General features: G+C 37.8%; 3 protein-coding genes and 1 pseudogene across 16 annotated transcripts; 1 reads left to right on the forward strand and 3 right to left on the reverse strand.

The window, feature by feature from the left end:
* Positions 1-13,467: 13,467 nt before the first annotated feature.
* ASIP (agouti signaling protein) lies at positions 13,468-52,711 on the reverse strand. Of its 5 annotated transcripts, none has more exons than XM_087959446.1 (5): positions 23,637-23,681; positions 23,210-23,247; positions 21,189-21,349; positions 14,954-15,015; positions 13,468-14,292 (listed from the first exon to the last, which is right to left on the reverse strand). In XM_087959446.1, the coding sequence occupies exons 3-5, from the start codon at positions 21,346-21,348 to the stop codon at positions 14,116-14,118; spliced, it is 399 nt and encodes a 132-aa protein (XP_087815572.1). In that variant the 5' UTR covers position 21,349; positions 23,210-23,247; positions 23,637-23,681; the 3' UTR covers positions 13,468-14,115. The 5 variants fall into 5 exon arrangements, with proteins under 5 accessions (XP_087815572.1, XP_087815573.1, XP_087815574.1 ...); XM_087959447.1 differs by having other exon boundaries at positions 23,609-23,679; XM_087959448.1 differs by lacking the exons at positions 23,210-23,247; positions 23,637-23,681 and adding an exon at positions 52,624-52,711.
* An 87-nt stretch (positions 52,712-52,798) lies between these two features.
* On the forward strand, positions 52,799-66,171 carry EIF2S2 (eukaryotic translation initiation factor 2 subunit beta). Of its 2 annotated transcripts, none has more exons than XM_026681699.2 (9): positions 52,799-52,987; positions 56,754-56,934; positions 57,911-58,014; positions 58,354-58,486; positions 59,491-59,591; positions 59,982-60,130; positions 62,584-62,640; positions 64,580-64,665; positions 65,717-66,171. In XM_026681699.2, the coding sequence occupies exons 1-9, from the start codon at positions 52,973-52,975 to the stop codon at positions 65,890-65,892; spliced, it is 1,002 nt and encodes a 333-aa protein (XP_026537484.1). In that variant the 5' UTR covers positions 52,799-52,972; the 3' UTR covers positions 65,893-66,171. The 2 variants fall into 2 exon arrangements, with proteins under 2 accessions (XP_026537484.1, XP_087815562.1); XM_087959436.1 differs by lacking the exon at positions 52,799-52,987 and adding an exon at positions 55,033-55,139.
* A 7,130-nt stretch (positions 66,172-73,301) lies between these two features.
* Positions 73,302-339,933, reverse strand: RALY (RALY heterogeneous nuclear ribonucleoprotein). Of its 9 annotated transcripts, none has more exons than XM_087959440.1 (11): positions 339,361-339,933; positions 233,250-233,346; positions 146,078-146,232; positions 110,740-111,003; positions 100,091-100,163; positions 86,192-86,239; positions 83,197-83,357; positions 79,977-80,090; positions 78,307-78,455; positions 76,049-76,097; positions 73,302-73,804 (listed from the first exon to the last, which is right to left on the reverse strand). In XM_087959440.1, the coding sequence occupies exons 4-10, from the start codon at positions 110,993-110,995 to the stop codon at positions 76,053-76,055; spliced, it is 846 nt and encodes a 281-aa protein (XP_087815566.1). In that variant the 5' UTR covers positions 110,996-111,003; positions 146,078-146,232; positions 233,250-233,346; positions 339,361-339,933; the 3' UTR covers positions 73,302-73,804; positions 76,049-76,052. The 9 variants fall into 9 exon arrangements, with proteins under 9 accessions (XP_087815566.1, XP_087815563.1, XP_087815569.1 ...); XM_087959437.1 differs by having other exon boundaries at positions 86,192-86,242; positions 339,361-339,932; XM_087959443.1 differs by lacking the exon at positions 233,250-233,346.
* Positions 151,587-152,392, reverse strand: LOC113421360 (histone PARylation factor 1 pseudogene; annotated as a pseudogene).
* Positions 339,934-576,716: the final 236,783 nt, after the last annotated feature.

The raw sequence follows: 576,716 nt of genomic DNA on the forward strand, positions 1-576,716 counted from the left end.
CTGTTCATCCATTAACTGTAGTATTCTCCTTGATTCTTTCTCTTTTCTCAGTTTGTATGCTAACCATCTACCTGGCCTGTTTGCATCCTCAAAATAGTTCTGTTTAGCACTTCTAATTTTTGCGCCAATTCTTCTTTCTCTGTTTGATCCATTTTATGTTTAATTATGTCCATTTTAAATTTAATATCTTTTTTCTGTGGCATTCTCTGTAATTCTTTTTCCAATTTTTTATAATCATCTTCTAAAGTTTTAATCATTTGCCTCTTTCTAATATTTTTTTCTTTGTGTATTCCATTATCAATCCTCTTGCATATGCCTTCATTGTGTCCCAAACATTCTGTATTGAAGTATCTTCTTTTCTGTTTTCATTAAAAAAGAAGGCCAGTTCTTTTTCCATCCACTGTGTAAAATCTTTTTCCTTTAAAATAGTATTATTTAATGTCCATCTAGATCTTCTTTTTGTCCTTTCCATTTAATTGTCATTGGGTTATGATCTGCCCATGTACTTGTTTCAATATTTATTTCTTGAATATTAGATAATAATTCTGTTGACGTCCACATCATATCTATTCTGGACCATGATGAATGTCTATTCGAGTAGAAAGTATATTGTTGAGTTTTAGTATTTCTTTCTCTCCATATATCTTTTAGTTTTAGTTCCTCTATCATTTCAAAAAAGGATTTAGGGAGGATCTTCCTATTTTGTCGTGTTATTTTTGCTGTGTAGTCCAATTCATTGTCTACAATTCCATTAAAATCTCCCATTATAAATATATTAGCGTAGTCCAATTCAATTATTTTCATATGTCATTTTTTATAAAATCTTTTTTGTTTATCATTCGGAGCATAGATTGCAACCAAAAGTATCTTTGTATTGTTATCCACTATTTCAACCATTAGTACTCTTCCATCTTCATCAGTATAAATCAATTTTGCTATATATAATTTTATATACTATACTTAGATCAAATCGAAGGTGGCATAGTTCTAGGTTGTCTAGGTCTAAAATTTCAAGTCTGGTGGCATAAGGTATTCTACTACGAGTAGAGGAGTGGAGGATTCTTCTCGTAAAATATTTCTGGACTTTCTCAATTGTATTAATATCAGATATGTAATGCGGGTTCCAGACTGATGAGCTGTATTCAAGTATTTGTCTAGCAAATGTTTTATATGCTCTAGTTAGTAGAGTGATATTACTGGAGAAAAAGCTACGCAGGATTAGGTTAACAACTCTTAATGCCTTTTTGACTATGTAGTTACAGTGGGCTCTAGCACTTAGATAATTTGAGATGAGTACTCCAAGGTCCTTGACAAAGTTTTCTGTCATCAGCAAGGTCTTGACTATTCAGCTTGTTTTTTATTTTTTGATATTTTTTTTTTGCCAATATGTAAGATAGAGCATTTATTTATTTGTTGAGATTTGAAGTTGCCATTTGTTTGACCATTCTGACACATAGTCGAGGTCTTTTTGAAGGGTAGCAGCATTGTCTGTGGTGTTGAATAGCTTTACATCATCAGCGAAAAGAACACAGTTACTCTTAATATAATCACAGCGGTCATTAATATAGAGTATGAAGAGAGTTGGTCCTAGAACACTGCATTGCGGGACACCACTGTTGACAGGATTTGATAGGATGCTCCCAATTTTGACCATTTGTTGCCTGTTTGACAGGAATGCTTCTATCCAGTTATGCAGTTGTCTAGAGATACCATAAGATTTTAGTTTTAGTAGTAGTTTGCCATGTACCACTGAATCAAAGGCTTTACAGAAGTCCATGTGGATTGCGTCTATTGTTTTGCCCTGATCAAGTTGTGTAGTCCATATGTTTTTACAGTGCAAGAGTTGGAGGTTACAGGACAGTTTCCTTCTGAAACCAAACTGTTTGTTAGAGAGTAGGTTATTTGTCTCTAAGTGGAGGATAATGGATTGGTGAATAATTGATTCCAGGACCCAACATCCACTAATTCTCTAGTGTGCACATTGTGCAACTCTGCTACCCAATCAGATGCATCCCGTTAACACCCCTGTAATAGCTACAACAATCGACCATTGCAATGGATATCAGGTAGAATATAATTCCAGGTGGTTAACAACCTGACTAAGGAATAACGCCACTCAATCGGGATTCCCATCAAATGACATCTGTAAAGGTGGAGGGCCCCACACCATACATTGGGGCCAGTGCCCAGATACCTCTTGTGGACCCCATGAGGACTCTGATTGCCTGTTCCTAGGCAACACATCCCCACGTCCTGCACTGGAACTCAGTTGTTTGGAGCCTCTAACCCTAGTCCCCGACATGCCTACTACATCTGCTAATGAAGAGTCAAACCACCCTGAGGCCTCTCCCCTTGTCCTTCTTCCCATGCTACGCTGCCTAGCTTCCCGAGGAATGGAACTAAAAATGTATCATCAGACCTAACTCCCCTGGGACTATTCCAAGCACCCTTGGGGGTTTGGTCTCGTATGCTCAACTCTCCATACTTCAAACATAGCAATTCCAGTGTGCTAGTCCCTAGACTAGTGGTGGAGGTGCTCCATTCATCTTCTTCGGCTATCTTACATTCCCTCTATTTATCAAAAGTTCCAGCAGCCAAAGGCAGAAAATCAGGAGGCTTCCCTTGAGCACTTTTCACTCCTATCTCATCATGAAAGTCTAGTCCTTTTTTCTTTCCAAATTTTGGGTCTCACAATTCGTTGGGAATTCTCTTCACTCTCTCCCTTCGCACCTTCAAATCCTGCAACAGATGGCATGTCTAACAACAGGCCTGCATCTACATCAGTGCCTTCAGCCATCGTTTCATGCTCCAATGTATATAATGAAAGATATGGGGGAGAGCTGACTTTGGGTCAACTGCACGGAAAAGACCACTCAATTCCTTCAAACAGGCAGAAAGTTGTTTATTCTTTTCCAAGTAGTGACAACAAGAAACAATGAAGCAATAGTTTTAAAGTCAGCTCTGGGTTTACAGCAGCTCAGAGCTGTATTTATGCTTAAACATAATTACTCCTTCAATATCCAGCTATCTTTGGGAAAACTAACATCCGGAATTATCATTAAGCCTCCAACTGACCCCAAACAATATGCTATTAGTAATAATACAACACAATAATCCACCACCAGTACCACAATCACCAGCAACCCATCACCAACAATGTCCCACATTGTCAGCCCGGTATCAAGAAGTGAACAGTCCAGCACCTTCGGACCAGTTCAACACACTTCAGAGCAGGGCAACCCAGTGCAGCTGGGCTCAGAGGAAGCTCACGTGAGTATTAAATGTTGCACAACATCGAAAGGGCGTGGGGGCACAACAATAGAGATCTTCAAACAAACTGGGCAGAAGGAAGAGTGGGTGGCAGGTACAGTATACTCCCCCCCCCCGATTTAGCTATTCTGGAATTTTCAGGGAATTACATTGCTTAGATTTTCAGAAGAGATAGCAAGAACACACTACTTACACGATGCCATGCTAATTTGAAAAGCAGGTTGTGACATTCTGTGAAATTGCTACTTTTATGCAAAATGAAGATAAACAGCTCACTTAGTGTGGGATCAAGGTGGTAAGTTTCTGCTCTAGCAATACTTTTACAGGTACTTCTCATTTATTGGCCACAGTAGGGACTCTATTGCTAAGTGATGCAGGTATTAAGGGCGATGTCATTGATGGAACTGCACTAACATACAACAATGTACCCATCAGTTCTACTTGCAGAGCATTAAGTGAATGACCACAGGTTATTAAGCTCAATGTCAGGTGACTGTGATTTGCAACTTATTGTTGACTTTCCCATTGACTTTGCTTGTGGGAATCCAGTGAGCCTTCCAGTGAAGGTTACAAATGGCTGTCAGATGACTGTGGGATATGTGGGATATGTCAAGCATCATAAAAGCATGGCTATTGCCAAGTGCCTGATTTATGTTAATTAAGTTGAGACAGGCTATTTTTCAGCACAAGTAGTCCTTGACTTACAACAGTTCAATGAACTTTGAACAGTTCATTTAGTGACTGTTCAAAGTTACAATGGCACTGAAAAAAGTGACTTATGGCTGTTTTTCAAAGTTACAACCTTTGTAGCATCCCCACGATCATGTGATCAAAATTCAGGTCCTTGGCAACTGGTTCGTATTTATGACCATTGCAGTATCCCGGGGCATGTGATCACTTTCTGCAACCTTCTGACAAGCAAAGCCAATGGGGTAGCCAGATTTACTTAACAACCAGGTTAGTAACTTATCAACTGCACAACTATGGCAAGAAAGCTCATAAAATGGGGCAAAACTCACTTAGCAAGAGAAATGTGGGACTCAATTGTGATTGTAAGTCAAGGACTACCTGTATATGCTTGTGTCCTATGCTTGAGGGCCTAAAACTTTCCCCCTTTTCTTCCTTCCCAGAATTTTCTCTCTTGCAGAGGGAACATATTACTTAGACAAGCTATAGCAGGCGTGTCAAACTTATGGCTCACGGGCTGGGTGCATCACATGCTGGCCAGGGCTACCTCCGGTTTAGCAAAGGGGAAAACAGTTCGATACGTCACATGATGATGACGTGACAACATGAGTTTGACACCCTTGAGCTACAGTATTTGTTCTTAAAATGCTTTTCTTTGTGCGCAGGCTGCACTTTCCTGGAAGGTGGTAACTGCAAGTTAGCTTTTAGTTAATGAACATCCAGGCCCAGCTTGCATATCTGAAATTGGCATGATCCTAATCAATTTGATTGCAAGGCTTCCTTCCATATCTTAAGCAGCCAGGACAGGAGCATGTTAAGCTTGCTGGTGCCATGACATTCCTTTCAATGGTCTTCCCCATTGTGTTCTTCTTCCTTCGTTGTAATTAATTCCTCCCCAATGAATATAAATAAAAAACATTGATTTCCCATCACTAATTATCCAAAAACCAAGGTGAGGATTTCAAAGGGTGGAGGAATGGGGAAAAGGCCTCTAAGATTTGCTCCCTTTTTCCCAGCTTCCTTGTGAGTTGAGTTCTGCACCATGAAACTTCCCTGCTCACCTGGCTGATTGGGGTCTTATCCTCTCAATGTTGTAAGTATTTATGGGCTATTTCTTAATAAATCTTTCCTAAGCTTTATTAAAATCTCAGTCTGGTTCTTGTTCTTGTTCTTTGGTATCCAAAGAATACTTGCAAATTTTAAAATTCAGTTTGATGAAAGCACTTTGGTATGCTTTTATGACTATTTTAAAATGTTTTCTGTGTCTAGCTGGAATATTTACAGAGGTGGTATTCAGCAGGTTCTGACAGTTTCTGGAGAACCGGTAGCGGAAATTTTGAATAGTTCCGAGAACCGGCAAGTACCAGCTCTGACTGGCCCCGCCCCCATCTATTCTCTGCCTCCCGAGTCTCAGCTGATCAGCTGGGTCTTCTTTTGTTGCCCTGCACAGGAGAACAGAGCTGGAAAGCAGGTTAGTGGGGTGGGGAAGGAATGGGATTTTGCAGTGACCTTCCCCCTGGAGTAGTGTGGATATCGGGATTTTACAGTAACCTTCTCCTGCCACACTCACCAAGCCACGCTGACCAAGCCATGCCACACCCGCCCAGCCACACCCACAGAACCAGTAGTAAAAAAAATTTAATCCTACCACTGGATTTTTAGATATGATTTCCACAGACATAAAAGCAAGTATTTACCTATGCTCATGAGCATCCTGTAGTACTGACAAGTACATTGCAGTACATGGTATGGAATAAGTTGAATACTTAATAATACTGATGAATGTCTTGAGTATTCTAATGAAGGGATTTAGAACTTTTATGGTAAGGTTCGTGCAATCGTTACTTTTCTCAGTTTGGAACTATTTGATTGAATAAAATGGCACATTAGCTGTTTTGTTATTCACATTTCTTCTATACAATTAGCATGATGTGACCATGACATAGTTGGCTCTGCCCTAGTCATGGTCACTTTATTTAGTTCAATTCTCCTTCATGTGTTCAACAATAAATGCATTGCAACAAGAAAACAATGGCAGTTGCTGAATCAGTTGCTTGTTCTTGGTCTCATGTAATTATTATTATGATGAATAGGAGATGTATAGCCTGAACGTTTCACTTATTTATCAAACTATGTACGTAAAAATTGATTATGTGTTTGACATCTTAAATGGCTGAACCTTTCAAAAAGGAACCTTATATTGTTTTGCTTTGTGAACAACAGCTACAATGCAAAGAAAGGTTACACAGAAAAATCTTAAGGGTTTCTGGAATCTTTCTAAGCAGTTTGCTTAGAAATTTTGCATAATAGACAGGGACCACATGTGGAAAAACTCAAGGACAAAGTCTAGCAAGTTCTACAACTTCCAGGTCAAGTTGAACCACAAAATTCAATTTGAACTTGAATCCAATTATTCTATTAAAATTATCTAAAAAGAACAATTTCAGATCTCTTTTTAATCCTATCTGTATTTCTAGCCCACATCATCCCTGCTCAATAAAAAAATAATTGTGTAATAACAAGCAATTAAGCAAGAAGTAAACAGTGAGGTCCTTGGTGCTCTCTCAGCTTGGTTGTTTTGTTTTGTTTTTATTTTCAATGAGAACAACTTAAAAGTATTAAATTTAAAGCTAAAAAATTATTAAACAGTACTGTATTTATCCCATTATTATAATACTCTTCCAAAAGAGAATTCAAATCTTGAACAGTAGCCATCTCCAAAGATTGGAAGGATCTGATGAATGTTTCAAATTATAGGCATGTTTCAATACTGAACCAACATGCTAAAATATCAACATTAATATTTTCTAATAGCTTTAATTAGTACTGCAATAATTTAAATCAATATGGATTCATCAAGCCCAGATTGAACTTTGGTTCCAGTTAGAAAGCTTCTTAACATGATGGAATAAAACAACAACAAATATTTGCTGATTAGCTGCAGATGTATACAAGGACTTTGATATATTAGAATGCCTACTTTGATTCAAGATGCAAGTAAAATAGAATTTAGGAATTAAATTTGTAAGTACATTCTGGAAATTATCTTTTAAGTTAAATTATTAAATCAAATCATGTTACCCACCTTCTCTCCTATGTTATAGACTACTGAAGTTTCCTTTTACTAAGATTACAGAATAACTCAAACATTGTGGCAGTAGCAGCTAAACATCTTAATATAGAAAGAATACCAAAGAGGCAGTGTCAAAAATGTATAGTGGATTATTAAGGGATTCTCAAATACAGATTTTAAAATATTTATATAAAGTTATGAAAAATCTTAGACATAAAAAGTAGAGCACTTCCTAATGGCATAAAACATTAGACTTGTCTCTGAAAATATTAGGGAACAGTCATGGAATTTTATTTGTTGGTTGGTTGAATTTATATGCCACCCACCTCATCCAGAATTTAATACATCAATGATATCATAACCCATTTTTAACAGAAAAATTGAGAACGATATCAAAGTTTGTGGGAAGGCATGTGACAACATTGGAATATACTGGCATAAGACCCATGATGGTGCAATGGTTGCAATGCAGTACTGCAGGTGACTTCTGCTGACTGCTGGCTGCCAGCAGTTTGGCAGTTCAAAGGCTCAAGGTTGACTCAGCCTTCCATTCTTCTGAAGTCAGTAAAATGAGGACTCAGATTGTTGGGGGCAATATGCTGACTCTGTAAAACTGCTTAGAGAGGGCTGTAAAGCATTGTGAAGTGGTATATAAGTGCTATTGCTATATAGTATTTGTGAAACTACCCAGAGCAAGGGCAACACTCATCACAGAGCATTGATCCATTAATTGCAAAAGGAATTGGCTTGTTTCCCAAGCTTGACATCGCAGACCGAGAGAGAGTGAATGGTTCAAAGTCATCCAGCTGGCTTTCATGCCTAAGATAGGACTGGAACTCATGGTCTTCCAGTTTCTAATCTGATGTTTTAACCACTGGTTTTCGTTTAGTCCTCCCAATTATTAGAAATAATTTTAATGAAAAAATGTGTAATATTAAGTGTAACACTTCTTTTCATCTAATTTGAAAATATTTTATTCACTTTGCTAAAAATTCATCATCAATTAAGATACATTTTCACCCAGCTGAGGAATTCTTTTATCATCAGCATTCCTAAAGGGAAGATACCTCAAAATCCTTTTGTTTGCACAAATTCACACTTTTACTTCAAAAAATATTGAGATCATTGTCTATATATTGCTATAATGCAATATCTACAGGGACATAACAATTCTCTTATTATATGAAGATTGTAGCCAGGAAGAACAAATTCTGATTATATAAAGCTTCTACTTTCTGATTTCAGTACTAGCATTACCAGTATTGTGGCGAATTCTGTGCAAGTCAGTTTAAAACAGTTAGATGGGTGGCCTGTGTCTTTCTCAGTCTCAGGTCCTCTGCAAGAACCTTGGAAATTTGAGGGTTCTGCATGGTATCTTAATTGTTCCTAGCATTGAATCCTTCTGGAAAGAAAGTTCTGATGTTGTTCCTAGCATCTTTTGGAGCCAGTCTCCCATCTTAGGAGTCACATCCCTGAGGGTACCCCTCCTGGGACCACTTTGGCCTTTACTTTCCACATCCTTTCCACCCAATAATCATTTTGAAATGGAAGGTTTAAAAAAGGTGGTTATGAATTAGTCATATATTAGATCAGTGGTGGTATTCAATTTTACTACTACTGGTTCTGTGGGCGTGGCTTGGTGGCTATGGTATGGCTTGGTAGGCATGGCTTGGTGGACGTGGCAGGGGAAGGATACTGTAAAATCCCCATATCCACCCCACTTCAGGGGAAGGATACTGTAAAATTCCCATTCACTCCCCACCTCACCAACCTGCTTTCCAGCTCCATTCTCCTATGCAGAGCAACAATAGAAGACCCAGCCGATCAGCTGGGACTTGAGAGGCAGTAAATAGATGGGGCGGGGCCAACCAGAAGTGATATTTACTGGTTCTCCGAACTACTCAAAATTTCCACTAGTGGTTCTCCAGACACTGTCAGAACTGGCTGAATACCACCTCTGATTATAATACATCCTTTCTTATTGGAATCTTAGTATTTCTCATTGCAATGAAATGTCTGCAGAAAAACACCAAGCTTAGGGAACAAGAAAGCAACAGTTTAATTTAAGCTACATACATTCTCTACTACCATATTTCTAACTGTGTAGTGTTAATATTTGCATCTAAAATAAAAAAATAAGTTAAAGGTGTGAAAAAGCAAATTAAGAAAATGTTTAATGACTGCCATGCCCCCCCAAATCTCAACAAAGCATTACAACTTTCAGATCAATATTGTTTATTCATGATAAAATAACATTAATATTTTTGTACATTAATTTGCCTGAAAAAAATGTAAATATGGACTCTAGCTTTTCTCACGTATCACTTCTAGTCTAATCAACTTGAATTATATAAAGGCAAAACTTCATCAACATAATAGACGTTCAGCAATTAAATGAGTTGCTAAGGAGGTGACATCATTTCACATGGTCTGATAAATGAGGGATAGCCGTCAGATAGGAATACTTTTATTTATATTTCTGCACTGAATAGAGGATTGGAGAATTGACCAAATGGTTTCTTTCAACTTGATCAGCCTTTCTTCACTGCTAAAATGAAGTGCTTTCATCAGTGATTTGGCAATAAATTGTACTAGCATGAAATACCCTATTCCCATTTCAGGTCTGTATGCTATATCTACTTCAAGTAACTGTAGTCAGTGGACTTCCTTCAAAGATAATAAGTAACAAATCTTAATAGATTATATATATGCATCTTGAGAATGTCCTTGGATTGTAGAAAGAAAATGCTACTTTAATATCTGTAGAGATAAGGATGGTATAAGCTACATTATACTGTTTTACGACTTAAAAATTAATAATAGTGATGAAAATGTGTCCATTTTATTCCTTACCTCCCACTCGGAAGGTTGAGAGTTCAGTCTTAGGTAGTGGCAGATGTTTCTCTTCCAGGGCGCAAAGAAAAAAAAATGTGCTGCAAATTCTACCTGGTTTCTGAAAGGGCATCCAACCAGTAAATGTTCAATTCCATCCAGTCGCCCCAGTTCTACTCTGAATTAAGGGATTACAGGGTTCTAAAAGGGAGTTTTATATGCACACTAATATAATCAAAACTGCTGAATTGAAACATAGGCCAGTTTAAAACTGAAGATGGAGAATAGTTTTGTTAAAGTTAGTATCTTGATTTTTTTAAGAAATGGAAGAGCATGTTTTATAATTATGGATATAATGGTAAATTTCTGATCCATGGAACACAGTATAATTTGCCAACCGTTTCTGCTTGGTTTGCTAGCTAATTACTAGGTTCCATTCCAACTTTCCTTGATACTGCTCCTCATGCTTTCATTTCCCCTATTTCATAATTGTTTTCCATCTGGGTAAATCTAGGATTAAAATCCCCTTTTCTCACCAAATTGCATGAAATCTAAGTATACACAGAAGCATCATTCTCTCTTTCTATTACCATATGTTTTGCTTCTGTGTTGGATTCCTGCACTCATATTGCTCTCTCCAGAGAAGAGAATAAAAGCAGCATGATTTGTATAGAGTAGACCTAGGAAGAACAGAGAAGAGGTGATAGAAAAGACAAGCAAAAGCAAAACAAAGAAAGCAAAAAGAAAATATTTTAGCTTTGGTTGTATCCGTCACTGGTGGTCGTTAGTCCTTAATAGATATTAAAGAAAAAAATATTAGAGAAGTGAATGAATCCCTTGGCTGAAACTGGTTCCCTGCTCCCTTTTATGGAGATGGGACATCTGCAGTCCTCAAAGACTGATTGTTAATCATAGTTCCTATTAACCCATCAATGGTTGGGTCCAATCATTAAGCAACACCTGGAAAAGAGGTGGTATTCAGCAGGTTCTGACCAGTTCTGGAGAACCGGTAGTGGAAATTTTGAGTAGTTTGGAGAACCGGCAAATACCATCTCTGACTGGTCCCGGACCCATCTATTCTCTGCCTCCCAAGTCCCAGCTGATGGGCTGGGTCTTCTTTTGTTGCCCTGCATAGAAGAACAGAACTAGAAAGCAGGGGAGGGAATGGGGATTTTGCACTAACCTTCCCCTGCCATGCTCACCAAGCCATGCCAGCCCCACCAAGTCATGCCTACAGAACTGGTAGTAAAAAATTTTGAATCCCACCACTGACCTGGAATGATAAATGTTACCAGACCCCGTTACAGAAAGCTAACTATAAATCACTGAACAATAACTTGTTTTCATCCGTCTCATTTATGCTAGAAATTCACATGATTATTGTCCTGGAGTACACCTTTTATTGCAGCCCCTGTTTTTCATTCATATTTTTACACATCTGAAGCGCAATAAATGCAATTCTTTAGAAGGAAAACATAGGTAGTTCTTGACTTACAACAGTTCGTTTAGTGACCATTCAAAGTTACAATGGCACTGAAAAAAGTGGCTTATGACCATTTTTCACACTTATGACCCTTGCAGCATCCCCATGGTCACATGATCAAAATTCCTATGCTTGGCAAGTAGGTCATATTTATGATGATCAGCTTTTGTGACCTTCTGACAATCAAAGTCAATGGGGAAGCCAGATTCACTTAACAACCATATTACTAACTTAACAATTACTTACTTAAGAACTGTAGCAAGAGAAGCAGTAAAATGGGACAAAATTCATTTATCAAATGTTTCACTTAGCAACATAAATTTTGGGCTCAAAGGCAGTTGCAGCGGTGGTCAGAAATGGCCACCTCAAAGAAGAACTCGACCGGAAAAGAATGTGCAGGAGGAAGATAAGAAGAGAACGTTTTGGCTGACCAGGTCGAACTGAAAAAGCAACAACATAAGGTACCCTGAAATTTGAACTATAAAGAATAAAATTGCTCCCAAAGAAGATTTTGAAGCGGCGAATGAGAGAGGGAAGGGAAAGGATTTGGTTTTTTTTTCTTTCCTTCCCCATATTGACAACTAAGAGATTTAAGTAAGAAACTGACAGAAATCCACTTTGACATTAACAGGCATTTAAGCTGAAAATAAAATGTCAAAAGGATAATAAAGACTTTTGGATTTTCAAAAACTTTTAAAAGAAGGAAAGGAGAGAAAAGGAAAAAACAAAAGGGTGGGATTTGGAAAAATGGAGGAGACCACCTGGAAGTAAAAGGAATTAACAGTGAAACTTTAACAAGATTCCTAAAAGGTACATTCTAACTGAAACTTTGTAACAAGATAATAGAACCCCAGGAAGAGAAACTGGAAAAAAGAAGCAAGAAGAAACAGCTTTGGATTATTTGGATTATTTGGTGATTTTTGGATTTTTGGTTATTGGATCTAAAGGACTAAAATCAATCGGGTGGTTGTTTAAATTTTTTTAAAATGGTATCACTCTTGGAAGAACTGAAAATGGAACTTAAAAAACAGAAAGAAGATGCACAAGAAGGAAGAGGTTTTTTTGGCTTCATATTTCAATTTTTAGAAACGGAGATCCTGAACTATGAGAAACAACAAGAAATGCCTGTAGAACAAGAAGGGTGGGACAAAGAAGAAGCCATCTTCAATGACCAAGTAATTCTATGTGGGGAAAAGAAAGGAAAGGGGTGAAAGAGTGAAAAATTTAAGATCTGAAAAAACAACCAAAAAAAAAGAATAGTTTGAAAAGTAATTACAATATTAGGAAGAAACAGAAGAGAGGATTACAGAAGAGAGAATTAGAATTAGAGAGACAAGGGGTCAAAAAGGGGAGGGAGAAGAAGAGGGGGAAAAGGGAAAGGAAAAGAAGTTATAAAAGACAGAAACAGGATATAGAGAAACAGGGAAAACGTACAAGGATTAAAGGTATACGCCTATTTAGAAGACATAGAGATAATGGGTGAAAACTTAATTGAAAGAGGGATTCTGCAAGGGTACATAAGATAGTATTGTTATATTAGAAATAGAAATGAACTTAGAAAATATGAAACAAGTGTGATTAAAATGATAGATAAAATACTCATTGTAATGTAATGGAATGTTTGTTAATAAATAAATGAAATAAAGAGAATGAGAGAATGAAATTAGGAAAGGACGGGAACATTTTCATTATTATTAATGAGTTATAAAAATTTAAGTGAAGAGGAATATGAAAGAAATATGAAAAAATTATGGAAATATTATAAGTGTTCCTAAGGAAGTATGATATCCCATTGAAAAGAAATGTTAAAGATGTTAAAGATTATAACTAACATTAATGATAGAGCTGAATTGGAATAGAATAAGTATTTTATTTATTATTGTTTTATATATATAAAATTTTATATATATAAAATGTTTTATATATATAAATTTATATATATTCTCTTTAAGAACTTAGTGTGTATTTTAAGAAAGTATCAAGCAGAATTCGACTGGAAGTTATGTGTTATATTGAATGCTATAATTGTAAGGGCATAAATTGAAGTTTAAATAAGAATTGAATGAACAAAAATTAAAAGATACAAAGGTGTCATACTCCAATCAGTAACTACAAGGGAAAATTTTGTTTAATGAGAAAAGAAAATATGAAATTGAAACAGGACAGACAAAAGTATAAATATAATGATTGGAAAGATATTGAAACTTAGAAAAAGATATATGAATTTAGAAAGGAATGAGATAATTAAAAGCAAGGTTGAGAAAACTTAGGGAAGGGAAAAATTATTGAGAAAATGTTAAAATAGTAATAAGATATGGAATAGAACACAAAGATGAATATGAAATTGAGTTTGTGCCTATATGGAGAAGTGATAACCTGGGACCATGCTATTCTTAAAAAAAAATATTTGTATATATGTTTTGTGAAAACCCAAATAAATTTTTTACAAAAAAATAAATAAATAAATTTTGGGCTCAACTATGGTCATAACTCGAGGTCTACTTCTAATGTATTTTTAATGTGTAACTTTCATTCTCTCACCTTCCCTTCCCTTTTCAAGTGGTCAGCCTTTCTCCCATTTCACCCCTTCTCTACCATCATTACCATGGCAGGAACTAGCTTGTTTCTGATAGCATTACCCTTTGAGATAGATCCCACAAGGAATGTGGTTCTTGGAAGAAGACAAGGCTCTTGGCCTCTTTGGAAACTAGATACAAGGCAACCAGTCTGGAAGATATACTTAGATACTGAAAGCATTCTTGACTTTGATTTAGCAGTTTGGATTTCCCATGCGGCAGTAGCAGACTGTCTGAAAAAGTCGGCAGTGGCAGAAAGCACAGAAGTCACAGCATGGAGGAGATGGTGGCTTGCAGCTCGCCCAAGTAGCAACACAGTTCGGAGGGGGAGATGGTTTGGGTCGAGAAGGTTTTTTTTGTTGCCCCATTCTCTGAGGAGAGAGGGAAAAAAAAGCAAAACATACAAATAAAGCTTTTGAAAAGTGTTTTAGAAGCTTTTGCTGCCTAAGAGTCTAAGTCAGGGGTCTTCAAACTTGACAGCTTTAAGACTTGTGGACTTCAACTCTCAGAATTCCTCCTCTAGTCATGTTCCTCCAGTCAGGAATTCTGGGAGTTGAAGTCCACAAGTCTTAAACTTGCCAAGTTTGAAGACCCTTAGTCTAAGTGAGTCTTACTTCAGTTGCTCTAACTGAGGTAAATATGTGTGTTTCATTTTGAGCACACTTTAAGCTGCTTTATTTTATGGAGTTTTTCATTGTATTTTATCCAGCTGCAGATTTAAAGTATAGACAAGTGCTTGAAAAGGTGATGGGTGTTGGGTTGTTATATGGAGATTTAGCCATTGATCGCTGGTCAAACCAGGTGTCTTCTTCATACTTCACATAAGAACCAAAATATTGTTTGTTATTTATCTATGATATCCAATCTTAAACCCTTAACTCTCCCATCACCTTTTGTTTCCAAGCCCAAATTTGCAATGACCTCAGCAAAGTATAATTCCCCAAACTATTTAAGGAAGTTATGACAGTCCAGAAAAGAATATAAATTGGTAGTCTATGTATCTTTATAAATATGCTAAGAATAATCACCTACCTTCATAGATTTTTTTCTCTCAGCTTCTTTCCTGCTTAGCTTCAAGGAAGTTTTGGTTAAATCTTTAGGGGGGAAAAGAGAAAGAATTCAGAAACTTGCATATTCTGCATTTTTAACTGCAACAGGTAGGACAATATAGAAAGCTTGGATAGGACATTTCAATTGTAGTGACCAACCCATGCATTTCATCTATATAAGATGAATCTCTCTCTATTGTTTTTGGAGTAGTAAAGTAGAAATAAAATACTTTTGCTTCTGCTTGAAAGAAATCACAATTGCATTTTACTTCCAGCTTATGTACCGTAAATGGTCTCACATCTCATTGCTGGTCTTGGGGCCTTGAAAATTGAATGAAATAAGGATGAGTATTTTGTTGTAGCTGTTAGTTGCGAAGTTGTGTCAGTATCTGGATGGTCAAAGAGGGTAGTGAAAAAAATATTTTCTCTTTTAAACTTTGTGCCAAGGAGTGACTGAGTGAGTGAATTGTATGTGCATATGCGTGGGTTTTTCCTTCTTTCTTTTCCACTACCGTTTGATTTTATGCTCTGTGCCTTTCCCAACTACCCCAAACTCTTGTGAGCTTCACCTGGCTCTGAAGACAGACAGACAGACGGACAGACAGACAGATATAGATAGATGATATAGATATACCAGTAGATATAGATAGATATGGAGAGACCTGTACCTTTTAAATAAAAAGGTCTTCCTGAGTGAGGAGTTCAACTCAAAAAAACTGTTGGGTGGGAGGTGGTGCCCATCCTGCTCCAAATATAGCAGTTCTCCCAAGCAAAAGGCTTGAAAACTGAATGGCTATGTTACGTAGCTCGCTTCAGAGGTCTCCTGGGTGCACATGTACACCCCAAACTGATAGGACCCACACGTTAGTCAGGGACAAGGAAAACAGAACTTTGGCTTTGCATGTTTCCCTATCCTATCCATTAGGAAGGTTGCTGGACACTTGGATTTAGGCTGGTGCACCACCTGTTTTAGGCAGGAATGAAAATACACAGGATTTAAGTAAAAAAAATGGATTAAGATGTGGGATGCGATGAGTAATTGAATTTAATTTGGCAAAACAAAGGTACTTTCAATTGTAATAAAATAAATAAAAAAGCCTTAAAAGAACTATTTTCTTGAAAAATTAAATTGTTATTGAGTAATACAAATATTTCTATAAGTTTAAATTGAAAGAGACTGCTGTCAATTGTGTATGTATACATACTGTAATTTTGTGTATGTATACATACTGTAATTTTATGTTTAAATAAGGAAAGTTAAAAAGATGACTTAATTATACTATTTTGAAGATCTATGAAAATAACCCATAGGCAATATATTTCTTTCTATTTCTTCACTTTATCTGTGTTTACCAGCCTTCAAGTAAAAGCTGGAGGCTGAGAAAAAAAGAAGGTGTGTGTGTGTGAGGCACACTCTTTAATTCCTCTCCACTCTGAAGACTGCCCCTAAAAATAAACTGTTTTTAGGACTAAATATTTATTCTTTCCTCACAGCGGTCTGGACTTCATTTTTATTTGTTCTTGTGCAACCACTGCTCGAATTGAAACCCAAAATTATTCTTCCGACTAAACGAATAAACAAAAATTAAAATTAAATAAATTTGAATCATTGAAATTTAAATAAATTAAATTGAATAAATAAAAATTATAAACATGGAGGAAGCCGTTCTTCCTTTTTTCCCCCCCAGAAAGGGCAATTAGTGACTAGTACCACAGAGCCTTGCTATCTGATAGCAGAGAGAAAATCTCAAGAACTGGAAAGCAGCGTAAACTCTTATTTAAAGTACAAAATAAAATGTTCTCTTGATAAGTTGGAATGCCTACAGGCAGATTCAAGCCTTTAATATTCTCTTCCATTAGTTTTTCACTGCCTATTAATAGCTAGAATAGAATAACAGAGTTGGAAGGGACCTTGGAGGTCTTCTGGTCCAACCCCCTGCTTAGGCAAGAAACCCTATAGCTGTGATGGCGAACCTATGGCACATGTGCCACAGGTGGCACGCAAAGCCATTTGTACTGGCATGCGAGCCGCAGGCAAACTTACCTCACTGCACATGCACACTCCTCACATCTGATTTTCAGTTGGTTTGAGGCCTTTTTCAGCCTCCCTGGCTTGAGGAAAGCCTCTGCAGCCTGAAAAATAGGCCCGTTTTATCACTTCCTGTATTTCCAGAAATACCAGAAGTGATGAAACGGGCCTATTTTTCAGGCTGCAGAGGCTTTCTTCAAGCCAGGGAGGCCGAAAAAGGCCTCAAACAAACCAAAAATCAGCTGGGAGAGACAGTGCAGGTAAGGGGCGGGTATTGTATGTGCATGTGCAGGGGCGTGGGGATGCTGGCACACGAGCATGCATGCGCAAGCGCATGCACAATTTTTGGCACAGGAGCCCCAAAAGGTTAGCCACCACTGCCCTATAGCATTTCAGACAAATGGTGTTATTCTAAGACAGATAGACAAACATATGGGTCAAACAACTTTTTCAAAGTCCATGAAGTTTTAATCTCTAGCTGAATACACCATCACCCTGTGCCTCTCCTTTAATTTTCCTCAATAAATTCTTAAATAGAATATTGTCAGATTAGTTGCTCTCACCTATAAAACAGCCTTATTCACACATTCCAACTACTCTGATTTTCCCCAGTTTTGAAAAATGACCAAGTTTTGAATTATAGCATTAGTTTAACATTTACATTCCACATAACTTCCAAATGTTTACTATTACAACCAGATGTGATTCAAAGTCAAACCATATGTAATAATAATAATAATAATAATAATAATAATAATAATAATAATAATAATAATAATAATAGAAATACAGTGTTGAACTAGCTTTGATGGAGGTCAACAATAGAAAGCTGCTCAAAGTGCAGCAAATCAAGAATCAGGAAAACAGCGATGCAAACTTGGGCTGACAGCTGGTGTAACAAAGCACTGCATGGACAGTTCCTTGAAAAGATCCAAGGAAAAGTAGATAAGGAAAAGACCTGGTTATGGCTGACCAATGGAACACTGAAGAAAGAGACAGAAGGCCTGATTCTTGCAGCCCAAAAACAAGCCATCAGAACAAATGCAATCAAAGCCAGAATAGAAAAATCTGCTGGTGAGTCCAAATGCAGACTGCAAAGAAGCGGACAAAACCATCAATCACCTACTGAGCTGTTGCAAGACAATAGCTCAGACTGACTACAAACAATGTCACAACACAGTCGCTCAGATGGTCCACTGGAACTTGTGTCACAACTACCATCTGCCTGTAGCAAAGAACTGGTGGGATCATAAGCCTGAAAAAGTGGTTGAAAATGAGCATGCAAAACTACTGTGGGACTTCCGAATACAGATTGACAAAGTTTTGGAACACAATACCCCGGATATCACGATTGTGGAGAAGAAAAAAGTGTGGATCGTTGACATTGCCATACCTGGTGACAGAAGAATTAATGAGAAACAACTTGAAAAAAATCACCAAATATCAGGACTTGAAAATCGAACTGCAGAGACTCTGGCATAAACCAGTGCTGGTGGTTCCAGTGGTACTCAGTACACTGGGTGCTATGCCTAAAGACCTAGACAAGCACTTAAAAACATTTGGCACTAACAAAATCACCATTGGTCAGATGCAGAAGGCCACCTTACTGGGATCTGCTCACATAATCTGCTGATACATCACGCAGTCCAAAATGCTTGGGAAGTGTTCAACTAGTGATTTGTGATACGAAATCCAGCATAGTTATCTCGTTTTCTGTGTACACTGTTGGTTTTTGTGTATAACAATAACAATAATAATAAAAATATATCATTAATAGTAATAGCTGCCTTGGGTGCAATCCCAAAACATCTGGAGCTTCAGTTGAACATCATTAATACCATCAAGCAACAATAGCTGCCTATCTAGGTCCTTGGGTGGGATTTTACAGCTGGATAAATACGCTAAATCCAGTCTAAACATCTGGCTGATCATGTGACCAACCATAATCACACAGTTGGTCCCACATGGATACAGTTATATAGAAATCATACTTTACCATTCAAACATAATTAGAACAATTTTGTGCCATGAAGGTGATATCAACTCCTACTAACTACATTATATATTTTCTTCAAGATTATTAAACTAGATTAAATTATTAATTTTTTTTAACATTAACATCTATTGAGAATTTATACCTGGGGATTTTGAAAACAAGTTTTTGAACAATAACTGAAAAACTCCTCATCCCTCCATTTGTTCTATCTACAAATAGGAAGTGAAATAAAAACACAGATATGCTATCATTACTATTGAAACATCCTCACCATTTAAATACCATTTTGATGACTCTATTCCATTTTATTGAAAATTCTATCTCTTGGAAGAAAAATATAGGCATATGACAATGTTGCTACACATATTTCATTTCATAATATAGTACTGAAAAGAAAGAAGAGATAGGAGGAAAGCAGGGGTGGATTCTATGTTTCTGACCGGTTCTATAGAACCCCTTGTTAACTTTCTAAGCAGTTTGGAGAACCAGTAGTTAGAAGAAATCACCTTTTGTTTTTTTTTCAACCTTATTACATTCTTGGCAGTATGCTTAGACTTACTGTCTCCAAAGGAGCTTTTTTTTCTTGATACTTTCTTAAAGGGGAAGGGTTGTTTTAAGCTTTTTACACTGCTGTTGGGAGGAAATACTCCCCTGGAAATACTTCTTCTTGGTTAGCTAGAAAGATTGACATTCTAACGTGAGTTTACATACCATTTCTCAGTTTTGGTTTAAAACTGGTTTTTGGTGAAGTTGAATTCTGTGCTTGGTCATGTTTAATCCTGTGTTTATTGATGGGATAATTTTCCCTATTCAGCTTTGTTTGGAAGAAAAAAGATTAATCTCTGTTCCTGAAAAGAAACTGGTTTGAGAAATCTGGCTAGTTCCTGTGTCTATTTGTTCTGGTAATTGGTTTAACAAGCAACAGCTACTGTTGTGATTTAATTATTTGTATTGTGTTTGAATTTGTTCCTGCCTCATGGTTTCTTTTTCTATCTGGGGAGGGTGGGGTCTTCCTTCACTGCTTTAGTGGTATCTGGCACTGTCCTTTCCAAGAGGCAGGATGCAAGCTTGGCACTGATTTTTTTACTGCCTTTCTGGGGGGCATGTGACCGTTCCTTAAATGTGGATGATTTCCGATGTTGCAATATACAACTGTTACAATAAATGGATGCTAAAAGTTGCAGTGGTCAACCTTGTGGAATGCTGGCTGGGAGGGGCGCTGGCTGGAGAAATGAAAGTTATGGGAGAAGGAGAAACGAAAGTTATGTGGGAGAAGAAAGTAACTGGGCAGGGCTAAGAGCAGAGGTGATAAGACCCCAGCAATGGTATAGTTTTGTATTAGCATAATTATGTAGTTTACCTTATAAGGAAAAATTCCCTGTTCCTGCTATGACGCTTGCAAGCAACCTAATAAAAGGAGGTACCTGCCTTTTGTTCAGGGCCTTTTCATCCCGAGTAAACATTGTGTCCGTGTGTTTATTCATTTACCATGAGAGGCCCAGGGCTCTGAACTCAGACCCTGCCCGTCGCCAGGGTGTGGGCAGCAAAAAACCACATTCCTTAGGATATCTTGTGAGGTGAGTGAGACCAGCTGGCATCTTTAAGTGGTGCAATGGATCTAAGGATTGCTTTTCCTGGGTGTGCTCTTTCTGGAGAGTTTAAATGACCTCTCTGCTAAAGGGTTTCACTTTATGAGCAAGAGTTGGCTGCTGATAGTTATCAATGTATTTTAACTATTTTAATTCCTCAAGGTACTCTGGCACCCTGCCTGATTTGTAATTCTGGCTTGCAGGTATTTAATCTAATGACTGGTATTTAGGGCAGCTTTTTGCAAGCAAAGAAGCTTTTTGTATTTTTGTACAGGTAATCCTTGACTTACAACAGTTCATTTAGTGACCATTCAAAGTTACAGTGCCACTGAAAAAAGTGACTTATGACCGTTTTTCACACTTACGACTGTTGCAGCATCCCCACTGTCATGAGAAGCCAGGTGAGAAGAAGTGCCCCTTGACATGAGTGATGTCAAGTTGGGCATGCCCACTCAGTCACATGATCATCAAGCCACACCCACCAACTAAGCCACGCCAACAAAACCAGTTGTTAAAAAATGTGAATCCCACCCCTGGAGGAAAGGCAAGGAATCTGTGTTCATTTCTGGCCTTAAGATTCAAAACAGGATCCATTTTTACCAACCTACTATAGAGATGGGAGGGAGATCCGGGATCTTGATTTTGTTATTATTTATTGGATAGTTGTCTGAGTTCTGCTTTTCCTCAAATATCATGTAACAATAGCTGGTTGTAAGCAACATGCAGCAAAGAAGGAAGCTCAGGAGAAAATTCTTATATTCCATTCTGGAAAGCAAAAAAGAAAATATGTTTTTGCTAAGGTCTCAGATATCTGAGGAAAAAAAGGTAGGTCATATATCAAAAGTATAACCATTTTTTTTTAGCATCTGTGTTTCTTTGTCCTCCCTCCTCACTTATCATTCCTTCGCCATAATGGACAATTCCATTTTTAGTCTGCTACAACAAAACAGAAAAGTATAGAAAGGCACATTCATCATTGATTAAAATGAGATGATATTTGATCAATAAAGTTAAATAATTATTGCATAAAGAAGCGGTTTTAAATCCTTTTTCATCCTTTCTTGAATATCCCAATGTGCCGAGTGCATACGTATCCTTGCAAGAAGCAGTTCTGAATCATCCAATAAATACCTCTGTGAACACTGAAGCTCAAAACCAACATAAGCACCATTTACATATTTGATTGTGGTCACCATAATGTCTCATCTAATTTCAATTAAATAATTCTGCAAAACACTCAACCCAGGAACAAATATGAAATCTCTAGTTTATGATTTAGAGATACCGTTTGCAAAAACTCATATATCCATTGCTTAAAAAGGTTGGTTTGGTAAAATATATATGAGTCAAATACAGAAATTCACAATTGGATGTAGTTTATATATGTCTATTCACTTATATTTTTATTATATTTGTTTATTTATTAGATTTATTTGTTGCCCATCTTGCCTGAGGCAACTCTGGGTGGCTTACAAAATTAAAAGCTATAAAACCGTAAAACATAAATATTTTAAAAACGATAAAATAGAATTTACCAAAAAAGCACGATTACACTTAAAATATGGGGAAGGGGAGAGCAGGATGCACAAAGGGGAGAGGTTTTATGTTTGGGGCAACGTTAAATTTATTTATATAGCAATTACTTTTTAGGTATGTGACATTAGAGCAATTTCAAATTGTACAATTATTTTCTTCATTTAAAAACCTTGCAGAATGAAACATAACACCAGAAAAAAAATCTGTTCAATGAACAATGTTACAATGTTCATTCCACTATATGATACAGTAGAAAGTAAGCTAATTTCTCCTCTGGACATCTATTTCCCCTTTTTTTTATTCTTGCAATTTTCCTTTATTTTTCTCACACCTTCAAAATACTTTCAACCATCTGGTAAAAGTTTTAACATATAGGCACTCGCGTATAAATACATTAAATAGACAAAATGTGTTTGTTAGTCAATAACTAAGATAACATATCGAGTGTCTAGAAATTGTAGTTCATACTTAATATATATTACTATATATATTTCCTTTTTTGTGTAATAATATTCAGTTAAAAAGGTGGGGGTAAAATTATCTATGATAAAAATAAACAAAATATCACTTTAATTCTTTAGGAGGCAAATTTGACAATATTTACAGACTATTTTGAAATGCTAATATTTTCTCTTCTTTTAGCATCAAAATAACTCTTACCAAACACTACCAAACACTACAAACAATTACTTAATTTTGCCAATGTAAATATCCAAATACCAGTATAATAATGTTATACTGTAAATATCCAAATATCAGTATAATAATGTTAGATTCCTTAAAGAATAGAAATTCTAGAATAAAATTTAGATATTTAACATCCATAGAATTAAAGAGGCACAGAACTGCGCATGAGAAAATGAGAAAGGGTTTTTTTTAATCCATAGAACAAAATTGAGTAACAAGGTTGAAATCAACCAATTACAAAAGAAATAAAATTTTGAACTTTGCTGATACAGAAACCAAAATACAATTCACGTATGGCATGTTTGGATTTCATTTTTTTTCCAGAAATTTGTTAATCACAGCCCTTAAAACATAGAAAAACAAAAGAACAACACATAAAGTAGGAAAAACAATTACTCTTACCTTCAATTGACATTTCAAAAATATTACATATATGCTATCTTTATTGCAGAAAATACAATCAAAAATGGCAAAATCAAAACCAAAACTTTAAAAATGCAGAATTTCAAAAGAAATATTAAATGTATTCATTTACTTTAATCCAAATTCACATAATAATATGTTTTAAAAAGCCCCAAATGGAGATTATAATAATTTTCCCCATAAACAAGCCACTGCTTACAATATTGATTTTAAATATAAAAAAGAAAAATGAAAAGATGGATAGAAAGATTATTCCAGATATTGTTTGGCTGGTTCTTAATTAAATTTTTCATAGCTATCTTAAAAAAGAAGAATCCCAGGAAATGTTTACGAGTTAAGGGATAGAACTAAAAATTATGATAGAGAGATTTATCCTACCTAATTGGCAAATGACTATTATACTCACTGCTCACTAGTAAAAATTAGAGCAACTTTTCTCTATGTTGTCTTCTTCGCTCTAGGAGAATATGGGTAATGCCCCTAGATATTAGATAGAGGCCCCTCCCTTTTTTCCAGGGATCCTGTAATTCACATCTGTTTGTAGCATACCTGGGCTGGCTTGCTAGCTGTCCACAATTTAATTTGCTGCATACGGCAACGTGATTTTACTGATGATAATGTGTGTGTGTGTGTGTGTGTGTGTATAATACACACACACACACACACACACACACACACACACACACACACACGTAAGTAAAGTAATCAAGAGAGATTTCTACTAACTTTAAGGAAAATGTCACCAGATGCATTTCAGATACAAATAATTTCAAATAATTGAAAAATATCCACTAATACTTCCAGCCCTGATTTCTTTTAATAAGGACTAACCCTGTTTGCTGCCTAAGAAGAAAATTACTGTGCAAAATAAAATAAATTATCAATATTTTTTAGCCCTTTTCTGATATTAATTTGAAAAAGAAATTATAAGTTAGTAATTGGCTACAACAGAAAGAGCAAATAACCTACCTGAAATATTTATTTTAAAAGCCTTTCTTTTTACTAATATTGATCAGCAAGATAAATTTCAGTATTTTGATATATTATAAAACTGTTTTACAGCACTCTTTTTAAATATTTTCCCATGTTTAGGAATAATTTTCAATAAAACATTCTTACCCATTTTTGATCATTACATTTAATAAAATTGTCTTTTCTCCCTTTTCTCTGAATTAAGGAAAAAAATTGAAGAAAAGCATAAGAAAGTATAAAAATAAAGTGGAACTATATTCTTTAAATCAGAACCTGGACTAATCAAGGTTCTACTTCAAATAAAAGGTGAACTTATTGGAAACAGAGTGTATGGCCAACAGAGCCTCTGATCATCTCCTTCCATAGCATCACTGCATGTCCCCTCATTTTCCTAAATTGCCAATGGCCATGGCAGTAAGAACAAATGATAGCAAGTATTATTGAGCAAACAGTTATAAATGGAAGCATTTCAATGAAAGTTTCTTGGGGATCCCCCAAACCTAAAACTGACACTGAATGGATGTCTTGTTACGGTGCTTCTGAAAAGTGTTGAACTGATTATACAATCCAATCATTTCTCTCAATTTCCATCACAGCCATTACCGATTCTTTTTTGCTCATTTTCAACAACACACATATACTAACACTGAGAAGATAATACAGCTTTCTTTTTTTTGGTGTGTATGTGTGTGTTTCTAATTCTTTAACTGCCTTTTCTGTGTTTATATTGCATTTTATGTTATTGTATATTATGAACTTTGCAAGGTCATTCGGTTTTCTCCCTGTCAATTTTCAATGTCCATTGTGTATGTAGAATACCATAATTATGAATACATTTTCCCTTTTATTTACATATCTCATCTATTCATTTATATGATTTGTATCATTTCTGTTAAGGCTTTCTATTATGCCTTGCAAGATATATTACTCTTATAAAGAAGCCAAAACAGAATCAAATATAGAGTGCAGTTCTATGCATGTTTTCAAAATCATTAAAAGTCATGAGACTCAGACTCAAGGAAATAGATGTAAGATTGTACTCCAGCATGATTTCAATTAAATTATTTTGGTCTACAATGCTGTGGTCTCCAAGAAAGGATTCTCACTGACAGGAGGATGCTGTTCTGACCCAAACCTGGTTCCAGGGAAGCAAACATGAGACAAAGGTAACAGCACAACACTTAAAACAAGATGGATCAGCAACATTAGCAAGTATTGAGGGCCCAACTGGCAAAAGAAAGCTCAGGACAGGTTTTTTTGGAAACATGCGGAAAGAGGCCTTCATTCATGCAGTGGAGGACAATGGGTAAAATGATGATGATGATGATCAATAGTAGTGGTAAAATATATCTCGAGAAGAAATGGTGTTGCTCTACTTGCCTGATATCACTACACAATCTAAACACATCTACCAATATGCTAAAAACAAACTGGAATTTTTTTTACGTGCACTTCATTAATTGCAGCAGAGAACAAGAACAGAAGGCAAATTTCATAAAAGATGGCAATTCTGACTTGAAGAAAATTATGTGTATTCTATTACAGAGCATAGATTCCATTTTTACTAAAACAAAAATAAAGAAACAAATCTTAATTGAAAGGATATAGAAATGTTGACTTTTTCCTCCATTGGTGTATATATACAAGGTACTCAACTCTATAAGTCATTTGGTGACATCAAGTGCTGCAATAAACTCCATTAAATAGAACTGGTGATGCTTGATAATTTCAGTGCCACAAAGTACAAACTGTCTTAAATAAAATTGAAGTTAATTTTATTATGCATTTGAGATTGTGTATTCTTTCTCACCTTTTTATTATGTTTACACTGGAATGATGGGAATCAAAAGTTTATAATTAAAAAAAAAGACAGAAGCAATTTCAGTTTACTTTGAGTGAAAAAACTTGGCCTTAATTATTATTTTGTAAAGTAAAAAATGATTTCATGGGGACATCAATATATATCATATCTTGGTATTTTATCTTTTAAAAATATAAATATTCTACTCAACTGTTTCCTCCTCCTGTCACCTAAAAATAAATTATCTATCTGAAGAAAGAGACACTTGGTCTTTAGTAGAAACTTTGCATTCAAAGTAATCTAATGACTGAACTTGGCATGGAACTAAGACTTTATTGCAGTTAGTTATGCCTACATAACATAACATATACTTGGAAGGAAGAGCTTTGCATCTGAATATGAATTTAATTTCACATTTTGGGACTAATACATGCAAATAAAAAGTAAGGGGCGTGCATAAGTGCACCATCGTGCCTACCATCCCTGTCCTTTTGTCCCCTTTATTCATACCTATTTCCTGTATTCTTACTCATGTTTATACTTATACCTATTATCTTGTAAGCGACTGACAATAAATAAATAAATAAAAATAAAAATACTGTAAGAACTTATTTTATAGCTTTTGTAAAGCTCTTCAAATTTCACAATGCAGTTTATCAATAATTACAAACGAATGAAAGATTGTTTTTAAAACTTTGTATTATACAAAATTTCAGAGATATCAAGAAATTAATCCCACCACCAAAAGCATTTCAAAATAGAGGGCTGAATTATATGAGTGATTTATGAACCGCACAAACATATTGAACACATTTAATTTTCCATGCCCTGGTGAAAAAAATAGAAAATATCTTACATCAGATATCCCCAGGGCTGTGTGCCCTCTCCACTTCTCTTCTCTCTATACACTAATGACTGCATCTAAAAAGTTCCCTCTGTTAAAGTACTGAAGTTTACAAATGATACAATAGTGATCAGTCTCATTGAAGACAACGACAAACCTTGCATACAGACGGAAGGTTGAACAACTAGCCTTGTGGTGTGACCGGAACAATCTTGAACTAAGCACACTCAAAACCATAGACATGGTGATAAATTTTAGGAGAAACCCTCCTATATTACCACCTCTTACAATACTAGACAACACAGTATCAACAGTAGAGATCTTCACGTTTCTAGGTTCTATCATATCTTAAGATTTAAAATGGACACCTAACATTAAAACATCATCAAAAAAGCACAACAAACAATGTTCTTTCTGTGCCAACTCAGAAAGCTGAAACTGCCCAAGGAGCTGTTGATTCAGTTCTACAGAGGAATTATTGAGTTCTGTAACCAAATAAGACACAGACTTCAATGGATAAGTAGAACTGCAGAAAAAACAATTGCTACCAACCTGCCTTCAATCAAGGACCTGTATACTGCATAAGTCAAAAAGAGGGCTGTGAAAATATCTATAGACCAGAGGTGGTATTCAGCAGGTTCTGACCAGTTCTGGAGAACCAATAACGGAAATTTTGAGTAGTTCGGCAAATACCACCTCTGACTGGAGAATTTACAGTATCCTTCCCCTGCCACGTCACCAAGCCACGCCCACAGAACCAGTAGTAAAAAAATTGAATCCCACCACTGCTATAGACCCCTCACATCCTGGACATAAATTGTTTCAACTTCTACCTCAAAATAATGTTATAGAGCAAGGTACAGCAGAATAAGTAGATACAAGGACAGTTTTTTCCCAAATTCCCATAACACTGTCAAACTACTGTATTTATTAAGACTGTATTCTATTATTCTTCTCATCCTTCCTATTACCTATCTCCTCCCATTTATGACTATAACTTTGTTGCTTGTATCTTTATGATTTATATTGTTTTATTTAGTTTCCTAGTATGATTTGATTCCTTATTTAGTATCCTATGACTATCACTAATTGCTTTATCTTATGATTCTTGATGTATGTATTTTTTTAATGTACACTGAGAACATATGCATCGAAGACAAATTTCTTGTGTGTTCAATCACACTTGGCCAATAAATAATTATATTTCTAGGTGAAGAAGAAGAGAATACATATTATTCAAATACCATTATTGCCATATGAGCTTTTAAACCAGCAGGCCCAATCAAAACTGTGCTTGCATTTAGGCTTATCAAACAAATTGTAAATGCATCTATATCCTCCAAACACTTGTTAAACTACTGGCAGACACAATTTGATATATTTTCAATTACTTTGGTAATTGCAGCTGGAAACAACTCAAGAACGGAATACCCAACACTTGAATAGCCATTCAGTCAATGATAAATAATCAGATTTGTGTTATTTATTTTGGATGTGTCACAATAGATAGTTTTTCAAAAGATTGCTGTAGTAACTGTAAGGCTCCTTTGGAAGTCATACGAAAACATGATATATTTTATTTATTTATTTATTTTTATCAATTAATATGCATTTTATTTATCTATTCACTTATTATACTGGTCCTGTCATTTATTTTAGTCTGCGTCACATGTCAACATTTATTGGTGAGTGGAGGAAATCTTCTGGATTGGCTTCAACTAGATTTGATAAACTAGACTGCTCAGGTAGGTAAAATGGACACCGTTAAGGATTGTGATTTATTCTGTCTGCTTTCCCTTTTTTAGTTGAATCATCTTACATTCCAGATCATCTTTATTTCAAATAAATTTATTATTTTCTGTTTAACTGTTTGGCAGCACAATTCTATATATATTCAATAGGATAGAAGTCCCATAAAATTTAAGGAAATTTACTTTCACACAGGTTAGTATAGAATTATAATGGTACACTGCAAGCTATACTCTTTTCCTTAAAAGTAAGCAATGATAAATTCAGTGTGAATTACTTACGAAAAGATATCTGTAGAAAATTATAATTTATTCACAATTAAAAATTGTGTCTATATGTTGAAAATTACAAATATTCATAAACCACTTCAACTGCAAAATATAATTACCAATATTTGGAGATGTTCAGAAAGATATCTAGTAATATTTTGATATATAATTTCACTAAAATACTATTATTTTAATAAGAGGTAAATTTTCATAAACCATCTAATTCCCTGATTCTGAATGTTTACATAAAATAGAAAATTAAATCAATGCAAATTTTCAGGTTTGCCAAATAAATATAACTTTTCTATCAAAATTCAAACATTGTCCTGGTTAAGAACAGTATCTTAAATGTTTATAAAAGCTTTCTGGTTAATTTTTTTTTTATTTCCAGCATTATATATTTATGTCTTTTAAAGTTATTGAGAATGAATGAATAAGTTTTTTTTTAACGATAAGAATTTTAAAAAGTATAACTTGAGGTAAAAAGACATGCCATTTCTAATTTTAGCATCCTTTTATTTGAACCCAGTTCAAAAATGAAGAATCATTTGAGTAATATATTCAAAAGTGATAACAGTGGAGTGCAAGTATTTATTTTATTTGTCATTAAAGACTGAAAGAGGAAAATAAATTCTATGTACCCAAGGATCACATCTGGCTATCATAAATATCTCAGAGCTTCCACATACCTTTGTGTTGTATTGGATATTAGATGGCTTGAATGCTCTGTTTCTCCTTTTTCTTCTTGCACGTTGGCAGCTAAGCATCAAGTTGTGATTTTAAAATGATTGTGGCCCTTTTTATGGTGTCAGTGAGGGAGGGGGAGGTTGGATGCCATACCTCATCTCTTACTTTACCTACCTCTTAAATTCAGTATCTACTACATAGTTTCTGGTTGTGTCACCATGATATTTGGAAAGATTTCTCCTACAAGGTTTTAGAATGTTCTATTTGCTTTGCAAGAGGTATAGAGGGAAAGAAAATGGTGACACAAGGCAACCGGATGAATTGACATTCAAAAGAGAGGCATTTCTCAGATCTTTAAGTACAGACCAGCCCAAGGAATTTGCCTGTTGACAGAAAGGGTAAGATTGCACCCCTTTTATATTGTTATCTCTTCCACAGAACCCAAATTTTTCTAGAATTTTGCTTTCTCCCTGATGAATTGTAGCAGACAGCAGCAGACTAATTGAGGGTACTCGGGGGAAGTGGCAGAGCTGATCTTCCTAGTTCCAAAACCTGTTTCTTGAATCAGCCACTTTTCTCTGTGTATTGATAGGACCAGTCTTGTGAGATACATTATAACTTTAAATACACGTTAATACTTTGGAAAAAAAGAACAACCAACAGACTATGCTTTGAAGGAATAATTATTCACTTAATTTTTCATTTGGTGGATTTGAATAAACAGAGAACTCCATTCTTTTTTCTCAAAGCCCTTTTAACAGGAGATTGTGCCCCTCCTGTGTGCGTTTGTGTGTGCGTATATGCTCGTGCGCGCACATATGCACTTGCGGTTATATAATGCTTCTAACTGGAAAAGAATCTTTCAGAACTCTAAGATTTTGATATCCATGACCCTGGTCCTTTTTTGTTTAGAGCTTTTCCTCTTTCTTCCTCAGCTCAGTTTCCCTGGTTGCAATTAGCCCATTGCTGATCATCAAATAACATAAAAAGCTGGAGGTGCATGGCATCTCTCCTAAATGATCTTTCCAAGTAGTTGTTCTGTTTCTAATTTGCTATCAGGTTACAAAATGCCCAAATAAACATCAAATAGGAGTTGGGGAAAAATGTGGTTTCATCATTTAGGCTAGTAACATAAAAACAACCATAGCAAAAATATTGCTCGTCCAGAATATATTCCTCTTAAAGCAATTATATAAAACGTTGCAATTAAAAATATAAAAGTGAATACAAGCAAAATATAAATAAAAGAATAAAAAGAAAAAATAGCACAGAAAAGAATAAAAGAGAAAAAAATAAGTACAGTATGTAGTAAAGAAAAAGAGAAGATATAAAGAAACAAGTTCTGTCTTTCATCACAACAAATTTAAACAATCTTAGTAACTTATTATCTTCTCTTAAAATACAACAAATGATATCTTCTTCTTATATATCATCTTTTATTTACCAGTTGGTCCTGGTTACTGAAGGTAAGTAAACTAATTACATTAAACTAATTGAAATTTGTACATTAATATGTGCATCTGATGTGTGATGAATCTGTGAATATGCTTTTCTTTTTAAAGCTTTATTTTGTTTTATTGTTATTTCTTTCTTTATCTTAATTAAAGAAAAAAAAGTGACCAGAATTAGTTTCATGTTTTGTCTTCTAATTTTGTGTTTTCAGGTACAATTTGAAGTTTTGAGTTTAATCCTTTTTACATCTTGATGGTTAAGCATCCATTCTAAGCCTCATACAAGCCTCACCATTCTTCACTTGGCTGTGCCTTTGTTGTGAAACTCAGAAACCGTTAATGGTTTACGCTTCCCATGCCATGAAAATATTTTTTGTGAACAATAGTTCTTCCTTATTTAATAAGATTTAGTATTGATAAAATAAGAAACTGTTCCTTGATGTCAAGGAACAAGTAGAAAGCCTATGGGTCCCCTGCTGTTTCTCAAACCTGTATTGAATTGCAGAAGTCAATTGGTAAACAGGTTGGGAATTAAATGGGCATAGTGCAATCTGCCCAACATTGCTCCTCCTGCCCATTTGAATGGTCTTAAGGGCAGCCCCGTGAAGAGCACAATTTACAGTTCATCAGTGAAGTGACTGAGCCATAAGCTCGGGTGCAACCGTCCCATTCAGTCATATAGCAAAGAAAGAGTCCCGGCCATTTGTTTTGCCAAGAGTATACTTTATTGAAGCTTAAATATACAGAAGTAGCATACTGTAAGCCGAATCTGAGGTTTTCCTATGCAAACAACACAAAGGAAATTTCCTTCTCCCCTTCCCCTCTGGCTATACCCCAATAATCTGAAAATTTCCAGGTGCTTGTGTATTGTTTTAGTAAAAAGGTGCTCAGTTCCCAGCACCTCATTGTTTGACCTTGGCTGGTGGTAGCTTCTCATACAACTCAGCTGGGCTTCAACTCTCCCTTTCTTCCTTACATTCCAATCTTTCCTCCCCCCCACCCCCCACGCAGTGCTAATGTCAGGCTGTCAACTCATGAAGCTTGGATAGGTAAGATGCGACCGTGACAAAGTCCAGGAAAGGATGCAACAAGTCCACAAGATGAACCTGTGAAAAGCTCTCCAGAGTCTCTATCTGCTCCTTTAAGCGGGAACTTTGAATCCAGAAGGACCCTCCAGATTCCAAGCCTGCTTTTATTGGAGAAGCACTACCATTTAGACTTGCCCACTCCACTAGCAGCAGAACTGCTATAACACCATGTCTCCAACTTACAATCCTTACATGGTAGGCCAGTAATGGCTAACCTCTTCGGCATCAAGTGACCAAAGCATGCATGTGCATCCCCAAAATGCAATGCACTTGCACGCCCTGTGCATGCACTCTGCCTCTTTGCGCACATATGCATGATCCCCTCGTCCCTTGCATGCGTGCGTGACCCTCAAGTGTGCACCATGACCCTCATCCTTATAATTAACTATCATTCCAGATTTTTTAAAGAAAATAAGAGTAGGTGCTGTTAGGAATCTGTCCACCAATTAGTTGGGTTGGCAATATATAAACCAACAATGTATGTTTGTAGCTTTAAGACAAAATCACTGTATTGATTTGTACTGTGTTCCAATTGGTTGATTGTATTGCAGATTGCCATAAGAGGGAGCTAGAGATCATGGCTTGCTCTCTCTGATATTCTGTCTCTCTGACATTCTGTTGCTATCTAAGGTTTATGCTGTGCTTGTACTTTGATATCTTTATTTACTGGAAATGAAAAAGGCAACCGGTAAGAAGACTTTGTAATTGGATATTCTTTGGACTGTAAAACATATATGACCTGGACCATTTATTGGACTGTGCTATTTCTTAAAGTAAATTTTAACTCAATTCAGTGTATGGCTGTGTGTGGCTGAATAACTACTCTCATAAATGTTTTCATGTGCATATCCTTGTTACTCAGGGGTTATTCTGTACATATCATAACAGGTGCTGTTGTGATTTATTAGGAAATGTGTTCACCTGTCCAGAGAAAAATACAAATGACTGCAGATATTCTTGTATAGAATAAGAAAAGGGGCTGGAGGAGGTAAGAAGGAGAATTCAAATGATTTTGTTATGTTCTCCCATAAACACTGTGTTTCCCAATTTGTGAATGAGCAAATGCACTTCCAGAAGTCATTTTGCAGGATGTACAGTATGTTCTCAGTCTATGAATTCAGTCAATCATGTGAATTCAGTCAATTTATAATATGCACCATGATTAATCAAAACCAACATACAGCATTAATCTGAGCCTCTACTGCAGGATAAATTTCTACCATCTAAAATAATAGGGAATGAATATTGATTATATTATATAATACTGTACAGTTTTACTGAGCTAAAATGCCATAAATTTGAAATGCGATTAAACTTTATGGGCTAAAGACTATAGTAGTAATACACCTAGCAGACCAATAGACCTAGTAGTAACAGCAACTGCAATAAAAATATTAAACTTAGTCACATGTGGATTAACAATTTGTTCACAAAATAATGTTATTAATATTATATAGCCTGAATTATGATTTTTATTTTTTCATTAGCTTTTATAGTGTTATGATTTATAATTTATGAAATAATTTATCAACTTTATCAAGTAGTCCTTCCAGTAGCCTGTGCAGTTTACTCCAGATTTTTAGACCACACTGCCCTCTTGTGCACACTTTTAATATTTTGAGAGGGAAAAATTATTTCAGGACTATTAATTTTCAAGTCTTGTGGGCGGTGTGAATTTTTACATGCAAACTCAGTAAAAAAGTTTAAAATGCTGAGGATGTGTCCCTAAAGGATCAATACTTTACATGAGTTGATTTATAATTGTTGTTTTAAAGATTTTGAAAGATTGGGCTATGAAGATGCTTTGCCTATAACATTTGCTTACAAGATATACAACATGGCTTGGATACTTTAATACTTTTTTATGTACCTTCAATCTTAGGGTCCTTAAAAGAAGCAACACTTGAACTATAATGAACAAAATCACATTTCATAAAATACTAAAATGGAGAATGAAAGTTATACACTTGAACTATGGAACAAAGAAAACAAACAAAGAAAGCGTCCTATCGAATCCTGTACCTGTCAAAAGTGGTGTCCCCGAAGGCAGCGTTCTAGGACCAACTCTCTTCATACTCTTCATAAATGACCTCTGTGATCATATTAAGAGCAACTGCGTTCTTTTAGCTGATGATATAAAGCTATTCAACACCACCAATAATACTGCTACCCTTCAAAAAGACCTCGACTATGTGTCAGAATGGTCAAACAAATGGCAACTTCAAATCTCAACAAATAAATGCTCTGTTTTATATATTGGCAAAAAATAAATAAATCAGAAAATAAAATACAAGCTGAATAGTCAAGACCTTGTTGATGACCCAAACTTTGTCAAGGACCTTGGAGTACGCATTTCAAATAATCAAAGTGCTAGAACCCACTGTAACTACATAGCCAAAAAGGCATTAAGAGTTGTAAACCTAATCCTGCGTAGCTTTTTCTCTGGTAATATCACTCTACTAATTAGAGCATACAAAACATTTGCTAGATCAATACTTGAATATAGCTCATCAGTCTGGAACCCGCATTACACATCTGATATTAATACAGTTGAGAAAGTCCAGAAATATTTCACAAGAAGAGTTCTCCACTCCTCTACTTGTAGAAGAATACCTTATGCCACCAGACTTGAAATTCTAGAACTAGAAAACCTTGAATTACGCTGTCTTCGGGCTGATCTAAGTATGGTATATAAAATCATACATTGCAATGTCCTACCTGTCAATGAATACTTCAGCTTCAACCACAACAATACAACAGCACACAATAGATACAAACTCAAGGTAAACCGCACCAAACTTGATTGCAAGAAATACAACTTCAGCAACAGAGAGGTCAACGTCTGGAATACTCTACCTGACTCTGTGGTTTCTTCCCCAAACCCCAAAAACTTTAACCTTAGACTGTCTACTATTGATCTCATCCCTTTCCTAAGAGGTCTGTAGGGGGTGTGCATAAGCGCACCAATGTGCCTACCGTCCTTGTCCTATTGTTTCTTTCTTTTTTCTTATTCGTATACATTTCATGTATTCATAACCATGCTTATACTTATATCTGTTATCTAATAATTGCTTGACAAAAATAAATAAATAAAATTGGAATCCAATCCAATTATTGGAAAATCAATTATTTCTAGGGTTTAAGAAATGTAAAATATATTTCATATAATTGAAAAATGAAATAAGTTAACCAAAATAATTATATCTATAATGCTTCTCAAATAACCTTTTAAAAGGTTGGGCATTAGATTTTTTCTGGTGGTGTTATAATACATTTGAGTGCCTTTTAACTCCTATGACTTCTGAAAATAAGAACAGGCAATACGTTTTTATGTGATCTAGATTTAATAATAAAAAAGAATTTTATAGTGATATCAAATGGGAACTATAGGAATCTTTTTATTGTTAATTAGTTTTCCCTTTTTTGTTAGTTTAATTGCTATAATATTCTTTTCTCTTTGTATATCTACTATACCAGGGGTCCCCAACCACTGGGCCCCAGACCGGTACCAGTCCGTGGATCATTTTGTACCGGGCCGCAAAGAATGAAAGTAGGGCCTACTTTGCTTGGGCGCCACCATCTTGTTTCAACGGCGCTTGAGAAAGTGCTTCCGGGTGAGCTTGTCAGTCGTCGGTTGGAAAGCGGCGTTTGGGTGCTGAAGGAATCCTCGTGCCTTAGTTTCATCGAAAGGGGGGGCAGCTTCGAACGAAGAGCTGTCCCGATGGCGGTGGAGTCTCGCGTTACTCAGGAGGAGATTAAGAAAGAGCCCGAAAAGCCCATTGACCACGAGAACGTACAAAGGAGGAGTTGAAGGTGGCGGGGAGAAGCGGGGGACGGCTGGCTGGCTGGTCGCTCGGCTCGCCTTGCCTTGGTCATGCGTGCTGATGCCGGTACCGGTCCATGGATCATTTTGTACCGGGCCGCAAAGAATGAATAATCGTGAAACTGGTCCCTGGTACAAAAAAGGTTGGGGACCACTGTACTATACATAGTGTTGATTTGTCCGTATTTCATTATTTAAAAATTATGGTTGGTTGCACAGATGTTTAGACTGGATTTGGCATTTTTATCCATCTATTGAGCCCTTTTCAAGGACCTGGAATAAGGATAGATGTTGTTCCGAATAAAGCTGACTTTTGCAGTTGACGGATGATGATTTTGTCAGCGCTGATGATGTTCAAGTGGTGCTCCAGATATTTTGGGATTGCACTCAAGGCTCCTTTGTGGTGGTGCTCAAGTGGTGCTACTTTTGCTTTCTTTTGCCACAATTGTTCTATTTCTAATTGCAAGTTTTGTATTTTGTTATCTCCTCCAGTTCTGTTGTGGTTCTCTGGAAGCAGGTGCAGACGGTTGAGGTCTCTGAGAGCGAGGACTCGGATGAGGAGCCTGCTTGTGATGCAGGGATGGGGCCAGGACTATGAGAGTGGGATGCTGCTTTTGGAGCTTGTGGAGTCTGGCAGCAGTGATGCAGAGGACTCCGAGGAGCATGTGCGCGCAGGGCTGCTCAAAGGAAAGAGCAGCTGCAGGGTGACTCGGGAGTAAGCCTGCAAGGTGATGTCACCTCCCATAAGGGATAAAAGCCAGCCCTCAGGGGTTGGGTTCTTTGCAGGAAGCAAAGAAGTTCTTTCAACTCCAAGTTCTTGTGGAGGTCCTGTCTATTCTGGTTTGTTTTCTGAGACTTTTGGTTTGGGATATTTCCCTGCAATTAATCTTCTGTTCTTGGCAGCCTTTCACAACCTTGAAAGGGCTTGCTCTTATCTGGGACAATTGTTTTTAATGACTCTTTGCTGTGAATGAACAGAATTCACAGATGCATGAAAAAGGTTTGCTTTTATATATACTTTGGGTTTATTTGATTTGAACAAGGCTTGGGTCAGAACAAGTTCTTTCTCTTATTATCATTACTATTTATTATTATTTAAAAGGAAGACTTTAATTGTATTATGACAAGAATTTTTCTCTTCCCCGTATGGTACTCTAGTTTTATCTAGTGTTTCTTTGTATGTGTTTAATTATACTATTTGGATTCAAATAGCTTTAATGTTGCTCATTCAATTAAATAAGTCTCTCACACACATTTATGATTGAGAGCTATTTCCCAATAGGCCTTCATTTCACATTTTAGCTGACATTTAGATGACTAAATAGCACATGAGAAGAATGGCGGTCAAACCAGTCTACAGAAGTCAAAGCAGAATCCTAAAATTGCTGAAGTACATTCACCCTCACATATTCATGCTACAGGTATGACAATCATAAAGTGTTGTACCTTATGATTCTTGACTCTTGACGAATGTATCTTTTCTTTTATGTATACTGAGAGCATTTGCACCAAGACAAATTCCTTGTGTGTCCAATCACACTTGAACAATAAAGAATTTTAAAAAAAACTGGAACATTTTTCTCCCCAAAATATTAAATGATTAAAAATAGTTTTAGGATGTATTTTGTCTTTTTGGTAAAGAGATATACAATTTTGCTAACTACCATTGATTAAACTGACAATATTAGGACAATATTAGGTTGTAGGAAGGAGGATTAGAATTAGATTTTCTATATATCATTACTGTATATAGGACTTGTTTCTCAAACTTTCAAGAATTTTTTTCTTTTTTGGTTTGGATCCCTTTCATTTAATCAAACAGTCAAAAAACAAAAAGGAAAAAAAATGAAAAGTAGATACAAAATATTTAAAAAAATAATTACTAAAGGGTGATAGTGTCATCTGAATTCTTCATGAGAATTCATGAGAGACATCCTTGAGAATCATCTGGACTTCTTGTGACTCCTGGCAATTTGCTGTACTTTTTTTTTTTCCAAACAAATATTTTGGTTTTTTTCCCTAGAGACACTGAAAGAACTTGAGAGCTGCCCATTTGTTAAATCAGCGGAGGACCACCACAAATTTAAAAAAAATGGATAGTTGGATGTCAGAAAAATTAAATCCATTGATGGAAAATATTGTTGTTGCAGTCTTTATCCAAAGCTGATGTAGGTTTCCAGAATGTTGTATTCCAGTTTTGCCATATGTGCTAAACATCTGGTAATACTAACAAGAATTAACTTCTCCCAAAATATGGAATATTTTTTCCATAAGGAATAAATTCCCCCCCCCCCCCCCCCGAATTTAAAACTATTCAAAATAGTTTCAGTGAGGTTTCATTTATTAATAATTTTTTTTAGATTCTCCTCATAAATGTTCATCTGCGCTTACCTTAGAGCATATTAGTAGCAGCTCCAGCAAGAGCTAAAAAGGTATGGCATTATAAAGCTGCCAATGAAGAAGCCAAATATTAGCATAAGAAGCAGCAGTGTCTACACTGTGTGTGTGTGTGTGTGTGTGTGTGTGTGTGTGTGAAAGAGAGAGAGAGAGAGAGAGAGGAGGGACGGGAGAGACTGAATATGGGCAAAATGGCAAATGTAGTCTTGTTTTGGAACTCTCATCCCTTTGAACATGCATGTGATATCAATGCATATACACAAGGGGCAGAACTTGCATTGCAATAACACATGCACTATCCTGCATGTTATAGTAAGCGATATGATACTATATAATAATATTATAAATTAATAATAACATTATAAAGAGTAGTTTGGAGATGTAAAGTGAAGGAAAAAGTATATAGACGTCCACATGCTGGAAGAAATATCCAGTTCAGTTTCAAGCTGGGAAAAAGATGCTGGAAACAACATGGAGGCTGATTGGAAAGAGAGGTTTATTGATGAAGCAGAACCACCAACCATATGTGATTCTGGGCAGCTGACAAAATGGAGTTGAGAATGGGTGGGTTTTTAATACCTTCTCTGGGCTTTGTATTTGAGTTTCCTGTTCCTGTGCAAGAACATGACCTTTAATATTCTATTGACTGTTATCAGATACCTATGGGTCATGTAGGGGTTATGTAGGGGTCATAGCTGGCTCTATATGCAAAAGAGGAGATGCAAATCCTAGGTGTTTTTCTGAGCTAATTTTCCCAACCTTTTGTTTGTTGCTTATCTGAGTTTCTGTCTTGACCCAGTTTTTCTGAATGGATTACCAAATCTGCATTTTATTTATTTATTTTTATTTGTCAATAGCTTACAAGATAATAGGTATAAGTAAAAACATAGTTATGAATACATGGATACATATAAGAAAAATAAAAATATATATAAAAGAAACAATAGGACAGGTGCAGTAATAAATCAGCTTCAATAGTTTCGGTACATACCAGGCCTTAAGGCCTCAAGGCCTCACGTAGGCTGAAAGCGTGTACCAGGAACAAAGAACATCAATCAACAACACGTCATCATGGGCTAATAACTGGACTGCAGGCGCTGATTTGTTACTTTGTACCTTTTAAACTGACCATGTAACTGTAATTGGATGCTGCTATGTGTCCACTAATATTTCTGCTCATGTAACATAATGATTGGATAGAATTCACCGCTTATGACGTATCACTATGTGTTTTTAATAAAAGAGCTTCCCAAACTCGTGATAGGGGCTGCTCACCCAAGATAGAACCTGCCTGGAGTCTTTCTTGATGCATTCGACCACCCAGTGAGAAGCCTTCCTAATGCGGAGCAAAGCCGCAGACAGGGACGCTGGTGCGCTTATGCACGCCCCCTACAGACCTCTTAGGTTTTAGCATTTCTAAAAGCTGGGCTCCTCAGTTTCTGTTTGGGGCAGAGAAACTGGAGCTGATTTCTGTCTCCCTTAAGACTTTTTTATTTTTGCTTTAGGGGAAATATTTTATCCTGCCTTTTAAATATTTCCCAAAATATTTTATTCTCCTAGGAGGTGGGGCTTCCCACACACAATAATCTACTAAGGATGGGCTAAACTGAGACATAGCCATAATGGAAGCAGTCCTATTAAAAGCAATAAACTGCTTTGATAGATTCCAAACCAGATGAAGATTGTATTTTTCCCCACTGAAATGTGAAATATTAACCAAAATATACTAAAAAGCACAATTAAACAAAACAATCCTTAAATGTAAAGAAAAATAATGGAAAATAATGGAAACCAAAAGAAAAGAAAAAAAGATAACAAACACCAAGAAAACTAAGAAATCTCCTTCCCACACTACCTTATATATGAAACTTATTAGTAGTTGCTGGTTTTACTAAGACAGCAAATTGCAGAAGATGCATGTGCACAGACACACCACACATAAAGATTCTTCCATTGGTATTCCAAAGTTTTTATACTCCATCAAATGGTTCAAGAACAAACAGCCAGAAAATTCTCAGAAGTAAAATAGTGAGCAGCTTCAAAGAAAACTGACAGTTTCCCCACCATATTGCTGAATAATTATCCTCAAAATAGATTTAGTTTTCTGGTAATACACATTTTTCATCTGCAGCTGTCATTAAGATTTTATTGTTACCAAACATCTTATTCCTAAATGGGGCGATTCTACTTTCAACAACTGCACAATCTCAGCTACTCAGCAAGTCCTGGTACAATTACACAAGCATGTACACAGAAGATATTAGAAACATCTCTGTTGTAGAGCGGCGGTTACAGAAGGGAGACAGAGCCAGGGCTAAGCTAACATTACTTTATTCAATGAATAAAGGGTCGCCGCGGCTTCAGAGGCAATCTGACAGCCAGCTGGCGGCGACAGCTGATGCCGTTTGACAGCTCCCTTTTATAGCGGCTGTCAAACAGCATCAGCCAATGGGAGCGATCGGTGCTCCCGCTCAGATGGCGGACCAGAAGGGGAACTTCAGGCAGGTTCTTAATACACAACACTCCTTCCCCCTGGCCGCGCGCATGCGTAGTCCCGTAGCCACAATGGCGGCCTTCGTTCGCGGCTTGTCCTCCGCGGCTCTGGAGGCTTGGGGGCTGCAACACAGTCTCTGTCTTCTCCGGCGGTGCCAGGCGTCTGCGGAGGGTCGACGGCCGATCCGGACCTGCTATCTGGAGGCGGCTCTGGTGAGTCTTCCTGCGGCGGTCGGCTGGCTGGGAAGTCGGGCCTCTGGTAGACCGGGTAGTTCTGCGGGGCGGCTGTGGCAGGCGGCGAGTAGACCGGGTGGCTCGGCGGTGGGTTGTCCAGGCTTCCGGCGGCAGGCGAAGTCCAGCGTCTCCTGAGCTGGTCGATATGCCTTCTCCAGGTTCCCCATCTTCCAGGAGGACTCTGTAAGATCTGGGCCCAGTAATAGAAACTATCCGCCCTGGCAGCCATAACGGGTGCCCTGCATAGTTCCTGGCATAAACCAGGTCTTGCAGGGCAAAGCCCCTGGCATGGCTGTCAGATGCCAGGGGTGTGCTGGGTGAGTAGTGGGGGTGCAACCTGTCCAGGGTGGTTCGGAGTCGCCTGTCCATTAAAAGTTCAGCAGGTGACTTGTTGGTTGTAGGGCATGGTGTGGCGTGTTGTGTGAGCAGGTAAGTGGACAGCTTGGAGTGCCAGTCTGCCTGCCTCAGTTTGGCCAAAACTTCCTTGGCTGACCTAACAGCCCTCTCTGCCATCCCATTACTGGCGGGGTGAAAAGGGGCTGTAAGGGCATGCCTGATGCCCAGGTTGGCAGCGAAGATGGCAAATTCGTTTGAGCTGAATTGAGGCCCGTTATCTGACACCAAGGTGTCTGGCAGTCCATGAGTAGCAAACAGTCTGGTCAAAACCCTAGTGATGGCTTGAGTTGTGGTGGAAGACAGCACGGCTACTTCAGTCCATTTTGAAAACGAGTCCACTACCAAGAAGAATGTTTTCCCCAGCATAGGGCCAGCTAGGTCAATATGTAGCCTGGCCCAGGGTGCCCCTGCATCTTCCCACCTGGTGGGTGTAGCTATGGGTGGAGCTGCTCTTGTCGCCTGGCAGGCCTGGCATGCGTTGACCCAACTGGCAATTTGGGCATCTAGTCCAGGCCACCAAACGTAGCTGCGGGCCAAGGCCTTCATCCGTACCATGCCCGGATGACCCTCGTGCAGTGTTTTTAGAACTGGCTCTTGCAAGGAGGCAGGAATGACCACCCTTGTCCCCCATAACAGACAGCCCTGTATTGCAGACAACTCCTGCTTGCGAATCTTAAAGGGAATTAAATCAGGGGCAAAATGTATATCTGGCCACCCCCTTCCCACCCAGTCCAGGACCTGGGAAATCAATGGATCTTTTTTGAGTGCGCAGCAACATCCCCTGCTGAAAGTGGGAGGTCCAGTCCCGTGCACTCGAAGATTGAGTGGATGGGAGCTGGGTCCTCGACTGGTGTAGGCAGGGGGCATCTGCTGAGGGCATCTGCGTGGCTCAGGTTAATTCCAGGACGATGAATCAAGGTGTATGAATAAGCGGCCAAAAAAAGTGTCCACCTGGTCATTCTCGGGGACAGTACCTGTGGGGTTTGTTTGTCTCCAGCTAACAGCCCTAACAAAGGTTTGTGGTCAGTTACCAGTTCAAAAAAATGGCCATAGAGAAACTCATGGAACTTTTTACAGCAGCTACAGCCGCCAAAGCCTCCTTATCGATCTGGCTGTAATTTCTCTCAGCAGCAGAGAATGTTCTTGAAAAATAGGCAATGGGTGCCTCAGATCCATTTGAAAGCCTGTGGCTTAAAACTGCTCCTATCCCAAAAGGTGAGGCATCAGCGGCGAGTACTAGGGGCAAGTCCTTGTTAAATTGAACTAACACTGCGTTTGAGGTTAACAGCGACTTCACTGCCTGGAAAGCGTTGGCTTCTTTATGTCCCCAGTGCCAGGAGACCTCCTTGTCCAGGAGCCTATGTAGGGGCTCAGCTACAGAGGCTTTGTGGGGTAGGAAGGATGCATAGAAATTTAGGAGCCCTAAAAGGCCTGTAATTCAGTTTTGTTAGAGGGAGTGGGTGCCTCGTGAATGGCCCTGACTTTACTTTCTATGGGGTGAATCCCTGAGGCATCAATTCGATAACCCAGGAAGTCTACTTGGTTGGTAGCTATGGTGCATTTATCTTTTTTTAATTTGAGCCCATTTAGTCTAAATCTGTCAAGAACAGACCTTACTCTGAGTAGCAGTTGTGCCTTGGTAGGGGCCGAAACTAAAATGTCATCAAAGTATGGAACCACCCCGGGTAGGCCCTGGAGGATTCTTTCCATGAGTGATTTAAAAATGCCTGGGGCTACGCTGACCCCAAACTGTAAACGTTTACATCTGAAGGCGCCCCTGTGTGTTACTATGGTTTGGAGATCAGCAGTGTGCTGGTCCACAGGGAATTGTTGGTATGCCTGGGACATGTCCAATTTTGCAAAAACTACGCCTGGCTCAAATGTGTGAAGCAGGTGCTGAATAACAGGTACTGGGTATGTGCTAACTTGAAGTAAACGGTTGATGGACGTCTTATAGTCCGCGCAAATTCTCACGCTACCATCCTTTTTTAAAGGGGTGACTATGGGCGTTTCCCACTTGGCAAAATCTACCTGTTCCAAAACTCCTTGATTAATGAGTTTGTCTAGCTCAGCGTCTAATTTGGGCCTAATGGCGAAGGGGACCCTTCGAGGTTTCAAACGGATAGGGGTGGCTTGTGGGCCCACATTGAAGGATATGGGGGTGCCCGTATAACAGCCCAGGTCATTGCTGAAGACATCAGCGTAGTCATTAAAAAGGGCATCAACATCAGAGTTTTTGACAGAGTGAATCCCTGTGATGTTTAGACCTAGGGCAGGGAACCAATCCAGCCCTAGCAAGCTAGGTAGGGCACCATCAACAACTACCAGTGGCAAGTAACCTCTAAAGTTTTGGAATTGAATAAGGAATTTTCCCTTACCCAGGACCGGAATGGTCTTTCCCTGGTAGTCCCGAAGGTTCAGGTGGCAGGCAGTCAGCTTCCTCCTTGGGAACGAAGGTAGAATCTTCTTCAGCGTGGACCAAGCGATGATGGAGAGGGTTGACCCGGTGTCCACCTCCATGTGGCAGGGCTTATCTTCTAAGAGAAGAGAAACACTTATTTTGTTAGGGTTCGTGGAGAAACTGCCCGCATGATGGCAGGTATAGCAGCTTTTTACTTGCCTTTGGGATGAGGCAGAGACTCGAGATCTTTGGAAGGGGGCCTGCTCAGCTTGACAAACTCTGGCTATATGCCCTTTTTTCTGGCAGTTTAGGCAAATAGCATTCCTGAATCTGCAATTGGATCTAAGGTGGTTACCTCCACAGCCTGCACAAGGGGGCTGTTGTTTGGTGAACTGGTTGTTGTTTCTTCTTGGTGGAGCTAAAGGAGTTCTGGGGTGTGTGAGGCGATTTACTTCTAATGGTTCTTCTATTTCCTCCTGGGATACCTCATCATAATGGACTGTGGCCTGTCCTTGTTTTGGGGTAGCTCCCTGAATCTCAGCTGCATATATTTCAGATAGTTCAGCAGCTTGAGCTTCTTCAATGGCTATGGATAAAGTTAGATCTTTCTTTGCTAACAGCCTTCTCTGGAGTTTTAAATCCCTAATACCACCCACTATCTGGTCCAATAGCATGTCCTCCAGGTAATCCCTGAAACCGCAGTGTATGGCAGCAGATCTTAGGGCTGCCATATATTGGCTCACGGTTTCTCCCTCAGCTTGAACCCTTTTCCTAAAAGCTAGCCTCCTAGCTATCTGATAGGGTTTGGGGGAATAGTGGTTGGCTAAAATCTCTTTAAGCTCTTCCCAGGGAATAGACTTAATGGGTCGTGGTGACACTAATGCTGAGGCAGTGTCGAAAACTGTAGCCCCACAGAAGCTTAAAAAATATGACCTTTTCCTCAGGTCTGTAGCCCTAGACAAGTCTATAGCATTTAAAAAACATTCAAATCTGTTAATGTAGGATTCCCAAGTCTCTGTTCCGGGCTGGAAATGTGGGAAGGTCGGCGTAGATGCCATTTGAGCGACAACAGTGGGTCTGCTAGGTGAGGAAAAAGTTAGCGGTCGCTTTTAGAAAAGCGTTTCAGTAGCGCCTGTCAGCGGCGTTCGGCTCCTCAGCTGCGGAGCTTTGAAGTTCGCGCTCTTTTGGAGAGCGCCGGCGGCGGTGACTTCACTCGGCACTTAGCGGCTTCAGCTCTTTCTCTGTGTGACTTCGGCTCAATTGTTTCACCTGGATGTCTTTACTGCGTCCCGCCCTCGTCGCCAGTGTTGTAGAGCGGCGGTTACAGAAGGGAGACAGAGCCAGGGCTAGGCTAACATTACTTTATTCAATGAATAAAGGGTCGCCGCGGCTTCAGAGGCAATCTGACAGCCAGCTGGCGGCGACAGCTGATGCCGTTTGACAGCTCCCTTTTATAGCGGCTGTCAAACGGCATCAGCCAATGGGAGCGATTGGCGCTCCCGCTCAGATGGCGGACCAGAAGGGGAACTTCAGGCAGGTTCTTAATACACAACAATCTCCCTACAGCATCAGTAGCTGTTCAGATGTTGTTCAACTACCAATATGTATTATGTGTGAGTTTTCTCTGTTTTAACCTTTGTAAACTGTCTTAGATGGGTGGCCATATACATCATAAATAAATAAATGTTCAGAGGTTTCAGACAGCTGAGAGGTGTAGTTCAGTTACTTTTGGCAGACCATGAATTTCCCTACCCTGCAATAGAGAAAAGGTATTGTGGCGTTCGGGAAGGACTAAGCCGAAGTCTTCACTCCGGTCCATGTTTCCAGTGGGAACATGGACCGTTCCTATTGGCTGATGCCATTTGCCTATCCAGTCCCTGTTATCCAGCACCTACTACATTCTTTTGAGCCAGGAACCATTTTCGCTAAATTAGACATGTCACAGGCCTATCAACAGTTCCCTGTTGATGACACAGCCGCTGAACTACAAACTATTGTAACGCACAGGGGTGCTTTCAAATGTAGGCGCCCCCAATTTGGCGTAAGTGTAGCCCCAGGGATTTTCCAATCCCTAATGGAAAGACTTCTTCAAGGATTACCGGACGTAGTTCCGTACTTTGATGACATTTTAATATCTGCCCCTGACAAGCCTCAGTTACTGCAAAGAGTCAGAGGAGTCCTCGATCATTTCAGACAGCATGGCCTTAAGTTAAAGAAAGACAAGTGCACTATTGCCACCCCACAGGTAGAATTTTTGGGATACAGAATTGATGCCTCTGGTATTCACCCAATCGAATCCAAAGTAAGGGCTATTCACGAGGCACCCACGCCAACTAACAAAACTGACCTCCAGGCTTTTTTAGGACTTCTTAACTTTTACGCTTCATTCTTGCCTCATAAAGCTTCCGTTGCGGAGCCTCTGCACAGACTCTTGGACAAGCAATCCCCCTGGCACTGGGGACCTAGGGAAGCCCATGCCTTCCACGCTGTCAAATCATTACTTACATCCAATGCTGTCCTGATACAATTTAATGAACATTTGCCTTTAGTTTTAGCAGCAGATGCTTCTCCTTTTGGCATAGGTGCTGTTTTAAGTCATAGACTAACTAACGGTTCTGAGGCACCCATTGCCTTTTTCTCCAGAACTTTTTCCCCAGCTGAGCGCAACTACAGCCAAATTGACAAGGAGGCTTTGGCTGCAGTTGCTTCTGTCAAAAAATTCCATGAGTTTCTATATGGACACTATTTTGAGTTGATCACGGATCACAAGCCTCTCTTAGGCCTTCTGTCTGGTGAAAGACAAACTCCTCAGATTTTGTCTCCAAGAATGACCAGGTGGACCTTATTTCTGGCTTCCTATTCCTATACACTGGTTCATTGTCCTGGCAAGAGTCTATGCCATGCTGATGCTCTTAGTCGCTGCCCACTGCCTGTTCCTGTGGAAGATCCTGCACCAACTAATGCTGTTTTCCAGATCAAAGATCTCAAACTCCCCATCACTGCCATTGATATCGCTGCCCACTCTTCCAGGGACAAGGTAATCGCCCAAGTTCTTGACTGGGTGGGAAGGGGGTGGCCAGCAATTCCTTATGCCTCCAAATTCCTGCCTTTCAAAATTCGCCAGCAAGAACTATCTTCTTTGCAAGGCTGTTTACTTTGGGGAACTAGGGTAGTTATCCCTTCCAAGTTGCAAGACTCAGTTCTAAAGGTCCTGCATGAGGGCCATCCCGGCATTGTCAGGATGAAGGCCCTGGCTCGCAGTTATGTATGGTGGCCAGGCATGGATGCTCAGATTACAAGTTGGGTGAATGCTTGTCAGCCATGCCAAGCTACCGACCTGCTCCACCCACATCCACTCCAGGAAGGTGGGAAGATTCTGTGGCCCCTTGGTCCCGGGTGCATATTGATCTGGCTGGCCCCGTTCATGGGTGTACATTCCTGGTAATGGTTGATTCTTTTTCTAAATGGGTAGAACTGACCTTGATGACCACAACTTCAGAAGCCATCACTAAGGCTCTATCAAGGATATTCGCTACCCATGGCCTCCCTGACACCATCGTGTCTGATAATGGCCCCCAGTTTACTTCCTGTGAGTTTGAGGTCTTCCTAGCTAACCTGGGAATCAGGCACACACTTACAGCTCCTTTCCATCCTGCCAGTAACGGCCTAGCTGAAAGAGCAATCAGATATGCTAAGGAGGTCCTGGAAAGGCTTGGGCCCATAGATTGGCACTCTAGGCTCGCTAAGTACCTCCTGACCCAGCACACAACCCCCTGTGCCACCACTAATAAGTCTCCAGCTGAACTTCTCATGGGTAGATGTCTGAGGACCACCCTAGACAGACTCCATCCGCATTATGCCCCAGTCACACCCCTAGGGTCAAAAAGCCAGGCAAGGGAGTTCACTGAGAATGACCAGACCGATGCCCGGAACTATGCGGGACACCCTTTGTGGATGCCTGGGCGAATTGTGGCAGTAACTGGTCCTAAGTCTTACAGGGTCCTACTGCAAGATGGGCGCATCTGGCGCCGCCATATCGACCAGCTTAGAAGGCGTTGGAGCACGTTTGCAGATGGCCCTCAAGACATTCCTGCATCAGAGAAACCGCCGGCGCCCAAAGAAACTTCCCTCGGATCCAACAAGAACGCAAGCCTACCTGAACAGCCATCAGTCCCTTGCCCAGAAATGCCTGAAGCCGAGACGCCAGCTTCATCAGCACCAGAAGTTTATCCAGCAAGCAGAGAAGTTCCTTCCAGCAGCAGCTTCACCAGGACTTAGAAGATCTGGCTGCCTGCGCAAGCGCCCGAGTTATCTAAAGGACTACGCATGCTCTGTTCTGGGGGAAAGGAGTGTGGCATTCGGGAAGGACTAAGCCGAAGTCTTCACTCCGGTCCATGTTTCCAGCGGGAACACGGACCGCTCCTATTGGCTGATGCCGTTTGACAGCCGGCTATAAAAGGGAGCTGTCAAACGGCATCAGCTGTTGTCCGCCAGCTGGCTACCTTGTTAGCGCGGCGGCTGCGGCAACCCTTTATTGTTTCAATAAAGTAACAGCTGAAGTTCGCTCCGAGTTTGCCTCAGGTTATTCCGCCGCTCTACAACAGGTATCTTCTTTGGTGTAGTGTTTTCCAATCTTAGAAACTTTAAAATGTGTGGACCTCAACTTCCAGAATTCCTCAGCCATGCATACAGATACAACATGAGACTAAAGTAACTACTAAGTAGAATAAAAGGAACTCAAATTTGGATAATTGATTATGGAGGATAGATTTGCATTCAACTTAATGTTCAGAATTTCAGAAAGATTTGTAAAAGCCCCCCAAACCAGTAGTTAAAGGAAGCAATGAATAATGAATTAGATTTTTGTTTGTAAAGGTTGTATTGAATCAGATTTGGTTTTGCAAGTAAAGATTTTGTAGTTGTTAGTTCCATTTCACAAGAGAAATTTCTAAATGTATATAGTTATTCATATTAAAGATTGGGTTCATATTTTATGTAGGGGATAATTGGATTATTTGGTTTTGATTTAGCACAATGGGTGAACCTAGCCCTAAAAGGATGAAATCAATTAATGAGTCAAATTTCGTCAAACAGGCTGGTAAACAAGTCCTAAAAGCCAAATCCAATCCCTTTCCTCTCTCTGTATCACAAATATTTTCCCACACATCTATTGAGCGCTTTAGTAATTTTCTGTTTAGTTGAAACAAAACCATAGTTTGGATCTCTTTTACCTTTATGAACAATACGGCTGCCCGTTTTCCTTATGGAACAGAGCATGTGTGACAGTGGTGGTATTCTACCGGTTCGGCCTGGTTCGGCTGTGACTGAACGGTTCGCTCCAATGATCAACTGCTGGGCCCTCCCGCCCACCCTGGCCCTATAACCTTTATTTCCTGCTTTTCAACCTCAGTTGCTTTGCGCGGCACAGCCGATTGCCACGCATCAGCTGTTTTACACACAGGGCTTACAGCAGAAGGTGAGATCTCGAAGTGAAAACTGAGTCTGTCACTGTTATTGTGTAAGACTGAGAGCTGGGTGACTTGCCAACTATAGTTTAAAGAAGGAAGTTCTCATATTGTTCATCCATCTAAATTATAATTATTTACATTAAAAGGCTTTTTTTTTTTACTTCAGTACTTTTATTTCCTGGAAGCATCAAGTATTGAGAGGGGAAGAAAGGGAGTTGATGGCAGCATCAAGTGTTGAGTGGGAAAGAAAGGGAAAATATGCAATATTGTACTATATATGCCTGATCCAGTAATTGAATTGATGGACCACAACTTTTTGGATGGTTTGGCCCACATCCCCCCATCTAATTTGGATTTTTTTAAGAAATGAAAGGTGTTTAGTATAATTAATTACATGTGATTTTACTACCATTTATAACTGTAGGGCATGCACTGCAGCACCCAAGCCAGCCATTTTTTAAGCTAAGTTTTAACTAGGATTTGAACAAGTTTGATGGAGGCCATGTACTAAGGCTGAAAAGTATTTAATGAAAGGCTACAGCAAGTAGTGTCTCAGCAAAGGGCAGCACCTACTTAAGAAAACTCTGTGGATGTGTCCCAGGAGTTGAGCTTGATTCAAAGGAGGTTTTACTTGAAGCCAGCAAACTGTGCTTTACATTGAAAAGCTCACAGACTAGATTTGATCAGCATTCGGAGTTGCTGGGAATTAAGTGGCATGCATATGTAAAAAAATCATATTATTATTCAGATTGAAGAACTTCCAATAATCTGGCAACTACAGACTGAAGTGGGAAATTAAAAATATATATTGCCTAGTACTTGCCCAAATCCCCTCCCCCCTGGAAATAGAAGAAAGGTGGCCATGGAAATCAATCTGTTACAGAGTGTGCAGGGGATCACCAGCTGAATCAACTGGCCTGAAAATTGGCACCATCCCAGCATCAGACCCATAACTGTAAAACGAATTTGCTGCCCATTTTGCCAGTGAAGAGTGCCTCAAAGATAGACCGTTACAAGGAGGAAGTCATCATGGTGGGCCTTAAGGCCTAGGGCAAATTTATTTATTTATTTATTTATTTATTTATTTGATTTGCCAATTGTTTACAAGATAATAAGTATAAGTGTATACATAGTTATGAATACATGAAATGGGTACATATAAGAAAAATAAAAGAATAAGAGAAACAATAGGACAGGGACGGTAGGCACGTTGGTGCGCTTATGCACGCCCCCTACAGGCCTCTTAGGAAAGGGGTGAGGTCAATAGTAGACAGTCTAAGGTTAAAGTTTTTGGGGTTTGGGGAAGAAACTACAGAGTCGGGTAGAGTATTCCAGACATTGACCACTCTATTGCTGAAGTCGTATTTCCTGCAATCAAGTTTGGTGCGGTTTACTTTGAGTTTGTATCTATTGTGTGCTCTTGTGTTGTTATGGTTGAAGCTGAAGTATTCATTGACAGGTAGGACATTGCAATGTATGATTTTATATACCATGCTTAAGTCAGACCGAAGACGGCGTAATTCAAGGTTTTCTAGTTCTAGAATTTCAAGTCTGGTGGCATAAGGTATTCTACAACGAGTAGAGGAGTGGAGAACTCTTCTTGTGAAATATTTCTGGACTTTCTCAATTGTGCTAATATCAGATACGTAATGTGGGTTCCAGACTGATGAACTGTATTCGAGTATTGGTCTAGCAAATGTTTTGTATGCTCTGGTTAGTAGTGTGATATTACCAGAGAAAAAGCTACGTAGGATTAGGTAAATGTCTGGGTACTGGAAATGTGAACAAGAGGGGACATTTCATCATGCTTGGTGGATGTGCAAAAAAGGTAAAAAAAAAAAAAAAAGGATTCAAATGCATATACTAATTCAGAAGATTTTAAAGACTAATACTTGATTGAAATCAGAGGCTTTTCTTTGGACTGATCAAGTTGGAACAACAGTCATGGAACTTTGTTTTTATATTTTATGCAGCAACATATGCACAAAGGGGGAAATATTAAATATTAAGCCACAATGGAGGAATGTTAAGGTGAAGGTGATGGAACTCGTCAAAGTGGTCAAATTGACATATTTGATGATGTTGGAAGTAATATCCTTCTGGGTTCAGATCCAAATGGGGAAAGACACTGGAAACATGGAGGCTGTTTGGAAAGATGGTTTAATGGTGGATAGGATCACATGCCTTGGAGCTCCAAAGTGAAAAGGATGATCACATGCTTCAAGATGTTGGGTGAAGGAAAAGAAGGGGTGGTATGCTGAGAGTGCCTGGGTTTTATACCTTCTGTTGGGATTTGAATTTGAGCTTGTATTCTGATTGGTTGTCAGACTCCCATGGGGCCATGTGTAGGCTGTCCTAAGTCCCAGGCTTGGTTGAGCCTTGCTGGATAATAATGTAATGAAAAAGCTTTGGGGAATTCTTATTATAGCTCTACCTAAAGTAGATCTTTGTTATGTAAAATAGACTGACCTAGGCCAGAGTAATGGCCCATAAGCAAAGGGGGGGGGGTAGTTTCTGCTTCTCTGAGTTTCTACGTTTCTTTTTAGGGGAAATATTCTGCCTTTTTAATATATCCTAAAACATTTCATTTTCCTAGGAATGGGTTTTTAACTTCCAACAATTCAGAAATAAGACACATTATTAAAGTTTACTGCTGCCAAGAAACCCCCTACAAACTTTTTGCATGAATAGGAAAAAATGAAATTATAACCCACGGTTTTTATGATTGAAAAAAATTATACAAAAAATGGATATTATCTTACAAACTAGAGATAAATTTATACTTTTAACTGCTGTAAAGAAAACTAGAAGTTACTTCTTTATATTCTTTCCTTTCTTTTTGCACTTTTGGCTTTCTTCTTTTATTCTAAATATTATAATTGTTAGTTTTCATGTCGATTAAAATCTTAATAAAATATAGAAAAAAGAAAAAGAAGCCAACGTAGACATAATCACCAGAGGCACAGCCCTATTCAGAAGGGAATTTTATTATTTTAAGGAGGGAGTGTAGCCAAATGTTCCTATTGGATTTCAAACTTTTAAAACACTCCCAGAAGTATGAATGCAATCTCATATTTAATAATAGGAAGAAAGCTGTAGATTTATTAAAAGTCACGCATTTTTCTCCCAAAAGGGACGGAACAAAAGCATGCTCCCGCTTTCGCAGCTCCCCTGGTCTCCTGCCTTCTCTGAAAAAGGGAACTATGCAACCCTTGCATAAAAAGCGTCACTGTAAAGGATCAGGAACTCCACCAATCACTGGAGCCACTGGTGTTGGAGGTGCACGTGCTCAAGCAAGCCCGTCCCCCCCGTGATCTCACCAGTTCGCATTCCCCATCCGCAAAACTTGCACATGCTGTGGTCAGGATTTCACCCAGCTCCGTCGCTGTTGCGCTTGCGCAGAAATGAGACTACATTTCCCGAGAACCTTGAAGAAGGCCTGCGACGCATGCTCCCATCCGGGACAAACGTGCTGTTTTCTGTCTCCTCCTCCTCCTGCTGCTGCTACTGCTGATGCAAGAGCTGAGCGCGGCGGCGAGGCGAGCAAGACGGGCTGAGCGATTGACTTCCTGGGCAGCGTTGTGGGGTTTTTTTTTTTTCTTCTTCTCCCCCCCACCCGAGACGGGCGTTTCTGACTTTCTGCTTTGACGGTCAGGGAGAGCCGTCGCCATGTCGGGAGACGAGGTGAGGACAAGAGAGGTGCCCAGGCCTGGGGCGGCGTGAGGCTAGGGCTGTGGCCGCCGCCATGTGAGGAGCTGGGCCTGAGGCCTGCCCGCACCCTGATCAGAGCCCGGTTGAATTAGCTTCCCTGAGCAAAGCCAGCTCCCTTCTCCCAGTCGGTGTGATACGTTTAGGAGCCAGGCTTATTTTTCGCCTGAGTAGCTTTTGAGGAAACTTCTCCTTTGTCCTTGGTCGCTCTTCTCCCCCCGCCCGCCCGCCCGGTGAAATAAGGAAGCCATCCTTTAACCCCCTTTCCCGCCTTAGGTCAAACTGAGTTAATGCCACCTCCACCCCACTGCAGTTTATTTGAGAAAGCAGGAATGTTTCACACACACACACACATATATATACATATTTTAAAGAACCGCTGTTTTGAAAAGACATGAGCAACAATGAGACAGACATGGTTGCGGGATGCGTCTAATGTGCTTGGAATGGAGGAGCGTCTTCCCTACTATAAGCGCCTGATGAAATGTTGATTTTTGTGAATGGCGTGGCTCGGAAAACCTTCGGTTTTGGAAGGATCCCTATTAGGTTGCTGCTCTAGCAGCCCGATTTGGAGTCTATTCAAATTTGTAATAAATGAAGCACTGCTTTCAGATTCAGTTAGAAGACTTATATACCTGTGCTTGCCATCACTCTGGGGTTTCTTTCCAAAGTAAACTGTTAATAGTAATTTTTCAAATCTCTAGAACGAACATCAGAAACCTCGCGTAAATATATCCAGGAGAAGTTGTGGCTTCATTGGAGTTGGGTGCCAATAAATTTAAGTTAATAATAAAACGATCTTGAACTCCCTAGAACTTTTCATGGGCAGAATAATCCCATTATTTCACTGCAATCCTGTTATTCAGACCCTATGATTCCTAAAGATTTATTGATACCTGAGCAAAAACTAGGGAAAGCTTTTGCTTATCTTTCCTGTTTAAAGCAAAAATGCCTCATTTTAAAATTAAAAAGAATTTTGAAGCCTTTGTCATGATCCTTTAAACTGTTCCTGTTAAGCAGTATGTGAATCAATTTCTTCCTGTTTTTGGAAATATGTTTTCAATCCTTAAGTGGAGAGACTCGTTTTGCAGAGGGAAAATAGTTTTATCTTTCAGTCTGGGCAATATAGAATGTGAGTTTGTAATAAATTAGAATATAAGACCGATTTGAATAGACCTCTACATTATTTATAAAGCTGGTGGTGTCAAATTTTATGGTACTGCTACTCCATAAAATGATAACTTGATATGGTTTGCTGTGAATTGAACTAATAATTTCATTTCAGATTTGGCAAGAAATACACTACTTTTGATAATTAAAATTTAATTTTCATGTCACAAACTTTGCTACTGCTACTTTTCACTGAAAGCATGCCCATAAAGCAAGAGTGAGATTTAGCAGTTGCTTTGCCTAAGCAAGTTTGATTAAATAAAAATTCAAACCCCTAGAGTAAGCTATTATTGAACTGTCAGTTCATATTGTCAACTCCCAGTTGTAGTCCAGTGATTTATTTAAATCATGTATGATTGGTTTTTGATTCAGTTTGGTTGGTGGAATGATTCATTTTTAGGTCCCTCTTTTTAGCAGAAACACTTAAAAAGATTTTAATGCAATACTTGGAAAACAAATGTAAAGTAGGTTTTTTAAGGAATAATTATGAAGCACTGCCTACAGAAGGATGAAAAACAAGGTAGATTTCCAGATATTTAGAACTTTTCTGTTCTTCATGAAATAAATGATTTAATAATAAAATGTCAGTTTTACTGGTGCAGTTAAGATGGCTATTAATGTATCAGTTTAATTTTTAAGTCGTTTAATAATACGGTTTCTGCCAGCATGTCGGTGTAGATCTGTATTCCATATAATGATGAACTTAATCTTTTTGAAATATGAATTCAGGAATAGACACCTCATGGTTTTTTCTTTTATTGTTTACAACTGCTTGATGGCATATGGATCATAAGTCCAAAACCTATAAAATTGATTTCCTAGCTATAATACTTGTACTAAAGATTGGTCTCATACAGCTTAATAATTTCTCTCCAGCTAAAAGAAATTTAATTTCATCTTGGTTACAGCAAAATGCTTTACATTAGATGAAAATGGGGTTGTGTTATACCAGCCAAATGTAAGTAATGTATGGGTATTTTGTCTTTCTCCTCCCACCTTTAGTCTTCATGCCCCATTATTTGCTTTAAAAAGTTTACCAATTGAAACAACATTGGGACATGTGAAGAATTTCTCCTTGTCTACAGTCCTAGAAGGTCAATTTATTGATTGGCTCATTGGGTATTTGTTCTCCTATCTTGACCACTATTGATATCATTAGGATAGGTTTAATCTGTGTGGTAAAAAAATACAGACATATCTCTTTAGAACTTCAGATATTTTAACAGTAATACTTTAACATAGATATTAAAGAGACATTAGATCAGGGATGCTCATTCTGTTGCCTATGGATACTTGATGTTAACCAGGGTAATCACCTACCTACCTTTTAACAGATTGTTTTATTTTTAAAAACCAAAAGGAGTCTGGAATACAAGAGAGTGCTAGATGCCAGTTTCCTTTTTGAGGAAAAACTTATTTTGTGCTAGCTGTAGCCGACATTTTGAGAGATGCAGAAAGATTCTCTCAGTTTTACATTTATGCCATTTGATTTTGGACAAGTTCCTATCTCTGCATTAAGTGGACAATTAAAATGGAAAGAACTAATTTAATGAACTTTAAGTTGATGATATTTGAGATACAATTTTTGGTTTCTGTTCTCTACAAAAAAGAATATTATAGCTAGTTTCTAATATTAAATGCATTCAAAGACTTAGGGTTTCTTGTCTTTAAATATAAATTAATATGTTTGTATGTTTGTATATGTCTTTTAAGGAAATACTTTTAAAAAGTCCAGTATAACCAGTTAGTATGGTGTGATTCCATTATAGGATTACTCTAAGATGTAGAGTACTATAATTAAGCTTATAATAGTTTATGAAATGCATAAACAAAACTTTTCTGTATAGGTGTGTGAAAAATTGATAGATCTAGATAGGTTTGGCAGAAATATATGCTTTCTAGCAAAAAAACTCACTTCATTCAGTGTAATTTACTGGAAAGTAAACACGGGATTGCAGTTTTCAGCTAGAATATACAGGACTTGGATTACCTTCAACATTTGATCTGAATTTTTGGAAGACTATCCAGAACGAGTTTGGTGAGAGAAGTCCGTAGTATCAGCTTCTTGTTCTACAGGATTCAAAACTACAGTAGTTTTGTGGTTATATAATAAACAGTTTGATAATTGAGATGAAGGTGTGTTTATTTTCAGATTAATGATTTAGTGTAATAAATTCCCACCTAATACTTGAATACCAGATGTTGCTATTCCTTCTGGAACTTAGTAATGGGTGCCTTAAAAAAAGCTAAATATGTTTTGGTGAAATTATTAACAATTGTTAAAACTAGTAGATCTTTAAATTGCTGGGAAACCAATCTTGGTGTGTTGGGTTGTGTAGATTATTTCACTGTTTGAATTATGAAAAGTTTTCTATTTTTTCCATATTAAGTTTTCAGTTATTTCCTAATGTACTCTACAGCATGGTAGATATCTTATTTTATAAGCTTTCTATTTATGTTGTATTTGATTAATAATTTAATGTTTATATTTATATGTATACTTACAAATTTGGGCAATGTTTTTGTATTATGTTGCAAATTTGTGTTAAGAAAATATTGTTGTTTCTTGCAGATGATCTTCGACCCTACTATGAGCAAGAAGAAGAAGAAGAAAAAGAAGCCTTTTATGCTTGATGAAGAAGGTGGTGATGCACAAACAGAGGAGACACAGCTATTAGAAACAAAAGAAGTAGAGCCAGAACCAGCAGAAGACAAAGATATAGAAGCTGACGAAGAGGACAGCAGAAAGAAAGGTAAGCTATTATATATCTACCAGAAATCCTGTTTTCTGTTTCTTTTTTTATTTTTCTGCGACATTTAATTTGTGCTTTTTTAAAGCTTTCCAGAGAAGCCCATATGTTAAGCAGCAGAATGCTTAATAAAATGCTTGGAAAATGTATTCAGACTTCATTTACTGTCTGGCTGTGAATATGTTGCTCTCGTACCACTATTCATGGAAGATAGAAATGAATAAGAGAACTTTGTGTTGCTGGCTTGACTTTCATGGAGAGGATGGAAGGTCATTTAAAAAATGCTATTGCATTGTATGTTTCCATTGTATGTCTCCAAACTTCAAACTCCAAAATATACAGGCTGAAGCACACCTATTTCATAAAGCCATAGCTTAATGGTTTGCTTTGTTTCCTGAATATAAATATTAATACAGATTGCCAGCTTCTAATACAGATTCCTGGTTCATTAGTATGAATCATCTAACTTAATATTTTAGAATTGGACTCTTACTTACATTTCTGTATTTCGTGATAAAATTTCATGAGAAATTAAGTTGAAGTAGCTTTAGCTATCAAGATGGGTGGCATATAAATTTAATAAATAAAAAAAATTATCTTTATTTTATTGTCTGGCTTTAAAATAATTATGTTTTTCTGACTTATTACTGTTAAGGCCAATAAGGCATTGAAGTAAATGTTGTCAAGGATTTTGTAGTAAGCATGTTTGAAAAAATATTCTTATAAATTGTTTCCCAGTTATTACATCCTGAGTTATAGAGATCCAGATATAATGTATAAAAGTTGAAATCAATATTTTATACATTATTGAAATAGTCTAATTTAATTTTTAATTTTTCTTAATGTGTTTTATTATTGAAGTTGTCTGACTTCATTGTCACAAGCTTGCTTAAATTTCTTGATAAATATATTCAGGCATGTTTCTTCCATACTCATAAGGTAATCTGGATGTCAGTAAAGTGCTGCCTTTCCATTTCAGATGCATCAAATGATTTAGATGACTTAACCTTCTTTAATCAGAAGAAAAAGAAGAAAAAAACAAAAAAGATATTTGATATTGATGAAGCTGAAGAGGGATTGAAGGTAAGTTAACACAGATTTAAAGGCATGTTTGTTTCTTCATTTAACTAACTTAAGATTTAGGTTTCCCCCCACCTCCAAATAGCTGTCTATATTGTGCTCTCAGCTTAAAAGAGGAAGAAACTTGCTACTGTATATTATCAGTAAAAAACCCAAAATTATATTAAAGACATTCTAATACATCCCCTAGACTTTTGCTTCATAGGTGACCTCTGAATTAGTTGATTATTGTCATGATCAACAGAGGTACATATTTTAAATTACTGTACATTATTTTATATCTACTGCTTGTATCATTATTATTAATCTTTTTCTTCTTCCCTACCCCCAATTGTTCTCAAGGATCTAAAAATTGAGGTTGATGTGCAAGAAACAGTAGAACCAGAAGATGACCTTGATATCATGTTAGGAAAGAAGAAGAAAAGAAAGACGGCAAAGTTTACAGATGAGGATGAAGTATTAGATAAAGAAGAAGGTAACTTTTTTGGGTGGTATCTGTTGCTGTTGGTCAAAGTTGGTAACACTGAAGGTTGATACAAAAAATGTAACTATATTTTAATTTTATAACCAGGGTGGAAGACAAGCTATTGTAGCTATTAGCATTCTGTCAAATGCTGCAGATGTAGAGAAAGTTTTGGTCCAATACATTGGCCATCTTCATTGATGTTATTGTACAGGGTACCACAGTGTCTTCCACATTGCCATAAGCCATTAGCAATTTAATTTCAGAGGGCAAAGGAGAAGTTGTGAATCCAATAACTGAGTGCTTCAATGAGGCTCTTATGCTTTCTAACCTCTAGCTATGCAGCCATTTTCACTCTTTGTTCTCTTTGTCCCAGATCTTCATGTCTCTTTCATTTGCCTTTTCAGAATCCAAGATAATACTTCAAAGTATTTGAAAGGTGTGGGGATAGTTTTAGAGCAACATAATTCAGTATGGGTATTCCAATAAATCCGTGATTTATGGTTTTACATTTTCAAAAACACATTAAAAAGCATTGTAATTCAGCCCAATATATGTTATTAACCATTAGTGTTATAGTTATAATAACATTAGTGTATAGTTGTCTTTGGAAAGCTCAGATTTCATGCCTGTGTAGACATTCAGACATCATGGGCATCACAAAACTAAATAAGAAACAAAAGTACATTCTTAAACCTAAACAGGTATTAAATTTCATTTGATATGGGATAATGATATTTTCTATTGGAACTTTTTTGGAAACTAGCATTACTGAACTTCAACTTCTGTGTAAAGAGAGGAAAGATAAATTTGCCTTTCCAAAAGCTATGTCTCACCTTATTCTTAATACTATTTGGATTAGCTTTCCTTTTTCCCCCAGTATCTCCTCATTTAGCAAAGGGTCTAATGTAAGAGGTTCTGGCTGAAAAATATACGTGTTTGTGTCACATAAAAATATGCTGTGCACATTGTGGAATGGAAATTGATAGAGTATGAAATAATGTTTAATTTTGCAGCATTGGAAGATGATGATAGCAAAAAAGATGATGGAATCTCTTTTAGCTGTCAGTTAGGACCTGCATGGGCAGGCTCGGAAAGGGATTACACATATGATGAGGTAAATACTTTCCATACCTTTTAACTAATTCATCTATTGGTTTTTTTTGTAATCTGGGGAGCATAATATAAATTGAGTTTAAATATTGCTTTGGATTTATACTAAAATGAAGAGAAATACAGCTTTGTTATCTTAGATTGAATTGTTTATTCTACTTCAGGATTAAGGAATTATGAGTAGAACATGCATATTTTAAATAAATAAAATACTTTTAGAGAAGGAGAATTTTTTAAAAATCTTACTATGCTGACTTTTCGAATTCAGAGAAAATTCTATGCTTTCCACCCCTCCCCCCCCCAGTAAATAAATTAAGACATGAATATGTACTAGTGTCAATTTATATTAATCAATTTTAATTAATTTTTGATATTCTTTTCTTTATCCTTGCAGTTGCTGAATCGTGTATTTAACATCATGAGGGAAAAAAATCCTGATATGGTAGCTGGTGAAAAAAGAAAATTTGTTATGAAACCTCCCCAGGTTGTAAGAGTAGGAACAAAAAAAACATCATTTGTTAACTTCACAGATATCTGTAAACTGTAAGTTTTTTTACATTGCAGTTTGGGAGAGGAATTAGTAAAAGTTGGGGTCAAGGAATTGTGTTATCACTATTGTTCAGTTATGAACTGTGAGGTTACATAGACAAAACAGTTAATTCATCTGCAAGTGCAGATATCTTATTCTGAAATGACTGTTGCAAGTGTACAGGATTCATTCAATGATCAACTGGAAATTCTTTTAGCCAAGTAATGAATATGGTTTGTTTTTTTAACAAACTTTATTAGTTTTTTTTTTAAATACAATACACAAACAAACAGAACATAGGATGTAGTAACATAAAATATCTTTTCTAAAAGAAACAAATAAACCATCTTGTTTAAAAAGAAGATAATTCCAAATTATCACATTTCTATAATTTAATATATATATTTATCTTATCTAATCAACTTCATATCTTTTCCAAACTTCTCTTTATTACTCTCTTTCCTTCTATTTAATCATATTTCTTCTGCCTTGAAGTTATATACTCATTGAATATAATTTCATTAGTGCTCTTCCACATCCTGTCAAACTTAAACAAACATTACACAAAACATAAATACATAAAACTTCTTTTTGGAAAGCGGCTTACCCCGGGTGAACTCTTTTTATACTCTTTTTATGGTTTTTGTGAAATTCCTGTTCATTTGTGCTAGAAAAATTCCTAGTGAGGTTGGGCTAATATCTGGAAGTGTTTTAGAACCACCAAAATAATGATTAATTAAGAGGAAATATAATTAATATGAAACAATAGCCAGCAGGAAATATTGATTTTTCAGCTGCATCCTTAAAAGTTTTTCTTCAGACCTCTAGACTGAACCTGTAAAGCTTGGGAAAGTCAAGATATAATGAGATATTGGAATTGAGGTTAGCTTACATACAAATAGTTAGTTAAATGCTTGAATAGTGAATTCAGCAAAGTACATAAGGGCATGGGGTTATACTTTGAAATAAATTTCTTTATATGTACAGGTTGTAATGTCGAACAAAATATTTTTATACAAGTAGTCCTTGACTTAAGATGGATTAACAAAAGCTACTTACAACCTCATCCCAAAGTTGTGGCAGCTGCAGCACCTCTGCAATCACTCACTCTTACGATTCAGTGCAGAGATGCTGCAGTGTTCCCCATTCCCCCACTGGTCTCCACAGGCCTCCCATACCATTGGGCTGCACACCTTCCTCAGTTTTCAAAGATCTCTGGAGCTTGATTAAGGAAAGACAATAGACCACTCTGTTGCTGGGCCATGTGGCACGATCCTGAAAGAGGCATTTTCCACATTGAATTGTGGTCAGTAACAAAGTGGTTTGCTATGCTTCCCTAATGTGAGCTTGGTAGTATTTTGCCATGTTCTGTATATCCATGCTGTGGAGTTTGGGTTAGTAAAGCATGGCAAGTTGCTGCCTACATGGCATGATCCCGGGAGCAGTTGCCTTTTTCCAAGTGGTCACGTTGAATTGTGGCTACTCAGAAAAATGGCTGCTTCCAGGATCATGTCATGTAACCCAGTGACAGAGTGAATTGCTTTGCTTTTTTAATCTGAGCCCCAGAAACCTTTGAAAGATATGTGCTAAATGGGTGACATGAGGTGAGGAGGAGGAGGGTATGAGACCTGGTAGTGTGTGAAGTAGGCCCAAGGGATGGAAAGTGGAACATGGGTTACCTTGGAATGAGGGGAAATCTTGAGAGGCCTGGGACATGAACTGTACTAGGCCTCCCAGGGCTTCCTGTACCCTCTGTTTAATGACGTGTGCATTCATTAACAATTGCATTAGACAGAGCAGGGGTGAAGGGTTCTAAGTGAGGCAATCATGTCCTTAATGGCCATCACAATTTCTGACAATAGTGGCCATGAGGGCTATCTGTACAATAGCTGGATGTTTTTTTTAGAATACCCATAATAGTACTGGCATAAGGTGTTTGGTTTGGTTTTGGCTTACTCTGAGAAAGAAATCTATTCATTATAATTTGTAAACTATACCTAGTTTCTTGAGATGACATTTCAAAGATGTGAAGCTCCAGACAGTTCAGTTTTGACTCATTGTGTAAATCATTCACTGAAAGTCTTGATCTCATTCATGTGAAACTTCACTGCAAACAGTTTTCTTTAGATAAACAAAATGTGCTATTGTAACTTACGGTGCATTGCCATATCTGATATTAGATAAATGTCATTTTGCTGTTTCAGAGTTCATGAACAAATTTAATATTATGTTTTCCTTGAGGTTATTATCTTGGGGATGGCCTAAGCTACCTTTAGTTCCTTTTCACTGACTCCTATTTTATCTTCTTCAAATATTCTACAAAGACATTAGCTTTTTTTTTTTTTTTAAAGTGTCAACTATTTGTATTGGCATTGCATATGCCACATGCTACACTATGATAATAAAAGAGACGTATGTATTCTAAGTACTTGTTTTTTGGTAACTAGATAAACTTTCATACTTTTAGATTACATCGTCAACCTAAACATCTCCTGGCTTTTTTGCTGGCAGAATTGGGTACAAGGTAAGTTCTTCAAACTTAGTTTTTTCTGTGATATTTATTCGTCATGAATGTTTCTGAATTTTTGATAGTAGCCTCTGTACAGAGATTATGATATCTCTTCAGCTTCAAAAACAACAGTGTTGATGTAAGCCATTTTAAAAATTGGTTTGAGTAACTTGTGCTTCAATGATTATTTAATGTTATAGAATTTAATGCACAACTTGTAGGTTTTATATTTTTAATAAAGCTGTGCAGATAATTCAGATGGAACTTTTGTTTCAGCCAAGTGGCACTTGTGAAAGCAGCTATGCCTTGGTAAAGATTTGGTGCTTCTGCTTTGATGAATTCTTTACAAGAAGTTCTTTTCTTTTCCACATGCTTATGTACATACAGAAACCTGGGAAGACCTTCAGAATGGCTGCACCAAATCTTCAAGGGTGGAAATCTAAAGGAAGTCTTTATATTAAAAATATCTATTTTTGATATGCTGTGCTTTTTAAAAATTTAAACGTAAGGAAATGGATTTTTTCACCAGCTTCCCTTCATATAGCCATTTGCACATTAGAGTTCCCCACCCCTCCTTGATTGATTCTTGGAATATTGCTAATACATATTTAAAAGCTGAAATAGTTAAATTTCATCAGAGAGAGGAACACTTCACCAAATAACCTGTTACCTTTGTTTGTGCAGTTAAGATTCATCACATAAAGTGATTGCATATATACAACTCCTGCTATAGGCTTTTCTCACAAAATGAAAGTTTTGGTTCCCACTCTTTGCTCTAAATGTCCACTTTCGCTGAGTGCGTCTGGCATAGACAACATCTTCCTAGAGCCTCCTGTTTATTACTTAGTTGACGGATTTATTATTTCAAGCTCTTTTTTGCAGTATGGGATTAGTTGTGGTCAAGTAGAGGCTGACCTTTTAATATTACAATTTTTCCTTGGTATCTATATATAATGGGGAGTCTGTGATTGAGAAGTTCAAAATAATAAAGATACATATCTTTCTACGTATGCAAAATATTTCCATACACAGTACTGATACACATAGAGTTTGTAATAAGTATTCAAACTTTTGAAAAATATAACAATTCCTTGTGAAGTGGCCTGAGGAAAAACTTTAAAGAAAAACTATCTTTACTTTAACTTACAAGATATAGAATCTTTCTGATCAGGAACCCAGATTAACTTGAATACCACTTCTAACCTTCAAAACTTTTGTACACATTTATCAGTTATCAGCCAGAAATATTCTGCTAGCACTACTGATTGCCATTCTGTCTGCAATGGCCACTTGTTTGGCTCAGCTGCAATGTGGGGATAAGAAGGATACAGAGATGTTTCATTTATTCTCTTTTTATTATTCTGTTCCATTTCTATCATTTATGCTCAGTATACTGTTTTTTCTGTTGTGTTTTTCCCTAGAAGGCAACACATGTCTATAGAATTTTCTTTTAGCTGTTTTAGAACATAGCCCGCCATAAGCATTTAAAAGAAAATAGTTGTATTTCCACAAAAGCTACGGGGTATGCCAAGGATATTAACATTTGTGTGTGCATGCTGTTGAGTCCGTCTTGACTCCTGGGCAAGTCCTTGCAGTTTTTGTAGCAACATCGTCATTTCCTGCTTCCTAGGGCTATGAGAGAATGACTGGCTCAGTGTCACCCAACTAGCTCATGCCTAAGGCAGGACTAGAACTCATAGTTTTCCAATTTCTGATTTGTGACTTTAATCACTACACTAAACGGGCATTATATTTTTGTGTAGCCCTATTTTGGATATAGCACCACCAACCCTTAGGAATGTGTTTAGCTTCACTGTCTGATAAAAGATTGCAGTAAATGGAGAGCCTTTGAACAAAGATTTGCATATAGTGTGGTGAGCATTTTTGGAAGCCTTGAAGCCTCTATGTCATTGAAAATATGCAATTCTAATTTTAATATCTTTATTTTATTCAGTGGTTCAATAGATGGCAACAACCAACTTGTAATCAAAGGAAGATTCCAACAAAAACAGATAGAAAATGTCTTGAGAAGATATATTAGTAAGTGTATTCTATTATTGCAGATTTATGCTGCTTCATGCAGTTTTTAATCTTGCTTCTTACTTAACTATTAGTAGTGCTAAAATTACCACCTTGTAATTTCATTAAAATCTTCTGAGACTACCATACTTTTGCTGGTCGTCAAAAAGGAAAAAGTGCTACAGTAAGAAGTGTCATTTTGAGGAATCACTATATCTTTGATGAGGTGAAGGCAAATAGCACAATTATAGCAGTGCTATATTTGAATAGTCATGTTTGTATGGGAAAATGTAAATCCTTGGTTTTTTGGTTATATACTAAAGAATTATTCATTCTGGTTTTAGTTGATGTAATAGTATTTTTTGTTTCCATAAGGTTACAAAATGTATTGTTACCGTATGGAAACAAATGAGGTACTAGTTGAATTCTATTGAACAGTATAAACGTTATGTGGTTATTTCCATGTTCTATTGTCAGTTGCATATTAAAAGATTATAGAGGTACACTGTTAAAGATCTCAGACATCTCCAATGCAGAGGATTGAATAATGGTATATTGAAAAGGAAGTCTGGCAAATGTTGCTGATCATTTAGAATGCTTATTTTATACAGTATGGACCAGTGATATAAACTTAGTAAGTAGTGAAGAAAGCTAATTAGAATAATTAGATTTTAACCTGAACAGATAGGTGTTAACAGTGAACCATATTAATGTTTCTTTCACAATTCTGTGCTAGATTGAAAAAAGGTTGTGACTTTTGTATCTGCCAAAGCCAAAAGTCAATTCTCTCAAGTTGTAAGCTGTTGGCAAGACATTCTACTATTTTTGTGTGATATATAAGTGCATGCAATAAATGGGCAGAAAAAAATATGTTTAAGGGCAGTTACTTTGCAATGAAAAAGATCAATACTGTGTTTACTAATTTTATGTTTTATAGTCTAGTAAGTTTGCAGTTGGTTTTGAAAATTACTCTACCTGATCATTTAAATGATGTGCATAATGGATAAAAATGTGTTTACTATTTGTTTATAATTTCTTATTGCTAATATAACTTATTTAATTGTTCCCACAGAGGAATATGTCACCTGTCATACGTGTCGGTCACCAGACACAATCTTGCAGAAGGACACCAGGTTATATTTTTTGCAGTGTGAGACTTGCCATTCGCGCTGCTCTGTTGCCAGCATTAAAACTGGTTTCCAGGCTGTCACAGGCAAGAGAGCGCAGCTCCGTGCCAAAGCTAACTAGTTGGCTGGTTGACACTGAATTTTTGCGAAACGATCTGGGTGCAAATGGCTGGACAGGCTTACAACCTGAATGGATTTACGATGTATTAAAAACAAGATAGTAAAAGCTGCTTTGCTTTGGGTTGGTCTGTGAAATTCTTGCAAGATCAGATCCTCAAGCTGTTGGCATTTGCTAACTGAATATTTTACCAACTGTCAAGTGATGAGAAAGGAGGTGCTTTTTAATCTGTTCATAGAATTCTGTAAAATGCAAGAGAAATTAAAGTTATTATAACAGTGACTCTTTCATTTGAATTTTTTAGTTTCTGTTAACAGTATGAATACATGCAAGCGTCATGGCCAATTGTGTTATAAAAACATTTGTTGTCCTAATTAAGTGTATTGTAAAAGCAAATGGGCACAGTTGAATTAATGTAATGGAACATATCATAAAATACTAAATCACAAATAGGTTCTCCCAGTTGAATATCTCCAAGCATATAAGAATTTCATCATCTGGTTACAAGGGACAAATCCTACAGATAAATGTGAGATTGGTATTAATTGGGTTTAGGTTAGCTGTCTAGCCAGCTTTCTTTTGCATTTTGGTGTTCACTTTGTGCATTAGGATGGTCTAATAAAAATTATTAAAATATACCATATCAAGATGCCATATTAATGCATGTAATTTTGGGAAAACATTGCAGTGTAATTGCACATTATCATTGCCATAATCTAGAGTTTTTGTAATGCTAGCTTTCAGTACTGTACTAAGAAAGTTAAATCTTTAAATTGTAAAAATGAATTATGTATGTATCACCCATTTAAATGAAAACACAAAGTTAGAAAAAGCGCAGCTATTAAAACTTAAATAATCTTACATTCCTCCCCCCCATCCCAAAGCACTGTACATTCAGTTTTTGGAAAGGATACCCAGTGTACATTCTTCCTGTCAGAGTGTTCACCAGTTTCACGACTGACCCAGAAACCAAGCTGTCAGAAAGCTTGGTGATCTTAATGCAGTAGTGCATCAGTTTTTTTCATGCCTTAAAGCATAGTTGTGTAAGAAGGTTATTGTATTCATTGGGATCTTTCAAATGAGGCTTTGGATAAATTAGTACAGAAATCATGGACTAAGTCCCATGGACTAAGAGGACCTGTGGCCTTAGCATTTGGGATTTTTGACCAAGGACGTGGGAATAGAAATAAGTGGACATCTTTTGCAATTGAATATTATGAAGATAATCTTTATTGGAGCTGATGCTGAACAGCGTGGGTTCAGATTTGATGGTGACATCAGTTATTGGTGAGTGATGTAAACAAAAGGGCTCATACAACCACGAGTCTGCATTGAATAAATTGGAATTGAAATGGCAAATACTATTTTTTTCTACAAAGTTCAGAGTGATGCAAGGCAATAAATAAATTCATGATTTATTATTTTTGTTTTAATTTTTTTGTTCATGTTAGCTGCCCAGAATTGTGGATGCAAAATAGGTGGCCATATAAGCTGTTTAAATACTTAATGTGTGGAATGAGAATTTAACTGGTGAATACTAAAAATGAATCTTGATGTGGTGGTGGGTATGTGTGTAAAAATTACTTACCTTCTGTGAAGAAGATACAAAATAATTAGAAAAGAGATTGCAATAAAGTTATTAATATCTATCTCATTCTTTCTGCAAGTACTGTGTATGTGTCTAGTTAAAAGAATGATAGAATCTGGAATCAGCCAATGAATTTGAAAGAAGGAAGTATACTCATAGTACATAGTATTCATCATTACCAAATATGATACAAACTGCCAAATTGATGTTTAAAGTTAAGCCCATAGAGAAGGCAGTTTTTATGACAATTACATGACCTCACCAGGGTCAACCAGACAGGAATTTTGCCTCATCCTGTGTGTAAAATTCCTCAGTTATCCAAGTAACTGAGGTAAATTGGGCTGGATTACATAATACTTCAGTATGATCTAGCAGGATCCTTATATTTCTTTGCCTGCTTGGATATTTTAAAAATGATGCTTTTGAATTTAAAACATTTGCAAGGTTTAAGGAAGAGTGCCTTTTCACTACTGTTTCAAGACTTCTGATTTTTCTTCTCATAATCCTTGTTACCAATATTGAAAGGTATTTGGTTAATGGATGTTAACTGTGATACTTTAACTAAAGTTGAACCTAGAATCTTTGTTGGAATTGTAATTTGTATGTAAATAGACATTCAACTGAGTTTGCCAGGAAATTAATTTTTATATTTTCTCCAAAGGTTTTTAAGAATAGAAAAGTCTAAAGTCGGTTTTTTTAAAGACTTAAGTAGCATCTGAGCTGTAATGAATGTTGGATGTACCTTATAAATTGAATAAAGTCAGGATCAGTGACTCTGGTGTAATTTTCCAAATTGTGGTTGTTTTCACAGGATGCTTTTGCAGACATCCAGCATTAGCTACACCTCCTCATTTAATTATTTAAATAGGAAAATATAACACCAGTATTGTTTAAAGGCTTCTGAATAAAACAGAAGACTTCCTAGGATTGTTTGAAAGTTCATAATGTACAAACCTTGTTGAAGCAAAGTATGTTTTATTTTTATTTTATTTTTTATTTGGTTTGATTTCTGTAGCTGCCCATCTCAAGTGACTGGGTAGCATGCATTGTAAAAGCATAAAACAATTTAAATCAATATAAAAGAAATATATATGAATGCAGAGTAAAATTATTGGCATGGATATTAATATAGCTAAAAAATGATCCCTTAACATTCCCAAGGGCCCGGATCTAGGCACAAAAGACCAATAAGACCTTGGTCATCCTAATTTCTGAGGAAAGAATGTTCCAGATGGCAGAGAAGGCAAGACTGCTCCCTGTCAGCTGACATTTCTAGGAATACCTGTTACAGGCCCAACATGCCTGATAGAATTGGGCGGGTAGAAACAACGGGGAAGACTACCCTTTAGGTAACCCAGCCCAAGCCATGAAGGGCTTTAAAGGTGATAACCAGCATCTTTTATTGCAGTCCAGTTGGTGAATGGAAAATTGTCAAATAATGTTGAGCTATGTTAATTTTAGGATCTTATAATACTTAACTTAATGTAGTGTTTGTCATCTCTTCCATAAGTTGGGAAAATTTTATTACCTATGATGCTCCAAATACAACTATTCTAAATACCATATCATATCCTGACTGGCAGTTTGCCCTAGCTGATGTTCCGTGACATCTGATCCTTTCCTTATGGAATGCTAACTAGAAAAGTTTCAGGGAATTAATACGGTAAAGGCAAAAAAAAACAACCTTGGAGTCAAGGTTACCTTCTCTGTAAGGTAAACATTGTCTTCTCAATTTCTGGATCCAGATAAAGACTAGGGCAGTGTTGGTGAACCTTTTCTGCACCAAGTACTGAAACACAGAGCACTGGGAACCAGAAGAGCAGCTCCCCGGTGCACATGTGCACGCCAGGAAGCTGAGCTGTTTTCCGGCACTCGCGCATAAAGACCAGGTGGCTGGCACGCTTGTGCGTGCTGGAAACTGGAAGCTCAGCTTCACAGTGCACACATGTGTCCTCCAGTGCCTGGCATTCCCACTTGGTGAAGACCAGCTGGTTAGCATGCATGTGCACGCCAGAACCCGGAAAAGCAATGGGCAACAGTGGGTGTGCCCAGAGAGATGGCTTTGTGTGCCACTTCCGGCACGTATGCCATAGGTTCACCATCATGGGCTAGGGAGTTCAAAAATACATGGTTATTTGGGTCATGGTCCTAAACAAATTCTAGTTTTGTTAACATAAGTAAAATAGTCCCAAAGGTGCTTTTTTTTTCTTTGAAGATGTTTTCTTTCTCCCCTGAGAAGCTTCTTCAGCAGTAAGTAGAGGTTTTTAAATACCACAGCACATACATCTATTGGAGAATCAATTCTATTTTTTTTCACCGCCTCATTCATTAGAAAAATGATAAAAAGTGTATGCTTGAAGGATTTCAATTCAGTTTGCAGGACTAGATTAATAAATCTAGTCATGGAATGTTATGCTTAAATGTGAAGCAACAAAGCTACCTTATGGGTTTCTGCCTGCTAAACATTGTGATTCCCCTTTTATTCTGGCACTTGTGACATTCTGAAGGCCGGGATAATCTTATAGTTGTAAGGTATAGTTGGTGCTTCAAGTAACTACAATATAATAAGTGAGTCTAAACCAGTCTTTAAAAAAAAAGAATCTATTCTGAGCATTCTGCTATTTCCTAAGAAGCTGGTACCTTTTTTTTTATTGTTTTACAATAAACATTTCTAAAAATCAAGCATTTATCTTTCTGTTCTTTGGATAGATTGTACATAGTTTTATTGCCATCAATTAGCTCATCTTCAGATGTGGCCAGGTTGCCAGCATGCCTCCCTTACTCCCATTATAAGGTGCCCAGTCACCTTGAACCGCGAGATTGGCAGCATATGAAATTAATAACTAAAATGCCTCACTAACCATTCTTAAAAGACATATTCATGAGGATACATCATCTCCATTGCCTCCATTTCATTACAAACATGTTTGTCTTGAGCTAGTCTGACATTTAGATAACATTTTTCATCTGACACAAGTCTTGCCGTATGATTTTGCCTTTGATGCCTCTTTATTTTATGGAAATATGGAACAGAAGAACACTTAGATAAGTCTTCACAAATGTGTCTCCCTAATTGGCTTGAAAACAATGAAGCAGGAGCCTCTTCGGTTTACCTAGAAGTCTTACCTGCAACCTGTATATCCTAATGTGACTGTTGCAATTTTTCAGCATGGGATAGGGCTGGTGATGTTACTATCCTGTGAATAAGCTGAAACCTAATGGAATTCTATTAATACCTGCTAGGCTGCTGTGATACTTTCTTTGTGATTATCTGCACCCACAATGTCAGCATGCAAAAGCCTCATAGCAGCCATAAATAGTTCTTCCTATTGTAAGTGTGGCTTTGGGAAATAATTCTGAAATCCAACTGTGGGCAAACATTTGTGAACCTTTTAGAAATATTTGCAATTCTGCAGAACTATAATCTGTGGTGTGATCAGGGCTTCTTAAGTTTTATTAATAGATGCAAATGTCTTAATGTGTACCATGTCTTTATTGAACATATTAAGTCAACATTAACTCTTCTTGTAAAAATATATATAAGAAGCTCTAGGATTAATAACACGATGTATTGAGATAGCTATTCCAATTTATGGGATGAATTTGAGAAGTTTTCCTCTCAAAAAGCCATTTCCTTTGAAGTCTGTTTTTTATCATGCAGATTTGAGGAATGACTCATGCCTCTGCAAACCTCTGAAAAAGGGTTGTTGGTGCTCAGGAGGCTAGAAAGGCATTAAAGGTTTTCCCTGTCCAATCATGACTGATTCAAGGGGGCAATGCTCATCTCCAATTGTCTGCTGACAGAGCCTGTGTTGTCTTGAGAAATGCTTCTGTCATCACATGGCCAGCATGAAATACAAAATGCAAAGTAATTTTCCAGAATGAAGCAGAATCTTATCTGTTTACATTTGCATGCTTTTGAACTGCTAGATTGGCAGGAGCTGGGGAGAGAATGGGAGCTCACCCCGTATACAGTGCTTGAGTCTCAAACACAGACTGTCAGTTACAAAACTTATTGTCTAAGATTTTTGCCTTCATCAATCCATAGGAAGATAGTGGTCAATTTTTTTAAAAAAATGTTAGTTTTCCCAGGTGTGGTCCAACAAAAATCCCTCCAGATGGGAAGATCATAAGGAACCCCAGAGTTATAGGAAAGGATTTGGAGTTCTTAATTATCTAAAGTCAGTGTATATGAGTGCACTTTAGGTATAATAATGAACAATAGTGTTCATGAAAGTATACCGAGAATAGTGTTCTCCAGCAAGCAAACTGGCACCCACCTCGTTTTTTCCAACAACTACCTGGAGGGTATACCAAGCTAATGGAACAGTGTTCTGTGGACTGAGGAGACAAAAGGAGTACTTTATGGAAATAATGAAAAATATGTGGCAAAACTGGAATGGAATTCCAACAAAAGAACCTCATCCCAACCAAGGAGCATGGAAATGTACTGTGGCTTGGAACTGTTTTACAGCCACGACCAAGAAAACTCAAAGCTATTGAGAGAACAATGGCTTCTGGATTGTACCAGCATATTCTATATAGCAGGGGTGTCAAACTCGATTTCATTGAGGGCCGCATCAGAGTTGTGATTGATCTTGGGGGTGGTGTGTGTGTGTGTGTGTGGCCAGTATGGTCATGGCCAGGGTGGATGTGGTCAGCTCAATGTCACTCGTGTCAGGGCACCTGTGGTGGCCTAAGCCCTCTGCCAGCAAAAACGGGCTCCTGAGCTCCATTTTTGGCTGCGATAGTTTCCTACAACCCTCTGCTAGCAAAAAAGGAGCTCCAAACTCTGTTTTTGCTGGCAGATACACCATGGGCTGGTCCTTTACTGTTTCCAGGGCAGCCTGGCAGGCCAGATCTAAGTACCCCGCAGGCTGGATCTGGCCTGAGGGCCTTGAGTTTGATACCTCTGTTCTACAGGATAATGTCAGCACTGAAACTCCAGTAAATATAGGTTACATAGGATGGCATAAACTTGTAGCGTGAAAGGATGGGGATTTCACCCCATCTGCCCCAGAAGTACTCTGGGCCTACTTTTTTGAGCTGTGCTTCCTTGGCACAAAAGCTTGGTAATTACTGCTGCCACCATTATTCCCCATAATAAGATCTCACTTAGTGTCTTGCCCCTGAATCCAGCTATGTCTGAGAGACAGGGCTCTCAGTGCCTTTATCACTTTCTTTCCAATTCCTTTCATTTGTGTCTCTTGGTCATGTAGCTTTGTGGTTTGTGGCTAGGTAAATCAGCTTTTCTTATCCCTCCCTTTTGGGCAGTAGACCAATCTCACAAGAAACAGAATCAAATTTTATTATTTCCTTTTTGAAAATGGAATGACAAAATGTAGGCGCAATATGATAAATTTCTTCTGGGTGTCACTTAGATTTCACTCTAAGTTAAAAAGCAGCATATAATAAAATTGAAGTTTAGTAGAAAAGCACATGAGAGGCAGGAGAACCCCCCAAAAGATGTGGGTATTCAATATGCTCAATGGATGGGGGAATATTGGCTGATGTTGGTAGCAGGATGAAAGAAGAAAATGGAATGGAGTATCCAGGAAAAAAATATACCTAGAATTCTAAGCATTAATTGTGGCAGCTTCCACTCATAGTTTGGTTTGGACACCATTTTGTATGTATGTTAAATAAGAATAGCACAGAGACCAAAAGTTTGAAAGAAAATTAGGCGTTGGTACTGTGAACCAAAATATCCCATGTGATGAAGAGGTAGCCTGAATCCAATATAATATTTTGAAACGTAACTTATTTGAATAGCAATAACAGCAAAAAAAAAAAAAAAAAGATACTGGGCTTACATCATGAATCAAGTTCTTCCTTTTATTATACAGGATGTTATGTACAAATCCCCCTCCCCCCATTTCTTCCATTCTTCAGTCCTGCATTTGTTCATAGCAAAACAAAGTCTAGGAAGCATTTTGAAAATAGCTAGAGATGCCAAAGTGACCAAACTTTGCAGGATAAGCTAATAGAGAAGAGCCAAAAGAATAAAGAAAAAAAAGAAAAACAATGCTTGCCTGCTTTGTAACTTGTATTTTCAACAAAGAAATTGTTGTAAATTACTGTGCTTTGAGAGACGCAATCTTCTGTTACTATGTCCTGAAGAAAGGTTGTATATCTTCCAGTAGAAATCCTTAGAAGGGTAGGATCAGTTCCTCTGAATTTGGCCCATATGAAAATGTGATTCTCACCCTTTCCTGAAGTTGGAGTCTGAAAGTTTGGATTACCCTGCTAAGCAAACAACGCTCCATCTATTTTTGAAGTTGGCAACTAGGAATAAACCATCTTACAGTATTGTACAAAGAAGGGAACCTTGAAGGAAAAAAAGATAATGAAGGATAATACAATTTTGTAGTAGGTTTCAGTTTAATAAATCACAGAACATGTTTTGTGTTTCTTAGTATGGGCTGGTTGAAAGTATTTCCATTTTAGAAAAATGGTCAATAGGAAGAAATATTTTTTTCTTCTGCACTTAGTTTTCTTGTAATTAAAAAGAAATCAGGACATACTGTGCTATCTATCTCTTCAATTGCCTTTGCTGAGACTCCTAGAACTAGCTCCTCTGACCCTTTGCTATGAAAAAGTGTAAATTATGTTTTGGAACCTTATTGGCTGCATGGCTGGGTCATAAAGTGAATATTTCATTTAAAATTCTTACCAAATGCTTGGATCAAAAATTCAAACTATGCATATTAGTTATTGTGCTGTATGTCCCAACTTTAGTCAGTGTTCCTTTCTGCTTTTGTAATTATTTGCCTTCTTAATCCTTAGGAAACTGGATGAAGAATTGTTTTACTCCTGGAAACAAAGGCCCGATAACAACCACTTTCATCTTTCTAAGTGATATCTCAGATAATAAGAATAGAATAGAATAACATAGTTGCAAGGGTCCTTGGAGGTCTTCTAGTCCAACCCTCTGCTTAGGCAGGAAACCCTACACCTCTTCAGACAAATGGTTATCCAGTCTCTTGTTAAAAACTTCCAGTGTTGGGGCATTCACAACTTCCGGAGGCAAGTTGTTCCACTGATTAATTGTTCTAACTGTCAGGAAATTTCTTCTTAGTTCTAAGTTGCTTCTCTCCTTGATTAGTTTCCACCCATTACTTCTTGTCCTACCCTCAGGTGCTTGACTCCCTCTTCTTTGTGGTAGCCCCTGAGATATTGGAACTTTGTTATCATGTCACCCCTAGTCCTTCTTTTCATCAAACTAGACATACCCAATTCCAGCAACTGTTCTTTATATGTTTTAGCTTCCAGTAATCATCTTTGTTGCTCTTCTCCGTACTCTTTGTAGAGTCTCAACATCATTTTTACATCGTGGCGACCAAAGCTGGATGCATTATTCCAAATGTGGCCTTACCAAGGCATTATACAGTGCTATTGACACTTTACATGATCTTGATTATATCCCTCTGTTTATGCAGCCTAGAACTGTGTTGGCTTTTTTGGCAGCTACAGTACACTGCTGGCTCATATTTAAATGATTGTCTACGAGACACACTGGCTTTAGCAGGCATGATCCGGATTTCAAATGCAAAACCATACATACATACTGTGGAACTGTACTCATTGCACATCATAGTACTTCCTGTCTCAAGAAAGTAGGTTTTCTACAGACTGTTTCCTTTCCTCCTTCTAGAAAGGAAAAGTTCTATTCTGCATCTCTTGATACAGTATCTATTTCAGTAGTGAATGCTGATTACAAGGCTCCCAGTTTAATACTAAGATTTGGGGGTAGGATTTGTATGTATGTATATGTGTGGGAGCAGTAATGATAGTCCATTGGGATGACTACTTTCCAGTGTCCTACAAAACTGCTTGGAAATATTGGTCCATGTGTCTCCTTTTGAATTCAGGGCAGCCCTTTGGGTCAACATTTGTCCAACAAAATGGCAGCCCTGTAGGTCAACATTTGTCCAGAAAAATATATCAAGAAAGATTCTAACTCTTTGTGGTACTCCCTTTTGTTGTTGTTGTGATATGCTAAGCAAGGAAGGAGGGGGAAATTATTTGGTTTACTATTTCAAATTTATATACTATATTTTCTTTGTATTAAATGTCAAGGGCAATCATTAATCTGTACAATGAGTACAGAAGGTTGACAAAAATATGATTATGTAGCCTGATGGCTATCAAGGGACAAAGAAAGACAACACTTCTGCTCGGTTAATCACTTGTAGGCCAAAGTTTCTTTTGCTATCTTTTCTGTAACTTCCCTTCTTCATCCTTTTCTGTTTCTTTTCATGTCAGCAGAAAGACAGCTGAGTTTCAGGACAATATCAGTAGGCTGATAGTATGAAAATGCAGGTAATTCCCCTTACATGCCTGTGGTACCTGATGCATGTTGCAATCCTTCTGTTCATCCACCACCATGAAGTTATAAATAGCATGGTACAAAGTAATACATGTTTTGTCAAGAAAAAAAACCTCTCCAAAAAGGAGAAAAGAAACTTAACCACGTGTTATTAAATCAAAATATGAATAATTAAATATTATTTTACACAATTCAATATGATATTGCTGTCATGAATGGAATCTGTACGTTTTAGAATATACCTAATTACTGTAGGCTGGAGTCTTCCACATACGTGAAATGGCTATTTTCCTGAAGAAGCAGGAAAGAAAAGAAAAAAGAGAAAAATCAATCCCAAAAGTATATATTTATACGTATCTGCTTAAAAGTGAAGTCCTTTTAAACTTGAAGAGGCATTCCTAAATAGAATTTGTAGGATTTTGTATCTTTTCCCTTAGATTGATAATTTAAGTATCAATAAAGATCAGGAAATGTATCAATGCACAAAGGAATAAAAGGGCATATATTTTAGTGGTGGGATTCAGCCAGTTTGCACCACTTCCGGAGAACCGGTTGTTAACTTTCTGAGTAGTTTGGTGAACTGGTTGCTGGAAGAAATCATTAGGACAGAGAACTGGTTGTTAAATTATTTGAATCCCACCACTGATATATTTGCATATTCTTTGGTTTATGCATGCTAATTTATTCTCTGCAAATCAACATTTTGCTATATTTTTTTCTATTTTAGATAGGAAGAATTGCCAGAGTTTGGATAGAAATTTGGTATTATAATAGGGAAACTAGGCAGCTTCTGTGCCTGTTTATTACATGTTTATTGATCTGTTTGATCTGTAATTTGGCAATTTTAAGGACCCTGCTCTCTTTAGCTTCACATCAAGCTGAACTAGGTAACCAAGCATTCATTTTTTAAAATATTATAACCTATCTTTTATCAAAAATTAAACTAGAACAATAACATAAGATAAGAATAATGATTGTTTTATTTATTTATATTCATAGAAGAATCATAATTGGTCCTGTTCACTTGGCCAATGTATACTCTGTCCCATTTCTAAGATGTGAACATTGAATTGTAATGAAATATGTGGAGCGTAAAGCTTGTATTTCTATGCCAGGCACATGATCAAATATTTGTAACATTAAATGGCTTGGATTTATTTAAAATATATTTAAAAATTAATCTCCACTTTCGGCACATAAAAAAAAGGTAATTATGACTATTTTTTACACTTATGACCATTGTAGCATCCCCACGGTCACATGATTTACATTTGGATGCTTGCAGTATCTTGGGGTCATGTGATCATGTTTTTGGCAAACAAAGTCAATGGGAAAACCAGATTCTCTTAACAACCCCCTCTGTCAGACCGCACTCTTTCTCACTCCAGACACTTTACTCATATAGGGAAAGCGATACTTGCAGCATCCATGCCTTTCTTCCTTTCCCCCGGGGAGAAAGAGGACATGGGGAACAGAAAGCTAGGAGAGCGATCGCAAGTGAGCAACCGGGCGACTGGGTTGGGGGTGTGGCCAGCCAGGGGTCGCCACCGGTTTGGCGACCCACGCCAAATAACCACTATCGGTTCGCCTGAGTAGGTGCGAACCGGTTGAATACCACCTCTGATTTGCTGACTAAATCATAAGAGAGCATTAGAAGTAAGCATTGATTCAACATGGCTTTGGCAGGTGGATAGGAATGTCAACTTCTGAAACCAACTCAGGATATATGCATATCATCGACGAGTGTGTCATATGATTCTCAATCTTAATCCAATACCCAAATTTAGAGCTGAAATTCTCTGTCTTTAAAAGATGTCATTACAGAGGTTAGTTTTTAAAAGAAATTAGTGATTCAACTTTCCCACTCCTTCTTCCCTATTAAATAGCTTACTTCCTTTGAATTGTTATGTGTTAAAATTGTTGGGAGGACTGTAATTTCATTTCCATCTTTATATCCGGATAATAGCATAGCTGAAAATAAATTCTCTGGTGTTAGCTAAACCTCAGTTCACTGATATCTATGGAGATTCTCAAAACCTCAGTTCACCGATATCTATGGAGATTCTCAGTCATCCATTCATGGTTGTCCCAAAGGTCCTTTTTTTCAAAAGGCAACTGGATTTTCTTTTTTTTTCCCTGAAGAACTGAAGAAGTTTCTTGGATGAGAAGTGAAACATCTTCAAGAAAAACAAAACAAAGCAAAGAAAACCCAGTTGCCTTTTGAAAAAGGACCTTTGGGTCAGTTCATTGATGATGCAAATTTAAAAGATTAAATCTCATTCTTTAGCATCAATAAACACATTAAGTACTTTCTTTCTCCAAACGAACAGGAAAGGATATGATCCGGCTGTAATTCATTATAATATAAAGAGATAATTTTATGTATTAGTGGCATGGGGAAAATATTACTTTCTCTTGAAGACTAGAGAACTGGCATAACTTTGTAAATCCAAAGTATATCAAATTGGTGTGAAACCTATGATTTCTTGCTGCATCTTACCAATTCATCGTCACAATCATCCTGCACAAGGCCTTCCTCCTCGTCCTCTTCTTCCCCATTTAATGGCTCTTCTGTATTCAGGTCTGCTTCTGATGCTGTATCTTCCTGAGAAATTTCACTTTTGTTTCCATCTGCCTTTTTTCTAACTTCTGCAAAAAAAATCCAAATCGTAAAATACCGATGTGATTTGTGAACCCTGTTTCGTTGGCAGGCTTTATTTGGCTTATCTCAGCATATCTAAATAATCAAGAATCCAAGCTGGAAACTAATTGAATTTTCACCAACTGTCCATGTATGTTGCCACATTGGGAGCATCATGAAAAATTAAAATGGCACCGGGACTCAAATGCGAGGAACATCTTATCAGAAAGAAAAAGAAATTGAAGGGAATATCTCCTGGAGAAATGTCGGCAACGAGTCCTAACAGAACCTATGATCCTGACATCTTCCCAAAGCTGCCAGGAGAAATACCACTTCATTTCTTACCCTTTTATCATTTAATAGGTGCTTATTGCAAACTATAACCTGAGATTAATATCACAGAGTCCAGGTTTAGAGAAAAGCAGTTTCACAACTAATTCTTGGCTTTGTTTACATGACTTGGTTAACATTATTAACAAATCTAGTTAGTTTAATAGTGGCGTAATATTTTTGTGAACCCAGGGCATTTGATTAGTTTATGGTTCAATGCATTATGCAAAACCAGAAAATGGGTTAACTGAAAAAACAAGTTAACCTTGGTGAATGCAGTCCATGAATTAAAACTGGGTATAGTTTGGAAGCAATACAAATAATCAATTGGGGGTTTAGGCTGGATGAAGAAATGAAAAACACTTAGAATATTTCTATTCTGTTTCTTTTTCTATTGTTAAATCTACTACTGCATATAGAAGAGAACAGGCAGAAAAAAAATATCAAGGTGGCTTACTGTCATTTAGATATATAAAATAGAGCAAGGATGGAAAGCCTGTCAGGCTTCCAGATACAACTAGATTGTGGCTCCCTTCATCTGATTAAGATTGATGGAAATTGGAATCCAATCTCTGGAGGATTGCAGCCTATGAATAGGGAAATGGTGTCCTTGAGAGGTTTTGGACTATGTAATCTGCTGAGCTACAGATTCCTATCAGTATCTGCGTCCTTTACTAGTACAACTAACCAATGAAAATATATTCTCAAGGACAAAAAATCAGCAGGGGAACTTCAGAATACTTTTATATTCAGATGGGAAGCCTAACAGTTTTTTGAAACCACAGGTTTCCAAGGCAATTTTGTCTTGTTCTGCTATTACAATCTTTATAATATAGATGCCAGTGAAATATGTCCATAGTTTTGATTGCCTCGAAACAGTCACTTATATTTAATAACACTGATGCAGTTTTACCCAAAATGCCTACAGACAGATTGGATTATAACTCCATTAGTCATCATCCACTTTGGCCCTTGCTGGCTGGATAGGTGCTGTAGTTGAGGACGAAAAAAGCAAAACCCTGTCTAGCTCCTAGGAATGGAACAAGGGCATCACAAAGCTGAATTGTAATTGCAAAAAGTACCAACGGTCGTTTGTCCTGAACCAAGGAGGCTCAGCCAATATTAGGAACCTGGTGCTGACTTGAATTCCTACTGTGTCTTGGTGTTACTGAGGGGACATTTGCAACCAGCCAACTGACCTGTAGGTGTTTTCTGTTGTTCAGCAATCTGCTCCAATCTGCCCAAGAGAGCATCAATGTTGGATTTGATCTGTGTCAGCTCAGTTTTAATTGTCTGAAGTTCACTGCATTTCACTTGGAAGACAAAAGTTAGAAGAACACCTTATTCTTTTGTCTGGTACGAATGAGCAATTTGCTTGAGCAGAGATATAATTATACTTCACATATACCTTTTAGTTGCAGGTCCTGCTTGGCGTCCGTCGCAATAAGGGCTTATTGGGTTCAGTATAGGACAGGGTCTCGTTTGCCTTTCATAGCTGAGGAGAAGACAGGAGAATTTTGGCAGGTACCATTTCTCCCATCAGAGTGCACCATCAATGGGAACAAACTACCAAAACCTAAATGCTAGTGCACAGCTACTTAAGGGTTTGGAAGCCCTGTGCTATATTGACTCTGACAAGATGGTGATATTGTAGGTATCAAAGAATTCCTTTATTAATGCTTAGAACGACCTCCTGCCACACTCTACCAACTTTGGTGATGTACAAGATTTGCAACTCTGAGTCAATAAAAAACAAAACAAAAGAGGAATCTTTCACCTCATCCCTTGAATTTTTTACAAAGAATTCCCCCTTAATTTATAATTTGCATAACTACTTAGAAGTTGATGAAATGATCCTTACAGGTGAACAAACACAAATATATGCATCACATTGAACAGGCCAATGTAGCTACTCCTTTATCTAGGATTCTCCATTACATTATTTTCTTATTTTTGTGCCCATCCTGTCAAGTGGATTTTGAGTTGATGCAGACTGTCTTAAACTCCACCCCCTCCCTCTTGGATTTTTTTAAAATTAACTTCTTTCTTTCTTTCTTTCTTTCTTTCTTTCTTTCTTTCTTTCTTTCTTTCTTTCTTTCTTTCTTTCTTTCTTCCTTCCTTCCTTCCTTCCTTCCTTCCTTCCTTCCTTCCTTCCTTCCTTCCTTCCTTCCTTCCTTCCTTCCTTCCTTCCTTCCTTCCTTCCTTCCTTTTTGCAAAGCTATATTTCCCGATCCCACTGCTACTTCCTTCTTGTGTCCAGATCAGCTATTTGGGGGCAAATGCCTGCATAAGTTAGCTCTTGCTGTAAGGTGAATGATTGTATCCAGTCTGACATTTACTTCCCAGCCTTCAATTTCCTTTGGCAAAGTTGAGCATCTTCTGTTTTTACTGGAATGTTTTAGTTTCTTAGGAAAGGAGGGAAGTAGTATTTTCCTATTTTTATTTCAAAAAAATCTGGTGCATGAATGATACAGTACAGTTCAAACGAGCTTCATTAGTTGTAGAATTAGTTCAATATTACACCAGAGATGATAATTTGAACATCACCTTTTTTGTAAAAAGCTCAGCCAAGGGCATGTATTCCTTCTTCCAGCTATTTAGTCTTTTGTTATTCAGTGACAGTTTGAATTCAGATGTTTCTGGCTGTAGTTACCAAAATTGTATCCTATTGGCAGCCCGTTTTTGTGGTAAAAAGCACTGACAGAATATTAGCTGAACTGTCTTGCTATGAAGACCAAGCTGGCTCATTGTACTGTGTGTTTAAAATATTTTGTCTTTCACCAAGTACTTGGCTTGATGTATTTTTTTCCTTTCTTCTGTGATGGGTCTGTGTTTATTTTTTAATGTTCCATTTATTTGTTATTGTCATTGTTTATAATATATTTTGATTGTATTTTTACAACTATTCCCTTGAGGGCAGAAAAGTATGGTATTAATAAATAAATAAATAAAAAGCAACTGTTCTATTTATATAGATTCATTTCAATCCACAGGCATGGAGATATCATTATCAGCTCCTCCTATCCTTGCCTATTGTGATCAAATAGCCAGGTTGCCTCTCACTCCATGGTTAGGGGAAATGATGTATATACCCCCTTGAGTATGAAATATATTCCAATCTGCTTAAAGAAACAGTTCGAAGATCTTTTACTAAAAAAAAGCTTTTCCTTGGCCTGGAAGGTCTCTTAATTATGAGCTACTCTCAAATCTTCAATTTGTAGGTAAGATTATTAAGAAAGTGCTACCCTCACAACTTCAGATGCCTTTGCATGAAATTTAACTATTTGGACCTATTTCAGTTGGGTCTTTGTGTGGAAGATGGTACTAAAAATATTTTAGTCATGTAGTTAGCGGACAATCGGAAAGTTAATCAATCTAACTCTACCACTACTTACTACCTGACTCCAAGGAACACTACTCAGTTTTGGTAATGTTTTAAATCAGAGTTTCTCAACCATGGCAACTTTAAGATGTGTTGACTTTAAGAATCTTGCAACTCTCGAGTGTGCCTCCCCACTCCCTAATTTTACCAAAAAGGTCAAGTCAGATATTTTCTCAAATTCCATTCCTGCTCTAGACTCACATTATCTTATCCGACATTGCCTTCACTGTGGTTGTTCCTCCTCTTTGTCAAGTTTATTCTTACATCTCATTACATGTCCACACTCCGGAAATGTAGCTATCTGCTTCACAGGAGAGTCCCACCTTTTCTGTGGTTCCCAAATGGTGGAAAACTCTCTCCAGGGAGATATCAATATTCTTATTTTAATTGTACTGCTTTTACTCTCATATTTGTGTTTTTGTTTTATTGTTATCCTGCAGTAAGACGGGAGGCCAATAAATTTAATAAATAAATAAAATTGTTGTAAGCAGCCTAGGTAATCCTTGACTTATGACCACAATAGAGATTATGGTTGTAAGTCATGATAGTTTTAAAACTTCACAATCTTTTTGGCAGTGGTTGTTAAGTGAATGCAGTGTTCATAAAGAAGCTGCTGTGGTTATTAAGTGAACCAATGGTTTACTACAAGTGCAGTTTTGCTGAAAAATGGCAGTAAACGGAAGCAAAACTGTCATAAAAGATGGTCCTGCAATGGTGGAATGCTGCAAACATTCATAAATATATCCTTGTTGAGAGCCCAAAGTTCAATGATTGGGGTGTGTGTGAACATGAGAACTTTGAAACTGGGTCATATGTAGCCCCAAGATAAGGTATATCACAACTTAAAATGTCTAACTGTATATAAGAAGCAGCTACTGTAATAAATTCAAGAATAAAATAAAAGCAATGTTTTGTAATACATAAACCACTTATCCCTAATTATGTTTGCTGTGTATGTCTGCCCTTGTGCATTTCGTTTCAAAGGCAAGTCTGAAACCAGGATAAACATTACCTCTGCACAGTAGCATGAAACTTACATTTCAATTTGGCGGAGCTGTTCACAAGAGCAGCAGATCTGGCAAAGAGCTTGACCGGGATAGTTGCTTTGACACGTCGTACTAAAGGGATGGTGACTCGTGGCCGCTTCACTGGAACCATCCTGGGTATGGGAGAGATTCTTCCTCGATACTCAAAGAGTCTATACAGAAGCAGAAGAAATGCTTTCCTGTAGCGATTCCAGCCAGATACATTAGCAAATATTTCTGATCAAGAGACGAAAAAGCATTGATGCCCTCTAGAGGGAGCTAAGACTTCATCCATTCCAGCCATCTGTTCTTGCCTGGGCATTAAAGCCCATCAGAGATTACAGCTGATCATTAAACTACTGAGGAGACGCATTGTTCAACCATTATCCTGCAAGTTAATGCTGAAAATTCTCAGAGAAGTTATTTAATAGGTTGCTTTAACAGCAATATTGTTACCGTTAATTCATTTTTAAAAATACTTCAATGTTTCATATTTGAGAATTCCTTAGGTAAATCTCCAGGATATTAGAACAGATCATCCAAGGCAATTATTTTGCTGTCTTATCTTAGCATCTTCCTCTCCCTCACTTGGTGTCTATTCATTCCTTAAAACAGGACACAAAACTTTTTCCTAAGATACAGCCAATAATATTTATACTAAATGACACTCAGGCAAGAAAAATATATACAATTGCTTAATCTATAGCATCTGGATCCTTCTCACCCCTAATTACCAAGGTGTTTTAACAGAGCTAAAGAGGTTGAGATGATGAGAAGTGAAAGATCTATTGAAAAACATGTCTCAGTTTTGTAGAGAGCAAATATCTGGAAGCAGACTGTAATAAAAAAACATATAGATCTGGACTTTGAAGCTGAACTTTAAATGCACCAAGTGTTCTTCTTGGATTCAGCAGAGATTGATTTAGTAACCTCAGGGGAATTTTGTAGTTCCACCTCTATGCTCCATCTGCTACTAGCTCAAAATTTTGCTTTTCGTTCCATGTTAAAAAAAAAACACCCTCTATTGTTGCATTTAAAAAAGTTAAAATAAAGTTCTCATGGCTGATGAAACTCCTGTTTTACTGCAGCTAACTAGTCACTTCTATTTTGATTATTATTATTTTAAAAAACAAAAACAAATGTTAATCTTTGGGAGACAAACTGTATCATACAAATGCTCAGGTATCTTGGTTTTTTCTTAGAAACTGAAAGGAAGAAACAAGACAGCCTCTGGCTTTATTCAGCTGAACTCAGTCCTCTAGAGTAGACAACAAGAGAACTGTCTATATTGCTACCTGCAAAGGGCAATGCAAAAGAACCCAATAGACACCGAACATGCTTGATGCTTTTAGAATGGGGCTGTTGAGTGGCTAGTCAAGGGACAGTGGCAAAATGACAAGCCTGCTATATCTGGGCTGCGAAAGGATGGACATCTCCTTCATGACAGCAAAAAGATTTTTTGGGTAACCCTTCTGGGGTTTTGCCGCTCCAATAAACTCAATCATGAAGTCCTCTGGCAGATAGCATAGTTGGCTGTAATCCTGTTGTTTTGGGGAAATGCAAACCACCAGTGGAAAGTAAATGAAGAAGTCAAGGATTTCTCATGGACATCCATAGAACATTAGCACCGCAGAGGAGCAGTGTCCTTAACAGAAAAATTGTAAGATATTTCTTTAATACCACAGCTGCACATTGGTGTGGAAATTCAAGGCATATGTTTTGATCATTTCATTTCAATCTCTGGATAAGAACACATCTGAAATATCTATCTGGTAATTTGTTAGAGGAATGAAATCCTTATCATGAAAACACACAGAGGGCCATTATATTTCTATCACAGGTTCTAAACCAAGAGCTAGTAAAGTTTATTACAACCAGGCAGTTATCTTTTCAAACTGAAAAAAAAAATGTTTGGAGGTGTCCTACCCTGGCATAGTAATAAGCTAAAATACCCCAAAATATATATGTGTTATGTCTCACTAATTTCTCTAACAGTTACATTTTTATATTGTATAGCTTAATTTTATTTTGACAAAATTGTATCAAAATTGTATAAATTTGCAATTAGTATTTTAACATATTAGAACCCTAAATTAGACAAGATCAAGGATATCCTGTAAAGGGGCTGTAAGTAAACCATATTAAACTCACTGGAACTTACTTCTGCACAGGGTGGTTTAAAGCTTTAGTTTTAAAAATGTAGGTTTTGAAGTTTATATTTTCACTTTTAGCTTTGAACAACTATAGGTAGTCCTCAGCTTACAACTGTAATAGAGCCTGCTGATCATGGTTTGTAAGTCTCGATGGTTATAAACCTCATCACCCATGTGACTGACTCAATTTTATACCTTTCTTGCAGTAGTTGTCAAAACGATCACCACGACATTAAGTGAACCAATGGTTTGTTATTTTTATTTATTTGCATATCACCTTTATTATTTTTACAAATAAGTCAAGGTGGAGAATGTATCCAGCATACCTTCCTCCTCCTATTTTCCCCACAATAACAATCCCTGGCCCACCTTCTAGTCTGGTGCCTTAACTATTAGACCAAACTGGCTATAGAACAGTTTTGCCAAAAACCAGAAGTAAATGCCAGTTTTCAGCAAAAAGTCATAAAATATAGTCACATGGGATGCTGCAAATGGCCATAAATGTAGGCTGGTTGCCAAGCACCCAACATGAAATTATGTGACTGTGGTCAGAACTTTGGAACATTAAGTATTCCTAGGAAGGCATGTTGTAACTTCGAATGTCAGTAAACAACTTGTTGTAAGTCAAGGACTACCACAAGGTTTAAAAAAACCTTTACATCCAAAGAACCAAGAGCAACATATTTAGAAAGTGAAGCAGCCATTTAAATAAAACCATGGCAGGGTAGAAAATGTAAGCAATCCACATTTGCTTTGCACAAGCATTATGAAAGTGTCCCCTTATGTTCACTCTATTTAGAATAAAAGTAAAAAGCAATCAATGTGACAGCACAGTTCTTCTCTTATTTGCTCACCTGTCATAGAAGTCATCTCTGTAGTAATCATAGTCAAAGTCATAGCCACTGCTTTCAAAAATAAAATAAAAAAGAGTTATTACTATGCTTCACCAATTACTTTTTTCAGGCAACTTCTGTGAAATAGCAGAATTCAGTCTCATAGATCTGGAAGGAAACTAGGAATTCTGGATAATATATATTCAGAGAAGCAAAACTACATCACAAAGAACTCAGATTTATTGTTGTGTTTGTTTTAGGACACAACAAGGCATTTGGCAGCATTTGTAGAAAATCATGTAATTGAAAACAACCAACCAATGGATTTTCATTATCGATGTTACAATGATATGCAGTATCTCAACTGGCAAGACTTCATCTGGCTCACATACAATACAAAACATACAAATTGTACAAATATATACTGTGTGCTAGGTGAATCAAGCTCATAATTCACAATCCATGGATTTATGTGTGAACAGAATTATTGCTTGGTTACTAAAAGATAAATGGGTAGCAGATGGGAATTCTGATCTAGCCAAAAAATGGTAGATTGGGATATCACAAGTTCTTTCTTAAAATAGTACCCAATTAGATTGACCCAGATGCAAAAAAGCTAGAAAAGCATTGAATTGGACAGTAGATGTTTATATCTTCCTATAAGTATTACAAATGCAAATACATACATGTTGAACATCTAACAATTGAAAGAAGCTGTGTTTGACAAGGTAGCATAGAGAACACTTGTTTATAAAGCCACGAAGAGTCCAACACTACTAAATGGTTAAAACAATAAGATGTGGCAGCAGAGCTTCCAAAACACAACTCCCACACCTGTTTCAAGGTTGCTGCTTTATAGCCAGTGCTGCCCTGGTGAGGCTGTAGAGAATTTTTGGAGGGGAGGAAGGCAGCACAGGTGCCTGATTTTTTTCTAAGCAGTTTGCTCTTCCATGTTGTGTGTGTATATTTTAGCAATAGCACCTATCAAGAATTGGTTCAGATTCTATAACTACTGTGTCAGTGCCAGTGGGTAACTTAATAGTCACCATTTCTTTTTGTCTTCCAAGAGGGATATTTTATACACAGTAATGAAAGTATATTATTGCAACCCTTCCTAGAAGAAAATTTTAAACAGAAATCCAGCTGGCAAATCATAGAAATTGAAAACTCTGACATTTCCTAGTAAAAAGAAGTGTAGTTAGCAACACATTTGTTGGAAAGGTCAGCTTGAAAGTGAAAATTTTAATTTTGGTTTGACACCTTTGACTTGGTGACACGAACATGACATTTCAGGACAATAAAGCCCAAAAGAGACTTAAAGCTCAGTATCTCGATCAAAGCAAACTCTATAGTTGATGAGTGCAGAGACTCTTCTGTATAAGGCTGTGTTGAATAAAGGAGGACTCAGTTGGTGACTTTAGTGCATTGGGTTCACATATTTTTCCATTATAATTTGGTTTGTTTGGTTTTGGCTTTGGGTATGGAGCAAATTCAGTCAACTCTTATTTCTCCTATAAACCATAGGTAAAGTAGGCTTAGTGTGAACCCAATCATTAACTTTTTACCAGTGGGTGGCTATTACAATAAAATAGGATAGTCTCACAGTTATATCCTGACCTTCTTAGATGGAAGAAATAATATATTATTGGTAGATAGACATAATTGCTTTTAAATTCTATTTCAATTGATCCTAGCAGCAATTTTTTGGGATCTGCAAATGTCTTGAGTCTTCATATGAAATTCCTATTTATACCACCTGTTCATTTATTTTTTTTCAATCAAGAGCTTGAGGAAGGATGCTGATTTTATTCTGAATATATCAGAAGTCCCATCCTGCAATTTCTTTTTGTTCTTTCCAGTTCAGTATTGACTGTACTGAACTGCAGGAGTTTTTAACATTTCAGATAGGTATTGAACTAGAGGCTGCCCTATGTTCTATGTGGTTTCTGGACAGACTATTTATTCTCATTCCTATTTCTTCTAGTTTTTATGAATTTCATATGCTAGAATGCCATAAAATGAGATTGTATATATTTTAAAATTCTGATTTTCTTTATTAATTTGTGACAAACATTTGCAGGCTGTTTATTTAAACATACAATTTGCATAGCATATTTTCCCCGGAAGTAGCTTACTTCAAGCTGTGGTTAGATTATAAAGAAAGGAAAAAATGATTTAGCCTTGTTCTTGCAACATTATTTTTATTGTTAAAAAAAGCTATTCCCCCAGAGCCCCAAATTGGGACCTATTCAAACAAGCATTTACCTTTCATAGACTGTTAAAAATAATAGTGCACAATCTCCCTTGGATTGAGCTCAGTTCCTGATGGTTTAATGGACAACTTTACACAAGTGATTTGCCACAGCCTTTTTCCAGGAAGCTGTTTTGATTTTTTTTGCCTAGCCTACAACCTGTCCCATCCAAGTATTAACTAAATTTGATTTTGCTTGGCTGTTCTGAGATCAACCACTTTCCGCTATATGTTGTAAACTGGCATACATTCTTCCGATTTTATTCTATATTCTAATCAAATATAATGAACAGAAATTGAAAATAACTGTTCAAATGATATATAAAGTTGCATTCATGTTAGCTGTAATATCCAACTTTTATTATATACATATTTGTAGGTTATTGTGTACCTGCAGGCACACACACACATAATTATTCGTCAAGGTCATACAACATGCTTAGCAAGGTCAGTTAAAGATGTAGCAACTACATTTGCATAAAATACTAATCACTTTATTAACTTTTAGATATTTTTCCTCTGATATGGTGTCTTGTGTAAAGATAGCCCTCTTTTTTCATTGTTTACTATACACAATGGCTAAGTTCATGAATAAAACTAAACCAGAACATTTAATAATAATGGCTTGTGAACAAATCATGCAGATTTGATTGATTTAATTCAGTAACCCCAGCTTCACTGTGTTTCTGTGTTAACACAGTATTATAAAAAGTCAAGGGAAGAAACGGGAAACATTTAAAGGCCCTGATCAAGCCAAACCACTTCTCCTCCAGCATGCCAAGTTCAAATGCCAGAATCTTCACAGATAACATTAACATACACGGAGACATGATATAACATCTGTATGTTTCAACTCTGAAAGGTTCAACAATATAGATTGTGTATGTGTGTACATTTCCGATAGTCTATATATCCCTTCTTGTAGCAGTGCTAAGTGCTAGGATCTAGATACTTCCTAAAATTAATAACATTGTGATAGTCATATAATGTGCAATGGCTCATGAGTTCAATTCCTGAGTTGAGGCTTGAAACCGATAAAATAAGACCTAGCTACCAAAGCATGACAAGTCCCAATAAGGATAAAAATGATCACGTACTGACTTCTGTTGGTCTGTGTAATTTTTTTTCAGATAATAGGTTTATTCATATTTTCAAGAAGAAGACATTCCTTCCTCCAAGTTGCTCATTTAAACCATTGGGAAATATCAGAGTGCGTTAGAGCCCTCGCAGATTGCTATAGGTACATAGGTCTAAAGATCATCTGTTAAGAAGACCAAAAGCATCTTGCAGGCTATAAGTTGCTTGTTTGTTATTCTTAGTGTTCAAATTCCTTTCCAGACAAGTCAGATGGGGTTTTTTCATTGTTATAACAAAGACAATCATGCCCCAAAATATCCTGTATTATATTTCCAGAGACTGCTATGCCATATTTGTTCAGCTGTTCTTTCTCCATGCTATTCGCTTATTTTAAGGTTTTGTACAACTTTGCACGCAAACTTCAACATAGCCTCAAAATTTTCTTTCCAAGTAAAACTCCCCCTGCAAGTGATATTTCACGGCAGTCATCTAGATGCTCAAAAGAGACTCTACATGAATGTTGCACATGCCAGGGCAAAATGCAAGGCAGAAAAATAAATGAGCAATTTTGTTCATTTCTTTAAATCACATTATTTTAACAATGTGGACTAAGGTAATATCTCAAGGGAGTACTTTACACAGCCTAATTTATCTACCGTCTATTTACCTCAGTCCTTCTGTAGGGCAATAGGGCCTTCCCATCCAGGCTAGCGAGACTTGCATTCATTTCCAAAGTTAAGGCCTGCTTTAGAAGCTGCCCCCACTATTAAGTCTATAAGCAGGAGGGTATTACTAAAGGAAAGAAGGTCTAGGTCTTGAGATAGCCACAAATAATTGCTGCTATTTATTCTTTTAAGTCTTCAATAGTTGAAATGACTAAGAAATGATCTCCCCCTTTTTTTTTCTGAGCTCTGAATAAGATTCCTGCTCTATGATGCTGATGCTTGTGGGGAGGGGGCATCTCCTTTCTTGTTAACTACCATTTGACAAATAAGATAGAACAGGGGTCTCCAACCTTGGGAACTTTAAGACTTGTGGACTTCAACTCCCAGAGTTCCTCAGCCAGCAAAGCGAACTCTGGGAGTTGAAGTCTGTTCTGTACAAAGAATTAACATACTTGCAAACCCCGCGCTGCGATTGGCTAAAGCGCGCGGCAACCGGATTGGTCGGGCAAGCCGCCCGGATTGGTCCGTTAAGAATCTCCCGCTATTGGTCGAGCCAAGAGCGGGAGATTCGAAACGATGTCATTGGCCGCGGGCCGCCGCGGCTTGGAAATAAAAGCCGGGGTTTTTCCTTCCTTTCCCCAAGCATGTACTGGAGCACAATAAAGAGCTGAACTTTGTCACTGACTCCGAGCTTCCTTCCTGCGCCGGACACGACACTGGCGACGAAGGTGGGATACAAGAAGGAACCACCAAGCACGTGTCCGGAGGAAGACAAAGACCAACACGATGGCCGGCCTCACTCCGCCCGCACAATTCAACCCGACTACCGAGGACTGGGAATCGTACGCTGATCGTTTCCAGATGTACCTCGAGAGTAACAACTTGAAGGATGCCAACGGAAACAAGAAAAGGGCTGTTTTCCTGACACACTGCGGGCCCGCAGTGTTCAAAATGGCGAAAGCCCTCGCCAAACCCGCCGACGTAAAGACGATGGACTGGGCCGACCTTGCGCCATTGCTAAAAAACCACTACGCTCCTACCGTGCCCATCCTCATCCGACGAGATGAATTCTACCGGCGGAATCAGCGGCAGGACGAGAGCATAAACGACTTCATAGCCGCTCTAAGGGACCTCGGGGGTTTGTGCGAATTCCATGAACTAGACGACGTCCTCCGAGACCGCGTGGTCCTAGGTCTCCGGGACCAGGCGCTGAAAAGCCGTCTAATGGCAAAGGGGGACATCAGTCTCGATGTCGCCCTGGCAGAAGCGTCCGCCGCCGAAGCCACCAAGAAATCGGCAGCTCGACTACGGAAAGCGGAGAACGGGGACCGCACCGACAACCCCGAGGCTAACCGCCGAGAAACCGCCACACACCATGGCGACCTGGACTCCGCCTCGGACACCCCAGACGAAGGAGAAGAAGAAGACGTCCATCGGCTCCAGACACGACGAGACCAACGAGGTCGTAAGTCGGGGACCCAGTGTGCGGGGTGCGGGGGCAACCACTACCGAGCAGACTGCCGTTTTTTCGACGCGACCTGTCGGAATTGCAACAAGAGGGGCCACATCGCCCGAGTCTGCCGGCTTCGAAAAATTACAGCCCCGACGCCGAGAGCCGAGCAACCGGCAGCGAGACAACACCTCCCCCAGGAACCGAGAGCACCAACCCGACACTCGTTGGAATAGGGACAGCCGGGGCCGACGAAACGGGGGAGACCAACAGAGGGAGGAAACCCACCAGACACTCACAATTGGCCATGCCGAGACCAACGATACCCGTAAGGTCTACGTAGAAGTAAGCATCGAGGGCGAACTTTGCCGCATGGAGGTGGACTCCGGGTCCTACCTTTCCATGATCGCCTGGGAAGAAATCAAGCGACTAGTACCAAATCTCCACAAGGCTGAGCTAGAGAACCAAAGATTGATAGTCAAAGACTACCAAGGGAACCGCATCCCCATCATCGGGACCGGACAGTTCAACGTAGCCTTCAAGGACCGCACCGCAAAACTTCCCATCACAATAGTGGACCGGAACCGACCAAGCCTCCTGGGACTCCAATGGTTCGCACCATTGGGCATCGGGGTCACCGGGATAAACCGCACTGAGGAAACCGACTGGGAACAGCAGCTGGCTAAGGACTTCCAGGAAGTATTCGACGGCACCTTAGGCAAGTACCGGGGACCCCCTATCTCTTTCAGTTTAGACCCAAACGTCAACCCCATCCGCCTAAAGCCGAGGCGGGTGCCTTTCGCGTCGGGGAAAATAGACGAGCAGCTTGACAAGCTCGTCAAACAGGGGGTTCTGCAGCCAATTGATCACGCCCGGTGGGAGACCCCAATAGTCACCCCAGTTAAGCCAGACGGGTCAATAAGGATTTGTGGGGACTATAAGGCCACCCCTCAACTGCGCCCTGCAACAAAGCGCATACCCCGTCCCAGTCGTGCAACATCTACTTCACTCACTGGGGGGCGGTAAAGTCTTCGCGAAGCTCGACCTGGCACAAGCCTATCAGCAGCTGCCGGTCGATGACGAAACCGCCGAAGCACAGACTATTGTTACCCACCGGGGGGCGTTTCGTTGTAACCGACTCCAGTTTGGAGTCAGCGTGGCCCCGGGGATTTTTCAAAGCCTCATGGAGAGACTCCTACAAGGAATAAAAGGGGTGGTCCCTTACTTCGATGACGTACTAGTATCAGCAACCAACCGGGAAGAACTAGAGGGTCGCCTAAGGGAAGTACTAGAGAAATTCAAAGGGGCCGGTTTAAAAGTGAAAAGGGAAAAATGCCAACTTTACACAGAGAAAGTCGAGTTTCTGGGATACCTCCTAGACCGACATGGCATCCACCCGACCAGGGACAAAGTAAAAGCCATCAAGGAAGCCCCGACCCCCAAAAACAAGACAGAGTTACAGGCATTTCTGGGACTACTCAATTTTTATAACGTGTTCTTACCCCAAAAGGCAACCGCGGCGGAGCCTTTGCATAGGCTACTGGATAAAACAACAAAATGGTCCTGGGGGACGCGTGAGGAAACCGCATTCAGGAAAACAAAAGACCTGCTAACCTCGGACGCCGTCCTCATACAATACAACGAGACTCTACCCCTTACCGTCACATGCGACGCCTCACCTTTTGGCGTCGGTGCCGTCCTCAGCCATACCCTAACGGACGGAAAAGAAGCACCCATTGCATTTTTCTCAAGAACACTTAGCAAGCCAGAAAGAAACTACAGCCAACTAGACAAGGAAGCCCTTGCCATCGCCGCAGCCGTAAAGAAATTCCACGAGTATCTTTACGGCCGTCGATTCACAATTATCACAGATCACAAACCGTTGCTAGGAATCCTGGCGGGAAACAGGGCCACACCGAACATCATATCCCCCAGGATGACAAGGTGGTCCGAATTCCTCGCCGCTTACGACTACCGGCTCATACACCGCCCCGGTAAGACAATCACCCATGCAGACGCACTAAGCCATTCACCATTACCCGACCTCGACGACGACCCAGCACCCACGACGACCACCCTCAGCATAGAGGCGCTACCCGATCTGCCCATAACCGCGTCAGACATTGCCCGAGAAACAAATAAAGACAAACGTCTGGCGCAGGTATTGCACTGGGTAGAGAAAGGGTGGCCGGAAAAAGACAACGACGAATCATTCAAACCCTTCAGAAACAGGCAAACCGAACTATCTCTACAGAAAGGTTGTTTGTTATGGGGGGACAGGGTGGTCGTACCAGAGAAGTTGCAAGGGAAAGTGTTAAAACTTCTGCATGACGGGCACCCAGGCATCGTACGAACAAAAGCCTTGGCCAGAAGTTACGCGTGGTGGCCAGGCATAGACAAAGAAATTGAAGGGTGGGTGACCAGGTGTTCACGCTGCCAAGAAACCAGACCAAATCCCCCTGCCGCGCCAATATTAGAATGGGAGACCCCCAGCGGACCATGGTCTAGAGTACATATAGATTTTGCCGGTCCCACAAGGGGGCACACATTCCTCATCACGGTGGACGCTTACTCCAATTGGCTGGAGGTAAGCGACATGAAAACCACCACAACTGAAGCCGTCACCAGGGTACTAAATAAACTGTTCGCGACCCACGGCCTTCCTGATGTCGTCGTGTCGGACAACGGGCCCCAATTCACCTCGCTGGAATTCGAAAAATTCCTAGCAGAAAAGGGCATACGACACGCCTTGACAGCGACGGCTCATCCGGCGGCCAACGGTAGGGCAGAACGGATGGTCCAATTCACAAAGAAAACCATCCAGAAAATCGAGCACGGGAATATACAGGAAAAAATAAATAAACTGCTTCTAATACAACATATAACCCCTAACACGACAACAAACAAAAGCCCGGCAGAATTACTGATGGGGAGGAAACTAAGGTCCCCACTTGACAGACTGCACCCCACATACAACCCGGAGAAGCCCCGGACTCATCAAGCAAACACCGGGCATTTAAACCAGGCGATGCAGTCTACGCAAAAAACCTTACCGGAGACCCACTATGGGTACCGGCAACTATAACCCAAATAACAGGTCCCCATTCATACAGACTACAAACAACGGACGGACAAGCATGGAAACGCCACATAGATCAGTTAAGATCTCGAATAAAAAACACAACCGACACGCAAGCAAACACAGACAACCCCATTAACACTAACCAAGGGGGGAGGGAAAATACAGGGGACCAAGAAAGAATAGAACACAACCAACTATACTCACCAGATATCAGCCAACTCGAAGCCGCACCAAGGAAAAGCAGCCAAGCCAGCTCGACCAGCCCGGAAAGACCAAGCGGGAGCGGCAAAAGCCGCAGCTCGACCAACCCGGGTAGGCCGGGAGGGAGCTGCAGCAGCAGGCCCACACTCCAGACGATTCCATCAAATAGACTGAGAGCAACAAAAACCCTGACCGAACAGGCCGGGAACCAGGAAACAACTGACCTGCGCAGGTCCAGTAGACAAGTACGAAGCCCCGCCTACTTACGGGACTACGTTGCGTAGGAACGAACCAAGAGGGGAGGGGTGTTCTGTACAAAGAATTAACATACTTGCAAACCCCGCGCTGCGATTGGCTAAAGCGCGCGGCAACCGGATTGGTCGGGCAAGCCGCCCGGATTGGTCCGTTAAGAATCTCCCGCTATTGGTCGAGCCAAGAGCGGGAGATTCGAAACGATGTCATTGGCCGCGGGCCGCCGCGGCTTGGAAATAAAAGCCGGGGTTTTTCCTTCCTTTCCCCAAGCATGTACTGGAGCACAATAAAGAGCTGAACTTTGTCACTGACTCCGAGCTTCCTTCCTGCGCCGGACACGACAAAGTCCACAAGTCTTAAAGTTCCCAAGGTTGGAGACCCCTGATAGAACAATGCTTGCTTCCCCTTTTTTGCTGACAGATTTCTTCTTAGCTATATTCCTATAATTGCTTTCTGGTTACTCCTACTCTGAGACTGTATCAAAAAGTGAAGCAGGGGCATCAGAGAAATCAATTTCCTTCCAGAGCCTCACAGAATGACATGACAAATAGAATAAGTGCAGCTCTTTGAAACAGGGTCGGTCAATTTGCTTGTACTCAAAGGACTGGGAATAGCCCAACAACTTCATCTGTTATCCTCACCCAATGGTCTAACACTTCAGAGAATTTCTGTATATGAGTCTTATGAGTTTCCGCTCCATGAGATCTTGGATGTTTCAAATAAGAGACAGGGGCAAATCAGTGTGGTCAAAATATCCCTAAGAATAACGGCCTTGTTCTGTGGTTTGTGCCTCACTGGCTGGATTCATACAACATACCTGATAAGCTAGAATGGGTTGGATACTTTGACCTTCCACAGGTTGGCAGGAAGGATGTATTCATAAAGTTATTGATGATAAGACTCAGCACCAGTTTGATGTCACATAATTCATATTGTGGGGAGTCCCAAAGGTGCTTTTTCAGGAGGCAACTGGACTTCCTTGTTTTTTCTTTTGAAGACATTTCGCTTCTGATCTAAGAAGCGAAATGTCTTCAAAAGAAAAAAAACAAGAAAGTCCAGTTGCCTCCTGAAAAAGACCTTTGGAACAACCATGACCTGGATGACTGATAACCTCTACAGACTATTGTGAGGAGTAGTTGCAGGATTCTTGGCATGAGCCAGCCCAACATTTTTAGCTACACAGTAACTTGATTGATATATTTGGATATAACTTGTTAAGCAAACATTGAAATCAAGTTGTGTTAGCCTGGGATTAGTGTTTTGGGTGGTATGAAAATCCAGCCAAAGTGTATATGAGTCAGAGGAAAAGAATGGGAAATGAGCTATAGAGAAATGGAGTCTGAGTGTGCATTGATTTAGAACACAGAGAGAAATGGTGAATAGAAGAGAGAATGGATGTATGATGCTGCCTGAATGGGGAAGGGAAGGTGGGGGGGGGGGGAAGATAGGGGAGATTTACCTGCAGTTACTGGTATAATCTAACTCTTATTACATATTGAGACAGGAATGATCATAATGTAGCCTTAGAGCTGCATGCCACCTTTAGGCTAATGCACTGTGATCTCAGATTAATTGCAAAGACCCTACACATGGGAAATTAGATCAGAACTCTGATAAAAGCCATTTCTCTCTTACTGTGGCAGCCTGCTACTTAGAAGAGCTGGAGAAGGAGAAGAGAGGTCTGAGAAACAATCAGCGTCCTACCCACTACCCTCTGTTTTTCTTAGATGCTGCTTCTTAGCTGGATGTCTCATAATGGCTGCCAATATATTCTCCTGGGAGAAAAGCAACCCTCAATCTTGAAAAGATTGAATATAATTTGTTATCTGCATTACTCTTCTAGTAATGCAAATAAATATTTTGGACCTTACTTCCAAAATAATATATTTAGAACTGTAGTACTAACATACTAACTCTAACTAGAGATAGAGAAACCAAACCTTTGTATATTCTCAATTATAAATGTTTTTCTGACTGGTTTGCAATTAAAAAAAAAAGTCCACAAGAACATATCCATTTCAACATGGATGCAAAGGCATAAATGAGAATATATTCTCTCTAAAGATAGACATTATTCATCACATTCCATTTATTATTCCAAACTATTTTGATTGGGTTTTTTCATGTTATTGCTAAACGTTGCTTTGAGAGGGCATAAGGCACCGAATAACTTTTTCCAATCTGTAATTCATTTGGCAGATCAGGTTGGTTCACAATGGACTTCAGAAAGAATGAATTCATCCAGGCTTCTTAATGATTAGGCATTAGGCATCAAGGGATTCATTTATAGAAGTTCAGCTTTCTTTCATCCAGGTTCATTCTAGCCTAACCATGCTGTGCATAGTTTGAGGTTACTCCATCTGGCTAGATATGAAATTGCCAGCTGCAGATATTTGATTAGAATCCAGCATAGTTTTATAAGATCTTTCAGCATAGATTGCTTGACCAGATCTCGGACTTATCAAAGGGCTGAGGCAAAGTTTCCTATATTGTTCCATAAAACCCACTAGTACAATCAATCTACATTTACTATTATGTCACTCTTAATCAATCAAAGATGACATAAAACTTAATGCAATTAGTAAAATTACAATTGTTAGACAATTAAAGAAATTAAAAACCTTTCAGTTTGCCAAAAGGGTGCCTCTGATCAGTTGGTCGGCCAATTTTATGCAAAATGTTGATTATTTGTAATGCAAAAACATCCAATAATTACAGGAAGCAGATAGATGTTGTAAGAAGACTACCTCCTATTATCATGCTGTTCTAACATCAAGCTAGCATCCTCTCTGAGGAAATAATGTAAAAGGATTTCTTCAAAATGATTATTTTAGGGATATGCAAATGTTCAAAATGCAATGCTCCATCAGCATAGATGACTTTAATCAACCCATGAGTCTTAAAACAATGGCTATGGTCATCACTTTAATGCAGTAGGAACAAGAATTCCTTCCTTTTTTGATCAAAAAACCCTCTCCCTTTCTATTCATCTAGTATCACAGAATTCAACATATTGAAGGAATTCTAAATTATCCATGCAAATCACCTGGAACATTATGTGTTCCATGTAATACGTTACTTTAGATTTATATTGTCCTTTGCTCTAAAATGTTAGTAGGGCACTGTAGAGTTAAATTAAATCACAAAACAAATAGGGATCAGAGCAATTATGTATGATGTGCCCACAGCTAAATAAGTATCTTAACAGTAGTACTCAATGCCATTAAACATTTCATCCTGTTGCTATGGCTTTAGCAAGTGCTGATATGTTCATGAGATCTGCTAAAAAGTGAGTAAAATCTATACTTGTGTAAGTGCCCCAATTTGCCATATTATTTGTCATTATACATGATTACATGTTATTCAGCCTTTACTAATGGAAGTGTTTGATGTGTCTGGGTGAAGGGAACATAAAACAAGGATGAAGCCAAGCATCCTTCTGGGCTGAGGAAAAAGCCCAAGGATGATAAAAACAAGGCAGAACATGCCTTCCCTTTAATCTTCAGAACTTTTTCCTTTTGTAGAGCTGCCTGGAGGAGCAACTAATATTTATCTGAAGTAATAAATATGATGAAAAAGCAAAATGGAAAAAATTATTGACAAGACTGCTGTTTAGTAACAGTGATGGGCAAAGGATGAAAACCTCGGTAAATGTTTTTCCATGAACTGTGATGTAGCTGGAATTGGGTTAAAGATAATTTAGTTTTTTACTTGGCTAGCATGCAAAAACTACTATTTTGCAGAACCCAACCTAAAATATGTTTCTTAGTTTATACCAATCTGTACAATTAGCACTGCAATTATGTTAAATAATTCTCTACCTTGCCATTTACTGTAATGGATGCCAAAACCAAGGTATGCAAATATCTGTAAACTGCTTTTCCTATGTTAGTTGGACTTCAACTTTTAAAATTCCCAGCTAGCTTGACATTTGCTCTGGTATCTTGAGGAAATCTGATGGGAAAAGTTGTGGTGGAAAGACAAGATGATCCAGTCATTTAATTTATTATTTTGACTTATCCTTTCTTGTAGTTACCACCATCAGGTCTTCTTTGCCATTAACTCTTTATTCATCACTCTTATTTCTGTCCATGACATATTGCTTCCATGCATTATATTTCATTTGTAATGCTACATACCAGGAGAGGACAAGAATTGGCTGACATATCTATTTACATGCTTCTCTACTGCTATTTTCTTATGATCCAAACCAGCTTCCTGAAGCCTCAGATTTCTGCCTTCACTTTTCATTGGTATTAAGTTCTGTTGGTTCTTTCTTAAGGTCTCTGTTAAGTTCTACCCGGCATCTGATTACTCATTTTGCTTGCTGCCCATGATGGTGTCATCTTCTATAATGTTCAATCCATTTCTGGATAAACAATCTATTCCAATCTCTTTTTTGCCATCCTCCTCTCCAACATCTGTCTCAACACTTTCCACTTCCTTCTACCTTTCTTAATAATTTAGAATTCTATGACCCTCATATTACTCCTCCATTGCTGTCTCTCAGTTGCATTGATAGCATCATCCTTCTGTCTTACTATATTCAGATCTGACACTAATTCCTGTTACCAGAAAGTCCTATCTTTTGCTTAATTCTTTCCCTCATTCATTTTCTTCTCCTAATTTTCACTTCCAAACTCCTACCACATGCAACTTACTGTTGTCTGAACTTCATTGCCTTTGCCAACTGCATGGATGACCTAAGCACTAGAAACCTTGCTCAAAGACCCATTTATTTGCCAAATGTCTAGGTTTACATGTTTTCTAGGTTTGCGTTCGACAATTCTGGGAGCCAAAAGGTATCAGGCATATTTCTCATTAGGCTGCTGAAGAATTATGATGGTTGCAGCCTAGAATAGCAGGTTCTGATAGGCTGCCATCATGCATGATTAAATACAGATGTGGTGAATAGCCCTGGTAAAATCCTCAGCAACCCTACCTGTACAAGGCAGATGCTGTTCTCTTTAGTCCTTTTGGCCTGTTGGGCTTCGGTTCTCCAGCCATGTTTATATCTGCAACGAATAATGGTTTGGAATTACTGTGGTATCTTTCCCTATCTGTTCTTAAGGCAAACATTCAAAACAAATTTAAGCTATTTCTAACAATCCTTTTGGGGTCAGGGATTGCTACAAAATTTTGTTTTAATATTGGGCAACAGTTATTTTCTTCCGATATATCTCTTATATTCAAAGAAGCAATGGTATTTTCCTTTTTGTAAAAAGTATACAGTATCTGGTATATTTATATTCTGCAATGATTTTCAATAAGACCCATGATCCCCTTAATCATTTCCCATCTAAGTAATTCATCAATTAATTCATCAAATACAATTAAATATATTTTCATATTATCAAAGCCTTAAACTCATACAAAAATCTATTCCATATAAGGAAGATAAGTCAGCTTAAGCCTTATGCACACAATAATCATCAGAGTCCATTATGAAGAAGAATAGATCTCCATCTTGCCCCTTCATTATTTGCAGGACCTTGAACCACTTAGAAAAATTGATTCATGAAGAATTCAACACCCATCCAAGTCACAGATATTATAACTAAAAGTGTGACTTCCTATGACAAGCATGGGGAAAGATAGCCAGGCTCCTTAATAACACAGAAAATATTGTTTCTATATTACTTTAAACTCCTCTACCATAACAACAATGCTAAAAGCTGCACTGAATATCAAAACAGATCAAATATCACCTGTTATAATTGAAGGGATGTGTCTCAATTTTAGCACTGAAGGACTGAATCAGATGCTTTGATCAGCCAAGAAAATTTGCCCTACCCTCCATTCCAATGGGTTCAGTGGAGACTAAGACATATAACCACTTTTCACTGTCTTAATGGAAACTAAGCAAAGCAATTTAAATGTAAAAAGGTACTGCTTAATAAAAGCAAAGCATATGAAAAGGGAGGGTCATTCCTACATGATCTGTGAATGATGGTGCAACTTCAGTGATAACCCAGATGTAGACCCCCAAACCATTGTGATCCTATGGCATGATGTGAAAATGTAATATAGCAGCTTAGTAATGTGAAACAGGCTTGGATCTGGATCAATGCCTGGATGGGAACATCTGCTTAGGAATCCTACGCCTTGGTTGACACATTACCAGGGGTGTTAAACTGGCAGCCCACAGGCCAGATGCATCATGTCAGGCCATGCCCACCCCAGCTCCACAAAGGGAAAAAAATGTCACAAAACATCACATGATGACAATGTGACACCACGAGTTTGACACCCATGCATTAGACTAAAGCAATCCATAGTGGCTTGATTGATTTTAGTGCAGTCTGTCTGTCTATTGTATATAGCTCTGAATAGTATTCATTCATAGAAAAATAATGCAGTAAAGTTTAAAACTATACAAATCCACCAGTAGTAAACATTATAGGGCAGTGGCACAAATACACACATTAGTTTTTAAAGTCTTGCCTTAACTCCATCTGGGTAGCTTGTTGAAATGCCACAAGCTGGTGTCAAGTTTGACTTCCAATGGGAGGCTTCTTCATGTAGAGGAAGCATCATACAAAAGCATTGCTTCTAAGCCCCCGCAGATCTCAACTTTCATAGATTCAGGAGTTGGATATCCTCAACTAATATGAGGGAACTAAATGGATCAGTTCTTATCTGGAAGTGATGCTGCAAGTATCTAGCACTAAACCATTTAGGTTCTAAAAGTTTAAACCAACATTTGAGCCATATCCAGAAACTTACTGGAAGCCAATACAGCACCCTCAAATAGCATAAGGGCAAAGAGACTCAAAGGATTATTTAATTAAAAACAATTTTACAATCTCAATTTTTAGTTATATCAAGCAATTAACTACTAAAAAACTACTGTATATTGTACTGTATATATAAAAGAATAGAAACATGGATGTTTAAAAATTTTCATTATTCTTTAAGTTTACAAAGTTGTTTATATATACTCAAAACTATCTATGTGTAATTTCTATTTTTTTATTTTCTTCATTTCTATGCCTTTTTCATTCAACATTGTATAATTAAGTTTTTAAAAGCATTCAACTTTCTAGTAATGAGTAGATGCAAAATAAATGAATATAATCATTTTATATACATGTCTAGTAGCCTCATCTGATATTCTTAAAATTATATTTTAGTTTTGTTTTAGCTTTGCAAAAGACAATCAGAGGAGAGAGAGAGTTGTTTCAAACAATTGTTTTCCCTTTAAAAAAGCAAAAGCAAAACGAAGCAAAATGTCTTATTTTAAGACATACACCCGTCTTTGCAAGGAAGGGAATAGGTTTTCTGCCACTGCAGAGGTATGTCTGGTGCTCCTGCTGTCTTCAATATTGCTACCACCTACTGGGAGATCAAAAATGTCAATTCCTGATTGAAATGCTATATTCAACAACAATTCTCACCTTACTCCAGGTGGCTAGAATTCTCAGTGGGAGATATTTCAACACCTCATGTAAAAAAAAAAGTTAACTAAGCAGTTTGTTTCAAGTAGGAACTATGCGGCTGTTCTATTTGGCTCTTCCATACTTTGGGAATAAAAATCTGAAAAGTTAACGTTTATTATATTAAAGACCTTGTAGGAAGGCCATGGCCCAATGCCACCTTTTGCCCTCTTTCTTCCCTGACTTCCCAGTGAACCCCAGAAAAACAGGACCAAAAGACTGCTTAAGCCTTTTGACACTTAGGCTGAAATTGACAAAGCACATCTTAGACAGGTGAAATTGGCAAAGCAACTTAATTAAACAAAGGAAATTCCCTCTAAATATTGAAAGTTCCTTATTTCTGTAATTGATTTCCTCACATAAAACCTTTACCCTGAGGTCACCACTTCAACTTACAAATGATAAAAATGGCAAAACCTCACAAGAAAGCAAACCACATTTTCTCTCTACTGGACAAGGCAGGCTAAGTTCACACATTTTCTAGGAACAACCCAAAGACTCCTCTATAAAAGTAACTTCTTTTGAACTAGCTTGTAGCTGTCAACTCATAAAATATTTCTATGGTCGTTTTAGAGTTGCCAACAGAAAGGGAGGGGGTCGAAAAAGCAGTGCAGCTTATCAGAAGGTCACAAAAGGTGATTACATTGGAGCATTGCAAATGTAAATACATGCCAGTTGCCAAGCATCCGAATTGTGATCACATAACTATGGGGATGCTGCAACAGTTGTAAGTGTGAAAAGTGCTCATAACTCACATTTTTCATTGCTGCCATAACTTTGAATGATCACTAAACAAATGGATGTAAGTCAAGGACTACCTGTAGATATAACTAATAGATATATCTGTAGATACTGGTAGATAAAACTACTGTACCTGTAGATATAGCGAATGCCTGCATAATATTGATTTGAACCAATACAAACGCTGCAGAAAATGGTATAGACAAGATAGTTAGTCATTATGGTTTACATTACTAATAGCAGAACCATCCCAGTATACTCAGCTGACTCCCTATTCTGAGGTCCAGGCTTTTTTTAAAGATATGTAAAAAATTGCTCAGCATGCTTCCTGCACTCTCGGCTGTGTACTACAGGATGCAAATTTGCTGTGTCGATATGTCCTTTAAGTTCCTTGTGAAATATCAATATGTAGCCATTTGCTTACTTAATCAGTTTATAGCAATTTATTTACTAGGTTTGTGTAAACATTTGGTTTGCAGTTCGATCCCATTTCCAAATCAAATTTATTTTCCAAGCCAGATTGTTAATTGGAGTCATATGCTTCCCAAGCAAATCAAAATAGGTAAAATGTATTATTCAAATGGATTCTGAGTCAATCTACAACCCTTTATATGCTGACTTTGCAAAGGGTTTATAGTATAAAATTAGTCTTGTTACAGCAAGCATAAATGAATACAGCACATTACATTCACACCAATCACTTGCTCAATAAGACAGAAAGAGAGAGAGAGAAAAAACCACAGAGTTACTAACTGAACCAGATTTCGCTGAAACCACTGAGAGAGTAATGATTTGAGTTGAGATGAGCCTTGGTTGTGCAGTGGTAGTGCCAGTACTGCAGGCTCGTTCTGCTGACTGCTGGCTGCCTGTAATTTGGCAGTTCAAATCTCACCAGGCTCAAGGTTGACTCAGCCTTCCATTCTTCTGAGGTCAATAAATGAGGACCCAAATTGTTGGGGGACAATATGCTGACTCTGTAAACTGCTTAGAGAAGGCTGTAAAGCACTGTAAAATGGTATATAAGTCTAAGTGCTATTGCTATTTCCTTCCTTTTGCAGCCCTCAAAATCTCCTCTCCTGCCTAGATCCTTTGAATGAGAATAGACAAGAAGACTTGCATAAAGATGGATGCAAGCAACAGGGCCTCTTGCTTCTTCATATGGGGGCAGATAGGATCTGGGCCAGAAATATAACTGACTGCCAGTTGACTGCAATTTGGCAGTTCAAATCTCACCAGGCTCAAGGTTGACTTAGCCTTCCATTCTTCTGAGAGAAGCAAAGATTTTCTCAAAGTAGTACAGGCAATCACAATTGGGACCAGAATTTCCATTGTTAATTGAATCACATCTGTTTTTATGATTTTTGCCATGATTGTTAAGTGAATCACTGCAGTTGTTAAGTGAATCACATGGTCATTAAGCAAATCTAGCTCCCCTCATTGACTTTGTCAGAAGCTGACAGGAAAGATCACAAATGGTGATCACACGATTCCTGGACACTGCAACTTGTAAAATACATGCCAATTTACATGCACTCAATTTTTGATAACATGAGCATGTGGATGCTGTCATGGTCACAAGTGCAATGACCCATCATAAATAGTTATTGGTTGTAAGTCGAGGACTGCCTCTGTAGGACACCCAACATGTTAAAACTGGCCATCCTGCATTAAAGAGAATGGGCTAAACTAAATGCAAGTCTCAAACAGTTTGATCACAACTATGTTTCAGAGAACAACAAAGGATTTTCCAGCCAGCTGGCTCTCACATATTATGTTTACAGTGGAGGTAATCAGGATTATCCCTGAGGAAATCCTGTGATCTCTCAACAGGGTTTGTCCATTATACTTTGAGTTGCTTGTGATTAAAAATAGTTCTTGGACTGCATGATTATTCATGGCTGATTAGTGGACAGGCTGCTTTTTATAATGAGTGAAAATGGGAGAGGTTTTTTGTTTGGTCATATCTCACGGCAGCAAATTCCTGAGAATCAGTCTTCTGGCTTCTTTTTATTTTTTATTTTTTACAGGGCTTGCCACATCTTGTGCCTAATTTGATTTGGGACTTCTCAGTGGTGCTATAGCACACAGTATACCAAATATCGCCATCATTTCCAAGGCATTATTTTCAACAGCTGATGGCATTGCTGAAGAAAAAGCAATATGCCAGACAAAGCCTGGGCATCTGTTTCTAGAACATCTGCTTTTCTTGCAGCAAACTGTCAGGCCGATCTACAGCAAATTGCACACATCAGGCAGAAATTAGCTGCAAAAAAAGTCACATCACACTTGAGGAAGGGAGCTCAGCTCAGGTGGTACAAGAACCAAGGTGTACATTTTATGCAACACCTGTGCAATTCCCTTAAAGAAGGGCTTGGCATTAGATGATGATAACCATATATTTGGTTAATTAAGATAATATTATAAACAAAAATATATGAGGATGTTAAGACCTTAGATAATGAGAGATCTACATCCTTAGACAGGAAAGGTTCTTGTTAACTGGACTCTTGGCTATTTCTAATGCTGTGTTTGGCAGTATTCACTATTACTAGATAAACAGGAGAAAATGAAAAAAAAACATTGAATGGATAACAAGGTAGAATTCAATTTTATATTCTTCAAGGCAACATGCCGCTAAATACAGCAAAAAATACATTATCTAAACAATCAATTAAAAAAGGTAAAAATAATAGATACAAGACTAGTTAAATATTCCATCTCAGCATAACTCCACAACATTAAGCTTAATTGATTAATAATACAGGACAGAGTTTTCAAATTCTGTGAGATGAAATCCACTTGTTTTTAGTTGCTGAAGTTGTGAAACACTAATCTAGATCACATCCAATTATTTGAGTGGACAATGACTCCAATTTGACAGTGGGCAATGATTGTTCCAGCCCACGGGCCCATACTATCTTATTTTGGGTGTATAAATTAAAACAAACAAAATGAAATGAGATTATCAGATGTCCAGAGGGAGTTTGAAATGAGGTGCTATTAATATTTGATAATTCTTAAATCTATCACTTTTTGATACCAAACTCCAAAAAAAAACCTTAGACACACATGCACAAAAACCCACACTCCCAGTAGGTATTGTCCTTTTGTATTTGCAGTTCTTGTTTGAAGAGCAGGAGGCAACTATGGGCAAGAGGGCCTTTGCACAATACCTATTACACTCCTCACTCAATTGTGACATTGCAAGAACCTACTTATGCACCCATCATTTCATAGGTCAACTACTGAAATATGCTGTACATTGCCTTGTCTTTGAAGAACATTTGGAAGATTCAGCTGATTCAGAAAGCAATGGCACAAGTAATGGTGGCCTTGTCTCACTATAACCAGGGGTGGGATACAACAGGGTTAATTACCGGTTCAGGATTTACGAGCTTCCCTGCAGGCTGCGAGCCGCGTGCCTGTAAATCATCAGCAGCTGCCTGCAGAGAAGCAGCCTTTGAAACAGCCCTCTTTTCTTGCTTTTCTAACTGCAGCTGTGCCTCATTCGGCAGCTGAAGTTGAAAAATCAGGAAATAAAGATCAGGTAACAGCCCAGGTGAGTGGGTGGGCAAAAACATCAGCAGACATAGAACCGGTTCTATGTTTGCTGCTCTTCAGAGCTACCAGTTCTACAGAGGTGGACAGAACTGGTAGAAGCCCACCCCTGATTATAACCATGGACACTTTATCTTCATGAGCTGCACTGGTTACCAATGTGCTTCCAGGGGTGATTCAAGGTGCTGGTTTTTACCAATGAACTCCTATTTGATACAGGGCTTGGTTATTTGAAGAACTGCCCATCTTTCATGGTTTCTCCCTGGCCAATAAGAATCACAAAATGAGCATGCTCCAAGTCTACTTAATGTCAACTCTTGGGATCCAGGTTCTATGTTGTAGTGCTTACCCATTGGAATGAAGTCCCATCTAGGATCCAGATAGTTCCCATCCTGATATTATTGTGGAAGGCCTTGAAAGCCTGGTTGTTTTTCTAGCTTTCGGGGTAGAGTGATAGAACCCTATGATGAATGACATATCCTTCCATAGTTTATCAGCCCATTATACATATTTAGTTGGTTGTCTGGATTCTCTCTGTGTTTATTTATTCCATAGCTTTCAGCTCATCAGTGGGAAGACTTCTTGATCCCACCCAGTGGTGGGATTCAATTATTTTTTACTACTGGTTCTATGGGCGTGGCTTGGTGGGTGTGGCAGGGGAAGGATACTGTAAAATCTTCAGTCAGAGGTAGTATTTGCCGGTTCTCCGAACTACTCAAAATTTCCGCTACCGGTTCTCCAGAATTGGTCAGAACCTGCTGAGTACCACCTCTGACTCCACCCTATCCCTGCATTCACAGTTGCTTATGTGGAAAAGAGAGAATTCATGCCAACTTTTGCCATTCCTAAATCAGTCTGATATGATGGCAGTTATCCAGGTCTTGGCATGATCACAGGCTAGCCCTAAGGAATATCTGGAAATTTCCATAAATGCAAAATGTGGCAGTGAAGATGTCAACTTGTGCATAATATAGCGAGCTTCGAAATCTTCACTAATTGTCATTTATTTTCCAATTTCATTTTAAATGTTGCTTGTAATTATTAACACTTTAAACAGCTTAAGCTGTTCCCAAATTGTCTTGATCTAGCTGAGGACTCCAAGGAAGCCAATTATAGAGTATATCGATGCAGGCTTTCACAGCGAGCATCAATCCAGTGTTGATGAGCTTCCAGGCTAATAGGCCATAGTCTAATTATCTGGTATCCTGATGTTTTGTCAGCAAGCATGGCTGGCATCTTCAGAAGTGAAAGTGGTCTGCTGTATAATGTACTTTCTTGGAAGCTCACAGGCAATTGAGGAGGAACTGACTCTTGTGTTTGTAACAGAACTAATCTCTAATTGGATCATATCATTGGAATTTTGAAAAGCCAGTTTCTGATTGGTTCCTTGCCTCAGTCAGTTTGTAACTGGTCTACTTGTGAAGAAGTTCCGAAGAAGGTAATTTATGATTGGCTGTCCTTGAAACATGCTACTGCTGCTTTTAGTTGAGACTACTGTAGATTCCAAATGGAGTTGATTAATTAAGGGCTATTGTATTTTGGTGTGTCCTTTGTTGAAAAAAATACAAAAATATATTTTATAAAATATAAATATCAAAATATAAACAAGTCTTATTTAGCAGGCATAAGCAGTGTAAAGCTGTAAAATTAGAATTGTATAACATAGCAGCAAAAATAACCAGAGTGAGGTAGAAATTGGAGCTTACAAGCCTTTAGCTTTTGCTTCAAACTATTTGATAAGTAATTCAGTAATGAGCAGCAGGTTGATTCTTGAGTTCTTTGCTAATTACAGTAAAGTAGAAAAAATAATAACTTCAGCTGAAAGTAATATTCTGGTGTAACACCAAAGGCAATATTAGCCTTTCTATTTCTACCTAGTTCACTGTAGTTCTAATACAGTAATGCTGTGGACATCCTACCCCACTCTCTAAAACAGGGGTGGCAAACTTGTATCATTACGCTGACCATGCCCGGTTTAGTAAAGTGGAAAAAAGTCCCAACACATCATTTTTATATTTGTCTTGAAAATAGCAGTTTTGGGGGTTTCTTGTAGGAATAATCCAGAAATCCTTTGAACAACAGTTAGATACTCCTGTACAATAAATATTTGTGATTTTTCCCCCGTTTTGAGTTGTTGGGATGGTACTTTCCTAAAACATTTAAATAAAACTTTCTGGGGTTTTGGAAATCGTCAGACAAACTTTAAATGATATGCTTGAAAAGGTGACACATCTTAATTTAATACAGATAAAAAGGGAACTTGAAAAAAAGCCTTTTTCCAGATTATACTCTTTTAAATTCAGTATGTTATTTGCTTATTTGGCTGAATAAACTTTTATTTTATTATATTATCAAACTGTTGTATTTGTCAGGAAAGTGAAGCAATTTGAGGAACTCCTAAAACCAGCATATAAGGAAAAGTAGGTAGACCAGTGAGAAGGAATAAGCAGAAAGATGCTTAGAAGTACAGTAAATGGAACCACATGACTTGTGAGGAATTTCCCCCATCTCTGAGGCAAGGGAAATGTTAGGGTCTTGTTTGCAGTGGGGTGGGGTAAAATGTGCTATGTAGTAACTAATTCAAGACTGCAAAGGCCTGCCTGGCTATTAGCTGGTAGCAGTGAGATACACTCGTTTTGCCACATCTGTCATACACCTGGATATTTACAGCCCACGTATGATAGCTATAATTCTTATTCCAAAGATTTTTTGGGGGGAGAGGCTTCAAATAAGTTTTTACTTTGGCAACTGCCAGGTCCCTGCAGTTTTCTTGGCAAAGCTTTCTGGAAGTGTTTGGCCACTGCCTCTATCCCAGAACTGACTGAGATTGACTGTCCCAACATTACCCAGTTGGCTTTGTGCCTAAAATGAGACTATAATTCATGGTCTCCCAGTTTCCAGCCTTAATCACTACACCAAACTGACTCTATTCTAGGAATTAGAGAACCATTTATTTTATAATTGTTTTCCACACAAAACCATGGTATTTCTAAAATTCAGCAGTCCAGTTAGAGTAGTAGCAGGCACCTTAGAAAACAGGCTGCAGGTTTGCATAAAGCTCAAGGCTGGAGATTGTCTGCTTCATTCAAACTGAATGCAAAGACATCCACAGAAGAGATAGAGAGGGAGGGAGGATGAAATGCCAGTTGTGATGTAAACTCTCTTTGTTACGATGTACTTGCATCACAAATATTTAAAGGGCAGAACCTTCACTGGTACATTACAAGTCAGTTTTGCCATTTTGGCATCATTGTGGATAGTTGCAGATGCCTATGATTATAAGCACAATTTGTCCAACAGAATGGTGTGCTCTGATTTAAATGGCCCTAGAAATGTCTTTTGAACCTGGGACATCCTGCATTGCAAAGCATGTACTTTAAAAGGAAGCAATCTCTGGTAAAGCATGTACGTTGCCTGGAAGCAATTAAAAACACAACTTCCAAGCATCTGAACAACTATTTCCACTGTTTCCATTTAGAACTTGTTAGTGTTTGAAGAATCTTAAGATTTCTTAATCTTTGTCTTCTAGAGCCAATACTACACTTCTATATTGTTTTGAGACTCTGGAGTGTTTTCAAGCTTATCATTTTGTCTTTGCTGAGGTCCTTGACTTTAATCCAAGGTTGAAAAGCTATTCTTAGGGTTAAGCTATTAGAATAGCAATGTTTGCATGAAGTCATACTTTACTTCAAATATTTAAAAATTCTTCTACTGTAGAAGACAAATTTCACTGCAGAATGACTAGGGAATATTTATTTTAGTCTGATATGAAAAGTGCTTTTTACAATTCCACAGCAATCTTTAGTTTTCTTAGAAAATACAGGGGAAGATAGAGAGAGATACAAGGAGACCTTACCTAGAGTCTGACCGGCGAGTACTCTCCCATTCTCCCCTAGGACAGCAGCCCGTGCATGCCTTTCATTTGAATATTGTACAAATGCATAGCCTTTGTGCACAGAGCAGCCCACCACTCTGCCATATTTAGAGAAGATGGTTTCTACATCTGACTTCTTGACCACTGCTGTGTTGAGGTTCCCAATGAAGACCCTGGAGTTGATGGACTTGGGATCATTCTTGTTTGTGATGTTACTTGTCTGTACTTTCAATGACATCTTGACACCTGAGTAAGCAAGATAATGAGGATCAGGAAGGCACTAACAACCTATGATAAGGTCCATCAATGGAGGCAATGTATATATGAGCTTATTGCAAAGATCAGCTTGCAGAACACTAAGTGAATCTGAAGCAATGTGCAGAGTTTCATACATTAGTATAATTTAAACAGTGTAAACCCTGAAACAATTTAAAACAACCTTACTCGGACTCTTGCAAAGGAGTGTATAATAGTGAATCATATACTTCTATGCAATGGAAGTGGTTTTGCCTGTATTTATGGCCCTCTAAGACTGTGTCCCACATTTGTTTATGGCACAAATATGTGCCAGCAGCATTTTTTCCCTGCAGTTTCCCCAGGCCATTGCTTTCATCTCATCCCAAGCCCATTAGCAATAGAAGTTTAAGCTGTCCTTAGCTGTACTGTTGTGGAAGTTTTGTTTTCCTGTAATGTTGATGGTTTTCTATGACAGTCACAAATCCATTACACTGGAAGTCAGGCAATTTCAGGTGACAAGTAGTGGCATTATGGAGACCCTTACTGCCCATTTAAGGCTGATGTGAGCATCCACTCTCTACATGGTTTTTTGTTAGTCTCATCTATTGCCTTTCTGCTGATGTTTCTCTAAAAACTTGAACACAGCAGCCCTGTACCAATGTTACATGGTTTTGCACAACAATGCTTAATATTTATTCACATTGGGTTCCTAGATACAGAGACAGTTTGTTTCCCTTGTGCCATTACTCTGCTGAACATTTAATTCCCACAGTACTGTCTTATGTCTAAGCATATTTACTCATGCAGTAAGACTCTAGTATTATTACCCCTCCTCCTATTGATATCATATTTATTTATTTTTATTTTATTTGGTTTGTCAATTGCTTACAAGAAAATAGGTATAAGTAAAAACATAGTTATGAATACTTGGATACATATAAGAAAAATAAAAGAAACAATAGGACAGGGACGGTAGGCACATTGGTGTGCTTATGTACGCCCCCTACAGACCTCTTAGGAAAGGGGTGAGGTCAATAGTAGACAGTCTAAGGTTAAAGTTTTGGGGGTTTGTGGAAGAAACCACAGAGTCAAGTAGAGTATTCCAGACATTGACCACTCTGTTGCTGAAGTCGTATTTCCTGCAATCAAGTTTGGTGCGATTAACCTTGAGTTTGTATCTATTGTGTGCTCTTGTATTGTTATGGTTGAAACTGAAGTATTCATTGACAGGTAAGGCATTGCAATGTATGATTTTATATACCATACTGAGATCGGACCGAAGGCGGCATAGTTCTAGGTTTTCTAGGTCTAGAATTTCAAGTCTGGTGGCATAAGGTATTCTGTAACGAGTAGAGGAGTGGAGAACTCTTTTTGTGAAATATTTCTGGATTTTCTCAACTGTGTTAATATCAGATATGTAATGTGGGTTCCAGATGATGAGCTGTATTCGAGTATTGGTCTAGCAAATGGTTTGTATGCTCTAGTTAGTAGTGTAATATTACCAGAGAAAAAGCTACGCAGGATTAGGTTAATGACTCTTAATGCCTTTTTGACTATGTAGTTACAGTGGGCTCTAGCACTTAGGTCATTAGAGATGAGTACTCCAAGATCCTTGACAGAGTTTGGATCATCAACAGGGTCTTGACTATTCAGCCTGTTATTATTACTCTGTTGTTTTCCATATACACTGAGAGCTTCTATATCGGAGACAAATTCCTTGTGTGTCTAATCACACTTGGCCATATAAAATAAAGTATTCTCTGCTGCCCCTCCTTTAGTTAAATGCAAATAGCTCTCATCACAAGCAGTAGAATATGAAACGTCCTGTCCAGAATAATAGAAGTAGCTTGTGCCTGGTAAATTTTAAATGGTCTATTTGAATTGCATAATAGTACAAACCTCTTAGTTAGCAGTGCTACAAATGCTTCCATTTTATGTTTCTTGTTAGCTTAGTGCAAGGCTGAATTAGTAAATTAATGGAATGACAATACCCATTCCCACTGACATATGAACAAAACACAGAAGAATCTGAACGTTGGCATTTGTTTCTTATATAAAGAAATGAGAGAAATTCTAAATAAATGTGCTGTTTGGGATTCAATGCCTCATATCACCCTGGTGTCCCCCCCCCACTGTATTTATTTAATTATTTTAAAATAGTTATAGAATAACAATGTTCATGGTACTTCAAACTGAAAAAATAATGAAGCCCCAAACTGTTGGAATAAAACTCAATAAAAATTTTATGGAAAACTCTGTAAAAACTCATTGCACCTCAGGATGGCACTTGTCTATTCATCCAGAGATCATCTTACTGCTTGGTTTACGGTAGCATAACATGTGGGAAAAGACAAACAGGAAGGGGCTTACGGATGATGGACAGTCTAATTCACCCCATTCCTGTAATGGTGTTTTGATTAGCAGCTTTTCCTCCATTGGCTATTTATGTTCGGAAGAGGGATGGAGGATTCAGCCAGTTTCTTTGCCTATCACACTATATAGGCATAATTCAGATGGCACATTTGCTAATGACTTAGAGACAGGAATGAGAAGTGTCGATGGAAACAGAATACTGCATGCTGGTATATTTTCTGTTGACTTCAGCAGTCCATCTTTGAGAGGTGGGATAGGAAAAAGTTGGCCACATTTCCTTTTCTTGAAATTACCTCTTCTCCCTTGCCTTTCCACAAGTTTCCTTTATTAAAGTTTGTTTCTTGTAGCACTGAGAAAGGAAGTGTTTAACTGTCTCAGTTTCTGTTTGTCTAAATAGCCAGTTCCAAGGAGCAAATTCTGTAGGCTAAAGACCAAGGGGGTCTGCCCTATTCTTTCATTCCAGCTCCATCTACATTCATCTACACATATTAAGAAGATAGCATCTTCTTGCTGCTCTTCATCACACCCTGTTCAAATCCTGTCCTATCTGGGCATTTGCCATATATGTTCAAGCAATTCTGCTCTTTCTAGCAAGAGTCACCTGCCTACGATTTTGATTACAAATCACCTTAAAGAGGCGGTCTGAACACTGTTTTAATATACAGAGCAGTGCTAGGCCTTGGAATATCACAGAACAAATCAGATTCACCGTTCTCATTGTTCTCATGCCTTATAAATGATTCATGTGCCCCGAGCAATCCAGATGGATTTCTACTCTGAGGATGCAATCTGAACAGAATATAGAGCCAGACTTCATAGTTCACTCCTCATGATGCAGCAAAGGCATAATCAGTATGTGTGTCTCAAGTCCCTGTTAGTAATTCTAAAAATCAAGACTTATGAAACAAGAACCTGAATACTCATTTGTTCCAGAGGGCCCATTAGTCATTCCGGTTGGAATCCTTTATTCATAGGGGCATGTATGTGAGCAAGTACTGATGAAGTATGGTGGATGTTTGTGATGGAATAGTAATATTAACAGCCTCATATTAAAATGATTTCAAGGAAGACTAGTTGTGAAGGTACTAATATGGAATCAGTCTAGAACAGGGGTATCAAACTTGATTTCATTGAGGGCCACATCAGGTTTGTGTTTGACCTTGGGGGGGGGGGGGGCAGGGAAGGTGTGGCCATGGTGGGTGTCGAAGTATTCCCTGTTAGGAGAATGAGTGCACTCAGGGAAACATAGTGAGAGTGGTGATGAATAACATACAACCAGCACACAGATACACTGAATAGTAAAATGTAAGTTTTACTTCCTGTAAATGGGTAAACAAAGTCCAACAAACAGTCCAAATCATACGTGGTTAAAGCAGTTAGTATTCAAAATAATCAGTCCAGGGATAATCCAAAAATGAAGTCTTTTTCTTTACCAGTATCATAAACAAAGTTCAGTAAACAGAGTTTGCGAATAGTTGCAAGACTCACAGCAATTCAAGCAGAATGATGATCAGGCAAAAGGCAAAAGGAAAGCAAAGGAAATGCAAAAAGAACAAACCAGGTTTCTGGCTCCATCTTATGGCCGTTGGAGAAACCTCAGCCAATCACAATTTCAACATTCTCTTAAAGATACAACAGTATTAAATGACTATCCTGGTTTATATATTGCCAACCCAACTGTGAGGTGGCTAACATTCCTAACAGTGGGCATGGCTAGCTCAACGTCACTCATGTCGGCGGCCCTCACAAGCTCCATTTTCAGCTGCAACAGCCTTCTGCAAACCCTCTGCCAACAAAAATGAAGCTTGGGAGGGGCTCCCATGGCCCTTGCGAGTTCTGCTTTATGCTGTGACGGCCTCCTGCTGCCTTCTGTCAGTGAAAACGGAGTTCGAAAATGGAGTTCGGGAGGGCTGCCTGCAGCCTCCTGAGCTCCATTTTCACTGGCAGAGGCACCACAGGCCGGTCCTTTGCTGTTTCCAGGGCAGCCCTGTGGGCCAGATCTAAGCACCCTGTGGGCCGGATCTGGCCCCTGGGCCTTGAGTTTGACACCCCTGGTCTAGAATATTTACATTAACTTTATTTAATATACTTCAGTGGGAATTTTGCTTTTGCTTGTGTATATAATGGGGTATGACGATTTAGAAACATTGTGTCCTCTCACTCCCAAAAGATTGCCTCATTTTGCACCAATCTCTTTCCCTAAGATTTTTTTTCAATGTATCCTTTTTTAAACATTCTAAATTGCTGATCTGATTTAGTCCTTTTCAGGAAGCAAAGACTTAGACTTCCTTCTCCATATTGGGACCATAGCGGCTTGCATGGTTAGGATACTGAGTTGGAGGCAACAGGTTTGCATTCAAGACTTGAGTGCTGCCACAAGGTGGGGTTGAGCTCCTGTCCTTCTCTCCAGCTCCTGCTGGAGACATGAAAGGAGTCCCCATCTATGCATCCCCTGGGCAATGGTGATGTCACTGGTTAAATACTTCCATCCCTCAATGCTTTTGACATGAATGCAATGCAATCTCCATATTAGGGTTCAAATTGCCCTGAATTTATTGAAGGATAAGAAAGGCACAAACCTGTTACCAGTAGCTCTAACTTTAAAGCTATGCAATTTCAACCTTTCTGGATTCTTGGTAACTACATTCTTTTCTTGGTGGCAGTATGAAAGGATTTGGTGCTTCTTATTTCTAGGATATTTTCCAATTTCCCCAAGAATTTCCTGGTGGTTCCCAATTGAGGTTTTATTCAGACCTGATCCTCCATAGCTTTGCTTCGTTATGAAACTATGTGATTGGGCTTAGTTTTGGGGGAGGAAAATAGGGGAAAAAAAATCTGCCTCTGCCTACCAGCATCCATCAATATTCATCTGGCTAGTGTCCTGTCAGTGTGTGAGGAGTTGAGGGCTGTTTGAAAACTGAAACGGTATTTGCTGTGTGAGCAAGAAGGAGACAGCAAGGAGCCTGGGCATGGCTTACCTTAACTGTTCTGTACTGGTTGTTGCTGTGAAACTCAAAACTGAAACTGAAACTCCTCTCCTCTGCTTGTGTTTTGCATTTGGAAGAGGTTTCTTTTTAGGTGGGGTGGGGGAGTAGCACTCCTTCGCATCAGAGTGTGTTAATAATAATAAACGAAATACTAATGCTCTGATGGTCATTTTGAAAAATCCTTTTTTAGTGAGCACCTAGAAACTAAAAGGAACATACGTGCCAAATTTCAAGTTTGTAGGCTTTACGGTTCTGGAGATTTTGTGATGATGCGTGAGTGGCATTTCGCTTTTATATATACAGATGAACAGTGTGAATTTTTTTTTAAAATAAAAACTTGCCAAACAAAATTCTTGCCTGCCTCTGTTAAAAGATAAATATGGATATGGTGATGTTTTCTTTTCTGCCTGTATACTGCATGGAATCCTTTTCACAAAACACTGGTGTATGATGCCATGTTCTTCTAAGGTTTATATCTGAACAATGAGTTAGCAATGAAATCCAGCATCTGATAAGATTTCCTTCTTTCTTGAAATCCCTATTCTCTTAACAAGATGAAAGAAAAGAGTGGAATGGAATGAGTTATTTTTCATTCCAGAGCATCAGTTTACACTGAGGTTTGGCCTGATTGATTGCAAACACCTTCTGGACACTTGTTAAAAGTCTAAGAGTACTAGTTTCCACTCCACCTTCAATGAATTATAGTTTGTCTTAGCAAAAACATTAACTTGTTTCTCTGAGCAAATGGAGAAACTGTATGCTCAACTACATAATGGCATCTGAAAACCAATAGTGCACCATTAGAGAGTAGAACTCACTCATTTGTGGTGAATTTCACTGCTGGAGAGGAAACACTGTTTACAAACACTGGTATAAAGCCATAAAAATGTTTGATTCAGCCTAAATAATACATTCATTAATGCATATTTCAGAATATTGCTGCCAATGTTGTATTTGAAAAGAAAGTTATTAGTTTTCATAGTACTTCTGTTATTTGTCCCGTTGCCATTATTGTTATATTAACTAGTAATTTAATAATCATTCAGGTAAGCTTGAGAGAAGCATATTAATGGTTTTGCTATGAAGATGATGCATTGAAGCTAGTATACCATGAAGGCTTATGAGTACTGGAGATATCAAACTGGCCTACAAGAAAGACAAATGTAGAATAGAACAGAGACATGGCCAAGTACATAAAACAAAGTATTACATGGCCAGTACATAAAAAAAAAAAAAAATAGCAAGCAAAGCAAATAATCATAAAAGCAAGAAAATTGAAGAAAGAGATGGAAGGGTTGGATTCCTGCTGCAAAAGACCAAGTCTTAAGAACAAATGCTTAAAAACCAAAATTGAGAAGACAGCAACTGATAGCAAATGTGATGTTTGCAAAGAAGCTGAAGAACCTTGTTAACTGTTGCAAGAAGCTCACACAGATTGATTAAAAAAATGGTATGACAAAGAAGCAATAATGGTGCAATAATTGTCAGTTATCTTTGTAACGTACTGAGATTGGAAAGGAGACCAACAAACCTTGATTTTAACACTTTGCCGACAATAAATATAACAATGAAAGGGCACTGTTCCTTTCTTAATTATAATAACATAAGATAATATAAAAATGCAGTTGGATTAATTCAAAAGCCATTGAGTCCAACATTTTGTATCTCACAGCACCTGACCAGTTGCATTCAGGAAACCCACAGGCATGGAAAATCTGTGATTTATCATTTTCCACAGTTGCTCCTTAACATTTATGATATACCGAATGTATGATTCAAGAGACAGCCTTATGTAAGAAGTGCACATCAGGACTAGTCATCATTATTAGAACAATGGCTTTGTTTAGTTCCCTCTTAAAATCATTCAAGTGGATGGTCAACATATCTGATGGAAGTGAATTATGTAAATTAATTGGGCTCTGTAAATTACTTCCTTTTATTGGCCATTCATCTGCCTGCATTTAGTTTATATAGATTTTCTATGTGTGTGAGGAAACTTAGAATATCTCCAGTTAGATTTACATACCATACCTGCTTTTATATATCTCTGTCCTGCCTCTCCTTACTTATCTTTGCTCCAAACTGAAAACCTCACTCACTTCCAATCTGTACATCTAGGTGAGCTTCTCAAACTCCTTAATCATGTTGATTTGCCTTTATTGCATCTTTTCCATCTGTAAGATATTATTTATTAAGCATTTTGACCAAAACTGTTCAATGTATTCCTATTGTATTTTCACCAAAGAGCTATACATGATGATTTGGTGATTCCAAACTGGATCTTTCTGGTTAAAAACAAACAAACCAAGAATTGAGGGGAAAACTAGCACGGAGAAGTACAGCACTGTAGGAGAAACCTGACAGCCAGTCAATCCGCCTTATGTAAGAAGTGTACATCTGGAGAAGGGTATTTGAAAATGCTTCCACTACAATGGGAAGAGAAAAGAAGGCCAACATTAATGAACAAGTTTCATAGGCATATGAAGAACCAAACAAATTGAGAATGGACTGAACATGGGGTAGAAACAGATTGATATTTTTGATTCTTCCTATGTTATTAGTTGTTGCCTATTTTCAGATTTAAATCTGAAATTGAGTGTCTTTGTTAGTAAAGCAATTATTTATTTATTTTATTTTTTAGATAAGCTTATATAGCTGCTCATCTACCAGAAGGAAGTCTAGGAGACAAACAAAATTAAAAACACAATAAACTTTTATGAAGGCCTGTCACCACTCAGGAGTCCTTGGTGGATACACAAAATTCAACAGCACAAGGACTCTATCCATTTTCTCAGGAAATAACCAGACTGAACTCAGCACAGATGAGGCTAAAACATATGAAGAACAGTTGCAGGAAGTGGGTATGTCTAGTCTAGAGAAAAGAAGGATTAGGGGTGTTATGTTACCATATTTGAGGGGTTGCCACAAAGAAGAGGGTGTCAACTTATTTTCCAAAGCATTAGAAGGAAAGACAAGAAAGAATGGATGGGAACTAATCAAGGAGAGAAGCAATGTAGAATTAAGGAGAAAATTCCTGGTGATGAGAACAATAAACCAGTGGCAAGGCTTGCCTTTATAAGTTGTGGATGCTCCATTATTGGAGACTTTTAAAGAGACAGGTCAGTCATTTATCTGAAATGGTATAGGGTCTCCTGCTTGAGCAGGACATTGGACTAGAAGACCTCCAAGGTCCCTTCCAACTCGATTACTCTATTATTCAAATAATTGGACAAGACTCAGTTCTAGCACAGCCAGAGTTTAATTCTGAGTAGATCCAAATGACTTTATCTGACATAGTTCTCAACCAGCAAAGATTCCCCTCTTTACCAAATCAACACAAATAGGATTGTTGTGCAGCTATCTGAGGATGAAGTAAGGACAGAGAACTAAATACATTTTGCTGCTCTTATAATTTATTAAGATAGTCCTTAGTACACGCTTGTATCTGTGTTCAATCAGGCTTGCTCTTTGTCTTCTTCCAGTGGTGTCCTAAGCACCTCTTGCATCACTTTATTTCTTACAGCTACTCCAAAAAGCATGGGACCATTCAGGATCCACGTGGACCGAGAGGCTGCATAGACATGATCTGATCCAAGGTTGCCATCACTGCTTATTCCAAGCAATGACCAATTGAATCCTCCTCTTTGCAGTTGAGTCAGCCAATAGGAATTGGTGGTAATATATCACAACTCCAGAACATATCACCATTGCCCCTGGAATGAAAACACTAAAATAAAATAGTCCTGTCCGTCAATCCCAAAGATGCTTTTTCCAAAAGATAACCAAGAAAGGTTAAGCAAGAAAGTCCAGTTGCCTTTTGGGAAAAGTACCTTTGCGACATCCATGACCTGGATGATTGAGAATCTCCACAGACATATCCTGTCCATCAGGTTCCCCCTGGCCCCTTCCCCAATTCCTTGGGTTATTAAGGACTTACAGAAATCAACACTTGTGTCTATACCAAGAATGCAAAATTGGCAGGTGAGTCTTGCCAACTTGGCAATTTGTCAGCTATATAATTAACTTATAATTGATCTTAGTTTCAATTATGGAAGTATGATCACTTCAGTAGATTAAGATCAGAGTTCATTATACATATAGGAATTACAAAAAAGATTAAAATTACTTTTCAACTAATTAGGTATTTCAACAGCACCATTAATTTAAATTGGCTTCCTGCATGCTTGCAGTACAGATTTTGGTGCATGGTGAAAGTATCTGTGGGTTTTCTGTTAGACTGAAGGTGCCACTATTACACTGGGAATATGCAATGAGGGACACACACTGGCTGAGCTATTTACAGTTCTGGGTTGGTCTCCAACTCTCAACTGATTCTTGAAATCTCCACATATGAGACATACAAATTAAGAAATATAGATATGTTTCTGTGTGATTCTTGTTTCTTTCATCTTTTCTGTCTATGAGCCTGATATTAATTCTTCCTTGCTTTCAGTGGTTGAGAAAAACCTTCAGATCAAAAGCATACAAGAGTAGGTTATGACTGACAGGTTTCCACAGGAAACATGCAACTGTAGTTCCTCTTCCACTTATAAGAAAGCAATAGTTATATTCCAAGAAGTCATCTCAATAAATACGACCAATGTCTAGAAAAGCAATAACAAATTTCTTTGCCAGATGATTGGCTGATTATTTATTTGGATGTTAAAATATACCCACAACTGCAATATCAGAACTACAGTACCCTAAAAGAGGGAATCAGATGAAAATATGTAATTTAAAATTAATAGTGGTCTTATTGCATAAATTTGATTTTAAATTTCTTTATGCCAAATGTGAAAAGCATATCAAATATGGGTTAGTTGTGGATTTTAATAAGGATAAAACAGATTTATTCTCCTGAGCTAGCAGTGCTTATATTTCACAATTTGAACCTAACATTCTATCTAGACAACAACAGACCTCTTATGAATCTAACATGCTCTTTAGACAATAACAACAAACCTCCTATTTCCAAACCACCAGGAACAACACAGAGGCAAACAGACAGAAATCAAAATAGAACAAATTTATTTTGTATAGAATTCCTAAGATGATCAGAACATATGAAGCAGGAAGAAGTTACGATGGTGACAACTAGCAGCTCCTGTTAAAGCTCTTGTGTTGTAACTAGACCAACACCCCCTGGCTGAGTCTCCAAACTCACCATTCAGAGGCAAGAACATTCAGACCAGCCCTGGTAATGAAAGGACCATATTTTATTTTATTTATTTTATTTGTCAATCGCTTACAAGGTAATAGATATAAGTATAAACATGAGTAAGAATACAGTAAATATGTATGGATAAATGAGGACAATAGGACAGGGACAGTAGGCACAATGGTGCACTTATGCACGCCCCTCTCTTAGGAATGGGGTGACGTCAATAGTGGATAGTTTGAGGTTAAAGGAGTGGGGGGTTGAGGATGTAACTACAGAGTCAGTTAGTGCATTCCAGGCATTGACCACTCTGTTGCTGAAGTCGTACTTTCTGCAATCTGCAAGTTTGGAGAGGTTTACATTGAGTTTGTATCTGTTGTGTGCTGTTGTACTGTTGTGGTTGAAGATGAAGTAGTCATTGACTGGTAGGACATTGTAGCAGATAAAGGACATTGTAGCAGATATAAATCCAATAAATATAAATCCAATATATAAATAAATAGATATAAATCCAATAAAGTGAAGATTTACAAAGAATGGGATTGGAAGACACCAAAGACGATCTAGTTCCACCTTATGTTCTCCCAGTGCCCAGTTGTGATACCCTAAAATGTCCACAAGCAGGATAAGACTAGAGTAGCACATTCAAAAGTTATGCCCAGCAATATAACAGAATAACAGAGTTGGAAGGGACTTTGGAGGTCTTCTAGTCCAACCCCCTGCTCAAGCAGGAGATCCTGTACTACTTCAGACAAGTGGCTATCCAGTCTCTTCTTAAAAGCCTCCAGTGATGGAACACCTACAACTTCTGAAGTCGTTCATCATCAGTTTAAAGACATAATAATCGGAACAAGCCTATCTTGGTAGTTTAGTGAGCAGTTACTCTATTCCTTGCTGCTTTCTGTTTTTCTCATCTATTTCAAAATTCGTCTGCTACTGAAATAATCTATGGAGACATTCTGAAAGACTTTGACTGGTATTGCAGAGTGATTTTTACCTATATTTATACTTTGCCTTTGGCTTAAGGTAGAAATAGCCCTTTCTCCTCCATTTTGCTTCTCACAACAGCTACCCTGTAAGGTAGATTGAGGTGAGAGTGAGTGAGTAGCTTAGACTCACCCAGTGAGTTTCTACAAGTCAGGGTGGATTTTAAACCTGGGTTTCCTCAGTTTAGTCCAACATTTAAAGCTTTCAGAGGGTTAAATATATGCTAAATGCCTACATTCAGAGACTGAATGTAAAATGCTGTCAGCTACAGTCTTATTTATAAGCTTTCCAGAAATATAAGAATTATTTCCATTTCTGGTACTAAATGGATATTACACACAGTCCAGCAAGGTAATGTGGTATGACTTGGTTTGCAGCAAAAGAGAGAGGCAGACAAAGTCAGCAACTCAGAATCAAAGACATGGTGATGTCCAAGCAAAGCCAAGATTCCACATTATAGACAGGGGAGTAGGAATGGAATTGAATTGTGTTGAAAGACAACAGAGTTTGATCCCACAAGGAGCTTAACAAGATTGCCAAGTTAAGAAAGATTTGGCAGCCAGATGGGAAGAAAGTTGGCAGTGACTTATCAGACATATATAAAACAGCAAATAGGAACATAGAAAATAAAAGTTATGTGAAGAGTTAGCATAACCCACACAGATTTTACCTACCTTAGTATAAATTCCTGCTTAGCACAGACTTGACAATCCCCTCCCCCCAAAAAAACATCTTAATGGGAGAAAGAAAAAAGAAACACACTGTAAATAGTGGACTATTAATTTAAAATCCCCCCCCGAATACATTATTAAAAAAGCTCCAGAACAATCCATTAACACTGATAGTGAAGTTATCTATTGGCCTGCTAGAAAATCAGAAGAAAAAAGTGTTTTCATGTAACCATTGTCTGGCATTGTTGCAGGTAGAGAGTATTTTAAAAAGTGCTTTTACCAGAACAGTTTAGATACAGGCATATACCCCATGAAGATATATTCTTTGGGATAAATTTAGTAAACATGTTTCAATGTAGCTTCTTTGCTAGGCTTCAAATTATACTGTGGTTCTGTTGGATGAGTTCATTAACTAGGTGAAGGTTAGTTTTAAGGACAGTAAAAACATTATTTTGACAAAAAACAAATGTCATAGGATATTGTTGTTATGTGCCTTAGAAACGCATGATGCCCTGCATTGCAGAAATATTGCAAAAATATTCCCAAGTAAGCTCAACAGGTGAAGTTATCATACCAGATAGCTAAAGGGTAATAAATAGACCTAAAGTCATTAAAGCTTCTGCTTGCTGCCTGATTTTTGTCACGAGAAGGAAAGGCGGGAAAGATGTTGGCTGAATATTCAAAATGCTTCAGGGTGTATCTATCCCATGTGATTTTACAAAACATCGGTCCTCCAATTATTTCTTTATTTCTACATTTTTGTTTGGCTTGGATGTTAGGGAAGATTGATTTTTTAAATAAAACCTCGTAAGTGATTTTTAAAATTCTCAGTTTGCTGTCAGTATTCAAGACCACCTTCAGTTAAGCTGCCCAGCAGCATTTTATCTGATCTACAAAGACATATAGAAGAAGAAGAAGAAGCCTTTTGCATGTGCTCTTGGGCCTCTGCTTGCATGTTTATTTCCTTTCAGTATAAATTGAATTGGAATGACTCCATCACTATAATCAGAAGACTCTGAGTTGGGATTTTCAGACAAATCGCTTGAAGCCTAAGAAGCAGTTAAACGCTTCCTTCATAATACCGTATGCAAGTTTCAGGCACAGAAAATCAACCAGGGTGCATAGAAAGAGAGTCAGATCACTAAGATTTATTGCATGATATTTTTTTTTGTCTGTTTCTTTCATATTTCATACCTTTTCCAGGACTGATTTCAGTCTTTTGCAGGCTTTCATGCATACTAATATGAAACAACAAAGCATAATAACATATGGGAAATGAGGACATAACAAAGAGAATAATGCTTGAAATTGAGAGGTGTCATTATATATGTCTTTCTCTTGTTGGAGATTAAAGTTCAAAGACATCATACTGACAACAAAGTTACATACTGTCAGGTATGTGATTTTCCCAGCTGTATATAGAAATGTGAGAGTGGAAACCTGAAATTGATGCTTTGAACTGTGTTGCTGGAGCCCTGACGTTAAGAATAATTTGGACTGCCAGAAAAATAAAATCATTTAGTACTAGATGAAGTAAGACCAGACTGCTCACTGAAAGTACTATTATCTCTGCAAAATTTCAAACTTAGGATTTTATAAGCTTATAATTAATATGAATTGGCAGTCTAGATATAGTTTTCATTAGTTTACAGAGGATGAAAGGAACAAACTATAGCTCAGAATGTCACCAACTTTGCCAGAAGCATTTTGAACACATTGTGTAAAGGGAAGAGTCACTGGAAAAGATCCTGAGACTTGGAAAAGGAGTTGAAGATGAAGCCATGGAAGATGAAGCAGCTAGAACATACTGCTGATGAAACAGGCAAGAGCTTACAGAAATAGTTGCTAACAAAAAAATCCTAATAAAATGATGTCTATCAATTTATAAATGGTTGAAAGTAATATGACTACTGAATCACAGCAATTGTTGAAGATATTGCACTTTATCAGAATCTACATGCTAGATTCATCTACTTGAATCAAAGAGTTGGGTTCAGGAAGAAGAACATTGATAAACATATCAATAATGTTGACATTATTACACAAATCATGGAACACATTTGAAACTTGGAAAGTATTTCAGGCTCTCCTGTGATGTTTAATAAACTTGGCTGCATGGATGAAGTTAAGAAGGTTCTCAAGTTACATAGCTTGAAGTAATCTCCAGCTTTGTCATTGAAAAAGTTGTATAATGGCACTGAAATTTACTTGTCAATGAAATCTCTAACAAAGAATTTCTTAGATATTCCAATGAAGGCTTGTCCATTAATTATTTTACAGTGGAGGTACTTCTTATTTGCATGTCTATATTTCCATTTTCAGGAAGGAAAAAAAATCTATGGATCTAGAGACGTTTTGTCAGTTTGACTCATGAAATGAATGAAGAACTAGGTCCTACCTAGTCTTCATGGAGGATCTCTAAATTTATGTCCAGCTTGCATGCTGGAGATATTATAGCTTACCACCCCTTGATAAATTGATTCCTGGGTTCTGGCAGGGGAGTGGAACTGCAAAGAACCATCTTTCTTTTTTCAGATTGAACTCTTCAGAAAAATTCTTAGCAAAGAAAGAGAGAATGAGTGAGTGTAAGAGAGATCAGTGTCTAAGAGTAGTCCTGAGAAAACTAGGGGTAAAAACAAAAGTTCAGCTCTGCGAAACACCTCAAAATAAATTCTATTAAGTTCTTTTGCTCTTCGTAGGTAATTTTTCAAATCAGTTTCCAATCCAAATGGGAGATCTGTGTTCCTGTTTCTATGCTGGAGGGCTGCTTTCAAAAGCTTTAGAATAGGACCTGGGGGCATTTATATTCCAATCTCCTCTTGATCATGAAGTTTGCTAATTGTTTTTAATTCAATACCTACCTCTCATCTTGATGAACCCATAGGCTTGTGGGATTGGAAGAAGTATTAAACAAAAGAAAATAATATCTGCTTCTGGAAGAATATAATACAAATGTAATTCATGCAGATATTAATGACACAATTTTAGCCCTGCTCTCCCCAAGTTCTCTATTTCCAGCCTATAATTGACCGAACAGTTAAGGATTGGATGGTAAATGTCGACACAGTTATGCTGGAGCCCCTAAATTAATTTATAAGCTCTGCTGATATTTGAGAGTCACTCCTGAATGGTACTCTTCAATTTGCCAACATGTGAATCAGAGAAGCCTGAAGCCAGCATAAATATTGTATTGCATTCCACTGGGTTTGCTGAGAGCATAAATCAAAGCTGTCAAGTGCTATTTGCTATTGGTGTGTAATATGACATACATATAGATGTTGTATTATACTGACCACCAATACAAAAGAGAGCAACTTCTCTAAATTTAGAGTGTGGATTTGGTGCCACAATACAGGACCACAATCAGTGAAAAATCCTTAAATTCATCCAGATGAAATATTGTTAGGTGAAATATTGTTAGAACCAGAGTATGTATTTGAAAAGAATTCTGTTTATTTCACAATCAACACAAATCAAAGTTACTAGTGTAAAAGGAGAGACTTACTATGTTATTTATTACTAAAGAAATATCTTCCATCAAGATATTTCTCAGCTTAAGCTGACATGAGATGAATTTTGTTTATTGAAAAGAATTATGTTTACTATACTACCAACGGAAGTTGAAGCTATTTATTACAGATACAAGGTTTATTATGTCTATTGAACACTAATAAGTTTGGGGTTGAGTGTATATGCTTTACATTGTTCATTAGAGTATTCTTTGCTTTCCATCCAAGGACATCAGTGAGGAGGGGGCAGAAACATCAAGATAGCAGCTCTGATATTGCAATTTTTAACATTTATCACATGCACAAGTGTGTAGGACAACTGTAGTGTTGGGGTTATACATTCTAGAATATTTTCCTCAAGCGATATGTGCTTACTGTATTTTCCTAATTTGCTTTCCTTTGCTGTAGTATCCAACATTGCATTGCATCACATTATTTGTTGAAATAGGCACCCAATCAAATATTTGTTTAATAACTATGATCAACATTTCTGGGGCTAAAGACTCAGGGTAAAGGCCTTCACAGTGCTGCTTAAGCTGTCATTACAGTACATAGCCCTTTACACTGTTTTTGTCCTAACTTCTTATCTATTCAGATAAAGCTTCTTTATCCTTTCTGCTCCCAGCTATTCTTAGAGGCATGAGGATTCCCATTTTTATAATTAATGCCAAGAAAAGCAGAGAAGGAAGAAAAAAAACACAGCACAAACCTGGATAATATATATATTATCCAGGTTTGTTCGGGTATTTTCCCACGTCATTGTGTTGTGCTTTTAAAGTTGTAGCAACGTTTCAGCAGAATGTCATCTGCCTGGATACTATATATATACCCGCGAATAAATAAATATATAAATATAAATATAAATATAAATAATATAAATAATATAAATTATATATATATATATATATATATATATATATATATATATATATATATATATATATATATATATATATATATATATATATATATATATTTTATTCGCTGGTATTTGTATGTGGATCTTTGGTTATTCGGGTTTTCTCCCACGTAAAATTGGAAGTATCTCGGTGACGTTTTGATGAAGTTTCATTCATCATCTTCAGGCTTGTGTCTTCGGCTTTGTGCTTCTCGGAGTAATGTGAGCTTGCAGCTGCTTCTTCCTTTTAATTGCTAGTGGGTGTGTGACTTGATTGGGTGGGGGCTTGGTTGTGTTCTGATTGGGTGGGGGTGTGTTCTCATTGGTTGGGGGTTTGGCTGTGTTCTAATTGGTTGGGGGGTTGACTGTGTTCTGATTGGCTGGGGGTGTGTTCTGTTCAGGTGGGGGCTTGGTTGTGCTCAGGTTAGTCTTAGTTGCCAGGGGATTTGAACTGGTGAGCTGTGATCCTGCTGTTTGGCTTCGCGTTCGTGCCACATCTTCATGGTGGATGTCAGTTCGCTTCATGTATGGGTTGGAGGGGTTTGAAGCGGCTAGTGATGCAGCTGCGGTATGGCTTCTGGTCCGTGGTCGTGTCTCATCTTCTGTGTGGGTTTGAGTCTGCTTTCTACGTTGGAGTGGGGTGGTAGCATCTTGTGTGGCCCTCGTGGGTGTGGCTCTGGTGTCATTCTTCATGTTAGGTACTTGTTTGTTAATGAGGGCGGGTTTCCAAATGGCTGGTAGGTGGGAGGTATCATCTCGTTCATTCATGCTGTGTGGGCGTTTTTCTATCTCTATAGCTTCTCTGATTATTCTGTTGTTGAAGTGTTCAGTTTTGGCGATAGTTCTGGTATTTTTAAAGTCAATCTCATGTCCTGTGGCTTTGAGGTGTTGGACCAGGGAAGAGCTCGGTTCTTCTTTTTTGATTGAGTTCTTGTGTTCTTGAATGCACTTATTCTTCTGTTGGTTTGTTTGATGTATGTGGTGGGGCAGGCGATGCAAGGGATTTCGTATACTCCTTGGTTTTCTAACTCGATTTTGTCTTTAGTGTTTCTTAGGATGGTGGATATTTTTCTGTTTGTGCAAAATGCTGTTTTAATGTTGTGTTTTTGGAGGATCTTGCTGATTTTGTCTGTAGTGCCTTTTATATATGGGAGGAGGGCTTTGCTGTTCTCTTGTTCTCTGTCTTGGATTTTGGTGGGGGTTTCTTTTTGGATTAGGTGGGTAATCTTCTTTCTTTGGAATCCATTGGCTGTTAGTACGTTAGTGAGAGTGTGTAGTTCGGTTTTTAGGTGTTGTTCATTGGCTAAGCATTTTGTTCTGGAGATGAGTATGTCAGCTACAGAATTGATCTGTGCTGGGTGGTGGTGTGAGAGTGCGTGTAGATAGCGGTTTGTATGTGTTTTCTTCTGGTAGATGGTGTGTCCTAGGGAGCCATTGGATTTTTTGTATACTAAGACATCTAGGAAGGGAAGTTGATTGTTAGCTTCTATTTCCATGGTGAATTGTATTTTGGGGTGTAGGCTGTTGAGGTGTGTGAGGAAGTTGTTCAGTTTTTCTTTCCCATGTGGCCAGATTATGAAGGTGTTATCTACGTATCTGAGCCAGATTTTGGGTTTGTGATCATATTTTTCTAGAGCCTGTGTTTCAAAGTGTTCCATGTAGAGGTTTGTGATGACAGGTGAGAGGGGGGGATCCCATGGGTGCTCCTTCTATTTGTTTGTATTTTTGTCCATTGTAGGTGAAATATGTATTGGATAGGCAGTGGTTGGTCAGATCTAGGATGTGCTTGGGGGGTTGTATTTGTTTTGGATGGCTGTCAAGGCTTCTTTTATAAGCACTTGGGTGAAGAGGGATATGACATCGAAGCTCACTAGTAGGTCGCTGGGTTGTAAGTTTTGTTTCTTTATGATCTCAATGAACTGGAATGAGTTTCTTACATGTGAGTTGATGGATTCTGCATAGGGCTGTAGTTGTTTGGCGAGAAATTTGGCTAGGTTTTGTAGAGGTGAGCCTATGGAGCTGACTATTGGTCTAAGTGGGGTTCCTTCTTTGTGTATCTTGGGGAGACCATAAAGCTTAGGGCATCTGGATGATTTCTCTCTGGGTATGATTCTTTGCTGGATTTCTTCGCTGATGGGGGAGGCTTTTATTTTGGATCTGGTGGTTTTTTCTAGGTAGGTGGTGGGGTCTGTGTTTAGGGGTTTGTATGTGGGGTCTTGGAGTTGGTTGGTTAACTTGGTTTGGTAGTCTGATGTGTTCATAACCACTGTCACGTTGCCCTTGTCTGCTGGTAGGATTATTATGCTGGTGTCTTCTTTCAGGTTAAGTAGTGCAGTTTGTTCTTTGGATAAGTTGCTTTTGGGTGGTTTGCTAGTGCAGAGGATGTTGGTGATTTCGAGTCTGATTCTGTTAGCATCATCAGGGTTGGTTTTGGTCAGGCTGGTTTCAACTCCGCATATGATGGTTTCTGTGGGGATGTGTTTGGGAGTGACAGCAAAGTTGAATCCTTTCGAAAGGACATTGGTTTCGGCTTCAGTGAGGATCTTGTCTGAGATGTTGTGCACTGTTTGTTTCATGTGTGGCTGTGAGGGGGGAGGAGTTTGTTTCTGGCGTTGTAGTAGTTTTCTGAGTTTGTTGGTGTGTGTGTCTGTCTTGAGGGTGGTCTGTGTTTCGGCTCTCCAGACAGTGAGTTGTTTGGATTTGTCCCAAAGTGCGGGGTGAATCTTGTTGCTGAGTCTGAGGTGAAGTGTGAGGAGATCTTTGTTGATTTGGTCTAGGAGGTATCTTTTTGTGTGAAGTTCATTTCTAATTAGGGCCAATTCTGTTCTTTTTAGGATGTGTTTGGTGGCTGCTGTGTTGGTGTGGAATTTCAATTGGAAGCTTATGGGGATTAAATTTTGATCTCGGCAATTGTGTAGGAATGTGAGGTCACATAAAATGGAAGCTCTTTGGATTTCAAGTTTTTCATAGGTCCTGGTCAGATGGTGGGTTTCCTCCCCATAGAGGTGCAATATTTGTTTTCTGAGGTTTTCGTGGGTATTTGTATGTGGATCTTTAGTTATTTGGGTTTTCTCCCGCGTAAAATGGGAAGTATCTAGGCGACGTTTCGATGAAGTCTCATTCATCATCTTCAGGTTTGTGTCTTCGGCTTTGTGCTTCTTGGAGTAATGTGAGCTTGCAGCTGCTTCTTCCTTTTAACTGCTAGTGGGGGTGTGACTTGATTGGGTGGGGGCTTGGCTGTGTTCTGATTGGGTGGGGGGTGTGTTCACATTGGTTGGGGGTTTGGCTGTGTTCTGATTGATTGGGGGGTTGGCTGTGTTCTGATTGGCTGGGGGTGTGTTCTGTTCAGGTGGGGGCTTCGTTGTGCTCAGGTTCGTCTTAGTTGCTGGGGGATTTGAACTGTACCTCTGCTTATTATTTTTAATAAATCTATGCATTGATTCAAGAACACATATTATATCATTATATATGTATATTGAGTACCTATTAGAGCAAGGCAAGATGAAACTTCCTGATGACCCTTGAAAAGAAGGCTGTAGATTATCTAAATAGGTTGCTATTTGTTTGTAATGTGAAGAGAGTCAATATTTGGGAACAACAAAGAACAATTGTTTATATTATACTATAGAAGGTGCTAGTATCAGTAGAAGAGCAGAATGTAGAGATCAGTCCATTGTAAGGTGTTGTTATGAAATTCTACATTCTAAAGATCATGTCACAATTTATATTTCTTTTGTCATCACTGTATATCATTTCAGAATGTGTATCACTTATACCCTGGTGAACTGAGGCTCTTCTGTTTTCCTTTAATGAGGAAGATCACTGTAGCCATGATACTGATAAATGTCTGCTACAATGTCCTACCTGTCAATGACTATTTCAGCTTCAACTACAACAATACACGAGCACACAATAGATACAAACTTAAGGTAAACTGCTCCAAACTTGATTGCAGAAAATATGACTTCAGCAACAGAGTTGTTAATGCCTGGAATGCACTACCTGACTCTATGGTTTTTTCCCCAAACCCCCAAAACTTTAACCTTAGACCTGTGATGGTGAACCTATGGCACGCGTGTTGGAAGGGGGCTGCAGAGCCATTTCTGCTGGCACGCGAGAGGTTGCCCGGAAGAGTCCTACTGTGCATGTGCGCATGCTGCCCGCCCAACTGCTGATTGTCAGGTATCTGGCGTGGGGGTGGGGGAGACATGTGCCCATGCGCAGAGACGTGCAGCATGCATGGAGGGGTCACATGCACATACGCAGAGATGCACAGGTGGTCACACACACATTCGCAGGGGTGTGGGCCCCCCCATGCACATTGCCTTCTGGGTGCTGGCATGCGAGCATGCGTGCACAAGCGCACTCACAATTTTTGGCACGTGGTCCCAAAAAGGTTAGCCACCACTTCCTTAGACTGTCTACTGTTGACCTCACCCCATTCCTAAGTGGTCTGTAAGGGGCATGCGTAAGCACACCAATGTGTCTACCATCCCTGTCCTAATGTCCCCCTTTATTTGTACCCATTTCATGTAATCATAATCATGTTCTAATTATGTCTGTTATCTAATACATGCTTGACAACTAAATAAATAAATAAAATTAAATTAAAAAATACTTTATGGACCTATCTCCAAATGCTTTTGTTCCTTCATGGTTCCATGAAGATCATATGGTCATAGAATGCTGAATTGTAGTGTGATAGAGCTGTCCAGAGCTGTATAAGGTTAAAGCATCCCTAACAGATGGTGCTAGTCTTAGTCTAAAAACTCCAGTAAGAGATGCTGCATGTCCTATTTAGATGATTGATTCCATCACCATACTTCTCTTGCCATCAGAAACCTTTCCTCATATCTTCTCTAAACTAATCCACATTCTTCCATTCGGCCCAGGAAAAAAAAAGACTGTCCTCTTGTGTGTGACAAGCTCCAGGTTTTTGAACAGTGCTAGTATACTACATCATCCTCTGTCTGAACATTACTTCCTTTTGCCATGCAACTATATCATCTCAGGCGACTAGGATTTTGCCATAATTTTCTGCCAAGCTACATAATATGGGCACCCTTGTATTATTTATAGGCTGTTTGTACATGTTTGATATGTGTGATTGTTTTTAACTTTGTAGCAATGAAAATTCTGTCTTCTTTCAATTTCATATACCAGAAAATCTGTTTATGTAGTTACAAAACTATGGAACCCATGATGTATTAGAAAATAGAAATGATATTTATGTCTACATAAGCCCAAAACAGAAAATTGCTAATATAGGAAGTATGATATAGTGGAATTGACTGAAGTTGGAATGTGAACTGGGATAATTACTTAACTGATTCACAAATTGTTCTTTGATTTAATCCTATTTTTTGTTTTTAACAAGGGATGAGAGGGTGAATCCTTCCCTACTGGCACATATTGCAGAAGGTTTTTGGTGTGCAAGAAAAACAGCTTTCACAACTTTTTACACTCTTATTCCCCCTTAACTAGCATTAAGCCCGTGTTTACTGATATTTGGTGCTTTTCATGATTGCATTGTAATACCCAAGAATATTTCATGCAAATTAATGTTGACATCATATCAGCTGCACTGTTTCCTTATTCCTTTCATAGCATAAATGAATTCATTCTTGGGAAATGTGCAGCATGGCATTCCACTCTTTTTCTCTCTATTAAATTGCATCAAATTAAGAGGAGATGCACTGTAAAGACGAGAATTGGGAACATGACTTCCTTGTGTTTGAAAGCTTAATATCTCATGTAGAGGTATAAAGTCCTGAAAAGTACTAAATGAAAACAAAAAACAGGAGTGCTTAAATACAACACTTCAGTCTTTTGTTCTGGACACAGAAAGCCTGCCTATATTTTATTTGTTGCAAGGACAGATTATACTTTCCTCACTTAAAGAGCAAGAGCAAATTAATACAACACATTTTTTCATGATTTTCTGACTCTGTAAACTGCTGAGAAGGGGCTATAAAGCACCATGAAATGGTATATAAATCTAAGCTCTATTGCCAGTGCTACCAGTATTAACAAGTAACCTGCATAATCTGGGTTTGCTAAACAGGCTAAGATAAACCATGGTTAGCTAGTTTTTGGTTCAGTTTGCAGCACAAAAATATCCCCCATTTCTAGCATTCTGAAGGCTAGTTAATGAAACCTATCAGACAGTCTAAAGTGGAAAAATTTGCAAGTAGAACTAGTAAGACAACCTCCATATAAATTGCTTGATCAATTCGCTCTAACCAGACTAACTTCCTTCCAAAATAATCTACTGTAATTTTCATATTTCCCAAAAGCTTGTACTTAAATGTGAGAACCTCATTATATTTATGCTATCTTAATGCCTACCCCCCTTTTTTTCCCCCTAAAGACTCAGCCAATTACAAGGGTACATCTGGTTGTGTTTGAGAATTTGAAACATTTGCAGGGCTAGAAAACTGAAAAGGTTTAAGACCCTGAGCTGACAGAAGTATGTATATCCTCCAAACTTTTGCAGCTTAGATCTGATTGTAGATCTTAACTCAAAGGCTTTCCCGAGCTTGCACAGCAATCACAAAAGTCTAGAAAAAACACACAGCTTCTTTAAGAAGGGCTGATGTAATTATCTCTGATGTAATTTTTGCATTTTAGATTCAAACTTCAACTGTTCCTGATTCTTAGAGTGCTTAAGAATATGGTTACCGACAAAACATGATTATCTATGGTTAACTTAAGTGTAGTAGTTTAGTTAATTTGTCTATGTTTGCATGATTATCTGTTTGCAGAAACTAATCACATAACATGCCAGGGTAAGATACAATTGACTATTTGGCTATGGAGATTCTCAGTAATTCAGGTCATGGTTGTCCCAAAGGTGCTTTTTCAAGAGGCAACTGGACTTTTGGTTTTTTTCTTTGAAGACATTTAACTTTTCATCCAAGAAGTTTTTTCAGAGAGCAGAAAATCTTCAAAGAAAAGCAAGAAAGTCCAGTTGCCTCTTGAAAAAGCACATTTGGGATGAACTATTTGGTTTCTGAATGGGGCAGGAACACAGCCCATTATACCTTCTTAGGGTATTTGGATTTGGCAGTCGCTATTTCTGAATGACTAAAAGCTGGGATTTTCATTTTTGCCTAATTTTCAAGAAAGTTAAAGAGGTACAAAAAGTCCTTTTCAGTGTCTTTTTTATTGAAAATTGCTAGCCAATTTCTCTGTAGAGCTCATTGTGTTTAAAATAAATGAGACATCTAGGCATACCAATTGATTCTCATATTTAATTCAAAACTCCACCAGGGAGATCTAGCAAAAAGGAAAAAAAAAACATTTTTCTCTCTCTTCATCATCTCACACATACTACTACACCTGTTAGTAAGACAAAATTGAAGAACTCTGGTTCCATTTTTCAAATTAAAGCAAAGAGAATCTTATATAAAACCCATAGGGTAAGTTCAGCGTGCATTAACCAGCTCTTCAGCTTGCTGAACACTTCAACCATTTCTGCATTTTTCAAATATAAATCTGCATCCTTCCTCTTTACAGATATTTGTTTCCCAAACTTGGTAGCCTCTATTTTTGTTGGACTGCAATGCTGGCTGGGAACATTCTTAAAGATTCATCTCATCCTGGGCACCCTTTTTTTTGGGTTATTACCATCTGGCAGACAGTGCAGGATAATAAAAACAAGGACAAATAGGCTGAAAAAGTCAAAAAGTCAGAATGGTGGCTAGTAAAGCCACACATCTATTTATGTAAAAAGAGATTTTAATTTTGATTGCACGCATGCTTTGCTGCCCATTACCTTGACTTTTGACACCCTCCTATGCCCTTGGAAAATATTAATTTAATTTAGATTTGCATCCTTTGAAGGATCAAAGAATTCTGATATATTTGTCATTTCAGAATTGAAGGAAGCCACCAAAATGATTGGTAACCTGCATTGGCTATGAGCATCTATTAAATACACTATGTAGGCGAAAGGGAGGGAATACAGTTTGATCAGTTATTTTGGGATGCAATAGGAAAATGGTTATAACTGACTTACTTTGAGTACTATGTCAGGGATAGGTAGATCTTAGTTCATTTGTGGACCATATTCCCTTTTTTTTGCAGGTGGTACTGTACTTGTGATTTAAAAGGGCAAACCTTTCACTTTTTGAAGGCTGAAGTATTCTCTCTCTCTCTCTCTCTCTCTCTCTCTCTCTGTGTGTGTGTGTGTGTGTGTGTGTGTGTGAGAGAGAGAGAGAGAGAGAGAGAGAGAGAGAAAGGTTTCAATGTTACAAATATTTAATACTTCATAAAGTAAAAGAAATCCAGACATCATCACATAAGCGAATTGGAGAGGAACTCATTTATTTTTTTATGTTCTTCCATTTAAAAAGGTCCTGCATGAAATAAGCTGGCATATCATACAAAATTTCTATTATTTTTTGATGAGATTAATGTAATACTGTATGAATATACTTAAAAAATAGACCCATTTGATTATGTGCCATTAAGTCATTTTCAACTCCTAGCGACTACACAGATTTTCTACATGAAAGACCCCCTTACTATTAAACTGACTTCTGAGAAGTCATGTATGAGATTGCCCTATCAGAGAGTTTTTAAAGGAGACGAAGTTCATATCTTTCTTTTTAAAATCCCAACTGTACTCTGAAAGAGATATAATTCAGACTTCTGTCTTTGCTGCTTTCGATAATATCCAACCTGACATTTTTCAAATGTTTTTCAAACTCTGTTTGTTTCAGAGTTCCCAGCCAGCATTGCAGTCCAGCAAAAATAGAGGCTATCAAGTTTGGGAAACTTGTTGCATAATGTTTAGAAAGATTTGAGAGACATTTTTGTAGCTTAGTACCATGCTGGCATCCTGTAAAATTATTGATGTTTTCTGCTCTAATAGCCTAAGGCCAGAGCTGGTTTATTTGATAAGCTTTTTTTTTCTTCCTAGCATTAAGTGTTTTGCAGTACAGATTAGCTCTTTAATTGAGAGCCAGGTGTCTTAGAGTCCCCAGAGGCTGCAGTCTTAATGATGAACTGTCAGAGAAGAAGACAAGAGGTTCTGCTTTTCCCTTTCTGTGGATGGCTCTGGTTATATCAGTGCACATACAACACATGGCCATCTGTTATTTCCTTTTTATCATGGTTGTTCACAAATGGGTATTTTCCCCACCCCGTACCTTACTTCAATATTTTCACAAGTTTCCAAAAAGTCAGATAATTAATTGACCAAAAGAAATCCCAAAAGTATGTTCTGTAACAGAATCTCTAATTCCAAGAATTTGCTTATGCTTATGCAGTCTCCCAGCAGTTCTGGTATTTGCATTTAGAGTGCAAAAATGCACAGAGAGAACTTTCCTGTGCATTGCTAAATATATGAGGTTTCAGTGCAATATCAAATTCTGTCTAATTGTGTAAAAACATTTTTGTGTGTGAAGATTCTACCCCAAAGACAATAAGTGTCCCACCCACAAATACCCTAGACCACATAGATTTGCTTCCATCCTGTTTGTTGAGTACATTTATTAAATTTCTGAGTGGGCCCCTGAAACCCTCTATTCTTTCCTGATCTCATGCTCTGGAGGCCTCACTACAAGAATGATACTTCTGTAGAAACTATAATTAATGTTATAGTTAGCCCATGAGATCTAAAATTACAGAAGCATCAACTTCTTTTTTGAAAACTATACTCACTAAAGCACTAAAGCACTAAAGCACTACAGCACTACAGCACTTCTCCAATCCGGTGCTTGCTAATTGTCTTAGAGTTCTAGGAATCATAATCAGGACATACTTGAAGGAAATCAGAGAGCAACATGTAAACAGTCAAAATTTGAATTACATGTATATTATTTTTAATTTTGTAAATTGCCTACATCTTGGAAGGGTTTTATATTTATTTATAAAACTTTTGATACAAATAGCAATGTACACTTGATTTTACCTTGCATCTATCTTATAACTTGTTATAAATATCAATGTTCTCCAGTTTGAAATCTGGATAATGAAAACAGTGTATATGTAAATGATAAAAGAGCAATTCAAACCTATCACAGAAAGTCCCTAATGCCTTATATATTTAGGAGTAGTGGAGGCACTATTCAGATCACAGGACATGATATGCAATGCTGATTTTAACCTTGTATATCTCTCTTTTCTTAGCCATTGAGAAAGAACTATTAGCCTTCATTGTGCCTTTTGTTATCTGAGGCAGAGCAGCAAATGATGACATTTTGTATAATACAAATGAATGGTACCCAAGACCAATCAAGCTATGTCAGCATCTAAGGCAGTTAAACTTACAAAATATTTTCCCTTGGCCCTTCCTGATGATAAAACTAAAATGATCATGAATTTAAAATGTAATGATTTATTACCTTTTCATATCACCAAAAAACCCCAGCTGCCTGAGGCAACTGCTTTTTTCTGCCTGTTTGTAGGTTGAACAAGACTCACCAATGCTCTGATGAAATTGAGAATGCAGCCCACAATTTACCTCAAAATTCCTACACCACACAGGAGTTACACATGAAGCACAGCAATATAAAATATGTAGGAACCCTGTTTTTTTATACCATAGAGACAGACACAGCATTAAAAATCAGCACACATATTAATATATTATATTAAAAATTACTAGCTCTATCCATTTTTCTAAAAATAACTTGGGGAAATTTACAAAGAAATTATCAAATGGCCTTTTAAATATTTTTTCCCTTCTGGTCAATCATGTCTGATTCTCAGAGACTGCCTGAGTTTTCCCTGCAATTTTCTTGGCAAGGTTTTTCAGAAGTGGCCATTGCGTCCTTCCTAGGACTGACAGAAAATGATTGGTCTATGGTTAACCAGGTGGCTTCATGCCTAAAGGCCAGACCACAATTTACAGACTTCCAGCTTCTAGCTTGATGCCTTAATCCAGGGGTGTCAAACTCACGTCATCATGGTATTGTCACGTGACGTATTGTGACTTCCCCCCCTTTGATAAACTGGGTGTGGGTGTGGCCAGTGCATGAAACATCCAATCTATGGACCATGAATTTGACCCTTCTGCCTTAACCACTATAACCAAACTGATTCTTTCGAATAAATACCCCATCCCTATCTGTTTCCCTCTCAGAAGATGAATGAAGAACTTTGTGGATCTGAAGCAGAGGTGGTATTCAGCAGGTTCTGACCATTTCTGGAGAACCGGTAGTGGAAATTTTGAGTAGTTCGGAGAACCGGCAAATACCACCTCCGACTGGAGATTTTACAATATCCTTCCCTTGCCACGCCCACTAAGCCACGCCCATAGAACCGGTAGCAAAAATTTTTGAATCCCACCACTGATCTGAAGTACGTAAAAATATGTTCCAAAAAGTAGAATTATAGAAAGGAATGAAAAGGCCTATTACTCTTCCAGGAATTTAGTTCCAATACATATGTTGCTTGGGGAGAAAACTATTGAGAGAATGGAAAATTACTTTAACAAAAAGATAGAACAAAGATTATTGAATTAATCTATTAAAACTGGGATTTTTTTTTTAAAAAAAAAATCCTGAAACTCTCGAGGTTACAAATCCTAAAATAACTAATTTTTAAGACTACCATTTTAAAATGTTTGTTTTTTTCAAATCTCATAGGCAACCCACAGCCTAGAGCGGCACTATTGATGATTCACAAGGTGATGTCCACTTCAGCAGTATTCCTGCAGTGTGTATATACATACATGTCAGATCAGGTGGTGATCTTGGCTGCATTATTTAAGTTAAACAGAATTCCACCATTGGGGGAGGAGGTGGCTGCTAAATTTGGACTGTATTGGAAGTGGTCTGTTCAAACATTGCTGGCATGAATAAAGGGGGCTGATGGCAAAATGTTCATGTGAAAGATGGATGAGCATGTCTTGTAAATAGTGACTGCAAGAGAGAAGCAGGTGATTAAGTCATGTAACTAATACAATAGCAATAGCATTTAGACTTACCACTTTATAGTGCCTTACAGCCCCTCTAAGCAGTTTACAGTGCTAACATTTCCCCCCCAAACAATCTAGATACTCATTTTACCAATCTCGGAAGGATTGAAGGCTGAATCAACTTTGAGCCTGTCAGGATCGAACTCCAGACTGTGGGCAGAGTTAGCCCGCAATACTGCATTCTAATCCCGACTTTAAGACTTTGTAAGGCTTAAGGAAACCAGGTTGTCACTTAACTCACTCCAAAGAAAGGAAAATAAATTACAGTTCTAGCCCTTCACTTTTTTTGTTTGCTTTCTATTTTTAAAAAAGGACAAGAAAAACATGAAGTCTTTTCTTTATCAGCAGAGGGAGTACAGTACTGAGTGGTCAATGTCTGGAATACTCTACCCGACTCTGTAGTTTCTTCCCCAAACCCCAAAAACTTTAACCTTAGACTGTCTACTATTGACCTCACCCCTTTCCTAAGAGGTCTGTAGGGGGCGTGCATAAGCGCACCAACGTGCCTACCGTCCCTGTCCTATTGTTTCTCCTATTCTTTTATTTTTCTTATATGTAACCATTTCATGTATTCACAACTATGTATACATTTATACTTATTATCTTGTAAACAATTGACAAATCAAATAAATAAATAAATAAATAAATAAATAAATTTTATTGATCAAAGTTGTAACTGATTTTTTTGGGGGGGGGGGGCGGTGTTAAGAGAGAGGATTTTGCCTTTGTCTGCTGCCTCCCCTAAATAAAATTTAGAAATTGATAACTGTGAAATAGAATTTGAAATAACACTTTGGTTTTTTTTAAAGGGAGAATTAAGATGAAAGAAATTGCCAGGTCATTTTTGAATTATGGTTCATTGGCCCAACTTCTGCTAGCTTGAGTGTTGGGCTGAGCTTTGCAGGACATAAATATCTCAGGAGAACTCAGCCAAAAGCTGAATTGTGGCTTACTTGTGATCTCCTATATAGACAACAACAAATCACTGCTTCATGTGCACTTCTGGAAGTCTGCTATTCAACATCTGATCTGCTCCTATAAGATTCATCACCTTCCTCTTGTTGCTTTCCCCTCTTCCCCAGTGCCATGGTATTTAACAGCAGCCCCTCAAACATATATTTAAAGAAACCTATTCTCCAACATAATGGAAGTGGGAGGCAAGGAAATCTGTGTTGATGCATGAGCTTGCCCTCAACCCATCTGTACTGTAGTTATTAGAATATATGATTGGAGCTGTCTTACTCAGCCATGAAGCTAACGTGCCTTGGGCTTTTCCTTAATCAGCTGTGAATGATTGCTTTATACTTCAAAATCCTTTTATATCTCTCTGTTTTAGCTTAAGGTTGGTAATTGCCTGACAGAGTTTTTGATGTATATTCTTGGAGGTTTAAAAGTTTATAGCTTGTTGGGGTCTTAAAGACATAGCACTTAATCTTTAAATCATTCTTTCAGACATAAAGCACCTTTCTTTTTAAAGAAACAAAAGATAACATAGTTGGTTTAGCACAAAACAGCATTCACACAATAAAATTGCTAAAGTACTTCCATCTTAAGGCTTGTAAAGAAAGGCTGAACTATTAACAGACAACACAGCAACTGAACTGTCCACTTCTGATAGCTTGAATGGTTCATATTTCAAGTTCCGGTTCACTCTTATTATTTACTAAAAAAAATCACATATGTTATGAGCAGCAAACAAGAGATAACATTGCTTTTCTTTTTAAAACATATCAAACAGCTCTATATGTTTATATTTATCTATTTAAGAAAATCACTCTCAGTGACTATGTTAATAACTACTCCCTTATTCCACTTGTAACAATTGTCAAATAAGCCATTCTCAAGTCTTCAGGCTCTTGTGAAAGAGTATCAAAGTGGGAACCAGACTTATCTCCACAGGGATGAAATTCATAGGCATGGAGCCATGACAAAGAAGGCTCCTGGTCCTGGAGGTTGGTCAGAGAGCAGCATTCTCGGATTCCCTGCTGTGGTGGGTAAGGTAGATGTAACTGGGAAAAGACGGTCCTTCAAGTAATCAAGTTGCAAGCCATATAAGGGCTTTGAAGGTGACAACCAGCACCTTGAATTGGACCCAGAAGCAAATTAGCAGTCAGTGCAGTTCCCGCAGAGAGATGACACATGTGTACCTCTAGCCTGGCCAAAACCATTTTGAAAAAATTAAAGCTTCTGGATACTTTTCAAGTGCAGCCCCACGTAGAGCACATTGCAATAGTTCAGATGGGAGGTGACTAGAGTGTGTGAGTAGGAATTGTTGCAGGGAAGGGCATAACTGGTGAACAACCCTCAGTTGCACAAAAATCTTCCTGGCCATGACTGCCACCTGCTCCTCAAACAGAAGTAACAAGTCCAGGTCCAGAAGAACTGCCAGATTACACACTGGGTCTATCTGGTGCGGTGCCACCCAATATAAGGCCATAGGTGGCAATTCTACGTGGTCCAAAGAATCCCAAATGCAGAACCAGTAAAACCAGAGCCATGGTGATGCAGTGGTTAGAATTCAGTACTGCAGGGTATTTCTGCTGACTGCCGGCTGCTTGCAGTTTGAATCTCACCAGGCTCAAAGTTGACTCAGCCTTCCATCCTTCTGAGATGGGTAAAATGAGGACCTAGATTGTTGGGGGCAATATGCTGACTCTGTAAGCTGCTTAGAGAGGACTGTAAAGCACTGTGAAGTGGTATATAAGTCTAAGTGCTATTGCTATCTTGCTAGGGTTCAGTTTTAGACTGTTGCTTCCCATCCAGCCTTTAAGAGCCTCCAAGCGCTGCAAGAGTTAAGTCACACCATGGCATAATTCACCATGGGCTGTGACATATTGCTGGGTATCCTCAGTATATAGATGATATCTCAGCCCATAGTGGTGGATGATCTCACCCATCAGCTTTATGTAGATGTTAAACAGAAGTGGATAAAGTATTGAGCCTTGTAGGACCCCACAAAGCAGGGATCTAGGGTGGACCTCTTGCTTCCTATCAACGTCAACTGACAGAGACCACAGAGGAAGGAAATCAATGAGGACAACACAGACCTCTCTACTCCCAACCTCTGAAATCTCTCTAGAGGGATACCATGATCAATGATATCTAAGGCACCAAGAAGTCAAGTAGAGTGAGGCTAGACACATTACCTCTATCCTGCTTCCAGAGATCACCATAGAGGATCATCAATGCATTTTCCACCCCATATCAAAGCCTGAAACCTGGTCTAGATAACCCATGGCATCCAGGAATTTCTAGAGCTATTGTGCAATTATCTTCTCAACAACCTTCCCCAGAAAAGGAAGATTGGAAACAGGAGAAAAATTATCCAATAGCGTGGAGTCAAGAGATGGTTTCTTAAAATGAGGGGGCCCACAGCCTTCTTAAAATGCTGGGGGCACAACCCCCTCTCATAGGAAAGCATTAATCCTCACTAGTACCTACCCATATGCCACTTCCTGGGAAGTTTTACAAGCTATGAGGGGCATGTATCTAAAACACATGTTTCCAGTATCAGAAACACAGGTGCTTGCACTCATACTCCCTAGGATCTTGCCCACTTCCTCACGCAACAGATCCTCCACCACACCAGCAACCACACTGTCATCTAACTGGGAACGAATTTGAGTGATTTTCTCTTCCAGAAAATCAGCAAATTCCTCAGTGCACCCCTTTGTGTAGACTTCTGTATCCTTCCCAGGAGGCGATGGCTCACTTTAAAGAGGGTCGTTGGCTGATTATCTGCAGATGCAATTAGTGAGGAGAGGCACTTATGCCTCATTGCCTGAAACACCATGAGGTAGGTCTTAATAACAGCTCCTACCCATGTTCAATCCAGTTCTTCCTTTGTCTTCCACCAGCAATGCTGCAGATATTTCTTCGCCTATTTCATATTCCTGGATATATTGCACAGATAAAACCATACTCTTTCAAACTGGAATATCTATATAGAAAGTTATTTAATTTTTGATACAAATTTCCACTTTTTATTATCTCACAATCATATCTGAATAACTATGCCCATGTTATGATTCTTCAAGTTTTAACAGAATATTACTAGATACCATATCTAGTTAGCATAAGGAATATAAGTTGCTTTTTGATACATTGGGAGGTTTTTTTGCCAGAATACTTTTTACTTTATTAGCTTAGGTGGCTAAATGTTTTGCCTTGGAGATTTCATATTCAGTTCATATTTAGTCCTTGTTTAACAATGGCAACAGGGACTGTCAGAATTGTTGTTGCTAAGTGTGACACAGTCACGTGAAATCACACTTTATAACTATGTTCCTTAGTGATGGAGTGCCAGGTCTCAGTTGCATTTGTAATCTGAGGATTACCTATATAGTGAAGGCCATCAATTTGAGGATTGGTCACAAATTTAGTTTTTTATTACTGTCATGACTGCAAATCGTTATTAAATGAAGCATTGTAATAGAAACCCTGGCCAAGATATAGAAAGAAAAATTCAGTGTCAGATTTCTTTCTTCAGGACTGACTACAATGAAATTTCCTCACTAAAATGAAGCAAGATGAAATAGTCTTTACAACATCTTGAAAACCAACCTCATATATAATTTATAATTTAAACTGTCATAGCTTCATAGTTCATCTCAGAGGTGGTATTCAGCAGGTTCGGACCAGTTCTAGAGAACCGGTAGCGGAAATTTTGAGTAGTACGGAGGACCAGCAAATACCACCTCTGACTGGAGATTTTACAGTATGCTTCCCCTACCATGCCCACCAAGCCATGCCCACAGAATCAGTAGTAAAAAAAATTAAATCCACCACTGGTTCATATTTAAAAATCTATGAATCTATGAATATAAACCTAAGTGTAACAAAATGGTCTAGAAACAGAGTCCTTATTTGTAGCATACAGGGAGGTTGAAAGAAAATCCCCTCTGGGACTTCAGCAGGGGCAAAGGTTAAAGAGATCTATGCCATAGTCAGCCTCATTGTCACTAGCAATAATAACAAGAAGAAGGATGGAATCCAGCAAGACTAAAGGTAGAATGCTTTATCTGATTCTAAGATTGCAAAATACTAAGAGGTTGGTCTTCTTCCCTCAAGTACTGTACCAACTATCTTACCTGTTTCTGTAGGAGGATGTGTGTCAGTTTAAGACAGTTTTTTTCAAACAAGGCAACTCTAAGATGTGTGCAGTTCAACTCCCAGAATCCACAGTCAGCATGCTGGCTGGGGAATTCTGGGAGTTGAAGTCCACACATTGCCAAGTTTGAAAAATAATGATCTAAGACAACACAGAGTGTCTCCTCTCTTGGTGCAAATGAGATGCAAATTCACCACTCAGACTAATCACTCCCATAGAGCTAGGTGGTGTTTTTCTTTTTGACAATTTATGAGAAAAAAAAATCATTTCCTCAACTGTTCTTTAACAAGGTATCAGCTTAATCCCCAGTTACTGTCATGACAGCAGTCATTCTGCTCCCGGTGTTTGCAGAGTTTACAGCTGAGCAGATGATAAAATTCTTCATTTGTTTGTTTTGGATACTGAGGTGGTACATGATTTTAGACTGTTGATTAAGTAACCATCATCAGCAGAGCAGGAGATTAGAAAGAAAGAGTTGACACAATTGAAGAACTGCCAAGGCTTTATTATGGGGAAAGTAGGTAAGCAATTTACTGTGCAATCCCACCCATGTTTATTCATAAGTTAGTGCTAGTATTCTAAATTTCCTCTGTGAGTGTGTGTGCATAAAATAGAGGTAGAAAAGAGAGGCAGTGGTGGAGGATGGAAACAGTGTTTGATTAGTCTGTCCACAAATCAGAATGGATCACCATTGTTTGCTCTCATCGCAGTGACTTGTAAGACTAAATAAATAAATAAATAAATAAATAAATAAATAAATAAATAAATAAATAAGCAAGCCAAAATTGTGGTTGGGAGATGTGGTTCAAATGTTAAAGTAGATTGGAGAATGTGCTAGAAAAACACATGAACAGAAGGTATGATAGTTATCTTGGTTGGTTAGTAGTTATGTTCATGAATTAGAGGCAAGAAAAAGAAACATTAAATATCCCAACTCAGAAGTACAATTCAAACACATGTAAAAACCACAAAGGAGCTAAAGGATTTAGCACTAGGTTCAAAGGAAGATGGAAAGACTTTCTAAAATCTTGTACAAATAAAATTGTAGAATGTATGAAAACTTTGTAGAAAAAGAACACATTCAAGAGTTATTTTTTTTAGCATTTTAGATATTATAGGCTACAGACCTACTGTCAAATTCACAAGCTTCTGGTACAGATGAAATTCTCACTGAATTGTGTAAAGTTGCAGAAGTAATTATATCTGTAACAGGTTTGGGTAAACAAATATTGAAAAAGAACGTGTAGCATAGAAATTAGGAAAGATGTGTATATATTTATATTGAACTTATGCATTAATTCCTCACATACTCGGTGTTTTGTTTAAATACTTCTAAAGAAGAATAGAACCATACATGGAAAAATGCCAAATAGACAGCTTTGGAAAAAGTAAAGGGATATGAGATCAAATAACTAATACAAGATTTATAACAGAACAAGATAATATGAGAAGGAAGTTTACCTTTACTTCAGCAAGATTACAGCAAGACTTTGTGTAAATCAGGCCAGAAAATGGGACACATTAAAGCTAATGGCAGTCAGAATAGCTGATTATTTTTCTCAGGAATCTTATAAAGTGATTTATTATAAGACTGGCAAGATTCAGAGAGATGACACCTGGAATATAAATAGGAGATGAGAAAACAATTTTGAGTTATGTAAATGATATCATTGTTAGCCAAAAGTAGAAATGATTTACTTCGTCATTTTTAATTAAAGAGTTATTTATTTTGAAAGTAAAAAAAGTTTACCTTAATAAATTTAATATTAAATGTCAATTTATTGACAGCTTCTATAAGCCATATTTCAAATATGACTATTAAGAAGACAACATAGTGAAAACAATAGACACTTTTGTTTTTTGGGGGTGTTCAAGAATAAAAATGATCCATGTTCTGTTAAAAAGATTAATCCTTATGAAGAAGGCAGTGAAAAACCTAGACAAAATCATGAAACATAAGGGCAATTTAAATGACAGATCACAACACTTAAATGGTATTCCCACAGGAAAATGTATCTATGGCTGTTAAAGCTAAATACTAAAAAAGAAAACAAAGATGTCTTCAAGTAATGGATTTGGAACCCATTAGTAAGAACTTCATGGACTGATAAATTAGAAGGAATAGGAGAAAACAATGGAATGATTTGATGAATGGGATTAAAGAAATTAAGCACAAATCCTTGGAAGAACCAGATATTACCAAAGACAGCTGAAGTTGAGTATGCATCCATATAGTCACCAGGAATCAGATTTGACCATGACACCTAATTAAATGATTTAGGAAGAATCAGAACCAATTTGGTCTAGTGATTAAGATGTTGGCTTAGAAACCAGGTCACTGGGAATTCTAGTTCTGCCTTTGGCATGAAAGCTGGGTGGATGAGGCCAGTTGATCTTTCTCAACACAACCCACTGCACAGGGCCGTTATTGTGGGGATAATAGGAGGAGAGAGGGGTATTAGGTATGCTCATCATCTTTAGTTGCTTATAAAAGTAATAAAGGCAGGATAAAAACACCTAAAAAAGGGATGTAAGAATCAATATGTATTCAGCAATGCTACGTAACTGTGGTACAGATAGCTGGTTGTGCATTGCAAGTGGTACGGATCTGAAACATAATTTCCTTGTGGTATAAGGAACAACTCTCATTAAAAAATATGTCCTGGGGCATTTTAGCTACCTGATCAATCTTAGTTTGGGATATTTAAGGACTTGCCCATGTTCCTTTGCAAAACACTGGATCAACCTAATGATGCCTGTAAGGGAAACAGAACTCTGAGTCTGTAGAGATTGAGAAATCGGTCAAATATTTGCATCTATCTATACACTTATGGATGCTATATTTTTAATTTAATGAATGAAAGACCAATTGAGCCAATTAGATACTGCAGTACTTGCACCTTATCAATACCATCCAAGCTGCTCTCATTCCTGACAGCCTTCAAACCCTTTAAAACAGGGGTGTGAAACTCTCAGTGTCATGCTGTTGTCATGTGACGTAGCGCAACTTTTCCCCTATTCGCTAAACTGATGGTGGGCATGGCCAGCGTGTGATGTATCCGGCCCACGGACTGTGAGTTTAACACCCCTACTTCAAAACCTTTATAGAACAGGATAAAAACAGGATATTACAGTACAATTCATCTCTTGTGTATTACACTCGGCAAAGTGTCACAGTCAGTGTTGGATGTATATTTTGTGTATATTTGTAGATACTGTACTCTCTAATTGCAAATGGAGACGCGGGTACCCTATTTTTTTTTTTTATCTTCATCTTTAAGTGCTCTGGTTTTATTGTATTGCAAACAGTTGCTGGGGTGCATCCACAGTTTCGTTGTACTTGTACAATGACAATAAAGTTCTTTTTCTTAAAATGCTAGTGTGATGTCAACAAAACCACAAAGCAACAGCAAGGAGATCCATTAAACCTAAGCTTCTCCATAAGCATGCAAAAGAGCTGCTATCTTATGTGTATGTGAATTACCCAAAATGTTGAATCTCACCTGGATAAATTCAGATTCTAGCATCTCTATCTGAGGCTTATTAAGGGTTCTAAATGAACTCTCATGTTTAACAATAAGATTCATATTAATCTTTTATAGCTTCTTGATACTGAGTTCCTTATTAAAATTCTTTTCATTTTTCTCCCTTTTGTTAAACAAAATGAGGGAAGGAGAGCATGCATTTCATGTTCTGTAGATAAATGTAACAAGTAGATTTTTCTATAGTTTCCTTTCCTAATTACTGGGAATCTCATACGTCGTCTAACATGTTTTTGGACAGCTGCAAAATAAATTTTAAAGGTCAGTTGAATCAGATAAAGCCCCTCTTGGCAGTCTTTGTATCCTTAGAATTTTATGGCTAACATTTAGCTTATGCTAGCAAAGGATTCTTTAGAGGAAAGAGAATCTCAGAAGAAAAATTGACAAAATAAACAACAATTAAGCTAGAATGTCATAAACAGTCCCACTGGTGTCCATGATTATATAGTGGACAGCAGATGATTCTACAAGCATTCATCTCATTTTTTTAAAAAAATTCTTTCCTGTGATGTTTTGGATCTAGTACATTAAAAGCCTTAGGAGGATGAATAGATGGCCATGACTAATTTCTCTTGAATTATTGTGTAATTCTTTATCAGTCATGTCCTAATAGGCAAACAGAATGCTATCTTCTGTCTGCATCTTACACTCGAACCTGCCTCATTGCTTTTCTCAGCAATGTATTGATCAGATTTTAGTTAATGAGCAAATGTGCCAGGAGTGCTAATTACTTGATAAGTGAGAGTGATTTAAAACAACACTGAATTCTTATCAAGTGACCTACCTTGGAAACAGCTTTGAAAATGGCTTAATAGCTTCCTGAATGCAACTTGGTCAGATCTGAAGATAGGAATCTTATTTAGTGTAGCTGGCAATTCACCGTGACCTGATTCACATATATTCATCATAGATAAGAAAAATTATGGCTTAATGTGATGTATGTTCTTGGCCAGTGTGGGAGATTAGATGATATAGCTGTGAATGGAACATTTCTTGAGCATAGGAACAACATTATTTGCAGATGATGCCTGATATGATATGGCTATGCTGTTGGAATGGGTAGCAAGGCCTGTTTTAATCTTTTAGCACCCAAGATGTTAAAATACTCTTCAGAAATGGACATGATGAGGTAAGTACCTGTTGCCATTTCCAAGTACTAACTTACAACAGTGTGATAGACCTCTATGCCATTCTGTCACTTTGGGCCCGTAGAGTAAACTTGTCCTGCAAAGTATGTTTTGTTTGCACATTCAATCAGGGGCCTTGAGCCTGCAAACTAAGCATTGTGGCTTTTTACTTTTTTGTGCATGTGATACAAATAGAAAAGATCCAGGGTTTTGTGTGCTGGTGGCTGCCATCTTGATTTATTTTCTGAAACCCAAATGGCTACCAATGTCTCCAACTCAAGCAGGGGATGCATGTAGACAAAGTGTGTCGGTTGCAACAACTTGATAAATGTGTGTGCATGTATGTCTATATGTATAAAATTTCACAATGGAAAAATTCAGCAAAAAGCATCAAAAGTTTATTTTCTTTGAATGCTTACTAAACCAAAAATGAAAGTTAGTCGTTATTTAAAGAAATCTCCTTCCAAATCATTGGCAAAAGAAATCCATCCATCTATGACTGTTCAGAAAGATGGATCTTTCCAACAGGAGTTTGTATCATGAGATTGACAAGAACTACTGTCCTTATAGTACATACACTTAGTGATATATTTAGTGATACATTTGAGGATGCTTTCTGTCTCCCTATCTTGTGGACGATGTGCAGTGTGCATTTTGATCCAGCAGGAAGAAATAGCAATCTTATTTACAGCTTAGAGAAGATATTCAAAAGTATATTAACTGACCTTGGAATTGCACTTTCTGATTTTATGTACACGTTGAACTGATGAATAAAGTGGTTTATTGATTTTACTTATGATATTCTATGAAGCCAAACCTTGTTGTATGGGTGCATCCATGGGCTGCAAGAAGGTGGCTAGTGATATGGGTTTTGAAAACCTTTGATCTTTTGGGTGAAGAATTTGAGGCAGAATCCAGCCATCTCTTTTGCAAATGCTTATCACATTAATTCTGATCCCTATTTTTGCTGAAGGGAATATGCAAATTTATATGTATAAAATAGTTTCATCAGCTGTCTTTCACACATGAGAATTTTATCTGGGATCATCTAGGTGGTGGGAGCATAGAAGAGGTTATTTTATTCGGAGAAGATGGAATGCAAATGCAACAATAGAGGAAAAATGTGAGAAAGGAATAAATTTTTAATGTAATCCTCATAGAAGGTACTTAGTACATAGTTACGCTGACTATATTTTCTTGCAAAAAATAAAGGACACACCTGAAAAGGGAAAATCTGAAATGGATTAATAATTAAAAAATAATAATTGCTTATATGCATAAATAGTGGCATAGTGGTTAGAATAAAGTATTGCAGACTAACTCTGCCCACTGCCAAGGATTTGATTCTGACCAGCTCAAGGTTGACTCAGCCTTCCATCCTTCCGAGGTCAGTAAATTGAGGACCCAGATTGTTGGAGGCAATATGGTGACTCTGTAAACTTCTTAGAGAGTGCTGCAAAGTATTATTGAGTGGTATATAAGTCTAAGTACTATTGCTATAGCTATAAATTTACACAGGAAACTTTTATTTATTATTTCTTCTCACAAGAAATGACTCTGGGGGTCAAAAAAAAAGTATAGAAGCAATACACATATCAAATACAGTCATATTTAAAAAGTGCAAGCAACACTGCACAACTTTTAAGGAAGTATCCCACTATGCCATGGAGTACATGGGTTCTGGATAAAACAGCTGTCCTTTATATTGTTCCTTATTACTGATATTTTCTCTCTCCCAATTCTTAGAACATATCTGTATACATTTCTGAATTGTCATTGACAATACAAAGACTATATTTTGAAACAGTCTTCATAATCCTAAATCATTGTATTAGAAAAATGTAGAAAACAGCTGAAAACCATTATTTTATGAAGCTACACTGAAAGTTATACTAGAAGTAAAAAGTAATTAATGACTGATATAGCTTGGATTCTGCAGCCAAGATAACTCTTGATGGGGAAAATTGTTTAGTTATTGCATAGAAAATACACTTCAGTACAAAAACATATTTAGAATTTACAAATAATAATAATACTTTAGTGATTATCATGCTGCAAGTAGACCTGTCTTCTCTTTTCTACTATTAGCTAAATGATCTTCAATTATTTCTACAAACAGATTTCTTTTCAGGAGGCTATCAGCAAGAGACAATACAGTGATAATCTTGTCAAAATAATATGACTTGGCCAGTTCATACCCCATATCATAATCACATTCCTCATTGGCAAACTGAATGAAAATTAATATTTTCTGAATAGGAGCAAAGACTTTTAATCTATGATCATCCCTGAGAGCAGGGATGTTGTTGTTGTTGTACAGTTACTAAGCTGTGTCTGACCCTTCACAACCTCATGGCCCACAGCACCACAGACCCTCCTATTCTCCAATGTCTTTGGGAGTTTGGCCAAACTCATATTCACTGCATCAATGTCACTATCTAACCATGTCATTCTCTGCCATCCCATTCTCCTTTTGGGTTTACAAATTCTTTTTGAGACTTGCATTTGTTTCAGGAAGTTCTCTGTATTATCCAACATTATTCTTATCTACAAGGACAACTAGACCAGCTTCATAAAATGTCTTTCTTATCACATTTTTATGTTGTTCTTTCACCATCAAGCTTTTTTGTTCCAGTGAGTAATTCAATTGTCTTGCTGTGTTGGTTTTTCATCTCTATCTCTCAATAAGCCACTTCTCTTTTTATTAGTCAGTTCTTTAATTTTTTAAAGATAAAAATAACTGTACAGCAGCAAATATATTGTCACCAGCTTGATACATTGTGCAGCCTTTCTGAGTTTCAGTTTTACCAATCCATACTGGCACTTGATCTTGGATGTCCCTGAATTATCCCTTACAATATTGTGTTCTGTTTTCTCTAACAATAATTCTCTGGAATTCAGAAGGATCATAAAAATAATCTCCACTGAAGGTTGAAATTTGTGCCTTTTGATTTACTGGTGTTTTATTTATTGGTTTTTGTGTTTTTCACAAGGAATATCATATGGTCCAGCTAGCTGAAGTCCAGTACTTGATTTCAGGACAACAAATGGTTGTTGGTTTCCAATTCCTCACAGAATTTCTAGCAATAATAGAGGTCTTCAGGCATCTTGAACTTATAACAACTTTCTGTTACGAACTAAGCAAACGCGTTCGTTTAAAATCCTAATAGTTTTGAGTGTTTCCGGTTTGTCGGCTTCGCGAGCGGTAGGGATTCGCGAAGCTGCGCGATCCCTGCCGCGCTAGCCGTTTTGGGGCTTCGACCCGGACGGGTGCGGAGCAAGGCTGCCCTGCAGGGGTAGCTGAAGGTAAGGGGGATCCGGAGGAAGGGTTTGGGGGTGTTGCAGACCCCCTCCCTGGCCGGCAGAACCCCCTGTTACCAGGACGGTGCAGCGGCGGTCCGTAATGGCCGCCACAAAGAAGTTGACAGCCGGGCAAGTATGCGCAGGAGGAAGAAGAGAAAGTTATTGAAAGTAAAAGTTCTTCTTGGTCGACCCAGGGCTTTGAGATTTATTTAATTTAATTCCTGGAAAAGATGGTTTTCTGATGATTTCTTCCACAAGAGAAAAAAAAGCGGCTGTTTTGAGGTGCTGAAGGGAAAGTTTACTCTCCCTCCCGACGGAATTAAGCCGGAAGGGAGAGGATAAAGAAAATATATAAATTTGGATTTTGTTGGAGGAGATGCCTTGAAGACTTGAGGACAGAAATACAATCTTAATAAGGCTTTAAAATATAGACTTGGATTCTTTTTTTTTATTTGTTTGATACCACCCCTGGAAGAGGAAGGGGGAATTTTGGCTTGCTTGGATTTATTGAGGATTGTGGATTTTGGGATTGTTTTGCCTTTCTCTCGGAATATTTGGTTGGTGTAAGAAGAAAGAGGAATAAAGAAAAGAAAAGACTTATTTATAATGGCTTTCCTTTTTGAAGACCTGAGGGATGAATATGAGCAAACAAAAGCAATCTGCAAAGATGGCATGGAAAAAGCTTTTCTATTTCTAGAAATGGCGCTGGTCAATTACCAACAGACAATGGAACAGATGGAAATGGAAGAAGAACAACAAGGAAGAGACGAAGACGCCATCTTCATTGAATTCCAAAACTTATCTAAGGAAGAAGGAAGGAAGAGAGCAAGGAAAATGAAGGACTTAAGATCTAAAAAAACATTTGAGAAAGAGAAAAATATGATGCAAAGTAAATATAATGATAACAAACAAGAGAAAAAGGGAATGCAACAGAGAAGGGATCCCAGCAAGGCAGAGGTTAGAAGAAGAAGGGGGGGTAGGAAGATTTGGTGGGGGAAGAAAGAAAGGGGAAAGGCGGAGAAAAGCCTCAAAGCTTTAAAATTGGATGGGAGAAGAGGGATTTTTTTTAGAGATAAAGGATGAAATATAATTTTCTGTAAGAAAGATTCTGCTAAGGTACAGAAGATGGTATTGTAACATTTATATTTGAAATAGTAAATTAGAATGTTTTAAGATTTAATAAGAAATTAAAATGTTGAAGTTTTTATTAATGATTGATTTTTAAAATGTAATAAAATATCGAAGGAAAGGAGGATACAATGTATTTAAACATTTTTGGTGGATAGAATGTACCAAGCAGAACCAAATTGGGTATTTGTTATGTTGAATGTTAATTTTACTAACTTAGGGGGAGGATAGAAAGGCATCATACTCTGATTAGTGATTTCAGGAGAAATTTTTTCTTTTATTATAAGAAGAGATAGAGGGATAAATGAATGGGCAAAAGATACAATTTAATGATTTAATTAAGATGGATTAAATAAGATAGAAATGTGAAGAGTGATATGTGTTATTATTTTAGCCCATGCAAAGAGAGGTAACTGGGGCCAAGGTACTTTACTAAAAGATTTTTTTTATGTTTGTTTGTGTTTGTTTGTGTTTTATGAGAATATTGGGGAAATTATTGTAGAAAAACAGGGAAAGATTCAATATGTAATGATTTGTTTGTTGTTGAAACTTTAATAAAACTTGTTTTAAAAAAAAAAAAAATCCTAATAGTTTTACTTCCACAGCAGGCTCGTAATCCTGCACTTCTGATTGGCCCGCGAATAGCGAATCGTGATTGGTCGTTTCTGACTGATCTGATTGGCTGGCAGCGGGTCGCCTCCGATTGGACGCTTTTTAGAGCGGTAAACTCAAATCATTGGTTGTTGTGACAGCAGCCAGCTCTATAAAAGAGCTGCTTCTGCCTTAGCAATTTGCTCTGTTCTGAAGTCACTATTAAAGAGTTGAGTCACTATTCGATGTCTCGTCTCCGTTCCTTGCGCCCACTCTTCCAGAGCTAACACTGGCGACGAGGGTGGGATGCGGAGACGATAGAGCTGACTGAGCACTCGCTGAAGCACCAAACAGAGCACGTGGCTAAGAGCGCACCAATAGCGGCAGAATGACCAGCGGCGCTATACCACCCACTCCATTTGACCTGGCTAACGAAGACTGGGACTCGTATATGGACAGGTTCCAGATGTTCCTGGAGACCAACAATCTAAAAGATGCTACGCCTGGCAAGAAACGAGCTGTATTCCTAACCCATTGCGGGCCTGCCGTTTTTAAAATGGCTAAGGCACTTGCAAAACCAGCGGAAGTCAAGACAATAAATTGGGATAACCTCGCGCCTATCCTTCGGGCCCATTATGCGCCCGCGGTGCCAACAGTCATCCGGAGACACGAGTTTTACCAGAGGGACCAACAGGAGAGCGAAAGTGTTGGAAACTTCATCGCTGACCTGAGGAACCTAGGAGGACTCTGTGGTTTCGCAAACCTCGAGGAAGCCATGAGGGATCGAATTGTTCTGAGTCTAAGAGACCCCACGACCCAGATCAAGATCATGGCTAAAGGGGACATCGCCCTCGCAGATGTCATCGCCGATGCTAATGCAGCAGAAGCAACCAGGAAGTCGGCCGCTCGAATGCGCCGCACAAACGCACCGCACCGCCAACTCGCCAGTGAAACTACGCCTTTCTCCGAGAGACATACAACAACTGCTCACCACGAAGACCTCGAATCCTCATCTGATAGCGAGGAAGAGGAGGTCAACCGACTCAGGTCAGAGCGCGACCAGCGAGACCAGCGGAGCCAGAAACCTTCACGTCAATGCGCAGGTTGCGGAGCCAATCACCCGTGATCTGACTGCAAATTTCTCGATGCACTCTGCCGTTCCTGTGGGAAGCGGGGCCACATCGCAAAGGTCTGCAGAAGCAAGCGAGGGTCTAGTCCAATCCGAAGAGAAAGCAACTTCCGCCAGGCAACAGGCAGCCCACCTGTAAATTGGGACCGCCTGAGCCACCAATGGAACCACCACCACTACAGAAATCGAGCACCTGCTACGTCAGCTAGACGAGAAGAGGCGCATCAAACCATTACCATCGGCCATGCCTCATCACTGGATGCGAGAAAGATCCGAGTGAAAGTCACCATTGAGAATCGACCGTGTATGATGGAAGTCGACTCGGGATCGTCCCTATCAATGGTCTCCTGGAAAACCTTCAAACAGCTGATCCCTGACATCCGTCCCCAGAACCTCAGCACTCAAAAAATCATATTAAAGGACTACCAAGGAAACAGAATTCCCGTTGTCGGGTCCAGCCACGTCCAAGTGTCCTTCAAAGACCACACCGCAACTCTACCTCTTACCATCGTCGATCGAGACCGGCCCAGCTTGTTGGGTTTGCAGTGGTTCACCCCACTGGGAATTGAACTAGCTGGCATCCACCAGACCGGAAGCAACGACTGGGAAGCGGGCCTCGTCCAGGAGTTCCAGGACGTGTTCACCGAGAAACTAGGCAAGTACAAGGGATCCCCCATATCGTTTAGCCTCAGCCCCGATGTTGCGCCCATACACCTTAAGCCTCGTCGAGTGCCCTTTGAACTCAAGCCAAAGATTGATGAACAATTGGACAAATTAATAGCCCAAGGCGTGTTAGAACCGATTGACCACGCCCAATGGGAAACCCCGATTGTAACACCCATAAAGCCTGACGGATCGTTAAGAATTTGTGGGGATTACCGGGCCACCCTAAATCACGCGCTTCAGCAGAGCGCTTATCCTGTACCCGTGGTCCAACATCTTCTTCACTCCCTGGGCGGCGGAAAAATATTTGCAAAATTGGACCTAGCCCAGGCATACTAACAACTACCCGTAGATGCAGAGACTGCAGAGGCCCAAACTATAGTCACGCACAGAGGTGCGTTTAAATGTAATAGACTCCAGTTCGGAGTGAGTGTAGCACCAGGCATCTTCCAAAGCCTGATGGAAAGACTATTACAAGGCATAAAAGGGGCCGTGCCTTATTTCGATGATGTTTTAATAGCCGCCCCCACTAAAGACATATTAGAAAAATGACTCAGAATGGTTCTCCAGAAATTTAAAGACGCTGGCCTGAAAGTAAAGAAAGACAAGTGTCAACTTTCTACTGAGAGGGTTGAATTCCTTGGGTACCTTCTTGACAAAAAGGGGATCCACCCTACTGAAAAAAAACTAACCGCAATAAAAACTGCCCCAAGACCTAGGAATAAAACAGACCTCCAAGCCTTCCTGGGACTCATTAACTTTTATAACATCTTCTTGCCCCAGAAGGCGACAGTAGCTGAGCCCCTACACAGACTACTCAACAAGAAGGCTTCCTGGGTCTGGGGACATCGGGAAGAATGAGCATTCCAGCAAGTAAAAGATCTCTTAACTTCAGACACTGTATTGATGCAGTATAACGAGACTTTGCCTTTAACTGTCACCTGCGATGCCTCACCATTTGGGGTGGGAGCTATTTTGAGCCACGTCCTGCCAAACGGAAATGAGGCACCTATTGTTTTTTTTTCAAGGACTTTATCAAAGACTGAAAGAAACTATAGCCAACTCGATAAAGAGGCTCTCGCTATTGTGTCTGCTATCAAGCGTTTCCATGAATATGTATATGGAAGACCTTTTGCCATAATCACCGATCACAAACCATTACTTGGCATTTTAGCGGGAGACAAACTAACTCCCCACATCTTATCGCCAAGAATGACACGTTGGTCAGAGTTTCTAGCCGCATACGATTATCAACTGCAACACTGCCCGGGGAAAGCCATTCCCCACGCTGACGCCTTGAGTCGTTCTCCGCTACCAGAAGCCATAGATGATCCAGCTCCAACCCTAACTGCACTCCAAATTGAAACTCTTCCTTCACCACCACTGACTGCCAGAGACATCGCCGCAGAAACAAAGAAGGATCTTGTTTTGGCATGAGTCCTCACCTGGGTGGAACGAGGTTGGCCTGAAAACGAACCCAACGACACCTTTGCGCCCTTCAAAAACTGACAGACTGAACTGTTCTCTCAAAAGGGCTGCATATTGTGGGGAGACAGAGTCGTCATCCCTGAGAAGCTACAACATAAGGTCTTAAAAATGTTGCACGATGGTCATCCAGGCATCGTGCGAATGAAGGCACTTGCACGAAGCTACGCGTGGTGGCCAGGTATAGATAAGCAGATAGAAGCCTGGGTGGCCACATGCAACAAGTGCCAGGAAATTCGCACTGCCCCACCAAAGGCAACTCCAACTGAGTGGGAAGCACCTCGTGGTCCCTGGTCCTGTATCCACATCGATTTTGCGGGACCCACCAAAGGGCACACTTTTCTTATAACAGTGGATGCCTATTCCAACTGGCTCGAAGTCCACAAAATGAAAAGCACCACCACAGAAGCAGTCGTTAAAAAATTGAATAGACTATTCGCTACACACAGGTTGCTGGACGTTTTAGTCTCAGATAATGGCCCCCAGTTCACTGCCCTGGCATTTGAACAGTACCTAGCAGACCGGGGCATCCGCCATGCTTTAACATCGCCGGCTCATCCTGCGGCCAACGGCAGGGCTGAGCGAATGGTCCAATTCATAAAGAAGACCTTACACAAGATGGAACATGGGGACATTGATGACAAAGTAACCAGAATGCTTCTCCTCCAACACATCACCCCACACAGCACCACAAACAGAACCCCGGCCGAACTCCTGATGGGCCGGAAACTTCGCTCACACCTTGATCGCCTACACCCTACCTACACGCCAGAAAAGCCCTTGGGGTCCAGCAGCAAGTGTCATGCTTTCAAGGTAGGCGACTTGGTCTTTGCAAAAAACTTCTCAGGTGACCCATTGTGGGTCCCCGCTACCATAACTCAACTCACGGGCCCCAGATCCTACCGTTTACAAACTGTTGATGGGAAATTATGGAAGCGCCACGTAGACCAGCTTCGCTCCAGACTGGCACCTACCCCCAGCTCAACCTCTGACTCTCAAACCAGGGGGGGAAGGGAAATTGAGCGGGCCGAAATAGAAATAGCAGACGATCCGATAATTGAAACTCAGCAGACTGCACAACCAACCATGGGATACTCACCTTCCAATGGAGGACCAAGCCGGGTGATTGCCTCGCCGCGAAGCAGCACCGCCATAGAAGCAAGTCCAAGGAACCCGAATGACAACATTGACGGAAGTGGAGATGACAGCCCCGAGTCATCCAACGGAGCAGGGGGACCGTCTTCACAACCCAGCTCAGCAAATAGCCCACCAGAACCAGAACCAGGACAGAAACTGGTGGAACAGCGCAAATCAAGCAGACAGGTGAAACGACCTGTCTATTTGTGAGAATACGTCACCCTACCCCTCAGACGGAGCCTAGGGGGGAGGGGTGTTACGAACTAAGCAAATGCGTTCGTTTAAAATCCTAATAGTTTTACTTCCACAGCAGGCTCGTAATCCTGCACTTCTGATTGGCCCACGAATAGCGAATCGTGATTGGTCGTTTCTGACTGATCTGATTGGCTGGCAGCGGGTCGCCTCCGATTGGACGCTTTTTAGAGCGGTAAACTCAAATCATTGGTTGTTGTGACAGCAGCCAGCTCTATAAAAGAGCTGCTGCTGCCTTAGCAATTTGCTCTGTTCTGAAGTCACTATTAAAGAGTTGAGTCACTATTCGATGTCTCGTCTCCGTTCCTTGCGCCCACTCTTCCAGAGCTAACACTTTCTACTTGTTGGGGAACACAATCAGGAATATCTGCTTTTCTGGCTTGCACATTTTTTAATTCTTTAATTTTTTTCCCACCTTGCTTTTGTTTATCTGTATGGCGTCTCTGTTTCTTGCCTCCCATCATTTTGGTACCTGTTGCATTGCTACATCCTACCTTTGGTAGCTTTAACAGTTTCCAAGTTTTCTTTGTGATGTCATTGCACAAAGACATGACATCAAAACAGAGTGACAGTATGTTCAACTTCCAATTTTGCTTATCAAGCAAAACCAAGAAAAAAAGCATACATTTCAACAAATTTCTAAAATCAAACTGTTTGTGAATTTATTTTAAAAAGAGAGCTAGTTTGGTCTAGTAGTTAAGGCTCCAGGCTAGAAAGCAGAAGACCAGGAGGACCAAGTCCCATTATAGCCATCAAAAGCCAGCTAGGTGACTTTGGCCCAGTCACTCTCTTTCAACCCAACTCACCTCACACTGCCATTGTGGGGAAAATAGAAGGAGGAAGGTGTGTTAGATATGTTTGCCACCTTGAGCTATTTGTATAAACAATAAAGGTGGGTTAAATGATAATTCGGTTTCCATATTTTTCACATAATGTGAAAGACTGCACCATAAGTTTACTGTATATGTTAAACATTAAATAAGCTAAATAAAGGACAAAAGTGAGTTTTTGAAAAATAAATACATTTAAAGGACAGATTTTTGAAATAAAGGGCTGCCTTTTATAAGGAATGCATGTCAGTGTATTCATAGTACATGTTGGTTTATGTGTATGCAACTGTAGTGGCAGAACATTCATTTTTCTCCAGTGTTGATGAATGCATCTTAGATGTGGAGATCAATCACATGTATCAAGAATATTGTAAGAGAATATAAATGGTATATTTGAAATAGCCATATTTCATCAGCTTTAAATCCCTTAAAGCCTTTTATTTTTCTTAAAAACTCTTGACAGCCATTTTAGAAATCTACATATATAATGGATTAACTCTTTTTGGTTCATAGGCAAGTCATAAACATTGTACCAGAATTTCCCTCAGGTGAAAGATTGGCTTAATACAAAATTCAATTCTCAGTCAGAATGGCTGGAAGCACTGAAACACACTGCAGGAAAGTAGAAACTAAGAGACATAAAGTTCCTAGTGATAACCCTGAACCACAAAGATCATAATGATGCACAGCTGTAATGAATAAGATTCCAACCAAGAGCAAGAAACAAACCCATCACTCAGTTAACAGCAGGTGGTATTTGCATATTAAAGGATCAGTAACTGTTTAGAAGCTACACTTTTGTTGAGGGAATAACAGCAAACATGAATAACAGCAATTACACTATGACAAATGGCAGCATCTCATCAGGAACTGTATGGCAGAGAGAAGAGATTAAATTTATCTACAAATGAGTCACAAAGCACTGCTGAGAAGAAATGACATTTTCTTGGAGAGTGCCTACCCATACTGCTGGCTAAAGAATATCTGTTGGCTTCTGCAGCCATTCATTGAAATTTCAGTCTGTTCCATAGTTCAGTATAATTTCTTTAAAGATCGCTCATGTTTACATATCAAACAATGTCATGTTTTGGTATGTTCACAAGGAACACTATAATATAACCTTCTGGCATATCAGCCTTCCAACGTTCAGTATTTTCAGATATGACTACAAAGCGCTTTTCTCCATCAACTTAGTTGTGTTGGTCAGGTACAATGAGTGCTGCAGTTGGACATATGTGGAAAACACCACATTTGATAGCATGGTACCATTCAGTTCATTGCTCTTGAAATTTCATTCTGTTGCATAACCTTCAAGACATTTGACTGCAATTCAGCAATAAAATAAAGTTTTGACAGGTGCCTGTTTAAGTGGGAATCTGATATATACAATCTCTTTGAGAGAGGAAGGGAAGGAGACAGAGAGATCCTAATGTAACAATTACATTCAGTTTAATGGACCAGAAGGTAATGCATATGGGATGCAATGTCCAAAATTTCCATTGGATATGCCACTTTGGGCAATATCTTTAATGATATTATTATGTAAATAATATCGCTGTATCATTTGCAGACAATTGGGAACAATGTTGGGTACCTCCTCTCCCATTTGGCGCATCAAATCATAATTTCACCATACTTTAAAAAGCATAATTTCAGAGTCAATCTTATTTCACTCAATGCACTTACAGAAGTGCATTGGCCCATTTTGGGACAGGCTTTGGACCAGTTGGTTGTCACAACATTCTCTGTTTCGGAAGCTAAATCAATTTATTTCTGAGTCTTTATTAGAAATTGCAACACAACTGGTATTTTCCTTTGGATCACTAAATCTTGTGCTGGTCTATTTTAAACTTTTGCTTCAACCTGATTTCTGACTCCTAGACTCCAGGCATTCCTCCCTTTCTCTTTCCCTCCCTCTTTCTCCCTCTCTTCCAAAGATTGCTGTGTGGAGCTGGAATTCTGGGAATAAAAGGCCACATGTCGTAAAAGTTGCTGATGTTGAAAAACACTGAGATAGAGGAAGAATCCAGCTACAGGTACAAAACACCAGAACATATGTGTGTGTGTCAGAGGTGGTATTCAGCAGGTTCTGATCAATTCTGGAGAACCAGTAGTGGAAATTTTGAGTAGTTCAGAGAATCGGCAAATACCACCTCTGACTGGAAATTTTACAGTATCCTTCCCCTGCCACGCCCACCAAGCCACTCCCACAGAACTGGTAGTAAAAAAAATTGAATCCCACCACTGGTGTGTGTGTGTGTGTGTGTGTGTGTGTGTGTGTGTGAGAGAGAGAGAGAGAGAGAGAGAGAGAGAGAGAGAGGGAGAGAGAGAGAGAGAGAGAGTTCTTCTGTAGCCAATGCAGTGGCAAATTTCCTTCCCATAGCATGTTTTTGGGGAACCACTGGTAAGAAATCCTCATTTCTTACTTTGAAGAATATTCTCTTAAAAGCTTCACTCTATCATGATCATTAATAGATTGATAGTCCCTTGAAGGGAAAAAAATGCTGTGACAAAACACTTAGATCTTATAAGCATACCTTGGTACATATTCTGTGTCAACTTTGAAATTCAGCTGCCACATTTTTTTAAAGAGAGTTGGAGGAGTTGAAAAGTTCAAGGTTATTCTGTATGGTGTATTAGGAAATTCCAGTGGCAATTAATTGGTTCTCGTGATTTATGAAGTGTAGAAGTGGGAGGAGAGAAGGTGGATGTGCGAATGCGTGAAAAATTTTCACTTTGGGAAATTGCCTTTGACATGCCAGATCTGTTTCTAAATAAATCAATTGGAGAGAAAATGTCTTGGAGTGATTGATATCATGGATACTTTCTGGATGCCTTACATTCTGTATAGCAACTGGTGGTGGTGGCTTATCCCAGGTTGGTCATCTTTGAATTCCAGCAGGTAGAATTTGCCAATTACTGTCAATGTAGCATTGCTCAGGATGGTTCTACAGAGAGTATGGCATTCTCTGGGATCGTGGGATTTACCCTAAACTGTTTCTTCCTATTTCCAGGATGAAGCAAAGCAGCTGTGTGGATGAGCCCTTTTTATTTTTAAAACTGTCTTTCTTCTTCAAGAAGGATAAGCCTTTACTAGTGTGCAGCAGATACTGCTAAAGAATGCACATACATATACTTTTGTATGTGAAGTTGAGAGAGTTCCTGAAAATTTTAATTTCCTGTACTTCATTAAAGTATCTACGCAGAAATTTCCAGCAATAAAACGAAATGCACTAAAATGTCCCCTGACATTGCTTTGGCAAATTTCTGAAATACAAAGCTTGCTATTTTTATTTTCAAAGCAACCATGAGATGCGTTAAGTTGAAGTAATCAAAATATAAAAAAACAAAAATCTTGAGGTATTAAAACAAGATTAAAAAAAATTAAAAGTGAACAAGGCAATGGAAAGACAGATGCAGAAAAAGACAGAGCGTAAAATTTGTCTTCCTGTCCACAAGCAGGCCATTCAGCATTTGAAGATATGGACAGAATTGTAGGGTACTAACACAACAGAGGCTGATCCATAATTCATCTCCAAAATTACAGTCTCTTGTTGTCCAAAGATAGATAGCTATGTTTTTATGAGGTTAAAGTTCACCTCACTAAATTCAATCCTACTATAACTGGCTTCTTGGAATCAAATGCTTTTCATTTATAATCCTTGACATCTGTGCAATGGAAAGTAGTACTAAATGTGGGCAAAAGATGAGATCTCTACATAAATTATTGTTCCTGAAAGTAAAAATAAGTCTACACATGCCAGAAGAAAAATCTACACAGTGATAAAGGTTCTTATTTATTTATTTTATTTTATTTATTTATTTAGTTTGTCAAGCATGTATGAGAAAACAAGTATAGTATGAACATAACATATAAACATATAAGTATAAAAAGCTATAAGTACATACATAATAAATGAGTACAAATAAATGGCAACAGTAGGACAGGGACGGTAGGCCTGCTGGTGTGCTTATGCATGCCCCCTTACAGACCTCTTAGGAATGGAGTGAGATGCACGGTAGACATTTTAAGGTTAATGTTTTGGGGGTTTGAGGATGTAACAATAGAGTCAGGTAGTGAGTTCCAGGCATTGTTGCTGAATTCGTATTTTCTGCAGTTGAGTTTGATAAAATTTGAAATAGAGTTTTCTTCTATTTTTTACCTTTCAATGATAAATTGGACACCTTCTTTTCATTTCCATATGACAAGGATTGATCACATGTAACTGCAATTTTGTGTTTCTTTTTCTAGATTTATTGGAATAGGACAGAGCTTCTTCTTTTGGAAAATGATGTAAAATCAATTTTAGAATTCATGCATTTAGTTTCCTTGTGGTGGAACAGTGGTTAGAATGTAGTATTACAGGCTAACTCTGCCCACAGCCTTGATTTTTATCCTGATGGGTTTGAGGTTGATTCAGCCTTTCATCCTTCTGAGGTCAGTAAAATGAGGACCCAGATTGTTGGAGGCAACATTGTAAATTGCTCAGAGAATGCTTGTAAAGCAATGTGGAGCAATATATACATTTAGGTGCTTTTGTTATTGCTATTATGAAATTATGTAAGGGCAGGCTTGACTAGAAATTATATTGAATACGAGGCCAATGGGGACTGTTTTTCATCACCATTGCAGTATAGTCTGCTTCAATGAGATGATTGGCACTCTGCAGGTGACATTCTCTGCTTCTTTCCTCTGATTAAAAGTGCTTGAACACTTGTTGAGACAAAGAAAAGATGCTTCAGTCAAACTTTGAAGGAAGTGGAAGGTCTCTGAAGGTCTATACAGCCCTATGAAATCATATATCAGTTTTAATTGTATGTTGGTTGTGTAGCAATAACTCAGTTTATTTCAAGTGTGCTTTTATATTCTGCATGTAAAAGCTAGATATAGTCTAGCCCTATATTATAATAATTATAATCATCAAGCATCAAGATCACGTGAAGTGATAGTACCACTTTATAATGACCTGATAAGACCACACTTGAAATATTGTACCCAGTTTTGGTCACTACAATATAAAAAAGATACTGAGACTCTAGAAAATGTGCAGAGAAGCGCAACAAAGATGATTAGGGGACTGGAGGTTAAAACATGAAGAACGGTTGCAGGAATTCAGTATGTCTAGTTTAGTGAAAATAAGTACCAAGGGTGACATGATAGCAGTGTTCTAATATCTTAGGAACTGCCACAAAGAGGAGTGGGCAGGGGTGTGTGGAATCAAGAAATTCTCCAAAGCACCCAAAGGTAAGTCAAGAAACAATAGATGGAAACTAATCAAGGAGAGAATCAACCTAGAACTGAGAAGTTGCCTGACAGATAGAACAATTAATCAGTGGAAAGACTTGCCATCAGAAGTTGTGGGTGTTCCAACACTGGAGGTTTTTAAGAAGAAATTGGATAACCAATTGTCCATTGTGTAGAGTTTCTTGGTTGAGCAGGGGACTGACTTCAAGGTCCCATCCAAGTCTCTTGGTCTGTTTTTCTGTCCTTATTAGATGGCTTCAATTGAAGATCTTATGTACTGTTTAGCACAAGACAATCAAGTACAGTATCAATAGTTACCATAAAATCTATGAGGAAGTGAAGCAGTCTATTATTTCTATATTTTCAGCTTTCATTTTGTTTTTAAAAAGCAGCTTGCTAGAAGATCTTTTTAGAAGTAGAGATTTAAGGTAAAATATAGAGTCTCTCTTCTGACCATTTTATTAAAAAAAAGACTGTTCTTTTGATTGTTTTTAAGCCAATGAAGAAACAAACAATGCGTGGCAAAAAAAGTGTTTTTTATCCCTTAAATCTTTCCTGGTGGGGAATGACTGTTGCTTCATAAGAAACAATTTAGAAATCCAGGTTTTTTGATGTTGTTATGATTAGACAATAATGTGTCTGTCCAGAATGAAAAGGTAGCAATAAAAACTGGAAGTTATAAAAGTACACACACACACACATACACCTCCAAACATCTAAACATTTTAAAATGTTGTCCTCCCAGTATATATAAATAAAACTGATCATTGTTTTATCCATGCCCGAAGCACTGGCATAATCATGTAGGGAGGACAAGGATGGGCTGCAGACCCTTTAATGTAGCACTTGAAAATAAAATACCAAATGAAATTCAAGTCATTTTTAAGGTTGTATGGAGATTTGGGGGTCACAGCACTTGAATGAAACCCAGACTTAATTAAGATTAATTGCACTAACATATTTTTTACATTGGTGTTTTCTGAATGTGTGGATGATGATATTAAGATCAATTCCCTATGAGAGATAGACTGGAACTGAGTGTGGCACAGGGGTGGGATTCAAATTTTTTAAAAACTTGTTCTGTTGGTGTGGCTAGTTGGCTGTGGCCATGTGACTGGATGGGCGTGACTACTTCTTCTTCTTCTTCTTCTTCTTCTTCTTCTTCTTCTTCTTCTTCTTCTTCTTCTTCTTCTTCTTCTTCTTCTTCTTCTTCTTCTTCTTCTTCTTCTTCTTCTTCTTCTTCTTCTTCTCTGCAGCAATGCCCCCATTTTTGGACCCCTGGGCCTCAGAGAAGCCTCCTGGGGGGCTTTTTTTGCTCCCAGAAGGCTTCCCTGGGGCCCAGGAAGGCAAAGAACCTGAGCTGGGGGGGCGCACAGCAGCCCCATGCTCTGTTTTGGGGCCTTCTGGCCTCAGGGAAGCCTCCTGGGGGGCATTTTTACTCTTAGGAAGCTTCTCTGGAGCCCAGAAGGCAAAAAATGGAGGGGGAGGCGTAGCTCCCCCCATGCCCTCCCGTGAGCCCCCATTTGCCTCCTGGGCCTCAGGGAAGCCTCCTTGGCAAATCAGTAAGACAGTGAGGAGGATCATCATGCACAGCTGATCATTGGGAAGGGGAAAAAAAAAGAAATACCTTAGGGAATGACTGGGAGGGGAGAACACAGTCAGCGATGTTGGGCATGCATGCAATGTTGTGCATACATGATAAGGACTGACTGGGCGGGGGAGGGCTGGGGTGGGTGGAAAGAGGCGGGGCCAGCCTGAGGCACCTTTTGCCAGTTCTCCAAACTGCACAGAATCATAACAACCGGTTCTATAGAACCAGTCCAAACCAGTAGAATCCCATCCCTGGTGTGGCATGAATAATGCTAGGTTGTAAAAATGTTTGTCCTAGAAAGTTCCTGAGAATTTCTGATATCCAGAATGAGAATAATCAGGGTTATTTCTATCATTTTTATCAATTGTTTCTGGCAGCAACTGTCTTAGAGCAGGGGTGTCAAACTCAATTTCATTGACCGCCACATCAGGGTTGTGATCATCAGGGGGCCAGGGTGTGTGTGGCCATGGTGTGCATGGCCAGCTTGATGTCAGTCATGTCAGCACCCCCCCGAGAGCCTGTGTGGCCTGAGCGTTCTGCCAGTAAAAATGGGCTCCCGAGCTCCATTTTCAGCTGCGATGGCCTACTGCAGCCCTCATGTGCAACCCGAGCTCTGTTTTCATTGGCAGAGGCACCACAGGCCAATCCTTTGCTGTTTCCAGGGTGGCCCTGCAGGACAGATCTAAGCACCCTGTGGGTGAGATCTGACCCCCGAGCCTTGAGTTTGACACCCCTGTCTTAGAGTGATTTTCTTTTCCCCTAAAGATCAGCATCCTGATCATTTGGGGAAAGGAAGCTTAATATTTTAAATTGTGTTTCTTGGCAATGTCCATTATTATGTCATGGTGAAATTGTGGTTGAAAGGCATCCATATTAATTCTGTAAAAATATGACATGTATGTGCTATCCTAACCTCCAGAGGCAAAATTTTCAATCTCACTCATGTGGTAACATCTTTCAGAAAGACAGCAATAGTATAAACTATTACTAGGCATGGAAAATATCCACAGAATATATTTTATAATATTCTTTAGGAAACTCAAATGGACAAGACTACTACTGAACAAATGGACAAGACTACTACTGAACTACCACTGAACATTAATATACTGAGGGGTCTTGCTCCTAGGAAGACTGAATGCTGTATTTTCAATTGCCCTTGTTGATTCAAAATGGTTCCATACTTTACTTTCTTTGGCAGAAGATAAAGGAGATGCCTGATGAAATTGTATATAAGCTTTTTATAGGGTTGTGTTTAGGTAATCTAATCAAAAAAATAGAAGCACCAATAAAAGTTCAGTGTGAAGTAGGTTTCTGCAAGTTCCACATATGTTCATTTATCTTTGCCGTGGGATATTTTCTTTCTTGAGAATAAAGGTCTTCTAGGAATTCAATCACCCCCCTGTAATTACAAACTGTGAATTGTAGGGAAACTACTCGCAAAGACTTCCTTGTGGGGCAAAATGGTCACATATTTATGTTGCCCTGTCCCTGTCAAAAATCCTTCAACCAGGGAATAAGTTTTGGGGAATTTTTGATGAAGTTGATTGAATCAGTTATTTCACTCAACACATTTCTACACTTATTGTTTTCTTGATTATCTTGTTATGAAATGTGTTCATATCATCTACTGCACAGTGAATACATTGGACCTATGGTGCCTCTTCCTTCACAACAGCCTATAATACACTAACATGTCTAGCAACTTTAGATATTTCCTAATAATATTGGTTGCAGCACTGACTCAAAGGGAGGTTGAAGTGGCAGAAAAAAATATTTGAAGTTAACAGAAATTTTGCAGTTGGTCACAACTTCTGCTATCCCAACTCTGTCTCCTTCCCCCACAAAAATCCTTAACAGACATATCCTTGGTAGGCAAAATAATTGTGAAAGCTGTTCTACTGTACTGATATCTGCAGATTCAGTCATACTTGATACTACAATATATTATTGTCCTGATTTCAGAAGAATATATGTCAAGCATCTTATTCATCATCTCAACTGATATCCGTTTGTAACTTATATTGTGCAGCCACAGTTCATCTGTGGAATATTATCTGAATGTATCATCAAGAGGTAACTCAGCCCACCCACCCCAGTTTTTTTTCTCAAAAAGGCAACAAAGAACAACACAGACCAGTTATCAGATTGATAAAATGACCAAGCAGTACTGTTTTAGCCTCTTACTCTTGACTCCAGTTTGCCTTCTGAAAAACTGGAACAAATGTTTAACATGGTTTTATTAGCCATACAGTGTGTAGGCAGCTGAACAGTGCAATTAAATACTGATGGCTGTTAATTTCTCCAGCACTTTTTCCCCATGATGAAGGCTTGATACACATTCTATTTCTTGTGTTTGGAAAAGGAACATTCATCTGACTGAGCAGTAAATGCTGCAATAAATTGACCAGTTTTAAATAAATATGCAGCCACTCATGTTTGTTTCCAAGTCGCAAAATATGTATGTGTTCCTAGTTTCCATTTTGTATTTCTTTCAAAGGCTTAAGCAGTGAATGTATTCTTACCCTATTCACATTCCCAGTTGAACAATGTGTGGTGTAAGTACATTAAAAATATTGATAGCTGTTTGTTCTTCTCTGATGCCACAGTACTCTACCCATAATGGAGTAACAGTTACAGCCCATTGAGTCAATTCAGTCTCAGGATGACTATTGAACTTTTTGATCAGAAATCTTTTCATGGTGAGGGAGAAATTGACATCTCACAAATGCAAACGGGCTTGGATTCAGATGAATCCAGACCAGCATTGTAGTGAAGAGACACAGAACTGGGGGTGGCAGTATGGAGAGGCAAAAAAGAGAAACACTCTAAGACCTCCCTTCCAGGGGTGGGTTTCTACTGGTTCTGTCCACCTCTGTAGAACCGGTAGCTCTGAAAAGCAGCAGACATAGAACCGGTTCTATGTCTGCTGATGCTTTTGCCCACCCACCCACCTGGGCTCTTACCTGACCTTTATTTCCTGATTTTTCAACTTCAGCTGCCGAACGAGGCACAGCTGCAGTTAAAAACAAAAAAAACAAAAAAAGAGGGCTGTTTCAAAGGCTGCTTCTCGGCATGCAGCGTGCTAATGATGATTTACAGGCGCACGGCTCACAGTGGGCAGGGAAGCTCGTAAATCCCGAACCGGTACTTAACCCTGTCATATCTCACCCCTGCTCCCTTCCCCCCACTCTCTAGTGCTTCATGATGTAACTATTAGCTAACAACAACAGCAGCATCAACAACAACTGGAGAAGATAACAAAATACAAAGAATTGCAAATAGAAATAGAACAACTGTAGGAAAAACAAGCAAAGTAGTACCGATAGTAATAGATGCCTTAGGTGCAATCCCCAAACAACTGGAGCACCACTTGAATACCATCAGCATTGATAAATTCACCATCAGTCAGTTACAAAAGGCTGCTTTACTCGAAACAGCTTACATTCTGTGACAAAAGCTGTATCATCATCAAGCATCCAGATCTGCCTAGACAAGATAGACAAAAATGTCAAATCCAGTCTGAACATCTGGCTGACTGTGCAACAACCCATAATAATGATAAAAAGCAACACAGCAGGAGACTGAAAAACATCAAACTACTCCATAGAGTTGCCGTATGCCATTCTCCCCACGGCCACAAATGGATTACCTGGCAGCATTGGCCTAAATCACAATTTCTCAATCATGGATGTAAACTTTGGGAGGACAAATGTGCCCCTGTTCTGAACAGGGATATAAAGTAATTTGGTTCATCAGTCTCCTTAGATGGGACCTAGTAATTTCAAGACAGGGCAACATTGCTTGTGCCTCAGGTTCCTGAGGCTATGGTAGTTCACTCTCCCAACATAAACAAGTTTTCTCTGAAATTTATATTAAAACTTTCCAAGTGTTTCAGAGGTGCACATGCACAGTAGTACAATAACAAACATAAAGCTCCAAAAGTATTGGCATAGTATAAAATTCAAATAATGAGGAAAGTATATTGTGTTCATTTATGAAACTTTTTATCAACACTATGAAGCTGCATCTTCCCAACTATAGACATGAAAAGCAATGTTTCCCACCCATCCTTAAAAGACCTATTATACCACAAAGAACAGAAGGTCAGAGCTCTGCTTGGCTCTGCTTGGCAAGTACAACAATTGAGCTCCAGCATCTGGCCTCTTGGGTCTGGGAAATATTCCAGACCTATGAAAGCCTGAGAAGTGGCAAGCAAACTTTTAAATCAGTTATTCAATCTATCAATTAAATCAGAAGGATATTAAGCTTGGTATTCAAAAATTACCCACTTACATTGTTTACTGTGAAATATTCAGCAATTGAACTTTAGAACACAAATAACTATTGAATTCAGCTGCTGTCAAGTTTTGGCTAAAACGCATCTGTTATTTTAGTTAGCGCATAAGAAGGGCTTTTAAAGCAGATACCAAACATTCTGCAGCTAAATCAATAAAAGTGGGGGATATTTGTCTTGAAAAGGTCTGTCTCTGTGAAACATGGCTATCCATTTTGACGATAATGTGCATTTGGATGATAATGTGAAGTCCTTATGGAATTTGGAAAATGTTTTTTGTTCTGAGTCTGATAAGTGATGATGCAATATTAATTCCCGATCTTTTCCTCTATTTTTTCTCTCCCCCCCCATGCACTTTTCTCATACTTCTTCCCCTTTTCAGAACTATTTATATAGAACAAGCTTCCAATTCCAAACAGCAGTGCTGTTCCTCTTCTATTATAACTCAGGAATTACAAGATACCACCAACATTTTAAAACAGACAAATACACAAGTCACAACACAATCCAAATTCAGTTCAGGCCTGACTTCTAATCAAGCATCTATCATATATTTGTACCAAATAATATTTAGAAAATATTTAACATTCACATAAAAGTAATATACAGCACATACTATATGTATTTGGTCCTATTGTATGTGACTATTAAATATATTTAAGAGAGAAGGACATTTTTACATTGAAGCAGTGTGTATGAACAGAAAGCACAAAGGTGAGCACAATGTAACAATAAACACAAATATAATGCAATAAACTGTGAAAGAGTGTGGAGCCTTTATAAGATTGCCCAAGGGTGAATTCAGCTCATTAAACAATTCATCTTTGCATAACAGGATTCAAACAGAAGATGGTTTTACGGATGAAAACATTATAGTCCTCAGTAGTTTCCTTTCTGAAGTCTCTGTAGGCTACTAGGAAATTTGATACCTGTTTTATTTTCATGGCCACAAAGTGCATATTTTATTACTGTCAAGGAGCTACAAGTAAAAACTAGGTCTGTCTTGACATTACCGCTCTGCAATTATTCACTCTAACAGTAACTGTTGCTGGGAAGGCAAAAGAAGAATAATTTTGGTTTCCTAACCTTGAGTTCTCTGTGCCCTTTTTGGGCAAGAAAACAATGCACTCGTGTAACTTTCATTGCCATGATTGAATGGACCAAATTTCAGAAAGGGTATTGAGGCATCCCATCCATTACAGCCAGGCTTTGTTAAACATCAAGAAGGCTGTGCACATTCTCCCTCTCTCTGGTTTAATGCAGAAACAATAGCTTTGCAGCCCCCTCCACTAGATGGCATGTAGTAATAATTTTAGCTCTTCAATTTACATTGACAAAGAGAAGGGCCTAGGTCAAGTATGAGCTGTTTGATGTATCCGGATGCTGCATGCTAAATATTGCATGGTTAAGATTGCAAGATGGTAATCTTGGTAAGAGGAAGTACAGCAATGGATAGAACTGTGTTGGTTGTGTGGCCCTTTCAGTGTGTAACCAAGCAAAATTGTATTTCTTCAGACAGGATTAATTGAAGTCTTTTACTGTATCAGATAGTTTGGGACCATTAACAAGATTTTAAAGTAAGTATCTGGCAATGGTAAATGTGTTTTAAAATGGTAAAAAGAAAAACACCACAAAAAGAAACCCCTAAATTCTTCCAACGGCTTTCTCAAAGTACTTTAGAAGAATTTGGAGATTTCTTTGGGTGATATTTTTGAGTTTATTATGCTGAAAATGGTAATGGAATGGAGTGTCTATTATCTATTGTCCTAGAACCCCTTGATTGTGCCCTATCAAAAGAACTGCTGTAAGGGATTATCCTGGAGATGTAGCTGAAACTTGGGAAGCCAAGGAGACTAATAGGCATTGCATGGGATTGTATAATGAAAGAAAGAGTTGTACCTCTTGATTAATGTCAGTCTTTTGAGGCAGACCGGATGAAGAAACAGAGGACTGCAGGGTACAATAACAGAATTTTAAAAGCCTGACAAAATTTATCTCCTGGTCCTTTTTATATCAAATAGAATTGAGGAGCAGCAATCTTGAGCTTCTTTTCTATTGCACTCTCTTTCATGGCTATGTTGGTGTGTATGTCTCTGCCCTTGCACTCTTTCTTCAAGATTATTTGCTATGTCTCTATAGTTAATACTACCAGAATGTAGACATAAAAAAAAAAACACCAAGTCAGCTTCAAGTTGGCAACAAAAGGATACAGAACCGTCCAATTCTTTGTTGCCATTTGGTTGTCCTGATTTTTACAGATGAGATCTCATAGGTTTGGTAATCCAGCTTACTGCTGCCCCACCATAAATATTTTACTTTTTAAAACTAAATAGTTTAGTTTAGTTTTTTCAAAATATTTTAGGTTATTTTTTTTTTCAGAAACCCCCCCCTAAAACAACAGGTTTCCATTAAATTGAATGTGAATTGTTGGGGGAAAATGCAGGGTTTTTGGATAGCTGTAGCAAAGATGCATGGTATTCCTGAATCATAAGGAGGCAGTCAGGATAGGTCACCAAATTTGATGAAAAGGAGTTATATAACAAAAACACCTCAATTTTCCTGCAAGAAAAATGGCATCTTTGTTTTTACCATCTTTGTCAGTTAAAAAGCAGTGTGTATCCATGGATGCTAACCAGGAATGAATTTGGCACAATTTAGTCTATACTTCTCACCAGGGGTGGTATTCTACCAGTTTGGACTGGTTCGGGCAAACCGGTAGTTCTGGTGAATGTTTGGCTCCGCCCATCTGTCCCTGCTCTTTCCTGTGGTTTATTTCCTGTTTTTTTTAGCACAGCTGATTTGCGCAGTAGAGTGGTTTTTTGTGCCTCAGCTGTTTCAGTCACCAGGGCCGCAGTAGAAGGTAAGTAATTCAGTTAAAAATGGGCTTTTTTAAACATAGAGCATGCACATGAAGCCGAACTGGTTGTTACATCAGTTGAATTGCACAATCACTTCTCACCTTTTGTTATATTCTTTTCAATTATAACAATACTTTTCCTTGATAAAGGGAAGCTACATGAAATGACATAAGATACTTCTTGTTCAATATGGCTACTTTGATCATGTAGACACAGCTGAAAAATGCCATTATTCCCATTCTCTCTTAATATCTGTACTTATGTATATCAGCCTAATTTTCTTTCTGAGTTGAGGTCTAGTAGGCTGTGTCCAGCCTTTCAAAAGGCTAAGTGATTATATGAGATGATAAACCATCATATGACTTGTTTGTGACTTATTCTATAATGCAAATATAACAATTGTGGTTTATAAACTGTTTCATAGCTTAACTTATTTTGTGATCAAAGATCATTTCAGTTAGTTGAACACAATATGATTTTCGAAACGGATGATCACTCTGTTAATGTAAGTTAGTCAGAATTTTGGTCAAGTCAGGAATGCACTGAAGATTTATATTCCATCCAAGAAGGAACCAAGAGATTCAATCTTGAATTCCTTTTATATTGGGAAGTTCCTCTCTCCCCTTGTGATACCCACAGCAGATACTTGTCCTTAGCTTATGAGAGCTTGCATTTATGTATTTTACATACAAATATTAAATTCGCTGAACGGATGCTATGGTTTTATTATTTTTTCCCCAGAAGAAGTAATTTTATTACTTCTTACTCCCTCACCACCTAGTTTCTTCTCCCTAAGACCTGCTTGGAGAACTTATAATGGTTGCTCTTCCATTTATATTAAGAAACAAAGATGGTTATTCATCTACTCAATTCCAACTCTCCTTCAGGAATTTGTTTTATGTAGTACTCCCTCGCCTAATTTTTTTCCCACTAGAACAACCCTTTAAATAGATTTAGACAAGAGAGAACGATTGGCCAAAGCCATTCATTGGGAACTCTAATTGCCTTCAGGTATATCTCAATGGGTAGTGACTTGACTGAATAAGTTCTTTTAAACTCAAGATTAACTTTGCCTTTCTCTACATTCACAGAATACTTCATGTTTAAAATAAGGATATCTAAAGAAAAAAAAGAGCTACCCACCCACCCAATTTCTCTGCCCAAAAACAGGCAGTCTATAACAATTTGAACCATGTCAGTATAAGTTTGAATTTTGAATTGGGCTCTGAATCCAGTTTCTGCTATATATATGCCATTTTTAAGCACTCCCACTTAATTTGTGAAGAAAAAGAAGACACCTTTTGTAAAAGAAAGATGGAGGCGAGCTAGAAGGTTTTGTGTATGTATGTGTTCATGAGATGTTATAAAAGTTAACTCAACCCCTGCCTTTATTTCATCCTGTCCTAACATCCTAGTGGATTGTCCAGCACTTCTATTTATACATTTACAATTCCAGAAAGTAGTCCACTATTCCTTATTCATCAAGGAGTGCTTCAAAAAATATATTCCCACCATATAATAATGTGAAGAAAAGTTACATTTAATGTGACAAATGGTATGTCCTTCTTCAAGTCAAGCTTGACTTCCGTGGCTTCACTGAGCTGCTTGTGCATCCTCAAAGGGTATTATGCCTGACCTCTTACAATAACTTTTCATATAGTAAGTTTATCAAGTAAAACATTGGAGCCAAAACAGTTTTTGTTGCCATGGAGATGGCTTTTTTTGTTGTGAATGGCACCTGAAATGCAGCCAATCTGCAGCCTTTGAGCTGCTTGTTCTGCAAATGATGATGGCACAAAATGATTGTGTTGATCTATTCTTATTAAGGGAGTTCTCTTGTATGAAGGTTTATTTTACAAAGGCTTACGTTATTCACAGCCTTTTTAAAAAAAAATGTACACGTAGGAAATGTAAATATAAGAACTGAATTTTAAGAAAACCTAGTATAATATCGTGTCACAACCATTATTCCTGTTAATATCAATCTTCAGGAATTTGGGGTCATTATTATGATATCAAGGCAGCAGCACCTGTAAGCAAGAGAGAATTATTGACATGCACACAAAATCCGCAAGTTTCATATGAGTACACGGTCAATTTCTCATCCTATATGGATACTTTGAAAATGTTCTATGGAGATTCTCAGTCATCCAGGTCATGACTGTCCCAAAGATGCTTTTCCAAGAGGCAACTGGACTTGCTTTCCCTTTAAGATGTTTCACTTCTCATTCAAGAAGCTTCTTCAATTCTGAAGATAGAAAAGGACTGAAGAAGCTTCTTGGATGAGAAGCAAAATGTCTTCAAGGAAAAACAAAGTCCAGTTGCCTTTTGAAAAAGCACCTTTGGGACATGCGTGAAAAAAGTTTGAATATTGTACATCCTGTACTCTGTCCTTTAATGTAAATATTACACTAAACCATAACTTGGTATGATTTGGCTCAGAGTGATGTGTAAAACCAAACATTTGTTTCTAAGCCATAGTTTATGGAGTAATGTGATGTATGAACCAGGCCACTATTCCTTATTCAGCAAACCATGTTCAAACAAAACATGGCTTCATTGTGTTATTCACCCAACCGTTGAATTGTTTTTCATAAAGTATTAGGAAAAGTAGGCATGTATTCACAGTGAGGAACAAACCACCTTTTAAAACTCTTTCCACCAGTATCTAATAAGCCCTTTAAAATTTCTCTAAGCTAGGGAGGTCAAATTGGCAGCCTGTGGGCCAGATGCATCACACACAGGCCATGCCCATCCCAGTTTTGCAAATTGTGATACCTCATGTGAGGGGCAACATGAGTTTGACACCCTTGCACTAGGCTGTTAAATAGCAGATAGCTTTATCTAATGGAAAGAATGTGTGGAGAAAGAAACATTTATGTCTGTAACATAACTTTTATATGAAAATATTCTTAAGGCTGGTGTTTGTGTGAAATAAAAATAAATACAAACAACTTTTAGGAAATAGCACAGTAATAGAAAAGCCTGAATTGCTTAAATCTATCCACAGCTAAGAGATTGTAGACAGTTCTCCTCTATTAGGGAAAGAGAATGAGCAGGCAAATACCTGAACTTCATAGAAGAAAGTCAAATGAAGCACATGATGAATATCAGCCCACCAATAGGAGACAATTTGCATGGAAACATGCAGAGTAAATTTTTTAGAAAAGAGAAGGAAATCAAAATATCATCCCTCTGCTAACATTGCATTCATAGTTCCTAGCAGCCAATAGATTTATAAGATATAGTTAATTCATAAAGGTAATTTCAAGACAGATATGGAGCCTGTGAAGTAGCATTGATACCTATATGTTGGTTTTAAACTGGAACTCTGTGTTGGTGTTTGTGTGTGTGTGCTATTTATTGTGCATTGAAGAAACTAGAAAGTTCAAGAGGAAGAAAGTAGCTAAGACATAACATGAAATAAAGTTGAAAGAAGGACATGGGAATTTAAAAAGAAGGGTTGATCTCCCTGGGTTTCTTCCCTGAGGAGAAAAGGCTTTTACAGAAAGACTGGTAGATTGTTTGTCGATATCCATTCAAGTATACTTGAAGGTAGTTTGAGAGATGGATGGAAGAATGAGGTGAAAAACACTAGAAAAAAGCTTCAGTGTTTTGTTGCACATCCATTTTTATTTTTCCTTTATTTTACAAAGAAGATAGGAGTATTTTTGCCATGCTGAGAACCAAAATGCACACTCCAGATCTTAGTTCTAAATTTGTAGCTAAATTTGAGCTCCAGTTAAAGACTTGAACATGTAGAAACTTTTCATTCATTGTTTGGCAGAACATTGGCATGGATGTTGGAAAAGACAGGGCTGCTTTATTTGCTTCTTGTTACCATTTCACTTTAAACATTGTAAATTAAAACAAATTACCTTTAGAAAGGCATTCTGTCTTCACTCATGCTGAGAAGTCAACTGGCAAAGCTCTGAACATCTGCTCTGACTTGGCGCAAGGGCAGCCATATTAACTCTCCCTCTGTGTGTCATTATCTCCAGATACATTGTTTGTATCTTTACCTCCTGTATGGCTACTTTGGCTCACAGCAGTGTTCAGAGGATTAATTAATGTTTGCCAAGTGCTAGTATTTAAGGTGACATATGAATGCTGTTCACGATGATGATAATTTGACCCTAGAATGGGCATAGACAATCAGCAGCATTATGCCAGCCAACTTAAAATAAGAGTTGAACGTAATCATTTAGAGGAGGCGCTAATGCCCTAGATCAAGGGTCTACAAACTTGGCAAGTTTAAGACTTGTGGACTTCAACTCCCAGAATTCCTGAGCTAACATGCCTGGAGGAGGAATTCTGGGAGTTGAAGTCCACAAGTCTTAAAGCGGTCAAGTTTGAAGACTCCTGCCCTAGATATTGTGCATCTAAGAATAGAAAAAAACTAAATGGACAGATATTTTTTTTCAAATTAATCTTAATTCTTAATAACTATCTGACTGTGTCCATAGGAAGTGAGTTTTGCTAGTGACTTCCTCCAGGATTTATTTATTATTTACTCTCCAGTCTAGTTTTTAACACAGGAATTTCCTTATCATGTCCCATTGAAGTATCAGTCAGGACTGATACTATTTAACTTTTTAAGCTCAGCTAGGTGTTGCCACCTACTGTGAAAGAATAACAGAGGACTTATTTAAGGTATATGTGAACATGTGGGCTAGTGTGCATTGTGGTCATGAATGTATTTATATGTGATTATAAAGCTCTCCCCTTCAGCTTTGCAGCTTTATGAGTCCATTTCCATCCAGGTAGATCCTCTTTTATACCAAATTACAATATCCTATATGAATACTTCATAAGACATTAGGTAATAATGAGTCACAAATTCTGCTAATTATTTTGAAAAACTTCTCATAGAAATTGTTTCTCAAAGAATCCAAGAGTAAAATTTCCAGCTATGGATTTGCCGATCGTGATAGCTTAGAGGAAGTTATTACACTTGTTATTGATATTTCTATGCTACTAATGCAAGGGTGTTCCTTCATAATAACATTAAACATAACAAGATAGCATGAAAATATAGGCCAAGTAGTCTCATTGACTAGGAAAGACATCATCATTATCATGTTTTTTTTTGAAGTCTACCCAACTGTTTCATTTGAAGATTGTTATCCATGATCTGAATGATCACACATTACCTAACTCTGTATTAATCCTTTATTTGTTAGATTCCTGCCTCCAGAAGCTCAAGTTGGTCTCTGTAGTACTATATTCTCTTCTTCAGCTTTTCAATTTGCTTGGTAAACTTCCATGGCTAAGAATGGGCCTCGTCTATGTCTCCCTGGTCACAAGCCCAACTTCTTATTCACTGTTTATCCAAGTCTCAGAATAGGACTTCATGAATCATTATCACAAGAAGCAGAGGTGGTATTCAGCAGGTTCTTACCAGTTCTGGAGAACCAGTAGCGGAAATTTTGAGTAGTTGGGAGAACCAGCAAATACCACCTCTGACTGGAGACTGCCACGCCTACCAAGACACGCCTATAGAACTGGTAGCAAGTTTTTTTGAATCCCACCATTGACAAGGAGCATCATAGATTACTTTTTCAAACACAAATCCTATATCTAGACTACCTGATATTAGCATGTTATCAGCATCCTTATCCTTCACTTCAGTTTTCTGCATAGAAAGGTGATACTTTCCCAATCTGACACTTGTGCAATATGTTGCATTACAGAACCAATTCCTAGTCCACAGAGTGGTGTGGAATGATTGAGGCTTGTCCAGAATATCTAGGGAGGCTGGGGTTAAATACTATAATAACAGTGTCATTGGGGTCTAGGTATCATCACATCAATAGAAGTGTGTTTTACTCCTTTTTATCTAGCATTAACCAGATTTCCCCATAATGCATCGCATGAAAATCCTCACTAATTTTGCAAAAGCTAATCAGTTAGTTTAATAATAACAACGTGATGGCTCTAACCTAGGTAAGGAACTGCCACATTTTATTCAGATAATTTTTTCTTACAATAACTGATTGCTCTTAGATATCAGGTATGGCAAATGAAAAATGTAAGAATTATTGGAAGGGAAGTTGAATGTTTTATGGGCCACCTGTTACACTGGCATCTGCCAAAGATTCTCAAGGAATAACCTGGATAGACACACCAGCATTGTATCTGCTTGCCTGTCTATATACTTATCTTTCAACATATAGCTATCTAAAGTACCATATGGTACTTTTCTTCTTAAATGAAAACAAAGGAGTGCAGTTTCACTGCTAACTGTTATTATCACATTTTCTATAACAGTATAACCACAGATTTGCATGAAAGATTCTTCATTGCTTTGGACCTGATACCACTGGATTACCCTTCTCCTTGGCCTTCAAACTCCCAGTCTGTGTGTTTGCTTTCTAGTTGATTCTGCTCACTTGCTCTCAGGCACTGCTACAAATAAATTTCTCAGGATCAGCTCTATTTCCTTTCCTCTCTAGTGTGCCATGCAGCCTTTGGCTAGAAAGTGCTGATACAGGAAGTGGAGCCTGGCAAATCTCTATTTTTATCGGATAACTTTTATCCAAAGGAATTGGGAATAGTTCACAACTGTTGCTCACAACTGGAATTAAAGGGAGAGTACACTTTGGGGTTGAGTGCAAGTTTAACATAGAGTAGAAATATCATGTACATTCTTTTAAAATACTTTCTGTGCATTAGGAATCATTCATACCTTATTCCGCTTGTCTAGTTTTCTATCAAACTTCCCATTCTTGAGTTAGGAGGAAAGCCCACTGATATAAATGGTATTGTCCTTACAGCCTAACCTTTACTGTGCCTCAGAAACAAGACTAGACAACATTGCTGCCCTCACACAACTTAAGATGAGAAGTTTTGTAGCTGCGATTGGTGGACTTTTTGTCTTTCTTTCAACTTTCAAAAGCCAATTTCCTGTATGATTCATTTTGGGTTAAACAAAGAGCCTTTCCCCAATCCCAGTCCCACAATTTTTGCATTACTATGAGTATATTCTTCCCCAAACCCCAAAAACTTTAACTTTAGACTGTCTACTATTGACCTCACCCCTCTCCTAAGAGGTCTATTGGAGGTGTGCATAAGCGCACCAATGTGCCCATTGTCCCTGTCCTATTGTTTCTTTTTTATTTTTCTTATATGTATCCATTTCATGTATCCATAACAATGTTTATACTTATACCTGTTATCTTATAATTGCTTGACAATATAAATAAAAATAAATAAATACAAAAGTATGTGTTTCATGCATTTTCCTTATTTTCCCCAGCATATACAATATATATATGCACATGGGCCAAATAGCAGGATCCCTGGCTGAGACCTATGTTGACATCCTAGGAATTTGCTCTTCCTGAAAAAACCAAAAGCTCTCATAACCAAGGCTACAATGGCCATGAAGATGCATCCACCAGATGAGGAGGGGGTCATTTTGGAGGTGACTTGTTTGGGCAATTGGAGCTTAGCAAATCACTCTATCTGACCATGTGATCTCCACACATCCTGGGGATGCCCTGTGGAAGCTTTGTGCTAGGAGGAAAAGGAAAATGCAACTTCTCCTAGCTGGAGAGACCAGAGGCATCTGTGAGTTACTTCAGCTGCAGGCTGGGAATTTATTTATTTATTTATTTATTTGATTGTTTATTTATTTATTTATTTTCTATGTTGACCAATAAAGTAACATTGGGTGGTGATACGATATGAAGACAACATCATCAGGATGTTTTCCTCAGAAACAATTAGTAACTATTTCTCTCTCCTTCCCTCCCTCCCTCCCCCCCCCTCTCTCCCTCTGTGAGTGTATGTGTGCATGTGTGTGTGCACACGCATTTAAATTTAAGATTTCTAGCAGTCAAGTCAGAAGAAAAGTTGGCTATCCGAAGATGACAGCAGCATGGGGTCTTGCTATATCCCTTGTTTTACTGCATGACTAAGTGAGGTACCAGAAAAAGACAATCTCCATCTAATGTGTGATTGTGTGCAATGAAAGATTAAAAGTGCATGTAGTTGTATCACATGAAGTGAAGGCATGCCAGGGGAACGGGAGCTCTGTAGCACTTTCCACCTTTGATGCACCATCCTTGAGGGTCCTATTATAAAAGCATCTAAAAGCAGTCTTAATATGTGACAACATGATACACAGAAGTTCAAGTCCTGCTTTCTCTCAGTGCTGATGCAGAACAATTTATTTGAACTACAAGAAGGCAGACTGAGAATGATTTTTTTAAAAAAAATTATACCAGGAAGAGCAATGATAACGCTATGTTGCAGAGTGGACCTGAAACAAATGTTATTAACCTTTATGTCTAAGAAAAAAATGACAAAAATGCTGAAAAATAATAAGGCTGCAGGTGTAGTGGAGAAATGTTTAAATCAATTGGACTTTATGCAGAGGCTATGCAGTTTTTTTTAAATGTCTGTATTAAGACTGCAATTATGTCTGAAAGGTGCTGTTATTGTTCCTGTAGGCAAAATGGCTGAATGCATTTGTGGGGGTGGGGGTTAGTTTGGCTAGCAAGGTGTTTGGCAGAAATCCTATCAAAGAAATAAGCAAAGTGACAGTGAGCAAAATGTGGGAAGCTTAATAAGGTTTTATATTGAGTAGGAATGTATTTGAAGAATGCTTTTTTCTTCAGCAAGTCCTTGAGGAATGTATGAATATGAAAACATTTATACATTCCTGTTGATTTGGAGAAAGGTTGTGATAAAAGTTAATAGGCTTGAATCATAGAATGCTTTGTGTAAATATGAAGCTCACGGTTGGTTGCTGAAGAGTGCTTCATAATGGAAATAAAACATGCACCAATTTTGTGTGCAGATGCTGTGTTTTTTGGTTAAGTGATTTTCAGTGAATGTTGGGCAGACTGACTACATGATGCAATGAGGTGCTTCATCCAAGTCACAACTATTTCCTCTGCAGTACAAACACAATCAGTACTTAGGAGCTACCAGAAGAACAACCAAGGACAGGACAATTTGTTTTATTGCAGGCACCAGAAACCCTAATAACAAAGTTCAGGCACTGCAGAATCTAATAATCCAGTTCACTATATAACAGTTCCAGCATTTAAATTGTACATCTCTGTCTTTTTTTCTGCTTGTTTTTCAGCCTTTGATGATAAAGTCACCTGCAGCATGCTTTGATGATGGTCCTATTTGGTCTCAGATTTTTGTTTCTGGTCTTGGTAGATTTAATCCTCCCAGTTTAAATTGGAAAATTATTATATTAGGTACCTGTGTTAGATAGGGAAATGGTATGATCACAAATATTGTATGCACTATGAAAACTTAGATTAACTTGTATACATTGTGGGAATGTTTATTAAGGAACAGAAAATTTGCACAAGACAAGCAAATATTGGTAGAAAGATAACGGACAGTTTGCAGCAGATGAATATCTGTGGAAATAAAAGTGGCTGTGTATGAGAGTGTTATTTGTTGTATGAAAATGAAAGTTTGGGGCATGAGGAGAAACATGAACATAAGTTGAATGCCATGGGGACTGGTTATTTAAGAAATATGTCTGATGAAAAAAAGAAAGGAGCAAGAAGGCATAAGTGCTGAAGGAATTTTTATTGAATGTAAAAGAGAGTGACAAGTATGAAAATATGTTGAGATGGCTGTTCTCAAGGAAAACCATAATGAACGGGCAAGTCAAGAGAATGGCAAAGAAAGAGAAATTTGTCATTAAATGGAGATGATCAGGTCCCAAAGAATAGAGAGGTGAGAGGTTTAAGAGGTTAAAGGAGTTTAAGAAACAAGAGGCAACTATGAATTAGTATATCAGTATGATGGAAGCACATCTGATTTGCAAGGACACAAAGGTGTTGAACCCAGTATTGAATTATTTGGTACAAACTAGATGCAGTTATATTTCTTTACCTTTCTCATGCCTTAACTCCTTTGCTTCTCTATTCCTTATACCTTTTCTGTACACTGCTTATTGTTTTTTATTCTGAAAGGGAAGAGTGCAATGGGAATATATATGTGTATGTATGTGAATCTTAGGAACTGCATTTCTATGTGGCAAGACTCTGTTGCCCCCACAATGTGTATTCATTCCGAACATTCCAGGAGTTGCAATGTAACAGCAAATTGCTGTATGGATTGTTGCCAGTAAGGCTCACTCACTGCTCTATGAATGCAGAAATGAGATATATGGTCTTTCCTTCCACTCCCAGTCCATTGAAAATGCACCCAGCTATGAAACTGGGGGTTCCCAATTTGAGCTGTCTTAAACCCTTCATAGGTTCCATTCAAGTAAATGTCTCAGCTCCAAATTTACTGAATTGTCTGGCATGTTTCTTTCCTTCCAGTAGTGAATTTTCTGCATTAGTGTTAACAAAGTAAGGTGAGCTGTGGGTGAAGGCAAATATCTGGGAGATAAAGGAAAGGCACGGAGGCTAATAAATCCCAAGAAGAAAAACCTCTGGCAGACCAATTCCCACAGCCTTGCCCTCCATGCAAGAATAGAAAGTGCAAGACCAGTCAGGCTTTGCAGTGGTCATTGTCCAGACTGTGCACCAGGCTGTCTCTGTTACTAATCCATTGCAATTAAGAACAGCTAGGAGACAAGCAGCTTAGACTGTCACATAGAATTGCTCTAAATATATTGGTTTCTTACCAGGTTGAATATAGTTGGTGTAAAGGTTTCAGCATTCTTGTCAATTATAAGATATGGATTGTTCAGGGATCTGTGATAGCATTAACATTCTAACAACATTGAAATGTGCCCTTATTGCAAAAAATGTTCTATTGAAAGGGAATCTTCTAACAGCTAAATTTATTTATTTCTCAAATTTATATGTACAAGCAATGTCCAGAAATCCAGAAAAATATGTCATGATTGTACAACTGTGTACAGCTTATACATTACCCCTGTTTGAGGTCAGGATGTTCCTGTATAGTGAGTTGCCAACACTGTTGGAGACACAGAAGGAACCCCAGGTTTTCCAGCAGATGCGTAGTCATAGAATCATTGAGCTGGAAGGGACTATTTAAACTTCCCTCCTGCTTAATGCAGGGCTCCAAATAAAGCATTCTTTACAGATGGTTGCCCAGCTCTGCTTGAAGACATTCAGGGGAGGGGATGGCCTCACCAGCACCTTCTTCATGTATCTGAAGAATCGTGTCATATCTTCTCAAGACAAACTATCACTTCCTGCAATCTTTCCTTGCAGGAGTTACCTTCCAATTATTTTTCACCTTCAATTTTTCATTTTTTAAAATGTGCCTGTTAAAAATGCATTGTGTGATGTGTCCTTCTAGCATGATTTATTCAAAAGATGTGGATGACTGGCATGCTCAATGCATGTACATTGATGCAAATTTCATATCAGAAAAACTTGAAAGGGATCAAAGGGGTGTATGCGTGTGTGTGTTTGTGTATGGATTCTATGTACAGAGAGAAATATTTTGCATGAAGTTCAAGTTATAGTGAATTGAACAAATGTGCATAATGCTGGAAGGATGGCAGAATGATTCATTATAAGGGAAGGACGGGACAACTTATCTGTTTCCTGCAATTCCTCACATAAGTAAGAAAAATGAGCAAGCTTAATAGAAATTATGTGTGACAGCAAAGGACAAACCATTCCTATTGAAACAACAGCAGTACTAGGAAATACTGAACAGAATTGCAGACCAGTACCTAGTATTTTTCTGAAGGTGGCATAAGTTTGGGATGTATTTAGTAAACTGGCCTCATTTAAAAATCAAATGAAGAAAAATAAAAGTTGAAATAAAAGTAGAGAACTAGATGGCAGGCTTTCTAGTCCTAATATTTTATGGATTTGTTGCACATATGCTAGGAAGCAAAAACATTATTTAAGTTCAAAAGCAAATATGATAAAACCATACACTCAGAAACTGGGTGAGGGAGAGAAACGAACAAACAAAAGTTCATATCAGGAAGGAAATAGCCGCAAAAAAGATAAGGGAGAGAGAAATAAAAGCTGAAAATAATAATGCAAGCCAGACTGAATGCTAGACTAACTCTTAATGGAAAAACTTTCATCCTGGTTCTCCAATTCAGTGTTAACTTTGTTCCAATGAAGTTTGAATTGCAGGATGAAGACTTAGTTTATGACAATTTTCTGTGAGTACTGTCACTCATGATCAAGTTTCAGGCCTGCCAAGATTTTCATTTTGGAAGTCACTAGTTATCTTCCTCTTTCATACATTAATGGGATCTGAGGTTTTTTTTTTTATTAATATCTCTACCTACCTACCACAACAAATGTTGCAAAAATACAAAATATAAAACTACTACATATAAAAATGCCAAAAAGAAAAGAAACTAAAAAGATGTCTTGCACAAAATCTCTCTCCCCGCCTCCCCCTCTCTGTTTCTCTCTCTCCCCCTCCCCTCCCCTTTCTCTCTCTCTCTCTCTCTCTCTTTTCCCCCCCCCTCTCCCCCCCCCCTCTCTCTCTCACACACACACATCTCTATCATCTCATGGTGATTTGATCTCATGGTCATTAAAATTTTCCCATACATAATTATTCTCATCTTCCATTTTTTAAGATTGTTTATCCTGCCTTTATTATTTTTTATAAATAATTCAAGGTGGCAAATATGCCACATACTCCTTCCTACTCTTGCTTTTCCTACAACAACAACCCTGTGAGATATTGAGCTGAGAGAGAATGACTAATACCAAGTCACCCAACCATTTTTTTTTTTCATTACTAGGCCAGGACTAGAACTTGCAGTTTCCTGGTTTCTAACCTGGTGCCTTAGCCACTAGACCAAGGATGTCAAACTCCCAACCCATGGGCTGGATGCGTCATGGATTGGCCATGCCTACGCCCAATTTAGCAAAGGGGAAAAAAAGTCCTGATACGTCATGTGATGCCGCCATGACGACATGAGTTTGACACCCCTCCACTAGACCAAACTGATTAAGGATAAATCTGTCAGTTAAGAGCAAATTTAAAAGGCTACAATAAGCTGTGGTGAAGGGGGAGGGGAAGGGAGATGGTCCTTGTCCAAGAAATTCAGAAACTGAAAGAATTATAGGCAAACCTCACCAGCCAACACAAAAAACAGTAGAGACAACTGAAGTCTGTGAAATCAAACTTCAAGGAACCAGTCAGGAATGGGAAGGAACTCTCTCAGGTGGGGATTTAAAAGGAGGATAGCCAGATCTATTTTGCCTTTGCCTTTAACCATTGGAGTTCTCCAGTGCTATCTTGAAGTCAGAAAGGAAGCCCTAATCATAATAAGCAGGGTTGCAGAGCATGGAATTATAAGCACACTAGATTACTGGATGTGGGATAGAATTTGCATTATAGAATGTGATTTTGCCTGTGTGATTTCTATGTGTGTGTGTGTGTGTGTGTGTGTGTGTGTGTGTGTGATCTTGGGATGAGGTTGATTTAAATCAATGAACTGAATGAAATCAGAAGTAATTGTTTATTGCTTCCTTTTCTTTTGCCTTTTATCTTCCTTTCATGTTTTTTTTTGACTTTGATATACATAATATAGATATGAATTATTAAATTTGGAATGAAGATTCTAAGGAAAAGAATCATACACCCTCCCACCCCACATCATACTATTGAAGGAAGGAAGATCCCCATTTGTCTTCTCCCAAGGAAATTGCAGCAGACAAAATTTTCTGGAGAAAAGTGACTGGTGAAGCATTATGAAGTCATAATGGAGTTGTGGAGAGGGTAGAGTAGGCCCATAGATGGAGTCCACAGAATGCTGTCCATCTTATTTTGTGGAGTGTGCATACATAGAGTTGCTTGATAGTGAGATGGGTGGCATATAAATTCATTAAATGTGTCTACCTGTTTATAATTATTATAATTCCTTTGACTTAAAATTGAAATAAGACCAGTAAAGGAGCAAAGGAAGAATAACTTCCAGTCCTCTGACCACATGTGGCCCTTGGTTTAATCTCATTACTCTAATTTCCAAGATTATAAAATCAGGCTCATGGCAAAAAATGTTATTTCCTTTTCTGGAAGTCTGATAGATGACAAGGAAAAGACAGCAAGGACAGTGACTATTGCTAAAAGAGGTCAGAAAATGACAGAATGGTGGCTACATTCTTTTTTGTCTCTTCCATATCCATCATATGTGTGCAATGCATACCCACAGAACCGGTAGTAAAAAAATTTGAATCCCACCACTGGTATGAATGTGTGTTTATCCCCCTCAATTGTACAACTGAGCAATGACTCATTTCTAAAATAACAATTACAAGCAATCATGTCCTTGTATTGTTGTTGACATTTGTCAGACTAACTATTATAATACAAAAGCTATGAACAATTATATTCCTTTGCTAGAAAAAATAATTTTATTAGTGAAACAAATACCTACAAAATCATATATTTCTTGTGATATTAAATCATTTTTAAAATGTCCTCACTCTAGACAGGGCTGCCCACTCTCTCCTCTGCTCTTCATATTAGCATTAGAGACATTATTAACGCGAATTAGGCGAAATTCAGATATAAAGGGATTAACAGTTAAGAAAGAGGAATTTAAATTGCAAGCATTTGCGGACGACATGATTTTCTTCATTGAAGAACCAATAGATACGGGACTAAAATTGATGAAAGAACTAGAGAAATTTGGAGCAGTAGCAGGACTTAAAATAAACAGGAAAAAAACCAAATTAATGACCAAAAATTTAACAGAAAAACAGAAAATAGAATTAGAAGAAACAATGGAAATACAAGTGACAAAGAAAGTGAAATATCTAGGAATTTGGCTAACACCACACTGTAAGTCACTTAAAGAAAATAATTATGACAAATCGTTACATCAGGTAAAGAAAGATTTAGAATCATGGAGTAAACTTCAAATTTCACTATTAGGTCGGATTGCCACCATTAAAATGAACATTCTCCCCAAATTTCTATACATATTCCAAATGATCCCAATTAAATTACACAAAAAGTTCTTCGAAGAACTTAACAAAATAACCCTCAGATTTATTTGGCAAGGGAAAAAACCCAGAATAAATGTAAAAGCAATGCAAGATATGAAGAGCAGAGGAGGGTTAGCAGTCCCAAACTGGGAGTTATATTATATGGCTACCTCGTTAGTTTGGTTGAAGGACTGGGTGAATTTAACTAATAAAAGAATATTATTTCTAGAAGGCCACGACTTACAAAGGGGGTGGCACGCTTTCTTATGGGATGTAGGGAAAACCAGTCAAAAATATTTTCATAGACATTTAATTAGAGACGCGCTACTAACAATTTGGAAGAAAATGTGGAAAAAACATTACATAAAAATACCAATATGGATTTCAACAATGGAGGCGATGATTCACCCAAACAATCTGGAAATTACTAAAATGATTAAATATAAAGACTTATTGGACCCACAAGGAAATTTGAAATCGAGGCAGGACATTCAGGACCAGGGACAAAAAATTGATCAATGGGTTTACCTTCAGATTCAAAGTAGGTACAAACAAGACAAGAAAGAATTTGGAATTAACAACAAACTTCAACAATTAGATAAAATTTTATTAGGACCGGACAAAAAAAAACATAACAAAATTTTACAATTATTTACTAGGAACAGAATTAGAAGAAGAAATTGTAAAAGGGAATATGATTGCGTGGAGTCGGAACGTAGGACGTAGTATTACACTAGCGGAATGGGAAAAAGTTTGGGGCAGGAATAATAAGATCACAAAATCAGTAGCATACAAGGAAAATCTTTATAAAATGTTTTATAGATGGCATCTCCCTCCTTCGAGACTAGCAAAGATGCACCCCAACATGAGTCCGTATTGTTGGAAATGCAAGAAAAAAGAAGGAACCTTTTTCCATATGTGGTGGACATGTACAGAAACCCAAAATTACTGGAAGAAAATCAAAACGTGGTTGGAAGAAATTACAAAAGAGCAGATCGAATATAAACCAGTGTCCTTCCTACTAGGGATCTTTGACAAACAAATTTCCAAAAAAGCTAAATACATAACAATACACATCTTAACCACGGCCAGATTAGCCTTCGCTCAATACTGGAAACAACATCAAATTCCACCAGATGAAGTGATTATTGCTAAAATTTCAAAATGTGCAGAAATGGACAAACTGACCTTGGCACTAAAAAACAAAGATACTTCACTATATTATGATAGTTGGAATTGTTGGTATAATTGGATTGATCAAAGATAAATTATATACCATAAGGCATAAGAGGAAGTATTAACCTATAATAACGAGATAGCGATATATGTATAGAATAGGTGTGTGTATATGACATAAATCAAAGGCTATGAAAAAAGATCTTGCAAACTGTAAAAATAAGAATGCTTTTAACTTTTCTTCCCTCTTTTTCTTTCTTTTTTCTTTCTTTTCAATCTTTTCTTTTCTTTCTTTTCTTCCTTCTTTTTTTCTCTCGTTTATTTGTGTATGTATCGTTGGTTGTTTTTAATTGTAAAAACTAATAAACTGTTTTAAAAAAAAATGTCCTCACTCTCTGAAATCAGACTGTAATTAGGGAATAAGAAACATAGAAGTCCAGAATTGCTCATATTAATGGCAGTGACTCCCTTTTTGGAGATGCTGTAGATTGAACTTGAGACTTTCTCTCTGCAAAGCAGGCATTTCCCCTGCCCTGCTTTGATAACATGAAATTCTTTGGAAAAGGATGTGTGAGAATTTTCTTCAGTGTACTCTTTGATAAAAGTTTCCCTCATAACTTGAATTGGAAGATTGCTCCTAAGAAAACAACTTCCTCCACCTTATTCTTAGAGCCTTGGTGGTTAGAATGCAGCACTGCAGGCTACTTCTGCTGACTGCTGGCAGCCTGCAATTTGGCAGTTCGAATCTCACCAGACTCAGCCTTCCATCCTTCTGAGGTCAGTAAAATGAGGATCCAGATTGTTGGAGGCAATATGCTGACTCCGTAAACCACTTAAAGAGGGCTGGAAAAAGCACTGTGCAGCAGTATATAAGTCTAAGTGCTATCAGGTTTCAATTGTTGCCATGAAAGTCTGTAGTAGGCTTTGAAAAACATAAATGAGTGCCTTATCTGCCTTATAACTCTCAACATCTCCATCCAGCATTGCAGACAGTAATGATATTTTGTTGGAGGACCCTCAGTTACCTACCTACTTCTGCTATGAAAAGTTAGCCTAATTTGAAAGAAACCTTTAAAAAAGCAAATTTTAAATTTTAAATTATTTATTAAATTTGTTTGCTGCTCATCTCACCATTACTTCTTCTCCCCACCCCCTTTCCTTTATCCACTCCCTGTCTGCCTTTCCATTCTCACAAGATTTGCTGAGTTTAGATAAATATGGGACTTCTTTGTTTATCAAATTCATTTTGCTGCCCATCTCGCAGCTCAGATTTCTTTGAGCAGCTAGTTAGGATAACAAGGAACATGTGCCATTTGTTCTGAACTTTTAATTAACTGAACAGAAAAGCAAATAACAACAAAAATCCCACCACTTTCTGTTTACAATTATATTCTGATTTCTTTCTTTCATAAGAAATGAAGTCTGGTGCATTGGTGCTTGCCCTATTTCTCTGTGGTATTGACTAATCACCCTCTATCTGATTAGTTGCTTTCAGAGCCTATGTTTACTGAACTTGTAATATTTTCAGAGCAGCCTCATACCCATTGGTACAAAAGCAACAGATGTAATTCCCAGGCCAAATAAATGATTACAATTACAAACATGAGAACAGGAAGCATACTAATGCTTGCAAATAAACAAAGAAATAAAATTAGGCTGTCCAGAAATCTGACACTGAATGAACAAACAAAAAAAACTGTATATTAAATTAAAAATATCCTTTGCTTCAAGTAATTTAATTTTCAAGTAGCTATATTATGGCCAAGTCTCACCATAATCAGTGCAAATTCTCATTCAGTTGAACATATATATTTCAAGCATTCAGCTGCATACTAAACATCTTGAAGCCCCTTAGAACCAACGAAACTCCAATTAATGTCAACAGATTTTGTGTTTTATCCACATATGATAGGCTTTGGTCTAACCACTCCACATGCTTTTAATTAATTAGATTTTTAAAGGAGAAAATCAGACTGATTTCAACTGCTCTGATTTATTCCAGTTAATGCGCTACTCAAACTAATCAATTCTGAATACAAATCAAACTAAGTCAACTTTTATGCAAACATTCTCAAAGGTATCAATTTGATTCTGGATGTTTATTATTCACAACAAATGCATTTGATTTGCAAATGAAAACAGACTATTTGTTCTGATTCTAGTAAACATGCATTGTTATAATATGCATTGGTGGAGGACTCTGAAGGTGAAATTTGACTTTAACTTCATAAATTCAAACTTTGAAATAAAATTAATATGAATCCACAAAGGGGAAGACACTATATCAACTGTAGTAAGCAGTGGTTTTTTTCTTTTTATTAATTTTCATTAAAAATTATAATGACAACAATAAAAAGTAATACAAGCTGAAGGTAAAGAAAAGAAAGAAGGAAAACTAGAAAAGAAAGAAAAAATAAGAATATAGTAAAGAAAAATATACAAAGAATTGACTTCCTACCTTCAACCAAAAACATACATAATTTTAATAACTTATCACCTTCTGTTAAAATACACCAAAGGATTTATTCCCCTATATCCCATCACTTATCTATAAAACATGAGGGAAGATGGCCAACTGAAGACAGTTCTGTGAAAAAGTTGAGCCAGCATTTGCAAATTATTTTAAGGAGCTGGTTAGTAGATTGGCTCCCTCGATCACTTCTGGATAAAAGAGAGAGACCTGAGATTGGCTAAACTGTTTCTCCTTACAGTTGTTTCCTTTCCTTGGGAAGAAACCACAAGACAGTAATTTCTGATGAGGAGGATGGGTGGAATTCACGATATTTGGTCTAGGCACAAATGGATCCTTTCTTTTACAATCTTAATAAATTCAAATAATTTAGAAATTTTCTTTGTCCTTTCTAATAAAATTCTTCAAACCTTTAATAAGCCTCTTTTGTAAATTTGATATAGGAAAATTATCCAAATTATCTTGATTTGTTATTTTTACATCTATTTTAATTATTAAGATAGCTGCTGTTTTTTTTTGTAGGTCTAGTTTAACATCTTTTTCAATATCACTGTTGTAGAAATCCAGTTTAAATGTAGTCTCAATCTTGTCAGGTAAAACCTGCTCTTCTTCCAAAACATCTTTTAGATACAGTCCATCTATAGAGGCAAACACTTTTAAAATGAACTTCTGAGTTCTTTATTTTAAAATATCATTCAATACCACCAATATTTAAATATTTTCCTTCATTCTGTAAGTCAAGTATAAGAGTGTTTTTCCTTTAAATGCAATCTCTAGTTCTTTCTAGTTCCATCTAGTGCAGTGATTGCGAACCTTTTTGGCAATGAGTGCCCATACCAGAACGTGTGTGCATGTCCGTGCATGTGAGTGTGCCAGAGTGTCAGAAAACCAAAGACCAACTGTTTGGTATTTGCATAGCTGTTTTTTGGCCAGTTTTGGTGATTTTCAGCCCATTTTTCAATCCGTTTTTGGTCTGAAAATGGGCCAAAAAAGGGCCTGTTTTTTGACCATTTTTCGATACATTTTCAGGCCGTGTTTCGGGCCATTTTCAGGCTGTTTTTTAGGCCAAAACTGGCCTGAAAACTGGCCTGAAAATGGCCCAGAAAATGGCCTGTTTTTGGAGCCCAGCTGGCTGGCATGCTTGCCCACTCTTTATGCCACCTCTGGCACACGTGCCATAGGCTCACCATCACAGATCTAGTGTTTAGCTTTTAAAATCTTATTATCATTTTAAAAAAATCAAAATGAAAGCATTTTCCCACTGAAAACATTTTTATATTTAATTCCAGATATCTTATTCAAATTTATCTTAATTAATCTCTTTGTAGCTTTCTAAAATCAAAGTTTAAACACTCCCTTTCACTGTTTACTTCTTTTCTACCTCACTTTAAAATTCTTAAACTTTCAGTTAAAGCTTTGTTGACAAAGGATTGTAGGAAGCATACAGTGCTGTCAAACATTGATCCAAACAGCTGAAATGAAAGTCATTAGAAAAGAAAATATGCAAACTTAATTCCCTTTCACAGATGGTGACCATGGTTTGAGTGAGATTATTATTCCCTCATCTCCCAGAATGCTAACCCCATTGGTGACCACTATCTTATGGTCTCCTCATACGGGGCAGCTGTGAGGCATACTTGTGGGCAATCTCATTGTCTAGAAAGAAATTATTGAAGAGCTAGCCTATTTTCCAGCTCTCCATTCCATCTCAGTGGTCACCTTCACTTTTTGCAGAGTCATTTTCAGTCTGCCATTTCTTCCATGGAAATATGGTAAACAACGTTTCCTCAGTTTAGCATCTGCTGATTTATCAAACTTCAGGTGCCATGATTTCTAGTTACAATGGTAATTTGTTAAGAGATGTACTGTACTTGATTGTTTCATAAGGAAGAAGGAGTGTGAGAAACTTAAGAAGTACTAGGGCCTGAATGAGGAATTAGAAGGGATGTGGAAAGTAAAGGCCAAAGTGGTCATGGTGGCTATGACTCTTAAGCTAGGAGAATAGCTTCAACACATCCCAGGAGCAACATCAGAGCTCTTTGGTCAGAAGAGTACAGTGCAAGGAACAGCTAAGATACTGCACAGAAGCTTCAAACTCACAGGCTTCTGATAAGAGGATCCCAAGATTGAGGAAGATACATAAAACCCATAGGGGCGAGAAGGGAATTTGTGTGTGTGTGTGTGTATGCATGTGTATTGATGCCTTCTAGACAGTGTTGATTGTTGGCGACTGCCTGGATGACTAGTCTCTACAACAGGGGTATCAAACTCATGTCGTCATGGCGTTATCTGATGTATTAATTGTAATCCTTTGCTAAACCAGGTGTGGGCGTGGCCAGCATGTGATGCATCTGGCCCGGAAGCCGTGAGTTTGATAGCCTTGCTCTACCATTTTCTCTGCAATTTTTTTTCATAAGTGGCTTGTCATTGCTTCCTTCCTAGGGCTGAGAGACAAGGACTGGCTCAAGATCACAGAGCAGTGCCTAAGGCAGGACTAGAACTCACAGCATCTTGGTATCTAGTCTGGTGTTTTAAACACTACACCAAACTGTCTCTCTTGTAATTTTATATTGCAGTGAAAAAGGGAAAAAAACGCCACAGAATTTCTGTCCTTTGGGCCTTCTGTGCTCGAAACTCCCCTCTGTGCTTTAAACTCTCCTAGGTGGCAAGACTGTGAAACAGATTCTTTTTAACAGTCAGAAAAGAAATAAATCAGGATTATGGGATTTTAGTTAGATTGCAAGTCTCTTCTCTTTCTTCCTGCAGTTACCTTCCAGTTTTCCTGGGTGGCTGGTAAACCCCTTTTTTCCAGAGAGATTTTTTTTTCATTTCTAGTGATATATGAAGCCCAAGAATGCTCATATGTCCAATGGGTAACCTCATTTATACACATTTTGAAAAATAGTTAGCATATGAAGAACAATTTTGTATTGTAGCAGAGTTTTGTCCCCCTTATGAACCCTGGTTGTTTGATTAAAAACCTTTTATGGAAAATCAATAGGTTGCCTATTATAGGTCTCATTCTTTATGTTGGTGATGTGGGACTACCCAACCTGCCCTTTTACCTTCCGTTAAGTGTGTACATTCCCTTCAGCACTACTTTTTTTTCTTTTTCCCCTTATCCACATTTCTAGTGAGATAAATCAACTTTTTTTGGTTTATAAAAGATAGCAGCAAAATAATACTAGATCTATAATTTAACTGAAACATGACATATGTTTGGACAAGCAGTACTTGTTAAATTGTGCTCAGAGACTGTGAAAATGAATATATGTGCATTATTAGGAATGTAAGGAACAAAATGGGACTGAAATGGGATATGTTTTTAAAAGTACATTTTTCTCCGTCAGTAGGGAGGACAGCTTCAATTCAGTTGTGATAAGAAAACATAGTGATCAGTGCCTTCTCCATGTTTATAGAAATAAGTTTAATGGGCAGAAATTTCTGAAGGTTACTGTTAAAACGTTGCTATTGTTGCAGTCACAAGCAGCTCTAAATATTTATTTATTTATTTGATTTGCCAATTGTTTACAAGATAATAAGTATAAGTGTATACATAGTTGTGAATACATGAAATGGGTACATATAAGAAAAATAAAAGAATAAGAGAAACAATAGGACAGGGACGGTAGGCACGATGGTGCGCTTATGCACGCCCCCTACAGACCTCTTAGGAAAGGGGTGAGGTCAATAGTAGACAGTCTAAGGTTAAAGTTTTTGGGGTTTGGGGAAGAGACTACAGAGTCGGGTAGAGTATTCCAGACATTGACCACTCTATTGCTGAAGTCGTATTTCCTGCAATCAAGTTTGGTGCGGTTTACTTTGAGTTTGTATCTATTGTGTGCTCTTGTGTTGTTATGGTTGAAGCTGAAGTATTCATTGACAGGTAGGACATTGCAATGTATGATTTTATATACCATGCTTAAGTCAGACCGAAGACGGCGTAATTCAAGGTTTTCTAGTTTTAGAATTTCAAGTCTGGTGGCATAAGGTATTCTACAACGAGTAGAAGAGTGGAGAACTCTTCTTGTGAAATATTTCTGGACTTTCTCAATTGTGCTAATATCAGATACGTAATGAGGGTTCCAGACTGATGAACTGTATTCGGGTATTGGTCTAGCAAATGTTTTGTATGCTCTGGTTAGTAGTGTGATATTACCAGAGAAAAAGCAACGTAGGATTAGGTTAACAACTCTTAATGCCTTTTTGGCTATGTAGTTGCAGTGGGCTCTAGCACTTAGATCATTAGAGGTGAGTATTCCAAGGTCCTTTACAGAGCTTGGAATAGGAAACTTTCTTTTCCCCAGCAAAAATGAGGCATGTCTACTGGAATGATGGCATTTGTATCTATTTCATAAAGTGTTTTTCATTGTATTTACAAAAATAAAAACCTCAGGACATTTGGCTCTTTCCTCCAATATCCCATTATTAATTGTAACAATGCTCTCTAAATGCGCTCCCTTTGTTTTCCCTTGGAAAAATTCCTGTTCTTCTGGCACTTCTGATTATCTAGTGTTGAAACCATGGCAACAGAAAGGACGATTCTATAAGAAAACAGGTAAGTAAAAACAGCAGACAATGAAGTTTATATAGCACAATCATATTCAATGGGGGGAAAGGCTGAGGTCTACTATGTAGCAGTGACACGATGAGGCTATGCAAGATAATGCCATGCTTAGGGCTTAGCTTGTAGCAGGCTTTCTTGGGCACTGGTGCTAGAGGCAGCAAGCATGGCTATGAATTGATGGAGAAATAAATATAAGGTAGGATAAATAGTGTAAAGTAAGGGGAAGAAAGGCAGAGTTGCTACAAAGGAGTATAAAGCTTGTATGTATAGATAAATAAATAAGGATGAAAAATGAACTAATGGGGTCTGCAATATATATTTCTGTTGTTAAGTGAGACATTTGTAAAGTGAGGTTTGCCCCATTTTATGACCTTTCTGGCCACAATTGTTAAGTGAATCACTGCAGATGATAATTTAGTAACACAGTTGTTCATTTATTTTATAAAAAGGAAATACAGGTAGTCCTCAGCATACAACAGTTTGTTTAGATCGTTCAAAGTCACAATGGCACTGGTTTAAAATAAGAGGATTTTTTTCTTGGAGGAGGGCACTGTGCTACCTGCACAGACTTTGTCTACAAACATAATTTTTGGCATATTATATTTACCTTCCAATTTATTTCCTCTTTTAAAGCTACCTAAAAATCAGGGCAATCATTTCATCTTGTGTCAAATGATCTGTCATATAGAAAGTATTTACTCTGATTTATGTGTGCAGTGACTTTGCTGTGCGACAAGCCACTTGTATGCATCAGTAGTAACGTGACAAATCATATTGGAAATTTAAGATGGCACTGGAAAAATTATGGACCTGCATATCCAGCCATGGTGGATGCTTTCTAGACCGTCCTCTTTTCATTTAGAATAATCAATCATTGGTTGTTTATATGCTTCAAACCCATAGTGAATCCTTTGAAGGCTGCTATGTGAACATCAGATCTGATAGCTTATCTGGTTTTGCTATCTTCAAAGGATAAATCTGGCAAAACAGTTCTCACAATTGTTCCCTCATTGCAGAGAATAATGTAGCAAAAAAACAACAAGAGGGCATGCACAAAAGAAATAAGAAATTAATAAAATACTGGTTAAGGAATCACTCAAATATAAATTATTCTTCAGAGAACATCATACAAACTTAAGGTGCATATTTAGCTTCTCCCCACAACCCTGCCTTTGTCCTATCATTTTGATGAGGACACCCTAATCTCCTTTTTATCCATCACTATCATCAGATGGCAAAGCACAGCTTGGTTGTCAAAATGCTTTCTGCAGCTAACCTCATTATAAACTCATTTAATTGTTCTTGGATCTCTGTTCCTACTGTGCCATATGTCTTGTTTGTTCATCAGGGCACAAGTTGCTCATCTCACATCTAGCACTGATAATATTTGCAAATAGTGCAAGTAATCTTCCTGCTTTACGTGTCGGAACTGATATTGATACATAAATAGGCGGGCTTTTGATCATGATGCTGTAGATGCCATCTCAGCTATTTTTTAAATTTATTTTTAATTGCTTTTTAATTAATAACAAAAAGAGAAATAGAGCAAAATGATAATGATGAAAGGATAAACTTTGTCAAAGAGAAGAGAAAAAAATACATAAAAAGTGCTTCAACAAAAAAGTGAAAAAATACAACATAGTAAAAATATAGAATGATATGGCATTGTAACAGTAAACAGTTATAATAGGGCTATCAAACTCCTGGCCATGGGCTGGATGCATCACATGCTGGCCACACCCATGCCCAGTTTAGCGAAGGGGAAAAAAAAGTCCCCAATATGTCACGTGACCCTGCCATGACGACATGAGTTTGATACCCTTGATCTAATGCAAGTATTTAAGTACATATGTACAGTATATATTTCTGATGTATTTATTCAACTATCAGTTTTAACCTATTGTATTCTGTATAAATGTGTCCCATATTTCATTATACTTGTCCACACAAAGTTTATGTCTATAGACAAACCACTTGTAAATGGTTAGTGCAATAAGGTCTTCAATCCATTGACTAAATGGAGCCATATATTTATCTTTCAAATGCTAAAATACCAGTCCTTTAGCCTTCCCTGGACATAGAGTCAAAACTGGTATGGAAGTTCATGGCCACTAGGGCAACCATAGAACCCAAGACATTAAGATCCTGACGTATATGGAGATCACATACAAAACTGCAAATTTGAAAAAAACATATATTCTTTATATATATATATATATATATATATATATATATATATATATATATATATATATATATGGTGTTCGGCTTGGTTCGGGTATTTTCCCACGTCATTGTAGTTCTTTTAAAGTTGTAGCAACGTTTCAGCAGAATCTCATCTGCCATCATCAGGCTGCTTGTAAGTTTTGACGTGGTTTCCCTATTCACTCAAGTCCCGATAAAAGAGACCCTTGAAATCATCAAAAATAAATACCAACCAGCCAAACACCTCATGGAACTAACAGAACACTGCTTAACCAACACATATTTCATATACAAAGGACAAAGATACAAACAAATAGAAGGAGCCCCCATGGGATCACCACTGTCACCTGTCATTGCTAAAAGCCGAACACCATACATGTGTAAGTACCCATGAAAACTTAAGAAAACATATATATATATATATATATATATATATATATATATATATATATATATATATATATATATATATATATATATATATATATATTTATACAAAATTCAATGCTTCAGTTTTCTGATTTAACAGATTATCTTTCCTCTGTGTGTGTCTGGAGGAAAAAGGCCATGGTGGTCCTACTTTTCTTCCCAACTTTTTACCACTTCACATCTACTGAACCTTTGCTCTTTGCAGCTGTTATTAGAATTCTGACAATTTATTAACTAACAGTCTATTAGAACCTACCAAATTATTTTATCTTTAGCCCCCCCCCCACATTTAGGAAATGGTAGCAATTAAAAATAGCATTTCCCCCCATAATTAATGATATATAGAAGCGGACATGTCTTTTTTCACATCCGAATGCAACTGTTTACATTCCCTCCTATAGTTTTTGATTTTTCAACTGGTTTAGAGGTATTGATGAAACAATTGTTTATAATGTATAAGGTATAAGAATGTTGTGTTACACAAAATTTATATAATTTCATTTTAAAAAGTGTCATATTTTAATTTTTGAACTCTTTCATGTGATTTCCTTGGTGTGCTCATAACTGGTACAGTTGGTGAGCCATAGGTTCTTATACCTGATCTTTAAGAATTATGTGTACATATCTGTGCATATTCACTCAAATACTGAATACTACTCTGTTTGGTAGTATCATAAGGCAGCAAACTTATGGACAAGGAAATACTTTGTTGAAGTTAAGAGTAAAAAACTTAGAAAAATAATATTTAAGTCCATAAAAATGCAATTTATATGCTCACAATCATGGAGTTCTGTGGCAACCATAAAATTATTTCTCACTGTTTTGATTAAAATTACCAAAATTTTGATTAAAAGTTCCCAAAACAAACCTATTAGTTTTTTTTAATAAATATTTATTATCAATAAGTCTATTTGAAATTACCAAAATGTTTGGTAATTTTGCAATTAGGACCCATTCTAGAAAGTTCTTCAGAAGCTAGATATTTGTTTTTGCCTTCCCAAAGGGTCGAGGAAAACCTCCGATCCCAGAGAGGGCAAAAACGCCTCTCCACACACACACACCCCTCGTGGTGCATGGTCATGCCCACCATGGCCATGCCCACCCAGCAGAGATTTTTTTGCTAAAATTTTTGAAGACCGCCCCTGGATCTGTTCATCTTCAGTAGTAACTTCTGGTTCCAGTTAAAAGTTAAAAAGTTGAAGCACTTTACAGGCCCATAAATCAAATATTTCCTTTAAAGCTCTGATAATCGACTTTGCAGGTTTTATTTTACAATTGATATTGCTTGTGCTTTCCTACACAAGAGGTTTTTCTTCTATGAAACTCTAAAAAAAAAAAAAAAATTTCTTTCCCTTTAAACATTTTAATCTTTTTAGTTCTTAGCTTTTTGTGAGCAAGCAAAAATCAGTAAAAGTCAAATTTTAGTTCATAAAAAGAAATGAAAATTGCTACTAGTGTAAATATGGCATTAGGCAGACTTTCTAAATTAATAAAAGACATGTTGTTACATAAGGCAAATAGAAATATTAGTTAACCAATATCTGCTATAAGCACACTTAATACTTTATAGCTTTGGGTCTCTACATTATAATCAGTGCCAAATTAACTTAGATGAAAAAGATAATTTAATTTCTTCTGATTAAGTATCAGGAATAAATGCTGGATGAATGCCTCACTATTTTAATGAGTCCAATGCCTAATAAAGCATTTTCTGCCTTATGTTAATTAGAGTTTCAGAGAATATTTCTTTGGGGACCAATTTATTAGGAGTGCAAAGAAGATCCTTTATTTCACACTCCCAAGGTAATACCTGTAACACACTTATTCTCTGACTTTGTGCCTGTTTGCTGAGCTGTGATTCTGCTTACTCAGATAAGATGCTGAATGTTCCAGCAAATGCTTTCAATACTTTATTACTTGCTCTAGCCCATTTTATTTTTGAAGTGAACACTGAAGAAAAGATAAATGTCCCATGAATACAGTAGCTACTCATACCCTAATCTCTCTACTCCTGTACTGTCAGCTGAAAAGAGCAAATTCTAAACGCACATTTCCTGAACACCATCACCTCCTTTCATCACCATTGATTTTTCATGCCAATGACCAATACAGAGACATTAAAAAAGCTTAATGCAATTCCCTTTGCTTTCTTCATCCCCACAAAATGAAGCCACTTAGCAGACAAAGACTGGTGAATTCAGACTTGAGATGGCAGAGTGATGAGTAATACCTAGCACATATTTTTCTCTCAAATATACAGTACATTGCATAGGACTAGAGTTAATATGGAATATATATGATCATCTGCAACAATTATATACCTTGTCATTTTTAATCATTTTTTGCTTTCCTACCTTCACCTGACTGATACGATATCATTGGTATGCAAAACAATTACCTGTGGTTCTTCATATTACATATGCATATTCTGAAAGTATATTATTTCCCAGTTACATATACAAGAACAAAACAAGAAAGAAGATCCACAAGCATCCAAGCTGGATGAGGGATTTTTTTTTGCAAAGTGCTGACTTTCTCATTGGTTCTGTCTTACAAAAGTGTAAGCTTTTATTGTGATGTAGCACAACACAGAATGTCATGTTACACACTTCTGTAATAAAATTCATGTTTTATTTTAAGTAAACTTTGCAATGCTAAATTGTTAGATTACTCTCAGAAAATACAACAGGATCTCAGCCTATATGTTTTTATGACATAGCATCCCCAGGGATTAAATGTGGTTCATAAAACCATTCTGTATCTGCCAGCTGCTGTTCTGACCTTGATTTGGGGAACTACTAAATTAACTTGGCTGGGAACAGAAGTTAAACATTTTTGTACATAATTCAATGCATACTGCGAGTTGAAGGCCCCAAACATTCTCAGAAATGGATTTGAGGTTTATTTTTGACTTAATTTAAGAATTAAATTAAAGAATAATTTACTTTTTATTTTTGAATAATGAATTGACTTTATTTTCCCTACCTAAGAATTTCAACAAAAAATTAAAACCATGAAACATCTGCTTGCTAAATCATAATTACAGAAGTCCACAAAATTTTGACAAAAGTAGCAACAAAGGTATTAAAATCCATTCCAGGTCTGAGCCCTTTAATATACTGCATTGAGCCCTTTATATATACTTTAATATATTGCATTGAATTTGCTGTTTTTTTCCATTTAAATGATTTATATTTTGCTTTTCAAATTATTTTCTAAGAGTAAAATACATCCACTGAAAAGTTCTTTAAATAAGTGTTAACTCTGAAGAATAATTACAGATTATTATTTGGCACCACTACCAAAATGATAGGAGATTGATACATAACTTTCAGAAATTGTGGAAAACTATGTGATTGCATTAAGACATTGCCATAAAGAGGTTTCTGCAATAACTCTTAAACACCTCCCCCCCAAAGACTAAATTCATGCAATTCCTATTTCAGATTATGAATAAGGGGTTCTTGGTACTCTCTGAGATTGGTTGTTTTCTTACAGTCTTTTCATTACCCATACTAGGTAACATCATCAGTGCTAGTAAGGAGTGGGGTTTGGTCTCAGTTTATATTCTATCTAGTGGCTTGCCCTGTTAGTGTTGGTGGGGGTGATCTGAGAGGTTCTTTGGTTGGATTGTTTACTGTTGGCTTGTTTGGCCATTCCTTGATTGGATTAATATCTAATTGATTGTTGGTCTGATGTTAATTTTGGAATTAATCTATGCTCATCTGGGTGCTGATTGCTGATAGGGAGGTGCCTTTGTATTTTTGTTTCCTTTTTGGCTTACTGATTGTCTCTTTTGCATTGTATATAGATATTGTTTATGTCTCTGTGCCTTTGGATGGCTAATTTGTCAGAATGGTGGCTTTTAGAAACTCCCTAGTGTTTTTTGACTTGGCTTGGTCTAGGATGGTCACAGTTTCCCAATTGAAACTATGGTTAATTCTCTCCATGTGTTGTGACATTACAAAGTTTCCATCATGTCTTCTAACTGCTAGTTGGCGTTCATGGATGCATTCTGCTGGTCTTTAGAGTCATTTCCAGATAATATTTGTAGATTTGACTCTGAAGCAGAGGAGAGGGGACTTGTGGTTAAAAATTTGGAAGCTAGAAAAACAAACCCTCCAGAATTTTTGGCCCAGGCATGAAATATTAACTAGATCCCACCCTTTCCATATCTTTGAGCCCTGAACATATTCCACTTGTCTTGATTTTTAAAAGTCATCAAAGCCACCAGCAAACTGAGCACCACAGTGACACAAGATTGTGAAGCTTCATTTTCCTTATTGCTATTAATAGAGTCTGTGATGGGCTCAGCTTCCTAGTGCATAATAGTTTACATAGTTTATTTATTTATTTTATTTATTTATTTGATTTGCCAATTGTTTACAAGATAATAAGTATAAATGTATACATAGTTGTGAATACATGAAATGGGTACATATAAGAAAAATAAAAGAATAGGAGAAACAATAGGACAGGGACGGTAGGCACGTTGGTGCGCTTATGCACGCCCCCTACAGACCTCTTAGGAAAGGGGTGAGGTCAATAGTAGACAGTCTAAGGTTAAAGTTTTTGGGGTTTGGGGAAGAGACTACAGAGTCGGGTAGAGTATTCCAGACATTGACCACTCTATTGCTGAAGTCGTATTTCCTGCAATCAAGTTTGGTGCGGTTTACTTTGAGTTTGTATCTATTGTGTGCTCTTGTGTTGTTATGGTTGAAGCTGAAGTATTCATTGACAGGTAGGACATAGTTATCAGGCATGTGATTGAAAATGATGTTCATAATCTTCTAACTGATTGCTCCATGTCTACAAACATCAGCCTTGCGTCAAAGCAGTCAAGACTTCTTGGTCTTTGCCTCTAGTCTGCAATTTGCCTGACCCCTTCCAATTATATTGGACCTATGGGTTTGATTTATGGATTAGGTTTGGAATGCTTTTGTGCCTAAGCATTGTTTTGTGGAATTAATGGTATTCTTTCAGCCTTAGTAAACCTGATCATTCCTATCTTCTTTGAGTCTGCAGGGGAGAAAAACATGTATAATTGTATAACAAATATTCTTTTTATTCAATATTGTTCCTGAATTGAATAGCATGGTTTAAGCATCTAAGAAGTACTAAAATAAACCAATTATTAGATAGCTCACTATTCTAGCACTTCTTCAACAGTGATTGAACAGTTACCTATGAAAAAACCTGTATCTTAGTGCTATAGCAAACTCCATTTTTAGTTCATGATATCACCAGAAAAGTCTGGGACTCTCTTACACCCAAGAGAGTTATTGCTTCTCAGAATATATTACACTACCTACGCGATGCTCTGGATCACATTTGGACCAACCAAGTTATTTTTTAGTATGCTTTTAAAATGGAAGAAGATGATATCCTGAGCAATTATTACAACAGTATGGATAACACAATATAAAGACAAGTTTTCTGTCTTTGTTCTCCTGCAATACACCATCTCTGATGCCAGTTGGGTAATAAGCTTTATCCTCCATAAATCCCTCCCAATTCCAAATCCCACAATTATTTTAAGAAAAAATCCATAGTTTGTGGAAAACTCTATTTTGTTTATCTTGAACGCCTTATTCAATGGATGACATTCCTCCTCTCTGATGAAAGGGAATTCTTTAGAGAGCTAAGGGAAGGTGAACAAATATTTTTCTATTTTCTTTTTTTATACTCATTGACATAATAAACATTTTTCTATATTTCCAATATGATATGGTGATTAAGTCATCAGTTTACAAACTAGGAGTCCTACCTTAGGCATGAAAGCTAATTGAGTGACTTTGGGCCAGTCACTTTCAGCCCAACTCACCTCACAGAATTGTTCTTGTAGGGAATGTAGGAGAAAAAGGAGGAAATAAATATGTTCATCACCTTGAGTTATTTATAAAAATTATAAAGGAAGGGTAAAACAATTCTTTAAAATTCTTTTTCATGTAACCCAAATATAACAAATGAAACATCTTCTGGATCATGTTTCATATAAAGTCCAGTGTCCTGTTTAGATGAGCCCCCCAATTTTTGTGGGAAGTCTGCTACTGTAATGCAAAGTGAACAGAGTCCTTTAATTTTTCCTTCCTAGCAGTTGTAACATAGACCTATAATGCCTCTGATGCCAAAATTTGTAAGGAACCATCATCAAGTGAAAAATATTAGGAGCCTGTCCCAACCAGTGCTCTCCAATTGTGTTAAGAGAACATTGAGACAGTAGCCTTTGACCGCTGCCCACAATCACAATTGTGAGAATTTTTGATCAATAATGTTTTAATTAGAATGTTTGTTGATATTTTCTAGTTCCCTATTCTTTTTTTCATCTCTCTGCTTATAACTCTTGGAGCAGATGTGATTCCCCCCTCCCCAAATATGAGTTTTGGGGTTCCCTAGAGTTTGCAGAACTTGTGACATTTCAGCAAATGGATGGCATAAATTTATCATATTTTTCTTGCAAAAAAACCCCAAGAACCATTTTTTAAATGTTCCCAAGCTACAGAACAAACAAAACCCATAAATTCTCCAATATCAAATATTCCATACAATGACATCCTAGCAGTTGTGGTCCTTGAGTGTCACCTCAAAATGAAATAGTAAACCATGCATCCACTAAAGGTTTGCCTGCACTTTTTAAAACAGCTTGGTGAAAAGAAATTCAACAAGAAAGCTGGAAGAATTGTTTTTGTCTGCTATTCTTTTTATTGCCTTGTGTCAGCTTCCTCAACACATTTCTCATACTCTGTTTTGTCCTGTTTAAAGTCCTGCTCAGAATCCGCACAGCTAAAGGGCAAGATAGTACATATTCATGAAGTTAGTGGCATTTATAGCTCTAATAATATGTATGCATTGTCTGCTGAATGGTATTTGACAGAGTAAATATTTACACACAATATTGCTGACACTCTTGCTATCCACAAACAACATTATCTTAGAAAGAATCAATACTTGGCTTCATCTCCAGCTTCCCAGTAGTGCATTCAAAATTATAGAGCAGAACGAAAAGAAATACCCTGCCAAGATTTCTTTGATAAGGTAATTGTGCACTGAAGATGATACCTTCATGCTTGGTTGATTTTGCTTTAGATAATATGGTCCAGTGTTGATTGTCATTATCAAATTATAAAATGGGGGCAGGAGGAGTGTCTGAGAAAACCAGCACCTCTAGATCAAAATTTTCCATTCTCTCTAGAAAAACCTATCTTGTGTTTTCTTTGCAGTATTAGTGTTGTTATTTTTGATAACTGATGGCAGCTAGAGTGAGGAAGTGCAAATGTGGGTTTATGATGCCTGCTGCGTGCTATTAAATGCTGGAAATAAATGGAATCTAACTTTGAATCTATATGTATAAAAGTGAAATACCACTCATGCATCATCATAAAATCTCCAAAACCATAAAGCCTACAAACTTGAAATTTGGCACATATATTCCTCTTGGCTTCTAGGTGCTCGCTAAGAAAGGATTTTTCGAAATGACCATCAGAGTATTAGTATTTCGTATATTATATTTAATACACTCTGATCAGTGGTGGGATTCAAATTTACTACCGGTTCTGTGGCGTGGCTTGGTGCGCGTGGCAGAGGAAGGATACTGTAAAATCTGCAGTCAGAGGTGGCATTTGCTGGTTCTCCAAACTACTCAAAATTTCTGCTACTGGTTCTCCAGAACTGATCAGAACCTGCTGAATACCACCTCTGGCTCTGCTGCTAAGGAGTTCTACTCCCCCTCCCCACCTGAAAAGAAATCTGTTCCAAATACAAAACACAAGCAGAGAGGAGGAGTTTCAGTTTCAGTTTCACAGCAGCAACCAACTTTAGTACAGAACAGTTGAGCTAAGTCATGTCCAGGCTCCTTGCTGTCTCCTTCTTGCTCACACAGCAAATATTGTTTCAGTTTCCATGTTTCAGTTTCCAAACAGCCTCAACTCTCTCACACATTGACAAGACACTAGCCAGATGAATATCGATGGATGCTGGTAGCCAGAGGCACATTTTCCCACCTTATTTTCCTTCCCAAAAACTAATTTATTTATTTATTTATTTTTGTAAATTGCTTACAAGATAATAGGTATAAGTACCATGTTTCTCCAACTATACGGCCTCCCCCAATAGGAAGTCCCAGCATGTTTTATCGGCATAAAATCAAATTAAGCCCCACCCCCCAAATTAAGGCCTATATTAAACATGCGAAATGGGGGGGATGGCGGGGGGGTCTTGCCATTAGGAAGTACTTTTGTTGCATACCTGGATATGGTGCTGCCTGTGTTGACTTTGGTGTCAGCCGCCAAAGTCAACATCCAAGCCATCACCGCCCACCCACCCGAGGATGCAAGGGGGGGAATTAAGTCACTCCCAAAAAGATGGCTTAGACGTTTTTTCTGGGGTAAAAAAAAAAATAAGGCTCGGCCTTATTTTGTGAGAAACACGGTAAAAACATAGCTGTGAATACATGGATACATATAAGAAAGAAAAAAAAAAGAAACAATAGGACAGGGATGGTAGGCACATTGGTGTGCTTATGCATGCCCCCTACACACCTCTTAGGAAAGGGGTTAGGTCAATAGTAGACAGTCTAAGGTTAAAGTTTTTGGGGTTTGGGGAAGAAACCACAGAGTCAGGTAGAGTATTCCAGACATCGACCACTCTGTTGCTGAAGTCGTATTTCCTGCAATCAAGTTTGATGCGATTAACCTTGAGTTTGTATCTATTGTGTGCTCTTGTATTGTTATGGTTGAAGCTAAAGTATTCATTGACAGGTAGGACATTGCAATGTATGATTTTATATACTATAATTAGATCGGACCAAAGGCGGCATAGTTCTAGGCTTTCTACGTCTAGAATTTCAAGTCTGGTGACATAAGGTATTCTGCAATGAGTAGAGGAGTGGAGAACTCTTCTTGTGAAATATTTCTGGACTTTCTCAACTGTGTTAGTATCAGATATGTAATGTGGGTTCCAGACTGATGAACTGTATTCAAGTATTGGTCTAGCAAATGTTTTGTATGCTCTAGTTATTAGTGTAATATTACCAGAGAAAAAGCTACATAAGATTAGGTTAACTAATAACTAACTAAGCCTGATCACATATTTTCGTAGCGAAGCACGGGTATAGAACTAATAAACAAATAGAGCAGAATCTTGTTCTGCTTAGGCTGATAATATATAATTTAAAGTAGTTTCATAGATCAAATGCTAAATTCTCAAAATATAGATTTTGAAACAGGAATAGAAAACTGAAACCTCAGCAAGAAAGAACCTCTTTCCAAATTTCTTCTGGCTCAAACACATGTGCTGACCAAAATCTATGATAGGATGACAAGAAACTACATGACATTTTTTATGAGTTTTGCCTCTGTCAAATGACAGAAATGAAAATGTTACTCAAAATTATGAGTAAAGGAAATTGAAGTCTCGGGGGTTCAAAAGCTATAGCTCCTTTCAGTACCTTGAGACAATCCGAACAAAAGACTTGGGCACACTTTCGGCCATTGGGAAAAATTGCATTGTTGTATCACCATGGAAACAAGACAGATATCTTGAATGTCTACAAGATAGACAGCATCAAGCATTTAACAAGCTCAGATCTATGAATCTTTGACACCTGTATATGTATGTTTGATCTGTGAATAGTGATGGGGGACAGTTCAAAGACCAAATCTGTTCCCAACTTGCCAATTCATCGCTGTTGTTTTCTACAGCTTACACAGTATTTAGTGTTTTTTGCAGTTGGGTCCTTTTCCTTGTTACTAAAAGAGTGTAAGAAGAAAAAGGAAATGTAGGAAAGTAACTCAAATGAACTTATGCAGGTCTCTATTAAGGAGCTGGGAGATACATATACATTAGTGACCTTGTCAGGAAGTAAACCTGCAGATCATCAAGCAGCTGATCACAACAGGATATATATTTTCATGTGGTTATTGCTTTCTGAGTTACAATTTTAGTCAACTGCTTTTGTCCAAAAGTTTTGTTTAAAGTTAATCCATACGAGGATTATTAGATGTGGGTTGCAAAAAATTCAGACAACCACAAAATGGGAGCAAAGAATCAAGTGTTTTCTCTATTTTGCCTAGATTTTTCAGTCTAAATCTCATAATCCTGTATCCTTAATATATTGATCTTTTATTGGCCAATTATCTGAACTGGAATAAAATGCCTTTCAGGATAAGGCTGTTAAAGAAACTCTTTTCTTTGGTGAGCTGCATTCTCTAGGGTCCAGGCCGATATGAAGCACAACCCACCCAACTTCTACTTCTCTTTTTGTTTCTCTCTCTCTCTCTTTTCTGTGTTAGTTTTTTTTTCTCTTTCCACATTTTTCTCTATATGTAGAACAGAGGAAACATACATTGTTCTTGCTAAAAATCTGAATTAATTGCATACATCTGCTTTAAAAAGCCAAGTCAGTGCCAGCAATTAGGCCCACATATTTGCTGTAAAAATGGATGTAGCCTTTCTTAAATTCACTGTATTTTGGTTCTGTTTCTTTTTTCTTTTTCTGGTCAAACAAAAACTGGCCTTCTTCATATTGTCTGCTAAGCTGAAATGTATGATTTTTACTTATTGTGCTGTGTAAACACAGCCAATTGTTTGTCATTAAGACTTAGTTAAACAAAAACAAGAAGCAGAACTTTTGTGAAGTAAAGATGTTGTTTTGGATGACAAAAGTACAACCAGTTCTGTGCAGTCTTATATTTATTCTGAACATACGTATATTTAGCCAGTTCTTTGCATACTAGTTAATATATTACTTATATAGTTCCAAAATTATAAATATGTCCAAAGCTTTCTAGCCAATGACTTTTTTCCAGCTTAATCCTCACTATCCGTCAAGAAAATTCATAATAGGAAGCAATTATTTTCATCACTTCTACCTGGTGAAAGTTAAATTCTCATTGATTTCACTAATTTGTATTGGTTTCATTGCTATGAGGCTTAATTCAATAAAGCAATCTTTGTGAAGAGTCTTATTTCACACCAGACTACTTGTTCAGTTGAGGTTTTATGGAATATAGATCTGTTTCCCTCACAGCCATGAACTTTGCTGACTCCAAGAAAAGTGATCTTTAACCCAGACCAATTACATTTCCCTTATAAGGGATTAAATTCATATATTTAGTTTTTTTTAATTTAACCAATTTATAAAGTCACCTATTTGAACACGTCATTCTCTGGCAGTGAACAAAATTAAAATGAAATAAACAATTACAAGTTAACAAGCATAGGAACTGGGCAATATAGAATTATTTTTAGCTGTGTGTGTGTTGGACACAATATCCCAAAATGCCAATGAAAGCCATATATGATCCTATATGATAATGGAATGTAGAGACAACCTTTGAATAAAGGAATTATTAAGATAGGAAAAATGGCAATTCATCTCTGGGAAAGTGAGAAGCATGAGAAAGAAACTCAAAATAGCCTGCCTTGATTCTCTTCAGCACAAAAACGGGGCAGAGAGAATCTCTGACGGTCTTTCAAGATTCTGTTGTTATCCTCTATAAGAGGACTGTCATACTCCCAGCCCACGGGCTGGATGCGTCATGCACTGACCACGCCCACATCCAGTTTAGAGAAGGGGAAAAAAGTTCCAATACATCACGTGATGCCGCCATGATGACATGAGTTTGACACCCCTGCTCTATAACAATAAAGGCTTCTTGTCTTGAAGTGTTATATCCCAGGAAATATCTGGAAAGTTCATTTTCAGTCTTTATGTAATTTACAAGATGTCTAGACTGATTTAGGAGAAGAATCTGTGTCGGAGTGGCTTCCAGTTTCAGTTGCTGAAGTATATAAACTAATTAAACACTTAAAATTCAGAAACCCCCCAGCTTTGAATTTAATTCTCCCTAACCTGATACAAACCTATCCTAAGAGAAGGCTACAGTGTTAGTGTCTCTTTTCACTTACATCAGTAACACAGCCTCCATCTCCACAGATGAGACATAGCCACAATTACCTCTTGGAAAAAGGAGGGGAAAGACAACCCAGCCAATTACCATCCAGTGAGTCTGCTTAGCATAATTAGTAAGGTCTATGCTAGATGCCTTTATTAGAAGCTCCTAGACTGGCTGGGAGGAGAAAATCTCCTAGTGCAGGAACAGACAGACTTTGGGGCAGGCTACTATGTGTATGATTAATGATTAATAGTCTCCCATTTGGCTGAAAAAGATACTCAACCATCCAAGCCAACCCTTTCGCTTTTTGTTTATAGACCTCAAGCAGGCCTTTGACTCCATCTGTAGAGCAACTCCTTGGAAGAAATTCAAAGTACGTGCAATTGACTGTTACCCTGTTAAGTGCACCCCAATTGAAAGTGGAATGCACTACAGCTCCAATACACCTCTCAAATGTAGTGCTAACTAGCAGAGTGTAATCAAGACCATATTTTGGCCCCACCACTTTTTAATTTCTATATTAATGTGATGGTAATGTGATGGACTTATGACTGTTTTTCACACTTACGACCATTGTAGCACACCCTTTTGGTCACGTGATCAACATTCAGATGCTTGGCAACTGACTCATATTTATGACAGTTGTAGTGTCCCAGGATCATGTGATTACCTTTTGTAGTCTGACAAGCAAAGTCAATGGGAAAGTCAAATTCAATTAACAACCATGTTACTAACTTAGTAACTGCAGTGATTCGCTTAACAAATGTAGCAAGAAAAGTCATAAAATGGGACAAAACTCACTTAACTAATTTGTCACTTAGCAACATAAATTGTGGCCATAAATTGAAGACTACCTCTATATCTACATGCTTTATGCAGATGAAGCTGTCATACTATTGTATTCATCCGTAAGTCTTAGAAAACAGAGGGACACTGGTGCATTTCTATAGGGAGCACTCACAGATTAACAATATCATGCATTTTGCAAGGGGCTTCAAAATGTTTTTCTGAATCCTCAAAAGACAATAATTGAACAAGTTCCTTGTTTTAAGTATTTGTGTTACATTATTTAGAAAAGTGTCATATTTATATGTTTCAGGTTGTTTTGAACACTCGGTGGAATTCAGGATCAATCTTCTGTTCCTCTTTCCCCTCTAGCTGAACCCAGTATGTACCAGCTGCTTTAAAGCTTTTTCAAGCCCAGACGCTTGCATAGCAATTCTATATAATATAGTTAAATCCTAGTGTCAGCTATGGGAACCTGGAGAAAGTTCAAAACGGTTTCCTAAAAAAGTTATTTTAGGTAGCAAATTGTGTATCTAATGTTGCTCTACATTTGAAAGCAGGGTTTATAACAATCAAAACAAGTATAAGGCTCTGTATGGTTCATTAAATATATACAAGATTTGTATATCTTATGCTGTCAAATAGTTATTCTTCTTGGAAAATCCAGATAAATGACACATTACATAAATTTGGATTTTCTTTTGAGATGCAGATGGACCTGATAGACCTTGGACAAAATCAGGCAGAGGTAGCTCTTAAACAAAGAATGATTGATTTAGAATTACAAACAAGACCAAGATGTCACTAGAAGCAATTGGGGTCTAATAGATTTAATCTTAAAACAGCATTATCTTTGGCCAAATTTACAAATCAGAAACTTTGGAGGGTCTTTATACTATTGTAATTTGCTATCTTACCATCAGCAGTGTTGGAAGATAAATACTTCAAAATCTCCTGCTTTCTCTTTGTAAAGATGGGAGCACTGAATCACTGCTGTACTGTACTGCAATTTGACCAACACAAGCACAGTGAATTGCTAATATCTCTTCTTAACCCATTTCCAAGCAACCAAAATAATTTTATGTGCAGCTTCTTTTGGCAAATAAAGATCCTAAGATACTTTGCTATTACAAGGTTTGTATGTGTAGGCTGTAGAATCCATGCCATGTAACAGTAAAGTAGGCTGAGCATGACTGCATTTCTTTTTATTATGCATTATAATATATATGACTTCTCTGTTTTGAAAGACAGATTAGGCATAAAGGCTCTAATATTTCAAGTATATACAAATAGTACAAATATAACCATGCATACTGAGAATAAGACTTATTGAGTTCAATAATCCATGGTTGATTGATTATGTCAAGTTGGTATGGACTCTCAGTATCCAGATAGGTACATTTTCTTACATATTCACACACATTTGGAGGAAGACATTCTAATGACTACATGATCTATTGGAGGAGCTGAGGTGATGCAGTGGTTAGAATGCAGTCTTGCAGGCTAACTCTATCCGCAGCCTGGAGTTCAAATCTCACTGGCTCAAGGTTGACTCAGCCGTCTATCTTTCCGAGATCAGTAAAATGAGAACTCATATTGTTGAGGGCAATATGCTGATTTTGTAAACTGCCTAGAGCTGTAAAGTACTTTGAGGAAGTATATAAGTCTAAATACTATTGTTATGAGATTTACTGGATTTTAATGTCCATCATTCCAAATCTATTATTTTAAAAAACTTTTTTTTTTCATGTAAAGGATGGCATAGCTCTGGCTATTAAAAGCAGAAGTTTCCTCTCATTCAAGAAGCAGTTGTTGATAATTATCTAATTTCTTGACCAGGTTGTGGTCAGTAGTGATGCAGTCACAGTTGGGTCAACTAAATTTTTACAACAGGATTTGTCTACTGTGCTATACTACTATAGTAGCGTCTAATTGCCCACTTATTTATATTGCACCAGAAGATAAGCAAGAGTACCATTGGATACAGAGTAACTGCAGTAATAAAACAGCATGTTAGGCTAAATACAGACCATTAAACTATGACTTGATACTGATGGAAAATATTGAGGATATGAAGAATAAATGAGACATTAAAATAAAATCCCCTGCTATTTTAAAAAACTATCTGCTTACTTTAGCACAGACTGATAACATAGGAAGCAAACCAGTTAAAGAGTATTGAAGTAAAACGAAAATATTGACTCAGCCTCCCATCCTTCCGTGGTTGGTAAAATTAGGACCCAAATTATTGGGGGCAATAGGCTGATTCTGTAAACTGCTTAGAGAGGGCAGTAAAGCACTGTGAAGCGGTATATACCTCTAAGTGCTATTGCTATTATCTGTAGTGGAATGAAAAAAAATCATTTTTTTCTTCCAGGATTCAACAGGGAAGTCTCTCCACTCCACCATAATTTAGAACACATAGGTTATATTTCATACAATGTGAAAAATCATGCTTTTCTTCACTATGGTTTCTTCCCAGTGTACATAAAGTAATTATAATGGTAGGATTTACAGATAGCCAAGCCATTGGGGTCTGATTCTTAGTTTAGTGTTTGGTTTTATCATGCATTTTTCAAGGTGTCAGAATTCACATTTTCATTCTTAAGTGTTATTGTATGAGCATGGGGGAAGGGAAGGAGCTACCCTATTACATGCAAGTGCATTTAGGTTTTCTAAATTACATATCAGGGAGCGACAGCTGATTCAACTTATCTTCACTTTTACCTCTTTTATGAATATGATTTAGAAAACAAAACAAATAATTCTTCCTGAAGTAATTTTAGACTATGCAACTGAGATACCTAGAGTCATTTATAGGAAATGACAAGTATGTTATGCAACTCGCAATGCAGAGGGAAAAGAGACATTCATTAAGGAGCATAGCAGTTGCACACAAATGATCCCAAAATTGCTGAAACAAATAAAAAAACTTAAATGGTAATATAGAGATTATATGTTTAGAGAAGGAGCTGCAAGAAAGCTGAAGCCTCGGGTGCAACATCCATAAATTACTACTAAATTGTACACTTTTATGTTACAGGAAAAATGCAATGAGTGGAAGGTGGAATTAATCATATCTGTATTTACTCTACTTTAATTATATTAACTATATTAAACAAAGTATATTAAATCAAATGTTGTTTTTGTTCAAGCCCTGCCTATCTTTTGAGGTACAGTCCCCAACTAACTCTGGCCATTGTTTCCCACATTCCAAAGTTGTGCATTTGGATGTTAGTAAATCTTACAGACTTCAGTGTAAAGTAGTTTTGGATAGAATATGCACTTCCCAAGGAGTTGAGCTAGTTGTTGCAAGAGAGTCTTAATATCTATTTTCATGTTGTCATTTCCTGGAGAGCAAATTCCTCCCAAAAGGATAAGATTTTCCTTTTATCTAAGACACTCTGTCACACACACACACAATGGAAAAGAGCTCATAATTTTCATTAAGTTTTAAAAATCCTCAAGATTTGGCTATCTAGCCTTTTCAGGTTTTAAGACATCCAATATAAGCCAGCTAGATTTTGTGATTTGATTGCATGCATTTTATTTGAACCTGGCTTTATAAGCCTTGAAGTTTTGTTGCCTAGGAACAAAATGCAAGAGAAATATCTGCCAGCCTCAGTTAAACTTTGAGTCTGGCTATGGTCTTTACAGTTGCCCTGCCTTTGCTGTAGATTGTCACAATCTTTTGGAATGATCCATGCCCTCCAATTGATGTACAAGAGAGCTGCTTGTAGGTCCTAAATATTGGTCTTTTTGACAATGTTAAATTAAGACAGAGGAGTCCTGGATACAAATTAAGGAACCTAAGAAAATGCAACTTGAGTTAATTTTTTACCTTATTTATTTATTAAATTTGTTTGCTGCCCATGTCACCACGAGAGGATTCTGGGTGGCTTGCAAGATTAAAATGTATAGGGCAATGCTAATTTATAGAGCAATGCTAGTACAGACCTGTAATATGCACCAGGATCCTGGCTTAACTGAGCAATCTAGTCCTAACAAACATTTCACTTAATAATTATTTTCTGCTGTCATTTTGGGATTAAACAAAGTCTCAAAACAGAAACTTAGAATCCTGTGTAGAGCTATGTAAGTCATAAGTGTGCAATCCAAATATTAATGTCAGCACTCTGGTGTATTTGATGGAAGACTGATAAAACCAGGAAGGGAAGAATTAACAAAGCTACTCTATTTGGGATATGAAATCAGGAGGAAGAAAAATGGGGGAGGGGTAAATTTAATAGGAGATTTTGTCGTGTCCGTCGAGAAAGGAAGCTCGGAGTCAGTGACTTGGTTTCAGCTCTTTATTGGCTCCTGATACAGCTTAAGCTTGAAGGGGAAAACTGCGGCTTTTTATTTCCGAGCCGCAGCGGCATGACCAATGACACCGCTTGAATCTCCGCGATTAGTTTCCACCAATCGCGGGGGATTCGCAACGGCCAATCAGTGCGGCTCGCTCGACCAATCCGGTCGTCGTGCGCTTTAACCAATCGCGACGCTGGGCTACGAGTATGTAAATTGACTTGTACAGAACACCCCTCCCCTCTTGGTTCGGTCCTACGTAACGTAGTCCCGTAGGTAGGCGGGGCTTCGTGCTTGTCTACTTGACTTGCGCAGCTTAGTTGTTGTTTGGTTCCCGGCCGGTTCGGTCGGGACTTCTGTTTCTCTTGGCCCTGTCGATGGAACCCCTGGAAGGTGTCGCTGGGCCTCTTGTTGCAACTCCCTCCCGGTCTACCCGGGTTGGTCGAGCTGCGACTTTCGCCGCTCCTGCCTGGTCTTTCCGGGCTGGTTGAGCTGGCCTGGCTGTTCCTTCCTGGTGAGACTTCGGGCTGGCTGTTGACTGGTGAGTATTGCTGGTTATTTCCTATTTGATCCCCTGTATCTTCCCTCCCCTCTTGGTTTGTGTTATCGGGGTCGTCTGTGTTTGGTTGCGTGTCGGTTGTGTTTTTTGTTCTTGATCTTATTTGATCGATGTGGCGTTTCCATGTTTGTCCGTCGGTTGTCTGTAGCCGGTAGGAGTGGGGTCCTGTCAGTTGGGTTATAGTTGCCGGTACCCATAGTGGGTCTCCGGTAAGGTTTTTTGCATAGACTGCGTCGCCTGGTGCAAAAACCCGGTGCTTGCTAGATGAGTCTGGGGGTTTTTCGGGTTGTATGTGGGGTGTAGTCTGTCGGTGGTGACCTTAGTTTTCTCCCCATTAGTAATTCTGCCGGGCTTTTGTTAGTCGTTGTGTTTGGGGTGATATGTTGTATTAGGAGCATTTTATTTATTTTTTCTTGTATGTCCCCGTGTTCGATCTTTTGGAGGGTTCTTTTTGTAAATTGAACCATCCGTTCTGCCCTACCATTGGCCGCCGGATGCGCCGTCGCTGTCAGTGCGTGTCGTATGCCTCGTTCCGCTAGGAATTTTTCGAATTCCAGCGAGGTGAACTGGGGTCCGTTGTCTGACACGATGACATCCGGGAGGCCGTGGGTTGCGAAGAGTTTGTTTAAGACCTTGGTTACCGCATCTGTTGTGGTGGTCTTCATGTTGCTTACCTCCAGCCAGTTGGAGTAAGCATCCACCGTGATGAGGAATGTGTTCCCTTTTGTGGGCCCGGCAAAATCTATATGGAGTCTCGACCATGGTCCCCTGGGCGTTTCCCATTCTAAAATTGGTGCTGCGGGGGGATTTTGTCTGGTTTCTTGGCAGCGCGAGCACTTGGCTACCCAGGCCTCGATCTCCTTGTCCATACCTGGCCACCAAGCATAGCTTCTGGCTAAAGCTTTAGTCCTCACAATCCCCGGGTGCCCTTCGTGTAATAATTTTAATACCTTCCCTTGCAGTTTTTCCGGTATGACCACCCTGTCCCCCCATAACAAACAACCTTTCTGTAGTGACAGTTCTGTTTGCCGGTTTCGGAATGTCCTGAATGCATCATCGTTGTCTTTCTCTGGCCATCCCTTTGCTACCCAATGTAATACCCGCGCCAGACGCTTGTCTTTATTAGTCTCTCGGGCAATGTCTGACGCGGTTATGGGTAGGTCCGGCAATGTCTCTATGCTGAGGGTGGTCGTCGTGGGAGCTGGATCGTCGTCTAGGTCGGGAAGCGGCGAGCGGCTCAACGCGAACTCAGACCACCTTGTCATCCTGGGGGATAGGATGTTCGGGGTGGCCTTGTTCCCCGCCAGGATGCCCAGCAGCGGCTTGTGGTCCGTGATGAGGGTGAATCGGCGGCCGTAAAGGTACTCGTGGAACTTCTTTACTGCTGCGACGATGGCCAGTGCCTCCTTATCTAATTGGCTGTAGTTTCTTTCGGGTTTGCTGAGTGTTCTTGAAAAGAAAGCGATGGGTGCTTCTTTTCCGTCTGGGAGTGTATGGCTGAGGGCGGCGCCGGCGCCAAATGGTGAGGCGTCGCATGTGACGGCGATGGGTAGGGTCTCATTATACTGAATGAGAACGGCATCCGAGGTGAGCAGGTCTTTGGTATTCTTGAATGCGGTGTCCTCCCGTTTCCCCAGGTCCATTTGGCCGTCCTGTCCAGGAGCCTATGCAAAGGCTCCGCCGCGGTCGCCTTTTGGGGCAAGAACACATTGTAAAAATTTAGCAGTCCCAGAAATGCCTGCAGCTCTGTTTTGTTCTTGGGTGTGGGGGCTTCCTTTATGGCTTTGACCTTGCTTCCGGTTGGGTGGATGCCATGTCGGTCTAGGAGGTACCCCAGAAACTCGACTTGCTCTGTGTATAGCTGGCATTTCTCTTTCTTCACCTTTAGCCCGGCCCCTTTGAATTTTTCTAGTACCTCCCTTAGGCGACCCTCTAGTTCCTCCTGGTTGGCTGCTGACACCAATACATCGTCACAATAGGGAACCACCCCCTTGATTCCTCGCAGCAGTCTCTCCATGAGGCTCTGGAAAATTCCTGGGGCTACGCTGACTCCAAACTGGAGTCGGTTACAACGAAACGCTCCCCGGTGGGTGACTATTGTTTGCGCCTCGGCGGTTTCTTCATCGACCGGCAGTTGCTGATAGGCTTGCGCCAGGTCGAGCTTCGCAAAGACCTTGCCCCCCCCCCAGCGAGTGTAATAGGTGTTGCACTACTGGGACGGGGTAGGCGCTTTGTTGCAGGGCGCAATTGAGGGTGGCCTTATAGTCCCCGCAGATCCTTACTGACCCATCTGGTTTGACTGGGGTGACTATAGGGGTCTCCCACCGGGCGTGGTCGATTGGCTGCAAAACCCCCTGTTTGACGAGCTTGTCAATCTGCTCGTCTATTTTCTTCCGGAGTGCAAAAGGCACCCGTCTGGGTTTTAGGCGTATGGGTGCGACATTTGGGTCTAGGCTAAAAGAGATAGGGGGCCCTTTGTACTTGCCTAGGGTGCCGTCGAATACTTCTTGGAAGTCCCTCGCCAGCTGCTGCTCCCAGTCGGCCTCTGTGGTGTGGTTTACTCCCGTGACCTCGATCCCGAGTGGCGCGAACCATTGGAGTCCTAAGAGGCTGGGTCGGTTCCGGTCCACGATAGTCAGGGGAAGTTTCGCGGTGCGGTTTTTGAAAGTTACCTCGAACTGTCCGGTCCCAATGACGGGGATGCGGTTCCCCTGATAGTCCTTGATGATCAGCTTCTGGTTCTCCAGTCCTCTTTTCTGGATGTTTGGCACCAGGCGCTTGAGTTCTTTCCAGGCGACCATGGAGAGGTAGGATCCGGAGTCTACCTCCATCCGGCATGGCTCGCCCTCGATGCTCACCTCCACGTGACCTTCCGGGCATCCGTGGTTTCGGCATGGCCGATGGTGACCGTCTGGTGGGTTTCTTCTCTCTGTCGGCCTTCCCGCTCCGTCGTCCTCGGTTGTCTCGGTTCCAGCGATAGTCGGCTTGGCGATCTCTGGTTCTCGGGGGTGTCGTCTCGTCCCGGTTGCTTGGTTCTCGCCGGCGGGGCTGTGTGTCTTTTGAGTCGGCAGACTCGGGCGATGTGGCCCTTCTTGTTGCAATGCCGGCAGATCGCGTCGATAAAACGGCACTCGGATCGAAGGTGATTTCCCCGCACCCGGCGCACTGGTTCCCGACTTACGACCCGTTGATCTCGCCGGTCCCGTCCTGTTTGTAGTCGGTGGACGTCTTCCTCCTCGTCCGTGGTATCGGAGGCGGAGTCCAGGTCCCCGTGGTGTGTGGTGGTTTCTCGTCGGCTTGTCTCGGGGTTTCAGTGTGGTCCCGTTGTCTGCCCTCCGAAGTCTGGCTGCTGACTTCCGGGTGGCTTCGGCTGCGGAAGCTTCGGCCAGGGCGTCCCGAGGTCGATGTTGCCTTTCGCCATCAGTCGACTTTTTAGTGCCTGATCCCTGAGGCCTAGGACCACGCGGTCTCGGAGGACATCGTCCAGGTCCCTGAACTCGCACATCCCCCCTAGGTCTCGCAAGGCGGCTATAAAGTCGCTAATGCTCTCGTCCTGCCGCTGGTTTCGCCGATAGAACTCATCCCGCCGGATGAGGATGGGCACAGCGGGGCGTAGTGGTTCCGAAGGAGTGGCTCGAGATCGGCCCAGTCCATCGCCTTCACGTCCTCGGGCTTCGCGAGGGCTTTGGCCATCTTAAACACTGCGGGCCCGCAGTGTGTGAGGAAGACGGCCCTTTTCTTCTGCCCGTTCGCATCCTTCAAATTGCTACTTTCGAGGAACATCAGGAATCTATCCGTGTACGATTCCCAGTCCTCGGTAGCGGGGTTGAAGGGTGCTGGTGGGGTCATGCTGGCCATCTCGTCGGTCTTTGTCTTCCTCGGGACACGTGCTCGGTGGTTATTCTCTGGATCCCACCTTCGTCGCCAGTGTCGTGTCCGTCGAGAAAGGAAGCTCGGAGTCAGTGACTTGGTTTCAGCTCTTTATTGGCTCCTGATACAGCTTAAGCTTGAAGGGGAAAACTGCGGCTTTTTATTTCCGAGCCGCGGCGTCGCGCCAATGACACCGCTTGAATCTCCTGCGATTAGTTTCCACCAATCGCGGGGATTATAGCAACGGCCAATCAGTGCGGCTCGCTCGACCAATCCGGTCGTCGTGCGCTTTAACCAATCGCGACGCGGGGCTACGAGTATGTAAATTGACTTGTACAGAACAGATTTGATCAAGAAAAAAACTGGAAGAATGGAATGGGTTCAAATAAGAGGGGGAATCAATAAAGAACAAACACTCAGGAGGAATGAGAAACATGGAGAAATAAATTAAACATTACCTTGTGGTTATGATGGACAGGAAGTAATGCATTAAAAAAACAGGGCAAGTGGGATTAGGAAGGGGAAAAAAGGGTAATTAAGGAAAGAGAAGGCAGAACTACTAGGGTATAAAAGATACAAGAGGAATTGAGATTTGGCAGAAAGTTTGCAATGAAATGAGAGAGTGTCAGAACGATAATAAAATCCCAGGCTGAGAATGGAAATGCTAAAAGAAATGATGAAGACATGTTTTCAAAGACATGCAGAGTGAAAGAATATTGAAAGAATCAGGAGGCTATTCAGATGAGAAAGAAGGAGAGAATTTATTGGCGGCAGGAGAGATTGTGGCATTGTTGAAGTAAGCAGTGTGCTGTAGCTGGCTATCTTTGGACAGAATAAGTTTATATAGACCTAAATGCTTCAACAATATGGATAACCTCTGAAGTCTAACCAGTTGAAAAATGATATTTCTTCTTTCACCCTGGGCTTTAATTACAGAAAGCCTAAAAACACACATACACCTTCTGGGAAACAGGAAGCAAGGCTGAATCTATTATATATTCAATAGTCCTCATTCATAATAGTGTTTTTTTCCCATATTAAGTGTTTATTTTACTATCATGTGATCTTAAAGTCAAGGACTTGGTGAATACAAGCAATGGGATAATGCAAAGTGGGAGCCAGTAAGAGAAAATAAACATAATTCTGCCAGCTTTCTTATAAAAATGACCGCTTCCTAAAGCTGCTTTTGTAGAAGTACCACTTGCATATGCACATTTACATGAAATCTGTTTGACATACATGAACATCTGGATGTAGCAGAGCAGCAGGTTGAACATACAAACTTGTCTGTTGGCTTTACTATGGCTCTTTTAAGCAAATCAATAAAACTCATTATCAAGAGGAAAGTTGCCCTTGCAGAAATGACACTTTTTGTAGATATAATCTAAAAGGGTGTGGGGATGGAGAAAAATGGACATATTTAAAGCCCATCAACCATGGCAGAATCCCATTTAAATTAATCATCTGTCTCAGTGTTCACAGAAGAATATGGGAAACAGATGCTTGCAAGAAGGTACATATCCCAAAGGGCAAAGTCAGAAAGGCAAGAAGAATTCTATGCCAAGCAGAAACAGGTGATCAAGTAATTAGACTTTCTCCCATATGACAAAATTAAATTAAGCAGAATTTCTTTAAGCCACAAAGAATTTGTAAAGACCCAGAGTGTCATGTGCAGCAAACAGCAGTAGGGAACATTTAGCTACAATTCCAGTGTCATTATAATTCTACCTCAGTACCGTTGAATACCACACCACTTGTACTAAATATTTTCTGTTTATTTAGAAATAAGTCCTATTGTGCCTGGTGAAGGCTTTAATTGTGCATAATCAGAGATAACCTGAATGATACAGCAGAAGGTTGTATCAATGCATTTTGAATACCAGCATGCAAATCCACCAAGTCTGTCACAAGCTGCTGTTCAGAGTCCACTCTTCATTTGTACATAATAATAATAATAATGCTCTCATTAATAGGATTAATATGATAGGACTGAAATAATGATACATAAAACAAAATGATTAAAAATTGTCTTTAATTAAAACCAAACAAATAGAGAAAAAAAAGAACAAAATTGCCAATTTTAAGAGTTTGACACGTAATGCCATAAAACACATTTCCTTTGCACAAAATACCGTATTGATTCCAGCATTTTTATGAATATCCTCCATCTCACAATGTACACTATTCCGCATATACTCAGTTCCTGAGTGACCATAATTCATGAATGCTTGCTGTGGACAGTTCCATTTAAGGATCTTAGCCCTTCTGAGGTGATATATCTAAATGCACTTAGCAATGGGAACAACAGCGTAAGGTTCTTCATTATATGGGAACAGCCTCTGTATGTACAGTTTGCACCAAACATCTAGTAGTCAAATACATACAGTATAATCCTGTACCAGGCAGCCTTTATAACTTATCTTTAAAAAGATTAGTACATATATTGAATTGTTGAGAAACCTATAAGGGAAACATAATGTGAAACACATAGGGATTTTGAAGAATTTGATCTTTGAACTATCTGATTTGAAACAACATACTTTGCATATCACATTAATTTGTAACTCAGATGCTATGGTCCTCTTACAAAAAGGAATGCAGAAATGGGGAGTAGGAAACTATGACTTTTAAGAGATACCATAACGGTATGTTGAATAAAAGAATTAAAAGCCTAATTTTCTTTTTTGAATATTACATGAGGGCTTGAAATGGCGCATTGCAGTGTGGAATGTGTGTATTTGATCTTCCAGAAATCTGACAATTCCTTTTTCAAAGACCTCCATTCCATTTCTTCTCTTTCCCACCTCTTCTTTTCCTTTTCTTCCTTTAACAGCCCGTATTTTATGCATGTTTAATCTTCACTGAGTTTCCAACTTTTTCAGGTATTTTATAGAGTTACATGTTGGACTTCTCTTGGAGTTCCTCCAGTGGTGGGATTCAATTTTTTTTTACTAACAGTTCTGTGGGTGTGGCTTGGTGGGTGTGGCAGGGGAAGGATACTGTAAAATTTCCAGTCAGAGGTGGTATTTGCCGGTTCTCTGAACTATTCAAAATTTCTGCTACCAGTTCTCCAGAACTGGTCAGAACCTGCTGAATACCACCTCTAGGTTCCTCCAAGTACCAAATAATAAAGAGTCACTTTGCATAGTGTCATGGACACCTTATAAATTTAATAATAAATAAATAAAACTCCTTCAATCAGTTTAGTATTTAAATATATACTTCAAAATAAAAGTAAAATGTTGGGAGATGAAGAGGAATGGGAATTTGAGTAAAATGCAGATCTGCAGAGGATGGTAAAAAGCACAGAAGCTTTGGATAACTTGGATACCAGCTCTTAGCCAGTCTTCTAGACGCTCACAGATTTATAGATACAAGCCAACAAACAGCAAGGTTTGGAGTAGTTTAATTTACAAGCAATGAACATCCCATCCAGCAAGAACGGCCAATATCCAATCTAGGTTAGTGCTGGGAGTGTCTGCTTTCCAGTGCTGTTTATAGTGCACCCACGCCCACCTAATCACAGCTAACTCCTGCGTTCTGCCCCATTCTAATTACCCTAATTCCCCTCCCCTTGTCTACCATTATATATGAGTTTATCCCTATCCTTTCTACTCCGCTCTAATTCCCTATCTAGCTCTGACTCCTCTCTAATCGTTACCTCCCTCCCCCATGTTTGAGTGAGAGGAATGCTCTCCTTCATGAGCCGAATCATCCCCAAGTGCCTGGTGCTGCCCATCGCTGAACAGGGAATCCCCGTTGTTACAACATCAACGTCATCTCCTCTTAGGGATTCCCTATGTGTTCACTGCCTCTCAGCTGATGTTGCGGTGCAGCATACCACAGAAGATCATATCTCGTTGTCAGCAATTCTGGCAGGCTCTGAGGTTAATCTCATCGCGTTTGGAGCCCGACACCAGCTACCAGAAGCAAGTATTGTTATACAAAAAACAAACAAACAAACATAAGAAAACTAGTTAAGACCAGACCCATGTTCAGAAGCACTCCTCTCAACTGCTATGCATCCAATCCTGTAGCAATCAGCAGTGGGCTGAGATGATGTAGAGAGGAATATGCAAATACTATTTGTTGGAGATTAAAAGGAAGGTGGTAAGGACTTTCAAGAAGAGATTGGACTGCCATTTGTCAGAAATGGTGTAGGGTCTCCTGCTTGGGCGGGGGGGTTGGACTAGATGACCTATAAGGTCCCTTCCAACTCTGATTATCTGTTATCTGTTAACTTCAATATTTTTTCATGGTACCATCAGACCTTGCCATGTTGTCTTACAAGCACAATGCAAACTTGGGTCAATTTGTAACAGGGAAATGTCAGTAAAACTGCTTATGCATGTATCTATGCATACACTTAAACAAACTATACAATAAAGTTTTTGTAGATTAACAGAGATTCTTTGAGCACTGTGTATCCACTGAAGCATATCTGCATTGAATAAAAATTTGAACTCATCTCTGTTGAATGTATCATCTAATAAATACCTCCCTCCAACCCTTCCATGGCTATTTGCCATGAATAAAAGCTTAGATGCTTCTATTTAGATTTTGGATTAAAAAGAAGGCAAAGGAAGTTAAAGACACATGTACCTCAGTAGTAAAAGAGAATGAATGAACTTCAATCCAAAAAGAGATCATTTTGGCGGAAAAACAAATCTGGTCATGTTGCCAACTTCAAAAGCTGATACAAAAATGTATGCCACCAGATAAAGACTGAATGCACCAATTATCACATTAAACGAGAGGAAAACCTTCTACGCACCAATTCCACCCATGCTTTTCTACAATTTTGTAAACAACAAACTAAAAGACTCAAGGTCCATCCCACCCCTGAAAGGACCTAATGGCAAAGACTGCAACGATGACACCATTAAAGCCAACCTCTTTAACACATTCTTTGGCTCAGTATTTGTAAACAGCAATGGATCATGGCCAGTATTTCCTAGCCAAACCACAGACAACTACAATGATCTAATACATATTGATTTTACAGAAGACAATGTTGAAAAAGCACTACGCAATCTAAAACCATCTCTATCTATTGGACTGGACGGAATATGTGCCTACTTCTTAAAAAAGCTATCCACTGCCATAGCCGAACCTCTAAGCATAATCTTTGAAAAATCCTTCAGGACCAACTCCTTGCCAAAACTATGGTCACAAGCCACAGTCATCCCCATCTTCAAAAAGGGAGAACCCAGCCTAGTTGAAAATTACAGACCAATCTCTTTATGCTGCGTCACCTGTAAAGTCATGGAATCAATTATTAACCAATCCATTATCCTCCATTTAGAGACAAACAACCTACTCTCTAATAAACAATTTGTTTTCAGAAAAAAACTATCCTGTAATCTGCAACTCTTACACTGCAAAAACATATGGACTACACAACTCGACCAGGGCAAAGCAATTGACGCAATTTACATAGACTTCTGTAAAGCCTTTGATTCAGTGGTACATGACAAACTACTCCTAAAACTAAAATCTTAGGGTATCTCTGGACACTTGCATAACTGGATAGAAGCATTCCTGTCAAACAGACAACAAATGGTCAAAATTGGGAGTGTCCTATCAATTCTGTATCTGTCAACAGTGGGGTGCCCCAAGGCAGTGTTCTAGGACCAACTCTCTTCATACTCTACATAAATGACTTCTGCGATCATATTAAGAGCAACTGCATTCTTTTTGCTGATGATATAAAGCTATTCAACACCACCAACAATACTGCTACCCTTCAAAAAGACCTCAACTATGTATCAGAATGGTCAAACAAATGGCAACTTCAAATCTCAACAAATAAATGCTCTGTCTTAGATATTGGCAAAAAAAATATCAGAAAATAAAATACAAGCTGAATAGTCAAGATCTTGTTGAGGATCCAAACTCTGTCAAGGACCTTGGAGTACTCATCTCTAATGATCTAAGTGCTAGAGCCCACTGTAACTTCATAGCCAAAAAGGCATTAAGAGTTGTTAACCTAATCCTGCATAGCTTTTTCTCCGGTAATATCACACTACTACCTAGAGCATACAAAACATTTGCTAGACCAATACTTGAATACAGCTCATCAGTCTGGAACCTGCATTACGTATCTGATATTAATACAGTTGAGAAATTCCAGAAATATTTCACAAGAAGAGTTCTCCACTCCTCTACTCATTGCAGAATGCCTTATGCCGCCAGACTTGAAATTTTAGACCTAGACAACCTAGAACTACGCCACCTTCGGTCCGATCTAAGTATAGTATATAAAATCATACATTGCAATGTCCAACCTGTCAATGAATACTTCAGCTTCAACCATAACAATACAAGAGCGCACAATAGATACAAACTCAAGGTAAACTGCACCAAACTTGATTGCAGGAAATACGAGTTCAGCAACAGAGTGGTCAATGTTTGAAATACTCTACCTGACTTTGTGGTTTCTTCCCCAAACCCCAAAAACTTTAACCTTAGACCGGGGTAGTCAACCTTTTTATACCTACCTCCCACTTTTGTAACTCTGATAGTAGTAAAATTTTCTCTAACCACCCACTGATTCCACAATAATGGTGATTTATAAAGTAGGTGACAAAACCCCTACCGCCCACCATGAAAGCTGGAACACCCAGTAGTGCGCGGTAGGGACCAGGTTGACTACCACTGCCTTAGACTGTTTACTATTGACCTCACCCCTTTCCTAAGAGGTCTGTAGGGGGCATGCATAAGCGCACCAATGTGCCTACCATCCCTGTTCTACTGTTTTTTTTCTTATATGTATCCATTTCATGTATTCATAATTATGTTTATACTTATACCTGTAATCTTATAATCGCTTGACAAATACATAAAATAAATAAAATAAATATATGGAAAAGGTAGTTATGTCTTAAAACAGGAACTTCAGCTCATGTGTATTCATTAGATAGGGTCAGCTCCGATACATTGCCTTGCTGTCCAGACCAATTCTTCCGGTTATCGTTAATTCATGTAGTTCATTCATAGCTGCTCCTGCCCCACCAGGTTTCTTTCTGTGTGTAACTCTTTGGATATTCTTATAACAAAACATTTGCTAGCATGGTTCTGGGTGTTTTCTCAGATTGATGGAGAAGTTGAGTTGGCCTAGTGAGTTCGCTTGTTGAGTTGAGTAGCAGTGTTGCTGTCATTAAGATGTTTACAGCAACAGGATTACTAATAAAATCTATATATGTGGGGTAAAATGACATTTCTCATTCTGCCTTAAAATGGAGGGTCCCTTGAACTACTATATATTATTTCTTCAAACAGAAAAACCTATCTCTGGTGCTATAATTGTCTTACCGAGGAGATGGGTGGCATGTGGATTTAATAAATAAATAATGATATATTGGAAATGAACCCAAAATACTGTATTCCAAAATTGTTGCTATGAGCCACTTTATGTTTAACATTAAAATGCAATGTATAGATACTTTCTCTGGAATGAAGATTCTTGAAGAATGCTAGTACATCTTAAACAATGCCTTAAAACTAGTATGTCATGTAGATTGAGGGTATTTTATTTTACATAGAAGACAGCAGAAATACTGCCCAATTAAGATCACGGTATGAAGCCACTAATAATTTTAGTGAGCTTCATGGTGTTAACATTTCTGTCTTAGTATATAAGCCACACAGTACTTTAGTTGCAGTGGTGGAAATATAAACTGGCATTTTTGGCACAACCACCGCATGTTTGGAATCCCCTAACATGAGCAACTCATGCTTTAAATGTTTGCAAAGAGTACAGATGTTAAAAAATAATCTTTTTAATGGGTATGACCTAAGGTAATATTCCAAAACAGATTCTGATGGGGCACAGACAGGCAACAACAAGTACAATTCCAGAGCTTCAATAAATCTCAAAATTAGTTCAAAAATTGATCTGGGAAAGTTACAACAAAACAAGATACCTATAACTGATGAATTTTTAAAAATATAAACAGAATGTTATAAAGCACATATACTGTGTATCTTTCAAGTAGTTATTAAGATGGTTATATTGAAAAAAAAACCCTAATTTGAAGAACTTGCATATATAACTATGCACATTAAGGAAATGACCATACTGGTAGAACTTGATTTATGACTATTTAATTTAATGACTGTTTGAATTATGATGGCATTGAATAAAGAGAATTATGACCACTTCCTCAGATTTACAATTGTTGCAGCATCCCTACAGTCACATGATAAAAATGTGGGAGCTTGGCAACTGGCATGTACTTATGACAGTTGCAACATCCTGGGATTGCATGATTGCCATTTGCAATCTTCCCAGGAGCATTTTGACAAGCAAAATCAATGGAGCAAACTGAATTCACTTAAAGACCAAGGTAATTCACTTAACAATCACAGCAAAAAAGGTAATCAAATCAGGGGTGACTCCTTTAATGACCACTTAGCAATGGAAGTTCTGGTCCCATTGCTAAGTTGTCATTAAAAGTTAGCTATTTATTTATTACTATGGATATTTTTTTAAAAAAACTCAAACCCTGAATTAAGGATGCAAATTGAGAAGTGGTGAATACAAATACTGCCATTCATTAAAAAAAGATAGAGGCCTGTCAAGAATGAAATGCTCTTCTGAAAATGTTGCTGCCAAAAGCATCTGTCTGCACATTTCTCATCATTTCTGTCTTTGTATTTCTTGTGTCACATGTCATGCTTGATAAATCAGTAAAGTTACTATCAGTCACTTTTTATCATGTATCTTCTGACAAGTCAGGTGAAAAGGCACTTATTTAAAAGGATTATTATTTTCATTTCTATTTTCTTTTAAATTTCCAACTGATACTGAACCAGTTGTCCATAAGATTGTTATTTCTTATTTTTAATTCAGTTACATCAACAAACAGAGGTTATATGGCTATATGCAAGTGAATTGAATCTGATAAGTTATTATTCATACATATTATTCATTCATATTCATTATTATTCAGCCATGAAAAAAACCCTGTTCGTCTTCAGATATTTTGACTTCAATTCTTATTAGACTCCGATTCTAAGTAGCAAGATATTATGGGATTTATTTATGCTGTAAATTAGACTGATTTAAGCAGCGACATTATCAAATGGAGATTACATTCTCCTCTGCATTCTAATCTTACAGGTGAGATACTGCAAATCTATTTAGGTAATGCAGCTGATGGTAGGCCATAATAAATACCTCTCTTTTTCTTTTTTGGTTGGATGGTTTTCACAATGCCACTGAAACCAAGCATTATTCTGGTCTTGGGAATACTTACTCATTACGCTTACAGATAGTCCTTCACTTATGGCAATTTGTTAAGAGACTATTCGAAATTACAACCCAGCAGTGAAAACTGAATTTACAACCCATGCCCAAAGTTATCACCATTGCCAATGTCCCCAGGCCTTTTCTCTAACTCCTTAAGCCCCACACCAACACTGCAAAGCCCCAATTGAACCTACCCCACTGTGTTTCACAGCCTCTGCCATCCCTTCATGACCTTCATAATTTTTCTCCTGCTGCTGAGAGGCGTGTCTGGTTTATTCGAGGCAGCAGCTGGCCACTCCAAAGTTTCTTCCTGAGACTGCATCATGCCACTCTCCAAGCTGTTCCTGCCATTCCTTCTGCAACTAATGTCCTGCTTCAGAAGCTTCATTACCCCAAAATGAACGAGGCTTCCAAAGAATTGTGCAATTTGGAGAAGCAATGGTGCTTGGAGAATGGCACAAGAGGGTCTCAGGAAGTAGGTTTGTCACAGCCAGCAGCTTCCTCACACAGGCTGGGTGTGCCTGCCAGCAATGGGAGAAAAATGGTAAAGGTCAGTGGGGGCATTTGGGACTTCGCAGAATGATATTGGTATGGCTGGGTATGATGTGAGGCATGAGGTGGCATTTTACAGTGACAGTGTTAGTACTGGGGCTGAATTAGAGGCTGAGGGCAGTGGCAGTACTGTGCAGGGTGGCTAAAAGAGCATAGATCAGGGAAGAGATAAGCGGGTGGGAAGAGTTGAAGCAACCCTACAGTCATAATTGTTGCTGGAACAGGTGAGTAGCTGAGTGCAGAAGCTTTCCTGGGTGCAGAAGCTTTGCACTACACCGTTGGACTGGCATGGCTGACGCTACCAGGAGCGGCTGTGGTTTTGCAATACACAGCACATCTCCCCATCTTGTACATAGCCTGCATCAAGTCTCCCTCTCCACCGCTGAGGCACTCCTGTGTGTCTTACCTGGGACTCTGTCCCTCTTAATGTCCCACAATTCTCACTTAACAATGGCAGCCAGAAGTGCCCTGATTGCAGTCACTAAGCAAAATGGTCACATGACACCTCACTTAATGACTATATTGCTTAGCAACCAAGATTCTAAGCCCAATTGTAGTTGTAAGTAAAGGACTATATGTTATATTCCATCTTACCAAGTTGGTATACATGATTTTTCAAAGCACCATAAATGATTCCTAGTCCAACCTTTCAGCAACCCCATGTAGTAATTTAGATTGGGCACCAGCAATTGCGCTTCATGACTAAATACTAAAGGTGCCTTCCTTTATTTTATTTTTTAATAAAACAAGTGATCTTCTGCCAGATACCTGCACTGTGCCTTCACTGCAGTGCAACAGTTCTGTCTTATGGAACATTCCTTTGCTTAAACCAGCTGGCTAGATGGAGTTATCCCTATGGGGCTTATTTTAAATTACAGAGAATAGGTAGATAGGACCTCAGTCAAACATGTTCATACAAATTAGCATTTCCTTTGTTTGATCCAGTTAATAAACAGCAGGTTCCCATCCAGGAAAGTAAGATAACTTTCTTATAAGAGCATTTCTAGTACAGTTGTACCAAAATAGTGATAAAATCCTGGCTAAATCTTTATCAGTCTTTCAGTGCATATTCAAGGAAACATTGACGTATAAAGTATCTTGAAACATAAATTTTCTTGGCAGATGTGATGCCTATAAACCAAATTCTATATCCTGTTTTATTTCCTGGTCTTGCAAGAGGGCTTTTTCTGCCTTTTTTTTGTTTTTGTTTTTGATGGCTTAGAAATTCTGCATTACTTCTTTGACCTGCAAAATGGAGAGGAAAGGAGAGGTCATATTATCCTCCAGCCTTTCTTCTTCTTCTTATGGTTGAAAACACTAGATTTTTCCTTTCCAACAATACTGATAACATTTACATGATTATTTCTAACTGCTTATATTGTTCTTCCTTTTCTCATCCTGATAAATTGCTAGTGGATGCCCAACACATGAAGGAGCCATTTGAGAGCATTATTTACTTTACTGACTAAGAATAATGCTGTCTTTTGTAAGCTAATTCTTTGCAGCTAATCCATGGCCTGAGGCCACTTGGAAAAGATTTTGGTTGTGACTCAGAAGTTATTTATAATTTGGAAGGATTTAGGGTTCAGGCAGAATCAAATATGCTCCTTGCTCCAGCTCAGTGCATGCAATCCTTTAAATGGACCTTCCATTATTGTGAAAATGACTGCCAAATTTAATGACGTTTTCTTATGTCTGTATGTTAGAAATTCTGCTTATATAAACACCACATAGAGCAAATAGAGCACAGTGACCATGTGCTTTACTGCTAAACTATATAACCATAACAGGAAACAGGAAACTCTACTTAGAACAAAAGAGCATAGAGTATATACCTTAGACCCAAATTTTTAAACACTGCCATCTATTGGCTAAATATCTATTGCATAAAATACATTTCAACAATGAATTCCAATACTGTAACCCCACATCCTGTTGCAAATTTCTCAGAGTAATATCTGCAGGAGCAGTGAGGGTTAGGGTTAGGGAATCAAAATAATTGACAGCATAATGTTACAAGGTAAAGTCTATTTGGAATCAGTTGTTGCTTCTAAACAGTCCTGAAATCTCAGTCAAGTTATATGCATATGGACTTCAACTCCCAGAATTTCCCAGCCAGTATGCAAGCATCAATTAAATTTTATAAGTGTAAAATGTAGAAAACAAGAAAGGCAAGAAGTATACAATTATTGAAAGAGACTTCCCAACATAATAATGGATTTTCTGTCTAATCTTTTTATTTGTATTAACTATTTTATTGACTTAAAGAATGGAATTAATTTCATGATATTTCTGCATATATGTTGCTTTAAATTAATATTTCAAGCTTCATATTTCTAGTACCAACACAAGAAGTTTAAAGTTGCTTTCTTCACTGGAATGTGAAGAAAAAAACCCATAAAACAAACCTCCTGCTTTAAATTAAATCCAGACTATTTGATTGAAGATTATGTAATCTGGAATTCAAATATATCTCACAGCATTCCACTGAAATATGACATATTACTCACCAAGATTGGTGTTTTAGATATGAATCCCTCAATCCTCCTTGCCCACTATATGAGGAGGCTAAACCGATGTAGTATTCCTTAACAAATCTAGATTTACCTGTAACAAACAAAAATACAATCTATTACCAATAATTGAATATAATCAAATGTGCTGTGATGTATAGCAGGGGTGTCAAACTCTTATTGTCATGGTGTCATCACATGATATATCGGGACTTTCCCCCACTTTGCTAAACTGGGTGTGGGTGTGGCCAGCCTGTGACACATCCGGCCCATAGGCCGGGAGTTTGACAGTCCTGATCTATAGGTACCTGTTGCTTATAAAGTTAAAGATATTTTCATTTGATCATTGTTGGAATGAATTCACAAAGATAGAATGATTATGGCCACCTGTACCTTTAGAACAAAATAAGGCTTTTCCAAATTTCAATATAACATGAATGTAGAGATATCTTTTCCTGAACCAGTATATTGACCAGCCATTCACATGGCTCCAGAATGATACTAATTTCAGGATACCCATAGCATTTTACCTTACAGTTATTTAGATTTAGTGTGGAACATCAAGTGGGAAAAAACTTTCTGGCTGACTTTTATTGTCACATAAGTCAGCTTGACCATGTGAAGGGGGAGATATAAAGGGGGAAATATGGAACAAAGGGGAAACATTGTTGTCTTCTCCTTTAAAGCTATCTCACCTTTCCATGTGGCGCAGCCATAAAATAGCAGCATAAAGAGAATTCAGCATAGTAAAGTACAGGAGAAGAGAAGATATGAACTAGTACAAAATAATAAAATACCTGAATTTCTCTTCCTCCTAAATATGGCTAACTTCGACATTATATTTGTCTGTGAAACATGGCTCAATGCATCTCTCCCCGACTCCATTACCACAGTAAGAGACTATCATGTTTACAGATCAGATCGTGAAAATCGTCGAGGAGGTTTTTTATATTCTATAAAAAATCCTTACATCTAAAAAATATCCAAGTTACCCAGGAGCTTGCCCTTCCTGAAACCATCATCTGTGAACTATCCTCAAATATCACAATTCGATTCTTACTATGTTACAGAGCACCTGATTATGACATCGAACATATAAACAAGCTAAATACATTACTAACATGGGCTGCATCCTGCCCATACCCTTTTATCCTTCTTGGTGATTTCAATCTACCTCATATTAACTGGACCCTAAATGATTGTACAACTGAAATCATACACACAACCTTCTATAATGCTATTACAAATCTGGGACTGGAACAACTAGTAATCAACAACACTAGACTAAACAACTGTCTCGATCTCATCTTCTGCAACAGTTTGAACCTAATTTACGGAATACAAACTAAAGAACCCTTTTCCAGTAGTGACCACAATATGATCGACTTTTGTCTCAACATACATCCACACAAAAATCACCACAATGATGTAATCCCCGATTGTAACTTCAAAAAAGGCAACTATGATCTTATAGACAACGATCTCTCATCCCTTGATTGGCAAACTCTATTCACTGGATGCAATACCGTTGAAGACCATTATAACATATTTTTACTTGAAGTCAAAAGAGTCATCAAACTATATGTTCCAACAACAACTCCCAAAACAAAACAAAAAAGCAGATTACCCATATCAATAAGGAAACTTCAATCCAAAAAGAGATCACTCTGGCGGAAAAACAAATCTGGTCATGTTGCCAATTTCAAAAACCGATACAAAAATTTATGCCACCAGATAAAGACTGAATGCACCAATTATCACATTAAACAAGAGGAAAACCTTCTAAGCACCAATTCCACCCGAGCTTTTTACAATTTTGTAAACAACAAACTAAAAGACTCAAGGTCCATCCCTCCCTTGATAGGACCTGATGGTAAAGACTGCAACGACGACACCATTAAAGCCAACATCTTTAACACATTCTTCGGCTCAGTATTTGTAAACAGCAATGGATCATGCCCAGTATTTCCTAGCCGTACCACAGATAACAACAATGATCTAATACATATCGATTTCACAGAAGACAATGTCGAAAAATCACTACGCAATCTAAAACCATCTCTATCTATTGGACCGGATGGAATATGTGCCTACTTCTTAAGAAAGCTATCCACTGCCATAGCCAAACCTCTAAGCATAATCTTTGAAAAATCTTTCAGGACCAGCTCCTTGCCTAACCTATGGTCACAAGCCACAGTCATCCCCATCTTCAAAAAGGGAGACCCAAGCCTAGTTGAAAATTACAGGCCAATCTCCTTATGCTGCGTCACCTGTAAAGTCATGGAATCAATTATTAACCAATCCATCATCCTCCACTTAGAGTCAAACAACCTACTCTCCAATAAACAATTTGGTTTCAGAAAAAAAACTATCCTGTAATCTGCAACTCTTACACTGCAAAAACATATGGACGACACAACTCGACCAGGGCAAAGCAATTGACGCAATCTACATAGACTTCTGTAAAGCCTTTGATTCAGTGGTACACGACAAACTACTCCTAAAAATAAAATCCTATGGTATCTCTGGACAACTGAATAACTGGATAGAAGCATTCCTGTCAAACAGACAACAAATGGTCAAAATCGGGAGCGTTCTATCAAATCCAGTACCTGTCAATAGTGGTGTCCCCCAGGGCAGTGTTCTAGGACCAACTCTCTTCATACTCTACATAAACGACCTCTGTGATCATATTAAGAGCAATTGCGTTCTCTTCGCTGATGATGTAAAGCTGTTCAATACCACAGACAATACTGCTACCTTACAAAAAGATCTTGACTATGTATCTGAATGGTCAAACAAATGGCAACTTCAAATCTCAACAAATAAATGCTCTGTCTTACACATTGGCAAAAAAAATCAGAAAATAAAATACAAGCTGAATAGTCAAGATCTTGTTGATGACCCAAGCTCTGTAAAGGACCTTGGAATACTCACCTCTAATGATCTAAGTGCTAGAGCCCACTGCAACTACATAGCCAAAAAGGCATTAAGAGTTGTTAACCTAATCCTACGAAGTTTTTTCTCTGGTAATATCACACTACTAACCAGAGCATACAAAACATTTGCTAGACCAATACTCGAATACAGTTCATCAGTCTGGAACCCTCATTACGTATCTGATATTAGCACAATTGAGAAAGTCCAGAAATATTTCACAAGAAGAGTTCTCCACTCTTCTACTCTTTGTAGAATACCTTATGCCACCAGACTTGAAATTCTAAAACTAGAAAACCTTGAATTACGCCGCCTTCGGTCGGACTTAAGCATGGTATATAAAATCATACATTGCAATGTCCTACCTGTCAATGAATACTTCAGCTTCAACCATAACAACACAAGAGCACACAATAGATACAAACTCAAAGTAAACCGCACCAAACTTGATTGCAGGAAATACGACTTCAGCAATAGAGTGGTCAATGTCTGGAATACTCTACCCGACTCTATAGTCTCTTCCCCAAACCCCAAAAACTTTAACCTTAGACTGTCTACTATTGACCTCACCCTTTCCTAAGAGGTCTGTAGGGGGCGTGCATAAGCGCACCATCGTGCCTACCGTCCCTGTCCTATTGTTTCTCTTATTCTTTTATTTTTCTTATATGTACCCATTTCATGTATTCACAACTATGTATACACTTATACTTATTATCTTGTAAACAATTGGCAAATAAAATAAAATAAAATAAATAATAATAATAATAAAAAAACAGATTTGACAATGGCTCCAGGAGGCTGCAGGAGTAGTGTGGAGGCAGAAAGGCTAAATGAAACATGGGCTGAATGGGAAGAGGTGAAAAAGCTCAGGGAAATACCAGCAACACCTCTTTCCTTCTCTCAGTAACAGCCATAGCAATGAAACCAATCTGATCAAGCCAGAATAGCCAGTCTATCTAAGTCAGTAAAGTCAGCTATACAAATCCAACAAAAGTCAGGGCAGTACATGAAAAGGGACAGAACCAGCTCCAGAAGCTGATATTTTCCATCCATAAGTAGGAAATAAATACAGCAGCAGAACAATCCTAATAACAGTCAGAAAACACAAGTCATTCAACAGCAGCAACCTTGCAATGCCATTGATGGAAAGTGACTCTGCAGAAACAGAAAAGGTCAAAAAAGAGGGAATCAAAGATAGATAAGGTGGCTGAAAGCCTCTGAGATTTGGGTAGAGAGGGAAACAAGTCATCTCCCCATCCACATAGACCACAGATATACAGTAAGTGTATAGGAAAAGAATGAACTCACAACCGCAACTGAGCCCAAAATTTCCATTGCAAAATTTCCATTGTTGTTTAGAGAGTTTTGGCCTATTTTATGACCTTTTTTTTGCAACAATTGTTAAGTGAATCTGGCTTCTCTCATTGACTTTGCTTCTCAGAAGCTGGCGGGGAAAGTTACAAATGGTGATCACATGACCCTGAGACACTGTGGGAGCAGCTCCCATAAATATATGCCAGTTGCTAAGTGCCCGGATTTTGATCATATGACCACGGGGATGCTGCAATGGTCATAAGTGTGAAAACTGGTCATAAGTCACTTTTTTCAGTGCTGTTGTAACCCTGGTCACTAAACAAATGGTTGTAAGACTATCTGTACAAGTATGAGTGTGTAAGGATTGAACAAATAGGCTTAATAAAATCAATTAGGTAACAAAAAAACAGGATAAGAAAAAGAAAGACAGGGTTCAAGAAGGTTAGCAATAAACATGTAGGATAAGAGTAAGAAAAAATAAAATAACCAGAGAAAAGTGTTGTGAACTAAAGAAATGTAATTAATAAAGATTCATTTGCCTAGCAGGATCGTAATCCTGCACATCCTATTGGCCCATATAATGGCAAGTTATGATTGGTTCATTCCGAGCAATCTGACTGGCTGTTGGTGGGCCGCGCCAAGATTCAAATGCTATAACACTATCTATTGGTTATCTGGATAGCAGCTTACGCTATAAAAGAGTGACTGCTAGCCGGGGTTTTTTGTCTCTGTTATGCTTGTGAATAAAGAGCTGAAGTTCAAGGTTGACAGTCTGGTCTCCATTCATTAAGCCCATGCCTCAAACTTAACAAAAAGTAATAATTCTGGAGAATATAGACTGATTAGAAAGCAAGTAGAAACATACTGTGTGGGAGAGAGAGAGAGAGAGAGATCTGATCCAGCGTCTCTCTCTCCCTCTCTCTCTCACACAGAGACAGGGGTGGGATTTAGACCCCTGATCTAAAGCTGTCAAAACTCCAAAACAGGTCAACAGCTGTCAACAGCTCCAAAAACAGTAGCTCTGGGGAGGCCAGTCATAAATTAGAACACTTGCTAAACAACTGGCCATTAAGTGAGGACCACTTGTATTTGATTTGCCAGTCACCTGGCCTTGCCCACCCAGTCACATGAACAGCAAGCCACGCCCACCGAGTCACATCACCAGAAAGCCACACTCACAAATTAGGCCACGCCCACAGAAATTTGAATCCTACCTCTGGTTGGGGGGCACCGAGGATGAGTTTGTAGTACCAAGGGGGAGGTGGACTTAAAAAGTTTGGGAACCACTGATGTATATGCACACATTCTGATTAGTAAATGATCAGGCAATATATGATGCCTCCTATAACAACTGCTGGTGAAAGTTGGGAAGAGTTCCAGAAGCCATGCTCTGCATGCTTTCTCTACTTTTTTATAAATATGAGAATCTTTTCTAACCACAATGGAAACTTTGGAATGAATTCCCCTTATTCTGAGATAGAAATTATAAATATTGGGTACCCCAGGCTCAACTTTGTTAAAAAGTAAAATGGCTTCAACATGACCACTCCAAAAAAATCTCAGAAAAAAAGATTCCTTATTTATGCTGCATAATTACCTCATGGTAATCATCATCTTTCCCACCCAGAAAACTAGATGTGGTTCATTGCCACCAAAAGATTCCCTTACCAAGATTTATACATTTACTACACCAACCTATAGAGGATGTTCTTGACAGAGAGAGGAAAGATCTATACCAAGGCAGTGAATAGATAAACAGATAGCTGTAGCTATAGGAAGGCAGAGATTTATGAGAATGTCTAAGGCAGGTTGCCCCTTAACTCACATGAAAATAAAGGAGGGAGGAGAGAAAGTACATTCAGACTTGCAGAATTCTGTTACTATAGCAATGATAATAAAAGCATTTTTAAGACTTCAGGACATCTCTTTCTCAATCTGGTCTACTTAAAATCCACAAAAGTATTAAAAACAATGAAATTATGAAATGAAATTATTAAAAACAATTAAAAACAGAAAACATAAAAAAGGCCCAGATTAAAATTGGCCATAAATGTAACAATAAATCAAGACAAGGTTCCACAAACTCATTAGCCCCAGGCCAGGAACCAGAGTCATATCTTAAGGCCTTCTGAAGGCCTTCTGAAGGTCTTTCTTTGGTAGACTGTGTGTCAACTGTATCTCTGGCAGGATGCTGTTCCAGAGGATACGGCTGCAATAGGAATCTACTCCTCCTGCAATGTCGTTTTAGATGTTCTTTCTATTGTTTCATTAGTTTAAATGATCAGGCAATTGCTTGAGAGTAGTGACTAGAAAAGGGACATGGTGGCTCAGTGGCTAAGATGCTGAGCTTGTTGATTAGAAAGGTCGGCAGTTCATTGGTTCGAATCCCTAGCACCGCATAACGGAGTGAGCTCCTGTTACTTGTCCCAGATTCTGCCAACCTAGCAGTTCGAAAGCACATAAAAAATGAAAGTGGAAAAATAGGGACCACTTTGGAACAGCGCTCTTTAGTCATGCCGGCCACATGACCCTGGAGACGTCTTCAGACAGCACTGAGGCTAACACATATGTACGAGGGGAACCTTTACCTTTACCTTAGCGACAAGGAAGAGACCTCACAGGAGCAATCTTGTCCCGCACCTCTGAATTATAGGCAGTGACCAGGAATGCAATAGATCTGCCTATCAAATTGTGAGGGAAATTTCCAAATGCTTCTGACATCCCTCCAGAAGGGGATGGTTCAGTGTAACTGACTGTATGTGTGGATCTAGGTTGTGTGCAGAACCATCCTCTCCCTCCTGCTGCTGCCACTGCTGACCCATAGAGCCAGAAAGGTTGGGGACTCACTGCTCTAGGTCCTCTGTATTCAAATAATATCACATCTGATCAGAAGGAAAGAAATCTAATGCACTGCCATTTGCGTGCAATGCAGTCTTTACATCAAGATTGCCCTGAGTCTAAGCATGGCAATATCTTTTTTAAAAATGCAATTGCCATGAGAATTAATTGATAGGTGATATAAATATTTATTACTATAAACAAATTAGTCACAAAACTAAAACAAAAAACCCTGGCTGCTCATTGTGCTTTTAAGCATGCTAACTTTTTCCTGCTATAGAAATAATCAGATTGATATGCTAAAAGTCCCTTTCAAAAGCATATTATAAAGCTTATGATAGACAAGGTAATGCATTTAGGAATTTTAAATTTCAATTCCCATCATCTCCTGTTTTGATATTCAAAGTAAAAAAATGTGAGAAGGGTACCCAAAATATTTGAAAGGCATTATCTCTTCCTCAGGGAGATCTTTCTTTTTATTTTATAGAATGTAAATTGAAAGATGTGGCTCTAACTGCCTCTAACTTCACATGTGTATATTGTTCAATAGCTGCAGTCTTTAGTAGCCATGATATAACAAGTTTTGAATTAATAAAAGGTTCTTATTGTATATGTCATTTTGAGTTAAGCACAGAAAATTATAAATGTAACTATAAGAATCATTCATGACTCTTCTACGGATAGTCCTTGATTTACAACAGTTGACTTAGAGTTAGTTCAAAATTACAATGGCACTGAAAAAAGTGACTCATGACCATTTTTTAGACTTATGACCGTTGCAGCATCCCCATGGTCACGTGATTTACATTCAGTTGCCTGACAACTGTTTCATATTTATGACGGTTGCAGTGTCCCGGGGTCATATGATCCCCTTTTGCGACCTTCTGACAAGCAAAGTCAATAGGGAAACCAGATTCACTTAACAACAGTTACTAATTTAACAACTGCAGTGATTCACTTAACAAATGTGGCAAGAAAAGTAATACAATGGGGCAAAACTCACTTAACAAATTTCTCACTTAGAAACATAAATGTTGGGCTCAATTGTGATCATAAGTTGTACTAGCTAGAGTGATTTGGAACTGAAAGTCTGCAACATATGGCAGCTGACAAATTCTCCATTCTTAAGTTACATTTCTTTAATTTTCCTTTTTCACACCATCAGGGAGCACAAGACAACAAACAACACATTTTTTCTACCCTTTCGCATCTTTTGTAATAAATTATTGTACACATCAGTAACAACAATAATTATGATTTCCCAAATTAATTAAGGAAAACATGACCCTACTGCCAAAAGTCCAAAGGATGTATTGGTTAAAAAAAAAGCAACAAGTAAATGGAAGCAGTTAGTAAGAAAACAATTGCATCAATGCCCTCTAGCTCTTCTTGTAAATGTGATAACATGAATTTTATGCCAGTCAGATCCATTATGGAAGAACTCAGTGATATTTTTCCATCAGTGCAAAGCTGCAATATTAATTAACTGTTGCATCCATCACAATTAAAAACACATTAGCACTTTATGAACATCCTATTAAGCTATGGAATCTTCCATAGAAGCCTCTGGTAGTAGATACAATGGAGGAAAATAAAATAACTTTTCACTTTCATTACATAATTGAAACTTAGTCTAGAATGTCTCATTCTCCTTCCCTAACCCCATCTTCATTTTGGAGATAAGCATGACTATTCCCAGTACCAGAAGGGATGCTGTCTCATCAACATTAATAAACAGAAGGGTTTGCTCAGTTTCAGCCAGGAATTTACCACTGCCAATTCAGATACGGAATCTGTTTCATAAGCTGATGCCAAACTTGGAGTCTATTATATTTTGTCATAATCCAGAAATATCTAAAGATTGTCTGAAGAAACAAATATTCTAAGCAGGCATTAGATTTGTACAGCTGATTTCATTTGCATTCTTCCAAAAAAGCAGAACTCAGATTGGAACAACATTTGCAAATATATATATATATATATATATATATATATATATATATATATATATATATATATATATATATATATATATATATACATACATACATACATACATACATACATACATACATACATACACATGGAAATTTGGTTTATTTTATTTTATTTTATTTTATTTTATTTTATTTTATTTTATTTCATTTTATTTTATTTTATTTTATTTTATTTTATTTATTTATTTATTTATTTATTTATTTATTTATTTATTTATTTATTTATTTATTTATTTACCACATTACAAAAAAAGATGTTGAGACTTTGGAAAAAGTGCAAAGAAGAACAACTAAGATGATTAAAACCCTGGAGACTAAAACATAGAATGCCCAGGGAGGACATGATAGCAATGTCCCAGTATTTGAGAGGCTGCCACAAGGTGGAGGGGTTCAGCTTATTTTCCAAAGCACCCAAGGGCAGGACAAGAAACAATGGATGGAAACTAATCAAGGAGAGAGGCAACCTGGAATTAAGGAGAAACGTCCTAACAGTGAGAACAGTTAACCAGTAGAGCAGCTTGCCTTCTGAAGTTGTGGGTGCTTCATCACTGGAGGCTTTTAAGAAGAGACTGGACAGCCATTTGTCTGAAATAGTATAGGGTTTTCTGCTTGAGCAGGGGCTGGACTAGAAGACCTCCAAGGTCCCTCCTAGCTCTATTCTGATTCATTGATTGAAGAAAACCATGAGAGTTACCCTTTTTCTTTCAGGAATAAATCCTTTGCCAAGATATATCTATATTCAGTTAGACCATAGGTAACCATTTTGTGGGTCTGATGAACACAACTAGAGAACAAGCTGTCTGCACATTTCCAGGGCTTAGAGAGGGCTGCAAAGCACTGTAAAGCAGTATATAAGTCTAAGTGCTATTGCTATTGCTTTCTGATCCATAAAATAACTCCCATGAGGGATATAACTGATTACAAAGACTAAGATACAGAATGCAATTTCCCAACTTATTTCTACTTTACTATCTCAGTATGCTTTCCCCATTTGGGGGGGGGGGGGTATGTGCACATCATGTAGTCACTCATTTGGAGGCTAGCACTTTGCTTGTAGCATGCCAGTTTCCTTTAAAAAATAAATAAATAAATAAAGTAAAAAGTATATGCAGAAGCAGATTGGTAGCCATCAAGAGAGATGTCTGAAGGTAAATTGGTAGCCCTATTGGGAATCTAGAATTAGATTAAGAAGAGCAGGAATCCATGGTCAAATTGATTGCATGACGTTAGTGCTTTCATCTTACAATTTTGAAAAAAAAAAAAAAGCCTAAAGTGTAATCCAGGGATGTCAAACTCGTATCATCACAGCAGCATCATGTGACATATTGGGACTTCCCACCTTCGCTAAACCAGGCATGGGCATGGCCAGCATGTGACGCATCTGGCCTGTGGACTGGGAGTTTGACAGCCCTGGTGTAATCACATTGTAATAACAGGAAAAAAAATGCAGGAGTAGGATTAGACATGAAAACTGCAGTTATCTGACTCAAGGCATGTCACTGTAATGTAAGAGAAACAACATATCTTCAACTTCATATGAATAACATTTTTTAAACACAGCCTTAGTAAGTACATTGTTGAGTCAAACCATTGGTTTGTTGCTAATAGTGGTTCCCACTGTTCTTTCAGAAAGAGTTTATTTCAATACCTGCTTTTTGATCTTTTAAGGCTGTATGAATTGAAATCAGAACTAGCATTTGATTTTTGACAATTCTGAAAAGTAACTTATGCATGAATTGAAACTGCAATTATCCAGCAGCAATTGGATATTTGAAAAATGAGTTCTTGAAGGGTATTGTAGGTTTAAAAAATGATCAAATTGTATTTTGAGGTGTATGTTTAAAAGAAAACTTTCAAAAACATGTATTTAAATGAGGATTTTCACATTGGTTATGAAAATATATTACAATAGTGTGGGAGAAAAAAATAGTGTAACTCAGGTTTATGGATGAATAAACTCATAAATGACAAGGACTAGATATGTTCCTCTTATGCTTCCCTTTACACACAAAAGCATCTGCTATATAGCTTTTTTTTTTCTAGTCTCCCTTCATAGCCTCTTAAATACTGCCAAATATTTCAAAAACGTCATGGCAAACAGGACCAGGATGATCAGCCAGCTGGGACAGATTAGATTTCTGCAGCCTATCCACTGAAAGTACTGGATAAACTTTGGTAGTGACATTAGGTCTATTAACTCTGGTTGAGTATTAATAGCTGGCAGCTGCACAACAGAACGAAGATAGGAGTGCCTTACATTGAAAGAAGTAATTCATTTACTCTGCAGTTTATATTAGTTCCAGTCAAGAAACTTGAGGTGAGCTACAAAGAGATTTCTGCTGACTATAAAAATAGGCATGTGTTTTCCAATCCAATTAGTTCTCTGGGGAGCAAACTCAATTTTCCCATGGAATTCAAAGAGAGAGCTTTCAACAATTTGCCTTGCATAATTTAATAGGGAAGGGGAAAGGAAAAGTGAGGGACAAAGATTCAGCTAAGAGAAATGAAATTGCACTGATATGCTCAGATTCTTTAGGAGAAAGGAAAATTAGGTCTGTTTGCCCCCTTGAGTTATTTATAAAAAGCCATATAGGTAGGATATAAATACATTTCTTTGTTTGAATATATTCTAGCAAAGTGGTAAGATAGTAAAACTTTCAGTAGAATTTCATTCCTCAATCAACCACATAGGTTGCATTCTGAAAATCTAAGAGGCTAAAAGTTGGAAACATGTTAATTGCAATAGCACTTAGACTTATATATAACTTCAGAATGATTTACAGCACTCTCTTGAGCTGTTTACAAATGTCAGCATCTTGGTCCTTATTTTATTGCCCTCAAAAGGATGGAAGACTGGGTCAACCTTGAGCTGGTTAGAATCAAACTCCTGGCAGTGAGCAGAGTTAGCCTGCGATATTGCATTCTAACCACTATGCCACCAGGGCTCTTAATGTTAATAAATTGAGATTTATGGGACTAATTTCCATTCAGGGAATCTCCCACTAAGATCCTAAACAAGATCCCTGGGTCATTTGGCTGAACTTGGAAAAACTAAAGAGGATGGGAGGCCCCAAAGAAATATTACAGCTATAAATTAGATTAAGAAATAAAAGAAAAAAAAATACAAAAGAAGCAATGTCAAACCGTTTCTTTAATATTGCCAAGAAAACTACACAAGTATACTCATAGAATTATCAGGAGTTTTCAGTTTGAAACACTTTTCATTATCTCTAGTTCACAATGAAAAGCAATAGCTGGACCTGCGAGTCATGCCTTCAAAACTACAAAATTCAGATTTTTTTTGGGAAAAGAGAAAGGGTGGTAAAACAATTTAACTCTAGTAGATAACAACTAGATTTGTAAGATGAAACCGGAAATGTTTGTTTGGCTATAGTGCTATCATATAGCCATATTTGAAGCTTGGGAACAGAAGTGGTATTCAGCAGGTTCTGACCAGATCTGGAGAACTGGTAGTAGAAATTTTGAGTAGTTCCAAGAACCAGCAAATAACACCTCTGACTGGAGATTTTACAGTCTCCTTCCCCTGCCATACCCACCAAACCACGCCCACAGAACCAGTAGTAAAAAAAATTGAATCCCACCAAATGGCTTCAGGGCTAGTTGGATTGTACAACTAGGAAGGAACTTTTGTTTGTTTGTTTTAACTGGATTCATACTCTTATCTTTCAGCCAACAAATGATATTGAAAGCAGCTTTGGAATGAATGCTAATTGTACATGCTATGATACTCTAACATCTTCCCCTTTCACACTTTTTGTCAGTAGATTTTTTTTTTCAACGAAGCCACCAAAATCCAATATTCCTGCTCTTTTCCTATTAAAAGAGTTCCAATTTCTCGAAACTCCACACATGGGGGATGTATGGCTGAAGAACTGCTTCTAATTAGAAGAGCAACAAATTCAGCTCAGACAAGGATTTTTCAGCTCACTAAAGTGAATGGACACAGTGGGTGAATCTTATAGAGAGCTATCATAAATGCAAAATGCTAATTTTTATTGTGAAAGAGCCACAAAGAGAGGAGAGTTGAATCATACAGTACTTGTCCTACATTTAACACTGGAGATAATTGACTTCACTCTATCTTCAGGCTTAATTGCCAACCTCATGTGAAGTTTTGAGTGACATTTTGAAATAAACAGGCCCAGTTTAGTAAGTAGACATTTTATTCAGTCACGACATTTCTTCAGTCTTTGGCTTTCATTTCTTTGCTACCCTTGCCTCACTAATTCTTGAATCATAGCCAGGGTTCTGACATGAGGAGAAGGCTGACATTTCTGGCTGAGCAATTTCCTGTGGAATTTTCAATAGAGTCAGTTTGGCCCATGTTGTCTACTATGACATTAATGGTTGTTAAATATTCTTATCTGTTACATACAGTTGTTTCAATAAAGGTCAGTGGCTGTGTCCATGACAAGTCTTCTTGTTGCTGTGCAGTAGAACTAATCCGTCACTCCATGGTTTGTTTGGAGTCCTTCTTTTCCCCCTCATTAATTTCAGCTCAGCAGCTAGATTTTAAAAATGCAAAACATCTCAGCTGCTCAGATGGGTATTAGAATATGAAATTATTAGCTCAGCCAGCATTGGAAAGGCAGTTAATATTGCCTGTGTGGCTTGAGCTGTAATACCTCATTAAGGGACTATGCAGCTGCACATGGAAATGTATGTATGTATGTATGTATGTATGTATGTATGTATGTGTATATATATACTTCTTTAATTAAAATTTTAATTAAAATTAAAAACTTTAATTAAAAACTTAGTGTTGTTGATAGGGATGGAGGCTAAGATCTGTCTGTGGAGTTTATACAAGGTACTCTCCTGTCTACTGGTAATGGGAAAACATTAAGCTTGATTGTTTTCATTTGTCATAAAACTTTTTTTAAAATCAAATAATAATGCAAAATGCTTTTAAAGAACAATAGCAAAGGAAGTGTCGTAGCTATTGCCTAGCAGCAAGGCAACACATCTATAGTGCCTTCTTGGCAACAATAATAAATGGATGGCTCCAGAGATATAGCTTCTAGTGTTCTTCTTTCCTATTGTAGTAAGTTTTGGAAAACAATTAGCTGCCAGTGCAGACTTTATAAGAATGGTGTGAAGTGAGATCATACTGGATGCTGCTACTCAAAAATAATTCTCCTCAAGCACAACTCCTCAGCTATGAGCTTTTTAGAGGAAACTATCATTTCTATAATTATTTGAACTCTAATCTCCTTGTCAGCTTCCTGCTGACTTTTGTGTCGTCTGGGTTTAATTTCATTATGCTCACCTCATCCAGCCCATTACTGAATCCAGACAATGTTCGTGGATATTGACAACTTTAATACTTGAGTAAAAAGAGCAATAGAGTTGAGAATCCTCATGGCATTCATCCCAAAATCCCAGAAAACAACTCCCACATAGAGAATAGTATAAATTCCTTTGAGACATAGACCAAACCTGAGGTCTCTCAGTTTACAAATCTAATTCAGCTTTTAAGGGTTCCAATTCAACGTACTATGTTTTTCTCTCTCATTCATGTGCTCTTCTCATGCCTCTTATCTTTGTCACTTTTGTTTGTGTGATACATAGAAAGAGAATCACCTTATCAGAGTGCAACATGAAAGGTCAAATTGTCCTTTGAAGGAATTACTAATCTTTTCCAATATAGATCACTGTGTTTCTTTCATAATGCGGAGGGAAAACAAGAGAGCCTACAGATTTTTCATTTAGTTTTGGTTCTGGCAATGTTACATGGTCTCACCAACATTTTGGGGTGTAGGACCCAATATCAAAGTTGTCTATATGTGAGACTGAGTATTTTCATTTAATATTTTTTCATTGGATTGAAATGTGGCCTCCCCCCCTTTTTTTTGTTATACTCTTACAGTGGTCAGATAAGAATCTTCCTATAGTCATATGTACAAGAACAGAATCACAAACATTCAGGAATTAAGCATATTTTATGAATATATGGAAATATTTAGCAAATATATGGTATGTTTCTAGTGTATTAAGTATGGAATTATGTTATTTGATTTCATTGTGTAATATTGATGTCCTGGTATTGTTTAAGCTATGTTCTATAAAGATTTGCTAGAGTAAAATGATCCAGAATTCAAGGGTCCAATGTGCTTTGCTATTTTAAAACCAAGGACCTGCATTATATTCTTGTATTAACTGATGTGTGTTGGTGTATGATTGCGTGACTGCATCCTCTCCTGGGATTGCTTCACAAAAGGTCACATCTCACACATACTGATTGTTTTGCCTCTAGCAGCTCAGTAACACATTTGTACTTAATGTATCTGAAAGCAGATACATGTTGTTTATTTCAAAGAGACACACATTTATCTGATATTGATAGATCTTTTGAAGAAATGCACTGATTGACAACACAGCAGGCAGAAGCTTGAAAATAGCTATGATCTAGCTCAAGAAATGTCATGCATGAAATTTGAACACATTCAAAGAGTTATACATCTCTTTAAAATTTGGGTGTATTTTCTATATATAGAAAGTCCTATGCTGGCTTAGGCAAATGGTCTATCCAGCTCAACATTCAATTTATTAGAGAACTGTGCACATTTCTGTTCTGAAAGTTATGATTTAGAATATTGGATGAATATTCTGATATTTTGATATTCTGATTCTGACATCCATACTTAAGGTCCAACAGGATCTGGATGTCATTTTTTATGTTCTCTGGATTTATTTTGGCATCTGATATTAGACATTGACTAGGCTGATGTTTTCTAAAAATAAAGTAATGATTTGTATTTGGCAGCATATTAAGTTTCATTTTAGTAAAGTCTGGATATTTCATTTGTATTATACTATTGCTTTAATCAAGAAGGAAACAGTTCCTTCAAATAGATTATGATGATGCTGATAACAAAGTTCTAGATGTTTAAGGAATATATAAAACTATCCAGTACTTTTAAAGCAAAAAAATCCCTCGTGGATTCTAAAATTATAAATTACTGTCACAAAGATCACATTTGCATAGATGTCTATGAACATTTCTCTCTCAATATCTATAAAAACATTCTTATTGAAAGTAGTGGTGATGCTTTGGATTCCCTGAGATCAAGATCTTCAAAGGAACTACCTTCCAGAGTACTAATTCTGATGTGTAAAGAAAGAGAACATGAGATTTTTTTCCACAGTCTGTCTTTAGAATTGAAGATTGCTATGAAATTGGAGTGTAGATGGTAAGGCCATTAAGCACTGTTCACAAAGAAAGTTGAATCAGACACTGAAGCGCGCTAGGTGACTTTCGGTTACTCCTTATTTCTCATCCTCATTTACCTCATAGAATTGCTATGGGGAAAAATTAAGGAAGAGAGGAATATGGATGCTAATGTTTTGCTCTTGGAAGATATTAATTGAAATAATGAATAAAAATAAATCTAAAAGTCAGAATCATGGACACTCTACATTCCATTTTTCTATACAGCTTAGCAACAAATCCACATTTCTAACTGAGTATATACCTGATGAAGATCCTAGCACTTCCAAGCTTTCTGATGGATTGATTTTCATCAAAGATATATTTTCTATAATGTGGTTGTCACATTTATATTTTTAGATGATGAGACCTACATTTAAAATGCTAAATGAATCCCTCAAATAATTAATGGCTTTTATTTAAAGAAATGACGAGAATGAGGCTAGCAGAAAGAGACTTTTACATCCTTTCTGTCTGAATTCTATTGCTTCTTAAAGAAAACTTCTTCAAATTCCAAGGGCAGTAAAGAAAGGGAAGAGGTCACCTAAACCTGGACATAAAAACTTTGTAGTTGGGGCTCTTTGATTACACACAATTGTCATTTAACAGAAGCTGGAATGCATATAAGCTGGACTGATTCTTTTATCAGAACACTGTCACACACAGCCTGTCTGAAAAATTATGTTGGTGCCAGGATCAGAGAGGAATACCTCTGCACTTAGGACAGGATATTGGTCTAACATTTGACTAAATCAGGTGCACAGGGAAACAAAAATATCGCAGTGAGCATCAGGCATATAAGTAATATAAATTGAATAAAAAGATGCATTTCTTTAGCCATAGATGTTCCAGGAAGTGTGAGTAAAAAGTTTTCGCACATGCTGTGCTCATGATTGATAGACTCTCACCAGCTGCACACAACAGGGATCAGATTTCCTTTTTCAAAGCAGGAGGACTTCCTTCTTGCCTTGACTCACCCAAACCCAATGATTTTTAATTATTTTTTAGCCCCAGGATAAAATGGAAGAATGTCCATGAAAATGAGAAGTGACAGTGGGTGAAAATCAATTATTCTGGATGATTTACCTTACCAAGAGTACTGGTCTGAAGCATCCTGAAATTGTCTGATTACTTAGCAATGGCTCCTTTGACCTGACTGAAAATTGGTACAATGTTAAAATAATGTAACAGAAGATTCATCAACCTGGAGCCTCTAGATATTTCAAATTGCACCTCAAATAATCCTTTATCATAGCCAATGTTGGCTGATGATGAGATATAAAGTCTGTAACATCCAGAAGGCACCTACAACTATGTAGCATGATGTTTTTTAGATGAAAAAAAAACTGCTATTCTAAGACCACTCTATGTGCTCATCCACTTAGCAGCTTTCCTCTTGTACCTCAATTGGGAGGAAAATATGATGATATAAACTGAGATGCCATCACTGATTAACAGGATTCTTTGCCACCCTTCTTCCATCCACCCAAACTCATCCATCAACAAAGGAAACACTGACCAATCACTCTTGTGGATTTGCAGTGGGATGGGATTGGAAGATTCTATTATCTTCCCAAGATGCAGAAATCATGGTTTAAATTGGAGTTTTTCTGTGCAATGTTTTTAAAAAGTCCAAGACATGGAAATATACTTCTCTTGGTCTTATGGAATAAGATATGTAAGTGAAAGATTGGTGGTTCTTTCTACTGTAAATCTTCCACTTTAGTCAAGATTTATTTAGGGGACAGAGGATTGTAAACAATTAAACACACATATTTTTAAACAAAGCACCAATTGGCCACTTCAGAGGCCAATTTCTCCCTGAGGTTGGGCATTTTCCTTTTTGTTGAAAATGTGTTTAGATTGCTGGGTAGTTGAGCCTGAATAAGATATAAATCTACATATTGCAGTAGAGCATAATGGTGGATCAAACATTTCGGTTGCTGGAGAGCCTTGGTCCGTACCTCTGGGCAATGACCTGAAATACCACCTTCTCTTGTTTATCCTTTCCTTTGCCTTATCTGACCAGCTCCTCTTCTCTTAACAACAACATTTCACTAGGCTATTTTTTTTGAGGCTGGGGGGGTGGGGTGGAGAATTCAATTTATGCTCAGCTATACTTCCAACTTACACACCTCAACCTATTCCTGAAGAAAATTGTTCTTACCATTCTATTGCCACTTAGTTGATTTAAGAGCAGCACCCCTGCCTGTCCATTACTGTACTTTCCTTTTTTGAAAGCTGTCAGATTCCAATTATCCTTGTTTGAGGTCAAGGTCAAATTGAGACTTGAGCCTCTAGAAAGAGCACAGAAAAGAGCAACAAAGAAGATTAGAGGACTGGAGGCAAAAACATATGAAGAACAGTTTGCAGGAATTTAGCTTAAGTATTCTGGGTATGCCTAATTTAATGAAAAGAAGGATGAGGGGTGACATGATAGCAGTGTTCCAATATCTAAAGGACTGATACAAATATCAATCTGTTTTCCAAAGCACTTGAAGACAGGACAAGAAGCCATGGATGGAAACTAATCAAGTAAAGAACCAACCTAGAACCTAAGGAGAAATTGTCTGACAGTTACAATAGTTATTCAGTGGGACGGCTTGCTTCCAGAAGTTGTGGTGCTCCAACAGTGAATGGTTTTTAAGATGAGATTGGACAACCATTTGTTTGAAATGTTATAGACTTTCCTGCTTGATCTGAAAGATCTCCAAGGTACCTTTCAACTCTTGTTCCATATTTTAAAACTCAGAGTGCCCCCAATCAATATTACATTGTGATTTGTTAATTTAATTCAGCAGAGGTACCATTAACTTCTCAAACCTCCAGCAAAAGTATTACCTTCTTTAATAACTCTTGAGATCTGAATTTATTGTTTGCATCCTAAGGAATATACAGGCAGCACGAGACATTTTAATTAAAATATGGTTACAGAACTAGAAAAAATGGTAGCATATAGCAAATGTATATAACCTCAGTTTCAGAAATCAGAGAGTTGTTGGGAATCAGGTGCTGTACAAATCTAAGCAATAATAAAATTTCTTGAGACTCTTAGTTACCAAATGAAAGATTGTACAAGCTTTTCAATTTGTTGGGTATACAGTAAGTAGACTACCAGCAAATCTAAGCAATAAGATTGCAAATTCAAAAAAAATTTTTTTTTGAAATAGCTTACAAATTAGTGCCAAGGAAATAAAATCAGCATGACTGTATAGTTGTTGAAATAAGCTAAGCTTCTACATGATTTTATCTTTAAGGATCATAAGACTGCAAAAACAGCAGTCTTAAGACTGCTGGACTACAGATTTATTTATTTCAACATTTTGTATCTACAATGATCATTCAAATGTAAAAGTAGCACACAGTCTGTAACCCTTTCTGTTGTTACTTACTAGAAACAAATACCTACATATATAATTTTCCCATTCTTCAGTGGGTTCCTTCCTTCCTTCCTTCCTTCCTTCCTTCCTTCCTTCCTTCCTTCCTTCCTTCCTTCCTTCCTTCCTCCCTCCCTCCCTCCCTCCCTCCCTCCCTCCCTCCTCTTACTTAAGTGACTCTGGGCAGTTTACAACATAATTTCCTTCTTTCCTCATTCCAAAATACAGTACATGCTACCCTGCCAATCATCGTGGGCCCAAACCACAAGATCTGATCCAATCTGAACAAATTGGGGAAATTAACAATACAAAATTGATTGTCTAACATTTCTAGTATTTTTAATATGCTATTGTTTTAATACATCTGAACTACAGCATTTTGTCAGTTGCTGATGGGAAAGGGCATAACACAGCAATCTGAAAGTAGTCTAAAGGAGCAGACTGAAATAGAGTTGTAGTCAGGGGTGGAATTCATCTGGTTCAGGACAGTTTGGGTGAACTGGATGTTAAATTTACATCTGGTTCACTGAACCGGTAGTTGAACAGACCGGCTGGCCCTGCCCACCCCACCCCGCTCTTCCCAGGAGTCTCCATTTGACCCATTTTGACTGCAGGTAAGTACAGGGTCCGCGCAGAGGCTCCCAGAAGTTCCGGAAGTCTGGAAACAAGCATGTTTCCAGCTTCCGGAGGACCTCTGGAACTCAGGGGAGGCCATTTTCACCCTCCCCGAGGGAAGCCTCTGGACTCTGGGGAAGGCAAAAAATGGCCTTCCTGGAATTTCCAGAAGCCCATGCCCACCCAGCCACCAGGCAGAGAACCGATTGTTGGGATTTTTGAATCCCACCCCTGGCTGGATGTTTTAGAATGACACACTGCATGTCTTGGATTGCATAGGATTAGTGTGAAGGCCAACTATGTTTAACAGGTAAGCTCTTCAAAGCCAATGCTGTATGTAGGATAATAGTTATTCTGTCTATGTATTATACAAACAGTGATTGGTTTCATCACTCCTAATATGTATATTATAGATTTTCTTGCTTACATAGAGAAAAATAGGTTACAGTTTATCATATCCACAAGCTTCACAGCTACAATATTTGGCTATCAAAGGATCATTTCATTCAAAACATAGAATTGTACCCCTGTCTTCTTGGATTGCTGGGACTTATCCAGACATTCAAAGTCATATACAACTTGTACAACAGAGAGCAAATCCATCTGAGATGTGTTCTGTTTTTGTTCTGGAGTCTTTCCAAATAATTCAGAAGCCGTCAGGTTTTCTTTTAGCTCTAAACTTAGGCTGTGCTTAGTCAATGCCAACAGTGTGATATTCCATACACAGATAATGGATGGTGCTGAAAAGAGTATTTGCTCAATACCACGAGACAGAAGCATCCCACTGCTGACTATATATCTGTATTGTCTATCCTTGAAATTTTACATGTTCATGTTTAAAACACCCCCTCCAACTTAATGAAATTAATAATTACTTGGTTAAGTGTTAGTTGAACACTTTTTCAATAATAGAATTGGTTAAGAATTCATATACATTATCTGAAATATTTCCAGATAAGAAAAATGAGCTGAGACTCAAAAAAATAATAATCATGTTTTTGTCTCACATATGTCCAGACAGTGTATTTCCTCTTTAGACTTTACTAAAAATATGTGACCAATGTGCAAGGAGACTAGTTTTTCTGTCGTGGTGGTGCACCACAATTGTACTTTACAATCCTTTAGGAGCCTGACCATTAAAAATGAGACTAAACAAGGTGGATACGGTAGCTTTGTACTATGGAAAGACAAGTGGTACAAGTATTTCTTTATTATGTTTTCTCCTGCTTCTGACAGTAATTGCTAAAAGCAAAGTCATATAACTTACAGCAATAGAATGAAATGATTGTGGAAAAGAAGAAAACACTGGTAGCACTCCTTATACTACAGTCATTCCCACTTACAATTTACATCTGGAATGGATAACCATAGAAAGGCTAATTTGAAGTCAAATTTCAAAGCCTATATGCAAAAGATCCAATATGTTTAGATCTTAAGAAAGGATGGCTATAGAGAGAGAGAGCATCACTGCTTGGCACGCCCAGTCTTTACTAAAATATTTTTGAACTTTTAAAATGGTACAGAAGGCACATTTTCTTTTAAGATTTAAGGTAATGGTAAGAGGTTTATTGAATAGTCATAAGACCTTATCAATAACATAACATAAATATATAACAAGACAAAATACAGATAAGTTAGATATATAAAAATACAGTAATAAAAACATATCTAACTTATCTGTATTTTGTTATATATTTATGTTATGTTATTGATAAGGTCTTATGACTATTCAATAAACCTCTTACCATTACCATTTTAATATTTAGAACTCAGAGACCTATAGCCTGACTTGGATGAAGCGAGAGAATGAATATGTAACTGACTTTGATATGCATATTATTGAAAGTTTAAAAGCAGAGTATGGCTTTATGGTTTTGTGAATACGCTTTCAATTTTCCTGGGCATTATGAATCATATTTTTTCACAAGATAAAGGCACTTTTTCAATGGGACTTTGTTTTTTCTTGAAGACGTTTCACTTCTCATCCAAGAATCATCTTCAGTTTTCCTTCAAACCATTGTTTTGCTATGGCATGGTTTTGTTGAAAATGAGAAGTGTCAGTTTTCAGCAAAGCTGTTGTAAAACAGTCATATGATTCCAGGATGTTGCAAAGAGTTCTGAAGAAGCTTCTTGGATGAGAAGTGAAACTTCTCCAAGGAAAAATAAAGTTCAGTTGCCTTTGAAAAAGCACCTTTGGGACAACCATGACTTGGATGACTGAGAATCTTCACAGACATTCACAACATATTATACTTTTATCTAATGGCTTTATTAGAATGAATTACAGTAATTTAATTCAGTTTCTGTTATATCTACTAAGCAGGGCTAAGCTGTATTTGAGCAGTGCTGCCAACAGCTTGTTTGCTAAATTAGAGAAATGTGTTTTTGATTTTCTTTCTTTTGAATTATCTGAGTACCACATCTTTTCTGAGGGCATTATCAAGGAGGTGAATTGGTTCTTGGGCCTTTTAGCTTTATTGAGCCAGCTTTGCAGCTCATACAAAACCTTTAACTTGTTTACTAAGAAAGGAGAGTGGGATTCCAATGCTCAACAAGCCTTTCACTCAAACAAGTCTTTTTTTAAAAAAGGGTTTTTTTGGTGGGGGGGGGGGAGGGTTGGTACCTTTTTAAATAGATATAGTCATAACACACACACACACACACACACTACATCATTACATGGCTCTTGGCAACTTTTTAATACTGCTAAAACTTTATGCAAAGAAATTAACATCCTTCTAAAGACCAAAAATGTGGAATATCAATAAACTCACAGATTCACACAGTGCCAAACCAGGTGGACACAATTTTCCCATTTTACTTTCTGCGCCACCTATATTCCAAGCTTGCACAACATGGGAGCTTATATTCTTCCATGCAAGGTTGAATATATTGCTACTTCTCGACTCTCTGTCTTTTTAATTTTATTTTATTTGTCAATTGCTTACAAGATAATAGGTATAAGTATAAACATAGTTAGGAATACATGGATACATATAAGAAAACTAAAAGAAACAATAGAACAGGGACGGTAGGCACATTGGTGCGCTTATGCACGCCCCCTACAGACCTCTTAGGAAAGGGGTTAGGTCAATAGTAGAAAGTCTAAGGTTAAAGTTTTTGGGGTTTGGGGAAGAAACCACAGAGTCAGGTAAGAGTATTCCAGACATTGACCACTCTGTTGCTGAACTCGTATTTCCTGCAATCAAGTTTGGTGCAGTTTACCTTGAGTTTGTATCTATTGTGTGCTCTTGTATTGTTATGGTTGAAGCTGAAGTATTCATTGACAGGTAGGACATTGCAATGTATGATTTTATATACTATACTTAGATCGGACTGAAGGCGGCCGTAGTTCTAGGTTTTCTAGGTCTAGAATTTCAAGTCTGGTGGCATAAGGTATTATGCAATGAGTAGAGGAGTGGAGAACTCTTCTTGTGAAATATTTCTGGACTTTCTCTACTGTGTTAATATCAGATATGTAGTATGGGTTTCCAAGCTTGCACAACATGGGAGCTTATATTCTTCCATGCAAGGTTAAATATATTGTTACTTCTCTACTTTCTGTCTTGTAACATGAGAACTTTGTCCCACATACTCAACATCAGGTTCAGTCTGTGAGACTCTGGAAGACACACTTCTCAGATTGCCAAGCGTAACAGTGGCTGAAATTGTATGTGTGACCTGAGAATCCTCCCTTTTTTCTTAGAAATTGAGAGAATTGTACTATTGCTGCCAGTGATTTTTTATGGCTCTAAAATAATAGCTGTCCAGTTAGAGATTAGGGTTAGACTTGGGGTTAGCATCCACTTTCTGTTCTAGAACTCTTGGTGGCTTTGTGTCTGGGCAGGTGCCAAGGTCTAGGTTTCTCCTTGTCACATGTATTGGCATGCCAAGTCTTTAACCTTTAAGCCAGCTGAACTATTCCATCCCCATGGAGGCTGCTTTAGGATATGATTGCCCTTGGATTTTATTACTGACCTGCCATGACACCTGTCAAGGGACTGGGTGCCAACTGGCCATTGTCAACCTGCCCCACACCCCAAGATGGTTCAATCTCCAGTCAGGTTTCTCCTCCTGTATAACTTCCAGGCCATGTTTTCAGAATCAAAGCAATACTAAGCACTTCAAACAGAGTTGTATCACTCCAAATCCAATTGAACGAACAAATACCACCCTGGAGCAATACCTTCTTTGCCACATAAGCTATCAGCAAGATTGGTGGTTGAATTATTGCCAATGGGTGAGTTCAAGTTATAACTGTCATAAAGTGAATGCAGCAGTTGTAAACTCTTGTTAAGCAAACCCATTGTTCACTATGGCATGGTTTTGCTGAAAACCGGAAGTGTCAGTTTTGAGCAAAGCTGTCTTAAAAACACTCATGTGACTGTGGGATACTGCAAACAGTAGTAAATTCAGCTGTGATGCTGACCACCAAAGTGCCGTCATGTGACCGCTGGAGTCAGTGATCATCATAACTTTGTTACATAAGTAGGTCATAAGTTCCCTTTTCAAGATCCATTGTAACTTCAAACCATTGTTAAGTAACTGGTCATAAGTAAAAGAATAATTGATTATTGAACTGTTACAACCCTCAGATTGCTCCTACCTATCTGATATACCTATCTGATATACCCCCATCCTTCTTTATTCCTTAATCCCGCCTCACCTTTCTTTAGGAATATCAGGTGGTGCAAGAACTCTTCCAGGAATAACTTGATTTTTCCTAGGCTTTGTACAAACTGCTGACTATCATCAACAGGAAGTTGGGGATCAAATTTGGCTCACTACCAAATTTATTGCATCATTTATTTATCTACAACTTCTACAAGAGTAAAATCATAAATGTTATTTTCCCCATTCTCACCTGATTCATGAACACACTCATGCTGTTGGCAGTCCTTCCTGAACACACTCATGCTGTTGATCGCAGAGGAGATGAGGGGTGAATTTGAGGTAGAATGTATAGTGCATTCTTAGTGCAGAAAGCCAGATTAGAATATCTGATTCACTGGTGTAGTGTTTCTCAACTTTAATAGTTTTAAGATGCCTGGACTTCAACTCCCAGAATTCTCTATGCTGGTTGGAGAATTCTGGAACTTAAAGTTCAGACACCTTAAAAGTTATCAAGGTAGAGAAACACTGCATTAGAGGATCAATTTAGACACAAATCCTCTGAAGCAGCAAACAATATCCCTGTGCCTCACCTTCTTTGATAGGTCAGTTTACAGTACCCATATAAATTTAGATATCTTCAGTAGCCCCACATCAGGCCTCAGTTTCATCTTTCCAATTTGGTAGCAATATAAATTTAATAATAGCAATAGCACTTTATATACATATAGATTTATATACTGCTTCACAGTGCTTTACAGCCCTCTCTAAGTGGTTTACAGAATCAGCATATTGCCCCCAACAACCTGGGTCTTCATTTTACCCACCTCAGAAGGAGGAAAGGCTGAGTAAACCTTGAGCTGGTCAGAATCAAACTGCCGAACTGCTGGCAGTCAGCAGTCAGCAGTAGTAGCCTGCAGTACTGCATTCTAATCACTCTGCCACCACAGCTCTAATCCATATCTATAAATTATAAAATTGATATTTTCAGCTCTAGTAGGAGTCAGATTTGGGGAATAGGGTAATGATGATCATATCATTCTCAACAGGGAACAAGAATCCCTTAAACACAATTGCAAGAAGATGGGAAAATGTGTAAATCTGTAACATGAATGAAAATTTCTCTCTTGGAAAGTTCTATAGGTATCCAGATTCCATACTCCTCCCTCATCAGCTGTTTGTTGTCAGTACATTTTGGACCCATTTCCTTTTATATTGCCCTTTCTTTCTTGGACAGGATGGGTTCTGGACTATGGAACATGTATAGGAGTTGACCATGTTTTGTGCTCTGTGCAGTCTCCTCTCTGGTAGTGATGCAATTTTATTTGCCCAACTTCACCAAGGTTAGGCAAGAAAAAAAGGTGGAAAATCATTTTTAACTTTTCTAACAATATAAATAGGGCTTTCATTTAATACATAGCAGGCACTGAAGTTGTTCAAAAACAGCATCTTTATGTTTTGCAGTAAACATTTCTCAAGATCCTTGCTTGCATCACTCTCAGTTCTAAGATTTGCTGAGAGAAGTCTGACAGGGTGCCAAGAGAAAGAATTAATACCCCTGCCCTCTTTTGACATTAGCTCTACTGACACTTCTCTGACTGATTACCCTAGACAAATTACCATTGACAGAAAAAAGTTTGCCCTCTCATATATATATAGTTACAGAACTACCACCCTCAGATATATAATAAGCAAACATGTCCTCAAATTTGACATTTTTGACATGTTCAAATTTGAATACAAATTAGTTCTTTGTTGTATCTACCACTGAGTTCAAATAAAAAGTGTAAAATTACAAGACTCTTTAAATAAAGCTCTTGGGATCAGTAGTGAAATTTGTCCATGTCTTTTTTCTAAGGAGCACCTGTTCTGCTGTGTTTAATAAGATTGAATATCATGAGCTGCTTACCAGCAGGTGTTGGGAAAACAGCAACTGTGCCAGGGAACAGACTGCATTGTGCTCAATGATGTGAGAAAAAAAACTTTGCAAAACATCAGTGTTTCTAAAGGCAGGAGCTTGTATTTCAAGAAAAGCATTGTCACCTCTTCCCACTTTCCTAGCTGTTTTGAATCCATTGACTACAAAGCAAGAATTTAATTTGCAAGATAAAAAAAATATCTGACCACCTTGTCTATTATCACTAAAGTATTTAATGCCACACATTGTGGAGAGAAGAGAATATTGTAGCTCAGGGTTTGCAGAATCCTTGGTGGTCTCTGAGTTGGATTCTTTTCCTGCAGATGTTTCATTACCAAACTATGTAATATCATCATAACTAGATCTGATGATGTTACCTAGTTTGGTAATGAAATATCTGCAAGAAAACAACTAGGCTCATACTGAATTTTGTTTGAGAAAGTTAGGCTTTCTTTCTTTTTAGTTATCTACTCAACCAAGGCAATCAATCATCAATCACAAAGCAGGCTTAATTATTTGTTTACATTTTATATCAATAGAAGAGAATATTTGTAGCTCAGGTTGATCTCTAGGGTCCTTGGGGCTAGCTGAGTTTGATTATATTCTGGCAAACATGTCATTATCACATGATGTTACCTAGTTGGGTAATAAAACATCTGCAAAAATACTATCAAGCTCAGAGAACATTAAGGACCTGACTCTGATTTTCAGCAATAAATAATCTGAATGATTTATTAAATAAAGGGGATATCTCTGTCTATACATACATATACTGTACATATATATCTGATATATGCATGTGAATATAATAAGGCAAAAACAATATTTAAAACAAGTTAAAATATCCATACATAAAAAACAGCCATAATTTCTAAGAACATGAAGACTTTATGTTAGTTAGCTCAGTGGTCCCCAACCTTTATGGCTAAGCAGCCTGGAAGGGAGTGGGAGAGAGGGAAACTAGCTTGTACGTGTGTGCAAGTCCACTGCTCAGGCGGCCAACTTCCAAACCAGCCATGGCTCAAGGTTAGGAACAATTCAGGATTTACAGCAGATGTGACAATTCTTTTCCTCCCTTCTTCTATATTAGCCACTCTTTTACTATAGCTGTTAATAGGGCCCAGAACTGGTCTGGCATACAAGCTCTGAACTGCAAAAATCCAGATGACTGCTTGTCAAGACACAGCAAATATTAACTCTTTGCAGTGTGGAGCCAAGTATTGGTCAGGATCAAAGCTTAGAGAATGTTAGTTTGGTGGAGCAGCCTCAGCAGGGTCCATTGGATGAAAGGCTGAGGCTGAGCAAGGTCAGCTATACCTGCAATAAGTTGGCCAGAAGGTTCCATGTGAGGCAGGTGCAGCTGCTACCCATTAGCAATGAGGAGGAGGTGAAGTCCATACCTCCTTCTGATCCAAGGATACCTAGAGCGGAGAGGAGTCAGGCACAATGCTGATCAGTTGGTCAGTATAGTTACCCCACCTTGAGTACTTGAGCGTTGCTGGAGCAATGTACCCAGTTCTGTGTCATGTGTGCTTGTGCCATGCATCCTGGCCAGTTTGACTACTGGACGGATTTTCTGGTTTTGTGTGTGCCATTGAACTCGGTTACCCAGTGACTCTTGCTGTACAGAGCTTGGAACCCATTCAGACCTGTGCTATGGAAGATTTTCAGAGAACCTTCTTTGTGGGGTTGAACTGTAAAACTCTTGCCGTGTGTGTGTGTGTGTGTGTGTGTGTGTGTGTGTGTGTGTGAGAGAGAGAGAGAGAGAGAGAGAGAGAGAGAGAGAGAGAGATGAGTGGGCAGCACAGGGTGATAGTCCCCTTTGAGTAGAGAATAGAATTTAAAATTAGAACTGTAGGCACTATTCATGCTCCTCTCTTCTTTATATTTAGTTTATGCATGTGGAAATTCTACTTGTGCAAAGCTGAATATACAAGTAGTTCTTGACTTACAAAGTTCATTTAGTGATAGTTTGAAGAAAAAAGTGACCATTTTTCACACCCATGACCATTGCATCATCGACATAGTCACCTGATTTACATTTGGATGCTTGACCACTGGTTCATATTTATGATGGTTGCAGTGTCAAGTCATGTGATTCCCTTTTGCAACCTTCTGACAAACAAAGACAATGGGGAAGCCAGACTCACTTAACAACCATGTTACTAATTTAACAAATTCAGTGATTCACTTAACAAATGTGTCAAGAAAAGTTATAAAATAAGGCCTCCCACTTCACATAAACAATTCCTTTTCATAGAATAGTAGTTGTATAAGAGGATCTATTAACATCTGAGGTTCCAAGGTAACCTATGCTTTCCTAAAAGTTGGATGTGGCCTCCTAAGCAACTCTTTCCCCAAAATTGCCACCAAATTCTAATGTGACAGATGGAGAAAATATTAAATTCATGGAAAACCAGATCACATGGGCTAGATTGGGAACTTGAAGAAACATTCTGAAAAGATGCAAAGGGAAATCTCTTCATTATTGTCAAGAAAATTACTGTATATGGATAGATCCATGTAGTCATCAAGAGTTGTAAGTTTAAAGAGACTTGATGAACGATCCATCATCAGCAATTACACTGAATTATTTTTATACATTTTTAATAATATAAGTTTAATAAGTATAAATTACATTTCATTTTTGTTCTTGCTCCAGCAACTACCTTCTTCTGACCCTTTGAATAAGGCTTTTCAAAGTGATGATCTTTTGAGATATAGGATGGAATCTCTATATTATGAGGAATGTGTTGGGATTTCAATTTGCATACAAACTGGTTTCCTCTGTAAGGACAGTCTTTGATATAAGATCTAAAATGCATTAAAGTATAAACCAAAGAATGCACAGCCATAGCAACCCTGAACCACTGAGATTCCAGACACATAGGAGAAAATGGTGAAGTACATGTGCTAGTATTAGGCCTGGTACAGACTAGTTTCTCTCATTAATTACTTGAGAATTGCTTTTTCTCAAAAGTTACACAAAATGCTCTAATATATGAGGTTGCCATGAATAAAAGGACAGACTTTCCATATTGGGCATTAAGGATTTAGCATCAATCATTAATTGAGCTCCTGTACTGTCTGCCTAAAGTGCATTCTGGAAATGCAGAGATAATACTATGACTTGTGGCATCTGCTAGCACAGCTATTGGAACCCATTCAAAGTATCAGTGCTTTATATAACAAATTTTCAGACACACACATATCATTCTCTATACCTGGGTAATTCTAAGTATTGTAAATCTATTTGCTGTATAGGAGGAATTGGGGAAGGACTCTGAATATTTTCAACACCACTGGTTTCAATACCAACAGGCCCTGGTGGCAAACATCTGGATGACCACTTGATGATAGTGAAGAGTTAACAGTTAGAAGTATCTTCTATACTTCTGGGCTACAATATAGTAATTGTCCAGATTTATGCAACTCATGTATGACAAACTGTGAACACCACCAAATCATAATTCTTGGGATGTACAAAGCTGGAATATATATTACTGAGGAGGATCTTTTATTTAACAGCCTGTTATTCCATGTTCGATCAAAAAGGAGTACCTGTAACTCAATGGTAGATTTCATGCTTTGCATTTAGAAATAATATCTTGTACCTTTGATTGGACTCCTTCACTTACACTGAAGGAGCAAATTAAAAAAAAACTTGAATTTTAAAAACCCTGGAAAAATATCTTTGAAGAACTGAAGTGCATGCCAATATCCAGGTACCTGCAAGTTGGCTATTTGCCTTCTTGCTGAAAATCTTATCTGAAAAAAGATTTTTTTTTGGAGGGGGAGCAAGCCAGAATGGATACATCTTTCATAGAATAGATAGGAGAAGCCCATCCCTTTTGGTCAAAAGGTCATTTCAAAGTGCTGGGCTGAGATCAGAGGTGATATTCAGCAGAATCTGCTTAAAAGTTATATATCTTTCTTATATGGGCATTTGATCTGAGTTGGTGTGTTGTGGCTTGTCAGCCGCCTGCCCCTCCAGCAGCTGAATCGGAGGAGGAGGTGTGGGAGTCAGGGTCAGCATCCACAGAGGTGGTATTCAGCAGGTTCTGACCAGTTCTGGAGAACCAGTAGTGGAAATTTTGAGTAGTTCAGAGAACCAGCAAATACCCCCTCTGATTGGAGATTTTACAGTATCCTTCCCCTGCCATGCCCACCAAGCCATGCCCTCAGAACCGGTAGTAAAAATATTTGAATCCCACCATGGCTGAGATCTATCATATTTCACTCTGTTTCTCTCCCTACCAAACACTTGGGACTTTTACTATGCATTTTCTGATGTTTCCAAATGAGAAAATTGTGAATAATATAATTTTGATCTCAGTTCTGCTTGAGCTTTCTCAAAACAGACCAATGATTTTTTTATTAATTAATTAATCAAATGTATTGACTGCCACAGGGTAACTCTGGGTGGCTTACAATATAAAAAAGATAAAATTACGCAACACTGATCAACAATACAAATAAAATACTATTAAAAAATACAAACATTCAACCCTAACTCAAAATGGAAGGGAGGGAGTAGGATGAGCAGAGAGGAGGAGAGATGGGATCTGTTATTAATCTAGCAACCATACCCAATGTGAACCTTCCCCCATTGGAGCCAATTATATATTTACTGGAGTCAAAGTTCTTTTTTTCCATCCACATTTTGTTCAGTGACTGCACACTAAAGATTAACATGCCCTATGTATAACTTCTGAAGTCTGTTTTGGGAGGTTTGTCTAACATCAACCAAAGCAAAAGCAGGAAATAACCAGCTTAAGCATCATTAGGCAGCAGAAGGGGAACTAATACCAGTAGCAGCATCCAGAGCCAAATAGCTTGTCGCTTGTTTACTAACCAAGAAATGGTTTATTGATTCTTCCTATCAGCAGTGATACAGTACCCATTTTTAAAAGCACTCTAGCCACAGTCTGACCAGGAGGAAATTGTTTGTTATAGCAGGACACAAACTATGCACCATGAAACAGATTCTGTAGTCTGTGATGGGAACTGATTTACTACCATGCCTGAGTGACACTTCTATTAATACGGGAGGGGGATTTTCCCCCCTTTCCATTTGGGCAATGTTGTTTGCTTTAAAGTTCCTCCTGTAGAAATTGGGTTGCTTTCCATTTCCTTTGCCCATCACTTTTCATTTAAACAGGTGAACTCATAAAACTTAGCTGTGTGATCTGTGATGCTGGGAAAGGCATTCCCCAGTTGTTGTTGTTTTTTTTAAAAAAAACATTTACAGTTTTTTTTTAAATCCCATTTAGCCAAAACCTAAATATAGGATAGAATTTCAAGATTCCCCTACAGAGTTCAAGATGAAAGCTATTTTCAAGGAGCTGAGCAAAGTTCAATCTGCATTCATTTATATTGTTTTTCCCCAACTTTGAATATGTGACTTAAGATCAAAGCTGAGCCCAAAATTTCTGTTGTTAAGTGAGACGTTTTAAAGCCAGTTTTGCTCCATTTTATGCGCTTTCTTGCCACAGTTGTTAAATGAATCTGGCTTCCCCATTGGCTTTGCTTGTCCCAAGATCACAAAAAGTGATTGCATGATGCTGGGAAATGGCAACCATCATAAATATGAGTCAGTTGCCAGGCATCTGAATTTTGATCACATGACTATGGGGGAATGCTGCAACAATTGTAACTGTGAAAAATGGTCATAAGTCACTTTTTTTCAGTGCCTTTGTAACTTTGAATGGTCATCAAATGAACTATTGTAAGTCGAGGACTATCTGTAGTTATTATAGCTGCTAACTCAGAGGCAGAAAAAAAATGTATCTAAAGGATGATATAAAATTTAGATTTGCATTTATTATGTCTAAAGCAAATTTAGAAGTATTTAGTTTAATTAAACTAGAAATGCTGTGATTTTGCAAACAGAAGGTAGATGCATTTGCCAAGTCAGTCTTTTGTTCAGCTGCTCTGATTTCAAACTCTCTAAGCTTTCTCCTATTGTGTGTGTTTCTTTTTAAATCTTTATAGGGTGACTTACGCTGTGTCAAAACTTTGATTAATCTAGTGTAGTATTGTTAATCATTACTGGCAACAACTTTCAAAGTTTTTAGGGAGGCATTGTTTGGCACATCTCCAAGTTTGTAGGCAGAGGTCTACCTGACCCTTTAAGCTTAGGATGTGAGGAATCCAGCCATGGATCGTCTGTATCCAATAATCAGAGTTGGAAGGGACCTTGTAGATTGTTAAGTTTGGAGAATAAGGAGACCATACATCTGACCAGTGACTTCAACTCTTTAATAATAACAGTAATAGAATAGAACAGAGCAAACTGTATGGGCAGCAGTAACCCTTTTATAGGGTTGGCTGCTGCCCTATTAACCAATAGTCTTTGTGATAAGTTCAAATAATAACCAATAAGAAGTGGCCTCATCCTGACCAATCCTCGTTTGTTGTTTGAGGACCAATCAGGTATGCAGGCCTTCAAAACCTACTTTGCATTTTATATTAGTTACTTTATTGATTCATAACACCCCTCCCCCTTGGGCTCCGTTTGAGGGGAGCTGTAACAAAATCCTCAAGATAGACAGGCCGTTTGGTCTGTCTGGATGATTTCCGTGGCTCCACCGGGTTTTGCCTGATGTCCGGTTCCGGTGGAGCGTTTGGATAGTCTCTATTATGTTCCGTTTCGCTGTACGGTGCTTCCGTGCTGTTTTCGTTGAGGTTGTCTCTGCTAACTAATGGTTCTTCAGGGTTTCGTAGTTCGGTATCCCCCATGTACAAGTCCCCTGGAGAAATCAACTCCCTCCCCGTTTCACTTGCCGGTCCTCCGCTGGGCCGTAAGGTATCCGTTGGCCTGCTATCAGTCATGTCGAAGTCAATTTCCTCGATATTTCCTCCCCCTTCAGTTGGTGAACCCGGGGAGCCCTGGGCGCTGGGTGGTAATCTCGAACGGAGTTGGTCTATATGGCGTTTCCACACCCTCCCATCTTCTGTTAGCAGGCGGTAAGATCTGGGCCCTGTGAGTTGGGTGACGGTTGCGGGTGTCCATAAAGGGTCGCCGGAAAAGTTTTTGGCAAAGATTAAATCGCCTACCTTAAATTCTCGGCATTTGCTGCTGGAGCCGAAAGGCTTTTCGGGTGCGTATGTGGGGTGGAGTCGGTCCAGGTGCGATCATAGTTTCCGCCCCATGAGAAGTTCGGCGGGCGTTTTGTTGGTGACGCTGTGGGGCGTAATGTGCTGCAATAATAAAATTCGGTTGATTTTTTCATCCATGTTGCCGAATTCCATTTTGTGGAGGGTCTTTTTTACAAACTGTACCATGCGCTCTGCACGTCCGTTCGCCGCAGGGTGCGTGGGCGAGGTTAGCGCATGGCGGATGCCCCGATCAGCAAGATACTGTTCAAGTTGTAATGCAGTGAACTGTGGGCCGTTGTCCAAGACCAAAACGTACGGGAACCCATGTGTTGCAAATAGTCTATTTAATTTGCTGATAACTGAGTCCGTTGTAGTTGTATTCATCCGATGGATCTCGAGCCAGTTTGAATAGGCGTCGACTGTGATAAGGAAAGTGTGCCCCTTTGTAGGCCCTGCAAAGTCAATGTGAATACGGGACCATGGTCCTCTTGGAGTTTCCCATTCGGTTGGGCTTGCTTTAGGTGAGGCATTACTGACGTCTTGGCAACGTTGACAAGTAGCGACCCAGGCCTCGATTCTCTTGTCGATTCCCGGCCACCAGGCATAGCTCCGTGCGAGTGCTTTCATCCGCACTATGCCCGGATGTCCGTCGTGCAATACCGCTAACACAGTTCGTTGCAGTTTGTCCGGAATTATGACTCTATCTCCCCACAAGATGCAGCCCTTTTGGGAAAATAGTTCAGTTTGGCGGCTTTTAAAGGGCGCCCATTCTGGTGATAGTTGTTCTGTTGGCCACCCACGCTCAACCCAGCGTAGGATGTGTTGCAGGACCGGATCTCGCCGTCAATGGCAGCGCGTGCAGGGCCTCAATCTGTAGTGTTGTGATGGTCGGGGCTGGATCTTCAACCGATTCTGGGAGTGGTGCCCTGCTCAATGCATCAGCGTGGAGAATTGCTTTCCCTGGGTGGTGTTGCAAGGTGTAGTTGTATGCCGCCAAGAATTCAGACCAACGAGTCATTCTGGGGGACAATATATACGGGGTTGGTTTATTACCCGCAATAATCCCCAATAGTGGTTTGTGATCAGTAATTATTGTAAACGCACGCCCATACACATATTCATGAAATCTTTTAACTGCAGCCACAATAGCTAAAGCTTCTTTATCCAGCTGACTATAATTCCTTTCAGCTTTAGCTAGAGTTCGTGAGAAAAATGCGACAGGAGCTTCTGCTCCGTTCGGCAATACGTGGGCCAGGATTGCTCCAACGCCAAAAGGTGAGGCGTCGCAGGTAATAGTCAATGGCAGAGTTTCGTTGTACTGCATAAGTACAGAATCAGAAATTAGCAGTTTTTTTACTTGTTGGAAAGCATTTTGTTCCCGTTGTCCCCAAACCCATGTTGATTTTTTGTCTAAGAGTCTATGCAGTGGTTCAGCTACCGTTGCTTTATTGGGTAGAAATACGTTATAAAAATTGATAAGTCCAAGGAACGCCTGAAGATCTGCCTTGTTCCTTGGAGTGGGGGCCCTCTTAATAGCCTTTAATTTGTCCTCAGTGGGATGGATTCCTTGGCTGTCCAGGAGGTATCCCAAAAACTCTACCCTTTCGGTACATAAGTGGCATTTATTTCTTTTGACTTTGAGACCGGCGTCTTGGAACCTTTGTAAGACCATTCGGAGCCGTTTTTCTAGAATGTCTCTTTTAGGGGCGGCGATGAGTACATCGTCGAAATACGGTACGACCCCTCTTATTCCTTGCAACAGCCTTTCCATTAAACTCTGAAAGATCCCGGGCGCGACGCTCACCCCGAACTGGAGCCGGTTGCATTTAAACGCACCCCTATGTGTGACGATAGTTTGCGCCTCGGCGGTGGCCGGATCTACAGGCAATTGCTGATATGCCTGCGCTAGATCTAATTTAGCAAAAAAATTTCCGCCCCCCAAGGAATGGAGCAGGTGCTGCACTACCGGCACTGGATATGCACTTTGCTGAAGTGTGTGGTTTAGGGTGGCCCGGTAGTCTCCGCAAATTCTCAGTGACCCATCAGGCTTGATAGGCGTCACTATTGGAGTTTCCCACCGGGCGTGGTCGGTGGGTTCCAGCACGCCCTGTGCTATTAGCTTATCGAGTTGTTCGTCGATTTTAGGTTTCAGGGCGAACGGCACCCGACGCGGCTTAAGGCGGATGGGTGCTACCTCAGGGTTCAAATTAAATGATATCGGGGTCCCCTTATACTTGCCTAGTCCGCTCGCGAAGACGTCTTGGAATTCTTGCACGAGGGCTTCCTCCCAATCGTTGCTCTCGGCCCGGTGTGTTAGGGTTTGAGGATTAACCTCTAGAAGAGTATTGCAGCAGTAGTCAAGCCAGGCAACCAAAGGAGAGCGGAAGGGCCCCAGAGTATACACACACTGAACACAAACACTGTTTGTAGTTTAAATAGTTTTTAATCCAGTTAGAGTTTAAGCATTGTCATTCAGTCCATTAAGTCATTCACAGTATTTCCATCCAGTAAGACTCACTAGTATAGTCCAAGTTAAGAGTCCTTGCAATATCTTTATCAGCCGATAAAGATATCTTCTCCTCCTCCGGTTTCACTCTCCAGAGAAACAAACGCTGGATATTCAGTAGAATTACGCAGTAAATCAGCAAACAGTAGCAAACAAAAACAGTTCAGTCACAGGCACTCACAGTCAGTAATCACAGTTAGTCACAGTAAGACACAGTTACAGCCGGACAGCAGCACACAGTTACAGACAGCAAGCTTTCCAGCTTCTAATGCTTCCTTATATTGTAACTTCTAACCGCACCCTTAATCGGCTAATTGCCTGCTGCATTGTGCTTAAAGTGATAAGCACTTAAACCATGATATCTAAGTTTTATATATTTATTCACCCAAACCATATTTGGTATCAATGTTATACCTAACATACTCCCCTTTTGGGTGAAATAAATATATAATACCTTTACAATCTAATCCCATATTTTTCACAACTCTCCTGGTGCTTAATGGCACCTTGGGCTTTAGTAAAATTATCAGCTAAATTGTCCTCCGACATACAGTACTCTAGCTGAATCATCTTACTTCTTACAGATTGTCTCACGTTTAGGTATCTTAGATCTGTATGTTTGCTCCTTGTTTTTACTCCAATATTTGTGGCCATTTGAATTGCTGCCTGATTATCTTCATGTATAATTATAGGATAATCTACAGTTATACCTATATCAATTAACATTTGTTTATACATTATTAATTCTGTACATAACAATGATAAACAGGAGAATTCTGCCTCCATAGTAGACAAACTTATATGCTGTTGTCTAATTGACTTCCAGCCTATTAATGTCTTACCCAGCATTATGGCTGTTCCTGAAGTCGACTTTCTAGTGTCTCTTTCTGATGCAAAGCTAGCATCTGCATAAGCACACAGAATTAAATCACCCTTTGGTTCTAAATACAATGAATAATTCATTGTCTTTTTAAGATATCTTAATATCCTCTTAGCTGCATTCCAGTGTCTTTCACATGGTGCAGAATTGAATCTAGCCAACTGATTCACGCAGTACGATATATCTGGTCTAGACCAATTACTAATATAACTCAAACTACCAATTAAAGATTGATAAATCACCTTATCAAACTCAGGGCTTTGTTCATCAGTGTTGCTAAACTCCTGACTCATTGGAGTCTTAGCTGGCTTACAAAGCTCCATCTTGTAATCTTTTAGCAATTTGCTTATCTTATCTTCCTGAGATATCTTAAAACCTTTCCGTGTTTTCTTTATATTCAAACCGAGATACTTCTTTATCTCCCCTAATTGCTTGATCTTTATTCTCTTTCCTAATGATGCTATTATTTTATTTGCTTCATCATTAGTTTCAGTTATCAAAGCAATATCATCTGTGAATAGTAATAATAATGATACTTTCCCATTTGTCTCCCTCTTAAACAGACATGGATCGGCTAAACCAGCTTTAAATCCTATATTGTCTAGTTCCTTTACAATATACTGGTTCCATTCATAGCCTGATTGTTTAAGACCATAGAGGCTTTTCTTTAACAACCAACAATCATTATTATCCTTATTTTCACTTTTAATACCAACAGGTTTTTTCATATAAATAATATGTTTTAATGGGGCGTGCAAGTAAGCAGTTTCCACATCTAAATGGTTAACTATATAGTTTTTACTAGCTGCCCACACTAAAGCTGCTCTCAAGGTTGCTGCTTTAAGACTAGGTGCAAACACCTCATCATAGTCATTGGCATTCTGCCTAAAACCTTGGGCTACTAACCTTGCCTTATGGATTAAATTACCATCTTTATCTATTTTTACCTTAAATATCCATTTGCAGCCAATGGATTTCTTACCTACAGGTAATTTGGCATTTTCATACACTTTCATATCTCTTAATGAATTCAGTTCCTTATTCATTGCTGCATACCATCTTTCTTTTTCCTTAGTAGGATACTTTTTAATTTCTTCAACAGAATTAGGAACTTGATTAATCTGGCACACTGTGTTAGCCTGGTACCTATCAGGCGGTCTAGATATACGTGTAGTTCTTCTGGGAATTACAGGGCTTACAGGAGGACTTTGTTGAACTACTACCTGTTCATCTTCCTCATCCTGTTCAGCTATTGAATCTGTTTCTTCCTTTATGGGCACTATTTCATCCTGTATTTGTCTCTTTACTTTATTTTTAAAGTTACAGGGATAACTAATGGGATTTCTATAGGATTCAATAATTACATCTTTATTGGCATCCTGTTCTAATTTCTCCCATCCTTCATGTTCTAGAAATTGGGCACTAGCACTACATAACATTTTAGATGTGCCTTTCTCCCAAAATCTATATGCCCTATGGTTTGCCTGATAACCAACGAAGAAAAATCTTTTAGCTCTATGTTGCCTTTTTTTTCTGAGTTGTGCAGGAATATGCACCCATGCTGGTGCACCAAATGTGTGCAGGTAACTTAGATCAGGTTTCCTGCCATGCCATCTGGTAAATGGTATTTCACCTGTTGTTGTATTAACAACGTTGTTCAATATGTTATTAGCACACATTGTAGCCTCCCCCCACAAAGAATCAGGTAACCCAGAATCATTTAACATTGTTCTAACCATTGCCTGTAGTGTTTGGCCTCTTCTTTCAATAAAAGCGTTATGTTCTGGCCTGTATGGAGCAGACTTCTTATGCTCTATTCCAGCTACCTTAAGTCTGTTCTGGAATTTGTTATTAACAAATTCCGTGCCATTATCTGTTACCAGGGTTATCAGTTGTCGTTTAGACTTTCTTTCAGCAAACCTAAGCCAATTGAAAAAATGTTGATATGTTTCAGTTTTGCTTTTCATTAAATAGCAAAACCCATATCTAGAATAATGGTCCATAATGCTCAGTATATATCTAGCACCCCCCATACTGGGTTTCTTTGGACCTATTATGTCTGCAAATACTACTTCTAAAGGCTCTTTTGTTTTGAAACCATTTAACCTATTTGCAGGCAATACTTTGCTCTTATCTTCACAGCAAACATTACAACGCAAATATTTATCACAAGGTTTTAACCTTATTCCTTCAGATAACTCAACTGTACGTTTTAGCATTTTAAAATTTACATGCCCCAAACGCCTATGCAATAAATGGATACATTCTTCATGAGGTTTTATATTATTAAATACAGTTTGAGCCTCCCCTTTCTTACTATTATCTAATACATATAATGTTCCATTTAAAGCTGCAGTTACCCTTTTGTTATCTTTTTCAATTATGCAATTATTATCCTTAAAAGTAATTACATAACCTAATTTATCTAATACCCTTACTGAAAGCAAATTAAACTTTAGTTGCGGTACATACAACATTTTTATATCCTGGTTTATGTACGGACAACGTGCAAAACCTTGACCTTTCGCTTTCAGGTTCCAGCCATTGGCAAGTGATATATGTTGAGAACTTGTAGACATTTTTATAAATTTTGTCTTATCTCTTGTGATGCAGTGGGATGCGCCACTGTCAACCACCCATAAATTATTCTTCACATCAGAGTTGATAAACGTGGCTAGTTCAAATGCTTTCTTTGGCTTTTTTACATTCTGGCTTTTTCTCTTTTTGCAGAATCTTGCCAAATGTCCTCTGTCTCCACAATTAAAACACTTTTTAATTGTGTATGCCGTTGAAGATAAATTCTCTTCTTCCAGGTGCTGTACTTTGCTTTGCTGGTTTCTTTCAAGCTTTGAAGATAATTTCTCTTCTTTCTTATCTTCTCTCAGCTCGTCACGCTCACGCCTTCTTCTGGCTTCTTCTAGTAGCCTGCCTGTAATCTCGGTTAATGAGAGGCTTTCTTTTGGCAATACCTCTAACGAAGTCACATAGTCATCATAGCTTTGATCTAATGAAGATAATATTATGTAGACTTGTTGCAGTTCATTAAATATAAGCTCTTTTTCTTGCAAATCTTGAAAAATGCTCTTCATACAGTTTAAATGAACTAACATATCTCCATTCCTCTGAAGATGCGTTCGAAAAAGCTTCCGTGTAAGATTTATATGTGCTCCTACACTGTCCCGAACATAAATCTTCCTGAGGTTCTCCCAGCAGTTTGCAGCATTTTCTTCTCCACGAATATGGACAAGCTGCTGATCACAGAGAGTCAGTCCTATGATGCATAAAGCCTGCTCATTCTTCAGTTTAAAGTCTTGTAACTTTTCGTTATCATCATCATTAGCAGGATCCCAGCTACTCACATCTGGTGGGTTTGCTATAATGTCCCACAAACCTTCTCTGCGTAGAAGTAAACTACATTTCATTGACCATGAAACATAGTTTGTTCCATCCAGCCTGGATATCATGGACAGTTGTGACAAATTTACTTGTGCCATTACTCTTCAGATATTTTGACTATTTTAAACTAATTAAAACAGTTTGTTTTTACAGTAATGTGCAACTCACACCAACTCTCTCTGCTATATCCTGGTTAGTTAGACTATGCTGCTGGGCCCATAACCAATGTTAGGGTTTGAGGATTAACCCCTAGAAGAGTATTGCAGCAGTAGTCAAGCCAGGCAACCAAAGGAGAGCGGAAGGGCCCCAGAGTATACACACACTGAACACAAACACTGTTTGTAGTTTAAATAGTTTTTAATCCAGTTAGAGTTTAAGCATTGTCATTCAGTCCATTAAGTCATTCACAGTATTTCCATCCAGTAAGACTCACTAGTATAGTCCAAGTTAAGAGTCCTTGCAATATCTTTATCAGCCGATAAAGATATCTTCTCCTCCTCCGGTTTCACTCTCCAGAGAAACAAACGCTGGATATTCAGTAGAATTACGCAGTAAATCAGCAAACAGTAGCAAACAAAAACAGTTCAGTCACAGGCACTCACAGTCAGTAATCACAGTTAGTCACAGTAAGACACAGTTACAGCCGGACAGCAGCACACAGTTACAGACAGCAAGCTTTCCAGCTTCTAATGCTTCCTTATATTGTAACTTCTAACCGCACCCTTAATCGGCTAATTGCCTGCTGCATTGTGCTTAAAGTGATAAGCACTTAAACCATGATATCTAAGTTTTATATATTTATTCACCCAAACCATATTTGGTATCAATGTTATACCTAACACGGTGAACTCCGGCTACAGTGATCCCGAGCGGCCCGAACCATTGCAGGCCTAAAAGGCTAGGCCGGTCACGGTCCACGACAGTTAGTGGCAGTGCGACGGTGCGGTCCTTAAAAGAGACCTGGAATTGGCGGGACCCGACGACGGGAATTCGATTACCCTGGTAATCTTTGAGTATAACCCTTTGAGGGTTGAGGTCTTGGCGGCGGATTGTTGGGATGAGCTGCTGGAGCGTCTTCCACGATACCATCGAGAGGGATGATCCTGAGTCTACCTCCATCACACAAGGTTTGTTTTCTATCGCGACCTCCACCCGGATTTTCCCGGCGTCTAGGGATGTAGCGTGGCCTATGGTGATTGTTTGGTGGGTCTCTTCCCGCCTGGTTTCTTCGCGCCTGGGGTTAATGGTGGACTGGTTGTTTCTGTAGGAGTGGTTTCCCCATCGGTGGTTCAGCTTGTCTCGGGGTGTACCGAGGAATCCTGAAGACTGGCATTCGGCCTGTTGGGGTTTGGAGTTGGAGGTTTGTTTGCTTCTGCAAACCTTTGCGATGTGACCTCTTTTCCCGCAAATGCAGCAGAGTGCGTCGAGGAATTTGCAGCTGGATCGTGGGTGACTCGCTCCACATCCTGCGCAAGGTCAAATTGAGCGTTGTGTGAACTGATCTCGTTCGGTTCGGAGTCGGTTGACCTCTTCCTCGTCACTTTCTGATGGGGATTCTAGGTCTTCGTGGTGAGTCGATACCGGGTGTCTCTCTGTGCGAGGCGAGGTATCATTGGTGAGTTGGCGTAGCGGTGCGCTGGTGCAGCGCATTCGGGCTGCCGACTTCTTAGTTGCTTCTGCTGCCGAGGCTTCTTTAAGGGCATCGGTAAGGCTGATGTCCCCCTTAGCCATGATTTTGCTCTGGATTGTGCAATCATCTAAACCCAGAACTAGGCGGTCTCGGAGGGCTTCTTCTAAGTTGGAGAATTCGCAGAGGCCTCCAAGGTTCCGGAGGTCTGCGACGTAGTTGGCAAGGCTTTCGCCTTTCCGCTGGCCCCTCTGGTAAAATTCGTGCCTTCTGACTAAAGTTGGCACGGTGGGCGCGTAGTGGGCCCGTAGTAAAGGCTCGAGGATGTCCCAGTCCATTGCTTTTACTTCGGCTGGCTTGGCAAGTGACTTAGCCATTTTAAACACGGTAGGCCCGCAGTGGGTTAGAAATACAGCTCTTTTTTTGCTGGCTGTTGCATCTTTCAAGTTGTTGGTCTCCAAAAACATTTGGAACCTATCCATGTACGACTCCCAGTCTTCGGTTTCTGGGTTGAATGGAGCGGGTGGTACGGCACCGCTGGCCATGTTGCCGTTGATAGTGCGTGTTCAACCACGTGCTCTGTTGGTTGCTCTGTAGATCAGTCAGCTCTTCGGTCTCCGCATCCCATCCTCGTCGCCAGTGTTAAGTTTGGAGAATAAGGAGACCAGACATCTGACTAGTGACTTCAACTCTTTAATAATAACAGTAATAGAATAGAACAGAGCAAACTCTATGGGCAGCAGTAAACCTTTTATAGGGTTGGCTGCTGCCCTATTAACCAATAGTCTTTGTGATAAGTTCAAATAATAACCAATAAGAAGTGGCCTCATCCTGACCAATCCTCGTTTGTTGTTTGAGGACCAATCAGGTATGCAGGCCTTCAAAACCTACTTTGCATTTTATATTAGTTACTTTATTGATTCATAACATAGATCATCTAGCCCAACCCCTGCCCAAGCAGGAGACCCTACACCATTTCTGACAGATGGCAGTCCAATCTTTTCTTGAAAGTCTCAAGTGATGATGCTCCCACAACTTCCAAGGTCAAGCTGTTCCATTGGTTGATTGTTCTTACTGTCAGAAAGTTTCTTCTTATTTCCAGGTTGAATCTCTCCTTGTTCAATTGCCATCCATTATTCCTTGTCTGGCCTTCAGGTGCTTTAGAAAATAGCTTGACCCCTTCCTCTCTGTGGCAGCCCTTCAAATATTGGAGGACTGCTATCATGTCTCCCCTGGTCCTTCTCTTTACTAGACTAGCCAAGCCCAGTTCCTGTAACCGTTCTTCATGTTTTAGTCTCCAGTCCCCTAATCACTCTGGTTGCTCTTCTCTGTACTTTTTCTAGAGTCTCAACATTTTTTTTATAGTGTGGTGGCCAAGACTGGATGCAGTACTAGGTGTGGTCTTACTAAGGCTTTATAGAGTGGTATTAGTACCTCCCTTGATCTTGATTGTATTCCTCTGTTAATGCAATTTAGGATTGCATTAGCTTTTTTGGCTGCTGCTGCACACTGCTGGCTCATATTTAGTTGGTTGTCCACTAAGACTCCAAGATCCCTCTCACAGTTACTGCTATTAAGCTTGCTTTCACCCAGTCTATATGTGTACTTTTGGTTTTTCTTGCCTAAGTGTAGGACTTTACTTTTCTATACATTAAATTTCATTTGTTAGATATGGCCCAATGTTCTACTGTCAAGATCCACAGACACAGACTTCAGAGGATAATTAGGACTGCAGAAAAGACAATTACTACCCACCTGCCTTCAATTGAAGACCTGTATACTGCACGAGTCAAAAAGAGGGCTGTGAAAATATTTAGAGACCCCTCACATCCCTGACTTAAACTGTTTCAACTCCTTCCCTCAAAACGACGCTATAGAGCACTGCACACCAGAACAACTAGACACAGGAACAGTTTTTCCCCAAAAGCCATCACTCTGCTAAACAAATAATTTCCTCAACACTGTTCAACTATTTACAAAGTGTACACTACTATTCCTATTAATCTTCTCACCACTCCTTATCACCCATCCCCTCCCACTTGACTGTTTCCTAGTATGATTTGATTGTTGATTGTACCCTATGACTATCATTAAGTGTTGTACGTTAGGATTCTTGATTCTTAATGAATGTACATTTTCTTTATGTATACTGAGAGTATTTACACCAAGACAAATTCCTTGTGTGTCCAATCACACTTGGCCAATAAAGTATTCTATTCTATTCTATTCTATTCTATTCTATTCTATTCTATTCTATTCTATTCTATTCTATTCTATTCTATTCTATTCTATTCTATCCTATCCTATCCTATCCTATCCTATCCTATCCTATCCTATCCATCTGGATCTTGAGCCTATCTTCTTGGGTGTTAGCTATTCCTGCCAACTTAATATCATCTGCAAATTTGGTAAGTTCCCCTTCTACTCCCTCATCTATGTCGTTAATGAAGATATTGAAGATATTGAAGGGCCTAAGACGGAACCTTGTGGCACCCCACTGCTTACTTCCCTCCATGTAGACTTAGACCCATTAAGGACTACTCGTTGAGTACAGTTTGTCAGCCAGTTGTGAATCCATCTGGTGATGGTGCTATCTATCCCACTTTTTTTCTAGCTTACCAAAAAGTAGATTGTGGTCTACTTTGTTAAATGCCTTGCTGAAATCTAAGTATATTATGTCCACAGTGTTTTGCTGGTCTACTAATTTAGTCACTATGTTGAATAATGAAATAAGATTGGTTTGGCTTGATCTGTTTTTAACAAACCCATGCTGACTGCTAGTTATTACTTTACTTGTTTCTAGATGTTGGCAGATCTTTTCCAGTATCTTCCTGGGTATTGATGTTAGGCTGATTGGTCTGATTTTACTACTACTTCATTGATTCTTTGCTGCAACTTCCCCAAAGCCATTGTCCACATAGACATTATGGCCACCAGAACCTTAATGAAGCCTTTGGTAAATTTAGCAGCCATGAGATTAAAAATTAGGCTGCCTCATGGACTAGAAACCATTTAAAGAATAGATATCAGAAAATATGGATAACGGATTCATTTCAGAGATACTCAAAATTGGTCTTGGTATTAATATTAAGAATTTATTTTATTGATTGTAATATTACAGATGAACAGGTAATTAACACTGTTGATAACAGCAAACTTTTTAGTTTAGTCAAATCAAAAAGCAATTGCAAAATCTCCAATCTGGATAAAAGAAAGATCAAAATAGTAACTGGGATTCAATGTAAAAATTTTCACAATGGTATACACTAAAAAATTATTACATATTCATTAATGGGATTTGAACTGTTTGTAGTAACTGATCAGGAAAGAAGTTCTGGAATCAAGTCAAACTACATAATAAAAGTGTTAATCTGATACGCATTTAATATAAAAACCACAGATTTCATATGTGGAAACATTAAGAGGGTAATTGAAAATAAAAATGCCAATAGTACTACTACAATATACATTTATAGTGAGACGTCACATGGAATATTTTGTACACATACCTGAAACATGATATTCTAAAATTTTAAAATTACCACAATAAATGTCATCATCTAATGATTAGCATGCTATTAGAAGAATCACTTATAATTTTCTTCCTGTTTTTTTTAAACCTGGAATCTCTGACAACAAAAATATCTAAGTAGTTGATCCTAAATGCAGAGAGACCTATTTCCTTCCAGTTTAGTATTACAATGTTCCTCATGTTCTTCCCAGAGCATTAGATCCCTTTTGATCTCAAGGGTGCAATCTAAATCTGTCAGTTAGATAAAATTTCAGTTGACAGAAGCCTAAAACTGTCAGTCAAGGTTTGTCAGTTGAAACTTTATTCCCCAATGAATCCTGGCAAAATCCAGGTCAAGATCAGGGAAGCCTGGATCTAGATTTGTGAAGTGCCTTAAGTAAACCAGTTTCTTTTAGCCTTATCCTTCTCAGAATGTTCTGCAAAAGTATGACAATATTACAACACAATCCTTTCAGCAGTTCCAAGAAGGTTCCACATCCATTTGAACTATTCAGGTGACCCTGAGGGCACAGATAAACCTCCAAGTAGCCTCAATGACTCTCAGAAAGAGTGCTAATGACTAAATGACTGCAAGAAATATAGATCCTTCCATCTTCCACTATTCAGATTCTATTCAGAATTGAAGAAGCTTCTTGGGTGAGAAACAAAATGTGTTCAAGGAAAAACAAAGTCCAGTTGCCTTTTGAAAAAGCACTTTTGAGACATTCTGCAAGAGTAAAGTGAAGCAACTCTGTGTTTGCCACCTTGGATTACTTTTGAGAAATGATATAAGTATTTAAATTTTGACTGGACTGGAGTAAGTTCCTACATAACATGCTGAATTCATACTATATGCTACAGCAAAATGTGGGTTTATTTCTTTGGGGTTTATCAAATGGATGAACTAAGTCACTGGCATTTGCAAAACATTTGTTTTGGCTTAGCATGTTGTGCAAATCCAATGAATTTGGCTGAATAGTATGAGGTTAAATAAAATCTAATTTAGCATGTTGAACAAATACTTTACCTCTACAGGAGTCAGACAAAAAACTATGAATCTAAAGATTCAGCCACCTCAACTTAATTTCAATTAATTAACTTAATACAATTTTCTCTAAGTTTCAAGGGAAAAATTAAATCCAACAATCCTTTTGCTTAGTTACACAAACAATTTGTACCACTAGGTACAATGATTACCATCTTGAATTGCACACTTTTTGAGCAGTATATGGCTTTTACTTGGGAATAGAATCTAAAGCCCAAGCTTTAAAACTGCCCAATTAATCAACCAGGCTGGAATAAATATGGGATTCATTAAAACTTTACCTTCTTCCACAGATGCCTATAACCAATCAATTTAGCTCTCTATCATAAATGAATTGTCCTTTTCTGGCAGCATTTGCAGCATGATTGGTTCTATCATAAGATGAAATGAATGATAGCTTGGGATAGATGAAGAACTAGTATAGAGATGGCCTTAAACAAAGAATTCAACATTATATTGAATTCAGTGTTATATTACGCATGCATCAGCTAACTCAGATGGACAGTAGTGGGTGAGAAAGAAACTGAGGATTATTTCACCTTGATTCTCTTTAGTATAAGAGAGGAGAGAAAGAATCTCTGACAGGCTTTCAAGACTCAGTTTTTATACTCTTAACAATAGAGTTCCAATAGGTGTCTGTTTCCTGACTAAGTCTGCTTCAAAGGATTGACAACTTGAAAATACAGGTAGTCCTTGCTTACCGACTGCCTCATGTAATAACTGTTCAAAGTTACAACAGTATTAATACAATAACTTTGCAACCAATTTTTCCATTTATGATGGTCATATCATTCCAGTCACATGATCACCATTCAGCACTTCACAACTGGTAGAATAGAATAGAAAATAGAATAGAATAGGACTGGAAGGAACCTTGGAGGTCTTCTAGTCCAGCTCCCTGTTCAAGCAGGAGAACCTATACCATTTCAGATAAGTGACTGTCTAGTCTCTTCTTAAAATCCTCCAATGATGGAGTGCTCACAATTTCTAAAGGCATGTTGCAGTATCCCATGGTTGCATGATTGTCAGATGAATGCTTCTCAATAGGCTTGTGACAAGCAGTGTTAATAGAGATGGAAGTAAAATAATAAGTCATAGTCAGATGATGCTACTCTTAAGCACTTCACTTTAACAACCAGAAGAAGTAAGGTTGTAAGCCCATCATAGTCATGTGATTTTTTTGCTTAACAACCATGGTGTTTAGCAACTGAGTTGCCAATCCCAGTTGTAATAACTGTAATCAGAAAATAAAATACAAGCTGAATAGTCAAGATCTTGTTGATGACCCAAGCTCTGTAAAGGACCTTGGAATACTCACCTCTAATGATCTAAGTGCTAGAGCCCACTGCAACTACATAGCCAAAAAGGCATTAAGAGTTGTTAACCTAATCCTACATAGCTTTTTCTCTGGTAATATCACACTACTAACCAGAGCATACAAAACATTTGCTAGACCAATACTCAAATACAGTTCATCAGTCTGGAACCCACATTACGTATCTGATATTAGCACAATTGAGAAAGTCCAGAAATATTTCACAAGAAGAGTTCTCCACTCCTCTACTCGTTGTAGAATACCTTATGCCACCAGACTTGAAATTCTAGAATTAGAAAACCTTGAATTACGCCGTCTTCAGTCTGATTTAAGCATGGTATATAAAATCATACATTGCAATGTCCTACCTGTCAATGAATACTTCAGCTTCAACCATAACAACACAAGAGCACACAATAGATACAAACTCAAAGTTAACCGCACCAAACTTAATTGCAGGAAATACGACTTCAGCAATAGAGTGGTCAATGTCTGGAATACTCTACCCGACTCTGTGGTTTCTTCCCCAAACCCCAGAAACTTTAACCTTAGACTGTCTACTATTGACCTCACCCCTTTCCTAAGAGGTCTGTAGGGGGTGTGCATAAGCGCACCAACGTGCCTACCGTCCCTGTTCTATTGTTTCTCTTATTCTTCTTTTATTTTTCTTATATGTACCCATTTCATGTATTCACAACTATGTATACACTTATACTTATTATCTTGTAAACAATTGGCAAATCAAATAAATAAATAAATAAAACTGAGAGAACTACCTATAGATCTCCACCTAATGCTGTTTCGACCATAGCAGCTGCTTATTTGTTCATCTTTATGGATGGAAAGATGGTGGTGGTGGGTTTACAGAGTTCTGCAAAGTGAAATACAGCTGGCATGGCTCCCCATCATTGCCTATTGCCTATCTCTGAAGTCATCTCTCAATACATCAGTCAGAGAACATTGCCAGGACAACAGCTAGTAATTTAGTGATGGTGTTATAAGCATGGAAGTCAACAAGTGCTGCACATAAGTAGTAAAACAAATAGGATGTGAGCAGCTGAGAAATGGCAGTGGATCTTCATGCACCAATGTGGGTGCTGAGCAAGTGGGGAGAGAGAAAATGGGGGTGGGGGAGAAGGAGAGAGAAAATTGAGATCCATTAATTAAACTTTATATCACGACTTGCACAAAATGCTAAAGGAACATTCACTTGTTCACTTTGCATGTTGAGTCATTATCTTTATAATTAGGGTTCTTTGCCAGAATGATATTTCTTAAACTATCTTTCACTGGTATTTTTAAACTGACTAATAGGATATCATTTTAACCATTTTTTTGGTGGTTGTGAGCTTCTTTGGGCAATATTTCTGGATATAAGGGTTACAAACTAAAGGATTTTTTACCCAATTTTCCAGGTTTAGTACCACTTCAGCTGGCACAAAATGATAGTTTTCTCTATTACTGCTTAAGCAGCATTGCAGTACGTGTTAGTATTCTTTATGTTGTGACTTTCTCTTGTATATACAGTATCTCTGACTGGGTTCGTATACTCAACCAGCTTTAGCACTGTAGATATCACTTCGTTCTTGCTAGAGCCCTTTGACTTATTTACAGTTTTTAAAAAAACTGTTTAAAAAGGGGAATAAATAGGAACACCTCTAGCAATCTTTTTATATCTAAAAATGTTTCTGAATCCCAAATACTTCCTTAAATAATAATAAAAAATGATGTGACTCTTGCTCAGTGTCTTGTTTCGAGGTTGATCCATCCATCAAGAAAAAAAAAAAGGCAAACTAAGCAGGGACACAAATAGCAAAGCTGGGGGAGGGGAAATTAAAAGCCTTTTGGCAAATAAGACCATTCCATGAAAGGGTAATCTTTAGAAGCAGTGATTTTGGAAGAACCTTCATCACCCATTCCTAAAATTCCAAATGGAAATTGTGCAAAACTGTTTTTTGTTGTCCAGTCACTAAGTCATGACTGACTCTTCACAAGTCCACAGGATCACAGCATGCCAGCCTCCCCTGTCCTCCACTGTGTGCCAAACTCATGCCATACATCATGATTTATATACTCTAATGTGGGAAAAACAATTCTATAATATCCATAATCTATCCTGTCTTTCTAGAGTTCTAAAAAGGTTGCGCCAGGAGTTCAGCAGCCTTGTGCCGGATTAAGTGCATGTGAGTTTCCTACAAAGTAGAAACACCTTGTTGCAAATTACAATCAAATTTGGAGCAGACAGGCCTGGTACTAAGGCCCCTTTTATCTGCTCTTCACATACCATTCAGGTTATTAAAAGAATAGAACTGAAATATTACTAAAAAACTTTGTCCAGTGAGTGTGTAGCTGGTACTGTAGCATGCTTATGTGGCATGAGACCCAGTCAAGTGAGTGGAAACAAAATAATTGTAGCAATGTTCCTGGGTCAGAGTGACAGTCAAGTTTTATTGCTCTTATTAATCATTGTCAGATCATAAATCTGTCAGGGCAGGTAAAAGTGCTTTCATCCTAAAAAAAACCCGACAGATTTTTCATATGCTATATAACCTGCCAAAGGGTCAATAAAGGAGGGTGGAAGAAGGATTCAGAGACTGAATTTTATGTGATGGCTTTAAAATAATATTGTTTTCTTGGAGAGGATTCAGGCAATGGAATTTCCCATATTCAGAATTTGACTGGTTGCTAATCTCAGCTAACGAAAGAGGTTTCTGTCCAGATCACATAGAACTCATTTATTTTTAAGAATTATTATATGCCATGAAGAATTCAGCTGTATTTAAACTTCTCTCTAACGAGTTGCATTGCAAACAAAAAGAATAGAAGCAAAGCTGAGATATTTTTTCCACAAAGACATCCGTTGTACTGAGCTCTCTCTCTCTCCAATTGTCAGCAAGCTCGTAGCTATTTTGTGCATCATTTTTATTACAGCTGTTGTGACAAATATGGTAAATTTAAGGACAGCGGTCTGAGTTTGTTTTTTCCTGTTCCTTTCTCTCCATACCTTTTATTTTTGTGTCATGTCCTTTACATTGTAAATCTAAGGGTAATGGTTGCCTCATTCTAATAATTGAGAACATCTCCAGGACCTTTTTGTTTTAAATGCCTTAAATAAACAACAGTAAATATGTTTTGAGAACGTAGGTGACGATAATGCTAAAATGATGCAACATAATAATATATGCTCCACCCTTTTATACTTTCATTGCAACACACATTTAATCATTTCCCCTACCTTACATTCCACCAGATGACCACATTCCAGCATGGCAGCAAAACATTATGACACATTAAAAACTAAATATTATTGAATAAATTTTAATGGATGTGATATATGATAGCAAATAAAATCTAGATAGATAGATGACAAACAGACAGACAGACAGGCAGACAGGCAAACAGATGATAGGTAGTGTGGCTTTCCAGAAAGGCTATAATGAATAACGAGAAGTCCATTATCTCAGATTTAGGCAAAAGTCCAGGTCATATGGAGAAAGGAACTAGAGACGATGCATTTCTCCTTAATAAATTAGCAATAAAATATTTGTAGTGAAGGAGCCAACTTATGATGAAACTTTAGGTTATTGTATTTTTTAAAAAATACTATGAATCCAGTGTTATTTTGTTAAGTTTACATCTCGACTATTAGTACAATTAGGACTTCATCCCTCAATGAAGATGGGAACAGTTAGCTATCACTGAATATATTTGTCTTGTATAAATTAGATAATTACAACTCACTGAATGTAAATCCATGAGAAAGAAACTGCATATATTTTCAATGGTTTCCTCACCTAGCAAACAGTTATCAAAAATGAAGACCTACAGTATATAGAATTTGACAGTTATGTTACTGCTTTGTTTTTACGACAAGAAGGAATGTGTCCCTACTGGAGCTTAAACCAAAAGGGCTCAATCTGAAAACAGCTGTTGAGATTTTTAAAATCCTGAATACCTAATGCAAAGTAGTCCCCAATTCATTGTATGTATAGCATATGTGATGCAAAGTTTTATGTTTTCTAGTACTTTGGAAATGCCTGAACTTTTATATGAGCCTGTAGCGGTACTTTGCCATTTTTGGGCACAATAAAGGAAAGATTTGGGTCTAATTAAGACTTGAATGAAAATTTTCAAGAGAAAGAAAGAAAAAAAGAAAGAGGGAGAAAGAAAGAAAGAAAGAAAGAAAGAAAGAAAGAAAGAAAGAAAGAAAGAAAGAAAGAAAGAAAGAAAGAAAGAAAGAAAGAAAGAAAGAAAGTCAACAGGAACGTAGCTCAAATTTAAGACTTTATCTAATTGCAGTCAGAGAGAAAAAATACTGATGCATATTTATTTAAAACCATCATTTGCATAAATTAGAAGTTATCCTCTGGACTAGCAATAACATTTTATGAGGTACACTTGACTAAAATAATGATGAAACATGTTGATGGTACAGAAGCCAAAAAAATCCGGCTGCCAAGGCATTTTAATAACTGACAGCTTCTAGTAGAAACTTGGACTTGCAAGAGCTTAGAGAAGCACAAGTGGGCACATTCATTTAACTGAATGTTGTCTATGTTGTAACTGACCCCAACGGGCCTATGAACTATCTTAAAAACAGGCCTATTATTCTACAGAATAAGAGATTTCAGAAGTAGCTTGCAAAACAGCTGGCGGGGGCAACAATTTCAGAGCATGATGATAACTGCTTTCCAGCAATCCAGAGGAATGGTCCTTTCATTGGCTTCAGGAAACTGGTAGAGAAAATAGCAGGTAAACATCCCATGTCAGTTGATGGAGGACTTCTTGGAATTGCATACTGCAAATATATACAAAAAAACCCCATATGATTTGCAGATAAATTGGTAGGCTGTAAATCTAAGCACAGTTAAAAATAACAACAAAATCCACAAAGGGACCTTGCTTATTGTTCAATAGGCTTGCTTTGGAGAGTGTGATTTGTTATTTGCTTGAATTACTTAGGCAATAGAATCAATTTTTTCAAGGGAAGAAAACTTTCCAAATGCTGAATGACAGATTTCAACAGTATTAGTCAAAATTATTATTTTTATTATATTTAATAGACTTATGTTCCATTCTATGAGATCAGGGTGGTGAACATAGCGCTTCCTCAGTTAGTGAGCTTCCATGGCTAGATCTGAACAGAGATCTTCCCAGTTCTAGTTCAACACATTAATCACACTTTATTTAATCACAAACAACATTTTGGAGTCTTGAAAAGTTTCGCATTCATGTATTAAAATCAAACTAAATCCATAATTCTGCTTTCCTTCTTTCTGACTGGTATTTTAAAGTAAAATCCTGTGTAGGCCTTCTTGTATTTCCATTTCATAAAGACTTTCAAAGACAATATAATGCATTAATAGATAGCATTAATTATGTAAATAAGAAACATGTTGAGATAAGATGAAAGCTTGGATACAAGTGTTTGCAAGACAAATGTGAGAAACTAGAGATTTGGGTTCCTTTCATCTTTGGTTAATTCTATATTATTTCTTGAGGAAAATTACCTTTTTTTTCCCTTTTGCTTGTGAAACAATTCCAGATAACTCTTCACAATTCCTGGTATAAAATATATTTTTAAAAAACTATTTTCTTTCCCCAAAAATCCTATATACACTGGCAAGTCCTGTTAATGCTCTATTTCAGGGGTGTCAAACTCAAGGCCTGTGGGCCAGATGTGGACCACAAGGGGCTTAAACCTGGCCCATGGGACTGGCCTGGAAACAGCAAAGGACTGGTCCCCTCTGGCAGCCAAAACATGGCACGAGGGGGCCATGTGCGGATGCCCATACACCATTTTGAGCGGCAAAGTGCTGCAGGAGGCTGTCTAGGTTGAAAATGGGTCATGCGGGAGTTGCACATGGTCCCCTCATGCTCTGTTTTGGCCAGCAGGGTACTACAGGTGGCATCCGTCCCATCTCCTCCCCCCTGGCCAGCCCGCGGAGGAGAACTACAATGCTGATCCGCCCCTCGAAGAAATCCAGTTTGACACCCCTGCTCCATTTAGTGTTAGACATAAATGGCCTTTTGAAATTGTCTGTCAATATTATGGACAGAAAAATCAGGGAGATCACTTCTCTAGGTTTCAGCATGAGAAACCGAATTTTGTTCTAATTTCTTAAGAACAAGACCTCAGTTATGAAATAAGCACCATTACTGAAGAGAAAGAGTTTCCTTTGATGCCATGTCATGAGATTTATGGGATGTGAAATGAAAGACAGGACACAGACATACAGTACATCCCTTGGTCATTCCATCAAGCGCATAAATGCATGAACACCAGATTTCATTGTGATATTTTCTGTGACAACTTTTGTTGTCCACAATAATATTTGAAGCAAATTCTCTTTCATTGCTACTAAATAAAAATCTTTGCTTACCACTGACTCTGATAAAAACATACTCTGTGTGATATGCCAACAATGCTTATGACTTCTAAGTCCTACTGAGTTTACTACAATTTATTTTCAAAGTGAAAGTCCACAGAAATTCAGCCAAGGCCCACATAAAATGGAAGAGCACAACAAACATTCAATGACAATAAATACCATGGATTTGTAAAGAGAGTGTCAGAAAACTGAAGCTCTTAATGAATTGATGCTAGGAAAGGATGCTAAGAATAGCAAAATAGTTTCCTCCGGTATGTTCAAAAGAAAAGAAAACATGAATAGTGCATCAGCAGCTCAGTGAAGATGCCCAAGTGATAACATTAAAAAAAATTCAATAACTCTTCTCTAAAATCCATGCATTTTATTGGGCATTTTGAAGAGCTGATGAAAAACACAAGTCTGCAGTTTGAGCTTGAGACATAATCAAGGAAAACATTTTGTCATTGAATGAGTTCAGAACTTCAGGATAGCACAGATAACTGAAAGAACTGAAAGAAAAACAGAAAACTCATTTCTGGCTGAACCTCTGTTCATTATATCTGAGAATTTCTGAAGAACGAGAAGTACTAGATCGTTAGAGAAGGTTAAAAGGAGAGAGAGAGAGACAGACAGACAGACAGACAGACACACAGACAAAGAATCTCAGAAAACTAAAACCAATTATTATGAAATTGATATCTGGGAGGATTGTAGAGCAAATTAAAAATCAATCCATAAGCATATTGGAATCAATACAGTGATTTCTAGAAGTAAGCACTTTCTTGTCAATAAGAAGTCCTGTCAGACTTATTTTATTTACTTTATTTTGTTGTCTTAACTTCCTTAAAATATTTTTGGGCAATATATCTCAATTGCAACAAAATATTTGACAAAATATTCAAAATATTCTGATTAGTAAATAGTTAAGCATGGAGTGAATGGCCTTATGTAGATCCACAGCTGACTTCAAAATTGTATTCAAAATGTGTCCACTGAAAATTTGAAAATTAGATAAGTGTGATATATTGAACAGGGAATTATAGGATTCCGTTCCAGATTCAAGATTTTTCAGTATTTTTATTAAAGAGGTAGAGGAGAGAGTAGTCAAGTAGGAGACTGACCAAAACTGATTAGGACAGTTAATGATTCAACAGACAAGATCTTTGCTTGACTACTGAGATCAGACAATGATTCTACCTAGCTGAGCATTCTCTTTTGCTGGTTTTTAATCTTCTTTTAATCCCTAAACTTTACAACCTTTCTTCCATTGTTCAGATTTTGTTTGTGTGTGAGAGTATGTGTATATGTAAATAAATAACATATTTTTACATCTGCTCTGTTTTGTTTGTTGTGGTGGTTGCATGATAAAAGTCAATCCTGTTCCAGTGATACTCTTATCTAACAGACTAACAGAGTTGGAAGGGACCTTGGAGGTCTTCTAGTCCAACTCCCTGCTCAGGCAGGGGGCCTTGTATCATCTGAACAAGTATTCAAGTGGACATTTATCATCAACAGAAGAACGAGCTTTTACAGGAAGTTATCTGCCACCAGCCCAATATCCTATTCTAATTAAAACACCAGCTCAGACTCCATAGTGTAAAGGTAAAATTATTTTTGTAGAAGTGTGCTTTTCCTTATTGTTACTTACACTGAACTGTACTTGAAGCTTAATTCTCACTCTCCCAGTTTGGAAATATTCTGTGGGAGCTTATCAGAATCCTTTTTGTTTTAAGTATCCCTTCATCACATATTAACAATGTGTCCACACTTAATCCTCTTCCTTAAAGGAAACTTGTTCCCCTTTTAAAAATATTCCTGGGTATTAAAAAAACAATTATCCAGTTAATTGATACAGCCCCCCTTTATTGCAAAAGCAAAATTGGTCACAAGTCACCATCACTCTGTCAAGGAGTGGATTACTCATATCAAACAACCTAAGTGCCAGAGCTGACTACAACAGCATTGCGAAAAAGGCATTAAGAGTTGTAAATCTAATCTTACGAAGCTTCTCCTCTGGCAATACTGAATTGCTAACTAGGGCATATAAAACCTTCGCTAGACCAATACTCGAATACAGCTCAACCGTCTGGAATCTGCATTGTATATCGGACATTAATACAATTGAGCGAGTCCAGAAGTATTTCTCAAGAAATAAAGTACTACACTTCTCTGCTCACAACAGAATACCCTACAACACCAGGCTTGAAATTTTGGGCTTGGACAACCTAGAACTACACCGCCTATGGTTGGACTTAAGCGTAGTACCCAAAATTATCTGCTACAATGTCCTACAAGTCAATGACTACTTCAGCTTCAACTGCAACAATACAAGAGCACACAAAAGATACAAACTCAATGTAACCTGCTCCAAACTTGATTGCAGAAAGTACGACTTAAGCAACAGAGTGGTCAATGTCTGGAATGAACTACCTACCTGACTCTGTTGTTACATCCTCAAACACCCACTCCTTTACCCTCAAACTATCCACTATTGACCTCACCCCATTCCTAATAGGTCTGTAAGGGGTGTGCATAAGTGCACAATCGTGCCATCCCTGTCCTATTGTCCCCATTTATTCGTATCTATTTCCTGCATTCACACTCATGTTTTTTCTTATACCTATTATATTGTGTTTGACAAATAAAATAAATAAAATAAAATAAATTATTTTGCACACTGTTCAATAATGGATTCAGCATTAGAAGCCAATCAGCAGATGGCTATGCAGTCTGCCTAAGACTTTCTATAGAATGAAGGATTTGAATTTCTCTTCTGTAACTGACATGTTATCATCATCATCCCTGGCACATTGTAGAATATAGTGATGGGGATAGCTCCAAACTCCATTTATATTATAGTGATGGGGATGGCTCCAAATTCCAGCAATCAACAGACATTAGTGGGAGATACTGGGAGTTTTCTTCCACAACATTGGCGGGACCAAGCACGGAGGAGATTCTTTTAAACCAAGATAGATCTCATCTCTGTACTTTTTGCTTCCATGTACAGTTACTAATAACATTGATATTGGCATGGGAAGAATAGGTTAAACATCCTCTTTCAAGTCATATTATTCTTCGATTTATGACAGAGAAGATCAGGCTACTGTAGCATTTTCTTATAAAAGTGCTTATATTCACTTGGAATTGGATGGTAACATCTGGTGAAGTTGAGGTGAGAGAATGGGGTGGGGGTGGCAAATGTCACTTTGAGAGATGGATTGATACCTGCTGCCTTTAAAGAGACAGTGATATGCCATTTTGTAAGCAGGCTATCTCTCAACCCCACAATGTTAGACAACTTCTGCCTAATCTTTAATCTTTCTTTTTAGGAAAGGTGTTCAATAAAGTGATAAGACTTCAAACCTGCAAAGGATCCCAGATGAAGCTGATTATCTGAATCCCTTTCATTCAGGATTGAGATCTAAGTGTGTAACAAAAAAAACTTGGTCATTCTTGTAGGTGACCTTTACGAGGACTAGGATAGTTGGACTGCAGTTTTCTTTGTTCTATTAGAACTTTTAAACACTTTTGCTACCTTCAATCATCATATGGCCTTCTGCAACAGTTCTGAGGTATAGTATCAGTGATTCTGCTGCTTTACTGAGTGGGCAGTAAAGTCAGTAGTGGGGAATGAATGGCTGAGCTATTGACCCCTTTTAAATGATGTTCTGAATAACAGAGTAACACAGTTGGAAGGGACCTTGGAGGTCTTCCAGTCCAACCCCACTGCTCAGGCAGGAAACAATATATGATTTCCAACCAATGCTTGTCCAATCTCTTCATAAAAACTTTCAGTGTTGGAGTACCCACAACCTTTGGAGGAAAGTTGTTCCACTGATTAATTGTCCTTACTGTTACAAGGAAGTTTCTTCTTAATTCTAGGTTGGTTCTCTCCTTGATTAGTTTCCATCCATGGCTTCTTGTCCTGCCTTAAGGTGCTTTGGTGAATAGGTTGATTCCCTTTTCTTTGCGGCAGCCCCTTAGATATTGGAACACTGAGATCATGTCACCACTAGTCCTTCTTTTCATTAAATGCAATGAAGCACTGCAGGACTTGATTATCTCTCCAATGCTAATTAACATTCCTGGAGCTATTGAGGGAAATTATCTGTCAGTTTGGAATGAAGCATCATCAATATGCTTATGACATCTACAGGTGAAACTCGAAAAATTAGAATATTGTGCAAAAGTTCATTTATTTCAGTAATGCAACTTAAAAGGTGAAACTAATATATGGGATAGACTCATTACATGCAAAGCAAGATAGTTCAAGCCTTGATGTGTCATAATTATGATGATTATGGCTTACATCTCATGAAAACCCCAAATCCACAATCTCAGAAAATCAGAACATTACATGCAATCAATAAAACAAGGATTGTATATAGAGCAATATTGGACCTCTGAAAAGTCTAAGCATGCATATGTACTCAGTACTTGGTTTGGGTCCCTTTTGCAGCAATTACTGCCTCAATGTGGCGTGGCATGGAAGCTATCGGCCTGTGGCACTGCTGAAGTGTTATGGAAGACCAGGATACTTCAATAGTGGCTTTCAGCTCTTCTGCATTGTTTGGTCTCATGTCTCTCATCTTTCTCCTGGCAATGTCCCATAGATTGAAAATGAAAAAGATGCAAATTCTGAAGTTCCAGGCCAGTTTCAATGAAGTACAGTACCTCAGTGTTAATGCTCTTTAATAAGAAAAGAAAGCCATGCCTATTTCTGAAAACTTCATTTATTATTATTATTATTTGAGATTTTTGATGTTTTAATCATCTCTCTCCCTCCCTCTCTCTACAAAAACCTGCATCTGTGTGTCTATGTGCCCACAGAGGGGGAGAGAGGAAGAGAGAGAGAGAGAGAGAGAGAGAGAGAGAGAGAGAGAGAGAGAGAGAGAGAGATCAGGTTCTTTTGGCCTGTTCTTCCCCCTCCTTTTTTCTCTGTCATTTGTCCTTTATTTTAGCTAACTGAATTTAGATGCCAAAAAATGCCTTTGGAGACTTAAGCAGCTTATTACTATAGCCCCGTAAACAGCCAACTGTTCTGCCCTGGGTACGGATTCAAGCTGTATATTACTGGCAGCTTGGGACACTTAACCCTGTTGTCCTGGCAGGAATCTGCTGAGTTTTATTTCACTGCCCATTAGTTGAATTATTGCCAAGGGAGAACATTCATGACTGCTGAAGGCTGAATGCATTTTAGTCATGGAAGTGCTCAGCTGGAGCGGCTTGTTAGAATCTGTCCACCACTGACTTCAGCCTGCTTTGTTCTAACAAAGGATTTTAGGTCCCCTTTTGACAGAGATCTTCCCCCAAAGCAAAGACGAGTATGATTTGCTTTCCATGTTTGATAATCAGAGTTTCTAAACTGTAATAACTTGTCTTGAATGGAAGCAGCTCTCTCTTCATATCTGTGCCCCACAGAATCCCAGTGAAACATAAAGATCAAAAATTGTAAGGGTTCCTTTCACAATTAAGCCAGAAACAGAATTTAGACCTATTAAGGTAGTCCTCAACTTACGACCACAATTGAGCCAAAAATTTATGTTTGTTAGGTGAGAAATTTGTTATGTGAGTTTTATCCCATTTTATGACTTTTCTAGTTTTGGGAGCTATCGTAAATTATGGACAGATGTATTTACTGTGTGTCTGATTTTAAATTTCTATTCTTTTAAAAATATTGAATTTGGACTTCTGTAGTTTAATGTATAGCACTGGGGTACAAAAGAGACCTGCCAGCTCTGAAATTAAGCATTGTTCCCAACATTTATGGAACTAAAACTCCTCTAAACATTAACTGGAAGGAACTATGGCTGGGCCATACATGCATTATTATCTATCTAGGGATTTTTATATTTCTGACGGTATAACAGTAGATAGTCCTATCAGGTAGGAGAAGGCAATTGATATTGAAATATGCATAGCAGTCAATTTCATAGAATCTAACATTTCCACTCATGAATTATCTTCAACTTCCCTGGTGTGGTTATCATATGTACTTATGAAAGGGAGATGTATAAGTTTGGTTTCCACTTCATGTAGTAAAATATCTCAGACTGGACCTTCTCTTCAGTTTAGACCAGACTCTGGAGGGACATCAGTATTATTTAAAGTGATCAGGGAACAGATGCCTAACATTCCAACTTGGAACTCATTCATTCATACATTCATTCCCTTTTCATCGCTCTTACTCAAACCCCACCCCCACCAAAACAATTTATTAAATGTAGTATACATAGTTAAGGAGATTTTACTATGCTTATCATATACAACTCCTTTCAAGAATAAACCCAGGAGGGGCTTTAAGAGGCTCTATAAAATGCAAGATAATTTATTTTGAATTGGGAATATTTATTGGACATACTGCTTAAAAAGAATATTTCTCAGGATGACAGAATATGAAATCATCAAGAATAAAGTATAAGAAAAATGAATCTGGGGGCGGGGAAAGAAAACCAAATGTAAAAGATTATTCAGTCAAATGGAGGGGGAAACCCCCTCCCCTAGTATGACACTAGTTCAGATAGAAACAATCATGTTAGTGCTTGAGGCAAAGGATCAGATATCTTCTACCCATTCTCCTTTCCAACCCAATAAGATTCACCATTGAAGCTAAGCACATGCAAACACTTCCAATCCCCAGGAAGTCTCTCATAGGATGCTTCAGTATTTTATAACCCCACATTGTCTACTTACACTCTGAGATAACCATCTAATTTGGTTTAATAGCCTTGATAAGATTTGAGAAATGTCTTTCATTATTCAGACAAAGAAAACGTCATTCACTCATGCCATGAATTCTTTGGAATATGAACTCTGATCAAGGAGAAAAAAATTGCCAAGCTGATCTAGTTAGGATACCAAATCATCCCCCCCCTCCCCCCCGGTATCAAGAGGGTTAGAAATTTACAAGAAAAAGCATCTTCAGTATATGTGATGTTTTGCAGCTTTGAAGCTCAGGTAAGAAAAAGATTTATGACACCAGAACTAAGAGAGGAAAGAAGGGATCCAATCAGAGCTGACACAATCACATTTGACAAGCCACCTCAGGCTAGGCTGGATACCATGAAAATGTTGACACTCTGCAAAATGCACAATGGATTAAGATGTCTTTCTGCTACTTTGCACCATCAGGTCTTGTTTTGCCCATAATGCCTCAATTTACAATGTGAAAAATGTAACATAAATCTTGTTCCATTGCTAACCTGGCACAAGTCATACCTGCTGTTATATTCCAACTTTTGTTTTCATTATTTGTCTGATTTTAATTTGCACTAAGGGCAAGAAAATAAGAGATAATGGCTTGCATGACAGGCATTTCCATGCCTTTTTCATATTGATGGAATTCAAGATGCACTATTGCAGTAGCATCTCCTCCACTTTCTCTCCCCAGTGATGAAGAGCCTATTAACTAGCTGAAGTTCTGCAAATGCTTTACCAACAAGATATTCTGGTGATAGCTCTATATTGATCAATTTCTGATTAAGTGCTAAAATACTTGGCACTCCAAGCATAAGGTTAGCAGAAGATGATTTTCTGGAGAGAATATTTGATGGCCCTTTGGAAACATTTCAAGTGTGCCTTTGGGCAATAGTATGGACTTATGCACTTCATTGTCTATCCTTTTCTGCCCTGGAGAAAGCAAGTCTTTGAACTGAATTATCACAAAGAAATCAATAGCAGATCAAATTGCTATCAAATTATAATTGCTTTATATCTGCTGACTGGAAAACATAGAGGGAAAGAGCCCACCTATATATCCATCCCACAGTTCATATCAGCTCAATCTTTCCCCGGAGGGGAAAGTTTTACGATATTTATCTTATAAAAAAAGTTTGCCTTGTTTTTTTTGTGCTTATATTGATTCACATGTCAATAACATAGAATTCTGAGTTCTAAAACACTTTATGGTTTAACAAAGGAAAAAGCCATGGCAGTCTTGAATTTTAAAGCTACCATAAGTAGCTGCCATTTTGATTTAAATATACTAACAGAAAATAAAACAGGAAAGATTCTTAAGCCTTCATAAATCACTTAAAATAAGTTATCAGTTGCTACGTCTTAAAACCACTTAGAGTATAATGTGTCTGATTTGCATTAGAATTGATAATTTGAGGTGCTTATATAAAAATACAATATAAAACAACCACAATGCAACATGTTCTGCAACATCTGCAATTACAGTATTTCATATTCAAAATTGGCAGCAGAGTATAAGTATGGAGAATTCAGCTATGATAAGGTACTTTTTTCAGACCTAGGGTATGGGGTATGGAGAATTAAAAGTGAGAAATAAGAGAATTTTATTATTGAAAGACCCTGAAAGCTACAATATAAGACTCAACTGTTAGAGGGATGTATGAAGATCTCACTCTTGGACTATTTAAATGAACAGATTGATTAATTTCAGGACATAAAGTTCTCTGGATATTGGATATTGTTTTTTTACTTTTAAAAGTAGCTTTGGCTTGGATAAAAGACAGTTGGACAATTGGCTGGGAAGAAATAAACGAAACAAAAAAAAGATGAGTGGAATTTGCAAAGAAATTGCATTGGATCTTCAGGAAATAAAAGATATATTGACAAGAGGATTTGAGGACATTTTGAATAAAATACAAAACATGGACAGTGTGCTGAAAATTGAGACACAAACGACAAGAGGAAAGCAGGAGGTCCAGGAAGAGGAGGAGCCAACTGAAAGAGCAACCAAAGATAAAAAGGAAATAAAAATAAATGTAATGATTGATGTAAACCAAGGGGAGAGTATTATAAGGGAAATTAAACAGGAATTGGAATTGCAAAGAGAAATCTTTGGGAGAATGATAAGGGTGAGAGCAGATAACTTGAAAATAAGACAATGGAATCCAATAGAGAAGGAAGAAATGTTTAAGAGGAAAGGTCAAGAAGTGGTAAATAGAGACAGAAATGTAAGAGAGGAGTATGGGAGACAAGCTAAGAAGCGAAAAACGAAAGCTTTAGTGTGAGTGTGAGATGATGGTTAAAAAAAAGAAAAGGAGTTTATAGAAATGTGTATTATTAGTTAAGATATATAATTGCCAAAGGTACTTTTTTAACATGTAAAATACAGGTAGACTTTGACTTACAACAGTTCATTTACAAACAGTTCATTTGAAGATACAATAGCACTGAAAAAAGTGACTTATGACCGTTTTTCATGGTTACCACCACTGCAGCATTCCCATGATCATATGATCAAAATTCAGCTACTTGGCAATTGACTCATATTTAAATGATTTATGAGGGTTGCCATGTCCTGGGGTCATGTGATCACCTTTTGTAACCTTCTGGCAAGCAAATTTAATAGAGAAGCATATTCATTTAATGATTGTAATACTAACTTAACAATTGCAGTGATTCACTTAACAACTATGGCAAGAAATGTCAAATAGGATGAATCCCATTTAACAGCTGTCTCATTTAGCAACAGAAATTTTTGAGTCAATTCCAAAAATGGAGGACTACCTGTATATAAAAATTAATAATAATTAGTTAAATTAATAAATTTATTAATAAAAAAGGAAACCCTCTGTCTTCCTCTTTAATAAATTATATCTGAACAGAGCAGCTCAGGATTCAATGTAGAACCTTCCACCCAGGGGAATAAATATTATGGACTTTTTTAGACATTCTATTTATTATGCAGAATAATAGCATAAGATTAGTGTTCTCTTGACTGGACTGTAATTTTACAACAGGCAATAATGATATATTCTCAGTGGTGGGATTTTCAAGGCTGTGGGCAGGACACCAGATTATTTTCAAGGCTGTGGGCAGGACATGTGCAGAGAGAAGCACAATCACCTGCTTATTCATCACTTGCCTCTCCCATTCCAATAAATTGTTCAGGACTGGACCAAGGATAAAGAAAGTACGATTGTCTCTTGTGGTAGCCTAACCTGAATGAAGTATTTCTTTCCCTGAAAAAGGCTTTTCCTCTTTCATTCATAGCAACGTTAGACTTCTTTGAATTTCATGTGGTGATGTTTTGAGTAAGACTCAATGGTGGGATTCAGCCAGTTCACACCAGTTCAGGCAAAGCAGTTGTTAATTTACCTACCACCACCACTACCGCCTGCTATCAAAGTGGATCCTGGGCGCTATGCTGTGCTGCAATGGAAACAGGCAACAGAGCGACTGGTACGAGGGAAAGAGAAGGCTCTTTCTTCTCCCTGCTCCTCCTCTTTCCCTCATGCCAGCCGCTCCATTGCCCATTTCTCCATTGCAGTGCAGCACAGAACCCAGGATCCACTTTGATGGAGGGGTAATTTAACAACTGGTTTGGTCAGGGTCAGGTTGGCCATCGCACAGCTATAGGCTTGTCCCACATGTGTGGTGGAGCTGGAGGATGGGGATGAACCACGCCTCCCACAACAGCCAACCTGACCCTGGATCAGGGGTGGGATTCTACCAGTTCGCACATATTCTCTAGAACCGGTTGTTAACATTCTAAGCAGTTCGGAGAACCGGTTGTTAGAAGAAATTACTGGCCTAATCCTGTAAGGAAGGCAGGAAGGAAACATTCTGGTGTTGCTTACAGAAACTGCCTCTCCGTTAACGCTTATTACATTCTTGGCAGGATTAGACTTTCTGTTCTCAGGAACTTCTCTGGAGTTTTTTTCCCCTCCTTTGTTGGTACTTTGCTTGTATGGAGTGACCATTTAAAGTTACAATGGCACTGAAAAAAGTGACTTATGACCATTTTTCACACTTACAACTGTTGCAACATCCCCACAGTCATGAGAGGCCAGGCGAGGAGATGCATGCCTCGATGTGAGTGATATTGAGTTGGCCATACTCAGCCAATAACATGACAACCGAGCCATGGTCACCCATTCACATGACCACCAAGCCACACCCACCACCTAAGCCACGCCCACAGAACTGGTTGTTAAAAAATCTGAATCCCACCCCTGCCCTGGATGAAGTAGTTGTTAAATTATCTGAATCCCACAACTGGTAAGGCTCATAATATTTTCTGTTAGATATTAGTCTATCTCTTCCAGTCTAAAAACATCACTATAGAAGCAGTTTCTTCCTTAAGACTTACTTGGGATTGAATTAAAGCACGGGAACCAGGTTTATCAGTGAAGATTAACAGTGAAAGGCAAAACATTCACATGAATCCTTTGGGCCTTTTATAATCATGATCACTGCATGAATAATATAATTTACCAATTAGAACTTCACATAACATTTCTTCCTATTTAAAAACAAAAAAGCAAAAGCAATTTCTTTCCAGCACATTACTAACATAAATATCATTTGTTGTTCACTATCCTAAGCCTCAAGAAATTTGAACAGTCTACAAATATTTTAAAGTAAATAAAAATATACTGTCCTATAGAGAAAGAATTTCAGGGAAACAAATCACCTTGCTTTTGCTGAAACAGTCTTAATGAGTTTAGTTCTATCAAAATAGAAGTGAGAGGAAGCAGGGATGGTTCTCTTCCATAAGAAAGATTTTAACCACAATTTGCCTTAGCATAGCATAGCAATAGCAATAGCATTTAAACTTATATATTGCTTCACAGTGCTTTGCAGCACTCTCTAAGGGGTTTCAGAGTCAGGATATTGCCCCCAACAATTTGGATCCTAATTTTACCAACCTCAGAAGGATGGAAGGCTAAGTCAACTTTGAGCTGGTCAAGATCGAATTCCTGACAGTGGGCAGATCAGACTGCAATAGTGCATTCTAACCACTGCGCTACCACTGCTCAATAACAAGCAAGCTATTTAATTCCACTATGCTATTTTTTTTAACCTATGATAACATTTCCAGAAGCTTTTGGTAGGTTTATTTTTCCACACAAAAAACACCTTTCTTTTCACCCCTTCTTACTTTATATCTAATTTGGTCAACCATCTCAAGATTTTTGAGAGCAATGGCTCGGCATTAAAACACAATTTTGTATGCTAATTTCACAAAATCAATCTTCAGCTATGTCCATAGAGGTCTGGAAGACTTTTTTTCCCCTGGAGCTGTGCTGCCAGACAATGTCTGATGGAATTGGACAAAATGGACTAATGCTATTATAAGGCATGTTCTAGGACTTGATCTTGATGGAAGATGTACTGAAGCTAATTGTTTCAAATTATTATGTTAATTATAATTAAGAGTAACTCTTAATACTTTGCATGGATTCTATTCACTATCAGTTCTGCCATACTGACTTTTTAGGCTTCCATTAAATTTAATTGCCTAATTAAAATGGATGTTCCACTGATAGTCTGTTTCTCCAAGATAGCTTCAGCAGCTATCTTAGGTCTTCCAACATCTGCTTTAAATTCAGATATGTTCACATTGTAGTTCTCAATTGTTAAATGACAACATTTTATCCTCTTACCAGTTATAGCTGCAAAACGCTAACCACCAAAAATTAAAAATACTTGCTAATTTCTAAAAATTCCAAAAACTGAGACATCTCCAGCTGTACACACTTCACAGTAAAAGAAATCAATAAATTATATTTCAAAATTATGCAAAAAAGAACTGCAGGATGAATGTAATAATTTTACAACTAAGAAAGTTTAAAAATACTGATGAACTAAGAGCTTGTCTTCAGGCCTTTGCTCGGATATCTTGAACATTTGTCTTGAATGCTTATGCTGAATATTCTTCAAATAATTCTTGGATAGGAAATGTTTCTAGGATATTTGCAAATTGATACCTAATTAAATTTGTGTTTAATTGTTAGTATCAGACAGTCTTGATAGCTGGCATGCTGCAAAATGGTGTTTTGCATTTAATGACATTTATAGTAGGTGTACATTGATAAAATCAGAGACTTCCTATGGGAAGCCAAGTTGCAAGACATCAATGTAATAGTGCTGACAATTGGCATTAAGTATCTGGGATATTACAGATAATATATATATATAAAATTATAAGGACAGTAAGAAGTTTCAAATGGGTGATTTAATGCAATCAATAAATCTCAATTAAATCACTGTCATCTAAGCAAATTTACAAATAAAGATGGAGAACTGCTTTGAAACAATAAACTAAATTGAGGATTATGAAGCCTTCCGAAACATATTTGAAATTTTTGCTATTTCTGAGATTCTAACAAACAATACACAACATTGCAACTTAAATTCATATTTAGCACTGTTCTTTTGAAGTGGAAAGATAATATCATTTTGATTTTCATTCATTATTTCAGTTCTTGTTTTTTTTTTATATAGCCAGGGTCAAACTCTTTACCTTGCTCTCATTTATACAATGAGAAGTTCTACTTCCATCCTGGCCCTGCTAAAACATCCACAAATGCTCCATACACTGAATGTAGGGTGAAGGCTGACCTTACTTTTAAGTGTCGCACAACAGGGCAGGTTTAAATATCTTGACAAGAGGTTAGTTGTGAATTGTGCTCTAAGATGGTAAGCATAACTTTTTAAACAAAGCCAAAGAAATAAAGCACAGTAAACCAGTGCTATATTAACTCAGACGTTGTCCCAATGTATTACGGTTCTAAAGTGGGACAGGGATAGCAAGGCTACAAATGACACTTTCTCTGAGCCAACCTCTTTCTCTATGGCATTATACTGTCTTCTGAGCTTGCCAATCCCTCATGGCATACCACAAAAGCCAGTGATCAGAAGCAGCAGACAATTCCCCCTTCCCAAAAACTGAGTCCATTTTCATTCTTTGGCTCAGAAGAGATCAAGCTTGCCAATGTGCCCTGCCCAGCTTGGCATCCACAGAGGGAGAAGAAAATCCTTCCCAGAATGGGCCCAGCTTAGCGAGTTCTGTCAGCCTTCTGGACCCCCAAAACCGGTTATCAGAAATAACAAAGGACAAAATAATGCTACCCTAAAGTGTGACGAGATTTCTATATGCACATGGAAGGATTTACAGATACATACATTGGAGGAAAGATTGGTTAAGTGGATGGAGTTGGAGGAAATGGTGAAACTGACAACTTTGATTAAAGAAGAGACTAATTTTTATCTCTACTTGGAAACCACTGGCTTTTGTGGTATGCCATGAGGGATTGGCAAGCTCAGAAGACAGTATAATGCCATAGAGAAAGAGGTTGGCTCAGAGAAAGTGGGAGGAGATCCTTCAGGAAACCATCCGCCACCTCATCAGGAGCATGCCCAGGCCTTGTAGGGAGGTCATACAGGCATGTGGAGGCCACACACACTACTGAGCCTCATTCTGACTTGTTTTAAGGACATTACATCAAAGTTGGATCAGCCTGTAGTGTTTTTTTCCACTTTAATTTTGAGTGTAACTCCAAATCCAGACCTCCATGGGTTGCTAAATTTGATTTCCATTGATAATTTTTGTGTGATTTTGTTGTCAGCACATTCAACTATGCAATGAACAAAGTATTTAATAAGAATATTTCATTCATTCAGATCTAGGATGTCTTATTTTTGTGTTCCCTTTATTTTTTTGAGCAGTGTGTATATATATATGTTATGTCTCACCTGTACAAACGAGGTGAGAAGTCCAAATTTCCAACTGAATACAAACAGGCAAGCAAATCCAGCAATTATGGAGTTAACTCCTTTGAGCTGATAAAGTTCTTGGCAGTGTCTCACACGCTGTCTGCCAAGTCCGACCAGATAAGAGGAATATAAATCACACAAGCTGCCACAACACAGAATACACACCAAAGCTTCTCTCACTAAGTAACACGTTGTCCTGAACAACTTCCCAGAGCGAACACACCCACTTTTATTCCCTGTGGGGTGTGTCAGTCCCTCCTTTCTGCGTTGCAGCTCGCACTTTTGCCTACGCCGTTGCCTCGCATCAAGCCAGCATTCCTCTGCTGGATTCTCAGTCAGAGACTCTGATACACCTCCTCCTTTTCCTGATTAGCCTCAGGTCTTCCCTCCCGGTTATCTGCCGACACCTGAGGCACAATCAGGGAGGAAGGCATTGCTGAAGAGGAAGGTCCTGGGGAGGAAGGCATTTCCAAAACCTCCTCTTCCCCACTGTCCGAGTCTTCGTCCTCTAATAAAGCAGGCTCAAACCTCAGAGCCACAACATACATACATACATACATACATACATACATACATATGTGTGTGTGTGTGTGTGTGTGTGTCTAGGTGTGTTTGGGTCTTTTCCTGTGTAAGATTAATCTTACATTGGAAAAGACCCAAACACACCTAGACCTACATACCTGTACCCGTGAAAATCTACGAAAACAAATATATATATTCGCACAAGGATCAATTGGAATAAAATTCCAATTGATCAAGTGTGGAATAAAATTAATGCGGCCAACCCAATTGACAATATTCATTTACAAGACTGGATGGACACAATGGCATCTGTATAACAATCCATGCTTTAGTCTATAATTGGGAACCTGAGGCTTATCATGATGCATATTAAAAGAAGCCCTTTGCGCATATGGAGCTGGTTTTTATTAATGAATGCTCTGGAGCCCCATATGACTAGCAGGCATGATCCTTTGTCTTCATACCTTTGGTATAAGTGTAGAAAGTAAGGAAGAGGAGAGGTATGATACCAAGGTTCTATACAGATGCAGAAAAAAGGAGAAAAGTGAAAGTAAAAATTATTTTTCAGGATTGAGGACTTTGGTCTGAGAGTAAGGCTAATTTGAAATCTAGACAAAGACTGGGCAATCTGACAGACCATTTGTAACTCCCAGAAACTCTCCAGAGTAGACAATGCTTCTTCTGCTTTGCCATAGATTGCAGGAGAACTACAACAAACCCAATTCCCATTCTCAAACTCACCCAAAATATTGTGAAATTATACTGGTCTGGAGCTGGTCCCAAATTAGCCATAACCTTTCTCTGGAGATGCCCTTAGGACTTCAAGCTTGATACTTAAACTACCATGAAACACACATTGACAAGAGTTTTGCTATGTGGATACCAATGTATTTCTATCACCTTACTATATTTGGGAAACATAATCTGTGGATTCTTTCTTAGCCTTTTTTCTACGATGATTTTCATGTAAAGAAGAATAAAGACTCCAGACTTCAAATGTTTGCTCAATTATAAAAAAAGAGGAAAGTATGAAAAGGTCTAATGTCTTTTATAATCAGGAACTCATAGCATGCAAAGCAGAGCAAATGCTAAAATTCTAAGCTGTTACCAATGGCTAAATCCTTTATCTTCAAGTTTCCTCCAATTTACATAAAAGTAATAAAGTCTGAAATGGTCAGAGAGAAATGAATTATCTTGAAGTGCTAAATTCACCCTTGTTAAACTCTAGGGGTACTTACTGTTATAGAACTGATCAGATTTCCTTGTCTTGACTGAAGAAGACATTTATTCTGGCTTCTCATCAAATAGTACAGACTTTAACAATAACACTCAGAAATAAGCATTTTATGTTCCCTCTGTAGTGCCAATGTACTATTTAGATTTTCTATTTCATATTTCAATCAATTAGTGTTAGAAAATTTATATAATATTAATTAGCAATAGCACTTAGACTTACATACCACTTCACAGTACCTTATAGCCCTCTCTAAGCAGTTTACAGAATCGGTATATTTTCCCCAACAGTCTGGGTCCTCATTTTACCCACCTTGGAAGGATGGAAGGCTGAGTCAATCTTAAACCAGTGAGAATCAAACTGCCAAATTGCCAGCAGCTGGCAGTCAGCAGAGGTAGCCTGCAGTACTGCATTCTAAGCATTATGCCACCACAGCTCTTAATAATTCTGAAATTCTTGTATCATGTTGAATAACCATGCTCCAAATTTCCAGTCATATCTCATCTTTCATTGTAGCACTTGGGTGGAAATGGGAGATAGAATTTGAGACTGTCATCCAATATGATGTTGGATTACAATCTCAATCTGCCCCAGATAGCATCCAGGATGATGAAAATAGGAGTTCAGCTAAAACAGGTCTCCATTCCTGGGAACATACTGAATATATTTGCTCAAGATCACAGTCTAGGAATTGGATCTTATAGTAGGCTATTCTTTCTATGATTGTACAGAAAAACTGCTAAACAAGGGCATCAGTGGATAATTTTTGGGAAAGATATCAGAAAATTATTTAAAAACTGAAAGTGCTGCAATTTGTTTTTAAAAAAGCCATTAATTATTTGAAAATGTGCAGATCTATGCAGCCAGAAAGATAATAACTCAAAATAATTGGAACAGCTGTTCACAATTCCATATTTTCAATCATGCAATAGAGTGTTTTTTAAAATCTCACCAATTTCCTGCCTGCACACTTCTTGTCTCCATGAGATTTCATAGCAAAATACCAACTGAACTATTTAGAATTTATCTTATTGCTGTCATTAATAATATTGAACTTCTCCCTTTCTCTCTTTAGCTTGTTTTCTTCTTTTCTCAGCTGTATACCTCTGTGGTGCTTAAAAACATATGCGGCTGTGGCTTCACACAGCTTCACTCCTTAGGTGGTGTCTCTTTCCATCCTCAAAGCTATACTGAAACCATTCTCAGCAGTAAGGCATGCAACATAAGATTGAAACACACTATATTCAGTCATGGGTGGAAGCTGTAGTCATTCAAAAGAACTGTCATAACTGTTGTCTTAAAAAAAAGGAAATTGGTAGAAATTGGCATCTGAAAAAATGGTTTGGAAAGTACTTTTGTATATCTCTCGATTGAATCAAATGTCACAATAAAAGGATGAACTGCTTATGTAGATTGGCTTATGGCTTGCTATTTGTTATTATGCATTGATTGGTTGCTTCTCTGTATTCAACATGTTTCATTAAGGTATTCAACTGGCTTTGTTCTCACCTATTTTAGAATGCAGCCAGGAAAACCTAGTTTTATATTGTCTTTTTACATCATTCATTCCATCTATTTACCTCAGTCAATCAATCTGGCTCAGTTTTCTATTTATCTTTCTACAGTTAAGTATTGATTCTTTACAAATAGTTGACTGTTCAAGCTGTAACTACTGGTGAAGTTGAAATTTGATTTATCTGAAGGCAAGAGCAGATAGATTTTGATGATTACATGGATATGACCACATGTGGAATTTACATACATGTTGGATTTCCTGACCCTCAAGGCTCTTTGGAGCCTAAATAAGTAGCTGATTTACCATGCAAATGCATGCTTACCATTTACAGGCAGGAAATATTAGAAAAATCTTTTTAAAAAGTGGGGGAATGTGAGAAAACTAGGCGATGTTTTTGCTGGTAGCAAGGCACAGATGCATTTATTGTTTTTGGCATGGCAAAGTTAATGCAATGAGACATTTAAGAAAAAAAACAACTCCTGGCTGAAGACCACCAATTAATTTTTCATTAAGAAAACTCATTATTACCACCTGAAGTACCTGGGAACACTAGTGGATTTTACCTGTTTGGATTCTCTTTAGGGCTTCCTTCTTGAGAGTATTCCTTATGGGGATAGCATAATAATTTGTGGTATTTTACTTCTTTGTACATGTGAGTCTTCATAAAGCAAATGTTACACATCTGACCTATATCTGAGTGTGCAGGTGCATAATTTTAGGCTATAGAGTGAAGTTTTATCTTTTCTGTTCCAACTATTGCTCCATGGAGGTAAATAAATTTGGACTTCAATAATATAAAAGTATTTTCTAAATCTATTTATGAGAAGATTGGTTTCAGATGGTGTACCTCATGCAGGCACCACATATTTCACTAGGATAAAGAAATTTTGCCATGCACATCTTCCTTGAACATTTAGTCATCCAGTGCTAGCACCATTTCCATCTACCTTAGTTAATACAGCTTTGGAAGAGATAGCTTTTGCATGTGAACAGTATAATTTCTTGCAAAAAGCATAGCATTTGCATAATGGGACCTGACTACTCATCAATATATTTTGAAGCTTGCTTTATCTGGATGACTTTGCTTCCCATTTTATTTGGTCACAATAATTTGCAGAAATTTTGAAGCAGCTAGTGAGAATAAGGAGGAAAAAAATCTCTTTCCTGTACATAGAAAGTCTTAAAGTCTTATGGAGAAGTAAACAGCAGGAATGGAAGAACACTGTAATTTATATTTAATGATAAAAACAGCCATATGTGTGAATATACAGAACCAGTGCTCAGGGAAAGAAAAGCGAATTTGAGGTACATTTTTATAACACCTGCTGACAGTACAAGGTAGAAGGATGCTAAAAGATTATCAATGTTTCAGAGTGCTGTGGCTGCCAAAGAAAATAAACAAGAAACCAAGGCAAAAAAGAGTAGATAAAACTGCATTTTCTTCTCCTAAGCAACTATAATAATAATGGGTAATCTTGTAGGATCATTATTGCTTGTACATACTCTGCCTTCTGATGGCTACTCCATGAAACCTGGAATGGTTGTTCTCTGTCCAAAAGTGTTTATTTTTATTTTTTTTGTAAATTTTATTTGAGTTTTCACAAAGAGAAAAAAAATACAAATAAAACATCTTTTTTGAAAGCAGCATAATCCCGGGTTACATTTCTTCGTACAGACACAAATTCAGGTTGATGCTCATTTTTATATTCTATTCCATATCTTATTACTATTTTACATTTTCTGCATAGCTTCTCCCCTCTTTTAATTTTCTCAATTTTATTTTAATTATCTCATCTCAATTCAAATCATTGTATTTATATTTTTTGTCTGTCCTGTTTCAATTATCTATTATCTTTTCTCATTAAACAAAATTTCTCCTGTAGTTACTGATTAGAGTATGACGCCTTTATATCTTTTCCCTAAAGTTGTAACATTCAATATAATACATAACCTCCATTCGGATTCTGCTTGATACATTCTTAAAATACACACTGTATTCTTAAAAAAAGAAAAAAATTATAAATGTATATAATTAAAACAACATTCCATTCCAATTCAATTCTATCATTAATATTAATATTCATTAAAGTCTTAACATCTTTAACATTACTTTTCAATTAAATATCATACTTCTATGGGAACAATTATAAGCTTTCCATAGTTAATTCCCCTCTTCACTTATATTTTATAAAACATTAACTAATTAAAATGTTCCCGTTCCTTCCTAATTCAATTTTCTCATTTATTTTATTTCACTTATTTTATTCACAAACATTTCACTAAATTACACTAACTATTTTATCCCTCATTTTAATCATACGTTGTTTCCAATTTTCTAAAGTTATTTCTATTACTAATATAACAATACAATCTTATGTACCTTTACAGAATCCCTTTTTCAGTTAGATTTTCACCCATTATCTCTAAATAGGTCCTGTTTCTCTATATCTTGCTCTGGTCCTTTGTAACTTCTTTTCCTTTCCTTCTTCCCTCTCTTCTTCTCTCTCCCCTTTTTACCCCCTTGTCTCTCTACCTCTATTTCTCTCTTCTGTATTCCCCTTTTCTGTTGCTTTCAAGTATTATACTTATTTTTTGAATTATTTTTCTTTTCTTGGGTTGTTTTTTTAAGTCTTAAATTCTCCATTCTCTTTCCCCTCTTTCCTTTTTCTTCCCCACATAGAATTACTTGTTCATTAAAGATGGCTTCTTCTTTGTCCCAGTCTTCTTGCTTTGCAGTCTTTTCTTGTTGTTTCTCATAGTTCCAAATCTCCATTTCTAAGAATTGAAAAACGAAGCCAAAAGAACCCTTCCCTTCTTGTGCATCTTCTTTGTACTTTTTAAGTTCCATTTTCAATTCATCCAGAAGTGGTGCCATTGTATAAATTTTTAAACAACCACCCGATTGATTTTAGTCATTCAAATATAATAACCAAAAATCCAAAGATCAGCAAATAATCCAAATACACGCAAGCTGTTTCTTTTTTGCTCTTTTTTTCACTTTCTCTTCCTGGGGTTACTATTTAGTTGCAAAGTTTCAGTTAAAATGTATCTTTTAGAAGTCTTGTTGAAGTTTTACTTTAGATTCTTTTTAATTTCAGGCAGTCTCCTCCCTCTTCCAGATCCTGCCCTTATTCTTTTTGTCTCCCTTCCTGCTTATGAAAAAGAAAGTTTTTAATGTCCAGAAATCTTTATTATCCCTTTGGCATTTTGTTTTATTTTCAGCTTAATTGCCTATTGATGTCAAAGCGGATTTTTCCAATTTCTTATTTAAGTCTCTTAGTTGTCAGTATAGGGAAGGAGAAGAAAAAAAAAGCCAAACCTTTCCCTTTTCACTTTCCTTCGCTGCTTCCGACTGTTCTTTGGGAGCAATGTTATTTTTTGTAAGTTTAAATTCCAGGGTACCTTGGTTGTTGCTTTTACAATTTAACCTGGTCAGCCAAAACTTTCACTTCTTATCTTCCTCCTGCACATTCTTTTCCAGTCGAGTTCTTCTTTGTGGTGGCCATTTCTGACTACCGCTGCAACCGCCTTTGGGAAAGGGAGTAATGGCCAGCTGAGGAGGAGAGATGCGGCTCTCCTCGACCCTGCTGGTGGTCTCCCCGCTCTTCACCACCTCTACTGGGTGGCTTAGCCCCGAAATCAGCCGGCTCGGGGTGCTCCAGCAGCGAGCCCAGACAGAAACTGCGCACGATCACAAATTTCTGTCTGTCGCCGAAGCCCTTCAAACCGGAAGTCAGTCCAAAAGTGTTTATTGAAAGTCATTTTGAATGACAGTGTGGCCAGAAGAGCAACTGATAAATGGGAAACCACTACATACCAGACTTCCTGTAGTTGCTACTTAAGCACACCTATATGGATACTGATATTAAATAGCTTTAGATTAAATTAAAGGAGAACATTTACATTTAATTTACTAATACATGATGTAGGAAAATATTTTAACAATCAATATATTGAAGGATATTTTTTGAACAATGGTCCCAGAAATTAATTTTAAGACTAACTGCTTCTATAGATAGACTGTGTTTAAAAGAAGAGGACATGTTTTACTGGACAAAACTGAGATTGATGTGAAAATGGAATTATACATTGCAGACTGCAGAAATGACATGGAAAAAGATTCTACACTGGACATATAACATAAACTGGCTGATGACCATCTAAAATGTGGTATGCCTTAATAATTAAAAGATATATACAAATACCAAATCAAAAGAATAACCTGGACAACTTTCCTATGTTGGATCTACAAAACAAACTTATTAAAGTTTTGAAGATTTTGTGAGAAAAGATAAAGGGGAAAAAAAGAAATTAAATTGTAATATTACAATATTTGAAGGGACTAAATATCAACATTGATACAAGTAAAAGGAAGGAATATAGAGTTGGTTTATTTGATCAAGTTAAAGTACTTATGTTATCACTGGTAATCTTTTAATAGACTTCTTTATAGATAATAGATGGGATATGGGAAGAAGAGATCATTTGTTGCATTTTAAGAGAAGGTGATAAGGTACTAAAATTGTTTAGAATTGTGATGAAGGGGGAAGTCATTTCTTTATACATTTTCTTTTTTTACTATATTCTTTTTTCCTTTTTTGTTTCTACTTTATCTTTCCTGCACTTTCTATTTCTTCTATTTATTTTTTAGAATGTATTAGTTTTTATCTTTTTAATTGTAATTTTTAATAGAATTAATTACTATAAAAAAGATCAAGCAAACTTTTTCTTGGATATAAAAATGTTATTTCTCATTTAAAATTAAACAATAAAACTCACTTCTGATGTTGCTGCAATGGCAATTATTATTTATCATGTGCTTTTGATGTTTTCAGTAGAATATTCATGCAGAAACCTTTTAGTGATTTTTTTATTACATATATTTCCTTTCAACTGAGGCAGATATATAGGACTTGCTAATGAATTGAAATTAATTGCCCCTGATCATTTTGTAAAATAGGAAAGTTAAATTCATAGTTTCTCTACAGTGTAGATATTGATTGCAGGGATAATGTATGCTAAATTAAATAATTCCCCAGCTTTCCTATTAAGACATTTTTTTCTTTAATATAAATTGTTAATAGGATCAGAAGACAATATCATAGTTTGAAAAGTATTTGCACATTATGCTACCTTATTAATCTTAAGCATATCAAGCAAATTATCATTGAGGAACTTTCTTTTTTTCCCCTTGTCTTTTTGCAAGAACATTTCATAAAATCACATCAGCTTGTCATGCATTTGCTGGCATTTTGATTGCTAAGTTTTCTGTCTTAATCATAGTAATTAGCACTGGGTGAGTTTTGTCAACATCAGGTTTGCCTGCTCGACACCTCATAGCCTTGAACCCATGCACATATCCATACAAACATACAAAATAAGATTTGCATAGCCTAAGATAACTCTTACTTTAAGTTATCCAGACTTCAGATCCCAGTGCCTTGATGGCCAATTCAGAAGACTGCAGGAAAACACCCCAATATTTTTTTTACAATTTTTTTCTAGATAGAACACATCAAGCCTGAAAAGCTGGATTCAAAACCTTTTAGTTAAACCTGTGACCAAACAGAATATAGTATAATGATGTTTTATTATATATTTAGACATATAATTTTAGCCCAGCTGAACAATTAAGTGTCCTTTCACACTTAGAATTCACATGGAATGAATATGTCAATAAATTATTCTCTGCTGTCCCAGCAAAAGTATTTTCCTTCAGTGTCACTAACAAAACAAATATCTTTTTCCTAGTTGGGTATTGTTCAAAGATTATATGGATATTCCTTCCTCCTATCCTGTGAAGAGCCAAAAAAATATAACTTTCGGCTCTAGTACAGCATTTCTTACCTTGATAACTCTAAGATGTTTGAACTTTAGCTTGCAGAATTCTGTATCAAATAAAAAACTTCAAGTGACTTTGAACTAAGTATATAACTTTAAAAAAAATACTCCAGTTGCAAGATTTATTGATTAAATTGAGATGGAGGGAAAGATAAGTGATTTTGAAAACACTTAGGATACTTATAGGTGGCACTCATATACAAGTATGTAGAATGAAACAACTTTGGTTCTTATATACTTAAAAACTAAAAGATTTGCAGAACTGACAAGAAGTAGTTGGAGAGTGTAAGAACTTTTTTTATTGATCAGTTCCAGTAATAAGTAAAATCAGTTATGCTGACTCAAAACTCTGGGAATTGTAATCCCTGGACATCTGGAAGGCATCAGACTGGAGGGGTTATTTTAAGTTGTACCAATACTCCTAGCAAATATTTATAACACTGGCATATTTGTTTACAAATAGAAGGAAAAATATAGGAGCTTTTGCTTGTATAAAATCCAATGCCCATCAACTTTTTATATAGTACCAGAAATGGGCGTTGGTAGAAGTTACTGTGAACGTTTCTATCTATGCTGCGAGAGAGCCCAGGATGGGTTGACTCCTTCCTATGATGTCATTTAGCTGAGTCTGTACTAAGATATAAAAGCCAGCCCCCGGGAGAGACCCCAGCTTTGGCAAAGATACTCGACAGACTGAAAGGTGTCTCTGAAGGCCCAAAATAAATACAGAAATATGTCTTACCCTCTCCGGACTAATCAAGGGAGGGGCTGGGCTCTCTCGCAGCATAGTTCACGGTAACTTCTAACAACGCCCATTCTCCTCCATGCTGCATCGAGAGCCCAGGATGGGACATACCAAAGCTTGCATGTCCACGGGCGGGTCCTCATCTGGCTCATCACACCGACTGTGGGACCACTCGTTGAAGCACCCGTCTACCGAAGGCTGCAGTCACCGAGGCAAAAGCATCCAGACGGTAGTGTCTGATGAAAGGAGACAGGAATGTTCACGTGGCCGCACGACAATCTCCTTCAAGGATGCTTGGGTCGCCCAGGCAGCAGAAGTGGTCACGCTTCTGGTAGAGTGCGCCATCAGACCTCGGGGAACCGGAAGGGCCGCAGCTTTGTAGGCCTGCTCAATGCAAGACCTGACCCACCTGCTAATAGTAGGAGAAGAGGCCTTGTGCCCCAAGTGAGAAGGGAAAAAGGAAACAAACATGGCTTCTGACTTCCTGAAGGAGGAAGTGCGCTTAATATATATTCTAAGAGCCCTTCTTATGTCTAGCGTGTGCCACTGCCACTCTAAGTCATGGTGCGGGAGAGGACAGAAGTCAGGCAAAACAATGTCCTGGGACCTGTGAAACCAGGTGTTAACCTTCGGAATAAATGAGGGGTCCAGATGAAGAACAACCCTATCATCGTGAAAGGAACAAAGGTCCTGTCTGATGGGAAGAGCAGCAAGCTCGGAAACCCTCCTGACAGAAGTGATGGCAACAAGGAACACTACCTTCAGAGTCAGGAAACGGAGAGACACTGTTCAAAGGGGTTCAAAGGGGGGCTTTGTAAGGGCATTAAGGACCAAATGAAGGTCCCAGGAAGGATACCTGTGAACCACCGGAGGGTGCAGGTTGGAAGCCCCTTTCAAAAACCTCCTGACTGAAGTGTGATGGGATAAGGAAGGAAGCAAACCCCATGAAAGAACTGAGGAGAGGGCCTCAATCTGCCTGCGTAAGGTGTTGGGGCCAAACCTTTCTCCAGCCCATGCTGAAGGAAGCTAAGAACTTCTGCCAACTGGGCTGAAGCAGGAGAAGATTCTCCCTGAGGCACCATCGGAAAAAAGCCTTCCAGGTGGCATCATAGATGTGCCTTGTAGAAGGTTTGCGAGAAGCCAGGATAGTGAGGATGACCCTTTCTGGAAGATCAGCCTCCTCTAGCCGCTGCCGCTCAAGTGCCACATGGTCAGTTTGAACCACTGGGGCTCCGGGTGGAGCAGAATCCCCTGATGAAGGGAGATTAGATGGGATGGGATCCTCCAAGGAGAAGCCACCGATAGGTTGACCAGGTCTGCAAACCAGGGCCTCCTTGGCCAATAGGGTGCCAGGAGGAGGAGCTCCGCACATTCCTCCAACATCTTCCGAATTACTGCTGGAATGATGGGAAGCGGGGGAAAGGCATAGAGGAGACCCTTGGGCCATTTGCACCAAAAAGCATTGGTCCCCTCCATTCCCTGGCAAGGAAACCTGATGAAGAATCTGGTGACTTGGGCATTTTGAGGAGTGGAGAAAAGATCCACCTCCGGTGTTCCGAATCTGAGGGAAAGATCCCTGAATAGAGATGGAGGAATGGACCATTCTGCCTGGTCGACTAGGCTCCTGCTGAGCCAGTCGGCCTGGGAGTTGTCGACCCCGGAGATGTGGTCCACCGAGATCGATAACAGGTGTTTCTCTGTCCATAACCCCAACCGTAGAACCTCTCTCATGAGGGCTTTGGACCTCATCCCCCCTTGCCGGTTGACATGAGCCTTTGTGGCCATGTTGTCTGTAAGGACTAGAACATGAGAGCCAGTCACTGATTGCCTGAAATGCTTGAGAGCCAGAAAAATGGCTCTGACCTCTAGCCAATTTATGGGAAGGGTCTGTTCTGATCTGGACCAAACGGCCTGAGCTAGCTGGCCCTGCATATAGGAACCCTAACCCAGGAGGCCTGGCATCAGTGGTTATCACTAGCCTGTCTGGGTCCCTGAACAGGAGTCCCCTCCAGATAGATGGGGAATGCCACCAATTGAGAGATCTCCAGATTTGTGGTGGGAGTGGGACCTTGATGGATGAGTGGCTGGTTCCTGCTCATTGGTAGGGAAGCAGGAACCATTGGAGGGCTCGGGAGTGGAGCCGAGCCCAGGGGATGATGCCAATACAGGAAACCATCTTCCCCAGAAGTTTGGACAGCAGCGACAGGGGGACCATTTGATGTTGCTGGATCTGGCTGATGATTTCTGCAAGGCTCTTTCCACGAGCTGGGGACAGGAAAACCTGGCACGACGTGGTATCGATGACTGCTCCCAAGTGTTGCAATTTGGTTGTAGGAGAGAGCTGGGTCTTTTTGGTGTTGATGGAAAATCCGTGGCTCTGGAGACATGACAGGGTAATTTGCAGATCCCAATGGGTTGCAAGGATGGAAGAGGAAAGAATCAAAATGTCATCCAAGTAGCATTGGATCCTCACTGGAATAGAACGCAGAGATGCCACCAATGCTGCCAGAACCTTTGTGAAGACCCTTGGAGCCGATGAGAGGCCAAAGGGAAGTGCTCGATACTGATAATGGGTATTCTGATAACAGAAACGGAGAAACTGGCGATGATGAGGCCAAATTGGGATGTGGAAGTAAGCCTCAGTGAGATCAATGGAAGATAGGAGGTCGCCCTTCCGAATGCTCTCTAAAATAGAATGCAGAGTCTGCATTTTAAATCGCCTGCATTTTACAAATTGGTTGAGAAATTTTAGATCAAGGATGGCCCACCACCCCCCTGAGGCTTCAGGAACGATGAAAAGGCGAGAGTAAAGTCCACGTCCCCGTTGAGATGGGGGAACAGGTTGAATAGCCCTGATTTCAAGAAGGTGCTGAATGGCCTGATTCATGAGGGCTTGCCTGGAAATGTCCCGAGACACAGGACAGATCAAAAAAATTTTGGGGGGTGGGGTTAGGAAGTCCAATTGTAACCCTGACCTAATAGTGCTGAGCACCCAGGCGTCTGTCGTTGACTGCTCCCATTTGGAGGCAAAGAAGTCTCAGCGACCTCCGATGGGTGGGGAGAACGAGGGATTACTTAGAGCGACGGAAGGAATGACCCCCTCCCCCCGAAAGGGCCATTTATCAGTAGAAGGTTGTTGCCTGCCAGATGTTTCCACCCGTTGGTCTTGGCGTTGGGAGTATGGCCTGTGAGAGTGGGGGAAGCGAGATGAGGTCTCCGTTCGGAAGGCAGGAGGGCGATAAGGAGCAGGGCGATAGTCGGCTTTCTTCCCAGAGGAAGAGAGAATTTTACGTTTATCTCTGGTTTCGATGAGATAAGGTTCCAGAGCATCGCCAAAAAGCTTATCGCCTGCAAAAGGAACTGAAGCCAGCTTCCATTTTCGGCGTGACTCCACCTGCCAATTTCAGAGCCATAAAAGTCTTCTTGCTGCTATAGAAGATGCCATGGCCTTGGATGCAAATTTGGCGGAATTGAGAGTGGCATCCACAGTGAATTCCGCCGCTGCAATAATCTTATTAAGGTCTTGGTGAGACCAAAGGTCAGAAGCAGGCAATCTATTCTGGAGTTGGCGTATGGATGCCCAGGTGAAGGATGCTGCTGTTGAAGCCCGAACAGCCCAAGCAGCAGCCTGGTGATTGCGCTTGAGGGTCTGTTCGGAACGTTTATCATCCGGTTTCAGGATATCGTCTGGCTCCGTGGGAGTGCAAAAAGATGAGAACGAGGCCAGAACTGGAATGTCAACAGAAGGCACTGCCAGGGCATTGTCCAGAGCTGCGCTGACATTGTAGAAAAGCTTATCTAGAGAAGATGGGCGAGGACCTGCCAAAGGAGAAGCGCACTGTTCCTTGACCATGTCCAGGAACAAAATGGGAGAAGGCAAAAACCTCTGCATGCACTACAGGCTTGGAGAAGAGTGAATCCCCTTGGCTAGAGGGATTTCCTTGTGGCTCGGGAGCCACTTCCTCTGGTGACAGCTTGGCAGTGACCAATGCCTTGCTGAGTAATGGTCTGAAGAGAGTAGGTTTGAAGACCAATGCAGAGGATGTCTGCTCTGGGTGAGAATCCTCTTCCTCTGAAAGATTTTGGTCAAAAATCTCACCCTCTTCACACTCTGAATGAGAAGAGTAACTGTGTTCAGATGGTGAAGGCCTTCCTTCCTCATCAACCTCCTCCCATTCTGGTAGAGAAGAATGGACCCTGAGGTCCTGAGGCCTGTGTAAATCAAGATGATGAGGCAAGGAACTTATAGATTGAGAAGGGAGAAGGGCCTGAACCCTTTCCAGAGGTTGAAGAATTTGCTTGAAGCCTTCAGCCAATCCCTGCCTAATGGCTGATGAGACTACATCTTGGATATCCCTTGGTCTACGCTCAAAGGTAGAGGCAGAAAGCCGAAGGCCCACTGCTGTGGGAGTGAAGGTGGCTTTGAGGCCTGGAGGGAGGGGGAGGAGCATAGGGCACAGAAGCCTGTTGGAAATAAGGCCCAGATCTGCTTAAATCCTGAGGATCTGACTGGACAGCAAGATCCTCAGAAGACCAAGATGGAGGATGGAAAGGCTCATAGATAACTTCTCTTCCCCTGGGAGGGCTTGGTTGGGGCCCACGAGTATCACCTGAAACATGCTGTAGTTGCACTCCCTCCTGTTGAACAGTTCTGTTGAACTGCTTCTCGAGAGCTGCATGTTTGCGCTTCTCTGCCCTCAATTCAGCCTGAGTTGCCTTCTTAGGGGCTAGAGCCTTAGCTTTGATTTTAGCAGCCACCTCCCTCTGGACTGATTGGGTGCAATGCCTATGTCTTTTTCTCCTATTGGGCTTAAGAGACAGTTCCACTGGGGGGGAAAGCTCTGCCTGAGCCTTATCTTGCTCCATTTGTAAAATAAAGGCTCTTGCATTGGAAAGAAGCTGTTTATAAATTTTTCTATTAAGCCCCTTAGAGTATAAATGGCCCCCGGGCTTACAAAATGGCCACTCACCTCATGGTGGAAGGCTTGAATCCAAGATGGCCGCTGACTACAGGAAAACAGGCTCCAAGATTGAAGAATCGCTCCTTAGGCTATACAGAGCCAGTCAGCAAGGGAAAAACACAGCAACCAGCAACACAATCAGCTGGCTTGAGCTCTTATCAGTTTGCCGATTGTGTTTACGATCGCTCCAAACTGCAGGTGTCGGGGAGGTCTGCAGACGCTGCCCAGCTTGCCTGCACAGAGCTCTGTAACGCTGCTCCCAACATTGCAGGAGAGAGAGCCCTGCTCTCGTGGAAGAGCAGCTGCCCAGATCCCTGGGAGCTGCTTGAAGAGAGGAAAAAAGTATTGAAGATCGCTGGTGATTGCTATCTAACAGAACGCTTTCAGAGACACAGCTACTGACTGAAAGGAGCTGAGTCAAAAGCTGGGGTCTCTCCCGGGGGCTGGCTTTTATATCTTAGTACAGACTCAGCTATGACGTCATAGGAAGGAGTCAACCCATCCTGGGCTCTCGATGCAGCATGGAGGAGAATAGATCATGTCCACAGTATAGTATTATGATGAAGCTTTGGGCTTGGATAGGGACCAAATAAAATAAAGAGGCTAAAAGGAAGAAAACAGGCAAAATAATTCTGGAATGAATACAGAGATGTAAAGCCTTGGTGGTTCTACTTCAGTGAAGCGAGAAAAATCAGTGACAAAGTTTCATAGCTCCTCCAAACTATGTACATATTTCAGGGTTCTGCACATCTGGATGTCACTACACTAAACCTACTGTGAACAGAACAAGATATAAGATGTGCTACATATTACAGTGGGGCAAAAATGAAGGGTCATGATATGCAACCCGAGATTTTCCACAAAGTTTGAATACAGCCCCCAGAGATCTCTAAAAATGTTTAATTGAATTATATTTTTAATGTGACAGCAGTAAACAATAATTAACCAAATAACTTTGGCTCAGGCCTATTAACGATATTTAATTATCCTTAAATGAAATCTAATCCAGTTATTATTTTTTGGCATGAGGTTTCTGGCATGCCATTCAGAGACATCTTGAGTTGGGCTGTAAAAATGAAGTTAATAGATTTTGGTGCCTGAATTTGCTGGGGAATGTCATCCTGTTTGCTCAGACTGCTGGCTGACATTTCCCCCCCTCACTGTGTGATAAACTGTTGTCAAAAATATTGTAGGTCTTTAGTTTCACCTCCTTTTTCCAAAGACTCTCAGTGTGCAAAGATTCCTTTGAACATCCCGTTCTGTGGAAAAGAGAAGATGTTAATAATGAGGGTGACTTTTGGCACACATCCCATATTGCTTTGAGTTATATATCTACGGAATGAATAAGCAGAAGTGCATAACCTCCTAGACCACAGGAATATTCCAGTGTCTAAATATTATTTACTATCCCATGTTGCTATATCAATGCTGAGCCCCAGACAGGGCTGACCTGGATTTCAATCTTGCATAATGTCAGAATATGCCAATTAGAATTTCATCACTGTGTGCTGAATGAAATCTGTCCTTTTTTTTCAACTAGATCTTCTTTATGCATTGACGTTTAGCATAAAAAGGCAGATATTAATAGCCTTTTATTAGCCATTGAAAGCTATCGAGTAATGGTCAATTGAAATGGCATTTTCTACCCATTGGAGACAAGAAGTGTATAAACTTCATAATGTATGCCCTAAAATAGGCTTCAGAATATTTAAGAAACAGCCCCAAAATAGAAATAAAGAAAACCTAGCACCACCCATAAGCCTATAAAATCCTGCTCCATTTGATATTAGTTCTGCCCATAGCAGTGCTTTGCATTTTAAAAAGCATTACATACAGTTCCCAGCTATCAAAAGGATATCTACAGTACTTCAATCTACTCATACCAAAGAATTCATGTTGAATTTCTATTATTTGCAGGACTGGAACAGGTTGAATATTCTGAAACAAAAGGTAACTATTCTCTGTCCTTCTGAGAGTGTTCTACTGTAACACTCACTATTCCTAACGTTCAAATACCTGATAGTTCATTGAGATTCTGTTTAGCATGTTACACCTGAATGTCAGACATTTGCCTTTGCAGTCCCCTTGTGTTCATAATTAGTGTTCTTCTTCTGGAGAAGAAATTGTCAAGAAGACATTCTGCAGTGGGACTGAGAGGCCTGGAAGCTGTTTTCAGTGGAAATGGCACTTGCAGATCATTAGATTGCTTCCAAGAAGGGTCTCTTTAACAAGGAAGGAGATAGGTGTGCCAATAAAATTGGGAGTGAAAGTATTAGCTTGTTGCATTTTTTGGCTACAGCCAACTGCTAAAAGGAAAAGAACAACATTAATTCCTTTTTTGTACAGATAAATTTTATTATTCATTATGATCCATTACTTAAGATGGGAAATACATATATAAAATGACTAAGCTGGCATCATTAAGCAGAGGAACTGATTCCCCACCTACCCTGCAAATAAACTTCACTTCTCTGAGAGTGGATTGATTCAAGATAGGTTTGTATATAATTTCAGATTCATTTTTTCCCATAACTATTATGGATCAGTTAAACATTTCTTCAGAAATAATTTATTTACAATTGACTATGGTTTAAAGAACACCCAGGAGAGAAAATGGCAGAAAGTATGATTACAATTGTATTTTTAATAAGATTTTTATACTGCTTTAATCCAACAAAACTTTAACTGGTACATAACAAAGCAAGAAATAATAATCAGTAATGGTAAAATAATATGACAATAAGTTGGTTACTAATTATATATTCTATGCTGTGATGCCAGTTCCACTTAAACTGATTCATCGCCAAAGGCCTTCCCCAAAAGCCAAGTCTTGATAAGTCTCTTGAAGGTCCTACCATTCTCTGGAGTGAGCTGTCTAGAAGATGGGAGCTTCCACCAATAATGTTAATCTCAACATCCTTTCCTGTTGCATTTGAGCCATGGTGGTGCAGTGGTTAAAGTTCAGTACTGCTGGCTACTTCTGCTGCCTGCTGGCCGCCTGCAATTTAGCAGTTCAAATCTCACTAGGCTCAAGGTTGACTCAGCCTTCCATCCTTCCAAGGTGGGTAAAATGAGGATCCAAATTGTTAGAGACAATATGCTGACTCTGTAAGCTTAGAGAGGGCTGTAAAGCACTGTGAAGCAGTATATAAGTGCTATTGCTATTTCTAATAGATGGGGGCCTTCAGCAGACATCCTTTGTTTGCCAAGCATAATTTACTTGGTACAAGTACTGTAGTCCTGAAGATATCAAGACTCCAAGCCATATATATTGGGACAACGAGAACCTTGAATTGCATTTAGAAACAGATTAGTAACCAATGTAACTCTTGTAGCAATGTATTAAATGCCAATACTGAGATTGACCACATGGAAAGCTGTATTTTGCATCAGCTAAAGTTCCCAGGTAAACTTCAACCCTACATAGAGCAACTTACAGGGATCTGCAGTGGGTGGTTGTGGGTGTGGCTTGGTGGTCATGTGACTGGGTGAGAGGAGATCAGAGCATGAATGGCCAACCTTAATGCATTTTCAAGAAGGACCAGAATATTAGAGGGCTGCTTTGTGATAGGAGTACAATCCAATTAAGACAGTGCAGTGCAAAAAAGCAAGCAAACAAACAAAACAAAGAAATATTCATTTCTGAAAAGCAACTTTCTTTTCCCTACCAGCCTCTCATGCTTTTTTGTAAAATATCATGATCTGGAATGATAATAGTTCTGCCAATGGGAGAGATGTATGATCTCTCAAGAAAGTGATCTTGAGATTTGGTCCACTAGATCAAAGGTGTCAAACTTGCATCATCACAGCGGCATCATGTGACGTATCAGGACATTTTTCCCCTTTGCTAAAACAGGCATGGGCATGGCCTGTGTGTGACGCATCTGGGACAGGGATGGGATTCAAATTTCTTAACAACCGGTTCTATGGGTGTGGCCTAATTTGTGGGTGTGGCTTGGTGGTGATGTGACTGGGTGGGTGTGGCTTGTATGTAAATATTATAAATATTTATGTACATATTGATTTTTTTTATTAAAAAGAGCAACTTTTACCCCAAAGCAGGCAAAGCAGGCAGGCAGATTGAGTTGCTCACAGAATCACAGATTAATTTAGATATCTATCTATCTGCAATCGGCTACCTGAGTCTGCATTGAAAAGCTTCAGTCCTAATGAAGATTCGGCTCTGCTTTTAGATTAGTTTGAAAGCAAGGAATCCAAGGATTTCCTGCTTTCTAGCTAATCTAATTCTCCTGGCAGAGCAGAACAGCTAATGGTCGGGGGGGAAGGAAAAATAGCAACTTACCAAACCAGGCAAGTTGGATGGCTTGCATGCCAAGTAAGGAATGAGTGGGTGGGGAGGGGCGGGACCAGCCAGTGGAGTGATTTGCTGGTTCTCCGAACTGGGGACAATTGTGTGTGCAGCGTTTGCAAGAAATAATCAGCTGTGCTGCCTGGACAGCTGACAAGCATTGCGCTCTAGTGCGCAGCACTTGAAAATCCTCTTGTCTCCTGCTTTTTCAACCTCAGCTGTGCCATGCAAAGCAGATCAGGAGGGAAAAGCAGGGAATAAAGGACAGCCTAGAGCCCAGGCAGGCAGGTGGGTCAAATACTGAACCGGTTCGGTATCAGCTGCTCTTCACAGCTACAGGTTCTATAGAACTGGGCCGAACTGGTAGCATCCCACCCCTGATCTGGGCCGCGGGCGGCAAGTTTGACAGCCCTGCGAATTTAACAGACTAGAATGTTACTTTATTGTGAAGTCTAGCCAGTTATATAACTGTTTTGTTGCATGAAAATCCTCAACAATTTCCTGTGACTCCCTAGAATGGGCTGAGAAAGTGTATGCTGTAGAAGTGCTTGATTAAATGGCTACTTATGATAACATTTGGACAAGCTACACTTTCCAATTTGAAAGAAAATTGGCTGTGTGATTTGGGCCAGTCACTCTTTCTCAGTACAATTCACCTCACAGGGTTGTTGTTATGGCAAAAATGGGAGGCTTGGGTATTAGATATATTTGTCACCATGAGTTGACCAAAAACATGTATTTAAAAAGATGAGGTAAAAATACAAAACAATAATAAGACATTACAAGGTAGCAACAGTGGCGCATTTGAATATCTGTAAGAAATACCATAACTAGTGGGATCACAAAATAGATAAAGTAATAGAAACTGAAGTTAAAGTGGCTTGGGCTTTAGAATTCAAACAGATAGCCATCTGCCACACAACACCCCAGACTTAACAACTGTTGAGAAAGAAGACAAAATAATCTGAATAATATACATTGTAGTATCTGGAGAACAGAAAAGAAAGAAATGGATAAAATCACAAAATACAAATATTTGCAAATATGATGGTGGTGATTTTATCAACGATGACAGTATTGAAGTGATGCTCCAGATATTTTGGGATTGCATTTAAGATACATATTACTATTGGTGCCATCTATGCTTTCTTTTGCCACTGTCCTTCTAACAACAAGGATAGATGGCACCAATAGTAATATGTATCTTAAATGCAATCCCAAAATATCTGGAGCATCATTTCAATACTGTCATCGTTGATAAAATCACCATCAGTCAACTGAAAAACAGAGCTTTACTTGGAACATCTTACATCCTGCAACAATATCTTTCACATCATCAAATATCAACATTTGCCTTTCCCAGGGGAAGAAAGGTCTCAGTAGGTGGATAAAAGTGCCAAATCATCTAAACATCTGACTGACTGTTCAATCAACCATGACAACAACATTGATATATAGACAATAGTGAGAAAAAATGCTAAATTCAGTCTAAAGACCTGACTATGTGATCAACCTCCCTATGGGGAAACAGCTTCTTCCTTGTAGGTTTAATTGAAGTATGAGAAATGAAAGAAATAATTTTATAATCAAAATTAAAACTTATATCCCTTGACCACTTCATTACTAAAGAAGTACAAGCCACCAAGCTCAGCCCATGAGGAATTCATTGAAAGCATATATTTTAAAAGACATCTTGAAAGCAAATTCTCTTGTATGAAACAGAATGAGAACTGGTAGGAAAAACATAATGTAGAGATTTTTTCCCAGCTTTAGCTTTGGGACTTCAAAAATGTCGAGATGGGGCTTGTGAGATCAAAGTCCTATCCCTTTTCCACATGTGCAATTGTGGCCATGGATTTAGCACTAGTATAAGGAAGCAGAATTACAGCCACAATGCAATGGATACATCCAAGCTTTTGGCAAATATGTGGCTAGGACTGGGTGTATTCTCCAGCTTGCATTTAACAAGAGCATGAGCAGATCCTGGCAATATTCATTTTCCACCTTGGGGCCTTCACCTTCTCCCCAATCTGTAAACTGTACTAGTATTAAAATAGCATCATCACCTGCTCCCTGGACCTTTTTTCCAACAGGGAAAAAAGTTCAACTTGTAAAATCTCCAGTGCCCTGGAAGGGGGTCAGGAGTTTGCAGCAACTGAGACAGATGGGGAGGACATAAATATTTTGGGGAGCCCTAAAGAAACACATACACACAGTTGCAGATTAACAGTGCAGATGAATTTCTGAAAAAGATGATTCTAAAACAGTGTTTCACAACCTCAATCAACTTTAAGATGTGTGGACTTCAATTCCCAGTATTCCTCCAGCCACAGGGTTCAAGTCCACACATCTCTTAAAGTTGCTGAAGCTGATAAACATTGGCAATAGATGGATAGGAATGTATTAGTAGGTGTAGAAAGTTTTAGGGGAAAAAAAACTAAGAGTGCAGCAAACAATTTAGAGATGGGTGAGCAGTCTTGTATTGAGTCCACAAATCTTATAGTTGCTGAGGCTGAGCCACTGTGTTCCAAATGATGTATTTGAATGAATGGCCCTGAGAACCTGAACTAAAAAATGAAAGTCATATCTACAAGAAACATACTCCCTATAAAATATAGATTCTTGTTACTTTTATTCTTAAAAAATCATATTCTTCTTCTTCTGAAAGACAGAAATTCTTTTATTTTTGAAATGTTGTTTTCCTTTCTTTCTGCCTTCCATAACTCTGCAAAACAATTGCATAGCCACAGGAGTCCAGCTACTTCTAGAAGCAATATCTTAGCGTACATTTGCTCTTCCCATCTGTTTCTTTCTTTTAGCTAGTTTCCAATCCATGAGGGGCTCTGTCCTAACATACCAGAAAGTTTATTTAAGTTGAGCTTTGTTGAGTGACTTTGACAAAAGCCTTTCTAATGTCCTACATAATGCTCACTCTTTCTTCATTTCCTCTTTCCCTCGCTCCCCAGGCAGGGCAGAGAGCAAATGCAATATGATGAAGTGAATGTCTGGGCAGCTCACAGGTAACACTAGGTAGGGATAATGGTGGGGACCCAGAGCAGTTTTTTCTCATTCCTTCCTCACTCTCTCTCCTCAGTTCTAAAAGATAGAAGAGAGAGAGAACCTGCCTGGGCAGTGGACAGTGGCAATTAAAAGCTTAGGTGGCCATTAATACACACTGAGAAAGAGATATGGTTAAACAAAGGAGAAGTGTGTTTACAACTAAACACACCTCTGGCTACAAACAGTGTTGCCACCACCTGCATCAATGAAGCATGTTAGATGAATTCACTGAACCTATATAGCTTTCTGATGATGTTTCCTGCCCTTTCTTGTCACTCTCTAACAGCTTTCTGTCAACTAACAAAATGCTGCAGAGCATTCTGTTCTTTGCAATTCATGCACACATCACAGTGGCACAGGGGCAGAGCGCTTTCTTTTTGTTATAAATGTGTTTCTTTTGAATGTTCTAAATGTAATGAAGTATTTCAGTTTGGCATTTTGGATAAGTTAACCTGTGCTGTTTCTTGCCAAAATTGCCCCAGGATGCCTGGGTAAAATGCATTTCTCTTTTCAGTCAATCTCAATAAGCAGCACATTATTCTCTGACAAACCACTTATTTTCTCCCCACTCTCACTTATTTATACACATGAGTTTCAGGTTGTTGTTGTGGTTTTAAACTCATGCTAGCATATTTGGGTTACAAAAATCTGGGCAATTTAGAAATGCCTGTATGTCTTTGTTGTCATTTAATAATCTGGAATGTGGTCCATGTGTGGTAGCTGGAGCCTTCAAGTCAGGTCCCATCTTGAGAAATTGGGAGAGGAGACTCTCCATGTGCTGCCCTTCAGGGGACATATAATCTAGCAGGCTGTCAAGAAACAAAACACTTGCCCCTCAGCAATACCCAACAGCTAAGCAGAGCAGCAAACCATGATGATGCCAAACTGACAACATCCATGCAATGATGTAATCATGATTCATATGTGCTGGGGTCTGTACACACTGGGTCATTGCATATATGTCATCAACTTCTCCCCCTTGTCCTTTGCATTCCCTCATGGAGCACAGCACTTTTCTTTCTCAGTCTCTGCAGCAGCTACCTTGTCATCACTGTTTGCACATCCTGCCTGGCTCTTCTCCCATTGCCTGCTTGCTTTCATGCATCACAAATAGAGCATGTGCCGAATCTGGAATGGAACAATGCAGCACAGGAGATTGGCAAAGAAGGAGCAGGCAGGAGATGGTTGAGGAGGAGTGTGAAAAGAGATGGAATGAGGTTAGAAGAGTCCCTGTTTTTTGGGGAATACTGTTTTGATGCTCAATCCAACCACTTAAACTATGTTGAAACAGACCCTGACAAAGTTAATAAAGGCAAAACAGGGATTGGTTTGAGAACAGCAAATATCAGTTATGTAGCATTCTGCAAATTCAAGGAAGGACTGAGTGTATTTTATCTCATTTGTAGGAAAATAATACATATTGATAGTTTACTAGCCTTTTGTTCATCTGTGAGGAAATATTGGTGTTGGTCACTATGTGTCAAGTATGATAAAATCAGCTTTGATTTCACTAGAATTGTTGGGTAGAATCATAGAATAAACAGGATGTCTGGCAATCTGCCTAAGTGAGTGCCGCTACATGCACTTTGGACTTAATCTTAATAAAAACTTTTGGGGCACTTTCTACAATGCACTTTTATTTAAGGGAACTCACTAATTAACAGCGATCCATGCAGTGATGTCATACTTCATAGATGTTAAAGAATTCAGTGTGTTTCCTTTCTGATGTGCTCAAGTGGGTGTAAGCATCTGATGTGGTCTGGTAGAAAGTTTCTTGATCGTAAACAGTCTGGCACCAGATGCCTCAAAATTAATAGACTATATGTAACAACTTCATGAAAATGTATATATTTATTTTTGCATTTATTATTTTTATAAATAACTCTTCCTCCTTTCCTCCTCACAACTCTGTGAAGTGAGTTGGCCTGAGAGAGAGTGACAGTAACTCAGCTGGCTTTTGTAGCTAAGACAGGACTTGAACTCAGGTCTCCTGGTTTTTAGACTAAGGCCTTAACCACTAGACCAAACCATAACTAACCTTTCTTTATTGCATTCTACTAAAAAGCATTACATGAAAGTCTCAATTGACCAAAGCCACAATAAATGGTGGGAATCAATATCATGGGGCCATTTGATGACACTCATAGTTTATGGAAGATTGCAACTTGGAATGTAAGAGTAGTAATCGGTAAAGCATGAACAGACAAATAAAAGGACAGAGAAAAAACAGAGGAAATTAACAAGAAGGATATATATCTGAACAAAACTCTCTGATTCTATGGTATAAAGTTGAATGGATCCAGGGAAATGAAGATGTAGGTTTATGAATGAAAAGCTAATACACCTGTTATAATGTATATGTTGGCATCAGCTAAATAGTTGTGGATCCTTATGAATACAGGAATATATGGTTGGTACTAGTTGCATGTTACATATTGGAGATACAAACTGTGTATCTTTCTGAATGAAGAAATACAGAAGGAAAAGTAATTCTATTATGTGACATGAATGGATGATATGGGAAAGAATGAGAACAGTGACTCATGAGTGTCTGATTAGACAAAAGTATATTTCTTTTACATATGTCATTTAAGTCTATTCATATGTACAGATGGAAAAATAATATGGATCAAAAAAGTGAAGTGATCACGATAAATGCTGGCATTTGTCCTGCCCACTCAAGAGTTGGACGAAAGCCCAAAGAGAAAGAAATGAAAGTAACAGAAGAAAGTGTAAGAATTGCGGGGGGGAAAATACAAATCCTTTATGAATAAATATTTTATTACAAGATAATTTATTTATAAAGGATTTATTAATTCTTTATTAGAAGTTAGATTAAATAAGGAGGTGGAAGCTACTTACAGCAGAGTGAAAAGCAGTGTGTTACAAAGTGCTACCAAAGTATGTGGTATTATGCAAATAGGATACACAAAGTAGGATGCATAGAGAAATATTGACAAAAAAAGTGAGAGATGCATAGTGCAATAATAAAATAAAAAGGGTGTAGATGAGAATAAATGCTGCAAATAAAAGATTTTCTTACTTTCTTCAAATAAGATAATGCTGCAACACCTGTGGATGAGACAAACGTGCAACTGGAGAAATATGAAAATATGAATGTGGCTTATACTTGTAAGGTGGCTGTGCAACTTAATGGGTCCATGTGAAGACTACATATAAAGGAAAAGTGAATAAGTGAATGGAAAAACCTACACGGAGCTGAACAAAATTTGGAAATATATAAAAGTTTATGCTGGGCAAGAGATGTGCATATTGGATTTTTGCTGTTCAGCAGGTTATTGAGATACGTATGAATATGATAAATAAATATTATTGTACATTTGTTGAGTTAGAGAGAATGTATGATAAAGTGAATAGGTTTAACTTATAAAAAGTTTTGAGCAAATTCAGTAGCTGAATATTGGTTGCTGAATGCAATAAGAATGGTGTCTGATGAAAGTATAACCTGTATTAGAATAAATGCAATTGTAAATGTTTCAATATTGAGCAAGTAGTTGCCTTGGATGGTTAACTGCATAAGGAATGATTGTAGTGTAATTTAAGGAGTGCAACTAAGGGATAAAAATACACATGTACTTTTGTATGCAGTTAATGCTGTATATTTGCCTGAGAATCTTAATGATTTGCAATGCCTATTAGACTGATTATATAATGCAATAAGAAGCATGGATCTAAAAATCAATCTCTCAAAGACCAGCGTACTTGTGTTAATTGGAAAATATATTAAACAATCACAAATTATATATCAAAATTCATGGAGCAACTAGATGAGTTTTTGGGCACTGCGACAGAATATTCCCTATAGATGGAAAATGGATGGAGAAATGTTATGTCATGTGTATGTTGGTAGAAATATTGTACAATAATACAGGTAATACATATAACTAAAGTATGTCTAAATTTGTCTAAAGAAATGAAATTGGTTATGTGTAAGAGTAAACTTCTGTTCTTCATGTATCTATGGAATTGAGAAATATGTATGCCAGAAAAATAAATTGAACTCAGTGGGAATTGAATAAATACCCTAGATTCATTGTTCTTGCCTTCTTTTATCTCTATCTTTAATGTATAATTGGTTTTATTGTAAGTTCTTTGATTGACTGTTGTGAGCTGCCCAGAATCATTGAGAGTCATAGAGTATTCAAATTTAATGAATTATTAAGTGTGGATAATCTAAAGTTAGATTCACAATCTAATACTAGTAAAATTTAATAATGCAAGTCTTAACCAGGGAACTAAGAATGATTAAGGAAGCATCTAAGAATATAAGCAGTATAAATTATTATTATTATTATATCTTTTATTCATTAAACATGAAACTTAGTCAGCTGAACATTTAAAAATGTTTCACAAATATAATTGACTGGCACTAATGTTTGATATGAGTTGCTGCCAGCATCCTAGGTATCAACCATGATGAAGATAAACTGGGAGAAGATTAAAAGACAATGTTATTTGAAAATTCCAGTCTGGTTATCGACTATTGAAGCATTTTCTTATCCTATAATATACAAAAAGGAACAAACAGTTAGATATGGTGAAATATTGAATGAAAAGGGTGAACTTAAATCTATACAAAAACTAGAGGAACAAGGTATATGAATTGGTTTTCATATGCGCAAATACATTCAAGGTATGATAAAGATTTTAAAACAGAAGGTTTCTATGATAAACTGATTTAGATAAGATTTTGACAGGTACTGATGAAAAGGTGATTTAAAAACTGTATGGATATTTATTAGAAATTAAACTAGAAGAAGAACAAGTTAAAGAAACTATGATTGCTTAGGGGAAGAATTTTGGATATGGGAATTTTGGATCTAGAGAAATGGCAAAAATTGTGGTCTCAAAATTATAAAATGACAATGTCAACAGCATATAAAGAAAATTTGTATAAGATGTTTTACAGGTGGCATTTCCCCCTGACAAGAATAGCAAGAATGTTCAAGAATAAATCCGAAAAATGTTGGAAATGTCATCAGACACCTGGCTCATATTACCATATGTGGTGGACTTGTGCGGATGCTAAAAAATACTGGACTAAAATCTACATGTGGTTGGAAAAAATGACAAAAAGCATATAGACTTGAAAACAGAGATATTTTTATTGGGAATTTTACCTGAAATATATAGTAAAGATTTGAAACACCTGATTGTAAATGTATTAACAGCGGCTAGGATTGTATTTGCTAAAAACTGGAAAAATGAGAAAATACCATCACAGGAGGAAATCATTAAGAAAATATTGGAATGTGCTGAAATGAGTAGATTGACATTTGAAATTAGAGAACAAGAGGATAAACAATTTTATAAAGTTTGGGATCTATTCTATCAATGGTTAGACAATAAAGTATAGTAACGAAATATGTAGATTTTAAGAAAATACTAAATATATAAAGATGTATTCTTTTCTTATTATATCTACAAAATGTTTTTAGGATAGATTTGGGATGATAACATGAATTGTCACAAAACAAATTAAGTAAAATATGATTATTTTCCAAAGCATGAATGAATAAAAGTATAATCAAATGATTGATTAATAATACCAATGTATTTAATATTGGATTGAAAATATGAGATCATATACAATGTAATTGTAATTGAAGACTATGAAATGGAAGCACAAAACAATTTGTAAACCAACCGGCACACTGTATGTACATATATGGAAGATGGCCTGATGTTTTTATGTTTTGTTTGTTTATGTTTGTTTTAAAAACCAATAAAAATTTTAAAAAAAACATAATGATGATGATTGATAGTCAAGACTGAGATGATGGACAACACAGGTTGAACAGAAATGTGAGTGACTATATGTATGTATGTATGTATGTATGTATGTATGTATTTGTTTTCTTAAGTTTTCATGGGTACTTACATGTATGGTATTCAGCTTTGTTCGGGTATTTTCCCACGTCATTATAGTTGTGCTTTTAAAGTTGTAGCAACGTTTCGGCAGAATCTCATCTGCCATCATCAGGCTTCTGTATTGTGTTCATCTGTGAGTCAGACTTTCACAGCCGTTTCTGTTTTAAATTTGGGGCTAGCCTACTGCTGTACCAGAATGGTTTTTTCTTCATCCTGATTGGTTGGGAGTCTTGGTCTGTGTTTATTGGTCTTGGAGTTTGCTGTGTTCTGCTTGATTGTTGTTTCTAATATCTTCTGTCTGTTTTGTGGCGTTTTTTGTCTTGATTGGCTGGCAACATTGTGTTCCTGTATTGGGGGCTTTTAGTGCAGCTTGGCTCCGAGTAAATGGACGGCTATTATTTATTAGGAAGCTAGGTTTCATCTGGGTGCCTGGTTGGGGGGTGTTTGAGCTGGAGGTATCAGGGGGGATCTGTTTGTGCCCAGGTGTTTGCCTGGCTTGTGGTGTGGAGATTTTTTTGTTTGTGAGTGCAGGCTTCCAAATAATTGACGGTCTGGTGGAATCATCTCTTCTATTCATGCTTTCAGGTCTTTTTCAATCTCTATGGCTTCTCTGATAAATCTGTGGCTGGGGTTTTCTATAGTGGCTTGGGTTTTGGTGCCATTGAAATCGATGCTATGACCTGTGGCTTTCATGTGTTGGACTAGTGAGGAAGTATGTTCCAGCTTTTTTACTGCATTTTTGTGTTCATCCAGGTGGGTACTTATTCTTCTATTGGCCTGTCCAATGTACGTGGCAGGGCATGATGCACAGGGGACTTCATATATGCGTTGGTTTTCCAGGTCAATTTTATCTTTGGGGTTTCTTAGGATGGCTGCTATTTTTCTGTCTGTTTTGAAGGCAGTCTTGATGTGATGCCTGTGTAGTATCTTACTGATTTTGTCTATAGTACCTCTTATGTAGGGCAGGACAGCTGTTCCATAGGTCTGTTCATCTTCTAGGTCTCCATTATGTCTCAGTGTGTTTTTGTGGATCAAGCCAGTGATTTTGCTTTTGTGGAAGCCGTTAGCTGTCAGTACTTTAGTCAGGGTGCATAGTTCAGTCTTTATGTGTGTCTTGTCTGCCAGGTGTTTGGTTCTGGCGATTAGTGTTTTGGCCACAGAGTTTATCTGTGCTGGGTGGTAAACTCAGATAAACTCCGTGGCCAAAACATCCTAAGAAACCCCAAAGACAAGATCCAGCTAGAAAACCAAGGAGTTTATGAAATACCATGCAACAATTGCCCAGCCACATACATTGGACAAACCAACAGGAGAATAAATGCACGCATCGCAGAACACAAAAACGCAGTCAGAAGAGAAGAAAATACTTCCTCCCTCTTCAAGCACCTTAAAGCCACAGGACATGAAATTAATTTCGAAGGAACCAAATTAATATCCAACACTGAACACTCCAGCAAGAGAATAATCAGGGAAGCCATCGAGATAGAGAAACACCCCCATAACACGAATAGACGGGATGATACCTCCCGCCTACCAGACATCTGGAAGCTAGCCCTCACCAACAAACGAGTCCCAGCCACGAAAACAAACACCAGACCCAAAACAACACAGGACACCACCGCCAATCCCCCTCATCAGACCCAAGCCCATGCTATGAACGAAGGACAACCACCATCCAGAAAACAAACCACGGCTGCCTCGCCAGCTGTCACACCCCCGACCCCAAACCAAACAAGCTGACACACGCCAAGAACACAGACCCAGACCCCAAACTCAAAGCCAGACTAAAACCCAGAATGCTACATCACAGCCACCCGCTCAGGATATCACATCAGAAATTATACCACAAGAACTCAAGAAGTTGCAACACAGCAAATGACCCAGGATATCACAGCACAAGACCAAGGATACCACAGCAATAAGCCTCACAAAGTCATCACACAACCCATTACCCAAGCCGTTACTACACAGGAGGCTAATGGAAAAGAGATCAAAATACAAACGACCCAGGAGATTACAACGCAGGACCCAGGATACCAGTACAAAAGAACTCACAAGCCCATCACACAACCCATTACCCAAGCCATTAAAACATGAGAGGCTAATGAAAAAAGATCACTACAAAACAAACGACCCAGGAGATTACAGCACAAGATCCAGGATATCTCCACAACAAAACTCACAAGGCCATCACATAGCCCATTATACCAACATCAGCTCCATCAACCAATCAAGAAGCAGCAGCGCAGCCAACCAGCCCAGCACACCAGCCCCCACCACCAGTATTTATAGAGAGACGGCAGCTCCGATCACACACTGCTTGCACTGGCACGAAGCCGAAAGCACCAGCCTGAGGATGGCGAGTGGGACCTCACCGAAACGTTGCCAAGATACTCTTAATCTTACACGGGAAAAGACTGAAACACACCTAGACCTACACACACACACACACACACACACACACACACACACACACACAAATGGATAAAAGAAGAGTGAATGGGTTGAGAAAAAAGCAAGATCAAGCAACTTGTGCTTGGATGTTAAGACATTTGTTAAAAAAGGAAGAAAAATCAATATATGAAGTAGAAATAAAGATACATTGTACAAACAGAAAGTTATTGAAAGGCATATGTTGTTGTAGACTAACTTTAACTCTGCGTCCTTTTATTATCTTATGTGTTTACTTTTTGGCTTACTATTTTTCTTACTCCTTTTCTGTACTTTGCATACTTTTTACCTTGAAATAGAACAGTGTGATGGATACACACACAGAGAGACAGAGACAGACAGAGACAGAGACAGAGACAGAGACAGAGACATATATATACCCGCGAAAACTTAAGAATATATATATATATATATATATATATATATATATATATATATATATATATATATATATATAATAAATATAATATAATATAATATAATATAATATAATATAATATAATATAATATAATATAATATAATATAATATAATATAATATAATATAATATAATATAATATAATATAATATAATATAATATAATGCATAAAGGCAAATATCTCTTTAATGGTAGTTTACACTGACGATATTAGCAGAGGCTAATGAAAGGTATATGGCATGCTATCTAAAGTAGGGAAAATGCTGATCTAGTTCATTAACTTTCCAAAAATTATATAGATAATATTTTAAAATATAAGATGCATTCCACAAAAAAACTTCTATCCATATTCAGAATGGAATGTACTGGATGTTAGTTCTAAGAAGAACCCTGGAAAGTCCTTTGTTGTCATATAGAGGAGAGCAGGTGACTCCTTGATGGAATATTAAAGCATTAACTTAAAATCCAAGTTTTATTTGCATGCAGGTTTGCCACTTGGTGGCTGCAACATCAATTTGACAGATTGTTTGTGGGAATATCACAGACAAAGCTTTCATATCACTTATTTTCAAACCAGTACCTTTTTATGGAAATTGTGGATGCACTGAGGTGTGAGTCACAGCATGATGAGATGGTACAGCATAAGAAGTCACATGATGACTGAGCATTAGTGCTTCATCAACTCAATGGTAAAATGAATGAAGCCGCATTCTACTGACAAGCTAAGAGGGTGATTTCAGGATAGTTTTAGGACAGTTTTCAGCACTCAATTAATTTACTCCTGAATGGTTCAGTAGACTGCAAATGGACCAAAAGAACAAGCAATTCTATGATTAAAAAAGTGGGAAGTGTCAATTAATATTTTTTTTACAAAACTATTTCCATGCTGTTTATGTGAATTAGCATACATCACTTTTGCATCTCTGCAACACATCCAGCTAAATACCAATTTTCTAATACTTTGCCAAAACTTGAACATGTAAGAAGTTTCTGCTTAATGAAACTTGCAATGCTTCACCCTAATCTTTTGTAAAATGAGACAAAATTGCATTTTTGAAAAAAAAAATAGCAATTGGCAATGTAAGCTTCTCATTTACCTCTACTGTATGTATTATAGTCGAGGCCTTTGAAATGATCAGTCAGTTGAAACTGTAAGATGTTAAATACCCGAGGAGACGATATGCAACAATGAACCATTTCACCAACAGCTCTGTGCTCTCATATAATAGAGAGATCAATTTAATCAAAGAGGGCAACTTCTAAAATAAAAGCTTATCATTGGCATTCTTTGGGGCTAGTTGAAAACAGAACCTTTGACTTCTTCAAATGCAATAGCTTAAGGGATTGGGAGGGTGGGGAACAAATAGGGAGATGACATCTCTTAGGTTTGAAAATATATCTACACTGTACCTATTAACATTTGAACATTTCCCCCCAAACCCTCTACCATTTAAATAGATTTAGATTATGTTGATCAGCATGAATTCAACAGATTGACTCCTATAAATATAGGTATGAAAAGTGTAGGGTTGGGATTATATTTTAGCAATCTTATTACAGTTTTGTGTTAGAAGAAAATGGTTTGTTTTTAACTTAAGACATTTTGCCTAGCATTTTTGTGAAATTGGAAAGCCTTTGCGCAAGCAATATGTGCAAAAGCTACACCTCTTCAGTTCCTTATTGCAAACTTCCCTATATTTTGGCTTCTTTTTCACTGTTAGCATACACTGCTTTGTTAGCTAAATGCATTGTTCCCCAGCAAATCATTTGATTTTTTGTTGGTTAACCAAGGAAACTAAAACCTGTAGATCTATAGAAATACAGATTGTATTTCAGCCCATTTAAAAAAAACCACAATGATCAATTTCTTAGCTGTACCCCTATAAGGGCCTAATTATAGCACAAGTGTAGTTTGGCAACATCTTTTTTCTGCTGTGTTCCCTGACTTCGCTCTCATCTAATCCACAGCTCTTCAGTGACAAAGGCTTAAGTCAACCTTAAATATACCAGGATTAAAATAGTGTTCTCTCCTTAACTCTTAACTCCACCAAGGGCAATCTCAAGACGCTTCAAATCTCTTAAGCTTTATTATATTTTATCTTAGAAGGAAGTCAGGTGATTGGCAATGACTCTAAAAGAGAGGTCACAGATCAAGGGGAAGGATTGTCAATGAGAATAAAAACAAACCTGCTAGTTATTCTTTTCTGCCTACTTAGAGATGGGTAAAAGGCATCCTAATTCAGCAGTGAGGTAAAGTTAAATTCTGGGGAAACTCTTGCACATACCAGGTTGTTTGTTGAGAATAAAAATGGGAAAGCAACATTGAGGCACATATAATTTAAATTTCAATTTTGCCAGGGCAACTGGAATGAAGCCCATTATTAGATAATCAGAAAAATGTCACAGAATTATTGTAAACTATGTTTCACAGCTTGGTGTGTTGCATGAATTCAACCAATTGTAGCTACATAAATTATATTTAATATAATTTAGGATCCCAGCTTATGTTTGGGATGACATTTTACTAAGTTTAATTCTAAACAGAGTTGCCTCCCATTTTAAGATTTGGAGCTATCATTAGCCATATTCCAAGGGAAAGAAACTCTTCATTTGTGTCACCACACCTTGCAATCTACATACATGATCTTTCTGATTATAGGGATAATAATATTGTTCTATTTAACAACAACACTACATATCTTGAAAAATTCCAACTCGTCAAGGAGTTACTGTTATTTTATATACAAATACTACACTGTTCTTATTAATGTGATCTTTACATTTAGTTAAAGGTTTGAATTTTCCATTGTGGTAAATAAATACAAACTTTTATTGAATTGGTAACTGAATGATTCAAGGCCTCTTTTATTGATATTTTTTAAGGATCAAGTTACAGCACATTTTCCTGTCAAATAAAGTGATATTCTCCATCAAAAGTATTAATTTTCCCTTCATATTCTTTGAGGGGAATTAGACAACTGAAATTAGACAACTAGTTTGGTCAAAAAGCATAATGTATATACATGTGCCTATACCATCCTAATCCTCTTCCCTTCCATCATCATTTGGGAAAAATCTGTCACATAGATCCTTCCTTCCTTCCTTCCTGATATTTGGTCCACTTCTTCGTACACTTGCTGTTGTTGGCAAACCTTTCGAGCTATTGGATAATATATCCTAAACATTTCTGGCTATTATCCTTTTTTTCAAGTGCCTGTCTTAATTAGATTAATGCTCTTTGTCAGTCCCTTAAAATCTGTTTACAACTTTACCTTGAGATATAGATTGTAAGGTGGCATTTTGCTAGAAAGCAGAAGACCATTGGGCTAAACTGTATGGCTCTGGGAGAAATGCTTTCCATTCTAACCAAGCCCACTTCTTGGTTTGTGTTGCAACATCAACACAAATATATAAACATGAACACCAGTGACAAGCCACTGATAGCAGCTGTCTCTCTACATCTTACAAACACTTCTTAATGATATGACCAAAGTTATTGAAAATAAGCTCCCTAGCTTTCAGCAGGATGATGTGCCATGCCTTATCTCTTCCCACTAAAATCAATGGAATTTAAAAATACTGAGTATCAACTTCTTGTACCAACAGGTTTTATTCATTTGTTGCAGTAAAATAGATTTCAGATTTTATTTTTTTTAAAAACCCTTCTAGCTCCTCCAAAAAACAAAAGAGCAGGAACGACTCACCTAAAATAGCTAAATCAAACACAACAGCAAAATCTATTCAGCTAAACAAAAAGCCACAATTTCATAGCATGTCCTGTATATCCCAGCTTGTAAACTAGCCGGGTTGAAGTATGGGCCATAGTTTCATGATCTGTTTTGTTGAATGTACTTTAAATCTGGCTCTCAAGGCTGTCATTTCCCCATCAGCACAGTCATGCTTGACAAACCAGGCATATTTAAAAATGGGAGCATGAGCCCATCAATCTTTCATACATTGTTTAGTTTAAGAGTTCATGGATACTCTTGGCATATTTATGTGATTTTAGATGGCAAATTAATTAAAAAGCCTGTTCCTTTTTTATGAAATTGTGCTTGAGACTCAGTTTGTTTTGACTGCAAGTAAAGTAATATTCTATTATTGCCAGTTCTGGAAAGGTAGTTGTCAAATGTAAACTTTTGCCAGTCGAGACAAAGCAGTTTCATATTGTTTCTATCTGTAAGAGACAACAATATGATGGTGTTCTAACTGACCATAGGAGTACTAGCATGCATCCTATCCAATACATACTTAATATTTTTTTGTGGAACTTAAGAACTGTGTAAAAGCTGGAGTGCTGGTTTGACTAAGGGATGCATGTTCAGATGCAGCAGGCTATGAAGTCTCTTGGAGCAAGTCACTATCTCACCCTGATTTATGTACAAAGTTGTTGTGAGGCTAAAATTATTCTGAATTCCTTAGAAGGTAGTCAATGTTGCTTTAAGCAAAATTCAAGAAGGCTCATGTTCTGTAGTGTTACATAAACACGTTTTGCTTGGGAAAGATCATATATTCCAGATTTAATTGTGCAAGCTGCACTCGACTGTGTAAATCTATGATAACATGTACCTGTTGCAATTAGTAAGCCACACATTTCTGAGAAACAAGACGAAACCTTCACATTGAAAGGGCAGTGAAGTAATTACTACGAGCTTGATTAGATGCAAGTGAACAATGTTCATATATCAGTGCAGTTCACTCTATAACCTTGGGGCAAGGCCAGTTACTAGTGATATTCAGTTACATCATCTCTGCACTTAATGAGGGTTTCTGCCAGTGTGGTGGGTAAATAAAATTTTAATACTTTTTAAAAATAGTACTAAGCAGTAAAGAAATATTTCCTTTCATAATAAAGTAGGATAACAAAACAGGCCATTAATTAAATGCCGGCATAGTATGCAGAACATCTTAGGAGCAACCCCTGGCACCTCATGTTTAAATGAGTGATAGGAAAGAAGACAGGAAACATTGCCAAATACAGCAGAGAACATGAGACTAAACAGAAAAGGAGTTTAACCTGCATAACTTTACAGCTTCTGAGGAAAAGCATGTGCTGCTTACTTGTTGCAATATTTATTCTCAGCATTCAAGGCTTTAAACACAGATCACAGAGTCAGAAATCAGATCATTCAGCGAGAGCTCTAGTAATACTGGACAAGAACAATCTAGATTTAGAAATCTTAATAGATTTCATCTTAAAATTCTAATTCTTGCATCCATAAAGCTGTAAGGTACCAGAGATAAGCTGGCAAGCAATACATTACACAAATAAGTCAACACACCATCATCAAACGCAGTTTAGTATTCATACCAATGCATAAAAGGTTGTGAGGGTTTTTTATTATATTATCTTTGGTGCTTCTCTTATACATAAATTGGTTTATTACTCTATTTTGGTGTCTTGAAGAGTCAGTAGAAAACTTTACCCCCAACCCTTCCAGTTGCCTGCCTATTTTCTTTTGGTATTTATTTTCTTTGCCCCTTTGATGGGACTTAAATCAAGCAGAAAGTATGGACTCACAACATCATGTAAACATATTTGAAATCCAATTTGCAAGAAGCAATTTAAAAAAAGGAGAAACGGAAAAATATTTTTCTGAGAAATTCCTCCAAATTCTTTACAAAAATCAATCCAAGAAACTGCAATGATCAGATACAAGAACTAAAAAGACTTTAATGATAAAGAAACAAAAAATGTAAAAGTTCAAGGACAAAGAAAGCCACACATGTTAAGTCAAACGTTTGAAGAGGAGAAAATACATGGGTGTTTAAAATATGGCAGAAGGGTAAGACAAGCTTTAAAAACAGTACATCATTTTAAAGGGAGAAAAAACAGAACAAGATTAAGCAAAGGAAAAATTAGTTGGGAGGTGGATGCCCCCCCCCCCCAAAAGTAAAATCAGCTGCTTGATTCCACATGGAAGGCATAGCAAACAAACCAAAAAGCAGGGGAAAGCTAGTCTCTTTTTTTAAAAAAAAACACCAAAACCAAAACCAACACAACAACAAAAAAATAATATTTTCTGGGTCACTGAAAAAAGTAAATGGAGGAAAAGCGGTTGGAGAGAAGAAGGGGGGAAAAAATACTCACCAAGCAAGAAAATTTTCAGAAGTAAAAATGTCAAAGAAGAAGTGAGTGAAAGAAGACAGGAAAGGAGGAAAGAGGAAGTGAGCCACCACCAAGACACAGTAACAGCCCCGCAGCAGCCCAAGCTATCGCTCTTTGCCCGGGTAAGCAGCCGCCGCCAACTCTACCAAACTGCGAACACACTGGCAGGGCTGAGACTCCTGGCGCTAAGATGCCTTTCAGCAGAACGCACCATTCCTAGGGCCGGGAGGGGGTCCGAGGACCGCAGACCTCTGCAGCTTCCAGGCTTCTTGGCGGAGGGAAACCCCGCAAAGCAAGCCCGTCGAAGGACTCTTCAAAAAGGTGGAGGTGGGGGTTGCTGGAAGAAACGAGAGGGCGTTGTAGGTGGGCGCCAAAGGTCCTGACTCTGCAAAACACCTCGTCTTCCCCCTATGCCTAATTTTGAAAAAGTCCGTTCCTGAAGATACTAGGCGGCGGGGAGGGAAACCGGGCGGGGAAAAGGAGGCAGAGATTTATTCGCTGAGGGCGGCTTGGTGCGATTCCTCGGACTTGGCAGCGGAGGAATCGCCCTTCCAACCTCTAGTCCTGCCAGTTCCTCCTCTGTGTCTTTTCTGTGACAGGAGGATTGGTGAAAGCGTCGGATCTTGAAGCGGGCGGAGCTGGGGGCCTGACGACGGGGTGGGGGTGGGGGAACCAAAGGAAGCGATGCCCCCTGCGAAGGAGGGTCTGGTTTTTCGGAGAAGGGGGAGCGAAGTCGAACCTCTCCACGGTGTAAAAAGCAGCGTTTTAAGTGGGACTGTGCAATACCGCCCCCGCAGCAAAAAATACCCTATCTTTTGCCACCTGTCCTAATTAACAACAACAACAAAAAAAAAAAGATAATTTGGAAGAAAGTCACAGAAGTGGTTATTCTTGTTCTTATCATTTGTTATGAATTGGCCCAGAAGGAAAGATTGATACCCAAATGACAAAGGATGTGTTCTAGCACCACAGGGTAAATTCCAACATTTTCTTTTGTAACTGGTGCCGTTGCCTGCTGGCATATAAATACCCAGGGAAGGAATTTGTCCCATGACATAATCCAGATATAACAGTAGAAACATCAGAAGCTTTGTGCAGAGCTCCCTGGAAGATATTACTGCTGCTCAAGGATGATAGGCTGGGAGAGGTTAATATCAAGACAGGAATCTTTCACGAAGACTCACTGTCACCACTGTTTGTCGTTGCACTGATTCCTCTGTCGACAATATTGAACAAGTCAAGCCACGGCTGAGGTGCTATCCAGCGGATTCTGACCAGTTCTGGAGAACCAGTAGTGTAAATTTTGAGTAGTTCGGAGAACCAGCAAATACCACCTCTTCCCCTGCCACACCCACCAAGCTACACCCACAGAATCGGTTGTAAAAAGAAATTGAATCCCACCACTGGGCCACAGCTATCAAAAACACCTGCCAGGCTATCCCACCTTCTGTATATAAACAATTTGAAGCTATATGGAAAAACACCATCTGAAACAGAATTGCTGTTGTACATTGTCTATATATAGATATATGATCAAGATAATGCAAGGAATTTGGACTGGATACATGGATCACCTTTACCATCAACAGAAGAAAAAAATAGTGAAAACTGAAGGAATCAAGATGCCCTACGGAAATAACATCAAGAATCTGGATGAAGACGTTCACTACAAATCCTTGGGCATCCTTCAAGCTGATAACATCAAAGCACCCTGAAGTCAAGACGAAGGCTAGAAGGGAATACCATCACGAAAGTGAAGAATACCTTAACATCCAAACTCTGGAGGAAATCAAGGCAGTTAACATCTGGGCAATTCCAGTCTTCACAGGCTAACTACATCTGCATGATAAAGTAGCATGGGTAATAACAACAAATAATGCTTTGGAATAGAATAGAAGTAAAAGAACTGGAGAAAATCAGCAACAGAAGTGGAATGACTGTGGCAAAAGAAAGCAAAAGTAGTACCAATAATAATAGGTACCTTGGCTGCAACCCCAAAATAGCTGGAGCACCACTTGAACACCATCAACATTAATAAATTACCTCCAGTCAATTGCAAAAGACAGCTTTATCTAGAACAGCTTACATTCTGTGATGATTCCTTTAACATAACCGAACATCTCCCTGTCCCAGGGATGTTGGGAAGGACTGGATAGGTGGGTAAAAATGCCAAATTCAGGCTAAACATCTCTGCTTTGCAACCAAATCATCATAATCCAGTCTCTTCATCTGCAATTTGCCTGGCTTCCTGCACTTCCATAAATTCTTAAGGAAAGGCATTGTGAAGAAAAACTTCCCATGGAGCTTTTTTGGACCAGGAAGTACAGACAGTCAAGAAACTTAGATGAATGGAAGAGGTATAACAGAAAACTGCAGCAAAAGTGCTTTCTGCTACCTTAAATTGAAAAAAACAAAAAACCTCAAACATTCTTTATGTGAATAAAAAAAAAATGTCTGTAGCAGAAGAAAGCAAGAAATTTCAAGATAGATGGTTTTTCCCAGTAGAAGCCATTTAATTTATTTGCAGCCACAATCTTACACTGTATGCAGCAAACTTCCATACAAATCATTCAGCAACCTGGTCGCAGAAAAAGGACCCAGCACACAATCTCCAGAGGAAAGAATTATCCCCTCTCTCCCATCAAGGAGATGCTATTTGGGAAGAGAAACCAGGGTTACAATTAGATCTGGCTTGGGGCACAGAAAACTAGCAGCAAGAGGGCAGGGCAGGGTGGGAACAAGATAGATAGATTTTTGGCACAAGTTACTTTGTTTGAAGAAAGTTAATAGATTCAGACTAAGAAGAAAGATGGAGCTCTCTGAAGATCAGAAACAGATATACACTGCTCAAAATAAAAGGAACACTTAAACAACACAATGTAACTCCAAATCAATTACACTTCTGTGAAATCAAACTGTCCACTTAGGTAGCAACACTGATTGACAATTAATTTCACATGCTGTTGTGCAAATGGAATAGACAACAGGTGGAAAGCATAGGCAGTTAGCAAGACATCCCCAATAAAGGAGTGGTTCTGCAGGTGGTGACCACAGACCACTTCTCAGTTCCTATGCTTTCTGGCTGATGGTTTGGTCACTTTTGAATGCTGGTGGTGCTTTCACTCTAGTGGTAGCATGAGACGGAGTCTACAACCCACACAAGTGGCTCAGGTAGTATAGCTCATCCAGGATGGCACATGAATGCGAGCTGTGGCAAGAAGGTTTGCTGTTTCTGTCAGCGTAGTGTCCAGAACATGGAGGCGCTACCAGGAGACAGGCCAGTACATCAGGAGATGTGGAGGAGGGCAACAACCCAGCATCAGGACCGCTACCTCTGCCTTTGTTCAAGGAGGGACAGGAGGAGCACTGCCAGAGCCCTGCAGAATGACCTCCACTAATGTGCATGTGGTCGTTCAAACGGTCAGAAACGGACTCCATGAGGGTGGTATGAGGGCCCGACGTCCACAGGTGGGGGTTGTGCTTACAGCCCAACACCATGCAGGACGTTTGGCATTTGCCAGAGAACACCAAGATTGGCAAATTCGCCACTGGCACCCTGTGCTCTTCACAGATGAAAGCAGTTTCACACTGAGCACATGTGACAGACGAGACAGGGTCTGGAGATGCCATGGAGAACGTTCTGCTGCCTGCAACATCCTCCAGCATAACCGGTTTGGCAGTGGGTCAGTAATGGTGTGTGGTGGCATTTCTTTAGGGGGCCACACAGCCCTCCATGTGCTTGCAAGAGGTAGCCTGACTGCCATTAGGTACCGAGATGAGATCCTCAGACCCCTTGTGAGACCATATGCTGGTGCGGTTGGCCCTGGGTTCCTCCGAATGCAAGACAATGCTAGACCTCATGTGGCTGGAGTGTGTCAGCAGTTCCTGCAAGACGAAGGTATTGATGCTATAGACTGGCCCGCCCATTCCCCAGACCTGAATCCAATTGAGCAAATCTGGGACACGTGTCTTGCTCCATCCACCAACACCACGTTGCACCACAGACTGTCCAGGAGTTGGGGGATGCTTTAGTCCAGGTGTGGGAGGAGATCCCTCAGGAGACCATCCGCCATCTCATCAGGAGCATGCCCAGGCCTTGTAGGGAGGTCATACAGGCACGTGGAGGCCACACACACTCCTGAGCCTCATTTTGATTTGTTTTAAGGACATTACATCAAAGTTGGATCAGCCTGTAGTGTTTTTTTCCACCTTAATTTTGAGTGTAACTCCAAAGCCAGACCTCCAAGGGGTGCTAAATTTGATTTCCATTGGTAATTTTTGTGTGATTTTGTTGTCAGCACATTCAACTATGTAATGGACAAAGTACTTAATAAGAATATTTCATTCATTCAGATCTAGGATGTCTTATTTTTGTGTTCCCTTTATTTCTTTGAGCAGTGTATTTACAGTGTTTAGCTGGGCTGGATATTTGGTATTTGTGGCACTGTAGGTAACTTGGATTTCCAAGAAGAGTTTCCAAAAGTCATTTACACTTCATATGGAAGTAGAATTCAGGTTTCAGGACTGCTTTAAGGCCAAATGTGCTCTACCAGGTAGTGGAATGGCTGTGGGTGTCTATGTGTTTTGGAATACAGACTTCAAATCCCAAATATTGTTAATTTCAACGAGAGGAATGGAATAGAATAGAATCTAGAAATTTGTAGTTTTCTTATTTTGTGCTGGAAAAACAGGCAAAATGTGGTAAATTTCTCCACTAATTAGAATCTGTTTAAAATTGTGCAGTTTGTTATATAGCAATAACAAACACTTAGACTTATATACTGGTTCACAGTGCTTTACAGCCCTCTCTCCGCAGTTTACAGAGTCAGCAATCTGGGTCCCCATTTTATCAACCTTGGAAGGATGGAAGGCTGAGTCAATCTTGAGATGGTGGGAATCGAACTCTGGGTGTCAGCAGAATTAGCCTGCAATACTAACCATATTCTAGCCACTGCACCACCATAGCTCTTATCATTGCATAATATGATAGTGCCATATTTACTGGCATTAGTCTATAAACAAAGGCATTGTTAAGGAAGACTGGATTTTGGTTTCCCCAACCTGGTGCCTGGTACCAGATATATTTTGGTATAATTTTTATCATATCATTGCCTGTACTTACCATGGATGATAGTTAAAATCCATCATGTTTTGAGGAACCAGTTGAAGGATGGTTTATAAATTGTAAAATCTACAGATTGTCTGTAATTCTAGATTTATATACCTGACAATAAACACAAGTAAAACCAGGAGGTCTTACTTCAGAGTAGGACTATCTAAAGTGGTGTAACTTGGTGTCAGGTGGGAAATTTGGATGGGATTTTGATTTCTTGTCATTTTTGTTAAGCTCCCTGTACATAGAAGACTGAAAAGTAAATCAAAACAAATGTTTTTAAACTTTTTTTTCCATCGTAAAAATATTTGGAACTTCAGTTCTTCTTTTCTTTATCTTTGGTGACACAACAAAGAAGTACTATGTTGATGAAATCCCTTTTCCTTTCTTTTTAATGAATTTTTTATTTTCTTCAGGTGCAGAATGAATAACAATAAACCAAACCTTGTCAAACAAGAGAAATTCATTCTCAAATGTTCCTTAGCAGCAAATTTGCAACACAACAAGCTGTACCATATACTGATTATATTCATATTTCCATAAAGAGATGGTTTTTATTTTCAACTTCCAATACATATTACAATTATTTGTTCTTCACAAACAGTGAAGTCACTCTGGGGAGTGAATAAATAAGGATTGTTTTGCACATATGGCTTTTCTAATAACATAGGAAAGAAAAATGTCTTGGGGTGCTGTGAAAAAGATAAGGGTGAACTTGGCTTCCAGGATCACAGATTGCCTTACAGAACTGTAACAAAGCATTGATTTCCATTCCAGAATATTCAACTGGAATCTCCCAGAAGGCATACAAGTGATTTTTGTTAGCTATGGGTATTATTTTAATGCTTAACCAATGAGTTTTCACCCAATGATATATTTGTGCTCCACACTTAGGTAACTATTGACAAACAAATTAATAAAGGTACACTGTCCAACCTTACATTTTCTTGTTGTTAAGCATGTATTAATCATTTATATGGCACAATAATAAAATAGGCTGTAGCTTGTGGGGGGAGGGACGAAACCTGCTGTTGTGTGAATGTTGTCCTAGTATAATATGTGATGGATAAATTAAGCAAATGAGATAAATTACCAGGCAGTTAGCATGTTACATTGGCTTGCTTGGAATGGGATTACAGATTATATATCAAAATATTGTATTAATATCCTGAAATTATTGTCTATGAAATGAGTCAGACTTGTGTACTTTCATGAAACTTTAAAGATGTTTGAAAATACAACTATGCAAGCGATTATGCAAGTAATTTCCAATTATTCTAATTACTTGAACACCAAATGTGAATGGCTCCTGATTCCAGTATAATGTGATAATCTCAAGATTCCACAACTTCAATGACCAACCATTAGACTTAGTTTAACTGAAATTAAGTCTCCTCATAAAGATGTACTGATGTGATCAGGTGGAAACTACAGCTGTCTAAAGAAAACGCTCAGCATCTTCCCCAAATGGTGCATCTTTCCATTTCTTGGGTTAAGCAGTGCCAGTTGAATGGCTATGAGAACTCTCTCTTTTTTCTTTTGGACACTACTACTTGAATTTTCATTGAAAGTCATGATTTGTCATTTAAAGTCATTCTATTTTCATTTAGCATCATATTTGGTTCTATTGGTATTAGTGTTTTTCCCCCTTAAAATATCCAATGTCAGTTGTAAGTGTGTTAGGCTTCTCCATCAATATATATCAAATGAAGTCAGGTGACCTGCAATGGCTGGAATCAACAAGGCACTTCTCAATGTTGCAGGCTGATGAAGCTACATCCTTCCACTCCATTTCCTGAATCAGTTTCCCAGGCTGATTTTGTGTTGTTGTCCCCCTAAAGAGCTGGAATCAACAATGCTATCAGGGGAATATCAGAATTGCACAATAGTGCTAGACTGCTCAGCTGACGCTATGTACTTTAGAATTTTCTTTTCTTTTGTTTCTTTTCTTTTTTTTCCCTATAGGGCAAGATTAAAATTGTACTGTATAACAGTTTAATGATAAGACTAGTCTCTGATTCTCAAACAGAACACAAAGGATTCTTGAACTTTTCATTTGTTACCCATATTAAGTAAAAGAAGGGCTGAACATTATTTCTGAATCTGGCCTCTCTTTTTAAAACTTTGATGAACTGATTGGCTCTAGGAGATGGGACAGAAGAAAGACCATTGACATAGTAGGTAAATTCCTGCAGCTGAACCTATCCCATATCTGTTTAGTGTTGTAATTAGCAGATGTGGAGGTACAAAAGAAGAAAGACTGCTAAGCTACAGGATTCAATAAATTGATATCCTATATTGATATCATATATTGTACATTTATAATCAGTACACAGAATTAAGGAACCTTGTGGTGCAGTGGTTAGAGTGCTGTACTGCAGACTACCTCTGCTGACTATTGGCTGCCTGCAATTTGGCAGTTCAAATCCCTCCAGGCTCAAGGTTGGTTAGAGTGCTGTACTGCAGACTACCTCTGCTGACTATTGGCTGCCTGCAATTTGGCAGTTCAAATCCCTCCAGGCTCAAGGTTGACTCAGCCTTTCATCCTTCTGAGGTTGGTAAAATAAGGACTCAGATTGTTGGGGGCAATATGCTGACTCTGTAAAACTGCTTATAGAGGACTGTAAAGCATTATAAAGTGGTATATAAGTCTAAGTGCTGTTGCTATTATGTTTTATCTACTTTGGGAGGCAACAGCAGGATGACAGGGATCAGCGGTGGTGAAAGTACATTTCAGGGCTTTCTGGTTTTTGACTGAATCAAGGATTGGTCATAAACACTTCAACCTGGAAGTGGGGAAGGACCACCTTTCCTTTTTCTTCTGGATTTAACCTAGCTAAACTTAACAGAATAACAGAGTTGGAAGGGACCTTGGAGGTCTTCTGGTCTAACCTTCTGTTCAGGCAGGACATTCTATACCATTCCAGACAAATGGCTGTCCAATCTCTTCTTTAAAATCTCCGGTGTTGGAATGCCCACAAGTTCTGGAGGCAAGTTGTTCCACTGATTAATTGTTCTAACTGCCAGAAAATTTCTTGGTTCTAGGTTGGTTTTCCCCTTGATTATTTTTGATTATTGACTACTTCATTGGGATAAACAAACATAGAAGATATGAATGAGACCTTCCAAAGAGTGATGTCATGTAACTACAAATTAAGGAAGTGAAACCTCTGTGGAGCTCAGGATGTCCAGGAGAGGTCTTTGTTTTGACTCTGCATTAGCTTTTTTTCAACTTGATGCTCTCCGTTGAGATTGTGTTGGCCATTCCAGCTGGAAATTCTAAAATTTGTAGCCTCAGCATACTTACAAAACACTAGAGTTGGAGGGATGTAATGTAATGAGGATCATGTTTAACAGTAAATGGGGAAAAAATATGAAAATTTACATTTTCATTCCTGCAACAAGTTTCTTCTAAGATAAGTAATGTGTGAAAATATGTATGCGTTTGCATGTGTATGGATATATATATACACACACACACATACACACACACATGCATAAATAAAATTATCCCTGATCTGGCAAGAATAAGAATACTTTCAATTTGTGTTTTATAATGAGCTTTCATAGAAAAAAACAAAACAGCATCAACAGCAAGAACAGAAACCAGAGTGGTTTGGAACGGGAAAAAAGCTGCATTCATTAACTGTGGGATGGATGGAGAAACAAGCACCAATTTCTTGAGGAAACCAGGCCTGCTGCTTACACAAGCATTTGTCAGTGACCCCTTAGCCTCCTCATTAGGTGCACAGCTGCAACCAGATTTACACGCTTTAATTAAAACTGACTTTACGAACTCACTTGATCAGGCAAGAAAACATTAGAAGGAATAAACAGGCGAAGGGGGAGGATTACAACTGTGACATTTATTCTAACGAGCAAGCAGTCCCCAGTGCTTCTCCCTCCCTCCTCACAGGTAAATGAAAGTAACTTAACCATGCGCATAGCAATTAAAAACTCAATCTACCAAATGAAACTGTTTCTTAAGGTTTCATGTGCATCAGCAAGTGCTAGAAAATGGTGCCTGTGTGGCTGCCTCAAAGGAAGCCTCAGAAAATGCTGTCTTCTTGATTCTGGCATTTTGGGAGGAAAGCATAAATAAGCCCTGTTGAGACATTATGAAAAATACACAACTCCTTCACCAAGGACATATTGCAGCTGTGTTTGGAGTTTTTTCCCAAACCACTAGAAACCTCTCTTACAAGAGAATGGTGAGAAAATAAAAATCACCTTGTGCGTTGATGGAGCTTGGGATATTATCATTGGAAGCAAGCCCCTAGATAATAAGTAAAAGAAAAAAGAAAAACAGCAGCAGCAGCAGCAGCAGCAAGGAGGGGAAAAGAAATGCACAGAATAAAGGAGTTCTGGCAACCCCACAAATCACAGCTGAGAGAAAGAGGGAAAGAAAAGAGAGGAGAACATGAGACATTTTGTTCTTCATTTTTACCTGCATTGGGTGGCAGTATTATTTCTTGCACTTCAGTTGGATGGGACATGATCCTTTCTATGGGTCAGTTCTTCTTTTAGTACTGTACTTGTGTATTGTATTAGCTTACATTACCATGCAAGAGTACAGGTGAGTGCTCGACTTACAATAGCAGTTGGGACCAAAGTTTTTCATTCCTAAGCAAGGTGGTTCTTAAGTGAGTTGCACCCACTTTTGCAATATTTCTTGTCATGATTGATAGGCAAATCACTGCAATTGTTAAGTGATTATGTGGTCGTTAAGTGAATCCAGGGTTCCCCATTGACTTTGCTTGTCTGTAACAAGCATGGAAGGTTGCAAATGGTGATCACATGACTCTAGAACACTGCAACTTGGGTACATTCCAGTTTCCAAGCACCCAAATTTTACATACATTCCGGTTTCCAAGCACCCAAATTTTAATCGCATCCCAGGATGTCACAATGGTTATAAGTGCAAGGACCAGTCATAAAATCCCTTTTTTTCAGTGCTGTTATAACTTTGAATTATCTCTAAATGAATTGTAAGTCAACTACCCATAAGATATAGAAGTCCCCTGCTTCTTGCTAGTTTATTAGAGAATCTCCAGTTGCACATCTCTTGTATCCAGAAATTTTACTTTGGAGGAGAAAGAGGAAATTCTTTGTGGAGATCAAACCTGAATAAAAGTTTAGGGATCTTTGGGTAAAGAGAAGTTTTATACGTGATGAATTCCTCAAAGGATTTGCTTATATTTCCTGATTATGCCTAAATGCATACAGCAGTATTTCTCAACCTTGGCAATTTGAAGATGTGTGGATGCCAATTTACAGAATTCTCCAGCCAGCACACATCTTCAAGCTGCCAAGATTGAGAAACAATGGTATAAGGTGCATTTATACATATGCATGTGAATATGAATTTACTAAGAAAATAAAATGAACATAAAGTATATTTTAGGAAACAACCTTTGTGTGTGTGTGTATGTGTATGTGTGTATGTTGTTTCCTAAAACAATTCTATAAATGCTGCATACATGTAATATATCTATATCTATATATCTATATCTATATCTTTATCTCTCTCTCTCTCTCATCTATCTATCGTGAAGGTTCATTGAGAGTAAAGTTTCATTTTCCAAGTTTGTGGGTTGGTTGCCAAATGTTTTGTTACAAGCTAGGTAACATCTTCAGTGGAGTGTAGGGGATGTCAGTGTTCTTCTGTTTATAAGGGCATCAGGGGTGTCAAGTGAGGGTCTTGTGATGGGTCAGCTGTGAGTCATCAGTTACTCTTGTGATGGGTCTTGTGATAAGGAGATTGGGTACATTGGGAGGTGAATTGCTGGTGGGGGGGTTGTGTGGCTTGGTTGAGGATCAGTGCTGTCTCATTGGCTGTGCAGTTGATTTGGATTCTGAGGGGCTCGTAGGCTGATTGTAGGTTGTGTCCGGATGGAAGGAGAAGTTTATCAGCAATGCATCTGAAGGCAGGAAATAAAGATGGAGACCCTACACAAAGAATATGCTGTGAAGAGTTTCAAAACAAATAATATATTGTAATGATGGATAGGCAAACAATGACTTGCCACTGATATTTCTGCCTTGATTGAAAAATGAGGATATAGTAACATTCAGGTGACCCAAGTTATGACAAAGTTGGGCACAAAAGGCATATCCTCTACCAATTTTGTGAACATATATGATTTCTTCAAATTTCTCCAAGGCAAAGTAGTTCAGGGTAGGAAATAGAATCCCATTGACTGTAACTATATAGGTTGCAGAAACAGAACCTGGTTGAGTTTTTCCTTCTCTTCCTCTTAGACTCTAGTGCAGTGTTTTTCAACTGTGGCAAATTGAAGATGTGTGGACTTCAACTCTTAGAACTTCCTAGCTAAGAATGAAAAAAACAACACTATTCTCATGAAGTCCCTGGTGTCCTCTGAGCTTGGTTGTTTGCTTGAAGATGTTTCATGACACAACTAGATAATACAAGTGAGTATGGGGTTTATTCTCTATTTATCTAAAGTAACTTGCCCTGCCAGATTTGGTGGGAGCTGTGGTTTTCTCCTTGGTAGTTCTTTGATTAGGTTATTGTTTTCTTCTTAGTTCATCTGATGTTAATCCCTGCTTACCTAGGTGTTGGCTAGAAGATGTGTTCTGGTCTTTTTGTTTCCTTCTTAACTTTCTTTTGAATGGGATGTAAATTTTAAAAGAAGAATAAGAAATGTGGTGGCTCCATATCTTTACTTCATAATAAGTGGAGCTGCTCTGAATTCTTCTCCAAAGCACATGCCTAAGACCCAGAATCTATTTTTTTCTCTGGATTCACATAGCATCCTTGATCTTCCCACTGATTCAAAATAACATGTCACAAGAATATAGTTAAGTCCTTTCAAATAGTCCCAAAGTGCACAAAACTGCTCAAGGGGAAAGAACATTTCTTCTACATCCAGTCTCTGAAGTCAGCTGGATCTGAAAAAGCAAGCAAATAGACCTGCTACACTTGAAAGTGGGCCTGACGAGCAAACAGAATGTTGCATATTAAATACCTCAGGTATTCTCTCTCAGCAGCACCTAAGCACATGTACATTTAGATACTGCTGATTTCCTAATGATTTGTGATATTTCTGTGATATTTGTTGCTTCATTTCTGAAAACTGAGCAATTCTCATTGCAAGGGCAATGGAAACTTCAGTTCTTGGAAACAGAATCTTAAATCTTATAATGGTCTAATGTGGTATCTAACCTAATAATTTCTAAAAATTTAATGTTAAAAGCCTTACAATGGCATTCTGATTTGTCAATATGGCAAGCAAAAGCAGTCTAAATAAGAAAGCACAGGACAGTTGTAACAAAAGTAAGTAATATTTGCACCTAAAAGTAGAATTAGGAATCAATTTGCCAATGCAAAGAAATTTATAATAATTAAGTAATTTTTCAAATTCAGTACAAGTGGTCTGCTGATAAACATCTACCAGTAAAGTTTATTTGAGGGCAATTTTATAGTTTGGGTATCTTACTTTTTCTTTTTTTAAAAGCATTTTTTCTAAAATGTTTTATTAAAACAGTCCTGGCTTTCACCCCCTGCTGGATTTCACTTCAGGGAAAGAGATGTATGAATTTTTAAGCAGTATGGGTAGAAAACTATCAGTAGCAAAATATACCTTTCTTTTTCCCTTCCAACTTCAAATAAACAATGGACTAATTCAAGAAAAAATATTTTAGCTTAGTGGTGGTGTTGACATAGGTGGTTTTATTAAATCTAAATATTAATAGCATTAAATATAATCTTCTGTAGATTGCTTCTGATGAAATTCTCAACAGTAGTAGAAATAAAAAGAGAAAGTACAGCAGAAGCAATAACAGGAATAAACATGAATAAATACAATTATATATATTTAGGATTCCCTTCAGTGTAAATGTTAGTACAAATTATTTTTAAGGGCACATAAAACAGAAAAATGTAAAGGAAGAATCATATAGATATTTAGATGAAATGTTCTTAGTATAAGAATCAACTATGGGACTTGTTAGGAAAATTTGCTAGCTAAGAAAACAGGTTAGAAAAAGAAATTTCCAGATGATATGTTATTATTGAAGTCACCTGTAACTCACACTTTATAAAAACAATGTAATCCTAAAACAAACAATAAGGTTATAACAACAAATATCAAAAAGATAAACAAAGATCAAACAGGTTGATTGTTTGATCCTGTCGAACCTAGCAACCATATCATACTGGGATTCAACATAATGCAAGTGCAAGTAATTGAACAGAGCCAAACTAGGCTCTTAGATGACTTCAACAAACTTAGAGAGTTCAATAAACTTAGAGACTTCAACAAACTTAGAGAGATGCAGTTGACAAGCTGGGGGGAGTAGCCAACACTTTAGAAGATAGACTCAAGTTATAGAAGGATCTTTTTTTTTTAACTTAAAGAAAATGTTTTATTTGGAAATAAATAATAATGGGATGATCCCTCTATCTATCTATCTATCTATCTATCTATCTATCTATCTATCTTTATATTTATATAATTTTTATTGAACATAACAATTAAAAACATTGAACGTGGTGAAGTTGTTTTGACATAACTTTTGGTCAATATCATATAAGTACTTTATATACATTCCTATATATATTTGTTCATATATATACATATATACATTTATTCATTCTTACATTACATCCTCCAACATCCTTAGTCTTATTTTCATCTCATACTCTCATTTACCCCCTCACAACTCTTTACCATCTTAAGTCCTTCCTTTCTGTCCCCACCAATGGTAAAATCTATTTCAAATTGTATAATATTCTGATTCATCCTTATTTTTCATCTCTAATGTTAGCCTATCCATTTCAGTGCATATCAGAATTTTGTTTATTACTTCGTCCTCACTCATATGTCTTTCTCCTTCCATTTCTGGGCAAATACCATTCTTGCCGCAGTGATAACATGTATCATCAAATATAGCTCTTCCTTATTATATTTTTGGTATAATTCCCAATAAGAAACATTCTAGTCTATGATCTATTTTAAATCCCAGCATTTCTTCCAACCACTTCCCCGTCCTATGCCAAAACTCTTGTGCTTTTTTACAGCTTCACCAAGCATGGTAATATGTACCCCATTCCACTGAGAATTTCCAACATTTTGGCGACTGGCTTTTATACATCCTAGCCAATCTGGCTGGTGGGAGATGCCATCGATAAAATATTTTAAATAAATTCTCCTTATATGTTGTGGCCAGAGTAATCTTTTTATTCCTTTCCCATAATGTTTGCCATTGTTCCAATTTGATACTATACCCAAAGTCTCTGGCCCGTGTCACCATAGTCTCTTTTACCTGTTCTTCCTCTAATTTATAGGCTAATAAAAATTTGTGAATTTTTCTTATTAATTTGTCCTCTGATCCTAATAAAATTTTGTCTAATACTGTTCCTTGTGTGTTGATCCCCCATTCTTTTTTTTTATCCTTTTTATACCTCAATTGTATCTGTAAATATTCCCATCACTCTAAATCCATCCCTTGTTGCTTTAAGTCCTGTCTAGTTTTTAAATCGCCATCTTCATTTATGGCATCCCTTGTTTTAACAAATTTGGATGTGTTATTGCCTCCAATATTGATACTCAATTTGGCATTTCTATTTATATCTGGTTTTTGGTTTTATTTCAAATCTTAAATAGCACTTGCCTAGTTTTATGTTGTTGAAAATGTTAGTGTAAACCTGGTTTGTCAGGCCATAAAAACACATGCCATCCTTGTTGCAAGTCATGACCTTCTAACTGCAAGATTCTTCAAGTTATATAAGGATCTTGACAGACTTGAACACTGGGCCTTATGCAACAAAATATATTCAATGGTGAGAAAAGTAAGTACATTTAGGCAAGAAAAACCAAATGCACAGATATAGAATAGGTGATACCTAGCTCAAAAGTAGTGACTGTGAGAGGGATCTAGGAATTCTAATGGATCACCACTTAAGTATGTGATAGCTGTGTGCAGCAGCTGCCCAAAAAGCCAATGCAGATCTAGGCTGCATCAACAAAGGGACAGCATCAAGATAATGTGATGTGATAGTACCACTTTATATTGCACCGGTAAGACCAATTGTACACTTGGAATACCATGTACAATTCCAGTCACAATGCAAAAAAAGATGCTGAGACTCCAGAAAGTGTGCAGAGAAGAGGCTAAACTATACAATGAACAGTTGCAGGACCTGGGTATGTCTAGTCTAACAAAGGGAAGAACTAGGGGTGACATGATTACAGTTTTCCAATATTTGAGGGGGTGTCACAGAGAAGGGGGGTGTCAATCTATTCTCCAAAACAGTTGAAGACAGGACAAGGAGTAATGGGTGGAATTCAGGGGTGGGATTCTACCGGTTCTGCCCGGTTCTATAGAGCTGGTAGCTCTGAACATCAGCAGACACAGAACCGGTTCTGTGTTTGCTGCTGTTAGGTCCCCTACCCGCCTGGGCTTTTACCTGTCATTTATTTCCTGCTTTTTCAACCTCACTGCTTTGCGCAGCAAGGCAGAGGTTGAAAAAGCAGGGACAAAAAGGCTTTTTGAATGCTGTACACCTGCGCGCAGTGCTTTTCAGCTGTCTGGGCGGCACAGCCTAAGGTTATTTTACATGCGTGCACAGCGCACATTGGGCGCACGTGCATGCAAAGCAAAATGTAATCACCGAACCAGTAGTAATGCCAGTTGAATCCCGCCTCTGGTCTTAATTCTAATCCAAACTAGAATTAAGGAGAATATTTTTGCCAGTGTGAACAATTAATCAGGGGAAAGGATTGCTTCCAAAAGTTGTGGGTACTTCATCATCTGAGATTTGCAAGAGAAGCATAACTGTTTGTCTCAAATAGTATAGTGACTCCTGCTCAAGCAGGGTTGTACTAGAAGACTTCCAAAATCCCTTCCAACCCTGTTGTTCTATGTTGTATATAAGTGGATACTGGGTATCCACTTATATACAACATAGTCAGTTAAGTCAGTAATTGTAAAATAGTCATTAATGTCCTGTAAAATGTAATATCCAATAACCAGGCACCAAAATATTAATAAAGTTGATCCTGAATGCAAGGATCATTCATGTTGAAGAAGAACATTCCAAATTTGAGAGATCATCGTGTAAAAGAACTGTTGGAGGAATACATTTGAGAAAGGTCTTCCCAAAGAATGTATGGCAGCAGTAGAAAAAAGGTATTCATTAAGAACTATCCAAAATAAAGGTAGAATAATAAAAATAATAGGATAATCAAAGCCTACATTGGAAAAACCAAATGTGGGTTGCAGAACTTCAAAGGAAATTGTTCAAATGTGTAAAATTCTTCTTCTTCTTCTTCTTTTTCTTCAGCGTTTGTCTCGCGCTCTGGCGAGGTCCGCTAATGTCCTTGAGTACTGCTTCCACGCCTCTCTGTCTGCCACGTATGTCGGGTCTGCCTTCGCGATCTCTAGATCGGCCTTGATCGTGTCCATCCAGCGTTGCTTAGGTCTACCACGCGGTCTCGCTCCTCCGACAATCACCTTCATCGCAGATTTGATGATGGATTCTTCCTTGGCGCGACTCACATGGCCGAACCATCGTAGCCGGACTGCCTCATGACCGTGGGGATGGGCACGACGTTGAACCGTCTGTGCACTTCTTCATTCCTGACGCGATCGAGTAGGGTGAGGCCTACCGACCATCGGAGCATTCGCATCTCCATTGTCTGGAGTCTGCTTTCAACTTCTTTGGTCGTCGGCCAGCACTCTGCGCCGTATATGGCCACGGGGCGCACCACAGAGTTATAGATTTTCGCCTTCAGGCACATCGGCATCTTCTTGTCACAGAGGACGCCCGTGACGGACTTCCATTTGCCCCACGCTGCGTTGATCCTGGCTGCCACCTCAGTTTGTAGTAGGCCTTCTTCCCCAAGAGTAGTTCCCAGGTACTTGAAGGTGGAGGCGCGCGGTAGCTCCTGCCCATTCACGTGGATGGAGCCTGTCGTTTCGTTGTCAGTGGTCAGGTATTCGGACTTCTTTAGGTTCAACCGGAGCCCGAACTGCTCGAGGCGGTCGTGCCACTGTTGGACTAGGTGCTCGAGTTCAGCCTTGCGCAGGTTGGCCAGGAACACATCATCGGCGTAGAGCAGCGTCCATGGGGCGGGCGTGTGCAGGTCGTGTGTAATTGTGTCCATCACCAGAATGAACAGCAGTGGTGAGAGAGCAGAGCCCTGGTGTACGCCGACGGTGATATTGAACTCCTCTGATATCCCAGCTGCCGCTTTTACACGGCTTTTGTGACATCTGTATAGGAGTTGGACCCATTGTACGAGTAGCTCGGGCACGCCGTGATCTCGCAGTGCGTACCAGATGAGATCGTGCGGGACTCGGTCGAAGGCCTTTTCCAAGTCCAAGAAGGCGGTGTGGAGTGGGATTTTCTTCTCTCTGTGAGCCTCCATCAGCATCCGCACACCGAAGATGGCATCGGTGGTGCCGCAGTTCTTGATGAATCCGGCCTGGTTGACGCTGATGTCGACGATGTCCCGAATGCGCTTATCGAGGACGCGTTCGAAGATCTTCATAGTGTGTGACAGTAACCTGACCGGTCTGTAGTTGGAGCAGTCCGCTGGGCTGCCCTTTCCCTTCCAGATCGGAACAGTGGTGCTGCGGTACCAGTCGTGTGGCACTATTCCCGTGGAGACGATGTTGTTGAACAGCTCGCACAGCCACAATGCCGAGCCCGGTAGTGCCTTTTTCCAGAAGTCGGCAGGGATGTCGTCTGGTCCTGTTGCCTTACCGTTTTTCATGGCCTTGATGGCATCGGTGACCTCGCTGGCCACCGGTTCAAATGTGTAAAATTGTCCTTTTTTAACATGTGATGCACATTGGAAAAGGGTGGAGCTTTGTTTGCATGATAGCAGTCAGCGTCTTGACTTTTTTGAAATCCCCTCTCCCAGGATTTCTCTGTGGATTCATTAAGAAGTTTGCATTCCCCGATCCATTTACTCTGCTTCTTAAAAACATTTGGAAAGAGCATCTGTCATGAGCAGCTGCTTTGAATGACGGTAGCCATTAAAGAAATTGTACTACAAATTGTTAGTTCAATACATAGTTCAATAATAGTAGCATTAAATGTAATCCTCTTTTCTAGATTGCTTCTGATTAAATTCTTAGTGTGAAGATACAGGAAAAGGCAATTAAAATGAGTGTTTAATTTTTGAAGAGATGTCACCTAAGACATAGTAACAAAGCAAATGTCCACACTAATGGTTTAAGCACAATTCAGTAATTGTTAGGGTCTCATAAAATCTGTGTGTGGATGGACAAACTATAGAAAGTTAGTGTGGGAATGATCTAAGGCAGTGAGATCCTTTTTGGAAATAGGCTGCCACCTAATATTACAAAAAATATTCTCCATAGAAGAATTTGAAGGGTATCAAACTTCTCATTTAAATTTCTAAAAGGCAATCTGAAAAATAATCCCATAGCAAACCTTCAAGTAGAATCAATAGGGAAATCTCAGCAGGGGCTTTTACAGCAATAAATTGAGTTGCTATTAATTTCTTTCCTGGGAGTTTTATAATGTTTTTTTTAAACTCTGTGCTTTTAGAATGTAGGGTAGCAAATTATGCTTTTAGAATGTTTGTTCCTCTTCTCTATCCAGCTTGCATTCTAGTTGTCATGCCATAAACAGAAGAGATCCAACAAATTGAAACATTAGTAAACATTAATATAAACAGAGTTTTTAATATGGAAGCAGTCTTTCCTAAGTCCAACTGAAAGGAATCAACCTCAGAAAATGAGACAGATTAGAAAGGTGCTCTTCCTGCCATTATAAATAATAGCAGGAGATATTATATAATATCACAGCAAGTAACTGGCTTTCACTTTTCCAGATGTGGCAAACTTCCAGCCACCATAAAAACTGCAGTAGAAAAATCAATGTTTTCTTCTCCTTTCCTCCCTTCTCCGCAATTGTTTGGAAGAGACAAAATGTATGATTTATCAGTCTTTTCTGAGCAGGCATTGCTAGTCAAGAGAGGACAGAAGCTGGAAAAAATAGGGTGAATATCTGTTTAGGACCATCATAGCTTGGTTTTAAAAATCCCCACATTCACTAGATTGAAGAACAAAAGACAGAAAATGCCCACATTTTTGTGGTGTTTTTTTTTCAAATCATCTGATTTGACTAATATTTACTCAGTTGTTCAGATTTGAAGCTATCTAGAGATTTGAAGTCTTAGATTTCCATCTTCAAGAATACTTATCTCCTAGATAGAAATAAAGGAAGGTAGTGATCAAGCATAGAATTAGGAAGGCTGTTCTTCAAAAATCTCACACCTACCGCTTATCCCTGTGTTTTTGATTCATTTATTTATTTTATTTATTTAGTTTGTCAAGCATATATGAGAAAACAAGTATAACAAAACAAGTATAAGTAATGTCAAGTATGAATTAACATATAAACATATAAGTATAAACAGGTATAATTATATACATAATAAAGGAGTACAAATAAATGGATAAATAAGTAGGACAGGGATGGTAGGCACACTGGTGCACTTATGTACACCCTCTTAAAGACCTCTTAGGAATGAAGTGAGGTCCACGGTAGACAGTTTAAGTTTAAAGTTTTGGGGGTTTGAGGATGTAACAACAAAGTGAGCTCCATGCATTGACTACTCTGTTGCTGAAGTCATATTTTCTCTAATCAAGTTTGGAGCGGTTTACTTTGAGTTTGTATCTATTTTTTGCCCATGTATTATTGCGGTTGAAGCTGAAGTAGTCATTGACAGGTACGATGTTGTAGCAGACAATTTTGTGTACTAAGTTTAGATCAGACCATAGGTGGCATAGTTCTAGGTTGTCCACTACTACTTCTAAATATCCTCCCCAGCACAGAAGTGGAGATTGAGCTAAATTGAATAAAATGGAATTTAAGGAGTATGAATGAAGAAAGAGTAATGCAGTTTAAAAAATAACTGGTTACTGGCCATCAATAGGGAGGATATGGGAAGGAAAGAGACATGTAATATTACATAATGCTATTATTACCTAAGTGTGGTAGATTACATACTGCATTATATATTATAACATCAAGATGTGACCAATACAAATTATACCATTCATATGTCTACAATTGAGTCACAATAGATATGATGTCATCGTAAGTTCTCATGGGTTTTGAATGAATGTTGAAGTTATCCATATGAAAAGAAGTAATTTTAGATAATTTGGTCTTCTAAGGAGAACGGATAAGGTCAAAATGGCAAAAAATGTATGAAATAAAATATATGAAGGCAGAAGGAATGGGTCAAGAAGACCACCAATCAAGTTTGGATGGTGTTACTGAAATTCTAAAAAAAAAGTGAAATGTTTAAAGAATCAGGCAGTGGATATACGGCACTTTGAAAAAGTAGAAGCAATCAAGGGTTTGCAAGGATTAAAAAATGGAGAGGTATAGTGAGTAATGTTAGTGATATACCTTAGATTTAACTATGATTCATATTTAATTCTACATACCCACTTTTGTTTTTGACAACTATTTCCTTCAGGGTTCTTTGCTCTCCAAGGACTGGACACAACACAGCATGGCAAATCTATACACAATACTTTATTGTAGCATACAGCTTCCCTTACTGAAGGTTATTGCAACCTGTCCACCTGTCTAGGACTATGTATATGTTGTGATATTACTATGTCTTTAATAGTCCTTTATATCTGTTAATATTCAGTTCAAAAAAGTCTTATAATTGATAAAGTACCATGCAACCTTTACCTTTCTCCAAAAACTCTTGCAAAGATTGGGATGAGGTGCTATTTCAGTGTGGTTGCTCATCTTCTAATTGTTTGCTGAGTTCTAGGCCAAACTGATCTTAAGCAGTGTTGCTTTTAAGTCCTCCAGCTGAGCTCCCAAACTGAGGTCTATGCAGCAATCCCACTGGGATAGGCTGCTTACTGTTGTTTGTGGTCCTGGCTGTTGACTAACAGTTGTCTGGCCTGCCTGTATAAACTGTCAGTCTCCAGACATCATATCCTGCTTCCTTGCCTTCTTTTCTCCTATACTCAGACTTTCTCTCACGGTTTACTTTTGTAAGCTAAATATCTGAGTGGTGAGGCTGCCTCTGGACATCAGAATATCCTTTAAAATACTAGGGTATGGCTCAAATTAGCCAAGCATCTGGAACAGGGGTGGGATGCTTGTGAGTAGATGCATGATCCCATCTCTCAGGTTTCTAGGGAGTCAAGCCTTAAAACAACCCTTTGAGGGGAAAAAAATCATTGTGAACTTGGGGAAATGGGGTTGGAAGCATTTCAGCCTGGGTGCAGCTGCTTTTCTCAGACACAAACAGCAATCTCAGCTTCATTTCATCACAATTTCAACACCCTTTCTGTGCTCTGCATATTGCCAGGGCCAGAATGGAATATTATAATGTGCATATATATGTATGTATATGTATATTAAGGTGACCAACTTTTTTACAGTGAAAAGAAGGACACAAATAAATTGAAGAAAAAAAACACAGCCACTTGCGCGTGGCTCACTCTCTCAAAACAATTCTCCTGTGTGGAGCACATGCGTTTCATAATCGCATCTCGCTGCACTGTATGAGCCTTGACAAATCATCATGTCAAATACAAATATGTCACATCACACACAATGGATCAGATTGGCATTGATCAAATATGGACATTTACAGATTAGTCTTCAAATATCAAAAAGGATTATATGTAGGAGGACACTCTTCAAGAGAGGACAGAACTTACAAAAGGAGAACTGTCCTCCCTAAAGGAGGACGGTTGGTCACCTTATGTATATGTATATGTATATGTATATGTATATGTATATGTATATGTATATGTATATGTATATGTATATGTATATGTATATGTATATGTATATGTATATATGTATATGTCTTCTGTTTCAATCATTGTAAGGAGCTAGGCTATGGTTGCTAAGAGTCAATGACTTGATGGCATATAATCAATCAAACAATAAAATGTGCTAGATTATGCAGTGGAACTCAAACAGTGGGAACAATACCTAGGGTCATTGCAGCTACAGCCCTAGGTCATCATTTGAATAGTGTTCTTACCCCTTGCACAGATAAAGGCAATGGGATAGTATGATTTATGTAGCAATGTTGGCCAGCTGCAAGTCTGTCCAACCAGTTTGGGCCCAGAGCTCCAGATTTTTACTAGATGAACACTAAGTGTAAAAGCATGGAAACTTGGAGAAAGTCAGAGCAAAGTATAGATGCATTTAAAGGAAAATGTACATGCATTTAAAAGAGTCATCCTATGCAGGTTTTTAAAAAGAGATATGTGCCTGTTTACCCACACATAAAGAATAGCCTTTCCTGTGTATGTCTGACTTCTAAGCAGTAATTATTTAACTTGGCATTTCTTACTATTTTAGAAACTTATTCCATCTGGCTATGAATTACTCCTACTCATCTATAAACAAAAGCCTTATTAAACTCACACATGCTTGCTTCTATTTATATCACAGTTCTGTACTAATATTTAAGGACATAATGTAGAACACCTGAATTTGCCACACAGCTGTCTGCTGTTTTAGATTATGTTAATGTTGCTCTCCTAGTTGTAAAGAAATAGCATGTATGCCATTTTAGCTATCTTTTTTATATTAGAAATGTTCCATCATTTCTCTCCCCCCACCTACTTTTTCATTTTGTGCTTTGCCTTGCTACCATGCTTGCAGTCACAGGTAAGCAAACTCTCTGTGAGTTTACAACTTATTACCAATTGTAAACACTTTTCCTAGCTTGTGCTCAGTTCTTGATAACAATATGGAGACCTCCATGCTTGTTTTCTTGGCAGAAGTACAGAAACAGTTTACTATTGCCTTCCTTTGGATATTTTCCAAACTCCTAATATAGATATGTTATATGTTCATGACTTGACTGTGCATAACTTAAATGATCAGCTACAATCAGTTTTATGCTGCTACCTGCTTAAGTAAGCATTTTTTTTATCTTCTTAAAATTGCACTTTTAGTGAAAAAAACAACCTTACTTTGAATTGTAGCACTGATCCATCCAGACAGGCAGTTGAGGAGAGAGCTACATTGCAAAAAATAAATAAATGGCACTGCACAGGGAAATTTAAAGCATTTGTTACCCATTGAAAGCAAGTGCAATTTTGGTGCATAGTTCTGTCATTTGTATCTTCAAATATGCCTCTACAATAGTAATCTTAATTCTATAGAGAAAGTGCTGATTTCTATAAAAACTAAAGCCAGGGACATTTGGGCATTCAAATTCTCCACCAAATCTGTAATAAAGAAATGGGAGTGACCATTTCCTGAATTTCTGCAGAAAAGGATAAATTCAACAATGATTGTACAGTGAAGGAGGGGACACTTAAAATGTTGCCCACCTGCTAAGAAAATAAGTGCAAAAACAAATTTCAACTAGAACTTCATTGAAATAGCTTGAAATCTAGCAGAACCGATTGAAGACTGATAGAAAAAAATGTCAGATAATTTATCTGTTTATTGTTAGTAAGAATTTAACTAAAACAAATGACCTTAAATTTCATACCAAATATATCTCTTTTGCCCATGTATAAGCTGATCTTATCTCCTTATACATGGAATGTCTCTTATTTTTTATTGCTGAATTGTGAGGTCCTAAAAATTATTCTTCTCATATGTCAGTAGAGAATGTAAATATTTTCCCCAAAGAGGATGTAGGAGAAATTGAGAAAGAGGGGAAAAATAAATATATAGCCAAATTTAACTTTCCAATGAGACATTAATAAAGGTTTAAGGAAGGAGTAAATGAAGCAAAAATAAGATGTCATCAAAGTACCACTGAAGCCAATTAATTGCAAATTAAATTAAATTAATTGTACAAATACTCCAGCCAATCTAAAGGAAAATATTCCACTGATACCATATTATTCATCCTGCCATCATCTTTTTTGTCTCCATGCCAGTCACACTGATTATCTGGAAAGAAGTAGGAAGAGGCAATGATACCAAAGCTGATGAAATAATTTTAATTTACACGATAATTTCCCTGTACTGTGCTTAATACTCTGAGGATAACATAACAAGTGCACACGCGCCCACACACAGAGTTTGTGTGTGAGTGTCCCATTCTTGAATAAGCTTCACTATTCTAATTGAAATTAAATTGCATGCTTTTATTTGGTGTTCAGTTATTTGAAAAGCATCTCACACTGATATTATTACTGATAAGTACTGTATATACCCTTATGTTCATAGAAACATTAACCCATACTTACACACATGCCCATACATTAGAGTTCATAAGCAAAGAACTGTCACCCTTTTGCATTTAACATAAAGATGACAGGACTGCTGAAGGAACTGTCCAAGAATAACTATAACTATTCTTTTAAAATGTCCACGCATATACATGGCATATGGCTCAATTAAGTTGTCAAGATAACCAGGGGTGGTATTCTACCAGTTTGCACCTATTCGATAGAACCGGTTGTTAACATTCTAAGCAGTTCGGGGAACTGGTTGTTAGAAGAAATTACTGGCCTAATCCTGTAAGGAAGGCAGGAAGGAAACATTCTGGTGTTGCTTACAGAAACTGCCTCTCTGTTAACCCTTATTACATTCTTGGCAGGACTAGACTTCCTGTCTCAGGAACTTCTCTGGAGTTTTTTCCCCCTCTTTTGCTGGTACTTTGCTTGTATGGAGTGACCATTTAAAGTTACAATGACACTGAAAAAAGTGACTTATGACCATTTTTCACACTTACAACTGTTGCAGCATCCCCACAGTCATGAGAGGCCAGGCAAGAAGATGCATGCCTCGATGTGAGTGATATTGAGTTGGCCACACCCAGCCAATAACATGACCACCAAGCCACGCCCATCCAATCACATGACCACCAAGCCACACCCACCACCTAAGCCATGCCCACAGAACCGGTTGTTAAAAATTTGAATTCCACCCCTGAAGCTAACCTTTATATTTTCAAACCAGCAGACTAGTAGACTGAAGCCAGTAAAACTGAACCTTTCTTATAGGCATTCTTCTTGCTTCTAGGAAATGGCCTCTGGTGTCAGCAAGCACACAGGGATTTTCCAAAACACTGCTCTGGACATCAGAAGAAGCGTTTCCAAATTCTCCATCAAATTTGTGGGGAGAAAAAAATGGACTATTTCTCCTGATTTCATTTGGACAGGTGAAATTATTTTGACATTTTCTCAGTTCCAGGACTCCTGCTTTGTAATGATAGCAGCAATGCTACTGAAAAAAACATTTCCAAAGGACTCCCCTCATGATATTGTCACTTGGGAAGTCAGAAACACTGCAAATCATTGAAAGCACAATGATGCATACTTTTCAATGACACATACTTCTCAACCGTTTCATAACTAAGTAAGTTAAGAGCACTTTACCAAACTATTTAGAAAGCAAATTTCTCTTTATCCAATAGAGATATTAGAAATTTGTAGAAAAAATGATAGAATTTGTTTCTGTGAAATCTCTGTACTGCCAGAGATGTCAAAGGAGCACATTATAAAAACAGCATTGTGCCACTGTGACAAAATTTCTGTACCTTTCGTATGTGTATGGTATTGCACACATGTAGAAAAGGGACAGAGCCAGGGGTGGGATTCTACAGGTTCGCACCTATTCGCTAGAACCGGTTGTTAACATTCTAAGCAGTTTGGAGAACCAGTTGTTAGAAGAAATTACTGGCCTAATCCTGTAAGGAAGGCAGGAAGGAAACATTCTGGTGTTGCTTACAGAAACTGCTTCTCTGTTAACTCTTATTACATTCTTGGCAGGACTGGACTTCCTGTCTCTGGAGTTTTTTCCCCCTCCTTTGCTGGTGCTTTGCTTGTGTGGAGTGACCATTCAAAGTTACAATGGCACTGAAAAAAGTGACTTATGACCATTTTTCACACTTACGACTGTTGCAGCATCCCCACAGTCACGAGAGGCCAGGCGAGGAGATGCGTGCCTTGATATGAGTGATATTGAGTTGGGCACACCCAGCCAGTCACATTATCACCAAGCCACGCCCATCAGCTAAGCCACGCCCACAGAACCAGTTGTTTAAAAAATTGAATACTCAATCCAAATATTTTGTGTGAGAGAAAGAGGATGAAAACAACCCCATCCTAAAAAATTTCAGAATATATGGTGGATAATATAGCAGAATGCTTAATCTGGAAAGATTCTGGTTATAGGTATGGAAACAATAAAGAACTGAGCTTGGAAGAATCACCACATGTCATTCTAGGCTTTTAGGTCTGATATCTTCAGAACATGGAAGGCCACTATTATCTCACGTGATGAAGTCCTAGCCAGATAATCAAAGCAGATTTTCAAGAATATACATCATCTTACTCCGATGTTAGATGATAGTTATTTCACCTTCTATATACCAATGTATTAATCAACCTATCTTTTCACAAGTTATGAAAGGCATTAACTCAGGCAAAGATGATACATGTCAAGCTGATAATACATTACACACACACACACACACACACAGTTTGAATTGTGATTAGCCAAAGTTTATATTTCTATGGAGGAATTGTATAACAGTAGTTTCTCTCAGACTGATCACGATCATAACCAGGGATGTCATTGTTTGGATGCTAAGGGTGCTAACAAGACATGCTTTCAGAAGCTTTTGTACATGTTCATTCCTGGGATATTGAATGTCTGAACAGATCTAAGTAAACTGAAAACACTCTCCTCCAAAAATTATCCTTCAGTTACTTGAACATGTTTTGTAAAAACAATGCCTGGCATAATATGCTGTTAAAACAGTTTTCGTGAGTTTCTTCAAATAACTAGACTTCAATTCCCATATGCTTGCTGGGGAATTCTGGGAGTTGAAGTCCACTTATGTGGAATCTGCCTATTCTTAATATTTTACAGGTTCTGTGCAACCATTGCCTATGAGAATAAAATCAAGACTAACTTTGCTATCATGTTCATTTTTTAAAAAACAATAACTGTGAATTGAATCTTATTCCAATCAGATCAGTTCAGTGACTTCAAAACAGATACAATCAATCTAATAACCTTCTGGAATTGTATATGCACGAAGAAGGAGCTAATAAATGAGAATCTGTCTTTTCTGTTGGGGCACCTATCCTTTGGAACAACTTAGCCTCACTCTCTACAAAATTAGGATGACTCTGAACCTTTCTGACCTGATGCAGGCTTTGAAGACTCTGGCCTTGTGCCAACAATTGGAACCAGAGTAATAAATGAATCCTTTGGTAATGATTTGATATGGAATGATTAAGGGTTTCTTTGATAGTATTATGTCTTTGTTCTCCATATTAGCTTTGCATTGGCTTTAATTTTATCTGGGTCACCCAGATTTGTGGTTTGAGAGTTTGACAGCCATACAAATTGAGTACACAAATAAATAGTATTCTGAAAAAAACATATATAGGATGATATTAGTCTAATGTATATTAATATATATTTTACTTGTGCTACATAATAATAGCAGGCTTATTATCTTTCATGTAGCTATATTAGTTCTTGATAATAAGAATTGTTATTGACAAGAATCTTTACCCTTTGTGATTTTTTTGGGTGGGGGTTGGGGAGGTTATAGAAAACAAAATATGTTATCAAAGAATTCAGATAGACGGAAGATGGTTATGAAAGAAAGGTTCTCTTTTTTTGAGTGAGGGTATCAGACCTTAGGGGAAAAACTTGTAGAAGTGGTGGTAGAGCATGTCTCTTCCATATCATCTGATCATAAAAATAATTAATTTTAATTATTTAATTTTTTTTAAAGAAACAATTTTACACAGAGAACCTTTTGCTCTACAGTGTAATTTTTTTTTAAAAAAAAATCATTTCCAGTCTAACACCTGTTATAAAAGAAAAAATAATAGTAAGGAAGGAAGAGGAAAACATGAAAATGCAGGAATCAGAACATAAATTTCAGTAGCAATATCCGTAATGGCCAGCTAGCATGGAAACAGAAGGAAAGGGCCCAATGAAACTTATCTCACAACCAAAGGATTAAACAGCCCTGGATCCTAATCAGAAGATTTGCCTGATTGATGAAAATATTTTTCTTCTACTGCTTATCTATATACTTTTGCAAATATCAGCTGGCATTGCAGCAGACAAGATCAGAGTCCTGACCTTAGATGAGCTTGGAAACAAATAACCAGGATCAAATCTAGTTAATACATGAGTGGGAAATCAAGCTTCACTGAGAAGCTGAAAAATATGTCCTGGGTAAAGGCAAAAGGCAAACCTTTTCCTTATTACTACCAAGAAAAAAAAAAGTTTTTCCCCTTCTTTTTTATTCTTTTCCCTACCCAAACTTTCTTTCTCTTCCAAAAAGATTAAACAACTCTACAGTATCCCATCTCCCTGTAGACATATCTGGACATATCATTTTAGGGAGGGATAAATTGCTCCATTTTGCAGGACCAAAAGTGAACTTTTAACAGAGTTTGAACTGACGCTGATGGGCTTCCCAGGGTCGGCCATCTGTTTCTGACGAGACATATCTGAGTCAGGCAGTGGAACTACATTCTAATTTAGTGCTGTTATTACTCTGCCTTTTGATCTATAATGTTTTGGCCAGGTTTCATTTTCAACTGCATTTTGGAGCTAAGCATATGTATGCACTGCTGATTATTTGATTACTCAATCTTTTTCAGTGGGCGGAGGGAGGGCTCTAGAGAATTGGGCCAGGATAACAAATAATTTAATGTTCTGTGCCAGATGAGGCTAAGAGTGATGGAAGAGAGATTAAGGGATACTGAGGCTTGTAGGTGGGGCAAAAAGATGTTTAGTATTAAACAAGTCTTGCAGGTCACTGAGATCTGAGGAGTGCAATTGAAAATTCTAGATTAGTTGTATATCATTCCAAGGACAAGAAAGATATTCGTCTTCCTTTCAAAGTATTAAGCCAAGGGCTGAGAAAGGCAGCCAGTATCCTTTGGAGATGGTGAACCTGTCACTGATTAAGTCCATGGAGAGTTGCTCTCATCTTTATGATCAAATTACCTCAAACCATTGATCTCCTCTGTCTTGTGTGTTTCCAGTACCCTCCTCACTTGTCTTCTGTTACAAGGAAATACTTCCGAACAATTTATTACTAGCTGCAATTTTTCTTCTTGTTGTCTAGATCAGTAGCAATTTCCTCTTCTTGTCTAACATCCTTTGCAAAACTAGCCTTGCCAATTTTCTCATCCCTCCCCCTGGTCTATTATGGGCTGTGAACCCAAATGAATTTTGTGAAGCAGGCAAGATGAAAACACAGTCTGAGCATCTCAGTTGTTAGAACAATATCATTTAGAACTGAACTTATTGAAGAAGGAGCATATTTGTTCTGTTTTCTTTTATATGTTGGTTTAGGTTTGGTAATCACAGTAAAGCAGCCATTGTCAGCTTTTTCTTGCAGTTCCAGGAATGAGCAAACTTCAAACTTATGAATTATGATATTTGTTTGGCTTTTTACTAGACACTCAAGATTTATAAATGGGAACCAGTAATCAGAGAAGACAGAAACCAGAAATGAACAGAAATTCATTTTTGTTTACTGCAACCTTTTTTTAGGGTACTGGAATAATTCAAGAGGAGGAGGAATTATCCTGTTATGGATTAATGGGATCACAGTAAATCTGAAGAAGCAAATTAATTGTTTCCTCCAAAGCAAAAAGTCTCAAGAAAATCCCATTTTTGAAAGTAGTATTGGTTTTATAGAAAAATTCTTGGTTTCTTGCCAGTACAAAAGTTTGTTCTTTTGTATTGTTTCAATAATTGCAAAGTGTGTCTCATTTGGAAGATGTTAAAGTGGGCTTTCCATTTCCAGTGTCTACACTGCAATTTCTTCCAAAGCATCACACAGCTATTGCATTATTCTGTTAACAACAACCTATGAATTGCTAAGTCTGATTTTTGTGTCTTATAGAGAAAATGGGATGTCCTACTCATCCTGGACATACTGGCATGCATCCAACAGGTATGCCTGATGACTTTTTCTAATTTCATAAAAAATGCTACAGAAAAGTCTCCCCATTGCCCCATAGATTAAAAGCATAGAGATGTTATTGAATTTGAGTTGGAAACAGACCTCCAATTTCTGAATCCATTTGGTCCCGTTCTCCTATTCCTCTTTGACCAATTTTGCTTCAAAACCTAAAGGATATTACAATTTATGGGCAGCTGTGGAGATATCAAAATAATGGAAAAATCTGTAACTAACAAAATAGCAATAACATCCATTAACATTTGACAGAGTCCAGACACAGAGAAGTTTGAAATGAAGATTCAAACATGGCATAAAAGAATAATCTCTTATTTGCAGTGGCAGGAAACATTTTCTGAAACATTGCACCTCTTATTGTAGATTTTTGTTGTGCCTCTTGCTCCCTGTGGCAAGATGGCAACCTACATGGTTATCAGGTTATCAGGAGGCGAAGGAACACCTAAGGCCAGTGTTCTTCCCTTTCCTTCACCATAATCTTATTTTTTTAAAAAAACAGAGACAGTGGAGGCAGGATAGCAATTGGCAATCAGGATAGCATTTGGAAACAATACATTTTATGCCAGGACCATTTTATGTGGACAACGACAGATTGGAAACTAAGCACAAATCCTCCTCCTTTTTCTCTACCTCCTCCTTTGCTTCCTCCTTATTACTTTGATTTGATGGCAGGACTTGTGTTCTCCCATAGTACCCATGAGATTTATGTGAGAAATTCAACCATATTCAACCAAATGACCATTGGAGGAGTTGGCCAAAGAAAGTATCTCCCTTAAATAGTATGGAGAGATATAATTTACAGAAATACAGTACATATCAAATATGTAGTTGTCTAAGTTATCAAGGATCATCCTAGGTGTTGGAGTAGGGCTACTGGAAGAAAAATTGTTTACCCATAAAAATATATATGAAGACTGGAAACAGTCCCTAATTACAAATCAAATTTAACAAGAAGAAGATATCTGAAAAGAATATACCAGTTCTGGAAAGGACAAAATCCAGAATAAAAATTAACAGATCAGAAGCTAGAAGATCAATGTTGATTTTAATACAAAATACAGAATTGGAAGAACTGCAAAAGTCTACCCAGGGCAAAGAAATCAAAGCCTTGCCTGAAGAAGTTTCATCTACAGAGACAAACCATAGGGAGTCACCAATAGAGGAAGCCAATATAGCTATTGAATTGTTTTAATCAAACCAGGCACCCACTCCTATGCTTTCTTCAAATCAAATCCGTCTAACTAAAAGCCAAAAGAATGGAAACAGAATAACTGAGCATCTAGAACCACACAAAAACAACAGAATAAAGTTGCCAGAATTTCCAGATAAACAGCAGAAATATTAAAGTCTGTCAATACTGTAATGTCAAATATAACCACCAGTTCACTTCAAGAAACCAACTAATATGCAGCATGGCTGCTGTTATAAATGAATATCTTGGATGAAACATCAATTTTTAAAAAGTCAAACAGTGCACCTCCAAAATGGAGGATCAGATTGGAAAATGAAATCAACATATTAAAATCAAATCCAAGTGAACTGCAACAGATGAAAGAAAAACTGAAGAATAAGAGGACAAAAAATACTTGATCAAGAAATATTACAGTCCCTTCAGTTTCAGTTTTGCAAGCTGCTGCACTGCTCCCCCACCCTTTCTGTTGGCAACTCTAAAAAGACCAGAGAAATATTTTATGAGTTGACATCTACCATCAATTAATAGACTGAAATGAACTAGTCAACATTTGATAAAGAAGAAACAGTGCCGTTCTGGCTGAAGCTATGGGATAACCTAAAGAAACATAAGAAGAAGGCATTTTGGATAAAGGCAGTATTTAAGAATAAAAAAGGAAGCTGAAATGAAAGAACATATAATAATAGGAGAAATGATGGAGAAAAAGGGAAGAAAAATCAAGAATTGATCAGTGCCGGGTGAAAATTAACTGCATGATTTTTGTTTTAAACATTTACTAGTCTATATCCACTCATTGCCAAGTAGTTTAAGAACATATTGCAAAGAGGTGAAATTGAAGATTGGTTAACATCTGGTAAAATTTTCTTCATAAAGAAAAATCCAATAAAGGAGCCAATACTAGGCAACTGCAGGCCAATTATATTCTTACCAATAACTTTCAAATTATTTTTTTATGTTGTAGCAGTTGCAGTGCAACAGCATTTAGTTGAAAACAACTCTTTCCCCCTGAGCAGAAAAGCAACTGCACAGACAGCAGAGGAACAAAACATTACCTCATAATTGACAAGATGATTTTGGAAAAGTGCAAGAGAAGGAAGACCAACTTGAATGTAGCTTAAATTGATTACAAGAGGTCATCTGACTCCCTGCCATATGAATGGATAAGCAAGTGCCTAGAAATAACAGGAATCTGTAGAAACATCAGAAGCTCTTGCAAAGATCGATGGCACAATGGGAGACAATTATTGGCCAATGATAAAAGACTGGCAGAGGTTAATATCAAAGGAATCTTTCAAGGAGACTCACTATCACCAGTACTGTTTGTTATTGTATTGATTCCTTTGCCAATACTGAACAAGTCAGGCCATGGCTATCAAACATCAAAAATATCTGCCAGGCTACTCACCTTACTTTACTTAGATATCCTGAAGCTGCATGGAAAAACACCTTCTGAAATAGAATCACTACTTTTTATAGAAATATATGGCCAGGTATAGTCAATGGAGTTGATGTGAACCAGGTATTTTTTTTCTTACCTCAATATCTTCATTGCTTTTGAACTCTTATTATTATTCACATTCTGTGCTGTGCATGCTGTTGTTTATCTGAAACAGAATACCCTGTGACAGGTATATATGTATGTATGAGAAACTCTATGAGATGGGACTTTAGATCTCAACTGAAGGTGAAAATTAAAACAAGTAGATTACTGAATAACCAGGGTGACTACAAGCAAAGTTACCATATGGAAGAATGTTAAAATTTACAAGTAGATTCAAAGTCATCATATTAAAGGCAATTTTTCACACATTGAATAGATACTGTTGTATAGTTATATAGTTCAAGGCAGTGTGTGTAAAATTTTTCAATCATGGTTTGCTAAATAAACAGTTAGAAACTGTAGGCACTACCTTCCCTATATTTTCTTTTTTAAGAACATCTGATGAATAAGATAATTTTTATAATTGCATTTAAACAATTGCATTAGTATATGCCTCCCTATCTCCTCCCTTTTTAAAGGTTTTGTTAATGTTAAATTTTGTATCAATCTTTATTTTTGATAAATAATCTTTATTTATTTACCACTCTAATCATGTTATTTACCCAATGCTATGTAATATACCTCTTAGCAAAAATTTGCTGATCAAGAACATTTTTCAGGAGAAATGTCTGAATTTAACATCTTTCATACCAATGAGAGAGAAGATGTAGTTTTTACTCTGTGCAAGTGTATTGTTATGTGGCTTTATAATGGACAGTTTACATTTTGTTATTAGACAAAATGTGTTACAAAAGAAAGTAGAATATTGATTGATTGATTTAAAAATATAATCCAAGAGAAGCATCAAAGAGAGAAAGATATAGTGCCTGAAGAAGACTGAAGGATTGAATAGAAAGGAAAATAAGATGTCCAAGTGTATTTACTCTCTCACAAACAGAGGTGCACAATTACCCACACATATATTACATGTATTTGCCACTTAATAAATGCTTGTCGATTGTTTATGTTGTTATAATACTGGGTGAAATCAAAATATTATAATGGACAATATTCCAGTTAGATGGTATCCAATTAGTTAGAACACTGAGTGATATCCAAATCACTGTAACATTTGTTTCTCAAAATCAGTACCAAAGAATCTCACAAATTTCTAGAGCAAATCTGGACAGCATAGGAATGGGGGCAGAGAGGAGGAAGAATTGCAGAAAATCAATCCCTTCTCTATATCAGTAAAAAACTGCCTTCCATTGGTAGAGGAACTGGCCATGTATCAATTTATAGTTTGTTTATTCTAGGAACATATGTTGGAGGGGGGAAATATATTCTTCTTGTAGTATAACTGTCACAACTTCAAACAAAAATAAAGACAATCATATGTGTAATATTAATCAAGAATTTTAAAAAAAACAGCCTTGTTCACTCTTGACTACTTTTTACAGGGTTGAAGGTATATGATGGCATTTTTGTATACACAAATGACTTTAGTGCAGTATCCTTTCCTTCTATGGGCCAGGTGGAGGCAGTGATGTTAAGTGGGCAAAATCAGTGGTGGGCAACTATCAGTGGTAGTTCCAGTGAGCAGTTGGCCCCACCCACCTGCCCCTGCCCTTTCCTATCCTATATTTCCCTGGTGTTTAGCACAGTTGATTGCCACACCTCAGCTATTTTACTCACCAGCGCTGACATAGAAGGTAAGCTTAAAATGAGTGGTTTTTGAATGCTGCATGCGCAGCGAAACATGTGCTCACCAAACCAGTTGTTAAACTGGTTGCAACCCATCACTGGGCAAGATTCTCTCATATGTGGGTCAAGGATGGCATTTATTAGGCTTTTCTTTTTTCCCTTGCTCTTCACTCTTCAAACCGTTTAAAACTGTACTATATTTTCGCTGTGTTTCAGCTGTTGTGTTCCAACGATCAAAGGAAGGTAAACTATGCTACTGGCTTATTCAGTGGAGTGATCAGCTTGATGCTGAAGAATCCAAAGAAGGTCAAGGAATCTAGGCATCCAAATTTTGGGCTGCAGGCTGTCCACCTGCCTTTGTACTTGTAGATAAAGTGTGGAATGTTAAATTTTGTACCTGCAGGTTGATGGAAGAATAGAATGTCTTCATCTTAGCTATATACTCCAGAAGTGCACACGAACAAATTTCATTAAAAGCACACTATTTTCAGCTCCCGTGTCTGTAAATGTAGAGCTGATAAAGAGAATCAGTTGTTTTGCTGTAATTGTGAAGTTGTCCCTGGGAAGAATTGCCATGCTACTAATGGATAATAACCCGGGTTAATGAAAGGCTTAATGAAGCTGTTTGTTGAGGGTCAGCAAATCTGCCCATGGCAGCTGATGTAAGGAAACAGACTGCCTTGTTTGAGGCTGTAAGTCTCAAGAGTTTCCAGAAGATAAACAAGCAAACATTTAAAGAAGAAAAGTCCATGACATCATTGCTTCTGAGTAAACTTTGTGTCCTTTAGGGGGATTTATGAAGTATAATTCTGGTATGTACTTTTTCCCATTATCAGAACACATTTTATGGCTAAATGGGACCATAATCCTGTTAGTAATATTACTGTCTGTTGCTATGGAAGTGGATCTGGTGATCCAAATTTAGTATAATAATTGCTTCTCTGATCCACATTTTAAAAGGAATGTATGGTTTTGCATGGCTTTGATGGCTCTATGGTGACACAAGACACTGTGTGAAAAACATTTAGAGGTGCATAATTTTGAACGGAAACAGTGAGCTCTCTTTGTGCAATAAGAGCATTTCTTTTAACTTTGGTTCCTATTCTGATGCCTAACACATATAATGACAAATATATGCATAAACAGCAAACATACACTTTTGGGATCAGGAGCAATATGCCACCAAATATTAGACCAACTTTCCAGTCTGTGTTACCTTCCAAATATTTGGCTCTTAGTTCCAATGAATCATTTGGCCATGCTAGAGAGGAAGAAATGTTACTCTTTTGGCTTGTAATAGGTTGGAAAAATAACTGATTATTTCAAGTTATGATAGATGCTATTACCTATTGTGCAAATTCACTGGACTCTAGTAGTTGAAATGTGGGTCAGAAACTAATTTTAGAAAGAGAACCTTCTCTCTCTCTCTCTCTCTCTCTCTCTCTCTCTCTCTCTCTCTCTGAATATATCCTCTTTTTCATGTACTTAAAATGCACTTTGAAGCAGCAAAGCAACACATTTGGTTACACTGCTTAGTACTAAAACTACAGAAAAGAGGAGGAGGAGAAAAGAGAGAGAGAGACTGCAAGACAGACAGCCATTCCTTTCTGTAATGCATTTTGAATGCTAATGTGATGGAATTAAAAAGCTGCTCCTGGGTCTAAAAATATGACATTTTCCTGCCACCTACACCTCCAATCCCCTTTTGCTAAGCTTTGCTAAGTTTAGCTGCTGTTCTCCCAAAAGGAATGTCTCTGCCAAATACCAGGGCTTTACTTTGAACATGGTAAGAAATGTGTTTCTTGCAGTATCAAAGCCTCATCCTTTCTGAATACACCTTTGATCAGAGCAGGAAGAAAGATTTGCTACCAAGTAAAACTTGATTCATTTGGGGATTCATTACATAGCTAAAAACTACCACTTTTCATCAAAGCCATGGCTAAAATTTGCACACCATTTCATGGACACTTTGATGGTTTGTAGCCCAGGTGCATGGAAGAAATTAATAGGTTTGCCAGAATTAATGGAGCACTAAGGAGAGTGATTTGGACTTTTAAATCTTCCTAATTAGGTAAAACCCAGGATATTTTATACAAAAACATCCTGTATAAATTTCAAATTATATACATTGTTCCAGTAGACCACCTAAAAAGAAGGAAATCAATAGTCCACTTAGATTGTTAATGGAAATCCTTGGGCATTCCTCAGTGTCAAGAGATTGGAAAATTTTGGTTTTGTTTTCTTAAATGCCCTTGAGGCAAATATATTGAGTTTAAATGACTACCTATTATGTTAAAAATAATCACCATTATTGTTACAAATTGTGAATTCTAATTTAGCCCCTATCCATGTATCTTGTATATTTAGTGTGTATTATTAGCCAAGCATAGTCTGCCTCACCTATCCTTACTACCCAGGGAATTTGCAGTCAGTTTATTTCTATTAGCATATCATAGGAAAGTAATTCTTTCAACAAAGTGTCTATAGAGAGTCTCAGTCATCCAGATCATGATTGTCCCAAAGGTACTTTTTCAAGAGGCAACTGGACTTTCTGGTTTTCCTTTGAAGATGTTTCGCTTCTCATCCAAGAAGCTTCTTCATCTTTGACTGGATGGATCCTTCCATTCCCCACCATCCAGTCAAAGCTGAAGAAGTTTCTTGGATGAGAAGCAAAACGTCTTCAAAGAAAAATCAGGAAGCCCTCTCGAAAAAGCACCTTTGGGTTGTCTTTTATCAAAGGAAAACTATCTTCCATTTGTTCAACCCTGACAGGTTGATCATTCATCTGCTAAAACCTCCACATTCTCTGGGAACTATTGGTAGTTCTTGAGTTATGAGCACAATTGGGACCAGAATTTTGTTCACTACTGTAAGAGATGCAATCATTAGGCAAGTCATCATGTGACTGGATTTGATTTTACAATCATTTTTACCAGTCATTAAGCAAATCACATGGTCCTTAAGTGAATCACACATATCTTAAGTTAGAGGTCTCCAAACTTGGCAACTTTAAGACTTGTGGACTTCAGCTCCCAGAATTCATAGCTAGCTGACTGAATAATTCTGGGAGTTGGAAGTCCACAAGTCTTAAAGTTGCCAAGTTTGGGGACGCCTGTCTTAAGTGAATCACCTTCCTCAGTTGTTAGAAGCCAGTTGTTGGGAAGATTACAAATCAGATTATGTGATTGGAGGATGCCACAACCATCATTATTGCAAACCAGTTGCTAAATACTCAAATTGTAAGCACATGACTCTGGGGATAATGTGATAGCTGTAACGTTGAGGACAGGTCAGAAGTCACTTTTTCCAAGGACATCATAATTTTGATCTCTTGTTAAATAAATGGTTATAAATTTAGGATTTCCTGTATTTTGTTGGGAATCTCATTGCAGTGGATAGCCTCCAATAAGCAATGCAAAGAGATACATAAAAACAGAGCAGCTTGCTATTAAGAAATGAAAGCCTGTAAAATTGGTGCTTCAAAAATAAAGCACAACAAATTGCAATTTTATTTTTTACTACTCATCAGGGTGTGAGACAACATTAATATAAGTAGCAGTTTTCCACTAGTGACTCTAGCTAACTATATCACAGTAAATGATTTACCTTTAAATCAAGCTACATTTTATAAAAAAAAAACGTGTTTTAATTTAGCAACTTTTATTATTTTCAGAGATGATTTCTGGGTTTGGTTAATTCATTGGTTATAGGAACTGAAATACATAAACAATTCATATAAAAGCAATTTACCAGCTTTTAATGGGAACCATTCCCAACTCTGATTACATTAAAATAACAAAATGGGTATTGTGAGGACATAACACAATCTTCACAGTCTTTAAAAGGCGGAGTTTATATTGTAATGTCAAAACTTTCTTAATTTGAACCTGCCTCTGTCCTAGGTGCCTTGATTGCAATTTCCTCAGAAACTGTTATAAATTCTAGTGGTCCTGGGCTGAATGTTATATTGGAGAAGACTGAAAACTTGAAAATGAGGGTGTCTATGGATGTTTACCAGAAAATTCAGTTGCCTCTTGAAAAAGGACCTTTGAAAATGAAGAATACTTTTCCTTTGTTTACAAAGTAGCCCAATTTATATTTCTCAGACAAATACATCAGACCAATGTTCCACTTCAGATTATGAATGAAGCCAGCTCATCTATTAAGACATATTCAAATATAGCTAAAACTGTTCAAAAATTCCTTTTAAAAATTCAAAATGTTGGATTCATAAAAGCAGAGTGGAACACAAATGCAACATCCGATGGAATCCATTACACAATTAGTCCTCTGCCCACCTCTACTTCGTACTCCTCGTGGGATCACATATAACTCAACAAGAGAAAGTTTCTGTCATATTAGTGCCACTAAGCTTCTGCTGAGAAGGAAGCTTCTGCTTTCTGTTATCCATCATATGAGTTGGATTGTTTTCATGCCAACTAAGTTATATGAAGAACTGTAACTTGGTCCCTGAACAGCTCAGTTGTACCAATAGATGGAGTAAAATAAATCAAAATGACAATCAAAAAAGCATCATCTCTTTGTACACGTGCATACAAAGTACAAGGTACTTTGTGCAGCCATATCCAACTTGATTATTTTTGTTCCATCCCATAAAAAAAACCCACTGTTATCAAGCTGTTTCTTTTTTTCCCCTTCCCAACCCTTCTTCTTTCATATAATGCATTTAGGTCATAAACCTAAAGGCAGGAATTCTCTTGTCTATTTGTAACCATTCTGCTAATAGATAAATATGAGACAACATGATTTATATAATTAACACATAAGATTGCCTGTGCATACCCATATGTATTCTGAACATGAGCAATCACCATGTTGGGACAGTTTCAGAAAGTTTCTTCAAACTTCTAGGATCAGCCCTAAGGAACCAAGGAAAATAAGCAAACTTCCACTTGCTTCTCCCTTAATCCTTCTGAGGCTGACTTGTGAATGACAATTACATTTAAAGACCTACTCCTTAATGTAATTAAATCTCAAGCATTTTTAAATCATATTTCAACACATTTGGAAAATACTTTTTCAATATATGATTTAAAAAAAAAACAAATTTCTTTTTGTGCCATTAATGAATATAGAGTTTTGCTAGCTGCCTTTGATCAAAGAATGCAATAATATTTCTATTATGATTAAAATTTGAGAATTCATATTTTTTTCCTGATCTGAACAATATTATGCCTCAGAATAATGAATGAATAGCTTACAGGAAAGTTTAAATATTTTCTTCATAAGATTTTGATTAAAAATATTGATTGTCAGGAATACAAGAGGAATTGTGCATGATAGATGCAGAAATGTACACTTAGACAGAGCTCGTTCAAGTTTCATTAAAAATTTAATGAGAAACTGTTTTGGTTTATGGCGAGCCTAATAACCTCTTAGACCCCCTTACTGCAACTATTAGGAGTGTATGACTTCTCTGCCTAACTTTCAACTATTTCTCATCATCTTTGCTAATGAAATAAAATATTTCTTCTTTATGAGGGAGCAGATGTGGTTTATTTATTTCTTTACGAAATTTATATCTCACTGCAGTCATAGAAAATTCTTGGAGGCTCACAATAATAAGCAAAATGCAATAATCAATCAAACAAAAATCTTACAAATACATTAAAACATGCCAGAATAATACATGGTGTCAGTCTGCAAAAGATCTCTGGAAAAACTTTTTTAAAAACCTTAACTTAGGCTGATTCTAACAGAAACATGCCATCCTGCAGATTACCCAATGCCTTGCCATAGAGAGTTTTATAGGTTAAAACTAGCACTTTAAATTGCAGCATAATTCTCTTTAGTATTGATTTATGTGATGTTCTATTATTGATGCACTGAAATATGTATGAAGGAAATGGGGACCATCCGTAAATAAAAGTTGTTTCAGTTCTTTTTGGATATTTTTTGCCAACGTTGAATAGTCGCTTTGCATAGTGAAATGGGCAGCATATAAATTTAATAATTATTTATTAAATTTAAATCTAATAAATAAACAGCAATTATAGATATTGTTATGATTAATACAGGTGTGAGAATTATCCAAGAGTCTATTCAAATTTGAAATTCAAACATAACACGTTTAATCAGAATTTGAGGTTGAAAGGTAGCAAGATTTTATTTGAAGCACATTGAGAGTAGATTTGACAAATGTCTTCAGTGTTGCTTAATTTGCTGGGGTGGGGGATGTACAATTGGGTATAATCAGCATATTGATGAAATTTCACCAATGGCAACAGATGAGGTCATCCAGCTGTCTCATCTAGATGTTAAATAGGAGAGGAGAAAGCATCAACCCATGCAGCACTACACATTGTAAGGGTCAAAGGTGGGATCTCTCCTCCCCAATTACTAGTAACAGGACTGACATCATAGAAAGGAGATGAACAATACCATGTCACCCACCTCTAAACCTCTGAGTTACTCCCAGAAGGATATCATGGCATTGAATCCTGCTGAGAGGTCAAATAAGGCAAGGATGGACACACAACCACGATCCCATCAATGCCAGAGATCATACAAAGGTACAACCAATACCCAGGTCTGTATCATATCCAGGTCTGAATCTTGTCTGAAAAGAAACCAGATAATTTAGTCTTACAAGACAGTCCAAATTGTCTAGTAAGAAACTTATAGAAATGTTGAGTGGAGCCAGTGCTTCAAATCTCCTAATCAGATTAAAAGAAACTGCACATGGAAAAAATGTATCACTACAGCCAACATAATTCATTATGATATACCACTGTATATGTAATAAAAATATGATAAAGAAATAGACTCTTTCTATGTGGTATCTATACAAACTTGCCAACGAATAACATAGACAGCTGTTTTCTCACAAGTAAATTGTCAGCAGATTCCATTAAAATGAGAACAGGTAAAATTTACCTCAATGTAAATACTATGCATCTTTTATTGAATTGAACTTATTATCAAACAGTGCCCATAGAATGCAACTTTCACCACAACCACCTCCACCAAAAGGGCAAGCCAGTAAAACATAAATTTAGAGCAAAGCCCACACCTTACTAGTACTGGTAACACTGATCTACAAATTTTGGGATATTATTGACCTCCGAGATAAAATGTGTTAATTTTATGTGTTAATTTTACATATTTTGATTAGATGACTTAGAAAACAGCTGATAAACATGCTGGTTGGCTAAACTTTTTGACACATTTCACAATAAAAATATATACACAGGCGAGTATATTTGCCTACAAGGGAGGGAGGTGCCTAATGATCATAATATCTCATAACTTCTCGACAAAGTGTGGTAGAACAATGAAAATGGTACCACATGGAAGTGTATGGATTTATCTTCCTTTTGAGAGCAGCAATGCAGTTGACTATGAAAAATACCTGGAAAATTTGTTTAGGTCCTATAAAGCACTTGGGGCAGACATGTCACTGAAAATTCACTTCTTACAGTTGCATTTAGACTATTTCCCTTTGAATCGTGGGGCTGTGAGTGATGAGCATGGGGAGAGATTCCACCAAGATATCACAGGCATGGAGAAAAGATATCAAGGGAAATGGTGTACATCCATGCTTGCCGATTACTAGAATCTCCTCAGGGATGATCTTACTGCAGTTCACAAGAGAAAAGCCAAAAAGCACAGTTTAGATACTGGATGCAAAAAGCATGAAAATGTTTCATGAAAAACTAGTAAATGAATGTTATGTTATTGGTATCAATAAAAAGATAAATTTTTAATGATTGATGTGGCACCATTCTCATTGCTATATCACATTTTGCAGAAAAGTTATGGAGAATAATCAAATATCCCCCTCGTAATTTTGATATATTTTTAATGCAATTTTGACCTGAAAATGTATTTTGGAAACTGGAGACAATTAATACCCAGGACTTAATTTTCTTTTATTAATGACTCAATTCTGTTAAAATTAAGCTACTCTCCAAGGTTTTCTCCTTGTAGACCAGTGCAATATTATCTAGTCTGGGTAATGAAACGTCTACAAGAAAATAACCAAACTCAGAGCACCAAGGACTTTTTTGCTTAAAAGCAAGTGCATACAGTCTAGCATGAAACTTTCTGCAGGAATATGGGGAGGCATTTGCAATATTTCAGCAAAAAATTATATTCTAGATTTTTTTCACCAGTATTGCAGCTCTAGCTTGGCTGGAAACTCAAAAGAAATCTCTGGGGATGCACATTGCTTCTTAAATTATAAGAACATAACATGAATCTGATAGATACAACTCAATGACTATGTAATTCAAAATATTTTGTAGCTATTCTCTCTCACACAAATCATTAAACTGAGAAAGCATTAAATAACATTTCTCCCTTGACCACCCACTAGATATTTATGCTATCAAGATGTGAAAATCTGCCAGTGTTGTGTGTTTGTCACAATGCAGGTGGATAATATAGAAATCCCTTCTACAGTTTCTTATGAAATGTATTTTATATTCAACTCAGGATAAAGCAGTGGAAAGATCTGAATTTGCTATGAGAAATGTTTTCTATCAGGTTATTTCTTTTTGGAATTAACTGCTAGGAACTTAAAGCTTTCCTTCTCCTGCTCTTCCTCCTTCTCCTCCTCTTCCTCCTCCTCCTCCTCCTCCTCCTCCTAACAATTTCCATACTCAAATGCTAAACAAATTTTCAGTCAGGGTTGAACAGTCTCAAAAGACTCTGGATTCCTTCACTTCACTGTGTTACTTCAGAGTAAAGGAATACTGAACTATTCAGAGAATGGTTGTTATTATTATTATTATTATTATTATTATTATTATTATTATTATTATTATTATTATTATTATTATTATTATTATTATTATTATTATTGTTATTGTTGTTGTTTGTTGCACAGTCACTCAGATGTTCAGACTAGATTTGGCATTTTTGTCCACCTGTCGAGTCCACCCCAAAAATCTCAGATGGGCAGAAGATGTATTAAAAATATTATTCCAAGTAAAGCTATCTTTTGCAACTGATTGATGGTGATTTTATCAATGGTGTTCAAATTGTGCTACAGTTGTTTTAAGATTACACCCAAGGTGCCCATTACTATTCATATTATCTTTGTTTTCTTTTGCAACAGTTGTTCTATTTGTATTTGTAGGTCTTTGTGTTTTGTTATCTTCTCTAGCTCTTTCTATTCTATTTTGCTCTCTCCAGGTTCTGCCACATCTACTATCCACATGTTTTTGTCTTTCTTATTGACAATTGTTAAGGGTGAGGTGTTATGTGAGGTACCCATTTGTTTGAATTCTCAGTCTCAGAACACTTCAACTTCAGCATTTTATATCACTTTTTCTATTTTATGGCCCCACCAGTTCTTATTAACAATTATTAATATTATATTATAATAATTATAATTAATATTATTATATTTCAATTATTGTTTTACTCTTTTGTATTGTTTGTTTATTTATTTTGGGAAGTAAGTTGCCTTAAATAGTCTAGTGGGATATCAAGTAAATAACAGAATATATCTTCAGGATACCAGGAAACCTACCTGATCAATGGAGTCTTATTGCCAGTCTTGATTGAGTGACCCATGCAGCTCAATGAATGAGTTACTATCTTCCAATCTAACCCACTTACTTCACAGGGAGGTTGTCAAATTAAAGATTCAAACTCTACTTGGTTCTTCCAGAAAAAAGACAAAATGTATTCTATCAATCAGTAATATAATTTTACTTCCTCACCTATTGATAGTAATAAAGAATTACCATTTTGAGATATATTGTTATGGCAGCAATGTAATAAGATCCCTTTGATTAGAAATAGGGCTCAGAAGAATAACTAAGTAAATATCCATAAAAGATTTCCAGTATGGAACAGTTCCATTCCATTCCCCCAGCACTATGGAGAGCTTGATGACCCCTTACTCTGTTGGCTTCTGGAAGCTAGATTTTGGTAATAACATGGCTTTTTGCTCAGGTGTTAAGGCTTGGTTGTAAGTGGAACTCAATACAGCTGTGTTCACCTGGCTCAGTAGTAGTAATTGTGAGAAGAATCTTGGAGTCCTAGCTGACAATCACTTAAATATGAGCCAGCAGTGCCAAAAGAGCCAATCCAGTTCTAGGTTGCATTAACAGAGGGATAGACTCAAGATTCTATTCTAAAATTACACTCGGAATATTCCATCCAGTTTTGGTTGCCATGATATAACAAAGTTGTTGAGACTCGAGAAAGAGTGCAGAGAAAGACAAAGATGATTAGTGGACTGGAAGCTAAAACTTATTAAGAATAGTTGCAGGAATTGAATATGTGTCAGCTATCACCTCACTCTTGCTTGTGCTTCGATACCATGTGATGACAAGTCTGCTGTGAACTATGGGGTTGGGGCGATTGCTTGGGGGAAAGCAAAAGCAACTGCTGTTTGGGGAAAGAAAGAACTATATCCCTCCCCCAATACACTGTTCTTCTATCTCCATGGAATGCTTTTTCAAGGTCACCTGGCTGGGAGAAGAACACAGCTGCATACCAACCTACATCTGAAGTGACTGTTCTGAAAACAATTTGCTTGAACATGATTGGTCATGGGGGGGGGTAGTTGTTAACCCTGAAGCTGGCCTGACTGAAGCCATTTTGTCTGTTTCAGTGTTGCCACACTGGAGCTGAGGGACAGGGAAGGGAATTTGAGATAAAGGGAATTTTGTAGACAAAACAAACTACTTTCTCTTGGGAACCAAGGACATTCTCACACCTAGTCAGGAGAAGGTGGAGTGTGGCCATCCGGTTGTCAGACTGCAATGTGATTGGACCATGTGACTGATTGTTTGAGAAAATAGAAAATCTTTAACTTTTAATAAAGTGAAAACCATGGGAGTTTTCAGAGTCGGTGTTCACCAGATATATGTCAATATGATATTTCCAAAGTATTCTTTGAGGAATTCAATTGCCTTGGAGTCTTGATTGCAATGGGTTTATTACTTGGAACCCTGACAGTAGTAATGGGAGGCAGCTAAGAGAGGGAAATGTTGAACTTAAGGAAATTTGTGAATGATTCTCAGTTCTGGTTATGCTCTACTGCGATGCATTTGATTTCTAATAAAACTATATCTTCCTCAATGAATGGAAACAAATTTAATTAATTTGCAGAAGGTCTGACAGTATGTTTAGTTTAAGAAGGACTAGGGGTAACATGATAGCAGTATTCCAATATCTAAGTGGCTACCACAAAGAAGAGAAGTAAACCTATTTTCCAAAGCATCTGAAGGCAGAACAAGAAGCAATGGATGGAAATTAATCAAGGAGAGAACCAACCTAGAAATAAGGAGAAATTTACTGATAGAACAATTAATCAGTGGAACAACTTGCCTTCAGAAGTTTATAGTGCCCTATTACTGGAGGTTTTTAAGAAGAGGTTGGACAACCATTTGTCTGAAATGGCGTAGGGCCTCCTGCTTGAGCAGAGGATTGGACTAGAAGACCTCCAAGGTCCCTTCCAATTCTGTTATGGTGTGTCTGCAATTCTGAGTAATATGACTGATGTTTCAGATTTTGTAAATTTGTATTAAGCCACTATCCAATTCTATTGCGGCTCACAATACCAATGTCCAAAAACCCTCGATCTTTTAAACTTGTTTGTTTTGTAGGTTGGTTTTGTTAGCTGCACAGAGTTATTGTGCAGCTAACAAAATGGGCGGTCATACAAATTTCCAACAACATGATCATGGAACTCAGGTTTTCATACCCTTTCTCCAAAGTTATACGTGTTCTTAATAGAGAATCTATTGATCATATCCACTCAAAGAACAAAAGTGGCAGCAGGAATCGCTGGTTTTAAAAATTGTCCCTCCACAATTACTCCAATACGCATCACAGTGCCCTTACTTTGAAGGAATCTCATTTGTCATCTGATAAATTCACCCAGTTCAGAAAAAAAAAAAGGTTGGTGGTTCTTACAATCCGCTTCGATTTTATCATTTGGAACCACTGCTATGCCTGACTGCAGATCACTATGGCAATTATAATAGCACTGTTAGTAATAATGATAATAATAACCAATAGTTCAATACCCTATAATCTGCATTACAGGGGGAAAAACAAAGAAAACATAGTCCTGAAAGACTATTTAACTTGAAAGGATTTTTGATGTTTATCTGTCTTCATTATTCCTATCTTCTTGTTCTAATCCACGTATTGGAGTAAAGTGGACAATAGGCCACATGTAATTCCCAACTCCACTTTTCAAAACCTTCAGATTGCCCCTAAATAGATTAGTGGTTAAAGCACCGGAGCAGGGAAAGGAGAATGTGCATTCTAGTACTGCCTTAGGCACAAAGCCGGCTGGGTGACCTTGGGCCATTTCTGGTTTCTCAATCCTAGGAAGACAAACTACTTCTGAAATCTTGCCATGAAAATTGCAGGGACTTGTCAGGCAGTCTCTAGGAGTAAACAGTGCTTCAAAGGCATCACCACTGCAAAGATACCCTTTTATATTCTTTATTTTTTCTTCCTAGTGTTTTCCTGCAAATGCAGGGTCTGCTTTTTTGTTTGAATCAACCATGTGTCACAAAAGGAATTGACTGACCAGCTTGTTGCCTGAGTGAGAATGACTGGCCCCAAATCATTTCTTAATATCTTCTATTATTGTTATTTATTCTATAGTGATCAATCAGGATAAAAATTAAGTTTGTCCTATCCAGAAGAAGAAGAAGAAGAAGAAGAAGAAGAAGAAGAAGAAGAAGAAGAAGAAGAAGAAGAAGAAGAAGAAGAAGAAGAAGAAGAAGAAGAAGAAGAAGAAGAAGAAGAAGAAGAAGAAGAAGAAGAAGAAGAAGAAGAAGAAGAAGAAGAGGAGGAGGAGGAGGAGGAGGAGGAGGAGGAGGAGGAGGAGGAGGAGGAGGAGGAGGAGGAGGAGGAGGAGGAGGAGGAGGAGGAGGAGGAGGAAGAGGAAGAGGAAGAGGAAGAAGAAGTTTGCTTCTAATCCTTATATAAAACTCCAGAAAGGAAGAAATATAGTTGGAAAGAAATTTAGCTGTGATCTCTTGGTTTCTGCTATTTAAGGAGGGTATTTAACCATAGAAGATATAAGGGGCCTGGTTGTACAGAAATCCTGATTTTAAGGGCAAGATGTAATTTGAACAGGTGAAGGTACACACTTAAAGCCTTAAATAAACAGATTTTTTCTTGGGATTGCATGATATTATGAGGTAACCTACAGACCCTTCCTTCCTTTTTCCCTCCCTCCCTCTCTGGAAATAGACTGGCATGTACAAAGTGGATATCTCATATATTTCCTAATATATTCTTAAATTTCTTCCTGCCTCTGGAACTGAAATTAATTTTCTTAATGTGCATATTATTTGTTAAGAAATGAACTATTTTTTTATATTATAGAAGTTTTGGGTACTGTCTCATGACTGCTGGGATTTCATTAGCTTTTCCTCTTTGACAATTCTTGTGATATAGCTCCTCAGAGGCTACCCGAACAGATATAGTAATATCAACACAATTTCCCCTTTGAATTCTGCTCATCTGCCACAAACAATAGCTAAAGTTTGAAAAACAGTGTTATCACTTCATTTTACTGCCCAAATGGGAAATGGGGTATCTCTCAATTAACCTGGTCACTTTACAATTGAATTACTGTAATATGCTCTACGTGGTGCTGTTCTTGAAAATATATGGAAGCTACAGCAGGTCCAGAATGTGGCAGTGTTGGGAGTGTGGCATTATGGTCACTTGCCTCCATTGCTTTGTAGGCTGTACTGGTTGCTTCTAGGTTCAAATCAAGGTGCTAATCACCTTTAAAACCCTTGATGGTGTAGAGCCTGCTTTTCTGAGAGACTGCCTATCTCCAATTCTTTCTGCCCTTTCAATACAACCAAGCAAAAAGCCTATTCTCCAAATCCCATTGATTATGTAGCATCATTTTGGGGAACCTAGGAAGCAGGCCTTCTCTGTTGGAACAAGGTCCCCACAGAAGATTTGTGCAGTTCCTATTCTTGTGACACTCAGAAAGCTATTAAATGTCTATTTTCCTCCCCAGTCTTGGCATAGGTTGGTTTGGCAGCTGGGGATAGGAGGAGAATGGATTTGGGGGGGTGGCTTTCATATTGTTATGTTTGATATGTCTTCAGAATTGTCTTTCTGATCGGCTAGGATCCCTTGCTTTATTTACAACTCCCTATATCATTCACCTTTTTTTTATTTGTAAGCTATCCAGAGTAATCAAAGAGTGAGGTGGTCTCTAAATTTTGAAAATAGATGATAGATGATAAATAGATGAGATATAGAGATAGATAGATAGATAGATAGATAGATAGATAGATAGATAGATAGATAGATAGATAGATAGATAGATAGATAGATAGATAGATGCTCACAGAAGACATTATGATTTTTGTCCTGAAAACTTTAATCTAATATTTGAATAGGCATTAATAGACCTATCCTTCATGAATCGCCCATTTGAACCAATAGCAGCATACCATCATATGTTAGCATTCAAAAAATGTAACCACACATTGTCTAGAAAGAAGTCTATTCTCTTTATGTCATGCTACTCACATATTTCATTGGAATACCCCAAGGTCTTGTCTTATAGGAGAGGAAAAAGAAGTTTCTCATACTCTGCATAGTGTCATCTCAGAGCACATAAGTGAATGTAAAGAAACATCAAGAGAGAACTTTCTGCCTATAATGGGAGTTCTTTTGTCTCTCTTGATGTATATTATTCTAACTTAGGCAGCTACAGTAACATGATAAAATGCTGAAGTGAGTGACATTTAATAACAGAAAATGTATTCAGAGAAAACTTGAATTGTTAAGTATCTCTAGCAGAATCTCAGAGGGGGCCCAGCCCCGAGCATCATAGCATAAAAATAATTTAATCCTCACCTGATAAAAGGAATTTTTAGAAATAACTCACTTCTTGTTTTATTGAGTATAGACTAATTCAGAAGTTCATTATTTATTTGGCAGGTATTTAGCATAACAAATCAATTTAAGGTGACACCTGAGACTAAGTAATTTATATTGAAAGTCAAAATCAAGATTAAAAAGAAAGATTAAGCACTTTGTTTGTATAAGCAGGACATTTTGATCCATAACCAGGTCTCCAATGACAGCCTGACCTTTGCAAATGGTTGAGGGGGTTAGCATAACTACTGCAACTATTTGTTGTGTCAAACCATGCCCCTTTTCTAATACCTTGTAATATTGAATAGAAAATAAGGAATGTTTACTAAGATTTGGAAGAAAATTTCATTTACATTCAACAAGTGTCAGGTTCTCTAAAATACAGATCTTGAATAGACAACTTTTCTGTATCCAATTTTTGCTAAGAATTTAACTTCAGTGTTCAATTGCTCCTCATGTACAATAAGAAGTTAGTCCCACTGAATCCATGGATATTTACTGAAGGTAAGTATAGAATTAGAGCCTTTTATTTTATTTATTTATTTTATTTATTTATTTGATTTGCCAATTGTTTACAAGATAATAAGTATAAATGTATACATAGTTGTGAATACATGAAATGGGTACATATAAGAAAAATAAAAGAATAAGAGAAACAATAGGACAGGGACGGTAGGCACGTTGGTGCGCTTATGCACGCCCCCTACAGGCCTCTTAGGAAAGGGGTGAGGTCAATAGTAGACAGTCTAAGGTTAAAGTTTTTGGGGTTTGGGGAAGAAACTACAGAGTCGGGTAGAGTATTCCAGACATTGACCACTCTATTGCTGAAGTCGTATTTCCTGCAATCAAGTTTGGTGCGGTTTACTTTGAGTTTGTATCTATTGTGTGCTCTTGTGTTGTTATGGTTGAAGCTGAAGTATTCATTGACAGGTAGGACATTGCAATGTATGATTTTATATACCATGCTTAAGTCAGACCGAAGACGGCGTAATTCAAGGTTTTCAAGTTCTAGAATTTCAAGTCTGGTGGCATAAGCATCTGTTTTTCAACAACAGTCATTCTTTCATCCATTGTACCTTCTGTGAAGTATCAATTTTATCTATTTTATAGAATTCTGCCCAAAATTCATAGCTCTCAAGATTTTAAATAAAAATGTCCAGAAAATGTCAAAGGCTTTCTCTATATCTAAAAACAATTAAAGCAATGTGTTTTTCATTGTGCTGTTCAAAGTATCCAGTACAGTTTCAACATTATCTTTTAATTGACTTTTAGGTTAAAACCCAGATTGATCTTCTTGGATAAATTCTTGTAAAGTTATTTAAAATTTATCAGCTTGGAGCATTGTGAACAATTTATAATCATGATTAAGTAGTTATATTGTTCTAAATTTCCTGTCAAAGTAAAATGCTGTCTTCTTTAAGTATTACTATTATATTTGCATCTTAAGCAAATTTGCACCCTTTAAAATAAAATTCTATCTCCATGCTTTGATTCTGGCTATTTAGGGAACTTTATACACCTTTGAATGTCTACAAATAGGCAAAAAGAATGCAATTTTTTCAGTACATAACTTTCTAATTGTTGATTGAATGACTAGCTGCACAGATTTGAAAATGCTGATAGAATGTCTAAGAGAATTTGTTGACAATACTGTCAAATAGTTGTCTCATTTCTAACAAACTGCTCCAGAATCCCAAGCTCATTTCATTTAGGGCCTTGATCTTACTGTAGATTATATAAGATTTTTATAGAGGTGGTCTTTGATTTACAATCACAATTGGAATCAGAATGAGGTGTAACATCAGATATTGGTGGGCAGCCAGCCTATTGCTTAATGTCAATTTCCTATTATTCAGAATTTTCTGGGATGTGACTTTTCCTTAAGGAGTTAGACTTGAGCAATAGGCTGGCTGCCCACCAATATCTGATGTTACACCTCATTAAGATTTGAATAATGATGTACACAAAACCCAAATCATGAAAACAGAATGCAGAATTCACAGATTAGTATTTGGCATTTCAATTTCATTTCTGTGGTATGTTTGTGCATGTAAGTAGTTGAGTACAAAGGGAACAAATTACATATAAAGTCATATAAATATAGATTTACATTGTACTCTTGCTCAAAGTCTTTTTACACAGTATAGGTAGTCCTCAAATTACAACCATTCATTTAGTAACAATTCAAAGTTACAATGACACTGCAAATGGTGACAACCGGTCCTCATATTTACAATCATCCCCACATAATTTTGATCATGTGATCATGATCAAATATCCTGGGGTCATGGGATCACCATCTGCAACCTTTCCAACTTGCTTCTGACAAGCAAAATAGCAATAGAGGTAGCACTTAGACTTATATACCTCTCTGAGGTACTTTGCAGCACTCTGAGCAATTTACAAATGTCATTATTGGGTCTTCATTTTACTGACCTTGGAAGGATGGAAGGCTGAGTCAACGGTCAGGATTGAACTCCTGGCTATGGGCAGAGCTAGGCTGAAATACTGCATTCTTTGTGCCATCACCAAGGAAGCTGGATTTACTTAACTATCAACTTAATTTGCTTAATTGCAGTAATTCATTTAACAACTGTGGTTAAATGAGGTGGAAAATTGGGTGTGGCTCACTTAACAACTGCCTTGCTTAGTGGAAATTCTGATTCCAATTGTGATTGTAAATCAAAGACCACCTCTATAAAAATCTTACATAATCTACAGTAAGATCAAGGCCCTAAATGAAATGAGCTTGGGATTCTGGAGCAGTTTGTTAGAAATGAGACAACTATTTGACAGTATTGTCAACAAATTCTCTTAGACATTCTATCAGCATTTTAAAATCTGTGCAGCTAGTCATTCAATCAACAATTAGAAAGTTATGTACTGAAAAAATTGCATTCTTTTTGCCTATTTGTAGACATTCAAAGGTGTATAAAGTTCCCTAAATAGCCAGAATCAAAGCATGGAGATAGAATTTTATTTTAAAGGGTGCAAATTTGCTTAAGATGCAAATATAATAGTAATACTTAAAGAAGACAGCATTTTACTTTGACAGGAAATTTAGAACAATATAACTACTTAATCATGATTATAAATTGTTCACAATGCTCCAAGCTGATAAATTTTAAATAACTTTACAAGAATTTATCCAAGAAGATCAATCTGGGTTTTAACCTAAAAGTCAATTAAAAGATAATGTTGAAACTGTACTGGATACTTTGAACAGCACAATGAAAAACACATTGCTTTAATTGTTTTTAGATATAGAGAAAGCCTTTGACATTTTCTGGACATTTTTATTTAAAATCTTGAGAGCTATGAATTTTGGGGAGAATTCTATAAAATAGATAAAATTGATACTTCACAGAAGGTACAATGGATGAAAGAATGACTGTTGTTGAAAAACAGATGCTTTAGGAATTAGAAGAATATGATTTATGGTTTGGGTGGCATAGATGTTTATGGTAACATAAAGCTAAGGTTAATGCAGACTTTAAAAATCGTCTTGTTAGATATGCCATACTGAGAATATGGAGCAGATAAAAACCTAGGATGTGCCAGAAAATATCTTCGTGGCAATGGAAGCATTTTATAGAAGAGAAATTATACTTAAGCATAAATGGTTAACTTAGTCTGATTTATTAGAATTTTTTTCAAGTAGAATATAAATTAAAATTGAGAGAAAACTTGGCAGTAGGATATATGTCAATGGTTTTCTTATGTATAATTATATATATATAACTTCTCAGGTGGTGTTTGTGATTGATCAGCCTCATAGGATACCTGGCTTTGTCCTTTCTGAGCCTGACATTCCACGGGGTCAGCTGAAGCAGTTTCTTCAGATTCTGAGTCTAGAGCCTGGGCCACCAGACAGCCTGGCAGAGAGTGTTAGAAATGAATGGTCGCTTGACTGTGTTGACTGTAGCAGTGGAACAGCTTTGAAGCAGCCACTTCTTTGCTGAATTTCAGTGCCACAAGAGTAATGAGCTCGGTGTTTTGGATGTATTTTTTAAGCTAGTCCATTTGAGATACATTGATTCAAAAATTGGAGCCCTCTGATGCACTGTTTCCCCCAGCTGAAGATTACAAACAGACAAACAGGAGGGTTTTAGTAGTATATGTGTGTCTATATATACACACATGAAACTATGCACTAATCCCAAATCCCCTTTTTATAGTATATCCAATAATCCTCTCTAGCTAAGTGCATTAAGTTATTTTTTTTTAAAAAAAAAAAACACATAGTGCAATATGTACCTAAAAATTAAAAAGATTAGAGATCTTTTGAATTCAACTAAATACACAATTTGTTTCCAGCAGTTTTAATTAAATTAATAACTGGAGGATAAAGGTAAATCATGAATTAATTTCTCTGGAAAATCCTATAATCAGCTGCACTAATCAAAAGGTAATTTCTAAATCTTTCTGTTTTCTTTTAAAGGTCGGTTCCAGGGTGGGGGAAAGCACAAAAGGAATAAAAATGGACACAGCCTGTCTTTATGAACAAGGATAAGGACACTTGTACACAAGGATTCAGTGCTAGTTGAAAGTAGTTCCAGACATCTAATGTTGAAAAGCTGAGCCAATTTATTGGTTTGGTTCCACTTCTGTTAAACTGAAAGCTATTTGTTTTTAAGATGCTGTGATTTCATTTCCTAACTGGGTTTAATGTATGACTGTCTATATGTATCAGGCCACAGATTAGGGGCAAGCCATCATAGAGAACTTGAAAGTATAAACCCCTCCAGATCCCACATACATGTACTAAAAGCCTGGGGATTCCTACAGCAAACACCTGGGCACAAACAGATCCCCCCTGATACCTCCAGCTCAAACACACCCCAACCAGGCACCCAGATGAAACCTAGCTTCCTAATAAATGATAGCTGTCCATTTACTCGGAGCCAAGCTGCACTAAAAGCCTCCAATACAGGAACACAATGTTGCCAGCCAATCAAGACAAAAAAAGCCACAAAACAGACAGAAGATATTAGAAACACCAATCAAGCAGAACACAGCAAATTCCAAGACCAATAAACACAGACCAAGACTCCCAACCAATCAGGATGAAGAAAAAACCATGCTGGCACAGCAGTAGGCTAGCCCCAAATTTAAAACTGAAACTGCTGTGAAAGTCTGACTCACAGATGAACACAATACAAAAGCCTGATGATGGCAGATGAGATTCTGTCGAAACGTTGCTACAACTTTAAAAGCACAACTACAATGACGTGGGAAAATACCCGAGCAAAGCTGAATACCATACATGTAAGTACCCGTGAAAACTTAAGAAAACAAATACACACACACACACACACACACACACACACACATATATATTCATCCATCTATCCATCCATCCATCTATCTATATAGGCAACCATGCCATCAATATACTTTAGTGGTGAGTTAATATATGTAGCTGAGGTTTTAGAGAGAAATTGTCCCCGATTATTTGAAAGCAACAGGAGCAAAAATTCAGTATCTGGGGGATAGTAGATTTTAGTACTTGGCATAAACTTAATGAACTTTCTAGCATGCTTTATTGCTGGAGGAAGGAACATCTCATTAAAGCAACTGATAATAATAATCAATGCTAATTTTACTTCATTGGAACCTAACAAAAGAACTGGGCCATTATATTCATTTCATTGATTTTAAAAAAAACACACAGCAAATTTTATTAAATATTGAAATCTGTTTCTGCTTTAATTGGACTCTTATTTCTATGAATAGAGAATTCCATCCCAGATGCCTTGTTAATATTATTTCATGAGTGAACATTAACATTTTATTAATGTACTTTGCTGTATTTGTAAGTTGCCTTTTGGATTTCAGCATTTAAAATAAAGTAAGTTGGAAAGTTTTTTTCATCATACCATTGATTACTTGTATGTCTTATTTTGTGCTTTTAAACATAATTTCATTAGAATGATCTCTATCAAGTGTTTGGGAAACTGTGCCTTCTCACTGTTTGGTTGGAGAAACATTTCCCAACTCTTAGAAACAAGATTGTTATATGCACAAAGATGGAAGAATATTGACATTTCGACAATGAAGGAATGAATCATAAAAATGGCAGAACTAGCAGAAATGGCAAAACTCTTTGGTCAAGGAAGAAAACAACTTTGAAAGACAACTTTTTGAAAGACTGGAAACCTTTTGTGAAATTTTAGCTAAAGAAAGAAAAACATGAAATGTGTATACCTATCAAAGTAACCATTTGTCTAGGTGATTATTTATTTGTTAGATGTATATCTTATTTATTTATTTATTTGACTTGTATGTTGCTCATCATGCCTAGATATCTTACATCAGGATAATCAGAAATAGATTGGACTCCCATCTGTCAGAAATGGTGTAGGGTCTCCTGGTTGGACTAGATAATCTACAAGGTCCCTTCCAACTCTGATTATCTGTTATCTGATACTTTTCATTTCATGAAACCCTGGGTTGAGAGAGAACAAGTGGCTCAATTCTCTTAAGTGTTTCCATGCTGAGAGTGGAGTAGAGACTTCCTCTCAGCTCCTAGTCCAACACCTGGACTTCTGTACCATCTATAAGCTGCCTATGGAAAATAGAAAGGAGGGGAATCTCTGGCAGAGGCTCCTGAAAGAATGATTATGCTCTTTCTGATGCAGAGAAGTGGGATTGTTGATTTTTTTTCCCTCAGGAAATAAAAGTTAGGCAAGTATATATCAGATATTGAGAAACCTCATCTTTCAACCGTTAGAAAGATTGCTTGGATCATGTTCTCCCATAAGTGATAAATTTATCTAGACTGTACTGCTTCATACTACAAAAATTACCCCCTGCCCCTCAACAATTGAAAGGTCTTCCTTACAAGAAATAAATATCGTGTTGCTGTTCAGCATTTGTAATGTGATATACCATGTGATATACAAGAATATATAGTTTCACCGAGATTTAGGGCATGGGATGATATTGATAGGAATATCCAACTTTGTATCTTTTATCAGTGATAGAAGATAAGGTGATTTTTTTTAAAAAAAATCTGCAATAGAAATGAGGGTATTCTTTTAAATATTTTATAGTTATGTACTGTATGTATGCATGTATGTATTTATACAGCTGCCCATCTCACAGACTGACTCTGGCTGACTTAGGAAAAAAACTATAAAATAAGAATATAAAAATAATCAATAATCAAAAGTAATACTATATGATTTAAAAGGCAAAGAGGGAACATCAGATCTTATAAACAATGGAGTGTTCTCATTAACTCACCTATCCTTTAAGAGTCCCAAGCCTGATGAAACAACCAAATCTTGAGAGACTTATGGAAAATGAACAGGGATGAGGCCAACCTCACTCAGAGAGATGATGAAGCTTCAGCAGGGAGTGAAACATGATTTCTTTAAGGGATAAAGGAAGAAAAGAAAAGTTCATCACCACTAGAACTGACTCACATGACATTCCCCAGGCAGCTTTAGTTAACCAGGAAAGGCATGGATCTAAGGAGCAAATGGAGCTCTGAGTAATGAGGACCATTTCCATTTCTTCAGACCCAACTGGTTCAAACTGTTTCCAGATATCAAGGCAGGACTTCACTTTGGGATATCTCCTAGACCTACAACAAAGCCAGCATTCAGCTGTTAATGAATTTGAGTGACTTTGTTTGACAGATGCTGAGCAAACTCTTTTGCATGACTCTTCAAAAGAACCTCCAAGCCTCTCTACCCAAGAAAACACATGTCACCTAAAACAGGGCCAAGAGATCTCTATCTACAGAGGTGATAAGAATAGAGAAGTGTGTTGTTTCACCAACCCTATTGCCACAAGGTAGGTCTTTGTAGTAGCTCTAACCCTTTGATTGTGTTCATTCCCTGTTGAGTGTCAGAGGCACTCTAGATCAGTGGTTGCCAAACAGTGGGCCAAGGACCACTGGTGGTCCATGAAAATTTTTTGCTGGTCCACAGAGAAATGTCACCCCCAAAGCACCCCCCAAAGCAATTAATCCAGGCTGCGTGGGAACAGAAGGCTGTGCTACTCACATGGCCCACAGGAACAACACAAGGTAGTGAGGGGAGGGGGGAAAGGGCGGAGGGGAGGAACTTGCCCCATTCGCCCCATTCTCCTTGCCTGGTCTGCTTCTTTCTGCTTCTTTCTTCTTCTGCTTTTGGCTGCATGCAAGGAAAGCAGCAAAAGTCTTTCTTTCTCTCCCCCAAACTCCACCAGAAATGAGTGTTTGGGACCCTGCGAGGCATCCTGGTCCAAGAGGCTGCACCGGTGCGACAAGTCTCACAAAGACTCGTTTCTGGCAGAGTTTGGAGGAGTGAAAGAAAGACTTCTGCTGCTTCTGCTGCTTTCCTTGCATGAAGCCAAAAGTCTCTCTCCCTCCCTCCCCTGAGAATGGAGTTGGAGATGGTATCCTCTGATCCCAAATAAAGAATGATTGATCGGTAGGAAAATGGGGTGGGGAATTTTTCCTGCAGACTTTTTTTTGTCATTTTCCCAGGGTCTCTGATCCGCAGGATTTAAAATTATGAGTTTGGTGGTCCCTGAGATCCAAAAGTTTGATGACCTCTGCTCTAGATATCTCTTCTCCTGTTTTATCTCCCTCAACTATTCTGTGAACCATGGAGAGTGGCACTATCACAAGATGGAAGAGGATGCATAGCTATGATCCATTCTAGGGCCACCCTCTTACTATGTCATCTAAGCCAGGGATGTCAAACAAGTGACCCAAGGGCCAGATGCATCACGTGCAGGCCATGCTCACCCCAGCTCCACAAAATATTGCAATATGTCACATGATGGCAATGTGACACTGTGAGTTTGACGCCCATGATCTAAGCTCTGTAACAACCATCAGGTTTTGCTACCTGGTGCTTTAGTAATAAAATACTTTTACTGATTGCAATGGAAATAATTTGATTAAAGGGAAATATGGATATTTTGTAGGGGCAATATGAACATCTCTGTACTACTCTTATTACTATGTTGCTGCTTCAAATTGTGGATCATATATTAACTTAGATAGCAAACATGTTTTGAGGTTCAAGCCATTAATATTCTAGACACTTTACAGCAGTGGGATCTAATTTTCTGACCTCATGGGTTGTTTAATACATGTGCATGCCAAGGCTGTTCTCATTTACTCCAGTCAACCTGAATACAATCATCAAGGGACACTGCATCAATGGAACACTGCCAAAGTGCACTGTTTTCAAATCCTTTGCAATCTCTAAAATGTTACATATTCTGTATCTGAAGAACTTATAATATACCAAGAAGCTAGCTATGCTTCACTTGAAAAATTGAAGCACAGAACAGATTTTAGTAAGAAGTAGTGTGAATAAGAATTAATGTGAATAAATGATAAATACTATTTCAATGGAGAATGTTTCAAGCAAAGGAAGAAAGAAAGGAAGTTTGACAGCTGACCTGAAGGACACTGGTTTATAAAAGCAACAATAAATATTGCAATATTTCCTAGTTTCCAATTCGATTTCTCATTGCACATGAAATACATTAAAGCAGGCATTAAGACATAAAGAGTGATACTTTTTTGGTTTTGTTTTGTGTTCCTTAAGTGACACTGGAAGTTTCTCTCAAATTACTGATTAGAAGAAGTGTTACACTTTCCCTTAAGTTATACTGGGACCTATTATGATTTCTCTCTATACAAAACAGGAAAGAGAACCTTGAGTCATGATGCTATACAACCAAGTAACTGTCTATTCTAAGAGAAAAGGAGCTGGGCATACATGGAACCAGATTTTAATAAGGATTCTATAAAATGAAATTGAAATGGAGACAAAAACTTTTATGAGAAGTGGGTAGTAGTTTTTCCAAATATTATCTCCAAACTAGTGGCTTTTTAGATTCAGTTATTTACTTATTTAAATTTGATTTAAAAGTTTCTACAAAATCTAACAGAAAGAAAAATATGGATGTATTTGCTATTAAAATGAGAACATCATTTTAAAGTTACTTTTTCTGCTTCTTTACTGCCTAAAAATATGGAACTTAAATTTCTCTGATGTTGCTATCATTACCCAAAAGATCTGTTGAGTTCCAAGCAATGACCACCTGTTTTCTTGCTGAATGAAGTATTGAATTCTGGTTCCAAATAATGCATCTGAATTTTGCTTATTGGGTTAATTCTCAATTGTTCTATATGTGTATATTTAAAGTTTTTACTATATGTTGAAGACAATGCCTGTGATTTTTAAATGTGCTTTTGGTTTGTTTACTAATTTGATTTTCTAATGTTCAAGAGATGAGGTTCATGATGGGTAATATAAACAACAAATTTCAATGACCACAATGAAAATAAAATCAGGAAATCAATAAGGCAAAATAAAGGTTGTCTCTCAACATACATTTTTGTATGGCTTGAAGTTGCTGATAACACAATTTAGAAAACAATGCAAACATGAGCATCTCAGTTGTAACTACTTTTAAAAAACAAGCCCATTCTGCTTGAATGCCCAGTATTGTTCTTCTCTTTGATATCTTGAAAGGATGGAAGAATGTTATAAAAAGAGAAAGTTTGAGACTCCCAAGTGATTCTGATTCTATTCTTATATGAAAAACTGAAGTAAGGCTAAAGATAGACATTGTTTTTTTCCCCACAGTTTATATGGCTCTCTTAAAACTGCATGAAATATACATAACTTTCATAGTCAGGCTGATACATGTATTCTTTCTAATAGTTTAACTTCAAGATAATAGAACACAGGATAACTTGAAATGAATAAAAATGTCCAGGAAACAAAACAAAACAAAACAAAACCCTAACTAAAAACATTCCAATACATCATGAAAGCTAACCATAGTGCAGTTGAGCTCAGATTTTACCTCAGAAAACTAGATGATGATTCATAGAATTCAAAAGCACTGAGGAAATTTCAGTTGCTAGGTACAGATTACGGTCACCATTTCTTGCCTTTTTGTAATCTAGTAAAATGAGAAGATTTTATGAAGTTTGTTCTAAGGAAAAAGAGAATCCTGAGAATCATCTGATTCAGGCATAATGCACATCCAGCAAAACATATCTCTCAGTGTTACATTCAAATACAGAAAAAACCAGCCACATCTGGTTGACCACAATTGTGAGTTGCAAGTTTAAAGAAAAAAATCAGCAAGATAAATAAAGGCAGATGCATTGATGCACAGATCAGTCAAGAAATATTGTGCCATAATCAACAGGTATAAATGCAGGGCCCTTCTTGCTAAATAGATTGTGTGGGAGAAAAGATAAAGGCACATTGGATCAGGCCTCACTATGCAACTTGGCTCAAAATATGTATGTAAGCAATATGTTAGTGGACTATATATGGCTATACAATAAATGACATGTTTCCTATAGGAGTGTCAAAAACAGCCTTGATCTACCACATAAAATAGGCAGATGGAACAAAGGGCACAGAGACTGGACCAATAAGGCAGATGGACTTGCAAGTCTCACCTCTGATTGTCATGTGCTGGTAAAACAGGAACCTCCAAAATTTCTGAATCTAGAAATATTGGATGGAGGCCTAAGGGTGCATAGTACAAGTGTGAAAGACATGGCAGTCTGGACTCAAAGGAGAGTAAAAATTCTGGACTTGTGGCTGAAGATTTTGAAAGAGTCTTTATGTTCACTGTTGCTGGCTCAGAGCATTTCTCTTTTTCCTATACAGGTTTCTCTGCTGGCTGGTCACTGGTGGCATGGGGTTACTTGTTGGGTTATTAGAACATGTGTGGACTATGCTGTATCTGGCACTGGACATCTTATCTTGTTTTGCTTATTTGCTTAGGTCAAAGAAGTTGAAACTTTCATAGAGTGTCTGGCATTTTCTGTTTTCTGTCATTAAAGCTGTCTGACTGAATGCATACTGAAGCAATGAGTCAATCATAAATTCAGTATAAACAAGGAAGTAATGAGAAGTAACAAACGTAACACTCATTACTTTCTTGTTTGTAAATGTGTGAGAGTAAATGCATTAAGTGTACTAAGTGTATATGAGTGAATGAGTTAAAACACTTTTGTTACTTCTCATTACACTTAATTATTATTACACTATTTCTTAAGCATTCATTGAAGGGGAGAGTTGAGAAGACATAGGCAACTAATATGTTTTAATTAGGTAAGTCCTCTATGGTTATCCAAACACTACTGGGTGATTGATTCCAGTAAAGTATCCATATGTACTACACAGAAAAGAGACATTTTTCAAGTCTGTTAGAGCATTCCTAATAAAAGTATGATAAGAGTAATAATCAAAGTTTAGAAACCTCCCCATAAATTAATAATACATGTTTCTCATAAGATTTTGTTCCGTTTCAATATTACTTTCATAGTGTTATTTAATATATGTCTGCCATGCAAATTAAATACTTGTATTAGTTTTAGCCAGATCAACTTCTGAAAGTCTGATTTTAAATGCAATCTCTTCCAGTTTGAGCCTCAATGAAGCTGTACAGAGCAGAAAATAGGATGGTATAGAAATTTCAAGGAAAAGTAAAGGCATCAGAGACAGGTTTTCATGTTAGGTTTAAAAACAGAAAAGTGAAAAATTGCACTACTAGTTTCTCATTTTGCCAAAAAGCAGTGTATTTTCTAGACATATTTTCCAGCGTTATCATTATTATTTTTATTCCTGCAACTAGATGTGAAGGCTAGCAGAGGCTGCAACTTTTTGCTCCCCCCCCTTTGTTTTATAACATCCAATACAGAAAATACACATCCTGAGGATTAAAGGTGTGTGCATATCCATTCATGTGCTATTAAGGTACTCATTCTCCTTTCTGAATAGCCATTCAGGTTTTGCAGCAACAACTGCCATTAATTTAATAGGTTGCACCTGAGGAAAGTTTCTGCAGTGATTGCCCTCTTTGAAAATGTATCTGCATAATAAAGAAAGCAGGGATTATAATATTTATTTTACCCATGCTATCCACTCCTAACTGAATCAGTAAGTTTTACATCTGCCTTTGTCTTAGTGCTCTGAGTGATAGTCAAATTTATCTAGAATATTTTAAAGATGATAATTGTGGAAGACATATGTTATGTTATGGTTTCTTAGTTTTGTTTTTCTCAATTCCTGAATTTAAAATTCCAGCTCTTTCCCCTACCTATTATTCACTCTAAACTCTACATTGCGCAACAGTGCTTTCTTTAATTACTCATTTTCCTTTCATATAGTTCATTTCCCTCTATAGTTTGTTTCCTTCCTCACCTCAGTGGTTTTCAATCTTTCATGTCTTGGGAAGGCCTACCACATCTGGGCTGCAAAAATGTGGATGACAAATAGATTTAATAGAAAGTTAGTTTTCTGGTATTTCTTTTTTCCATCTAGTGGCTCTCTAGATTTTTGCAGCCCAAATATGATAGCCCTAATTTAAATCCATCAGTTGTGCTACTGAGAACTTTGGTCCCAATGTGGCAGACTTTTTTTTTAAAGGACATTATTTACAAGAATGTTGCTATTATATTTTTATATTTGATAAATATAAATAGAAATATTTTCTATTCATAAACTTTTTAAGACTTTAAATAAATATTTCAGTGACTTAACTTGTGTTCTACTGACATAGTTTCTAAGTCCCCACTAGTGTTGTTTGGTCATTTCCAAATTATCCATGATTTGATTGATACCATTTCAATAACTGCTTCTTATTCTTGTGAATTCGTGCTTGTGCCATCAATTGCCAATAATCTCCTCTCAGTTTGTTTTGGTCACTTTCAGTTTATCCACGATTTTCAAATGATTCTTGCTTTCACATTATGTATCCAAATTATTTAAGCTTTAGTTTTAGTATGAGTGCTTCTAGTAAACAATCTAGCCTTATTTCGCAGAATCATAGGGTTGGGAGGCATGCTGTTCCCTTGATTATTGGTTCTTACTTTCAGTAAATCCCTCCTTATTTCCAGATTGAATTTCCTTGTGATGAGCTCTTATTGTTAGAATCCAAATATGTAGGCTGAGAGGCAAAGAAACCTGAGGAGGTGATAGTAGGAAAGTTGCAGTGGGAAAAGCATGAATTATAGCCTCCTGTATTTTCTCTATACTGTCTCCAATAAATCTTTTGAAACAATTTTTCCCTGCAGAAAGTAATTACTTTTACTATACTTGCATGTGTGTAACACATACTTCTGTATTTCCTTTATTGCTCTAACAAATTAAGAAACTGTCCACTGCAACCATAAGGATCTGTTAGAAGCCATAGGTTCCAACATAAAAATTTAATAAATAAATAGTTGTGTCAAAATGGTTATCAAGCATTAATGTGAAAATAATATGCATTACAAATAATATTAAGTCTTTTTGGTTTTGCCTGTTTGGTGTTCTTTTTGAGTTCCTAAAGACATGTTTGTTGTGGAGATAGGGGTTTAGAAGAGCTCAGAAGGTGAGCATTGGAGTATTACTCCTGTGTTTGATGTGCTAATCAAATGAAGCTGCCTAACTATACCAGGCTGTGAAACCTAATTTATCAGGTGTCACTCCAGTCAACCTTATAACATCTTGTCTATATGTTTGCTCCATCTGCCCACAATGGAAGTCTTGCACCTATAGGAATTAATCCTGAGCAAAAATCACCTTTTCAAGGGGAGATAGGGAATAAAGAAAGGAGAATTTCTCATAAAAACTACTTCATAGTAACATGGGTCTCTTTTAATATAACAACCATTTCTCCTATATAACTGTAAAATGATTCAGTATTTGGATTTCAGAGGGAGGGTGTTTGCTCAGGGCAAGCTAAAGGAAGAAGTGCTCTGATTAAGCTGAAAACCTCATTACATCATTTCTCAGATATTGCAAGATAATTCATTCAAACTAAGAGAATTCAATATACTGGTTCATCACTGTGGTTTGACATTAAGCTGTCAGACCCTTGACAAGTAGCAGTGGAAGCTAAGTAGGATCAAGTCTGGTTACTTTTTAAATGCAAAACCATCAGGGAATTCCAGAGCTGTAGGCTAAATCTGGAAGGTAAATGCATCATGGAAAAATCACTTGTTTTGGATGAGCCCTTGAAATCACCAAAGCTTGAGTTCAATTCCAAGGCTTGAATTTATTTGGTTGGAATGAAATTGGACACAGCCAATTCTTCCTCCCTGCCTAGCTTTGCTCCTGAGTATCAGAAGCTCAGATGTAAATCTTCCTATTAAATTCCCTCCATTTAAGGACTACCATCCTTTTTAGCAACAATATCCTTACTATATTAGGAGGGGGGGGGAATAGAAGAATACATTTAGTCATATTAAATGGATTCAGTGAAGCTCAGTTTAATAAATTGAGTAGGACCCCAAAGTGGTTGCACTGGAAAGCCCTGAATGTTCCTGCAGCCTTTTCTGCAATTCACAAGAAAATAGTGAAGCTACCCAAATGGCATCAGAGTTTGTTTCTCTGTTTCTTTTAAAAACATTGAACCTGGAAGTAAAAAGAAGATACCATGAGAAGACATTTCCTGTCAATTTCACCATAGTTGTGTTATTGTTCTCCTCTTTCTTATACAACTTATATTTTTTGCTGAGGAGTAGTGGTGGAAAGAAACTTGCCCAAAATAGATTTGAATTTGTAAAATATTGAGTTTAAGTTGAATTCTTGTCTAAAGGCAATCATATTTGCCTATGCATTAAAATAGATCTCCATTATAGATTTTAGATTAGAAATAGGTTTCAGAGTAAGATGGAAGCATCTGAAAGTAATGTTTATGGCTAAAGAGTATAGAAAAAAGCTGCAAATAATTATAAATGTAATTTGGTGTTTGTTTGTTTTAAATGGTACTGCTTTGTTTTCATATTTTCTATCTTCATCAGTTCTTGTTTCTTCCTGGATTAGTCATACTGGATGAGACTATGCAATATGCAGTCCAACAATGAATCGTATAAAATCATAGTAAGATGTAATCAATCAAGTCTCCCAATACAATGAGACCATTAAGTGTAAATGAATGTGATGAATCATACATCAAAAGTATCTTAAAAAATCTTTTTTTTCTTCTCACTGCTAAAAATACTCAAATATTCTGAGTAGCTTAACATCATGTCTAATATAAATATCAAAATTGCAATTTACATAATTAGTCTGAATATAATATGTGCTCTAATGTAAGAAACCAGATTTTGTCTATTAGCTGATGAGAGAAAGAGAACATTAAGTGAAATTGGAGCAAACAGTTCTGATGGCCCTCCTAATAGCATTAATGGGAGATGCATAATGAAACAGCCACACATACACACAAAATCTTTACAAGGACATTTCACATTTTTTCCAAATAGGTCAATTAGTTTATTTATATTTATAAAATGCTACTCTTTAGCATTTTACATATATCTACTTAAAATTACATATCCTGCCATTTCAACATTTATCTTTCTAAGAAAATCAGCATGAAATATTTCATATATTGCAATGTGGAGCTTGTGAGATGGTTTTACTGTCTGTGATGTATGGATTGCAAATGCCGCTGATAATGTTTTTATAGTTTTAATCTACTTAAATATGGTTTTATGCTTTATTTGTATTCTGTTGATTATATTTTGCTGTAGTTTTTAATTTTGCGATTTGTCCAGAATCATGTATGTGAGGTGGACAGCTTTACAGACTGACTGACTGACTGATTGGTTAAATAAATGAATGTTGTTTTCATTGAGTTAGGTCTTTGGGGTTTTTTAAAGTCAAGATTTGAGGCTGTCCTAACTTTCTAAATCAATGTGCCATATTTCTCTCAGATATTGCCTGGGGTGAGTGGGATGGGAAAATACATTAGAAAATAAGATTTGATGCAGAAATTTTAACATCATGAGATGTCAGAACCCAAGCAATATAAGGAGGGAACAGATACTCTTGTAAGTGTCATAACTCCTCCATGCTTGTGTCTTCTGAATAGCTCTGCAAGTTACTTTTAACACCTCCATAACATATTTGTATTTAACACTCTCCTTATCAAATGATAATCTATTGAAAGTGTGTTATTAGCCAAAAACAACAAGACTGTCAAGACTGTGAGTGGTGTTAGTTTATTTTGTCATTTATTTGAAAGATCAAGATTTCAAAGTATCCGCTATATCAACTGAGAAAAAAAAACCCATATTTTTAATGAATTTCTTATGTTTCACTATTCAGTTAAATACAGCAAACTCGGCACAATGTCCTTATTAGGATAAACAGAGATTAGTAAAATAAGAAAGAGAAAATAGCAGGAAAATATTATATTAATTAGTGATTGATCTTTGAATGGCTAAAACAAATATGAAGCCAAAAGTGAAATTATGATGCAACTTTCCTTCCTAATATCTGCTTATAATATTCAGAGGAGAAGCAGAAACAGCACTGTTTCAAGCTTATAGCACAGGGATCCCCAAACTTGGCAACTTTAAGACTTGTGGACTTCAACTCATAGAATTCTCCAACTAGCAGGCTGGAGAATTCTGGGAGTTGAAGTCTATAAGTCTTAAAGTTGCCAAGTTTGGAGACCTCTGTTATAGCACAAAGTCAGGGTTTCAGACTAACAGGATATAATAAAAATATAAAGGAGGAACCAGATGGATACGTTATCAATAGGTAGATAAAAGGGTATACTTTTTTTTCGTCATGTGCTGAAGAAGCCTGTTGTCGCAATTTATATCTTTATTGAAAAGTATATAAAAAATAAGTGAAATGTGATGAAATCAAGAACAAACTATGTCAATTCTGATAGGGGTTCCTGCGATAGCTTGGCACAGAGTCTTAACCCAGCAAGAAATGAGACAATATGGAATGATTTTTAATGTATTTAAAGTCAAGCAGATACTAATCCCGTGTTCCAGTCAAAACAAAATGTAATATCTTCTCTAATACGTTGTTTGAGTACACAGCAGTGGTGGGATTCAATTTTTTTTACTACCGGTTCTGTGGGTGTGGCAGGGGAAGGATACTTCAAAATCCCCATTGCCACCCCACCCCACTAACCTGCTTTCCAACTCTGTTCTCCTGTGCAGGGCAACAAAAGACGACCCAGCCAATCAGCTTGGACTCAGGAGGTGGAGAATAGATGGAGGTGGGGCTAGTCAGAGGTGGTATTTGCCGGTTCTCTGAACTACTCAAAATTTCTGCTACCAGTTCTGCAGAACTGGTCCGGACCTGCTGAATACTACCTCTGGTACACAGTATGTGGAGTGATGCTATTTAGAAAAGAAAGGAGGTTACAAAAGCATTATTAAAAATACTGCTATAAAATAAGAGCATTGGATTAATGGATAGTAAGTCCATTATAAAATCAGAATGTTCCCAATATTGAAAACTGCACTCTTTTCTCTAAGAGACAATACAATAAGGGATAGATGGATCTGTATATTATTATTATAATCATACTTGCGTGTTGTCCAGATCTTTTAATTTTGACAGATTATTTATATGATAAAATTTTCTCTCTCGTAATAATTGAGATTTTTTTTCATTCTTCTTCCTCATCATCATTCTTTTGCTTCTGCATCACTTGATATATTTATCTGACATTCCTTTCCTCTCTCAGTCTGTCCATTGTTTCCTTTCATAATAGGTATTACATTCCAATTTTGTATTTTGCACAAATAAACTTGTGAAATTTTTTAGTTGTGCAAATTTGAATTTTTTCCTATGTCTATTCATTTCTTTCTCTTGGAAAGGATGACCTAATTAATTCCCATGTTTATTGTGGGGGGAACTTATTAGACCAACATAGATCTAAGCTTTTGGCAAGGCAACATTTCAAATTCTATTTGATGCTGTCTTGATCTACATCAAAAATTGAGTGGCTTAACCCTTGGTTTCCCATATTCATCCATTCCAAATGTGTGTGGTAAAAGAAATCAAGTCACTACTTAAAGCATAAATAATAGATTCTGGCTAAGAAATTTGCTATGTTCAGGAGAAACATAGCAGAAAATGGAATGTGGTAAAAATTAGCTACTCATAAATTGTGTGGTAAAAGAAAGTGATATGGATCAAGAATGAATGGTTGCTTGAATGAAACCAGAAATGCTCTATACTACTTTGTTCAAAACTTCACATGCTTCATTCTCTACTAATCCTCTACTAATCTTCTACTAATCTCTACTAATGACAAGTAAGACAATGTTTACTTTAGTATTTATAATAAAAGTCCATAAAAGCTGATCAGTCAGCTGATCCATTCCAACATTCTGTATCCCACAATGTCCAACCAGATGTATTCTGAAAGCTGTCATGCATGTGGCACTTAAGATGTGCTGCCAGGCCTGAGAAAGAAATAAAGAGCAAGGAAGATTAATAGCTATTTATAGCCTTGGCTATCTGACCCTTGCTTAATTGGATGCATGGTAGCCACTCAGAAACACAATGTTTTCCTCAGGTGAGCTCTATTTTGCCTGGTTGCTATCTTATCACAGTAAATAAGTCTTGTGGTTTAGGATTAAAACTGTGCTCTTCCACATCACATGAAATAAAGTGTATTAATTTATTCTTTAGCATAAGAATCTTTAGCTTGGTTTAGTTTTGTTCTGTATAAGCGCATAAGCTTGATATTTCAACAGACTTGAGATTTAGTTACGGATTCATACACTTGTTCAAAAGCTGCATGCATAATATGATTAAATATAAGCTGTCTGTTCACCTTTGTGATTAATAATTGGTGACTTTATATTTGTGATTTTTCACTATAAAGCAGGCTGCAAATCCACATGATACAAAAATATCAACATAATCATACATCTTCCCTTTTATTTTTAAAAGATGTACCCTTTCTCAGGAAAGCTTCAAGAATTTTGTCTTGATTTATTAGATGCTTATCAAGTCACAATTGCAATTTAAAATAAACTCTAATTGAGCATGTGAATTCATTAACATGGGGCAGATGGGTTTCAAATTGTCTCTTGAATGCAAGGTCATCTCTTCCATTTTAAAACTTTAAATTTATTTTTCATAATTACTACCATGTAATGTACTGAATGAATGGTGATACTTCCAAGTATGATCATTTGATGTACAAGAACTTTGTCTGTAATTACAGGCCAGTATGTCAGGCTTCATCTGAAAGTTATAAACTAAGAAAAAAGAATAGAGGTGAGTTGATTCAAATGTCAAGGTACTTCATCTTTTTCATGTAGAGGATCAAGCACATTTAAAAAAAAGAATCAGTATCAGATAGTTTGGTAGCATTTCAGTTTTCCCTGATTTTTATTTCATTTTTATTTGTATACTAAAAAGATCATGTCATCATGTTCTTCTAAACCTTAATCCAATTGTGAAGTAACCAATTATAGTTCAAAATAAAAATAGTAGAAAAAAGAAGCCCAATAATAATGATTAAAAAAAAGAAAAAAAAGGAGGACAAAATTTCTTCAGGTTCTTGTATACCTTAATCCAATCAGTAGTTAGATGAAGAAAAAAGCTAGAAAAAAAAGAAAAAAAAGGAAAAGGAAAAATTCTTCAGGTTCTTCAACACCTTAATCCAATTGAAAGGTCTCAAATAGAAAAGAGTGCATAAGAATAAACCAGAAAGGTAGATAAAAAAACAAAAATACCAGGAAAGGGGAAAAAAGGCTATTCCCTTAAAAAAAAAAAACATTAATACTAAAGCTTTCCCTTTAAAATAAAAAGCAAACATAGAGATTGGACTTGCAAAGAAAAAAAGAAAAACAAAGACAAGCTCCAACAAAGCCAAAAACCCAAATAGTTATTACAAGAAGAAGAAGAAAAGATAAAATGAAATACAATAAAGCTGGTGAGGAGGGATAGCACAACTTAGAAAAAGTAAAAAGAGCACACTGCACTTTGTTTAATTATCCAAGGCTCTTATTATAGCTCTCTTCTCCAAAAACTTATCACCTTTTTCCCCCCTAGGTTTCAACACCAGACTCCAGCTGTTGATAGAAACCCAGAAGAGCACCTACAATAATACTCTCCCATGCTCTTCCCTCTATCTTATCAAATAGCAATGTCCTTGAAAAAGAGTCTCAGTTCTTTCTTTCTCAGCTTTGTCTGGTCACAGGGAAATAGAATATTTTCAAGCCTCTAGTTGGCAGTGTTACAAAGTTTCTTTGCTCTCACTTTCCCCCTCCTTTTCCAAGCAAGATATAATAAGAATTAATAGAAAGAAAGAAAAAGATATTTTAAAAAAAGAAATAACTAAAAGGGAGCCTCTAGCCTAAAATATGACAAAATCAAAAAGGAAAAAAAAATAGATGTAAAAGAAAAAAACAGTCCAGTTTCAAAATACAAGATCGTGTGTAGAAAATCCAGCAATGAGAAAAAAAAGCATTACTTTGACATTCCTGTTTAAAATTGCCGCTTAATCACTTCTGTCAAAAATTTAAAGATTCTTTCTTTTCCTTAGGGTGTCCTTTCAGATCTTAGAATAAAGAAAAAGTTCTCACCAAACCAGCACACTCTCTCTTTCTGTTCTCTTCCGTTTTGAAGCTGTCCCAACTTCAGCAGCTTTAATGGCTGCCTCTTTGCTGCTGGCAAGAAGAGCTTCTCCTGGATCTACCAGGGACTTTGTGGTATCCCTGGGATCAACAGGATGCGCTCTTCACTTTCACCATCTCTTCGGGATGATTTAGATCCGATAGGACCGTCCAGGAGCAAAAATATCGGCAGTGATCTCAGACCTTCAAGATCGCATGCCGTATCATCGCGACGCCAGCTTTGAATTGCTTAAAATGAGTAGGAAATTTACAGCTCCTGGTTCTTCAACTTCTACTTCTTCCTCTCCATCATCTGGAGGACAACGTTCAATACAGACAATGTTAAAGCAAGAAAAAGAACAAGAAAAAGTGACTCTGCAGATGATTATGCAAGGAATTCAAAATATTCAAGCAAAATCAGAGAATATTGAAAAGAGAATAGAGAACATTGAACAAAGAACAGAGAACATTGAACAAAGAACAGAGAACATTGAACAAAGAACAGGGAAAACCACTGAAAAAGTGGAGAACATCCAACAAATGATGTTGAACTTTGATGAGAGATTCCAAAAAATTGAAGAAGAAGATAAACAAAGAGATAAGAAGATTGGAGATATTGATAATAGATTAACGGTGGTTGAACAAGATAAAAGTGGTATGTTGAGATGGGAGATGGATAGATCAGAATTCTATCTTAGATTCCAAAATGTAGAGGAAGAAAAAGGACAAAACTTAGCTGAGATAATGATAGAAATACTGGCTGAAGCTTTGGAAATAATTCAAGAGAAGATGATGGATGGAATAGATGAGGTTTATTGAGTTTTCACAAGATACGCGATGAGACATAGCTTCACAAGAAAAGTTCACATTAGATTTACAAAGAAAGCCATGAAAACGCAAATATTGCAAGTGGCAAAAGAGAAAACATTGAAATATAGAGACAAGGAGATTGTGGTCTTGAAACAAATACCCAGAAGAGCGAGAGAGATGAGAAGAGAATACCGATTCCTGACTAAAATGCTACTTTAAAAAGAGGTGAATTATAGATGGCTGATTTCAGAAGGTTTAATGTTCACATGGCAAGAACAGAGACATAGAATTGACTCAATTGAGAAAGTGGAATTATTTTATACAGAATTTTTTTGGAGGGAAAGAGGAAGAGGCAGAAAAAGAGATCTAACTAATTGAATTCCAAGAGGACTGCCAAATGGCGACTGAAAAAGAAGAAGGTGCAGTAGGTGGAAAGGTGGAAGCCAAAGAACAACGTGAACTAAGATCTACAAGAGCTGCTAAACTTAACTACAAAATATAACCATGGAAGAGAAAAAAATTGATTACAATTAATATAAATGGACTTAACTCAGCCGTTAAAAGAAGGAAAACATTTCATAAATTAGAGAAATTAAAATTTGATATAATTTGTCTACAAGAAGTACATATTAAAAAACAATATGAACAATTGTTGATACAGCCAAAATTAGGGAAAATATTTACTTCCTTGACACAACGTAAGAAAAGAAGAGTGGTTTTATACATTAAAGAGACCACCCCAGCAAAATTGATTTATACCAATGATGATGGAAGAATACTAATGGTGGAAATAATGGACAATAATACGAAAACACTCCTGATTGCAATCTATGCTCTGAATGATAAACAAGAAGAATTCTACAAAAAATTACATATGAAAATAATTGAACTGGACTATGCTAATATAGTTATGATGGGAGATTTTAATGGAATTGTAGACAATAACTTGGACTATACAGCACAGAAAACAATAAAGCAAAACAGAAAGACTCTCCCTAAATCTTTTTTTAAAATGGTAGATGAATTAAACTTAAAAGATACATGGAGAGAAAGAAATGCTAAAACTAAACAATACACCTTCTACTCAAATAGACACTTATCATGGTCCAGAATAGATATGATATGGATGTCAACAGAATTAATAACTAATATTCAAGAAATAAATATTGAAACAAGTACTTGGGCAGATCACAATCCAATGACAATTAAATGGAAAGGACAAAAAAGAAGATCTAGATGGACGTTAAATAATACTATTTTAAAGGAAAAAGACACACAGTGGATGGAGAAAGAATTGCCTTTTTTCTTTAGAGAAAACAAAAAAGAAGATACATCAATTCAGAATGTATGGGATACAATGAAGGCATATGTTAGAGCAGTGATGGCTAACCTATGACACGCGTGTCACTCGTGACACGCCGAGGCACTTTGACTGACATGCCTGTTGGTGTGGGGAAAACCTGCACATTTAGAGGCTGCCTGTGCTCTGCTCCAATCCCTGCTCCCTGCTTGTTGCGTGGAGGCATGGTGTCACCGCTGCCGCAAGATCTTTGCAGCAGAGAACCAGTTTTAACCGCCATAAACTGAGGTTTGTCAGTTTCATTACCTCAGGAACGCTACAGGAGGAAAGGAGATCCATGAGGTTCACAGCCCTGTAAGGTGGCCTTCCGATCCCCACATCCTGCACCTGCAGCCCTGAGACCAGGGAGACAAGTTTCACAGTCCTGTGTGATCACCCCAGCCCAGTCCATCATAAACCAAATTATTGATATTTCTTGAAGTGACACACGACCCGAGGAAGGCTACACTTTTTCCCAATTTTCGACACACCAAGCTGAAAAGGTTAGCCATCACTGTGTTAGAGGCTTGATAATAGACTATACAAGGAAAAGGAATACTATGAAAAGACTAGCCTCTAAGGCCTTAGAGGATGAGCATAAAAGACTTGAAAAAGAACTACAGAAAATGCCACAGAAAAAGGACATCAAGCTAAAAATGGATATAATTAAACATAAAATGGGTCAAATAGAAAAAGAAGAATTAGCACAGAAAATTAGAGGTGCTAAACAGAACTACTTTGAAGATGCAAACAAACCAGGTAGATGGTTAGCATACAAATTGAAAAAGGAGAAAGAATGAAGGAAAATATTGCAATTAATAGATGACCAAGGCCAAGTTTGCTAAGGTAGTAAAGAGAAGAAGGAAATCATTCGAGACTTCTATGGGAAATTATATATGCAAGAGAATATTGATGAGGAAAGAGTTAAACAGTACTTACAGAATGCTAATTTACCTCAGATACCTAAAGAGATTGAAACAATGTTAGAAAGCAATATAACGATGATGGAGTTAACTGAAGCACTCAAGAAGCAAAATAATGGAAAGGCACCAGGCCCAGATGGACTTCCGGCAGAATTTTACAAAACATTACAAAAATCGTTGAATCTTCCATTGCTAGAAGTTATGAATGAAGTTATGTTAAAGAAGAACATACCTAAATCATGGTCAGAAGCCTATATTACACTTATTCCAAAAGAGGAGGCCGATCCATTACAAATTAAGAACTATAGACCCATTTCTCTACTAAATGCAGATTATAAAATCTTTGCTTCAATATTGGCAGAAAGACTTAAAAAATATTTAAATAATTTTATCCATCCTGATCAAAATGGATTTCTGCCAAAGAGACAAATTAAAGACAATATGAGAGTAATCTTGGACACCTTGGAATACTACGAGGCACATCCTGAAAAACTAATGGCTCTGATATTTCTAGATGCACAGAAGGGATTTCATAATGTGAATTCATGTTATTACTGTTGGAACAGATGGGTTTTGCTAGAAAATTTATTCAAGCAATAGAAGCTATATACTATAAGCAAACGGCAAAGGTAATGATAGAGGGAGAACTGACAGACTTTATCAATATAAGAAAAAGAACAAGACAAGGGTGCGCACTATCACCTTTGTTGTTTGTGTTAACTTTGGAAGTGCTAAACAGAAATATTAGAGATGAAAAGAATATAAAAGGAATGAAAATCAAAAAGGAAGAATTTAAGCTGCAAGCATTTGCAGATGAACTGGTTTTCATCTTAGAAGACCCTTTAGAAACAGCATCAAAATTGATAGAAAAGATAGAGACATATGGAAAGGTGGCTGGGTTGAAAATAAATAAAGATAAGACAAAGATTTTGACAATGAATATGCTATTAAGACAAAAGGAAGAACTGGCAGATCTATTGAAAATTCAGGTCACGAATAAGATACTTACTTGGGGATATATTTGACAGCAAGATGTCGTACATTAAAAGAGAATAATTATATCAAATTTAAACAGCAGATAGCGCTAGATCTGGTGAAATGGGAAAATTTACAACTGTCACTAATAGGGAGAATTTCAACAATCAAGATGAATATATTACCCAGAATTTTATATTTGTTTCAAACAATTCTAATTAGGCTTGGAAAAGATTACTTTGAAGATCTAAATAAAATTGTGTTGAAATATATATGGCAAGGTAAGAAAGCAAGAATAAAGTTAAAACTTTTGCAAGATGCTAGAATTAGAGGAGGATTTGGTTTGCCTAATTGGGAGTTGTACTATCAAGCTACAAATCTGATGTGGGTTAAGGAATGGATAACACTAAGAAATACTAGATTGTTGACATTAGAAGGACATGATTTGTTGTTGGGGTGGCATGCTTTTTTATGGTATAAAGGAACTAAAACACAGGGGTATTTTAGAAGACATTATATAAGGGAGTCTCTGTGGTTAAACTGGGAGAAGATTCCAGTCTGGTTATTGACTACTGAAGCATTTTCTTATCCTATAATATACAAAAAGGAACAAACAGTTAGATATGGTGAAATATTGAATGAAAAGGGTGAACTTAAATCTATACAAAAACTAGAGGAACAAGGTATAAAGATGAATTGGTTTTCATATGCGCAAATACATTCAAGGTATGATAAAGATTCTAAAATGAAAGGTTTCTATGATAAATTGACTGATTTAGATAAGATTTTGACAGGTACTGATGAAAAGGTGATTAAAAAACTGTATGGATATTTATTAGAAATTAAATTAGGAGAAGAACAAGTTAAAGAAACTATGATTGCTTGGGGGAAGAATTTTGGATATGGGATCGATTTAGAGAAATGGCAAAAATTGTGGTCTCAAAATTATAAAATGACCATGTCAACAGCATATAAATAAAATTTGTATAAGATGTTTTACAGGTGGCATTTTCCCCCGACAAGAATAGCAAGAATGTTCAAAAATAAATCCGAAAAATGTTGGAAATGTCATCAGACACCTGGCTCATATTACCATATGTGGTGGACTTGTGCAGATGCTAAAAAATACTGGACTAAAATCCACATGTGGTTGGAAAAAATGACAAAAAAGCACATAGACTTGAAACCAGAGATATTTTTATTGGGAATTTTACCTGAAATATATAGTAAAGACTTGAAAAACCTGATTGTAAATATATTAACAGCGGCTAGGATTGTATTTGCTAAAAACTGGAAAAATGAGAAAATACCATCACAGGAGGAAATCATTAAGAAAATATTGGAATGTGCTGAAATGAGTAGATTGACATTTGAAATTAGAGAACAAGAGGATAAACAATTTTATAAAATTTAGGATCTTTTCTATCAATGGTTAGACAATAAAATACAGTAATGAAATATGTAGACTTTTAGAAAATAATAAATATATAAAGATGTACTTCTTTCTTATTATATCTACAAAATGATTTTAGGATAGATTTGGGATGATAATATGAACTGTTATAAAATAAACTAAGTAAATTATGATTATCTTGTAAAACATGAATGAATAAAAGTATAGTCAAATGATTGATTAATAATGATACTAAGGTATTGAATTTTTGATTGAAAATATGAGATTATATGCAATGTAATTGTAATTGAAGACTACGCAATGGAAGCCCAAAACAATTTGTAAACCAACTGGCACACTGTATGTACACATATGGAAGATAGCTTGATGTTTTTATGTTTTGTTTGTTTATGTTTGTTTTTAAAAACCAATAAATTTTTTTTTAAAAAGATCATGTCATCATAGCACAGATTTTCACATTAGCTGTCTGTAGTCTGACATTATAGAGGGTAAAGTCCAATACAAATTTTCATAATGTGTACCTCTAAAGATACATGCTGATCAGAAAAATCAACCTGTGTTTTCTACATGTTCCAAGACAATTCTTTTATGTGAGAAAATTTCTAAATATTGGTTGGGTTTTCTTTTTTAGGAAAAATATCTTTAAATTTTAATATTTGACATACATTGCATTACATTAAAGAACTGTGATGGTGCAGTGGTTAAAATGTAATTGTCAACTTTCAAAATGACTATGGTTGAGATATTTTTTCCATTTCTCAGTTGCCACACAAATGTGGAGAGGATAGGAGGTTTGGAATGCTATTGTACAATGTGCTAGACATAACATAGGAGAGGCTGGTAAAACCAAGGTCATCTCAACAAGTGCTGAGCAAGAAAGGAGGGGGGTGCCTGAAGAACCTGTCATTTACCCCACTGAGCAATGTGATTTGTGACACTTCAGTGGAGGAAATCATTTACTGATCCATAGGAAATATTTAGAGTTGGCTTCACATTTGAACATGCTGATATGATGTACCCAATAAAGAGAATCTTTGAGTCCCAGTCTCAGAGTTCTTACTTGGTTCAGAACCATGACAGCAGTATTGCAAGCATACAAATGTGAGTAGATAAATATGTACCACTTAGGTGGGAAGGTAACAGCTTCTGTGCACCTCAGCATAGTTATTCTGGCCGTATGATCACAGAAATATCTTCAGACAACACTGGCTCCCTCAGCTAAGAAATGGAGATGAGTATTACTCCCTAGAGTCAGATATGACTGGACAGAGGAAATCTTTACCTTTACCTTTACTTTTAATGTATTTTTATAGAGGTCTTTAGAAAAATGCTGATTAATAGGATAAATATGAAACAACAGGAACTGTTCTGAAAGGTACTGATTAATTTGTCCTTAAATGGAACAATGATACCCTGTTTCTCCAACAATATGGCCTCCCCCAATAGGAAGTCCCAGCATGTTTTATAGGCATGAAATGAAATTAAGCCCCTCCCCCCAAATTAAGGCCTATATTAAAACATGCAAAATGGTGGGGAATGGTGGGGGGGCTTGCCGTTAGGAAGTACTTTTGTTGCACACCCGGATATAGTGCTGCCTGCATTGACCCCAATATGAAGTGCCCCACCAACGCCGAGGTCAACATCCAAGCCATCGCCGCCCGCCCGCCCGAAGATGCAAGGGGGGGAATTAAGTCACCCCCGAAAAGACGGCTTAGCCATTTTTTCGGGGCTCAAAAAAAAATATAAGACCCGGCCTTATTATATGAGAAACACGGTAGTTGCTTTATACTACTGGCAACTGAGTATTTTCTATTTTGAATGGCAACAACAGGCTTACAGAATTTCCAGAAGTCTTTTCAGATCACTTTTACTGGATCCTTTGTATGGAAATACAGGGATAAAACCTATGGACACCCAATATCCAGATTCTGTATTCTGTTTTTGAGCTACAGTCTTTCCATTTGTTTATTAGTCAAGGTTCAGCTGTCTTTAGTGGCACAAAGTCAGAAATACAAGGTGCAGATTTCTCAGAATTAACATGCAATAATTAAAGGAATTGCCTCATTTAGATTGTCCTTCTTTGCACCTTTTCTTGTATTAATAGGATTATTCTTCTTGAAAAGCAATGAAGAGAATCATATCATAGATTTATATAAAGAAATACCTACAGATTTTCCATGTTTTTGAGAAGCAATTGGGTTTTCATAGAGCCATAACTTTAACTCCTTTCGAAGTCAATTTTTAATTATCTTTTGTTAGTTTACATGTGTTTATTGTATTGGACTAAAATAACAAAAGCTTAAATGGGATCTGAAAAAATCCCAGGTACAGTAAATTACAGATTTATATTATAATAATGCATGAAGTAATAGCTTGATTAGTTTCAAGAAAATTACACATTTTCATGATTGTAATAATGTTATCTCAAAACACTGGCTCTACTTTGCAGCAGCCTACTTTATACAAATATAATTGTTTGTATTTAAAAATGATATAGTTATCCAATTATAAAAATTATAAAAGAAATGTACTGGTCACATAGCAAGAACTAATGGCAGGTGGACTAAGGCAGTCTTTAATCATATAGTCATTGAAAGAAGCATAGTTGCCTGGATAAAAATCTGGAGATTATACAAATAATATAAACAGTATGTGTGTATTTATGTACGTATATATGTTACATATACATAATTACATATACATAGAGAGAGATGTGGTATGCAAATCTGGACAAAATCTCATCCAATATTCTGTGTTTTTCATCCCTTATTCTGAAAACTAATGTCATATTTTTGACTTCTGAGTTTTTTTAAAAAATAATAATAAATATAAATTGAGTGAATCATTAGGCTGGAATATCCCACTAATTTTCCCATCAAGTTTCATTCTGTCAATTTGGGAGGAAAAAGCTAAGAGAGAGCGAGAGAGCAACAGAGTGAGTGTTGGTACCAGTGGTGGTATTCAAATTTTTTTACTACTGGTTCTGTGGGCGTGGCTTGGTGGGCATGGCAGGGAAAGGATACTGTAAAATCTCCAGTCAGAGGTGGTATTTGCCAGTTCTTTGAACTACTCAAAATTTCCGCTACCAGTTCTCCAGAACTGGTCAGAACCTGCTGAATACCACCTCTGATTATAGGAAATGAATAAGACCACAGAATTCTGGTCATTTTTCCCTACAATAATTATACCCTTCCGATTCCCCTTTAACAGCTGAGTTGGACTTGGACTTTTGGTCTTTCAAAAAATTGGCCCAGCTTAGCCCATTTATAGTGCTGTACCTCTATTTATAACTATAGATTTAAATGGCATTTTTTTAAAAAAAAAAGTCTAGAAATAAGGTGGGTTTTTCAGTTAGAGTTACAAAGTTACTCATACTCCAATAGTGAGGTGAAATATAAGCATCATTTTAACATAATTGCCCTCCAAAACTCTGCAACCATGTGATATTAAAAAGTACTTATCAGCTTAAAATTTCACATGGTGCAGCACTTACCTCAAATTATTTATTTACCTGGATACCAGTTTTGTGCTACCCAGAGCCTAGAGGGTGATAGATGGATAACCTCTTTAAATATAGATCAATATGCATATATTGACAATTAGCAAATGGATGGGGCATGAGGAAGAATAACTGCTGAAGAGGCAATGTGGACATTAGAAGATTTGTTATGCATACCCACAAGTCTTTTGAAATATGCTTCACTTTATATGTTAAATAATACTTTCTACATTTTAAATCATGTATAATACAGTACTCTATATTGCAATAGATATATTGCATTGACATGGATTTAATATCTGAATGATAATATTTAAACCATGAAAGTAAAAAAAAAGGAACATACTACATAAAATATATAAGGCCTTACAGCATGGAGATACATTCAGAAGATTTCTCTGTCACTTAGAAACATTAATAAAAAGTCATCTCATATTGATTTGAGTTTTGAGTTCACAGAATTTGAAAATAGTATTCAGAGAAGAACTGTATTTTTGAAGTTAAACTAAGATGTGAAAGGGATATGGAAGACAAAGACTGGTGGAAAATATTCATTTCTTTTATTTCTTGAATGGTGTAATACTACTAAATATGAAATATAATTATTATGCTCATAGACTGAATACAAAAGCCCCTACTTTTCATTAAAGTTCTCTCTTCTTTCTTGGATGTCAATTCCAAATGGGAGAAAAGATATTTTTCTTTCTCTGTCTGATTGTATACATGCCCCTGGAATTATAATATTCACAACTGCTTTATAAGCTTATTTAGGCCATCAAATAGTGTAATAATAACAGCACTGTAATTGTTATAGCTACATGTTCTTATTTGTAATTACATTCCTGTCATTGGCATTTTCCAGATTGACTAACAAAGTAACCCTGTCATGTGACCTACTTCCAGCTACCATCCTACAAAAAAAAAATAACATGGAAAAATAACAAAAACACCACATGTGTATGCGTCTTCATGTCCATGAAGCCCCTGAGGAAACTCCATGTAGAACTACCCTAGAGCCTTTAGCCATTTCCCCACTAATGACTCAGAATCACCCAGCCAATACAATGTACTCTATCCAGAGTCTACAAGGTGATACAGTAGGTCAGGGGTGTCAAACTCACGTCATCATGGCAGCATCACATGACATATCGGGACTTTTTCCCCCTTCACTAAACCAGGCATGGGTGTTGCCAGTGCATGGGCCAGACGCATCCAGTCCATGGGCCAGAAATTTGACAGCCCTGCAGTAGATGGATGAGCCAATAAAAAACTGTCTTCATTATTATTATTTTGGTATATTCAATAGTGAATGGAAGAAAGTATTAAGCTAGTAGCAGAGATCTTACATGTGTTCTCTTGCTTTTGTCTATGTGAAAGCAAGGCCAACATCTAGGGCTGCTTTTCGAGTAAAAGCACATTAAGCAATGGTCACTTGTTTTTGACAATCATTAAATCTACATTTAGTAAACTCACACAAATTCAAGCCTTAGGCAAGGCAGCCTTTAAGATAAGGAAAACAAATTCGATTTCTTCTTGATTTACTTCAGAAACTGAATGGTTCCCCTTTTGTTCTCCATTGATTCAGTCATACTGAAGATTTATGTGGTAAGACAAATAAAACTATGGCTTAAACACAAAGAATGATCAAAGAAAAATGTGATTGTTGTTTAAATCACATTACTATTCTTTTCTTTCCTTCTGAGGGCATACGGCTACTGTACTAATTGCCTAAGTTGATTGCATCTGATTTTATTTAATTATTGTTCCTTACCTTCATTGCCCATATAAATTGCACCTGCTTTTGTGCCTGAAGCTTGTCAACTGAGAGGTTGTTTTTGACACAACTTTATTGTTCTTTGAGAAAAATCTCAAGACAGTTCAGAAATACTATGACTGATATGGCATAGACGGAGATACAAATAGCACTTGAATACATTCAGGCAGTCAAGGAATGTTGGCTTCTGTTGCAAGATGTCCTAAATATGTTCTTATATGTTCTTTTCCTGCAAGAACTAAAAAAAGGTATAGCACTTAGGTTGTCAGGACCTGGTATGCAATCTCAGGGCCAGAATCCAATGTGACCTGCTCAGGAAGGAGCAGAGGAAAAATCACCTTTATGGAGGTGAAGATGAAACTGACCAGTAGTTCCTCAATCTTAGCCAGGTTCCCTTTGAACAGCACTCAGAAATGTGTTGGGCTTCATGTAGTACTGGAAAGATGAGGAAACAAGATGTAATTTTAAAAAAAATTACACTGTGAAGAAATGGACAGATTGACACTAAAAATAAAAGAAAAAGAAGACACAAGAATATTTTTGAACATGGGACTTGTTTTACAAATAGTTGGATACTGGAGGTAGAAATTAGGAGTGGGGAAAGTATTATTGTATATAAACAAAATGATCAGTGGTGGGATTCAAATTTTTTTACTATCGGTTCTGTGGGCGTGGCTTGGTGGGCATGGTGTGGCTTGGTGAGTGTGGCAGAGGAAGGATACTGTAAAATCTCCATTCCCACCCCTCTCCAGGAGTAAGAATACTGTAAAATCCCCATTCTCTCCCCACCCCACTAACCTGCTTTCCACCTCCATTCTCCTATGCAGGGCAACAAAAGAAGACCCAGCCAATCAGCTGGGATTCAGGAGGCAGAGAATAGATTTGGGGTGGGGCCAATCAGAGATGGTATTCTAAACTACTCAAAATTTCCGCTACCAGCTCTCTAGAACTGGTCAGAACCTGCTGAATACCACCTCTGAAAATGATCCAGACAATACGCTGTTCACTAAGCACCTATGTATGTAATGTGAAAATATATAAATAAACTGTTTAAAAAAAAGAAGTCTCTTGGGCTGTTGCAGAAGCTGTTGCTAGAACTGCACAGATGGAGAGCCCAGCCTGGGAGCTGATTCTAGTTTATGTGTGCAAATGTGATTTGTGAACAGACCACACTTGAGTGGGAAGCCTGTTAGAATGTTTTGTTTATGAGAAGGTTCACACGTAGTATTTTATCGTGTTAAGAGGTCATGGCACCACCACGTTTTAGAACCCTCTGCAATAATTAAGATCATTACCATTACCAATTTAAATTCTTTCGGCATCTTATAAGACAAGCACAGGCATTTGAAATCACTTCAGAATTTTTGGGCTAGATTTCTCATAATTCTCAAAAGTAATATTTAATTATGATAATTAATAATTATCACAATTAATACACAGAATAAGAGAGTTGGAAGGGACCTTGGAAACCTTCTTGTCCAACTCCCTGCTCGAGCAGGAGATCCTATACCAGTGGTGGCTAACCTTTTTGGGCTCCCGTGCTGAAAATTGTGCATGCGCTCTCATGCCAGCACCCAGAAGGCAATGTGCATGCCCCCCACACCTCATGCACATGCATGCACAACAATGGTGAGATTCATTTTTTTTACTACCAGTTCTGTGGGTGTGGCTTGGTGGGTGTGGCTTGGCTTGGTGGGCGTGGCTTGGTGGGCATGACAGGGGAAGGATACTGTAAAATCCCCATCCCCTCCCCACCCCACAAACCTGCTTTCCAGATCCATTCTCCTGTGCAGCACAACAAAAGAAGACCCAGCCAATCAGCTGGGACTCAGGAGGCAGAAAATAGATGAGGGTGGGGCTAGTCAGAGGGGGTATTCCAAACTACTCAAAATTTCCACTACCGGTTCTCCTGAACTGGTCAGAACCTGCTGAATACCAGCTCTGGTGCACAACCTCCCTTGTGCACACTGTGCATTTCTGTGCATGTGCGCGTGATCCCCGCGCGCCATGTATGTCTGTGCATGCATGTGCAATCCCCCATGCCATGTGTCTCTGCACATGCACACACATCTCCTGCGCACCCCAGCCCCCACGCATGCACACCAGACAACCAACAATCAGCTGGCAGGCGGATGGTGCACACGCACGCACAGTGGGGCTCTTTCAGGTGACCTCTCATGTGCTGGCAGAAGTGGCTCTGTGTGCCACTTCTGGCACATGTGCCATAGGTTCGCCATCATGGTCCTATACTATTTCAGACAAATGGTTGTCCAATCTCTTCTTAAAGAATTTCGAGCCCCCACAACTTCTGGAAGTAAGTTGTTCCACTGATTAATTGTTCTGATTTATAGAAAATTTCTCCTTAGTTCTAGATTGGTTATCTCCTTGAAGATTCAGAGATCTGGACAGGAGCTACAGTGAAAAAAATTACTCCTATAAAATAATACATGAATGTGCTGAGATGGATAGCCTAACCAAATTGTTAAAAAATAAACAAGATAGTGACTATTATGAAATATGGAACATTTGGTATGAGTGGTTAAAGAAAAGGTAATATTTGATATTTGGATAAGTTATGGAAATGACAGAAGACGTGCATTTAATTATAAACTATATGGAGAAATTAAAACATTAAAAGAATGAAGGAGTTATTGTAACAAGGCAGATCACGTTAGGCAGATAAAGATAAAGAAAAAAAATTAACCATTGCTCAATATATGCTGTAAAATGTATATATGTATATGTATATATATATGCATGTATATATGTTGATTTGTCTGGTTTAAATGTATGTCAAATAAATGTTTTTTCTAGAATAAAAAATAAATAAATAATAATTAAAAAAAGAGATTGCTTTGGACCCCAAGCCACCTTTGTGTTCATAAATGATGGTACACTATTAAAGGAACTGTCATCTAGACAAATAATATTCTTAGTTATTCTCACAGCATCCATACTTAATGAATCCCATGACAAGAGATCACAAGACAGATCACAGACTTCCCCCATCATCGAAAGTGATTTAGTCTGGTCCAGTTGTAAAACTGGCAATTTCCAGCCATAATGATAGACAGAAAGCCTTTTAAGCAGGGAAATTCAGATAAACCACTGAGTTCTACGTTTGCATAATGACTGTCATTCAAATTTTCTCTTGCTCAATATTTCTATAATCTACTTTTATATATATATACATATATACATATATACATATATACATATATACATATATACATATATACATATATACATATATACATATATACATATATACATATATACACATATACATCATATATACATATACATATACATATACATATACATATACATATACATATACATATACATATACATATACATATACATATACATATACATATACATATACATATACATATACATATACATATATATATATATATATATATATATATATATATATATATATATATATAATCTTGGTTATTCGGGTTTTCTCCACGTAGATTGAAGTATCTGGCAACGTTTGATGAAGTCTCATTCATCATCTTCAGGCTTGTGTCTTCCACTCTGTGCTTCTAGAGTGATGTGAGCTTAAAGGAAGAAGCAGCTGCAAGCTCACATCACTCTGAGAAGCACAGAGCGGAAGACACAAGCCTGAAGATGATGAATGAGACTTCATCAAACGCTTGCCCAGATACTTCCAATCTTACGCGGAGAAAACCCGAATAACCAAAGATCCACATACAAATACCCGCGAGAACCTCAGAAAACACACACACACATATACGTATACGTATACGTATACATATACATATACATATACATATACATATACATATACATATACATATACATATACATATATATATATATATATATATATATATATATATATATATATATATATATATATATATATAAATCTATTGTAATAATGACAGAATGTCTCAAAAATGAATGGGGAATTACAAAACCGAAATCACATAACTGGGTTTACCTGAAAGGAAGACCAGGGACATTTTTCTTAAATACTGTAACTTTAAAATAAAAGAGTCAGCACTGATTAATTGAGAATTAACAAAGAAGTGAAATGAATATGCATGTAAGTGAATATATAGGGAATATTAATATATTTTCCAATTTGTTGATAATACTGTATATTAGAGAATATATTGATAATACTGAGAATATTAATAAATATATGGTGAAAATATAAAAATAATAATTCAGGATCAAAAAGCAGTGTCAGGCTGATGTTGAGATCACTCTCTTACTGGAAATCTGCTATCAAGGCTTTTACTCTTTTCCTTGCTAATCCAATTGTTTACCGCCCTTTCCAAATACATAGGGAGCAACTAGTGTAAAAGATGAAGCAGAATCTTCCTTTAATCTTGCACACTGTCTTCTGGGACAGAATATCACTGGTGATGATAAACCACAAACACTCTAAGAATAACTTTCTCAGGGCCTCTGAAACCTGAGGGTAGAAATAACATGATATCCTTTAGATCAAGGAAAGTAGTTGGGAACTACCGGTCGATGCGTTATGGTGTCTCCTGGTGCTCATATGATGCTGCAGTGCAGTGGAGAAATTGAAACAATATGCAGTGTATGAAGATGACTTCATCATCTGTGGTGAACTGTATCATTGGCTGGGCATATGCAAAGCACACAGTCTCCATTATGTGCTGCATTCCAGAGGTATTGTTAGATGCTGCAGAAAAGCAAGTCAGTACTACCACGGACATTAGGGAGTGAGGTTTCCCCTCGCTATTTTTCCAAACATTTCCATGCTTCTAAAGGAGCTCAGCTCATTTTTCAGCCCTAAATTCCTTACGAAACCCAATGATGCATTGCTGGGAATAGCTTTTGGGAAATTATTCCCCCCAGATGGATTATTTGCAGATATAGCCCTGAAACCTGTCCATAGTGCTATTATTACTATAAAAAGGGAGGGAGGGAAGGAAAGAAGGAAATTGTTTTAACATTTGTTTTTCTGCAGGACTAAACCCTGATGTATTATGGAGAGGAAATACACAACAAGCTCCTAGAAAAGAGGGAATGCATCTGAGCCAGGAGATAAAATTAACTGCACATCTTTTAAAGAAATTATCTTCCCCTTTTCCATGCTTCTTCTATCCCCTCTATTATTGGTCACAGCCTCAAAAGATGAGATTCAAAGAATAAAGTTAAAATTCAGCAATAAAACTGAACAGAAATTCCCAGGGATAATGCAATAGAAACCCGAAGATGTCAAGATTCACATTTAAATAGAATGACATATGATTGATCTAATTCAAGTGACATTATGCACAGGAACAAATATGATCAAATGTTTTTACGAATACAATGGTCAGACCCAAATAAAGTTCAAATGCTTTGGGAACATTATTTTCCACCTGATCATAAAACTATATTGTTTATCCAGGTTTTGAGAAACGTCCTTTCTTCCTCAAATAAAACACCTGCATATTTTTTAACATTTCAAGAAGTCTGGGGCAGCTTAAGTTTGTGCTGTCCCATTTACACACAGAAACACACTGCAGGTGTAAGGAGACTTTATTAAGGCTTCCAAGCCTGATTTGTATTCCCCAGCAATTTCCTGTCCTAGCATCAGCTCAACCCCAATGAGTTCCACAGGCTACTCACATGAAGCCAACACTAGTTCTCAAAGCAATCCTAGTGGAATCCAGTCCACTAGGCAAAAGTAAGTTCCCAAGGCAAAGACAAGTTCCAAGACAAAGGCAAATCCACAGGCAAAGGCAACAGCTGAAGAGACACAATCTGAAATTCAAGACAAGAACACACAGCAAGGAAATGAACATGTTCCCAGCATCATCTCCATCTATCTACTCTGCTAGCCAGCATCTGGTGCAGCCCATCAAGAGATGTAAGGCTGACTCCTCATGAGTAATCAGCCTGACCTTAGCTGCTCCTGCCTTGTCTCTGCCCTATGTGTTCTTAGATCAGGTGCAGAAGGCAGTTCCACTTCCTCATGCTAACTAGCTGCAACTGCAGGCTTTCCCCACCTGAAATCTCAGGGTTGTAGGTGTGCTTCAGCCAAATCACCCACAGATGGCTGCTTGGAGCTATTGACCAACTCCCCTCCTGATGTGCCTGTAACTAGTTCTTCCTCCTCTGAGCTGATATCTGGAGAGGTACCTGGGGAAACATCTGGGATGGTCATCACAAAGTTATATGGTTCTTGGTGGTTAGTGAGTTTGAGCCTGGTTGTTTGCTTGCTAACTAACTAGGTAACATCATCAATATTAATGAGTGTGGGAGATCCGGTTTGAGCTTCTTTGGCGACAGTCCGAAATCTGCGATTGTGTGCAGTTTCGATCTGTGCTCGCCACTGGAAAGCCCCGAGCTGGCTGGTTTCAGGGCTAAGTCACCCCGTAGAGGTGGTGAAGAGGGGGGAGACTGCCAGCAGGGTCGAGGAGAGCCGCATCTCTCCTCCTCAGCTGGCCATTACTCCCTTTACCAAAAGCAGTTGCAGCGGTGGTCAGAAATGGCCACCTCAAAGAAGAACTCGATCGGAAAAGAATGTGTAGGAGGAAGATAAGAAGAGAAAGTTTTTAGCTGACCAGGTCGAACTGGAAAACAACAATACAAGGTACCCTGGGATTTGAATTATAAAGAACAACATTGCTCCCAAGGAAGACTTTGAAGCGGCAAATGAGAGAGGGAAGGGAAAGGGTTTGGGTTTTTTTTCTTTTCTTCCCTATATTGACAACTAAGAGATTTAAGCGAGAAACCGGCAAAAATCCACTGTGACATTAACAGGTATTTAAGCTGAAAATAAAATGTCAAAGGGATAATAAAGATTTCTGGATTCTCAAGAACTTTTAAAACAAGGAAAAAAACAAAAGGGTGGGATCTGGAAAAAGGGAGGAGACCACCTGGAAGCGAAAGAAATTAACAGTGAAACTTTAACAAGATTCCTAAAAGATACATTTTAACTGAAACTTTGTAACAAGATAAGAGAACCCCAGGAAGAGAAAGTGGAAAAAAGAAGCAAGAAGAAACAGCTTTGGATTATTTGGATTACTTGGTGATTTTTGGATTTTTGGCTATTAGATCTAAAGGACTAAAATTAATTGGGTGGTTGTTTAAAAGTTTTTTAAATGGTATCACTCTTGGAAGAATTGAGAATGGAACTTAAAAAACAGAAAGAGGATGCTCAAGAAGGAAGAGGTTCTTTTGGTTTCGTATTTCAATTTTTAGAAATGGAGATCCTGAACTATGAGAAACAACAAGAAATGCCTGTAGAACAAAAAGGGCGGGACAAAGAAAAAGCCATCTTCAATGACCAAGTATTTCTATGTGGGAAAAAGAAAGGAAAGGGGGAAAAGAGAGTGAAAAATTTAAGATCCGAAAAAACAACCCCAAAAAAGAATAGTTTGAAAAGTAAATATAACATTAGGAAGAAACAGAAGAGGGGATTACAGAAGAAAGAATCAGAATTAGAGAGAGAAAGGGTCAAAAAGGGAAGGGAGAAGAAGAGGGAGAAGAGGGAAAGGAAAAGAAATTATAAAGGACAGAACCAGGACATAGAGAAACAGGGAAAATGTACAAGACACAGAGATAATGGGTGAAAACTTAATTGAAAGGGGGATTTTGCAAGGGTGCATAAGATAGTATTGTTATATTAGAAATAGAAATAAACTTTGAAAATATGAAACAATGTGATTAAAATGATAGATAAAATACTCATTATAATGTAATGGAATGTTTAATAAATAAATGAAATAAAGAGAATGAAAGAATGAAATTAGGAAAGGAGGGGAATATTTTAATTATTATAAATGTGTTATAAAAATTTAAGTGATGAGGGATATGAAAGAAACATGAAAAAATTATGGAAATATTATAAGTGTTCCTAGAAGTACGATATCCTATTGAAAAGGAATGTTAAAGATGTCAAAGATTATAACTAACATTAATGATAGAGCTGAATTGGAATAGAATAAGTATTTTATTTATTATTGTTATATATAGATTTTCTCTTTAGGAATTTAGTGCGTATTTTAAGAATGTACCAAGCAGAATTTGACTGGAAGTTATGTGTTATATTGAATGTTATAATTCTAAAGGCATAAATTGAAGTTTAAATAAGAGTTGAATGGATAAAAATTAAAAGATACAAAGGTGTCATACTCCAATTAGTAACTACAGGGGAAATTTTTGTTTAATGAGAAAAGAAAATATGAAATTGAAACAGGACAGACAAAAGTATAAATATGATGACTAGAAAGGTATTGAAACTTAGAAAACCCATCCACCATCACCCAAGACTAGGCACGCACGCCCCCAACTACCTCAATTCCAACTACTGCCGGCCTTAAATGCAAACTACTCAATGCAAGAAGCCTCGTGAATAAAATACCTGAATTTCTCATCCTCCTAAATATGGCTAACTTCGACATTATATTTGTCTGTGAAACATGGCTCAATGCATCTCTCCCCGACTCCATTACCACAGTAAGAGACTATCATGTTTACCGATCAGATCGTGAAAATCGTCGAGGAGGTGGTGTTGCTATATTCTATAAAAAATCCTTACATCTAAAAAATATCCAAGTTACCCAGGAGCTTGCCCTTCCTGAAACCATCATCTGTGAACTATCCTTAAATATCACAATTCGATTCTTACTATGTTACAGAGCACCTGATTATGACATCGAACATGTAAACAAGCTAAATACATTACTAACATGGGCTGCATCCTGCCCATACCCTTTTATCCTTCTTGGTGATTTCAATCTACCTCATATTGACTGGACCCTAAATGATTGTACAACTGAAATCATACACACAACCTTCTACAATGCTATTACAAATCTGGGACTGGAACAACTAGTAATCAACAACACTAGACTAAACAACTGCCTCGATCTCATCTTCTGCAACAGTTTGAATTTAATTTACGGAATACAAACTAAAGAACCCTTTTCCAGTAGTGACCACAATATGATTGACTTTTGTCTCAACATACGTCCACACAAAAATCACCACAATGATGTAATCCCCTAATGTAACTTCAAAAAAGGCAACTATGATCTTATAGACAACGATCTCTCATCCCTCGATTGGCAATCTCTATTCACTGGATGCAATATCGTTGAAGACCATTACAACATATTTTTACTTGAAGTCAAAAGAGTCATCAAACTATATGTTCCAATAACAACTCCCAAAACAAAACAAAAAAGCAGATTACCCATATCAATAAGGAAACTTCAATCCAAAAAGAGATCACTCTGGCAGAAAAACAAATCTGGTCACGTTGCCAATTTCAAAAACCGATACAAAAATTTATGCCACCAGATAAAGACCGAATGCACCAATTATCACATTAAACAAGAGGAAAACCTTCTAAGCACCAATTCCACCCGTGCTTTTTACAATTTTGTAAACAACAAACTAAAAGACTCAAGGTCCATCCCTCCCTTGATAGGACCTGATGGTAAAGACTGCAACGACGACACCATTAAAGCCAACATCTTTAACACATTCTTCGGCTCAGTATTTGTAAACAGCAATGGATCATGCCCAGTATTTCCTAGCCGTACCACAGATAACAACAATGATCTAATACATATCGATTTCACAGAAGACAATGTTGAAAAATCACTACACAATCTAAAACCATCTCTATCTATTGGACCGGATGGAATATGTGCCTACTTCTTAAGAAAGCTATCCACTGCCATAGCCAAACCTCTAAGCATAATCTTTGAAAAATCTTTCAGGACCAGCTCCTTACCTAACCTATGGTCACAAGCCACAGTCATCCCCATCTTCAAAAAAGGGAGACCCAAGCCTAGTTGAAAATTACAGGCCAATCTCCTTATGCTGCGTCACCTGTAAAGTCATGGAATCAATTATTAACCAATCCATCATCCTCCACTTAGAGACAAACAACCTACTCTCCAATAAACAATTTGGTTTCAGAAAAAAACTATCCTGTAATCTGCAACTCTTACACTGCAAAAAACATATGGACGACACAACTCGACCAGGGCAAAGCAATAGACGCAATCTACATAGACTTCTGTAAAGCCTTTGATTCAGTGGTACACGACAAACTACTCCTAAAAATAAAATCCTATGGTATCTCTGGACAACTGAATAACTGGATAGAAGCATTCCTGTTAAACAGACAACAAATGGTCAAAATCGGGAGCGTCCTATCAAATCCAGTACCTGTCAATAGTGGTGTCCCTCAGGGCAGTGTTCTAGGACCAACTCTCTTCATACTCTACATAAACGACCTCTGTGATCATATTAAGAGCAATTGCGTTCTCTTCGCTGATGATGTAAAGCTGTTCAATACCACAGACAATACTGCTACCCTACAAAAAGATCTTGACTATGTATCTGAAACAAATGGCAACTTCAAATTTCAACAAAAAAATGCTCTGTCTTACATATTGGCAAAAAAATCAGAAAATAAAATACAAGCTGAATAGTCAAGATCTTGTTGATGACCCAAGCTCTGTAAAGGACCTTGGAATACTCACCTCTAATGATCTAAGTGCTAGAGCCCACTGCAACTACATAGCCAAAAAGGCATTAAGAGTTGTTAACCTAATCCTACATAGCTTTTTCTCTGGTAATATCACACTACTAACCAGAGCATACAAAACATTTGCTAGACCAATACTCGAATACAGTTCATCAGTCTGGAACCCTCATTACGTATCTGATATTAGCACAATTGAGAAAGTCCAGAAATATTTCACAAGAAGAGTTCTCCACTCTTCTACTCGTTGTAGAATACCTTATGCCACCAGACTTGAAATTCTAGAACTAGAAAACCTTGAATTACGCCGTCTTCGGTCTGACCTAAGCATGGTATATAAAATCATACATTGCAATGTCCTACCTGTCAATGAATACTTCAGCTTCAACCATAACAACACAAGAGCACACAATAGATACAAACTCAAAGTAAACCGCACCAAACTTGATTGCAGGAAATACGACTTCAGCAATAGAGTGGTCAATGTCTGGAATACTCTACCCGACTCTGTAGTCTCTTCCCCAAACCCCAAAAACTTTAACCTTAGACTGTCTACTATTGACCTCACCCCTTTCCTAAGAGGTCTGTAGGGGGCGTGCATAAGCGCACCAACGTGCCTACCGTCCCTGTCCTATTGTTTCTCTTATTCTTTTATTTTTCTTATATGTACCCATTTCATGTATTCACAACTATGTATACACTTATACTTATTATCTTGTAAACAATTGGCAAATCAAATAAATAAATAAAATAAATAAAAAGATATATATAATTGAATTTAGAAAGGAATGAGATAATTAAAAGTAAGATTGAGAAAACTAAGGGAAAGGAAAAAATATTGAGAAAATGTTAAAATAGTAATAAGATATGATATAGAACACAAAGATGAATATGAAATTGAATTTGTGTCTGTATGGAGAAGTGATAACCTGGGACCATGCTGTTCTCAAAAAAAGAAATTTTTACTTGTATTATGTTTTGTGAAAACCCAAATAATTTTTTTATAAAAATAAAAAAATATATTAATGAGTGTGGAGTTTGTAGCCAACAAATGTCAACTATTGAAAAGTTCCAAATGTATCTAATTGACTATGATTAGGATAAGTAAACTTGGCCTAAGTTATTTGGGAAAATAGTTTTGACATTTTCCTATGTAGGGAGAATGCAAAACAATCTTTTTCTTCAAACAATCAAACCAAAGGACGTGGTTTGGCTTTGTTTTGATTATTTTTATATTTAATAAATAGTTAACATATTGCCCCAGTAGATAGTAGCATTTAGCTGACACAGGATGATTACAAGAGTAAAGCAGGTTGGCCATGGTTAGTACTTGTATGAAAAAGTATCAAATTCTTGACTGCGAGATAGCCTTCAAATTAAAATATCATCCTACAGAAAGCAATGGCAAATCACTTCTACAACACAGTGACAAAATTGCATGTATGCCTACAGCAGGAGTTGACTTAGATTTGAAAGCATCAGTACATGATTATGTTGTATGCAAGGCATAAAAATAAGCAAGCTGGATCAAGACTGGGGCATAAATGAAAAATGTTTTAAAAATATTTTCACCTTCTGCAATCCTTAATTAACTTGTTCTCTCTTTCTGTAATGTGTAGCAGAACTTTGGCTCCACAATTTGCTGCAAGTAGTGCCATACCTTTGTCCATTTGTCCTTGTAACTCAGATGCCATGCCTGGAGAATGTACCACGTTAGCTTTATTCATGCAACTCACTTCACTGTGGCACTGGAGGCAGATCATTAAAGTTGACTTAAGAGCTCCTTTTCAACCTGATCTCTCTTTTAAAAATTGCTTTCAGTAAGGGGCAGAAACTTGCTTCTCTAACTGGCACTGGCTAGCTTCCTTGCTTGACTTTTGAAGGTATTATGTGACTACAGGTTGGACATGAAGAATCAGCTTTATGGAGGTTGCTGATATGTGATACTGATTATTATTAAGCGGGGAATCTGTTCCTCTTGTGCACATTCTAAATATACCATCAGGGCTACAGAAGTCATTGACCAATGACCTAGAATACAGAGGCTCAAAAACATATGATATGCTTCAAAGCAGAGCAAGAAATGTGTGCCTGACAAATAATTGGATTGTCATTAGTCTTGTGTCGGCTTAAGTTAGGCCATGTCAAGAATGAAATGTCTGCTAGGAAAAGGAAAATTGCAAATGATTTTTAAGAATGAATTTTGAAGGTAATTCTGCATACATATGAGCTTGGGGATTTTAAACTTTTAAATTAATTTCATGTTCCGTATGCTAAGGAATAGATACTACATCCTAGATGGCTTCCTTGCACTAATATTAACTATGGTGCTAATCTTTAAAGATGCACCTATTTCATCATGCTTTTAGTTGTTAGCTTGTTTGGGTGTTTCATTAATATTAATCATATTTTTGCATTATTTGTTCCTTTGTTTTTAAAGTTTATTAGCTATCTTGACTGTTCACCAGAATAGAAAGGTAGGTATCTATAAATGAAGAGATACCCAGAGTCTTATAAAGATTTTAAGGAGTGGAAATTCCATGGTGAAGTCCTTATTGGATCACAGATCTCACTGGGTCGGTGATCCAATAAGGATCAGTCAACTCACCAACAACCCACTTTGAATGTGAACTCCTCCCAAGTTTTTCTGCTCCAAGTTGAGAACAGTATGCCAAAAAAGCATTGTTATCTGATTTGTTGTTCTAGGCATTCCTGTATACTTTGATTCTACTGCACAAAATGTCAACTCAGCTATTTTCAGTTTTTCGTGAAGAAAGTCCACTGCTGTTTTTATATAATAGGTTCATATGTTTTGTATTAATATTAGTATTTTTGGTATCAAATTTTTCTCTGGGCTTTTTTAAAATAAATTTACCAGTGTGCTGTTCCATTATTTTTCCATGCCCTTAAAGTAGAAGGTTTCTCTTCCACTTCCCAAACAGCCCAGATGGGAATGGATATCAGTGGTGGGATTCAATTTTTTTTACTACCGGTTCTGTGGGTGTGGCTTGGTGGGTGTGGCAGGGGAAGGATATTGTAAAATCTCCTGTCAGAGGTAGTATTTGCTGGTTCTTTGAACTACTCAAAATTTCCGCTACCGGTTCTCCAGAACTGGTCAGAACCTGCTGAATACCACCTTTGATGGATATGCAATCCTTCTATTGGGACTGAATGAATAATTGGTACTTTTAAAAAGAAATATCCTAGTAAATAGCAAAGGAAGGGAAATAGTAATTTTTAAAAATGAAATCTAGATTTCAAACTGAAGGTTTTCTGCATATCAAGTAAGTATTGCACTGGGAAATACCTAGTAAAAAAAGAGCAACAAACTTTTTCAGAAAAAAAAAGAAAATGCAGGCAAATGTCTTTGGTCATACTTGTACATTTTGGTGCTATAACTTTACCAAATCTCAGTAAAGTCTCTTCAGTACAACTGAAGAGGATTATTTAAATCATCGTCAGTGAAAGGTGGGTAGGTAAGTACGCATGCACACACAAAATCAGAAGTTCTAAAGCTATATCTACTTTTCAGAAGCAAAAAGACTCAAATTACACATTATCAGTTGCAAAGCAAGTGTCAAGCAAACCAGATGCAGATGAAATAACAGTAAGATAAATGTGTATGTTGCATTTTAGTCACTTGTTTTTCAAGTGAAGGCCTCTATCTGATTTGGACTTAACTTCTCCCAAGGCATTGCTCATGCCATCAAGTGCTTATGGTGACAGGTCTTGAAAAGACACTATTGTATTTTCTTTCAGCTTATTTCATGATTTGTAGTGGCTGGTATTTTATGCATGTTTGGGTTTGTAAATATTTACTATAAGGGATGATCGCAAGGTAATGCTTTAATAATGTGACATTTACAGCTGCTTATAATTTATTAGATAATTTTATTAAAATGATAGTAAATATCAAGTCCTAACACCCTGTATGTTGCATATTCTTTATGGTTTCTTTTGTTGCCTGCCAATATATCTCTTCCCTCCATCTATTTAGAGATGAATGCATTATAGCTCTAGCTGTTTTATAAATTATTAAGCAATCTTTGGTTTATCTGATGAAAATTCCAAGAAGATCCTGTTTTAACTTTAAAGCACAAAGCTAAAAATGTATCTTGGGAAATATCAATCCCATTTTGTTCACTGAAATTTATTGGATGGCAAATTTAGTCAACATCTACTGCCAAAAGCATTTATTTAGGTGTAACCTACATGATCTTGCTAAGCTTAAGGGGAAAACAACAACATGAAAAACTGAAGAATGAGATGTTCTACTTGAACACTATAAGGCAAAGGCATAAAATATATGACAAAGTACATAGAAAATAGCTTTTTAAAAAAAATAAAACATTATTTTTGTCCATACCCAACTTTGTTAAAAGCAGTTACCCCAAATTACGCACCTTTTCTAATCTGCAATTACAAATATTATATCCTCTTGCAAACAGAAAATATATAGAAATCCAGATTCACCATCATATTAACACTGACTACAAATTTTGTCATGAAATAAGCAAGAGGGTACATCCTAGAGGTCCCATGGATTGTATGCACACAGTGCTCTCATGTTCTCTAGGAAAAATAACCCTGACATACACACAGAGATATGCCAATATGGGATTGTAATTAAGGGTAAGGCCTAGAAACCAGGAGAACGTAGTCCCACTTTAGTCATAAAAGTTGATTGGATGCCAGTCACTCTCTCTCTCTCAGCCCAACCCTCTTCACAGGGTTGCTGTGATAGTGAAAAGAGGAGGAAAGAGTACTATGTACTGTAAGTTCACTTCTTTGAGTTACTTTTGAACTAATAATTGAGATAAAATCTTATATCTCAAATCGTGTTCTGCAAGACTACAAAATTATGGATTATTGGTCAGGAAATACGCTTTTGTACCACTGAAGCAACTGTAAGAAAATTATAATACTGTAATGTGAATGTGTACATATTTTGGTGTTATATTTTGGAGCTGAGACTCAAGTCCCTGGGCAATTTCATGTACAACTGGAGACCCAAATGAGAAAGGACCGAAATACTTAATATTACACACACACACTCCGGGGCCCCCACTCCATAACACTAATATTATTCCAACTTAGAGAAGTGACAAAATCAATTTCCAGCCATCCTAGTAGCAGTGAATGTCTCTAAACAAACATTGGTTTATATCAAATAGACTATTGGTTCATCTAACTTGAGGAGCAGTTAATTTTTTTCAGGTTTAGGATCACACTATGATTTTCTGTCCTCCCTGAGAAGACATAAGATGTGGGTGAAAATGGCATGTTACGAGGGAGCAAGGCAAGGCTATGTATCCAATGGAGAAGTAAGAATTCTACAAGAATCAAAATGGGAGTTTACTGGGTGGGTATAATGGGCACCTTTAGCTCTTGCAAGCCATATGTTCTTCCTCCTCAGTATTGTGTGCTTGATTAGATACACAGCAACAGCTTTTCTACATTTCAGTTAGAGAGCTATCCCAGCTATTTTTATAGCCTGAGACCTTTTATAACCAAAGCACAATTCCTACCATTAAGTCATGACCCATCACCTTCTTTGGAGACTTAACTGAAGTAGGGGCACCAACATTTAAAGATCAAATTTCTGCCACTTACAACTTTTCATCATGGTCTTATATTTGGAATAAATACATATGGCAAATAGTTGAACAGTGGAAGGATGGGAGAATTCTATTTAGAGTTTAATATTACTGAATTATTTAAGAAAGCCCTTTGAGACCCAGTCTATTTTTAGATTTGTGTCTCTAGTGAGTGCAGCGACCTCAGAAGTCAATAGGATGTGTTCAGCATCTATTACATAGTAGTGATCCCTAGTTACAGCACACCTGCCTCTTTAGTGTGCTTTTCAATTTCAGTACAAATTGCCTAGAGATATCCAAAGTCAATCACACTGTTTCCTCAAAGGAATAAAGATTAAGAATGTCTCTTAATTAGTTTTTCCACGGAAGTTTCTTGTTGCACTCCTCTTCTAATGGGGCTGTGTGTTCCTATTAGTGGAGGAGGGGGTGAACACAGAAGATCAACTTAAATTGACAAATTGAACAGTGATATCAATATTCATATATAGCATTCACACCAGAGGTGGTTTTCAGCAGGTTCTGACCAGTTCTGGAGAACCAGTAGTGTAAATTTTGAGTAGTTCATAGAACTGGAAAATACCACCTCTGACTGCTCCTCCCAAGTCCCAGCTGATTGGCTGGGTCTTCTTTTGTTGCCCTACATAGGAGAACTGAGCTGGAAAGCAGGTTAGTGGGGTGGGGAGAGTATGGGGATTTTACAGTATCCTTCCCCTGCCATGCCCACCAAACCATGCCCACCAAGCCATACCCACAGAACCGGTAGTAAAAAATTTTGAATACCATCACTGATTCACATCCTTCTTCCATATAGTGCAGGGGTCCCCAACCACCGGGCCGCGGACCAGTACCGGTTCGTGGATCACTTTGCACCGGGCCGCAAAGAAAATAAAAATAAAAAATAAAATAAAAATGGCGGCTTTCTTCGCCTTCGGTGAATGCTGCTGGGATCAGGGATCAAGGACACAAATGAAAGAAGGGGAGGGAGGAAGCAACCAAAGCCTGTCCTACTCTCTGGCTCAGTGACTTCGGTTTCCTCCCGCCTTGTTCCTCTCTCAGTCGCTCTCTCGCTCCTCCACCAGCCCAGGAAGAAACTGCTTCAAAAGAGCCAGCAGGGTGGCTTTTCCTGTCGGCGCAGCTCCCCCGAATTGCCCGTTCACCCCCACCCCGCCGCCAATCAATCCAGGTTCAATCCAGTGCTCCGTTCTGCCTGCCTGCCTGCCTTCGTTTGTTTCGGAGCAGCTTCGGCTGAGAATAATAACTATTTGCCTCTTTTACTCAGCCGAAGCTGCTCCGAAACAAACAAAGGCAGGCAGGCAGAACGGAGCACTGGATTGAACCGCGGGCGGCGGGGCGGGGCGGGGGTGAACGGGCGCTTCGGAGGAGCTGCGCTCCGAAACCACCAGAAACGAAGGCAGGCAGGCAGAACGGAGCACTGGATTGAACCGTGGGCGGCGGTGAATGGGCGCTTCGGAAGAGCTGCGCCGACAGGAAAAGCCACCCTGCCGGCTTCTTTGAAGCAGTTTCTTCCTGGGCTGGTGGAGGAGCGAGAGAGCGACTGAGAGAGGAACGAGGCAGACACCTGAGGGATGAGGCTGAGGGAGGGAGGGAGACACCTGAGGGATGGGGCTGAGGAAGGCAGGGCCGAAAGGCGGGGCTTCTCAGCCGTCCTGCAGGGACTATCTGTCGCTCAGGGTTGCAATGAGGAGACATTGGCGCTCCCTGAACTTGGTGATTTGCTGGCAGACGTTTTATTACCCGACTAGGTAACAACATCAGATGTTACCTAGTCAGATAATGAAACGTCTGCAAGCAAACCAACAAACTTGGACACCCCCCCCCCCCCCAGTCCTTGAAAAAGTGTTTCTGCGTGAAACTGGTCCCTGGCACAAAAAAGGTTGGGGACCACTGATATAGTGTATATACTACAGTGATACTTGGATGAATTTAAATTGTCCCTGGAAGGATGGGCTGCTGGAATCCCCTTAAACCAGTGTTTCTCAATCTTAGTAACTTTGAAGACTTCAATTCTCCAGGCTGGCTGGGGAATTTGGGGAGTTGAAATTTACCTATCTTAAAGCTGCCAAGGTTGATAAACTCTGCCTTGGATTATTACAGTACAATGCCAGAGTGGAAAGTGATAACTAAGCCTAACTACAATATTTCATTTAATATCAATTGTGGCCTTTTGTCATCCCTACAACGCATGTATGAAATCCATTCTACACTGATATCTGAATGATTAAAGCTTATTCACTGTATATCTCATAGTCCTTTATGGAGAGAGTAAATCCTACCCGTTTCTTCAACCCTCTGTCAGGTATATCAGTCTTGCTAGGAAGACACAATTCTTCATAAGAATTGGTTTACTTACTTAGCCATTGTGCACATACTGAATTTTCTGCCTGGCAGTTCCTACTCATGATAAATGATAACAATTAACAAGGTCTATGTAATTTTCAGATATAGAGAGAGAGTCTGGCCATCAATCTCCCCATACATTGAGATGACAACTATGAAAGGTATAGGAAAGTAAGGTATCCTGCTGGAGGGAAGGTTGAAGTCTGAGAGACAAAGCATATGTGAATAGATTTCCATTTTTTAAAAATTTCCTTGAAAGAGTAGGTATCTGTTCAGAAATGTCTCTTTCACAAGCTCTGCATGGTTCCAGCTCTTCCTTTTCTGTTGATTCTCCTATGGGATTTCAACTATCAGGCAGCTGTTGATTTTGGACCATCAAGGTTAGTTCAAAAGGATCCTGGATGCTATCTGACAGTGATGCTTTGCCAGAAAAGGAACACTTCACACCAACACTTTTAACTTCGTCAATTTTATCCAAGTTCTTAGCATCATCTCTTGCTGTATTAAGGTTTTAACACAAATGAGTTTAGAGAGAAAGAATTAACAACAGCTCTGTGGTCCCCCAATTGTTTCAATATTAGGTTTAGCTAAAAATCCATTTTTTCATCCCTGTGGATTCCTTAGTTGACAGCTGATGCTTTCCAGACTCTATATTCTTATCTGGCAATATGAGAGAGAATATCTCAAAGCTGCTTTTTTTTCTTTTTTCCAAGGGCAAGCTATGTTTTTTTTTCCCCTGAGGAGGAAGAAGTTTTGCTTCTCATCCAAGAAGCTTCATCAGTTCTGGCTGGATGGTAAGTGGGGTGGAGAAAATGAAAGAATTAGTTTTGACAGGAGAGTGACGGGGGAGTGGAAGGATTATATTTGTTTGCGGTTATCTGTTCATTAGGTACTCCCCATTTACAGAGTGCTAACAATCAGACAACCACATAGAAATATAATTCCTCCCACCATCCCGTCAGAACTATTCCTTCCATAACTCCCTACCATCCAGTCAGAATTGATGAAGCTTCTTAGATGAGAAGCAAAATGTCTTCTTCTTCCTCAGGGGAAAAAAACCATAGTCCATTTACCTTTGGTGGGGGGGCATCTTTGAGATGACCATGACCCGGATGACTGAGAATCTCCATAGACAAAGGAGAGTAGAATGCTAACAGAAATATATAGAAACAACATAGTTTAAACATGAATGCTTCTAGTTTAGTCCAGCTTTCAGATGTCAATTTGCAGGATCATCTCAACAGAGGCTACAATCGAGAGAAAAAATCCTGCCATGTTTTTATGAAAACTAAGAAATATTGAACTAATGATGATACAGGAGGGGATACACCAGAATTTGTTATTGCTATTTTGAATGCTCCTGACAGATAAAAATCATTACATGTAATTAATTACTATTTCAGGAAGAGAATTATATCAAATTTTGCTTTCTGGCATGCTGCTTCAAAACATGGTGCCCATGTTTCAGTCATTTAAAAAGTTTATTCTTTTTTTTTTAAAGAATGAGTCCTTATTCAACTACCTTGAGTATACATTGTGTGTATTGATGAAAATAAACTTATTGCTTCCAAAATTGTATACAGATGCATGGGCTCTTCTCCCCTGACAAAGGGCTTTGACTACTAAAAAAAAAACTGAGCAGGCACAATACATCAAGAGAAGCTTATAAAAGAAAGTTAAATGGATGGCAATGAAGAATGTTATTGTAGTACATAAAATTCAGTGACATACTTTCATGAAATTTATTCTGAAGATCTATTTTCATCATGCAAACATCATCTTGTTTTATCAAACATAATGGAGAGGGAAAAAATAAAATTGTTTATGAAATATATAAGGCTAGCTTTGGAGATTACCTGAAGAATGTCCTTTTCCTACATTTTATTTATTTAATTTTATTTATTCAGTTTAGTTTGTCAAGCATGCATGAGAAAACAAGTATAAGTATGAACATAACATATAAACATATAAGTATAAACAGGTATAAGTATATACATAATAAAAGAGTACTAATAAATGGGAACAGTAGGACAGGGACGGTAGGTATGCTGATGCGCGTATGCATGCCCCCTTACAGACCTCTTAGAAATGGAGTAAGGTCTACGGCAGACAGTTTAAGGTTAAATGACTTACATAACTTACCATAACTGCTCCAGTCACCAAATGAACTGCACCAACTTTCAAAACCCAATCTGTATACAGAAAAGGACATTGTCCTTGGTGGTCTCAGAGCTTGATATTTTTCTTGCAGACATTTCATTACCCAGCTTTGTAACATCTTCAGTGCTAGAAGGGAATGAAACTTGCTTTCTGTTTATATACAGTGCCTTGCTCTATCAGTGTTAGTGGAGGTGTTGTTTTTTTCCTTGGTAGTTCCTTGCTCACACTACTCTTTACTATAGCTTTATATCCAGGTAAGAAAAGATTAACATTAGGATTAATACCAGACCAACAATCAAACTGTAAACAATATCCTGATAAAGAAACTACTGTATAATTCAGACAATCAAATAATAAACAATAGCTAATTGTTGTGACTGAAAGGATCGATCCTGTTGTGAGTTTTGACTCTGATGACTCTGAGGATGAAAGGCTGGAGCCTGCTGAGAATTTGGAGTCTGAATTATTAGAAGACACAGATGTGAGCCAGGGGGATGAGAGGTTATCACACAGACACTCTTCGCCTGAACCCTCGACCTCATTCATGCCAGCAATTGATCCACAAAATGAGTCAGAAGAGTCGAGCGAGGAAGCTGAAAGATCGTGGCTTGATGCCAGAACCAGAAGGAGGCTGAAACATCAAGCTGTGAGGAGGCATCAAGCCAGACATTGATTTAGGGAGATTGACACGCCCATCTAGGTGGTTTACGGAGGCAAACTCAGTTAGAAGGAGGAGGGCGAGTCAGTAATTAGCACGTTGCCTCAAGGAGCATAAAAGGACACAGCTGTGTGGGGGAAGATTGTCAGGAACAAAGTGTCGGATTGCGTGCAGAGGTTTTCAGCAGAGGCTCGGAGGTTTGAGAATTTGTGCCAAGGACTGTTTTGCTGAAACAGGGCGTATATTAGTTTTGGAACGGCTGTTTTTGGTTTTGTGTTGTTTGAACTCTGAAGGGGGAGCCATAACAGCTAATGAAGGAACTACCAAGAAGAAAATCACACTCCCACCAATACTGACAGGGCAAGCCACTATATATATATAAATAAGGAGAAAACCCCACTCCCTTCTTGCACTAAAAATGTTACATAATTGAGTAATGGAACATCTGTAAGACCAAGCACAGAGAGCACAGGGACTCCACAGTTCAGCTATAAATATTCTCTTGTATGCTAAGGATATTGTTATCCTTTAATTCAGAATGAAAAACTTTCTGTTTCAGGAGTTATAATGACTTTTTGGTAACTTTCCTTTCTTTTTTGGCCAATATTTTCATCCATATGTTTTAGATGCAAGAAGCTGTACATTTGCTTGCAAAATAGTATCTATATTAGAGACCCTAGCTTACAGTACATAGAATGCTATAAGCATTTTACTTATGTGCAAACTGACCAGTGGTTACGTTAGCAGGGAATGTTGTAACAGATGCCTGATTAAGACTGATAACTCACAGTCTGTATCTTCTCTATTTTACTAGAAAAAGATTAAGCAAGTTATAATTGACCCAAGCCATGTTCGACAGCATGTTCAACAGTATCTCTGAACCTGTCTGATGTGCTCTATATTTTCTTTCCCTATCTCCTAACCCTAACCTTTAAATCTCCCTTGAAGATTTGGTGGTAGCTCTCCATTTTTGTGAACCCTCAGCAATCTTTGTTCAGGAACAGGTGTGAGAATGTTTTTTTAAGGTTGGTGAACAAAGAAAACCACAAAGGAGATTTATGAATCTTTTACAAGTACCTAATTCAACACTTCTAAATTGCAAGCAAAGCCACTTTGAAAACAAAATAGCATCATTTTTGAATAGATAGTTTAATGAACATGCTAGTAAATTAGATCCAAGTGCTAAAGACTTCAATCTAATTCTCAAAGTAATCTATTTTTTGATCTTTGCAGAAGAGGAGTGATATTACAGTACTGAGCCATCATTCTCTACTTCTTTCATTATGGAACATCTGAAGTGCCAATTTGTGTTAGAGGTTTTAACCTGGTTGGGCTAAGGATAAACTAGAATCCCTTGTCCTGCATAAGTCTTTAAAGCAGCTTCATCTCTCCATTTGGGGCTGTGGCTGTTAAAAGGACTTCTTAATTAAAGTGCCAAATTGAAACAAAGCTGGAATAATAGTTCCTTCTCTTGCTTTCTATCTTCTCGTGCACTGTTCTAACAATTTAGCTCTAACAATTTATTTGCTTTTTTAGAGAGAAAAAATGTAAATTCTTACTTGTTGTTCATTCCTCTCTTTCTCTCTCCCTGTTTTTGCCTGTCTTTTTTCTCATTCTTGCCAGTTAATTTTTTTTAACTTTACTGACGTTTAATAAATAAACATCAAAGTGTATTTTTGCTAGCCAAACTGAGTGACATGTTTGTTTGGTTTGATGTAGATATAGAGATTGATGGGCATGTGCCAGGTGCAAACTACTGAAAATTACCCATACAAATTTCCCACCACCTTATATTGTTCCCTATAGTTCAAATTACCCCTTCTGCAAAGTTATTTGTGGTACCACACTAATATATGTGCACCTGTGCATCTCCCCTGGAAGATATATGGAATTTGGTAGGCAAGGTAAATAAGATAAAGGGTAACTCTCTTTTCAACATACGGTTCTCCTCCATACCTGTGATCCTACTAGCCTACTAGTTTAGGGGCAGAGGAGGACTGTGAAATGAACGAGGAGGGAGCCATCTAATCAGTAAGTACTATCTCAGCTGGTGCTGCAAGGAAATAACCATCTTGCAAAGAAATAACTCGTGGTGAGTGGCTATGAATGGCAGAAACATCTCTTTTTTTCCCCTGGCTTGTGTGGAACTTCAGGAAGAGGTTTCTTTAAAGCAGTGTGCTCAACCTCAACAACTTTAAGATGTGTGGACTTCAATTCCCAGAATTTCTCCAGCCAGCAGTTGAAGTCCACAGATATTAAACTTGGTGAAGCTGAGAAATACAACAGCAGAAAGGTACCATGTTTGTTTTACATGAGGTCTGAAATATTTCTTCTGAATAATTTTTAAAGTAAACACAGTTCTGCAAACACAGTTGCAAACATTTTATAGCATCCTATCAGAAACTATGCACAATTCCACCCAAATAACTGTAACAGAATTATTCTCTCATAAATTTGACAAACTTTCTAAATATAAGCAGTGGCGAATACATAAGGAGAAAAGATTTATGGCAAACATCTGTAATACATGAAATATTTTATTATTATACAGGGAAATAACTCATGTGGCAAAATTTAATTATGCATTTTTTGCTGCCAAATTAGATAATGACTACAACTGTCATCTGCTCGGCTACAGATGCAAATCCTGAAGCAACAATTTTGAGCAACAGTTTATAGCATGAGCCAGTTCCTGTTCTTTTTTCAGTACAGTTCTAGAGAGACAGTCAAGGTTGGCCCAGGATATTCCAACACCAGCCAAGGTATTTTGAAATCTGAAATAAATAATAGTGAGTCCCCACTCCATGGTAGCAAAAAAACATACAATAACAATAAATTAAGTAACAGGACATGCTTCTTCTATGCGTCAAGCCCAAACAGCTGACTGGCCAATTCACTCTCTCTAACATAGACCAGTCTTGTGGAACATTTCCAAAAACAGCACTGATAATATCTGGGTGTGCTTTACATCAGGTCATAACAAAATCATTATATTTGATGAGGACTCCTGCCCAAGATGGCTGCTGCACAGTAAGAGCCTTTCTTCTCTCTTACTAATGATCTGCTGTTTTTGCTGCCAAAGCTGGTTCTCTGGATTTGAATGGGAACACTCAGGAATATTTCATTCAGTTCTATAGATTGATGGTTAAGAAGATGTGAATATCAAGAATGAGCTGCTTCATGTTTATGAACAGTACATAGAACATTCATTCCCAAATCCATCTGCTGTTCCATGTATCCATATATCTATGGAGGGAAGAATCCAAGGCATGAATAATGTTATCATTTGTTAAATGTTCCAGCTCTGCAGATCTTCAAATAATTTCTTAACTTTATAATCATCTGTGGCTCTTCTGTCTATAAAGATCACTTTAGACTGTGATCATGTCCCCATTGGCATCTAACTATAACATAAACCTTCTCTGGCATCTTCTTCCTAGCCTATGTGCTATCCCTAGCTGTATCACAATTAAATTAATATTGACCCCCTTATTCTAACACTGTTCTAGACCTCAAAGTATATAAAGTCCGTCCATTGAATGCAAGTCAAAGACAGGAGTGATCAGGGAAAAAAACAGGTCAATTAGGGATGGGCAAATTTAATATTGCTGTAATTTTCTTCTGATTAAAGATTGTAGATAAGAAAATTTATTTAATAGTGGATAGAAGCTCAACATTAGCTCCAGTCTTCACCTTTTTGGTCTTCCGAATTTTAAAACTATGCATGTGAACTATTTTAATTATCACTGCTCATTGTCAACCTTTGCAAGTTTAATTTATATCTCTGTAAATATTTTCTTGTATATTCTCCAATTTGATAAAAAAATGTTTCTTTACTTAACGACTGTGGTGTTCACTTAACAACCTGTTAGGAATATAAGTCACCTAACAGGTATTTGGGATGGAAATATATAAACCAGGATAAACATTTTAAAACTGTATCTTTAAGAAAATGCAAAACTGTAATTAGGTGTGGTTTCTCAAACGGCCATAAGATGGAGCCAGAAACCTGGGTTATTTAGTCTGAGTCTCAGAAGAGAGTGTGAGTGTATCTCTGTTTCCTTCTGTTGGAAAGTATTGCTGTTTCTCCATTTTTCCTAATTGACTGATATTCCTGGATTTAATGTAAGTCTGTTACTGAACTGTTTTTGACACTGGACTTTGATATTTGGATTATCCCTGGATTGAAAAACTGACTGATTTACCTGTGAATGACTTTGGATTGCTAGTTTGGACTTTGCTTAACGTTTCTGGAAGTAAAAACCTACATTTACTGTACAGTGTAACTGTGTGCTGTGTATGTGTATTATTCAAACACTACTCTCAAATACGTCTCCCTGTATGTGCTCATTCTACTTACGGGGAATTACCTCAACTCAACCACTGCAAAAAATGTTGAAAAATCAGGTCCAGTCAGGTGTTGACTCATTTTAAAATTGCAATAACTTATGATTCTAATTCCAAGTCTAATTACGGTTATAAATCAAGGAGTATTTGGAATGTTGAATATGCTTACAGTGGATGAAAGGTGAAGTTTCTTTTTTACTATCTTTTGCACGGATATTTTGATGGGGGTATTTTTTCCACACTTTAAAAATATATATATATACACACACATACACATACATTCAGTACGTATACCCTTTTATATTAGATTTCTTTGTTGGTTTTATCTGTTTAATATAATTCTTCATACAATTCTAGAGAAATGTACAACAATGGCATTTTGTTTCATGTTTGCATTCAGCTCTCCTGCATCTCAACAAATTGCTCTACCCATGCAAGCTCGTTTGTAATAATTACTCAATTATAAGGTTACTTGAGCTACAAGGCCAATACTTTACAAGGTATTCCTTGTAGCACAGGCAGACATTAACATATAAACAATAATTCCTTATAGCTATAGAAAATGGAGTAAAGTTAAATCACTCTCCTTCCTATTCTGGAAAGATCTTTTGGATATTGGGACAAACAATGTGCTTTGCAGCTAAATATATTTCATTAAATGCACTGTTCTCCCCATTCCCCTACCCCATCCATTTTCATTCAGTGAAATGAAAGTGAAATTGACTTTTTAACCACAAAAGGTGGTTCTCTCGTACTGGTACTTATTTAGAAATAAAGTGGTTAAGGAATGCATGTAAAATTCCTATTTTTCATACTAGGAATATCTCTGTGTTGGTCTGCAGAATCTTTGATTTTTTTTAATGCTTCCATTAAATCCCAAGGAAGATATTAGGAGGGAATTTCTTTCTTTGGAGTTTTTCATATTTGGGTAGCTAAAATGTGTAATGGGAAAAAACAAAATGCTTAGAGGGCCTTTTGCTACTTTGAGTAATAATGGCAATAGGAAAATAGCAAGAAAAATATTAATATTCTCAAATATTTAATGAACATAAGTAGCAAGATGAGGAGGATGAAGTTTATTTCATATGTCAAGTAAATTTTTGTAGAATTACAAGGCAGTTTTTAACACTCCATTAGTTTAAATAAAAGTGAAGAAATAATTCACCTTGATTTCTGCCATTTTCATAGCAGTTTAGTCCCAACAATGGTGGCACCAAGAATCTGAAATAACAGAATGAACATTACAGATCCAAGATTTCTGGCAACTTGAAGGCTATATAATTTATTTCTTCTCACACACTATTCAGTCTTTTCTGTATGTCATTTATCTTTGGTCCAAAAAAGAAGAAGCAGGATTGTGAATTACTTGAAATATATTCAGAAGTGTAAATAAACATAAGGTATAATGAATCCTCCCTCCCTCCCATCCTAATTATAAGCATTTTACTGCAAAACCATTAAAATATAAAAATATAAGAAATGTAATACAGTATAAAATAATGCATTGATTTATCAATGTACCAGTTTCATGAATGAGAATTTTCATTCAGGTTTTCATTCAAAAAAGAAGAGCATATTAGTAAAATATTCTTGTGGGTGACATGTGGTGTTCTTCTACTTATTTACTTATGAGATGGACAAATGATACACTTATCTTTCCAGCTGTATGCAGTCCCGTGGGGTCTCTGTGCTGCAATGAAATACCAGTGGATAACACTGAAGGAACTTCTGCCATTGGGCCATTTATTTACTCCTTTGTTGTTCTGCCCCTGTCAATTGACTCTGGGTAATTAAACAATAAAACGCAATTAAGCAAAAGGAAACTCCTTTCTCACAAACCTGAATAGCATAGCTAAAACATGGCTTCCCAGTTACCACGTTCTGACCCAGTTCCCCAAACACAACAAACCCTCTGACATGAACTCAAAAGATTCCTTTATTAGGAATGCTGGCATCCTTGGCAAAAACTTTCTCTTGCAGGCTAACAAGTCCACCTGGCTGGAAGATGAATCTGCCATACCAGTTCATCTCTGCCTTTTATCCCTAGAGCTGGGGCTTCATTAGCAGCGGTGGCTCTTCCTTTGCCAGGATCAGCCCACAGCTTTCCACTGCTCTCCTCTGCCTTCTCCACAGCTGTGGGTCAGGCACTGGAGGGCTGTCAAATGGCCCAGGCTCCGCCCCGTCTCTCTCTCTCTCTCTCTGCCAGCTCCATTCCCTCTTCCCCCTCAGAGCTCCCAGGTTGCCCTGATGCTCAGTGGTGGGATTCAATTTTTTTTACTACTGTTTCTGTGGGCATGGTTTGGTGAGCGTGACAGGGGAAGGATACTGTAAAATCTCCAATCAGAGGCGGTATTTGCTGGTTCTCTGAACTACTCAAAATTTCCACTACTGGTTCTCCAGAAGTGGTCAGAACCTGCTGAATACCACCTCTGTTGATGCTGACCCTGACTCCCACACGTCCTCCTCTGATTCAGCTGCTGGAGGGGCAGGCAGCTGACAGGCCACAACACACCAACTCAGATCAAATGCCCATATAAGAAAGTTAGATGTACAACTTTTAAGCAGAATGTTTAAAACAATAGCAAGGAAATTAGTTACAAAATTAAGTACACACTACTATCTTCTATATATATAAAAGCGAAATACCACTCACACATTATCACAAAATCTCCGTAAAACCTACAAACTATGAAATTTGGCACGTATGTTCCTCTTGGCTTCTAGGTGCTCATCAACAAAGGATTTTTTGAAATGACCATCAGAGCATTAGTATCTTGTATATTATTATTAACATGCTCTGATGCTAAGGAGTTCTACTACCCCAGAAAAGTAATCTATCCCAAATGCAAAACACAATCAAAGGAGAGGAGTTTCAGTTTCAGTTTTACTTTCACAGCAGCAACCAGCTTTAGTACAGAACAGTTGAGATAAGCCACACCCAGACTCCATGCTGTCTCCTTCTTGCTCACACATCAAATACTATTTCCATTTCCAAAGAGCCCTCAACTCTCTCATACACTGATTGGATGCTAGCCAGATGAATATTGATGGATGCTGGTAGGCAAAGGCAGAATTTTTCCCCTTCTTTTCCTTCCCAAAAACTAAGCCTGACCACATAGTTTTGTAGTCAAGCATGGGTATCAAGCTAGTTCTACATAAAAGAATTAGATTTAATGGTTAAGGAATACATCCATTCCCTTTATACAATACAGAATCCAATAAAAAAAACAATAATCCCAAATCCTTTCTACAATTGCTGGGATCCAAAATGATGTTTGAAATTACTGGCATCCTGATGAATGTTCAGGATCATTTTTAAGGGGAAGAGAAATTCATGTTTAGTGGAAGGAGTATTACAATTCTTTCACACAGCATTTTTAAAAAAATACTTCCTGTTGGAAGATGCTCATTGAACTGGATTAATGGACCAGGCTGTCAAGAGACCTTGAAAAATATAGCACATCACATGTGCATGTGTAATCTATCACAGTGATGTCACCACACACAGCACAATTCACTGCCAGACTTTCAGAGAAGCACGAGAGATGCTATAGAAGCCATCAATCTGATTTTCATTGGACTCACAAGGAAGCCAGAGGAAGAAATAAATAAATAAATGAAAAAGAATCTGAGCAGAGCTTCTGATGAAACAAGCTTATGTTTGTTTGTTTTTTAAAAAAATTACACTAAAGTGCTGTTTAATTTACTTTATATGGAAAACTGAGCTAATTTCTGCAATCGTTTTGAAGGTCATTAGATTGAAGAGATAGGTATGGTCTGCACCAGGATCTGCATGGCATCTAGAACAGATTGGAATAGAAAAAGTGTTTGTTTTTATACTTGTATTTATGTCGTGAACTTTATTCAGAATTACTTAAAGGTTGGGAAACTATGAGATCAGGGAAATTCACCCAATTCATTTTGTTGCTATTTTTCATTATTATTATTTTTATAAAAAAAACCTGCCTAAACAAACAATGCACACTGATCATATTGATGAATGAACTGAAGTATGTATTCACTGTTTGCAACAGTAACTTTGAGACAGAAAGAGGGATACACATCTTGCACAATTTGTTCAGAATGACTTAGTTACATCAGTTATTGTCACCAAGAATCCAAGAAACAAGCATTTTGTCAATTAATTGTCGCACATTTCATTTAAGCAGCATATACTGTGTAAGAACTGCTTTTCAGAGTAGAGGAGGTCATTTCTCCTGAACTACTGGTTTAATTTAAAAATCAACCATTTTCAACTTTGAATGATTGGTTCTACAAGCATCAGATATCAGGGTGTACTATTGGAACCTTAAGTGAAATTGTTTTCTGTCCCACAGAATTGAAAAGTTAAAAAAATGATTTTCTGCTATGAGAAAAAATGTCTACTTTCCTTTTCCATTTTTCTTCTGTTTTACTAGCATGGCTGATCTAGAGATATAACTTTCCTTTTCACCCACTTGCTCCCTGCCCTGATTTTAATTTTTTGAAAGATTATCTTAATTTTTAAAAATGGAAAGTCCAAAACAAAGTTACAGCCAAAATGGCGGAGTAATACCAACCCAGTGAAAAATATATTATGAAACATGTTGTGAATGAAAAGAAAGGATCTCATCAGTTTATTTTCCATATTTGAATACTTAGTGAAGCCTACCATTTTGTAAGATAACATAATATTAATATAACAGCAAAAATATTAATAAATCATTATTGATTCAATATTATACACTGCTCAAAAAAATAAAGGGAACATAAAAATAAGACATCCTAGATCTGAATGAATGAAATATTCTTATTAAATGCTTTGTTCATTACATAGTTTAATGTGCTGACAACAAAATCTCACAAAAATTATCAATGGAAATCAAATTTAGCAACCCATGGAGGTCTGGATTTGGAGTTACACTCAAAATTAAAGTAGAAAAAAAACTACAGGCTGATCCAACTTTGATGTTATGTCCTTAAAACAAGTCAAAATGAGGCTCAGTAGTGTGTGTGGCCTCCACATGCCTGTATGACCTCCCTACAAGGCCTGGGCATGCTCCTGATGAGGTGGCAGATGGTCTCCTGAGGGATCTCCTCCCACACTTGGACTAAAGCATCCCCCAACTCTGGACAGTCTATGGTGCAACGTGGCATTGGTGGATGAAGCGAGAGATGATGTCCCAGATGTGCTCAATTGGATTCAGGTCTGGGGAACGGGCGGGCCAGTCCATAGCATCAATGCCTTCATCTTACAGGAACTGCTGACACACTCCAGCCACATGAGATCTAGCATTGTCATGCATTAGGAGGAACCCAGGGCCAACCGCACCAGTATATGGTCTCACAAGGGGTCTGAGGATCTCATCTCGGTACCTAATGGCAGTCAGGATACCACTGGCAAGCACATGGAGGGCTGTGCGGCCCCCTAAAGAAATGCTACCCCACACCATTACTGACCCACTGCCAAACCGGTCACGCTGGAGGATGTTGCAGGCAGCAGAACATTCTCAATGGCATCTCCAGACCCTGTCATGTCTGTCACATGTACTCATTGTGAACCTGCTTTCATCTGTGAAGAGCACAGGGCGCCAGTGGCGAATTTGCCAATTTTGGTGTTCTCTGGCAAATGCAAAACGTCCTGCATGGTGTTGGGCTGTAAGCACAACCCCCACCTGTGGACGTCGGGCCCTCATACCACCCTCATGGAGTCTGTTTCTGACTGTTTGAGCAGCCACATGCACATTTGTGGCCCACTGGAGGTCATTTTGCAGGGCTCTGGCAGTCCTCCTCCTGTCCCTCCTTGCACAAAGGTGGAGGTAGTGATCCTGATGCTGGGTTGTTGCCCTCCTACAGCCTCCTCCACATCTCCTGATGTACTGGCCTGTCTCCTGGAAGCGCCTCCATGCTCTGGACACTACGCTGACAGACACAGCAAACCTTCTTGCCACAGCTCGCATTGATGTGCCATCCTGGATGAGCTGCACTACCTGAGACACTTGTGTGGGTTGTAGACTCCGTCTCATGCTACCACTAGAGTGAAAGCACCACCAGCATTCAAAAGTGACCGAACCATCAGCCAGAAAGCGTAGGAACTGAGAAGTGGTCTGTGGTCACCACCTGCAGAACCACTCCTTTATTGGGGATGTCTTGCTAACTGCCTATGCTTTCCACCTGTTGTCTATTCCATTTGCAAAACAGCATGTGAAATTGATTGTCAATCAGCATTGCTACCTAAGTTGACGGTTTGATTTCACAGGAGTGTGATTGACTTGGAGTTACATTGTGTTGTTTAAGTGTTCCCTTTATTTTTTTAAGCAGTGTATATAGTGATAATATAGTGTGTCCTTCATCCAGCAATGTCTGCAGTGATGTTGACTGACTGTACATCCCAAGGAAAATTAGTGAGTATGGAATATTGCAAGTAAACCAGACAGTTGAAGAAGAAGAAAAAAAGGACATTGGAAGAATATCTCAGGCAATGAGGAAAATGCACTGATACTAGTATACCAAGAAGGCTTACTGAGTACTGGAGAGAACAAACTGGCCTACAAGAAAGACCAAATGAAGAATAGAAAAGAGCCATGGCTAGGCAAAATAGTACATGACTAATATATTTAAAAAAAAAACACTAGCAGGCAAAACAGATAGCAACTATTAATGGCTTATTTTGGTAATGATTAAGAGCATGAAAGTTGAAGAAATTGCAGAAGGGCTCATAGACTAAGCCATAGGAACAAATACATACAAAGCTAGAATTGAGAAGATAGCAAGACAGAACAAATGCCATCTCTGCAAAGAAGCAGAAGAAACTGTAGACCTTCTTGATAGCTTCTGCAAGACAATTGTATAAACTGACTAAAAACAACGGCATAATAAAGTAGCAAAAATGGTGCATTGGAATATCTGCAAGAAATATTACTTGCCTGCAAGCAAAATCTGGTGGGACCACAAAATAGACAAAGTAATAGAAAATAAGGAAACTAAAGTGCTCTGGGACTGAAAGAGAAAGAGAAATTATCCTATTAGAAGTAAATATTGAGCAAATGTCTTCTAGATTTGTATTGGAAGGGGGTAGGCATATTTCAAATGAATGAAGAAATAAATAAATTTAAAAGTATTTTTGAAGTCTTGAAATTATTAACTTCCAATATAAATATCCATTGTGAATGAATGAAAATAATTGGAATGAAATGTAAATAACTGGAACATTCATGCAGAGGTTGTTTTCTGTTAGTATGGCTGAATTCATTATTATTATTTCTCTCTCTAATTATGTGTCTAATTATATGGTACAGACATGCAAGCTTGCAATAATATGTAAAATCTTGTTAAATGCTATATTATTACTTTGTATTATTTGCCAGGAATAATGACAAGCCTCTGATGCTTAAAAATGCACCCCCAATTAAGTTAAGGTAACTAACTCATTTGGGTAATATGCATGTAGTTAATTTTTATGTCAAGCAATGTTCTTAATGCAATACGGAATACAATTTGCATTTTAATAACATTCTTAATACAATAAAAATTAGATTTTCTTGTCAAACATTTCCTCTCTAAATCAATCAGTTCTGCTCCTCATGTGGCCCACTATGCATTACTAAACTCAAAAACATTTTTTTAAACTCCCCAGATTCTCAGCAATGGCCATGTTAGTTAGAAAATTATCCAGATTGAAGCCTGTCCATTAGGGAGACAATCAGGTTCACTCTTCTTATAGTGTACTTTAACTCCTCACTTCTGATTTCTAATATTCTATTATTACTATGAAACTTTATCAGTGAACTACTTCACAATTTTGCAGGTGCAGCATGTGGTTGGCAGTGAATATACCTCGGCAAAAATAAATTAGTATATGTGCAAACAAGGACTTTCTCAAAAATACTTGCAGGTTTTCTATGCCTTGGCTGAATTTGGGATAAGAAATTTGCATTTGAAATGGGCTCAAAAATGTTATAAAGTTTTCTCATTATTCCTCTGTCCAACTCTTTTTCCCTCCTCAGTTTTTGAAAGATGAGCTAAATTACAGGACATAATAGGAAATCTGAGTCCGTAACCAGGACCAAAAATGAAGACTTCCAAAAGTCCCTTCTAACTCTTTTATTGTATGTTCTATGTTTATTCTTCCAAGCTTCCAGGCTTATATCTTTGCCTTAATTTGTGGACTGAACTTGACTCAGGAGGAACAAAAGCACATTCCTACATGGTGTTCTCTTTGTCTTGGGATTGAGGTTTTTTAGATTTATAAGATTTAGTGTTATGGATCACACAAAAGATTCTTGCACATATCCCAAATGCAGACAAGGTTTCTAGTAAAGAAGACTAGTGGCCAAGCAGCAGGAGAAAAGCACACAAAACTTTCAGGAAAATAATAAAACACCAAAAAGGAATAATTTGTATAAGTGGGAAAACCCAACAACACCAAGACATAATTCTATGGGTTCCATATATTAATGAAATAATTGATCCATTTATTGTTCTGAAGTAAGATTTATCCTATAAAATTTAGAGAAGTACAGAATTTAAAGAACAGTTGTGTTGCACATAGAGAATAGAATTACAGTACATAGAATTAGAACATTACAATTAGATCAGTTCATTTTAAATACTAGATCAAACAAAATTTTCCAATATTAACATTTCTTCATCAAATTTCTATAGGTTATTTTTAAATGTCAAACTAGAAAAAGAGGCAGACAATTCAAATGTTGCAGATGAAGATATAATTAAGAATCTATTTCATTCAGGGCAAAGGTGTGTGTTTTCAGTTAGAATGTATATTCCAACTTCAGCTTTCATAAAAATGCAAATAATAGATAAAAACAGAGGTCAATCAGATTTACTCAGTAATATTTTCAAAATTGAAAATGAATATTGTTGGGGAATGAAACACTTGGGAGATACTATTATATATGATAAAAATAGCCCATTGTTGAAAGCAGTGTGAAAAAAAACAAAGACACCATTCACAAACAGGTTAAAGAATAAACTATTTCATTTCTTTTTAATTCACTCCACAGAAAAGAATATAAGATAATGGACATGTTGAATTCTTGGTGTTCGGAAGCTTGCTTTTTTTCTTGCAGGAATTTCATTGCCAAGTTAAGTAACATGATCAGTGCAGGAGAAAGTGGAGGTTGTTGACCAGTTAAATGTTGTCGTGTATTCTTTCTTGACTAAGCCTGGCTTATCTGGATGTGTTAGGGATAGAGGTCTTTAGAGCTATTTTCCCACTTCTTTGCCTTTTGGTAGCTTCCTTTTTTAAAATGGTTTATGCTGGAGCTTATTTCAGTGTATCTGTTAATAGCTGATTTGTCAGAATGCCAAGCCTCTATGAATTCTCTTGCATTATGGGATCTGGCATGGTCTAAAATGTCAAACTGAAATTGTTTTTGAATTGATCAGTGTAATAAATGGACTAGAATGTTGTGTGTCCCCACTCCTTGTCCAACACTTTAATCACTGCATTTCATTAACCATGATAGCAAAACAAACCAAAACAATCCAAAATTGAAATTCACCAAACAGTAAAATAAAATACACTGTTAAAAATAATTTCACGTACATTTCAAAACTAGGAAACTGAAAAATATACTTTCTGTTTTGCTCCACTGTGTATGGTGGTGAGGAAGCAACTGAACTGAATTTATTCTGCATCTAACTCATTATTAACTAATTGCCAGTGAGTTTAGTTCATCCTTGCTGATGCTGATGCAACCTGCCCTCCTGAATGATAGTGCTAAGCTTAACATGGGCCAACCAACATCAAGTTGAAGTGACAAGCCAGTTGGTCAGTTCCTGTTGCAACCAATGGATTAACAGCTATATATAGTGTTGTGGCACAACACTGCAATGGTGCTTGTTGATCCAAAAAATTGACCCTGTAGCTGTGGGAAAACACTAGGAAGAACTCATCTATCTATATATTACTAAAACACTTGTCACTGTTGATATTTTGTAAGCTTCAGTTGGGTGAACAATGTATTGTACAGCAACAATTTTGAACCAAAGTATCTCAAATGAGCTAACTTAAAGAATTTGGTTTCAAAATCTGAGATCCATGACTTGGATTGAAATTTAGCAAAGTAGTGGTCACTTCAGCACCACTATATTTTTGAATATATTTCCTAGAAACTCATAGATTGTGTGGTAGAAGGGAAGATGGAAGGATGTATTCCCATCCTCCGGTCCCTCCATCTAATCAACTGGCAGCAAGACTCGACAGATGGCAGACACAAACCTACTACATTATATATGGAAAGTGGAAGGATCAGGGGATGAATTGGATGCCTACTAGTAAGTAGGGTTGTCTAGAAGGTGCTGACAGTCAAAATGTGAGCCCTCTTTCTTCCTGGAGGGAAGGAGGCCCTTGGCGACACACTAGAATGAAGAGTAGCAGTTTTCATCATGATTTATGGATTCCTTGGTATTCTCTCTCTCCAGCAAAATGACAGACAGTTCTGCAGGTCAGCCAAGGAGGAAGTGGTGGCTTCACCACCTATATTATTTGTGGAAATAAGAATGACTTAATGGGTGATAGATTGTCTAATTATTAACTAATTCTTTTCGCTCTTTTACCTGGCCACTGACAGAATAACATGCTTTCTCTCCAATGAAGCTTCATGTATGCTGGATGACTAGAAAGTTCATAAGATCCTATACAAGAGACAGAGTAGCTGTTGCGCTGCAGTTCTATCCATTTGTCATTTTGCAAGATGGGTGGAAAGGAGCACAGCAGATAAAGGCCCCAAAACACACTTTTAGGTGCTTGGCTTAAAGCAAAATGGAAACTCTTGTTTTCTGAACTCTGAGGACTCATGGACTAGAACTGTAACTACCAACTACTGACATCAGGAAGAATTGTGAGACCATTAGAGCAGTGTTCTTATGTTTGAGGTGCAATTTTCTGAATATTGTGACTCCATTCCATGCTTCTGCGTCACTGTTAGTTTTATTGAGAACTCTAAACAAAAAGAGTTTGTCTTAATGTTCCTTGCTCATATGTGTCTCTGTGACAGGTGTAGCATTATACATTATCTAGTAACAGAGAAATCCTGATAAATACATCAAGCTATCAAACATAAAGGATTGTGGAATTTAATCTCAACAGGGCATTAGTTTTTGTAAGGTAGGAATTTAGATCTTTGCTTTCACAGACATACAGAGCTCAGTTCTGTTGATTTAAATCAATAGATTTGAACTAGATATTGGATTCAGCTGTTTAGAAAGAACACTTAGTACAGCTTTCATAGGATTATACCACTTCAGAAAGCATATTTGATACATTTTATTTCCCAGACTTGATGGCTAACTTTGACAAGTGTACAATAGGTATAAACTGCTTCATCTAGTTTAATATTTAATTTATAGAAGTTATCCACTTTATATCATCTAGTTCAGTATTACCTATTCTTCTTTCAGCATGGCTTTTAGGCAAGACTGTTGGTGATTTGAAGTCCCAGCATACACCTCACCAATGTCCAAGTCAGGAGGGTCACTGCTATTGTTGTGAATCAATAAAAGTTACTAACATAAATGCAAATCAGGGTTTGGAAACCTGCACACCTGATTGGACCTTATACAACAACTAGGGATTGGTCCATAAGTAGTCCCTGATTGGCCACTATTTGGACACTTCTCATTGGTTATAAGTTTGAACTTATGGCACATGTCATTGGTTAATAAGGTAGCAGATAACCCTATAAAAGGGTTGCTGTTGCCCATAGCCTTGCTCTGTTCTGTTCTATTTACGATTATTAAAGAGTTGAAGTCACTGGTCAGATGTCTGGTCTCCATTATTTCCCAAACTTAAAACTGGCGACGAGGATGGGATACGGAGACCGAAGAGCTGACTGAGTTACAGAGCAACCAACAGAGCACGTGGTCGAACACGCACCATCAACGGCAACATGGCCAGCGGTGCCGTACCACCCGCTCCATTCAACCCAGAAACTGAAGACTGGGAGGCATACATGGACCGGTTCCAGATGTTTCTGGAGACCAACAATTTGAAAGATGCAACAACCGGCAAAAAAAGAGCTATCTTTCTAACTCACTACGCGCCCACCGTGCCAACCTTAGTCAGAAGACACGAATATTACCAGAGGGACCAACGGAAGGGCGAAAGCCTTGCCAATTACATCGCGGACCTCCGCAACCTTGGAGGCCTCTGCGGATTCGGCGACTTAGGAGAAGCCCTCCGGGACCGCCTGGTTCTGGGCCTAGAAGACGGCACGATCCAGAGCAAAATTATGGCTAAGGGGGACATCAGCCTCAACGATGCCCTTAAAGAAGCCTCGGCAGCGGAGGCGACCAAGAAGTCAGCAGCCCGAATGCGCCGCACCAACGCACCGCTACGTAAATTCGCCAATGATACCTCGCCTCGCTCAGAGAGACACCCGGTATCGACTCACCACGAAGACCTAGAATCCCCATCAGAAAGTGATGAGGAAGAGGTCAACCGACTCCGAACGGAACGAGACCAGTTCACACAACCCTCATTCCGACCGTGTGCAGGATGTGGGCGAATCACCCACGATCCAACTGCAAATTCCTCGACGCACTCTGCCGAAATTGCGGGAGACGAGGTCACATCGCAAAGGTTTGCAGAAGCAAACAAAACTCCAAACCCCGACAGGCCGAATGCCAATCTTCAGGATTCTTCAGCACACACCGAGAAAAACTGAACCACCAATGGGGAAACTACTCCTACAGAAACAAGCCGTCCACCACTTCCATCAGGCGTGAAGAAACCAGGCGGGAAGAGACCCACCAAACAATCACCATTGGCCACGCTACATCCCTTGATGCCGGGAAAATCCGAGTAAAGGTCGCCATCGAAAACAAACCTTGCGTGATGGAGGTAGACTCGGGATCTTCCCTCTCGATGGTGTCGTGGAAAACGCTCCAACAGCTCATTCCAACGATTCGCCGCCAAGACCTTAACCCTCAAAGGGTTATACTCAAAGACTATCAGGGCAACGAATTCCCGTCGTCGGGTCCCGCAGATTCAGATCTCTTTCAAGGACCGTACCGTCGCTCTGCCACTGACTGTCGTGGACCGCGACAGGCCTAGTTTTTTAGGCCTTCAATGGTTCAGGCCGCTCGGAATTACTGTAGCCGGAGTCCACCGAGCCGAGAGCAGCGATTGGGAGGAAGCATTCGTGCAAGAATTCCAAGACGCTTTCGCGAACGGACTAGGCAAGTACAAGGGGACCCCGATCTCGTTTAACTTGAACCCTCAGATAGCACCCATCCGCCTTAAGCCACGTCGGGTGCCATTCGCCTTGAAGCCTAAAATCGACAAACAACTCGATAAGCTAATAGCGCAGGGCGTGCTGGAACCCACCGACCACACCCGCTGGGAAACCCCTATAGTGACGCCTATCAAGCCTGATGGGTCACTGAGAATTTGCGGAGACTACCGGGCCACTTTAAACCACGCACTACAGCAAAGTGCATATCCAGTGCCGGTAGTGCAACACTTGCTCCATTCCCTGGGTGGCGGGAAAGTTTTCGCTAAACTAGATCTAGCCCAGGCGTATCAGCAATTGCCTGTAGATCCTACCACGGCAGAAGCGCAAACTATCGTAACGCATAGGGGCGCATTTAAATGCAACCGGCTCCAATTCGGGGTAAGTGTCGCCCCTGGAATCTTCCAGAGTTTAATGGAAAGGTTGTTACAAGGAATCAGAGGGGTCGTACCATATTTCGACGATGTACTCATCGCCGCCCCTAACAAAGACATCCTAGAAAAGCGACTCAGAGAGGTTTTACGAAGATTCCAAAACGCAGGCCTCAGAGTTAAAAAAGATAAATGCCAGTTATGTACCGAAAAAGTAGAATTTTTGGGATACCTCCTGGACAGCCAAGGAATCCATCCCACCGAAGACAAAGTAAGGGCGATTAAAAAGGCCCCCACTCTAAGGAACAAGGCAGACCTACAGGCGTTCCTTGGACTTATCAATTTCTATAATGTCTTTTTACCCCACAAAGCAACGGTAGCAGAACCATTGCATAGACTATTAGACAAAAAAGGAACGTGGGTTTGGGGACAACGGGAACAATGTGCTTTCCAACAAGTAAAGAAATTGCTAACTTCTGATTCTGTACTTATGCAGTACAACGAGACTCTTCCGCTCACTATCACGTGTGACGCATCACCTTTTGGGGTTGGGGCAATTCTGGCCCACGTATTACCAAATGGAGCAGAAGCCCCCATCGCGTTTTTTTCGCGAACCCTAGCTAAAGCTGAAAGAAATTATAGTCAGCTGGACAAGGAAGCTTTAGCTATTGTGGCTGCAGTTAAAAGATTTCATGAATATGTTTATGGCCGTGCGTTTACGATAATTACTGATCATAAACCGCTACTGGGGATCATTGCGGGTAATAAACCAACCCCGTATATATTGTCCCCCAGAATGACCCGTTGGTCTGAATTCTTGGCGGCCTACAACTACACCTTGCAACATCGCCCGGGGAAATCAATTCTCCATGCTGATGCATTGAGCAGAACGCCGCTCCCAGACTCTGTTGTAGATCCAGCCCCAACCATCTCAACACTACAGATCGAAGCTCTACATGTGCCACCATTGACGGCTAGAGACATTGCCTTTGAAACGAAACGCGACCCAGTTCTGCAACACATCCTGCGCTGGGTTGAACGGGGGTGGCCGACGGACCAAATAGCACCGGAATGGGCGCCTTTCAAAGCCCGCCAAACCGAACTGTTTTCCCAAAAAGGCTGTATCTTGTGGGGCGATCGAGTCGTAATCCCTGGCAAATTGCAACAAACTGTTTTGGCGGTATTGCATGAGGGACATCTGGGTATCGTGCGGATGAAAGCACTCGCACGCAGCTACGCTTGGTGGCCGGGAATCGACAAAAGAATCGAGGCCTGGGTCGCTACTTGTCAAGGTGGCCAGGACGTCAGCAACGCCCCACCTAAAGCAAGCCCAGCCGAATGGGAAACTCTGAGGGGACCTTGGTCCCGTATTCATATTGACTTTGCGGGGCCTACCAAAGGACACACTTTCCTTATTACTGTCGACGCCTATTCAAACTGGCTCGAGATTCATCGAATGAATACAACTACAACGGACTCAGTCATCAATAAATTAAACAGACTATTTGCCACACACGGGTTTCCGGACGTGTTGGTCTTGGACAACGGCCCACAGTTTACGGCATTACCCTTTGAACAATTTCTTGCTGATCGAGGCATCCGCCATGCGCTAACCTCGCCCGCGCACCCTGCGGCGAATGGACGTGCAGAACGCATGGTACAATTTGTAAAAAAGACCCTTCACAAAATGGAATTTGGCAACATCGACGAGAAAATCAATCGAATTCTCTTGTTGCAGCACATCACACCCCACAGCGTGTCCAACAAAATGCCCGCTGAACTTCTTATGGGGCAGAAACTACGATCGCACCTTGACCGGCTCCACCCCGCATTCGCACCGGAAAAGCCCTTCGGCTCCAGCAGCAAATGCCGGGAGTTTAAGGTAGGCGATTTAATCTTTGCCAAAAACTTTTCCGGCGACCCGTTATGGATACCCGCAACCGTTACCCACCTTACCGGGCCTAGATCTTACCGCCTGCTAACGGACGATGGGAGGGTGTGGAAACGCCACATAGACCAACTCCGATCGAGATTACTACCCAGCACCCATGACTCCCGGGTTCACCAACTCAAGGGGAGGAAATATCGAGGAAATTGACTTTGATATGACAAATAGCGGGCCAACGGAAACCCTCCGGCCCAGCGGAACACCGAACTTGAAGCGGGAGGAGTTGAATTTTTCAGGGAACTTTAATACGGGGGAAACCGAACTGCAAAACCCCAAAGAAACACGGAGTAGCAGAGACAACCACAGTGGAAGCAGCACGGAATCACCGTGCAGCGAAACTGAATTTAATAAAGATCATCCAAACGCTCCACCAGAACCGGACCTTAGACCAAAACCGGTGAAGCCACGGAAATCATCCAGACAGACCAAACGGCCTGTCTATCTTGAGGATTTTATTACAGCTCCCCTCAAACGGAACCCAAGGGGGAGGGGTGTTGTGAATCAATAAAAGTTACTAACATAAATGCAAATCAGGGTTTGGAAACCTGCACACCTGATTGGCCCTTATACAACAACTAGGGATTGGTCCATAAGTAGTCCCTGATTGGCCACTATTTGGACACTTCTCATTGGTTATAAGTTTGAACTTATGGCACATGTCATTGGTTAATAAGGTAGCAGATAACCCTATAAAAGGGTTGCTGTTGCCCATAGCCTTGCTCTGTTCTGTTCTATTTACGATTATTAAAGAGTTGAAGTCACTGGTCAGATGTCTGGTCTCCATTATTTCCCAAACTTAACAGCTATAATGCTACGTTGACCTCCAACTTTAGACCATATTGTTCCATACTGTTTCTAGTGCTACTAGATGGTTATCACATATATTGATGTATGGTTTTTTTGTTCATAGACTGATATTTATGTATGTGTGCAATGCATTTCTGCAATGTATGTGTGCAATGCATTTCTGCAATGTATTTGGGTAAATATATAAATCCACGCATATGAAATCCTCTTACAATAGTCCATTTAAGCAAACTAGTTTGTTCTGGAAAATTTTATTGAATGAACATGTGGGAAATGCCAGAATGGAGACCTCTAAGAAAAGGGAATAAGGGATAAATAAGTCTTCGAAACCAGATACTACATGTTCCCCATATTGGAAATGGCAAGGGCATTCAAATGGAAAACTAGTAGGAGCCTTGTTGACTATTATAAACATTGATGGGAACTCTACTACTTTGGAATGATCACATAAAATCAGGTACTATGCATATAGGACCACCTGATTTGATTTCTCTGGAACCCCAACCTGAAACTTTAACCAGTTAAAAGATTCTAATGCTGGGAAAGATGGAAGAAAAGAGAAAAAAGAGGATGCTCAGCAGAAATGAGCGCACTATTGGAAGTCCTGAAAGATCAAGTCAGGACCTGATTGTCATGGAGAAAATCTATGTATATGATTGATAGGAGTCAAAAAATAGTTTAATGGCACATAATCAACATAGTCATCAAACTTAGCTTCATCAGCAGACTTTGAGAATTGGGAGATACATATGGAAATGATAGAGAGAGAGGGAAAAAAGAGACAGAGAGAGTTGTTGTTTTCAGAAAGGGATCAAGATGAAGTACAAACCTATTGGTTTCACTTCTTCAGTCTTCAGATCAGTGGTGGGATTCAAAAAAAATTCAATACCGGTTCTGTGGGTGTGGCTTGGTGGGTATGGCAGACCTTGGTGGGTGTGCCTTGGTGGGCACAGCAGGGAAAGGATACTGTAAAATCTCCATTCCCACTCCACTCCAGGGGAAGGTTACCACCGGTTCTCCGAACTACTCAAAATTTCTGCTACCGGTTCTCCAGAATTGGTCAGAACCTGCTGAATACCACCTCTGCTTCAGATAAAGAAAAAACAGAAACAGATAAATTAAAACATCACTAAAGGTGTTAAAAAACTCTTTATGACCCTTCGTGACACATAACTGACATAATTTATACATACTGGAACAAATTAAGGCAGTAAAATATTCAAGTTTAAAACAGCAACTGAAGCATTTAAAGTTAAGAGTGGAAAATGCCCCAAATATTCTGTGCAAGAATCTAGGCCACAACAAACAGGAATTTTTGGAAAGGGACACTGCTAAGAGGAGCACCTTACAACTGGAAAAGACAATAAATAACTAGCCAGGCTCTGAATTACTCACCTCCTTTGAGGCAGTGAGACAGAAACCATGGGTATTTTCGTTGATTCTTACACACATTTTCCTCTAATATAAATGTTTTTATAAAGTGTATTAAGCTATTCCTTCTAATTGTATATTTCCTCACATCATGGATGTAATTATATTCCATTTTTGAGCAAAAAAAAATTCTCTGCACTGCAATTTTTAAAACAATTCATAATCTGAAGTGATATATATATATAGATGCATGAATATATATCTTAAAATCAGCCCCTTAGCCAAAGAGATATAATAGGGATCGCTTATAAAATATCTGACCAGGTTTATCAAGCTATTAATTGGTCAATTTGAATGTCCTGTTTGGAAGATATTCTTCTTAGATTAAATTCCTATTATTGTGAACTTGGTTTGTCTTCAAATGTTTAGGACGGAGAAGAATTGGAAACTGTAGTTCATTCAATCTTTTGATATAAACTGGAAAATACTTTTCCCTATTTCTGATTATTTGGTATTATCTGGTTCTTAAATGATTAATGGAAAAGTATTGGAAAAAAGCACAATTACTTCTCTAGTTATACCCCATATTCTTGGGGTATAACTAGTTCAGGGTGAGGATGATTCATTGCTATTAAACATATGGAAGATGATGGCATACCTCTAAAATAAGCAAAGATTATTTATTTTTTGATATTTGAATGCCTGGAAATGGACCACAGTAATACAATTTAGCTCTTATTAACAAATTGAAAAGAACAGAGAAGAGAAACTGTATTTTTTTCCAAATAACATAAATATATTTCACTGTGGCTTTGTCAAACATTTTCTGTTTCTCTGTAACTAAACAGTTCTATGCTTAAAAACATTGGCAAATAAGCACTTCCAAAGAGACAAAGAGAGTAAGGCTCTGTAATTAAAATTGCAAGTGAGGAGCTAAATATGTTGATAGTCCAAAATTCAAGGTTTAAATATAATTTGTCCAAGATAATTTTCAAAGCCTGGAGTGTAAATTAGGGAATTTCCATATAATGAGGCTCTGCTTAGCTGCATTTCCCAGTTGCTCTGTTGCCAGAACAGACTAGCAATCATTTTTGGATAGTAGAAACAGAGAACATAACTCTGTATTTACTAGCTCCCATTACAAATGTTGACTGGATGCATTTATGTGTTGTGGGTTTAAAGTAGTTTTATTCTTCCTAAAATAGCACAAAAGGTATAACATTAGCATGACCAATAGAAGGCTATTGATTTGAAGTCTGGAAGGGGTTTTTTAATGCAAATTTTCTTTTTCTGAGCTAGCTACTCTTCCTGGGCTTTTTTTTTTTTTAAGTACAAAGGCACACTCTTTCATTATTATTTTTTGGTCATTGAACTCATTCATACTGCCTGGTTGCTCTGTCACAAGAACAAGATGACAACAGGTTCAAGGCAGAAGCAGACAAAGCGACGTTTTACTCACCTTTCTCCCAATGCAAATTTGATTTCAGATATGCTTTTTTGCTGCAGTTTTCTAGTGCCTTGAATGCTCTGGTCATGTCTGTTTACTAGCATATAAGCTAAAACCAGCAAGTTGTTAGTTACCTTGCAAAGGAAGCAATGCCTTCTTCACTGGTTGATACTGTATATCTATATATGTAGAAGCTCTATAACAATCCATATTAACCCAGAACTTTCCCAAGTCTTTGGAGACAATACTTTGATAATTAACATGGATTATCCTACTGGAATATTGGAAATTTGTTTAATAAATTTTGTGAGATCCAATTTCACAAATAGATTCCAACTCACAATGAGCTTGAGCTTGCTGCAAATTATTTCTATAAGTAAATTGAATGAACACCACCCTTTGAATTTTTCCATTGTTTAACTGTAACTGCTAATGTACTGTATAAGCAAAGCCTTTTTCTGAACTCAAAACTTTCAAAAAAATCCTTTACCAATGTGTACTTAAGCTCAAATTTTCCCTAGACAAGCAAAAATATCAATTTTCTGAGGCTATGCCTGACTACAATCCTTTAAAAGATATCCCCAGTTGTTCAACATACTGTATAATGTTATAGACTTAAAATAAGAAAATGGTTTATTAAAGTTACAAATCTTCATGGTCTTGATATCTTTAATAAAACATTTATCTGTTAATAATGGATGCTGTTTCTACAAGCACTTTCAATAGGCTTGGTAAGAAGTGAAGAAAAGGACCACTAAAAACCTACTGATGGAAGCTATTTCATCCTTTTCCCTACAACCTCCTCCCAAACCAAAATCAACACAGAAATATAATTACACTGGCAAATAGTTTACCACTGAGAAAAGATTTAAAACATTAACTTGTTTAAGAAGTTTAGCCTTGAAGGCATGCAGCCAGAAAAAGTAATCTTGTGAGAGCATGAGGAGATATATTATAACTTCCTAGCATATTGCATACAATAAATAGTGAACCACAGTCTGTTTTGCACCCAAGATACACACACGTTCTTTCCCACACATATACACACAGACACTCGAATAATCTTAATTTTTTTTAATGTATGTAATGTCAAGATACCATAGGGCAGTCTTAATGTTTGTTAGCAGAAATGATCCAAACAGAATAATATTAAAGTGTTATGGATGGATGACAACATAAAAATCTATGCAAAATTATTCGGATCACAGTAAAATTATAGTGGTTGTACAGAAAGAATTCTGGTCCTTGTGCCTGAACTATGTCAAAACTGCAGATGCCTTCTAAATATCTTTTCCATTCTGCAATCAAAATCAACAGTATAAAAACAGTGCTAGCACCATCCTCCACTTTTCATTATGGGATTGCTTTCCTTATTATGGTTGGAAGCCTTGAATAAGATTTGGAAGGAAATGCCATTTCATAACCAAGTTTCATTTTTTGAAATTAATAAAGGATAATATTTGTAGCTCAGGGTTGAAATGAGGGGTCCTTGATGCTCTCTGAACTAATGAAATGTCTGCAAGAAAAGCAACCTCAGAGAGCACCAAGGACCCCTCTTTTTGAAATTATTTGTTGCAGTTTCTAGCTAAAGAGCAGACAGCCTCAATCCCCAAGGACTTGGGAAGAGAAACAAATAAATAAAAACACATCTAGCAACACACTTTAAATTTCTTTTAAAGACACTATGATGTCCTCCATCATTTGGGCCAAAAGAACAAAAGATTAAAACTGTTTTAATACACTTGGAAAGCTAAGGGACTTTATTACTTAAGTGGGAGCTGCGTTGAGAAGGTCAGCCTGCGTTGTCCAAACACCCCAAGAACTCAGAAGGATGAAGTCTCTCAGTAAGTCTTCCTATGACATTCAAACTTAATACACAGATTCTATTATGGTAAGGTCAACAACTGATGGAAACTGGTACTATGAGGTGAAGCAAAGAGATCTCCAAGGGAAACAACACAAGGCTTTGCAGTAGCAATAGCAGTGAACCATTGAGAGGCTAGGGAAGGCACTTATGGAGAACCAGCATATGTCTTGGTTCCAAGTAATGCTCCCACTCAATTCAAGACTCTGATGCCTTGGCTTCCTCAAAAACCCTGTTTATTGGGTACATTGTATCAACATAGTCAAATGTAAAACCAGAGGTGGGATTAAAATTTTTTAACAACCAGTTCTGTGGGCGTGGCTTGGTGGCCATATTATTGGCTGGGTGTGGCCAACTCAATATCACTCACATTGAGGGACGTATCTCCTCGCCTGGCCTCTCATGACTGTGGGGATGCTGCAACAGTTGTGTGAAAAATGGTCATAAGTCACTTTTTTCAGTGCCATTGTAACTTTGAATGGTCACTCCACACAAGCAAAGTACCAGCAAAGGAGGGGAAAAAAACTCCAGAGAAGTTCCTGAGACAGGAAGTCTAGTCCTGCCAAGAATGTAATAAGGGTTAACAGAGAGACAGTTTCTGTAAGCAACACCAGAATGTTTCCTTCCTGCCTTCCTTACAGGATTAGGCTAGTAATTTCTTCTAACAACTGGTTCTCTGAACTGCTTAGAGTGTTAACAACTAGTTCTAGCGAATAGCTGTGAACTGGTAGAATCCCACCCCTGTGTAGAATCAACACTGAGTAATCCCCATGTTTTTGCCATTATTAAAGAATAGAGTCCACTTGTGTCACAGGTTACGTTAGCCAACCAAGCAGGTGATGAACTTCTTGGCACTCCTCCTGCCATTGCTAGGGCACGTTGATCTCGCCTTGGTTCTCAGGAGCCTTAGTGTTGTTATGTCTAGCACATTGGAGGAAAACATCCTACATTCCACAGGTTCCCCTCCCCTGGCCTAAGGATAGCAACTAAGAAACAAAGCAAGAAAAATATGGCTTCAGCTATAATCATTTCAAGAGCTGACAGCATATTTTCTTGAGGTGAAGATGTTGGACAATTAGGCCCCTTCATTAATTATAGTCAAAATAGTATTTATATTTAGAGATAGGATGAACCAAAAGAAAGTGTGTCCATCTCCAATCCATCTGCCTCTGACATTGACTATCTGGCTGATTTGGTTCTATTGTCTTCTGAAGATCCCATTGACCATTTCTGTGCATCACTGAAAGTAATCCTGTTCAAAATTAAATGAGTACACATATAATGCAAGATGTTTTCTTCCAAAATTCAGATTCTAGGTTATCACAATATAAGAGAAATCAGGTACAGATTTCCATGGGGACACCTGTACTTAATACTGCAAGACACACACTGGTTTCCAGATATAACTTTGATCCATCTATCTATAAAACATGATACAATTATCACAATTTAAAAAATAGGATATAAAATTGGTTATTTAACCTTTATACATTTTTTAAAAGTTTGGTTTATGTAAAGTGCTTCTTGGCACTATGCAATTTAAAACATTTGTATTATGCTTTATTAAGTTGCAATGGGTGCTTCTGAAGTTACACAGTGATTAGAGATTAATGGATAGAAGCTAGTAACTAATAATCTTTGTAAAAAGTTGAACATAGTTGATAAAATTGATGTTATTTTCATTCATTATACCTCCTCTGAAAATGGTGCCCACTTCTAGGATGGAACCACATGGCTTGGGATGCTAACAGGATGCAGCAGTGGGCCCTCCTTACCTGACATGAGCTCCACAACTCTAGAGGTTTTCCAAAGGTAAGTGCACAACTGGTGATGGGGGATGGGGAAGAGGGTGTACGACCTGGTGGTGTGAGAAAGCAAGCAGAAGGGCCTGCTGTGGGGACCCTGAAGGGTAGGAAGCAAAGCACAGGAGGCTTCAGGGGGTGGATGAGGTCTTGAAGGCTGGAGCAAGCTGCATTAGGGAAAGCGGAAGTGGGGGGTCATTAACCAAGGCATGATTGCCTTGTTTAATGACTTGCTCATTAAAGTGGGGGGGGGGTCATTAATCAAGGCATGGTCACTTTATTTATTGACCATCACAACTTGTGACTGTAAATAGGCAGGCTTTATAATGGTCATAAGGTGAGGACTACATACAGAGGAACTGAGAGAGATGAAACGCATGAGGAGATGTCTAGAGTGCCGCTGGTGGAAGACAGGAGATAAACTCGATCGAACACGGGTAAGAGCTGCTACTAAAGCCTACCTTGTGGCGATTTGTGGGGCGAAGTGTAAATACTTCTCCACACTAATTACATCTGCAGATAATCACCCAGAGACCCTCTTTAAAGTGAGCCATCTCCTCTTAGGGAAGGAGAAGATAGAGGTTCACCTGAAGTGGGGTGCTGAGGAATTTGCAGATTTTCTGAAAGACAAAATCGCTCGACTTCATTCCCAGTTAGATGTCGGCGTGGTTGCTGATCCGGTGGAAGCTTCTGTGACAGGTTCTTGCCCTGTTGCTCCTGAGGAAGTGGACAGGATCCTAGGGAGTATGCGCGTGAGCACCTGTATTTTAGACCCATGTCCCTCCTGGCTTGTGAAAGCTTTCCAGGAGGTGACAGGCAGATGGACTCTGGCAGTGATTAATGCTTCTCTACAGGAGGTGATGGTGCCCCAGCACTTTAAGGAGGCTGTGGTTCACCCTCTTCTTAAGAAGCCATCGCTGGACTCCACCCGGTTGGATAATTTCCGACCTGTCTCCAATCTTCCTTTTTGGGGGAAGGTTGTTGAGAAGGTGGTCGCGCAGCAGCTCCAGAGGTTTCTGGATGAATTGGATTATCTCGACCCTTACCAGTCAGGATTCAGGCCTGGATTTGGGACAGAAATAGCATTGGTTGCACTTTTGGATGATCTCTGGCAGGAGCGGGATGGGGGTAGTGCATTCATCCTTGCTGTACTTGACCTCTCGGTGGCTTTTGATACCATTAACCATGGGATTCTCCTGGAACGGCTTCAGGGGATGGGAGTGGGAGGCCTTGTGCTGCCTTGGTTCATTTCCTTCCTCTGCAGCCACTCTCAGTCAGTGTTGATAGGAGGAGAGAGATCCAACCCTCGCTCACTGCTTTACGGGGTTCCGCAGGGCTCGGTACTCTCTCCACTCCTGTTCAACATTTATATGAAACCGCTGGGTGAGATCATCCATCACCATGGACTGAGGTATCACCAATATGCTGATGATACTCAGCTGTATGTCTCGGCCTGTGGTGAGTTAAGTGTTGCTGTGTCCTCCTTCTCGCAATGCCTGGAAGCTGTTAGGGGCTGGATGGGGAGCAACGAGTTGAAACTAAACCCATGCAAGACCAAGTGGCTCTGGGTCTGGGGTTCGTTGGTTGAGGGAGAATTACCACCTTTAGTCTTGGATGGGGTGGCACTACCCCAAACAGACCCTCTGCATAATCTGGGGGTTCTCCTGGACTCACAACTCCTGTTCAAAGAGCTGGTGGCAGTCATGGCCAGGAGGGCCTTTGCACAACTGCGGGTTGTGCACCAGTTATGCCTTTTCCTGGATCAGCGGTTCCTACTCACAATCACTCATGTCCTGGTCACTTCCCGTCTTGATTATTACAATGGGGCTGCCCTTGAAGAGCATCCAGAAGCTCCAGTTGGTGCAAAATGCAGCGGCCCACATGGGTTTATGCAGACCCTGGTGTGCACATGTATCACCTCTCCTGCAGGAGCTGCATTGGCTGCCAATTTGCTTCTGGGTGCAATTCAAGGTGCTGGTTGTCACCTTTAAAGCCCTTCATGACTTGGGTCCAGGTTATCTGAGGAAACATCTCTTGCCAGTGACATCTACCTGACCCATTAGAGTGAGGAGGCAAGGAATGCTATAGGTCCCACCTCTGAGAGAGATACACCTGGTGGGACCTAGAAGAAGGGCCTTCTCTGTGGTGGCTCCATCTCTCTGGAACATCATTCCCCCAGAGATTAGAATGGCCCCCTCGTTAATACAGTACTATTCCGAAAGGCACTGAAGACCTGGTTTTGCCAGAGGGCCTGGGGAACCCAGAGAGGGATGGAACCCATCAGATGGCTAGTGTGACCTGCTGTCATCGGGGTGGGGGGGTGGGAGTTGGTTTTTGGTTTTGCTTTGTTTTGTTTTTTGTTTTCCCATTTTTTGTTCTATTGTACTTTACTAAGTTATTTGATTCTTTTTGTTAGTTCTTATTGTTTTTATTTTTATTTTTTGTTTTAAATATGATTTTACATTGGGTAAGCTGCCTTGAGTCGCCATGGGCGAATAGGCGGCAATATAAATCAATCAAACAAACAAACAAACAAACAAATAAATAAATAAATAAATAAATATAATAGGTTATGATCACCTTGCTTTTAGAAATACAAATCTGGAATTGGAATATTTTGGGCTAATACCTATAATAATTTTGATAAGGCTCACTATCAATCACTGTATTATAAGAATGCATTATATTCCTCTTGGCAACATCCCCAGTATCTCTTAAATTATCAAGATTCTATAGATTTGGGATGCATGGCAGCTGTCTAAAGCAATTATGCTATTGGAGAAATGGATTGTTTATGTACACGGCTCATGAACATTTGCATTTTTTTTTCAAGCAAAGGGACAAAAAGAAAACTGATCAATACCATCAAAGTTTTCAGGGTATTTTTGTTTTGTTTTCCTTCTTTCCCTCCCCTTTTTTTATTGCTAGACTTATTAATTTTACAGTCATGATCTTTTAATACTGTTGTATGCATTTTTACTTTTTTAGTCAACTGTTTTAGTATAATTAATTTACATCATTTTATTTTGTATTTTTAAAAAAGTATTCACTTAAGAGACTGAAAACAAAATAAATAACAAGAAGCTTAAAAACAATCTTAGACTACAATTTCTACTTCATGAATGCTTTCATTTTTGTGATTTAATAGAAAGATGGGAACCTGGGATAACTGCAGAGCACTGGAGAGAAGATTGTGCAATGAAAACAAGTTCACGCACCTATCTCATAGCTAACTACAGGTAATCCTCAGTTAATGACCTGCCGGCTTCCCACAAGCCAAGTCAGTTTGGAGTTAGCTGGTAAAGTCACAAGTTATTCTGAATCCTGTTTGCTTTTTTCTGAAGGAGAAAAACCACTTCTGAAGATCTCATACTCCTTAGCATATCCCCACCCACCTACAAGTCAGTCCATTCTCCATAGTACTCTCCTACCAGACCATACTCATGCTGGGTTGCAGCAATCATCCTCTACCTCCCACACTGACCTGCTTACCACCTGCTTGCAAGTCACCTAAGAAAAAGCTTGGACAAACTTGCAACTTCCTGCCTGCAATCCTATTAGCTTTGCTTGTTAGAAGTTGGCAAGAAATTGCTAGTTGCATTAATGTGAGATCCTCGCTTAATTATCCATGATCCTCATTTAATGATGGCAACCATTGGGATTGTCATTGCTAAACAATGCGATCACAGGACTTCACTTCACAGGACTGATTTAATAGTGGGAATTCTGATCCCAATTACCATCATTAAGTAAACAGTACTACAATATCAATAATAGTGAAACATTTTGGGTTTTATTGGCTTCAAAATAATGATTGGAGGTGTGAGCTGTCTTAAGAAGTTCAATAAAGTCTTTCTATAAACCATGTCAGATCTGGACTATCCTCAACCTTGAGGCATGACTATCTGAGTAATGATGGCATGTGCCTATAGACTTAATATCAAAATTGCCATACGATCAGGAAATATCTTCTCAACAGATGTAAAGTAAAGATCCACATTATGAATGGAAGCTTTGATCACTTGGGAAGAAACCAGGAGACCATGTATTCAAGTCCACCCTCAGCCATGGAGAGTTACTGGGTGACCTTAGCCAGTCACTCTTTCCCAACCCAGCCCACCAGCAGAATTATTGTTCTGGGAAAAATAGGAGACATAATCTTTGGTATAGATCCTGCCCTAAGGTAATCAAAGTTGGGATAAAAATCTAATCAAAAATAAATAAATAAATAGCATTTCCCCTAAAAAAATTATGGACATTGCCTAACATAATATCCTTCCTATCTCTAGCTTGTTAAAATGTTAGATTTTATAGTGTTTATAGTGTGAAAGTAAGGCGAAGTTAAAAAAAACACCCAAATTCAAATTCTTTGTCCCTTATCTGAACTTACACAACATATTATTTACTATTACCTAATCAAAATAAGGCTGTTTTTTTTTTAAAAAAAAAAATCCAGGATATTCATTTTAGAAAACTAGTTTCTGACCAATTCAATCTATTAGGTGAACTTTTATTAGTGGGATTAAGTCAGGTTTTGGGGATATTTTTACATATACATCTCTATTTTTTTTTACAGATGCTTTAAAGTATCAAATGGAACTCCCTCCTTTCTCCTATTGTTAATGCCTTGGAAGCAGAAGAGGATAAGATAAATGACAAAAAGATAAATAACAAAAACATTTTAATGATAAAAGCATTTATCTGATTGTGGGTTTAGTATACAACAAGTACAACAATAAAATCTAGCACTTGCATGGACTGTTTTTATGTATGAAAAGGAATAAAAGAAATGAATCTTCAATCCATTGGATAATTACAGTAGGATCATAAATTTGTATTTCCAATGTTGAAGAAACAATTTTTCAGCAATAATTAGGGTACAAAGAATTTTCCAGCTGTCATTTTCCATATGGTAGATATGCAGTTCAAAAGGATATATGCATCTGAAAATATTAAACTTTATCTGAAAATAAAATGAATATATGTAATTATATTTTCCTAGAAAATAGGATATTGCAAAGGCGTATGTTTTAATGAGGAAATATGAGGAAATATGTTGGTTGCATCTCCAACTACACATGGATTTACTTGTTCTTTTTCTGCACAAATGCAATGAAGTCACAAGTATTAGGCTAAATTGACATATAATCTCTTAATGCATAATTACAATTTGTACATGCTACACTTTTGTTGAATCTGTAACTTGTATAATTGCATAGCTATTGGATATTGATAGTATTTCTCCTAAGCAGTTTTATCCTGTTGTTGGTACTAATTTGCAAATTAGGAACTTTGCAATGGCTACTGTTATGCATAATTTACCATCCACTGGTCATCTTCATAACTCTTATACTTTGCCTTAGGCATAAAAGCCAGCTGGGTGACTTTGGCCCAGTCACTCTCTCACACAGCCCAACCCAACTCATAGAGTTGTTATTATGGGGAAAAATTGAAGGAGGATGGATGTATTATGTATTTTTGCTGCCTTAGTTACTCATAAAATAATAAAAGTGGGATTTTAAAAGATCTAATAAATGAAATAATTAAAAATAAAGCTAAGTTTAGACAGCTAAACTTTTCCAAAATAGAAGCTTCCCTTTTCTTTCCTTCTCCAGAATTATATATATATGTGTGTGTGTGTGTATGTGTACATATATATTCACACACACACACACACACACACACACCTAAGCTTGTGCCAGATTTATAATTAATTCCATCTTAATAGGACAGACCAACTGTTTCGTGATCAGAACCACATTATATTGTTTTTTTTTTCATTTATCATCATTTTTCTGCTGCAATTCATGGGCTGATGCTTTACTATTAAATAATAAAACTCTCCATCCTCTAGAGAGAGAGAAATATATGTAAAGGAAACAAACAAGCAACTGTGAAAGCCAGGAAAAACAACAATATAATAATAAAAATATCCAATCATATGAATATTTATTATGGAGAACTTTTACTTCAAAATGTTGCAAGTGTAGCTTATTTTAAAATTTATTTCCTCAAGGGACTTTGGATTTTTTTTTCCAGCAATCAGTTAAAGATGTTGATAGGAAAAGTGAATTAAATATCTACCTGCATTTTGCTGAAATTGCCTTAAATGAGATTCCCCATCCTATCCATATTTTTCTCGGGTTGATCTATGCTGGGTGGAATAAAATAAAGCAAAGCAGAAAAGAAGACTCAGCTCAAACATAAGCATCTGTCTGTCTTGCAGTTGTAATGGCTGTCACATCCCAGTGCAAACTAAAAAGTAAATGGCCTTGAGCAAACATTTCTTTTCTATTGGCATAAATAGAATACTTACACTGAGAAGCAGGGCTATTTCCAAAGCTAAGTATCTCCTAAGCAGCTGCTATCTGGTGCCTCTGTTTGTATCATGAATTGATCTTTGGATGGAGGGAAAGAGAAAGAGCTTGTCCCATTTCCTCTGTTATTTTTGGCTGTGTGTTTTAAGGGGTTTTTTTTCCTGCTAAAACGCTGAGAAAATGATGCACTGGTCCTCAGGCAGCATACTATAACACTAGTAATTTTTTTAAAAAACAAAACAAAACACTACAATAAAACAATAATAAAAATTGTTAACATTCAATAAACAGCAGAGGTTAAATCTGCACAAATAAAATTATTCTATTTTCACTCTAGTTTCTTTCACTTCTTTCTATGTACAGTTTTCCAAAGGTTCATTCTTGACACTATCAAAAAGTGTCCCGCATTTAGAATCTCATTGTACTTTTATTCATCACCAATGTTTCAGTCTTCTATTTGCTAACTAAATATTACTGATGCTTAGCAGATACATCAGATTAATTGCATTTGAGCAAGCTAGGATCTACGGTCGAGAGACAAACTTGCATATCAATACACTGTTGCCCATATTGCATCTACTAGAAGTTCCATGCAATACACTGGCACATAATGCTACTTACAGTATAGCATCAGAATTCAATGGCTTGGCCACATTCCTTCATCCCAAGAGCAAAATAAGACCTTATCAAAATAGTCCATTTTCATCAGCCTATGTGCTGGCTTCTTTAGGACTTCTTTCTACCACTTTCTATAGAAACAAGTAATCAAATTCTAAAATTTTGGAGTCAGAGCAAACAGAAGATGTTTTTTGACAGGGGACACTGCTTCTGTGACCACACACCCTCTAACACAAATATTGTTCGGTACTAGCAATAGGTTATTCTTTCAAACAAATGACAACAGTTCCATAAATAGGATGCCAAAAATGACAGGACATGGATATACTTTTTATTAATAACCTATTTTTTCTGAATAAGATCACCTATCTGCATCCCATCTAGATTACATATTCCATTATATCTAGCTAATAGTTAGCATGCCTTCCTGTTGAATTTTTTTGTAAGTACAGTTTTCCATTTTGCAACTTGTCTCTTACTGTTGCTTTTAATCCCACTTTTCCAAAGCAAAGCTTTTACAAGAAGTCTGTTGTGTGATATGAATAGAACCCATCTGTGATGAAAAGCCACTGGAAGCCAAATGTTTTAACTGCAGCATTGCAAGGCCATCATGTGATGCACTACTGATAATGCATTTGCTATAATCCACTCAAAATGAAAATGCAGAGACTTTTGTTTGCACTGTATGTCCCAAAACCTGATAAATAGGCAATCACTCTATAATATTTCAACGTGGGCTTCCCTCCACCTTATTCTCCACCTTATTCTGGAAACTAAAAAGAAATACATAATACCTAGATTGGTTGATTGTACTTTTCCTAGCTTTTCTAAAGGCATAGATTTATTGTACCTTCAAACTGAAAGCTGCACATGTTATCCTATGGTAGAATAACAAGAAAAGCAATAAACCATATATGTAGTACTCCATCATTTCTCTTTCATTCAGTGTGAGACAGGTTTCTTCATACCAATAAAGGTGGCTGCAGGATTTCAACAATTTCCATTACAAAATAGGGATTGCACTTTTGAATGGTTCATGGTTTTTTTTAAAAACCATGAATTCCAAAAGCTAGCATAGCCAGGATAATTGCAACTTTTTCATTTTTTTGTCTAGATTGGTTGGTTATACTTTTCCTAGCTTTTTATAACTCAAACTATATTTCAAGGAACAGGTTTAGTTTGGATTGACCTAATTTGTTAAACAGTAGTGTTTCCCAAATTATCATACAGGACTCTGCGATTTAGGTAGGATAAGGTGATCCTTCAAGTACCTGGGTGCCAATCCAGTTAGTGGTTTATAAAACTAGTAGATTAGCTTGCACTTGGAATCTTACTGTAACCAATATAAGGGCTGCAAAACTGGTGTGATAAATTTCTCTTGGGAAGATAGACCTCAGGAGGGTCTTCACTCTCCTACATTTGTAGTACCCCTATTTCTAGCCCTACATCAGAAACATAACTTTGTAATACTCAGAGTTAAGTCTTTTAAGGCTATAGCTCAAGGCTTCTTTTAAATTTTTGAAAATATTTTGACATTCTGTTAATCCATCTGATCCACCTTAATTCTTGTTTTCAGATCTGACCAGTAAGAGCACCAGTATAAATCAGCTGTAATACTGAAACAGCCCTAGGAAAGATTTTATTGTTTCAGTTATCTAACCTGAGATAAAAGCAGAAAGCTTCTATGGGTTATGTTTTCAGTGAAATGTCTGCATTGCTTTCACCTTCATCTGGAGAATATCTTGAATCACTATTTTATGTATGAAACTAAAAAGCCATCCTCTATAACTCCTTCTCAAAGGCAGGTCCATTTAACCATTAGCTTACCAAATTTCATTAATGCCAACCAGTTCACAAGAAGAACTGGGAGGTATGTAAAATAGGATCTACTGCAATGCTAGTAGCTTCAAAGGATAGAAGGTAGTAGTTGAAGCCATATACTTCATGCATAGGCTAGGATTAGTTACTTGGAATGTTGCCTTTGACTCACCAGCATATAAGCCATCAGACCTAAGCCCAAATGCCAGGTATGATATACATAGTTGTCTAGCTCGATACCCATGCTTTGTTATGAAACTATGTCTTCGGGCTTAGTTTTTGGGAGGAAAATAAAGTGGGGGGGGGGGAGAATTCTGCCTCTGCCTACCAATATCCATCGGTATTTATCTGGCTAGCATCCTGTCAGTGTGTGAGGGTTGTTTGGAAAGTGAAACAGTATTTGCTGTGTGAGCAAGGAGACAATAAGGAGCCTGGGCATGGCTTAGCTCAACTGTTCTATATTAAGCTGCTTAGTGCTGTGAAACTAAAACTGAAACTGAAACTCCTCTCCTCTGCTTGTGTTTTGCATTTGGAACAGATTTCTTTTCAGGTGGGGAGCGGGAGTAGAAATCCTTAGCATCCAGAAGTGGTATTCAGCAGGTTCTGACCAGTTCTGGAGAACCGATAGCAGAAATTTTACAGAGATTTTGTGATGATGCATGAGTGGTATTTTGCTTTTATATATATAGATTCAAACAATTGAAGAAAAACAAACAAATATTCTAAATTGAGGTTGTTGCCTGAGTCTGTTAGAAGAAACTCCAAAATCTAAACTAAAGCAACTTGCTGATAGTTAGTTCTAAAGGCTCCCCGGCAATTGCATTTGATTGCATTACAGGCATTTTGATAATAGGCCATGGCTGATGCCACAAATTGCTAATTAATTCTTCTGTAGTCAAATGTGCTGCTTAATTAAAGGGTGCACTGATTTATAAGTACATGTCCCAAAATATTATTCATTCTGCATCTGGTGGGAGAGAAAAGCAGATTGCTGCTGGGTTGCAACACTTCTCTTGAAATTATTTCATTACACCCTGCCATGCTCCTTCAGCACTGATTGTGACAGATTTGAGAATTATGAAGTCGTAAATACAAAGTGTATGTCTGGAAAAATACAGCTAATGGGAAATATTCACAGAACCTTCAGGGGGAAAAAAGTATTTCTGATTATAGCCAAAGCAAGAAGAGAGGAGGAGAACAAACTGCAAAGAATAGATTTATGTGCCATCTATAAGAAATATAGCAAGTGCTACCAGTTACCAAGGATTTGTTAAGAACAAATCGGGCCAATTCAAACTAAACCCATTCCTTGAGTTATATTTGGATTTATGAAACGTTATTCATAAAGATGCCTATGATATGATGTAAATCGGAAAAGATGAAGTAAAATATGAAATTTAGAAAATTACGTACAAAAATACTTAAAAGTAATTAAATAATAAAAGCTTGGAAGGAGATTCAGTCCAGAGAATTGACCTGATTTTTACATAGTTCCGGGAAGGATTAAAGATATAATAGTTTATATAATCTGACACTGCATCTAAATTGTAATAAATTCTAATAAATTTTGATAGAATACATGTTTTCATGAATATAATGGTATATTTTTCATTTTGAGATTTCTATCCCTGATTTTAAAAACCATTTTGGTTTTTAATTCAATTAATTGTTCAAATTTTAAAAAAATATAGAAATGGAGTTATATTGAAACTAGGAAAATACCTACTGATATGAACTGCTTTGATCCTCTCTTATAATATTAAGGTGCAAGTTATCATTTAGAGAACAATTGGCTTCTTTACTTTGCAAAATACCCAACCATAATTCAGAAAAATATATCATCCAAATACATTTGGAAATGTATATTTGTGGGGTGGGTGGATAAATGCACTGATTATTATGTATCTTAATGCAGAAATGCAATGAAATAATTTTATGAGTAAAATTGTGCAAAAATGGTAGAGATTTCTTCATTTCTGGAACAAAAATGAAGACTTGGGTACAGGCAATGTTTAGGATATTTTTTCCGAGATGCTGCAACCTTACAGCAAATATTTCCCAAAGTCCTGACATCCCTTTTAATCTGCATTTTACATTATACTACTTTGCTTACATTGATGGCAATAAGTACTATTGCAGATATCCTACCACCATAAGAAATAACAAATTATTCCATCTTCCTTTGCATGAACGAATGAAAGATTTATTTTAAGGAATATTTTTTAGAAAATGTTGAAATCCTCATTTGACATTTTGATACCTCAATAAATAAAGCAATTCTGTTAACGCTGCGAGCATTAATTTAAAAATGAAATCAAGCAAAGCAAAAGGTCAGGTTTGTATTTATTTATTTATTTATTTTTGCTGAAATACCCCCCTTATAAATTTGTTTTATATCCAGTCAAGAAATCTTTGTTCTATTATGCTAAAAAAATAAAATGTTTCCCATCTTCTGGATCCAACACCATATCCTTGTATTATAGTGACATTATAAGCAAAAGTAGTAAGAAATCATATCATATGTTTATGTCGTATCAGCTAGAAATAAAGGGTTAACATTTGAGCTTGTGAATTTTATTTTTTTTTAAATGTGAAAGACTCAATTTGCTTCATTTGACATGGGACATGTGGTCCTTTGATATTAAACTTGAACAGTGCATAACAATGAGTCTGCAGTGACCTCATATATACTTGGCAAGCTCCTAATCTAATTCAAGAAAGTGTCAATCAGTTTAAAAAAACAACTTAGAATCTGAAAGATTTCTACTGAGATATATTTTGCCTGATAACATTGAACCTTTGGTCACAACTCCATTAAGGAACTTACCTTTGTGTTTCCATCTTTTCTCTCTCCTTCTCCCTCCCTCCCTCTCTCTGTTTTGTTGTAGTAATGTGGCACTGAATTATCAATACAAAAGTCCCTTGTGGTTGGAGGGCTCAGTCTCTAAACCAGTGCAATACATTTGGTGGCTTGTTCACAAAGAATACTTCTTGACCTCCTCTTGTTTTCTGCAAAAATCTATTTCTTATAATCAAAGGGCTTTCAGTCCACCTTTGCAACTAGTACAAAATCCCCTGACTCCAAGCCCAGAATATTAGATCAGCAACATCGCTAATGGAGATCAGAGTGGGTTAAAAAGCTTCATTAATGGTTCCCTACCTATGAACTGTAAACCTCTACTTTCCCATAAGTCTACTGCAGTTGTTCCCTGAGGGTTATGGAAGATAATACACATAAAGGTACTTAAGAAGAGCAATACATTTAAGAATGAGTCAATACAGTATACCCACATTTTTAATATCTTCTGACGCAGTCCAAGTTAAAAAAGCTTTAAAAGGTGTGCTTATGTGAGAATCCACAGATGCTTTTGATGGCGATGCAATGGTCTGAATCAAGAAAAAAGACTGGGAACCACTGAACTGGCCCTTTGGGATAGTATTAAGCATTTCATTTCATTTATAGCCATGAGGGTTTGGAATCTGTTCTCTTTGACAGTTCTTTAGATTACAAAAAGTGTATGCATTTCCAGTGAGACTCAGACCTGTAGGATTGAAGACACAATTTGATCAAGGGATTACCTCCCATCACTCAGATTTTATTTCCTCGCTCAGGTAGCAGCCTATATCGCTGGCAACTGAGCAATGATGTGAGACTTCGTAGAAATATTAAAGGGATCCATGATAAAGTTGCTTTTTGAATAATTTGGAGTTACATGTATTCTGTATTCTGGAGCCTTTGGAGTCTGGCAGCAGCAAAGCAGAGGACCCAGGGGAGCCTGTTCCCAGTGCGCAAGTGTGCAGAGCTGCTAGAAGGTGAGACCAGCTGAAGCAGAGGAGGCGACTCAGGAGTAAGGCTGGGAGGTGATTGCCCCTTCCATAAGGGATAAAAGTCAGAACTCAGTGACGAAAGCTTTGCATGAAGAAAAGCAGTTCAATATATTGTGAATCCTTCTGCATATTCTGATCGTTTTTTTTTCTGGTACTGTTATAATTAATTTGGATACTTCTGTTTTTGGCAGCATTCCACAGCACTGATAGGCATGTGCTTATCTCTTTAAGTTAGTTTTGGCTGCGAATGAAAATAATTCCCAGCGTTGCATTCAAAATAGGTCTTGCTTTTAAAACAAGTTTATGTTTAATTACGTTTGACGAAGCCTGGGTCAGAACAAAGGCATCCTCTTCTGCCATCCTGTTCTCTAGTGCTTAGTGATAAAATTTGATAATCCGTGAACAATATGTTGTATGAACTATTGATGTTCACTTCTTATCTTAGCATATAAGATGAAATACCATAAATATTATGAAAACCCAAGTTGATCTAACACAGGTATCCTACTTGAAATATTCCCTTCCATATATTTTGTAGGGATAAAGCAGGTTTTCATTGAGCAAGAAAATAAGAGTTTAGTGGTAACTGGTTTCTTTATATTTCTGTTCCATGGCACATACACTGTCCCCTCCAAGACCATTATGGCATTTCATGCATCATTTTGTGTGTGTGTGTGAACACATGCCATTTATGCTGAGAAGCAAATTAAGAATAGAAGAGAAAGGCAGAGGGAAAAATTATAGATTTTTGCTGCAGCTGAATACCAAACTCAAGTTTCATCAAGTAAATGTTGACAAATGGCTGAAATGTGCTATGCATTCAGAACAAAGAGGTCATTAAAAAATAATAATGAATGTAACGACATAAATCTAGAAATTGATATACTGGTCTTTTTCCAGTGTAGTATAAGATGCCCAGAGTTGCTTAACAGTGAGATGGGCAGAAAAGAAAGAAAGAAAGAAAGAAAGAAAGAAAGAAAGAAAGAAAGAAAGAAAGAAAGAAAGAAAGAAAGAAAGAAAGAAAGAAAGAAAGAAAGAAAGAAATGTCACTTGATTGTCTTGACAGTTGCTCTATAATGTACTGGAGTTTGGGAATAGACCTTGAGGACAACCATCCAGCACTACAAACATGCCATGATTGTAACATCCAACCAAAGGAACTAGAAGCTATAGTTGCTGACAGAACCTGATAATGAGCCCTGTGCTATGATGTTTTAACCAGTTTGGAATATAGGAGCTGCCAAAAACTGATAAAAGACCATGAGTGGCTTCACAGAAAAACACCCATGGTTATTATAACAATGGGTTTTTAGTTTCCCTCATTGATTGTGAGTGCAACTTTACCTCATCTGTGTCCACTGACTATTTGTTCAATAGTGTGTCGTCTTCAAATCTGAAGGTCAATCAAGTACATGCTACTTCAGCTATATGTCTGTTTTGTTCAATTTCCACGTCAATCTATAATTTTTAATGATGCACAAATTTTGTTAATATGTACACCTCATCATATGAGTTTTAATTAATGTGTTTTGTTTGGTTCATTTAAAATGGAGACAACAGAAAAGTATTTTCTGTTTCTAGATCAAACCAGTAACTTTGTTAGAAAAGACAATTGCAGTGGGTAAGTGGTATGGTATTATACATGACCAGCTGGAGATGTTCTAATCAAAGTCATAAGCGCCTCTGATGTTCAAGAGTACAGAATGTCATTTGTGGAAGAGGCTTTTTGAGGATGGGAAACATATACAACATCTTCAAATGTCAGCTTTTCATTCTACAGAAACAACAATCAGATCAAAGTTTACCTTCTGTGGTATATTTCTCCACAGGATCATCTTACATGATCTATTTTCTCTTCAGATTGGTCCAGTTAAACCACCCAATTTTACCTGGCTAATGAAGGTAAGCAAGAGAGTGGTACAATCATCATGACCTCCAGTTTCATTTCTGTACAAGAAATCAGAAATTTAATAAAATGTCAGACTAGAGATAACCAGATGTTTTGAAATTTCTTGAAATGAGAAGAAGCATTTCCTCTCATCATTTGTCTTGTTTATTTTTCTACTATTTAACTCTGATATTTCAATCCAACTCTAAATCCACTCCAAATTATTGGGTGCTATACTCTGGAACTGTTTGTAGGCCAAATCATAAGGCTTGCCCTCAAGAAAGCCCTATGCAAACATCAGGTGACAAACTCACAATTAATTGATGGGTCTCACTATCAAGAACAAAGTCTCCATTCTATGTGTTCTAAAAAAAAGTATCAGTATTTAGTTATCAATTTCAAAAGAATTTTAATTACTAAGCCTGGTCATAGCAATACCAGTATTTATCCTATTAATGCAATGTGATTAAATAGTATGTACTGAATATGTCTCTTACACTTTTAATGAGATGACCGGAACTGTTGGATACCATAACCTTGTTAATAGTTCATCCATATATGAAAATGTATTTATAATTACTGTTTCCCCTGTGGGACTTGTTGATTTTCTGTAAAAAGCTTTATCTGTGTTTATACTTGTTGATACTGATGCTTCAGATCATCTATGTCTATATTTTATGCATGTCTTATTTTAGGAAATTCAGACTTGGAATATGGGCAAATGTTAGTGAACATTTTGAATGAAATTGATCGTGCAGTCTGGAAGATCTTTTTTCTATAAAATAGCTTTTCTGTTTATCAGTATTAAATGCAAATTCTCATTAACAATTAACACAATTTTTAAATGGTTAAAAAAAATAGATCCACAAGCTAAATATTTCTGAGGGAACTCTTCTGTGCAATAGTACATTTATCAGAGAAAGCAAGAGAGAGAGTCAGTGGTGTATTATGGCTGTGTAATTACTTTCTTTTTAATGAAGAGTATATTTAACCTTAGTGCAAAATAAACTAGATCATGCTGGCAAGCTATATTGCTGAACTACAGAATACAGACTGCTCTCTTCTACACAAAATATCAGACTTGTCTCATCACAGTTCCTCTGTTAAATCTGGCTAAAATTTCATCTCTCCTTGTCAAAGCAGCCCTTTCTCAGATATTTTGAATCCCCAAATCCACCATCCCTAGCTGAAATGAAGGCATATACATATTCTGAATGGATTTGATCTGGGGAAAAGAAAGATTTCACAGGGGAGGGCAAGACTTCTATAAGGGCTGATGACTTGTAAATCAGATGTGTTGGTTGCACTGCACAATAATGATAAGCAGCCTACAAAATATCTAGCTGGTACCTGAATGCAAAATACTTCAGTGAAGAAGTAAGACAGTAGAAATAGTTTTGCACAGTGGAAAGGCTGCCAACAACCTTATTTCTAGCAACTCTCATTTAAATTGATGAAAGGTAACTTGTCTTAGAAAATCTCTCAAAAATAACACAATTTCAGATTGTTAGCATGGAGTGTCATATTCTTGTTTCAAGGTAGCCAAAATCACTGCCTATAGAATCTCTGGCTTTCCACACATCAGTGGTGGGATTCAAAATTTTTTACTACCGGTTCTGAGGGTGTGGCTTGGAGGGCATGGCAGATACTGTAAAATCTCAATTCCCTCCCCACTCCTGGGGGAAGGTTACAATCGGTTCTCCGAACTAGTCAAAATTTTCACTACCGGTTCTCCAGAACTGGTCAGAACCTGCTGAATGCCACCTCTGCCACACATCCATTAAATCCCAAACAAAGACACTATGAGAAAATAGTTTTTGATAGCAGCAGCACTCTATCCTCACCTAAGAAAGATTCCTTATTTGAGAATCCTCTCTTGGGCGGTTTTCTCCCCTCCTGAAAAATCCATCCAATTTCTTTATTCACAGTTTATGTGTGTGTGTTTGTGTTTGTGTTGTGAGTGTGTGTGTGTGTGTGTGTGCATGTATGTGCGCACATACACTTAATTCTAACACTGAAGGCATCTAGCAGTTGCTAATACTAATCATCAAATCACTCCTAATAGGGTAACTATGAGTGGGCAGTCATAAGTTCATAAGTCATGGCTCAAGCAAATTGCAGTGGATGGAATTAATCATTCTCCATAATATGTATGTAGTGATGCTGAATCCTTCTACCAGAATTTTTAAAAAATCCTTAAAGACTCTTGAGATAATTGATGATCAAAGATGGATAGTTTAAACAATATTTTTTCATGATTTTTGTCATGAAGGAATGCTTTTAGCACCAATATCCTCCTATAGTGTAACTCTCCAGTTCTAACCACTTGAAAATATTTATTAATAATTGTGGAGGCTAGATATGCGAACATCAAACTGACAAAGTGTGGCTTTCAGTCTCATGCTATCCCTGGAATGGTCTCTTCTGATATTTTGTTTTCTCTAATATCCAAAATACATCCATTTCTCGGATATTTGATCTCAACACCAAACAGTATGTACTCGCTTATATTCCTACCATTCTTGAAGATCTGCCTCTTAAAATGGCCACTCTAGGAACTCAGATTAACATTTAGATGCCTCTAAAATCCTAGCACTTCTTTCATGGAATATTGCAGTTTGAAGTGCTAAATTCAAAGGCTCTGCTTTCATGAATTATGTTGCTGAATTTGGCATGGTCTTACTTCAAGAAACCTGACTAGATAACAGCTTGCTGTAAGTGGCTATAAGTCTTTCTCACTTGCAGCAATTCCTGGAGCAGGACAAAATAGATTTTGTGATGGCTTAAGTACACAAATCTCAACTAAGCTATATTAAAACATTATATAGTGAGACCCAATGGAGCACTGGGCAATGTTCATGTTGTGAACATTTAATAATGCTCTATTATTGTTAGTCAATGTCTATCTTCCACCTTCACAAAATAGGTCTCAATTCAGCAGCTTATGAACCAATTTAAACCATACATAATTACCCTTATGTTAATTCCTCTGCTTGTGTAATCAACTTGGGTGACTTAAACACAAGTTCTAGAGCAAATAATAAGGAACTTTTTGCTCAGTTCAACCAATATCCTCCATTACAAGGCTTGCGTTTAAATTAAATGAAATTTCTATCTACTGAATGGATCTATCACTAGTGATTTCCCTAGTGAATTCTCCCACTGGCGGGGGAGGCTCAGCGTTTTTCCTGATCATTACTTTAATCCCATGGAATTTTATTTTATTCATTCATTTATTTATTTTTATTTAAGGGTTAGGGTTATGCTCCTCTCACAGATAGGTGATTCTGCATTGATTACAGATAATAAAAGATAAATATAGAAACAATTAAAAATTTAAAACATAAAATCTAGAACTAACAACATGGATGGCATATGGATGAGATCTTATCCTGTCAATCATCTCCAGAAGCAAGTATCTCCTTTGGGAATCCAAGCCAACCAGCAGAACCATGTTTTGATACCATTTTAGAAGGTCAGCAGTCCTCACTTCTGTTTTATAGGGCCAGACTATAATTATTCTTGTAAAAAAAATTATCTAGACAATCAATAGTGACCATCTTCCAGGGATCAGAATTGTAAAATCATGCAACAATTGCTTTCTGAAAACAGAACCTAGACCCAGGCCTACGTTGTGTCAGATGGACTTGGCAATTCAATGAGCAAATTTCCTAAGAAATCCTTATGTGTAAAAGTAGCTCAAAATCTGGGTATTAGCAGCTATTGTCATTTTAACTAATGGATCCTATCAGCTCCCTCACCACAACCCTCTGCCCCCATTTTTGGTCTGGCAAGAAAGAAAGAAATATCTGTGGTGGGATTATACCAAAAATTCTATAATGGTGGAAGTTGTGTGAAGTTTGTTTCTTTGTGAAACGTTGCCCAGCAGTACAAAAAAAAATCATATCTATCAGGTTTTCATTATTAGGCAGGATTTCCTAGAATGGGAACACAGTTAATATAAACAGGCCACTCCTACTTGCAAATGTATATAAGAAACAAAAGTCTTATACAGAGAGATATGAGAAAAGAAAGGTAATAGATCTAGACCCAATCAAGATACCAGTTTGGGAATTAATCTAAATGGTTCATTGCCTGGTATTGATTGTATTGATTGTATAAACAATGTTCCTGAATTATGAAAATGATTTAGTCCTTGCCATTTCATATTGAATGCCTGGGAAATTTTAGGAAACTTTCTGCTTCTCTTGGAGGAGCCTAATAAAATTTTGGAAATGTTTTTTTTAATAAGAATATACATTTTAAGAAACATTGCAGATCTAAAAGAACTCATATAGAGAAACATGTAGATCATTAATTGAATGGACTAACAATTAAATACAAATAAGTCTGATAGAATCATATAGATTGATGCTAATTATTAATATTACCAAGAAATTTCTTCTTCCTGACAACTTCAGTGTCCACCACTTTAACTCATAATAGAGATCCCTCTTTTTTAAATAGTTAAAAGTTGCTGATCATTCAGAGATGCGCTATTAGTATTCTGGCAGAGCATCATTTCGCCTCATTTATAATTTAACCTGAGCCAAAGGATTATTTTCATCAAATGTAAAAAATGGGCATTATAAAAATGCATAGGTTTTAAATTGCTCAACGTTGGAATAGCTATAAGAACTTGCCAAGGGAATAAATGTATATTTCTAACATCTTTCTCCCCATACAAGTTAAAAGCAAATGCATTTATGCTCCTGTTCTATCTATGGAATTGTTTTACTTCATCATATTTAACTTTCAATCTTTCTCTACCCCCTCTCCCTCCCTCCCTCTATCTCTTTCTCCCTCCCTCCCTCTCTCTCTCTTTCTCCCCCCTCGCTTTGTCATCCCTGTTAAAGTGAAGTGACTTGGTAGGCAATCCTATGTTACGCTTAGCCTTCTATTGGTTATGGTTTATATTAACATTAAGTGGAAAGCAAATTTTGTTTTATTTGGTAATGATCAACAATGCTCTGAAAACATAGTTGCGGTTTCAATTTATATTGATACTATTTTGGTAGTCTACTAGGAATCTGACTTCTCCAAGGAGAAAAGAAATGAGTTGCTCACTTCACTTTGACAACTGAAATCCTAGAAGAGTTCCTTACATTTTTTTAAATTCTGAAGAAAGCACTGTTAAACAGAAAGGGACCAAAGAACTTCTGAAGAATAGAATTATCCTTATAGACAATTTAAAATTCCACTTGTTCTGCCTAAAGACATTTCTGCATCACAGCCTTAAAGCTGCTTCATTTTCATGCAAGCTGCTGGAAATAAAGTCAGTTTAAGGAAGCTCTTTCTGGTTTTCAATCTGCTTTGGCATAAAGGTCTAAGGGATGGCCTAATGTTCTCCTGGATCATGTTTACCAAAGCCTCTGACTTTGGTAAACATTGTTTCTTTACTTCTCCCACTCATGTGAGGAAAAGAAGTAATATTCCATTGGATAGATCTCCTTCAAACTGAAGTGGAGCCATTAATGAGTATTCCTTGATTGTGGTTATTCAGCCAACTGTGAATCTGTAAGTATTATTTAGCTCATATTTTATAATTTTATGAAGGAAAATGTCATGAGTCACCTGATCAAAGACTTTGCTAAGGTATATAAAGGCTATGTCTACAGCAAGGGTATCAAACTCGCATTGTCATGGCTGCGTTATGTGATATATCATGACTTTTTTCCCCTTTGCTAAACTGGGTGTGGATGTGGCCAGCATGTGAGGCATCCAGCCCATGGGCTGCAAATTTGAAAAATTTATTATCTTTTCCAGTATCTTCCCAGGTATTGATGTTAGGCTAATTGGTCTATAGTTTGCTGGCTCTGTTTTTTTTCCCTTTTTTGAAGGTAGGAACCACTTCAGCTCTTTTCCAGTCCTCTGGTAGTTCCCTGATTCTCCAGGATCTTTGAAAGATATGGTGCAGTGGTTCTGAGATGACCTCTGTCAGCTCCTTTAAAACTCTGGGATGTAATCCTTCAGGCCCTGGTGATTTGTGTTCATCAAGATCAGACAGGTGTTCTCTTACTATTTTATTTTTTGTGCTTATTTTAACTTTTATTTCTGGTCTGGCTTTTACAGTTATATTTTTGGGGGGTTGAGCTATAATTTCTTTTTGCATGAAGACCGATGCAAAGAATGAGTTAAGCAGTTCTGCTTTCTCTGTGTTGCCTGTTACTTCCTTGCCGTCTTCCCTCTTTAGTGGATTGACTGTTTCCTTGATTTTTTTCTTGTTATTTATATGTTGGAAGAAACTTTTTTAAAGGCCTTGCCCGGTGTACATATCTTCTTTCTTCCCCTTTTTTGAAGATAGCAATAACAATTGTTCTCTTCATCTTTGGATAACTCACAGGAGATCTCAAAAACTGTTTTTTAAAAGTATATATTTATATAAGAATGAAATAAAATTCTTATACTTATATCAGAATAAAAGATAAATGAGCAAGAAGAAAAAGAACTGAAGAAAAAGAAAGATAAAAGCAAGATAAAATGCAAAACAAGAGAGAATAGTATAGAAAAATGATTTCCTGCTTTCTTTTTTACAGATACACATAAAAAATATAGATCAAACACTTATGCTGGAGTATACAATAGTCCATATTATTTTTATAATCCTACATAATTCTAATCAAATCCCAAAATCAAAAATTTTATTCAGTTTTTTGCAAAAAGTTCAAAAGTGGTTTCATGTAGAAGTAAAATTCATCAAAGTATTTTTTATTTTAATGAAAGCTGTGAATTTCACCATCTCCACTAATTCCACCAGCATCATCTTCTATTCTCCCATTGTAAATATTTGTAAGTCCTTTTAAATGGAAACAGTTGGGCTGTTATCACATATAAAAACAACATTCCATAAAAACTTAAATCTGTTTGTCCATTAATCCCCCACCCCAAAATTAAAAATTACTGCAAAAGGGTCTGCGATCACCTCCACAATTTTCTTCAGTATGTGGGATGACATTCATCTGGCTCTAAAGATTAAAGCTTAAATTATCAAAGTTTCCATCCCTCTCTCTTTGGCTGTATTAAAGTACAATTCTTTTCTTTCCTAAAACCATAACCATGTTCAGCTATGGTGCCATTTATCTTCTAGAAGAGGACAAAAAAAATTAGTTCTGTGGTTTTACCATCACCCATTACCACTTTATCACTTCCTCAATGTAATCCATTTATCTTTTCTTGGGATTCCATTTTATTTCTAACATAATTAAAGAATGCTTTTGGGGGTGGGTTTTGTTTTCCTCTTTTTGGAATTTCTAGTTATCTTGATCATTCTGAACTGCAAATTTTCTTCTTCATAGTAATTTTATTTAAAGTTTCAATCACAATGATAAAAACCTAATGCAAAGTAAACAAAGATCAGTGATGAGTACTGATCTAACCAGTAGTAGAAGTTATTGTAAATAGGTTATACCATTTAAAATATCTTAGATGTTGACAAACCTGCTATCCAAATTTTTTTAAATTAATTTTTATTGGAAGTTTTAATAGGAGCCATTTTGGCACAGTGGTTAGAATATTGTATTGCAGGTTAACTCTGTCCACTGCCAGGAGTTCGTTCCTGACTAGCTCAAGGTAGCCTTCCATCTTTCTGAGGTTGGTAAAATGAGGACCCAGATTGTTGGGGGCAGTGTGCTGACATTGTAAACAACTCAGAGTGCTGTAAAGCATTATAGAGAAGTATATAAATTTAAGTGCTATTGCTATTACTACTAATAACAATAACAACTAACACAAATTAAATTAAAACAGAGAAAATAAAAAGCAAACAGGAAAAACTAAAAAGTGCAATTAGAAAAAAAGAGAAAAAGTAGAAAAAAGAATTATAAAGAAAGTTATAAATATATAAAGAATTGACTTCTAATATACTTCACCATACCCTATTATTTAGAATTTCAGTATCTTCCTTCCATCTTTCTTTCCAGTATCTTAAGCATTATATGTTTAACACTTAACTCTGAGCTCCCTAGACGATTCTTCTCTTTTACCAAAATTATCTTAAAAGATCAAGCATAATCAGTGATCTGACTAATTCAGAGAGATGGACCCACAACTACTATTATAACTCTGAATTAAGCAATGTGTCTTTTTAAGCACATGCTTGGGTGATTTCTACTGAATCAGACTAATCCAACAGAGTACTCATATCTATTCCTCCATAAATATTGGGACATCAATTTACATAATCCCAAGAAATTATAGGAATTGTGATCCATATCATTTTGAAATCATTAGGTTAATTAAATAAGACTAGTCTGCACCTTCCCAGGTTTCAGGTAATAATATTCCCAATTCTAGTTGGAAATGACTTAAACAAACCCTTCAAGCAGAAGGTTTAATGACTGTTCTTTATTCTGATGAAGACTGCACTCAAATTATTATGACTACAGCTAAATCTGTAAAAATCTGAACAAACTTACATATTATATGGTGGCATAGGAGTTTGTTCAACAATATATTTGCTAACATCCAACAATGAGATGGAGCAAATGCTATATCTATTATCCATGTCTCCCATTTTTCAATCAGCTACACAGGATTATAAAGAAGGAATATGAAAAAGGCAACTATTCCAGATTCTATAATTATTATACTTAAAAAAACTCTACCAAATTGACAAAGAATAAGTGGCACATTTACTACTCATATCAAAGTTTGTATCACCCCTGGTGATACAAATGATGTCAGTGAGTATCTTTACCTCTATTAAAATATTCTACCTTATGTCTCAAGCTTGTAATATGTGAGGTGGATTTTTTAATAAAGTATCAGAGTTAAACAGCCATATTCACCTAATCCTAAATCTGTCAAACTGGCTTGGAAAAAAGTACCCTAAGAGAATTAATAAGCCTGGATTCAGGCCTAATTAGCTGCTCTGACGCCGTTTGAATTAATAATTATAAATATACATTAGATCCACTCACAATATTATAAATATTTATCATGATTAGAAGCCAAAAAGGCAAAAATTTAGTACCAAAGCAGAAGATGACAGCCAAATCTCTTCCTCAATTCATTTATTGTAATTAGCCCTTCAAATCACATCTCATAGGATTTATGTACATTCCCAATTTTGCATAGGAAGTTATTTTCTACATGTCAACTTTTATTCTGTTCTTTGTACTCTTCTGATTTTCAGCAAATAGTTAAATTTTAGCAAAGCAGTCTAAAAATACTATTTCATGTCAGTTCCTCAGTGGAGCCCAGAAAAAATAATTTAGGGAGCTGCTTTTGAGGGGGGGGAGTTTATTCCATCATTGTCTTTCACTTTCATGGAGAATAATTTGCTTTCAAAAATGGTTTTCAAAGGAGAAAGTTTCAATGAAAAATGAAATAAAAATAATTTAGTAAATATATACAAACTGGTCATATGTAACCATTTATGCTTCATAGATATATGTTAAAAAGTAGAAGGGATGCTTCAGAGATCAGTATTTGCTATGGTGATTCTTGGGATACTCAAGATTAACATCAGGTACTGGTTAGCTGCTTTTCCCCATTGAATCCCACTCTCTGATGGGTTTGTTCCCCATCTAACCTGTGAAGTTATGGACTTGGAACCTGAGATCCAGCCTGCTGTATATAAGATCAAAACTTGGGGACAATGGAAATTTTTTGTACAATCTATTTCATTCCAAAAAGGCGTAGAAAAAAAGGCTCATCTAACCCCAAACTCCCCAGTGCCAGAGCAGATCCATATAAGTTTCTGGATAAAATAAGTAGACTTTATTTTGCTACTCAAGTGGTATTCTACAGAAGCAAACACATGATAAAACAATAGAATTTCTTCAGTATATAAAGAATGCAACCGCCCCCATCTTCATATGTGGTCTCCTGTCTAAGTACTAACCAGGACCAATGCTGCTTATTCTTGATTCTTAAGATGAACCAAAATCATCTTCTTTTGTAATTAAACAGCAGTGAAAAAGACATTTATTTATATCAACTTTAAAGCTTTAAGAAAAGACCCACAGATATTTCATTGCACTCTTCTTCAGAAATAATAACGGTTTCTTCCTCAAAGTAAAAGATGCTTCCTTTCATTTACTAAGGGTAGCAAACTAATAAAATAATCTTTCAAAATCAAGCTATTACTATGCTGATGCACCACCCAGCAGATGTTGTTCTTACCCCAAAAGAAGCTGTTTCCTTTATTAATGTTTCCAACAGCTCAGCTTGAAACAATTTACCATTTGAAAGAGAAAGGTCACTTTCATTATTCAAACTGCAGAAACTTTTCAGTTATTAAAAATATTCTCCATTTTGGGGAGAAAAAACTGCACAATCTATCTTTTTCTTCAGATACCAGCAGGAGAATAAGAGTGGGAAAAACTTGTGTATTTGCTGGAGGTTAATTGATAACATACATAGAAGGGATAAATCTACAAGAGTTTAAACTCAAGATCTGCTCACCGGCTCCAATAGAATGTTTAGAAGGCATTTCAACATTTGCAATGGAGCATTGCTTAACTTGCCCTGAAGTTGGAAACTACAGCTGGTTAGATTATACATTAAAGTAACACACTAGCAAAATTTGGTCTGGATTTTCTCTGTGGTGGTTAGCTCACTGGAAAAACCTTATTACCATAACGGAATATAGCTACACCTTAACTTCACATAACAGCAATTTCAGTTGAGCTAACTGCCGTGGAGAGGAGATGCTGACAAGTATTAAAACTCTGCTCCATAAAATTAATGGTCCATCACCACTAAAGAGAAACTTCTATTGGTAAACATATTAATGAATGAAATATTAAAATTTGACATGTCCCTAACTTTTTTTATGCTGTCTTGTTCAGCTTAAAGTTGGGTTGGTGTCAACACTATTATTTCTTTTCCCAGCTATGCAGTTCTTCTTTCTCCATGCTGACCATTTTCTAGCAAACAGATGTTCTTTTCACTGTTACTTTCTCTGTATTTGTTTTTAAATTAAAAAAAAACAAGCTATGAAAGACATTGTTGGGCTGATTTATTGGACTCTCAAGATGCTCCCAGGTTGTGTAGCACAGAACATGTTCTAGACTGTATAAAACAATTGCAGTCATGGAATCCTTCCCTGAGTGACAGTGAATTCCACCATAAATAGAAATATCTAACTGTCCCTCATTAGTGAGTTGTTATGAATATCACCACATTTAGCACAAGAAAGATTTGTTTTCTTTTGTTGACTTATCTATTTGTTCTATGTTGAATCCAATCAAATACTCATTTTTATTTACATTTTACAGCTCTCTATAGGTGTAAATGTTCTGGTCATTTATTAGACTGGACATTAAAGTGTTTATGTTATACACATTTGTCAGGCTCTGCTACTTATTTTTAACCAACTAAACAAGATGTACAAGTTATATCTTGCATGAAGTAAGGGATATATTGCCACTTGCTTGTACTTCACAAAATTAACTAAGAGCAGCTGAGCCAGATAATCTGTGCATAATTAAGATTACTAACAGCAGATGTTGGAAAAAATAGGTGCTGAGCTCCACAATGCTGCTTTGGGGTAGAAACATTTAGTGAAGGCTGATTGGATTTTGTATCATTTGATGCTAGGCAGAAGAGAGTCTATCTGTAATTGTGCTGACTTCTTTTATATTGCTAGTTTTTTTTTTAAAGTTTGCAGTTCAGCTCTACTGGTATTTTAAAAGTTGTGAATTTCTTAATTAGTAATGGATGGAAGTTTATCAAAAAGATATCCAACATAGAATTAAGGAGAACGTTTCTGTCAGTGAGAACAATCAGTGGAATGGCTTGCCTTCATAAGTTGTGGATCACTGAAGGTTTTTACCAATAGATTGGACAGCCATTTGATTATATTACAAATTACTGGATATTACATATGATTATATTACTTTGTTGTTTGGATGTACATTGGGAGCTTATGCATTGTCCAATCACACTTGGCCAATAAAGTATCCTATTCTATTTGTCCAAATTGGTTATAGGAGCATGAGATTAGAAGCTATCCAAGATCCTTTCCAACTCTATTATTCTGTTAATTGATTGACAGGCTCGTATCCCTGCTTACCTTTTGTATTTAAATAAAAGTCAATATTTATATATTTGTAGGTATGGTTTGGTTCTTGATGATATGGACTTTAAATCCTATATCCTCTTTCAATGGGATTTAGATAATGAGCAATCTGATATATTAATGTAAATAGACCTTTTTAACCTAAGGGATTATTTGAACACATGGGTGTACTTCTGCAACACAACCAATTGAATTTCTGGGATCATGTAGTTTTCTGCAATTTATTTCAAGCAATCTTTATATTGTATATACTCTAACTTTTCCATGCTTTGAGGAATGAATTAAGCTCTTTATCCTTTTCAGGTGTTTATATTTATGATATTACTTCATAAGTGCCGCAGACTGAAATAATCGAGCATTAGATCCACAGAATACTTTAAAGCAGTTAGTTGGATATATGAATATGTGACGGTATTTTTTCAAAAAATATTTTAAATAACTTTATTTATTTGAATTTATATTGTTCCTTTATTCTTTCAGTTCATGTAATCATTTTTTTTAAATGAAGCTAAGTAGTAGCTATTTTTAGGCATAAATGAGGTAAATAAAATACTTATTATTACCATTATCAGTGTCTATAAAGAGAAATGTACCTCTGTCCTTGGGTTGTTTATCAGTATTTCTGTATCAAGGACAATTTCTATGGACGGCTGCAATAGACATTCAAGTACAAGATGGAAAACAAGGAATATCAACATCTCTTTTCATCTGAAAGGTCATTGGCCTTGTCTGGTGCTTGGAAGGGCTAATTCATCTTCCAGAGTAAATGCAGATCTATTCCTCAACTTAATCCTTAACATTATCTCCTTCAGTATGTTTTATTTCAGTTATACAGAACAGTGCCTGAAGGACAAAGGAACCAAACAAAAGTTATTTGGATACCAAACAATAAACTTTTGTACCACTGCCTAATGCCTATTTATTAATTGGCCTTCAGTGTTGCTCTTTAAGAATTGATTGTTCTCTCAAGCCTTGAATGGTAAGTTTTATTCACCTAATTTTCTAAAGAAAAGAGCTCTGAATGCAAACATAGTATTTTACTTAAATATGAAGTTATTATAAGTTATCATAAGTCACTTCAATAGCAATAATTCAGTGAAAGGGCTTACAACAATAACAAAGCTTGAAAAGAAGCAAAAATACTTAATACCGCTTAGTGAAAAGGCCAGCATTTCTACCCACTATTACAGATTAAGAGATATTGTATTAGTACAGTTCAGTTTTCACACTGAGAAAAATTTTATGCTTTTTTCTTTTTTGTCTTCATAGGAACAACATTTTCGTCCAAGAAAAAAACTTTCAGTACATGTGTCTATATAGTTGTTTTGAACTTGTAACTAATAGTCGATTCCCTTCTTTTCTTTTAACAATTTTATGAAATATAGCTGTCATACACAATATTGATAATATACAATATAAAATAAAAGCAATTTTGATTTATCTCAGATACAGTAAAACTCCAGTTAAGATGCATGCAAGCAGTACATAAAGGTTCTGGAGATGCCTCATGGCATGCTGAAATACATTAAAGATGCTATAGAAGGATTTTTTAAAAAAGATGCTGACTTAGCACAGAGGTGAAAATTTATTTCTAACCTCTCTGTGAACTGGGGACATCTGCTTTGTCAGCTATTCTTTCAACCAATTGGACAGGATTTATTACTATAGTCCTATACAAGCTATAAGTGACCTGCCATCTACAGCAACAAAGTTTTCTGGGCTCCTGATGTACTTAGTTCAAAATATGCAGCCATCAGGTATACTGAGTCAGCCTTGTTGCTTGACTGATCAAAGGCATCAGGTATATTGTTCCCTGGCCATAAGGTTTAATTGAATATAAATAAGGATTAATTTAGCTTTCAAAAATTTAAGATCCCTGTAAAAAATAACTTGACACCCTTACTTCCTGACTCAAAGAAGTTCTGTAAAGTCCAGCAAAAACAAAAACAAAACTAGTCATACATGCTCTTTGCTGGACACTTTAAATATGTTGTGCTAAGCTTTCATTTTGAAAAGGTGAAGTGGCATACTTAAAATGTTACTGTGGTGAACCCTTGAAGCTATGAAGCTGAAATAAATGTTAATCTTAATATTCCATTCCATTGCTGCTGCTCCATTATGCCCTGTGTTTGAGTGTTATTCAGAATTTTGAATCAGTTGGACTCAAATATTTTTCTCTTCAAATTTTGTTTCCACCATCTCATATTTGTATGCCATCTTGTCATCTTCAATTCTAAATTTGATCAGAATGTGGCTGATTTCCATATCTTAATTAATCAAGTAATAAATACAATCCTAATCCTTACACTGCATGTTAGGGTATCCTGGAGCACTGCAGCAAACTCACAGATGAGCCTCAGGATACTGTGTGTGCACGCACACTCATGCACACCTACTTTGAATTCATTGCTGAATCCTGGAGACAGTCAGAAATCTCTGCAGTTTTCTTGGGGGGGAAAAGGAAGTAGTTCATTATTACCTTCTTCTGAGGACATTGACTTTTCAGATATATGGTTGGCTAGCAATTTGGACAGTTTTAAAAAGGGATTATACAGAAGCAGCATTTATATTAGCACAAAATTCTTGAGAGTTCTTGAAGATAGTTATCTTCAAATGCTGCTTGGTGACTTCCAAAATCATTTGTCTTGCTACTACAGTATATATATAAAACAATGATGGAATAAATAGGCCTTTAATTTGATTCAACTAGTTTTTATATGTTTAGCTATAAACAAACAAACACACAATGAATCTTGAACTGATCCCTTCTCTTTCTAGTTGAACAAAAGGAAATCCATTCTGTTGGCATATTAGACAACCTGTGATCTGTTGAGTAATCATTTCAGAGGTATTTCTTTACCTAAACAGAGAAACTGAATATTTTTTGGTGGGCAAAATCAAATCAGCGGGAGGAGGAGTGATTTCTGATTTGCTGTCAACTTCCCCATTGAATTTTCATCTGGGAAAAAGACAGTGAGCATCAGAAATCCTTCCTTCTTTCCTTCCTTGCTTCCAAATCTTCCAGATGATATCATAGCATTTTGAGAACAAGACATCTGTTCAATATTCTGGAAAACTGAACATGAATTACTTTAAGTATTCTAGCATTAGTAAAGATGCTCCTTTCTGTACCATCTGCAATGTTTTTCCTCAGCCATTATACGCCTTTATTCTTTCATTGTAAAATTTTACATGTGTCTTTTGACTATGATTACATAATTTTTAAGACACTTATTTCAGCAAGATATTCTGTGGTTTTAAGTGCTGCCCCACTGTATTTCTCAGATATAGGGAGACAGGGGGGAGGGAGGGAGAGGGGGGATGATATAAAATAATAGACTCTGTTGTAGATGTAGATAGTGTAGATAGACATCATGGTGGTGCAATGGATAGAATGCAGTACTGCAGGCTATGTCTGCCCACTGCCATCAGTTCAATCCTGACCTGCTCAGGGTTGACTCAGCCTTCCATCCTTCTGAGGTTGGTAAGATGAGGACCCAAATTGTTGGGGCCTATATGATGACATTTGTAAACTGTTCAGATAGTGCTGAAAAGTTCTATTGATATTGCTATAGGGCAGGAATGGGCAATTAATTTTCGCAAAGGCTGCATGAGAAACTAGAACTATTGTGGGGGGGCTGAACCAATAGGACAATGAAGGTGTATAGACATATGCACACAGACATACATAAACTACCTTCAAAATAACAGTTTTGTACTATGTTGTACGATGAGCTGGATAGGAATAGTCAAATAGCCAGATATGGCCCATTGGCTATAAAATGCCCAGATCTATAGCAGCTCTTATGATTTTTCAATATTTAGGCCTATACACATGTATTTTTGGAGGTATCTTCAACAAGCTACTAGCTGAGGGGGAAAATGGTTTCCTTTCTTTCATAAATATTTGCCAACTTTGGTGATGCTTTTTCCTATTTCAGTTTGCTAAAGAAATATATGGCAAAAGTTTAGAAACAAGATACAAATAATCCTTCTTAACAACCACAATTGGGACTGGCAAATATGTACTAAGTGCCATGGTCAGTAATTAAAACATGTGTGGCTGTGATAGATTTCCAATCTCACTTCCACATGGTCATTAAGTGAATTACTCATGGTCATTAAGTGAGACATCATATGACTGTGACTTCCAGCTATCCATTGAGTCTGCTGGTTGGAAGCTAGCTATGAATGGTTCAAATAGCAATCACATGACCATGTGCATAACACTGCAACAGTCATAAATGTGTGCTGTTCGCAAAACTTCAAAATTTCAATTACACAACCATAGGGATGCTATAATGATCATAAGTCCAAGGACTAATCATAAAGCTACTTTTTGCCATGTGATAACTTCAGATGGTTGCTAAACAGGGCAGTTGTTGCTATCTGTAATTGGAAAACAGCCCATGTCAGTTGATCTTGTTTAATATTCCGATCATCAGATCACGTAGTAATAAATAATGCTATATTATATTGTTATTATGGAAAATTGAAATAGACACTAATTATAGATAATCTATCCATTGGTTTTAACCAATTTTAGTCTGCACAGAGTGGGTATAATTTATGCTTCTAGCATCAAGAACTGTGCAATTCACCTCAACACTCAGTGCAATTCATTCATAAGGTGAGACAGGAAATGTTTGCTTTGACCAAGTGGCTTCCACATAGACATGTACATTGTACATTGCCAGAAAAACTGCTGAAAAATTAGAGCAATAAAAGATTTCAGTTATTTCAATTTTTACTTTAAAATGTTGCTTCATACATCAGCTTATTAAAGTGATTCCATCAGATCACTTTTCAATTTAATTATGTCAATAAAGTTTTGCACAGTTCTAGTCAATATATTTCAGTAACTGTCAGAATACAGGCCAAAAATAGTTTCATATCTGTTATTGCAATGTGCTAAGGACTCAAGAGTGTGCATCATATCTAATAATGGGAAATTTTCATGTACACCTTGAATTGCTAGAAACAGTTTTGCTGGCTGTTTCTTCTATACCAGTGTTGGCAAACCTTTTTGGCAACGAGTGCCGAAATGGGAACATGCATGCGTGTGAGAGAGCACCAGACATCAGAAGAGCAGTTCCCTGGTGCACATGCATGGGAGCACTGGGAAGCTGAGTTTCTGGTTTCCAGCGTGTGCATGCGTGTGCATGCGTACTGGCCACCTGGTCTTCCTGTTTCTGGCATGCATGCACACATGAAGACTAGTTGGCCAGCATGCATAAGCACACCAGAAACCAGGAGCTTAGCTTCCCAGTGCATGCATGAGTGCCAGGGAGCTGCTCTTCCAGTTTCCAGCACTCCCACTTGCGCAAAGACCAGCTGGCTGGTGCACATGCACATGCCAGAACCCACAAGAGCAACAGGTGATGGCTGGCATGCCCAGAGAGATGGCTCTGTGTGCCACTTCTGGCATGCGTGCCATAGGTTCACCATCACGGCTCTATACATTGGGAACAATCCTTTCAGTTGCTCCCATGTGTACAACGGAAAACAACGGAGTGCTAAAACAGAACCTTGGAGAGATAGGTGTTTGAAGTATGTTTGACAGAGAAAGTTTAATGGTTGCCTGCCTCCTGCTAGATTTAGAGAACTTCATTTCAGGCCTCACAAACCATTGCTTTTGTATTATTACTCTTCGTATATACCTGGAAAAAGCCGGATGCTTTATCTGTAGAATGGCAGATGTCCCAATTTTTCCCATTCTGCCCAATCAACTATCCTCCAGTAGCTGCTGTTTGCCTGGCATACCTTTGAAATTGTAAAGTTGTGGTAGTCATTCAAAATGGCAGTGGATAGAATGTGCTTCTCAGGTCTGTTGCCTGTAAATACCCTCTATGAATTGGCATTCAAGCCGTTACTGTAAAGGAGTACTACTGTCAGTGCTTTGGAGATTGAGTTACAGAACATTATTCCTTGCCAGTGGTGTGCAGAATTTCCCGAGGCTGAAGACAGACATAAAATAAAAAGACCAGGTGTTCACAGCATGTTCACACCTGCCTCCGGAGCCTAACCTCACAACAAAATTGTCAAATGAGCCTGTCAATCTAATTTTCACCTGCCTATTCACTCCTTCTTGTTCCTGCTGCTTCCTCATCCTCTGCTACATGGGGAAATCTGACAAAGCATCCCATCACTGATTTCCAAATATGGGAGGAAGATTTGTTGCTTTCCCACCTGCATGATATTTCATTCATCCTTGCCAGTGGAGGAAAAGTACTGATTGAATAAGACTTTGGCTGACAAGCTTTTTATTTTGGTTCAGTAGTGACACCAGACTGAAAAATTTGCAATGAACCTTCTTATACTACATCAATCTTCAACCCTTACATGTTTCTGAAGTGAGCCAGCTGTCCATATAGAATGCAATTTTGCAATATCTCACGGTAGTCATTGCAATCTATGCAGCACCTAAAAACTTCCCCATTAGATTTGAATCCATCATTCCCTTTCTGTTAAAAATAATAACAGCCCCAAACTCCTTTTCATGATTTCTTCCTAGCCTATGAGAAAAATAATTTGATTCAGAATCTTGATTATTATAAGAGTAAGCAATGCACAATTTGTCCTATAAAATTCAGCATCAGTCCTGGCTCCAGTCACAAAATTAAGCTAGCTGAGACAATTTAATTGTGAAGAATATGAGGCATTTCTCAATGATTTAATGTCAAGAAGTTGATATCAAGTGGTAATATTTTTTCACAAAATATATGAAGTGTAGGAAAATCACAACTTAATATATACATATAAGATAATACAGTATTATATATACTGGTTTCAGTAAATGGGAAGAATGTAAATTACTGTTTGTAGTAAAAGAACAAAAACAAATGAAAGTTACTCCAATTACAGGAATTCTGAAAGTTAACATTGACAACAAGTAGAAAGTGAGATTAGTTTCTTCCTAAATTCTTGATTACATTATTCTCTAGTCAGGTTCAGTTCTAAGAAGAAATATGGTCTTTCTTCTTCATCATTAATAGTTGTCTTTGTTAACAAACCATCCTTATAGACTACATTTTCCCCATTACTATCACATCAGCAAGAAAAGCAAGATAGGTTGATTCATTCAGTCCCCTCCACTGAATTCTTTCAATACTGTCACATTCTTCAATGGGCTGGAAGATTCCAGTATAAAATTCCATGGAAGATTTAGAACCCTGGAAGATTAGGCTTGTAAATTGTGTATAGCACTGTTTGTCAATCTCAATATTTGTGGAACAAAAGTATTTGAAGTCATACTAATATTTGAGTGAATTTTTAAAAATTGCATCAAACAATTTGATGCAAAAATTGACCCACAGTTAAAAAGAGATATTTATGAAACTGAGATGGACCAAAAATAGAATTATTCATTTATTACCAGGGTCTAACATCAGTGTATAATCATCTTTAGAATATTATTAATGACAAAATGCATTATGTATGAGTCTTCTAGCATTTCTTCAGAAAGTTTCTGAATATTTTTAAATCTTGCATGTTTAGTAAGAATCAGAAGACAGGGGAGGGAGAGAGAGAGAGAAATACATGATATAAACACCTTCTCTTTTTTGACAATGTTGGTAGAAACAATAATAAACATCACAAAATTTCTACACTGCAGATGCTAAATTATTGATCTCCTCTTGAAGATTTGACAAACACCATTCTGAAGGAACAACTTTGGTTTCTTGACAATTCTTTAGAATTATAACCCAATTTATGTTTTCTGTAATAATCAGCACAGCAGAGCAGTAAAACTGTCTTTGCTGAGTATAGCAGATTTAAATTATATCATTGCAATATAATCAATACAATAAGAAACTAATAACACACATCCACGCCCCCATCTCAAGACATCTACTCAATGTATTTCTTGGGATCTGCAGCCCTTTATGTACATATTAGCCATTTTTATTACCACTCTATGATGCTGGCTTTCTACCTTCCATTACAGTTTGAAATATCAGCCACTATGCTGTACAGTAATCAAAAAAACATTTTCCTTACTAGCACTTTTATAGCTATGGGAAAAGGGATTTTAAGTAAATAAAGAAACCATTATTTTACCTGACTTCACAAAGGAATTGAGAAGTAAATATATGATTGTATATTATTCCAATTTACTTTCTTGAACATTAGATCAATAATAACTAATTCTGAAATGTGAAATGTACCTTAAAGATAATGCCTCATTAGATGAGTTTCACAAAAAGGAGAAGTGGCAGGTGTTTTATTTAAAGTCTACTTCCTAGTTTCAATATCTGGATGAAAAAACCTTTCATTTCATTCAGGTAGGTCTTGACACTAAAAGAATATTCTTCACACTAGGGGTACAGAACAATTACATAAGGAAAGGAAATGTTCTTCCTTAAATGGTTCTTGTTTTCCTCTAAAATGTAATGGAAGCCTGCTTTATTTTATTTTTTTATTTGGGGTTTGGGTGTTATTGATTGTTTTTTGTTTCGAGCTAGGTGAGAGCTCTTAGCTAATCTTGATTTATCACAGAAGCACAATCTCAGTTGGATTGATTCATATCTGGATTGAAAAATTCCGGATTGTAGATTAATTTAGAAAAAGAATCTTAGAAGATGTCAGTGGCTAACTATCTCCTTATTCATGCCAAGAATATTGCATCAATATATCCCTGATGTCACTACCGTAGCAGTTGAACCAAACTTGAAGGAGCCTTGTTCCTGACCTAGAGCAGTATTGTCAAGTTTCAAAAGCCATTTTTTGCTGTTGCAACTATTATCACTTCTCAGCTTGCCAATGAACAAGGGAAGTGGAAGTGGGAGATAGAACTTAGTTTTCAGACATGAAGATATGGAGCATAAGAACCAAGGATGTTTTGGCAGGTGTTTATCAGAGCCAGAAAGACTTTCTTACAACAATACCAGGAGGCTCAATTGAACAATGTGACTTGCTCTAATTGGAGGGAGACAGAACCTGAATTTTGACTATGTGGGAAATAGCCAGATCTAGTTTTGCCCTCATCGGTGCCAAAATGTTGTACTTAATAAAGTTTTGCATCAAGAGATCGGAACATCTCGGCCTTGCTTACTTTGGTTGGGTTCATCAGTCAGAACTTTGACAAGTATCTCTCAACCTCAGCAATTGGCTGGGGAATTCTGGAAGTTGAACTCACACAGCTTAAAGTAGCTGATATTGAGGAACCCTGGTCTACAGTGGGGAAGAATCCAGACTCCTTAGAGGTTATGCATGTATTAGGCCAAGTGACAGTTTACATCTCAAGCATTTAGGTGCCAAACTTTTTCAGCAGACAAATTGTCTAGAGAAAAAAATGGGGTACATGGGTCATCTTAGAATACATTTGAACCAACCTAGTCTCTTATATGGAGTCCATCTAATCAAATCCATCAACTGATATGGGTAGACCACCAAAGTCAGACACATTTTTTTCCTCTTCTCCAAAAATTCTTAAAAACTGGTCTGGTTGATATTTTTGAGTCTACCTTATATAAAAGTGAGGTAGCTGGAAATATAAATACTGTTGTTTCTTTTACTCACACATCTCTTTACAATTTCCCCCACTTCCTAATCTCACAAAAGTTCAATGTGAGTACTTTTGCGATATCTTTCTTTTGAATTTAACTGAAATAAAGGAGGGCAGAAGTCACAGATTTCAAGAGAGATTATTATAACATGAAAGACTGAAAATGGTCAGATGGCTGCTTGTATGTTAAAATTAATGAAAGAATCCTGCCTCCACACCTAAGATAATTTTGTCAGAATTTTAATTCACTTCCTAATTAATTCATTTAAACTTTCTTACTATGTAGAAATAAAACATTCATGATTTAAAGAAGAACTGTGATAAAATTACACTTTGAAATAAAGGCTAGTATTGTGGTTCTGGAGTGGAGACAGATATGGAAACCAAACAACTGTCCCTCCTTCTACTGTAAACAGAATGGCATGAAAGAGGCAAGTGTGTGGATACAATAATCACTATAATTTACAGAATAGGATGGCATTACCTAACAGGATAGAATTCTTGTATTGTGAAGAATTGCAGAGGTATCACAGTAAGGTTCCCCCACCCCAATCTCTTATCAACATCAGCGTAAGGGTCATACTGTGATTTTAAAAAAAATATTTTCTTTATCTTTCCTATGTAGTGCAACAATAAAATGTATAACACCAGCTACCTTGCTTTGTTTGCAACTGTTCTGCAATTGCTTGGTAGCTTCTGCAAGCCAATAATATATACTTCCTCTAATTGCTTTGAATCCTTATTTAATTAGGCATTTTTCCCTAACATTCAATAAACAGGTGCTGTTACATTTCCATCAAGTTAAATAAGAATGGTAAAATTCATGCAGAAAAGTGCAGAGGAACAATGCATAAATGTTTTACTCTGCATGGTGGTGGCTATGATGCTTTATTGAAAGGGTTGTTTCCAGGTGTTTTTTTTTTACACTACTTGGAGTGTGATGATATGGCCAGTATACAAATATTGTAAGCAAACAAATAACTTCAATGATTTTTTTAAAAAAATGGGAAAGACTGCAGAGAAACCTATACACATGTACACACAACATACACCTAAAAGAGGAAAATCTGAGAACAACAAACATATCACATAAAGGAATTAGAAGTCTAGTTTATTAAAGATTGCAGACAGCTGAGGTGATTTTAATGAAGAATTATAAGAATAATAAAATAAGGCTTTGTTATATATGTTCAAAACAAAAAGAAATAGTATATCAGAGGTGCTCAATAATGGTAATTGGATTACAGGTAGTGAAGAAACAGCAGAACTACTTAACTTTTGTCCAAATAAGAAAGGTGTATATATTTCACAAATATCTTGTGAAAAACAATGTGTGTATTGGTTTCCTCTGTAGTCTTTCCCATTTTTGAAGGCGTGGGATTGAAGCTTGAGATAGATAGAAACATGGTCAAAGAATACTTATTCACTTGGAATGAGTTAAAATCTTCAGGATCAAAGAAATCACATCATAAGCAGGGGTGGGATCTGACTGGTGTAACTACCGGTTCGGTGATTTTATATTTTAAAAGAATCTTAACTCATAATTTTAGTTCAAATAAAGTCCAGTTGCCTCTTGGAAAAAAATACCTTTGGGACAAGAGAGTGGGTGCTTTCCGGATCTCTTAACATTAACATCTCCCCATTAACATTTTTATTGAGTTATAAAGTATCATAAAATACAAAATAAATAGAAAAGCAGTGGGGAGAGGGAAAGAGAAGTGAGGAAAGATAAGAAAGAAAAAGAAAAGGAAACATTGATTTCCGACTCTCTCTGTTACAGTAAAATAAGGCATTAACATAAAATCACAGGTTTTTGCTTTTTCATAATATGAACAAGCCAGTTCTAAAACCCAAGTCTCATCCCTGAGGGAGATACACCTGGTGGGACCCAGAAGAAGGGCCTTCTCTTTGGTGGCTCCCTCTCTCTGGAACATCATTCCCCCAAGAGATTAGAATGACTCCCACTCTAATACTTTTCCAGAAGGCACTGAAGACTTGGTTCTGCCAATGGGCCTGGGGAACCCAGAGTGGGATGGAGCCCATTAAATAGCTCGTGTGATCTGCTGTTGCTGGGTGGTGGTTGGTGATTTTATTATATTAATTTATTTGATTCTTTTTATTACTTTTATTGTTTAAAATGTGGTTTTATATTTTGTAAGCTGCCTTCAGTTGTCATGGATGAATAGATGGCAATATAAATTCAAATAATAATAATAATCAGCAGCAGCAGCAAGAAAAAATCACAAAGTACCGGGACTTACAAATTGAAGTTGAGCAACTTTGGAAAAAGAAATTGTGTGTTATCCCAATTGAAATTGGAGCCCTTGGAGCAATACCTAAAGGGCTACCTCGCTATTTGGAAATTCTGAATTTATCAGACTTGAATACCCTGATTCTACAAAAAACCACCCTACTTGGAACAGCTTATATCCTCCGATGCTACCTTAACAGTTCCTAGGTCCTTGGTTCGGACTTGAGCTACCAACCATCCCCAAAGGCTGTAAATCTCACCAAAGATTAACAACAACAACAACAATAATAATAATAATGATCTATCAGTCTAATTAGTATAACCCAAAGTCAGATCTGCTTGCCAGATCTCAAATGGAAGTATGTTCCACAATGCTATGATAGTGGGCCCCACTAGGTAGTAAGATTTAAGGGAAGGGCCTGAAGCTTGTCCAACTCTCTGATCTGGTGGAATGTGAAGATACTCTCAGGAAGACGTGGTTCCACAAATAACTTGTGCCATGTAAGCCTTTTTAAAAAGGTGGTAACCAGTGTATTGTTCAAATGTGTATAGTGCCTGACTCCAAGTGATTCTGGGCAATTCACAAACTATAGTAAAAGGAAAAAAATAGCCACATAACAATTGACACAAAGGAGTGAAAAAAATAGCAAAACTGAGCAATAATAAAAAACCTACACAAACTATCAATAGAGGCTTTAAGCAGGAGTGGGATTCAAAATTTTTAACAACCGGTTCTGTGGGAGTGGCTTAGGTGGTGGGTGTGGCTTGGTGGTCATGTGACTGGGTGGACGTGGCTTACTGGTCATGTTATTGGCTGGGTGTGGCCAACTCAATATCACTCACATCGAGGCACGCATCTCCCCGCCTGGCCTCTCATGACTGTGGGGATGCTGCAACAGTCGTAAGTGTGAAAAATGGTCATAAGTCACTTTTTTCAGTGCCATTGTTAACTTTAAATGGTCACTGCACACAAGCAAAGTACCAGCAAAGGAGGGGAAAAAAACTCCAGAGAAGTTCCTGAGACAGGAAGTCTAGTCCTGCCAAGAATGTAATAAGGGTTAACAGAGAGGCAGTTTCTGTAAGCAACACCAGAATGTTTCCTTCCTGCCTTCCTTACAGGATTAGGCCAGTAATTTCTTCTAACAACTGGTTCTCTGAACTGCTTAGAATGTTAACAACCGGTTCTAGCGAATAGGTGCGAACTGGAATAATCCCACCCCTGGCTTTAAGTATCCTAGTCAAAGGTTGAAAGACTACCTTAGTTTTGCCAAACCATTTTCAGGCTGTGAAACTAGGTCTGAATTTTCAGTGACACTATTTATAGAAAAAAAATTACTGAAAAAATGTTGAAGGTATATCATAAAAGTGAAGGAATGGCTTGTAATCTTTTCCTTTGATAACAAACTGGTCTAATGCTACTTGTTGTAAGAGAGATCAAATTGGAGTCCTGAGAACTATCATGTCTTTTTTAAATGCCCTAGAAATAAATTTTCATAGCTAACCAGATGTATTATTTTTTTCCTGCAGCTTAAAATATTAAGGATTTTTATATGTCTTTCAAAATAACAATGGGCTAATGAGGCTAGCCTTGATTTTTCAATGTTACTTTCAATTGCACTCTTTAAGCTATTCAAGTAAAATAACCCCAACATTTCAGTTCAACTTTAATTAAAACCTGAGACATATTTAAATATGCCTGATAAAATTCAGTCCACCAGCCAAGGGGAAAAGAGAGGCCATTTTTCTTAAATTCACAAAAGAGTAACATAGAAAGTAGATTTTAGCTTAGCTGCAGTGCCATGGCAACTGCCTGGAGGAGAGTGGTGCCAAGTGACAGTATACAAATCCTGACAAATGATATCATAATATTCATGGCAACATGATGGCTGGTATCAGACGCCTAGCACATCATATAGTGTTACAAGGTGGAAGAAGCCAGTTTATTTAGATTTTTTTTGGTTCACATCACCTTTGCATGCCTTTTCCCATAAGCCACCTCCATCTTAATTGTGGTGCTTACATTTAAATTCTTTGCTCTCAAATGCATGATTCTAAATGCATTTTTCCTTTATATTTTATATCTTTGTGGCATGGGAATATTTAGGAAGTTGTAGCTGGGAATCTGGGGAGCAGTCGTACAACATTTCTAGAAAACACTAGCTTAAGAATTTATCATTCATCTCCAAACTTGTATATCACTAAAGCTACTCTAAATGAACTGCATATGATAACGTTGGTAGTGAGAGGTACAGTGCTGCAGTTGAAATACCCAGTATGAAAGGTGATAAGTTATAAAACATAGAGATTTTATGTTCAAGAAGCAAAAGAAAACAAAAACTATTTGATTACCTCTAACAGCCATTTCACTTTTCCTACAGCAAATTGTAGGTATTTTATTATTTCACCCTTGTGCCTGTATTCTTTTGCTCCTTCCTCATTGAAATAAACAACAAAGACAACTGATGAAATTGTGTTCATAGCTCACTGAAAAGTGCAAAGTGCAATATGCAGCAGTATCTCAGAGATAACTGTTTTGCCTCTGTTTCTTTTGCAGAGTAGACTCTCAGACTTCTGAGCACGTTGGGGAAAGGCTGGCCCTGCTGTGCCATAAGATAAAATGATATGCTTCAGGCAATATAATAAGCAGGATAACACATGAAAGTGAGATTTGGTAACTGAACAGTGGAGTACTTTCTAAGATTGGTCTTACTAAAAAGACACAGGTGAGGCTTTTGGAGAGCACAGTTTGTGTGCTATTGTGTTAGCATTAAAGGAGTCAATAGTCTATAAGTTGTTAGTATGGTAGTAAATATTATTATAATTACCTAAAAGTTCTAACAGGGACATCTATCATCTGACTTGCTAGCAAATAGCTAGGAAGAGACTATATTGAATATTGTTATAAGGAATTGTCTTTTTATTGTATTTTATGTGGAAGAGGGAAATTTCTGAGGGGGGGAATACCATCTTTCAAGTTCGTCTCCAACTTATATAAGGAGAAAGCCACATTATTGCCAAAAGCCAGGGAAGAAAATGGCCTGTTTTGACAATGGTTGTACCATATAAACAATAGCAAAAAGACATAGCTAAATATATATGGCAAGAGGGAAAAAACACAAATGAAATATAAAGTGTCACAAGATTAAAAGGAAAGAGGACTGGGTTTACTGGAGTTGAAATTGTATTGCACTGCTTAATGTTTGATTTGGACAAAAGAATGGATTTGTTAAGAAATAAGAGACTTTTGCAGTCCCAACCTGAGCTTTGGGTGGCATGGATATTTATGGTATGGCAAAGCCAGTTGGGGGAGTGGTTAAGGAATCAGGCTAGAAGCTAAGAGACCATAAGTTATAGTCTCACCTTAGGCACAAAACCAATTGGGTGACCTTGGGCAGTCACTTTCTCTCAGCTCTGGGAAGGAGGCAATGGCAAATCACTTCTGAAAAACCTTGCCAAGAAAACTGCAGGGATTTGTCCAGGAGGTGTCTGAGAATCAGACACAATTGAACAAAAGAATAAAAAATTAAAATTAATGTGGACTTTAAAAATCATTGTATTAGATGTGTCATATTGAGAATATGGAATAGATATAAACCCAAGTTGTGCGAAAAACATTTTTCTAAATCTTAGCTTGAAAACATATCATAGAAGAGAACTGGCAGATAAAAATAAATGGTTGATGTTGTGAATCAATAAAAGTTAATAACTTAAATGCAAATCAGGGTTTGAAAACCTGCACACTTGATTGGTCCTTATACAACAACTTTGGATTGGGCCAGAACTAGTCCCTGATTGGCCACTATTTGGACTATTCTTATTGGTTATTAGTTTGAACTTGTTGCTCATCTCATTGGTTAATAAGGTAGCAGCTAACCCTATAAAAGGGTTACTGCTGCCCATAGCCTTGCTCTGTTCTGTTCTATTTACTGTTATTAAAGAGTTGAAGTCACTGGTCAGATGTCTGGTCTCCATTATTCTCCATACTTAACACTGGCGACGAAGGTGGGATTCGGAGACCGAAGAGCTGACTAACCTACAGAGCAACCAACAGAGCACGTGGTTGAACACGCACCATCAACGGCAACATGGCCAGCGGTGCCGTACCACCCGCTCCATTCGACCCAGAAACCAAAGACTGGGAGTCGTACATGGATAGGTTCCAGATGTTTCTGGAGACCAACAATTTGAAAAATGCAACAGCCGGAAAAAAAAGAGCTATATTTCTAACCCACTGCGGGCCTACCGTGTTTAAAATGGCAAAGTCACTTGCCAAGCCAGCAGAGGTAAAAGAGATGGACTGGGACGTCCTCGAGCCTTTACTACGGGCTCACTACGCGCCCACCGTGCCAACCCTAGTCAGAAGACATGAATATTACCGGAGGGAACAACAGAAAGGCGAAAGCCTTGCCGATTACATCGCGGACCTCTGCAATCTTGGAGGCCTCTGTGGATTCGCAGACTTAGAAGAAGCCCTCTGGGACCGCCTGGTTCTGGGCCTAGAAGACGGCACGATCCAGAGCAAAATCATGGCTAAGGGGGACATCAGCCTCACCGATGCCCTTAAAGAAGCCTCGGCAGCGGAGGCGACAAAGAAGTCAGCAGCCCGAATGCGCCGCACCAACGCACCGCTACGTAAACTCGCCACTGATACCTTGCCTCGCTCAGAGAGACACCCGGTATCAACTCACCACGAAGACCTAGAGTCCCCGTACGACAGCGATGAGGAAGAGGTCAACCGACTTCGAACGGAGCGAGACCAGTCCACACAACACTCATTTTGACCGTGTGCCGGCTGTGGAGCCAATCACCCACGATCCGGCTGCAAATTCCTCGACGCACTCTGCCGCAATTGCGGGAGACGAGGTCACATCGCAAAGGTTTGCAGAAGCAAACAGAACTCCAAACCCCAACAGGCCGAATGCCAATCTTCAGGATTCTTCGGCACACACCGAGAAAAATTGAACCACCAATGGGGAAACCACTCCTACAGAAACAAACCGTCCACCACTTCCACCAGGCGCGAAGAAACCCGGCGGGAAGAGACCCACCAAACAATCACCATAGGCCACGCTACATCCCTTGATGCCGGAAAAATCCGAGTAAAGGTTGCCATCGAAAACAAACCTTGTGTGATGGAAGTGGACTCGGGATCTTCCCTCTCGATGGTATCGTGGAAAACGCTACAACAGCTCATTCCAACGATTCGCCGCCAAGACCTTAACCCTCAAAGGGTTATACTCAAAGACTATCAGGGTAACAGAATTCCCGTTGTCAGGTCCCGCAGATTCCAGGTCTCATTCAAGGACCGCACCGTCGCACTACCACTGACTGTCGTGGACCGCGACAGGCCTAGCCTTTTAGGCCTTCAATGGTTCAAACCGCTCGGAATCACTGTAGCCGGAGTCCACAGGGCCGAGAGCAGCGATTGGGAGGAAGCACTCGTGCAAGAATTCCAAGACGTTTTCGCGAACGGACTAGGCAAGTACAAGGGGACCCCGATCTCGTTTAACTTGAACCCTGAGATAGCACCCATCCGCCTTAAGCCACGTCGGGTGCCGTTCGCCTTGAAGCCTAAAATCGACGAACAACTCGATAAGCTAATAGCGCAGGGCGTACTGGAACCCACCGACCACGCCCGTTGGGAAACCCCGATAGTGACGCCTATCAAGCCTGATGGGTCCCTAAGAATTTGCGGAGACTACCGGGCCACCTTAAACCACGCACTGCAGCAAAGTGCATATCCAGTGCCGGTAGTGCAACACTTGCTCCATTCCCTGGGTGGCGGGAAAGTTTTCGCCAAACTAGATCTAGCCCAGGCGTATCAACAATTGCCTGTAGACCCAACCACAGCCGAGGCGCAAACGATCGTAACGCATAGGGGCGCATTTAAATGCAACCGGCTCCAATTCGGGGTAAGCGTCGCCCCTGGAATCTTCCAGAGTTTAATGGAAAGGTTGTTACAAGGGATAAGAGGCGTTGTCCCATATTTCGACGATGTACTCATCGCCGCACCTAACAAAGACATTCTAGAAAAACGACTCAGAGAGGTTTTACGAAGATTCCAAAATGCAGGCCTCAGAGTAAAAAAGGATAAATGCCAGTTATGTACCGAAAAAGTAAAATTTCTGGGATATCTCCTGGACAGCCAAGGAATCCATCCCACCGAAGACAAATTACGGGCAATTAAAAAGGCCCCCACTCCAAGGAACAAGGCAGACCTACAGGCGTTCCTTGGACTTATCAATTTCTATAATGTCTTTTTACCCCACAAAGCAACGGTAGCTGAACCATTGCATAGACTATTAGACAAAAAAGCAACGTGGGTGTGGGGACAACGGGAACAACATGCTTTCCAACAAGTAAAGAAATTGCTAACTTCTGATTCTGTACTTATGCAGTACAACGAGACTCTGCCGCTCACTATCACGTGTGACGCATCACCTTTTGGGGTTGGGGCAATTCTGGCCCACGTATTACCAAATGGAGCGGAAGCCCTCATCGCGTTTTTTTCGCGAACCTTAGCTAAAGCTGAACGAAATTATAGTCAGCTGGACAAAGAAGCTTTAGCTATTGTGGCTGCAGTTAAAAGATTTCATGAATATGTTTATGGCCGTGCGTTTACAATAATCACTGATCATAAACCGCTATTGGGAATCATTGCGGGTAATAAACCAACCCCGTATATATTGTCCCCCAGAATGACCCGTTACTCTGAATTCTTGGCGGCCTACAACTACACCTTGCAACATCGCCCGGGGAAATCAATTCTCCACGCTGATGCATTGAGCAGAACGCCGCTTCCAGACTCTGTTGTAGATCCAGCCCCCACCATCTCAACACTACAGATCGAAGCTCTACATGTGCCACCATTGACGGCTAGAGACATTGCCTTTGAAACAAAACGTGACCCAGTTCTGCAACACATCCTACACTGGGTTGAACGGGGGTGGCCGACAGACCAAATAGCACCAGAATGGGCGCCTTTCAAAAGCCGCCAAACCGAGCTGTTTTCCCAGAAAGGCTGTATCTTGTGGGGCGATCGAGTCGTAATCCCTAGCAAATTGCAACAAACTGTTTTGGCGGTATTGCATGAAGGACATCCGGGTATCGTGCGGATGAAAGCACTTGCACGCAGCTACGCTTAGTGGCTGGGAATCGACAAAAGAATCGAGGCCTGGGTCGCTACTTGTCAACGTTGCCAAGACGTCAGCAACGCTCCGCCTAAAGCAATCCCGACCGAATGGGAAACTCCGAGGGGACCATGGTCCCGTATTCATATTGACTTTGCGGGGCCTACCAAAGGACACACTTTCCTTATTACTGTCGACGCCTATTCAAATTGGCTCGAGATCCATCGAATGAACACAACTACAACGGACTCAGTTATCAATAAATTAAACAGACTATTTGCCACACATGGGTTCCCAGACGTGTTGGTCTCGGACAACGGCCCACAGTTTACTGTGTTACCCTTTGAACAATATCTTGCTGATCGGGGCATCCGCCATGCGCTAACCTCGCCCGTGCACCCTGCGGCAAATGGACGTGCAGAACGCATGGTACAATTTGTAAAAAAGACCCTTCACAAAATGGAATTCGGCAACATCGACGAGAAAATCAATCGAATCCTCTTGTTACAGCATATCACGCCCCACAGCGTGACCAACAAAACACCCGCTGAACTTCTTATGGGGCGGAAACTACGATCGCACCTTGACCGGCTCCACCCCGCATTCGCACCGGAAAAGCCCTTCGGCTCCAGCAGCAAATGCCGGGAATTTAAGGTAGGCGATTTAATCTTTGCCAAAAACTTTTCCGGCGACCCGTTGTGGATACCCGCAACCGTTACCCACCTCACCGGGCCTAAATCTTACCGCCTGCTAACAGACGATGGGAGGGTGTGGAAACGCCACATAGACCAACTCCGATCGAGATTACCACCCAGCGCCCATGACTCCCTGGGTTCACCAACTCAAGGGGGAGGAAATATCGAGGGAATTGACTTTGATATGACAAATAGCAGGCCAACGGAAACCCTACGGCCCAGCGAGACACCGGAACGTGAAGCGGGGAGGGAGTTGACTTTTTCAGGGAACTTTAATACGGGGGAAACCGAACTGCAAAACCCCGAAGAAACACGGAGTAGCGGAGACAACCAGAGTGAAAGCAGCACGGAATCACCGTGCAGCGAAACAGAATTTAATAAAGATCATCCAAACGCCCACCGAACCGACCTTAGACCAAAACCGGTGGAGCCTCGAAATCATCCAGGCAGACCAAACGGCCTGTCTATCTTGAGGATTTTATTACAGCTCCCCTCAAACGGAACCCAAGGGGGAGGGGTGTTGTGAATCAATAAAAGTTAATAACTTAAATGCAAATCAGGGTTTGAAAACCTGCACACTTGATTGGTCCTTATACAACAACTTTGGATTGGGCTAGAACTAGTCCCTGATTGGCCACTATTTGGACTATTCTTATTGGTTATTAGTTTGAACTTGTTGCTCATCTCATTGGTTAATAAGGTAGCAGCTAACCCTATAAAAGGGTTACTGCTGCCCATAGCCTTGCTCTGTTCTGTTCTATTTACTGTTATTAAAGAGTTGAAGTCACTGGTCAGATGTCTGGTCTCCATTATTCTCCATACTTAACAGTTGATATACCACAACTAATTGGAAAACTATCAAGGGATATTTAAAAGTTACTAACAGTGGCATATAATTGTCATTGCTTTTCCCATTTACAGTTATCTGAAACATTTAAAATGGACAAGATCTATGGTATGGAGCAAAGTAAATCAAAAAATGAAATACAATTATGGTATATACTGATGAACATGTAATTGCTAAAATTTTGTTGAAATTTGGAACAAACAGAAGGTATGATAAAGTGGAGTAAATTTTTTTATGGAATAGATGTAGTTAAAAGAGTTGAAATTTGCATTGTATTTAAGATCTCAATGAGAATTTTTATAAAATGATGTATTGGTACATGATGCCAGAGAAATTATCTAGTATGTATAAAGGAGTTTCAATATATATTGGAAATGTGAGTGTAAAGATCAATATTCAATTGAAGCTGGAACTTTTCTTTTAGAAAATAAGCCATGGAATCATGATTATGACATGATTACTTATGCCCAGTGATGGAAAGATTCAACATTATCAAGTATGGAGGAATGGTGGGTATAGCTGATAGATTTGGCTGAACTGGATAAAATGTCTTTTTTGATTAGAGAAAAGTTGTTATCTACATTTTTTGATGCCTGGAAACCCCTTATGAAATTTTTGCATAAAAATGGGGGGGGGACACTTATAGTTTCAATGATTAGACAGGATAGTTTACAGAAATAATAGTAATATAATGTAACTTTAGAGAAAGGAGATAAAAAGACTTGTACTTGCAGTATAGCTGCTGTAAATAATATTAGAAACCACTTTTTTGTTCCTTACTTTATATTAGTTTGATTAATTTTTATTTTCTTGTTTAAACATTTTGATAAAAATTATTCAGGAATTATGGCCATATCAATAATGAGACATTTTACCTCTTTCAACCAGCCACAACATCCTTATCAAGACTGCTTATCTTTCTAAATGTTCAATAGCATTTTTGTACTGTTGTTCATTGTATCAACATTGGATTTCTATATATATTGGCATTTGAAATCCATGGAACCAAGATTCATTCATTAAGTTTAGAAAGCACGGAATGCCAGAAGCACACAATTGTTTTTGCAATCCCTACCTGTGAATAACATACTAGCAAAAGATACTAAGTCAATGCCTGGGAGAGTTTTGACTGATCTAGTAAATTCGCACATACACTTAAATTCATTGCAAATTCTGAAATGGAGGTTTTATAGAGTTAAAAAGTATCAATACGTCAACTTCACATCTTGAATTGTTTGTTTCCAGTTTCACAGAATGTTGCTTAAATTTATTCTGCTTTTGTTCTCAGTTATTCTCACACAATTTGTCAGGAAAAATGCTTTTAAATAAATCAAAAGGAGAAAAATGCAAAGATTTTATGCTTGGTTCATCTGCTTATCTTAATTAGGCTGCATGTGTGTTTCCTTATTTACAATATGCAATCATATCTCTGATAATCTTTAGACTCCCAGCTTTTCCAGATTGAATTAATATGCAAAAGATGATATTATCATATAACTATTTGCCTGGGTCTTTTCCATATCTGAATACATTGACAACCAGAAAGGCTGAAGAATATTGGGAAGATGTGTAAGAAAAAGGAAGAAATGGACCTCTTAAATACTTTCTAATAACAAAGTAAAGTTTTAAAAAATAACACAAGAAATGTGAAAGCTCCCTGCCTTCTTCCATAATATTTTATTTATTTATTTATTTATTTATTTGATTTGCCAATTGTTTACAAGATAATAAGTATAAATGTATACATAGTTGTGAATACATGATTTGTTATTTCCTACCCTTGGATTGAAACAGAGTGACTGATACAAAGTCACTCAGTGGGCTTAAAGAAAGATTAGAACCCCAGAATGCCCACTCCCAATCTATCTTCTTAATAAATAAATAAATAAATACTGTATACCATGCTGGGTCTCATTCATAAATAATCACATTAAATCAAGTTCTATTTTTTTTCATCTCCAGAGAGTTGGTTGGTATAAATTTAACTATTTTTGTTCTAATCTGGCTTCACATAAGCTACATCAAGTTCTTTTACTTTGTGGGAAAACAGTAAACTCTTCTCAGTAAACTAGCTGAACATGCTATGTGGTATCAGAAAGAAAGATTATTCATCCCTGTTCTTGTTGGATTGGGATTGTTCAGTATTTACATTTTAGATGTAACCACAGGTTTCTAAGCACTGAGCTGTTGTATGCAGTATTGCAGCTTAACTCACTGCTCATGGCCAGGAGTTTGATTCTCACCAACTCAAGGTTGTCTCAGCATTCCACTCTTCTGAGGTCAATAAAATGAGGATCCAGACTGTAGGGGGCAATATGCTGACTCCATGAACCATTTAGAGATGTAAAGCAGTATGTAAGTCTAAGTGCTATTGCTTTTGCTAAGCATCATAAATCCTCTGATCTAAGCTTTAATTTCAAGTCTATTCATTTACACAGTTCAGTTTTTGTTAATATTATAGAGAGACATCTTTAGGGTGAGAAGTGGGACAGTGTAACCATGCAAATTCCACCCATATGTACTTACTAGAGATATCTCAGAGCAAGTTTGAAAGAGTGGCACTTATATAGTAATGTCACAATCCAACTTTTGTCATCTGGGGTGTAATCATGGCTAAACATAGATGCCTATGTGTGTGTGTGCATTATGTATCTATGTATTTATGTACATTGATATACATATACATATATGCACTCACACAGGAAAAGCCACATCCACTTCCAATAGCTAAATCACTTCTTGTAAGAGCCAACAATCTGCTGAGGAAAATTCAGTAGAAAAAAAATTAATTAAATATGATATAAATGAATTTAGGAGACCTTTTTTCCAAAAACCAAATAAGAAGATCCATTCCTTTCAGAGAAACAAATAGTTGGTGGGGATTATTTAGCTAAATAATAAAAAATGGAAGAAAAGCCATATACAGTATACAAATAGGAACACACACACCTCTGTTCCAAATTCACCAATATTTTTTTTAATGGTGAACCTAAACCTGTGTAATAGTAAACTAGGGAATTTTCTAGAGAATTCTTTCAGGCATTTGTGTTAAATGAAAACAAGTCATTTGTGCCTGTTTTCTTAAATAAAGTACTATTTAAACAAAAACAATGCAACTATTTCCTTAAAGGTCTGTAAACAAAAGGCTACTGTTAATCTAATGACCTGCTTCTCTCTCTCTTTTCCTCTCTCCTTGTACTAACAAATTGAACTGAGAAGGTTCCTAATTGCTAAGAGATAAGGTAATTGAGTGGTCTCCAGGGTTCCATTCAGTGCAACAAACTTCAATATGGTTGACAAATGTCGATCCATACCACAGGATTAATATGGTTGTACATGGCTTCCTCTTAGCTATCCATTTGCTCTTTGGGTCTAAGTAACATTTTGATTACTTGGAAAGAACTGATGAAGTTTTGCAGTTAATGAGGCTGTCAGGTAATTTGTCAAATGGGGCTACTATGTTTGAAAGGAGGAAAGAAAGAAGGTTATGTACAAGTTAGCAAAGTCTACCTAACTGTTCTGAATTGGAAAAAAAAGTGCACTTCTTGTATGACTTCTGTTTTAACATAGTACCTAATCCTGAGTTTGGATGCTTCATGTTAGGGAGCTCCTCAGTGAACCAAGGGGTAATACTGATTATCATTTTCATCGTGTCTAAGCAATTGGCACCCACTGTACTATCTGCCAGATTGTTGGTAAACTTTCCAAATGATCATAGGGAACCAATAGCATCTCATGGGCTCCTGGAAAGGATCATTGTATAATAGCCTCTTAAATAAATATAACACTGTAATTTCCAAAAATGTACTTGAGTCACCAGAATGCCAAAATGAAACTCAAGAGTAGGCTTGAAAAAGTAACAGCTTTTATTTGTACAAAGAAAGATGTGTGGACATTTTTGCAACAACATGTAGACAACACCATGCAAGGAAAAAGCCACACCCGAGAAGAATGTAGCTAGGATCTTATACACTCATTTAGCAAATCAGAGACAAAGATTTGTTACCCAACATGGGCAATGAATGCTCCTTATCCAAGGAGCATTCTTCGTCCATGCTCTGTCCATGCTTTGTCCATGCTTTTTGTTATCTTAAAGAGCATACCTTGTGTGTTCGTGCTCTTATCTATTTGATGGGTATTCCTGGGCAGCCTTGCTCTGTCCCCATTCATCTATGGAGCAGGATGTTCCTGGGTAACTCCCTGCTTTGTCTTTCTTATTTACTCTCTAAGGATGTGCCTAGCTTTGAAGTGAACAACAGAAGCGAGAAACCAGATAGCAAAGGATGCAATTCTTAACAAGAGACGTTTACAGAATTAATTCCTAACAAATAATTCCTAATTGTAACAAAATAGCAGAAGCAACTCTTAACAGAAGCAAATAGCAAAGGTTAAGATTAATTAGAGTCACTATGTCCCTTCATTAGAAATCTTGGAGTGGATTTACATATGAAATATGCTCTGAGATCAGATCTGCTATTGAAAATTTTTGAACTTCCACTTGGCATCAGGATGGTAAAATTCAAGATTCTTGTAAAATAAGCATTACTTCAGCCACACACTTTGCTTCTCCTCAGCAATTGGTCAGAGTGCTTAGCGCTGTGAACATTCCCCTGTATTCATAAGGTATTTAAGTTTGAATGAATCTGCCCTCAACAGCTGCATATTATAAAATTTTGATTCTTTCCAGAACAAAATTAAATAGTGAGAACCACAGATACTGGTTTCATGGACAAATTGTTGTTATTGTTGGGTTTTGTTGTATTTTTCACACAAAAAATACAAGTAAGGGATGTTTGTAAGCCTCTATGTACTTTGTATGTCTAATAATTTTATTAAACTTATCGAAATATATAATACAAATGAAAATAGTGGCAAAATGATGAAAGGAAAAGTGAAGAGAGAGAAGTATTGGGTAAAGGGAAGAAAAGAAAGAAAGCAGAGTAGAATAAAATAATAACATTTTATTTTTATATAAAATATTATTCAATCAATAATATCTTTTTTTTATTTTTACATCTCAGGTACAACATTTAAAATCAGTTTCTAAATAGAAACATCATTGGATGTATTATTTTTTGATTATTAGAGAAATTAATTTGGTTCCATCATTTTTCCAGCCATTCCTCCATTATAGAATTTAAAGCATCTTTCCATTTTTGTGTATAAAGCCTTCTTCCTGCTGTAAACATAAATAGATGTTGTTCAAGTTCTTTATCCATCAAACCTAAAGAAGTCTCTTGTTTAATTTTTATATTCATTTTCAGAATATCTTATGTATGAAAATATGAATCTTATTCCATTATTGCTTTGCTTTATAACAAGTCCTCCAACCACTTCCTGCATTTTATCAAAGGGCCACATGTCTTCCTGGAGTGTTGAATTACACCTGACACATCTGACTGATGGTCAAAGATAGCCATAAATCGCTACTTCAGGTTGAGGATTAGAAAATTGCTAGTTTTATTCATTTCATCCAACTACAGAAGAAATACAGCTTCCTACTTGAAACAGAGTTATGAATTCTATAAAATAAAGAAAGAAATCCCTAATCTCACTAAAAGATGGGGAGGGGTAGAAGTATGGAATGGGGTGAGGCCTTCTAGGCAAAAACTCTTATTAATCATAGGAAAGAGATGATTGGTCAGACAAAACTTTATTTCAGTCATTGACCAATAATGAAAGGTCATTCCTCAGTTTTCAAAATAAAACTGTCAAATGTCTTGCACTTTTCATTTAGAAGTTCTAATAGCTTATCATGTGGCCACTTGTGATCAACAAATCCAAAAATAGAAACTGGAACATAACAGTATACGTGCTGAAATTATATCATTTAACAGGCCAAGATTAAATAGATGTGTAATTATGTTTCTTACTAGACTGTACTTACAGATATATGAAGCAGCTAAATATGAATATATTGGGTCACAACCTTTATGACAGACTCTATTTCTCAATCAAAAAATGTTGCATAGGGTGAATTCCATCATGATTATTTTCCTTTGGGAGTTAACTGACACAGTGGCAACTAAGAATGCTGCAGTTCACAGAAGAGGAACATCAGACAGAAATATATCAGACTCATTTAGAGATCATTTTTAGGGAGTGATTCCATCAAATTCTGCTTTTGTCTAAATTTTAACTTTATAGCTCAGAGAAATTGGCCACACCAAGATGGATGCAGACAATTTAATTTCTGAAATGGAAGAAAAGTCCTTTTCTTTCATTTTTTCTGATCAAGGAAAGACTAATAGCTAAAAATCATTCAATTTAAGGTCCTTGTATTCGAGCATCCATTATAAATTAAATACTCAAGTTTACTTTTACCAGCATTCCTGGAAAAAAATGTTTTACTCGATACTGTTAAGATGTTACTGTTGGGTCAGACCACCCTTAGCCTTTCTAAATCCTCTTTCACTTGAGGGGGCATAAAAATGGATGACCTAAAATTTCTTCAGGGAAAATAAAAATTTGTTCTACAGTTTCTCAGTTAACATAGTTCACCTTTAGTGCTGATAATAGAACAGGTACTAGGAAAGCCTCATATGGTGTTTTCTTAAAATGTCTTCTGTCAGGATTGAATTAAACCAAAGAAAGTCAAGAAGGCTGCAAACTTCTGAGATTATTATTATTATAGAAAAATACAAATGGCCATAAATGGAATCAAATAATTTTCATATCTGTTTCCTGTAATCAAGTGGTCATTCAGGTTTTTGTAGCTCAGATATAATAGGCCTAGATTATTGTATAATCCAGAGATGGAGAAGATATTCATATACATGCCTTGTCCACCTCATGCTCTACCCATGAGAATTTGACTGAACTCATGTTCTTTGAAAGAAAAATTGAAAATAAATTATCTTGTATCAAACACAATGAGAACTGATATGAGGGAGGGGAGAGATATGTTTTAAATCCTACACTAATATCCCATCTCATGATCACTTCATTAAAAAAATAAGATAAGCTCAAGAATTTTCACTCCAGAGTTAAGGGCAGGGACCCCAGAAACCTCTTAACAACCAAGCTTTCATCCCAGGTCTGTAGTTAATGTGTTGTTGCATTTTTGGCAGCTTTGTTTGGTTTGATTTGTATCACTTTTAAATCATTTCTGTCTTGGCTGTCTGTGTCATTTTAAGTTTTATCTGTTTTTATGGATTCTTTGTATCACTAAAGTCAATAGCAATTGGGAGGTTAAATAAATTTTAATCATCATCTTCCTCATCAGGATCAACTGATCTGGAATTCTGAGAATTGCAGTTCTGACTATATATGGAGGCCCTGGGTGGGAATGCTGGCCTATTTATTTATTTTTTGAACAAATTTTATTAATTTTTAAAAACATACAAAACATAAACACACAGAAACACAAAACATAAAAACATAAAAAAACTCTTTTCTGAAAGTTGCTTAGTCCCGGGTTAAAACTCTTGGTACAGACACAAATTCAAATTCATATTCATTTTGCATACCATTCCATATCTTATTAACATTTTCAATTTTCTATATAGCTTCTCCTCTCTTTTAAATTTTCTTAATTTTATTTTATTTATCTCATCTCAATTCGAATCATAATATTTATTATTCTTTGTCTGTTCTATTTCCAGCTATCCATTTATCTTTCTTCTTTAAAGAAAACTTCTCCTGTACACTAATTGGAGTATGATGCCTTTATCTCTTTCCCCTATATTTATAATACTTAATATAGAATGCATAGCTTACATTGGGATTCTGTCTGGTACATTCTAAAATTATATAATATTATCAATACCAATACAAATCTATTCATTAATATTAATATTCATTTATATCTTAAACATTTAACACATTACTTTTCAGTTAAATCACATACTTCTATGGGAGCACCTATTTTCCATAATTATTCCCCCCCCCACATCACATATTATAAATCATTATTTCATTAAAATGTTCCCCCTTCTCCTACTTCAAATCTCTCATTTCACAAAAAATTTCACTAGGATAACATAGTCTGATCAATGATATTAACAATCATTTATATCTTAAGCATTTTACCCATTTCAATTAAATATCATGCCTTTATGGGAACACTTATGCTTTCCAAAATTATTCCCCTCCCCCATCACATATCTTAAATCATTGTTTCATTGAAGTGCTCCCCTTTTCTTAACAAAAATTTCACTAAATTATACTAAATATTTTATCACATTTTAAATTGCATATTATTTCCAATTTTCTAAGGTTATTTCTAAGTACAAATGTAAAAATACAATCTTATGTACCTTTCTAGAATCCCTTTTTCAATAAAATTTACCCATTATCTCTAAAAAACTTTTCTTTCTTTGCATCTTGCTCCCCACCATTAAGGCTTCTCATCCCTTCCTTTCTCCCTTGCTTATTCTTCTCCTTGTCCTCTTTAATCCCTTGTCTCTCCACCTCCCTTTTATTCTGCTTTCCTCCTTTCTGTTGTTTTCTAACATAATATCCCCTTTTCACCTTATTCTTCTCTTTTTTGGTTGTTTTTCCAAGTCTTAAAGTCTTCTTTTCCTTTTTCTCTTTCTCCTTTCCTTCCCCGACCAAAGTCACTTGTTCATCAAAAATGGCTTCTTCTTTGTCCCAGTCATCCTGTTGCTCATTCAGCTTTACATAAGTGCAAACCGCCATTTCTAAAAATTGGAAAAGAGTGCCAAGAACATCCTTCCCTTCTTGCTTTTCTTTTTCATATTTTTGGTATACAAGTTTCAATCCATCCACAAGTGATGCCATTGTGTAGAGAAAAAGTTTTTCCAAACAACCACCCAAGTGCTTTTAATCAGAAATAATTCTCAGAAGTTCCAAAATCACTAAACAATCCAAACAAGCTGTTTCTTTTAAATACTTTCTCCTTCTTCACTTTCTCTTTCTGAGGTTAAAGTTTAGTCACAAAGTTCCCTTTAAAATATATCTTTTAGAAGTCTTATTGATGTTTAGTAACTCTTTAGAATTCTAGGCAATCTTCTCCTTATTTTCAAATTTTGCTCCAATTTTTTTCCCCCTCTCCCTTCCCTCTCACAGCCAAAAAGATTTTTTTTCCTTTAAATGTTCAGAAATCCTTATCCCTTCAGCATTCAATTACCTCCAATACAGGTTTTCGGATTTCTCTTATGATTCCATCCGCTGTCATGTTAGGAAGGAGAGTGAAACGGGAAAAAAAAACTTTCCCTTTTAGGATATTCGCCGCTTGTAACTCTCTCTGGAAACAATGTATCCTTAGCAGCCTTCAAGATTCCAGGGCACTCTCTCTTACTTTGTCCCGGTCAGAAACAACTCTCACAACTCTTCCCGCTTTCTTCCTCCTGCACGATCTTGTCCAGTCGCAGGTTTCTTCGTGGCGGCCATTGCTGACCGCCGCTCCTCTGCCTTGGGAAAAGGGGGTTTTGCCGGGTGGGGAGGGGGTCTGCAACACCCCCAAACCCCTATCCGGATCCCCCTGTCTTCAGCTGCCTCTACGGGGCAGCTATATCCCCCAAATCCGCGCGGATCGGGGGAACCTTGGCAGCGAACGCAGCAGGGATCGCGCAGAATCGCGAATCCCTGCCGCTGCCGAAACCTTGCAAACCGGAAGTCCGGAAATGCTGGCCTATTTTATCACACAGAATTATTGTGAAAATAAAACTGAGAGGAGCAAGACCATTTATAGGAATGTTAGGACATAAATGCAGTTAATAATGAATGACATATTTTTCCTCCCTAATTCATTTGGCAGTAAAACAATTGCAGCTGCAGATATTTGTAATATATCTTCCTTATCTGCTGTTATTGATTGTAAAAGCCACCATTTAGATTCAACTTAACATTATCTAACTGGCTAAGTCAAATGTAGGATTACTGACTTTGTGTCTAATTGTAGTGTAATTTTTTGTTTGCAATTATGCTTAGAACCACCAATAATACGTGTAATAATATCTCCATGACTGGGTGTTTATGATGCAATTATTCTATATTGTCAATTAAGTGAGCAATAAACATGAAATTTAGTTTGGTATGTTATGTAGTACTCTCTTCATTATACCTGCTATCACATTACAAAACGTCCATTGTTTCCAATAGATAATCCAACCTTGAACCTAATATAGATTCCATTGGATTTCTTTATATAAGTACAAATAACATGTGCATATAGAACACAATTGTAGTTCACAAAATATTATCAGAATCACTTTTAGCAGGACATCAAAGAAAAAGACTGAGAGGAGCAGTCTGGTAGCCTGCAAATGAATAGCATCCACAGGATAAAAACAAAATATCAAAATGGCAGTCATGACTGCACAGTTGAAACCAAATTCTCTTGTATGTGTGTTAATTTCATGCATTGGTACAATAGGAGTGTGGCTTCAATTGCAGTCATGGCTGTCATCTTGAATTATTATTATTTTTTTTGTTTTAACTGTTCACCCTGCTGCAATGGATTGTCCATTATCATACTAAACAAATCAGTGCTATAAAAAGCAGCTTTTTTCTGTTCTTACAGATACCAACTCAAATTGGCACCCAGTGAAGAGTTCATATTCAAGTTCAGCATTATTAGAACTAGGAAGCAATTCTTGAGAAAGTCACTATATTCAGTAAAGAATTGCACCCAACGAATGGCCTTTAGATTGCTGCTGCTCAGATATGCTAACACTGATTTATTTACTGCAGTCATTCCTCATACGCAAAGAAGCAAATCATACACACAGATACACAGAAGCCATAATGAAGCTATTATCCCATAAATCTTAAAGTTGCCAGAAGCCAACACTATTTAGTTAAAGCTTGATTTATCAGATTTCTTGATCTATGTCTCCTACTGGGAGCTATTTACGTACAGTTTTATAGAAATAGTGGGCGTACAGAATTTGGTCAGCCTATGTAATCAGAAAATGTATCCATCAGTGTCAGTATAACCCATTCTGCATAATGGCTATGATTTTTAAAAGGAAGGGATTCTATCCTAAAAGGATTGATACAGAGGCATTTTGTACTGTTATAGTCTCTCTGTTAACACAAGACTCAACACACCACTCATTTTCAAAAATTTCAAATGTTTTCTTGGTAAAACTTCCAACAGCAAGTCATTAAATCTTGCATTATTGTATTATTTCATCTATATTAAATTAATTAATTAATTATTACATTATAGGCAATTGAGATAAAACTGAGGAAAGAAGGAATTTCAGACAATTATTCCAACTTCTCTGAAAATTAAGATCCCACATTTGTTCTGGTATGAACTCCAGAATTCTGTACGGATTCTAACTGATTTCTCATTCTGTTATTTACTATATTCAAAAGCAAAAAAAAAAGGGAGGGGGGGTTGGAAAGGCTGAAGAAAGTGTATTGTGGATAAAACACTGCCTACTTGAAGTAGACTCAAATGAAGTGCAAATCTCATGATAACCTTAAACCTACACAAAGATTTCGTATCTGTATGGGAAAGTAAAAAAAGAAAAAAGAAACTAGTACACAGAAGCACACAAATCCTTAAAAATATCCCAGTACTCATCAATAAAACATTCCAAAACTGCCTTTACTAGATCACCTAAATGGAATAGTACCCCACAGAAATTTCTGTTCAAACCTGTAGACTGGGTAATATATTATTGTAACTTTATTTATCACCATGATAAAACTCTGCACTGTACTTTTTCTGAATGAGAAACAGATGAGCACTAACAGCAACCTCTTTTGTCCTCTTTTTCCTTCATTATTATTCTTTCCTTTTTCGTTAGAGATAAAGTTCCCAAGCAGATAAAGAACAGAAAATAACTCCAGTGATTGAAACTGATTTCAAGCACCAATATTTTTTTAATAAATATGCATCGTAAATGCAGTTTGCTTTTTTTCCCCTCCCCCATAGGGGAACTTTTAACTTTGCTATTATTTGGATTCATATTTCTGAAGTTTCCATCTACAATCATAAACCTGGAATGAAAAGTAACAGAGAAGAATATTGCATATTTCCAATTCACATCAGGGCTCTCTGGCAGGAAAAGCTTCTCCTTTTCTGAATTCATTCTGAAATTATTAAACGTTTGTTAAATTATGGGCAAAGTTTTGAAGTTGTTGACATGGGAGCTGATAACTCTTTAAAATGCTGTTAACTAGGCATAGTCTGTAAAGTAAATTTGAAACCTATGGGCAGTAAGTGTGAAACTTTTCTGTAAATAAGTTTGGAAATCATGCAAAAGTGGTGACAGAAAAGGCAGGGAAGCCGAAGAAAAAGTAGGATTAGAACTTCTATAGAAATCCTATTAATTTTTAAATATATTTTTGTTAAGGGTTTTAATTATAATAAAAATATCTAACACTAACTTAAAGAAAAGAGTAGGAGTAAAGTCTTTATTCTAGAATAAAAAGTAGAAGGAAAAGGGTGTCTATGGATATACTCAGTCATCCAGGTCATAGTTGTTTGAAATGTTTTTTGTTTTTTTTCAAAAGGCACCTGGACTGGTTTTTTCCTTGACGAAGAAGAAGAAAAACATTTCTCTTCTCATCAAACAAGCTTCAATCATTCTGATGATGGGGTGGGTGGGGGAGAGAAAAAATAGTGGAAGACTATATACTAAAGAAAGGAAAAAGAAAAATATAAAGAAGTGACTGCCAACTTTCGTCACAAGAAATATAAACAAAATTAGTGATTCTTTAGCCTCTGCAAGATTAGGATTAGGGTTACTTTCAGCCGATATTTGAAAACTTGCAGATTTGCACACAAACCACAAACCACCATGCAGAGTAGAAAACAGATTTCAAGGGTTTTTACTGTCAAACAACAAATTTTTCATTGGACAAGAACAGTATCCCAACTGATCTAGGTTAGCACTGGAAGCTTCTGCCGTACAGTGTTATTTAAAGCAGGGGTCCCCAACCACCGGTCCACGGACCGGTACCGGTCCGTGGAACAAGTCCTACCGGGCCGCTGGCTTGCTGGGCGCCGCCATCTTTTTGATGAAAAAGTGCTTCCGGTGAGCTTTTCCGGGTAGAAAGCTCACTGGAAGCACTTTTCATCAAATGATGGCGGCATCTACGTCGTGAGCTTTTCCGGGTAGAAAGCCATTTCTACCCGGAAAAGCTCACCTTAGCGCTGGCGCCACCATCTTTTTGATGAAAAAGTGCTTCCGGTGAGGTCACCGGAAGCACTTTTTCATCAAAAAGATGGCGGCGCCCAGCTAATGCCGGTACCGGGCCGCGCCATAAAAAAGGTTGGGGATACCGGGCCGCAGCGTAAAAAAGGTTGGGGATACCGGGCTGCGGCGTAAAAAAGGTTGGGGATCACTGATTTAAAGGTATAAACACTTCTATCTCCTATCCACGCCCCTAATCTCCTATTCACGCCTCCTCCTAAATGCTTCTATCTCCTATCCATGCCCCTAATTATTCCCTTAATCACCCCTTATTCCCATCATCCGGTTTACCTAAGCATTTATCTCCTCATTCGATATCTCATCTCTTTACCTATAAACATATTCATACATCATCTGTCCTGGTGTCAGCAAAAAGTCCATAATGGGTTGTCAGAAGTAACAAGATATCTTGCTTCAACCTTGATCAAATAAATCAAATACATGTATATGTATATATATACATACATATAAATATAAATATAAATTTTAATAGTCTTAATCTTTAGTTCATTTAAATAGGATTAGGTTTCTTTTCATTTCTTTTTTGTTTCATTTGCAAAGAGTTCTTCAAAGCTTTAACAAGCTTCTTTTATAAACCCAATAGGAAGAAATCTGGGTTCCCATTTAACAACCTTGTAAGAATGGAAGGCTGAATTAACCTTGAGCCAATCAGGATTGAATTCCTGGCAGTGGGCAAAGTTAGCCTGCAATACTGCATTATAACCACTGAGCCACCATGGCTCTTACAAACTTGAACCAAAAGAAAGAGCAGCAATTGATGCTAACAATGTTTTGAACAATCCAAAATCTGCATGATTTTGAAATCATGTTCAAGCAGTAGTCATATTATAAAAGGATTCCCACCAGGAGTGGGATTCAAATTTTTTAACAACCGGTTCTGTGGGCATCGCTAAGTTGGTGGGCGTGACCAACTCAATATCACTCACATTGAGGCACGCATCTCTTCGCCTGGCCTCTCATGACTGTGGGGATGATGCAACAGTCATAAGTGTGAAAAATTGTCATAAGTCACTTTTTTCAATGCCATTGTAACTTTGAATGGTCACTACACACAAGAAAAGTACCAGCAAAGGAAGGGGAAAAAAACTCCAGAGAAGTTCCTGAGACAGGAAATCTAGTCCTGCCAAGAATGTAAAAAGGGTTAATGGAGAGGCAGTTTCTGTAAGCAACACCAGAATGTTTCCTTCCTGCCTTCCTTACAGGATTAGGCCAGTAATTTCTTCTAACAACCGGTTCTCCGAACTGCTTAGAATGTTAACAACTGGTTCTAGCGAATAGGTGTGAACTGGTAAAATCCCACCCCTGCTCCACACCTCATTTACTGAGATCATCTAATCTCCTTCTCTGGTTTTCTGCAATCTGTAGCCTCTAATCCTGGTGCAAAGCTTCCTTTGTCTTTTCTATCTGTTCTCCTAATCAGTGATTTTATCAATCTTTGAACTTTGAACCATGCATTTCCCATCACTTCTCAGGTTGCCCTGTTGCTCCAGTCCTAACTTGGATATCAACTGCTCCCACAAAGGGTCACATGTTAGATGATCAATGCATGCTTTATCCTAAACTTCATTAAATTGTCTTCTAATTTCCCTTGTCCGAATTTTCTACCAAAATTGCCTAAAAAGCACAATTCTTTTCACGAATTTTGATTTCCAGAAATCTGTCTTTTTTAATCTCTTACTGGTATATGTTTATTTTTCTCTTGTCAATTTTATCTTCCAACCACTGAAATCAGAGGGCAAAAGGGAAGCAGCTAATGTTGAGTATTTTTCAAACTCTTGATTAGGAGGAACAATTAAGATTCATCAGGGGAAAAGATAAAAAGGGACCTATACTTGCACAAGAATTGCTCTGTTGAATTATATGCGTAGATGCAACCTTGAAAACAGTAATAGATACTTAAATATAAACACAGCTTGCCAAAATGAGTATTTTAGATGTGACCAGATAATGTTGAGCACTCACTTTGATATATTTAAACAGTAAGGATGTCCTAGCTTTTAAACATAGGGGATAATGTTTTTAAACTTTTTCAGCTCACTATTTATTTATATGTAGTGTAGCTTCATGGAACTGAGTTTATCCTATTCTTTAAAATCCCTTTCTTTCTTTTTTTAGCCTGTCTTGATGTATTCCTTCAACTATTGACATTTCTATGAAATACTTTGTTTTGGGGAAAGCTGGGACTCTCAGAGGTTGAGACTTTGTGAACTGCAGCAAAATAGGGAAACAATATGTCTTCTTAGAGGTTTATCTAGATTCAGGAAACTTACATTTGTAAAAGTATTATGAGTGTTAGAAAAATTTATAAAGGAGAAAAATTACTGCTTTTTTGAACTGTAAGATACAATTTTTACTCAAATATTTTTTTTAAAAGATTAAAAATCTAGTGTAAATTAAGGAAGAAAAGAAAAACAGAAAGAAATCCAAGAGAAAGTAAAAAGTGAAAGAAAAGATGAAAAAGTTATAGAAAAGAAAAAAAGATACTAAGAAGTGGCTTTCAATAGTCTTTCAAGCACATATTCAGTACATATTTCTTTCTGTGTGTGATGAAAAATGCCTAACAGACCTGGGAAATACAGAGGAGGAAGTAAAACAGGCAAGGGAGGAAACTGAGCATTATAGAAGCAGTTCTTGAGATCAAGGAAGGAGCAAACATGAGAAAGGAACTTCTTGCTCCATGTTATTTGCAATATGGGTAAAGCTCTTTGGTCTTAGCCCATACTCCTCCACATCTTTCTATGAGGAAGAATTGAAATTGCATCTATTTCAACAGATGGGTGACGAATTATCTTCCACAGTTTATAATCTTCAAAGAGAAACACAGAATTTCAAGATAGGGGTGAGGAAAAACAATTCCATTCCAATGCAGATCTGAAGTTATAAAATATCATTATATACAGGTATTATTCAAGCTTATTCTTTAAAACTATGATTGATTTAATTACATGAAATGGATATGCAGTTGTAAACATAAACATGCAGTTGTACACAATTCCAGATAAAATAATTGTAACCTACTATGGATATATCTCTTGACTACCTCTCTCACTTAACTTTCTTATCTTGTAACTTGTGTCCACAATACGTTCTTCAGTTTCACTACCAAAGAAACTGAAGACCTCCAATCTATAATGGAAACCTCCAATCTTTATGGTGTCTCTGCAGAACATTATGGAGAACATTGGAAAACCATGATCTTTAATTATGTTGGAAGTTTCCATGGGCAGAGAAAACTTGAATATTATCATCTGCAAGCTGCTCCTTTAACATCTAAAGTATCACCCTAGAATACAACAACAAAATATTCTTTTACCATTCTGTTTCTCTATTGAAAATGTCAATGTTCCATAAGATTTGCTTCTACATTTGCTGTTTTCTCTTGAGTGGATCATTTAGTTATTATTGACCATTATATATTATGGACAATACAGGTGGTGGTGCAGTTAAATCACTGAATTCCAGTATTATGTTTTCCTCTTTATACAGTCTTTCTGATTTTCAATGAAATTTTGCTGCCAGCCACTGTAGTACAGTTTGGCAAGCTCTAGTTATCATTTGACAGGATGAGAAGTTCATTAGACATTTGGGTATATGATTGGCAGTGACATACCTTACAGGATTTCTTGCTATTGGGATTTTAATACAAATGACTTGATCCTGATCAAGATTCTGATTTCAAGATTGAGAACATGCTTCCTTTGTTCTATCATATTTATTATGAAGACAGAATCTAAAACTATGTAGTTATCATGTTCTGAGAAAACAACAAATGGCTATAGCTATTGTCAGGGGTGGGATTCTACCAGTTCACACCTATTCGCTAGAACCGGTTGTTAACATTCTAAGCAGTTCAGAGAACCGGTTGTTAGAAGAAATTACTGGCCTAATCCTGTAAGGAAGGCATGAAGGAAACATTCTGGTATTGCTTGCAGAAACTGCCTCTCCGTTAACCCTTATTACATTCTTGGCAGGACTAGACTTCCTGTCTCAGGAACTTCTCTGGAGTTATTTTTCCCTCCTTTGCTGGTACTTTGCTTGTGTGGAGTGACCATTCAATGGCACTGAAAAAAGTGACTTATGACCATTTTTCACACTTATGACTGTTGCAGCATCCCCACAGTCATGAGAGGCCAGACGAGGAGATGCATGCCTCGATGTGAGTGATATTGAGTTGGCCATGCCCAGCCAATAACATGACCACCAAGCCACACTCACCAACTAAGCCATGCCCACAGAACCGGTTGTTAAAAAATTTGAATCCCACCCCTGGCTATTGTCCATTAATAATCCTTCATGAGTTAATATATTGGTCCAAATTTCCGAGAAATATATATAAATACATATTTTAGATTTTTTTGCTTGAATATTTGAAAGAGATACTAAGATCTTCATCATTACTTGGCAAATTCTATTAATTGTTTTAGGAAATGTTAAGTTTTCTGAGTATAAAAACGATGACTCTCATCTGCTTTGCGCAGGTTATGCAACACAAATACTTCCTGTTAAAAAGTTTATATAAATTGTTTGTGCATGTGAGAGGGAGAGGGGGGAGGGGGGAGACCATGTAAATGAGCAGATGGTTAAGCAACTGTTATAAAGTGACAAATAAAGTATTAGGGGTGATTTGTTTCCCTTTCTTCTATATTATGCTTGCTTATTTATTTGACAAATTGTATGTATCTTGTATTCATGATTAAAAACAAAACAAAAAGCCCTGAATTTTCAGATGGCAAAAGAAGAGACTATGGAGTTACAACGAATGAAAAACAATTTAAATTTATCTATTGTGACTGATGCAATTTTTTAGCAAACACAGTGGTAGAAGCAGAAGTTTCTAAACTTCCAGCATTTTGCAAGTAAGCATAAGTGATACATCCTTTTAGGAACCAAAGATAACGTCATAATTTTTTAAATATTTTTACTGCTGTGGGAGCTATGAGACATTGCTATGAGATGGTCTAATAAACATAGTAAATGAAAACACCTGAAAAAAAGATTTGCTTTGATTGGAAATTAGAACTGCCATTCATAAAACTGCATCTTTTTCTCTTCCTCCTTAACTTATAGGGAGCCTTGTAAGGTATGTATCTCGTGGCTCTCTGAGAACAAATTTTTATGACATGGAGATAGATTCTTCCAGATTTCAAAGAGGCAAATGTAGAGGTCCATTCACTCTTCAATTATTTTGATTAGAATCTTTCTGTCCAATAACTCTATTCTACTTTTCTTCCTCCTTCAGGGTAGGGATGTGTAAAGTCTTCTAAGCAGAGGTGGTATTCAGCAGGTTCTGACCAGTTCTGGAGAACTGGTAGCGTAAATTTTGAGTAGTTCAGAGAACCGGCAAATACCACCTCTGACCGGAGATTTTATAGTATCCTTCCCCTGCCAAGCCCGCCAAGCCACGCCCACAGAACCGGTAGTAAAAAAATTTGAATCCCACCACTGCTTCTAAGCACATGTTTTCTGTATTGGCATAGTATCTCAGCTACAATTTAGTTCAGACGAGTTTCTAAGAGTCCTACATGGAGTTACAAAATTGGTTGAAGCAGTATGATTCAGTTTGAAATTCAGCTGAATCCAATAAATCCTCCTAGTTCAGTACGAGCAGTGTGTATGTGTGTGTGTGTGTGTGTGTTCTTACATATCTGTATGCATGCACATGGAAGTTTTTTGTTTACTGCAATTTGGAAAGAGAATTATAGACTCAAAAACATTGAATCTGGCAGCTGGATAGTTAAGGCCAGGCAGAAATAAGAAATTGTATAATTTGAACCTTTCATGGTTGGGAGGAGTACAAAAGTAAATTGTAATAAATAGAAAGATGAAGCTTGGCAGAATGAATGTTTTGATACATGCAGCGCAAGGTGCCAAGCATTCGGAGATTCCTGAATCCCCAACTTCAACCTTGAGACTGTTTTTTGGGACAGGGCCTTATAGTGTCTATTGTGCAGCATTGTTTTTCAGTTTATATTCTTTTTAGTGATGCAGCTTGTGTTGTCATCTTTACATTAATTGTCCCAAGATCTAGAACTGGTTTCTTCCTTTAGAAAAGTGATAAAAGAAAATCAGATATGAAGGTTAATGTTGGTCGCATGTATGCATGTATACAGTATATGAATGGCTGAACTATAATTTTGTATAGAAAGGATTTTAAGGTATTTTTTTCCCAAAAGGATCGTTGGTTCTTACCTGATATAACCTTTCTTATTTGGTGAAGATAGCATCCAGAATTGGGTTGTCTGTTGCTGCTAGCTGATTGGACTGAGTCTATCTGATCTGTGGGGACACTCCCCTGTTGCTAAGGGTGCCCCAGAAATTGGCAAAGGAAGCCAATGATGATGCTAATGTGAAGCAGAATTCTGAAAATGCCAAACTTTATATTGAACACCTCCAATTTGTGAAGGCGTAGTTAATTTCTTGATAGAAATGACAATACCTGTAAAAGCTCAAAGCATCCATTCAAAGAGTAAAGTTTTAAAGTCTTATGAGCTTTGGACAAGGCCATATGAAGGCTTTTTTATTCCTATATTCTTGTATGCATAGTACAATTATTTCACTCAGGATTGTCCACAATCAAATTCTATTAGTAGATTTCTCTAGGGGTGTTAAGCATATAAACAAAAGTGAAATATACTCCTCATATACTTGGATTCAGATTTCAGAAAAACTGTAATTTGATCCATATGGAAAAGAAAAACAAACATCTGACTGGTTTTAACATTTGCATAAAATATGAATGCACAGGGATGCCTTTTGGATTATCTTCTTGAGATATATGAATCATATCACTAATGGTAAAAATCTGATGGCTTATATGGATGATTATTCGAAGGATCCAATTACTTGCATGGAACAGATTTAGACTCCTTTACAACTTTATCAATACAAGCTATAAGAAAGGTACATTTGATTTATTTCTTTTGGATTATTTGGGCTAATACATTTTTCCCAAAGTTATCAAGAAGGATCGTACTAAAGTAGAATCCATTCTGTTGCATCCCAGGTCTGTCTTTCTCTCCTCCCTCCCCCACCTCCATGTCTCAAGGACATTCAATATTTTCTGGGATTTATACAAGCTTTCTTCCTTGCACAAAGGCTGTCATCCAATTTCCCAAGAAAGAAGTTCTTTTGAAGTATGATTCTGATGCTCAACAAGCTTTTCCTTATTCAGACAGACATTTGTTTCACAGACTCTTCCGCCCGCCCGCACACTAGATTCCTCGCACTCCTTTGCTATTCAAATGAATATGTTTAGTTTTGCATTTGGAACTGCTGTCTTATAGATAGTTAAGCATTTGGGAAATAGTTTGTTGCTCTTTCCTGTTTTTTTCATGACAACTCCTGCCAGCTGAAAAGAACTATGAACAAGATGCTAGTGATCAGAGACACATTTCAATATTAGCACCCTCTCCAAAGGAGCTTTGATTCCTGTCAACATTTGAATAGACTACAAGAATTTGTACACCTACGTATTTCTCACAAGTTCACAGAGTACCATTTCAGGTGGATACTTTTTTCCTTTCATTTTAACTTTCATATTACTTACATTCTTAATTCAAAGAATAAGCAGACTGATACTCCATTATACTTTCCTAATATGTTGCCTTCTACACTTGACCCCCACCTCTTATGACCTAAAAACTTTATGCCTGCCACATTCCACATTACAATATTTGAAACTCCCTATGCTGGGAGGCATATTCATTCTCTCACATAGTAAATCTGCACCCAACAGTCTTCTTCTCCTCCTCCTCCTCTTTCCACCTTTAACAACCCTGAATGTACATTAAAATTCACACAGGCATACATTTTCCAGCATATTAAGAACTAGTTTACATCTCAAAAACACATATGCTAGAAAAAAGGACATGTGTAAAATTGTATATTTGGAAAAAATGTTAATAAAAAGTAAGATTAATAATTATGTATGCTTCTTGTGCCAGGCATATGAGGTCAAATAGAACGTGCATTTCTATTTGGTAAAACCAACATTTAACTAAAAATGAAAACGACTTAAGAACCCCTTTTTACTTTTTCCCTAGCAAGTGTATTAGAATAGAATAGAGTAGAGTAGAGTAGAGTAGAGTAGAGTAGAGTAGAATAGAATAGAATAGAATAGAATAGAATAGAATAGAATAGAATAGAATAGAATAGAATAGAATACCTTTATTGTCATTGCATTCCACTAATACAATGAAATTTGAAAGCTACCCCAGCACAGTGCCCCAAACATCACATCACAATCACACTACACAGTATTTAAAAAGTAAAATAATTAAAGTAATAATAATTAATTAAAAACCTAGTCTAAAACCTATCTAAAACATTTAGTAAGTTAAGTAGTTTAAAAATGCCACTATATACATAGGACTAAATCACAAATGCACTGTTTGATTCAAGACAATTACTGCCTTGGAAAAGAAACTGTTTCTCAATCTATTAGTCCTCATTTTAAGACACTTATAATGTCTCCCTGATGGTAACAGTTTGAAATATGAATGACCAGGATGAGAACGATAGATAGCTTTTCAAACTGAGAATTAGAGGATGCATCTCACTTGTGCATTGAACATTTCAAGGAGAGAACAACATTGTCTTTGAACAGATAATGACTAGAAATTCCTTATTATTGGAAAAAGAAAGTTTCCATGTAGGAGGAACAACTTCCAAGATATAAATCACTATCACTTGCCAGGTATGTAATGAGTTCAGAGAAAAAATGCTTTACACCTGAGTTTTTTTTTAAAAAAAGAATCTTTTACTCCAGTCAACAACAATGCAATCTATTTGGCTTAGAAGCAATTACTGAAAACTATTTAGTTGACATTATACATATTTTCTCTGTAAGACTCAAAAGCAACTGAAAAGCTGGAGCTTCATGTTTTGGCTGCCACTTGTTTTTAATTGTGGACTGGGTTCATTTTATTGTTGTGGTTTCTAAAGTGTGAAGCAGGCAGAATGCCTTAATGAGTTTGGACACTTGCCAGGAAGATACAAAATTCTCAGTAATCCTTCTCTGTGTATTTCTTTCTTGCGTCAGACTCATTCATGAAGTTAGCATACAAAGTAAGGATTGCTAGAGAATGCACAATGGTCCTAATGCAACACAGTAAATCAATCTTAATGCTATTAAGCCAGGCCTGAACTGTAGGATAACATATCTCAAAAAACAACTTAACTCTATAATGTGCCTGGAGATGTCTCTCTTGATACCCTCTATGCTCACTGCCCTACCTAACATTTAATTAACTTTTTTTTAAAATCATGGTGAACTGTAATGAAGAGAGGCATGATACAAAGCAAAGTGAAAGTCTATAGCATCATTTTTCATTGCAAGCATGCAATCAGGCTCAGTGGAAGCCCCATGGGCTTTATTAGAAAAGAAAAATGATGAATGACTGTAGTACACTTATTTATTTATTTGTTTGTTTACTGTGGTGTCTTTGCAGATTTCTCCCACTTGTTCTACCTAAGCATATAGAAAGGGGGCAGGGGTATCTTCTAATTTCAACCTCAAAGCAGCATAGCTTGAAGTAAAGGAATGACTGACTTGAATACCCCAGTAAGCTTTGTGGCTGCAAGGGGACAATAAAATCTGGATTTTCCCATTTCAGATCCTAGTTTCCACTGTATTAGTATTAGTAGGAGGGATGTCCTGAATCAATCTGTCCAACTTGCCTTCCAATTGTCTGTGCATGTGTGTGTATATGCATTGATTTGTGTGGGGGGAGGGATGGACAGACAGATAGACAGAGACAGAAAGAGACAGAGAGACACAGAAAATGAGATAGATTGGCCTGCCTCTGATGACAGTCATTTTGCCAATTGGCATGCAACTCGTGATAGCTGTTTTGTAATAATACTACAATATTTCTGGAGCATTCTCTCTGCCATATAATTCACAAGACCAAGCAAAAAAGACCATTTTAAAACTAGAAAGACAAAAAGGTTGAAAACTGTGTTATTCACATCTGTGTTATGAAAATCCAGTTTGACTTCCAGCAAAACCTTCTTTGACCCTGTAGTTCTTCAGACCTAAAACAAAGCTAAATCAATAGACGCTTTCCTTATCAAGCTGTCCATATATTTTCTTCAGTACAGTCACACTGATTTGTCAAATTTGGGGGACTTAACTCCAACATCTGTTCATACTTTATGGCACGTTCTAAAATGCCTGAGAACCGGATAGCTTTAAGCCTTCACTTGTCAGCATTAATCAAGCATAAAAGCAAGTGACAAGCAGATTTTGCTGGTTTAATGAATAATTCCAGCTCATTTGGTCCATCTCATTCAAACTATTATAATCGAACAGGAACTGACTACTGACTGTCCCAGCTCATCTTTGTCAATATATCTAAACACAGGTCAGTGCAGGTAATCAAATTTAGAGTGTTGCTGAGCCTTCCTTATATCTATGGATGCATGCATTATATATTTTGCTTCACATTTTGCACTTGTCATTATTGTGAAGCAGCTCTGTTGGACAACAAACCTTTCATCTCTGCTTGCTAAGCAGTCCTTTTGTCATTTTTATGCTACCTTCACTGGAGGAGATACATTCAACAATAAACTATGTAATAAGCAAAACCAACCATGTCAGAAATGGCCTTCCAACCGATCATTTTCAATGTATTTATTTCCTGGAAGTTAAAAATTAGAAATTATTATCACACGCCTTTTGACGCTACAGAGAAATAAGACCCTAAGTCTTGCAAATGCTACATGTTTACAAACAAACAGGAATCATATCTCAAGAATAGGAAGTTAAAAAAAAGTTACAGTCTTTGCCATAGGATTTAATTAATCAACAGAAAGGCACTTAAAATTATCAATCTTTCCCAACATAGAGATTATTGTCCCTGAAAATTAAATACATTGAATAACTTAGGAAGGAGGAAGTGGAAGTTGACATTTCTGAATATGGCATATCCAATAAAATGAAGCAGAAGCAGGCTTGGAGGGTGGTTATTGTTTTTTCCCCAGAACAACAAATGTTTATTGCCACTATAGATTATCTGAATGGAATACACAGGCTCAAAAAATTCCTTGGACATAATTAGGCCATCTTTGTGCCTAATGCTTATGCTTTGAGAGATCTACATGTAAAGTGAGAAATAGGAGGTACAAAGGTCAAATGGACCCAGACTTTATCTTCCTGCAGTTAATACAAGTAATCCTCTATTTACAACAGTTCATTTACTAACCTTTTGAAGTTACAGTGGCACTGAAGTGACTTAGGACTATTTTTCACACTTACAACCATTGCAGCATCCTCATGGTCACATGATCAAAATTCAAATGCTTGGCAATTGTTTCATATTTATGACTTAACAACCATATTAACCATTTAACAACTGCAGTAATTCACTTAACAAGAGTGTCAAGAAATGTTTTAAAATGGGTGACATGAACTTAAACTGTCTTGCTTGGTAATAGAAATTTGGGGCTAAATTGTGGTCATAAGTACTTCTAAGTCAAGGGTAAGCAGCCTGAGTATTTGATGCGTGGGGCTCTGGAGATGAATACAGTTGCTAAAAATGAGTTGGTGTCGTCTTCTTCCATTTTGATGTGAAAGTACTGAGAAATGAATATATAAGCCACAAGATAGCTTAACCAGTAGATAAAGATTTTCCTCAAAGTTAAATTAAAAGGACTCCAACCTTTCCACTGTCTCCTAATATCTATCCCTTGCAAAAGCAGGAAGAGGCTTCTGCATAGTTGTTAGGTAAGTGCTTCAGCCTCCTCCAGGTTATCTTCAGATCTCCTGTTAACATCTAGCTTTCAGTTTTTGCAAGAAGAACAGCAAGAAGGGGTTAGGATGCCAAGCAAAGCAAGGCAACATGGTCACTGCTCTGAGAATGAAGGGACACCATGGTCCATGAAGCAGCTCTAAGAGGAGGTTTCGCTTGGACTTTAAATCAAAGCATCTCTCAGAAGATCTTCAAACTGTATTGGATACCCCCAAAATATGCTCTATGAAATGGCTGCTCAGTCCTGGTTTGGTTAATAGGTCAGTGGTGGGATTCAAAAACTTTTACTACCAGTTCTGTGGGCTTGGTGGGCATGGCAGGGGAAGGATACTGTAAAATCTCCAGTCAGAGGTGGCATTTACTGGTTCTCTGAACTACTCAAAATTTCCACTACCGGTTCTCCAGAACTGGTCAGAACCTGCTGAATACCACCTCTGCACAGCATGTATACATATTGTGTGTTCATCCATTCATCCAGGCAGTTTACACATCTTTGAAACTGCTTCGTACTGGGAACGAACACACTACAGAATGAGGTGAGGCAACTAAATTGGTTGCTCAGGCTTTATTGGTTTTCACGCGCTAACAGCGAACAAGCCACTCAGCCTTGAGGCAACAGCTGTTGGCCTGTTTGACAGCTCCTTATATAGTCGGCTCTCAAACTATCAACTAATCAGGTTACAGCTGAGCGCCTCCTGCTGGAACCGGACCAGAGGGGGAACTTCAGGACATAGCAGAGACCACTTCCTAGAAAGACAGGAAAGAAAAAAAAAGTATGTGGAACAGAGAGAGGAGCCTATAGTTCTCAGATATTATTCAGCTACATCTCAAACGCCATTCTCAATTGGATGGAAGTGTAGCAAATTACACCTCAGTACTACAGGCTACACTTTCACTACCTATTACAGAGGTGATATTCAGCTGGTTCTGTGGTAAACACCTTACTCCTCTTCATAGTTTCTTTCACATATGCACAGGCCCACATGTAAACGAGTTTGGTGATGCCGTCTGGGATAGAGAAAGAATGAACAAGCTTACTTCATTCTAGAAGTTAATCAAGCTTTTTTTTTTCAAGCATCAACTCAAACAGCACATAAATTGCTGCCTAATTACTTCTTAAAAGTCAGAATTATTATGGTTGTTGTGGATTTTAAATGCTGATGTTGATTCTTGTCTTTAGCTCTTAGCATTTTACTGATCTCAGATTTAAATATTCTGCTTTCTATATATACGGTCTTGATGGTGATTGTGGACTAAATGTGACATCACATTGTCCTGCTTTGCACCCTCAGTGAGATATTCCTTTCAGTAATAATGATGATGATGATGATTGAAATTTTACCATGAATGTACGCAGGGAAGCTGTCAAGATATCTCTTCCCTTCTTTGCTCCATCTCCAGGCAACTGCTCAGGAATGACAAGACTGACTGAACAAAATTGTACAGCCCATGAATATGTTTTGCTACATAAATCTGATTAAGGCACTCTGGAAGAGAGAATGAGACAGAGAGATGACGGTTTTGACATTAAGAGGCGAAGATGGCTTAATCTCCATCTGTGTTACACTTCTTGATGCTTTTCTGTTACTCCAAGCACTCCAGATCACCTGAAACATTCATTCTTTCATTCTAAAGAATCAGGGAGGTTTATAAAATGATCCTATATTGCATTCAATAGTAGAGGCAATTTGTGTTCACCCAAGATGGCACATACAGCTTTTCCAGCCCCATTACTATAAGGTTCTCTGTATGGGTCTGAGCAACCTTCAGTTTTCACAAGAAGCTTTTTAAAGGACACTTAAATATCCTATTGAGCATTATGGGTTGGAAATGTAGCAAATGTGCAAGCCAAAGCACCTACATATCCCTAGTTGATAGCTGTGGAATCCCAAAATTAAATTCATTTAAAAAAGAATAACCCAAATCTCATAAGGTCATCAAATTGCAACAGTTTAATATTCTCATGTCAGATCTTACAAGATCTCAAGAGTAAGAAATGATTTTACCTTTTTAATTTTGTTTCTTTTGTAACTGGCTTCTAAAAAGATTGCCGTCTCCTGATCTAAATACATGGAATGAATTTATAACTATCAGCATGACAGAAATAGAATGAAATTTAATATAGAAAGTGAAACCTCAGTGGAAAGCAAAATAAAGCTTGATTAATTACTACAATATGAAGCAGTCTTCAGATTTTGAAGTCCTCTTAAAAGGTAAAATGTAATTCAATATATATTATTTACTTGTTTTTATCAATACATGACCAATAGGTATTGTCATTTTTTTAATATTTAATTTTGAATTTTTTTGAAAAAAACAAATCCTTGCTATATCAAATATTTCAGGCAGTTTTACTCAAATGAGGTCTCTGTTAATTAAGAGATTTTATTAAGTCAGTTAGGCTGCTAGCGTCCTGGATCTTGACAGTCTGATATGATCTATGTATATTTCTCAAGTTAGTATAAAATTGCATGCTAAATCTCTTATCAGCTGTCAAATCACCCAAATTCTATGTCATGTCCACTCAGCAGTAATGCAGCCAAATAGAGATCGAGTTGGTTTATTGGTTAAGCATCAAGCTAGAAACCAGGAGATTGTGAGTTCTAGTCTTGCCGTATGAATGAAGTCAGCTGGAAGGCCTTGGAGTCTCAGGGCTAAGAAGAAGGCAATGGTAAGTCACTTCCAAAAATCTTGCCAAGTCAATTACAAGAACCAGTCTCAGTAGATACTAAGGGTCAATACCAACTTGATGGCAACAAAACACAGATAATGTAAATATGATACACTCCTTCACTGGCTGAAACACATCCATTATTCAGTAGGGATCTAAACCTGATTTCTGAAGTCCAAGTTTGTCATGTACACTAAAATTGGTTTTAATCAGAAATTTTGATCTTACCAAAGATCATTGTGTTTGGAACAGGTGATGATCAGTAAAGGATACTATTTTATTCCGGAAACAAGAGTTGTAATATTACCATGCACACCACATGTCTGAGTGTAGCTTCCCAGCTTTTGTTAAGAAAAGAGCCTGAAAAAGGCAAATTGGTTTATTTGATCTTGCACCTGTATATGCCAGATGGAATTGCCTTGAAAACAACATTGAGCTCCCATCTGAAGAAGAGGAAGAAAAGGGGAGAAGATCTGAAAAGTGCTACTTCTCTTTTTGATCTCGCTTATTCCTTGAAAAGGAGGGTTTATAAGCACGTTAAAGAAATGAACGTAAACAAATGAGAGTCTTCCTAGATGCCAAGAAATATGAGGTATAACAGAATTCCAACTGAAATTAGATATTTGAGCAATATAGGCCTGGGACTGAATGAAAGGCTACAGCAAGGACAAGGAAATCCAACTTTGCCATCAAGTGTATGAGAGCTGACTCTGCAGTCACCCATAATACAAAGAATACAATTCATGGTCTTATTGGTTGTCTTGGAGGGATGTGCCAATCAGAGTAAATATTAGTTTTATATATCCATTCCAAAGGTGCTTTTTCAAGAGGCAGCTGGACTTCCTTTGTTTTTCTTTCAAGACATTTCAATTCTCATCCAAGAAGCTTCTTCAGCTCTGACAGTCAGAACTGAATAAGCTTCTTGGATAAGAAGTGAAATGACTTCAAGGAAAGGCAAAGAAAGTCCAGTTGCCAATTGAAAAAGCACCTTTGGGACAACCATGACCTGTCCATGCAATCTCCATAGACATTTAACACTTATCCTTCCTGCATTGTGCTAACTTCACAGTTACAGAAACTTTAAAAAATGATGATATGTTCTATTAATGATACAGTAGTTTAACTTGGACACAAATATTTTCAAAACCTCCCACCAAATCTGTGGATGCAGAAATAAAATAGATAAGGTATCTGAATTCCTCCATACTAAAGAGAAATTTCCCAATGTTCTTAACAACAGTGAAAAAGACAAATTGAAAGATGTTGTTCATGAAGTTTTCCTTTGTGCTTTATTGATATGTGAGCATCTAGGAGTATAAAGGATTGAATGCATTTATTTTTAATTAAATTATAGGAACTCTTTTAAAATCTATATGCATACTGTTGCATTTTCATAAGCACATATTATATTATATCTGTGTCTTTTGGGGATGGGGTATCTAACCTACCCTATAATTCTTTAGAATCACAGCACCTCAATCTACTCAAGCAGAATTTTTCTTGCCTACTTCTCTTTCCCTCTGTGAAATTAGGCATGTTTAAATGACCCTTGCAATACTTTTATAGTCATCATCACTAAAAAACATTCCTTCCTCTGTTACAATCTATGTTTTTATATTTCACTTCTTAAACTTCTGTTTTTTGTTTAGCATTAGGAAGATACCAGACTGAGAAAATAAAACTCTTTCTCAGCCAAATCTTTTAAAAAATTACAGAAAAACCATTTGTTGTGATGACGGAAAGTCTTTTTTGTGATGAATTACCATGTTCTTTCACAAATCTGACCAAATTATATTAGCCGTTTCCTTCAGCCAAATACTAGAACAAATGCCTTTATTTTGCAAACTAATCAGTTCTACTTAAACAGCCCATTCAACACACAGCATCATGTATGACAGTTTCTTAGTTATCAAGATTAAAAAAGAATATGTGGTTGTGAAGAAAACCTTGGAAACACTTTACAGTGTTGCTGGACTGTGATAGTTGATCGATGATATCTGGTTAAGTATCTTATTACAGCATCTATTTATTGATTCTGACCACCAATTTCAATATATAAGATAATACCTACATCTAAATTTAGAAAATCTAATGCAAACAATAACCAATTGATTGGTGAAAAATGTTGTTAACACTTATATGAACTGTGTACCAGGGCTGTCAGAAACTATTTATAAATACAAATGATGCATTCAACAGTTTGTAGCCCTATTAGAATTGCTTATGCCATAATATCACTAGCCCGAGAAGTTTAGTGGACAACAGGATCATCACTGAGAATGTAGGGAAAATGTAGGGACCCTTAATTTATTTTTAAGAGAAATTATTTTATCTGCCAATGCAAAAGTTGTCATGGTACAAATGAATATATAATTCATGGCACCCATGTCTACCTAGAAGTATTCCATGGGTCCAAAATGAGGTGGAAAACAAATGTAAGTGTTTAAAGAAAGGATACATTTGAGATATTATGTTACATACATTTGAGATATTATGTTACATACAGAAAGCATATTAGGCAGGGGCTGTTATCTATACAGAGCAGCATATATTGGAGAATAATTAATTAATCAATAATACTTTAAGGACAAAGAACAGAACATAAAAATATATTCTGATGCAACACTGTTATGGATAGGATTTCTGTACTCTTAACCCAAAAAGTCTTTCTGCATTCCTCCTCCTCTTGTGCTACAGTTTTTTCAGTAAATACGTTCAAGCTAACTTATTAATTTCAAGACTGAATAAAATGAAATGTAGCAGAATTGTTAGCAGTAATTATGTCAAAGACCTGGAATATTTGCATGATATATTAAAATACTAGCAACAACTACTTCTTTCCTGGCTATAGTTTTTAATAATAACTTATTCATTCACAAATTGCCAGACTGTATCTGTTAATGTAGTTTACATGCATGTTGTTAAAGGTATCCACGGTGGGGAGAAGAGGGATGGGGTTAAAAACTCAAGAAAATTGAAGAAAGTGTATGATTGAAAGAGGCTCGGGGTTGTGACTGTAGTTATGGTCATCATCTTCACTTTTTGGCCATCTGTAAATGGCCCTGGATTCTAATCTACAACTTTTTAATATATATATAATATCCCCCTCAGATAATTTAAGTTTACAACTTTGAGAATTCCCTTGCTACATAAATGGATATTCTAGGGTGTCAATCTCAGGGCCCAGTTGCTGGATCCAGCCTGTAGGGCCACTCTGGAAACTGCACTCTGGAAACTGCCTCTGCCAGCAAAAACGGGCTCCCAAGCTCTGGTTTTGGCTGCAACAGCCTCCTGCAACCGTCTGCCAATGAAAGCAGAGCTCATGCAGCCCTTCTGAGCTTTGTTTTTGCTGGCAGAGGGTTGCAGGAGGCCATTGCAGTCAAAAACGGAGCTTGGAAGCCCATTTTCACTGGCAGAGCACTTGGGCCACCACAGGCACCCCAACATAGCGACGTCGAGCTGGCCACACCCACTCTGGCCCCCAGAGGTCAAACACAACCTGATGCGGCCCTCAATGAAATTGAATTTGACACCCCTGATCTAGAAGATATGACACTGGGGACCGTAAACATAGAATAAATTATCTCCAGTTCTAGCTATTTGCATATTTCATTCCAGGTAACTTATCCTTTGGGAATTGGAAAGCTGATGCTTATGCATATTGCAAATACAGCTAAAACTTGTTATTGACTTTTGAGGCTAATAAACTGTGTGAGTAATCACAGAATGTTCTCAATGTCAATTTAATTTGATTCCTGAAAATATTCTTCTTAGATTCCTTTTCAGTATCTATTTCCTTTTTCTGTATTCTTCACAGGTTTTACTGACCTAAAGTGTGAATGAACTGAACATGTTTGTATTATTAATTAGAATGGAGGGTCACAGTTTGATTTGGACATAGTTAATAATTTGACTTGCTGAGTTATTTGGCCTTGGCTTGTTACTGAATTTGCACACTTGTCAGTGGTACTATTGAGATGGCAAGACTGCTTTGATCATATGATTTTTCTTGATCATTTGTACAAGGCAGAAAAGATAGAACAAGTCACACCAATTACTCTTTCTGACTTTAAACTATCCAAATTTATGAGCAACTGTCAGATACTATGTTTTTTTTTTCTACTGGAAAAGGATAAACTGTTCTCTTTTTATATATACTAAGTACATTAATCATACAAAAGTTCTGTCTCTCCACCCAAGTTTGCAAAAATTACTATGCCTATGTATTCATTCATTATATTTATAATCTGCCCAATAATGGGAATATGCATGCGAGACAACAAGAATGAGGGTGATGTTGTAAACAGCCCTTCTATATGCAAATAACACAATTAAATATAACAGATTAATGTGGCAATTCTGGAGTCACATAGATATCATACTATGAAAAACTCTGGTTCAGAACTTTTATTTAAAAGAAATAAGAAGAAAAGAATGAGAAAGAAAAAATAAAAATCTATTAAATAATCTATAAATAATAATAATCTACATAATGACAAAACTATCTTGTAATTTTTAAAGATCTTCTGAAAGAATTGGGATAATTGTAAAATAATGCAAACTTGGAGCAATTAATTCTGTTTTTCTAGTTTCAATGGATACATCTATGGGATTTTACTATAATGGTTTCAATATAATAGTGTTTTTCCCAGGGCCCTTCTCTGGGGTCCATGAAATTCAAAATTATTTACCCAATACAGAAGATATTTTCAAAAAAAAATAAAAAATTTTTTGCATTATTATTTCTATTCGTTAAAAAACAAGCTTTTACTTTAAAAGAGTGTTAAAATCTAATAGTTTAATATTGATATTTTCAATAATTCAATAAATGTTCCATGAATGCATGTTTTAATTTTTAATACAATAAATATTATAACTATAACAAAAGTCCTACATATTTTTTTTAAAGTGGGAAGAGATCCTGAAAACAAAAAGTTTAAGAAACACTTCAGTATAGTAAACTGCCGACACTTGATTGCTTGGAAATGTGATATTCCCCAAATCAAATAAGTTTAGAACAAACATACTCAATCTCTAGGCATTGAATTAAAAAAAACAAAAAACCTTGAATTAGTAAAGGAATAAAGGAACATATTGCTAAATAGCTCAGGGTTGAAAAGAGGGGCCTTTGGTGCTCACTGAGCTTCCAGACATTCCATTACTCAAACTAGGTGCTGTGAAAAGCAGAATTTAGGTAATGCCATATCTGCAAGAAAACAACCAAGTTTTCAACCAAGATCCCTTACTTGAATTCATGGATATGGACAGGGGTGGGATTCAAATGTTTTAACAACCGGTTCTGTGGGCATGGCTTAGTTGGTGGGTGTGGCTTGGTGGTCATGTTAATGGCTGGGTGTGGCCAACTCAAAATCACTCACATCGAGGCACGCATCTCCTCACCTGGCTTCTCATGACTGTGGGGATGCTGCAACAGTCATAAGTGTGAAAAATGGTCATGTCACTTTTTTCAGTGCCATTGTAACTTTGAATGGTCATTCCACACAAGCAAAGTAAAGGAGGGGAAAAAACACTGCAGAGAAGTTCCTGAGATAGGAAGTCTAGTCCTGCCAAGAATGTAGTAAGGGTTAACGGAGAGGCAGTTTCTGTAAGCAACACCAGAATGTTTCCTTCCTGCCTTCCTTACAGGATTAGGCCAGTAATTTCTTCTAACAACCGCTTCTCTCAACTGCTTAAAATGTTAACAACTGGTTCTAGCGAATAGGTGTGAACTGCTAGAATCCCACCCTTGGATATGGATATAATCTGCCTTCCTTGTAAATTGTGATGATAAATATTTATTTTTATCAAATTACCTTTTCATTTTTATATTAAAAATACATCATGCATTTATTGCAGTTACTAAATGAATGTGGACAAGGGCAATGGGTCTTTAGCAGCAAATCCCAATTATGAGGTGCTAGCTCTTTGTTTGTTTTTTATTTATTATAATTAAGAACCCTCCCATCTCCCTCATGAAGTATATCTGAATATATCTGACTCATCTGAATCTATATCTCTTATATCTGAATCATTTGAAGGCCTAACTAAAAGTGCTAAGTATGACCTTTTAGGACCTAAAAGCCCACGGACTTTTGCTGAACTCTGCCCTGTTGTTAAAAAAAAAAACCAAACCTTTCTTTCTCCACAAGATGGAAGGACTGGAATAATCTGAATCTGTGTATGATCAAGAGCCTTGTCACATTTGTGAGAATCTGCATTATGAGTCTGAGTCTATAGCCTGAGTAGCAATAGCAGTTAGACTTATTTACCGCTTCAGCCCTCTCTAAGTGGTTTACAGAGCCAGCATATTGCCCCCAACAATCTGGGTCCTCATTTTATTGACCTCAGAAGGATGGAAGGCTGAGTCAACCTTGAGCTGGTCAGGAGTGAACTGCTGGCAGTTGGCAGACTTAGCCTACAATACTGCACTGTAACCTATGCACCACCATGGCTGAAGAGTACTCTACATTCACAACACTTCTGAATCAATGCTTACAAAAAAGGCTGTTTGTCTTACTCTGCTACTATATATTGGGGTCAGGAATCTCACAAAACTCTTTATCCACTCTGAATTGTACTATGTCCTCTATCACTGAAAGTAATGCAAGCATTTAGGCTAGTAATTCTATCTTCAATGGATGCAGGTTCAAAATTCAACCAAGCCAGCTCTTTTCCTGAAGATATTAAGACTCAAAGTTTATCCAGTCTCCTTGATAATAATTCCATTAGGTAGCTATTATTATCTTTATATAAAAGTTAGCCTTTGTTGGCTTCCATCATTGTGTAAAGATGTTTGGGCTAAAGAAATAATGTTTAGCCTATTTCTTTTGTTTGTTACTTTAATGTAATTTTATCTTCTTCACATTGGCATTTGGCATTGTACCAGAGGTGGCATTCAGCAGGTTCTGACCAATTCTGGAGAACTGGTAGCGGAAATTTTGAGTAAGTCGGAGAACTGGCAAAATACCACCTCTGACTGGAGATTTTACAGTATCCTTCCCCTGCCATGCCCATCAAGCCACGCCCACAGAACCAGTAGTAAAAAAAATTGAATCCCACCACTGCATTGTACATTTTATTGTCTTGATATTTTGGAAATCACAATGAGCATGCTAATGCAAAAGTAGAGTAAAAATATTTCAGAAGAAGAGATAAATGAATATTGAATTGACACATTCATCTCAAACCAGTCTTATGTCTAAAAGTATGTTTTGAAAAATCTAGTTTTCTGTTGCAATTCATTACTATTGTTGTGTTCAATGTGGAAAGTTTATCAGTTTGAATTTCCCTCTCATAATCCATGACATGCCATGATTTCTTCTTAAGAGAAAGGTGCCAGAAAGTCAGAGCAACTTGCCAAAGCTTCATTACTTAGCTAATTGTCTCAGACTTTTCTGTATATTATCATATTTACATAGATCATTCTACATCATTTAACCTTCCTGGAGGTTATAATGAAAAACAGCCCTACGGCCTAAGGTTTGTTTTCTATTCTCAGAATACTTTCAGCCTCAGTTGTCATAAATGCTAATTTGAAATGGCAGCACTGTCTAAATGCCTCTGTTAATTTTCATGCATCAACTCTGCCACCTCTCCTTGCAACACCATCTTGACACTTAATGAGCTACACATAGGCTTTAAACCTGCAAGTTGTAACTGTATAAATATGATAAACAACCTGTTTCCAGATGGCTTTTTATGTAAAACAGTTTATACAACATTGATAGATGGTAAATTTTGTGTGAATAAATCCTTTATTTTTATAACATTTGCCTTCTTAATTGGCCAGTTTACACATAAAATATGTTTCTATGCATTGCTTTAAGTCAAAAATGTGACATTGAAATATCACCAGGGTAAGTAGGCATCACATATATCATGGATCATCTGTCAGATTTCACAGAAGCAGGGGAAGGCAAGATTTTGGTTCTATGGAAGATAATATGGAAGAATACTGCTCACTGTTTTATTAGTATCAGTTCATATCAATTTTAGGTCTGTGACTCTTTGGCAGACTAAACCTCAAGTTGTTCACTACAGTTCTTAACTGTCCAAGTGATGAATTTGGTGACTGTGAGCAGTGAGTGATGGTTGCAAAAGGCCAAGTATTACCACCTCACATGTGATGGAAGGTTGCATTGGAAACCTTAACTGAATGAATTTCACATTGCTATAAGGTTTCTAAAAGAAAAGGTGAAGAATCGTGAAGCATCTTATAAAGGTAGCATAAATACTGAGTAAGGTTTACATTCACACCCAATTAACTAATAGAGAAATTTGATTGAAAGTAATTGCACCTCACACACTGATATTTATGTCCTTAATATGATGGAAAATTAAGAGGAACATATGCCAGATTATTTCCATTTTTATACTTCTCTTTCAAATACTCTGTTTCCATCTTCTTAACCCATTATTATCTCAGTTAGGTACCTTAGCGTTCTTTGGGTATGTTGCATTGATGGTTACAAGAACTTTGAAAAAGCTGGGATTTTAGGGCTACTTATTGGCATATTAATGCATAGTGCCCTTTGATTTTCCAGAGAGAACCAACTATTTGCTCTTATAAGATTGTTTTTTTTTAATCTGTTAAAAGACTGGGGGAGGGGAGAGAAGAAGCAGGCATCTTCCTCAGATGCCCATTAGGTGTTGACCATCATACTCTAAAGGCATGAAACATGACCTAAACTGTAAAATAGTAGTTGTAAAGACATCCTGGGTCTCCCTAGAAATGGGTCATGAAAGCTGGATTCAAAATTCTAGATAAATCAGTCACAAATGTACAACAAGAATAGGTATTACATTAACAACACTATTGTAATTATGGGTGGTAAAGGGGAAAAGAATGATTGCATTCTATTAAATGTAGCATCTATAATACAAATCATAGTTTACTTCTTGTTATATTTGACTGGCTGTTTGTTCTACAGTAAATAAGCTGTAACGTGTGCAGCATTAACATGAATTGACACCATAGAGTTTTGTTCATTTCAATATGGTTAGTCATTTAGGAGTTGTTACAAACCAAATAGGCTATATAGTATGTAGTGTGTTTCGTTTAGCTTTTAACTCATTGATCAGATGTTTATAGAAGTAGTTGCCTCCAAATTATTAAACTAGTGATCTTTAATATATCATAAATATGACCCTTTTGGCAGTTTTATCTGGTATTCCTCCTTTGTTAAGTGCAATGTTCATTTCACTTGATGTTTTAAAGCATGTACCAAGCTTATTGCCAGTTGGTACCATTTTAAAATATTAGTTCTGCTCTTTCATATTAGATGAAAACAGTTTTTCCCAGTTTATTTAACTATCACATTCAGTTACTTTACTTAGAAATTGTTGGAAAATCAGAAAAAGGATCAGGTTGTTGATTTTTTGTAATATTAACAACCAGTCTATGTAACAGCCTTAACAGTGCTACATATGGTGAAATACTTTATTGTGGTTATTAACCAGAACAGAACAGAACCAGTATAAAATATAATAATTACTTTGTTATGGTATAATATAGAGCTGTCTTAAACATTATCTTTCAGTTTTCTCCAACCTAGTGCCACGTGTTTGTTTTCCCTGATTATCAAGTAAAATTGTGTCCTTCTGAGAGCTACAATCATGTTCAATTAAATATAAAATCTGATCATAAAGTGATGTTTCAGTGTTCACCAACAAATTTCGTAGACAGATGACTCTGATACTGAGATATTTAGAGAACACAAAAGTTGAAGTAGAGAAAAAATTGTGACAAATTCTGATTTTGGTTTGAGTTAATAAGCATACTGGGCATCCAATAAACTAATCTCACATTGAAAATTGAGCCTCTGACATCAACTACCATTTATACAGCTGCATAACTAGTGAAAACTAAACTGCCATTATATTCTATCAACAGTTCTTACTATAAAAGCTGATTTAACACCTAAACCATTTATGATTTTTTTGCTAGGTCTAGGAAGTTATAGATGGAAAATTATTTTTTATTCAATCATGTGAAAGAGACTAGCCTTCATTTAATTGTTAACGTTTTCTAAAACTGAAGGTAAAAGTTCAGCAGAAGGGAGAATAGAAGGAAAAATAATGGCCCTTTCTACCAACAAATAGCTAGTGATTCCTCTGCAACAAGGAAGATCTTACTCAAAGAAGGAATATATGATCAGTTCAGCTTGGCTGATTGCATTGATTTTATTTGGAGATCTGTCTCTGTAATAGTGCTCTTCCATTATTTTTATTTCCATCATTTTTTTATAATTTTCTTTCCCCCCACAAAACTCCTTTTTATATATCTAAAGACTTTGGTTTCATTGTTTTTAAGAAGGAGTGTATTATTACAGTTATTCATATATGCCACATCCAGTTATAATTAAGTCTTGCATATCAGGATTGATATCAGATTTCTTAAGTTCTATATGTCTGGACTAGGAACAAGAAGATTCAAAGCTCCTTTTGTTGTATTTTGCTAGAGCTGGACTGAAGGCAGAATTTCTGGGTAGAAAGGCTAAGAGCTCTCCCACTTGATGAGCTATAGGCATCAAGAGATTCAGGCTGACTACATTCTAATGATCAAGAAGGAGTAGTTCAATCAACCATCAGTATGTTTTACAGCAGAAGAAGACTGTACACTTCCAGAGAGCTTTTAAATTTAACCTCCCCCCACTTTGTGCCAGATTGTAATATACAATTCTATTTATAATTTACACCTGCTACCTCACTATATAAGAACCTAAATACAGTAGTATTTACATGCCAATGGGGTAGATTTGTTCTTCCCAAGAATAGTTCACCATTTATCATTTCCTGCGTCTAGCTATAATGTTGGAATTTAGTCACCCATCCAAGTACTAATCAAGCCTGGCCCTGCTTAGCTTCCAAAATCAGCCATGTTCAGGCAGGTGCAGCAAATATATTTGCATGCACACAAATGAAATCTTCCCTACAGGGAGCATCATAATACTGATTGGCAAATTGTTACAAAACATATATTGTTGCACTAGAAACTCTACTCCTTCATAGCTACAGTATTCCCAGCAGTTTACCAATCATCAAATTAATAACTATCACAATTGGGAAAAGAGTTCTCTCACAACAATCAAGCTAACTGCTTGCCAGTCAGCTGATTGGCAGACTGCCAGGTAGCGTGAAATAGTTCCCAGTGTAAACTATAGCCACTCTTATCGAATTATGTTAGCTACTAGTTTTAAACCAGATGCAAGCAAAAAAGATCCAAAGTCAGGATGACCTGTGATGAATGTATAGACCAGGGGTATCAAACTTGATTTCATTGAGGGCCGCATCAGGGTTGTGTTTAACCTTGTGAGGCCAAGGTGGGCGTAGCCAGCTTGAAATGTCTCATATTGGGGGGCACCAGAGGTGGTATTCAGCAGGTTCTGACCAGTTCTGGAGAACTGGTAGCAGAAATTTTGAGTAGTTCGGAGAACCAGCAAATACCACCTCTGACTGGTCCCGGCCCCATCTATTTGCTGCCTCCCGAGTCCCAGCTGATCGGCTGGGTTTTCTTTTGTTGCCCTGCACAGGAGAACAGAGCTGAAAAGCAGGTTAATGGGGTGGGGAGGGAATGGGGATTTTACAGTATCCTTCCCCTGCCACGCCCACCAAGCCATGCCCACCAAGCTACGCCACGCCCAACAAACCATGCCCACAGTAAATTTTTTGAATCCCATCACTGGAGGGAACTTCACAGATGTTTCATCAACTGATAGCAAAATATAAGGCAAAGTATACAAAATTTGAAAATTTGAAAGAAATTCTAAAATATTAGGAACATGAGGATATAAGAAGTAGAATCTATTTGGCAATGGAAGAAAACTTTTAAGGAATCAGAAAAGAGGCTTCATCAAAACATTGTCTTGGGTAATGTGTAATGAGTCATGCCATTTCTCTCATATTATATTTGAAAAGCTAAATTAATTTTGTCGGCCCATCATTTGAACTACAGCCGGTTTTCAAGTCTAGAAATACCCAGTATAACAAACAACATTGTTTCCCCTTCATGCTGCCATGAAACAACTGTCTTCATTTTGGCCTCTTTGTTCCTTCTTCCCATTCCTTTTCTCATTTCTTTTGTTTAGTTCCTTGAGTTTAACTTATACTTTTAAAAATGGATACTACCTCTAACATTCACTGTACAGGTTAGTCATTTTTCAAAAGAATGCACTTGTCATTACAAGAGGAGATATTTCTAGAGGAATATATATACAACTATAATCATAGCAGCGACAAAAATGATTTTTTGAGAGAACTCCTCACAGGTCACTAAGAAAAAAGAAAAGCCAAACCATTGATTCATACATTCTCAGTTTAAGTATGGACGTATAGAATTATAATAGCATAAAAAAGATGCATAATAGCTTTATACAGATTCCAGAGAGCATTATTTTCAGATGAGAACATTAGCTTAAGGAGTAATTCCTAAAGCAAGTTACAAAGGGGAAAAAAAACTGAACAGAAAGCTTTTATTCTAGCTCCATTTTTATCTGAATGACTTATTTAAAAAGTTTGAACGGGAGGGGAGGCAAAAGGGGGGAAGAAAAGGGAAGAAGTTGATTTTGAATAGTGATCATAATAATATTGTGACAGATATGAAATATAATTTCTTCTTTTGTAGATAAGAGAGGAAAATTACTTATTTTAAATAGTTGGCTTGCCATTCTTCACACCAAAATTTCCTCAGGTTTACAATAGAGTAACAATCCTATTATCCTATTATAAATATGGAAAGTAATAGAAGATTCTAACCAAACTATATCAGCTAACTTGGGAAACGACACAGGGGCCAGCAGTTTGAAAGATATCAATATCCACATATCATTAGCAAAAGCCAACACTTAACAAACCATTTAAACTATCATATAAGATTCTTAATTTTAAATTCTAGCAAAATAATGCTTAAAATCTCCAATGCAAATTGCAATCCTATTTGGAAAAAGAGACACCAGATGTTCATGCTGGCTTAAGAAAAGGCTAAGGAACAAGAGATGCTATAGCTCAGCAGTCACCAACTGGTGGTCCATGAGAAAATTTTGGTGGTCCACAGAAAAATTGTTTGCATTTTTATATTGCACTAAATACTATTTATCTTTTTAAAAAAATCATTTTAGTGGTCCACGGGATTTAAAATTATGAATTTAGTGGTCCCTGAGGTCTGAAAGGGAACCTTTACCTTTACCTAAGAAGAAAAAAAGAAAAAGGGACAAATAAAAGAAAAAGCTAGACTATAAATCATAAAAGGGGGAAAGGTAGAATAAAGAAAAGAAAAGAAAAGAAAAGAAAAGAAAAGAAAAGAAAAGAAAAGAAAAGAAAAGAAGGAAAAGTGTCTTCCAATCTTCTTACAGCACTTATAAATACAATTATAGATTTGCCTATTTTTCTAAAGATACCTTGACTGTTTCCTTTCTATACCATCAAAACCATAGGTAATACATTCAATTTTTTTCAGTTTGACCTACCAAATCCACCAGGGATTTCCAGTTGCAATAAACATAGTTATCTTTTTTCTAATCAACCAGGTTAACTTGACTATCTCAGCAAGTTCTATCAGAGTATTGATGTTTCTGAACCTTAGTATTAGAGAACACCGCTGAGAACCATGGAGTGAATGGTTAAGAAAACAAATGAATCATAGAATGAATAAATTCAAGTTCTCATTTGTAAGCACAAATGACCAAACTCGCTTTATCATATTTTGAAAGCATTATGTGAAAACCTTGCTTTTGTCTATGATTGTGGGGAAAGAAGAGGAGACCAAAAGAAAGTGAATGGATTAAATTACAGAAATGATGGGTGCACTGTAGTTGCTGAGAGTCAACACCAACTTGGTGTTACATAATCAAATATATAGATAGATACCGTGTTTCTCCAACAATACGCCCCCCCCATAGGAAGTCCCAGCATGTTTTCTAGGCATAAAATGAAATTAAGCCCCTCCCCCCAAATTTAGGCCTAGTTTAAAACATGTGAAATTGGGGGGGAGGCGGGGGGGAACTTGCCATTAGGAGTGCCCCGTGGGCAGCTATGCTTCACCATCAGCTGCTCCTAACACCATGGTGGAGCACGGAGGGCTCCCTTACCCCTCCCTTACCTGGGTCAACGGGCAGGCAGCGTCGGCATGGATGTCTGGCAGCGTTTCAGCCGCTTCTCAGGCCTCCATAGCTTCCATGGTTCCCACCGGTGCTGGCACCTCTCTCGCCAGTGCTGTCTCCAACAACAGCATCTGAGTCGCTCCCGCTTTCCCCCTGTCCCTGTAACAACAGGGGAAAAAAAGATTTTGAGGTACCTGGGAGTGCTGCGCACTGTGTTTTGGTTTAATCCCGAGTGGCTGGGTGGGCGTGAGAAGAGCCGAGCGAGCATCTCTGCTGCTGCTACCCTTGGTGCTCCAGCCTCGGGCTCTGCATGTTTGCAAAAGTCCCGGTGCGCAGCCCATTCCTGCATTCCAAGCGCCCAGGCTGAACTGCAGCTGTCCCTCTCTCGCCAGCGCCGTCTCCAATAACAGCGGCAGCAGCAGCAGGAACTGTGGAAGAGTTTCAGCAGCTTCTCGGGTGGGGGAGCCGCCTCCATAACTTCCACGGTTCCCGCCGCTGCTGCTGCTGTTTTTTAATTTTTGGAAAATTTGGATGGAAGCTTTGATTCATACTTAGAATTAATTTGTAAACAAAATTTTTATCCCTAACTCTAACCCTCCAAAAGATAAATATTATTTGCCTAATAAAGCTCAGTAGCAAGCTGTAGTTGCAACATCTATTGACTTCTTAATTTGTACTGACGCAATTTTCAGCTTCAGAAACACTTAATCTACCACAAGTGATTATTAAATTCTATGACAGAAAAAAACCTACAATTTAGTCTTTATAAAATGCTGTTGATAATCAATTTGCTATGCAAACTTTAATGTTTGGATGGAATAAAAATTAAGGTTCCTATTTTGCCTAGGTGATGAGATAAAATGCTAACATTAATACCCAAAATGTCACTAGATCTTAGATTATATCTTATTCCACAACAAATGGTATTTTGCATTTATTGGATTTCATTTCACTTACTGTATGTAAAAAAGGCTTGAGTAAATTGTCATGCTACTGAAGTTGTAATGAGATCAATGCTTCATTTAAATATAAATTTGTTCAATGTCTTATAATTGTTCCTTGTCAAGAGCTAGTTATTACATATATTAACTCAACTGTGATTTAATATTTTCAGATGTTCATGTTCTTTTGCACTGTATCTCTACCAAATGGAAATTGGCATTCGGACAAAGAAAGTAGATTGTCTGTGCCATACTTTGTGAAAAGATTTATTCTTCAATGTTGAAAAGTCAAATATACGGCTGTAACTACTAATTGTTTTCAGAATTAAAGTTATTAGCAAGTGAAAAATGGATTGCTTCAATGCAGATTAGCTATATGATTATATTGTAAAATGACTATAATTTACTGAAATGGTTATGTAAAGTTTTCATATAGATGTAGATGTATAGATAAACATATACATAGATTCCCTCTCTCCATTTTCTTTCTTAATAAATTTGTATATGCTTTTTTTCTTTCACCGTCTATTTAATTAAAAGAAAAACTGAAACAAAACAGCATCAAATTTCTGAACTTTACATTAGTTTAAAAAGCCAGTGTGTTTTAAAAAAATCTTTAAAAGCATACAGTAGGTTAAGAGAGTATCTTTTTTTTTTTCACTCAGCCTTTTCATGGGTACACTTCTTCCTACATACTTTTCTCAAACACAAAATTACTTTGAGGTAGTTGAAAAATATTAAAAATATTAATATTAAATGTTTAATATTTAAATATTTAAAAAGTGATATTTATGTTTTATTAAATAAATGAATGTGTACTTAAATGTATGTTTGTAGCTTCCCCAGATGCACATTTCAATCCAAATGAGCAACCGTTAAAGATGTCACTTAATGACCGAAAGTTGATTAGCATTGATGGACATCGTGTTTCTACTTCTGAGCAGCTCCTGCTCTCCAGATTAGGCAATAGTTCAGAAGAAAAGTAGGATAAATAAAAAACTATTTAGGGCATAAATAATCCCTCACAATGGGACCAGATTTAAAATGAACATTTTGTAAGATTATTCAGAATACTTTCAAATAATATACAAACTGTTGCTATTTGTTTGTAGAATGAATCTACTTGTAATCAGTAAAACAACAAGACAGTCATTCACCAATTTAGTGCAACCATCTGAATACCACATAATCAAATTTCGTGCTACTGATGTTCTTGGATTCACTGTTTTCCTAAGGATAGCATGTTAGTATTATGCCTCCTACTCTTTTCTAATCATATTAGGAGATTTGTCTATGCTGACAATAGACAATGGAAGATAGCAAGGGTACTCATTGGGTGAGTATGCACAATTTAAATTTAGCAGGCCCAAGTGGCATCTCCTTAGAGCAGCATTTCTCAGCCTTGGCAACTTGAATGCTAGCTGGGGAATTCTGGAAGTTGAAGTCCACACATCTTCAATCTGTCCTGGTTGAAAAAAATGCTGCCTTGGAGACTCACTGCTAGCTAATGCCACTACTAAGTGAGATGGATCAGGAGTCTAGCTTCTTGCAAGACAACTCCTGTTACATATAAAATGAATGTTTTCAGCAGCCTCTCAGCTTCTGTAAATTTCTTTTCACTGTTTTCATACACCATGAATTATGTTACAAAGGATTATTCTTGTGTTCTTTTTCCAGTCTATTCATATATTTTTAGATTCTTAAACACAATGAATATTTTACTGAAATTCCAATCCTCTAATTTATGTTTCCCAACCTAACTCTCCCTTCCCCCCTTCATTTCCATTCTCAAGAGGAAAGTTCTTTTAACCAACCTCTGAATGATTAGTGTGTGCATCTTATCTCAAAGCCCAGTTAATTGGTTAAGTTTGTTTGTCAGCAATTATATTTTGAGTTGCACTGACATGCTTAAATGCATTAGAAATAAGTAGCTTTTTTTTTTCATTAGAAGCAAACATAGTCCAAAACATGTAAAAACTAAGTAAAGCTGACACCACAAATATATATTGCATTTAATAATCCTACCTTGTGTATTTTGATGGCTATAATATTCCATTGCACAAGCTGAACAGATCTTCTGTTTCTAGATTAATGGAGCACAACCAGCAAAAGTCCCTAGATAAATCACTCAGGAGTATTAAGTGTTAGCTGCATACGGTACTAACTGCTTTATGGTTAGTGGTTGCAATTAATGGTTGCAATTAATGGTTGCAATCAACTATTTGACTGGGAAAATATCAGGTGGAGTGATAAGAGATATACACAAATATCTCATTACCTAGAAATGTAAGAAACAAATTAGATTTTCATAAAGATCTCTGAATAAATGCTAACCTCATATTTACTTGTAACTATTGTTTTTTTGCCTGTATGTTTCACCCTTTCTTTTTCCTCTTTTTTATGAAATAGATTAAGCTAAAAGAGAGTTCTTTGCATACTGCCATCAGTACAGCATATATGGAACAGGGAAGAGTTTGGCCTGCACTTCATTTCACTTATCCTTTGATACTTAAAGCTTCTCAGAAGTTTACGTTGCAGATGTTTTATTTTAAAATGTGTGTTTAAAAGAATGCATTAGGGAAATTAACACATAAATCTGTATACTGGGGAAAATGTGGATTAAAAAAATATTCAGCAAACAAAATACAAAATTTTACAAAAAGCAGCATAACAGATAAAATATTCAAAAGATCAGCTGCATGATAGGTAGGAGATACAAACAGAAGAAGGATTGAGACTTATACTTTGACTGAGTAGTGGACTGATTATAACAAATAAAGCTTTATATAGGAGAAAATAGAAAGTCAGTTTGATGTAGTGGTTAAGACATCAGGCTAGAACCTAGGAAACTAAATTTTAGTCCCACCTTAGTCTCAAAAGCCAGCTAGATGGCTTTCTCAGGCTGTCTCAGCCCTAGGAACGAGGCAATGGCAAACCACTTCTGAAAAACCTTGCCAAGTAAACTGCAGGGAATTGGACATGATTGAATGGAAGAAAAGAGAGAGAGAGAGAGAGAGAGAAATTAGAGGTTGCTGTGAACATAATAAGAATTACATTTGGAATGGAAAATACCATGAAACAATTTAAAAGTCTTATGTATTCACACCTTTACTGAAGTTATTTCATGAGAATGTAATTTGATTCCACTGCTTGAAACAAAGTGGAGTTTTAAAAAAAAGTAACTTGCACAGACTCTTCAACTGGGCAAATGAGAGAAGAAAGTATCAGAAAGAAAAATAACATATGGTCATACTAATATGCATGCAATATGCAAGGGACTGTATAGTTAAGCTGCACTAGCATTAGCTAGCATAAGCATTAGCATGACCCCTATTGACCAGCAGAGAGAAAGTGATAGAAAGAGTCTGAAACAGATGGGACAAAGCAAAACTCTCTTGCTGCTACCTGGATTAGGATATTAGTTTAAAAGTTAACTTCAAAGATGAATGTGAAGAAAGGACCTATTCTTGAACACCTAGCATGTTCTACTCTGCACTATAAAAAGAAGAGCAACAAAGTTCTGATTTATCAAATAAATCACTGGTTCCTAGGGAAAGAGAAGAATAGAGTTGGAAGGGACCATAGAGGCTTTCTAGTCTAACCCCCTCCTTAAGCAGGGAACCCTATGCCATTTCAGACAAATGATTATCCAATCTTTTCTTAAAAGCTTCCAGTGCTTGAGCATTTATAACTTCTGGAGGCAACTTATTCCAGTGATTAATTGTTCTAACTGTCAAGAAATTTCTCTTTAGTTCTAGGTTGCTTCTCTCCTTGATTAGTTTCCACTCATTACTTCCAGTCCTGGCCTCAGGTGCTTTGGAGAATAGCTTGACTCCCTCTTCTTTGTGGCAACCCCTGAGATATCAGAACGCTGCTATCATGTCTCCCCTAGTCCTTCTTTCCATTAAACTAGACATACCCAATTCCAGCAACCATTCTTTATATGTTTTCGTCTCCAGTTCCCTAATCATCTTTGTTGCTCTTCTCTGCACTCTTTCTAGAGTCTCAACATCTTTTTTACATCATGGCAACCAAAACTAATATTTCCCCATAAAACTATCCTGGTTACTAAATATCAGATTAATCATCTGCTGGTAAGCATCATTTACAGTAACCTTATTACAGTAACTTTATTACAGTAACCTGAATGCTTTCTAGATATGTGGACTTCTACTCCTAGAAGTCTTAGCTGCCTGAGATATACTGGGAATTGGAATCTGTATATGGTATTTGAAAGATGCCCAGTCTGGGTAAGATTTTTAAATGTTGTTTTATAAATGTTTTCCTATTACCGGACACATCCTTAAATAACCTACCCAGTATTCCTGCATTATTGAGATAATTCTGGAGAGTGTTCCAGTGTTTATTCAAAATTGATATTAGCCTTTAAAACTCTAAAGTTCTCACCAACATCCAGTTATTACAAACTGTGGTGACAACAAGTTCTTAGTGAAAGAAATGCTTATATAGAGTCCATAAGCAGCATTATCTAACCATTATAACATCAAAATGTGAGTCATTACATCCCAGTGTAAGTTCCATCTTTTTTACATGCAGAGCAATGTTAATAAAACTACAATAGATAAACGAGGGAATGTATATATGACAATGTCATGTAATACATTTTGTTCCTTATCCTTCCTGCCCCCCTTCTGCAGATACCAATGAAGGAATCCCATAAAAACATTTTCAGTCAATTGCCAAAAAGTTGATTGTGCCTGAAAGCAACATTTCTGGAATAATGCAACCAATTATTATCAACAGAGAATCTGTTCCTTTGCAGGTTAGATTATAAGCTACAAAAATCATATTTATTTGAATACCACTTTCCAGCAAGAAAGTTGCCCACTAATTAATCCCATCAACTAGATCTGGGCATTTTATTCTCCCTCCTCCTGGGCCATGTCTGGCTCTTTGGCTGACCCTGTCCGAGCCACATAAGATCAATTAGAAATTAGAAATCAAATGTAAATAAGTATGCCACAAGGGATGGGAGAAGGAGCCCAGTCAGGTCCACCCTGCCCATTGCCTTGTACTCCCTCAGTTGACTGGTAGCTGCAGGAAGGTGAGACTGTGCCTGAAGCAGCAGTCATCATGTGAGGCATCCCAGGATCAGGCACCCACTATTGTCTTGGTTGAAGCATGGGGGTCAGCATTCCAGAAAACCTTGACTCCAACAGATAACTCCGAGACAGACATCTTCTCAAAGGTGCCTTTATTTAGAGTAGTAAACTGGCATATCTGGGAAATCCTGAATCTGAAAGTTCCAGGTTTCCCTTCAATAAGTAAAAAATTACAAATCCACCCCCTGCGCCCCTCACTGAATCACATGCCCCAATCACCATCCATCTCAACTTGAGATGTCCCCTCAACCACTCCTCAGCCAGGTACAGATATAACATGACCTTGACTTAGAAGAAGAATGCTGTTATGTCTAACCACATACGCTTCAAGAAATTCCCCCCTCCCATTTTCCCAGGCACAAGAATGCAGCAGTGTGGAAGCGTCTGGTGCTAATATGGCTTCCAAAGCTGTCACATGGTCCAAGTGGGCAGAGCACAGCCAAGAACTATTGGTTCTCCACAACAGTCTCAGTTCCTCATGTGGCCCCTTGGAAAAATTAGTTGCCCACCCTGCCATATACAATACAAACAATGTTTTAAACCATAAGAGATTATGAAGAACATACAAATATGATGTGCCTTCATGCATCAAAACCCAAACCATAAAAAGGTCTGCTGTTTGGGGTTGCAATAAGTAAGCAAGTGCCAATATGAACTTTAAAGGACTCAACTTTGATTAAATTTGTAGTGATCCTTCAAATTACTGTTATTTTCCATCTTATATTATCCCCAATGCAATGAATAACCTACAGAGTTCATTAACCATTTCAGCTGTAGCAATCTACAGATCAGCTCCCACTCAAAAATATAATTGCCTATCATTGCAGCCACTGCCAACAGAATATTTGTAGCTCAGGGTTGAACTGTCGGGTTCTTGTTGCTCTCTGATTGGATTGTTTTCTTGAAGACATTTCATTACCAACATAGATAACATCATCAATGTTAGCTGAGCGTGGGGTTTGCTCTCATTTTATATACTGCAGCCACTATCTCCCTAATTGGTTTACTTCATTTTAGATTATCTCAAGTTGAGTGCTTGACAACTCAAGGACTATATTTGGAGTAATTTAATACATTAGATGGCTTATACTGAACTGAACAGCAATTGAGCTCTTATTTCAAAGCAACACTGCTGTAAATGAAGAAGAAGTAGCAGTTCCAAAGATGGAATCAGCCTATAGGGCCCGATTGGGAAAAAAAGGATAATAAATCAGGAGTTGCCGGAACAGTCCTGTATACTATGGCAGAAGTAATAATAGTATTCTGGGGAGGTGGCCGGAGATGGTATTTAACCGGTTCGCACCGGCTCGGACGACCTGGTAGCAGTGATTTGGCGTGGATCAACGAACAGGCCTGGGAAAAATGGAAAGAGCTTTTGCGTGCACTCTCTTCTGAGCCCTACCGCCTGCAAATCCCCGCGCCTTGCTTCTTCTCCTTTCCCCCAGCCCTGCCAGTGTAGTCTGCAAATCCCCCCACCTTCCATTCCATGCTGCAAAGCTCGACAGCCCCCCAAACGCTGCAGAGCGCGACTCCGCAGCATATTGCAAAGCTCAACCTCTCTTCCTCCCCCTCACCCCGCCACCCTGAATGCCATCACTTGCCATGCTCCACACAGCAACCAGCAGAAAGCAAGTCAATGCAGCTTTCCTCCTTCTTCAGGTTAGGGAGAGGGGGGAACCTTCCACTTGGGTGGTTCGTGCTCTGTGGAAGCTCCTCTGTTCGCCGCTTGCACAAGCAATCGCCAAGCTATTACATCTGACTTACCTCATGGAGGGCTATTCTGCCCAGGTTTCTGCGACTCTGTAGGTAGTTATTCAGCTATAAAATGCACTCTGCCCATGAACAAAAGGGCTGTTTTTATTTATTCTGAGAGTTTTCTATCCTGTCAGAGAAACGTGTCCACGTTTGTCTCTGTGAAAACTAAACCTCCAACTGCTTCATTTTCCAAAATCTCCTCATTGATAAAATGTTCTCCCTCCTTTCCATTAAGCCCCGCAGAAGCCCACTCCAATAATGCTGTTACTACTAACTCAGTCCTATGGAGTGGAACTATCACCCTCCTCGTGGCAACCTATTGCAATGCCGTTATCTCTGCTCTCTTTAAGTACCCATTCCTAAAGTGTAGATACCCTGGGGTAAGAGAATAAGCGTGCACAGCAGATGTCATAAAAGGCTCCTGGGTCCTTGTCCCTTCCCATTTCTCTTCCAACATGTGCACGCCACCCTCGTCCCGGACCCACCACGGCTGCCGGTTGCGAGAGGAGGAGAAGGGTCACCCGAAGGGACTATCTGAACAAGGATCGCCTGCCACGCTGGAAGCGTCCCTTGAAAGTAGTGAAGAGCGCTTGGCCCAGCCACGGCTTTGAGAGAGAGAGAGAGAGAGGCAGACAGACAGACACTGACACACACAGAGAGAGAGAGAGAGAGAGAGAGTCAGGAAGAGAGAGGGGAAGATAAGGAGAGGTGCACAGAGAGAGACACAGAGAGAGAGAGATACAGGGGGGTGACCCATAGAGAGAGAGAGACACAGAGAGAGAGGGGGGAGGAGAGAGAGGGGGGGAAAGAGAGAGAGAAAGAGAGGGAAAGAGAAAAAGAGGGAATGAGAGAGAAAGGGAGAGAGACAAGAAAGAAAAGACAGAGAAAAGAGAAAGAAAGAAAAAAGAGAAAGGAAGCGAAAGGAAGAAAAGAGATAGACAAAGAAAGGGAGAGATGGAAGGAAGGGACAAAGAAAGAAAAAGAAAGAAAGAGAGGGAGGGAGGGAGGGAGGGAGGGAAGAGACCATGAATGAGATATATGGATGGGTAGATAAATACATGGAAGGAGGGAGGGAGGGAGAGAAAAAAAAGGAGAGGAAGGAAGGACACAAACCCTGGCTTCAGAAGACCCTTTGAAGCACATAGCAATCTAGGGCTGGCCTGCAAGGGATCTCGGAGGTTATCTAGTCTAACCCCCTCCTCCAGCAGGAGATCCTTACAGAATCATAGAATAGCAGGGTTAGAAGTAAGTGTGTGTGTGTGTATGTGTGTTTGTGTATGGCTGTCAAAACTCCAAAACAGGTCAAGTAGCTCTGGGGAGATCAGTCATAAATTAGAACTCTTGCTAAGCAACCAGCCATTAAGCGAGGACCATTTGTATTTGGTTTGCTGGTCACATGGTCACCTGGGCACGCCCACCCACATGGCCACAAAGACACACCTACCCAGTCACATGGCCACAAACCCATGCCCATCTGGTCATGTGACCATAAAGCCATGCCCATCTGGTCATGTGACCAAGCCACGCCCACACAGTCACATGACCACCAAGCCACACCCACAAATTAAGTCACGCCCACAGAACCAGTAGTAAAAAAAATTGAATACCACCACTGGAGGAGACATTACGGTATTATTACCGTAAAGGGCTTCTTGATATTTAGCACTAAAATTGACTAAATATCTGTGCAAATCTTAAATATTAAGTTAGCTGATAGTTGATAAGAAAATTTATGTTACTTTATATTGCAGTATTTCAGATAAAGGGATTATATCGATTTCTATATAACAGCACACAAAAGGTGGGTAATAAAAAACACACACTGATATCTATGTCTGCTAATTAAGCATCTTTATTTGTGTTGAATCAGTGTTCACTCCCAGTAATTGCCTGGGCTAGTCCCTGCAGCTTCCTTGGCCAGGTTTCTTTTTTTGGAAGTCTTTGCCTCCTTCCAAGGCCAGGGGCAGAGTAACTGCCTCAAGGTTGCACAGTCCGTCCTTTGAACTATTTCTCAGTTTTTAGCGTGATGCCTTAAGCATTACACCAAACTGACTCTCAGCATCTTCAGAACATGTAAATAAATTATAATAATGGGAGTTAAGCCACAGCACTATTTTTTATTCTTTCTTCATTTTTATTGCTCTATTTTTTTATTTATTTAACAAAAATCACCATATAATGTTTCAGGGTTTCTTGGTGAGAGCAACACACTCTTTATTCTGCGAATCACAATACACTATTCAGTCTTTTATTACTAAAAGGGATAGCCGCTGATGTCTATTATTAGACATTGAAAAACTAAATACAAATGCCCTTGGCTACGTAAGACAATGGATTTTCCAGCCTTAATTGGAAGAACTTCTTTTCTATGAATTAGTTTATATATAATTTTGTGCTTTTTCCCATTAGTGACGGCTGGAAGTAAAGCTACTTAAGGAGCACAAGGTAGCACAAGTAGCACATCCAGAAAAACTGGGTTTATTTTATTGTAAAGTTAAGTAACAGAATTCTGCAAATCTGAAATAACTTTTACCCCCATTACCTTTACTGTCAGATAAGAGGCAGCTTAGCTCTCAGAAGGAAAGTGGACATCTTAAAAGATGTTTGCCCTGTCCGCTTTCCTTCTGAGAGCTAAGCTGCCTCTTATCTGACAGTTTCCCTAGCTGTGGTTCTCCCCTTCTCCCAACATCACTCCCACATAACTTTACAGTGGGACAATTACCCAGACATATTACCCAGGTCCTGCTTGTTTGTTCACTGCAATAATACTATATATTTATTTAATCACTATCTAATCATTGAAATCACTTCTGGTTAAATAAAGGATGTTGGCTACCAGAAATAGCAAGGTACAAAAGCTGAAACCTTCTACCAATTGTAAACATTTCTTCAGAAGCAAAAATTCTGCATATACCTTCTCTGATGACATCACTATATTAGTATCATGCAACCTGCTTAAAGAAAAGAAAAGAAAGAAAGAGTACGTTTTATTTGGTTCATTTTATAGTTATTATTAAGACTGAATACATATTTCTAAATAGGATAGAAAGAACCTAAGATTTTAAGAAAAACTATGATGTGTCATAGCAGAATTCTCTTTAAATGCCTATGCATTCAATTATGCTTAAAAACCAATAGTAGGAAATTAATTATGGTTGTTGAAAAATGATTTAATTCAACTAACATTTGATTCATTGGATCCACCAAGATCTCCTGTAATTTTCTGGCATATTTAAAAATAATTTGCAGGATTATGTGGAAATACAATGGGACAGACTTAATGTTCCGATATATTTGATGCTGCACAAACTAGATATCTAGATGCAAAGGGGAAAAGATGATTTGAAGTACATGCAGCATAATAACGTATCTGTCAGCAATGCCATAAATGAGATGTGTCTTTTCCTAGGACTGCACTCCAGCTTTCAAGTCCAAGAAAATATGAATTTTCTTTAAGGAATTGCTGACAGGTGCTACAGGAACACATCTGTGAGCTTCAAATCATCTTCTTGCCTTCAAATTTGGATCTCTGCATTGCCCTGCTAGATATTAACTGATTCATACAACTGTAGTGATTGGCATCATTTTTTCTGTCAGGGCTTTCATCTCTAACAGTTACATGTCAGGCAAGTGTGAAATGTACTGTCTACATAATTGACCAGAACAGATGGGTAAGAATTTTGCTTCTTTTGTTTACTTTTAAAAATTACCAAAGTGGAAAGAAGAAGATGTTTAAAATACAAATGTGGAGAGATAGTGAAGCTGGCAGATTCATGCATCCTTAGTCCTGCTTGAAATTGCTAGTCTTGACTAGAAATCAAAAAGGGGAAATAATCAGTGTGGGCCTCTTGCCCTCACATAGAGACTGTAGTCATCACACATCTACATAATCTGTTTCGGTTCAGCAGGAGAAAACTTCTAGATGCTCATCTTACATCTCAACATTCCTCCCACTGCCCTGTGATAGGAGAAACCACAGGAGAAATAAATCAGCAGGTTCACAGAAACTCCTCCAGCCCTGGATTAAATTCCCTATATAAATATGTATATTAATATTACCAAAATGATTTATGCACTTTTATTATCCATAAGCCGTTACACACATACAAAAAAAACTCTAATACTTTGAAGGGAAGAGAAAGCCTAGTATAGCACAGGAACACCGTGCTTTCCCAATCATTTGACATGCAGGTAGTCCTCATTTACTAATTGTTCAGTCAACAACCGTTCAAAATTGTGATGATGCTAAATGGAGCTGTGATGGGTGTCCTGTTGTAGCACCCCCTAATCAGCTAATACAAATTTGGATGTTTGGCCCCTTATGACTGCAGGGGTGCTGCAATTGCCCCATCTGCCAATCCCCCACAATCTAGGAAAAATCAGCTAGCTAGCTGACACTGTTGAAAGCTTCAGGCCTTTATTTCACATCCACTGAGTGCCATTGTGCTGGATAGCTAGATTAGATGGAAATGTTGGGCAGCATCTCTCAGTGGCAGTGGTGGCCCTAAGCAAATTTAGAGACCTAAATTGGGGTGATGACCAAGTGGCTAAGACTGTTGAAGGCCCAAGGCTTCGACAGACCCAGGCCTTTGTACTGCCTTTGTACTACAATTGAGGATCACCCCAGCTTGCACATTGCCTGCGCTGGGCCTGCCAGAGCTTTCCCATCCCCTGAGGCACTCTCACATTCTGCTAAATGACAGCCAGTGCAGACGGCAGAGGTATCGGACATGAGGACGAAAGGGAACCAGTCAGGGAGTCTGGCAAGGACTTGGACTAGGGTCCTGCATCCGATGCAGGGATGGGCCAGGACCATCTGAGAGTGGGGTGCTGCCTTCGGAGCCTTTGGAGTCTGGCAGAAGCGAAGCAGAGGACAACGGGGAGCCTGTTCCAAGTATATGTGTGCGCAGGGCTGCTAGAAGGAGAGAGCAGCTGAAGCATCAGGGGAGACTAGGGGTTAAGGCTGGAAGGTGATTGCCCCTCCCATCAGGGATAAAAGTCAGTCCTCGGTGACACGCTCTTTGCAGGAAACAAAGAAGTTCATTAGATTCTAATTCCTCATTGAAGCCTTGCCAACTCTGGTTTATCTTTGCTGGAACTTCTGTTGGTATATATCAGTGTTTCCCAAAGTGGGTGGTACCACCCCCTGGGGGGGATGCCTTAGGGGGGTGCTAAGAGGCAAGGGGGCCTGCAGGGGGGTGCTAAGAGGGGGCAGGGGGGCATTCAAGGTGCCAGCCCCACAGGCTCACCCCATTGATTGTTGCACCACTCTGGTGCCAGCGCATCAAATGCAGCAGTGGCAGCACATTGGGAAAGTAGAGCAAAGCCAGAGTGGCTTTGCTCTACTTTCCCAATGTGCCGCCACCACTGCGTCTTGAGGTGCCAGCTTTTCAGGCACACCCCATTGAGCCCCTTGCACTGGTCCGGTGCAACAGTCAATGGGGTGAGCCTGCCGGGTCAGCGTGTCAAATGCGGTGGCGGTGGCATGTTGGGAAAGTACAGCAAACCCACTCTGACTTTGCTCTACTTTCCCAATGTATCGCCGCCACCGCATTTGACATGCCGGCCTTGCAGGCACATTGGGAAAGTAGAGCAAAGCAACCAAGTCCAATTATTAGATGATCTTCATGCCTGTATTAATTGTGCCTGCCACCACAATGCTGTACTATAAGCAATGTAAGTTTTATTACAACAAATGAAGAGGCATCATTTTTTTAAAGGATCCTTTCTTCTTTTATAACTCTTCTACTGAAGTCAAGAGTTTGCTTGATGACCTGAAGTTAAATTATTGAAAATTACTGAAAACTTTCTAATTGGGCCTCCTCTGATTTATGGCACAATTGAAGAATGATTACTATGTATATCCTGGGTGCAGAGAAACTCCATGCTGTCTATTTTAAAGTGACTATTTAATGGGATGATTTTTCCTCCCATTGTTACATTATATCATTAAAAAAAAAGCTAATTCCAAAAAATGCTAACTAAAGTCACACTTGAACAAGGCAAATTAAAAATTAGAGTTACTATGCAATCTTACTTACTCGAGCCTTCATGAAAGATAAATGCAGGTTATTCATCAAATTTGTCATGATAATGTCAGATACATTCATCTGCCTCTCATCAGCATCAGTACTTTACCTAATAGACCATTTCTGGCCAGGAAATTGTGAATATGTTAAGAAAAATTTTTCAAATATATCAAGAATATAGCTATAAACACTAATCTGTTTCTTGACATAATTTTTAAAAATGGTCATTGTCTTTAAAACCCTAAATTGGTGTTTCTCAACCTTGGCAACTCTAGGGTGGGTGAACTTCAACTCCCAGAATTCCTGTTAGCCATATTGGCTGGTGAATTCTGAGAGTTGAAGCCCACCCTTCTTACATGTATCCAAGTTAAGAAACTCTGCCCCTCAATACACTAAGAAGAGGATACTAGTCAGCCTGCAATGAAGCTCTTCTGTAGAGATCTTTTTCTGCAGTTTCCCAACAGCTGACTTGCAGCTAGGACTGATCTTTTTGATAATTATTTCTTTGAATTATCTTGCCCCAATACAGTAAGATGGCATGTGACAAAAAGAAATAAAACAGGATTAAATAGCATTTTTTCACAGTCTAAAATTAAGACATATATTTCTCTGACCTATCTCTAGGTTTAAATTTATTTAATATTTATATATTTCACTAGGAGCTCTGGAAGTACCTTCCTAGCTTGGGTCATCCACCGATATTCTTTCTCTTTCTTGTTCTGTCTCTTTCTCTTCTCCCTCCCCTTTTCCTCCCTCCCTTCCATTCTGCTAACCATTTTTGCATTAATATCTGTTACAAACGCAAACCTTTCCAGGGCGAACACTGGCCATTGACATGCACTTTGTTCCTTGATATATTCCATTTTCATAGCTGACAGGAGTCACTCAAATAATATTCATATCCTGAATAAGAAATGAATGACATGAGGGCTGTAGAAATGTACAGTGTCCATAAAACTGTAAAGCTGAACTAGCACACCTGTCAGTGTTCCAACCAAACTCTCCATTTCAAATCAGCACTCAGAAACAAAATCCTTCCAAGTAAGAACTTATTAGAGAAGTCATATTGGCACATCTGGGAAAATCCAAATCTGAATTCCTGTGTTTTCTCTTGCTATATTAAATTCACTTCCAACCCCCTTTCTGATAGCCTACAAGTCACACTCTCCAATCCACGTTCATTCTGAACTCCTGCCAAGTCCAGTCACTTCTCTCCAAACTCCAGTGACTCGACTTTGAGCTCTGGTGGAAGAATGTTGTTGTGGCTATCCTCCCTTCTCACTTTACTTTCATTCCAATGGTTACCTATTCTCCCTTAAGGCAGCCCCAAATCTAATTCAAGATGGATCTGGGGCTGACAACACCAAGGCTTTTGTCATATCATATTATATCTGAGTTCAAGCATTTCCATTGACTGCTAAACTGCAGAAGATTATAAAAGTATAGATTAGGACAAATTATAAAACATAAATAACAGATATTGTAGTCAACAATAAGAAGGGAGGGGAGAGGAAGAACTATTGATGACAAGTTATTTTTTATCTTTTTTAATCCCACCTTTATCATTTAATATAAATAGCTCAAGGTTGCAAATTATCTAATAATCCTTCCTCCTCCTATTTTCCTATTTCCTACTTTCTCCTAAACAACAACTCTACAAGGTGAGTTGGAGAGAGAGAGGGGGAGGGAGGGAGGGAGAGGGAGGGGGAGAGAAAGAGAGAGAGAGAGAGAGAGAGAAAATTACCCAGCTGGCTCTCATGCCTGGTTTCTACTCTGGTGCCTTCACCAGGAATTTTGTTTGTCTTTGCAACTTCACAGGGACTTTATCAATTTATATTCTCCAAGCCTCTGCTAACTCCAGCATACTGTTCCAGTAGTTGGCCTAAAGTGAATTGTTAGGCTCTAAAATCTCAAGGAGGAGCAAGGATTATTGATTGTACACATTGTTATATTGACCTTCTCACTGAAATGCATGGAGTCCCTCAGCTAGTGTTTACTTTTCACTCTGCCATAATAGAAGTGGGTTGTTAAAGAGCTATTTTTATAACTCAAAGCTTTTCTCTTTTTTTCATGCAGTGTTCCTCTTTCTTGGAAGGAACAACCCAGGCAACTCAATTTGCTATAGAATGGGAATTTGCAAAGGTCACTTTTTCCTTCCTTGTAGGGTATCTACTTCCCCATCCAGTTTTGTAGCAGCTACAAATTTGATAAATTTGCTTCCCACTTGACTCAAGTAATTAATTAAAACATTGAATAGTACAGAGTCTAAGACACACATACACCCCCGGTGGTACCTTCGCAATACCTTACCAATTTGGTGAAGTTTCTTTGATGAGCACTGTTTGAATTTGATTGCAGGATCAGCTATATATCCACCTAAGTGTTATACCATGAAACTCACACATTAACAGCTTGCTGACCAAGTGTTTTGCTTTATACACTATCTAGAATATCCCCACATTCTGTTTGGAATGTTACCCAACAAAAAATAAAATGCTGTTGAAAATGTGATTATGATTTGAGTTGTATTGGTGGAAAACACAATAAAATCTATTTAAAAATAAAAATATATAAAATAAAATAAGGTTAATTTTACTGCTGACTTTTTGTAATTACATGTTGTTTTTAAACATTTTCTGTACATTTTTTCAAATATCTCACCTACTGTATAAAACAGTCTATCTATGTTATTCACTGCTGCTTCACATTTGCTTTTTCGATAGAAATGCTATTGAATTTTACAACCTGCTTTTTGTAGAATGGGGAACAGAGATATTATTCTAGAACAGAAACTCATCCTGTTGACCGGGCTGCCTTGGAATTCTAGGAATTGAAATCCTAACATGTTTGGAGTTTGTGGATGACTATTTTTATAGATATTTCAGGAAAACAACACTCATTTACATGTATTATTTATACAAACATTTATATATTGAGTATTATTTCCATCATTGATTAATGTCTTCTTTTCAAGTATTGTTTAACTTTTAATACCTGCCAGCTATAAGAAAATGTGAAAGATTAAGAGTATTGTGTCAGAAGGCCTGTATGCCACCTTCTGCACATCTTAGCTGTCTCATACTGTCCTTTTTTGCTTATCCAATTTATTTAGATGAGTATTTCTTACACAATATTTATGAATCAACAAACAGGAAATGCTCCCAGCATGAAGCATAATAAAAACACAAAATACAATGAATACTAAAATAAAAAACATAAACATAAAAACTAAAATAGCAGGAAAATAAAAAGGGCTAAAAGATGCCACGAAGCTATGAGAGGCGAAATTTCATTTATTTATTAAACAAATTTTCTGCCTCTTCCCCAACTCACACATTAATGACTCTGGGAGGAGGGGTGGGGATGCTACCGGTTTGGCCCAGTTCTATAGAACTGGTAGCTCTGAAGAGCAGCAGACACCAAACCGGTTTTGGTCGTCTGTTTGAATGACACCTGCCTATCTGGGCTCTTGGCTGTCCTTTATTTCCTGCTGTCTTGAGCAGCACAGTCGAGGTAGAAAAAGAAGGAAAAAAGAGGATTTTCAAATGCTGCGCACCCATGCGCAGCACTTGTCAGCTGTCCAGGTGGCACAGCTGATGTTTTTTGCAATTGTTTTACATGCGCATGAAGTGCACGCATGCACACAAAACGTACTCTGACTGAACTGGTAGGTACACCAGTTGAATCCCACCCCTGTCTGGGAGACGTACAACATTAAAAGCAATTTTCACTTCCACGTTGCCTATCTACATGGCAGTCTTTTTTCTTCTCCTTTTGTGGCCTGTACTAGTGCTCTCATAAACCATCACTAAATATATGTATGAATTGTTCTTTTATTTTTCAACAAGATTGTAGTGCAAACAAAAGTGGTAGTGCAAAGTGTTCCTGTTCAAGGTTTCCATTAGCTTCTTTCTTTCTTTCAATAGATTCTATTTTACAAATATCCCTGCATTTTCGGTAGCTATTTCCTCTGTGTCTGTGAAAGACCATAGAACATGACAACTTCACCACAAGAAATTAGTCTGGATCTAGTGATAATATGAGAATGGCTCCAAGAATAAAATTTGACCACTCTATATTCCTTTTCTGTATTAGTGCATGGAGTGGGTCTTGCTCAGAAATTGGAATGGAACAGCATTCCTGGATTTGTCACAAAGATTATCTGTGCAACTTGATCTAGCTCAAAAGTCCACGAGTCCCTGCAGGTTTTACTATGCTAGTTCATTGCCATTCATCTCTTTTTCAAGGCCAGGTCCAAAGTATTTTTGTGGTCATGTGGCCAGCATGACATCACAGACTGCTGTTACCTTTCCACCGAAGTGGTACCTATTTAACTACTCATATTTGCTTGCTTTTGAAAGGCTAGGTTGGCAGGAGCTGGGGCAAGGATAGTAGCTCAGCCCATCACATGGCAGTCAGGTCTCAAACCTGGGTTACTGGCTTTTCAGCTGACAAATCCAGCTGTCAGCGTTCAAGTAATAAATCCATAGCAAACAATATTCTGAGGCAATTGAATTCTTCAAGAATACTTTTATTGGAAATATCATATTGGCATATATCTGGGAAAACTGACTCTGAAGACTCCCGTGGTTTTCACCTAATTAAAAGTAAAAGATTTTCTACTCTCTCAAAACAATCAGCCACATTGTCCAATCATGGTGCAGTCTGACAACCAGGGAGCATCACTCCACCTTCCTCCAACCAGATGTGAGAATGTCCTTGCTTTCCAAGATAAAGTATTTTATTTTGGCTACAAAATCCCCTCTATCTCAATTCCCCCCTCCCTATCTCTCAGCTCCAGTGTGGCAACACCAAAGCGATCAAAATAGCCTTGGTCAAGCCAGCTTCAGGGTTAACACCAAAATTTAAATTCCTGAGCCACCACATTGCCCTAAGAGTCCATGACTGAAATGCAAAACTATTGTCTGAAGCACATGTTGGCCAGAACAGGAGTGAGAGTGAGAGTGAGAGAGAAAACAATTGTGTTTTTAGATGCATTTATTACAGAAAGCTGGGCATAAAAATAATTGCTTTGTTTTGGAAGATATTTTTA

Source organism: Notechis scutatus, chromosome 3 (assembly GCF_049901735.1).
Source record: "Notechis scutatus isolate UNSWTSFEM ecotype Mainland chromosome 3, rNotScu1.2, whole genome shotgun sequence".
Lineage (NCBI taxonomy): Eukaryota > Metazoa > Chordata > Lepidosauria > Squamata > Elapidae > Notechis > Notechis scutatus.

Excerpts from the sequence above, each read along its gene's own strand:
- ASIP (XM_087959448.1), bottom strand. The coding sequence starts at position 21,348 with ATGGAATATAAGAATTTTCTCCTGAGCTTCCTTCTTTGCTGCATGTTG. Across the intron at positions 15,016-21,188 it reads CCCTCCCATCTCTATAGTAG|ATTTAACCAAAACTTCCTTG; the intron begins GTTGGTAAAAAT and ends TCCCCCCTAAAG. Across the intron at positions 14,293-14,953 it reads AGAGAAAAAAATCTATGAAG|AGAATGGGGCAACAAAAAAA; the intron begins GTAGGTGATTAT and ends CTCTCTCCTCAG.
- EIF2S2 (XM_026681699.2), top strand. Across the intron at positions 56,935-57,910 it reads AGAGGACAGCAGAAAGAAAG|ATGCATCAAATGATTTAGAT; the intron begins GTAAGCTATTAT and ends TTTCCATTTCAG. Across the intron at positions 62,641-64,579 it reads CTGGCAGAATTGGGTACAAG|TGGTTCAATAGATGGCAACA; the intron begins GTAAGTTCTTCA and ends TATTTTATTCAG.
- RALY (XM_087959438.1), bottom strand. The coding sequence starts at position 110,995 with ATGTCATTGAAAGTACAGACAAGTAACATCACAAACAAGAATGATCCC. Across the intron at positions 80,091-83,196 it reads CAGCTCCGCCAAATTGAAAT|TGAAATGCAGTGAACTTCAG; the intron begins GTAAGTTTCATG and ends TTGTCTTCCAAG. Across the intron at positions 76,098-78,306 it reads ATGATTGTGACGATGAATTG|GAAAATAGCCATTTCACGTA; the intron begins GTAAGATGCAGC and ends CTGCTTCTTCAG.